The sequence below is a fragment of the Ursus americanus genome, chromosome 36 (genome assembly GCF_024610735.1).
Source record: "Ursus americanus isolate L20-20 chromosome 36, mUrsAme1.1.p, whole genome shotgun sequence".
Lineage (NCBI taxonomy): Eukaryota > Metazoa > Chordata > Mammalia > Carnivora > Ursidae > Ursus > Ursus americanus.
In genome coordinates this window covers 22,697,608-23,180,704 of record NC_142162.1, presented here as the reverse complement: position 1 = coordinate 23,180,704, position 483,097 = coordinate 22,697,608, and the positions used below count along the sequence as shown (strand labels likewise).

The 483,097-nt window shown below is 39.8% G+C and overlaps 2 long non-coding RNA genes and 1 other non-coding gene across 3 annotated transcripts; 2 read left to right on the top strand and 1 right to left on the bottom strand.

Moving 5' to 3' along the window:
• Positions 1 to 18,469: 18,469 nt before the first annotated feature.
• Positions 18,470 to 457,516, top strand: LOC123804113 (uncharacterized). Its single transcript, XR_015723132.1, has 10 exons — positions 18,470 to 18,610; positions 41,282 to 41,361; positions 110,283 to 110,365; positions 303,364 to 303,452; positions 407,427 to 407,609; positions 446,114 to 446,311; positions 448,791 to 449,520; positions 450,393 to 450,498; positions 451,727 to 451,875; positions 453,682 to 457,516. It is a non-coding gene; the product is annotated as an uncharacterized LOC123804113 (long non-coding RNA).
• On the bottom strand, positions 145,251 to 149,200 carry LOC148107050 (uncharacterized). The gene is made up of 2 exons (XR_015723162.1): positions 149,064 to 149,200; positions 145,251 to 146,288 (listed from the first exon to the last, which is right to left on the bottom strand). It is a non-coding gene; the product is annotated as an uncharacterized LOC148107050 (long non-coding RNA).
• On the top strand, positions 223,332 to 223,492 carry LOC123776496 (U1 spliceosomal RNA). The gene has a single exon (XR_006775370.1). It is a non-coding gene; the product is annotated as a U1 spliceosomal RNA (small nuclear RNA).
• Positions 457,517 to 483,097: the final 25,581 nt, after the last annotated feature.

Sequence of the window (483,097 nt, the reverse complement as noted above, 5' to 3'; positions counted from 1 at the left end):
ACAACAAGACGGCAAGTGCAAGAGGAGAATTACCAGGAGATGGCTGATGGAAAAGTATGACATTTTGCTCATGGTATAGGTTTGAATAAAATAATGGACTTAAACCTTTCTGCCATAAATGATTTCTCTGAAAGAGAGGATTTTAAAGGACTTGGACCAGAGGTATGGATTGCTCTCCTCAATTTACATTAGATTTTGGTTTTGGTAAGAATCATTCTTTCCTATGCCCTTTGTCAACACCATCCAGGGCTGCAATGGTCAAGCAGAAAGGTCACCCCACAAGTCTCTGACCCTTGAGAGTGCTGGCAGCACCTCACCCCAGTGAAGACTCAAATCTCATTCTGCTGGAACCAATGGCTTTTTCAGTGTATCACTGAAATGGCAGAACATTTGTATGACATTTTCCCCCAAAGAATTTGTGTCCTTTTTGTAAATTTATTCTTTATTGAAACTCCATAAGCTTGGCATTCTTATCCCTATTTTTCAGATGAGGAATTGAAGTCTGGGGATGTTAGATGGCCTGCCCCAGACCACATGGCTCTCAAAGAATCCTGGGATCTCTGGGGATATTTCTTGATCTGTTTCTAAGTGGAGGAGTGGTTGGGAGTTGTGGGCCTTTCCTTCACCAACCCGTAGGCCATTCCAGGCCAGAGTAAGTCTGGTGCCATTGCTGAGAACGAGCTGTAGAAATGCTTTAAGAGTTGGATGGTACAGTAGACTAAAAGCACGGGAAAGGAAAATGGATTAAATATCCATTTCATTCCAGGAGAGTTATATGCTTCTAGTTATAGAAAACGCCCTGGAGCTGCCAAGGTTTCGTTTTTGTTTTTTTTCTCCTCATCTCCTTGGGGGAAGATAAACCAGAGAATTTTTAAAAATACTGTTGACATTGTTAAATTCTAAACCTCCCTCTGCTCCTACCAGGAACTTTCCAAGAGCTAAATAGAAGCAATTTGGGCATAGTACCTAAGACAAAGTAAATCCACTAATACACAGTTGTCTGTTTTCCCGGGTGTTAAAGAGCGTATTTCCAGCAACTAAATTAAAATCAAAGATTGCCAGCAACTATTTCTAACCAACTGCGTCTTGGTGCTTGAATTTAAGAAGGATGTAGTTAAAAAAACTATAAGAATATTTTTCAGTCTTGAAAAGAAACACCTCTTCAGAGACATAGGTAAAATACTTCATTCCATTTTAATCACCTTACTCTTTGTCTTTACTATTTTAGTAACATTTTCTTCAATTAAAAAAATAATCATCTTAAATCTACATAAAATTCTTTGGCCTTTATAAACACATAAAAACTTGGGAAAGAAAACAAAAATTACTTGTAACTTCACCATTCGATTATGAAAACTGGTAGCATTTTGGGATATAGCCCTCCAGTTAGTCATGTGTTTGTGTGTGCATATGCATACACATGTGTGCGTGTATTATAAAATCAAAACTGTATTATTTTAAAATATGCTTTTACACTTAGCTATATTATTATGAACATCTTTTTCTCATCGCTATTATTCTGTGGCCTCATTTTAAGTGGTTTTATAATATTTTCTTTAATCTTTTTATTGTTTTTTATATATATATATTTTTAAAGACTTTATTTATTTATTCGACAGAGATAGAGACAGCCAGCGAGAGAGAGAACACAAGCAGGGGGAGTGGGAGAGGAAGAAGCAGGCTCATAGCGGAGAAGCCTGATGTGGGGCTCGATCCCATAACGCCGGGATCACGCCCTGAGCTGAAGGCAGATGCTTAACCGCTGTGCCCCTATTGTTTTATATTTTTGGAAGTATAAATAACATGCTATCATGCTAATTATCATGCTAATAACATGAATCTCAGAAAAGGTCTGTAATTTTCTTAGAGGAATTTATGATTGAAAGAGTATGCACACATTTAAGGCTTTGGATACATTTTGTCATTTTATCCTCCTAGAAAGTAGGAAATATTTACTCCTTTTACCAGCAGTGGATTAAAGCTCCCATTTCCTTGTACACTAACTGGCACACTTTGTTTCAATAATTGCCAATGTGGTAGGCAAAATACAGCATTTTGTTACTTAAATTTAAATCTATTATTAATAAAGGTAAGAATTCATCTGTTATTCAGTCATGTTTTTCTTTTCTGAATGTCTATTATTTATTATATTTTTTGAACATATTTTTAGGTCTTTATTTTTGTTGTTTTTATTGCTGATTTCTAAGTGCTGTATAATTGAAGAAAATCGCTTTTCCTGCCATGAATTCCTTTGACATTACTAGTGGTGTGTGAGTGAATTCTCCATTTTTAATTTTTAAATTATGTTTTAATTTTAATTAAGTTTTTAATTTTGTTGATGGCAGTTTTGACATTAAGAAATTTGCTTTTGAGGTAGTCAAATATATCGGTCTTGTCTTTTATTGGTGTTATCCTTAAAATATTTACTTATTCATAACTTCTATGCCCCAAGGTCAGAAAAATGTTGATATTTTTTTCTACCAGATTTTTAAACTGGTGTTATTGTTCATGTTTAGTTCTTGAGTACATCTGGAATTTAACTTGGTATCTTTTATGAGGGAACAAGTTAATGCCTTCCTTTATATTTAGCCTAGCACCCAAATAATTCATTATTCTTCTGATGATTTGACATGAGACCCTTTCATATGCCATGTTTTATATGCACTTGTGTTTGTTTCTGAACTTCGTATTTTGTTCTAATTATTTATTCTTAGACTTCTACCACACTGTGTTGTTTTATAATATGGTTTAATAACGTGAATGAATTCTCTCTGCTTGTTGCTATTTCCATCTTTATTATTTAAAATTTTTTTCTTGGATACTTTGATAGTTCACTCTTCCAGGTATATTTTAGAATAATCTTGTCAAATAAAATATTAAATTATTTAAAAATATTAAATTTTAATTTAATATTAAAATCATTAATTTTAATTTAATATTAAAATCATTAAATATTAAAATATTAAAAATTATTATTTAAATTAAAATATTAAAAATTATGTCCAATATTAAAAAAATAAATGTCCCATTGGTATTTTGATTAAAATTGCAGTTGAATTTAATGTGTTAATTTTGGGTGATCTGACAACTTTTCAGTATTTAGTCCTAACTCAGGCTCTTTATTTGTGAAGTGACTTTATCCTCTTCAGACACTTTCTGAGGTTGTATCAGATATTTCTAATTAATTCTCCACAGGGCGTAGATGTCACGTGTTCTATATGCACCCCTCAATTTGCCTTAGAAGCTGCCTAGACATCGGCATACCTAAGCAGTGGTGTGGCCACCCTGCAAAGGCTATTTAACCTGGGCTTATATCATATGCACGCACACACGCACGCACTCAGGCACGCCCGCACGCACGCACGCACGCACGCATGCACGCACCCACCAGCCTGCGCGCCTACGCTGCTTCACTCTAGAGCGGCGGATTTGAAGCTGATTAAAGAAGGTGGAGGAGGAGGAAGAGGAATTTGATCACAGGACAGAACAGGTGATGGTTTTTTAAATCCCTTCTTTAGTTGGTGGAGAGATAAATTACCGTTGAGTAGGAGGCAAATTTTCCAGAACCATGAATAATATTATTTAGATCGTAAAGACTACTAGAGATGACAAAGGCTGTTGCGGAACTGAGCTGGTGTCTCAGGGTAAGCAGCATTCTGCTCTCAAAGATGGGAGTGGGGGATGAGCTGAGCCTGACCACTCAGGCCCTCCCGGGCTTCTTCCTTGGCCACTTTCCTGTCTTCGCCTTTTCTCAGCTCTGTGCTTGTGTGTGTAGTTAGGAGGGCAATGAAGGTGGCTGCACTGTAATTAATGATTTTGACTATAAATAATCTACTTGTTAACCTTACTTCTAATTAATCACGGATTCATCCAGTAAGATAAATGTTTAAGGGGCACTTGGGAATGGGGGTTGCATAAAACACTTAGACATTGAAATAAGTTATTTCACTTGTCTATGTTGGTCTTTGCTTTTCTGCCTCTTTCCTTCACACACACACACACACACACACACACACACACACACAGTACTATGGGTTCCCCTGGCTATTTTATGAACTAAGTTTTGGGACAATGATTTTTATCTTCAACTATTATTTAGAAAACAAATATTAATTTTTTCTATTTAGTGGAAGATGTAAATACATTTCTTAAAGAAGATTTATTTATTTTATTTTGAGGGGGAGGGGCATAGGGAGAGGGAGGGAGAATCTCAAGCGTGTGCAGACTCCAACCTGGGCCTTGATCTTATGACCCTGAGATCATGATCTGAGCCAAAATCAAGAGTCCAAACCCTAACCAGGAGCCACCGAGAAATTCCCGAAGCTGTAAATACATTCTTAAGTAATTTTAAGATTTCTTCCCTCAGTCTATCCCTCTTGCCATCTGAAGCCTCAGGTTTTTGTGGTCCCCTCATTTCCTTCTTCCCTGGCACTGAATTGCCCTCTAACAGGAATATTCAGAACACCACTTTATGTGTTTTCTACCCTAAGTCCTTCACTCCTGATTGATATGCCTGAATGAAAGGTGCAACTGTTGATCCCCTGGCCTTTGAAGGGGGAAGGGACCTTTGTCCTTCTGACAATTGCAAATGCTTTAACAAGAAAACCTCCCAGACAGGTAACAAAGTGGAGCATGTTCTTTATGTATTCTCCGGGACTTCAGAAAAAGATAAGAAAATGAGCTTAGTTTGGAGGATAACCGATTTCTCCCTGCAGGAAAAGCTATAGAAAGCAGTACTGCATTTTCAGTGCTAGCAGTGTCCTGGCAGATGCTTAAAAAGGAGGAGGAAATGGGAGGGAGATAAGAGGAAGGAAAGTGAGTCAAATCACTCTGGTTGTGAACCTTACAGCTGGCATCTCCTGCACCCCAATCACCTTTTGTTGTGGTAGAACTCTCCTCAGAATCCCAGGATACTTAAAGAACCCTCTTCTAGGGACTGTTGCATCTGGACACAGGCGACTCAGTATTACGTTGGTTATATGCCTTCTCTTCTTCAGAAAATAGCCTGTGCTGGCAGGTAAAAGGGATCCCATGTCTCTTGTGACTTCTCCACAGGTCCTTGTCCAGGGCCACCTGTTAAAGGTACTTGAGAAGTTCAAAACAGTGCCTGATATCAGGGCTTTTCCTGAATGGTCTCAAGAACTGACTCATTCCTTGCTTTTCTCTCCTCCATTATCCTAGAAAATTGGAGGGGGTGGGCAGGATTGGGAAATAGAGTCCTGTTTTTTTACCTGGTAATAGTCTTAAAATTGCCTCACCACTGCCAAATTAGCCATCTGGTCACTTTTACTTTGAGGATAGGCTCATTGAAGGTGAAGAGTTGAATTAAAACCGTGTAAAGATTGTTTTTGTTCCGAAAACAATTATTAAGAAAAATAATGTATTTTGTCTCTAGGGAGGATGCATCTAGGATTTTGTGTTCTGGTCTGATACTATATTTTAGACTCACCCTTCACCATTAGGATGATAATTATAAGGCCAGAGAGCACACAGATGAGGATAACATGCGTCATGAACCTATTTCATGTAAAATTTTGTTCTAATTTTCCCTTTTAGGAATGCAAACAAATTATTTGAGAAAAATTCTAGGAAAGTAAGAATCCTGGGGATCTGAGTGAGGAGGAGGTGGTGGCAGGGTGGACTTTGCTCCTTTTTCCACTCTAGGTTTTGCGTAGCCCTACATTTTTGATGTTTGTGATATGACACAGCACTCAAGTATTGTTTGTGGTGTGTTTATCTTCCGGGTGCTGTTTCTTGTAGTTGGATTGGAGTGTGATTTTTGAAGAGTTGATTTTGGGGCAACAGTCTGTTCCATACTTGTAGGAGGAATTCGTTATGGAAAATGTAGGGGTAGGAAGCTTTTCTCTGTCATAGCCAGAGGACTAGAATAAAGCAAGCATCTCTAAATTGTTGGCCTTTCAGTTGGAGCCTTGCTTTTGGTTTTCTGAAGTGTATATAACAGAATCCCTGTTTGATTTCCTGAGCTATGGGCAACTATCAAAGTCGGGTCTTTGTATTTTTGATTTTTTTTTAAAGGTTTTATTTATTTATTCAACAGAGATAGAGACAGCCAGTGAGAGAGGGAACACAAGCAGGGGGAGTGGGAGAGGAAGAAGCAGGCTCCCAGCAGAGGAGCCTGATGTGGGGCTTGATCCCATAACGCGGGGATCACGCCCTGAGCCGAAGGCAGACGCTTAACTGCTGTGCCACCCAGGCGCCCCTGTATTTTTGATCTTTGCAATGTCCCCATTACAGCATGAAAACCAAGTGAGGTCAGAAGACATGACAGGTGTTTCCCTGGAAAATTCTGGATGTGAAATCAAAAGAGAGGTGCTAGACGAGAGTTTTGGTATTTTTTTAGTCTTCTCGAACAAAACATAACTTAGATATCAGAGCCAACCTAATTTGGTGCAAACCAAGTTTTACTTCTGTCTGTCCTATTTTATCTGGGACACTCAGAAGCATTTGTGAATTTCTGCTGGAGAAAAGGAAACATAGGTATGGAATTAACTAACTATAAGAAAAGGAAGGATAGATAGGAGCAAAACAGAAGGACAGATAATATGTTGCAGAGAGTGTAGAGAGGGAAGAACAATTCATTCTAATTGTGGGGAATAAGGGAGATCTCCAGAGAGGAGGTGGTATTTGAGTGCAACTTAAAACATTTCAATACGTTGAGAATTGGAGGATGGGGGACTTTTCAAACTGAGGCAACAGCTGTAGCAGCTGGTGTAGACACCAGCACAGAAGCATTCACGGACTTCCTGCTGTAGAATGCTCATTCCCCACAGGCATGAACTACAAGTAGAATAACTCCATGTGTGCTCACATCAGACCTTACCCAGCAGCAGAATATGCTTATGTACATCAAGTCAGCTTCATAAGTGCAAAATCAGGTGCAGATCACTGTCTCAGGATGACACCTTGGAGTCCTCACACATCTCAAGATGTGGGCATTGACCAAAAATGAATAGGGCCTTGGAGGGGGAAAAAGCTTTGATCAGCCTTTATGCTGTCACATAAATGGATTTTTCAGATTACTTGGAATCTTAGTAGATTCCTTTTCTTTTATTCTCAGTATAATTCACGAGGCTTAAAAATTAAAAAAAAAAATTTCTTAGAATTTGTTCCATATGGAAAGAAACACCCTTTTGTGATTAATAGTGACCATGACTTATCACTGCTCTGAATTTTCAGCACTGGGGATACAACCTTTTGTGCTTGTTAATATTTCACTTCAAGCAGGTTAAGCATAGACCTAGACCTAGATTAGACAGAGTTACTCTGGAGTATGGGTGGGTTTTAACAGCATCTCTTACTTTTTGGTTCTGTAATAGAAAAACCAGGAGACATTTTACCAGCAAATGAGAAATCTCCTTTATAGCATCCAGATGTCATTCTTCTTTTACATGGATCCATGTGAGCAATATTTTTGCCTTTTTTTTTTTTTTTTTTGTATTCACGATCTGGCTGTTACCTTTGTGGAGCACAATATCCTTCCTAAAGGCCTTCTAAGAATAGCAGATGAACCAGGGGGAAGAGAAGGAGGATTGAAAAGTTTGAGAAGTTTTTCGATTAACCACTTAACTAAGTCACATGTGAGTAGTGAATTCTGGGTCTTTGAGAAATATGGAATGCTGAAGCAAAGAAGCAAGATGGAGGATTATGGTCACACATGCGAATGCAAAGAAATGACACTTAACCTGCCCCAGGTGATGCCCAAAAGCTGAGAAGGAAAAGTTCAGCTGAAAGGGAAGTGAAAATGTATACATGTCTACCTCTCTGGGTTCTGTTTTTCTCTAGAGGCCAGTGGCTACAGGAAGATCTTAACTATCTCATGTAGTAAGGGACGGGATCTTTGCATTAACTGAAGCTCCCATATCTACTGATGGACCAGTTCTGAAAGAGTTGAAATAATCCAGATATGTTTGTCACAATGACAAAGCTGTCCCTAATGAATCTTTGGTGATTCAAAAGCAGTTTAGGCTGATGGCAATGGTATCTTACATTGCCATAGATCATCATTAAGAACATTAAGATGGTTATATTTTTTAAATGAACACATACTTTTGGAAAGAGATTCAGTTTTATCGACATACGATGTAAGGACAACTTGAATTCAGTAAATGCCTGCTTGATATAAAATTTAAGGATACCAGCCATCTTTCTATTTGCTTGAATGAATGTCCACTACTGCTTAGAGCCTAGGAGAGGAAGTATTATCTCACTGACTAAGAGATGAAAGAAATTTAAAATGCTTTTTCAAGTAGTATGCAACAAAGTGAATAAAAAAAAGGCATCTGTATTTTTATTGATTCAGAGAATTAACCACAAAAATGGATTATCTCTAAAAACATCTGGTATTAAATTTGTGTAGCACCATATAGAGTACAAACATTGTTATTTATATTTGTTGATTGATTTGTATGTCAAGTCTTTGTGCTCCATTTCATAGAAAAGGCGTGGGGAGATTAATTAATCATGGATCCAAAACTAAGCAACTAATAAATGGCTAGGATGGGACTTGAAACAGATATTCTTACTGCAGGCGCCATCCTCTTTCTACCAAACCAGATGCCTTGACTTGAGTCTTCATTTCTTCAAAGCTTTTGAGCAGAGATTTGCAAATTTTCAAAAGAACTTTTCCAATAGGCAAGATCTTGAGGCAAGCTCATGGACTCATGAGGCAAACATCCTCTGTTTCCTGTTTCAGCTCTGGTTTTGGTTTTGAATCTTCTCCTTCTTCTCCTCTTTTACCTCCTGTTCTTCCTTCTCTTCATCTTCTTCCACTTCCATCACCATCATCATCATCATCACATCGTCAAACTCAGCTTGCAAATGGGGCAGAGGGTATGGTGATGGGGATGTAATCATTCTATGCTACCCCCCTCTTTGTTTATTTGAGTTAAAATTTATCTGGTTATCGACCAAAGAAAGGGGAAAATATTCTTTCCTTTATTATTTCTCTCTCTCTCTCAATAATCCTCCTCTTCTTTCTTTTTCCCTTTACTTAATCCTTTATGTCTTCCCCACTTTATCAGCTCTCCCCCAAAAATCTAACCACAGAAATTCCAAAGCAGCTGTTTTCTGGGACAGAACAACCATCTGCCTGCCTGCTTGGGCACCACCCTTACATACCAGAGATGGACAGGCTGTTCTCATCTCTCTCTGCCTCAGAATCTAGTTAACCACCTTCACAGGCTTCGTTCCACAGGCCACACATCAGCTTGTGGCTTCGGTAATATGTAAAGATGTATTTGTTAAATTTCAGTTCAGGAGCAGAAACCAGTGTATTTTGCCCATGGTGGCAGTAAATTCTGCTCACCCCTCCCTACACACATAGACACAAATCACTCTCAGCTGTATCAACAAACAGAGCTTTAATTTAAAATCCAAACTCTGAGATCATAGTTTCTCTACTTTAGAAAGTCTTCTCCTAAACCAGGCCATATCAAGCCAAAAGTAGCAGTGTGGGGACCTCTGTGGATATGGAAATGCATTCTTCCTCAGATGTGGGGTTGCCCTCTAGTCCATTCTAAACATCACCAAGGATCTAGGTAGAAAGATAGACTTAGTTTAGTTCAGGGAGTGGAAGTTCCAGTCTTCCAGAGAGTCAAACATAAGTTAAAAGTGGCCGCAACAAGAACAGCAACAAAAGATGCTTCAGTTTAATTTGGTATTTACGTAAGTCGCCATCTGTGGCCGTGCGGTCATTTGTCAGTCTCAGGGACAGGTAGATTCATGATCTCTGAGGCTGTGGAGTGGAGGCGGTGGTCCTCCAATTGGATCCCACTTCAGTGCTGAGGTACTCATTATTTCAGAGGCTGGAAGTGTTGATTCTTCTCCAGGAGTTGCCCCTGGCCACCAGTGCTGCCTTCCCAAGGCCACGCACCCTCGCCAGCGACCAGCCCACATCCAATGGCTGGTCCAGGTGCTCCAAGGCAGGAAGACTCCAGAGGGCATTCCTGCGCCAGAGCTCCCCGTAGAATTAGCGAGGGCTTCTGCTGTGCGTGAATCATAGCCTCTGTCTTGGTCTCTTCCTAAAAGCAGTCCCCAAAGACAACTCTTGAATGCAGTTTCACAGGCTCAGAGTCCATTCCCTGGGGAACTCAACCTACCACAGATTCTTTTGAAACATTGAACTATGTCAGGACTTGACAGCGTAAAAAGCCCCTGGATCTCTGCCATAGTTATTCCCTCATATTCCAGGGAATAAAACAAAACCTTTTTATAATGAATTCTTAGAACTTCCCTTGCTAGGAAAGAGACTGCAACTACCTTCATGTCCCATCAACCCATGTAGATGAGATGCGAACTGATCCATCAGGTACAGCAGCCGTATGTGTCACTTCCCTCTGGTCTTTACCAGTTCCTTCATGGGGGACATTTTGACCAACAGATTTCTCAAGAAGTCAGAAGGTGCTCCCTCATTAATAGCTATAAAATGATAATTATAAAATATAAAAGGGATGTTTACTGTTGTTACATAGCCTAAGAGTCATTTTCTCAGCTAAACCTATGATGACTCCATGTATGTGATATCAAAAGCATAATCTCTTAAGAAAATTCTTCGGGATAAAAACTGAACATTGATAAAATGCTATCCCTGAATTACCTTTTTTGTTGTTGTTTCTGAGAATTGTGGAAGGACACTAATAATAGCATTTACTGAAAAATTATTATCCTTCAGTAGCTATGCTGAGCACCTTATATGTTGTTAAAAAATGATTAGAGAAGACGATGCAAGTGATACAAACATACTTTGACACTTCATGAAGTGGACGGTCTCCTTTTGGAGAACAGCAGAAGGGTGTGGAAAAGCAGGAAGCTTTTATGGGATAAAGAAAAAGAACAAGGAAGAGACACATAGAAAATATCTCATTGGCTGGGGCCATGTAGGCAATTTTGAGGTGAGAAGGCTCAGAGTTGGCTTGGTGTTTGGAGATTGGCTATCTGGATACACTGCGTTTCTGGTCAAGCAGAACATTTAGAGGGATAGGATAGTAAGTTTTGGTTTGCTAATGTGGCACTCCAGGCGGGAGCAGCTCCATCTTGGGCCTAGGAAGTCATTTCAGCAGTCCCCACTTTTGATTATCTTCTTGATCATTCTTCTTGACCAAGAGGTTTCATTAAAAATGTGGGTCTTCATGAGCACATTATACTAAGCAAGTGTTTTGATGATTGAGCCGTAGGAGGGTGCAAGGGGGGAGGCCCAGGTCTTTTAGGTTTCCGGGCTTGGAGCTGTTGCAGTTGTAAAGCCACTAATTTGGTGGATTTTTGTTTATAGTCTTGTGGTCTCTTTAGAGTGGAAAGGCAATTCAAATAGAGGGTTAGTAGCATGAGTACTCAAGTAAAGGAGGATAGGGGGCAGTAGTAGGAGTCATTGTCAGTCTTACAGAGTTGTTTGTTTTGGTAACCCCTTGTGTCTTTAATTTTTCATCAGTGTTTTGCAATGATTCTTCCAGTGAAGGTATTTTGGAATCTTCAAGCCATTTGGAGTCTTCTGCTTTCCAATTAAAATAGGTATCCCATTCTGTTTGTTTGCTTTGAGAACCCTTACTTTGAAGTGTACTTCTTAGGTGAATGCTTTGTCTAATTGGAATGCTCCTCTTAATGGCCATTGTAAATCCTAGGTTGTCTTAGTAAGATTTTGCCTTTTTTTTTTTTTTAACTAGCTAAAGCTTCTGGGGCCACAGTTTTTCCGAGATCAGATGAGATCGGGCACGTTCAGGGTGGTATGGCCGTAGACTGGGGCCACAGTTCTTAGACATAAAATAAGCAGGTGTGCTGGAAGGCAGAGTACTCAAGTCTTTGAAACTTGAAGACCCCATTTCTTTAGTTAAGCCTGGGGTCACGTGGAATCAAATTAATAAGTAAGAGGAATGTGCCACTGAGTTGGGGATTTTGTGGTGTTTTACAGTATACCTCGATGCATGGAAATTTTCTGGAGTTTGGCAGGTGACCTAGTGTCATTCTAACCCATTCTATCACCAACTTATCCTAACACAGGTATCTTAGAATTAGGTGGCAGGAGTGCTCTAACAGCTCTCAAGTGTATGACCTGTGCCCATCGGTTTTATGGCTTCGGCTTCTGAGATGCCCATAGGCAGTAGATTGATAATATTTCTTTCACAAGAAGATTTCTTTACAGTGGCAGATGCCCTGATGGCTTTTAATAGTCTGACTTGTACCTACTTGGATTTTGATTTTGTTGGGCAAAACAGTCTGAATTTCATGTCCTAATTTATTCCCCCAAGTCCTCCAGTGGTTTATGCTGTGGATTTACCATGAGGTTTTGTGGGTCCCCTAATGGCTGCCACCCATTGTGGACTCCCAGTATGATTATCCCGGGACCTTTATGCAATCCCAGAACCTGTCTGGGAAATTTAACAAACCCTGGCATTATTTTGGGACTTCAGGACTTTCTGGGAACACACACACTCTATGTGTGTGTGTGTACATATATTATAAATAAAATTTGTTCGGATCAGAGAGCTACATGAAAGGGAGTGGAGCTCAAATCCAAGAGTGCCTTACCCATGGCTCTTGGTAAGGACAAGAGGAACAGTGAAGTCCGAAGGTTCAGTGGGCATCTTACCTGTGCACCTCCTCCTGTAGGCTATTAGTCAGCTTTGGATCTCATTCCTTGTCACCAAAAACTGTTAAAAAAAAGGGTTAAAGAAGACAGTTTAGGTGATACAAATAAATTTTAATGCTTCATGAAGCAGATGGTCTCCTTTCAGAGACCTGCTTAATGGGGTGAAAGGCAGGAAGCTTTTTTAGGATAGAGAATAAAGAACAAAGAACAGACAAATAGAGAATGTCTGATTGGTTGAGAAGGCCCCAGAAATGGCTTCATGTTTGGGGATTGGCTGGCTGGACATTCTAAATTTCTGATCAAGCAGAGTATTTATAGGGACACAAAAGTTCCCTAAGTTTTCGTTTGCTAAGGTGGCACCCTGTGAAGCAGCAGCTCCATCTTGGACCTAGAAAGTTGTTTCAGCAATATATATGTATCAGCAAGTATAATATTTGCAGTGTCCTTATGAAATTATTGCCATTCCCATTTTGCAAATCAGGGAATCAGAGGCTGAGTCACTTGCACGGGGTCACATAGTTAGAGGACAGAGCTAGAATTTGAACTTAGATACATCAGACTTTTAGACCATATTCTTAATTGTGCTTGATTTTCCTCACCCCCGTCATTGATAATTCTTTCATTTTAAAGTGAAATGTTTTTTGTCCAGTACACCAAAACTCTCTAACATTCCTTTTTAAAGATGAGTGCTGAGAAATATGCCTGGATTAGAGACTGGTTTTAGCAATAGAAGGATGTAAGTAGATGCTCTCATGCACTCAGATTTCCTGCACTCGTTTTTGTCAATATCTTACCCAGAGCCTTGAATTTGCTCTGAAAACTGTAGGAATTATGACTATTTCACCATCAATGTGACTACCTTCTTGCTGTTGCTTCTGTCCTGGTTTCTGAGTCCTTAGAGAATCAGCAATCGAAGGTTGGCTCAGTTCTTTAACAGCACTTCAAGTTAATTCGGGTAATTGATTGGTTTCTTAATTATATGAATACTTGCGGTTTTCAAATCCATTTAAGTTACAATGAAGCACCCATGCACTCATTCTCCTATTTCCATACCTGACTAGACATAAGAGGTTTACAACAGTTTTTAGCTAAGCTTGGGAGGCGAATGGTGGGCAAAACCTCTTCTGTGTTCCATGGGTGTTACCCACAAACTTGATTCTTATTTCTTATTAAGAATATTTAGTCTGTTGATTTGAAATTTGGGGGTTTCAGATTCATGACCTCCAAGTCCTATGTCTTATACTAAAATTGTGTTATCAACCAGGCAGGTAGATTAGCAGAGTATGGAGTCTTACTTTGTTCTTTATGTTCAAGCAGACACCTGCTAACATGTTAGCTTTTAGTGGATTGATCATAAATGTAGTCATTCTTTTCTGGTTGGAAAGGTCCCTGTATTTCAGAATTTGGGGATGACCACAGCTTAGAGATGAAAAGCATATCCAAGGCTGGCTGCTGAGAAGAACTGTGGTATCATCTCTGTGCCTTCCTTCTTTAGTAGCTTTGAGGGGAAATCACTGTCACTGAAATAGAGCAAGAAATGAATAATATCCTTTAAAATTTTTTGTTTGGTATTTTTATTGAGGTGTATGTGATTACATCAGGTAAGTGTAATTATAGTAAAATGTACAAATCTTAAATTTTGAAAATTTATACACTGAGTTAAGATACAGAACATTTCCATCACTCTAGAGAATTCTCTTATGCTCCTTCCCAGTCAATCCCCAACCTCCAGAAAGTCATCCTCTGTTTCGATTTATCCCCCAAATTAACTTTGCCTATTTGCTTGTTCTTGAAATTCATATAAATGGAATCGTATAGTATGGATTCTTTTGTGTCTGGCTTCCCCTGACTCCCTCAACACATTGTCTTCAAGATTCATCCCTGTTCTTACATGTGTCAGTAGTTTATTCCTTTGTTCAGTCATTCTGTTGTATAAATATACTACAGTTTATTTATCTATTTTCCTATTGGTGGATATCATGTTGTTTTTAGTTTTGGACTCTTATGGATAAAGGTGCAATGAACATTCTTGTACAATGTACTTTGTGGACATATGTTTTCATTTCTTTTGGGTGAACACAAGGAGAAGAATTCAGGACTGTAACTAATATTTGGCATTTTAGGCTTTCTAATTTTAACTATTCTAGTGGGCGTGTAGCATATCTCATTGTGGTTTTACTTTGCATTTCCTTGATGACTAATGATGTTGAGCATTTTTAGCATTTTTATACCTTTTTTTGTGAAATGTCTGTTCAAGTTTTTACCCATATTTATTGGGTTACTTTTTTTTTAATTACTCAATTATAGGAATTTTTTATATAGCCTGAAATCATATACTTTGTGTCTTCTCTTGGCCCTTTATCTTCATCTTTTTTGCTTTATTCTGCAGTAGTTGCTCTAGGGACTATGATGTACATACCAAACTGACTATAGTATATCTTGAATTAATACAATACCTCTGTATGTATAATGTAAGATGGTTATACCAGTTTAATTTCATTTGCCTTCCCTGTCCCTTTTTTCAGTTGCTGTCATCTAATTTGGTGTAACATGTTACAGATGCCAAAAGACAATGTTTTTATTTTTATTTTTTATTTATTTAGTTAGTTTTTGAAAATATTCTATTTATTTATTTGAGAGGGAAAGAGAGCATGAGCATGAGCAGGGGCAGAGGGAGAGGGAAAAGCAGACTCCCCACTGAGCAGGGGAGCCCAACCTGGGCTCCATCCCAGGACCCTGGGATCTTGACCTGAGTCAAAAGCAGATGCTTAACTGACTGAGCCACCTGGGTGCCCCAAGACAGTGTTTTTAATTTTACTTTAAACAAATGTCTTTCAAAAAAATTAGGAAAAAAACCAGTATTTTATATTTACCATTCATTTACCATTTCAGGTACTTTCCAGACCTTTCTGTAGAACCAAATTACCCATTTTCAAACTGGTATTAGTTTACTTGGTCCTGAAGAACTTGGTTTAGCATTTCTCACAAGTATAGCTCTCCTGGCAGTGGATTCTCTTAGCTTTCGTTTATATGAAAATGTCTTTATTTCATCTTTTTTTGGAAGGATAATATTACTGGATCTATGTAATTCTAAGTTGATAAGACCTTTTTTTTGAAGCAGAATTACATTGTTTTCTTTGAAAAGTCAGTCATCGTTTTTCTTATTGTACCTCAATATACTGTTCTAAGGATATTCTCTTTCTCGTTGTTTTTCAGAATTTGGTACTATATGCCCATAATATACGGCCATTTTTCCTTCAGGTATTTTTTTCTTGCTCCAGTCTTCTTCTTTGGAGACTCTCCTTATGTACATGTTTGATTGCGTGATACTGTCCCATAGGTCAGTAGTGCTCTCTTTAGTTTCTTCTTCATTTTTTCTTTTGCTTTATTTTGGATAATTTCTTCATGTGCTAAATCCAACATCAGGACCCCCTCAGAGACGATTTCTGTTAACTGATATATTTCCTGAATATAGGTCATACCATCTTATTTCTTTGCCTATCTCATACTATTTTGTTGAAAACCAGTAATTTTAGAAAATATAGTAAAACCCTAGGTTCTGATGGTTTTTCCCCCCTGGAAGTTGTTGCTTTTGTTTGTTTTTGTTTTTGCTGCTTTGTTGTTTTAGTAACTGGCCTGGAGTTAATCAGCATGATGTCAGGCAGTTTTTCTCTTCTTCTCTTTTTTATTCTTAGTTTCATTTTATTAGCCTGGCTTCCTAGGTGTTGCAGAGTGGTCAACCAATGATTAGTCAGAGGTTGTGCTCAAATACCTTATGCAGAGCTTCCGCCCTCTGCTGATGCATCTGTGTATCTGTTCGAAGGAAGCATGTTCGAAGTCAGGCAGCGTTTAAGTCAGCCCTGTATTTTAGTTTGTAAGGGCCCTCTTGGGTCTCCCCTGTGTGTGTACGCAGCATCCCACTCAGCTGGGGGACTTATCTAGGCCCTCTATCATGCTCTCATTTAAGTGTCTGGCTAGTCTGCTACTCACCCCAACTGTGGCTGCATTCTCAGGCTAAAAGAACTGAAGGGGGTTCTCCACTTATTCTTTACCCATCTTGCTACATTTACAAACAGTCCCAGTAGGCACAAGTGAACCTCTCTAGCAGGAAAACTCTGGTTTTCCGGTCAGCCCTGCTCTGGTAAAACAACGAAGCTGTCAGAGCTGGAGGAATGGTAGGAGCAGCCCCAGGCAAGGCTACCGAGTTCCATTCGTTGTATCCAAAATTTGTCAATTTTTTTTAAGTAAATACTTCTTAGTTGTTGTTTGCCTTTGCTTAGTTTCCAAAGCCCTGAAATGGCTTTTTGACAATTTTATCCCATGTTATAGTTGTTCCTGGGGGAAACTTTTTGATGACTTATTTATTTTATCATACTCAGAAGTCTTGCCCTGACAGATATATTTTGACAAAGAAAAGGAGAGGCGGAAGACAAAGGCCTTAGCAGGCGGAAGCTACCGGGAACAGTGTTCCCTACGATTTATGAACCTGTAGCCAAACCACCAGGGTGTTGGTTCAAGGAGCTGTAGCAGTTAAATGCCCCTGAATAGAGTTATTTTTAACCAAATGACTCAAAGGTGAAATGTGTTTGATGATATACATAATTATTGTGTCATGGAAATTATATACCATGATAAAGAATTCACAGCAAAATATATAATTACAGAAAAAAAATGCATATTTGTTAACACCTTATCTAGCCTAGAAACTCTTGAGGTTTTGCTTGTCGTGAGATTGATTATAGATCCTAGAAGGCTATCAGTATCAGCATTTTCCCTTGATACTTCATGTTGTGATCACTGACATCCTCCTAATTCATTCATGTTAAGCAGTAAGTGTTCTGTCCCTTGTTCCCTCATTTCTGTATGATATTAGGGACATAGAGAAGTTCTTCCGTTCACCTCTGCTCCAACCTTCTTACACCTTTTGCAGGACCTCATATTCCCTTAACTAAGAGCAGAGCCCTTTCCCTCAGTAAGTGAGGAAAGGTAGGTAACACTAAGGGGTGATCGCTTTTCAACCCATAGCCAGGTGTTTGGAGCACAGCCTTCCCAACTTGTATGAAGAAAGGAGCTTGGGGGAAACCTGAAGTTTCTGGCCCTGAGGAGAGAGAAGAGAGAAGGCATGCTCCCAGGCATCAGGAAGCTGGGGCTGTTTAGTGGGAGGCCTCTTCCTTACATCACCTTGCTCACCTTCCTCTGGGCTCTGGCAAACAGGGCTCCTGCCCTGTGCCTCTAGGCCTGTGTGGAAATCCCGGCCCTGGGGCATCTGAGGAGAGCACCTGAGCCCTGAGGGCCTGTGGGGAGGGGGCAGGGTGCCAACCACCCCCAAATACATCCTCCTGTGCATTGAGCAGAAGTTGAGTTGCCTAAAGACCTTATTGTTTTTCACTAAACTTCTGCTAGGTCTCCTGTAACATTTTTTTCGGGACTCAAGAACTGTACTCATCCAGCTTCACCTTTTGTTCTTTGTGTGTTTTGTCTCCATCAGATTTCAGGTTGGGGCCCGGTGACATTTCTTTTTCTACTGTTTATCTTTTCTGTCCCTCCTTCCCTATATATTTGCAGGCCCAGCTAGCATGAACTCCTCAGACCAATTTTAATGGTTGCTCCAAATAGAATACAAAATATTCTGGAAATACTCGAATGCAGAGTTTCTCAGTCGTACCTGCTCATTAGACTTACGGAGGAGTTTTTAAAACACGTGGTTCCCAGGCTGCACTAGAGGCCAGTGAAATCGGACTCTAGTGATGGGATCCAGGTGGCTCGTGTTAAGAAACAAAGCTCGGCGAAAAGTACTATAGTCCTGCCTTATCCCGGCTTTTGCGATCTGTGGTTTCGCTTTAGCAGTTTCGGTAGCCTGCGGCCAGCTGCAGATGATCCTCCTGACGAATCACCGAATGATCGGCAGCCAATAGTTGCCTGACGCTGCGTCACAGCGCCTACGTCATTCACCTCACCTGCTCTCGTCACGTAGCCGTTTTGTCATCTCACATCGTCAGAAGAAGAAAAAGGGTAAGTAAAATAAGGTATTTTGAGACAGAGAGCACATGCATGTAACTTTTATTACAGACTATTGTTATAATTGTTCTGTTTATTGTTAGTTATTGTTGCTAATCTCTTAGTGTGCCTGATGTATACATTTCACTTTATCCTGGGTATGTATGCATAGGTGAAACATAGTATGTTATAGGGCTCACTACTATCTGGTTTCAGGCATCCACTGGGGGTCTTGGAATGTACACGCCTGGGATCAGAGGGGTCTACTGTACCTTTATGTAGTACACTAATATTTGCCTTCACTTTGTTATCTTAAACCAACATTTACCACATCCTTGAGGGACGTATTGTCATATGAGTTGGCAGAAATTATAGCAATGCAGAAACTTAATCATTTCATGATTTTATTACAGTGTCAATACTTCTGAGGTTGTGTTGGCAAAATGCCCCTCAGTGTCCTTTATTCAGTAGCCACTTTGGTGGCTGACAGCCTAAGAGACTTACCTCATGAGAGCAAATAAGAAAAAAAACCCCAAAACCTGTAGATATGAAACATGTCAGATTTCAAAGACTGCTGGCCCATTGTGTAAAATACAGTGACACATTTGTACAAATATTTACCCTCACCTTTCTCTCCTGGAGTCTTTGTTCTCATTTAATCATCGAATGGCCATTGACTTCTTTTCAAAGGGAAAAAGGAAAGTGGTAAATCTTTCACTACCTTTTTTGGAAGATCTTTTTGAGAACTTAGATTTCCTATTTTTGCTTTTTGAGATGATATGATTGTCTCTATTTCAAGCTCTCTGGTTCATTTCTCAAACTTAAAGACAGATGAAGCTTCCTTTTGGCCATGGATAGGAGGTTGGTTGAAAAAAGCCCAGCAAATATTTGCCGCATACTTCTGGATCCCAAATTTGCACAAACCAGCTTTTGAGTCTTTTCCTTTTAATGAGAAACTGAATGGAGGAGTGAGTATAATTTTTAAGGGCCTGGAGGAATGTTTTCAACACTGAGTCCTCTGGTGCTTAGCAAGGTGCTGGCAAATGGTACAAGACTGAGGATGACTGTGGAAAGCCTGAAACTTTGTGCTTGATGGAGTCCTCTTTTCTGTCCATCCGTCTGTGGGTTATGGGCCTAGCACACTTTTGCTGCGCCACTCTGCTCACACTCTCCTCTGTTTTTATTTTTACTTTTTTTACTTTTTAAAGATTTTATTTATTTAAGAGAGAGCAAAAGTGAGAGAGAGCACAGAGGGAGAGGGAGAAACAGACTTGCCGCTGAAAGGAGAGCCCAATGTGGGGCTGAGTCCCAGGAACCTGAGATCATGACCTGAGCTGAAGGCAGATGCTTAACTGACTGAGCCAGCCAGGCGCTCCATCTCCTCTGTTTTTAATAGTGATGGTGTATTAGAAGGCTAGCAATCAGGAAGTTTCCTGGTAGGAGAGAGGTGACAGGCAAGATTACATCATTCAGTAGAATTGTAGCAATTCCTTTTCAGAATTTTTTTTTTTTTTTTTGAGGGGAAGGGAGATTGTGGGGTTTTTTTTGTTTTTTTTTGTTTTTTTTTGTTTTTAAAGAAAGACTCAGAGTGATTTCTAGATGAGTAAAACTTTTATTATTGAGACTAGAATTTAATAACTCCTGAGGGTTCCTATTAGGCCTGTAATCCTAGATGATAATATATTCAGGGATATTTAAAACAAAAACGTATTTTAAGACTCAATGCTTCTCCAAGTTTTCCCATATTTTACAAGTTTGTCAGGTAAGTTTCTATACTCATGAGAAAGAGTAAATGACAATTTGAAGTAGAAGGTTCAGAAGGGCCACTGCATAGGACATGAAGGCTGTGCACTGCAAATGCCCAGGGAGCCCCATTACTGAGACTATTGGGTGAGGAGTATTCCCTGGAATTGTGAATTTGGTGGTCCTGGTAAAGAGATTGGCCTTCATGCCAGTCATAGCGTGTAGAGTCACACTCCCTGCCTGTGATTTTTAGTTGACTATGTATTTAATATATTCAGTGATTTCATTTTATAGTCTGGCTTATCTATTGCTAATTTCGTCCATTTTAGGGAAGATAGCATATGTGTAGGAGGAAATTCCAGGATACAGAAAAAATAAAAAAGATGCTCTGATAGCGGATGCATGATACTTTGGGCAATAATATTCCTAGGAGGAAGGGAGAGTGGGTGCCTTCAGTCTGTTTCAAATTGTTCTCTTCTAGTTGGTTGCACCATAGCTAAGGGGATTATGATGTAGAGCTAGTTTTCCTAGCAGAGGTCAGAAATACAGTTTGCCTCACAGAGCAATCTCAGCCTAGAATTATTGTTATTACTATCATTTTCTCCTAGTTCATCCTGCCATTTCCATTGTAAAATATCAGCTCATCACTACCCAAGTGTCAGAGGAAAGTGGAGGAATTGATTGGCTTGGACCTCTGGGTTGAACATCATTTGGCATTGTCAGAGTGAGGGTTGTCTCTTAGCCCAGGCACCTAGACTTCATGTAGTTCTGAAATCTGGGTGCCTCTTGGACACTCCCAGAGGTACCTCTGGAATGGGATAGGCTGGTGATGGGTAGTAAGGAGGGCACGTATTACATGGTGCACGGGTGTTATACGCAAGTAATGAATCATGGAACTTTACATCAAAAATTAGGGATGTACTGTATGGTGACTAACACAATATAATAAAAAATTACTATAAAAAAAGGGTAGGAAAAAAAGAAGAAAACAGAAAACAGATATATTGCATATATATATAATAGATATATATTTTAGATATATATACAATATTTTGTAAAATATTTTTACAATAATTTACAATATTTTTCACTTTCCTGTGCATCACAATAAGCTGAACTATTGCTACCTAAAAAAAAAAAAAGAGAGAGAGAGAGAGAGAGAGATAGTTCACCCAGGGCACAGCTAAGTTGAGATGGTGTAGATATGGAGGGTGTTGGGCTTTTAGGAAGTGAGAAGAAAATTCTCAGGCTAATGGGCTATCCCTGGTTCATTTCTGAAAGAGTGTTTGCTAGATTGTTATCCCAGTTCAAACTGAGTGTTTGAGGACCTTTATTCATATATTTCATGATTTATAAATCTCTGCAGTATTCGGGGGAACAGACTAGGTGCAGAATAGAATGTAAGACACAAGTTTTCCCCATTCCAGGAACTTACAGTCTTATTGAGGAAAACTGTGTCCATGAAAGTGTTAAGGCACCACCATATTGCAGCATGTCCCCAGTCTGATTTGGAGTGATCAGGGAGGTGCTGGGGAGGGAATAGGACTTGAGTTGGGCCTTGAAACTACCGAACATGCCTAGATGGAGGGGAGGGAAAAACATAATCTTTGTAGTGGTGGACTGCAATTGCTTGGACCAAACCTGAGGTTCAGAGTTTCATACCAAGAAACTGGAACCACTGTATTCATTTGACTTCTATACATTTGTCCCAGGAGTTAGCTGCTGGTGTGCCTTCAGGTCTGGCAAGGTTTTGAACTTTCACTAGAATATGTCCTCAGACTCATGGTCAGCCCATCCCAGTATGTTGGACCAGCACTGCACTGAAGGCTGGACACTCTGGAGCATAAATGGCAAGAGGCAGAATGACAGAGGAGGACACTGCAGAGCTGTTTTTACTGTTTGTTACAAGTCTTGATAATAGCATCTTTTCCCCCATTTGGCTTGGCCTTATTTCTTTTTGAGTTCTGTGCTTGTGAGTGGGCTGGAGAAAATTTGCGCTCTTGCTGCTTTGTTGATCTCCTCCTCCTCCTGAAGAAGAAAGCATAATTTGGAGCCCAGGATAGGTCCCTGGATTATTCTGCAGCTTTAGCTCAGAAAGCCACGCTGTCTCCTCAAGGATGATGCCCTATCAGGGCCTTATAGAGCAGGGCTTGCATATGACTTGCCTGGGAATCTTGTTTAAAAGGTCCTGATCCATTAAGTCTGAGATACAGCCCAATATTCTGCATTTTTATTAAGTCCTGACGTGATGCCAGTGCTGATAGTGGAGGACACACCTACTAGCAAGCCTCAGACCAGGCCCTAGTACAAATGCTTGTGGCAACAGGGTGACCCAGAAAGGTTGAGTGTAGGAAGGAGCAAGATGGAGTGGAAATACTTTTCATGTGAGAGTCTAGCCACCCAGACTCCCACATAGAATTGACAATGAGTCATGGTCACTAGCCACCCAGACCCTTGCTTCTCATTGAAAGGCAATCCTCCAGAACGTGCCTACGCTGAAGCCCCAGCAATACCGCGTCTTTTCCATCAGAAGCCCAGTGAAGAAGCTTATGACTTTCCAGCAGTGAAAAACGCAGGGGTAAGCTGAATGCTCATTTGGTTTTGCTTTTTTTCCTCATCAATCACATTGTAAATTGGAAGGTGAATTTGGTGGTTCTTTCCACTCTCTTCAACCCCCGGTGGGTGTTTATTGCATATATGCTCTGGGCCTAACACTGTGCTAAGTATGTCGATCTCCAATGAAGGGTGAAAAGTAGTCTCTGCTTCTAGGGACTTACTGTATTATTGAGAAGAAGAACACAGAACACTTATAAGCAATGAAAGAAAAATACGAAAGAGCAGGGATATAATTATGTGTTAAGTTGAATATAACCAAGTGCCAAAACTATGACCCAAACTGTAAGTGCTGTGAAAAGTCAGGGAGGTTTAGATGCTGGCTTAGCTCTCTCAAACCAGAGTTACAGTTTTTAAATTGAAATCTCTATTGTTTGAATTGTGTTGGGGTTTTAGAAATGTTGTGCATACAGAATTTGGAGCTGCTGGGTGGGAAAGGGAAAGACAGAGTCCAGCACGGAAACACAATTCATTTGTTTAAGGTAGTAAGAGCTCCACAGTGAATGCAAATCACACCTCCTACACCCCAGACCTTCCCATCCCTCCAGTGAATGAAGCATTTCTTTAAATGAAACCACCTCTAGATAATGAGATCATGGCTACATTGTGCTGAGTTTGGACACTCCCACAGCTTGTAGGGGGTTCAGACCTAAAGTGAGTGCTTTCCATAGAGCACGAATAATTATGAGGCTTAATGGAAAAGGCCATCTCAGGATCTCAGGGCAGATACCTTATAGCTTATGGACGGGGAGGACAAAAGAAGAAGGCTGGGAAAGGCCCTCAAAGGCCGAGAGGGACGCCTGTTTTTTATCTTGTCCATGAAAGCCCTGTGGAAGAACAATGCCGTACAGTACTTTTATGGCACTGTAAACTCGTTCATAAATATCAGCTGGTAAGGTCACGTGGCACCTCTAGATAACAAATGCGCGTTGGTCTTCCCTTATTTCCGAGAATGAATTATGGGCACAGAGCCTGTGCATGTTTGGCAGAAACACTAATTCGTGCATCCCTTGGCCTGCCAAACTGGGAGGACGGGCCAATCCCAACATGGCAGACATACCAGGTAACTTAGCTGTGTCATGCATGAACCAGGCACTAGTCCTCCACACCTCACGGTGTGAGGAACAAATAGCAGGTTCTCTGAGTTGTTGCATGGAACATCCCTCTCCTAGCTAGGACTGGGGGAGAAGATAGCACCTCCCCTCCTCCCTGCCCTGCTAGGGGGTTAGGAGACGCACTCCTTTCAAAGAGGTCCTCCTCAGGTACTCTCTCTTCTGTGCACTGGGCCTTATTTTTACTTTTCTGGCCAAGTAGACCAAGAGTCACAGGATCTCTCGTTGAATGTTTCCTGCATGGATTTTCCATATGGGGTCCGTTGCACGCTCACTCAGGTATCTGAGACCTATTGTGGTGGTGCCTCAGGCCAGACTGAGGCAGGAAGAGTGTTTCTGTAAACCTTGGATCACACCAGCAGCTGTTTTCCATCGATGGGAAAAGGCTGATAGGAAATTGCCAAAATTTATCATCAGGCTGAACTTGAAAGAAACCCTTTTAATTTGTTGGTCTTACCTTCTCAAATCAGGAGCATTTGGAGGCCCAGCAGTTTCCAATTGGAAGCCCGTAGGCCAAATCTGGCTCACAGATGCATTCTTTAAAAGCAGATCTTGTGGTTTATAAAAATCTGGATTAGTTTTTAACATTTTTAAATGAGTTTTTTTTTTGTATAAAAATTGGAATTTCTGGCTTCTTTCGGAAAAAAGTGTGAGGATCTGGTAACCCTGGGCCCAGGCTACTGCTTGGAAATGTTGAGCATAGGCTGTGGAGCAGCCCTGTGCCCTTTACGTGGTCCCTGCCACCCCTGGTCCATTGTGCCCATTTCTTCACTAGCCCAGCCTCTGTGAGCATTTGAGGTTTTGACTTTGATGAGTCACAATTACACACTGAATTTATTTCATCTTGATATCATGGGTGGTATATGCCTAAGGCGGAGAAGAAGTCAGTGTGGGTTTCGGTAGGAATGAGTGGTTAAGGAAAAGTAGAATGCTTATTCTGGAACAGCTTAGAAATGCTCCAGACTGGAAGCAGAGAAGCAGTGTATAAGTGCATCTTAGACCATCTGTGGAAGAGGATCTGTCCGTTTGTTTTTTACTTTCCCGTACATCACAGACCTGTACTTTTGTAAAATACAGTATACATGAATTCCTAGAAAAACAAAAGGACTGAGAGAGATAAAATACAAGCCAAAGTTTATTGTTAGATTCTACAGACATTAAAATTATTTTAATAAACATGTACTGAATAAACATGACATGGGAAAAATAATTACAAAGCTTGTATTGTCCAGTTAGTGTGTGCACATTCATAGCTTTCTGTCTCTGCAATTATAAACTAATGAAAAGTTACGAATGGAATAGCAGTTTCCCATATTAAATATCTATATGAACACTTTTTAAAAAAAGATTTATTCATTTATTAGAGAGGCAATGCGAGTGGAGGGGAGAGACAGAGGGAGAAGGAGAGAGAGGATCTCCAACTAGACTCCCTGCTGAGCATGGAGCCTGATGCAGGGCTCAGTCCCAGGACCCTGAGATCATGACCTGAGCTGAAATCAAGAGTCAGATGATCAGCCAAGTGAGCTGGCCAGGTGCCCCCTACCTGCACACTTTTAACAAGACCACGTATATTAATATTTAAGGTTTTTAATGCAATAAGTAAGCGTGTTTCTTGCTTGTTAATTTAGCTAGTATAGTGAGTTTGCAAGGACATTCCTCACAGGGAAGATGTTCCTGTGTTTTGTTTCAGCAACATGCACAGCAGAGAATCCAGTCTCACAGAGTTACTTTCACATGAATAGGACACGAACAAATCTGTTTTATGACATGAACAAATTTTAAAGTAACTTCTTGACACGAACAAATTTTAAAGTAACTGCAGCAAACAGGATATTCATTTTTTCCTTTTTTCCAGTATGGATCAAATAATACAGTATTTCTAAAATTGATCTTTAATCCTTCATTAGTAGCAAATGTGGACAATTTATCCTGTAAAGTTAAGGTTATAATTAATTTGATTTTCAATAAAATAAATGGATTCTGGGTCCATGGCTTTTCTGTGTGTGAATATTCTTACCATGAAAAGTGAAATTCAAGGCCTTCTGCAGAGTTTTTAAGATGTGTTTCAACAACTTTGTAGATATGTAATTTCAAAATCATCACCTGCTTTATTATTAATTATTATTAAATTATGAGACTATTGACACCCTGTAGAAACTGTTTGTCCAACCTTCTAAACTTTCTTTTTTGCCCTTTGATCTTACCTGCCATTGAAAACAGGTCAGATCCTTTATTTGAAGGGAAGTATTAAGATCTTTAAAAATATAAAAGGTATCAAACAAATTAGCATGACATACGGTCTGATTTACATCTTTGAAATGTTGAAACTGGTTCTTATCTAGCAGAAACACAATAGGTTTGTTCAGTAGTTCAGATATTCCTGATGGAACTTTTCACAATCATATCTTAGTAGTTGTTTATAATCAGCTTTCACATTGTTACAAATAAAGAATGATTTCAAATTTGGTGCATTAAGTTTTATGTAATTTACAGTGTACACTTAGTGCACTTTGTAGTTCAGCCAGCATTTCAGTTTTGTTTTGTAATGAAACTCTTGATGAGGGAAGCATTCCCTTGATTTACATTGTGGTGCAGCTATTCCAGAATGCTTTCCTGTTATCATAGCTGTGCCATCAATACAGACTTCTAAAATTTAAAGTCCATGTCACATTTGTTAACTAGTCCTACATTGTTCTATGCGGTATACAACTGGTTGTTTTCGAAAATGAAACTTGAAAAACAATTCTTCCTTCGTATCACTGTCATGTTCCAATTGCACATATATTCAAGAATTTGCCATTTCAGTAGTATTTGTACACCTGTCTAGTTGCGATGAAAATGGTCTTACTAGTTCTGTTTTATAGTTGATCCCTCATAATATTAAGTGTTGGTGTTTGAAGGTGGCGTTTAGAAAACGGCCGTTGAGCTGTCTTGTTTGATGAGATTCTTTCAAGAGCATTTCCGAGAAAACATCTTTGATATAGTCTCTCATGAACGTTTCAGCACATGTAAGGAGGACTTAGACTTAGCAACTCAAGGTATTATTTTGTAAGAAGCCAACAAAACACATTAGATTCTGGTGGTTTTTTTTAATTTAACACTCTTTTTTGAAAAAATGATTCCTTTGGTTTTGACTTTTTATAATTTAGATAAAAATATTCCTTGGGTCTTAATAGTTTTATTGACTGGAACATCTCTTCAAATAACACATTGTCATTTTAGCTCTTAAGCACCCACTATGGCTACAACACAGAACTCAATATACGGAAAAGATTATACTTCCGAGCAAAACTGGCACAATTTTTTTATCTTTATTTCTCTGGAGTGTTGTTCACTGCCATCATTTAGTTAGCATTATGTTTGCAATCAAGATAGGTTGATCTGTTCTGGACAAAAATGTTCAGTGAAGTTTTTGTTGTTTTTTTTTTTTTTTTAATCTGTAAATTGTATTTCCCCTGCTATCCAGAAGCAGAACGTTTCTATGAAACCTTTCTTAAGCCGAAGTGGTATCAGGTAAAGAAGGAATTACCATCAATTTATGTGGAAACACCTTTTGAGCATTCCCAGACTGAAAAGATAATCTCTGTTAGGTTTCTCTGATACCTTAGGATCCATCTTGCTAATTCATGGATGCACAGAATAAACTGAGATAAAGCACGGATGCCTGTGGGCACAGCTCAGAGCTGTGGCATCACGGTGCTGAGATGCTGAGTGTAGTTCTCAGGGCAAGAGCGTGGGGGGCCACTCTCACTGTTCGGGGTGTGTGCTGCCTCTCTAACCGCTTGCTGTGAAACAAATGCTGAACGCTGTTTTTGCTTTTAGCCTTTTTTTTTCGTAAAAGCAAAAATCGTCTTTGGATTTCTTTTGGTTAGCAAAAACAGGTATTAATGTAGATTTTTTGTAAAAGCAAAGTAATGTCATGTGAACTTTAGAAAAGTGAGGGATACCTGTAATGCCAATTTCAGATTCCTAATACAGCTAGTGATGTTAAAAGTAGATTTGAAACAGGTTTGGTTAAAATGAAAACTATCAAAGTGACCTCAAAAGGCGTATGTCATGAAGTTCTGTTATATACGATCAGCAGGCAGCTTGTGTTACGTGTGATTTACCAGGCAAGTTCACTGCCATCCAGGCTGGTTCAGTGAGATGAGTCAGGGAATGTGAAATTCCTATAAAAGTTTCTAAATGCTTACTCTCACATTCTCGTATTATCTTGTCACGGACGCATAATGAACAGCTTGTGGATTGTCACTGGTCCGCGGACAACAGTTTGTGTAGCGCTAAAATAGATACCTCCTCCCAAACCCGTATGAAGCTGTCATAAGGTCTCCAGTACTTGCTGAGAGTTACTGATAACCTACTCCCGTCATTCATAAAATAAGATTGAGGATGACATTTGGCCATGTGTATCAAAACAAAGCAAATCATGTGACTTATACAAGGTAGCAGTTATTTTATAGTCTTAAAGTTATCTGCGGTGGGTTGCATAGTCAGTGATCCTTTGTGTCGGGAACTCAGGCTTCTTCTGTCTTATTGTTTCACTGGACATGGCTTTCTTTTTCATTGTACCTTATGATTCAAGATCTACTGGGACTCTAGCCATTATGTCCACATTCCAGGCAGGGAATGGGATGGGAGAGGGGGAGCTTGGAAGAGCCTTTTAAGGCACTTTCTGGAATTTGCATGTATTGTTTCCACATACATTTCATTGACAAGAGCTTTAGTTGTAAAACCAGCCATACCAAGTTACAGGAAATGCTCTAAATGTAGTAATTATTCCAGGAAGTTGTGTTCACCTAAGATACCTTCAGAACATTAGGATATCAGGTAGAAAAGATTGTCAGGATTCCATTAGGTGGCACAACCTATTACAAATTTTTAGCATATGAGATAGTACGATTTGCCCCCTTCAGTGGCCGGATTTATAAAGATTTATCCAATTTAGAATTTTGTAACTGACTTGCATTTTTAAACAATCCCATACTCAATGTGTGCAGCTTCCTAGCACGGATGCTAGATTGGTACAAATGTTTTCTAAGTAAAAATATGTACAGCTATGGTAGGAGACACCCTCACAGCCAAGATTCAAAACCTGCATCTGGATACTGTCTGTGAGAGGTGCTGTGGCCATGGCAGCGGACAAGGCAGTGTCTGTCATTACAGAGCTTACAGTCTAGCAAAGGAAATAACAAGTAGATAATGGCAATATGGTATGAAATGGGCTTTGAAGGATACTGTCGGAGTGATATCAGAGCAGACGAAAGGCTTCCAGTTGGAATCAGATTCAGTCCATTCTTGTGGAAGTAGTATGCCGAGCAGAAGTTCTGCTGCTTAGCTAAAAATTACTTGAGGCCAGATGGACTGCCACGAGATATATTAACATAATGTTGCCAGTTTGTTTCCCCTAAACTGTGCTCAAGTCTAGATGGGAATGCCCATTATTGGAGAAATCCCATTTTAGAAATCCCAGAAAGGATCCTCTCTATAGCACCACACTGGCAACAAGAGTTTCTCTCTCCTTATAAAATTTACTTAAAAAGAAGCTTAAAAAACAAACAAACGAAAAAAACTTTAGTGAATGTGCTTTTAGCAATAGAAGCTATTTAAAAAATGTGTCCATTTGTTCAGGTTAATAAATTAGAATCAAGACTGCTGAAACGTGGGGGTATGGGCAAATATGTACACTCTTGTATATAGATATAGATGTGTATATATTCTTGCAGATTTTACTTTAGACTTATTTCTTTGTGGCCAAGACACTGATGCTGAGGTCTGCGCATCAGACTTCTGTAACCAGCAGAAACGCAGTTCCCTTTACATATATCCAGTTACTGAGTTCTCCTAATGGACTTTTTCCAGGTGTTTCAAACTTTTGTTTTTCATAGATCTTATTTTGTTTTCTTTCAGAGATTTCATTCCGTTCTCATATGGTTAGATCCCTTCAGATTGCTGTATTTTGAAGTCTGCCTCAGAAGGAAGCTATTTTGGAGTCTTGTATTTATGGAACTATCTAATGTATCTTTCATGAAGCCTTTCTCAGTCATTTCAGATCAAATTCATTCTCTTTCCCTCTGTCAGTCTCAGGGCAACTGGTTTTTCCTGCTCTCTTGGAATTTCTGTCAGGTGCGACAGTTATCCATGGGCATACATGTTGGTTTTCCACTCCCCAACCAATTTCTAGGTTGTATCTTTTTTGAGAAAGTCAGTGCCTTATTCATATTCTCCAATTTATTACTATTGTATATTGATCCCAACCTCCCATTTTAATATATAGAAACCCTAACCCCCAGTGTGACTGTGTTTGGAGATAGGGACTTTAAAGAGGCAGCTAGGTTTAAATAAAGTGTTAAGTGTGGGACCCTAATCAGGACTGGTGTTCTTATCAGAGGAGGAAGAGATAACAAATCTCAGTCTCTCTTTGTCTCTCTGCACAGAGAGAAAAGGTCATGGGAGGGCACATCTAGATGGTAGACACCTGCAAGCCTGGAAGAGAAGGCTTACCAGAAACCAACTTTTTTGGCATCTTGATCTTGGACTTGTAGCGTCCAGACCTGTCTGTAGTATTTTGTTATGGCAGCTCTAGCAGACTATACATTACCTAACACACAGTATTTAGCATATAATTTCTATTCAATAGATATTTATTTCTTTTTGACTGTAACTAATTGTTTTTGTGGGGAAGAGCTTAGTTTTATAATTATCTTATAGTCTTGTATTAGAGAAGTCATTTTTAAGAGTTTATTTAAATGCCTCTCTCCAACATTTTAATACACACATGTGCACACACACACACACAAACATACACGCACAGGCATGCATGCATGTGCTTGGCATTAGCCATTTTGAGTGCATAGAATGGCCATTAAATTTGCTTTTGTAATCAGAGAAATTGTCTAATTTCAAACTGTTGATAGATAGGAGATATTAAAGAACATAATATCTTTCTTTAGAATCCTCCTCCTTGCAAGATACTTGTCATCCTAGTTTATTATTTCCCCCAAAGCCCATTTTTTTGATATCTGAGTCCATAAGTTTTTGCTCAGTTGTTTGTCACTAGCCTCTATCCAGACAGGCTAATATGGAGGACGGGGGAAGTGGGCATTTAAATATTCATTCGGTTATTTCCTCATTCACTCATTTAAACACTTGTAGAGATTTCCTATTGCCAAGCACTATTCTGGGAGCTATATTAAATACAGGGGAAAAAAGAGGATGTCCCTACTTTTATGTGTATCATCTAGTGCTGGAAGATGCAGGCTATCTACATGTGAACAGGCAAATAAATAAGATGATTTTATTTTTTATACTTTTTTATTTTGGTGAAATAAACATAAAATTTACCATTTTAATCATTTAAAGCATATAATTCCATGCCATTAAGTACTACTGTAATATATTTTAATCCCTTCTTTTTAAAGCAAATTTTTTACTTGAGTATAATTGACACACAATGTTACTTTGGTTTCAGGTGTACATAATAGTGATTCAACTTCTCTATACATTTTGCTATGCTTACCACAAGTGTAATTGCTGTCAGTCACCATGTAATGCTATGACAATATCATTGACTGTAATTCTTTTTTTTTTTTTTAAGATTTTATTTATTTATTTGACACAGAGAGAGACAGCCAGCGAGAGAGGGAACACAAGCAGGGGGAGTGGGAGAGGAAGAAGCAGGCTCCCAGTGGAAGAGCCTGACGTGGGGCTCGATCCCAGAACTCTGGGATCACGCCCTGAGCCGAAGGCAGACGCTTAACGACTCAGCCACACAGGCGCCCCCATTGACTATAATTCTTTTTTTTTTTTTTTAAAGATTTTATTTATTTATTTGACAGAGATAGAGACAGCTAGCGAGAGAGGGAACACAAGCAGGGGAAGTGGGAGAGGAAGAAGCAGGCTCGTAGCGGAGGAGCCTGATGCGGGGCCCGATCCCATAACGCCGGGATCACGCCCTGAGCTGAAGGCAGACGCTTAACCGCTGTGCCACCCAGGCGCCCCCCCATTGACTATAATTCTTATCCTTGCCTTTTATTCCCATGACTTGTTCATTCCATAACTGGAAGGCTGTATCTCCCAGTCCCTTTCATCCATTTTGCCAGTCCCTCATCCCCCTTCCCTCTGGTAACCATCAATTTGTTCTATTTATAGATCTGATTCCACTCTTTGTTTATTCATTTGTTTTGTTTTTTTAGATTGCGCATTTGAGTGAAATCATATATTTATCTTTCTCTAACTTATTTCACTTTACATAATACCTTCTAGGTCCATGTTATCACAAATGGCAAGATCTCATCCTTTTTATGGCCTTGTAATATTTCGTTGTATGTATACACACACACACACACACACACGTACATGCCTACATACACACATGCACACATCTTCCTTTTTAAAAAGGAATATGGAGATACCTGATCATTTTTAATTCGGGGTTTGTGGAAGGTTATATTCTAAATGATGATTGAAAGACAAAGGTATCTGAATTTCCTAATTAACCACAATTAGTTATATATTAGAAATGCAAATAATGTGGCCCAAGGTTAAAAATTGCTAGTACTTCTCACTGGATTCATGAAAAAAGTTAGTTGCTAAAAATTCTTGGTAGAATGCATGTGGATAATAGATTAAGGGCTTAATCTAAGATTGTGAATTTAATAGTCAATTATGAGCTCCAATACTGTGTTCATTGTAGCCATATTGCTTTACCTTTTAAATTTCAGCTAGCTGATCTATTGTTCAGGGAATATAATGCACATTATTCTATCCTGTTTCTATTACTCAAGAACCATACAAAAAATAATGAAAGAATTCAACAGTTATAAAAGATTGGAGAAATATGCAATCTCTAGCATTTGATAATTTCCCTTATTTTCCCAAACATACACTCAAACACCCTAAAAACAACCAAGTAATACCAAAGTATTGAACTCATTGACTTTTTTTTTTTTTTTTTTTTTTTGGTCTCAACTCCCTACTTAGTATGCCTGAATAGAAAAGGTGACTCAGTGAGAACACTGCATGTAGACATGTCTGGGAAAACCACATAGGGGGAGCAAATACACCTGTTATGGAAACATCTGTGGCCATTCCTAAGGAGAGGAATAAGCAGGATTAACACTATGTGTCAGTGACAGATGTTGCTCTACATCTCTAGCCACAGAGGTCATGCTCATTTGTCCAGTATAGGACTATTGCACCCCCTGAATTACTCATTCTTTATTCCCTGATCCTGTTGGAGTAGTAGGCTATGGCATACTTTTGGGAAAGTATACTATATGCCACAGTGATTGGAGCTTTAAACTATAAATACATATATTTAGCAAGTAAATATTTGGAGTAACCAACTTTACTGACCATGTGTCCTCTGTTAACTCCTTTAAATCTCATGCTGTTTTTATAAAATGGTCCTAATTACTTTATTAGTCTGCTTGGGCTTCCATAACAAAAAATCACGGACTGGGTGGCTTAACAACAGAAATTTTTTTTTCTGTGGTTCTGGAGGCTGGAAGTCTGAGATCACTCTGCCAGCGTGGTCAGTTTCTGGTGAGAGCTCTCTTCCTGGCTTGTACGTGGCCACCTTCTTGCTGTTTCCTAACATGGTAGAGACAAAGACCTATCTTTCTCTTTTTCTCTTCTTGTAAAGCCACCAATCCTATCAGATAAGGACTCTTTGATCTTATTTAACCTTAATAGTCTCCTAAAGCCCTGTCTTTAAATATAGTCACATTGGGGGTCCGGGCTGCAACAAATGAATTTGGCAGTGGGTGGCGGGAGTTGGGGGGGACACAGTTGAGTCCACAGCATATGGATATGTGAGGATTAAGTGACAACAAGGTCAATTGTGAATACTTTTTCAAGTATAAACCTGTCTAGGAGTTTTGTATCCAAGTCACGTTTTCTTTAAGTCAGCACCCTGTAAATGTCCTAGGTCAAGTTATCATAATTCATTGAATGATTTTTTCCCTTGATTTGAAAACTGGTGAAAGGTGATAGGAGCTTGAGTTGAATCAGAGGGAAAAGGCGAGCTGTCTTAACAGGGAAGTGGGTGAAGCATAGTGGAAAAAGCATTTGGCTCAAATATTTCCTTAGTTTTTAGTTCAGGCAAATAATTTAACCTCTCTAAGCTTCATCAGTAAGATGGAAACATTGATAACTCTTTTTTGAATTTAAAAATTTTTTATTGAGGTATTGTCATATAACATAATTATCAAATTACAGTGATTTGGTATTTGTATACACTGCAAAATGATAACCACAATAAGTCTAGTTCTCACCCCACGCATAGTTACACATTTTTATGATAAGAACTTTTAAGATTTACTCTATTAGCACCTTTAAAATATGCAATATAGTATTATTTACTATAGTCACCGTGTTGTACATTGTATCCCCATGAGTTATTTATTTTATAAGTGGAAGTTTGTACTCTTTGACCCACATCACCCATTTTGCCCATCCCTATCCCATCCCCTCTGGCAACTACCAACTTGTTTTCGGTATTTATGAGCTTGGTTTTTCTTTGATTTTTTTTTTTTTTTAGATTCTACATTATAAGTAAAATCATATGGTATTTGTCTTTCTCTGTTTGACTTATTTCATTTAGCATGCTATCAAGCCCCATCCATGTTGTCACAAATGGCAAGATTCCATTTTTTATATGGCTGAGTAGTATTCCATTTGTGTGTGTGTGTGTGTGTGTGTGTACATTTTCTTTGTCCATTTATTCATTGATGGACACTTAAAAGACATACACACATAGCAGATGCGTGAAAAGATGCTGAATATCACTAATCCTTAGGGAAATGCAAATCAAACCACAATGATATCTCACACTTGTTGGAATGACTAGTATTAAAAAGATGAGAAATAAGTGTTGGTGAGGATGTGGAGAAAGGGAACTCTGATGTACTGTTGGTGGCAGTACAAACTGGTGCAGCCACTATGGAAAACATGGGGAAATAAAAACTTAAAAAAAAAAAAAACCTCAAGAAAATAAAAATAGAAAATGTATGGGAGTTCCTAAAAAAGTTTAAAGTAGAGCTACTATATGATCCAGCATTTCCACTTCTGGGTATTTATCTCAAGAAAATTCAAACAGTGGGTATTTACCTGAAGAAAATTAAAAAAGATATATGCACCCCCATGTTTACTGCAGCATTATTTATAATAGCCGAGATATGGACAACTACCTCTTAATGTATCTTTGGAGTGTGAATGACTGAATAAAGTGCTTAGCACAGGGACTTAGACATAGTAAGATGTTATGTATATTTCTCTTTCTTCCCCTTTCTTATCCTAGTAAAGTTAAGCTACAGTCTAGTTACTTATGAGTTCCAACATGTGGATTCAGTTCCAATTTGCAGTTCCAGGAAATTAAGTATAGAGCCATTGTATGAGCTCTATATATGTCATCAAATATAAGAAAGTGAGAAGTCTAGCTTCAGTAATCTTTTAAATTGAAGGTGAGCTAAAGTGACACAGTTATGCAAAAAGTGAATTAACCTTGCTTGCAATAGTAGGCAGTCTTTAAGAAATTAATGGATAGAACCTGGATAGAAGTCTCTTGGGGGTCAGACTTCAGGTTGTCCTATTTAATGTTTATATTCATGACCTGGATCAAGGAAGAAGTTTGCCAAGTTTGATATTCAGCTGAGAGAGATGGCACTGCGTTGATACTGAGCAGTGGAATGAATCCAGTAGTTGGACCAAATCCAGTAGTTGGACCCTGAGAAGCAATACATGTGAAGCAGGCTCATGCATTTTAGTGGGCGCTACATTCTGTGTTATTAAGAAATGTATACATTTATCCCCACATCGTTTAAGACTGAGCTCACCTGAGCTGTCTTCTGCAAAGGCTTATATGAGTTTTTGATTTGAACTAAGTGCTCTGGTAATTCCAACGTAATGTAATAATAAAACTGGTCAAATGATGTTGAAGATTCCTTGAAGTGAGGCACAGTATCTTATTGCCTATTACATTCCCAGTGCCTAGCATATAGGACATTTTAAATGAATTCTCTGCTATTGCTAGAGTAAAATTTAATCAGGGGTAGGCAGTGTTGAATTGATGATTTGATTTCCTAAGCAGTATTAATTGCCTGCACATATAGACAATAAAAACAACAAAAATACCTGCCAAGAAATTGGTGCCTTGAAGCACTTTGTAAATATTAATGAGCATGTTTCCTATTTGTTTCTAGTGTTGGTCAAAAAGTAAACTCTGTAACTTCATTTCACCCTATGGAAGGGCCTACAGTTCTTTTATCAGAACCACAGGAGTGAGGCATGTTAAATAATTCAAATGAGAAATTTCTAGTTTCCACCTTTATAGATCTCCTGGGTTTTGCTTTGTTCACCCAGTCGTCTGCAAAAACCATCAAATGCTCAAATTCACAGTCTGCGATTTGGTGACCCTGAACCTCTTGGTGGCCTGGAATGAACATGGAATACTCTTATTTAGCACTTGGAGCCCAGTCAGACATTAGTTTTCCTGCCATGAAATCCTCTCATGCCAATGAACAGGGAAATCAGAAACAGAAATCAGACAATTCTGGCCCACTGCCTTCCAATACAATGAGTGAGTCACTGACAGAAATGGAGCTGGATGCTGGAATTCTCTCTTCTAAATCTTTTTATCCCAGTTATTTAAATTTTTACTTCTTGGAGCCATGAAATTGAAGAATACTTTGGTGAGGTGATGAAGATTTTAGATTTTAAAATGTCCTCCTACATCTCCTGTCAGGAAGCGTGAGCCTTGATTGGGGTGAGATTCAATTTTCTGATGCTTATACACTCTTGTATAACTCATGTTCCACCCAAGAGACTAAGTTTTCTATACAAGAAGCCATGCCAATCCATTGAAAATCCGTGGGTTGCATGTTTCCTTGTTTATAACTTTTCCATAGAGTTGGTTCTGCTCCATCTCATTTGAAAGGGACATCTGTTGGATGATTTGATGTAATATCTACGTTTGCTTCAAGTCTACTCTGACAGGTCAGTGTAAAAGAACCCGAGATGGGATGGGGTGGGGGGGACTCAATCATGGGCTTGTGGCTCTTAAGTGCAGGAACAGATTTGAGATGATTATCCAAGACAATGACTACAAGATCAAACTAGGCCACAGAGTTAGCCACAGGGCTTTGCAAATTCTTTGCGGCTCAGTCCTCTATGGTGTCCTGTCACTGTGCTTGCCAGTAATGAATTTCACTTCCATGTGGGAGCTTTCAGGTCTTCTTGACACACTCTGAAGCCATGTGTCTCAGTCACATCAGACATCATTCTGCTCTTCAACTTGAAGAACAGTCTAAGCAAGTCAGTGAGGCTTGCCACGGCATCAGACCTCCTTCTAAAACCCACATCTCTTGAATAATTGTGATTCTGAATAGTTGACTCATGAATATTTCCTACTAAGGAGCAACGGGAGTAGTCTGAGGAAATTAAATCCACAAAAGTAATTACTAAACTTTATTTCATTCCATGTTTGAATACTCTTTAACTTCAAATGTTTTTACTAGACTGGTAACACTTAGCAAAATCAGTTGACATGACTATCCTTTTCTTTTTTCTTTCACTTCTCTAGCGTGGTGCTAACAGTAGGAAAGGAGGTGGCAAGAGAAAACAAAAATCAACTATCCCAATCCATTTCTCTCTCTCCTGGCAATCCTGTTTTGAAGGCAGTCACTACTGCTCAGAAAGGTCAAACCAAAATCAGTCAGAGGCGGGGTTGGAAACTCTGTAGCACTATGATACATGACAAGCTTATGTAAATAGTCAAGTTACACATTGTTGGCACTGACTCTCTTCTTTAAAATCGTCTTATTCTCTTGGCATAACTGTAAGAGTGAGTCCCCAGGAAAGCCTGTCTTGAAGTACCACATTGCTGAAGAGTATGATAGTACCTTGAATAGTTTCATTCTCCAGTATTATGAAACAGTGTAGAAATCCAGACACCTTCTTAAGTCTAGAGGGAGCTAGAAGTATGCTTCTTTATAGGAAGAGTGACACTGGAACCTTCCGGAGGCTCTCTGAGGTCCTTAAGTATATCACCCCCTCACCCCTGCAACTACCCAAGTGACGTCCTGTAAATGATTAGATTGTGGTCTATAGAAGAGATTCTGCATGTGAAAAAAAATCGGTTTTGAAGTAAGAGTTGCCACCAGGAAGATTTCCATTTATCAAGCATCTGTTAGGACCCAGACTCTCTGCGAGGGACATTACAGATACTGTTTTATGTACTTCTCACCAGGACACATTTAGGTCTTGTTCACATTTTACAGATGAGGGAAATGAAGCATCAGGAGATTAAGTAGCTAGTCTAAGGCAACCCGTTTATCAAGTGGCAGAACCTGGAGTTGAGTGCAGGTCAGAATGAAGCTCCTTGAGGTCAGAATTTTTTCTCTATTTTCTCCTGAAGTATTCCTAAGTACCAGGAAGAGTGCCTGACAGACTGTAGACGCTCGGCATATGTTGTCGGGTGATTGCGTTAATGAAGATTCCAGCACATGTAGTCATAGCCATTACTTTACACTGTCTTGTCTCTGTCTCTTCACTCTAGTCCTTTGTTTGTCTCTGTCTCCCACACTTTTCCAGAGGGAAATGGAACCCAGGCTGCTTCAGCTTGCTGTGCAGATTTACATCCCCATAGGCATACATCCTGCTGAAGGAATGCAGCAGTTGTCAGGAAGTTGTCTCCCTGGGTCTGATTCCCTCCCTCTTTCCATCTCGTCGTCCTTCCCACAAAGATACTCTAAGGCCCTGCCAGGTGGGCTGAGCACTGGAGACTCACTATGAACAAAGCTGACATGGTCCCTATCCTCAGGCAGTTTACTGGTTAAATTATGTATACGACCAGTGTTTTGACAGAAAAGTAGAGGGTGTTACAGGAGCATACAAAAAGGGGACCCATCCTATTCTTTGGGGTCACATTTGAACTTGAAGATGAGACCTAAGGAGTGCTGGCTAGGGTCTGAAAAAAAGGGAACCATCATGAACTGTTGTGGGGATGCAAACTGGTGTAGTTGCTGTGGAAAACAGTATGGAGCTTCCTCAAGAAATTAGAACTAGAACTGCCATGTGATCCAGCAATCCCACTTCTGGATGTATATTCAAAGGGAACAGAATCATTATCTGTAAGAGAGGTCTGTTTTTCCATGTTCATTGCAGCATTATTCACAACAGCCAAGGTCTGGAAACAATCTAATTATCTGTCAACGTACAAATAGATAAATGTGATACATACCTGTGAGAGATCTATTGATTGATCGATAGATATGTGTACACACATACACACACAGGAGTACTGTTCACGCTTACGAAGGAAATCCTGCCATTTGCAACAACATGGATGAATCTGGAAGGCTTTGTGCTAACAATAAGCGAGAAAGAGAAAGGTGAATACTTCATGATATCACTTATGTGTGGATTATAGATATATATAAATTTGAACTCAGAAACCAGAATAGAACGGTGGTTGCCAGAAGCCGAGACTAGGGGAAATGGATAGACGTTGATAGAAGGGTATAAACTTTCAGTTATAAGATGAATAAGGTCTGAGGATCTAATGTATAACATGGTGACTATAGTTGATAAGACTGTATTGTATACTTGAAATTTGGTAAGAAAGTAGCACTTAAATGTTCTCACCAAAAAAAAAAAAAAAAGGTAAATCTATGAGGTGATGGATGTGTTTAATTTGATTCTGGGAATCCTTTCATAATACGTACGTATACAAAGTCATCATGTTGTACACTTTAAATATATTACAGTTTTATTTGTCAGTTATATCTCAGTAAAGCTGGGACAAAAAAGAAAGAGTAGGAGTTCTTGAAGACAGCCTAGGATCAGTGGAGGTCCCTGCCTAAGACACTGTAAGTGGGTTCAGGAGTCAAATGTATTTTCGTAATAATACTTAGAAGTAATTAGCTGTTTTCATTCTCACTCTTTTACAAGTGTACAGTGGAGCTTTCCAGAGGCTACATGATGTATGATGTTACAACATATCGGTTGTGGAAGTATACATGAGGAGCCATCTGTTTTCTATTAAGGCAGATGTTAAAGAGATTTGCAAAAATGTCAAACAGTGCCATTCTTTTTACCAATATATTTTTGGTTTGGGAGAATGTAGTTATTTTTCATAAAATATTTATGTTAAAGTGTAATCAGTTTACTATTTTATTTTTAGATGAATTCAATATTTAAAAATTTCCTGGTTTTAATTTGTAACATGTAAATGTCCGTAGATAGAACCCACATTTTTAAAAAATGCTCTTTGGAATCTTTACTAACTTTTAAGAGTATAGAGGAGTCCTGAGTCCAAAAAGTTTGAAAATTGCTGAGCTAAGTAAAGAGGAGGATGGAATGTTTCATGTTGAAGAAGCAGCATGTGGAAAAGCCCTGATTGAGGCCACAACTTACAGTTTTGAGGAAATTGAAGAAGTCCAGTGTGGTTGGAGCACAGATAGTGAGGAGAGGCTGTAAAATGAAGGCTAGTGGGTAAGCAGTGCCAGATTTGGGAGCAAGAACTTCATCTCAGCACAGTGGGAGGTCACTGAAGGGCTTTAAGCAGGCTGGAGTTGTTCAGATGTATGTTGAAGCAAAGAGAAGGAAAAAAAGAAAAGGACGGAGGGAAGCAAAGAGGGAAGGAGGGAGGGAGGAAGGGAGGAAAGGAAGGACAGTGAAGAGGTTTTTGGGGAAAACTTGGTAAGCCCTGAGTTGGGGGCAGTAGAATTGGATAGAAGAGGATGGATTTAAATGATACTAAAGAAGAGGAGTCCAGAGAACTTGGTGTTTGGATATTAATAGGGAGAGAAGTTATTGTACAAGAAGGAATGAGTTGTCTTATGGCTTTTCAGTCACACAGTTTTATTTTATTTATTTGTTTTTATTGAGTGGTAACCTGTACAGTATTCTAGTAGTCTCAGGGTACAGTCTAGGGATTTGACATTTGTATACATTGTGAAATGCTCACCACGCTAAGTCTGGTTACCATCTATCACCATACAAAATTAAAAGTGTTACTGATTGTATTCCCCATGCTGTACGTTATATCCCCATGCCTTACTTATTTTATAACTAGAAGTTTGTAGTGCTTAATCCCCATCACCCATTTTTGCCCCCCCCACCCACCCACCCAACTCCCCCTCTCCTCTGGAAACCACCAGTCTGTTCTCTGGATCTAGGAGTTCGGGTTTCATTTTGTTTTGTTTGTTTTGTTTTTTAGATTCTACATGCAGTATTTGTCTTCTCTCTCTGATTTCACTTGGTGGTCATCCTCAGTGTCCATCTGTGTTGTCACAAATGGTAAGATTTCATTTTTTCTCATGGCTAACCAGTATTCCGTCTTCTCTGTGCATTCATCAGTTAATGGACACTGTTTTCATGTCTTGTTTCCTTATCTTGGCTATTATAAATAATGCTGCAATGAACAGAGGAATGCACATATCTTTTTGAATTAGTGTTTTAATTTTCTTCAGTAGTAGAATTGCTACACAGCTTGGTTTTTAAATTCTAGCGCTACCCTACTAGTTCTGTGACCATGGGCAAGTTTCTTAACCTCCATAAGTTATAATTTTCTCGTCAGTAAAAAAAAAAAAAAAATAGGGATAAGAACCATGTCTCATGTGGTAGTCAAAATGATCAAGGAAAAAAAAAAGCAAACATACCTAATGTAGTAACTGGAATATCATAATTATTTAATAATTATTAGTTTCCCTTATTGTCTCTTTAAATTAATTTTCTTCCTAACCATTTTTAAATGGTGCAGGTAGCTGGCACAGCGCCTCAGGTAACATGAAATTCTTGGCAAGGGAGGGTCTATACAATTTGCAGAATGTTCCACCTGTGATTCCTATATGCCGCTGGGGGTGGCCACCTTTCTTCAAATGCGTGTAAGCATGTTTCTCCCCCCCCTTCCCTCTCTCTTGAGTACTACTCCATCATTTAGACCCAGTTCTTCTCATCCTATTTGCTCCCTTTTTAACTTGAAGCTTTGTCCTGTTCCTTGGTTCCATAGTCTGATTTTGATACTAGCATTCAGTCCCTTTTGTCTGTGTTCTCCAAGTCTTTTTTTTTTTTTTTAAAGATTTTATTTATTTATTTGACAGAGATAGAGACAGCCAGCGAGAGAGGGAACACAAGCAGGGGGAGTGGGAGAGGAAGAAGCAGGCTCATAGCGGAAGAGCCTGACGTGGGGCTCGATCCCACAACGCCGGGATGACGCCCTGAGCCGAAGGCAGACGCTTAACCGCTGTGCCACCCAGGCGCCCCTGTGTTCTCCAAGTCTTAAGCTAGTCTCTTCCCATGCCTTGTCATGTCCCTAACTTTGCAGAATTCTCTTCCCCAGCAACTACCATCTACAGACAAAATAATTTAGGAGGAGAGTTAGGACAGTCTTTAAGTGATTATAAATGAAACCTGGTAGTCCTTAGGGAAAATCCCATGACTGGGGCCTGAGCTACCTTCTGTCATTGTTTCTCTTATCTTTTGAAGGGCTGTTCTCAATTGCCCTGACATGAGAATTAGGGTGGTATTCCATGGAAGCGTGGGGGGAAAAAGAGACAGTGAGCTCTAGGGTCATAGGACCATGAGAATGCTTTGCGTTTTGTCAGGTGGCCCTTATAACAGAGGAGCAGAGCCCAGGAGGTGAGCAGAGGAGAACATGAGTCTGGCAGTCTGCCCTGAGACAATGAGCTTTGTCTGCACGCGGATTCCCAGTGCACAGCCGGTCCCCACTTGAATAGAGCCCATTGTTTACCACTTGGGTGGAAAACAGAGGAAGTAGGCCAATGAGTCAGGCACTCACTTATTTTAAGAGGAATTTTTCTAATGATTTCAGAGAAACATAAGCAAAGCCAGGGGTTCAAGGGAAAATGAAGGGGACAAGGACGAATAAGAACTCCTTGGTGCTAATGATGCTCTTCAGTCTTTGCTGAGAGCCTGTCATCCCTGGGTTGTGGGTTCCAACCCGGAACTTCAGTCCAGAAGGAAAGCTAATTCCATACTGGGGTGGGATTCTGACTAAGATCTAATTTGAAGTAACTTGGAGTAATTGATCTTCTCTCTTTCTCCATTTAAAGGACATTTGCTCAAAATGCCTTCCTCTTCACAGCAGCCGAGGAACAGAGAGAGGGTATTACACCGTGTATAATTTTCTTTAAGTATAGTAACTGATGAGCAAATGACATAAGCTTAGACTCTTATCCTGGTCCTGCTCTGTGACTTGATTTCCTGATCTGCAGATGCTCACACTGACATTCCATTTTCCACTGGCTCAGTGCTTGGTGTAGGAATGGTCTTTCCATTGTGTCATCTCAGTTGGGAAAAATGCGTGGTGGTGATATAAATGCCACTGAAAAGAAGGAAATGACTTGGTGTCCATGGCAAAGATTCAACTATGTTTTGCTGAAAGCTTCAGATCGCAATTCAAACTCGATTCATTTTCTTTTTTTATTTTTACTTTTTTTTTTTTCAAGTTGGTTAAAAGTAATAAAATTCAGAAATTGCAGGAAGGTCCTAAGGAAGAAAATAAAAACAACCTGTAATCCGACCGTCAGAGACAACCCAGTATGCTGCTGTATCTTTTAGCATTCTGTAATTAATGGAATATTTTGTAGTGTTCAGTAACCTGCCTTTATCTGTAATTTGTATTATAGTTTTTATATCGCTATATATTATATTCTTCCTCAACATAATTTCAAAGACATCAAAACATTTTTAAGTAGCTCTCTATTTTTGAACATTAAGATTAGTTTCAATTTTCACTATTAAAATATTTCTTACTCGAGTTTTGGAATGAGCGTTCATTCACTTGTTATTCAACGGATATTCCTTGTGCATTTACCATGTTCAAATCATGAAATTAGGCATTATTTTTAGGGGACAAAAAGATAAGATACAAATAGTCCTTTCCTTCAAGGGACTGAGTGAAAAGGGCTAATGTCTCCATAATGATAGTAACTGCTTAAGAAGGGCCTCTTTCTTTTTCTTCTATGAGTTTCATGTCCCATTGTATTCTCTGTAAATCTGGTTCATGAAATCAACTCCTGGGACTGATTTCAGTCCCATCTTCTTTCTTTCAGAAAATATTGTGTAAGAGCCCAGTGGAATTATATGGGTTGATTTGTTAGAGATTTTGTTAACTCATAAGCTAAATATATGTTAGGAAATATTCAAAATAGTATTACAGTGATTATAGTTGGTATGTTTTTATAACAATAAATAGAAAGTACACAGAAAAATAGCTGAAATTTAATTCTGGTATAGTCAGCAGCTTAATCATACTTAGCTCAGAAACTCTAGATTGCACAATATAACTGAAATTGTGGTTCGGCAGCAGGATAACTGAGTTTCCAACTCAGGTGGTGGTCACAATCTTACTTTCGTGGGGCAGCGGAACATTTTAATAGAATTTTTGGCATCTCATTCTGCCACCGAAATCACGACTGCCTTTATTATTACTTGCCCAGTGGAGATGGCTGCTTTGCTAACCTGTGTAGCACACACTTCTTCTGAAGTCGAGAGCATGGGAGCGATTCCATTTGAATCAGTGATTCTCTAACTGCTTCAGGACTGCAAGTTACATTTCTTGATTCTAGCCATCCCCTGTAGAAAATCACGTCCTTGTCATAGACAAAAAGATGAAAACAATGGAGATACATTTGACTGAAAGCACCGTCATGGTTGCAGAAGGCAAACTTTTAAGATGACTCCATGACCCCCGCCCTGGTGTTATTCCCATGATTATGTTAAGCTGTATGGTAAGTGGGAGATTGTTGGGTGGGCTGAACTAATTATACAAACCCTTGAAAAGGAGAATTTTCTCTGGCTGGGAGTAGAAGAGGAAGTCAGATTTGAAGCATGAGAAGGACTCAGCTTACCATTGCTGGCTTTACGATGGAAGGGCCAGTGGAAAGAATAGTAAGGAAATGAATTCTATCAACAACCAGTTAGCTCGGAAGAGAACCTGGAGTTGGAAATGAGAACTGCAGTTGGTTGACACCCTGAGTATGAGACTTTGAGCAGAGGAACTAGCTGAGCCTACCTAGAATTCTGACCTACAGAGTTGTCAGATAATAAATGGCTGTTGTTTCAAGCTGCTCTCAGTTTGTGGTAATTTGTTATTTAGCAGTAAAAAACTGTTGGTTAAATAACTAATGATTATTGTTATAACCATTGTATTAAGGTTATAGCAACTCAGATTTTATGCCTTACTGCAAGTAGGTTGGTCAGATATCTGCAGTCAACCAAGGGCATAACATTTTTAAAAGATGTAAATGAAGCAAGGCTAAGTTTTATGAAACTCTTAACTAAACCCCCAAATAATAAAAGAACATGGTATATCATCAAAAGAATGAAGTCCATAATATATGCCTTTTTTATATTACTGAAGCTTCTTATAATTTATAATAAACTGATACATAATAGTTCAACAAATGACATAATAAAAATATATTTAGGCTGGTTTTAGGTACAGAGGAGGGTCACCTGAACTCTACCTGGGCAATACAGGAAGTTCTTCCTATTGGAAGTGGTGATTGTCCAAGGAATGCAGGAGATAACTTACCTTATGTTTACAGACACAAGAAAAGTCATTTTCTGATACTATGTGTGAAAACAATTGGGGAAATAGAAGACAGTTGTGATGAGCTAAGAGGAGTGGGATAGGAGATGGACAAGAAGACAGGCTTTCATTTCCTCTCCTACTCCCAAGTCTTAGGATGATCATCTTAGCCCACCCAGCAAGCTCCCACATTCACCTTGTTCTGCAACCATCACCGCCATCCATCTCCACAGCTCCTCGTCTTCCGAAACTGAAACTACACCCGTTAAACACTAGTGTCGCATTGCGCTCTGCCCTCAGTACCCGGAAACCATGCTATTTTTGCCTCTATGAATTTGAGTATCCAAGAACCCTCACATAAGTGGAATCACACGGTATTTCTCCCTTTGTGTCTGGCTTATTTTATTTAGCATAATGATGCCCTCAAGGTTCATCCATGTTGTAGCATGTGCTAGAATTTCATTTCTTTTTAAATCTGAATAATATTCCATTGTATGCCTATAAAATTTGTTTTACAAGTTCGTTTACATTTGTTACATATATTGTTTGTATTTGTTTATCAGTTCCTGTGCTGATAGATATTGGGTTGTTTCTATCTATTGGCTATTATGAATAAGCTGCTATAAATATGCGTGGATAAATATCTGTTTGAGTCCCTGCTTTCAATTCTTTTGAGTACAGATCTTCCTCACCTTATGATAGGCTTCTGTGCTGATAAGCCCACTGCAAAGTATCTTAAGTCAAAAATGCATTTAATACCTAACCTACCAACCATTATAGCTTAGACGAGCCTACCTTAAACATGCTCAAAACACATTAGCCTATAGTTGGGCAAAATCAAAAATGCATTTAATACCTAACCTACCAACCATTATACCTTAAACATGCTCAAAACACATTAGCCTATAGTTGGGCAAAATCATACAATGCAAAGCCTGTTTTATAGTAAAGGGTTGAAAATCTCCTGTAATGTATTTAACACTCTGAAAACCAGAGTGGCTGTATGGGTGCAGAATGGTTGAAAGTGTTATCAGTTGTTTACCCTCATAATCACGCGGCTGACTGAGTGCTGCAACTCACTGTTCTTGTCAAGACCTTTCCTCAAAAAACTCCCCTGAGAAGGAAAGGAGCTTCAATTACAGGGGCTAAGGATGGCATTTTATTACTAAACTAAAGCCTTTCAGGCTTTAGATGTAAGTTAAGTTTAATGGATGACACCACTACGGGAGGGTCTAAACCACAGGCATTTGAGACAACCTTAGGTAAGGGCTGAGAGCAAATAATTATATTGCCTAGAATTCACAACATAGAAAGGGCTAACCAAATCATTTATTACTGCCTTTTCTTGAATTTATAAAATCAGAGTTATAGCCATTCCTGTCCATGTTATTAAACCAATATGGTGACAGATGAAAAGTTGTTCTGAATAAGATCCTTTTGTAGAAGGAATATTGTATGAAATACAGAAATTAGGTCATTTCTTCTTCAGTTGTCTTTGTGCCCTGCAAAACGTGGAAGGCTTTGGAGTTCTTAGTGTCCTTTTGGGCCTTCTGTACTTGCAGTGCGTGTACCTGTTGGAACGTAGGGAGTTGAAGGTGACTGCAGGGAAAGCACAGGTGCCTTTTGGAGGATCCTACCTCTGTTAACTTGTGCGTGATTCCTAGGAATTAAGGGTGTGACAGGATTTAGACTAATGGCAAGCAAAAGGCGCATTGGATCCATATGAGCATGAAGAGAGACAAAGCATGCCAAAATATAACTGAGCTATGTATCACTCATTCTTATTATGCTATCACTCCACAAGTGATTACAGAAGTAATCTTTTCACTCTCCGATAGTCCTGTCCATCAGAAATCCTATTAATGGCTGGTGCCAACGCAAATGTTTGCCTTTATCTTATGTTATTACTGATGATGTTGCAGAAATCAGGATGTTTTTCTGCACTCTGAGATGTCCTGTTGAGCAGGTTTTAGTATGATCAAGGAAATATCTCACTGTTCTGGCTGCTTTGGCACCCCTCCGGGTACATACTGAATGAGATCATATATTTAGTAGGGTGATGTCTTACCTAAGAGAGCTGGGACAAATAGAGACATTTCTACATCCACCAGTCAGAAACAAAAGCTACAGGGAAGAGATTTCAGGATATAATGTAATATGTTGGGATTTAGAAGGAGAAAAACCTGAGCTTACTGTGTGATCTGGAGCAAGTTTTTCATCTCCTCTGAGTTATATAATTGCCATGAAATGTGCTTGGGATAATGTGTCACAGAGTATCGGCTCAACGTCAGTTCCTTTTCCTTTCTTCCTACCATCCAGTTTCAGGAAGATTCGCTGTATGGTTTAAGAGCTCAAAAGAATTATAAATGCCTGTGTCCTATGGAGCAAGAAACTTTGCATCATTATTTTACCCTTAGCTCAGAGTTTATCTTGCCCTTCTTTTTCAGGGCTAGTGATCACAGAAACACCGACCGGTAAAGGGGGTACTTCAAAGCCTGAGGTAATGAGATGGATAGTTGGAGAAGCAAGTCAGAACGAGGATTCACATTATTCACCTTGGGCATTTACATACTGTCTGAAACTGATTTAACCAATTTAAACGGTTGTTTAAATCTTTTTGGAAGTTTTTCACTTGAAAGTTTTTACATGAACATTTGGAAAGCTTTTTTCTGGACAAAGATGATAGGTGTGATACTCCCTCTCTGATCTGTCCACAAAATGGCGTTCAAATAAATAAAGCTACACTTTCAAATAGTATTCCATCTAACTGCCTACGGAAAGTGGGAAGGATATAAGATTTTGGAATTCAAGTTACAAATCAAGTGGACACAAATTCATTTTCAAGAAGAAAAATGCCTGTCTATGTGTGTGAAAACTTTAGCTGAACTTTTGAATATCCCCCCCTCAGAGAGGTTTACAAGCATGCTCTTTGTTTTCGTTTTTGTTTGTTTTCCCCTCTGTTTCATAATGACTTCTATGAAGGAGCCAGGAGGTTCTCTCCTTAGTCTCCTAAAACGATGTGACCAGGGGCCCACTTGGACCCTCTGGTCTTGAAGATCTCATTGATGACCATGGACTGTGGTACTGATCTCTCTCTCAGTTTCTTCTGACCAGCACAGACATTTTTCAGAGGAGAGCAGGCCCTTTCCAAGTCTGATCTCAGCCCTGGCTGTGTCCAGATTGTGTCACAGGCTGTGTCCACATTTGTGGTTTCAGGCACTTGCGTTTACCAACTTGGTTTTGGCTGGAGAACGAAGAGTTCCTATCGTGAATATACCCAGTTGTCTCATGATCCCAAGATGAAAGAAAGCAGATACGCACAATCTACTCCATCCTCACCCAGCCGTTATTTCTCTACATCTGGCTCTACTCAGGAACAGGAGAAATTTAATTTTAGCTCTTTAGTTCTTTCAGGCAGATTATTTCTCTGCAAACTCATAGGTGTTTAATGGAACTTTATGAGACTGACTTAGTTCATCATTACTAAATATTATTCAGGGAAATTTCTAGGGTCAAAACTCTATCATAAATTTATGTGGTATTTATAATGTATAGCTGTACATTTAGCATTTAGGACACCAATAGTTTTCCTAAAAGAGCTCACACATGTTAGAGTATTATATGTATTTTTGCTTTAAAAAACTTGTGATAATTTTTAAGCCAGTACCAGTAATGGTAACAGTGGCAAGAACAACAGCATCAATAATAAATACTACCTCTTCATGAATCCGTATATGTTTCAGGGACTGTGCTAGCTCTTCACGTGAATTATGGAATTCAGTCCTCGCAAAGGCCTAGTGAAGTAGGTGATTTATTTTCTCTGTTTTTTCAGATGAGGAACCTGAAGCTTTGAGAGATTTAATGACCTGTTCAAGGTCACAGAAGAGATAAGTTCACTAGATTTTGAACCAGGCAGTCTCCTTTCAATTTAATGCCTATCTAAGAGTGAATGCAGTTCAACATCCATAATTGTCAGGGATATGCAAATCAAAACCACAAGGAAGTACCACTTTTTATCCATTAGGATACCTTTTATCAAAAAGCCAGAAAATAACAAGTGTTGATGAGGATGTAGAGAAATTGGAACTCCGTAAGCACTGCTGGTGGGAATATAAAAATTGCATAGCCACTATGGAAAATAATATGGCACTTCCTTAAAAAGTTAAACAATTACCATTTGATCTAGCATTTTCACTTCTGAGTATGTACAGATGGTCCCTGACTTACGACGGTTTGACTTACAATTATTTTGACTTGATGGTAATATGAGAATGATAATAAGCACTCAGTAGAAACTGTACTTCAGATCTGGAATTTGCATCTTTTCCCCAGGCTAGTGATATGTGCTGTTGTATTCTGTCGTGATGCTGGGCATTGGCAGTGAGTTGCAGCACTCAGTCAGCCGCGTGATTATGAGGGTAAACAACTGATAACACTTTCAACCATTCTGCACCCATACAGCCACTCTGGTTTTCAGAATGTTAAATACATTACAGGAGATTTTTAACCCTTTACTATAAAACAGGCTTTGCATTGTATGATTTTGCCCAACTATAGGCTAATGTGTTTTGAGCACGTTTAAGGTAGGCTCGTCTAAGCTATAATGGTTGGTAGGTTAGGTATTAAATGCATTTTTGACTTAAGATACTTTGCAGTGGGCTTATCAGCACAGAAGCCTATCATAAGGTGAGGAAGATCTGTACTCAAAAGAATTGAAAGCAGGGACTCAAACAGATATTTATCCATGCATATTTATAGCAGCTTATTCATAATAGCCAATAGATAGAAACAACCCAATATCTATCAGCACAGGAACTGATAAACAAATACAAACAATATATGTAACAAATGTAAACGAACTTGTAAAACAAATTTTATAGGCATACCATGGAATGTTATTCAGCTTTAAAAAGAAATGAAATTCTGCATCAAAAACTGGGGATGTACTGCATGGTGACTAATATAACAAAATAAAAATTATAAAAAAGAAATTCTGGCACATGCTACAACATGGATGAACCTTGAGGGCATCATTATGCTAAATAAAATAAGCCAGACACAAAGGGAGAAATACCGTGTGATTCCACTTATGTGAGGGTTCTTGAATACTCAAATTCATAGAGGCAAAAATAGCATGGTTTCCGGGTACTGAGGGCAGAGCGCAATGCGACACTAGTGTTTAACGGGTGTAGTTTCAGTCTCGGAAGACGAGGAGCTGTGGAGATGGATGGCGGAGATGGTTGCACAACAAGGCGAATGTACTTAATGCTGCCGAACTATACACTTAAAAATGGTTAAAATGGCAAATTTTATGTGGTGTATATTTTACCACAATAAAAAATAGTTACTGGAAAACAACAAAATGAAAACAATTTTTTAAAAAGTGAGTAATGACCAGGGTGTTTTCAAATGATGGACTCAACTATGTTTTAACTTGAATCAGTGAAACCTGTTGCAAGTGATGAGTAAGAATTAGCTTACGGGAGGTAGTCCTTCTCTCTTTTCAAAAGCATCATCTGACCCCTCTTTTCAATGCTTTGGTCATGTTCTCCTGGGGTCTTTTAGGAGAGACACAAGGCAAGGTCCCCATTTTTATGGCTTCAGTATTGGTTTTGCTTCCTTATCCTTTCCCTTCAGTTGAACCATTTATTCTCCACACCTCCATGAGGGGAATGTATTATAAGCTTTTAACCTTCTCGGGTCTGAAAATTTTATTTTTCCTCTTCTTGCTCTGTCAACCCCCCATGGAATTAGAATTAGCAGCAGCCTGAGTGACAAAGATGACACTTAGTTCAGTTTTCGTTGGCCCACTGTTCAGTTGCTTCCGCTTCGTCTTCCTTCTACTCACTCAAGGAGAGTCTCCAGCCCTGGGGTCTGACAGTCGGCATGTGGTTAAGGACAACCAAAATGGCCCACACAGCACAGGTTTTAGCCTCAACGTTCTACCTTTTTCTTTTGTTGTTGTTAAGATTTTATTTATTCATTTGACAGAGAGCACAAGCAGGGGGAGCAGCAGGCAGAAGGAGAGGGAGAAGCTGGGAGCCCAATGTGGGGCTCAATCCCAGGACCCTGGGATTAACTGACTGAGCCACCCAGGTGCTCTTTTTTTTTTTTTTTTTTAAATGTGGTGCATCCTTGCCTATAAAATACCTAATTAAAGGTAATGCTTAATGTGGGGAAAAAAAGCTTCTACCAAGGTCTGCAAATGGGTCATGGCTTTCTTGGTTTTGGTTTAGTTTTTTTGGTTTTCTGGGTGGGTCTCCCACCAGATCCTAGCGAACTGTCTCCTAAACTAACAATGAAATCTGGGGCACTGAACCACTGTAAATGTCCTGCATCTACTTGGTACAGTTTTTGAAAAGCTGTAAGTATGTGGACATTTTCAATTTATTTTTAGATATGTATTTATTCATTTTGAGAGGAAGAGATTGATTTGGGAAACTTTTAATCTCCATAACTAGGTAATGTTCTATATTTCCTTAGATATAAAAATTATTCAGTTCTTTGGAAAAATATAAACAGTTGCAGTGTTACTTTGCACTGAGTCCATTGCTCTAATCTGCATTTGTGTGAACGTGCTTTACTGATAAACATTTGGAAGAATCGTGCCATAAGTTTTTTCACCTCATTGGAACTCATCATTGTTAGTGAATTTATCAACCATGGAAAATGGATGACTAAGAGCATGTGTGACTTTTTAAGGAATGCAGATTAATTGAAGAAGTGAATTAACTATGTGTATTTGCCAAATAAGCAGTGAACCACGTAAAACTTGTACGATGTCAATAAGGATAAGCACTTGGTAAAAAATTAGATTGTATTTTTTTAAAAAGGCAGACATGGCCCACTGTGGAAGGTGGAAACTTATCTTGCGATGACTGTCCCATTTAGACATTCTTTGGCCGAGGCATGAATTTGCATTGATTAAGACATCTTTGACCATTCCAATAGCGTGTTTAGGATTGTACCTCTTTCCCTCACAAATTCAGTGGGGGAAAATACCTGTTACTAATCTGCATTTATGAGAAATGAGTTGTTTCTGTTCTCAGCCTGGACATAACACCCTCTCCCATGTGACTGATGAAGGAATAATCTGCCTCTGTCACTTTGCTCTTTTCTTTGTACTCCATGTCCAAAATTCCACCCCCATCTCTACCCTGTATCCTTTGCTTTGCCTTTCTCGCCCAGGCATATCTTCTTCAAGTTCAGTGGTAGAAGAATAATGGAAGGACCAGGTATTCAGTGTATTCCCAGGAGACCCTTGAAAGAGCCCCCTACCTAGGGAACTTGGGGATGGAAGGCAACTGTATATACAAGGCTTAGGTCTGTGTTGTTTAGTTCAGAATGCATGGATTTTTTTCAGGCACCATCGCCTTAGGTGAGTAACTTGTCTTCTCTAGGATTTCTGTTTTTAATCTGCACAATGGGAGTAGTAGTCTTTTTAGCAAATGGTATTAGGAAAACTGGGTAACTACATGCAGAAAAATGAAATTGGCTCCCTATGTTATATCAACTCACAGAAACTAAAAATGGATTAATATCATCTGATATCAGGGGCACTCCTTTTACCACTTCCGGTTTGGCACTGCCTAATTCGAATAGATTTTTGTTTAAATAAACTCTTAAAAATTTAGTATTCCTGTTTATCTTTTAATAGCTTTAGTGTCAGAAGAGGTAACTGAAGGACACCCTCTGATGGCTCCCAGAAATGATGAGCTTTAAATCTAGAACATAAAAATCTTTTGATTTCCATCTTAGTTGAACATCTTCTCCCTGATATAATGAAGAAAATTGAGGATAATGTAGCTGGATGGCTTGATATCATTCAGATGGCAATCCAGTTCTTTGAGGAATTAAAAACAACTGTGCTTGTCTTATAAATCAGGTATTTATAGTTATAGAATAGAAATGCAATTCTAGAAATAGTTTTGAGCCTACTTATCCTTTTTACCAATCCAAAACCTTGAGTTGTTAGAAACCATGCTAGTGTTTGGTTAAGTGTCTTAGTGTGTGTCTTTGGGGGTGTGAAGGGGCAGGGAAAATCCTCTGTGCCGGAGTCTGCCGTTTTCACAGCCCAAGGTGGAGGCCTAGTTGAAAAAAGGGCTCAAAGAGCCTCACTGAAGTTGGGGCAAGGAGATAGTCTTTGCCACCTCTTCCACCGGGTCCTGTCAGTGTTTCAGAATCATCACTGCCAGAGCATCAGGCACCAAGACATCAGGGGTCTGTACTCCTCTTACTGCCACTCTGAATATTCACTCTCCCTGCCAACATGACCTTTCAGCTCCAGCAGCTCTTTGTTTCTCCTTGTCACGCTCAGCACGCAGGAATGTTCCATAAATCCCGGTGGCCATTGACTCATCCCCCTACAGACAACTGGAAGTCAGAGTTCTGGAATACTGCCATGATGTAGGCGCAAGGCCTGCACACCTGCCCCCAGCAGGGGAGTTTCTTTTAGTTTAGGGGCAAAACTCCTCTGTCCCATCTATTTTGTTCAAGTGTGTATGCTTTTTTTCATCGAACTCTCTCCTCCACAGTGAGCTTAGGCTTTTGAAGATATAATTCAGGAAGTTTTTTATGCCACTGTTATTTCTGCTCAGTTGTGTATCTCCCCAAGGCATTGAAACACAGAGCCTCTTGAATTGACTAGGGGAAAGGGAAAAATTCAGAGAGAGAAAAACAAGAATGAATATCTTTGAATATTTTCCAGCCATTTCCATACTGGTTGGCATTGAAAAGATGAACCTAGGTTTAATAGTTCACCCCTGGACATGATAGAATATTTCTATCCGTTCTGTGGCTTCCATAATGAACTTGGGTGAGTATAAGAGGAAGCACACTGGGTGGGTTGGGAGATCAGTGTTCTGTTTTTTCTTTTGCCCAGTGTCACCCGATTGCAGTTCCTTATCTGTGAAATGAATAAGTTGGATCGTTATCTCTTCCAGCAATCATATTTTTAACTTACAATAATAAGTACTCTTCATGGCAGTAAGTATCCTCTCAATACATAAATTACCACTTAGCTAAACAGTGCTGCTGGCTGATTTTCATGTATTACCTAGAGGGGTTTACTTGATGTTCAGTACCATCTCATACAATCATTTCAGTTGATTCAGAAAAAAAAATCCATCATGACAGTTACTAATAGGAAAGATGACCCTCTTCTGATGGAATTTTTGACTTGCGTAGTACAGATACTCTCTTCTCTGACATAAGTGGGGCATGACCTAGCCTCTGGAAAGAATAATGGACATATGCCCTCAGAGCTTCTCTCCCTTGTCTTCTGGAACCACTTTTCAGGATGACAGCAATTTTCCTCCTTTCAGAAGTATGATTTTTTTTTTTTTTAAAGAAAGAGCTACAATGTCTGTTAATACAATGACCCACTTTTCCTTTTACCAAGCAGTCTGGCTAGTGACTGAAAAATTATAATCAATAGGGTTTCCATTTGTAATGGAAATGTATTGATACTCATCTATCTTGTAAGTAAAAAGAAGCCCAAAAAGGTGCTTTGAAATGCCTATTGGAATACGTGTCTGCACACCTCTTGTCAGCCCTCTCCAGACGTTTCCTTCAGCACGGTTTCTTTCCTCTCCTGTGGAATGTAATGGGGCAGTCTAAGGGGTCTTCTGTTGTACTCAAGATTTTATCCCTTTTACATTTTTTTCCCTTTCTCTCACTTGGCACTTGGTAGTGCTGCTTTGCCACAGCTGTTTATAACGTAGAAGATGAATGTCCTTCATGGGTGTATTCCTAATTTCTCCCTCCGAGTTCATATGCATATGAATATTGGCGTCTGATGGAATTTGCTATAAGCAGTGGATGTCGGAGTCCCATGCTGACTTCTTTCTTTTCGTTTTCCCCCACCGCTCCCTCAGTATGTGCAATCTGTGTATTTTGTGGAGTGTCTTACTCAGGGCCAGACATTCTTGGCTGGACTTCAGGACACATCCTGATTCTGTTTACAGGTGAGGAAGGCCCAAAGTCTAGTGCCCTGGAGAGAATGGGGGGCATAGAGTTAATCATCATAGGACGTGTCAGACAAAAGCAAACAAGAAACTAGTTGGCTTCCTCTGGAGTTTGATGTCACAGACTTGTTGTTTCCTGATTTTGGCAGACGCTGAAGCCAGGACAACTCTATATTATGTTTATTTCCGTCTACTGAATTACAATTGCTTCCTGCAAAACACAATGACTAGTGAAGAGGTAGAATGTTTTCTTGGCCACGTGTTGTCTCTAATCTCTGCATACGTCTAAAATGGAAATAACTGATTTTTCTCAAATGCTCTTCTGTCTCCAGAACGACCTCTGTCTAAGAGTTTCCTAAGGCTTTCATTGAATCAGGGGCCTGTTTGCCAGGTTCTGAGCGTGCACCTGTCATGGTTTTGTGGGTAGAGGAAGCCAGTGAGGGTCAAAACGTTTTTTTTAAATGAACACACAGACGTTTGGATTCAAGAACCACAGTTTCTTTAAAACATTAATATGTAAATGAGATGTGTTCTGTGTTATTTTATATCAGAATTGGCTTTTCTTAAATTTAATAGCAGCCCATTTCCCTGAAAGTTACATTTAAATATAATTCTAAAAAGTAAGCATTAAACTCCCATTTCATGATTTATCCACTTTTAATCATATCCATTAGCTCCAGCAGTGAAAGACTTAAGAGTTTAGCTTATTTACATGCCCTTTGCCTCCCCACAACCTCTTACCAATTGTGTACTTCTGAAAGTATTGTTATTAATTTTATCAAGTAATTTAACATTTTATTAAATTTTATTAACTTATTAAATTTATTTCTTAAGCCATTTATATTAAATACTATTTTAAAAACCCCAGTATGTAGGAAGAAGTTAGCTCCATATACTTCCATCAATCTAGTGATACTTTTATTCTGTCAAATTCCTGTTTTATACCCGAGTTTGATGCTTTCTATTAGATTCATCCTAAAAATTGAAAACCAGTAACTATAAATTGTAATATTTTAATTATAAAACCATTATTCCAAGCTGAGCCAATTAAACCTATAGATTTGTGAATGTAATACTATGGTTTTGAACCCGTGTGATGCAAAGAAGAATGTTGCAAGCCTCAACATCCCAAAGATACTCTCTTTTTTTAAATTTTGTCAGTACGATCTCCACTATCTTCCTGAAATTTATCAATGGAGTATTGGTATATTCAGGTTTTCTAGTTTCTCTGGGGTCTTTTTTGGTAAGTTACTTTTTAAAATACTTACTTCCCTGTGTCTTCAATTTATATGAGTGGAGTTGAACAAAGTAATCCCTTATATATCATCTGTATCTTTAATTATGCTCTTCCGCACAGTTTTACTTCTGTGTATTCATTTTTTCCCTCTCTTTTTTGGAATAAGCAAGCTTGTGTTTATTATTCATGTGTCTGTTCCAAAGAACTGTCTTGGATTTATTTTTCAATTTTATTTGTTCCTGTTTTCCCATTCCATTCATCGATTTCTGTTTTTGTCTTTCTTATCTCTTATATTTTTGTTGGGGTTTTATTGTTGTTTTTCTGAGGAGTTAATATGACATTGTCTGTACATATAAATAGTATCCTTAGATTGGTCTGCAGACCTATGAGAAAAGAATTTATTTATGAAATCCTATGTGACATGATAATGAGTTGGTTTTTGGAGGGTCAGTTCTCAACAGGAAGCTTATTAATAACTTATGGGAGCAACGGACACCAGTAACTGGAGACTCAGGGCATCTTTTCACCCAAAGTAGGAGAGATGTTGCAAAGCAAGGCCCCATTTGAGAACTCTCACCTTGCAACATCTTGCCTTCTAAGTTAACCCTTGCCATTCTCCTTTTGCAGTCACTCATCTGATCTGTTGCCTTTGATTTGAAAATTGTTTATTATTGAATACTTCCTGATGAAGGCAACCCCAAAATGTTATATTAGAAGTTATTCATAGCTTTGGGTTAAGTCTTAATACCTTTTAGCTGTATCAATCAGGATTCTGTCAAGAAGCATATTGTGTGCTGAGAGAAAGTAATACAAAGAGAATAAAGGGACTATTTACAAGGGTTTGGGTAGCATGCCATAAAATGATAAGGAATAGTTTAGAAGCTTGGAACAAGTAACAGGGTGGTGCTGCTACTAGTTCTGAGCCTGAAGGAGTGAAGGGAGGCAGAGGTTTCTGGAACCTGGAGGCAGAGACAGCTGTATAGAGAGGGCCAGCTGATGGGAATTGTACTCTCTGATCAGGAGAAGTAGCAGGCTTGGGTTGGCTCCACAGGGAGGCAGCCAGCGGAATAAACACCCTGACTTCACTCTCCTCTTTCCCTCTTCTACCAGCACTTCCTATGGTCTGAAACCACTGAGAAGCAAGAGGGTGGTAGTACCTGTGGATGTAATCTACCAGTGAGATGTTGTGAGGCAGAGAGTAAGGTGGAGAAGGACAAACAATGCATATCAAAGGGAAAACAGAAGATATTCAGTATGCCCACCCACCCATGTACCACCCATTCTCATCCATCTTAGAGAGTCTGAGAAATCCATCCACCCAGTGTTCAGAATAACTTGGTGGGGTTCGCTTACCACTTGGTGTAAGTTTGCTAACTACTTTCTTTATGGAAAAGTTTTTAGTAACAAATACAAATTCTTCAATATATCTAGAGCTGTTCAGATTTTCTGTTTCTTTTGTCTGCTTGGGTAAATTGTAGTTTTCAAGGAAATAATCATTTTCATTTAAGGCATTCAACTTATTTCCATAAAGTTCATCATATTCCTTTGTTATATCCTTCTTGATAGGTGCAGAATCTATTGTGATATATTCTCTTTCATTTCTGATACTGGTAAGATGTGTATGTGTTTCCTTTTAGGATCCTTGATCAGTCTTGTTAGATGTATATCAATTTTATCAATGTCTTTGAAGAACAAACTTTTGGTTTTCTTAGTTTCCTCTACTACTTGTTTTCTAGTTCATTAATATCTTTTCTTTACTATTTTCTTTTTCCTACTTAGCAGCTCTTCTTTAGCTTCTTAATGTGGGAACGTAGGTCATTATCTAAAAACCTTACTGCTTTTTTCTTTTATTGTTCTCTATTATTTTTTAGTTTAATTTAATTTTTTGAATATAGTTGACACACAATGTTACATTAGTTTCAGGTGTACAACACCGCGATCACCAAGTTAGTGCATTACGCTGTGCTCACCACAAGTGTAGCTACCATGTGTCACCATACAACACTTTTACATCATCACTGACTGTATTCCCTATGCTGTGCCTGTTATTCCTGTGACTGCTTCAGTCCATCACTGGAAGCCTGTATCTCCTACCTTCCTCTACCCTTTTTACTCATTCCCAAACCCTCTCTGTTCTGGCAACCATCAGTTTGTTCTCTGTATTTATAGGTCTGATGCTGCTTTTTGTTTATTTATTCATTCCATGTATGAGTGAAATCGTATGGTATCTGTCTGTCTCAGTCTGACTCATTTCACTTAACATAATACCCTCTAGGTCCATCCATGTTGTCACAAATGACAAGAACTCAACATTTTTTATGGCTGTGTAATATTCCTCTGTGTGTGTGTGTGTGTGTGTGTGTGTGTGTGTGTGTGTGTATTTATATACCACTTCTTTGTTTATTTTTCTATCAAAGGACACTTAGGTTGCTTCCATATCTTGACTACTGTAAATAATGCTGCAATAAACCGGAGTGCACATATCTTTTCAAATTAGTGATTCTGTGTTCTTTGGGTAAATACACAGTGGAGATATTGGATCGTACGTTATTTCTATTTTTAATTTTTTGAGGAGCTTCCATACTGTTTTTCATGGTTGCTGTACCAGTTTATATGCCCACCAACAATGCATCCTTTTTCTCCCTATCCTTGCCAACACTTGTTGTTTCTTGTCTTTTTTATTTTAGCCATTCTGACAGATGATATCTCCTTGTAGTTTTGATTTGCATTTTCCTGATGATTAGTGATGTTGAACATCTTTTCATGTGTCTGTTGGCCATCTGCATGTCTTTTTTGGAAAAATATATTTTCAAGTCCTCTGACCATTTTTTAATCAGACTGTTTTATTGGTGTTGAATTGTGTAAGTTCCTTATATATTTTTGATACTAACTCTTTATCAGATATATGATTTGCAAATATCTTCTCCCATTCAGTAGATTGCCTTTCCGTTTTGTTGATGGTTTTTTTTTCTGTACAAAAATTTTTTATTTTGATGTAGTCTCAGTAGTTTATTTTTGCTTTTGTTTCCTTTGTCTTAGGAGACTTATCTAGAAATATGTTGGTATGGCCAATGTCAGAGAAATTATTGCCTGTGTTCTATTCTAGGATTTTTATGTTTTCAGGTCTCACTTTTAGGTCTTTGAGTTTATTTTTGTGTGTGGTGTAAGAAAGTGGTCCAGTGTCATTCTTTTGCGTGTGGCTGTCCAGTTTTCCCAGAACAATTTGGTGAAGAGACTGTCTTTTCCCCATTGTATATGCTTGCCTCCTTTGTCATAGATTAATTGACCATATAATCATGGGTTTATTTCTGAGCTCTCTATTCTGTTCCATTGTTCTCTGTGTCTTTTTTTGTGCCAGTACCATACTGATTACAACAGCTTTGCAGTGTATCTTGAAATCTGGAATTGTGACAAAATGGATTAAAAAAATAAGACCAATCTATATGCTGCTTTACTCATTTTTCTTAAGATTGCCTGAGCTATTCAGAGTCTTTTTGGTTCTATAGAAATTATAGTATTATTTGTTCTAGTTTTGTGAAAAATGTTGGTATTTTGATAGGGATTTCATTGAATCTGTAGGTTCCTTTGGGTAATGTGGACATTTTAACACTATTAATTTTTCCAATCCATAAGCATGAAATGTCTTTCCATTTCTTTGTGTCATCTTCATTTTCTTTCATCAGTGTTTTAAGGTTTTCAGAGTACAGGTCTTTCACCTCTTTGGTTAAGTTTATCCCTAGGTATCTCATTCTTTTTGGTGCGGTTCTAAATAGAATTGTTTTCTTAATTTCTCTTCCTGCTACTTTATTAATGTATACAAATGTTACCAATTTCTGGGTATTAATTTTGTATCCTGCAGTTTTACTGAATTCATTTATTGCTTCTAGCAGTTTTTTGGTGGAATCTTTAAGATTTTCTGTATATATAATGAAGTCATCTGCAAATAAGTCAATTTAACTTCTTTGCCAGTATGGATACCTCATTTCTTTCTCCTGTCTGATTGTTATGGCTAGGACTTCTGTGTTGAATAAAAAAAGTGGTGAGAATGGTGGATATCCTTGTCTTGTTCCTGGTCTTAGAAGAAAAGCTGAGTTTTATACCACTGAGCATGTTAGCTGTGCATTTTTCATATATGGCCTTTATTATGTTGCGATATGTTTCCTCTAAACCGACTTTATTCAGAGTTTTTATCACGAATAGATGTTGAATTCTGTCAGATGTTTTTTCTGCATCTATTGAAATGATCATATGACTTTTATACTCTATTTTGTTGATGTGGTATATCACATTGTTTTGCAAATTTTCTTTTTTTAAAGATTTTATTTATTTATGTGACAGACAGACAGCCAGCGAGAGAGGGAACACAGGCAGGGGGAGTGGGAGAGGAAGAAGCAGGCTCCCAGCCGAGGAGCCCGATGTGGGACTCGATCCCGCAACGCAGGGATCACGCCCTGAGCCGAAGGCAGACGCCTAACGACTGCGCTACCCAGGCGCCCCTGTTTTGCAAATATTAAACCATCTTCGCCTCCTGAGCATAAATCCCACTTGCTAGTGGTGAATGATCTTTTTAATGTATTGTTGTATGTGGTTTGCTAGTATTTTGTTGAGGATTTTTGCGTCTGTGTTCTTCAGAGATATTGGCCTGTTTTCTTTTCTTTGTAGTATCTTTGTCTGGCTTAGTATCGATGTGATGCTCGTCGTATAGAATATATTTGGAAGCTTTTTTCTTTTCAGTTTCTTAGCATAGTTTGAGGAGAACAAGCATTAACTAACTTTTTAAAATGTTTGGTAGAATTTACCTGTGAATCCATCTGATCCTGGACTTTTATATTTTGGTAGTTTTTTGATTACTGGTTCAGTTTCACTACTTGTAAACAGTCTGTTCAGATTCTCTATATCTTTCTATATCTGAGTCTATCTGACTCAGTTTTGGAAGATTTTATATTTCTAGGAACTTATCCATTTCTTCTAGATTGTTCAATTTGTTGTGTATAATTTTTCATAGTATTCTCTTATGATCCTTTCTGTTTCTGTGGTGTCAGTTGTTACTCCTCTCTCATTTCTAATTTTATTTGGGTCCTTTATCTTTTTTTCTTGATGAATCTGGCTAAGAGTTTATCAATTTTGTTAATCTTCTCAAAGAACCAGCTCTTGGTTTCATTGATCTTTTTTCCTTTTTTTTTTTTTTTTTTGGTCTCTATGTCATTAATTTCTGCTTTGGTCTTTATTATTTCTTTCTCTCTACTCACCTTTGACTTTGTTCTTTTTCTAGTTCCTTTAGGTGTAAGTTCAGATTGTTTATTTGAACTTTTTCTGTTTTTTGAGGTTGGTTTGTATCACTGTGTATTTCCCTCATAGAAATGCTTTTGCTGCTTTGGACTATTGTATTTTCATTTTCATTTCCATATATTTTTTAATTTCTTTTTTCATTTCATTTCATTTCCATATATTTTTTAATTTTTTTTTCATTTCATTTCATTTCCATATATTTTTTAATTTCTTTTTTAATTCCTTCATTGACCGATTGGGTTGTTTAGTATCATATTGTTAAGCCTCCATGTGTTTCTGTTTTTTCAGTGTTGTTCTTATGATTTATTTCTAGTTTCATACCATTGTGGTCAGTAAGGATGCATGGTATGATTTCAGTCTTCTTAAATTTATTGAGTCTTGTTTTGTGGCCTAACATGTGATCTATTCTGGAGAATGTTCCATGTGCACTTGAAAAGAATGTGTATTCCATTGTCTTTGGATGGAGCGTTCTGTGTATATTTGTTAGGTCCGTCTGGTCCAATGTGTATTCAGAGACACTATTTCCTTGTTGATTTTCTGCCTGGGTGATCTACCCATTGATGTAAGTGGGGTGTTAAGGTCCCCTACTTTTATTGTATTACCATCAATTTCTTTCTTTATGTTTTTTGCTATTTGCTTTATGTATTTAAATGCTCTGGTGTTAGGTGTGTAGATATTTACAATTGCTATATGTTCTTGTTGGATTGATCCTTTTATCATTGTGTAATGACTTTCTTGGTCTCTTGTTACAGTCTTTGTTTTAAAGTCTGTTTTTTCTGATATAAGTATTGTTACTGTGGCCTTTTTTTTTTCTTCCTTATGCATTGTAAATGTTTCTTCTTTCCTTCACTTTCAGTCTGTATGTGCCTAGGTCTGAGGTGAGGCTCTTGTAGGCAGCATATAGATGGGTCTTGCTTTTAATCCGTTCTGTTACCCCATGTCTTTTGACAGGAGCATTTAGGCCATTAACATTAAAGTAATTACTGATAGGTATGTATGTATTGCCATTCCGTTATTTGTTTTCTGGTTGTTTTGTAGTTCTTCTCTATTCCTTTCTTCTTCTCTTGCTGTTTTTCTTTCCGATTAATGATTTTCTGTAGTGTTATATTCGGCTTGTTTTCTCTGTATTTTTTGTATGTCTATTATACGTTTTGGCTTTGTGGTTACCGTGAGGCTCATATATAACTTCTAAGTTAATAGCAGTCTATATTAATTTGCTGGTTATTTAAATTCAAACACATTTTTTTTAAAAAAGGAAAAACTTTCTTTTTGTTTTTTTCTTACTTCCTCAATGTTTTATGCTGTTATATTTTAAGTCTTTTTTATTCATAATTTTCTTAGGTCTAATTATGGCCTTTTTTTTTCCTACTGAAAGAAGTCCCTTAACATTTCTTGGAAGACTGGTTTACTGCTGATAAACTCCTTTGTCTTTTATTTGTCTGGGAAACCATCTCTCCCTCAAATCTGAGTGATATCTTGCTTGGTACAGTACCCTTGGTTGTAGATTTTTTCCTTTTAGCACTTTGCGTTTCTTCTGGCCTGCAAAGTTTCTGCTGAAAAATCAGCTGATAGCCCTAGTAGGTTTTCCCTCGTAGGTAACTTTTTGCTTCACTCTTGCTGCTTTTATTTCATTTTTTTTTTTTTTTTTTTAGAGAGAGAGAGGGAGGGAGGGGCAGAAGGAGAGGAAGAGAGAGAATCTTAAGTATGACCCCAAGATCATGACATGAGCGGAAACCAGTAGTCGGACGTTTACCTGACTGAGCCACGCAGGCACCCCTCTCTTCCTACTTTTAAAATTCTCTGTCTTTGGGGCGCCTGGGTGGCACAGCGGTTAAGCGTCTGCCTTCGGCTCAGGGCGTGATCCCGGCGTTATGGGATCGAGCCCCACATCAGGCTCCTCCGCTATGAGCCTGCTTCTTCCTCTCCCACTCCCCCTGCTTGTGTTCCCTCCCTTGCTGGCTGTCTCCATCTCTGTCGAATAAATAAATTAAAAAAAATAAATAAATAAAATAAAATTCTCTGTCTTTAACCTTTGACATTTTAATTATTATGTGTTATAGTGTGGACCTCCTTGGGTTCATCTTATTTGGAACTCTCTGTGCTTTTTGGACCTGGATGTTTGTTTCCTTCTCTAGGTTAGGAAAGTTTTTAGCTATTATTTCTACAAATAAATTTCCTACCTTTTTTTCTTTCTTTTCTCATTTGGGCGACACCTATAACATAAGTGTTTGCTTGACATTGTCCAAGAGATCCTGTAACCTATCCTCATTTTTTTTTATTCTTTTCTGTTTTTGCTGTTCATCTTCGTTGCTTTCCACTATCCTGTCTTCCAGTTACTGATTTGTTCTTTTATATCTGCTAATCTGTTGAGTCCCTCTAGTGGTTTTTATATCAGTTATTGTATTCTTACTGTTTTTTTTAATATTTTCTCTTTATTGAAGGTCTCACTGATTTCTTCCACTCTTCTCTCCAGCCCAGTGAATATCTTTATGATCATGAATTTAAATTCTTTGTCAGGCATACTTCTTATGTCTGTTACATTTAGTTCTTTTTCTGAGTTTTTTTTTTTTTCTTGTTCTTTATTTTGGAGCACGTTCCTCTGTCTCATCATTTTACTTGACTTTCTCTGTGTGTTTTTGTGGATTAGGCAGAACAGATATTTCTCCTAAACTTGAATGAACGGTCTTGTGTTTGGTCAGTCCCTGTATACTGTGTGTGCTTAGTGACTTTTGCTGGCTGGTCATGTGGTGGGGGTCCTAGAGCTTTCCACATAGTGGGCACCCTGTCAGGAAAGCTAAAGCTGAAGTGGATGTGGGCTAGGGTGTTCTAGGGTTCTGTGCACTGAGGGTCCCTGGCAGGACAGCTGAAGCTGAAATGGGTATAATCCAGGGTGTCCCAGGGCATTCTGTGCAGGGTACGCCTTGGCAGGGCAGCTGGAGCTAAGGGGGTATGAGGCCAGGGGTTCCCTGAGTTCTCTCCACAGAGGGTGCCCTGGCAAAATAGCTGAAGCTAAAGTGGGTATAAGCTGGGGGGGACTTGGGCTCTACACACAGAGGGTACCTTCTCAGGATAGCTGACGCTGAAGTGGTTGTAAGCTGGGGTGTTCCAGGACTCTCTGCACAGAGGGTACCTGAAGGGGCAGCTGGAATTGAGCTGGGAGGTCCTGGGGTACTCCACACAGGAGGCACCCTGGCAGGACAGCCAAAGCTAAAATAGACCTGGGCCAGTGTGGTCTCTGGGCTCTCTGCACAGAATATGCCCTGGCAGGACCGCTGAAGCCAAAGTGGTTGCAAGCCAGGTTGTCCCAGGTCTCTCCATACTTTGTCCCCAAATGCTCAGTGCAGGGGGTGCCCTGGCCAGGCCACTGGAGTTGAGGCCAGTGTAGGCCTGACTGTTCCAGGGTACTCTGAGCAGGAGGCACCCTGGCAGGGTGGCTGGATCTGAAGCAGACCTCAGTTGAGAGGTTCTCGGGCACTTTGCACCAGGGGTGCCCTAGCAAGCTGTGTGAAGCTGGTGGGCCTGGAGTGTTCTGGGCAGCTTTGCACCTGTGTCACCTTGGCTTGATGACTGGGGCTGTAGCGAGCGCTAACCAGGGGTGTCCTGGTGTGTGCCACCCTGTGGTGGCTGCCTTGGTGGGACGGCTGGGGCTAGTGTGGGCTAGAGGCTCAGGGCTCACTGAAACAACAGGCTGGTTAGGGTGCCTGGACTGTGCACAGTTCTGTGCTTTCAAGGTAGAGGGGGTGTGTTAACTGTTTCCATCAGCCTCTCCCACCCAGAGAGCTTTTCACCAACTCTTCTCCTGCTGTTTGGCAGAGTTTCAGGGCTGGCTTTTTTATATGCTAGTTGTTCTTTTAACCCACAGCTTTTTAAAGAAAAAAAAAGAAAAAAGAAAGAAAGAAAGAAAAAAACCAAAACCCAAAAGAGAACAAAAAAGAGCCCCCCCCCAGCAACAACAACAACAACAAACCCATGTTTTTTTTTTTTTTTCCTGTGCCCCACACAACTGGGGCTGGTATGGACTTGAGAACCGGGGTCTCTGAAGCAGCAAGCCAGTTATGGGGACTGGACCTTGTACTATTCCTGTCTGCACTTTTAATGTAGAGGGGGAGCGTAAACCGTATCATTCTCTAGCCTCTCTGACCCGGAGAACATGGCTGCAGCTCCTCCACCATCTGGCAGCATTCTAGAGTTATCTCTTTTGTATGTTAGTTGTTCTTTTAAGCCATGGCTTTTTTTCTATGCCCCAGTGGAGAGGGATCTGTACCTGCCCGCAGTACTGTCCCTCCACATTGTGGTTCACTGCAGGGATGAGGGTTCCCTTTCTTACCATCTCTCTTGCTGTTCTCGTTTGTCCTTCTCTCTGTTTTTTGCTGTACAAAAGCTTTTCAGTTTGCCCCCAATTCTTCTTCAGGAGGAATTGTTCTATAAATAGGTATAATTTGGTGTGGATGTGGAGGGGTAAGTTCAGGGTCTTCCTCTAGACCGAACTCCCTTGCTCCTTTTCTAATATAAGCATTTAAAAGCCACACATTTCCCTTTAAGCTTTGACTTCATCATACAAATTTTTATATGTTCCATTTTCACTATAATTTGGTTTGAAATATTTTCTAATCTGTCTTGTAATTTGTTCACTGTCCTATGTGTTATATAGAAGTGTGTTGTTTTATTTTTTCCCCAGATATTTGGGGTTTGAATAGCAATCTGTTGATAACAATTTCTGATTTAATTGTAGTTAGTGAACATATGCAACAGGATTTCAGTTGTTTGAAATTTATTGAACTTAATGTTTTTATGGAGCAGCATATTTTTTTTTATCTTGGTGAATGTTACATATGCTCTTAAAAAGAATAGTATTCTGGGGGCACCTGGGTGGCTCATTGGGTAAAGTGTCCAGCTCTTGATTTCGGCTCAGGTCATGATCTCAGGGTTGTCAGATCGAGACCTATGTTGGGCTCCACACTCAGTGGGGAGTCTGCTTAAGATTCTGTCCCTCCCTCTGCCCCTCTACCACCCCCATGTTCCTTCTCTCTCTCTCTCTCTCTCTCAAATAAATAAATAAATCTTAAAAAAAAAAAAAAAGAATAGTATTCTGTCCTGTTGGTTGCAATATTCTATAATTATCAGTTAGATCGAGAGGATTGATGATATTTTTAACAACTATATCCTTATTGATTTTTTGGTCAGCTTAATCAAGCTTTGTTAAATAGGTGTTAAAATGTCTAAATATAATTGTGAATTTACCTAATTCTCCCTTTGTGTTTTTTTTTCATTTGTTTTGAAGTTATTATTAAATGCCCAAACATGTAAGGTTGTTGGTTTCTTGACTAATCGACTCTGTTATTATTAAGTTTCCTTTTTTCTTCATCCATGGTATTACCGCTTATCTGGAAGTTCTCTGCTTTGTCCATGGCAACTGTGCTTGCCTGGATATTATTGTAACTATGCCCTCGTTCTTATGCTTATTGTTTGTATGGCATATTCTTTTCCATCCTGCTACTTTCAACCTGTCTTTGTCTTTATATGTAAAGTTAAACCCCTCTAAATCTAGTTTTTAGTGGTTACTCTAGGATTTAAACTATGCATTCTTAACTTACTACTTCCACTTACAGATAATGGTATAGAACTTCACATAAATGCAAGAGACAGTATAATTCCATCCTCTATCTTTTGAGTTAGTGTTATCATGTATTTTATTTCTAAAACAGTATGAACTCAAAACACAATGCTATTTTTGCTTTAATCAATTTTCTTTTAAAGAAATTAATAGAAGACAAAGGTCTTTTATATTTATAATTTTTTTTTAAAGATTTTATTTATTTATTTGACAGAGATAGAGACAGCCAGCGAGAGAGGGAACACAAGCAGGGGGAGTGGGAGAGGAAGAAGCAGGCTCATAGCGGAGGAGCCTGATGTGGGGCTCGATCCCATAACGCCGGGATCACGCCCTGAGCCGAAGGCAGGCGCTTAACCGCTGTGCCACCCAGGCGCCCCTATATTTATAATTTCTAATGTTCTTTTTACCCTCCCATAACTTTAAATTTCCAAATGGAATAATTTCTTTTCATGCAAAATAATATTCAGTGTTTTTGTTTGTTTTTTGGTTTGATTTTGTTTGTTTTGTTGTTATTGTGGGTTTGTGTGTGTGTGTGTGGTGCAGTTCTGCTGTTGAAGAATCCTTGGAGTTTTTAATTATCTGAAAATATTTTTATTTCATCTTAATTTACTGTGATTTTTTTCCCCCTATATATGGAATTTGAGGTTAAAAGCATTTTTTCTTTTGGTACTTTAAAGATGTTATGTCATTGTCTCCTGTCCTCCAGTGTTTCTGATGTGAATTAATTGCCATAGGAATGATTGTATATAATATGTCATTTTCTCTGCTGTACATATTCATCTTTAGGATTTCAGCAGTTTGGTTACATGTGCTAAGTGTGATTTTCTTTTTACTTTTATTTCTTAGCGTTCACTGAGCTTTTGGGTTGTGCATGTTGTTGCTTTTTGCCAAATTTGGGAATATTTAATCTCTCCTTCTCTCTCGTCTCCCTCTCTCTATGTCGTCTCTCTCTCCTCTCTGTTCAGGATTCCAATGATAACTACGTTAGACTGCTTAATGTTTTTCTGTATCAGTGCATCTCCGTTCACTTTTTCAAACTTTTTATTTTTCTCTGTTATTAAGAATGGGCAGTGTCTGTTCATCTGTCCTCAAGTACACTAACCTTTTTCTCCTCAGTGCTGAGTCTGATATTGAGCCTATACAATTATATTTTCATTTCATTTCAGAAATTGTACTTTTCAGTTTCAGACTCTCCTCCCCCCCCTTTTTTTAGAATTTACATTTCTATATTCATTATCTTTTCAGTCAGTTGCTCATCTTCTTTCTTTAAGTTCTTGGATATATTTATAACAGCTGTTTTGAAATCCTTGGCCCTTCCGGGAACCGTTTCTCTTTGCCATTTTTATTTTTTTTTAATTATTATGAGTCACGTTCCCGACTTTTTTTGCATATCTAGTACTTTTGATTTTATGCAGGACATTGTAGATTATATTTTGTAGGAAGTCTGTATTATGTTGCCTTTCTTGACATAGTTTTACATTTTGTGCTGGTGGGCAGTTAAATTTCTGGTAGTTTCGGTTGATCCTATCCGTTTTGGTTTTATTCTTTGTTAGGAGGATAAGTTCAGGTTTTACCTTTTGCTCTTGAATATAGCCACTAATCTGGGGCAAGGTTTCTTGCCTGTAAGACATGCCCTACCTGGGGTCGCAAATGCATGCTTTGTGTGCTCAATACACCTTAGCTGTGCCCACACACACATATCTGTCAGTACTGTGTGACCTCTAGTATCTGTTCTGCTCTTAGCTGCGTGGCAGGCAATGCCTTTAGGCCTTCTGAATCTAGCCTTGCGCATCCCAGCCATCGGCCATAGACCCTGGTTAGCCGTCGCATAGACTTCTGGCAATTCCCTCACTGTGCAGCTTCATTTTCTTCAGTGCCCTGCTCTTCAAATTCTAGCTGCTTCAGCTGCCTTAAATTCAGTCTCAGCCCCTTTAGCTCAGCGAGGTTACCATCTTGACTTAAGTGCCACTTCCTTGAGGTGTGGTCTAGTGTGTGCCTCGACTCAAAGCCAGGGAATATTTGGGACTCACATATGTTTTCCTTCTCTCAGAAATCACTGTCTTCTAATGCCTCTGGCCCAATGCCTGAAAACTGTTGCTTCAGAATTGTTTTCCCCATTTTTATAATTATTTATGGAGAATGGACAAGTTCAGGACCAGTTGTCATGGCCAGAGGTGTTGTTGCCATTTTTTTATAGAAGATTTTTCCAGGTCATTTGTCATTTGGCACTGAATTACAGAGGCACTTTCTCTTTCTAACCCAGTATAGTCTATGTCCTTTTACTTTATTCGTAATGAGGAACTTTGTAACCTATTGCACTTTTTTTTCAATGCAGTACTAATTGTAACTTATCTTCCTAAGACCAGAAGAAATGATTAATTAAAAATGAACTGATAGGCTACTACTATATGATTTCAACTACATGGCATTCTAGTAAAGGCAAAACTATGGAGACAGTGAAAATATGAGTGGTTGCCTGGGGTGGCGGTGGGGAAATGAATAGGCAAGGCACAGAGGATTTCAGGGCAGTGAAAATATTCTATGGGATACTGCATCAATGGCTGCATGTCATTATACATTTATCCAAACCCATAGAACATATAATACCAAGAGTGAACGCTAAGGGAAACTGTGGACTTTGGGTGATTATGCTGTATCAGTGTGGATTCATCCCTGGTAAAAAGTGTACCGTTCTAGTGAATGATGTTGGTAGTGAGGAAGGCTGTGCATTTGGGCAGGGGACATATGGGAAATCTTTGGTAACTTTCTCTCAGTTTATTGTAAATCTAAAACTTGTCTAAAAAAATAATCTTAATAAAAGTGAACTGATAAGGGCACCGGGGTGGCTCAGTCAGTTAAACATCTAGCTCTTGATTTCTGCTCAGGTCATGATCTCATGGGTTGTGGAATCGAGGCCTTTGTTGGGCTCCCCGCTTGGCAGGGAGTATGCTTGAAAAGATTCTCTCTCTCCCTCTCCGTCTGCCTCTATCACTGTGTGTGCACACTCTCTTTCTCTCTCAAATAAATTAAAAAAAATAAACTGATTAATAGTGTTTTAGAAGACAAAACTAATAACTTATATGACTAGTAGTTTTATATGTTTAATCAATACTTTTCAAGTTTAAAAAAATTTTTTAAAAACAGAATTGCATGGTTTTCCATGTTTTATTTTAAGCTAATTTCTTTACCATGTATTCATTTTATTTACTTTGTGTTTATTCGTGTCTTAAGAAATAGGAAATTTCTTGAAGGTTTAGATTATTCTATGACTTCTTCTCTTCCCTTTCTTTTTTCTCTTTTTGAAGGGAGGGGGAGTGGGAGAGAGAATCCCAAGAAGGCTCCATGTCCAGCATGGAGGCCAACATAGGGCTTGATCTCACAACCCTGAGGTCATAAGCTGAGCTGAAATCAAGAGTCAGACACTTAACCGACTGAGCCACCAGGCGCCCCCTTCCCTTTCTTAAACAGGAACACCTGACCCATTTTTTTTTTAATCAGTAAATATCTGTCTTGTAAAAAAAGCATGATAATGTATGACAGAAATGTGTCCTAGATCAAGGCTGCTTAGATGTGAACTTCACTTCTGACACTTACCAGCTGTGCAGTTTTGAGCAATTGTTCTATTCTCCCTAAGCCTCATCCATAAAATGGGGTTAATAATTGTACCATCTCTTAGGAGGTTTTTTCTAATGGTTTCTATCTGTGCAAAAGCACTTGGCATAATGTCTGGTACATAATATATGTTTAATAAGTATTAATAATATCTAGTTCTTATAATACTACATTCATTCATTTATTTTTTAAAAAAGAAGCATAACGAGGCAGCATAGTAGAGTAGGAAAGTCAGAAAGTATCTGTTCTATTTCTGCCTCTTACTATCTGTGTGACTTCAGCTGAACCCTTTAAACCTCCAATCTGCACCTATAAAATGAGCAGAAAATGTGCCTAACCTCACAATTTGGTGCAAGAATCAATTAGGTTAATGTTCCATAGCTTGTTAAAAAACAACTACAGGAAAAAAAAAGGTTTATATAATAAGCAAAATACAAGTGATTAAATAAATCAATAATTTAAGAAGGTATGTAAGTTACAGGTTGGATCCTAATATTCTCTACCAGACAGAATCTTCCTGCTATAAAGAAAATACAACTATTTATTTCCTCAATAGAAAAAAAAGGAATGGTCCCTGTCTGAGCTTCCATAGTTTCTGCCAGGTGGACTATTGCTTTGAGAAGAAAGAACTGCGTATTCTTGTCTAAAATCTAATGAAGACTTACATGTTTTATTAGAAACTTCATTACAAAAAAGAATATATTGTACATTTAATATAGAAATATAATGTACGTGCTTTACATGTATGTGGCACACACATGCATAAATGTGTGTTTCTATTTAATGAACAACACATTCAGAGGGCAAAATATAATTATAAAGCCCAACTATGGAAATTTAAAGTAAGGGCTTGACTCCCATGACACTCTCAATTGCCAAAAAAGTCCTTTCAGGATATTGCCAGATGCTATGACCTATTGCTAGAAGGATCTTGATTTTCCAGACATGTGAATATGATGCAGACATTTCATCCCTTTCTTTAGGAAGAAGTGTTCTTGAGATGATAACTCCAGAGGGAGAGCTGGAATTCCAGTTAGTACCACCTCTGTTGTGTGGGATCCAATCAAGAGACAGGAACTACACTAGTAATTTGAACAAGGAAATTTAATATAAAGAATCGTCAACTAAGTAAAAGGTTAAGATCTAAAAGGGATATGAAAGAAAGGTCTACAGTTTAATTGGGGTAGCAGCTGTAGAGAGCAACCCCCATCCCTTGGCCTTAGGAACCAGTGAAGAAGGAGGAGACTCAGATACTTGGCTGGGGGTGGGTGGTGGGGGCAGCACATTTTTAGAAGGGTAAACATGGCTGTTTTTGGCTTAAGAGTTTTTCTGTATGACAATTGCTATTAAGCATGACATCCTTGAAGCAATTTGATGTCTGTGAGTTTCCTGAATTCTATCTGAAAGTAGTACTTTAGGTGGAAATAAGATATTTCCTTCGAAGTGTATTTTTTTTTTTAATCTGAGCAATAAAAACAACCATCAGAGCTACAAACTGTACCACATAATGGATCTTCCCTCAATATTCACTGAATGTTCAGAGTTCTAGGCTTTATTCTCTGGGAGACATAGTGATGCAAGTTTTAAAAAATAACTTGCTGTCTTGAAGGGAAAGAGAGATATTTAAAAGTTGCCATAATACAAAGTAGAATGTGGTAGAGGTAAGCACGAATAGTACGTAATGTAGAAGAAAAATTACAGTGGTAAGAACTTGTGTTGTCTTAGGCTTTATGGTTTTCACAGGACTTTTTCTGGATTTCAGCTCATTGAATTCTCTAAAAAACTGTGTAAATGGTCTAGGTCTTCTTATTATCCCTGTTTTACAGATGAGGAACATAAGGTTTGAGCGATTGCCCCCAAACCTCACAAGTAACAAGTGGCAGACTGGGGATTTAAACCCATACCTCTTAAAACAGAAACACTTGATCTTTCCAAAGAAACTCAGTACTCTCTCAGGATTGTTAAGCTACTCATTATAAGTGAGACTCCATCTTGATATGGAAAGACACAATCCAGTTTATCTTCCTGGGTCTGCCAAACTTCAAAAGTTAAACGAGGTTGAGGAACCAGTCAACTAACTAGGTTCCCCAGCCTGCACAGAAAAGCAAATGAACTCCTCGTCTAGGGAAATCAGCAGAAGGCTCTTCGAATGGTTAAACCAGGATTTCTGCATAAGTGAGATTCAGGTAACGCTGAATCAAACTCCCAGCTGAATCTTCACTGCTAACTGCATGACTTCTGGCCTCTTTCCAAGGAACTCTGTCAAGTTTCTGGAAGCTCAGCCACAAAGGCAGGGGAAGGTTATTTGAGACAGAACCATTCTGATGTACCTGAAAAGGTCTTCTCTTCTCTAGCAGATAGCTGACCTCACAGGGAGAGTCAGATCTGCTGAGTCACTTGCTGAGGGATCAGCTCTAAGACAGGCCCCTATTAATGTGGTCTCTCAGAATAAAGTTATTCTGGTATCTCAGGAATTTAAGACCTTTGTTAGCTACATTCTTTACATTCAGCGTGTTACCTAGGCCTGTGTGGGTCCCCTTGCTTCACTTAACACTTCAAATGTCTGGTCATGAGCATACACCATCTTCTGTATTTTTTCCCCTTGAATATATGCTTTTACTCTGTGTGTGTGTGTTACATACGCACAGACATACAGTATATATATTCTGAATAATGTTACCTATATGCAGCCAAAAGTTTTTTGTTTTTTTTTGTTTTTGGAAATGGTGTTATTTTACTCTAACAGCTGGCCTTTTCTTTCAGCGGTGGGTTTTCCCAGAGCAAGGAACAAGAAGCCTAAGGGAGGACTCAGAGTCCATGGCTGTACATTCTTTCTTTTTTTGTTCATTTCCATTTCCCTTATCATATCTCACGGTCAGTTGTCCTTTTGGACCAAAACTCTACCATGGTTCGGGCCCTTTCAGCTAGGCTAAGGATAGTTGTAGAGTAACTCATACTGGCCTATGTTTTTTTTTTTTTTTTCAAACCTCCTCTGAAGTCATTCCCTCAGACCGCATTAATGAATATGCTGGGCTGGAAAGCAATATTCAGTTCCTACAAGAAGGTCTGTTATAGTGGGCACCAGTTAAGTAATGATTAAATTGGTATGAGATTTAATTAGGTTATCAATTTTAAAATAAAGCTTTTCTACTAATATGGAAAATATTTTCAGTTAAAAGTTCTTAGTGAAGATATCGACTTTAACATCTATTTATTGCCCTATAGGGCTTAGAGATCCTTGCATATGGTAGATACTTAGTAATTACCCATTACAAATGAAAATAAAGTAACCACACTTGGATCTGAATAAATTTATTGACATAGCGTAAAGAAGCGCCTTGATAGTGGAATGCATTAAAAGTACACATATATTAGGTAGATTCTTACAATATGCAAATGCTTACTTATAATACATTGCAATAGGTGCTACAGGAACCTCAAAGATGAATCAGACACTGAACTTATGTGAAGAGACTTAGATATAAATAACAGATTAAAAAGGGAGGATAATAAATTATTTAAGGGATCTGTAAAGTCTCCTGCAGACATCTTTTCTGATATTCCAAAGCTTTGGAATTCCTGGGCCTATCACAGTCAGCAGCTTCAAGATGTCTAATCACGTTGGTGACATGGGCGTTCTTCTCAGAAGAACTGTGCCTGCTGCGTCTGACAGAACTCTGTTTCTTACGCTGCCTTTCATCTTCCTGAAGAGTTCGTCTTACCCTCTTATTAAACAATATTCCTTTTTCTGAGTTAAGTTCTTTTTCCCTTCAGGAGATAATATTCTAGCTTCAATAAGCTCCCAGTCTAGGTTAGGTTAATAGATTTCTTTTCAGTTTTCAGTTTCAATTCAAATTAAGCAAATTAGGATCCATTATAGATCCCACTAAATGGTGTGATTTAAAGTAGAGCTTTTCCCATTTTTCTTCTGCCACATGACATGCTTTGCTAACTTCTTATTGATGTGATTAAGAAACCATACCAGATTAGGAGGAACACAGATGTTTCTTTTGATGTGATGCCAATTAATTGATGGGTAAATATTGTTAAATATACCTAGGAAAACATTACCTCATATGAGGAACAAAGTTATAACCATTGTTGTTTTTTAACACAAGAATTGGAAAAGAGACTAGGCTTTGTTCTTTTTGATGAACCCCAGTTAATTTCATTTTTTAGTTTGTATCTTAAAAACTGTTTATCAGCATAGATTATCATGTCGGCTGACCACTTTCATGATGTAGATGCATTCAGAACAGTTATTCACGAAGATAAGTCCAGTGATGTATATTCACACTACTCACACCTTGTGGACCAGATGTCTAAAAATCAATAGGACAAGGACTCAAACACCACGGCTTATGTACATGGTTGCTCAGTGGAGTATGAATGGGCACATGCATTAACTATTGGTGGCATAATATTACTGGCATATGTAATTTTACTTCTTTGGAAATGGTATATATTACTTTACCCTGCAGTCATTTTTCTAAGGAAAGGAATGAACAGCCAGCACGCGAATACACTTGCATATTGCTTGTCAGTACAACTTTCATCATTGCATACAGCTTTCACCCAGAGTCTGTTCTCAGTGTAGAGTGTTACTCCGCTTACTACTTTCTTCTTTGATCCTTCTGCCTCTTCCTAACCGGGCCTCCCTATACCAGAACAACCTGGGAACAACTAAAAGGAACAACCTTTTTAGACTGCTTATGATGCCTGGGCCATATGTTGGAAAAAACTTTTTATGCCAACGTTTTCTTATATATTTGAAGGGATTTTTCAACTTTCTTTAGTTTTTGTCTTCACTTTATTAGTTTTTATCTTCTGTTGTTATCAGGTTAAAAATTAAAAGAGCAGATTCTTTCCATAGGAAGTTATTCTATAATATTTCAAATCCTGTTATGCAGTTTTCCACAGCTTACATAGTTTTTCATTGTTTGGGGTGGGAGGAGTATATCCTAAAACATATTTTTTTGGATTTAAAGTGACAAGAAGAAGGTGTTGCCTTGTGAGTGGAATAGTAATTGGAATTGAAACTGGATGAGAGAAGTTGAAGGGTGATGTTGGGTAATTGAAAGACTAGAAAGATGGAGGTCTGTAGAGAGGAGAGGCAAGGGGAGGTGAACTTTACTTTTATAATGGAGTGGAGCTGTTGACGTGTTGAATGGAGTAATACTGTATACTCATGTCTACTAAGAAACTGGTTCAGATGGTCCTTCACCCTCAGCTGAACTGCAGAATTCCAGATGCAGGAGCATATTGTCTATAGATAGTAATTCGAAGTCTGTTAAAGTCAACTTTGACATTCAGTCCAAAGAGCTCTTTTTGGCTTATTCCGCTGTTTCAAAAATTGTAATTCTGGTCTTTACAACTTCCATTTAAAAAGAAAAAGTATATCTAATCTCTGAGTACAGGACCAAGTAGTCAGGGAATTTTCTCACCAGAATTTTCTTGAAAGGTTCAACAAATCATCAGAACCTTGAATATGACTGAGCTGACATATTTACAGGAGAAGTCCTATAACTATGATTCTCAGTGACTTCAACATTCATATTCATGATGCCTAACCTTGAAATTTCTTTTGATTAGAATCATGATTTCTATGACCTATGTTCTCCTTTACCTCAACTATTATAAGCCTCAGCTAAGAGCTTATCATCTCATGGAAGTTGATTCCATGTAGCCAATAAAAATTATTTAGTTTCTCTGCTTAGCATGGTGCATGGCATATGCTAAAATAGAATATTGGCTGAATGGGTAAGTGAATGAATATTTCTATAACACTTAATATACATTTCTATCATAGCTTGTCTTATACTGAATTATGATTATAGTAGTGTTTATATACTTGGTCGCATGTTAGACTGTGTACTTCTTGATGAAAGAGATCAGTTTTAATCATCTTTTTATTCCATCACCTAGCACAAATTCTGGCAGATAGGTACTGAATAAATGCATACCAAATAAATGAGTGACTTAGTAATGAACGAATAAATGAATGAAAGGAAAAGATGCTAGAGATGAGTTCTAGTAGTGGTTAAAAATCCCAGCAGTATCAGTGTATTCTTTATTGTATGCCTAAACATCCTCCAGCAGTTATCTCATTTTCTGGCATCTAGTAGCTGTGAAAGACATTTGGTACATTTACATCCATGTGCTTCCTTTTATTTATACAGTGTGATATGACTGGTTCTGGCTATGAGCCAAAATGGTATGTGTCACTTTGGGCTTAATATTTAAGAGTAGGTGAGTTCTTCACTTTCTCTCTTATCCTAGTACAAAAACCTTAGAGATGACACATTGAGATGAAGGCCTCTTATGATGGAGGGAGCCTCGATACCTGTGTTATTGGATAGAAAAAGCTGCTCTGGTGAATCACTGGAACTGCAGAGTACTTTGTGTGGTTGAGATACAAACCTTTTTTGGGGATAATGCCTTGAGATTTGGTGACTTATTTGTTACTGCAGCATAACTTAGCCTATTGGGACTAATATGGCGAGTATTCAGTAAGTGTTGAATGAAAGATTAGGTCACACCATTACCTATGATATTAAGACTGGCCTCATTATACTGAACATGGCATCAATTTTTGTTCTTTATTCAGTTGGTTATAGCTGTGTGGCCTTTCAGCAACAAGCATGATCAAGATCTAGTGTAAAAGGATTTTCTGCTTAGTCTTCTGAGCTAAGTATTGCAAAACATGCATATTTTCCTGTCTCCCAGTTAGTTAAATTACAAGAAGGACTAGAATTGAAAGACAAAGCAGAACCAAATCTCAGGGTTGGTGTTGATTGCACATTAATATTGACATATTAGTTGTTTGTGCCTTTCAAAGAATTGGAACAAACAAGGCTGCCTGAAGTTTAGCAGTCTGCAAAATGAATATTTGATTCACACAATCATATGTAGGTATGCATCAGTTCCCACTAATAGAGTCACTCATTCATTCATCAGATATTTAGTGAGTACCTACTTAAGATTACTAAAATGGCCACAGTGAGCAAGATTGATTGGAATTTTTGTTCATTCTCAGATCTTCCTTGGACTTACAGGCCAGTTTTAATTCAAAGCAACATACTTTATGCAATCTGGAGTTTACAGGCAAGGGGCAACTTGTATGGCAGACTTAGCATGATCTTTATGGTTTTTTTTCTTCTGTTTACGTTCATGGCTGTGGTTTGAAGGTGGCTGGGAATCTTAGTTTTCTTATCACAGATCTGATTTATTTGGATAGGCAGACTGAAGTTTTTATAAAAGCCTCAACTGCTTTGCTTGTTTATCAGGCATTAAGCAAGTTCACCCTAAGGGTCTCCCAGTAACCCTCTGGCTGATGAAGTAGGATAGTTTGGATACATAATTCACTTTGGTGGAATGGATTAGTTGCAACTTGTTGGATGCTTCTTTAGCAATAATGGACTTAAGTGTATCATCAGTGTTTTGTTTTTCTTTTTATGGAGTCTTCATGGTTTTTGGCTATTGTTATTTTCAAACAATTTAAGAACGCGGGACAGAAGCTTGCCTTTTTCAGCCATTTCCCCTTGAGTTTAGCAAGTTTGGACTCCTGACCAAATCATAGCATGTGATCAAGTAGGGCCATGCTGCATGGGACCTTAAGCAGTGGCAGGAGCAGGCCTCTAGTTCAGGATTCCCCATTAAAGAGCTTAGGCAGTCAAGAAAACAAGGAAGAGGGAGGTACGTTTCTTGCCTGTATTGGGTAATCTAATCTGATGCCTTGGGGTGACGTGAGTGAAAGCCAGACAACCTTTCTGTAAGTTCCTTTGAATGGGAGCTGGCAGCATCTAGAACCGGCAGCTTTCCATCATGGAATATCCATTAACCTTGTTTATCTCTGGAAAAACACTGCCCTGTTTCCACAGTCTGCTGCTTGTCAAAGAACGGTGCAAGAGATCATCTTCAAGTTCAAGGAGAAGATGAGCTTTTCAGCTATGGTGAAAATAGTCTTGGCGTGTTGATTTTTCTTCTTTGTTTTGAAATTGCAAGCAGCATGCAACTGTATATGATCTGAACACAGGGGACTGATTCAGAAAAGTCCTTCTTAGATTCATAGATCTCCTATGGACAGCTCCCCCCCCCTTTTTTTTTTTTGCCTAGCTCTTCCTAGAGTTCATGGGTGACTAATTTATACCCTGGAAGCTAAAAATGAGTGTAAGATTCAAATTCTTATCTTGATTTTCCAATTACCCCCTGAAACCATGTCCCACTACAGTGTTCCTGGCTAATTACTTCCCTTGTTGTTCATCCTACATCCATGCATGGCTTTTCAACACATTCAAAGTCACAAAGCAGTCTTTCATCTTTCTACAGAACAACCAAATGGGTGTTTGATGTACATGTTTACTAATGAAAGAATCTAGATTAGAGTTTAGAAAGAGAGATTTTGATTACACTTGTGAAATATGTTATTCCCAGTAATGGTTGTTAAACCTGGAAACAGGCTACAATATGAAGTTTTAAGTTACCCTATGTAGCATCTGCCAATAAGAAAGAAAACCATTTTCCTGGTTGATTAACTGCTCTCTCACCTCAAGACAATTGAGGTTGATGGGTGAGGATGCTGTTGAAACTTATGTAGAAATCTTAAATTTTTAAAAAAAAGAGTTGTTTATTTATTTGAGAGAGGATTGGGGAGGAACATAGGGAGAGAGAGAATCTCTAGCAGACACCCCACTGAGTGCGGAGCCCTATGCAGGGTTTGTTTTTACCAACCTGAGATCATGACCTGAGCCGAAATCAAGAGTCGGATGCTCAACTGACTGAGCCACCCAGGTGTCCTGAGATCTTAATTTTTTTATTTAAATGTAATTAACTTATAAATGTGTCCTTATAAAATATAACACTGAAAGTTGGAGCTTAATTGAAAAATATTTTAAATTGATCCACAGAATATGGACTTGGACAAACAATATTATGTAGTTTGTCCCTTAGTCTCTAATTAGCAGAGTGAGTTAGTTTTAAATAGTAATTCTTAAAAAATAAAATTAATGGTAAAAAAAACAAAAACAAAATGAAACAAAAATAAATAATAATTCTTAAAAAACAAAAAGTTAAGGAAGAGAATGCCACAGAACTCTGTTCTGTTCTTTCTCAAACTTAAACTGAATCCTAATATCCTATATTTCAAATATGTTTTTTCTCCATTAGATAATAAGAAATCATATTTATGTATAGTATAATTAAGCACAACATAAATAATAAGTATTATTAGATGTATTGTTATACATATAGGTACATATAGGCTTGATTGCATTGAAATACATTACTAGCAGAATAGCATTTGTCATAATTGAAGAGTTTTGCTTGTCTCGTCACATTTGAAGAATAAAGGTTGTTGCAATCTTCAAAATAAGTTTATATTTTATGCTGTTGCCTGTCCTATTGAATATCTATGAAAGGCAAACTTAAGGATATATAAGTCTAGTTTTGAATATCTGTGGGGCATTTCTAGTGGGCCAGTCATTGTGCTGGTGGCTTTTACGTGTTATGTCATTTAATTCCCATAATAGCTGTGTAATACAGGAATTTCCAGAAACTCTTTACAAATACATTCCATACAGGCTTCAGTGCCCATGATAAAGTTCAGCTAGCTGAATAACACAAACACCAAAGCAAAAGGTGGTATGAACAACTTGAGGTGATAAGAACTCTTGTATGATTTAACCAGATAATTCTGTCCCCTTAATTGGTTCATTCTGGAGAAAACAGAAGAAACAAAAAAATTCGAATAGAAATAAGGTCCTTTACATATGAGGGACCATTGTATTGTAATTAGAGTCAGGAGATAGAATAGTCCTTTGTCTACAACCCTGTGACTTTACGTGGGGTTGTATTAAAGCCACAGTTTTTTCTTAGCTGCAAACTAAATAAAACAGTCATAATTAATGTTTTTTAAATGTTTGACTATGACCCATGGTAAGAAACACATTATATACATCATACACATTACACACACACACGCACACACACTGAAAGTTTCACCAAATACTACTTATTCTTACTATGTATAATGCATTCTGATATTTTCTACTTTGTTCTGTTTTACTTTTAACAATGTGTGTGACCCACTAAAACGATTTCACAACCTACTGATGGATTTCAATCTGCAGTTTAAAAAATACTTTAAGGTCTTAAAAACAAATTATGATGTATTAATGTTGTGTTCTGCCACTACACAAGAAACAAACCCATCTCTGCCAATCCCCACTCAAAATGGCCATCACTTAAAAACAACTGCTTTATCTGTACATATTTTAAACACTTAAGATAAAATTTAGCTGATTTTTTGTATGTTTGAAAAATTATCTGTATATTTCAGGAAAAAATAGTGAAGTCCCGAGCTGTTGAAAAATATGAAAGGAGCAAAGGCTAACATGATTCATTGAGCAAGTATGTTTGTTAAAGCATCTGGAACATCATAACAGGAGGTAGCTATGAAGACCCTGTCTGGAACAGTTCCCAAAGTGCAGACTTTCTGTTTATCTTTGTTAAAGGCAATAAGAGAATTGATACACATTTTCACTTCATCTTTTGTAAGAAAAAATAAGGTGATTGTTCATTCTCTGCATTTGCAAAGAGAAACCTTTATATTTTCTAATAATAAGGACACAGACATTCCAAGAATTAAAAGCAATTTCATTAAGAATCCACTCTCATTTGCCAGATAACTCATCCTGTTTAGTATGTATTTGCTTCTTTAGGAAATCTGAATTTATTATTCAATAGTGGATCAGTCATTCGTTCCACAAATGTTGGTTGAGCTCCTTCTATATGCCCCACACTGGGGATACAAAGATAAAAAAGACAGGTGAAATTTCTGTTCTTACCAAGCTTACCCTTCTGTGAAAACTCAGTGGGTCACATCTGTTCAGTTAGATGACGTGCCATGGCATTTTCATATATACATAGACTGAAGAGTGTTAACAAAACCATGTACTATTTAATGCATAATGGATAAGGCTCAGAACTTGGAGTTATCACTTAAAGCAATTGCATATGCACAAGTCTGAATTTTGTGTATGAGTGTTAAAAATCTGATTTGCTTCAGGTAGGCGAGCAGCAATGCAGGATGAGACTGATGAGGTGCAAAGGACCGGAACGAGATCTGGTGGAGGACGTTTAAGGGCAGGTGGAACACTTGGGTTTTTATATGACAGATAGCAGTAAGCAGCCACTCTAAGCCCTGTGGCATTTCTTTCATTTTTGAAACAACATGTAACATCAGAATTATTGTTACCTATAATATTGTCACCAGGATATGTCACAGATATGTTCATTTTCTATTACAATGGCTAGAGATATCTTGAAATATTGTTTGTGTTGCTCAGTACATTGAAATTACAGTACTAGGGTGCCTGACTGGCTCAGTAAGAATTGCATGTGACTTTTGATCTCGGGGTTGTGAGTTCAAGCCCTATGTTGGGTGTAGAGATTAGTTAAAAAAATAAAATCTTAAAAAATTTGAAAAAATATACAGTACTTATTGGTTGACTACTAGATCTTGTTATTTAATGCACTAAAAAAAGATACATATTCATTATATCTCAAATTTATTTTTCAACATGTTTTGAAAACTGTTTTAATCTGATTAATTTTGTAATCCTCAGTGTTTTATGTTATGCATGTAAAGACATTATTATGAGAAGGGTCCACAAATTTAACAGCCTGATAAAGAGGTTCACATCACAAAAAGAGTTAAGATCTCTTGCAAACTCAAATGCCTACAAAACAGGCAGATAGCATTAAGGACTGACTGGAAAGAGAGAGAACAGTTAGAAGACAAATGTGGCAATCTAGAGAGAAGAATTGTTGGCGGGTTCAGGGAGTCCAGTAACTAACACCCTTGAATTCCTCCCAAATTTAGATCCAACTGAAAAAAAGCTGAAGGAATAGGTCAAATGGAGTCCAAAGTATCACCTTCTTAACTAACAAATGTGTTATTAGAGAATGTGGCTTATTTCCTGACTGCCACAACTGCGGGGGACCCCACTTGAGTGGATTGTAAGGTGAAGGAGCCCCTAGAGTCCTGGAGCATGCACCCAGCATCACAGTAACATGCTGCAGCCCGCTTCACATATGGGACCGCAGACACTGAGTCCTGCCTGGACTTACACCAGCTTACCCAGCAGGGCTGGTTTGGGCGGGTCTCCTTAGGGAGGAGAGTTTGCCCCAGGAGGCCCTGAAATGGGCTAGAACAATGCATTCATTAAACTGACTTCAAGGCCAAAAATGTTCTCCCTATTTTATTTCCCTTCCCAAGGCCTGTCCTACTACAGCTGTCCAATAGAGCCTGTCAGAAGTTCTGCAATAAAACTGAAGTGCAGAAAGATATTCAATTAATAAAATGCTAAGCATGTGGAGATGCCTTAAATTTGAATGTAATTCATCCCATTGTAATTGCCTCAGAAAAATTAAAATACAATCACTAATCCCTTTATAAATTTAGGTCTGAAGTGACAAAACCCAAAAGAATTAAAGTCTGAAATCAGATTCTGTTGCTCTTACGAGTTAGAAGTCCAAAGTAACTAATGTCCTCCTGACCTCTTCTCTAAGTGCTGGGTTGAGGGGTTTCTTGTTGGCAGAGGGGGTGGTTCTGCCAGTGCTTGTAGCTGGGGCTTGCTTTCATTGCTGCTGCTGTGCTTCCTGCAGAAAATACACTGTTCAGTGCTAGATTGTTGCTCATGGATTTAACTGGTTAAAAGCTTCAAAAAAAGTATTTTCACTGGTGGATCACACCCACCACATTTTGAAGAGAAGCCAAACTTCAAACCCTAAAGCAATTATTTCAGAAAAAATGACATTCCCAGGATGTGGGACTTAGTGTGTCATCAAAGACCATGGCCCAGAATGCAGTGTCCAAGTGAAGGAGGGGCAGGGTGTGTGCTGGTATGGTAGAGAGGATAGTGGTCTCCCAAAGATGTACATCCTAGCCCCTGGACACTGTGATGTTACCTTGTATGGCAAAAGGAACTCATAGATAAAATTAAGAATTTTGAGATGGGGAGATTATTTTGGACTATCCAGGTGGGCCCAATATAATCACAAACATCCTTATAAGGGGAAGGCAGGAGGGTCAGAGTCAGAGAAAGTTTATGGATGCTATGCTACTGTCTTTAAGGATGGAGGAAAGGAGCCAGGAACCACAGAATATTGGTGACCTCTAGGAGTTGGCAATGGTAAGGAAATGGATTTTCCTCTGGAGCCTCCAGAAGGAATGCAGCCCTGCCAACACCTTGATTTTAGCCCCGGTAGGTCCTATTTTGGACTTCTGGCCATCAGAACTGTAAGACAATACATTTGTGTTGTTTTAGGTCACTAAGTTTGTGACAACTTGTTGCAGCAGCAAAAGAAAACTAATACTGGTTGTTTAAAAAACTTGAATTCTGGCACAGAACCAGCCTACATTCAAACCCAGAGTGTTCTTGAGGCCAACTAGCATATGCTGAGGTCCCTGAATCACCACCACATGTGTGCTATGACCAGTGCTTGTACTGTTTAAGGCCAGAGTTTCACCGTGGGATTACCTGTGCCCACTGAAGTCTAGGCCTTTTGTAAGCCCTGTGCAGTTGATGAGGTCATTCCTATGCATGGGCCTTCATTAAACCTCAAGTTTTTAGAGACCCTTGGCCACCATGTTGAGGTCCAGTTTTCCTGGTATTTTTCCTGAGACTTGTGTCTTTGCTGAGGACCATGCAACTTTGTTTTTAGGTTGCAACAGTTCATAAAAGAAAGAAACAGAGAGCCACATATAAAAAACAGTCCATATAAAGCAACCGCAGGACAAATTATAATTATTCATCACAGTTGAAATATCATGTGATATAAAGCTTAAGGCTCCTGTTTCAAGTCACAGAATTTTAAAAAAAAGCTAAGTGCAAAGATCAAACTTGTGAGCCAGTAAAATCCTCCACGGCCCACTAAGGTCAGAACATCTCTCCCATACATAAAAAGCCAAAGCCCCTCCAGATTTCTTAACATATTTATTTTATTCCTCCACATTCCAGCCGTTTATTTCTCAGTGTTCTCCACCAATGTACCAAATGTTGGGGAGTGCTAGGGAAAAATCCCTTTCGCCTGCCCAAATTCAAACACACTTAAGATATAAGACAAAGGAGTTAGGCAAAGATAGATGAAAACATTATTTTTATGACTTATAAAGCTGACATTAGAGGGTGTGTTTTGTATGTGCTGTCAAGGGAAGAGTGAATGAGGGTATGGAGAGAGTCAACCCATGCAGTGAGAATGCGCATTCCCACATGGGAGGAAGTATCAGCAGCTGGTAAATCTTTCTTTGTTGATGCAGATAAAAGCCTGGCTTAGATTGACATGGTAAAGAAGTCTCAGCTCAGGGAATAAGTTACATATGCTGTTCAGGTTAGTTGGGTGCAATGGTTATAATACATAGGCCATTTCAGATTGCATAAGGGCCCACCCCAGGGATTTCTAATCCCTCTGAAATCCACCTGTTAGACCCAATCAAAATGTACCCAGTGTAGTGGAAAGAAAGCCTTGCAATACCGGTCAAGTGATGATTATTTTTTATTATGCTCTGAATAAACTATGAATTCATGCAAAGAGCAGAAATACAGGCATTATTTTACAAGTGACATGACCAAAAGGAACATAACTTCCAGTTGCCTAGAAGACCCCATTGGAGATGACCCTAGAGTACATACAGTATTCTTAGATTCCTCATGGGCTACAAAGGTAAAATTGAATGAAACTCATTCATAAAACTCATTTCTAAGACTAGCTTTTAATTTGTGTGTGTGTGTGTGTGTGTGTGTGTGCGCGCGTGCGTGTGGTTCATGTGAATGTATTCAGAAGAGAGTGGCCTGTTTTTAAATAGAATCTGATTTCCTGGCCTGCATTCATTTTAATTGTACAGCGAAGAGATAAGCTGAAATGTGAAGGCCAATTCACGTGGAACTGTCTGAGCTCAGAAGTTTGTAACAAGTGATCCAAGTGATGCCTTCATCAATCCCCAGAGAATCTGGAACCAGTTAAAATGGAGCTGGTAAAAGAGCGTGTTTACAGCTGAAGTGCTTCCTTTGGTAAATCTGGATTTTGCCCACACAGGAAAAGCACACTGTGCTACTTCATCGATTGTGCATTGCCAGTCTTCTGGTGTTATTTTCATTGTCAGCTACAGCTTGAAAGTTTATTCATGGTTTGCTGATTCACCACCCTGGCCCATCTGTATTCTCTGGTGACCTGAGAGTAATTCATGTTGCTCGGATTTGTGCATCTGTAACTCCTTGGTGCACAGGGGCTCTGCAGTGGGGCAGAGCGCAGGAGGAACCAAAACCCTGGGAGGCCGCTTTTTGCCAACATAAATCAAGGATGTTGATGTGGAATGGCTTATGTGTGTTCAACTGTGTTAAGCTGGGAGCCGTCTCTCCATGAATCCAGGAGAATTAAAAAAAAAAAAGGCTTTGTGCTATTTATTTATTTATTAAAGATTTATTTACTTGAGGGAGAGAGAGCATGTGTGAGCAGGGGGAGGAGCAGAGGGAGATAGAGAATCCTCAGGCAGACTCCCCACTGAGCAGGAGCCTGATACAGGGCTCGAACAGGACCCTGAGATCGTGACCTGAGGTGAAATCTAGAGTTGGCCACTTAATCAGCTGAGCCACTCAGGTGCCCCAAAAGGAGACTCTGTGCTATTTAAAATTATATTTAAAAAATATGAAGATACTACTTTAGATCTACAGAACCTTTCAAGTAGTTGTGATATTTTAGGTTTTATCTCTGTGTATATTCACTTTTTTTTTTTTCAGGGAGGATTTCTGGTAATGCAGATTCCTTGTAAAAAATTGTTGATTTTACTCTATTCAGGAAAGATGATTTGTGATATTCATTTCTTGTGCCTAACGTACTTCTTGAGAACTTCCCAAAAAATTGTTGATTTTACTCTATTCGGGAAAGATGATTTGTGATGTTCATTTCTTGTGCCTAATGTACTTCTTGAGAACTTCCCAGAGTATCTTCAGAACCCAGTATAACTAGTATTTTAAGCAGAAATGCTTATTTAAGAACAGGGGCTGAAACCAGGAAGGATGATATTCCATAGCCTTTGAGCCTCACTACTGACATCCTGATCTGACTGTGTATTGGTCATGGTTCTTTCAGTCTCATGCTGTTCCCTGCCCCGGTTTGATGAACTATCATCTCCACCTGTTTCAAATAAGCAACCACCCCACCCAGGTGTGTCTTAGTGCACTGAAAGCCTTTACTTATTTTTTGTTTGTGGACTGAATAATCCCTGTCAGCTATTCTCCATCTGCTGCTTTGTCTATCTCATTTTGTCCTTTGGTTCAGTCTAGAACAAACTGTCCCTGGAAATTACGTTCTCTTCCAGGGCAGGGAGGCATGGCTATGCTTGTATACTGTGCCTGTGGGCAGCACAACAACCTGGCAGATTATGAGGCTGCCTCTTCTAGGGAAATAGTCATGGGCTTGTTCTTCAATGGAAGGCTGGGGGATGGCTAATCACATTACAATTTGAAATAATTACTAAAGAGAGAACAGGAGACACAGTAATTTTGGTGGCTTCTAAAGAATGACCACTCTTGTCTAGAATGGTGTCCTGGGCTGAATCATCATGGTTCTAAAACTTGGGTTAAAGTGTCTGAATTGTGTAGTGTTGCCTTCAACACAGTGCTCAGTTTTGTTTCATTAGATATTATTCTCTCAAAGGATTCTGGGGAAGTCATCTCAGCCTCAAGACACTCTGGAACCTCAGTGACACCAATTTGGGAGGACAGGAGAGAAATGAGACCCAGGTTGAATGACTTGACTAAGCTTTGGGAATGATCCCTGAGGAGGGCAGCTAACAGCCCAGAATACAGGATCCAAAGGGACTGTGAATAAGGCCGACTTCACTGTTCTTGTTCTTGTAGATGATCTGGTCGGTAGGGATTGGCAGTAGGGGTTCTTGCAGCAGGAATACTAAAAAATTAGATTGGTGATGACTTTGTGGGTCCATGTTCATAGAACTCCAGTTAAAGATCCAGGTGAGGGGCCTGGCAAAAGCCGATGTGTCAGACCAGAATCGAGCTGGCAACGTTCAGGGCAAGATTCCGGATTCATCTGGGAAGAACCAGAGCATGGAGCAGGTATATGAGGCAGAAATCAAACCTACAAGGAGAATAGGGGGCTAAAGTGAAATTTCACTTCGTGCAAATGTGAGTTCCCATGGCCCATTCTTGGGACTAGGTCCTCAGCAGCATTTCTCAGCCTCAACACCGTTGACATTTGGGGCTAGGTAATTCTTTGTTGTGGGGGATTGCCTGTGTATTGCAGGGTATTTAGCTGCATCCCTAACCTCAACCCACTAGTTGCTAGTAATATTCCCCTAGTGTGACAACCATGAATGTTTCCAGGCATTGACAAACATCCCTGGGTGGAAAAAAAACACTCCAGTTGAGAACGACTAGTTGACAGCAGAAGGCGAATTCCTGTGTCCAGTGTGCTAGTGGGACTCCTGTCTTGATCAGAATTGGTTCAGGAATGAGGAACAGGTCACTGTCAATTAAGGATCTCAGGCCTGTCGATAAGCAGAACTAGAGTCTGACAAAAACTCTACAAAGGTCTCTAGTACTGAGATGAATTGTTGGAGGGGGAAGAACTGTAATTTTGCTTGGAGTTAGGAAGAGTGGGGAGAAGGCCTTTCCTTTTAGTGCGCTTTAGGTTGGAGACTGGACATTTAAATTGAGGACTGAGCAGAGGCTCAGGTGGGTGTTTAATGATGAATTCTATGCTTGTTGTTCGGCCTTAATGACCCATTCTCTTCTGGGTTGACTGGTGTCACTGTGAGAAGCCTGGTAGTCACAACTGTTATTGTCTGTCAGTAGGAGTGCTTTTAAGGCTCATCTGAACTCTATTTAGAGAAGAACATCCAAGGCCCAGGATTCTTTTCATTCTAAATCTTGTCCCAAGTTTATCTTTTCCTGAGAGTGATTTTCTAGAGCTAGGCTTGAGTTGAGACTAATGAGTCCTGTCCTTCAACTTCATTTCCAATAATCATGGTCACTGGCTTTATCTTTGGCTTTTTACCTGCTGTGTGTTCCCACAGATGGTCTCATGCAGACTGCCTCAGTAGATCTTCAGCCTCCAGGGATTTGGCCATTTCTGATGGCAGGGTGACTGCTATTTCCTGTGGCCATTTTGATTCTTCACACAACACATCTTTCCCTTCAGAGAAGGAGCTAAATGTCACACGGTAGGAGCAGAGAAGCCAAGTTCATAGCAGAGGGTGCCTGCCTGGGTACCACCTAAGAAGTACTGCAGATACTTATTTCTCTAAACAGTTGGGAAGCTCTCAGAGCTGACGTGAAGACTGCTCTCCAAGGCCAAATTAGAGCCTTCGACTTAGGGGAGCAGAGCTGCCTCTCCCCTTCCACCACCACCATCTCTGGCAGTGATAGTGAGTGTGGCATTTGAGCATAATACGCAGCAGGTGGCAGAAATTTAGTACATGATCTCGTTTGTTAAATGAGAACGAAAGTGTTCCTTATAAAACTTTGGGGTATTGGGAGATTTAGGTAAGTGCATGTCTGAATTGTAGGGATTCAGGAATTTTGGATGGATAATTTCATTTCTACCTTCTAAGAAAATCCAAAGCAGTGAAATTTGATGTCACTTAAGTAAGAGATCAAGAAGTGACCACTTGACAATCAGGGTGGTAGTGTCTTGGCCTTCCCTCCACTGCTGTTACTCTCTTTACCCTTACTTGCTTTTTTGATTGCTAGAATTCAGTGCTATTTAGTTAGAGGAAAAGCATTCTTTCTACTTGAATATTTTCAAAGAAGATTTCTGATCCATGTGGCACTTTCTTCCCACTAATTAACATCTGTACACAGATCGTAAAAACTACGTTTGGAGAGGTGGTGAGGGTAGAACTTTGCTTAGACTTTGTGCATTCCTATTTTAGTGTCAACAGAATTCTTTACACTCCAGATATATTTTTAATTTATTTTGTATAATTTAAATGCTTCTACTTTTTTTTTTAAGTAATTTTTGATACCACTATGAGGAATGTGTGTGAGAGAGACACAAAAAGATAGAGAGTGTTTTTCTTTCAGTGTCTCAAAAGATTTAACTTGGTTATTCAGGAATGATCTCAATTTTGTTTTGCACATATTTTTCACTGAATTTTGTCCAGAAATTTAAGGCTGGATTAATTCTTCGGTGGTTAAGATCTGTTTTAATTTTAGTAACCTCAGTCTATGTATATTTTCAGAGAGGTGTAGTATTATATTCATTACTCAACATTTAGGTCCTAATTTCCAGTTCTGTCCTTATACATAACACAGGATTTCCAGTGGATTGGCATTCTGCTTGTTGGCCTTTGAAACATGCAAGCAGGTCATTGAAATGAGGACCAACAGAAGATTTGTCTTTCCTGTTTACTAAACTTGCTTTCCAGGACTCCTTCCTGACACCATACCCCAGTCCTTGGAACTTGCCAGTAAACACTCAAACTAAACAGTGCTCCCACTCACTTAGGTTTCTGAACTTCTCTCCACTTGCTATTTAGCTGTTTGGCAGAATGTGGTATACAGAATATTAAAAACCCCCTTACCAGCTCTGAAACTTTGGGAAATTTGAAACATTTAAAATTCATACTTTGCATTAATAAGAGTTTGAAGACTCAAAAGTGGTGATTTCTTGCTCAGTCTCCCCATTTCCACCATAGACTAAAGTAATTAGGTAGAATTTATAATCTATTGAATCTAAGATTGTACTAAAAGAAAATTTGAATTCCAGGAGCCTTAGGTAGGAACTCAGTTCATAGAAATGACTCACTTTAATCATGTGTGAAACACTGAAAGCTAACTCAGAACTTTAAGGTATACAAATAGAGTACAAGAAGACACCGTCCGTCTTGTGGTCTTAGAGTGCCTTCCTCCACCTTTACACAGGAGGAGGTCTTAGCCATGTCAACCAGAGGGATATCAAAAAGCTCTTGGGAGTACTCTCTTCAAGACACCCTCATGATATTCCCACTTTCCCTACTGGAAAGGTGTTCTTCATTCATTTCCCCGTATCCTGAACCTCCTTCCACCTCTTTGGAAATTAAATATATTTCTTCTTGTTCAGATATACACAGAGATGTGGGAAAAGTCAGTAACCTTTGTTCAAGAAACCATTCTTTCTTATATGACGTGGTGTTGATGTTCTAACATAGGACATTCTATTTAAAATTCTGTAAAAAAAAAATATGTAATTTCCAGCCATTAGAGCTAAAGTATCTTAATAACAACAACAACAACAACAACAAGTTAGTACTTGAACTCTTACTGTGGGTGGTAAAGGAGTTGATAGAGGGAATTATTTTATATATATATAAATTTATTTATTTATTTATTTAAAGCTGTTTAGCCAGTAGCTATTACTGTAAATTCCTCTTAGTAGGAACAACAACAACCAAAAGAAAGTAATAGGTGTTCTTGCCAAATTACTTTAAAAAAAAATATTTATCTGCTTAATTCAATGACATGAATGAGCTGAACCCTTTTGGGAATAACTATTGGGAATATGAAGGGATTGAGTTTGTCTAGGTAAAAAAGTATCTTACTCACTTTTGTGCTCAATTTCTCCTTTTCCTCTCATGCTCCACCTGGGACCTAATAGGGCTGTACAGTGTTGTTGAATGAATAAATGTGGAAAATCACAGAAGTGATTCCTTGAATGAATATGTTTGTAGGAAGAAGCTTGTGGATATACAGTGGCAGAAATCTGAAACCTGGTACGGATTTCTAGTAAGTGAGAACGAAATATCCAGTCAGGCCTAGGAGTAAGGCCACAGGTATGAAACTGCATTCATATTCGTGGAGCAGGGTCTTAGAATTTGCTCTAAAAATTTTACAGGAAGGATCTTTATATATGTTTTGTAATACTATTTGAGTTTAGTTTTGTATTAATAAAGTAGTCTTTGTGATGCTACTTAAATATAGTAAGTAGAAAATATATTTGTTTTTTGTTTAGCTGATTACATCACTGATTTGTAGAATGGCAAATATACTCATGACAGTCAGTTCTACTCTAATGCAACATATGTTTTTTATGGCACTATGCAGAGTTGCACAATAAAAACCACAGGGCTTATGGGAAAAATGGGGTTGGGGTATAACACTCAGAAGCTCCATAAGTGATGCATAAAAAAGATGGGAATCTAATAAAAATAGTAAATCAGTTTTACACATGTTAAATGGTTAAAAAAACACATATGCTGTAATAAATACATCACTTTACCGGGAAAAAGACTGAAGTTTGCTCATGGAAGTGAGCATCCAAAGGATTACAGGTGACAAATTATTGGGAAATGGGAGAAGGGAGGTTACTGATAGCAGAACAAAAGTTGTAACAATGTATATGGATGGATGTTGTTCATCACATATATGGTAAACTGCAGTCGCTGGTAGATCTTGTAGGCACAAACTAGGTGAGGGCATGTGTGTTTGTGTATTCCTACATAGCTCAGTTTAAATAGGTGCACATAGCAAACTTGAAATTTGCTCAGATTGTTCCCTGATATATTGATTATGTTGGAACAAATTTGTATTTTCTTTTCTTCTTTTTTTATGATTATGTTCAGTTAGCCAGCATATAGTACATCATAAATTTTTGTTGTAGTGTTCAACGATTCATTAGTTGCGTATAACACCCAGTGCTCATCCCAACATGTGCCCTCCTTAATACCCATCACACACACACACACACACACACACACACACACACACAAATACCCATCACACAGTTACCCCATTCCCATACCCAAATGGTGGGTATTCATCCTTTCTGATGACTGAGTAATATTCCATTGTGTATATGTACCACATCTTCTTATCCATTCATCTGTCAAAGAACATCTAGGCTCCTTCCATAGTTTGGCTATTGTGGACATTGGTGCTGTGAACATTGGCGTGCATGTGCTCCTTCTTTTTACTACATCTGTATCTTTGGGGTAAATACCCAGTAGTACAATTGCTGGGCCTTAGGGTAGCTCTATTTTTAATGTCTTGAGGAACCTCCATACTGTTTTCCAGATTGGCTGTACCAGCTTGCATTTCCACCAACAGTATAAGAGGGTTCTCCTTTCTCTACAACCTTGCCAACACTTGTTGTTTCCTGTCTTGTTAATTTTGGCCATTCTAACTGATGTAAGATGGTATCTCATTGTGGTTTTGATTTGTATGTCCCTGATGGCAAGTGATGTGGAGCATTTTTTCATGTGTCTGTTAGCCATTTGTATGTCTTCTTTGGAGAAGTTCCTGTTCATGTCTTCTGCCCATTTCTTGTCTAGATTATTTGTTTTTTGTTGTCGAGTTTCATAAGTTCTTTATAGATCTTGGATATCAGCCCTTTATCTGAAATGTCATTTGCAAATATCTTCTCCCATTCCGTGGATTACCTCTTAGTTTTGTTGACTGTTTCCTTTGCTGCGTAAAAGCTTTTTATCTTGATGAAGTCCCAAAAGTTCATTTTTGCTTTTGTTTCCCCTGCCTTTAGAGAAATGTCTTGAAAGAAGTTGGTGTAGCCAGTGTCAAAGAGGTTACTGATTGTGTTCTTCTCTAGGATTTTGACAGATTCCTGTCTCACATTGAGGTCTTTCATCCATTTTGAGTTTATCTTTGTTTATGGTGTAAGAGAATGGTCTAGTTTCATTCTTCTGCATATGGTTGTCCTGTTTTCCCAGCACCATTTATTGAAGAGACTGTCTTTTTTCCATTGGATGTTCTTTCCTGCTTTGTCGAAGATTAGTTGACCATAGAGCTGAGGGTCCATTTCTGGGGTCTCCATTCTGTTCCATTAATCTTTGTATCTGTTTTTGTGCTAATACCATACTGTTTTGATGATCACAGCTTTGTAATATAGCTTGAAGTCAGGCAATGTGATGCCCCCAGCTTTGGTTTTCTTTTTCAACATTTCCCTGGCAATTTGGGGTCTTTTCTGGTTCTATACAAGTTTTAGGATTGTTTGTTCCAGCTCTGTGAAAAATGTCAATGGTATTTTGATAGGGATTGCATTGAAAGTATAAGTTGCTCTGGGCAGCATAGGCATTTTAACGATGTTTATTCTTCTAATCCATGAGCATGGGATGTTTTTCCATCTCTTTGTGTCTTCCTCAATTTCTTTCATAAGTGTTCTGGAGTTTCTAGAGTATAGATCCTTTACCTCTTTGGTTAGGTTTATTCCTAAGTATCTGATGGTTTTTGGAGCTCTTGTAAATGGAATTGAACTCATATGGCAGTTCAGCAACATGGCAGGATACAAAATCAATGCACAGAAATCAATTGCACTTCTATACACTAACAATGTAACGGAAGAAAGAGAAATTAAGGAATCAATTCCATTTGCAACAGCTCCAAATTTACATTTTCAAAACAAGTGTGTGCTTACTCAGCTATCAGAAAGAACGAGTTCTCAACATTTGCTGCAACATGGACAGCACTGGGGGAGATCATGCTAAGTGAAATAAGTGAAGCAGAGAAAGACAATTATCATATGATTTCTCTCATCCATGGAACATAGAACTAGGAAGATCGGTAGGGGAAGAAAGGGATAAAGAAAGGGGGGGTAATCAGAGGGGGGAATGAAGCATGAGAGACTATGGACTCTGAGAAACAAACTGAGGGCTTCAGAGGGGAGGGGGTTGGGGGAATGGTGATGGGTAGTAAGGAGGGCACGTATTGCATGGTACACTGGGTGTTATACGCAACTAATGAATCATCGAACCTTACATCAGAAACCAGGGATGTACTGTATGGTGACTAACATAATATAATAAAAAAACATTAAAAAAATAAAAATTAAAAAATTAAAAAGGTAATATAATGAACATAAAAAAAACCCAAAAAACAAAAAACAAGTGTGTGCTGTGTAGCAGAACCATCTGTAAGCCAGGCAGCTAATGATGATCATAGATTACACATTTTGAACCCTTATTACATTCCAGGAACAGTTTGAAGCTTTCGACATGTTTTAACTCATTAAATTCTATTAACACCTCTATAAAGTAGGTACTGTTGTTAATCCTGGTTTGTAGATGAGGACACTGAGCCATAAGGAGGAGAAACAACTTGCTCAGGTTCACAGAACTAAGTGGCCAGGATGCCAGCTCTCTTAACCCTCTGTTCTTCTTCCTTCTCTGCTAAAAAGAAAATAACTAGTTTGAATGCTTGATCTCAACTTTACAGAGCAGCAAAAACTGCCAGACTTTTCTGGCATATCATTTGCCACCTGATACTTATATCAAAATGTATGAACTCCTTCAAGCCAGTAGGACATTCATTGAATATGACCTAAAGGCCTTGATGGTGAAGGAACCATTTAAGCTATATCAGAAGAATCTAATTTATTAACTACCCTTGTACTTTATTCTTCTCTGTTTCTCAAGCAGAATTTTCACCATGCGATAATGGAAAACAGTGGGCAGGGAAAGGCAAACCAACCATTATACAAAAATATATTACCTTTACTTGGCTATGGGTGGGTCTATATTTGGTAAGATTAAGACCTATTATATTTTCATGCTTGACAGTTACGGAATTGAAACTGTCCCTCAGGACAGGAATTTGCCATTCATGTTCCAACATTCCTTATCTCCTAAGCAAAACCACTGCACTGATGTCATCTAATCCCCTTGTTTTTATGCTTTCCCCCTTAGCTTGATACTGTCTCCTTTTTTCCCTGGTCATTCTACCATACTGTAATGGAAGTTGTTTTTGTTTTGTCCTAACCACCCCCCCCCTTTTTTTGGCTGATGAATGGTGATGGTGGTAGGCAGTGGTTTGCAGAAAAGAGTAGAGAAGCAAAACCACACTAGGCTCTGAGATAATTATAAATAAGTGGTCCCTTCTCATGTATTCTTACATTAAAATTGTATCTCTCTTTGCAACTTTTATGTAAATCTATTATGTAAGTCAAATTATTTATAAGTTAAAAGTTACAAAATTGCATTTTAGTTTTATAAAGTCAGTGTTAATTTCTTTAAAAAAATAAGGATTCTCATGTGCAACCAGAATTAATAACAGTTCCTCAAGCCTGTTGGTTATCAACTCTGGTGGAATGTTAAGATCAATAGTTGGGAGAGTTTTTAAATGACTTAAATTAATAGCAACAACAGCCTTCTCTCTCCCCTTATCCACCCCCCCCACCAAGAACCAAAGCTGAAATGAGTTGACCAAGGCAAGATAGAGATTTCTATCTCTGTTATGGTATAAGGACTATGTTGGATAGTACGGTCATTCATTCATCAGTCACTACTGATGTACTTACCAAGTGCTAGACATAGGGGAGGAATAACATGGTATTCAGTATATGCTCTGAAGTTAGAAGGCCCAGGGATCTGAAGGATGGGTAGGAATTAGTTGGGTAAAGGGAGAAGTGGCACAAGGGAATGTTGTGGGAAGAATCTGAGCAGAGGGTAAAACCTTGTGATGGGAAGGAGACAGTCTTGTGGGAAAGTTTTCCGAAGGCTGCTGTGTCTAGGGATAGACAACTGACAGAGACTGGTTTTGATGTGCTCTTCTGTGTCATTCTGGGCAGCCTGAGGGTGTGACACATTGGATACTGTACGATCTCTCTTCCCCAGTGCTTCTCTGAGCGCTCATCTGCCGTCAGTGCTGTCTCCTCACTGTTTTCACCTCAGCCTTTTCCTCAACTGCTCTGTCCGTAGTCAGTTTTCTCTGTGGCCATATGTTGTATGGCAGCATCTTTTCCTCAGTTGTTTGAGAAACCTTGGTCAGTTTGAAGCAGGGAAGAAGGGAATGAGGTCAGGGAAGGCCCTGGGGATTTAGGTTTTGGTCTTGGCTGTGATACCAAGTATCTCCAGCATCTCAGTCAAGTCTCTTCTCTTTCTGGGCCTCAGTGTTATCACCTGTAGGATAAGAGCATAGGCTGGGGGATCTACAAAGACTCCTTCAAACTAGAAGTTTACCTTATAAAGAAGCTCTTTAAGCCAAAGCTCTATTTCTTGTGATGCCAGACTGAATACTTATTTAGTTACATTACTCTTTTTGTAATGTCCTTTGCTAGGACATAAATGCCACCTGAGAATTATCCATTTTAATACAGATAGATTCAGCCAAACTTAGGATGTCCTAATTGCTATGTAATGGTCTAAATATGGGCATTCTATTCCAGTGGCTCTAACTTTAGTTAACTTTCATGGATCCAGATGCTGCATATACCAAAGTTAAGTAGTAAAAATTTCCTCAGACATATAGTATGGAAATATTAAATCTTAATGTGTGGTAATATGAGCTCTGAGATGAAAAAGATTCAGTCATTCAAAGTGATGATACTCAGGTTACATGAAGAGTAATTTATTTAACTAAAATGAAAAAATCCTGAAAATACCAAATGTTGGTATTTCTCAGGCACTACTGTTGGGAATGTAAATTGGAACTGCCATTTTGAAAAGCCATTTGGCAGTATCTCTTAAAGCTGAATATACATATACCCTATAGCAGTTCTGTTCTTCAACAGAAATGAGTATATATGTTCACTAAAAGACAAATACTAGAATGTTTATAATTGGTAGTAAACCAAAATTAGAAACTACTCAAATGCCCATCAACAATGAAAATGATAAATAAAATGTTGACTATTCAATAACAAAATCCTTTGGCAATGAGAATGAAGAATCTACAAGAGCACACAACATGGATAGAATTCACAAACTTGTGTTTGAGCTTATGTTTGCTTATGCTGAACAACAAAAGAAAACTTCATAAAAAGAGCTTATAGCATATGAATTCATTTATATACAATACAAAAACAATGAATTTTTAGGCTGTTAGAAGTCAGAATGGTGGTTGGTTTGGTAGGTTGATGGCCATCAGGGAGCACTTATAGTGGGCTTCTGGGGTAATACTCAGTTTCTTGAACTGGTTATACTGATGTGTTTAAAGTTTGTGAAAATGTATCAAATTATACACTTATGATTATGTAATTTTCTGTATGTGCATTATATTTCAGTAACAACATTTCAAAAAAGGGTTTTGACATTTATAGAAGATAAGAATGGCAAATAACTTTTCTCCATTTACGTGGAGAAAACAGACTCAAAAGTTTGGTCCAAGGTCTCAGGACTAATTAGTAGTAGAGTTAGATCAGATATGTAAGTCTCCTGATGTCAGGAAGATGGCCCCTATAGGAAGACGTTGCATAGTGCCTGAAGCATAATAGATGCTCAGTAAATGTAATTTGAAAATGGATCGTCGACTGTTGTTCTTTCAGTCCCCCAAGGCCATCATCTTGCTCTGGGAGTAACCATTTGCTCTGGTTGTGTGATATGCCTGATAGAGCAAGTGTATTCACTCCTCAGAGAAGAATGGAGGTGAGCCCTGAGTCAGATGTCCCAAGAAGCTGCCAAAATACCTGTGGAGAATTACATAACTTTGTCCCTTAAGGGCTTAGAAAAAAATGAGTCAGACACTCAGTTCTTAGACACAGTGCCTAGGAAAACAGGAAGAAGGTTAACTTAGGCAGAAATCCATCTATGTGACCTTGGATAAATCATTGAACTTCTTTGGGGGCAACAGTTGAAAGACAAATTTAATACTTTCTACTTAGGACCACGTGATCCCTCTGTGGTTAACCTTCTGAGACCCCTGAATTTTATCCCCTCCTATACATATAATCAGATTCTCATTATTTTCAAGGACTTCTGACTGCTTTTCAAACTTGACAGTTCCTTTGGTGTTATTTAAGATCAAGTTTTGATTAACTTACAACTCAAATGTGGTATGCCCAGTCTTCTACCTGTCATATAGTTCAGGAAGGAGATGTACCGACGTGTCATAGAGGGTAACCAGAGGTTTTATCCAACTTGTTGACTCTGTTTCTTCCCAAAATGTGAAACAGAACTTTTCTTGTCAACATAAAATTCCCATTATTTATGATGTGGCTAAAGAAGAGATAAGAAGTCGCGGAAATGGAATCTGTTATTGCTTGGATAATAACTCAGGACCTTCTTTGGGAAAAAAATGGACAATGATAAAATGCTTTGATTTAGGGTTTGGCTGTGATGTCAAGGTCAGCCAATGAGTGCAGAGAGAATCTGAGAAAAATAAAGAGATAAATAGAAGCAGATGTTTGGAAAGTCTTTGTGAATATTGCTAGTGAAATTGTATGGTTAGCTATCAAAATTTCAGGGTTACATCTGTCATCCTAATAAGGTTATAATGAAAGGCATTTAAATTGGTGTTTAAAAAACCTCATTAGTAAGGGCTACAGAGGGGAGGGGGGTGGGGGAATGGGATAGGCCGGTGATGGGTAGTAAGGAGGGCACATATTGCATGGTGCACTGGGTGTTATACACAGCTAATGAATCATCGAGCCTTACATCGAAAACCGGGGATGTACTGTATGGTGACTAACATAATATAATAAAAAATCATTATATTAAAAAAAAAAAACCTCATTAGAACTGTGGTCAACTGTCCTTTACTGTGAGTGGCATTTTCTGAATTATGCTGCAAATTTTGTATCTGAGGTCCTTTTGAGCTCAAGTCCTTGTCAGGGTATTTCTCAAGGAGGTCAACTGCCATGGACTCCTATTAACTCAAGATCCTTGTTTCAAATTAATGTAAGAGAAATCTGATGAGAAGGGGAAAGAAAGTAAAGTTGAAAAGTTTTGGCTTCTGATTGGTTAGCATCTGTGTTCTCAAAACAAATTTCTTTGTACCTTTAGTTGTTTGTGATTGCAGGAAATAGAAAAGTTCTGTCTTAGACTAACCAAAGGCTGTCATTTGAAACGGTTGAATCGCCTAACAGAGGAAATAGATCTCTAATAACAGAGCCAAAAAGGAGTAGAGCTTACAGATAGGACCCTTAGAAAGGTACTCAGATGGAAGGCTGGTCAAAGGAATAAGCGCAAATGGCCAAGAAGAGGTTTTGATTCCAAGCCAAAATTCAGGGAATTTGAAAAAGAAAATGATCAAGATTAGTGAGAAGTATCTAAAACTGTAGTATTGATATTTGCTTGACAGTTTGCTACAAAATATCTTTATCTGCTTTACTGATTAGTTTTCAAAAGTGCTACAATGATCATAATATAAAATGTGGAGAAGCATGGTTATTACTATCTGAATACAAAGTCTTGATTTAATTTAGTTGAATTCTTGCCTTACTATTTGCCTTTGGGCAAATTACTTAACGCTCCACCCCCTCCCTTCTTCATCTGTAAAATGGAGAAATGATTCATGTCTGTTTCATGGGATTGTTTTGAGGCTTCCATGAAATGGTGAAAGTAAATAACTTATTTCAGAGCCTAAATTACATAAAAAGAACATTCATGTTTTTGTTGATGGTAGTGAGGATAATGACCTTGTCTATACTCACAGTGAAGGACTCTTTGTTTCTTACTTTCCATTTTTCTTTCCTTTACCTTGATGGCATCTCTGCCACTTTTTAAAAAAGATTTGACATCCTTTAAAAGGTTACAAATAACAAATAAAATCTTGTTTTGTCTATTTTGTTTGTACTGCCTCATTTAAAGGTGAAGGAGAAACAAAATTGTGAGGTTTAAGGTTGTTTTAAAGGCTAAGTACATTTATGTATTTTATATAATAGTATGAAATATATTTCAGGTTATTTTACCGTATATACATACTACACACACACACACACACACACACACACACACACACACACACACACACTCTTTATATGTAAGGTGATTTTAAGAGGAAAAAGGAGTAGAATTAGAAAATTTACAAGAGGAAAGAGGGAGCCAGAATAAAAGATAGCAAAGATGTGAACTAGTGGGTCTGTATCCATCAAAGTCTTAATGTAAAATAGATGACCCATTCAAAGTAGATAATTTGAGGAGAGTTTATTTAAACAGGTGGGATTGCAGGTGAACCTTCAAGGACGTTTTATTCCTAAGCCTGAAAGTTTGAGAGAAGGAGGAGGTCGCTACAACCCAGAGAAGAGAATCTGTACAGCAGGCTGTTTCAAGAGGTCCTTGGGAGGACCAGAGACCTCTGTTAAGAGACATAGCCAAACTGAGGTGACCTCACTGGGACAGATCTGGGGAAATAAATATCTGGAGTTCACTCTCCTTCCTCCCTACCTTATCCTGTTGGCTCTTCCCATTGACTGGAAAGAATTGGAAACCATTGGGAATAAGAGCTGTTCATGTCATCCACACAGGGCCATCTGTTTTCAGGAACAGAAAGTGGATGAAGAAGTTGGGGGGGAACATATCAGGCAGAGAGGACCATAAAGTTACTAAACAACATTGAAATCTTAAGTAGGATTCAAAGCAAAAAGAGAGAATCCGATGCAAAATCCATGCTATTAGCAAACAATAAAAAACCATGTCATTTTCTGTAGAGTTATTCTAGACGATTCTAAATTTAAGTGACGTTCTGCAAAATTTTCCAACTTGTCAAACACATAGTATTGTTGGATATACAGCGATTAAATTTAGGAAGCACCTGGGAAAAACAATTTTGGTTTTAGAAGTTGGCCCAAACTATTCTTTCTGAAAATAAATAAAATAGGTAATAAAATGATCCGTAAAGACAACTCTTTATTGAGACAATAAAATGCTTTCATTTTTGTCAAGGAAATTTTTTTTATCCTGTGTTCCATAAAAGTACAAGTAGACACTCCATGAAAAAAGCAGTTACAGACCATTAAGAGAGGTTTAAAAGAAGGGATCAAAATACTGAGTTACCCCACTCCGAATTATTTACTGGTGTGTCAGGAGGATCTTCAGAGGCCCAAGTTTTATGGTGATGAAGTGCAAGGAAAAGCATCCGGAATCAGCATTCTAAGCTGAGGACATACAGCGTAGACCATGAATAGTTCTTGTTCAGAGATGGAATCTAAGAGAAGGTCAGGAAAAGCTAGCTACATGTCATCTTATGCTGTCTTGACAGATCTTTTTTCTGGATGAACAGACTGCAAGAGGAATCCATTGTGGAAGCAATATTCCCTTTATCTGTTTTGATATCTTGAAAAACAAATCTGACAGACACAGCTAGTAGTGCAGAGATTTGCATAACTCACTTTGGAGAAATCTTTATTTTTGTAACTATAATATTGGATAAAGTGGGGACAATAAAGTACTAGACCCAAGGTTGTGAGTAGCATTAACGAACGACTTTGCATATTGTATTGCAATTTATAAACTTTCAAAAGATGGAATTAACCAAAGTCTCCTAAATATATTTTTAAATCAAATCAAACATCTTTGTTTGCTAATTTTTATCGAGTTCCTTTTGCATTTGTGGTGAGCGCATGACAAATATTTGCTGATGAATGAATGTGTGATTGCATGAACAAATGATAAACATGAAAACACTGTTCTATGCTCATTTAGCTCCTGAGAATGCATACTCTTGAGACAACACGCACAAATTTGGAAGATATACAGTGCAGGGTTCCCTGCAAGGTCTTTCCACTGTCATGGATGTGTTTGAGTAGGTGGGAAAGCTGCGGCCACAGCATAGCAGCACAAGGAGCTCCTGGCGGCCAGGGCCCCAGTGGCTGTGGGTGCCTGCCAGCTTGCAGGAGTCAGACTTGTGTAGCAGTTGAAGGACAGTCCACCTCTCATGCTGCCTGGGAGGTCTGGAGGCCTAACCAGCCACCATGACAGGCTCTGACAGTCAGAAGCAGTCATGGAGCATCCTTAACCTGAAGGCAGAAAGTCCCATGATCATGTGTCAAAGGTCAGATGACAGCTTGTACAGTCTTGGGCTTGCACTTACCCCGTGAATCCTCTGTGTGCTAATCTTGTCTGCAGAACCAGGTATCACGCAGTGTCATTGTTGGCCCTTTGTAGATTTTTTGCGGTAGAATCCTCTTGGGCTGTTGTCAGTATGCATCCTTTCCACCATTCCCTGCCTTCCTTAGGGCTGTACAAAACAGTTTGCTTCAATTAATAGGGGCACAGTGCGCCTCGTGACGGAGACCCCTTCGTGCCCTTGTTAACCAGCCTGTGGGGTCTGTTCAAACTGCCAGATTGCTTTTTGGGAATCCCTCTGCTTTTTTAAACCTGGAATATGCCTTTAGTATCAGGAAATCTTTGGAGAGGAGTTTAAGAAGTATCTGTCTTGATTAATCCAGAACATTGCCTCTAATGTCACCATCGTGGGTTTAGACATTCCTTCATGGCTTTGACTAGGCTTCTGAAACCCCAGAAGGAGACACTTTGAGAATACGACAGTACTTCCTTTACTGTGCTTGGCAAAACCCGATTAAGGAACTAAAGCTCCACAGAACTCAAGTCCATTGCCAGGACCTCCCAAACTCCAGCGTGGATTAAGAATGGCCACAACATGCCAAAAACTTGTTAATATCCCATTTATTCCTCCTGGAATACCTTGAACCCTGTCCGACTGAGGAAAATACTCTGGGCTCAGTGCAGGCCCTAGACAGGAAGCACCGTCACCAGCCCTGAGGGTAGAATTCCAGGAACTTCACCTGAAACTGTCACCAGGTGGAGGATACCTTGATTCTGACAGCTGGAGACTTGGTTTCTTTCATGACATGAACACAGGGTTTGGAGCTGGGAAGATCTGAGTTTGAAGCCCGCCATTGCCACTGAGGCAGAGTAGGGTTTTAGGCAAGTTCCTTAATTTCTCTAGGCTTCAGTGTCCTTCTAAACTGAAGGTAATAATACCTCCCATATAGGTCTGCTGAGGTGCTCATGTGCAGATTCTTACAGAGAGCATGGAGACAAATGGGCTCCATAGGCATTCCCAACTTATGAAGATAATCTCCAGGATTCTCATAGCATCTCTCTGTAGGTACCCAAATGGTTTTCAACTGCTTGGTCTCCTTGAGCCTCACAGTAGTTCTGTGAGAGGGTTAAGAGCATCTCTGGACGCCGTTATGAAAAAAGGAAAAAGTATGATACCGGGAAACTCTGACTTTTTCTCACATCAAACCACCAGGTGGAACCAGGACTGATTGTTCTGCCTAATACTCTATCCAGGAAACTTCACTAAGTCATACTTTGTAAACATTCTTACAGTATTTGAACAGATGATCTCTCTCATCTATGGAACATAAGAACTAGGAAGATCGGTAGGGGAAGAAAGGGATAAAGAAAGGGGGGGGTAATCAGAAGGGGGAATGAAACATGAGAGACTATGGACTCTGAGAAATAAACTGAGGGCCTCAGAGGGGAGGGGCGTGGGGGAATGGGATAGACCAGTGATGGGTAGTAAGGAGGGCACGTATTGCATGGTGCACTGGGTGTTATACGCAACTAATGAATCATCGAGCCTTACATTGGAAACCAGGGATGTACTGTATGGTGACTAACATAATATAATAAAAAATCATTAATTAAAAAAAAAAAAAGAAGAGAGTCCAGTGAGACACAAGGAAGAAAATCTGTTCTACCTGCGGCTAGCCACCAAGAAGAAGTTACAGAATCTCCTCTGAGGCCATAGGATGCTAGTCATGCCCATAGTACTCCTGCTAGAAAAGTATTATTTCTCCCCCCATACTCTTAATCTCATTAAAATGATTTAATCAGCTTTACCGTTAGAGTCCTCAACTGTGTTCATTGAGAAAAATGGCGTTATGAAATATTATGAAGCCATTAAAAACAATGAGGCAGGTCTCTATGTACTGAGATAGGGAAGGATATCTATGAGATATGGCTTACTGAAGTGCAGATCAATGTGCATAATGTGGTTGCGTTTTTGAAAAAGTAATATATGCAGTTGACATGGTGTACATACTATATGAGCTCAGTAACGTTGCACATCAGACTGCAGGTTGAGTTTGTCTCTGAGACTGTGCTTGGAATGGGGAATAGGTAAAGGGCTTAAATATTGTTTTTTCATTTGTTTCATTTACATTTTTACATTTATTGAGGTTTCTGCCAGCTTACCTTTGTTGATTACTACTAGCCAACAGACCCCATTAATAGGCAAAATAAAATGAACCATAATCATTTAAAAAAATAAAATAAAATGCATTACTCTTCTAAAATTATGGAATGCCAAAAATTGTGAAAGAGAAAAGACAGTATCTAGTACCATATCTAGTTTCTTTCATATATTTAGGTGGCTATTAACTGAATAGGAACTTGATGAGTTTGTATTTCCTTACAAAATAATAGCGATAAAAATAATATACCTCACATTTAAATTTTCCTTTATAATTTGTAAAGTCTTTTATATGTATTATGTCATTTGGATTTTGCCCACAAACCTCTAAGCTGGGCAAAGAAGAGCATCTTACAAATGAGGATTTTGAGATTTTCAAAGATTATATCATTTTCCCAAGGTCACATGTAAGTGGCACTGGGATGACACTCCTGTTACTTGACTTTTTATTCTTTCACCAGAGATTTTTCAAGTCCCCTCTGTGTGCCATGTCCCCTGTTCTCTCCACTATATTATGTGCAGTGACTGCAACTTGCAAATAAAGATAGGAAAATATAGACACATCACCTAAGTCAGTGCCTGAAAATGATATGAACATTTCCTAACCAATAGATCACACTGAGATCCAAGTCTTACTTTGTTTAGTTTCACCATGTGCCTTTTAAATATTCCACAAGCTATGGAAGACTGTATTTGTTAACGCCAAGTTCCAGCTTGCTTTTCTGAAAGAAGGACTTACTGGTTTCAGCTTCAGCTTCTCATTTATATCGTTTACTTCAAGAGGAAGCCATTATGTGGTTTTTAGTTCATCTTCCACCTTAAGAACTAATCAAATGCCCACATAATCCTCTGTTTCTCTCTTCCATAGCAGACCATTTTTCCTTCATTTTTGTACAGAGGGAGAGGAAAGGATTGGGCCAACATCCACGAGACTGGAGAAATTTATAAACTCATCCCTGACGAAAAATCCTTTTGCCATAATGCCTCAATTAACTTAATTTTTTTGGTCTGGCCTTGCAAACAGAAACCTGAGACTGTGAATGTGCTCAAATTGAAACACTAAGAAACTGCAAGCACGTGAAGGCTGGTGTTGGCTGGGTGGGCACATCCCCTGGGGACCTGGAGGGTGAGCTCTGTACGCAGTTTCCATGGATGAAAGGCAGTACAGGCTAGTATGTTTCCCAGAACCCCTGCTGCAGAGGGATGGGCGGGGGGAGAGGATGAAGTTTCCAAAGCCACAGAGTAGAGGAGAAATGGGTCCTAAGGACTGGTATTTGTTTATACATTCATTCTTTCATTCTCTTCATATTTACTGAGAATAGGTATAACCTGTGATACAGATATAAAGGTGATTAAACCGATAGTGTTCTTGCCTTCTTGGAATGATATTCTAGGGTGAAGATGGGGCAAAAAAAATTTTTTTAAAATTAATTACAGATTATGATCAGTGTTAAGCATACAATAAACAGTGCTATGATAGTTAACAACAGTGGGGTGAAGGTAGAACCATACATACATAGAGAGGTCAGGAAAAATCATGAAGGCAAAAGTGATAGACCTCTGCCTGGTGTCATTCCCATCACTACTGCAAAGTGAACACAGCCTGTCTCCTCCTCTGCCAGACCATAATACTGGTCTCTTCTAAGACTGGGAGTAAGATGCCTAAAACAATCATTCCTCCAAAGCCATGTAATTAACTACTGTGACTGTTAGCTAATTTTGTGATGTGGCATTGTCATGAGATGTTCTCTCTTGCTGAGGAAAAGCGGTTTCCTCCTCCTTTGCCTTAACTCCTCTCACTTCTAAACTATGGCCACTTCATTTCCAGAGCATCTGCATCTTCATTCATCTACAGAGCAGAAAGAAGAGTTCCCTTGGTGGTGACCACTGTGCATTTGTAGGGATTAGGAGAGCAGCAGGAGGCTGCTGGGTCTGTAACTTTGTCTAGTGGCTTTGTGCTCAGGGAGAAAATAATGGGCTTAAATGACATCGGGATGGATTCAAGTTATGAACAAAGGAAGCCTTCATGGCTGCAAAGAATCACCAGGACACATGACTGTTGGCAGCATAGAGTTCCATTCCTAAATAGTTAGGTGGTGAGCTCTCTAGAATTGTTTTGGTGCAATCCTAACTTTGGGGCAGGAAACAGTCTCCAACAGACTTCAGTCCCTTCAGGTCCTGTGAAGCTATAACATGGAATGTGGTTGTTTTTTTCTCCTTTATTAATATACTATTGTGTTCAGAAGCTTTTCATTAGTTACAACCAACAATGCAAAAAAACCCCACAAAAACCCAGCATATATTTGGATATTCTTATGATAGTCTTTTTTTGGACATACTATTTAACTGCATGAGCTTTTCCAGATGTGAGGCTCACTCTATGGGAAATAACAAAGAATTTGTGAATTAAGTAAATTATCCTGCCGTTACGCTATTTTTTTGTGTGTGGTTATATATTATAAATAGAATGTTGAGGTTAATCATTTCAATTGCTAGAAAATACATTCTTAGAATTGTTTTGCTTGATAAAAATAAATTTTTTAAGGAAAAAAGAAAAGCAGCTGTTTTACATTTCTGACAAGATTGGGGTTAAATATTTAAAATCTCTGTATTGAGTCAACCTGGTTTCGTCAAAAATTCTGTTTCAGACATATTTTATATATTTACTCCTGACTTGCTTGGCCTTTTTGGCTTGATGTGATGCTAATACTGTTATATCCAGATTTGAAATGCTGACATTTTCCTGACCTAAGTGATGATAATCCTTGTAGTCTGTTTTGATGAAATGAGTGTTTGGAGCTCTTTCTGTGTGAACTATCCACACAGCTTCTCTAAGCTGCTCCATCCTGTTATTGAGGCTTCTCTCCTCCTTTACTGAGGGCATCTGCTTCCCTTGGAATTAGTCTAGAAGGCTTTACACTATCGTAAGGAGTCTAGAGCCTTGGGCAAGTCCTCTTGTGTGAGAACACCCACTTCTTTGGACAAAGTCTTAGATTCATATCTCACAGGGAAAGGGTGAATTTATTCTTTGTCATTACTGAGAAACCTCAACAGATGGTCAGCCTGGAGCTGATGCTTCTTGACCTTCCTTCCTTCACATTGGATTATGGGAAGTACTGGGAAGTTGGAGAAAACATTTGGTTGCACATATTCCACCATTGTAGTGAAACACTATTTAGTCAGGGCTGTGGTCACTGTTCTGAAAGTTTACATTTCTCTGGCATAGGGAGCTGAGGGAATCAGCATAAGGACTACAGGTATGAAATATCCTCATCCTCTTTTACATTTTTTCTAATGTGTTTGCCTTGAAAGCTGTCTCTGGATATTTTGCTCATGTTCACTGACATAAAGAATAGAAAAAAAAAGGAAGAAGTGGTGTCTTCGGTAAAAATGGTTGAAATAAATACAAGTTTGGTGTATAGATAAGATGTCTGCAGCCTAAAGAATTTAAGATTTAGGTAGAACTGTTGTATTGGAGCATACAATACAGATAGAAAAGATATTCACATACCTCTATTCAAATATTTCTAGAAGATTTCCCCAGTTTTCCAGCCCAGTGAAGATAAACTTATTGACATGTAGGTTAGTTCAGGAAAAATAAAATATCTATGAGCCATGTGTTTTTACATTTAAAATAAAAACTTGAATTATTTAATTCTGTAGAAAATGAATATTCTCATAATTTAGATTACTAATTCAAGAATCTGAGCACTTGAATGAGAACACAGGTTTTGCTCCTTATTTATTATAATATTAACATTTGGGTAGGTTTAAAAAGAAACCTGTATAGGGCGGCTTTCTCATTCTTTCTTCTTATGGCTGGAAGAGGTGCACACAGCTGAGGGTGTACAGGTTCCTCATTGCTGTACGGGTCTTTTGGGGTTTTTTTTGTGTTTTTTTTTTGTTTTTTGTTTTTTTTTTTTGTTTGTTTTTTTGTTTATTCCTTTCCTTTCCTTCTAAGGTGAACCTGTAGTCAAACGATTTACTTCACCTCCCCAAGGCTCAGTTTCCTCCTCAAAAATTCTCAAATCTCTTCTTTCTGTTAACATTCAGGTCTTTCAAGGCTTAAAAGGAAAATCGAAGTCATAACGGCCATCATCATTAGGATGAGCTCCCTCAAATTAATGTTTATTCTGTGCTTTTTTGGACCCAAACAAGGCCCACCTGAAGAGGCTAGGGGGGAAAGTCAGAGAAGAGAGGCTGCCAAAGACCTGCCCAAAGTCAGAGCTTGGTTTCTGGTGGCAACCTAACCTTTCCAAGACTCATTAGACTGCCTGGAAGGCAAGCCCACTCCCATTCTGCATGCCCTCCTCTGACCCCAAACCACAACTTGCCTTGATTATGGTTTTAAGATAATTAAGAAAAATATTTTAAATATTCAGCTATTTGTAGAGACTTAGCCCTACATACCCATAAATGAGGTAACCTCAATTATTTATATCTTGAGAAGGCAGATAATGACCACTGATATGTGTAAGTGAGGTGGGAGGAGATGAAGAATGATCTTTTAATTTTGGAAACGAAGAGAGACAGTTCCCAAAGAGAAAGTACAGTTGACCCTTGAACAATGTGGAGGTTAGGGGCACCCATCCCATGCAGTCAAAATTCCCTGTATAACTTTTGACTTCCTAAAATCTTCAACTACTGATAGCCTACTATTGACTGGGACCCTTACCAGTAACAGTCTATTAACACATATTTTGTATGGTATATGTTTACCATTTTCTTATGATAAAGTCAGAGAAAAGAAAATGTTATTAAGAAAATTGTAAGGAAGAGAAAATACACTTATATACTGTACTGTATTTATTTTAAAAATCTCCGTATAAGTGGACCCACACAATTCAAGCCTGTGTTGTTGAAGAATCAACTATAAAAGGAGATGGTGATTTGGGATTATGGTTAAAGTTATATTTTAGGAAAGGACTCATTTATAGTGAGAAATTCAATTTGATTGTTTAAGATGAATGTGAAAGGGATGATTACAGTCTGATACTTATATTTACCTACATTTAGCCAGCATCCATTGAGACATTACCATGTGTTGTTTTTTTGCTAGATTCATGGACATTAATGACAAAATCTCTGCTCTCAAGGAACCCTGAGTAGTGGAGGAGACAGATGAGCAAACAAAGTGACAAGGTAGGGTGAAGGGCTGGCACAGAATACTATGGGAATAGAAGGTTGGTACCCAGATCTGGCCAAGTCTTAAAACATGAGGAGTTTAAACAGAACAGGAGAGAGGCATTCCAGAACAGCAAGTGGCAAGAAGAAGGTTGGGGATGGGTGTTCAAGAAGGGATTCAGCATACTGTCAGCAATTCCAAGCTTCTGAAACCTATGATACATATGAAGAAGTGAAGGGATGTGCTGTTAGAGGGTTAGGTGAGGTCTTGGTTATGGAGGCCTATGCCAGGGTCACAGATTGGGCTTTTTTTTGTTAGGGTTGGGGTTTTACGATTAGATATTTCTTAGGAAGGTCACACTGACTCAGATGGTGCTGGATTTATTGAATAACTTGACTTTCTGGGACATACCTACCATAATGAGCAGCTCAGGGTGTTGGAACTACACTGAGAACTAGGTAAGGGCAGTGCCTAAGAGCCTAATATTAACCCCCATCCCCATGCCTACACATCTGTGACCTCAAACATACGGACAAATAAGATGATTCTAAATAGATAGATAGGTAGATAGAAAGAAAAGAAAGAAAGAAAAGGAAAGAAAAGAAAAGAAAAAAGAAAAGAAAAAGAAAGGAAAGAAACAAATGCTCCTCTCTGCATCGGGACTGTGTACCCTTACTTTGCCATTGGTTATCCTCTAGGGATCAATGACTGAAGCATGGCTCCTATGCTCTTATGCCATTAAAATAGAAAAATATTTCTGCCTTTCCTTTCTTTGTAACCAGACAAATCAGGTGACCTTTTTATATTCACATATGATGATTACTCACAGAAACCCACCCAGTGTGGGAAACTGAGGTTCAAGCCCTTGCTCCAACATGAATTGGAGAAACCACAAGAGTCAACATGGCTTGTGCCTGCCCTGTTGGCAGAACTGTTCTCAAATGGCTTTTCACACGTTCTACTCCTGCCTCTGCTTGTTGACAAGTTCCAATATGCCTGGGATTAATCAGCTGACTTTCCCTATATCTTTCAGCATGGGCTGGGCAATTCCTTTGAAAAACCTTGGTCTGACTTTATTACATGTCACTTTGGTAAAGTATTAGGTGAAAACTTGGGGACTTCCTTGCTTGGTCAGAATAAACATGTGTTATGAAGTCAATCACTAGAAAAGTATTTTGACAGTAATGTTGTTGTTTGAAGTATTCTTCAATTAATGAAGGGAAGTCCTACATCACCCCTTTACTTTTCTTTTCAGCTCTGGTTATCTGAAAAGCTATTTAGTGGAATGACACTTAACAAAACTTTCCAAAATTGCTTGGAAAGCAATTTGAAATCCCCACTGTCGCTGACTGGCCTTGGTTGCTGAGAGAGTCACTAAATGGATCATTTGGTGACAGAGACCATAGATAGACTTGGGGTAAATGACTCTTTGCCTTACAAACAATAGGTCACCTTTGCAGTGACCAAAACTGATAAGTCACCAGAAAGCTTTTTTTTTTTTTTTTAATTTTCATTTGACTTGTCATCTGATACCATATTGCTCTTGAAGTAGTGGAAACACATGCAAAGGTAGACTTTTTTGAGCACAGTAAAACCATGAATTGGAATAGGCTGTCGGCTGAGCCCCATTATTTATGGTAAGCAAACCATTAGGGTGCTAAATTTATATATTAGTAGTTTTCAGAGTGTTGTTCACAGACCCCTGAATGTCCCAAGATTCTTCTGCATGGTTCACGAAGTCGAAACACTTTTCATAATAATACTTAATGTATTATTTGCCTTTTGGTTTCTGTTGACATTTTCACTGAATGTACAAAAGCAGTGATGGGTAAAACTGCTGGAGCCCAAGCAAAAATCAAGGCGGAGAACCAAAACATGCTAGCAGCCATTGTATTCTTCACCACCACATACTTGCAGTAAAAAAATGATTTTGCTTTAACATGCAGTTGTCCTGATGAAGCAGGAAGAAATGATTAATCTTATGCAATCTTGACTTTTGAGTACTTTGGTTTGTGTGTTTTCTGTGCTATGTGACAAAATGGGAAGTAATGGATAAGGTGCTTCTGCTGCAAATTGAAGTACAGTGGTTGTCTAAAAAAGAAAGTGTGCGCTTCTTTGAGTTCAAACTAAACTAGCTATGCTTTTAATGGAACACTCTTTTCATTGAAAGAATGACAAGTTATAGTTATTCAGACTTGGGTATTTGGGAGACTTTTTCTCAAAATGAACAAAGTCAGCCTGTCACTTCAAAGAACACAACGGTGGAATTTGTTGCTAATAATAGAATTTAAGCTTTCGAGTAAAAGATTTTTGAAAACTTCTGTCACCAGGAGCTTGACAGCTTCCCAATATTAAAAATATTTTTTGATAAGGTTAGTGGTGATATAATGAATGTGATTTTTTGATATGGTGTCATATCATTATATGATATGTATATAATATGTTTATGTATAATATATGCAGATTATGTTAGATGTGTAAAAATTTGGAAGACCTGCACAACTCAGTGAACCGATATTTTCCAAATGACCAATGTCTGATGTTAAGCATGTGCAGGGGTGAAATCTCCATTCAAAGTGCCAAGAGGTGATGGAATTTTAATGTAACAGCACATGGAGGATACATTGATATGGTTTTATATTCCATATTGCAACTTATCTTTAAGAAACTATTACTTGTCAGGGAGCCTGGGTGGCTCGGTTGGTTAAGCGACTGCCTTCGGCTCAGGTCATGATCCCAGGGTCCTGGGATGCAGCCCCGTGTCAGACTCCCTGCTTAGCAGGGAGACTGCTTCTCCCTCTCCCTCTGCTTGTGCACGCTCTCTCTCTCTCTCTGTGAAATAAGTAAAATATTAAAAAAAAAGAAACTATTACTTCTTAGATTGTGATAGTGTCGTGATTATCTGAAAAAGGCATTAAAACACTCTTTCCTCTTCTAACTACGTATCTGTATGAGGCAGGATTTCATTCATATGTTTCAACCAAAACAACATACTAGAACAGATTAAGTGCAGTTTAATGTTAAGTAGATTAAAGTCAGATTAAACTAAGAGAATCCAGCTGTCTTCTTATATGAGTTTTTTTTAAGAAAATAAGGCTATTTTCACAAAATATTTAAATTAGGCTGACATATAAAGAAGCTATTTTAAACTAAATTAATAAATATTTGAAAATTTTTAAGTTGTTGTGGTGCCTGGGTGGCTCAGTCGTTTGAGTATCTGACTCTTGATTTTGGCTCAGGTATGATCTCAGGGTCATGAAATCAAGCCCTGCATTGGGCTCCAAGCTCAGCATGGAGTCTACTCGAGATTCTCTCTTTCCCTCTCCCTCTGCCCCTCCCTCCACTCACACTCTTTCTCCTATAAATATAATAAATAAATACATAAAATCTTTAAAAAAATTTTTTTAAGTTGTAGTTTCCAGTATGGTAAATATTTACAGATGTAACCCACATAAACAAAAGTACTTTGAAATCCTCAGTAATTTTTAAGTGTGTCAAGGGGCCCTAAGACCAAAGAATTTGAGAAGCACAGTTTCATTTTAAGAACTGGATAAAACTAAATCCTACCATAGCTATTATAATCAATGTAATAGGAAAAACTTACGTTGAGCTGAAATTAGAGGCACCCTATTGAGTGATCAGGTAACCAATTTTCTGTGTAACCAGTTTTTTCCCACTGGTCATATGACATCTGTTCACTGGAATGTGATTAATAATTCTGGGGGCAATCATTGGAAATAGGGAAAATATCTGATAGTTAAGATCGTGCTTATTTGAAACATTATTCAAGATGTTTTTGTAATTTTAACCTTCTTTGATTCTGTAATGAATGAGTAAAATTTTGCTCTGTAAGTACAAACAGTTGCTAATTTGGTATTAAGATTTTAAAGACAGAAGGTATGTTCTTGCTTCAGCCTCATTCTGCATTTCTGATTATGACTTTTCTCTGCTTAGACATACACATCCTCCACATTCACAGAGAAAAGCAGGTCTAAATCCCTTAACATGTGTTCAGTGACCTTTGCAATCAAGCACCAACCCTCACTAGTCTTATTTGCTGCTTTTCTTCCATCTGTTCTTCCATCATCCATCTCCCCCCATCTCCCATCACTCGTTTTGTATACCAGCCATGCTAAACTTTCTCTGAACACACTTTTGCCTTGCATGCCTTGGGACTTTTTTTTTTTTTTTAAAGATTTATTTATTTATTTGGGGGGGTATTTTTTGAAGATTTTTTATGTATTCGAGGGGAAGTTGAGCAGAGGGAGTGGGGAGAGACAATCTCAATCAGACTCCTTGCTGAGCTTGGAGGCTGACATGGGGCTCAGTCTCACGACCCTGAGATCATGACCTGAGCTGAAGCCAAGAGTCTGATGCTCAACTGACTGAGCCACCCAGGCATCCTGTCTTGGGACTTTTTTTTTTTTTAAGATTTATTTATTTATTCGGGAGAGAAAGAGAGCAAGAGAGAGCATGAGCAGGCATGAATGGGGGTGGGAGTAGGGGAATAGAGGGAGGAAGATGGAAAAGTGGGCTCCCTGCAGCAAGGAGCCCAACGTGGGGTTCAAACCCATGAACCTGGAATCATGACTTGAGCCAAAGGCGCCCCTCATCTTGGGACTTTTGAATATCCCATTTCCTCTTCTGGAATGTTTTTATTCCTCTTTTCCTTAATTCAACAAATTATTAATCATCCCTCAAGATCAAGGGTTATGTACCTTCAATGAGGAGCCATTTTTAATCCATCTGTTCATTCAACAAATGGGAGATGCTAGGTAGTGGTGAACTGATCATACCTGATTCCTGCTTTCATGCATCATGTAAATAATCCCACAAATGAAAGTTGACAGTTGTGGTGAGTGTCCCTCTAGAAGAGATTCAGGATGCTGTGAGAGCTTTAGTGAGAGACTTTGTCTGGGTCGGGGAGGTCAGTGGAGGCTCCCATGAGGATTTAATACTTGATGTAAGCACTGAATAATCATGGGGATAAAAAGAGAAGAGGGAAGGAAAGTGCCCTACATGGGCAAGGGCCTTTGGCAAAAGAGGGCATATGGATTCCAGAGACTAAAAGAAGAGCACTGGGTTGAGTGGAGTGAGGGCAGGAGGGAGAGCATAGCACACTTGAATTGAGATAGGAGGTAGAGCCCAAAGCAAGCAGGTCTCTGTTCACATGTTACTGAGTTTCATCTTTAACCTAAAGGATTTATGAAACTATGAAAAACTGAAGGGATGATGGAGTCTCAGATTTGCATCTTGAAAAGACCACTGTGGCTACTATAGGGGAATAGACTAAAGAGAGGTTAGAGGCATTATAGGGAGATCAGAAATGAGGTTAGTGTAATAATCTAACAGCACAATGTTGGTGGCTTGGATTAGGAAGATGAAGGAAAGTGGGTGGATTCCAGTGATGTTTAGGCAGTGAAACGGAATGGACACGATGATGTACTGGAAGTATGGGAAGGTGTCAAGTATGATACCTGGGATTCTAGCTTACCCAGCTGAATGCATGAAGAGGCCATCCACTAAACTAGGGGGGCCCTGAAGGAGGACCAGATTTAGGAAGGAGCTCCAGACTCCTCTCCAGAGTCAGTGACTGCTGTGGCCCTAGCTTCATACCTTTGCTACAGAACTCTCATTTTGTAAGGACATTTGTCTTTTTCCTTTCCCTTTTTCCCTTCCCTTCCCTTTTCCTCTCCTTCCTCCCTTCCTTCCTTCCTTCCTTCCTTCCTTCCTTCCTTCCTTCCTTCCTTCCTTCCTTCCAGTTGATGTTGCCCTTTCTACTATGGAGGAATCCACCATTGTGTGAGCCTTTAGAGGAGAAGGAACACAACCGCCCAGTGCAGAAAGCAGAGGTAGACCGTGCAACTTCTGCCCAGCCCTGACACAGAGGTCTCAAGTAAATTGGGCTGTGGCAATTATTTGCTTCCATATAGGACTTTGAATTCAGAGCAGTGGGAAAAAAATGGATTTATAGTTGATTTCATGACATTAATGTTCAGTAGTGGCTGTGGAAGTGACCAGGTGGGGTGGCAGTAATGCCAGGGGTAGTGTTCTAATCAGGCTGCTCTTACAGCATCAACTTTGGTATGAATTGTGCTTCTCCATCTCTCTTGATGACTACCCATTTTCTAAATCTGCTTCCATGGCCTTTTAATTTAACATAAATTGATGATGGTAGCTAATATCTCCTGAATGTTTAATGTGAGTCAGACACTGCTCCGATCAGTTCATGTATATTCAATATTGTAATCCTTGTAAGTGATACATACTACTATTATACCACCTCATTGACAAATGAGAGTCTAAAGCATAGAGTGGTTAAGGAATTGCCACACAGGCCCTACAGCTAGTAACTGAAAAAGAATGGAGACTTTAGAGCCTGGCTCCAGAGCTAGCCTTCTTATTAAAGATAGATTTTGTGGCTTGTAAGCAGAAACCTTGACTGGTACGTTTGGTTCTGTGGTCTCTTTCCCCCTGGAAGCTCCAGACACGTTAAGGGCAAAGATGGGGTGTTGCGTTTAGTGCCTGGCACAGTGCACACGCAGTAGGCATTCAGAGCACTTGGGGTAGCAGCAGGAATATTTTCCCCAAGATTCAGCCGCCCTCCCTTTTCTGTAAGCATGCGTATTACTCCTACATGCCTTTGCTCTACTGCTGCACAGGGCAGGGTCCCCAGCACCGCACTCTTTGGTAAATGCTTTCTCTGGTTCGTGGCACTTGTTAACCCAGGGCTGCAGGTGCCAAAACAGGAATGAAAGCTCCTATTGTACAACGTCCATGCAAGGGATCTGTGTTGAGGTTTTTGTGGGGACAGGGGAATGCTGAAAGCCAGCTGACAACACAACAGGACAGAGTGAAACTGTGTAGTTTCGATTCCCTGAGAGCAGGGAACTCGTTTGTTCAGAGCAGCTGAAACAGTTAGGAAACCACAGAGTGTCCGCATTCCATGGAAAGCAGCCTCTGTGTCCCCAAAGCCAGTGAAGCAGCACTCCCTGAAGGTGATACTGTCCCAGCCGAGCTCTTCCCCTCCCTGGGGACTTCCTGTTGCACAAGGAGCCTTTCAGTGCTGATTTGGGAAGGGGTAAAGAGGGCTGAGTTTGGGATGAAATCTTTGATTCAGAAGCTCCTGAAGGTTGAGGGCCTGGGAAGGCAGGGGCCTGGGGTTACTCTGTGGCCTCTAGCTTACCAGTGCGGGACATGGTATAGCGCTTCGTCTCTGAAGCCTCATCACCAGACAGTGTGTAGCTGCAGGGTTTCCCTGACAGTCTTGGATAACTGGTGATCTAAAAGCCATTCAGACTGGCTGGAGAGACACATTGTTCCTGGCCTAAATCTCTGGGGAGTTTGTAAGGGTCACTTTTAGTCCAGAGACTAAAGGCAGTGGTCAGCTGTCCCTGCAACTTTCCTTCTGTTTCTAAGACCCAAGACAGGGTCTGAGACAGCCCACAGACGTCTGTGATTGTAGGTTCCTCTTCTCCTTCACCACCGCCCTCACTTCTGTTCCTGCGGGAGGGGCAGGCGTCCCCATTTCAGTGTCTGTGGTGCTCTCTGCTGGCAGCTGCGGACTTTTTGTTCCTTGGAACAGGATGCCTCTATAATCCGGTGTAGGCCCCTCCTCCTGATTTCTTGTACCACAGAAAGCAAATTAGAGGGGATTTGGTCAACAGCCAGTGTCTAGACCTTCCCATTCCCTGAAGCACTTCTCTTGCCCACTTAAGAGTCAATTACCCTGCCCATAAAGATTGAGTCACAATTAAAACGAACCCCTCTCTGTCTTCTCAGTAGCTAGCTCCCTGGGGTTGTAATGCTCTCCCAACTGGGCCAAAGCTATAGCTCATCTCCTGCTGAGGCCTTGCAGGCAAATCAGTCTTAGGTTTCTCTGGTTTTTTGTTTGTTTGTTTGTTTGTTTGTTTCTAATTTTGTTTTGTTTTGCCAAATGGTAGAACCAAGGGCAACGGTGCCATCTGGCATGACTAGGGCCAAAAGAGTACCTTTACAGAAAAGGGAGAAGCCAGGGTTTGGCGCTTCTCCCCCATAATTTTCAGCAAACACCTTTACCCTAAATAAATATTAAATCCAGGTGAAAACAGCATGCTTACTATGCACTTGCAGCTTTAAGACACATCTCCTGGCCCCACCTGCCGGCCAGATCATTACCATCCAGCCCTGTGATGCAGAAATTCTTAATGTTGCCAGAGCCACGGGATCAGAGATCAGAACCAGTTTCAAAAGTTCAGAATCTATACCGTCACTTGTTTTTCATTAACTGACTTTGTCAATGCCTGGCAATACCATGTTGCCCCCAGAATGGCTGTTCTTCCTCAATTTCTGTCAATAATGAGAACTGATAGAAGAGCAGTAGGAAACCAGTTACCTTTCTTTAAACAGGGTTACATTGGGAAGGCTGAGAATGAGTTACTCTACAAGAAAATGTATTCACAAACTCATTTTTCATTAAAATTTTAAGATTGTAATGTGAGAAAAGCAGGGTGCAGAATACTAGTAAAAAGAGGGGGTGGTGAGGCAGCTGGGTGGCTCTGTTGGTTAAGCATCCAACTCATGGCTCAGATCAAGATCTCAGGGTTGTAAGGTTGGGCTCTGTGCTGGGCATGGAGCCTGCTTAAGATTCTTTCTCTCCCTCTCCCTCTGCCCCTCCGCCCCACCTAAAGGGGGGGGGAGAGAAAGGAAGGGGATATGTGTATGTGTATATATATATATTTGTCTTGTATATGAATGAAATATCTGGAAGGATACCTAAGACTAATAACAGCAAATACTTATTGGCATCTACTGTGTGCCAGTTACTCTTCTAAGCGTTTTACATATATTAACTTTTAATCCATAAAAACTCTATGAAGGGCTGTCATTATTCCCGTTTTTCAGACAAGAAAACTGAGGCACAGAAGGGTTAAGTGTTCTGCCCGAAGTTACATATCTAGAGAGTGCAGAGCCAGAATTAGAGCTCAAGCCACCTATGAGCTGCTTCTAGGAAAGAGAACTCATTCGTTAAAGGACGAGAACAAGGAGGGAGATATCTAGTTTTATTCTTCTTTGTACTTTTTGGATTTTGAATTATGTAAATGTCATATATATTACAAGCATAAAAGAATAAAAATTTAATAAAATATTTTAAATGAAGTATAAAATTTTAAATTAATTTTGAAAATTACACCAACCCAGAGATTCGGTAGGAACACAGTGGTTAATAGCACAGATCCAGGGCCAGACCACCTGGATTCAAATTCTGCTTCTGTCACTAAAACAAACAAATTTGTATCCTTTCTGTTCCTCTCAGGGTTATTATTTTGAGGATTAAATAAGTTAATATGTGTGAAGACCTTAGAAGAGTGTTTGATACATAGTAAGTGCTAAGTATTAGCTATCATCATCTAAAATTAAAAACCTAAAGTTACTTGACAATAAATACTGAGCATTTACTGTATGCCAGGCACTGTATATGTACCAGGCACTGAAGGGGTTATGAAACCGGAAGATAGCATCTGGTGGTGGTGGTATCGGTATCGGATGTCCTGGGAGCTGGATGGCCTCTTGCTACTTGGATGGTACAGCTGACACCCTGCCCCAAAAGTCTCCCGCAGGCTTGTTCCTTTCTCAAATCGTATGCCTCACTGAATGCCCAGCAGGAAGTATCATAGCTAGTTGATAGTTCTCTGCTCTTATTTACACTCATGTGACATCTTTTCCAGGAAGTGTGAAATAATTTTACTGTAGTTTATGAAAAACATCACTAACTGAAGCTGTTCTCCCTGCTGCACTTGGCCTGGCTGGGCTCATCTGTGTGGCAAGTCAAAGTAGACCATATTGAAGACATACCTGCTGAGTGCATGCTAATTTCTAATGCTACTTTTAAGAATATTTCACAATAGCTCTTTGCTTCATTGTTGTTACCAAAAGAAGGCACACCCAAGACTTCCATGGTAATAGACATTATTCTCTTTATGTAAGGTCCATGAGGGCAAGAATTTTGCCTCTTCATTGTTATATCCCCAATATTTACAACAAGGCCTAGTATATAGCTCGTACTTAACAAATACTCATCGAATGAATGAATGAAGAAAATGATAGAACCAGTAAGGCAAATGTTAAATTCACTTCAGAGTAGAGGAAATTGAGACCTAAGGGGGTTATTTGACCTACCCCAGGGCCATAGAACTAAAACATATCCCCAGGTTCGTGGGGCTTTGAATCCTACCCTCTTCTCCTAATGCCAAATTGAATCATACCAATAACCTCCAGCTTGATCTAGAAGAATAAAAAGGGCTGTATTACTGCACATGGGTTTGGTTTGGTTGTGCTGATCTTTCACAAGATCAAGAATGTGTTACCACTCTCCCCATGTTCTGCAGTGCTCGTGTGCAGGTCACCTTTTGCCTCAGGCAGGCCCCTCACCTCCACGCAGAGAAAAGCCAGGAGCTGTGGAGGAGGGATAGCATTTGTGAACTAAAGCAACAGAGCAGAGGCCTCTAGAACTCCCAGACCTCTTCCAGCACTGCTAATTAACATTCAGGGAAAGGGACAGTGCAGACTCCACCAAGGCCAGGATTTCTGTTTACTTTGGTCGCTGTTGAACACCGTACTCCTGGATTATCATTTGGGACTCAATAACTATTTTTTTTAAGGAATGAGCAAATAAATGAAGAAGAGAATAGATGAAGAAGAGGGAACGGGGGAGGAAAGAAGGCAGACAGAGTACAAGAGAAAGGGAGAGATGACTGTGTATAAGAAGAAGGATATAAATCTTAGGGGTTGGTGAATGCTTTTTTTCCCCCTTCTGTTTTCTGAAGGATATGTTTTACTGGCACAGAGGAAAAAATTGGGCTGAGAGACTAAAGACAGTTTTTGTTTGGGAATTACACACCTTGGTTCTCACTCATTTCCATAGTTGAAATAGTCAATTTGAATATTCACTTACCTATCTCTTTATGCCTAACTTTCCACAACTTGAAATGATTTGCCATGTACTGATAAACATGAGAGAAGGGGTTATAGGAACAACTAACGAGAAGGAATAAGAAATCCCTTTCTGTTGCTTTGATGAATGATTTTGAAGCTCCCACATGGATTTGGGTATATTAGTCATCAATAGCATGACCAGTAGGAATGTTGCTCAATTTGTAAATAATATTTGCCTAAGTGCGCTTAATCACAAGCTTCTGTGTCCAAAGATTGTTTCACTATTGCTGCATGACTTTTCTCCCTGTGGACTGCCCCTTGAACCAGGATGTCTAGTTCTTGAGCTCTGTCCCATAGAGGTTAACTATCCCATAAGCCCTACAGACCAAAGGGAACCTCATGTAAAATGCCTGGGCCAGAGACTGGGACTGCATGGGACACCACCGACAATCATTATCTTTGGATAGAAGTCAGTGTCCTATTCAGCCTTTAGCTCTGCTTGACCAAAATCCTATTAGTCAGCAGTGGGTTGCTTTTTCCAGCTGTGATAACCAGAAGAATTTTTCCAGGCTACCAAGTTAAAGAGCAGAGATCTTAAGAACAGGTCAAGTAATATAGCCAGGAGGTAGCTTCTAGGTCGGCAGGGAGGTGCCGTGGGCTCTGGTCCCAGCTCTGATCTGGACTCTGGTCCCAGCTCTGATCTGGACTCTGTGTGACTCCAACAAAGGCTTTTACCTCTTTCCTGGAAATAAGTGTGTTTGTTGGAAAAGAAGAAGAGCACATTGAGCCCTGTCTAGAGAACAACAGAAGTCATTCTTTGCTGATTTACTTTAGTGACCACGACCAGTCCTACCATTTGTTAAGTGGACACAGACCTTCCTACTGAGGTGACAGAGATAATTAGTGATTCGTAAACTCTGGCAGTTTCCTAACAGTTCGTAAGCAGTGTTTCATTCTCATTAGGCTGCTTTGAATGGAGAAGAAAGAACATGAAAAAGACTGATAAATTATTTAATCAGTCACAAAGATCGTCATTCAATTGAGAACAGATACTGAGTTCTTGTCTTTTAATTTGTTGTCCAGAATTATTTGTTCATAAGACCACAGGTGATTTGCTGAAGACGGTCATGCTTACTGACAACTGCTTTGCTTAGAAATATGCCCTGTGCTCCCATTTCAAATATTGCGTCAGTGAATAAGAAAGAAAACATTTCATTGAAAATTCCCTTGTGTTTTCCACTCCATCACTCCTATGATTAATTTTCTTCATGAAGAACGGGGTGTCACCAAAATTTCAAAAATATTTTCCAAGTGTATTCCATAATACAAAGGCTAATTTTTCTGAGGCTTTTTATCTTGAATCACCCAAGCTAACTTCCAAGTGCATTTTTATGTAGTTTTGGAAGTATCTTCCTCTGCTTTTCATTACATTTTCCTAATTTTTGCCAAACTGATTTTGAAATTGTAAGAGGAAAATCTAGTGACTTCAAAATCAATTAATGTCTGGCCGTATTTGTCAGGCAAGCAGATTCACAGTAGTTTAGGTTATAGAATGTCTTTTACTGTGTGTTAATTGCATGTAAACAAGGCACTTGTATGCAGAACAAACATTGGAGTAGGGAAGTAATGTGATTAATCCATCTATGATTTGTTAAGAGCTTTTGGGAATTCTCACTCTGTCCTATTCTTCTTTTCCTTAGTCCCTTCTCACTGTCTGGAGATGATTGAAAATACTGTCTCCCATCTGTTTTTAAGATCTTGAAATTATGAAATTACAACATTGTGCTTTTCTGGTTGAGCATAAATACTTCAGTAATTGATGGCATTCGGTAGTGAAAAATAACAGAATTGTAGCTGGTCCTGTCCTACTGTAGTCAATAGTTTAGGGTAGTCCACGATTTAAAATTTAAATATTTAAATAAAAATTAAATATTAAAGTCATTTATATATTCATATAAATTATTTATATTAATATTATGTTAAATACATAAATGCCTTGTCCCCAGTTTATACTTATCAAGAGGAAGTGGCATCCAACTCCGTGTCTGCCTGGAGAATGCACATGTGTAGAGCTACAAAGCAAGTTTTAATATGTCTAACTTCCTGTTTGCCATCAGTGATTAGATTTCTTTAATTTTGGCCCAAATGACCAAGAAGTTATAAAAGTGGAAAGAGAAAAGTAACATCATTTCACATACACATCAGCTCATTGACATCCTTGCACATATGGATCAGGGCAGATTTTTGTTTTGGTTTATCTGACTTTGCCTTTTCTAGTTGCAAGGCAAGAAAGAGGTCAACTCTAGTCCTGAGTGTATCTAAGCTTCAAATCATTCCAAATTAAAGTGAATTTTATTTAATCTTTCTCTTCAAATTCTATGACAGAGCAGGAGCCCTTGCTAGTTGAGTTAGGTGGTAGGAAGATAGCAAAGAAAAGAGAAGAAAACCAATGTTATAGAAGAGTTTTCAAGGTCACTCAGGGAAGCTTACCCTTCTCATCCCTCATTCTCTCATTATCTTTTTCAAATGGCACCTAAAATAACAAGGTGATGGACTAGGTCCAAGAATGAGCCTGGTGAACTCTCACCAGAGAAGACTTCATGGACCAGGGACTCAATGGGAACATTTCAAAGATTGTTCCATTAGACTAAAGGCTGTGTCTTCCTCCTGGCTCTGACTTGGCTACTTACCATCTTGGTGACTGCGCACTTCTTAGAGAAAACGTTTTCTTAATTTTCTTTTCTCTTTCTTTCTTTCTTTCATTCAACAAATGGGACATTTTGGTAAATAGGAACATACCTAAAAGACAAAAAAGGTGCAAGGATGTGAACATAAAACTAGCAAAAGAAGAAATACAAGTGGCTACAGAATTTTTGAAAAGCTCCTCAGGTCTGGTTTTAAAATGACAGGACAGCACTGGACATTTCCCCATCTCCCAGAAATCACCCCAAAGCAACAGGGGAACAAAAACCAGGCATGCTAAATCTGTCTGATTAAACTAACAGACTTTTGAAACTCGTAACCATGAAAAGCTGCCTAAAAATTGTGATAGGCAGTAAAGACACAGGGAGATGAGGAGCCTGCCTGCACTGCAGACTTTACAGAAGAAGCAGGTAGAACACAGTTCTACTTCCTGTGGCACAGCATGAGCAGAAAAACAACAGGCATTCATTTGCCACAGTGGGGATGAAGTGCACAAGGTGGTAACAGGGACTTCCCTGGATTTTCTTTCATGGAAAATCTAAAAAATATAAGGCAGTGTGACAGAACAAGGAATTATACAGAGAAGGCACACTTGTCAGAGCAGTTTATAAATGAGGCAGTAGAGAAGAAGAATTTGCTACACTGTTAGTAATCCTGCAGGATAGCTCTCAGTTTACTCAGAATTAGAGGCTAAAAATATTCAGTCATTCATATACCATGTGCCATAAAAAGAAATCATTTTTTTCCTGGAAACAGAACCGTGGCCACATGTCTACATAAACATGAAATAAATGGTCCAGTCAGAACTCACCTCATTCATATATGACTAACAATCAAAAGGAAATCACAGAGTTTAGAATTTTTAAAGGGTGTGGGAGTGAGAAAGGAATAAGGGAAAACAGATGACAGGGAAATAAAACTTACCAGGAAAGAAAAAAGCCTATATTAAAAAGATGAAAACTATATTGCCATGAAATTGAAGAATTAAAGATGTCTGTCTCTAACAGTATGACTGACTAAATACCTTGTCCTATCATTTTATTAGAAACAACTGTGCTGAATAAAAGATATTTTTTTATGAAAATTCATCAGTGAACTGACAACAAAATATGAAATTCCCCAACAGTGAAAATGGGAATCCAGAAAGATAGGTGGGTCATTGAAACTGGTTTTGCCTCCAGTGAATCTGTAAAACCACTTCATTTTTCAGTCTGTCAAGATGCAAGAGAAAAGAGAACAAGCCTGGAACTGCCATAATGTGGAGGTCTTACAGAAGACAACCTCCCATTAACATGATACCTCAAATGGTGTGACATTAATGTAAAAGTAAATTGGCAAAAATTCACCACTCACCCATTGGGAACAGTAAACTGAGGGGAAAAATTAGTTTTCCTCAAGATTCCATAACTACAAAAACTCCTCACATGGATTGGAAGCTCTAATTCATACTATGTGTGTGGCCAAAAACCAAAACCAAAGACAAACAAACAAACAAACCCTTAAGCTAGTGGTTCTTGAAATATTGCCCCTGAAGCTACTGTATCCACATCACCTAAAAAGTTGTCAGACATGCCAAATTTGCACCCCTTGTCAGACCAAATGAATCAGACACTTGGGTTGGGCCTCAGGAATCTGTTTTTAACAACCGAGTCAGTTGACTTTGGTGTATGCTAATATTTGAGAACCATTGCCTTAAACTAAGATTTTGTTTTAAGTTGCTGCTGGGCCGATACACTAAAAAGCATGAAACATTGCTGAGAGAAATTAAACTCTAAATAAATGGAGAGAGTTACCATGATCATAAATTAGAAGACTCAACATCGTTAGGATGTTAACCTCCACAAACTGACCTGTAGAAACAATACAATCTCAATCAAAATTCCAACTTATTTTTAATGTAGATATTGATATTCTGATCCTAAAATGTTTTGGAAACACACAGAATCTAGTATATCCTAAACAGTTTTCCAAAAGAAGGAAAGAGTCAGAGGACTTTTCTAACTGGTAGCAGAGCTCACTATAAAGTTAAGTTCACCAAGACTATATTTGTTTGGCATCAGAATGACCACATAGATCAGTGGAACAGAATAAGGGTCTAGAAATAGGCCCAGGTATATCTGACCAACTGATATTTAACAGAGGTGCCAGGACAGTACAGTGGATAAAGAATAGTCCTTTAGTAAATGGTACTGAAAACATCAGATAGACATATGTAAAAGTACCAGCTGTAACCCTTACCTCATACCACACTCAAAAATTAAGTTAAAATGGATCATTGATTTAAATTTAAAACATAAAATCACAAAACTTCTAGAATAAAACTGTTTTCTTCTAGAATAAAACTGGAGAAAAATCTTTGCAAACCTGTGTTATGAAAAGAGTGCTTAGGGGCACCTTGGGTGGCTCAGTCGGTTAAGTATCCGACTCGATTTTGGCTCAGATCATGATCTCAGGGTCATGATCTTAGGGTCATGAGATCGAGCCCTGCATTGAGCCACACGCTGGGCTCTGCACTCAGTGGGGAGTCTTCTTGAGATTTTTCTCCCTCTCTTTCTGTCCCTCCCCCTGCTTGTGTGCTCTCTCTCTCTCTAAAATAAATAAATTTTAAAAAGAAAAGAGTTCTTAAGGCACAAGAAATAGGGATTATAAAAGAAAAATTCATGAATTGCACTTCATCAAAAGCAAAAACTTTCACTCTTTAAAAGATACCATTAATATCCAAGATCTATAAAGAACTTCTCAAACTCAACACCCAAAAAACAAATAATCCAGTCAAGAAATGGGGAGAAGACATGAACAGACACTTCTCCAAAGAAGACATACAAATGCCTAACAGACACGTGAAAAAATGCTCCATATCACTTGCCATCAGGGAAATACAAATCAAAACCACAATGAGATACCACTTTACACCAGTTAGAATGGCTAAAATTAACAAGACAGGAACAACAAGTATTGGCAAGGATGTGGACAAGGGAGAATCCTTTTACAGCTGTTGGTGGGAATGCAAGCTGGTACAACCACTCTGGAAAACAGTATGGAGGTTCCTCAAGACATTAAAAATAGAGCTACCTTACAACCCAGCAATTGCACTACTGGGTATTTACCCCAAAGATACAGACATAGTGAAAAGAAGGGACACATGCACCCCAGTGTTCATAGTAGCAATGTCCACAATAGCCAAACTGTGGAAGGAGCTGGGATGTCCTTGAACAGATGAATGGATAAAGAAGATGTGGTCCATACATACAATGGAATATTACTCAGCCATCAGGATGAATACCTACCATTTACATCCACATGGATGGAGCTGGGAGGGTATTGTGCTAAGTGAAATAAGTCAATCAGAGAAAGACAATTATCATATGGTTCATATGTGGAACATAAGGAATAGCACAGAGGATCATAGGGGAAGGAAGGGAAAACTGAATGGGAAGAAATCAGAGAGGAAGACAACCCATGAGAGACTCTTGACTTCTGGAAACAAACTGAGGGTTGTGGAAAGGGAGGTGGGTGGTGGGATGGGGTAACCAGGTGATGGGCATTAAAATGGAGGGCATGTGATATGATGAGCACTGGGTGTTATGTGCAACTAATGAATCATTGAACACTACATCAAAAACTAATGATGTACTATATGTTGGCTAATTGAATTTAAATTAAAAAAATAAAATTATTAGAGTGGTATTATTTCAATACTCAATAAAAACATCACTTTAAAAAATAATAAAAGATACCATTAAGTAAATAAAAAGTTAACCAGAGATTGGGAGAAAACTCATCAAATTATACATTTAAAATTAATAGATTTTCTTTTAAATTAATGAATTTATGTATTCTTAAACACTTAAAATTGATGAATGTTATTATTCACCAATAAAGTTTATTTTATTTTTTTATTTTTATCTTTTTAAGATTTTTATTTATTTATTTGACAGAGAGAGAGACAGCCAGGGAGAGAGGGAACACAAGCAGAGGGAGTGGGAGAGGAAGAAGCAGGCTCCCTGCGGAAGAGCCCAGTGCGGGGCTCAATCCCTGAGCCAAAGGCAGATGCCTAATGACTAAGCCACCCAGGCGCCCCAATAAAGTTTATTTTAAAAAATTAAGTATTTAAAGCAAAATATAAGATCACTTATAAATGTTTATTCAGTAAACCCCAGAGTTCCTAATATATGAGGCAAATTTTGACAGAATTGAAGGGATAAAATAGTCAGCAACAAAATAATAGTGAGAGACTTCAGTACTCCACTCTTAATGGATAGAACAACAGAGAGATGAGGGGTGCCTGGGTGATGCAGTTGGTAAAGTGTCCAACTCTCGGTTTCAGCTCAGGTCGTAACCTCGGGGTCATCAGATTGAGCTCTGTGTCAGGCTCCACACTCAACCTGGAGTCTTCTTAAGACCCTTTCTCCCTCTCTCTCTGCCCTCCCCCCCCCCCCCCCGCCCAGTGCTCGTGCTTTCATGCTGTCTCTCTCATAAATAAATTTTAAAAAAAAGAACAACAGACAGATGATCAATGAGGAAATCAAGGGCTTGCAGCACACGGTAGACCATTTGGATGTGACAGACATGTATACACACTCTACCTAAGAACAGCAGGATAGACTTTCTTCTCAGCTGCACGTGGTACATCTGTCAAGCCACAGAAGACATTGAGAATCTTAAATGCATTATTAGTAAGTGAAAGAAGCCAATCTGAAAAGACTACATACTGTATTATTTCAACTATATGACATTGGGGAATCAGTAGGGAAAGGGCTTCCATCTTTTACTTCATACATTTCTATAATTCTTGAAGTTTATATAATTACAGTGAACATCATATTTCTCTATCACTTTTGCAATTATAAATGCATGTCTGGAAAACATGAAGTTATCCATGCTCGATATAAACCACCGCAAAGTATAAGGAAGTGCAAAGAAAAATGAGTGAATTTTATCATTATTCTTCTCTTCCATCCTAAAATAACCACTTTAAGTACACAGGCATCTTTCTTCCCAGTGTTCTGTATACTAAATCTGTTTATGTTTATTTGTGTGCCTATTTATACATTGAGGATATAATGTACATGCAATTTTGATGTAATATATCTCCCAAGCTTTAAGGATTCTGAAAAAAAAGCTCTACCATTTTAAAAATAACACTATACTGCTTTATACTGTTGATATATTTTTATTTAATCATTCCCTTATATTTAGGCATTTAAGACCTTTGTTTTGTTTGCTATCAGAACTAATTATTTCTTTAGGAAAAATTTCTAATAGAAGAATACTGGGCCGAAAAAATGAGCATTTTTAAAGCTTTTGTTTCACATTACCAGATTGCCTCCCAAAAAATTTGTACGAGTTTGTGCTTTCACGAGCATTACATGAGAATGCCCACCTTAACATACCCCCTTACAAACTCTTAAACATTTCTGAAGAGTCTTTCACATATGGAAGTCATGGCTTGAACAATGGAAGAGAAAACAGAGGGTGGCTTCATTTCATGTGAGAGATCTTGTGGCTTTAGCCCATTAGCATTAAAATAACAACTCCCATGTTCCTTTTATCACCAGCATTATCTTGATGGTATATTTTAAATCAGAGGACATTCAGGAGCCAGATATGACAAGCTGGAGTTTTGAGATTTTGTTGTAGGATTCCTGGGAACATTTTTCTTGCATATTACCTGGTTTTATTTGGTCTTAAGTGTCAGTGCTAATGTTGCTGGTTGCATTTACTTTCCCATAAATAATAAAATAAATTTAAAAGGTTGTCAAATAGCAATAGTCTCACTCCTACTGGAATACTTGTGAATGAAAAAAGTAGCATTAGTTACTACGACATAAAATCAGGAGGACAAGAGATGGTCCATGTTGAAACACTGGACACAGCAAGCTAGCTTTTAGGTTGGTTTAGAGATCTATTTCTCACTTGATGAGTGTGTTGAAGGGAGCTTCACAATGAGATAAAGACCAGGGAATCATCTGCTCTGGAGAAATGAAGGAGTCCTTTGAGGTCAGCCCAACAAAAAGTCAGGCTGCAATGTTTAGAGATCGCACAAGAGTTTCATGTTAGATAAAGTTCTTAGTTTAGCCCCAAAGAGTTGGAATCAATAAACCATTGAAATTCTCACCCTCTAAATGTAGACATGAAAATACCACTGGGCATCTGCCTGCTCATCTCCATGGAGATGTTTTGATTCACATCTGATTATAGCCGGGCTTTTGCATCAAGAGCTTGACCACCCTTTTTCTAATGTCAGTCACATTTTATGGCTAAACTCCGGGTGCTTATAAATTTCGTTTCTGTATTTTTTCTCTATTTCCCTTTTAGATTATAGGCTTTTATATGCATAAAAAGTGACATGATAATTCAGATCTGTATCAGTTGTTTTTTTAATCTTTTAATTTTGTGCATGAATTTGTGGTGTGTGGTCGGGTCGCACTGTTTGCAGGAAAATTAAGGCAATCTGTTGGTAACAACAAATGCCTAGATTACTCTGGTCTTCCCTTACAAAGAGATTCTTCATTATGCTTATTTTGCAGGGACAGAAAATGTTGTTTGCCCTCTGCCCATTTATATCGTGTTGCAGGCAATATCCTTTTTAAAACAACACTTTCGTTAACAATTTGGTAAGCACTGCCCGGTTGGGGAGTAAAAGGGGTGAAAACAATTTAAAAGGGGGCTCTGTCTGTAGGTGGTTTCTTTGAGAATAGGTTTCTTTGTAAGTAGGCAGGTAGGTGCTATCCACAGTGACTGTGCAGACTCAGTGGCTGAATGATAATGTTGTAGGACCCTTGTGTCTCTGTTTTCCTATTGTTATGCAAATACTCTGGGTGACCACCATTATTTGACACAGGCTGGCAGAAGGTCCAATTCATGCATGGGTCCCTGTTCCCTTGACTTCCTGTAGAAAAGAGATGCTTGGGCTGGAGCAGAGCTGGACAAACTGAGGATTTGGGCTTGTTCTGTTGTTGCTTGCTTTTTTTATATGGTAAGCTTGAGAGCAGCCTTGAAGGGACTTTGGGCTCAAGCTGCTGGCAGCCTGAGCTTAGGTGCCAGCTATTTAAAGGGGAGCACTGAAGTGCCAGCTGCCTGTCATCTAGCGATCTCAGGGCCCTCAAGTCTATGAAAAGTTAAGTTTTGCATACCCTCCCTCTTGCTGACTGGGGAGACCAGGCTAACTGTTCTCAGTAAACTGAGAGATACCCATGGGGGCATCCATGAGAGAATCTTGCTTATCGCCATGCCCATCTCTGAATTGAAATATTGTTGCTAGGTCCTATCTTCTTGATGAACCTAAGGATTGGTATAATGACGTACAACGGATACATGAGATTGGTTTTTAAAAATTAGATTTAGTTATGATTGAAGTAGAAGTCTGTGCCATGGCATGTTGGTAAATGTTTAACAACTGGCCGGCTGGGGGGGGGGTGGAGTGTGGAAAAGTCATGATTTACGGATTTTGCTAATTTCCTTGGTGTAAATACTCTGCATGTGGCCAATTTTACGCTGCTAAGTAAGATCATTGAATGCAGAATTGGGAAGAGCCCCACACAGTCAGTTCCTGCAGGCTGTAGTCAGCATCTCACTGATGCTGTGTATCAGCTGGGTGACTTTTCAGTGCCAGATATCATCAGCAAAAGCTAGTTATATCTCCATTCGCTATAATAATCCAGGGACCTGTATTTCCCTTCGAATTTTGATGACTGACTTTTGGTGTTCAATGCTGGGATAATATTTTATAGGTTAGCCTTTTAAAGATCTTACTGTTACAAACATTGAGAGAGGAACAAAATAATTTCACTGAGAAGAAACTATTCTGTTTTGCCAACTATGGTAAATATCTTTAGATTTGTTCGAATGGAATCGTCCTCTTTTGGCTGCACTAGGTATTCATTTGAAAAGGGTGGTTTAGGCTGGAACCTTTAGCTCTTGCTTAACTACAGCATGTCTGAGTATTTTTCAGGCCATCTCTCTTCTTTTGTCATTTAAAGTTAGGTGAATTCTATCTAGTAGATAATGTATGAAATTATGAGAAAGGTAATATTAATCCAATGTCTAAATTGAGGGTGGACCTGCTGAGGTCTCTCTACACATCTCCCCTGATCATAAAATCCCCAGAGAGAAAGGTTACATAATTTATCTTGTTCAGTTGGATTTAGCAGCTCTTGGCTTCTTGAGTAGCAAGAGACCCATGGGGAGAGAAGCTGAGCCAGGGAGGCTCCAGCCATGGCCTAATAACCCCAATGCTAGGCCTCAGGCACCAGCTGACCTCTGGGAAAGAGAGTTTGGCATTTTCTTTTAGTCTTACTCCAGTGTCAGCTCACATTGGCCAGTCTTTTTAGGGCTGTCTCCCTACTTGAGTGGCCTTGTTCCAATTTTTTTCTTATTTAGGGAATTTCCCTTTTTCCCTCCATGTCCTAATAGGGAAACCTCCCTTTATCCTTGCTCAACCTTCACTGACTTTTGAGACAGCTTAAGCAACCTCCCTTATCTTTTCTCACTGAAATATCCTCTGTCTGGATGGTTATGTGCACACAGCCATGATAAATAGTTCTATTGTTTGATATTGTGTTGTATTGTATTGATGTGTTATGAGTATCCAGCCCTTTCCTGAGATTTTTTGAGGTGTGTCAGTGGGTCTGATTCCCTGGACTATGACTCACTTAGTCTAGACGAGGGGATCACTAGAGTTTGTTAGGCATCAGCTCATGCCCTAGGGAGAAGGTGGGTCAGGTTGAATGATGTGCTATGTACTCTAGCAGGTAACCAAGATCTTATATGATTTGTGAATAGAGGAGGATCCTTTTGCAGTGTTGAATGCAGGGCGAGAGCTAATGGTCTAGAAAGGCGTGGAAGACTAAAGGAACAAATTGCTGGGTTTTCGGTGTTTATACCAGTTGCCAATATTTTCATCTTAATTTTTGGTCTGATTTTTTCATCTAATGACTTCCAGGCCTGACCTGTGCCGTCTCAGCTGTGCTGAGCTGAGATTACTCACTGCATTTGACTTTATTTGTAACATGTCAAGATCTTGTGCTTCAGTCTCAAGGGCCCTGGAGTCCTCTGAGCTGGCTGTAGAACTATAGAAAGTAACTGAAAGACAAATTGTAAGGAAACAAGTCTTTAGCCAAGTCCTCTTGCCCTACCCTGAGAAGGACTTATTCTACCTCTAGTCAGTGATCAAATGTGGGAAAAAGAAAAGAGGCAATAGTTAAAACTCACTAACTCCTTATAGTGCTGACAAGAGTCTTGCTAGTTCTGCTCTGAAAACTGTTTCCTTGAAGGAGGGGGCTGATCACTTTCTCTGATCATACTGTCTCTACTGAAGAGTTTAGGAAGAATTCATGGTGGCAAAATGACTTTGCAAAATCAAACATTATATTCAATTTAAGGGATGATTGTGTGAGCTGTGGAAATGAGATTTCCATGTTCTAAACCCAAGAGAAAGTCAGTTGTGGTTTTGTTGAACACATTGGCTTATGTCTCCCAAAGGACCAAGCAAAACTCATCACAGTGATCTTTAACCCCCAGCACTATTCATTGCTTTCTATTTATTAAACAGTTGAAGTCACATGCCTGAGTTCCTGGCCTCACTGAACACGAATAGTCCAGCTATGGGGCATGATTGTATCCAGTGTGGAACAGTGGACATCTCAACAAGTCTCTCCAAACTATAATAGCAGAGAAGACAGCCAGAATTCAGATAATCTTGATGATCCAGGACCCCAGACAACCCTAGACAAGAAGCTCTTTCTCTGGCAGTTACCCTATTTCTCCCTCCTATTGGAGTGTCTCCAGAATATTCCTTTTTTTTTTTTTTTGGTCTCACTTAGAAAGGGTTTATATGTGAGAAATCTCAAAATCCTGTGTAAATTGAGATACAGATAATTTTTCTGGGACAAGTTTACTTACACAAAGTTTCAGGAACATTTTCAAGTTAAATATTCTTTGCTCTCTTAATATAAAAGTGCGAGGGTGCCTTACTAATGTAAGGATTGGCACTTCTTTTCACAAATACTGGCAACATAGACTCGCCTGGACTCCAAAGAAGGCATGAGTTTTATTTTTGAAGTTGCTGCCCTGAATCCTTTTGGGAACAAAGAGGGTATAAGTACATAAAATATTTCCAAGGATCGTGAGTGGATCTCAAGAAAAGAACGTGGCACGTCTGTATGATTTCTTTCCTAATGACTGGAGGTACTCATAGAAATGCAGTCGCTTTGTCAATGTGAACATTTACTTTGTGTGTGAATATCAGGACACATGACAGAATGAAGCAGTGGGAAATAAAACCATCTCAAGAAAGAGCCAGAGAAATGTAAAGTAAGGAGAGTGACTTGGATCAAGAAAGGAAGAGCATGGATGGTGCCTGTGGAAGTTGACCTTGTCAAGAAGAGAACAGTCAGAAAAATCAGGGAGAGAACATTTGTCCTGAAGGATGGGTGGTGATAGGAAAGTTGTAATGGCCTGAGGTAAAACTAATGAGGGGCACCATCGTAAGCTTGACAGTGCTGTGTGGTATGGCTGTACCTTGTACACGGCCTGTGGTCCTCTCTAGGAAAAGCTTTCTTGGATGAGAAACAGCTCACAGAGTGCCTGAAGTTCTGAAAACTCCTTATAGAGGAGACTTACTAAGCAGGATGAACAGAAAGACTTGTCCCAAGGGCAATCTCTAGGAGAAAATCTTGCTTACTCCTTGTTTGGTGGCAGTAGGGCTGGTCTGAAGCTAAAAGACCATGTTCTAACTTCTGCCTCCAGAGACTAAGTCTGGACTTTTTCTGCCAGAAACTATAGGTAAGAGTCACAGATTCTATCTAATGTGACTGTTCTTCCTAACAGGCTAGCTATGCTGAGCTGGCCTTACCCCTCTAAGTAATAAAAAGAAGAGCTTACATTGTCATCGCTTTTTTGTTCCCCCAAATTTTAGGGACTTAAAAATGAAACATTTGTTAATAAGCTTTTTTACACTTCAATTTCCATTTAGAAAATATGCTTGTAATTTCTTAATTTTGTAGGCATGGAGATTAGAAAGATTTAGTTATGTCACATTCCAGTAAAAAATACGTTGCTAAGCTTCAAGTTTATTCCTTATAAAAAGGTTGCCATGCACAAAACAATTACAGAGTTTGTGTATCTCTGCCCATCCTGGTGCCAAGAGGAGCAAAGGGAGGAGGTCGTAGGCGTTGCCCAGTGGCAACCCTGTCCGTTTGTAAGGAAACTGCTAATCCCGTGCTGTTCTCCACTTTCTGTGTGCATGGCATGGGGGAACAGAGCTTTCTCTCTTGTAATGTGTGTGTAGGCTCTGAATAATAAAGAGGATAACAGAGAAGCACTCATTTTAAATTGTATATATTCTATCAAGTGGCCTTAATCTTCCTCATGTATATTTTTTTGACACATAAATTAGGAAGTTGTCTCTGATCTCTTTGAATTGTCTACATAGAGTGTAAGTAAGTACTTTTTTTTTTTTGGGGGGGGGAGCTGAGTAAATACTATGGGCTTACTCACAAAATAAGAAAATATGTAATCATGGCTGCAGTTGCGGGTGAGAAATAAACATTGTTTTAACTAGTATTTGCAAAGTGATTTATAATTTGTAAAGCACTTATGTATCTTGTTTATTATACTTTCAGGTTTTCTGAAGAGTACTCATTTTCATTTAATGCAATATTCCTAGGGGAAGCTGGAAAAAAGTTACGGCCATGAGTGAGCTCTAACTACCTTTCTGTTTTCCTGTTGCTTCATTCCAGCAGTGACCGTGTCCAGGGAAGAGCTATGTTTTTATATCAGTCAGGAGAGAGTAGTTTTAGCCACAATGCCACAAACCCCCAAATCTCTGGTTATTAGCAACACAGGCTTATTCCTCACTCATGTTTTATGATCATCCTGGGTCATGTGGGGGCTCTTCTCCACATGCTGACACTCGGTAACAGGCTAATAGAGGCTTCCCAGTATGGAGTTTTATCAATTACTGTGGCCAGCATTGTAGAAATTCATGCATTGGCTCTTCAAGGCTTCCAACTGGATGGGACACATCACTTCCCCTCATTTTGTACCTCCGCCTGTCCTGGTGCCTGTAGATTTCACTGGCCATAAAAAGTTACTTAACCACACCTAACTGGAAGCATTTGGGAACTCTGATTCTACCATGTGCCAGAAAGAGAACTGGAAATATCATTGAACAATACTAATAATTACTAGTTTTATTGACAGTGGGGCTGGACCTTGGCAAAATTGTGAAGGCAGAGAATTTTCTTTGGGTGTTCCTTTCTCAGTGTCCTGTATCTTCTCTGTTCCCTAATCCTTCTCTTGGCCACTTCAGTTACCTGGGGCCCTTTTCTTCCATCATCAGAACTGGTGACAATTGATATTTTTGCTAGTTTGTGTAATTTTCAGGTCAATATTATGTCTCCAAGATTATTTACCTTTTGTAGCTTTATCTCTGATGATGGAGTTAAAACCTTCCCCCCAGTAATGGTTGGAGAGTTTCTTTTCCTGTGGAGTAGGGTTAGGCATTGAGAGGACAGAGGCAAGAAGGTGATCTCCTGAATTCACACCCTGTAGGTGGAAGCACACACATATAGCTGGTTCTGTCATGGAGATGTAGCCAGATGACATGACATGGGCTCTTTTCTCAAAGAGCTTACTTTATAGTAGTGAAGGAAACAAAAAGAAACACAGAGCCACATCTATAAGCCAAAATGACCCTTCTGTTCCTCCTGACAACATATGAAGCATGTTTTCATGTGTGATAGAATAATGGTGTCCATATCCTAATCCCCTAAATCTGTAAATACGTTATCTTGTATAACAAAAGGGACTTTGTGAATGTGATTAAGTTAGGAGTCTTGTAATGGGAAGATTATCCTGGTTTTTTTAGACAGGCTTAAAGAAATCACAAGGGCCACTATAAGAGGGGAGGCAGGAGGGCCAGAGACACAGAAGGAGCTGTGACAGCTAAAGCAGAAGGCTGGGTGACGTGGCCATGAGCCAAAGAATGTGAGTGACCTCTAGAAAATGGAAAAGGGAAGAAACAAATTCTCCCCTAGAGCCTCCAGAAGGAACAAGGTGCATTCCAATGCCTTGATTTTAGTTCTGTAAGAACCCTTTCCAACTGTTGACTTCCAGAACTGTAAGATAATACATTTGTGCTGTTTTAAGCCACTAAGTTTCTGGTAATTTGTTATAGCAGAAATAGGTAACTAATATTTGGAGACTTAAAGAAAAGGGGTTCAGAATGGGCTTCATTGTCAGAGAAAGTCCTAGGTGAGTCACTTCCTCACTATGAGTACTGGATCAATATATACATGACTTCTCTACTCCTTAGATTCCTCATTGGTAGAAGCAGGGCAAAGTTAACATCTATCTACTGATGAAGATTGCCATGAGGTTAAATCAAATGTTATTTGTTTGGCCCAGAGTATGGCATCACTGTATGTTAAATATACACAGAGACTCCTAAGCATGACTACCAGGGATGTGTCAATACATACAGTCATAATAATGCTTAATATTACCATAGAAATTTTTATCTTCCAGAGTATTTTTAATTATGCAAATCTCATGTACTCCTTAGGCTTCATGAGATAAGTTAGAGCTAACAAAGGGCCAAATGGAAGAGAGCCTAGAATTATTTGAGACACACATGACTAACAGGACTAGTGTAGATGGCTTCATTGAGGTCAGGTGACTCTTGAGCCAATATTTGATGGAAGAAGTTCATTTCAGTTCAAAAATATCTACTGAATACAAAATGTGTATTATACACCTACTAGGCAGCCCACATTGTGTCAGGTCCTGAAATAAAGGTTACAAATGTTGTCAAAGAGATGCACAGTGTATTAGGCAAGAGAGGGGCATTTGCTTGACTGCCATAGTATCCTGCCCATCACTCATTAATGAACATCACTTCTAGCAGCCAACGTCCTGAAGGTTTAAAATGTTATCTCCTAGAGGAAGGTTTGTTTGGCAGTTTCAACAAAAGTTTTTTTTCATTGTGTTTCCAAAAGGTTAAATATATATATTATGGTTATGGAGAGTTAAGGAGGGTTCAGATGAGACTAGGACGCATTGGCTTTGGCTGAATGTTTAGACCCATGGTTAATTGCATGTGCTTTGGTAAGAGATAGACCAGGGTTCAAGCCCCAGCTACTTAACTAACTGTGATCCCAAGAAAGTTGCTTAACTTCAGTTCCCTCCTTGTGAAATAGGACTAAAATAGCACCTACCCCTTCAGTTTGTTTTGACAATTATAGTAAACACTCAAATGTTACCCATTATAATAATTATTCCAAGCCAGAACTTAAAAAAAGACATCAGTTTATTAAAATAACTAAAATAGCAAATATTAAGATGATGTTTCGTTAGAGCAAATTATTAGGAGGGAGTTTTCTATTCCTTTGCCCTGTTTCTAAAGACAGCCCCAAAGCACATGCCATCTCTTGTATCTCTCTCTAATATCTGTATTTGTTTCTTTCTGATTTGGGGAAAAAATTAAGGAAACAGAAGACCTGTCCCTTTGATACCAGGGGCAAAATAAAGGAAACAACAATAAAGCCACAGGAACTTACCTGGTTTAAAGGAACCCTTTGCTGTTGTTATGCTTTGTTTTGACTTGATTCTTTTAGAAATAACTTCAAAGTCCTTTGTTTAAAACAACCCCATCGCCATTTTTAATTTTAACTTTTTCCGTCTTTAGATTGGAAGTACTTTATATCTATCTCCTGATAGGGACTCCGGAACTTCCCACCCCTGGCTCCCAGACACTTGTTAAACATTTAATTGCTGAAATCCCTCTTCAAATTTGAGGGTATTCATGAACTTGGATGTTTTGGCTCCTTTTTGCTCCACTTTTGTTGTTTTTTATGTAAACATTTGTAGGCGACCTCACGCAGATTCCCGTATGGTTCCCCCTACAAACTTGTTTTGAGCCTGAATACTTTCCATTTATGACCATTCCATGTTTCCTACCCCTTGGCCAATTTAGACCCAATGCCCTAGTGTTCTTTCCATTCCGTGAGCTGGGTGACAGCTGACAGGAGGTGAGTAACGGATGGGCAGCTCACTTCAAACCATGCTCTTGCAACATTGAGAGTAATGATCTTGAGAAAAACCAAACCAAAACACCAGTGAGCCTTCCATCTTGTGGAATTGGTCTCCTTTTCTGGATCTCCTCCTGGGCAATGGAAACACGCCCAGTAGACTGAGTTTGTTAACACAGCGACTTCTCTATATGTTGTTTCCTAAGCTGGGTTCCCTCTGCCTATTTCTAACAGAATGCCTTTCAGAGACCAGATATTTCTCACTGCTCTGCCAGGCTCTGTGCGAGTGCTAGTGCATGCGTCTGTATGTGTATGCATGTGTGTCTCTGTGTGTGTGATTTTAAGAAGGTAAAAAACAAGAACCAGAATCCTAACGAAAACTGGCTAAAGTTCAGTTTGGATATGTATAGAGGGCTCAGAGATGCTTTGTTCCTTAGTTTTGCTTCTGAAGAGTCTCTTCCACAAGGGTTTCATTTTAAGATTTGGAGACGATGCCATATGTTAGTGCTTATACTGAGCCTGTAACTCCACACTTCAGACCTTCCTCCTCAATCCTCTATGGATGGAACTACAACTCAATCTAATCCTCCCAGAAAACAAAATGTTGTAGAAGATTCACTTTATAATTGCCATAATAGTCCATTTAATAGTTCATAGTTTTATGTTAACAATTAAGTTAGCTATGTTTCAGTGGGTTACAGTATGCTCTATTTTTAACCAGCCTACCTTTGAAATAAAAGTCAGCTCCATCAAAATACAAACACTTGTCTCCTTTAAACTATACATTTATTTTATAGTTGAGAAAACTATAAAGAATTCCCAAGTTTCCCAAATAAAACCACTTGGGCTATAGGTTCACTGTTAAATGTTTAAATCAACTGTTGAATCAAGTCTTGGGGAAATATTAGGAGTAGAGACAAAATTTGGCTGATGAATCTTCTAGAAAATATGTGGCCTGAAATTTATTCAGAAATAAGACGGGGCGAGAAAATATTGGCATTCCTGTTGCACCGACCCCCCTTGTCCATCGAGACACTGCTAACCAAGCCCCACACATCTCATCAGAGTCTGTCTCAACCCAGTGTAACAGTGGTCCACAGAGGACTCCTAAACTTCAAGGTAAAACTGAAAGGTTTAGCTAAAGGCTTAAGGTAACTGTCTCCACAGCACCTGCTAGGAGTTTGTCCTGAAATAGCTTTGTCAGTCTTTCCCAGATCATTCTATGGCCATCTCAACCCATTTCTAGAAACTGGAGCCCCGGGGGTCTGGGGCTCTCGTTTCACTTATTTCTCTAATTTATTGATTGGGAGGGGAAGTTTTGGCATCCCTAAAAATGAAATGAAAATATAATGTGTTCTTACTTTAAGCCTCAAATTGTGCATCTTTTCTTCCAGGAAATGCATCGGGAATCTCTAAATGTAGTTAAATGACTCTTAAGATACTCCTCCTCTGTGTCAGTTAGCACAGTCTATTGGAATAATAGTCAGCTGATGTGCCTATCACATCTAGACTGTTTGTATGACCTTTGAAGATAGGTTGGATTATATCGTTAATGAGGTCCAAGCTGGAGCCAAAACTGTGCTCTCCTTAAAATCAGGCCTGCCTAGAGACCGGTGGTGTAAGTTCCTCAACGGTCTGTTTGCCTAAGTGCCAAAGAAGCTCCTTTGGAAAGAACTCATCCTAAGAAAATGGGAAGTAGGATATACTGAATTCACACCAAGAATAGCACTGATTCTAAACACTGTAACTGTACCATAGATTTTCAGCTCCTCTAGGCTTGAAACTTAGGATGATTTTGATTAAAAAAATAAGTAAAAAACAAAGCAGCTAAAACCAAGGAGTTGTTTACTGAAGTCTCTTAAGTATATTGAGGGTTCCGGGTTTTAGTAATATAAGTGCCAGAATCTGGGGGTGCTTCCAGAACATTGAGCACTAGCAGTCTCTGCGCTGGCTTTGGGCAGGTGGAGATGAGGGACCGCAGCTCTGTGGCTTAGAGCTGGAGAGGAAAAGAGCAGACATCATGTGTAGCCCAGATGCTCCTTGCACAAAGCACCTGGTAGTTACCCTTAGGAGTTCTGTTAATGTCTGGGGGATTTGAGAGGTGTTTGAAGTTCCCCCAGAATGTTAGTGGTCAGAACCAAGGAAATAACTAGTGTATGACTATTGTTTTCTCATTTTTATCCTTCAGGTAGGATGGCCTGGAAAATGCGTATATTTTGTGGTGAATTCTTTTGTGTTAAGGACAGTGTCTTATACATAGAAGTTTAGAATTTTTAATTGGTTAATTATTAGCAATAGGCATTTTACAAAGCTTTTGTTACTAATTTCCATTTTGAATAAACACAATTTATTTTAGTTCCAGAATGATTTCTTTCAGGATTTAGACAAATGGGCCTGGAATTGATTTGCATGAACATGAATTTTACTCACATGGGGAAAACGTCTTAGGAGTCAAGACAGCATGAAGACTCCATCAGATATCTTATTTTCAAAAAGCACATTAAGACATTTCATAAACCTCCACTGGCCATGAGAAAACATCCTTGTGCACAATGTTGGCAAGTGAAATCATTATTTTCAGTAAACTATTTCTTTTCATACATGAATATTTCTGTTCTTGGAATAAGCACAAATTACTTTGTAAGGATAAATGCAGCAGAATGAGTTCTTTCATTTTCTGAAGGACTTTGGGTTCTGAGGCTTTAACCATACATACACACACACACACACACACACACACACACACATACATACATATATAGGAATATACACACACACATACACACACACAAACATGGTATCCTTTCATATTTTAACCTGACTGAGAATAGAGGAAAAACTTACTGCTATAAGACATGTGGTGGAATTTTATGATGGGCTCTGGCTTCTCAGGTCTGGCCAACTCCCAGATTCTGCTAAAGTTTACTGTGAAAAAGGTCAGATGATTTAAATCTTCTCCCAGAGGAAAGCTTTCATTGCAAGGTGCTGTCATTAAACGAGTTATTTAATAGTAACCCATCACGTTTAAATAGTACTTTATACGTTTAAATTTCTTCTACTTGCCTAATGTTGATTTGTATGGTTAAAATCCTGGTGATCTCCTCCAGTCCCGTCCATGTTGCTGGAAATGTTGTGAAATTGTTCTTTTTGGTGACTGAATAATACTCCATTGTATATATGGACCACAACTTCTTAATCTAGTCATCTATTGAAGGACAAATTTGATGACCGAGATGAAACAAATTCCTTGAAAGACACAATCTGCCAAAACTCACCTGCAAAGAAGAATTAGACTATCTGAATAGGCCTGTATCTATGAAAGAAATAAAATCTATAATTAACCTTCCAAAAAGACACCACTAGGCCCAGATAGATTCACTAGAGGGTCCTACCAAACATTTAATTATAGAGAATTGGTATAATTCTCGGGGCGCCTGGGTGGCACAGCGGTTAAGCATCTGCCTTCCGCTCAGGGCGTGATCCCGGCGTTATGGGATCGAGCCCCACATCAGGCTCCTCTGCTATGAGCCTGCTTCTTCCTCTCCCACTCCCCTTGCTTGTGTTCCCTCTCTCGCTGGCTGTCTCTATCTCTGTCAAATAAATAAATAAATAAATAAATAAATAAAATCTTTAAAAAAAAAAAAAGAATTATACCAATTCTCTATAATTTCTTCTGGAAGATAGAAGCCAAAGGAATACTTCCTAACTCATTTCATGAAGCCAGCATTACCATAATACCAAAACCAGGCAAAGATACTACAAAAAAAGGAAACTAAAGACTAATATCTCTCATGATTATAAATTTTTAAAAATCTCAATTTTAAAAAATTAGCAAATAAAATCCAATACAAAGATTGTACACCATGACAAAGTGGGATTTATCCCGCGTATATAAGGCTGGTTCAGCGTTTGAAAATCAATCAATGTAACCCACCACATCAACAAGCTAAAGAAGAATTACATGATGATGTCAGTAGATAGAATAAAAGCATTTGACAAAATTCAACATCTGTTCATGATTTTTTTTTAACTCACAGCAAATTAGGAATAGAGAGGAACTTTCTCAACTTAATAAAAAATATCTACAAAACCTACAGCTAACATCATAACTGTGGGTTGAAACTAGAAGCTTTCCTGCTAAGGTCAAGAACAAGTTAAGGCTGTTCCTTCTCACCACTCCGATACAACATTGTATTGGAAATCCTAGCTAGTGCAACAAGGTAAAAAAAAAAAAAAATATATACAAACTGGAAAAAAAAAAAAAATCCTGGTGATCTGTCTTGGCCCTTATATGTCTTTAACTGGCTCATTGGTTTTCTGTGGGCAGATATTTCAGATTTGGATGTTTTCTAAGATCCAATTTAATTTAACTAATTGGTTTAAGCACAGAAGTTGTAAATACTATACATAGTTCATTCATATTTGTTATTATGTAGCAGGTGCCTAATTTGTCTGTAAATTACTACATGAGGGCTATCTCTTCGGCTAGTCTATAGTCAAATATTGACGTTATCACATTTTCTCCTCCTCTTGGATCTACATACACCCTGTACCTATGAGTAGGTTGTGTCTGTCCTTGACTTTAGGCATGGGATGGCTGCAGACAAACAGAATAGATCTATCCAGAGTCAGATTCCTCCAGTTCTTTATAACATTTGGCAATGGGGATAGTGAACTTCTCTGACAACAAGATCTTAAAAAGAATAAACTCTTCCAAATGAGGAGACATATTATTATGATTTTTGCTAAAGTACAAATGAAAGTTTCAACTAGAGTTTTCCTGGCCTGATCATTATGAAAATAATTCCATTTAATTGTTATCTTTCAGTTATCAATTCCAATTTTTTAAAGTTATCTTTATTGTAATCCCCACTGCTTCTCAGAGATATCATGGACTGAACAGACAAGGTCATTAGAACCATCTGGTCTAGGGTCATTGTTTTTCTGTGAAAGGGGTCTAGAAGGATATATTGAAACCCATTGGAGATAAAGCAACACCAAAAAGAATAATAAAGTTATATTTTAACTCTTGCCTATAATATTGTGTGTATTGTCCTAAGAAAAGTTCATATTCCTAAATGCAGGAGGTAGAATTGCCTAATGAGATGTTAAATCTGTTCATTCAAAGAAACCTCTGGGTATATGGAGGAATTTAATCTGAAGCTTAGCCAAGATTCTTTTCTTTTTTACACAAAGAAAAGATTTGAAAGACTTGGAATCAAGCACTTCTTTTTGGGACAAAGCTTGGCTATAAGAAAAACAAAACATTTTTAGTTTTCTTCCCAGTAATTGCCTTAGAAATGGAAAATCTGATCAAATCACTTCTCATTTTGTCTTCACTGTCTCCCTGTTGCCTATAAGATAAAATTGAAACTTCTTAGCATGGCTTATAAGGTCCTTTATGATCTGTGCCAGGCACTGTAGTAGGCCCATGATGAGTACTCTCTCGTGTCAGTCCTCACAAAGTCCTTGCAAAATAATATCACTGTTTCCAGTTTAGAATTGAGAAAACAGACACTCAGAGAAGTTACCCAAAACCATACTGCAATTAGGTAGGCATAGCTAGGATATCTGATACCAAACATTGTCTAATCGTACTTTGCTAGTCTTCAAACTTCTTTGCAGAAGTTATATCAAAAATGCCTGGAAAAAGAAAAAAAGAAGGAAGGATGGGAGGGAGGGAGGAAGAAAGAAAGGAGGAAAGATAGATAATGTGTGCATTCAAATGGAAATTTGAAGGAAGAAATGGTTTGTTAATATAATGGTGAAAATGGGCTAACTAAATGATCTTTGTTGTTTCACTCCCATATCTCAGAGCATAGGAATCTCTAGAGAAAAATTTAAATCCCTAGAAGAAATTATATTTCTTTTTAGCTCATAGCATGTGTTATGATTATGATTCCTTTCAGAGCAGTAGATTCCATTAAAATTCAAACCCTGTGCAGCGGTACCCTAAAGGAATGTACTGTGGATGCTAGGAAAAAGAGCAGAAGTCTAAGCCGGTGTCATCCAATGTGGCAGCCACTAGCCACGTATGTCTATGAGCACTTGAAATTGGCTATTCTGAATTGAAATGTGCTGTAAGGGTGAAATAACACACCGGATTTTAAAGACTTAATACGAAAAAAGGTAACATATCTCATTAATAATCTTATTTTGATTACATGTAGAAGTGATAATCTTTTGGATACATTGGGTTGAGAATATTATTAAAATTAATTTTACCTGTTTACTTTTTTTTTTTGTTTTAAGATTTTATTTATTTATTTGACAGCGAGAGAGGGAACACAAGCAAGGGGAGTATGAGAGGGAGAAGTAGGCTTCCCGCTGAGCAGGGAGCCCGATGCCCCATGGGGGGCTCGATCCCAGGAACCTGAGATCATGACCTGAGCCGAAGGCAGATGCTTAATGGCTGAGCCACCCAGGCGCACCTACCTGTTTACTTTTTAAATGTTTCTATACAATTTCAAATTATATATGTGGCTCACTTTTTATTTCTGTTAGACAGCTCTAGTCTAGGTAGAAGTGTGATTTTTTTCGGATTTCCTTCCTAGGAGGCATCAGCTTTAAGGAAGTATTGGAAGACAGAACCATCTTAGAAAAATGCAGAACAAATTCGCATTTGTTTTTTCAATCTGAGGTTTACTGGGGACAGTATCTCTCCAACACATGTGGCCTGAGAACACAGTTGAACACAAAGCTGCCAAGAGAACCGGCTGTGGCTTCTAAGAGCTGTGATTTCCTAAGGAGAGCAGGCAGTGTGTCCTAGAGGAGTTTTGATCACGTTTTCTGTTCTGTGTGTTCCAAGCAAGGCAGTATCCACAGAACACAAAAATATCAAGCTCAGTGAGGAATGCCCCAAAGCTTGGAGGAACAGTTTCCTATGATAGATCCTGGGCGAGCAGGACTTGGCTGAGAATAGAATTTTATAAAATCAGTTAGGCGTGTCACAGATGGTATCCCTTCTGAACATTTCTACTTTCTAGTACTTTCTTTAAACTCGAGTCTGACCTAAAACATATAAATGTAGCCACTATAAAGAAATGGCTCAAACATGATAGAAGGTTATTTTTCAGTTACAGAAAATCCAAACGAAAGTTTTCAGTTGATGGGAGGCTCTTTCTTCTCCAGGTAGTGATTTAGTGACCATGGCTTTTTCCATCTTGTGGCTTCTGTCTTTAACAGATGACTTCCAAGATCACAGTGCTCATCTTTATCAAGCTTGCAGAGGACAGTGCTTAGAAGCCACAGTTCCGTTAGTTAGAATCCAGTCGTAATCTGTTGCTGGGTCCTGAGAGAAGAGGACTGTTTTGGTGGATAGAAGGCAGTCTTTTATACACCCCATCCTTCTCATTCACCAGTACCAACCCTTCCTATACATGTAGCACACTCATTCTTTCCCCAAGCAGACAACCCAAAATTCTGTCCACCCACCACATCTAGCTTAAAGTCTAGGATGTCCAGGCCATGTGTAGTCCTCTCATGTATTGATATCTTGAAACTTAGGCTCAGAAATTTATCTCAAGTAAACTGGTGACGGAACAGTAGACTTTTTTGGTAGGTTGAGTCTAAAACAATTTGAGTTAGTTCCCTGACATCATCTGGAGAAATTACAATTGTTGGGTAGCTTTTCCCTTGATTGAGTTGGAATCCTATGAATTATAGCCTTAATGCAACGTTTGTATTGCCTTTGCCACAGGAGCATAGGGAATCACTAAACCAGTTTTTCTTCCATATTCCAATTTTGCTGTCACTCTGCACATCTCAGCTCCAACCTCCAGGTCATTGTCGACTCCAAAAGTCTTGACTAAGCATGGACAAAAACCTCATCTGAAGGTTTTTTGTATGTTTGTTTTGTTAACAGTGCTTTGCTCTTCAGGAAATACGTATCTGGAAGGCAGGAGCAAAGAAGAGCAGTCCTTGCTTACATAGTAGGTTATCAGCTCTGCCCCTGAGTTTGCATATAGCTTCTATTCTTCAACTGAAGAGGCTTTGATGGTTCTCAAGTACTAGCTGCCATTACCAACACACAGCATTTCTCTTCTTCCATCTCCCTTAGCGCAAAACAAATATGAATGGGAAAAAGAATATATCAAATGAAAAAAATATATATTCAAATGGCTGCTCCAAGAAGAAGTGAGCCTAGATCTTTACTTGCAATGTATGAATCTGGTAAAGTATTAGCCTTTCTGGACCTTGGTTTCCTCATCTGCACAGTAACAGTCATCTCTTTCAGACGTTTGTAAGAAGTCAACAAGAAGCATCTGAAAACACAGAGCACAGTGCCTAACCCATAATAAGTACTCAGTTACTGAATGTTTCTTTTTAACTTTCCTTCAGTGTCGTTCCAACACCCTCTCAACTGCAACACCTCTACTCCCCCTGCCAAATACACACGTACACATACAACACACATACACACACATCAAGCTTTCAGTAGCTTGATGACGAGCTCAGGCTGCTAATGTAGGACATGCTTGTTCACCCCCTCCTGCTACTGCAGCACATCCTTAGCCCCCATCCGATGGAGCTCAGGAGGCTTCCTTCTTCCCAGTATTCTATCAGTTAGTCTCAGCACAGTTGATCCATCTAGCCTCAGCCCACTTTTGTTTTATGCCTGTGGCTATTGGTAGCAAAAAAATCCACAGCCACACTTACTGAAGACTTAAGTGCCAGCCCAGGGAACCAAAAGTGAACTGGGTTCTGGTGAGTTCATGTGAACATATGTGTGTGTGAGAGAGAAAGAGAGAGAGAAAGATGTGTCAAGTGAGAGAATGTGTACAAGGAAATATTACTAAGAGGAAGTGTTATGAGATTTTCGAAGAAGAAGTTTGGATGAAGAAATTCATAAGCCAGAAGATGCCTGGGAACAAAACACATGTGTGAGTGATGCGGGAGCAGGAAGAGAGACATAAAAAGAAGCCAATCGGATGCGTCATTGAGTTAACGTGAAAGAAGGGAGTAATAGTCAGGAATGTAGTGGGGAATGGACAAATAGAATTAAATATGTATATCTACATGTTTTAATTCTGTTTTTCCTTTCCACACATGAATATATATGTATGATCAATTTTATGGAATTGTGTCATGAAAAATAAATTGCTTGTTCCAAAGCTTAATAATTAGGCATGAATACATAAAGAGAACTCAGTGCTCTCTATGCAAGTCCCTCTCCCCAGGGAATAAGTATAACATGGGTTAAGCAATCTATATATAGAAAAGGCCAGTGCCTTTAGGAGATGAAGGCTTGATTCATGATTAATAAGGGCCAGTGTCCAGTCCAGGAAGCTCTGCATCTGCCCTTGACCACAACCCTTTAAGGCTGGATGCCATTGTCTTATATGGACCTCCCTTGGAAAAGAAAGAGAGTATCCTTCTGGAGTACCCACAGATACTGTAAGTGGGATCCAGTTCGTCTTCAATTCAGCTCAAATTCAGAGGGAAAGAGCTTTGTTTTGATAAGGATCGGCGAGGCCAGAGAGTGGTAAATAGGCACATAAGCACGGGCTTCCCTTCGCAGTAGAAAAGGGCCCTTGCTCGATGGTGGTCTGCCTTCTCTGTGAAGGCTTCTGAGACTGTTTCCAAAGGGACTGTTTTCTGATACTAACCCCATTATCACCCTGTTTGTACTTGGTGACTCACAGTAGATGAACTGGCATTCCCAAAGCTCTGCCTTTATCACCACTGGCAGAGCAGAACAGCTGTCTCACCAGCCTGACTATCCTCCTGGGGTTTCTCCTTGCCATTTTCAATGTAGTGGAGCTTTCTGATGCTAATGGAGACAGTTCACAGAAAAATAGTTTTTTTCAATAACAAGTGCTTTGGCCAGATTCTGGCTCCACAAACTGCCCAGTTCCAGACAGTGTGGAAGCCCTCAGTACAGTAGCAATATTGACAACACAAACCTAATGCTGCTATTATTATTGCTATTGTTCAGTGAAGTGCAATCAGTACCACTCCATATTTCAAGCATTCTCCTGGAATTTTAACATCTGATTTGGAAACCTATTTCTTATTCACTAATAGAAGGCAAAGGGAAACCTTAGTAACATCTCTACAGCCTTACCGAGAAGGAATGCAGAATCGGATTTGAATGTCCTGCTCTCCTGATTTCCTCAAGGCGAACAGCAGTGCGAGTCTGGCACATGTGGAAAAGAGAAAGGGGAAAGTAGCTCTGAGAACAACACTCTAGCCAGGGAGCATTTCATCATAGCTTTCCCTCTGTACCACTTTGGATTTGGGGCATTTTTTTCAAATCGTGTATCCAACTGGAGAGTTAACGGCGTCACTGATTAATCCTGCTAACAGCTATTGCACTAAGCCCAAGGCGTTATGAAACCACTAGTAAAGAAATTGGTAATTTTTAAAAGGTTTTTATTTTGAGATACTTGTAGATTCACATGCATTAGTAAGAAATACTACAGAAAATTCCTGTGTACCCTTCACCTCATTTCCCCCAGTAGTAATGTCTGACAGATGTTACCTCCACAAACTGTAGTTAAATATCAACCAGGATATTGACATTGACACAACCCGCTGATCTTATTCCTATACTCAGATTTCCCTAGTTTTACTTACATTCATTTGTGTATTAAGTCCTACATAATTCTATCACATGTAGGTTTGTGAATCCAGCACCACAGTCAAGATACAGAATAGTTCCATTGCCACAAGGGTCTCCGCTATATTGCTCAAATCAAAGGCCATTCCTCATTGACTAGTTCAGGGGAATATTTGTAACTGAGGTGTTATAAAAGAGTGAGAAAAAAACAACCACATCCTGAGGGTATAAACCAGTGATTATTATGCTTTCCTAGGAAATGAATTTAAACACTTTTTCCCCCCCTTAACTCACCCAACAACCATTTTGGGGATAGTGCTAGATACTAAAAAAAGTTATTAAGACACGTGGTCCTTTAAAGAGAGAGATAAAAATAACCAATGTTATTTCAATAAATATTATAATAGGGGACTATATAAAGAATGTTTCAAACTAGTAGAACAAAAATATCCAATCAACTAACATTTGCAGTTCTTTTCAATATGCCGAGCACTAGAGATACACAAAGGTGTTAAAATCCATCCGTCTCAAGTTCCTCTGGCAGAGACAGTGTTCCTTCTTCTTTCTACTTAATTCTCCCCATCAAAATAAAACCAGACCGAATACACACAGGCAGAGACACGGAAAACACTGGCATAGGTCATGGACAAACGTAGAAGCTGGCAGAGTCCCATTTGGACTGGAATGACTTTCTAAGGGCAAAGAACTGTGAAATTATTCAGCAAGGATCCCACTAATCAGACACACTTACGGAAATTTTGAATTTTTACTTTCAGCACTTCCACAAGACCATCAAATTAGAACATACATGCTTTGGCCGTTTACTTAAATGCGGGAAATTTGCTTTTGCCTTGTCATGAAGAAACTTTCAGTAGTCACACTAAAAACTGGATGAATGAGATCCAAATTATCTTGTACATACTTGACAAATAGGGTTTTAATATTCCGGGGATAACAGTGTTTGTGTGTGTTTGTTTCTTCCTTCACAGCTATACTAATAAAATGTCACTTTGTGGAGAGCTTCTTAGCTGTATAAAAGAAATGTAAACCTGGTCCTTTATAGTCTACATGGAGAAAAGTGGTATTCACACAAATCAATGAGTTAGGCATTGAGAAAACCGTGAAATGTGTATGGCTCGTAACAGTGGTTGAATGTTATTTAGAGAAGGTAGACCAAGTCAGACCCACAAGTTGCATAAGTAAAGAGCAGGGAGGAGACGTGGCCCTTACAGGGAAATTAGATGAACAGGTAAGGAAATGAGCACCATGGATTCAAGTACAGTGAGAATCCAGGCTGGTTTAGAGTGCAGAATTCATGTAGGGAATTTTGAGTAGTGGGCTCCGGTGTCAGATCAGGGATCCAAATCCTTGATGCCCCACTTAGTTGGTGTATCTCTTGGGAAGTGAATTATCCTCTCTCTGACTCAGTGCTGCACCTGTAAAATGAGGCTAATAACTATAACCACTTACTGGGATTATGGTGAGTGCTAATTAAGATAGCTTGCAAAAATCACTTCTCAGATTGTCTTGCATAGAAGTGCTTACTCTGTTATGACTATCATTTTTGCTCTCTTACATATGAGGTAATTTTTTTGAGAGACTTAAATGTCATCTTTAAAAAAGCCCTTAAGTTTAACCTGTAAGTAATGGTATGCCCATTTGAAAAAAGAGCAGTGAGTGGTAAGATATAAAGAGGCCTTTAGACAGACAATATTGAAAGCAAGCGTGGATGGAGAGAGGGAAGAATCTTGGTAAGTAGGAAAACCATCTCAGCATGTGACAAGGAGAGCCTGGTTTAGAACAGAAGAGAGAGGCTTCAAAGGAAAACTGTTTGGACTTAGGGGATGCTACTGCTATAACTGAGAAGGTAGAAGTGACAAAACCGGCCAGGCTTTTAAAGTTCTAGGAAATTGTGCATATGAGTTAGATGAAGAAGGAAAAGGATAATGAGTTGAATTCTGGATAATTGAAAGTGAGTGTGGAAAATTCTGTACCAGTCAGGATTCAACCATTCCATCAGAAAAGTAGAACAAGTAGGAGAGAGGTATATCTCTCGCCTCTGTATATATCATCATTCATATATATGTATGTGGATATGTACATACACATACATGTAAATATAGACATGAATCACATAAGTTTATATGTATATGATTATAAATATATATTACTCACTGTATGGAATTGGCTTGCACGATTGTGGAGACTGGCTAAGCAAGCCTGAAGTCCTCGGAGCAGGCATTCAGAAGGAGATCACAAGTAGGCAGGAATCCCATGAGCTCCAGCTGAAGCTTGAAGTCCACAGGAAGGGGAAGTCTGGAGGAAGGTAAAGCATGCAGGCATGCTTGGTGTTGTTGATCTCCCGGGAAGGCCTATTCTCTCTTTAAAGGCCTTCCACCACACAAGAAACAGCAAATGTTGGCAAGGATGAGGAGAAAAGGGAACCCTTATGCACTGTTGGTAGGATTGCAAACTGGTGTGCCCATTGTGAAAAGCAGTATGGAGGTTCCTCAAAAAGTTAAAAATATAACTACCCCGCAGTCCAGTAGTCACACTACTGGGTATTTACCAAAAAAAAAAAAAAAAAGCAAAAATACTGATTCAGAGGGATACATGCACCCCTATGTTTATTGTAGCATTATTTACAATAGCCAAATTATGGAAGGAAGCAACCCAAGTATCCTTCAATAGATGAATGGATAAAGAAAAGGTGATATATTATTCAGCCACAAAAAAAGAATGAAATCTTTCCATTTCCAGCAACATGATAGATCTAGAAAATATAATGCTAAGCAAAATAAGTCAGAGAAAGAGAAATGCCATATGATTTCACTCACATATGAAATTTAAGAAACAAAACAAATGAACGTAGGGAGAAAGAAAAGAGAGAAACCAAGCAACAGACTCTTATGTATAGAGAACAAACTGATGGTTGTCAGGGGGGAAGGGGGTGGGGGGATGGGTGTAATAGGTGATGGGGATTAGAGTACACTATCATCATGAGCACTGAGTAGTGTACCAATCGTTGAATCACTACATGGTACACCTGAAACTAATGTAACACTGTATGTTAACTATACTTATAGGAACTAAAATTAAAAAATTAAAAAAAGAAAGAGCTTCTACCTAATTAAGTGAGCCTCCCTTCCTACCCATGTTCCCAGGATAATCTTCCTTTTGATAAACTCAAATCAACTGATTTGAGAATTTAATTACATCTATAAAAGCCCTTCCCTGCAGTATCTAGACTGCAGTTCGAGTAGTTAGATGGAATAACAGGGAAAAGGTATGTGTGTACGCAAAAAACGGCTGCCGCCTCCCTCTTGCCCGCCAGACAGCTCTCCTTGTAGCCTACCCTAATCAGAAACATACTAAAAGGAGTGTGGGGAACACAGTTCATCCCAGCCAAGCTCGCATATCACAAAGCCATCACACATTCCAATGGAGATGACCTGTAGGTTATGAGGAAAAGAGACTCAAAATGACTGAAAGATGTAGACAAGTTATAAAATGTGTGTTATTAACAGAGAGGTGACAGTTGAATTTGAGACAGGAATTACTCATCAAGAAGGGAGAGAGAATTGTCAACTTTGGGCCCTGCCCACAATTAAGCTTCGTTAGGAAGAACGTACATAGTAAAGGCTTAATGTAGCTAGTCTGGTAGGGAGAGACCATTAGAAGTTAGGAACACAGAAGGCGAGAACACATGTGTTGTTACATCAGGCTCCTGCAGACCCCCATTGCCTATGGGATATAAACTATAAATGAAACTGGTGTTCACTTCACTCAGCCGCTCTGGTTCTGTTTTCACCTTCGGCCAGTCATGCTCACTTATGACCCTCTGCTCTAATCATATGCTTCCCAGTCACAACTTTCAAGCTAGACTTCTTTTGGAATGCCCTTCCTCCTCATTTTTACCTAGCAGTTACGGAGTCATTATATATGTATAGCCCAGCTCAAATACCAGCTTCTCTGTTTTGTCTTCCTTAATCCTAACACCTTGTCCCATTTAGAAATAAAAAATGTTGTGTATTATTCTGCAGTAGCACTTAGCCTGTAAATATTACACTGTGATTCTTTTACTTAATTTTTAATTTCTCAACGGTACAAGTATGCCATATTTATATTTGATCTCCGACCTGTAGCACAACACTTCACAAATAGCAGACAATTATTGAATATGAAGGAATGAATCAATTATTGAATAAATCAACACATTAAAATGCTTAATTGTGACCCTTTGAAAACAATGAGTTCCCTCCTACCACTTGAGAAATGGAATTGTTGGCCAGGTATGAGAGAGCAAGTCATCACTTGTTCACTCATTCATGTATTTGTTTTTTGTTTTTAATGCAAGCTGTTATTGAGAGGCACAATAGAAAACGTATTTGGGGGAAGGTCTGGCTTCACATTGCCCCTGGTGGTCACCTTAACAGTCAAGAAAAGACTACGTCCTTACAAGTAAATAAAATCCTCAAGCTGCTTCTCAAGTTCCTACAATAGGTTGCTGAATTTAAAATGTGAAAGAAGTGTGAACCATGTTCAGGTGGGGAAGTTCAGGTGATGCGAGAGCACAGACCTACACATGAGGTCTCGTTGGTTCTGGCTTTTGAAGCAGACCGCAAGAGATATGCAAACTCCAGAAATCTGCAGACCAATTATGAGTTAACAGCCTTTTCTCATCTTTATCACCAAAATTATTCTTCCCTGACTCCACTGTGGTAGAGCAGCCCTCCTTCCTCCTACCTGTCAGGTTCATTTATACCTTGTAGGGTGGTGATTCCTTTCCCTGCCTGCTGATCTCTTGGCCAAGGAACCTGATGTGACTGGGTGATTATCCTACCTTGAGGTTTTATAAAACTCTTTCCGTGTTTATTCCCTTGTAAAGGTGTTCCTCCTTTGGGGGGGGGATTTCCAGTGTTGATCCAGCCACAGTGATGATCTGTTTTATTCCTAATATGTTTCAGACTGATATATAAAAATAATTGGTTCAAAGCTATTTTTCCCTTTTAAAAAGAAATTCATTTATTCTGAAAAACACCACTACTGAAATACCCATTTCTATACCTATATGGCAGTAATATTATATTAAGCACACACATAGACACAGATACACAGTTATATAAATGTACACATTGCTTCATGAGCTGTATCAGAATTTTTTTGTAAGCACTTTGGAGTTCATATATTTATTATAATAGACACATTTATTACAGTAAGACACAATACACATGCTCAAATTAATTATGGCCAAACTGTCACGGACTAGATTTCTGCCTAGAAGACATATGGAATGTTATTTTTATTACATAAGTTTTGGTGTACAACATTATACTTCGACATCTGCATACACTACAGGGTGATTACCCCTAACAGTCTGGTTTCCATCCGTCATTCAACAGTTGATTGCCTTCACCATTTTACCCATCCCTCAATCCCCTTCTCCTCTGGTAACCACCAGTCTGTTCTCTGTCTGTGAGTTATGTTTTTGTTTAGTTTGTTCATTTGTTTTGGATTTTTTTTAGATTCCCTATGTGAGTGAAATCAGTATTTGTCTTTCTCCTTTGGCTTATTTCACTTACCATAATACCTTGAAATTCTATCCATGTTGTTGCAAATGGCAAGATTTCATTCTCTTTTATGGTTTACTGGTATTTCACTGTGTGTGTGTGTGTGTGTGACATCTTTATCCATTCATCTGTCAATGGAACTTGGGTTGTTTCCATATTCCGTGTCGTAGCTATTGTAAACAATGCTATAGTGAACATACAGGTGTATATGTCTTTTCAAATCAGTGTTTTAGTTTTCTTTAGATAAATACCTACTAGTGGAATAGCTGGATCATATGTCAGTCCTATTCTTAAGTTTTTGAGGAACCTCCCTGTTGTTTTCTATAGTGACTGCACCAATTTACAATTCCACTAACAGTATAGAGGGTTCACTTTTCTCCGTGTCTTCTCTAACACTTGTTATTTCTTGTCTTTTTGATAATAGACACTCTAACAGGCATGAGGTGATACCTCATTGTGGTTTCGATTTGCAATTTCTCTAATAAGTGATGATGTTGAATATATTTTCAGATCCTATGCCCATTTTGTTATCAGGTTGTTTTTGGTTGTTAAGTTTTATGGGTTCTTTATATAATTTGGATATTAACCACTTAGTAGATGTGTGATTTGCAAATATCTTCTTTCATTTAGTAGTTGCTTTTTCATTTTAATGATAGTTTCCTTTGCTGTGAAGAAATTTCTTAGTTCGATGTGGTCCCATTTGTTTTTGCTTTTGTTTCCCTTGCCTTTGGAGTCTGATCCACAAAAACATCAATCATCAAGACCACTGTCAGGGAGCTTACTGCTTATGTTTTTCTTCTAGGAATTTTATAGTTTTAGGTCTTATATTCAAGTCTTTAATTCTTTTTGAGTTAATTTTTTGTGTATGGTATAAGATAGTTTCATTTCTTTGCTTATGGCTAGTTTTAAATTGAAAGTCAAATAAGAACAGAAAATAGAAGTTCCAACAAAGGAAAGTCTAGAATGTGGGGGTAGAGGTGATTCAGCAAGAAGAATCCAGAGATCTGGGTTCAGATTCTGGCTCTGCCACCTTCTGTCAGTGTGAATAAGGACAAGTTACTAAACCTTGGTTTAGTCTAATTATACAAAGTCAGTCCTACGTATAGGATTTGTGTGGGGATGAAATTAGACAGCTGCACAGAAGGGTCTATGCTAAGTAGATATTCATTACAGCAATGCCAAGCCCTACCATTTTGCTTTTTAATATGACCCAGGGATTTCTCGACAGAAAGAGAATGTGCTTGTTATTCTGCTTCATCTGTGTTCCCCTCTAGCTCATCCTCCCATAATTACAATCCAGAATGACCTCTGGAAAAGATAACCTAGGAAACCACAAAACAAATATAGGAGTGTTTAAATTTTCTTAGTAAATATTAAAAATAGCCACAGTGACTGGTCTTTCTCAAGACTCTCTGATGCATGACTAAGAGAATTTTGAAATGTTTTTTAAGTTTTCCTACAGGGATATTGGTATTTCCCCCAGCATCCCACTTCTGTCATCTGAAGAGTTGTGCCTTCTCTCAGAGGATTTTCAGACCTTCCTGTGCAACTTATCTTTGGAAATGACATAATCTTTTTAGAGTACTGAAGCTTCATAAGTGTGGATTTGAATACTGAGCCCCATGATGATAGTGAATAAGTAGAGGTATAGATACGTGCATACATAAGAAGGGGTCACTTGTTGAACACTAGAGCAAAGGTGAGAATGAGAAAGTGAGAAAGCAGGAGGGCTAATGCAAGGGGAGGGGAAAAGGCGGAGGGGGTGGTAAAGGAGGAGAGAGGGAGGGAAGGAGAGGAGGCTACAGAGGGTGAAGAGGTTTTGTGTTGATGAAATAGGTAGTGTAAGCTGGTGTTGGGAGTGACACTGCCTAGTGGTTAAGAATTTTCACCTTGAGTTTATATCCCACCTTTGCTGTTGCTTTTTATGATTTGTCTGTCCTTGGCATACCTCTGAAACTTTGATTTTCTCACCTATAAAATGGAAATAATATCAGTACTAACTTTATAGAGTTCCTGAGATGGGTAACTGATTTCTATCTATAAAATGGAAATAATATCAATCCTAGCTTTATAGAGTTACTGAAATGGGTAGATGAGATGATGAATGTTAAGTGCTTTGTATGGTGCCAAGCAAAAAGTAAGCACTCATTACATGGAAGTTATTGCTGTTGATAGAATTTTCTTCTGTCTTCTAAAAAAAGCCATCCCAGTACTGAACTAGATTCTTGCAGAACGGGGAAACTTCCCCTTTTGAAGTTTCCCCCTATTGGCACATCTGCTGGATGATGTCTATTGCACATCCATTCCTATTCTTTCTTTTATCTACTTGTATTTAGAAGGCTAAAAGTGATATTTTGTAGACTAATCACAGCTAAGTTCTGAATATGATATAATTCTACCAATGAAATGTGCTCACTCAATATAGGGAGAGCCCAAGCGCTGTCAGCCTCCTGCTAGCAGGCAAAGTCAGGGAAGGGAGAGCGTTTTTGGAAGCTGGACTCCACATTCCAGGATCAGCTGACTGATCTGTGGGAGTCAGGTAGGTATGGCAGGGGCAACAGTGGAAGCAGCAGCAGCTTTTTCCAGAACTCAGCATTGTTATGATGCTGCTACCGGGGAGCAAAGTGACCTCTGTCTTTTATTCCTTGCAAAGATTTTGCAGGTCCCTTTTACTCTGTATGAAATCTCTTCTGTTTAAATACCTGGAGCTGTTTCCAGTTATTTTGCACTGAACCTTGGGCAATACAGTCCTTGTCTGAGCTCTCTTATGCCTGTTATTTCATTAGTGTGGAAGCTGGAGATTTTAGACAAAATGGCTCATGTCCTATTTATTGACTAGTAAGTATAGGCAAATGTTGGGCATTGTAATAAAACAACAAAAACAAAACAATAAAAAAATAAGCAATAATAAACATCAAAATTCAATCCTTCATTTACAAAGCTTTGCAGAAATAAGGGACCAGACATAGTAAAAGACTTTTGTGTTTTAACTGAATCATTTGGACTCTTCATTAGCCTCTGAGGACCATCAAAAGATCTAAGTCCACAATGTCTCACTCCAAGTTTGTACTGAGATTGCCTACCACACAGAGTTATTGTCAACATTGGTTTTAGATTGTCTTATTCTTTTGTTTGGAACACCTGTGTGCTTGGATATGCGGACTGATAGTATACTATTTATTCATCCATTAGTTCATCCATTGGTGCTGAATGTTTGCTGAATGCTTCCTAACATAAACAGATACCGTTCTAGGTACTGGACGGAAAAGGAAAAATCCTTGCTTACATGGGCATTACAGTATAATGGGAAAGGAGGACAAAAAAAAATCATCAATCAGCAACAAATTAATAATAGAATGCTGCTAATAGAGTAATGATAAGGGCTATGGAGAAAAATAAACCAGATAAGGATGGAGTACATTTTTGTTGACAATGACCAAATATCCACGTGACGGAAGGTTGCAAAGAATATGTGTACTGGGGGAAGAGCACTCCAGGCAGAGGAAACACATCATCTGACTTACATTTGAGGATAATTTTGGCTTCTGAATTGAGGAAAGACTTTAGGGAGCAAGAGTAAAGGAAGGAAACCACATAGGAGCTTTTTGCAATAAGCTTCATATCAGACAGGAAATAGACTTTCAGAGACAGATTGAGTGCAGGTGATTTATAGGGAAGTGTGTTCAGAAACAGCATGTGTAAAGGGGTGAGGAAGCAGGACTGGTTAGAGGAGAACTTGAACTATGACTTCTTGCAGCAAAGGCCTCAGCCAATCCCACCAGCAGCAGGGTTAGACCTTCAGAGACATCTGGATTGAGGCAAAGGGGGCTTGGGGTTTTGTATCCCTCATCAAACAATCATTAGGTGTTGGCTACCCCTGGGGAGGGGGCATAACCTTGAGTGAGACAGCTCCCTTTAATGAAAGTTGACTTCTGAAAAGGAACTAAGTCATGAGCCATCAGCAAGTCACACTTCCAGTGGCGGGGGTGGGGGATGCATGCTACCAACATAAAGGGGCCTCTGGGTATCAATACCCACCTACCCCTTATGTCATCCACATCCACTTGCTTCCTATTTCTTTAGCGCATCCAGCAGTGATTTCTCCAGGATTCTGATCTGTTTCTTTTTCTGGGAAAAAGACCGGTCTCATGGCTACAACTGAAATTCACCTTCCTTACTATACATTCTACATTCTCCACACTTGGCTGATACTAGTAGTTTATGTGGTGGGGTGACCCTAGTCATCATGCCCTTCTGCTGTCCTTGCCTATTTACTGTCAAAACGGGGGAGAGTAGAGGTATGCCTGGGTGGCTCGGCTAAACATCTGCCTTTGGCTCAGGTCATGATCCTAGGGTCCTGGGATCAAGTCCTGCATCCGGCTCCTTGCTCAGTGGGGAGCCTGCTTCTCCCTCTGCCTGCCACTCCCCCTGCTTGTGCTCTCTCTCTCTCTGACAAATGAATAAATAAAAATCTTTTAAAAAATGGGGCAGAATTAGAACCAAGAGGTGCCCTTTGGATCATGTTGGTGTTGAGTGTATTCTGCCCTGACTCCACTGTGGTCAAACAGCCCTACTTCTTTCTGACAGTCAGGTGCAGTTACCTCTACTAGGGTGGTGATTTCTTTCCTGGCCTACTGGTCTGTTGACCAAGGAGCCCAAAATAGCTGAATAGCAGCCATACCTAAAGGTTTAATAAAACCATTTCCCTGGTAGAAATGTTGCTTCTTTGGGAAACATGACCTCCAGACCTATAGTTGAGTTGATCGAAAGCACGAATTTCTCATTGGGTCACTGGGAGTGAAGGGAAGCAGAACTACACTTACTACTGTCATGTAGTCCCCAAATCCACATAGTCTCCTTTTTCGTTATGCAATACCATATAATGAGATTTGATTTAAGGTGCATCTCGCTCATCTCCAAGCTGGCATCAGAGTTGCACCTTTACAAGAACTGTCCATAGTTCTACCAAGCACGAAGTTTCTGGGTTCTGTGACATGTGATAGGTCTGGTGGATCCCTTGGTCACAAGTGTAGTAATTAGCAATGCTGGGATTTAATTTACTTCATCCCAACAATAAAGCATATTTTATGGTCATTGTGTCACTGCTGATGTCACTCTGATGCTGTAAAGTGGATTCCCTGGTCTAATACTATGTGATACTGGATGCCAGGATGATAGATCAGGCTTTCTGTAAGCCTTTGACTGTGGTATTGGCTGAGGCCATGCAGGCAGGGAAGAAACATATAACCAGATTATGAGTTAATTCTAGTGAAGTGAATTATACCCCTTTCTAGATGGGAGGGAACCAATGCCGTTACCTTGCCAGCATGTGATTGACTTGTCTCCTCAAGGGCTGGTGCCATGTTAGGGACTCAGATTTGGTCTTTATTGCTGGAAGACTGGAAATTCAGTGGCAATAGTAGGCAAACCAGCCTTGATGAATAGAATTCTATACTGTTGAACCCAAGCGTAGCCTCCATTCTTGTGACCCTGGCCGTTCCTTTAATATATCCATTGTGCCAGTGTTGGGGTGGCCAGTGATGGGATGACTGATACCCTCTGCCCAGCACTTCCCTGGAATTAATGTGGAATGCATACTTCGATTCTAAAGGGGGCTATCTGGACAGTGCAGAACAGCGTCAGCTATACCTGGTAAGAGATAATAATGGCTTGGTGAATTGTACAGTAACTATCAGAGAAAGAGAGAAGTTAAGGATGACTCAGGTTTTTCACTGACTTCCTGTGGTAAATAGTGGAACCACTCATGGGATAGGAAGACTGGGGGAAGTGCAAGTTTGGAAAACAGCAAAGGAACAGGGTATCAAGAATTTAGGATATACTAAGTTAAGTATAAGCTGTTGAGTAGACAGATGGATAAATCAGTTTGGGCTTTAGGGAGAAGGTTTAGGTTAAAGAAATAAATGGGAAATTCATCTGTATAAAATCTTAAAGTCAGCAATTAAAATGGTTCACCTGGCAATTTTCTTCAAAATAGTCCATTGTTTTCGTTTTCAAGAATAAAGAATAAACCCTCAAGGTGACAAGACAGATGGAAGACAAAATCCTAACTGATTTTGCCAGCAGTGTTTTGAGTGAGCTCCGAGATCTACAAGGAAGCTTTACTAATTCATTATTTTTCATTCACTTTTCTTAGTGACTAGGATTAGAACAACCTTATTTGATCCTCAGTAACTTTTGCAAAATACCACTACCAACAACAATAGCTCCTGTTTAGTGAGCCTTTACTGTGTGCTAGGACTATGCTAAGTAGTTTACACAAATCTCCTTTAATTTTGACATAATTCTCTAAAATAGGTTTGATTATACTTACTTTACTTATGAGTGAATTGAGACTTAGGAAGGTCATAAGTATAGTAATTAGCAGTGCTGGGATTAAATCCGGTTCAGGCCAACAATAAAGCACATATCATGATCGTTTTGTCACCTTTTGTCACCTCGTTTTGTCACAAAGTCGTTTGGCCTTTTCAAAATTCACATCAGTCTAACTTGATCCAAACAAGTGAACTTCTCTTTCCCAGAAACCCTATAACTCTCTCACTTGGGATGGAGAGACTCCTGGAGCTGACGACAGAGTTACCTCCACCCCAGAAGGAGGGAAGGAAGGATTCCCCCCCCCCTGAAGTGAGTGGTTCTGCTGTGTGATTTCAGGGGCTAAGATTCAACACAAAGGTTATCTACTGTATTTACTGAATGACTCATCAGGACAAGAATGTGGGTAAAGAGGCTCTCTGGTGACATTCCACGGCTGTACTGTTATCCCCACATGGAGCTGTGGTCTGCAGTTGAGAGAGAGGGCAGGTGGCACTTACTGGACTGAAGTGGGGACCAACATCATCTGTATTCTCTGTCTGCTCACCTAGGCAGGGCATGTGACTTTTTAAGACTGAAGTGTACTCTTCTCTGGTCTCCTTGTTTTCTAGAATATGTAGAAATATCTCTGTGTGAAATAAACCTCCTGGCCTTAAATTTTTAATTTAATATTTTGCTCTCCCAGGAGTCACACTTGGTTGTTGCCCAAACTAATTGTTTATCAGAATAACTGGGGATATTTTAATAACAAAATCCCCTGGGTTCTAACCCAGAAGTTGCTGATTCACTAGGCCTGAAGAAAAGCCCCAGGGAAATGTACTTTTTTTTAGGTAAGCTTCTTCTTCTTTTTTTTTTTTTTTTAAAGATTTTATTTATTTATTCGACAGAGATAGAGACAGCCAGCGAGAGAGGGAACACAAGCAGGGGGAATGGGAGAGGAAGAAGCAGGCTCATAGCGGAGGAGCCTGATGTGGGGCTCGATCCCATAACGCCGGGATCACGCCCTGAGCCGAAGGCAGACGCTTAACTGCTGTGCCACCCAGGCGCCCCTTTAGGTAAGCTTCTTGTTAAAGAAAAACACACAGAAAAGTTCACAAAATCACACATGTGTAGTTCAAATAATTGTCACAAAGAGTAAACACTCATGCAGCCAGTATCCCTGGAGCAAGAAATAGAACATCACTAGCTCTGTCCCCTACTGCATCCCAGGAAGTGTCCTCCCCCAAATAATCACAATCCTGACTTCTTACCCCGTAGATATCTTTGTGTGTTTACGAACTTTCTGTAAATAGGTTCATACAGTATGCATTGATTCCGGCTTCCTTCGCTCAGTGGTTTGCAAGATTCATACGTGTTATTTTCTGTGGTAATTGTTCATGCCCGTTTCCTTATTCTATGGTAGGAGTGTGCCATAATTTATTAATCCATTTCTCTGTAGTCGACATTTTTTTAGTTTTTTTCCCTAATATAAATAGTACTGTTATGAACATTCTTGTGCATATCTTTTGGTGAAAATATAAGCGTTTCTGTTGAGTCTGCACCTCGGAACACAGTTGCTCAGTCAGTTGGTATGCATGTGCTCAGCTTTAGCAGATAGGGTCCGTTTTCCAAAGTCGATCTACCAATTTACACCCTCCCCCCAGTAAAAAAGAGTCCAGTTGCTTCACATCCTTCCCCATTCTTGGTAATATAAGTCTTCTTAATTTTAGCTATCCTAGTGGGTATTAGTGGTATCTCATCATGATTTTAATTTGAGTTTCTGTCATGAATCTTGAGAACCTTTTCATAGTTTTTTTTTTTTTTTTCATTTGGATATCCTTCCTTTGGTAAAAACCCTGATCAAATCTGTTGCCTATTTTTCTACTGGTGGTCTCTCTTCTCACTGATTTGTATTAATTCTTTGACTTTATATGCATTGAAAATGTCTTCTACTGTGACTTATCTTTTTATTCCCCAGTGGTGACTTTTGTTTGACAGAAGTTCTTAAGTTTTATGTTGTCCAACTTATCTATTTTACCTCTATATTTAATACTCGTCGTTTACTGTTTTGGAAATATTTGCCAATCCCAAGGTTATGTTTTCTTCAGAATCCATATTTTTTAAAAGCTTCATGATTCTGATGTATGATCAGGTTAAAGAAATTCCAATTTTGAGTATTTGAAATCTGTTAAATAATGTTATATACCAGAAGAAGTGTCTCAGGTCTGAGTTAATAATAGTGATGTTTGGTCCAAAGTCAAGAATATCTTCCCTAAAACACTGAATAAAAGGAGGAGATTTAAAAATCAAGGCCTAATATCAAGGTCTGTTAAGGATGAATGGAATACATATAAGGTCAGTGAAAAATAAGGAAAATAAGCAAAGTCAGATTATTGTGTCAATATCAAAATCTGGAGAAGCAGAATTGAGCAACTTCCAATTTTGGGAGTCTTAGGCTAGAATGCAACAGGGCTAGAGGAGCAAAGCCCCAGTCAGTGAAGAAGTCTCCTTACTGTTCTAATAAGGAGAAATCCTTGGCTAGATTTCAGTGGGCTAGACCAGTAAAATAACTTCTGGCTTGGGAATTAAAAAAACTGCTCTTCCTTCTCAGCTTGACCACTTGACATTTTTCAGTAAATTCCTACTTTGATACTTTTTAAAGCAATTAATATGATCTTTGGAGCTACTAAGAACTCAGGCTGTGGATTCTGACTTGTGGAGTTCAAATTCTTGCCTGTGATTTAAGCAAATTACTTAATTCCTCTGTGTTTCAGTCCTCTATTATTTTAAGATAATAATAATATCTATTTCTTAGGATTTGCATGAGGATTAAATGAGTTGACAGTGTAAAGTGTTTATAGTTTCTGGCACATAGAAAGTACTTAATAAATTTTAGATACTATGATCTTATAGTAGCTGATTTAATAATATCTGCAATATATTTGAATTCCTTATAATGAAACCTTCTATTGATATGCAATTAGATTATTACATTTCAAGGTAATATCTGCCATAAATTCAGAATTTCTCAAACATTACATACATTTTTGGAATAACTTAGTCTTCGTCCCTTATTCACTATTGACCCCAGACTCTACAAGTAATATTTAGTGACTATTACCCAACATGTAGGTTTCGTAGGCCTGAAAGTTGCCGGAACTTAAGAGAAGTCATTATCAGGGACCATTTTTGACTGCTAGTGACAAAGAGATACTCCACATCGGCATTAAAGAACAGTAGTTGCAGCCTTGTCTTTCTTCAGGTAACGGGTGCTCCAGCTGTAAATTGTGGCAGAGTAGGACACTAGGAAACTTGAGTTCTGTTTTCACAGATCCCAGGAAGGCCCACCCATATGAAACCACAACTACTCCCCCTGATGGCTGGTGCCTAGAATTCCATCCATAAACCTTTGGAAATCCCATTAGGTTAAAACTACTTTCCTAAGAGCACTAATGGACTATCAGTACTTAACATTTTCCGGTATATTTTTTTAAAGATTTTATTTATTCATTTGACAGAGACAGCCAGTGAAAGAGGGAACACAAGCAGGGGGAGTGGGAGAGGAAGAAGCAGGCTCCTAGCGGAGGAGCCTGACATGGGGCTCGATCCCAGAACGCTGGGATCACGTCCTGAGCCGAAGGCAGACGCTTAACGACTGAGTCACCCAGGCGCCCCAATTCTGAAAGCACTTTTCTTAAAGGGTAGAATAGAAAGCCTTAGGATATAATCTCAAAAGGACAGTTGAAGGGATATCAGAAAACTGTTGAAAAAAATAGAATGGAAGGCACACTAAAGGCCAGCTTTGCTTGACTTTATAACTCTGTGTGAATCTAACACTATTAACCTGTATACATTGACAGTAATCATATTCTTACCCTAATATAATATCTGGAATGGACAAATGATCATTTTGGGGGCTGGGGAAACCATTGTGTATCAAACTGAAGAGTCATTTGATTCTTTTTCGTGACCTTCATACCATCTGATAAGCAATAATAAACTCACCCTACTTCACTGATTCCAACATTTGAAATTTAGAAAATGGTCAGAAAAGTCTTTGTTATTTCTAGCAAATTTGGATCTGACTATAAATCATGTGAAAAATTTCAGTTTTCAAAGGGAAATTCTTTTTAGGAGACTGCTAGGCAAAATGGCTGACCAAGTTAAAAAAAAAAAATGGCCTGCCTCTGTAGTCAGTGAAGTGATTTTTTTGTGATGGAGGTCACAGCGAAATCGTTCATAGTACTCAGAAGTCATCAGCAGAGCTCGTTCTTGGCAAGCCTGATGTAGTCTCTGCCTCAGAGAATTACTTTCTAATTACTAAAAACATGATATGGTAGAAACAAATGTTGTTGGCTTCAACCAAGTGTATAATTGATTGAAAAGTTCTGTCCCAGTATAACTGTAAAGAAGCAGAGTCTGTGGGATTTGCTGGGAATGTGTGAGTGGGTGGGGCCGGATTGTCTCTTCACTGTGGGATTTGGGAGTTAGATTACATGCTCTGTCTTCGGAAATTAAGAACTGTGGATATTCAAGGGTAATAAAGGAAAGGCGCTTCCAGGAACGGAAGAGTATGTAGGCTAATTGTATCAATATGGCCTGTTGCCCTGAGGGCATTGGCTACGGCAGCCATATGATATGACTAAGACGTTAAAATAGCAGATGAACATTTAGTAGATGGAAAAAGTTTATCCTGATGTCCAGTTCCACTCTCATGGTTGGAAAAAATGTTGGCTTCCCTCACTGGGATATACACAAGATGGAAAGTAAGATGGGCTCTGTGAAGTGGGTGGGAGGGTGAGGAGGAAAAACCAGTCAAAATCAAAGCAGCCAAAGTGAGACAGGGTCATGTGAGGAAGTGGGAAGAGTTGAATGCCCTTGAAAAGGCGGACGGAGGGATTTTTCTCAGCTATTTCATGGTGTGGTGTGCGCACGCTCTGAGCTGCGAGAGGTGGTCAGACAGAAGCGCCCAGAGCGCCAGCTGTCGGTGTTCCTGGGAGTGCCAAATCTCAGGGTGTCACCCGGTTATTCTCTGGGTTTGTCTAAGCATGGCAAAGATTCCTGAGAAACACTGGAGGCCACGTTACTTAGCCATTTGAACTACAAATCCAAAATACATTTTTAGCCATTACAGTAGCTTACTGTATTCGCAGAGCAAAGACGAGTCACCAAATCAGAGGACGCCTGTTGCTCATGACATCATTTTGACACACGAATGCCCTCTTCTCTGGGGAGACTTGCGGAGCCCTGGTCTGCGTGCCAGCCTGCTGCTGCCTGCAGTCCTCTGTGCAGCCTCACGAAGCTGTGCTGTGCCTTGGACTTCTTCCCTGAGCGTGACCTGGGGTTCGCCCTGGGGACACAGGCGGGGGCGCACTCATTTCTGCCTCTGCTATTCCACTGACTGTGGTGACCTCGATGCTTCTTTCCCTCTCTTTTCCTAGCTCCTTCAGTTCAGCTCCTTTTGTTTCAACAAGTAACCGTTGACTGACTAGTAGGTGCTTGACTCTGAGAACACAAGAACAACCCGTAGTAACTTATAGTCTAATAAATTTCAAGTTTGTTGTCCCCCCACCACATGGATCTCTTTGTTAGACTTCCTGGTTTGGTTTCTGTCTCTGTCACTCAGTAGCTGTGTGACATTGGGCAAGCTACCTAACCTTTCTGTGCCTTACTTTCTTAATTTTATGATTATTGTGAGGATTAATGAGTTGATACATGTAAGGGCTTAGAATGGACCCTATTGTACAGTTAGTGCTCTATAAATATTATCTATTATTATCATTACCCTCTTTGTTTCATTGCCTGGGAAGAAGGCCCTGTTTTATATTAGCTATCTCTGTTATTGCCTGTTTTTACTCTGCTTACTACATGCATTTTATTATGTGTTGCTTTTCTCTTTTATTTCTCCAGGTATGATACCTTAACACAGCAGCCGGATTTCATGCACTTTGGGGGGAAAAAAATCACAGCTTTTACTCTCTGTATATCCTATGCATGACCTAAAGTGCTGGGCATACACGTGGTATTACAAAATAACACATGTTAATTGAATAAAGTATTAGCAGAGAGAAAGACCTCTTTTTAGTTATGACTTACACTGAAATTTCCTAGCAGAATGGCCTCCGTACCTTATAGATGGCTCCTTGTCTTTCTCTAATAATCTCAGTTCTTCCTCTTCTCCAGCCTCTGAGTATCTTTTCCCATTAGATGGAACCAGGTTCAAGGAATATTCCATACAACATTTGATTTGGTTTCATCCTAAGCAGTGGCCTCTTTAAACCATATACCCACCTTTCTAAGCTTGCAAGGTTTCCTTTCATGGCCAGTGTAATCAGACTATCCGTGTAGCCACCATTTATCTTTCCAAGCATATGTGCCCATATGCTACTGTCTTAGCTCCCACACATTGGGAGACTCTGTAATAATAACATATATGTCAATTTCATGCAGCACTTATTTGGAATTGTAAAAGAATTAGAAGATGAAAAACTGGCCTGAGAGTTTAAGAAATTTGACCAGGATCACCAGTGAATAAGGGGTAGGCCCAGTACTCACACATGTTCTCGAACTCCCAACTTCCCTTTCCTCAGTGTGAGGCTGTTTCTTCTGCAGTTGAAAAACCAAGATTGTAATAAGTAGGAAGAGGACAGAATCATGTGTCTGCAAAATGAAATTAAGCTCCAGACACTCAACTCTTAAAATGAGACTTGCCCAGAATACAGTTTCTCTACAAACTTGACCAGCCCCAGGAAAAATTGTTTACGAGTCTTATGAAGTACCTCCTCCAACAGGATGTCAAAAAGAATAATTTCTGAGTCTGAATGAAGAGGAGGAGGCCTTTGCTCTCTCTGGGGTCTAGGAGAATTCTTTCTGAGAAGGGGATTTTTCTGTTGTCAGTTGGAGGTGTGATAGGCGTGGATGACCTGTCACCCACTCTCTGGTCTGGTATGTCTGGGTATCTCTGTCTTAGAAAAAAAAAAAAAAGAATCATTCTTCCAGCATGAATTCCCATAGCTGCAGCACATGGAAGGCAGAGATTTGACCAAAGGGCACACCCATGTTCACAGACGGTGCTGTGAATCCAGCACGGAGGCTGTGTTGGACACGGTGCGTGTGCTCCCTGCCTCCTTGTTCTCCACCTGTAAAATTGCCTGGCTCTAGCCAGAGTGGCTCCTATGCAGTTTCTGGAGCTGTGGAGCCAGCGCATCACTGCCATCCTGACCCACTACATGGCAAAGAAGAATGCTGCATACTCACCAGACTGCCCTGTGGGCTCTGGCTTCCTTAGCCGTTTTGTGGACAGTCCAGAGATACTGCCTGAAAGTCCAGGAGTTCCATGAAGCCAAACTTGAGTGATGGAATGCGGGGAATGGAACAGACTCTTCTGTCTTTTGCCTCATGAACAGTCTGTTCTCAGATCGTCTCTATGATGGTATCCTGCCCGATTAAGCAATCAGCTGTGCTTGCTGCCAAGCAGGGGCCACATGCCTTAGGCACATCACTACCTTTGCACTTCTCTTTTCTGTGCCGTATTCCCCACTTCCCCCACTCCTCAGTTAAGGGCTAGCATGTGAGCTTTTGCTTTAGCCTCTGTTTCTAGGAATCTGTGCAGAGGTGCAGAGGCATGAGACAAGTTCAGATGCTAAAATCAAATTGTTCCTCCCCATTCCCTCCAACCCAGTCTAGCTTCTGCCCCATCACACCAGCGGTCTTCATGTCACAAAGTCTTCATCTTCTTTGTTTTTTTGAGCATATGGCATGCTTACAAACTGAACAGAAACAGTCGATCTCTTGTTTCTTTTTTAAAGCCATCTGCTTGACAACTGTACCTGCAGGAACATAAAATGTTCTGTCTTCTAAGGCAGCTTATTACTGCCTCTTTGAACATCTCTAATTGTTACTATGTTACTTTTTAATTTTCGTAGGAAGCCAAAATTTTCCTCAAACCTGTCTGGAGCTTTTGTCCATTGGTTTAACCATGCCCTTCAGAGTCGCAGTAAATAATTCTTCAGCTCTGTAAAGTCACTTAGCTATCCTGACCCCATCAAAACTTCTGGTCTCCAAAAAAAAATCATCCCCAATTCCCTCAACTGTTCCTTATATTTTTTGGAGGTCTCTCAGAATTCTATTCTTGGTTTTCTGGCCACAAAACAGTTTTCCAAGGTGTCAAGACTTGTGTGACTTAAAGCTGAACAAAATAATGGGGCCTCGTGAGAGGGGTAGAAGGAAAACTACAGGAAGACACTTCTGTTCTTTTGCAGGGTATGCTTCCTTTAATTGGTGGCATGTATGAGAGTATGTGTGAGTGGCAGTGTGGGGGCAGGGAGTCCAGTGGGCAATAGCCTGTTTGGATCTTTGGTCTGGATTTGGGAGAGTAGGCTGAGTGTTCATAATCTAAATTGTAAGTTCTTCCCATAAGGAGAATATATGTGGATCTGGCCCTTAAAAAGTAGTAAGTGTTCCAGTTCAACCTCAAGAGCTTACGGTCTTAGAAACCAGAGCAGGAAGCTGAGATGAACTGGGAAGAGATTAGGGCCTATGCTTATTTAAATAATCTATGGTGAGTTTATCTTAATGGTGGGAAAAGCTTCCCTTCTTCTATGGTAAGAGGATAAGAAATAATGTGCTTTCTGTACTGAAGGAAGGAAAGATGTTGAGTAATTCCTCCCTATTCTTTCAGATGGTGATAGGGGATGCAGGGGACAGCAGACAAGAATGCCATGAACTTGAAATCATTGCCCAACACTCAGTGCTTAGTTATCAGCCAGTCAGGAAAATTCTGCTCTGTTTTTACCACATTTAGAGGCAGATTTTGAAGCCCTGAGCCCAGGAGGAGATGTGTATAAACATAGTGGAGGTAAAAGAGCCCTCACTCTCAGCATGAGTCGTTTCCTTGATGAGCAGTCAGCAGGTCTGGTTTTTATTTAACTGCCTCCTGCCATCACAGCATGTTAGAAGTAAAGTTACATCGACAACCAATGTAGAGGCAATACACCTCCCAATTGATGAGACTTGTCAGTCTGGTGTTTTGCATTTTGAATAAAGGCCTTTAAAAGTTACAACATAGGTTGCAACTGGCAAAAAATGTATGGGCCCACTAAATAAATTTGATGGTGGAAAAGGTATTATATGACCACATATATGGGAAGAAGAGATATATTAAAAGTCTCCAGGTTATAGCTTATTTTCTGACAGTCTTATAAGAAGTGTCTCCCGAGTTTCCTGTAACGGGTGTTAGGTCTTTCTTCATGATTCCTGTAGCTATTCTTAGGACCATTGCCAATAGTTTAGAAGCATGGCTTGGTTCAACAGAGTAAATATATTTAGCCCCCACCCCCCAGCATTCCCAGCCCTGAGAAGGAAACCTTACTCTGGCCATCAATTATCTGTTCCATCTTCATACTGCTCTGTTAGGAAAATTTTCACATGCAAACAAAAGCTGTTTATCTAGACCTCACAATATTTGTCCAAAAAAGGTTACCAGAGATCATATCAAGGATGACCCTTCTTTCCTAAGTCAATATGGGAATGCACAAGAAATGAGCAGAAGAGCTGTGGGCACTTGCTATTTGGTTCAAATTTAATAACATTTCCGAAGTGTGAGGATGCCCCAGCTGACATTCGAGTCACATAGAGCTCTACCCTCCTGCCTCTGGCTTGTACTCCAATCTAGTGCACTGTGTCCTACCTCTTCCTTCTTCTGTCATATCACCGTAGGAACTGTGACACATTTATCTATTGGTAACTGAGCCACTGTACTCTTCCTTGTTTTAGGCCAATTCCTCCTTTTCAGGCTCTCCTCTTCCTTTTCTCTATTTCCCTTATATTCCTCTTGGCTTTACCCCTCTTTCCCAAAGGAAATCACACCTGAGGGGTCTGCAGGAAATGCTGCTTAATGAAAAACGAACCCAAAGCTTATATAGCAGGTTTGTGGAAACTTGAGTTGAAAGAGAAAAGATATCCAGACCTCACTTCGCTGAAGGTTTGCCCTGGGCTGTTCAGTGTCTCCTTGTTCAAAAATTCTCAGTAACTAGGAGCTCACAACTTTGACTGGTTCTACCATTCTATCACTGAGCAATTCTGATAGTTAAAAAGTATTTCTGATTATCAGCAGCATCAGCTTCTGTATATTTCTTACTGTTGGGACAGTTCTTCTATTTGGAGCTACACAGAAATTAGTCTGTTTTTAGTTCCACAAAACAGAGCAAATATGTAAAGATAGTCCTAAAGCAGCAACTCCCTTCCTGTCATCTTTTCCATTCCCTTCTTTCTTCTTCCCCCTGCAATGTACACAAACACACCACTCATACTACACACTCGAACACTTATCTATTTGCTCCAGGTAGAATGAGCCCAATTATTATACGGGTTTTCCATGTGATTTAATGAGCCATGGGAAGCTCACTGTTCTGGTTGCTCACTCTAAAAATACTTGAGTAAGCCTTGTTCCTACAGTCAATTTAGCACGGAGGGTGAGAGTGAGCGAGAGGTTTGGGGAACTCCCATTTATAGAACACCAGATTCTTCAAATATTCACCTCAGTTCAAGTTTCATTCCCCTCTACCCTTGACCTCAGGCACGCACAGATCACAGTCACACCCTTATACAAGCTTGCGTGCTTTATCCCGACCTGCTGTTAGGTTGGGAACTCTTGGCTTCCCCGCCATGATTTTGCTCCCTGCCTTGGATTGCCCATATTTGGCATCGCTCTTCCTTTGTAAGACAGTTGGATTCAGTTCCATTCTTTCCGTAGATACCTTGATGATCTGAGGTAGGAACTTTCTTCACCTCTAGGACTGTAGAATAGAATTCATGTCCTAGGCATTGAACCCGCAAGAAGCTGCTGGTCCCACCATGAGGAAATACAGGCCGGCGGAGGGGGGCAGGGCATAGATTAGGAAGGAAAAATTGCTCTGTACTGGCCATGCACTGGTTTTACAGAGATTTATTTCATAAAACTGAGTCTCCGATCCTCCTGTAATTAATCTTCATGAGACAAGCAGACTGGATTGGAAAGTAGAAAACTGTTAGTAAAACTTCTAGTAAGTTATCCTGCCTCTCTGGGTCTCCTTTCCTTCACCTGTAGATAAGGACAAAGGCATGGGCTGAAAGCTCCGTAAGGACACTGTAGTGCTAAGGTGGTGTGATTCTAAGGTTTTAACACATAGGGATTGTGGGATAATAAGGTAAATTGGAAGAAAATCTCCAGGCCTGAAGCCGTTAAGTAGTAATTCCTTATTAAAAAGTGTTTGTTGAATATTTAACATTAAGTAGGTATTAGCTGTTAATCTTTGGCCAGGCTGGTTTCAGTATTTGACATTTAAATTAAATAATCATACCACATTTAATAATAAAGTCCCTGTATGTTAAACAAATACTACTTGGTTATTGAAACCATATGTTACTCTAACCACATTGTGAGGGATTCACATGTTTTCAATAACCATCTGATCTTTATTTCATGTAGAGCACAATACGTGTACTGTACCAAGAAAAGCGGAGAGACTATTTATGTCCGCCCCAAATGATTATTTTAAAGTAAATGTATTGGGTTTGACTTTCCTGCTGATCCACCTACGTCATGATCTATTTGCCCATGTGTAGGTGCTGTCAGGGAAGCAGTCGTGCTTGTAACAGCCTGTCTTCCTGAGTTCTGACCGTGTTATACCTCAATTGCCCAAGTTGCACGCTGATTACTACCACTGCCAATCAACCCCTCACTTTGCCCACATGATGTCAAGAGATTTTATTCAGTTGATTGGCAGGAATGCAAACATTTCTATTTTTAATGCCTCTCAGGATCATAGAAAAAATGGCCTTAAATGGAATGTTCCCCATTCCCATTCTTCTCTCATTCTAACAAAATCGGCAGTCACCAAATAGGGTAACGTGAGTGAGTCCTTATGGCTTCGTTGTACCCCATTTTCTCAAGTACCAGTCATTTGTGTTTTCAGTATGAAAGTATTGACAGTGTCTTTGCAGTCCTTGTTCATACCAGTGATGTTGCAGGTATGCCCACGACCTCTGGGGTAAAGGAAGAGAGAGAAATGGACAGGAATAGGTGACAAGAGCAACACACCAGTGTTAAGATATATTAGTGTGTTTCAGCCTGCGTTGGGGGTAGGGCCTATCAGGGAAGTCTGCATGTTTGTAAGAATAAGTTGAAGTGTTATGCGAAGGCATATTTTAAAATCTGCTCATCATTAAAATTCTATGAGGTGCCTGAGATGAATGGATGAATGTACATTTTATGTTATGTTTAACATTAGCAATGATATGCACTAGAAAAAATTCTGTGGAAGGGGCTTTAGAGAGTATCTAGTCCACACCTGAATTTTAAAGATGACCAATAATCCAGAACATTTAAAGGTTTGCCCCTAAATCACATAGCTAGGTAGTGATAGAGTTTGCTGCCAAACTTAGGACAGATAATTCAGTCCTTCTCCCACATTATATGGCTGTAAAATTCTGCTCGTCTTTTCCTTTTTTTTTCTTTTCTTTTTTTTTTTTTTTAAATCAGCAGTGTGGAAGTAGTTATAAGTCCTACTTTTCCTGTTCTGATAAGCTGTGAGTACATTTTTCTGTCTTGCAGTTATCTCCTCTTTTATTTAGTGCTTGAGATCAGCTATCTGATTATGAGGACTTGGATAGAGAGACAGAGAGTCAACATTGACCAAGGATTGGTTCTTTCTAGTATCTTAGAGATCTTCTGGATCTCTTTTCACTTTCAAGAGGCCACATCCTCTGCTTCCTGGTATTCCCTTGTGGCCTCAATTTGTCATTAATATGGTCTCACTTATTGACTTTCTGAAGATGTAACACATGGGTTATCCTGGGACCTAAGGTCATTCCTCAAACTTCGGTGGAATCTATACAATTAATGGGTGAATCCTTCCAGAACTGTTCTGGCTGAAAATCTGAATCACTCTAGTCAGTAACAGTGTCAGCTTGGCGATGTGGTTGGAATGACTGAAGCCTCTAGGATTTTATTGATGGGGCTGGGTAGAACAAAAATAAAGTAAAAAATCTGCGTTGAAGCACTATACCAGAGCCTTTAAGTTAATTCATATTAAAGTGTAATGACTGCCAGGATGTAACAGAATCTTCTGAGAAGGTTTTGATTAGAGAAAGAGGAATGCAAAGAATAATGCTTAAATGGAATGAGAGGCATCTTGAAATTTTTTTGTCAAAAATACAGCCTGGATCTGATCATGTTTAGTGATCTATCAGTTTATGGGGAGAAGTAGGCCAAGGAATGAATGCTAAGTAACTCCATAGGCAAAATCCTGAATGTGGGATACTTAACGGCTAAAGCAATCCAGTTTCTTCATCAAATAAATTGCAAGGTAGCAGGAAATAAGGGTGAGAAAAACTCTGTGAATTAAAGAGACAATCAATTACACCGTATGGACTTTGATTTTATACTGCCTTAGTCAAACCTCCTGAAAATAAATCCAAGCCAAAGAAACTGTGAGCTGACCACGGGGATTTGAACTCTGACCAGATAGTTGATGATACTATGGAACTATTGTTAGTTTTTAAGCATGTGTGGTGGGCTGAATAATGACCTTCCTTCCCCCCGAGATACCCATGTCCTAGATTTTGGTACCTGTGAATGTGTTACCTCATATTGTAAAAGGGACTTTGCAGATGTAATTAAGCTAAATAGTATCCTGGATTGTCAGGGTATATCCTAAATCATAAGGATCCTCAGAAGAGGGAGGCAAGAAGGTCAAAGAAGAAAAGGCAATATGACTAAGCTGAGGTTGGGGTGATGGAGCCGACCGCCAAGGAACGCCGTTAGACTTTAGGGGCTGGAAGAGGCAAGTGATGCATTCTCCCATTGGAGCCTCCAAAAGAAACCAACCCTAATGACACCTTGAGCTTAGCCCCCTTAAGACCCATCTCCAGTTTACAACCTTGAGAACTATAAGAGAATAAATGTGTGTTGTTTTAAGCCACTAAGGCTGTGGTAAGTTGTTACAGCAGCAATTGGAAACATGCAGTGCAGTAAATGTGTTGTGGTTTCATCTTTTACAAGTCCACAGTATAATATTTATAGAAGAATAAAGCAAGGTCTAAGATTTGCTACAGAGCAATGCCGTGTGTATAGTGAAAAGAATATGTGTATGGGGGGAGTATTGATGAAGCAAGATTGAAGACGAGTTGGTAATTTTGAGCTGAATAACGCGTATATGAGCATTTTTATCTCTTTTCTTTACCGTTATGTTTATTTCTAAAATTAGAAGTAAAACAAGAGGGGGCATGAAGATCGGTTTTTCTGCTTAATTCTTCCCAGTGCTGAATTGCTTGGGATGGTCGTTTGTCTTCCCTCATTCTAGCTCTTACCCCATCCTCAATTGTTCTTCGCAAACAATGAAGGAAGGGTTCTGGTAGAACTTCTGATGACTTGGAATTGCTGATAGAGCAAGTGGTAGGGTATGTAATTGCTGTGAGAGTCCGTTCTTATTTGGATAAATGTCAGCTTGGAACTCGGTGGTTCTGGTGGATCTTTCATGTCAATGGTTCCTCTTTTTAGATAAAACTATACTGAAAAGGAAAGAGAGAGAGAGCTACTACATCTGTTATCACCAGGGGATTTACTTAGTTTGACATTTTTTAAATTAAATGACATATACTAGGAAAAAAACAGTTCATTTCCTTTGTTTCTCCTAGATAAGAATTTTGAGGATATTATCAGAGCAATGTCACACCTATTTTGCTTCCTTTTACATAGATACATAATTCAGAGGTTCTCAGTAATAGCTGTACATGAGGTTAACCGTGGATTTTTGTTTTTTAGTATAATTTCCAAGGCCACATCCTGTACTGAATTCAGAAACTCTGAGGCAATAGGGGACGCTTTTTTAAGCAAAGAGGTGGCATGGTCAGATTTTTTTTAGAAAGAGACTTTTGATAACAGTGTGGAAGATGAGCTATAATAGACAACAGAGTATCCAATCAAGGGAGTTCTACAGTAAGAAATGTGAAGAAATGATGTGCAGCTGAAGTAAGGAAGTATGATTGGAGGTGGAAAAGAGAAGGTGACTTTGAAAGAGATTTCTGAGGTAAAATAATAGATTTTGCTAATTTAAATGATGTGAAGAAATGACTAATGGAAGATATATAAGCCAGGATAATTCTTGGTTCTGCTGTGATAACAAATAGAAACACAGAGATGACTCTTCTGTACCTTCCCACCATCTCTATCCTTCCAACTGTAAGGAAGAGTATTCCTTCTGAAAGAGTCTCATTTCTCTTTGTTCAGTAAGGTGGGGGAGTAGGACAAGATTTCCATGGTCTTGTGCAATTTGTATGTAAAGAAAGAAAAAGAACTAGAGGGGTTCCTGGAAAGAAAGAAAAGGTGTGACGATACGTATGATGCCACCAGCTAGATGGATCATTCATTCCTTTTAGTTCCCTCACTGTGGTGATGCCAAATATATACCATTGTCCTCATGTTCATTCCTACCAGCTCCTTATCAATGGCTTTCTGGCCACCGAGTCTCTGGCTGACCTGGTGGCCTGCCCTCAGCTTTGCACTTTCTGGACATGGACATAGCTTTGGCCATGGTTCCTGCCACTCTGGGAGCTCTACTCTTCCCAAGAGGAAAGCCAAATGTCTCAGTCTTTTCTATTTCCTAAAGAAATCACTATTTTGTGCACAAACATTTAGAATGAAAACATGTACATTTCACTCCTATATAGGTCATAGATAAAGAATGTCCCCAAACAGGGTGTAACTTTTCACAGCCTAATTAACTAGAGTTCTGGATATTCTTGTACTGTCAGATATCATGCCTGGGTTTTCCTTAGTTACAGCCAGGACATCCTGTCAGGAAGTGGTGCTAAGCTTTAAATGCATAAGTACCTGTGTACCGGATGAGTATTCCAGCAGAAGCCTATCTTTTGTCAGCATTTTCATAAAAAGGAAAGCTCTCGTGAAAGTATATGGTGATATTTAAGCTAATAATTGCCCGTCTTTCCCAATGGTGACAGGTCTCCAATAATGATTTTGGTAAAGGGAGTCTTAATGTAGGCTTCTTCATTTGGAGGAAAAATACTAAAGCTGTCACTGTTCATACCAAAAGCTGATGGGAATGCCTGAGATGTGGTGCTGACTCCGTGTAATTGGGTGGATGCCTTGGGAGTGAATGCAACACAGGGACAGAGAGCACCGTCATATTTGGGACCATTCCTTTGGATATTAGAGAGTAACACAGGGTCACCTTTTGTTATCATTAGCTGTCAAGGTATTCCACAGTTACTCGTCAGAACGTGTGCTGACCAGCTTTGCTAAATATTAGTGTCATGTTCTTTCCACATGTATTAGGAGAAGAAAAGTAGACAAGGTGAAAGTATTTGTCAGACTACTTAGCTTCTCTGCTGTGAGTAAAAATTGTCTGAAACCTTCTGGCATGCCCTTTCCTCAGCTTGGAAGACAAGTGTTATCGCAAAGAAGTTTCTTGAGACCCTTTGAACGCAGAGAGTCTCTAGTGAACACTGTGATACCAACTTGTGTTTAAAGCCCCAGCAGCTTATTCAGCAATGCCCTCAGGTTCTTCACAAAGAACCCTAGAAACGTCTTCATGGGAATGGCTTTTGCTGTGAAGGCAGACCTGGCGTACTGTGTTTGTCACTCGAGGCTTTGTGCCCCGTGCTGCTTCATGGCCACAGAGGAAATTACAGTGAAGCCGCCTCCAGCATTCATGGTAGTAACCACAAAAACAAACCATTCTTGCCTTTACCATCCTGACCCATCACGAGAGAGTTGCTTCTTCTAGTATCAACGATGGCCTTGCCATTTTTGAAAAATGACCCATTTTCCCTATTCTAGCCCTCAAAATGCTATGAGTGTAGTGTAGGTGATTAGTATAGTATAGTCATAGGTGATTGCTGTTGTCCATTCTTGTACTCAGCAGTTAATACTGTGCTAACTTCTGCTCATGTCATCAAATAACAGAATTTATCAGGTACCCAAGTGTAAAAATGATACAGTCTCTGCCTGTGGATGATTACAATGCAGTTGTTTTGTGTTTTTACTTCTTTCCTATGACTAAATCCTTTGTGTTATTCATTGGGAGAAGATTCATAACCATTATATTGCATCAAAATATGAATGAGTTCCCAATTAAGTTAAAGCAAAATTCAAGAATATAGGAATATCTGGAGTCTGGTCTCTCATTTTAGGCTTACTTTGAAAGTTTGATAATTGAAGAAAATCACAGCTCCTATTGTATAATAATCAATGCATGTGTAATCAGCTTTTGTTCTATTTCAGACATCATTAATGCCAGTTTTAGAAAAAATTCAGTTCATCACATTTTTGCTATATGTACCCATACCTAATAGTGATTCCAGTCGCACAACCCTTGATCTCTATAATGTTAACAGTAGTCACAATTCTTTGACTAATTACTTTGTGCCAAGCAGGTGCCAAGTAACTGAAATTTATCAATCTCCATTATCCTTACCATAACCCTACTGGGTAGGTGCTACTAATATATATTATAAATAATAATATTATTATTATTTCCATTTTACAGATGAAAAAGCCTTAGAAAAATTAACAATTTAACCAAGTTTACATTGCTAGACTCAGGTATGTTCAGCTTTAAAACCTATGCTTGTCACCACCATGTTTTACTGCCTAAGCATGTAACTAGAAAGTCATTGTCATACTGGGACGAAACATACGAGTCTTGCGTGATTAGGAATGCCAAAGCAGCCCACTGCTAACTATTCTTGAGGAGAAGGATTCCATGAGTGTAAATGTGAGATATTTTGGCACATGCAGCAGAAGGCATATTGCAGTAAAGGGCCCTGGGTTTCAGAATCAACCTCATCACACCTCCTCCCTTGCATTGTTAAGTGTGAACTCACCATCGAACGCCTGGCCCCTCCCTTCCCCTAAAGGAGCTGGAGTTGGAGAACACAGCATATAGTTTTGGAAGGACAGGCCAGGTTTATGCCATGACCTCATGGCATCATTTGAAGTGAGCTCCAAGTGGCCCACTGGGTTACCTCTAACCCAACATCGTCTACTTTGGTTTCATCTGAGAAACTGGGTGCCAAGAAATTTGCTGGACATTGTGACCTACATTTTCCCGTTTAATGCTCTTTTAACAACTCTGTCCTCACTCTAAAAAAAAAAAAAAAAAAGGAATTGAGACTCTGAGTAGTGAAATGACTTATCTGTGACAAGAGCTAGCTAGCCAGTAGCTGAGATGAGCTATTAATCCAAAGTTTAGGGGCGCCTGAGTGGCACAGTCGTTAGGCTCAGGGCGTGATCCCAGGCGTTCCGGGATCGAGTCCCACGTCGGGCTCCCCCGCTGGGAGCCTGCTTCTTCCTCTCCCACTCCCCTGCTGTGTTCCCTCTCTCGCTGGCTGTCTCTCTCTGTCACATAAATAAATAAAATCTTTAAAAAAAAAATCCAAAGTGCGCTCTTCTCAGTTCTCCACACTGCTTTCCAGACGCAAGTGCACACTTATGCGTCCCTCTGAAATCAAATCTGAACACTGCACGCTCAGACTATTTTGAAGTTTATTAACCTTTCTGGATATTCAACATTTTGCTAATTTTCTTGATTATGTTTTAAAGGAAGTCAATGCTCTTTCCTCTTGAGAACAGAATGCTTCCACAGAGCAGCGTTTTTAGAATTTCCAGTGTCCTGAGGCCTTAAAAGTTAAAGAAATACTTTGCCGTTTTATAGTGGTCACGATGTGGAGAAAAGGAACCCTGTCTGCCATTTCCCCTCACCATGCTGACCTGCTCCTTGATCCCACGCTAGGAGAATAACGGTCTTTGATACTGCTTTCTATACCATGACTGCAGAATCGACTTGAGCTCTGGTCTGCTTTGTGCTTTGGATATTTGTGAGTCAGTGGGATTTGTTTTCGGTTCAACTGCTTAACCACAAGGGAGGAGTGGAAGACAAAGTAAACCCGCTTACTTTCCCTTCACTGGTCTGACCAGGTTAAAGTGAATAGGAGCCCAGAGAGATTTCTCACTTTCCACTTCCCACTATCAAAGTAAGCAGGGATCCAGGGGTATGTTTGGAAACGACGGTTGCCTGGTGCCTCCAGGGCAGCTGAGTGGGAGCAGTGAAAAGAACCCCAGTCTGGGCCGACCCACAAGTGTCCTGTTTCATTCTGAATTCGGATGGAGCTCTTCAAGGTCATGCAAAGAAGCTGAACCAGTGACCCACAGTTTGATTCTTTCACTTTAGAGATTCAGACTTTTGAAATACTTTGCATTCTCTGCTCTCTGCTTCTGCCTGATCTTCCCCAGTACCCCACCCCCACACACTCTAATTTCACACAACACCCAATTCTTTGAGCAGTAAGATTGGCTTTAGTTTCAGGAGCCTCAGGGTGCCGAGGTGAACATGTCTTCCTAGGGATTATTGTTTGCCTTTCTGATTAACATCTCCAGACAGTGAAACCATTTCTTATCACTAGAAATATCTTCAGTTGTTCCCAGCTTTGTATTTAAATGGCAGCTGGAGAGTATGCTTTTTTTTTTTTTTTAAGTGATAATATTAGAGGAATAGGCTAGGTAAGGGAGAATTTCTGGAAAGAATCACTAACAATAAAAATACTTTCTCCTTTATTGAAGTTGCTGGCTCAAAAAACACAGGCAAGGGAAAAGACAAGCAATAACAAATTGTAAGCAGGGAGAAATTGACTCTGATCTCACCTTACCCTGAATCACTGCACAAGGCAGTGCTAAACCCTCAAAGTAAACGTGGGCGCTAGCGTTGACCCATGGGTTTCTCTGTTTTATGTCATATCTCACTCCTCCAAGCCAGCCAATCTTTCAGCCTTAGTCCTAACTAATGATACCTTTTACCCATGTGTTTCTTTTGCTTTTTAAATCTAATTTTTGTTTTTAACCTGATATTGCATGTATGTTTGTTAACTCTTTTAAATTCTTTTGGAATAAGATGGGAATATAAGTAAAGGCATACGCTATATGTGTGTGTATGTGCACATGCACAAATTATATGTGTAAATTATATACATTTATATGAACGTAAAACAGATGAACAAATTAACATTATATTTTATCCACCAGTAGTAAGCCTTTTCTGGCTCTGACTAATGTACTTCTCTACCTGCTTAAATTTAAAACACATAGGAAAATTTCAAATATGTAATTTCACAGCCTAGACCTACTAAATCAGGATATAGATTTATGTGGTTTTAATGTGTACAGGATAGAAATGCTAGCTAACTCCTTATTAGCAGTGATTAGAGAAGAATCATTGCATTCTTTTCATTTATGCACACTTATCATTTATTGATCCATTAAATCACACATGAATTCATAAGCTCAAGAGATATAGAAACAAAGTGAATACATTTCTTATTCTTCTTTTTTGTCTTTTTCCTTCCCTTCCCTTCCCTCCCCTCCCCTCCCCTCCCCTCCCCACCCTTCCCTTCCCTTCCCTTCCCTTCCCTTCCCTCCCCTCCCCTCCCCTCCCCTCCCCACCCTTCCCTTCCCTTCCCTCCCCTCCCCTCCCCTCCCCTCCCCACCCTTCCCTTCCCTTCCCTTCCCTTCCCTTCCCTTCCCTTCCCTTCCCTTCCCTTCCCTTCCCTTCCCTTCCCTTCCCTTCCCTTTCCAAGAGAGGAAAGGTGAGAAAGAGGGGAGGGAAGGGGAGGGGCAGAGGGAGAGGGAGAGAGAAATTCAAGCAGGCTCCACACCTAGCATGGAACCCTATTTGGGGCTTCATCCAACTGAGGCACCAGGCACTCTAACATATTTCTTTTTCTTAAAGAGCTCATTACTTTATGACTCTGCTGAGTCTTCAGAGAATGTAGCTGAATTAATACCAGTTGACCTTGTAAATAAAATTCCCAAGCTCATACCCTTGAAAGAGTTCCTCCATAACTCATGAACACAGGAGGGAATGTCCCCGTGGTTAATGTGCACGCTGGATTTTCCATGCAAGTCCTATGACTTCATTTATAATGAGAGAAATATACTTGAATTAGCTTCATATTTTTCATTGAATGAGGAAAAATCAATTCCCATTAAATGTGCAAGTGGGAGGTATGAAAAACCAGACTATTAAATGAGGAAATGAGGAAAAATCAATTCCCATTAAATGTACAAGTGGGAGGTATGAAAAACCAGACTATAATCTTGTCTCCTAATCTTTGTCTGTGTCTGGAAGGAGGCATTTTGTTTAAGTGTTGACCTATTGGTGCATACTATTTCAGAGAAAATCAAGGTTCTCCTTCCAAAAAAATGTTTAATGCCATCGATCTTCACCATGTTTGTAGCTTTTCATTTTGTCTGAGTGTTGTAAGTACAAGTAGCAGGTAACTCAGATGAGGATACATTTAAACATATGAAATAAATGCAAACTCATTGTTAGAAGTGAAGATGAGTAATACATTACAGTGAATGGCATGATGAGATCATTGAGACTTTTTTTATAATAATTTTTATTATGTTGTTAGTCACCATACAGTATAACCTTAGTTTTTGATGTAGTGTTTCATGATTCATTATTTGCGTATAACACCCAGCGCACCATGCAATATGTGCCCTCCTTAATAACCATCACTGGCCTATCCCAATCCCCCACCCCCCTCTGAAGCCCTCAGTTTGTTTCCCAGAGTCCAGAGTCTCTCGTGGTTCATTCCCCCATCTGTTTACCCCCCCATTCTTCCCTTCCTTCTCCTACCGATCTTCCTGCTATTTCTTATGTTCCATAAATGAGTGAAACCATATGATAATTGTCTTTCTCTGCTTGACTTATTTCATTGAAACTTTTTAAAGTGACTTTACTAGTTCTTCTTCTGAACTGTTTCTTCACAATTGGTGCAGATTCTTACCCCATCTACTTGGGGAAGAGATTCATATAAAGGAAGAGAATTCAGAGGAGTTATTTTTAATAGCTTTGTATATACTGTGCTTTTTGTGATATTTTTCATTTTAAAATCTGTTTTTTATTGTTTCTTTTTTATTTATTTTCTTATTATGTTCAATTAGCCAACATATAGTGCATCATTAGTTTATTGTTTCTTTTTTAAAATTTTGTTTTAATTCCAGTATACTTAACATAGTGCTAAATTAATTTTAAGTGTACAATATAGTGAGTCAGCATTTCTATACATTACTCAGTGCTCATCACGATGTGTACTCTTAATCCCCTTCACCTGTTTCACCCATCCCCCCACCCACCTCCCCTCTGGTAACCATTTGTTTGTTCTCTATAGTTAAGAGTCTTTCTTTGGTTTCTTTTTTTCCTTTGTTCTTTGTTTCTTAAAGGCCACATATGAATGAAATCATATGGTATTTGTCTTTCTCTGACTTATTTTACTTAGCATTATACTTTCTAGATCCGTCCATGTTGCAAATGGCAAGACTTCACTCTTCTTTATGGCTGAATGATATTCTATTTTATATATATACCACATCTCCTTTATTCATTCATCTACTGATGGACATTTGAGCTGCTTCCATAATTTGGCTATTGTAATTAATGTTGCAGTAAACATAGAGGTACATATGTCCTTTCAAATTAGCGTTTTTGTATTCTTTGCGTAAATACCCAGTAATGAAATTACTGGATCATATGGTAATTCTATTTTTAATTTTTTGAGGAACCTCCATATTGTTTTCCACAGTGGCTGCACCAGTTTGCATTCTCACCAAGAGTTCATAAGGGTTCCTTTTCCTCTACATCCTTGTCAACACTTGTTGTTCTTTGTGTTTTTGATTTTAGCCATTCTGAGCAGTGTGAGATAACATCTCATTGTAGATTTGGTTTGCATTTTTCTGGTGATGAGTGATGTTGAGCATCTTTTCATGTGTCTGTTGGCCATCTGGATGTCTTCTTTAGAGAAATGTCTGTTCATTTCTTCTGCCCATTTTTAATTGGATTATTTGATTTTTTAATATAAATTCTTTATATATTTTGGATACTAACCCTTTAGCAGATATATCATTTGTAAATTTATAAAGGTATTTGTAAATACTTTCTCCCTTCAGTAGGTCGTCTTTTAGTGTTTTTGGTTCTTTTTTTTTGCTATGCAGAAGCCTTTTATTTTGATGTAGTCCTAATAGTTTATTATTGTTTTAGTATCCCTTGTCTCAGGACACATATCTAGAAAAATGTTGCTATGCAGTGTCAGAGAAGTTACTACCAGAGCTCTCTTCTAGGATTTGTATGGCTTCAGATTGCATATTTGGGTCCTTAATCCATTTTGAGTTTTTTTTTTGTGTGTGTGTATGGTGCAAGAAAATGATCCAGTTTCATTCTTTTACATGTTGCTGACCAGTTTTCCCAGCACCATCTGTTGAAGAAACTGTCTTTTTCCCATTGGATATTCTTTTCTGCTTTGTCAAAGATTAATTGGCCATATAATTATGGGTCTATTTCTAGGTTTTTTATTTTCTTCTTTCGATCTTTGTGTCTTTTTTTTTTTTGGTATTTATTTTTATTTTTTTAATGTTTTTTTATTACATTATATTAGTCACCATACAGGTCTTTGTGTCTGTTTTTGTGTCAGTACCATACTGTGTTTATCACTATAGCTTTGTAGTATAACTTGAAGTCTGGAATTGGGATGCCTCCAGCTTTGCCTTTCTTTTTCAAAATTGCTTTGGCTATTCGAGTCTTTTGTGGTTCCATACAAATTTTAGGATTGTTTGTTTTAGTTTTGTGGAAAAAACTATTGGTATTTGATAGGGATTGCATTAAATCTGTACATTGCTTTGTTTGTATGGATGTTTTAACATTATTAATTTTTCCAATCCATGAGCGTGGAATATCTTTTCATTTGTTTGTGCTGTCTTCAATTTCTTTCATCAATGTTTTATAGTTTGTAAATACCCTGGCAAATTGTCTGGTACATGCTATTATATAAATGCAGTGGAATCTGATGGCTATTACCTTGGTCTCAGTGTCCTGTAGTCCTGGGTTCTACTGGCTGCATCCCTTATTATCGAAAAGCCCCATTACTTAGTACTCTGCAAAGCCTCAATTTCCCCATATGTAAAATTGCCATAATGATAATATCTGCCTTTAAAGTTGCTATAAGAATTAAATGGCAACTCATGTAAAGTAGGTAGCATCCTGCCTGATAAATAATGAATGGTCAATACAGTTTGCCTATTATGATGTTGTTATTATTGTTGTTATTGTTTTTATTATTATTACATATGGCTTAACCAAGATAGTATGGTGGCAGCCTGATAGTTTGTGTATATCTGGGATTCCCCAGGAAGTTTCTCTATATCTACCTCTTCCATATCTAGTGTATATTGGGAACAGTCACTATTGTGCGCTGTTTGGTCTGTTTAAAAGAGGTTCTTCAAGGAGGTCCTTGAAGTTGTCCACAGGTAACTATTAAATACTTAGCAGTATACTACTACAGAAACCTTGGCATCTGCCACTCAAAATACCTAAGAAATGGGTGCTTATTTTTTGAAACCAGAAAAATAGCACTTTGTTGCCATCCAAAGGGATACTGGAAAAATGTCTTGAAGTGTCAGTATATTTTGTTTCCTCTCTCTTCCTTGATAATCTTAATTTCTTGCCTCCATGACTTTCTTGTGAAGCCTGTTGATGTTGCAAATGACACCAGCTAATTTCTGTTTCCTCCTGCACACTCAGCATATAATTTCTCCCACAACTGCCTTATTGCTTGAGGCTCCTAGAAGTGTGATTAATGTGCTGTTTTCTGTAACAGCATTCTACTTGTGCAGAAATACCTCACCTACCCCCCTTAAAGATTTACATGCCACTTTTCCATCAGAGCACTGACTGCCAATTCCTTGTCTTGTTCTATGGAGGGGAGTAGGGAACACAGATTCATCAATCACGAAATTTCAAGGGTAAAAATATGGTGAATTTAATGCAAGACACTAAACCAAATATATTGCAAACCATAACCAATCTCTGCTGGCACATATAGTGATTCCGTTGAGATAATTATCATATTAGTTAAGAGCAATAAATAACCCCTTGTTTGAGTCATAGGTGGTTGACAGTAAATAAATAACTGAATGAATAAATAAGAACTCAGATAATTTTGAGAGGAGAGAGTTGGCCACATTCTAAAATATGGGCTAAAACCCACAACTGAACTACTAAAAATGTCTGTAAAACATAAACCCATCCACATGAGATGTCACCACATAATTTAGGATTTGAAGTTTTACTGGTTCAGGATCTCAGCTTTCCATTTAGTCTTTCTAGAATTCCAGATAAGTATGCTGTCTTCTTCCCAGGACAGAAGACTCAAGGACTGTATCTGTGGCATGCATACTGTCATGTAACAGTATTTTTAAGAAGCCTATCTATTTTATAGATCCACTTTTTAAAGGCATGGGTATGAAAAAAGCAAGGATTTTCTGATTCCCAGCAAACATCTAGGTTTCTGCCAGTTTTGTAAAGTATTGCTCTGTAGATCACAGCTTTTCATTTAGTTTTTAAATTTTGTATTTTTAAGTCACTTTAATGAGGTATAACTGACACACAAAAAGCTGTTCATATTTGATATATGCATCTTAATCAGTTTGGAGATAAGAAGACACCCATGAAACCATCACCACAATCTATGCCATAAACATACCCATTCTCTCTAACTCTTTTTGTTATTAATTTTTTTTGTGATAAGAACATTTAACATAAGGCCTACCCTCTTTGCAAACTTTGAAGAATATATAACAGTATTTGTAACTATACAGCTAGGCTATATAATAGAGCTCTAGGACTTAATCTTACAGATGGCATCTTTTAAACACCAGTGCACTAATATATTTAAGGGACTTGTTTTGAGTTATTGCACTGTGTTAAAATGTAGTAATGTAGAGAATACAAAAGCCCTTTCTTTGAATTCTAAATCCACCGTCAGTCCCATTCGTAACTATTCACTTCTTCAATCTCATTCCTAATTCAGCCATACTTTAAATATGGCACAGAGGTCCTACTGAGCGCTGGCTTGCCTCTCAGAGTGGAGCTTCTAATTTTCTTCAGTCCCCTCCTTCCAGGTTATTTGTTACCTTCTCTGTCTTTGTCTCATCATTGTCAAAGTATCTGTGGTTCACTGCTTCTTTTCTAATCTTTAACACTTCTGGTTTCTAATTACCCTTTCTCTCTCTCTTCTTTTTTTTTTTCCCCTTAAGATTTGTATATTTATTTTAGAGAAAGATAGAGGGTGTGGGGGGGAGGGGGAGAGGGGGGTGTGTGGCAGAAGGAGAGGGACAGAGAGAATCTTGAGCAGGCTCCATGCCCAGTGCAGAGCCTGACATGGGGCTCCATATGGGGCTCGATCTCATGACCCTGAGATCATGACCTGAGTCGGATACTTAGCCGACTGAGCCACCCAGGTGCCCTTCTATCTCTCTTCTTAATTTTTCTTCCTCTAGTATTCACCTCCCCTTCCCCCTTCACAACACTGCCTCCTCTTGGTTCGGGTAGTGCTGTGTGGCTTCAATAGCCAATGCCTGTAGTTAGCAATCTAGTGATCTTTCTTTCTTTCTTTGTAGTTAGCATAATGAGCAATAACGTCGTCTTATTTTGTTTCTAGTATTTGACTCATGCACTGTTTGGTCATAAGAGCTGATCAGTAGTTCTGAATAAAACAAACTCAGGATTTGGATCTGTTGAGATTACCATAAATCAGAGTGAGGCATTATATGTAACCAAGAGAAATGATATCAAATGATGTATGGCAATTCCTATATTAATTTTAATACTATGGTAAATGTTACATGGCTTCTATATAACAAAGATTATTTTTCTCTTTTGGGTTCCCAATCTAAGGCATTCTAGAGGGATCACTAAGTGTTTTCTTTTTTCGTACTTCATCTCTCACATACACACACCGCCCCCAAATACACACACTCACTCACTCGCTCCAATGCAGAGACATAGAGAAGGATACAGTGGATAGAGACAAATAATGACTGGGAGAATATCTCTTATGGAGCAAAGGAGAGATTAAGCAGGCACATTACTCAATTATAAATTATTTTGCAAAAAAAAAAATCTCTTAGTAAGATCACAATTTCTTTCTGAAAGTTCTTACTCGTGCGTAACTGTAGGCTGCTATAGTGCCCTGGACCCACTATTTGCTTCCATCTGCTTTCCCATGCATTTATTTTCATATGTCCAATTGGTTTTTATGGAACCTTACTGTTTAGGTCTCCATTTCCTTTGTTTTCATGATTCTCTGGAGATTTCCATTTTAATGTTTGGTTCTGTAATTATTCTCCAACGAACCAGTAAGCTATTAGATATTGTATACATATATGTCCGTGGACTGGGTGTGATAGATTCGTTTTAATGTTTTGTATCTGTTTTACCTTGAAAACAGTTATAGTGTAATTCTATAGACGGCTCTTTTTAATGCCAGAAGACATCTAAAGTAATTTGAAAGGTTATTAGAACCAAGACAAATAGAAGTTTTTATTACAAAACTACTTGTAGATACTTAATAAAAACAAAACAAGACAACAGTTGGTGGAGTGAATGACAGGTGGTCTCTGTTCAGCATTGTCTCTGCCTATGTGAAACCATTATTGTTTGTAGTGTATAGTCACTCCACACTCTTTATAACAGCTTAAAATAAATATCTGGGCCATTTTAGAAACATAGTTACCTGGAGTAGATCATCATCAAGAGAAAAAGTCTTAAAGAAGAGATTTGTGAGCCTCTAAATTTTAAACTCTGACCGTGTTTGTTTTGTAATACCGTTCTTTTGACTAGATGTAGCTATCTGGAAGTGTGTCTCTCTTTAAATAAGTTTGGTCAAGTAAATTAGACTTTAGCAATCTCTGTTCTGTGGAAACAGTAAAATAAATATTTCCAATGAACTTCTCCATGTGTATTTTTTCACTTTTCAGACCCTTGCTTTTCAAACGAGGCATCAGGATCACCTAGGAAGATCTTAAAGATACAGATTCCCAGGGCATAACCTAACCCTGCTAACTCTGAACTTTCAGGCAGAACCTGAAAGTGTCTGTTTCCACTTGTCGCCAGAGAGAATTCTTATGGAGCCATCCAAATGCCAATCCTAAGGGTTTAGGAATTAATGAGTGGACCCTGAAGGAGTTGTGCTGAAAGGCTAGAAAGGAAAATCAGAATGGCTTCTCTGTCTGTATATGACTATGCCACACCCCGCAGCACACAATTCATGCAGAATGCATAAATATGCGTGATGGTATGTGTGCTTGAGGGGATGGGAACTGAAGTAAGCTACAATACTCATGTCTGCTCAATTCCAATTACAGAAATAGCTGTGTATAAATATCCTGTCCCAAATGTGTTTGACCTGCCCAAGCTCAGTTCACTTTTCCAGTTTAGTCCTCATAGGACACTGTACTTGGTGAGTTTGCTTTGCTTTCAGAGTCCTTGGACTTTAGGCTATATTAGGGTCCTTCTGTCCCCTGGATATTTCCAGGGCCTGGCTTCTCCCAACGGCATTTCAATCACCTTCCATTGTTTACCTACCATCTCCTTCTTTGGGACCTTTCCAGAATCCTGGGCTGAAAAGCACCCACTCCACTCAGGCACATGTCGGTAGGCCTCCCTGGGAAGCAGTCTCTATTAATGCATTGGTGTGGGTGCTAGGAACAGTGGGAGTGAGCGTGCTGTCTTTTTAAATCAGCTGAGTTATTTGGTTCTTTTTCCCAAGGAAGATTTAAAAAGACAGATAAACTGCTGTTCGAACGTTTGATTTGTGTAAACAGAAGAGAAAGAGGAACAGGAAAGCAATAAGCTGCAGTTAGCTTGGAGATTCTCCCCTCTTTAGTTTCCATTGGCTAAGCATATTTTCCAATAAGCTTTTACGGACCAGCCTGCCCAGTAGCCAGAGCTATTACTCCCTGTGTTGCTTTTTCTCCCACTGTTCAGGTACTCTTCCAAACCTCACTGAGTTTTTGTCTTGAGGGTCTTCGTTCACTCTACTGAAGAGGAGGGTTAGAATCAAACATCACCCATAAAAACATTTAATTCAGAATCACTTCAGCATCTGCATAGATGCAACCATTTTAGCAGCAGCTCAATGTAACCCATGTGACTCAGAAAGGGACACTATGGAGGATAGGTAGTGAGGCATGTTGCCTGGGCAGAGGGCTACCCTAGGTCAAGCAGGCTGCTGTCTACAGGCCAGTGATCAGGCAGGAGGCAGGCAGCCTCCAGCCACAGGATCAGCTATGTGAATACAAGGCCACCAGGGCTGGCTCACAGCTGCCCTGCTGGCCACTGAAAAGTGACAGGACCTGTTCTCATTTGGCCTAATTGGAGGTAAACTATTATCTGGGGCTCTCAATCCTGACCCTGTCACTTTGGACAGATCTGAGAACTGATCTTATCTCTGCTATCTCCTTGTAGACATATTAGAACATTTTAAATTGCACAGTCAGTTTTAGGCCCCTAACTACAAAGGAAACTTTTGCATTCAATATTTCTATATTCTGTACACAAACTTGTAATTTATAAATGCGGGGGAAGTAACAGCTTTATGTTATAATTTGTCAGGGAACTGGAGCCAAGACACAAGCTCCAGATTCTACTTGTGTCCTCTCATTGCTGTGATCTGAGGGAATCTCCGTTCTTTGTAGTAGCTCTGCCAGCACAACCAAAGATAGGTCTGTGGCACCTGAGGATGTCTCTATCATCAAAGTTAAAGCTGTTTCTAAATGTTTCTAAACCTTCAGCTGAAAAAGGAAATGCTTATTTGTCCACATGAGCTGTTTGGTTGCATGTGAATAGAAAGAAACCCATGTCCCTGACATTCTAAATATACTTTAAAAAAATTAGTTGGGTCAAAGCAGTATGTTGATGTAGACACCAGTGTTACTCCATTTCAAAGTGTGTGTTCTGTGTATGAACCTGCAACACACCTTGAGTGTTTATCTCTGCTGCTTACCCACGTAAAGAAGCCCCCCATTTCTTGACCCGCTAGTGTTTGAATAATTCAGCACTCCCTTCCACTGGGTTTAATCAATAATCAATAGGTCAGATTCTGTTCATCTCTCTAGTCATCTCATGTGAAAGCCCACATAACACTTTCCCCTCCTAGACCTTCATCCTGGAAGTGGTCCACACTCATTAACTACTGGCATAACCTCCTGCAGCATTCACAATACACTGGGCCCAGTCACGGACAAAGCATTTAATTACAGACCCGCCATCTGTTTAATATAAACTACATCTGCCAGCAGCCCCTTGGCAGTCTCAGGAATGAGTTTTCTAAAGGAAAATGAGAATTGTTCATCGAATGGCAGCAGGGAAAAGACCTTCTTGAATCTTTTCCATTTTGATACCATCAGGTCTTCTAAGGCTGTGTCCCTGCTTGAAAAATGACATCAGTCTTACATGATTTCACAATACAGAGAGAGTTAAATATTCCTTGGAAATTTAAATCAATCTCGTATGGATTATTCAGGCTTTTCTTTTTTATACTAACTTAGGCTTCAAAGACAGTAGGCTAAACAAATGACGTGAGCGACAAGAACTGACCAAATGTGGGCATGATTTACCACGTAGTAATCTGGCTGTGATTTCATAGTCTGGAATCAGCATCTTATTGGTAAGATAGAAAAGATACTAAAGTGCAGGATGATGGGGGTTGGCCATTCTTCTTTTTAAATGACACTTGGGAAGTCACTTCTTACCTACTCCCAGCATCTTGTAGGAGAGCTGCCATGCCACAGCTCTCATGGAGACAGCGGCTCAAGCCACTGTGTTAAGAGCCATTCAGCCTCTGGATACAGCCACAACTGATTAGACCAAGGATGAGCACCAAAGCTAGCAGCAGGCCCTAGCCCGAGCAGCCCTTTGTCATAATTCAGTTGGTATGGAAGATGAGCACCCCTAATCAGCTGCTGCCCAAATTAGCAGTCATTCACTTTTTTTATTCTCGGGTGCTCATCTCCCTCCTAGCATTTTATTTTATTATTTTTTAAAGATTTTATTTATTTATTTGACAGAGAGAGACAGCCAGCGAGAGAGGGAACACAAGCAGGGGGAGTGGGAGAGAAAGAAGCAGGCTCCCAGTGGAGGAGCCTGATGTGGGGCTCGATGCCCAGAATGCTGGGATCACGCCCTGAGCTGAAGGCAGACGCTTAATAACTGTGCCACCCAGGCGCCCCTCCCTCCTAGCATTTTATATATCTGACACTAGGATGTCACACAATCTATATATGTAGCTAGTGTGTTGTATTTCCTTCACTCCCTACTAGGTCTTATTAAAATTATATAATATATGATATATTATGTATCACTATATAATTTAATAAATACATATAATATATACATTAAGACAATCAATGACAGCTTTGAACCACAGTGATACAGTAACTACGAGTGGGAAATGAAGCCTAAAGGATATGAGGGGTTCTTTGAGATAGGACCACAATAGATAATAATAATCTAAAAACAAATCACCAAGCAGAAGGTATGAATGGACAGAGGCAGCAGCCATTGTAGAAAAAAAAAGAATATGCAGAGGGACTCTGGTCATGTGAGCCTTAGAAGGAACAGAAGGAATAATGTCCAGTCTTGAAGTCCTCACAACCAGCTTCTGGTCTTGAGGCTCCTCCAGTGGATTTTTGAAACACATATCCTGACAACAGGGGAGAAGGCACATTTAACTAAGTCTTTTTCATTTTTCTTAGCAAGATTCTGAGACACATATTTTCAAATGCTAGATTCCTATGCCCAGCCTAACCTCTTGTTATAAAAAGGGATTGGAAGCTTGTGGTTCTGTTGGTATTTTGATTGATAAAAAGAGTGTAAAGTTGAAATTCACGCCTGGATTGGGTCCCAGTAAAGAATAGACACAACGTTAAAGAATAGTCCTCTCTGCTGTGGTTGGCCGTTGTTAGGGTGGAAGGTGGACTTTCAGGTATGTTAACATATGTGATGACAGAAGCTTTTGGCCCACATGAGCTCTGTGATTGATGGTTCCCTTCCTGGGGTGGAACTCTGTGCTAACTCGATGAGGTAACTGAAGTCGAATCACACACTGATGTTCACAGGTTCCTTTAGACAATGGCCTGAATTGACTTCCTTTAATTACTCCATTGCAATACCAGTCACCTTACAACACTTACCACAATTTGTTCTTACCTTATTTGTCTACTTGGATGTTGTCCCTCTCATTAAAATACCAGTTTTGGGGTGCCTGGGTGGCTCAGTCGTTGGGCGTCTGCATTCGGCTCAGGGCATGATCCCAGCATTTTGGGATTGAGCCCCGCATCAGGCTCCTCCGCTGGGAGCCTGCTTCTTCCTCTCCCACTCCCCCTGCCTGTGTTCCCTCTCTCGCTGGCTGTCTCTGTCTCTGTCAAATAAAAAAAAATTCTTTAAAATATCTGTTTTGTTCACCACTACATTTTCAGCATTAAAGTGGTACATTATGGGTATTTAATGTATATCTGTTAGAGATGGAAATGATAGGAATAAACGTCACTGGTTTATTGAACATTGCTAGAGAACAAGTAGAAAGCAATTTTATGGATTAATACATGTAAAGTTTCTGAACATAGTAACCACTGTGTTAACTGAATTATGATAACTATTGTTATTTCTCATAATTGCCTATTCCAGTTACCCTCTCAACTTGTTCTCCCCACTCCAGATGAAACCTTGGACAGGTTCCTTAGATTTTTTGGTAACTCTGTTTTGGCAGATGTCCAAGGCTGTCTCTCTCATTGATGTGTTTGTGGATTTTATAAAAACCCCACCTCATCACTGGGACTCTGTAGCCACAGTTCCATAATTAAAGCAGTGCCTCCGCAGTGGTTATTTATACGCTGCTCTCCATTCCTGGTTCCTGATCCTTTCCTCCTCTGTTGGGATCACTTCACCATCCAAACTTCTAGGCCTCTCTCTCAGTATGACCCAGTTTTGCTCTTCTTCTCAGAGTCCACATCTGGCACATGGAGAATATCAAACTAGAAGGGCAGGCTATTCCCATGGCAGCCACCTCTCCTCTCTGCAAGGGTAACCACAACCCCAGCCTCTCATATTTAGAAATTCCCAAGTTAAAGTTGGATACAGGTCCTATGTCCTCAAGCTCCAAGGGATACATGTCAGGTTCTGCACATGGTTCTCTTTAAGCTTCTCTTCAGGCAACTTGAGGTAAGAGAAAGAACTTTACTTCCTATCCCCACAGGAGAGATGGACATCCCAACACACCATAAACCTTTCCATGTCATTTTCCACTGACCTCTTTAACTTCTCCCTTGTCGCTCTTAAGAGGTAGGTGATCGGCCGATATTGGTAGAAATACTTTTATGATCTCTTAGCTTGTTCTCCATAGGTGGTCTAGCACCTGACTTTAGAACATGGAAAAAGGGGAGATCCAGCACTTCTTTTATCATTCTTGGTCTTTGCATCATTTAAAAAGCTGAAAAGCCAAGAGTCCCATCTTAACATACTGTTACATAAGTAGAGATAAAAGTGACAACTCCTATAAAGTCTTATTATACAGAAATCTATAGTCAGAGCCTAATTAATAAGGGATTATCAAAGCCTTATTTGTTAAATTCAGAACTTTTCTCTATTTCAAGTCCCAAACCTAGGATCATGATTTAAGAAAGGTAAGAAGCCAAGGTACAGTAGAATTTGTGCAATTCTTTGCAACTAAGATTAGCAAAAGTCAACTCAATATAAAGGATGAGGTCCGTACTTCTGGTTTACACACACGTGACTCGTAGAAACTTGGAAAATCTAGTTTAAATACTATGAGCAAAGGTATCGGTGAGCTATAATTTATTGGTGGTGACCATTCTTCACTCTTAGCTTTTCACCAATAATTTTTCTGAAGCTTGCCCACCTATCTTTTTCTTAGGTAAAAGAGAGAGAATGCTAACTTGGTAATGCTTTTTCCTTTTAAACTAATACATTGAAAATGAGGCTTTTTGTATTCAAGTCTCCTTGGATTTGATCGTCACGAATTAAATTTTAGATAAGTTTTTTTTTAAGATTTATTTATTTGAGAGAGGGCGAGTGAGCAGGGGGAGGGTCAAAGGGAAAGGGAGAGAGAGAATCCCAGCAGATTCCGTGCTGAGTGAGGAGCCCTGTGTGGGGCTCGATCTCATGACCCTGAGATCACAACCCACGCCAAAACCAAGAGTTGGACACCTAACTGATTACGCTGCCCAGGTGCCCTGTTGGATAAGTTTAAATAAGAAAAGTTGACGTTGGCTTAGCCTGAAAAATATAGAGAGCTTTGTATGGATGTCTGACTATGACTTGGAAATGTTGGGTCTGATTTGGGTTTTGGTTCACGTTGCCTAAAGTACCTGCCTGAAGGTTTGTGCACAGATGCTGGGATGAGGGAACACTGGGAGAGATATATTCTGGTATCTCACATAGTCCTGGGAATGGGAAAACATTTCCGTATGGACCATCATGAGGGCTGAAAGGGGTACTGGGCTCAGATGGTGCTTTGAGCAATAGGAAGCAGCCCCCAACAGAATGAGAGCTCAGTGGAGGCAGCAGTTGCCCAGGTAGTCAGGAGATCATGAGCAGAGGCCCAGTGGAAACAGCAGCATATGTAGGGCCTGCTTGAACACATGTGAGGCTTCTCTGGAGAAGCCCAGGAATACCTTGCAGGGCTTTTCAAGGGACCAAGTTCTTAGAATTACGTGAGTGAAGGCAACAAGCCTGCAGTATGAGTCACAGTGTCAGTGTGAATTATTTGTTCCTGCAGGCTGCTAGACAAAAGACACCGAGGCTGCATGAGGCTCTAGATTGATAGCACAGAAGCCCAGATCCGAACATGGTGTCTTGTCAACCACTTTGGTGCGGGTCCCTGCTAGAAAAATCCATTTTCACTCTGATCTTAACAAAGTCAAGTTTCAGGGGAAATTGGATTATGTTTTTAAACCTGTTTTCCATTCTTGAAAATTCTAGATAAAGCTATTATCTGATCATTGATATTTGTAATTTAATAAAGGATTCAAAAGACTGAAAAGCCCTCAAAATACTAGAGCTATAGGAGTGAAATGAGAGTATCTCAGCACCTCTCCTGAGAGGCCAACATACAAAAAATTCCCTATTATGGGAGCCAGGAGGAAGGAAAAAGTTTGGGCAGAAGTCCAGGGCTGTCTCTGGAATAAGTAAAATGGGCTTCAGTGGATTCCCAGCATTGAAGTGCTAAAAGCCACAAAACTGAGTCATGCACTTGTACATCATCAAAGATAAACTGTTACCCAATGAATCAAAATTCTTAAGCCACTGAGGTAAAAGCGCGGTTTCTGAGCTAATACTCTGTCTAGGCGAGCTTTTGGGTGTTCTCTTGGACGGGTTCCACCCTCTTCAGCCTGCTTTAGGTGGCAGACTACACAACTGTCGGCTGAGAGTGGCACAGGGTGGGACAACCTGGAATGGGCTATCTGCTAAGGAAGAGTTTCCTTCTTCCAGTTTGATTGGTATGAGTGGCAAATGCGGAGCAACAGAGACACATCTCACTACCCCTTTCCTTCTGACAGCCTGTTTCCCAATAGGGCTTGAAGCCAGCGGATGCCATAGGCCTGGGCTCATCATCACTCTGATCAGAGTCCTGCCTCAACGGGTCTGTTAAACACTTCTGCTGCCAGGTTTTCCAAAGATACTTTTTTTTTTTAATATATAACAATTTTAAAGGGATAGAGTTTACACGCCATACAATTCATGCATTTACAATTCAGTGTTTTTTAGTATATTCACAGAGTTGTGAAACTATTACCACAATCAATTTAGAGCATTTTCATCTCCCCAAAGAGGAATCCCATACCCATTAGCCGTCAATTTCCATGTCTCCTGAACCCCTATAGCCCCCGGTAACCATCAGTCTATTTTCTGTCCTTATGAATTTGCCTATTTGATATTTCATTAAAATGGAATCACACAGCAAGTGCTATCACACAAAATGTGGTGCAGTTTGTGCCTGGCTTCTTTCACTAGCATGACATCTTCAAGTTCATCCACATATAGGTGTCAGTACTTCATTCTTTTTTACACTTAAATAATATGCTGTTGTATGGATAATACCACATTTTGTTTACTTGTTCATCAATTGATAGACATTTAGGTTGTTTCCACTTTTATGGATATTAAGAATAATGTTGCTGTGGGCGCCTGGGTGGCTTAGTGGGTTAAGCATCTGCCTTTGACTCAGGTCATGATCCTGAAGTCCAGGGATCAAGCCCCACATCAGGCTCCCTGTTTGGTGGGGCGTCTGCTTCTGCATCTCTCTCTGGCCCTCCCCCCTGTTCATGCTCTCTCTCTCTCACTCACTCTGTCTCTCAAATAAATAAAAAAATCTTAAAAAAAAAAAAGAATAATGCTGCTGTGAGTACTTGCTTACAAGTTTTTATGTGGACATTTGTTTTCGTTTCTCTTGGCTACATTCCTCGGAGTGGAATTGCTAGGTCATATGGTAATTTATGTTTAAGCTTTTGAAGAACTGCCGGACTGTTTTCCAAAGCAACTGCACTGTTTTAAATTTCTACCAGAAGTATATGAGAGTTATGATTTCTTCACATCATCACAAACACTTGTCATTATCTGTCTTTTTGATTATGGTTATCCTCGTGGGTGTGAAGTGGTATCTTATGTGGTTGTTATTTGTGTTTCTCTGATGGCTAATGATGTCAAGCATCTTCCCATGTCTGGATTGACCATTTGTATTTCTTTGGAAAATGCCTTCCTGAGGAGTGAAATCCTTGTTATAACCATTAAAAGTGGTCTGTTGTACCCTCATTTATTTATGATAGACTCTTAACGTCGGAAAGAACTGCAGAGGTTGTCAAATACAAGTGCCAGTGTATTTGAATGTCATGTCAGTTAATATCACATCATAAGGTCTGTGTTACTTCTTTCAGGCTTTTTTCAGCCTCAATTCCAGGGCTGGAACACTCACCGGCTTCTGAAACAACTTGCCTTCCACCTCCCTAAATACAACTCTGTTTCATAGAACCTCCTCCTAATATTGAGATGAAATCTTCTTCAATTATGTTAAACCCGTAGCTCCTAACTTAGAGTCATAACTTCTGAATGTGTGCTTGTGTCCAGACTATTATGAGCAGATTCAAAAGGATTATGTGACTCCACAAATTTTAAGATTTAAAAATTTGTTCCTAATCACTCTCTTGTTGGAGAGGTGTTTTAGAACAGCTCTTTTTAAAACTGAAGGCTACTGAAGAAATTGGGGTGTGGTGGTGGACAGGGTCGAACCTCTACAGTCTGGCTGGGAGACAGTAGAGGATGACACAAAGGCTGGGTGACTTTGGCCAGTTCCGAATTATGCACTCATTAATCCTTTAATATCTTCAAAGTCTTGCTCCAGATATCTTGGCTTTGGCAAAGTATGATGCATCCTTAACTTTTCAGCCCACATGGCTTTGAAAGGAAACTCTTTTTGGGGGCTGGGGGTTGTTTCTGATCCCCTTACACTTACCTCATCAAAGTGTGTTTTCACTCTGCCTATTTGATGTCTGAGAGGCCTCATTAGGAGCTCATTTTATTAGCCCTGCTTTAAAGTTTCTTTCCTATAGAGACAGGAAGTTACATTTTGCGGCATGTATACCTCTAAGGTCTCTCTGGAGCCTAGACAAATTTGGAGTTCTGGTCTCTGAGGTTCCACATACAGACAAAACTCCCCACATTGCTCCACAATACTCTTGGGAAATCAGTTCACACCTGGGGTTTGGCCTCTTGGCATGCCCACTTTATAGGCTGTGCTTTTCATGAGGTCAGGAGAGTGATTCCACGTGTGCCATTTATAATCTGTGCTTTTGGTAACCTTGAATTCTCTGTCACCTTTTAAAGGGCTCTAAAAAAAGACTGTAGTCTAATAGGTCATTGGACCAACTCAATAACTTCCTGGCAGGCTTGGCTCCTTCTTCAGAAAGGAGAAATGTTGGAAAACCAAAGCCATTGAAGTATTCATGCCTTTTCACTTATAAAATGGGGAAAATGAGCACTAGCTAACTTCTCAGGATCTTGGATCAAAGTGGTTAGCAATGCCTTGGATTTTTCTTTATTCTGCTTTTTTTTTTTAGATCTGGCTGCTAGATCCTTCATGTCCCCCTAGGAACCAAAAAGGGGCTGGGTCTTAACCACCCCCATGCATCTCTTTTCACTTCTTGGGTTCTTCCCTAGGATCTTTCTTGTAGAGTTTCCTCATCTAATGCATAACTCCACTCCCTGGCACACCAGTGTCCTTAGCTGAATTGCATAAAAAGAGTCTTTCCTTTCAGAAAATGTGGAATGGGTAACCCCCCCCACCCATAATTGGTAGAAATAAAAAAAAATTCCAGGTTTCATAGCAGAGTATCCAGAATGTTAGCAAATAGGAAACGTCTTAGAACTGCAGAAACATGGTTGTCATGAACAGTAGTGAAGCCAGGGGACCAAAGTGTTTACCTCTAAAGCACCTTTCTTTTCAGTCTTCAATTCAACTTCCTAAGGCTATCACTTATTTCTTCGACTCCTGCTGGGCTTGTATATCTTTGATTATTGTCCTAGGAGAGTGTATTACAGGAGCTGGGGGGTAAAAAAGTTGGTATCAATTAGATTATTGTTTCTTAACCTTAGACCTTGATATTACAACTCAAGAGGAGAGGAAAATAAACTCCCAACAGAACAGCACTTCAACATTTGCAAGGAAAAGAAACTACAGTTTATCCTTCCATCTTGACTCATCCTGTGTCCCACATATTTTGTTTCATTTCCTGGCAGAACATAAAATTGTCCTCAACTGGAATCTTTCATTGTGAGTAGGTCAGAATTCTCTGCACAAATAAATTTCTCAAATCTTATTCTGTGCCCTCACAGGGTATGATCACCAGTGAGCAAATCTAGTAACACTTCTGATATCTTCAACCAACAAAAATGGTTTTCATCTACGTAAGATGATAAATGAAATCAACTCCAATTTTTCAAGTCTTCCTCCAGTTTTTCTTTCTCACACTTATTTGTTTCCCACTACAAAAAGTATCCAAAAGTAAAACTATAATTTTTTTTTAAAAATTTCCTCTCTGAGCTTACAAATGTATAGAAAATTTATGTGTTCCTTTGTGTTTGGGGCTCTTCTTCATATCTTTACTCCACTACCATTTGGGCAGAGTCTTTATATATGCCCACAAAAGGTCTAAAAAGCAATGGGTATCCAAAATGTAGTTGTTGAATGGATACACATCCTCTTATGATGTTAAAAAGCAACAAGGAGCTGGCATTATAGGAGATACTTATTAATCTCAGGGTAATTGCTTGTATGAGTCAGTTAGAAAACATTGATTAAATGTCCCTTATGTTTTCAGAAACTAAAGCTTTATATATTTATATATTGATAGTGTTATTATTTTTAGAGCTAACTTTCTATGCTCCGTCCTCCCAGAATTCTAAGCCTCTGTTTCTTTGCGCCATGCTGTGTGTTCAGACTTCCTTTTTATGAAAACAATAACAACAGCCAAGTATTTGTAGTCTGATCAGTCATAATTGATGCCTGCACTGAGTCGCCCCCACCCACTCCCAGTGGTTAAAAATAATTGGAACTCAAGGTATTGGCAAAAATCTGGGTTTTGCTAGCCAGTGACCTTTTCCCCACATGATCCAGTGGAAAAAGAAATTTCTGCATGAGAACAAAAGACTCAAGTACAGTAAAAATGGCAACCTGGTAGGAGTTCTGCTTTGATTTTTCTGACATTATGACGATTTGAACAATGTGATAATTTTATAAAACTGAGGAAAATGTAAAAAGTCTCCTTCTCATGATTTAACAGTGTAACCACTGGAAGTCCAGCATTTCTTCAGCCTTTTCTGCCTTAAAGTAGAGAGATGTTTAAGATCAGTTTCCTTATTTGTAAGGTGGGAATAATGATAGGTGAAGTAGAACTACAGAGGTGATTAGAGAGCTCTGCATCCTAGATTCCACTAGGAAGTGTGGTACAGGTAAGCGGTAGGGAGGATGGAGGGAAGGATGGGAAGAGAGCTGTCATGATATTAGATGAAGAGCTTCAAGGCAAGTGGTACCTGAGAGTCCATGAGGAGTGCTGAGATGTGATACTAACAGCTTAGGGACAAACATCCCCCAGCCATACATAATAATTACCCATAAAAGTAGAAGTGTTGAACTGAAGTTACAGAAGAGTCTTTCACCAGGAGCAAAATTGTTGGTAAGAAGCACATCAAGTCTGGGTAGCTGAAAATAACTATCTTCCTCCTAGTTCCCTTGGAACATAACAGATATTTCCCCCAGAATTCCATCAAACCAAAGTCTGTTGGTTGTTTCCTTTGAGACCAACTGGATTGAATTGTAGCTGGTACTTATTAGAAAATCAAGGATGCAAATGACTTACTAAGTTGGTTAATTGACCAGACTAAATTCTTATAGGTGCTAATATTTACAGTAAGAATGAGAACTATTGGCTTAATCCTTATGTAGATAATCAGCATGTGGTCTTTAAAAAATAGATGACCCAGCTGTTTTCCAGGCAGAAAAAAAATTAAAAGGAAAATGAAGCAAAATTCCTTTTTGCTTCATTCCGTGGCTTGTGTTCTCCTTGTTGAAAGTTATGCCCATCTAATATCCCTTTGCCCATTCATAGAAATCCTTACAGTGTATTCAATGGGGATTTAACCTATTTCAACCTTCAATTCAATGGGGAATTAACCTATTACCAACTTCTCTTGTAATTTAACATGTATTCCTTTGAGTCTATCTTACATAAAATGCAAACTGTGTGATGATTACCTTGTTCATATCTGAAATCCTCAGAATGTTGCTATAACTTTATTCAAGTGAAAAGACTCTGTATAAGGTACGAATAGGTATAATTGAGTCATATGGTTCCTTGAGAGGAGTCCAAGACGATATCATACTTTTAACAATACCCATCTTAAGTGGCATGCATTAGGCCACCTAACAGAATCCTTTTGACAAGTTTGCTTCCAAATACAGCTTTTTTACAAGAGAAGCAACAGCAAACAACTGGATGTTTTGGTCAGTTTTGTCCAAAGAAATTGAAATTTTGCTCTATTTGAGGCTTAATGTAGGAAGTAAGTATGAAATTGGTTGCACAAACCTGCAGTACTGCTATTTGGGAACCTGAGTTAAACCACAAGAGAAAATTCCCAAGTCCCTTTCTCAGCTGATACTAATTGGCTTTGATTTCCTATGGTTCATGGATGAAGCAATTTAACATGCTAAGGGATAGCCTGAATGTCCCATACATCTGTCTATTTCATTTGAAATTATGACTTAGGATCCTGACTCATCTGAACGTTGTCCAGGACACTGGGAAGATGGTTTCCTTTTCCTTATTTTTTTAGACTTCTTCTGTAACCAAAAGTACTCCAGGGACAACACCTCCATTCATGGACTCAGCAACTGTATTAGGCCATACCAGCCTGGCACTTCAGTTGAGCCAGTCAACATCACTGGTGTCCAGGTAACAAAACTATCTGCCAAATTAAACCCATCTGTTAAACCCATCCATTTATTGAATCCCAATGCCAAATTTGTTCTTGCTTTTTTATTTTGTCCAGAATATCACAAACTAATTATATAAGTCCCACTGTTTCTTTAAGACCTTCTTCAGGTCTTATCTCTTCTCAATATTCATCCCAGTCATACAACTTTGATACTAACTGCTTCCTTTAAAATCATTACATTAAAAAAAAGTCCATTGGCACAGACACACATACTGTATATTTGTTAATTTTTTTAATGCATAAGCTTTATTTCTCACAATTTCTGAAATAGTTACTGGTTATAAACTGAGCATTGTCCCTGTCTCCTTGACTTTATTGTTGAGTGAGACTTCTCGGTGAAAACTACTAAGAGTAAGTGATGTAAGTGCTTCTGGAGGGAGCTATGGTGACCCAGCAGAGGGGCATTTAAAACGGATTGGAGACTCAGAAGTCTTGTGGGAGATATCAAGAGTCTCCCAGTGAGCCAAATAAATGTGGTAAAGAGGAAGGGTATTTTTTTAAATTTTTTAATTTAAATTCAATTAGCCAACATATAGTCCATCATCATGGTCTCAGATGTAGAGTTCAATAATTCATCAGTTGTCTAACACCCAATGCTTATCACATCCTTAATGCCCATCACTCAATTATCCCATCCCCCCACCCACCTCCCTTCCAGCAACCCTCAGTTTGTTTCCTATATTTAGGAGTCTCTCATGGAAATGTATTTTAAAGAGAACAAAATGGACAGAGCCACAGGAATGTTGGAAAGTATGGCCTATAGTTAGAGAATGTCAGGGTGTTCAGTGTGACTAAAATCCATGTTGGGAGCTTGGGGAAATAATGGGATATGAAGGTAGTCAAGCCATTGGAAGGAGACTCTACCTTTTGGGAATTGGGAATCCTTGAAGGATTCTAAGCAGGGGAGTGATGCTATCATAGTTGGATGTTAGAGATATTATGGTGACTGCAGTACTGTGGGTTGGTTTGGAGAGCAGTGAGATCAACAGAAACCTACTCCGAGTAGATAAGACTAAAAGTTGATGAGAACCTGCTCTAGGAAAATAGTTAATTCAGGGGAACTTAAAGTGATAAAACAATTGGCTTGCTAAAACACTGGCTGTTTGGTGTAGAACATGGGACTTCTTAGATGATTCAAGATTTCTGGCTTTTGTCATTGGACCAAATATGGTACATGAAAATAAATAAGGGAGTAAAGGATGAGGAAGGAGTAGGAGAGATGAAGGAAGAGAAGAATGTATGGAAAGGGGGTTTAAAAAATGAGTTCATTTTTGAACATGCGCTTTCTGACATCAGTTTTTGATATCAAGTAGGATATTAAAAGTAAATCTCAAGAGAGAAGTCTGATTAGAGCTTTGTATTTGTGAGTTATTAGAGTGGTAATTAAAACCATGAAATTGAACAGGATTGCCCAGGCACTCTGAAAGAGAAAATGGCCAAGGACAGAATTCTGGGGAATACCATAATTTAAGCAGTGGGCAGAGGAAAAGGATGACAGAAGAAAATGAAGGGTAGCTGCAGAGGCAGGTGGAAAGTTGGAGGAGAGCAGTGTCTAAAACTCCAGAAGGGGGGGGGGGGGCTAGGGGATTGTGTCAGTTTCCCAGAGTTGCCATAATAAATTAACACAAAGGTTAATTAACACAAAGGATAACAGATACGCATTCTTTAAGAGTTTTGGAAGCTAAAAGTATGAAATCAAAGGATGGTCAGGGCCATGCTTCCTCTATAGGCTCTAGGGAGGAATCCTTTTTTGCCTCTTCCTAGCTTCTAGTGGCTCTTGGCAATCTTTGGTGTTTCTTGTCGCTCTGTCACTGCAATCTCTGCCTCTGTCTTCACATGGCCTTCTTCTCTTTGTGTGTTCTATGTCTTCCCCTTTTCTTACAAGGACACCACACTAAGAGTGAAACTTGTTACCATACATGTAGTGCTTAGGAACAGTGAAATCAGATGCTGTTATGCATTATCACCCTAGTAAGACTTGGCTTGTCATAGCACCACTGGTTGAGAACACACAGGACCAAAGAGGTCAGTTACTCGGGGTAACTAAGTTTAGAGAAATTTGAGTGGAATAGAAATGGTCAGGTGCTTTGCAGCGTGGTTCATGTTCAGAATGAAGGCTAGAGAAAACAGGAATCGAAGAGAGGAAGATGGAATACTCTGCCTCCTGCTCAAATAAACGTTCAGTCAGTCAAACATGCTGTTGTAATTTCTCTTGATGACAGGTAAGGCTATGGGAAAATGGGATGGTTACCTAAACATATGGGTGACATGCTAGCATAACCTGAAAAAGTCCCTGAACCTCCAAGGTGTTTACATAGGGCAAGACAGCAGTACCAGTTGTCATTTTGCAGTTAACTCCGGGATTCATGCATGCATAGAAATAGAGTTAAGGAGGGAATTACTGTGATTCTGGACCAAAATGGCTCCAGTCCTTGAAGGTATATGATTTAGTTACTAATGCTAACTGGGCTGATGTTTGGTAAGGTCCATCTTAGGATACAGAATTGTGTCCTCTATAGTGTGATTTATATTTAGTGAATAAAAGAGTCAGCTTTTTAAGTTAGTGATAGAAGATCATGATCATGGTAGCTCCCACTTATGATTCAGAAATCCTCAGAATTGGGAAAGATATTCCCGGAGATTAACATTTTTAACGATGGCATCTTTTTTCAGTTTTTAAATCAATAAGTAAAATAATTATTTTAGGATTTTTTTTTATTTTACTATTATAGCTTCAGTGGTCCTGAATGTTCAGTATGGGCAGTGATCAAAGGTGATCAGAAAGGAGGGTTCCTGACTTGGTCACAGCTGAAATTGTTTGTCACTTTCTTCAGCATGCTAGCCCTTGATGTTTTTGAACAGTATGACTCTTAGTCATAAAGAGTCATAAAGCATTCGTTAAAGAGAGGAAAGCAAATAGAATTCTGATATTCAAAATAGTCAATGAATAATATAAATGGAAAGAACAATAATTATGAAATTCTGCCCCATACACTGTTTATCAGGTTTGTTGTTTAATTCTTCAAATCAAGAATCCCTGTGTAGGCTATCTGGAATTTCAAAATCAAGTGCTAAATAGAAAAAAGTTATGTGGCAATTATTTAAAAAAATTGCTTCTCATTTATTGGCAGTGAACATTAGGAATATTTAGGAATAATGAATTCCTAAAATTCATTAGCTACAAAGAATTACCTATAAATGCCATCCTGAAACTTCTCTTATCTTAAAATTTGAAAGACTTATATGTATGTTCTATGTACAGATACACACACACACACACCCAATTGATTCTCAAAATGTGAAATGCAAATAATTTAATTAGAAAACATGAAAGCATTTTTCCCATGAAAGTTTTTGAAACTTTAACGTATTGTTAAATTTCAACTTATATTTAAATATACATTCAGCCCAAATTCAAATACACCATTATATGTTATTTTTTTTAAACATATACTATAAAGCGGTGTCTGGGTGATTCAGTCAGTTAAGTGTCCAGCTCTTGACTTTGGCTCAGGTCATGATCTCAGGATCCTAGGATCAAGTCACGCGTCCGGCTTGGCGCTCAGTGGGGAGTCTGCTTGACGATTCTTTCTCTCCCTCTCCCCTTCCTTCCACATGCACACACACACACTCTCTCTCTCTCTAAAATAAATAAATGAATCTTTTTAAAAATTAAAAAAAATGAAACATACACTGTCAAATGATATTTTATTTTACAAAATTGACTTAAAGAATATGTGTCACTTAAGTGAAAATTAATCTTTATATGTTATATATATGAAGAATCATCATTTTCCTCACCATCTCACCCATTCCTGAAAAAAAAATTTTGTGCTGGTGTTGTCATATATATACAATCTTTATATATTATGTCTGTCACTAAGCAGTTATTAAAATGAGTTTTATAGTATAATAATTAATGGTCTACAGATAAAAATAAAGTACACTTAAAATCATATCATCATGTACTATACAAAAATAACAAAATGATTTTTCAATTATTTTCATTCAATCTCTTAGATTACATATTACTAGCAGAGGAATTTTCACATCAAAAAAGGTTTGTAAACACTATTATAGATTAAATATGGAGAAGAAAAAATTAAAACATTTTATGGAGTAATAATAGTTGCCTGAAATGATAAGGAAAATATTGTTTATCAACTCTTATTCCTTCAAGGAGCATGTACTGAGCTTCCTTTCTGTGAGATGACGCCAACATTTCCGAGCGACGAATGAAACATGATCATCCATTCAACATTTATGAGATACCTATTAGGCTCTCTACTAATCACTAGGTTAGGCTCTGGGATTATAATACTGAGCAAGGGGGGGGCAAGATTCTAGCCTTCATCAGACTTAAAAGAGATAAACAATAAATAAATCAGCAAACAATTTAAAATCATGAGGAGAGCTATGAAGGAAGCTGAATCCCAGTAACGCAAATATCGTTTCCAGATTTTCAGCATTAGGATTAACCTTAGACTTATCATAGAAGGTTTGACTATACTTACAAATAACATGCCAGCATTACTAATTTGAGCAAAATAAATATAAAACCACAGATAACTGAGGTTGTGAGAGGGAAGGATGAGAAGAGATGAAAAGAAATGAAGGGGGCTAATATCCTTGCCCAAAAAACCTGTAGGTAACTGGAAGATACTATCTATTAATAGTTTTTCTATCTGGTACAGTTACCACTAGCCACATGTAGCTATTTCATTTTAAATTAATTAAAATAAAATACAATTTAAAATTGTCTTGTTCCTCAGTTGCACTTACGAGATTTCAAGTACTCAGTACTCACCATGGGTAGTTGACTACCATATTGAACAGAATAGATACGAACATTTCTATTATCAAGAAGTTCTGCTGGCTAGTTCTGACCTATGGTGAGCAGATATAGAAGTGAGGATTTAAGAATACTCTTTGAGGCACGCCTGGGTGACTCAGTTGGTTGGGCATCCAACTCTTGGTTTCAGCTCAGGTCATGATCTCGGGGTCATGGGGTTGAGCCCCACATTGGGCTCCGCACTCAGCAGGGAGTCTTCTTCTCTCCCTCTTCCTCTCCCTCTGCCCCTCCCCCTGCTCACTTGCTCTCTCTCACATAAATAAATAAATCTTTTTTAAAAAAGAATACTGTTTGAAGTAGCAGCAGAGGTCAGTGGTAGAACTGAGATCAGTGATGTAACTAGAATGAGAGAAGTTGAGACAGGAAGGCAGCTAAATCCTCATGAATCGAAGCAAGAAAGTCAATAGCAGAGTGATAATGCTTAATTGATGATCTTATATTCTTATAAAACACTATATTTAGAATCACTGAGATAACCAATATAAGGCCTAAAAATAGAAATTATTCTTATAGAGTGGTGTGGAGGGAGAGGAGAAGTGGGTGTGAAAAACACTGGCTTTAATTGTGTATCTTTTGGTACTGTTTTATTTTTAATTTTTTATCTATAACTTTGATTTTAAACTTTTTAAGAAAATCATTTTAGCATGGTGCACTGGGTGTTATATGCAAATAATGAATCATGGAACATTGCATCAAAAACTGGGGATGTACTGTATGGTGACTAATGTAACAAAATAAAAATTATTAAAAAATCATTTTAGTTTCTTTTGAGGAAATGAATTGCTTAAGAGTTTCACTATACAGACTACTTACAGGGATTTTGCAATAGTTGAGGGGAGAGAAAATGGTTTTTCTCTGCAAGTAGTAGAAAATCAAGTGATCCAAGTCTGAAAAAAAGAAGTGGGAAGATAGCAGTGAAAAAAGGAAGAAAGAATTAGAACAGAACATTTATAGGGTGGAGATCCTTGATGTAGACAAAAGTTGATGAATACATTAAATTCAGGTGATTGGCCTACTTGTGTAAGGTGTTTTTTTAATGCTTGTCTAACAGTTATTTGAGGAAAATATATCTAGTTCATCTCAGGGCCTGAAAATTAGCCCAGGGAACAACCAGATGTGTTCAGAGAGAGTCCTTGTCTAACCCAGACTCTGCCCCTGACATACACACTTTCCTCGCCAATGAGAATAGAACACTGGAAACAGAGCTGGAGGGTGTGCAACCTCATTAAAGAATTCTTAGGACATGGAACGAAGTTAAGCCGTTCTACCTATATGCTTGAGGAATAAACAGTGATATTCCCATGCAGTGTTCCGGTTCCTTCAAAGACACACAATTAAAGAAAAGCAGTAAATATTATATGATCATATTTGTCATGTTAATGCTCCAGTTGGTAGGCTCCAAAGGTAATAGGGCCTCCTGGAGTACACCTGTGAATAGAACTCAATGTCCTTGAGACAAATATTACATACACTAGTTACCAGATCACTTGTACTGACAACTATGAACTTACTGCTCTACTTATTTGCTATGTGTTTTTGATTCCCTTTTCCCTTTTAAAAAATTTCACCCAAACAATATTCAGACAAGTTAGGTAGTTTGTAGACATTAAGGAAGGTGTTTGAATAAAAAAACAAATGATAGAATTTTTCTGTAAAACCAAATGTTATGAACCTCCGGGCAAATTTTCTTCAGTGGATTCAAAACATAACCCTGCAGTCCAAACAGCAATGGTATATAAAGTAGCAAACCAAAACAACACAGGTGGCCTTAGAAACAAGAAAGGCATCTCTGTGGACCAAGAACAGAGCTGATACATAAAGCTGTAAGGCTGAAGCCACAGATGTGCTGGGCTCTGAGTCTGGAAGCAAGTAGTGATAGTAGGAATTAATCTCCTGCAGGGTAAAGAGCACTGAAATTGTCATGCAGGACAGGGGAGCACTGCTTTAAGCTGCTTAAAAATACCCTGCACTCATGAAAGAAGTTAGAAAAAATATTTTACCAACTTGGGTCTGCAGCTTTTAGCAGGATATAGCCCATCATTGCTGGAAGATATGAACAGAGTCTAACAGTGCACACACTGAAACACGGTGGCACTGCTTAGTGTGCTTAGTCACTGCATGTGAGACATCCTCACAGTCCACACAATGGAGATTCCCTCGCAGTGGCCTCCAATGGCATTGTGGCAAGCCCCAGGGATAAGTGGGGGCAGTTGCAAAGTTTCTAAAGAGGGGTAGTGATATCCTCAGTAATAACTTATTCTCTGTATTCACTCTGGAGTTTAACCAGAAGATAGAAAGTAAAAAAAGACATATAAAAAAATCTCTATTTAAAATTACACTAGCAGAAAAATTCTAAAACACATTAAAAAATCCAAAGTTCAGAAAAGTAACCAAAAAAATTAACCATCAAAACATTAATTCACTTTGGTTGAAATTAATTTTATGTAACCATTTGACAATGACTTTTAGGTAATTATATAGCACACTCTGGGTAGTAAGTGAAAGAAGTATTCCCTTTTAAAATCAGCAAAAGCGGGGCGCCTGGGTGGCACAGCGGTTAAGCGTCTGCCTTCGGCTCAGGGCGTGATCCCGGCGTTATGGGATCGAGCCCCACATCAGGCTCCTCCGCTGTGAGCCTGCTTCTTCCTCTCCCACTCCCCCTGCTTGTGTTCCCTCTCTCGCTGGCTGTCTCTATCTCTGTCGAATAAATAAATAAAATCTTTTAAAAAATAAAATAAAATCAGCAAAAGGTTATGATTTGAAAAGAGAAATTAAATAAGAAGAAATGAATGTAGGAAGAACTAATTAGAAATCTTGGGATGAAAAAGTATAGTCACTGATTTTCAAACACTCAACGTTAAATATTTGCTAAGAAAGAGAGAGAGAGAGACTGAGATTAATTGAGATGAATAAAAGAAAAGAAGCATGAACCTCAGTTTTTTACAGCCAACAAGCAGGCTGATAAATCTGGTCAGTGGCCAAAGAAGAAATATTCTCCAGTGTCCTCTTCAGAAGTGATTGGGGAAGATAGTAGAAAAAGGACACAGGAGAGAGCAGAACTAGTCACCATAGGGAAAAATGGACTAGGGAGCCATCCCTAGGATTTGAAACTGGATATATTGATCAAGATATATTTCCTAGCCACAGGGAAAAGGGACCTGGCAATATTTGCTCAATGGGATTCAACCTTGCTATGGGCCATTGGCTGCTGTGTGTCTTTTCTCGTTTCTTCTTTTGAATGGGAGAGTTGGGTGCACTTATCTGGCACATGTTTCATCGTTGTATGTCGAGTGAGTGGGAAGCAGATAACTTGTCTGTTTAGGATTGGAGTCGCATCCAAATGTGACACAGATAGTAAGGTCCTGGATTTAGAGCTCAGTGCCTTTATTGGATGAGTCTTTTGGGGTATGATAGGGAAGGGTTGAGTGAACTTTGTGTGTGGTAGAAATGTAATAATTATAACCAAGAGGGTGGCCTGTGGTAGATTTCATTATTGTTCCTAATGTTTGACCCCCCCCACACACATCCACACCCACTATCATGAGACTTTGCAGTTCCTCCAACTAGAGGTGGAGTACATTTCTCCATCTCACAGATTTTGAGCTTTGCGTGTGCCTTACTATGGCCATTAGAATATTAACAGATGTCATATGATTAGGGACTTGAAATGTTCTAGCAAGGTTGGGCTTGATCCCTTTCACTTTTGCCATTGCTCCGGGTAGCCTACTGGTTCCAGAATTATGTGACATGTGTGTAAATTCACAGTCTGGAACCAAACCCATCTGAGCCCAGCTGAGATTAGCCAAACTATAATCAATTCTAAGATGCATAATACGTAAATAATGGCTTTCTGTTACAGTCCACTGATTTGGGGATTTTTTTTAAAAGAAATATCATTATGATGATATTTGAATAAAATATTCTCTTACAACACAGAAAAATTAATTCAAGACAGTTTACAGATACAAATATGAAATGAAGATATGAATTTTTAACTAAGCACAAATAAAGTAAAATATTTTAAGAATTTTTGGAGAATAAACCAGATGGTACAAAACATAAAAATTATTAATTTTCTTATATTTAATTTTAAAACTCTGCCTAACAAAAGACATCAAATATTATAAATTACAAAGCACAGTCTTGGAGAAGATATTTGAAATGCTTAGTGATTAAGCTCATCAAAATATTATTATTCAGAGTAGATATAGGAAAAACACAATAAGAGAAAGTTACACAAATAATAGAAAAATTGACAAAGGATATGAATAGGCTGTTCACAAAGAAGAAATGGAAATGGCTACTAGTCACCTAGAAAGATGTTAAATCTTGCTAATGATCAAGGAAATTTAGAATAAAATACAATGAGATATTTTGTATTTATCAGATTGGCGAAATTAAACAAAAATCTTGGTGAGGATGTGGACTGATGGACTCTCATATAATTATGGTGGGAGGAATGTAAATTGACACAACCACCTTGGAGAATATTTGGTATGGTGTAGTGAGAACCAAATCCAGCATAATTTCCTGTTCTGGTGTTAAACAACAGTGGCATCGAGCATACTTTTTTTTTTTAATTGTAGATTTTCTTTATTTTTTCAATTAAAGTATAGTTCGCATACAATATTATATTAATTTCAGGTGCACAACATAGTGATTCAATAATTATATACATTATAAAATTCAAGCATACTTTTCTGTCCCTATGTTAGGCAAGTCTGAGATCAGTCATACTTTTTGCTTTGTTAAGTAATACTTAGCTGCTTGCTTCAGGGAAATATTTTCTTCTGAAAGATAAGACTATGAGGCTACAAAAATAAGTTACTTAACAAGACTAATAGCTTGCCCATCAAGACTTGCTTCAGGAGTCTTGTCTCATGACACCTATCAGTTCAAAGCTCGTATGTCATAAACTGTCCAATCCAAACTAGTTCCATGCCATGCAAGATAAACCTTAAAATCACCCAGCTCAGGTCCTAAAACCATATAAATACCATTTCTAATTTCCCTATTTTGAGGTATTATTAAGACTCTGCTATGGTAGTGTTTTTCCTTACTACAGTAGGCCTAAGAAACTTAGCTTTGCTTGATCAACAGTGGGTTTTGTTTTTTGTTTTTTGTTTTGGACGGGGCTGGGGGGACCTATACTAGTAAAGTTAAATATTCATATACTACATGACTGAGGGATTCCATTTTCAAGTATACAACCTAAAGTGGTATCATTCAAACTATGAATTTAGACTCATTAGTAAAATAGGAAATCAACATGGCGAATCACAGTCCACATTTGTTTGTTTTTAGAATAGGATTGATCAGACAAGAATGGAAAAGAATGGAATGGAATAAAGTACAATAAACAATAAATAATAAAAATAGTAAAACAATAGAAGGTTGTTTCGTGAAATTCTGGTTTCAGTATACATAGAACTGTGTGTATATGCATGGGTACAAGTGCGTATTAAGCCACTGCCTTAAATAAACCCTTGCATATGTATGTAAGGAGTTATTGCGAAACATTTATAATAAAAAAACTAGGAACAATCTCAATCATCACCAAAAAATAGATAATAAATATTTATGTACGTAGTGAATGCTATACAGCAGTTAAAACAAATGAACCAGAGTTGTACATTATTACAAATAAATCTCAAAAACATTGAGTGAAAAAGCAAATTATATAATTTATATACATAATAGGAAAAACTGCATTAAACAGTGCTTGGGAATATAATAATCTAGAAAATATGATGTAAAAGTATAAAAATTGAAATAATCACAAAATTTAGGGCAGTGGTTTTCTGTGCAAAGTTTGAGAGTAGGGTGAGGAGTGAGGGAATGAGGAAGCAAGGAAATGAGGGAAGGTCATGAGAGGAAGTGAGAGAGAGAGGAGGGGAAGGTATTGAAGAGATAAACAGGCAGACTCAAGTGTCTTGGTATTTTGATTTCTTAAAAAAAATCTGAGGCCATTATGGCAAAATGTTAAAATGTTAAAGTTTGGTGTGGGGAATAGTACTGAGTGTTTTTCTATGGTGCAGGCATTGTTCCAAACACTTTACGTATTTTATTTGCAAAACGATTTGTTAATATTTACCCTATATTTCTTGGTATGTTTGAACTACTTCAAAATTTGAAAAATAGAAGCAGAGGGAAAACGTTGTATTAAATCTAAGTGGTGGGAATATGGATATCCATTATGCTATTCTCTATAATTTTCTGTATGGTTGAAATTTTTCACTTAAAAAAAGCAAGTTTTAAAAAATCACTTGGTTTGATAGGACTGATAATTAATCCTTTATCTGAAACCCTAGAATATAGGGAATGCATTGAAATGTTTATGATGACCTGTGCACAGGTTGGTTTTTTCTCACCAGAGTTCCATTAGTCATTTTGTAAAGAATCTGATTGGTTATCTTAGATTGTAAAGAGGGTAGCTCTCCTTGGAGGAAGTGCACCAAGTTGCTCCAGAGCCATATTCACCCAACCCTGTACCATTCATTCTCCATTTCTTTTCTCTTCTCCTCCAAATAACCAAAAGCCACATCCAGAAATAGTGACAGAGAAAGTTCCCATGCCTTCTTGGAGAAAAGGGCTGGATCTAAAGAAAACAAAAATCAAAAATATCACAATGGGTGGGCTGTGGGAAATAAAAGATTGCTTCAGGGCGAGGCATCATTGGAACAGCCCTTCCTTTTGGCCTTTACATCTGGAATGTCTTTACCAATCTGAGGGTGAAATCTCAATTGGTTTTATTATAAGATAAAACAGTCAACATCAGAATTATTCATAAACTTCAAATGAGTTATGACTGGACAACCAGCTCTCTGAGTGGGATGTGTAGTTTCTCTCTGAGTGGAACAGTTGTTTGATGAAACTGGTAAACTAGCCTCTTATTTTAGTATCATGTAAACAGAGTCCAATTCTCTTCCCAGCTCTGTGTCTTCCTTCTTGGAAAAACTCGGCTAAAAGTCTGGCTTTAGATACAAAACTGGAGTCATGGTTCCAATGCTTGAATACTCTAAGCAATATCATATCCTTCTTGGTCTTTTCCATAAATGAGTAAGGATTTTGTTTTGTTTTTTTTTAAAGAATAAAAATAATAAATAGATTTTAAAAAATGGTTTTGAAGCCTGTACTCGAAAGTACAATGTGGGGCTCAATTCAATAAAAATATGAAGTATTTATTAATAAGAAAAATAACAATGTTAATAGTAATCCAGAACAATCTTTATTGACTGGTTACTCTATCCCAAGTACTCTTCCAAACATTTTACAAACTCATAACAACACTATGAGATAAGTAATTATTACTCCCATTTTATAACTGAGGAACCGAGGCTTAGAGAAATTAATTTGCCCAGATAGCAAAATCGATGGAGCATAGTGGAGTTTAGAGGTGATATGTTGTTCAACCCCTTCTTCTTACGTGTGAGAACTGGAGGTCTTAGCGGGGTTGCATTATTAACAAGAGGACGTCCTCTTGGGTTCGGGAGATTACATTATTCTCTCCATGGATGGAAGGGGACACTGTTCTAGGCCTCTAGTTCAGCTAAATTAACACTCAGCTAAATTAACACTAAAGTAACACCTTTGCCTCTAAATGAGAAAACTTAGGAGCAGAGAGGCTAAATAACTTGTTCACAATCAGGCATCCAGGGCCACGATATAAAAGTTCAAATCTGTCTCTAGACTCAGCCTGATTTCTTGACTATGGATTTGGATTTCTCCATCAATTTTTTTCTTTGATTGATTTTAATTTGCTTTAATTTCATGTTTTGCAATTTTCATTAAAAGTGGGTTCGCTCTTCCATTCAGCCTCCAGGGTAAGTTCTTTTGAGAGAAATCCCAATTTTAATTATATTTCATTGATCATTTTACCATAAGGATTTCACCAAAATAAACCTCTAATGTGATGGGGAGCTGGGGATGATACAAACCCTTTGAGTTTTCCTGCAGGTTTATGACAGCATATCCAATAGGACTTCTTCTTCTGTTTTTTGTTTTGTTTTTTTTTTTTTTTTGCTTTTTTCTTCAGCTTTATTGAGATACAATTGACATACACCATTTTGTAATTTTAAAGTGTACACTGTGTCAATTTGATACATTTATATATTGCAAAATGATTATTGCCGTAGCATTAGGTAACAATTCCATCCTGTCACATAATTACCATTTCTTTTTTGTGGTGAGAACATTTTCTAAAATTTTATTTATGTATTTATCTTCCAGTGACTTTTTAAATTCATTTTTTCCTGTAGAACAGAATTTAACTTAAAAAAGCAAGCTGAGGAAGGGACAGAGGGGGACAGAAGGGACAGAGACTGTCCCTTCAGGAAGGCACAGTGTGTCTTCGTATATCTTTTTAGTTAGTATCTCTTTGCTATGCTGTGTATCTATAATATCATTAATGTGGCCATATATACTTATATCTATTGAATAAATGGTGTTTATTTTACTATTTTATGTACGGCACATTTACATTTTTATGTAGGCAATTTTATGTAGTTGATCGACTACCTTAATTTTTACTATACTGTTTGTCTCGTGTGTCGTTTACGAAGGTCTTTCTGACTTTTAAATGATCCTCGATGTCTGTAGTTAATTTAAATGTAAAACTCCACCGTAATCTATGTAGCCATCACCTCTTACCGGAAATTCAGTTCATTTTTAGTTTCAGTATTATAAATAAAACTACAGCAAATATCCTATCAGCTAGGTTTTGGTGTATATTTTGTGAGGATAAATTCCTGGAAATGGAATTATTTTGTCAAAAATGTGTACGCTACTTTGATACACATTGATAAACTTCATAAAGTGTATAACAATTGCTGTATGTTATTAAGTTCAGTCTCTCATACCAAAATACACACAATGTTATTTGCCAATTTGATAGATCAGAATAGCACCTTATTTTAATGTGCCCGCCTATGAGTATGAGTGAGGTTAAACTCCTTTTGTATACTTCCTAGCCTCCTGGTATACTCTACACATTTTCCCCTTTTTATAAGTTTTGCTGATTTCCTGTTGACATGTTTGTATTTTGTTATTTATAAGATTTGTTTAACACAGTAGTTATCATCTCTTGGATTAAATGATGAATGTTAGACCGGGCTTCTCACTGGTGAGATGAAAGCGATGTGGATTGGCTAAAACATTTGAGGAAGCCTCCCAAGCCTGGCCTAGAAAAAGCCTAATAATCTAGAGAGGCCTACAGACCCCTCTAGGGGTATCCAAGGCCTGCCCTCCACAGCACTGATTGTAGCCTCTGGATTAGGATTCCTGGTTGCCTGATAGTGACTCTGAGTCATTTGGTGTTTCTATCTCAAGTGAACATTTTATACATAAGAGTCAGAGCTCCTTTTTGTTTTAGGATAAGAAGACTTCCAGAATGGTTTTATGACCATTTCTCCTTATTTGTTAATAAACATCTACACAATGAATATCCATATGCATGACAGACTCTAGTCGGAGACTCACTTTCCTTCCAAGAGGATAATCCTCACTAATCCCACATTTCCTTGGCAGTCACCATAAAGAACATAAAACTGTGTATGACCAGATTGGTGAGATCAGTCCACAAGACAGACCTGTATCAGACCCACCAGTGAACATTTTGAAAATGTTTCTGTACTTTCGTTGGATTGTTTTTCTAGATTGGGGATACCTGTAAAGAATGAGATCCAATTTACCTACAGTTGGGGGAGGAAACAATATTTCTCCTTGTCATCTTTTTCTTTTGGAAAGGAGAAATTATTTAAGTAATTCAAGGGCACTTGTGTCTCCAACATTTTCTCTCTCACCCTCTCACCTATGTCACCTCAAAGAACATTTGTAAATAGACAACTGAGTTAGGATGTCTGTTTTGAGAAATTATAGCTATCAAGTAAGTCCCAAGTCCTGCTAACTCAGCACTGCAGTTTATTGAGGTTGCTTCTGTTCTCTGTTGGTTGATTCTGAACACTGACTTGAATTCATTTTCAGTTTGCCCCCTCCCCACCCCCTATAGTTTCCTTATGGTTTGTAAGATTCAAAGTGTAAGAAACTCTGTGGTGGTGACACCTGCTTCCCTCTCCATGTTCTTTACCAAAGCATGACCTGCTCAGGATTAGTGGAATTACTAATCCTGTTCTGGGTTTATTTTAGAAAACCAAGTATATTATATCTGGATCCTCATCATCCAGGAAGTGCCCCAGACTTAAAATGGAACCTTTAAAAGTGTGTTAACAAAGCAGTTATTGTAATGGAACAGATGAAAAGAGTAAAACTCCCTTTTACCCCAAGTTCATAGAAATCAAAAGCAGAAACAAGTTAAATGCCCTGTGACTCACTGTGAGTTCTGATTTCCTGCTTCTGTTTCTGCTCATAATCTTTGCCTGGGAAGGAGAGGCCTTCACATTTTTTATGTGGTCACCCACAGAACACATATACCACGAAGTAGGCCTAAAGATGATCTTCTCTTGGTTGTCTGAGGCTTTGGAGTCTCATGTGATCCTTCTATTGCTAAGGAGACCTGAGGAGAGAGGTTGGCCTGGTTTTCTTCTTGCCATCAGAGAGCCTGAGGTGAACATAAACCAACCCGCTCCTCAGGAATAAGGCACAGGCCACTCGGTTCAGCACTAACAGTCACACCCTGACTGGTCCACCTATGAAGGAAACAAACATCTATGTCGTGTGAATGTGAGAACTCCCACATCTTCCTTGACTAGTAAGTGGCTGCTAAAACTCAACTGTCTGAGCTTTCCTTCTGCTGCTTAAGATTATGATTACTATGCAGATGTTTTGGGGACAGGGGAAAATGGGGAACGGAGTAGATGGAACTAACATTTGAAATCCTGCTTTGTGCCAGGACCTAAGCTCATTAGAATTTATATTTGCTAAACATTTAATTCTCACCCCTCTGTCAGGTAGACACTGTCTCTCTTCTAGAACTGAGGGAATTGGGTCTTGAAGACAATCAGTTAGTAAATGGTGGATCAAGGATTTGAACCCTAACCTCCCTGACTCTGGAGTCCTTGATGTTTAGGAGAGATACACATAAAACTGCTACCAGCCATTCACAGTTGTGTATTGATTTGGAGAGGAATTAGCAGAACATCTGACTTGGAGAATATGAGAAGTGCAATGATAATGGTAAAAGAAACCTCTAGAGTAGCTGAAAACAATTCTTAGCTTCCTTGCAATTTTGCTGCAGAGCCTGGGTAGGGCTTTCTCTCCTCCAGGGCTCACGTGTCTACTACCTAATGCCTGATCCAAGTAAGGATGTTCTGAGGGAAAAAAACAAAAAACAAACAGCAACAACAACAAAAAACCACGTCATTATGTGCAAAGAGCAACATCAAGCAAAAGCCTGTCTTTCTAATATTCCCCAGATAACATCAATGATATATAGGAGTTTAGTAATGAGGCACGGATTTGTGATAGAATAAACAGCTTATAATGTGCCACTGTGTAACTGGGATCTGGCAGCTTAACCAGACAAACATTTTTAGATTAGGAGATCAGAAAGGTGTCAGGAGAGACTTGGAAAGTGCCCCACACATTTATATTTGTGTCACTCTTTAGGTATGTTTTGAAGTTTGAAAGAACAGATGTGTCTGGCTTCTTTGGTGGAGAGAACCCTGGACTTGAAGGGAGAAGAGCAGTGTGGGAGTTCCGGCCTTACCACTTATTAGCACTGCAGGGGGGGTTCCAAGCAAGGCTGTGAGCTCAGGCAAGAGTCCCAGAGTCCACCAGATCCCAGAGAGTGCTCAGAGGGTGTTACACCTCAGAGTTTGTCTTAACTTGAGGCAACACAGCTGGGCTTTCGTAGTCCAATCAGTCAGTCTTGGGCTAAGGGCTTTCAAGGAGCTGCTGAAAAAGAAAACAGACCCAAATCTGAGCTCTATCACTTACTAAAGCTGTTACCACAGGGAAATTTCACCTAATCTCTTAGTTTCCCCATCTCTGATCATCACAGGCTAATTAGGCTCAAAGGAGAGAATGAATGTAAATGTTTGTCCATTTCCATGAATACAGTAAGTACTCAGAGTTGGTATTCTGAGCCTCCGTTTCCCATTTCTGAAATTTTAGTCATAATAATTAAAGTATACAGATGAATAATTTCATACATAGTAAGGTAAATTTTATTATTTCTTTTAGTTCTAATATCTGATGAAATCACAGCCTTGCCTACAATTCCTAATGTCTAAACAGTGCTCTTGGGAGATGCTGAAAGACATTTTGTGGGACTAGAGGTAAAAGCAAATTGGTCCTAGGGGTGCGGCTATTGGTCCCCTTACCCTAAATGTAGCAGAGCTTCAGATACAGGCCTTTATAATTCCAGACCAGCCTGGGATGTTTATTTTCTATGAATAAAAATAATGGCGCATGATTTTTCTCTAAACACCTATCAGGTCCTGGTCTTGGAATTCATCCTGAGCCACAGAAGGGAGAAGCTTAACATAAAAAAGTTTACAGAATGTGTTCTCATTTAGTCCCTGTATCTACTTTGCAATTTAAGGAGAATAACTGCTTTTGGAAACATATTTGTTTTAGGGAAAATGATAGCAATGATGAGGCCCGTGTTGAACAGCCAGGATTTGGGATAAGGCTGACTCTGTGTCTGGGTGTCTAGCAGCTATGGAAACAGGCACAGAGAATAGAAATAGCCCATGGCCAGAAGCATATCCAGTGCGACTGGGTCTACATCAAAAGGACCTATAAACTGTATAAAAACACAAGTGCAAATGAGAACTTTTAACACCTGAATAAAGGTCACCAACTGTTTAACCATCTCTGAGTCCTGGTGGCAGAAAGTCAAGTCTGAAGATAATGATTGTTTCCTTACTTGTGATGGGTACAGCTTTGGGAATTTGATGCTACAGATTATGTAAGTTTGACCTTAGGACAGACCAGTTACAACAACAAAGAAGAAGTGTGCAGAGCAATTTAAGTGGCTTTCATCTCTTCCTAGAGCAGAGCCAGGAGGCCCAATGTGATTGCGCAAAGAAGATGTTTATCCTAAAGGCTTGTGGAATAACTGAGTTTCACCTTCATTCCATGGGGTGTGAAGTCCAAGGCATCACTCACTTAACAGAATTCAGTATGGCAGGACAAAAAAGATGTTTTCATAAACAGCACCTGAAGTAGGTATGAGTAGAGCAGGGAGTATATTGCATATCTAGGAGCAATGAGCTCACCGTTGTGGCTGAAATAAAGGTGGGACAATAAATATTTTTAAATGTAAAGAGATGGGGTTAGAGAAGATTGCAAATGATGCCAGACTAAGAATTTGTGCTTTATTTTACTGGGGAGCCTCCAAAGACTTTGGGGATGTGAACTGGAATGAAGGAAGGAGGTTAATCTGTTTCTGGCACATGAAATGATTTGGAACGGAGAGGAGGCTGAGGATAAGAAGACTGGTCAGGAAACAGTTTTGATAAACGAGACTGAGAGTGCCCTGTTGGGTGGAAGGGAAAACGGAGAGATGCAGCATATTAAATGGAGCTGGGGAGGGATTTGCCTGGGTGCTTGTGTCTAGGTGAGAGATAACAAGAACTAGGAGTTGAGACCAGCTCCCTGCTTCTGTGGAGGAGCCTGCAACAGATACAACTGGGCACCTGCGGGAAGCAGACAGCTTGCCAGAGTAAGTTCCCTAAGTAATAGGACAGAATTTTATATTGTGATTAGACACAAACCTGGAGAGGCTCCAGGTTCTGCTAAGACCTTCAAGGAGATAAGCACTTCTAGCCAGGACCACGCCATCCTAATGATTTCTGGAGAAGCCAAAAATGTAAAAATCTACTCATTTTGCCATAGTACCATAGCCACTACCTCTAGAAAGATCCAGTTTCCCACATGCTGCTTCCTGTGCTTCCATACTTCTGGGGGAGAAACTCCTTTACATTTGACCACTTCCAAAACCCACCATTCTCTGAGGGACAGCAACAGCTGGAATGTCACCAGGGCTCAGAGAATTCATACTACTGACAGGCAAATGAGTTAATATTCATTTTAGGTTTCTATGATCAATGATAGTGTATAAAGATTTTTTAATGTCAAAAGTAATGTGTGGGAAAAGTAATCAATTTGAAGGAAACATTCATATTTTTTCCATATAACCTTCTCAAAAGTAAGTATGAATTTGTAGCCACAACACCCATTAATGAAATAAAAGCAGTAATGAGAGGAGAAATAAAGTGCTTAGCATAATTCTTGGTTCATGATAAAAGAAATGGCATCCACTGTTAATCATGATTTAGAGTGATTGAATAAAATCTAAAAGAAAAGGTCTAACTTCTGTTGGACATTTAGGACTAAAGTTCATGAGAGAATCTGTGGCAGGAATGATGATTTGAAAGTCATCTGCATAGCAGGAATAGTAGAAATTATGAATGGAGGTTTCCATGCTTGCCTGGAACTTGTATGTTAACAAAATAGAGTCCTCAAACCCAATTCTTAGGGATATGGAAGCGGTGGAGCAAGTAGAAACAGGCTGGAAGCTATTAGAAAGGAGGAAGACCCCAGGACAATGTGGGGTCTTAGAAGTCAAGGGAGAAAATGAAGCCAAGGTCTCACTGATTGAGAAACATAAAAAACTGGGAAGGCTACGGGAAAGCAGTTCAAAGATGCTTCTGCATACTGTAAATCACATCTTTTAGTGGTGGGCACTAGGAACTGTGGACTGACATGCTCTTGCTAGAGCTCCCAGCGAGGCAAGACTTCTGCCATTTGCTTAATGCTGTGTTTCCTGGGCCCTAGATCTGAAACCTTAAAATGTGTAGTATTTATTTAGTATTAGAACCATGTTCTGAGGATGCTTTTTCTGGAGCTGTTTTGAGACCACAGAACTGAAAAAGTTTTGAGATGAAATGCTAGCCTTGTACCCAGGTTGGCCCGTCATTCTTTCCATTTAAAGCCACTGGTAATATGGTTGCAAGATGTATTTTGCCCATTTTTTAAAAGCCATTTTCTACTTTCCAACCACCAAAATATGTTGGGAGTGTCATAATTGTTTTTCTCTTTGGAACTTTAGAAAATATTGTTTTTATAATAGAAATAGCATTTCTTTAATTTTTTTTTCTTTTTTTAATCGCCAACGGCTGCCATACCAAACCACGGACTTGGCTCATTTATATTTCCAGTTCTAGCTTGTGCTAAAATTTCTGGCAGATGAGTTTTGTGGGACTGCCCAAAGTATTTCTGAGGAGGTTTATCTCAGAGGCTAGTCAGATGAAAGACTGAAAAATTAAAAAGGACTTCAATGCATTAATTCGGGTAAAGCATTTAGAATAGGATTATGCACGTGGTAAGCATATATGAGTGCTGGTTATTATTACTAAGGCCTTCTAAGATGATGTAGCATCAGAGGCCAAAATGGACCAAGAAAGGCCACCTATTCTTATGATAGGATAAGTGCTCCCCAAGGATCCCAAACAAAGGATTGTTAGAGTTTAAAAGACTTCCAGGAAGCTGTTAAAAGATGACAGCACCAGGGGTGATAAGCTAGGTTTGTAAAGGATTGGCCATTTGGCAGTTGGATAAGCTTACCTACGAAACGTATCATGGAGTGGGAGGTGCAAGAGGTTAGGATTATTAAAACCTAGTTATAATACTTACCTGGCAGGGGTGACACCATGATCAAGCAGGTGGTTTTCCCAGGCTGAGGCTTTCCATTGCACTGAGGATGTGCTGACACCTGCGATTTCCCCAAATGTGGGAAACTCGACTGCATAATTTGTGGTAGTGGGGGACTGTTTGTGCTCTCCCCTGATTAAAAAAAATAATAAAAAAAAAATAAAAATAAAACGTAGTTTTAGGATCCATATCCTTTGAAAGTGGTTTGCTCATAATTGAAATATAAAGGTACTTGGAATTAGCATAGAAAGAAAATGTTGAGACCCTGAAAAGAGCATGATTTTCGAACATTTAGAAGTTGTCAAAAATGTGAAGAGAGATGAATAAGTGAGCCTCCACTTAGGATTCTTTCTGTGTGCCTTTATTTAATTGCTTTCACGGCCTCCACGTTTTCTTGAAGTAGGGCAGTGTGATTGGAACATTTATATATAAATGATATGGTTTCTGCAGATCATCAGTAAGTATTTGGATACCTGTTTGTACAAGAATTTGCTCTGAGATGTATGAAAATCACTATCATAGTAGTCAATCATAAACTTCTCTCATTTAGATCATTGTGAAAGGTACAAAGAATGTATCACAGGATGTCAGATAAGTGGAAGACAGAGGGTGCCCTCCCAAAATTTACAAGCTAACTGTGTCCAATCTAACCAATGAAATAATATGTCTAAGAGTCTTAGAAGAGAGTTGGGAGTACCAGACAAATGTTGAGTGAAGATGAAGGAAATAGGGGAAGAGTAGATAGGATATTTTGGAGTTAGTGAAACTTCCTTGCAGATTAACTATAGAGCAAGACATGACTTAGATTCTTAAAAAATTGATGATGAGAAATTAAAAACAACTTTCAGCAAACCTAGCCCACCCCTTACCTGGAACTCCAGTAGCCTTAAGGAGCCCATTCCCAGGGTAGAATCCCACAAAAGAAATAGCTAGTTCTCACAGGGAATGGTCATAGTCCATCCTTTTGAAGCAGCCTCTAACCCTGTCATCCCCATCAGTCATCTTAATGGATAGTAAAGATTTAAAACAAAACAAAGAAAGAGGATTATGCCAAACATAGAGGTAAGGATATCCAAAGAGCCCTTGGGACGGGACAAGGAAAACAGAGTTTAATGAAGAATGTTCACGTCAGCAATTTGGAAGATGAGGTTGCAAAATAGGTCAAGACCTAATTATAAAGGACCTTGAGACCTTAGAAATAAAGCTCAGAGTTCTCTCTTGGCATGGAAAGTGAGTAAAAGATTTGTGAGCTAGAGCATGGATAAAATATTAAAAGATATATTTCAGAAAGACAGCTCCTCTGGTTGGTAGTGAGTAGGGTGGACTACAGTGGTTGAGAAGACTCAAGACCAGAGAAGAAAAAGCAGGCTGGTGTTACTGCCATGGGTTATGCACAAGAGCCTGGATTTCATGGTGCCCTGAGTCTAGAAATAGGAGGTGTATTCTTAAGTCTAAACTTAAGATGTTCTTTTTTTTTTTTTTCATGTTTTATTGCAGAAAGGATTCAGTCACGTATGCCACTAGAGAAAATAGTACAGTGATTTCCCAGTAACTAATATTAAACTTCAACAATTATCAGTATTCCATTGATCTTGTTTAATTTATCTCACCCTACAACTGTTTTTGCATGTATTTAATTTTAACTTTTTCTTTTGAAATAATTATAGGCTTATAGAAAAATTTCAAAAATAATACCAAAAATTCCCATGTACCCTTCAAGCAAATTTCCCAAATGTTAAAATTTTGCCACATTTGCTTTAATTTTTTTCTCTCTCCCTTCTCTGCTCTTGGTCTCTCATTGTTTTTATTATGTGACAACTCTCCACTTGTCTCATGTTTAGTCAGTGGGGGCCCCTGCAACCTGGGTCCTAGGTCCTCCTGACATGTCTCCAGCATTCTTTAAGCACTTGTTCTTTTTTGACACAATACAATGTTCCAGGCCCATGTTGCACTTTCCATGCCACAAGCCTGGAATCAAACATTTCTTCAAGAACTCTCTTCTTTTTCAGTGAAGAATGATATTTAGAAACCAAAATATGAGCATTAGAGGTGTGTGTGTGTGTGTGTGTGTGTGTTTAATTTCTTTTGCTGCTAGAATCTCTCATCAGACATATCTAGAAAAAATTATATACACATTTATATCTGTAAATATATGTGTATCTATTTCTGTATGTAAAATTACAAGTTCATACTGATACCTCCAGTTTCAATCCAATACCATAGGGCCCATTCCATCCTCACCCCCTTTTGTAATTGTAATTTCCTTTTCCAACAGTGAGATACCTGACTCTTATCCACAGTAAAAATAAAATCATTCTTTTCATGAATTACCCCTGTGACTTTATAGAATAACCCTGAATTTACACGTAGCTTGCTCTTTTTGTCCTGCTAGACTTAGTGGGGAAGAGAAGGGAAAAAATGTCCACAACAAGCAACAATTTGACATATACATTCTTCCTCATTTCTAAACACAAGACAAACACAGGGTGAAATGTTTCCAGGGCAGTTAAGGACTAGAAACCTCACATCTGTCCTTGGATGGGAGTTTATTTTCTCAGACTAAGTCTGGGTTTGACATTCCAGCTGCTCGCCCTTCCACGGCAAATGGATATGGAGAAGTCTGCCACCAGCCGCTGATGGAGAAAACAGCTGTCTTTAGAGGGGATAAGCCACAGAGGTGGTTGGATATCCTCTCCACTGCCCCCGTTCTTCTCCCCCTCCTGCAAATACAATATGCATACATTCTCACACAAATGAAGGGAAAAGGACTTTCGTTTGTTGCTAGGAAATCGTATTGGGAGTGAGAAAATCTCCCTTAAGTAAATTATTTAGCCAAAGTTTTCCTTAGGTGGTAACTTCCGTAAACATCAGTTCAAGCACGATTATTTTGATTATTTGTGCGTGTTGCCCGTGTGGATTTGTTCAGCTTCCTGAGAAGTTGGATGAGTGAGCACGTGATCTTGATGAGCTGACCACCACTTTATTCCAGTATGCTTGCCTGTCGAGGTCTATTTCCACTCATTAAATTGTGCTTATTGAGTATTTTCTATGTGTCAGACACTGTGGTAAAGAGACTTAAAGAGTCCATAATCTAGTCACCAGACACAGAGGTAGTAGGACCTCTTTCCCCTAAGGGGTAAACCATTTCTGGTGGCCTTAAAACTAGCACCTGAAATGGTATTTTTGGATGCTGCTTATCAGTTTTCCCTAATACTTACCCAGCTACCTGACATCTCTTATGATGCCTCAAGTTCTATCATCAGTGCTTCTTTTGATTCCTTCCTAAAGGCTTTACATTCTTATAGAATGTCATATTATAATATAATTACTTTCTCTAGCAGGATCTTTGTCTTAAATCGTTATGCAGATGATGTATCAATGGTATTAGCAGTTAACCTGGAGCAAGGTCTTATGAGTAGGAACTCATAAAAAAAGAAGGAAGGTCAATTAGAAGGTGAGGGCAGAGGATCCTAGCTTACACCATTACAGTTTAGTAATGTTCTGTCTACAAAGATCCTAAGTTAACTGAAAATAGTTGATACATTTTAAAATATTTTATATAACCCAAAATATGTGCTTTTTTTTTGGTCACTCCATGAAGAAAAGAAATATAAGGAGTCTAGTCAGCTGCTACAAAATGAAAACAGATCCCAAATTTAGATCCAGCTAATCTCCCACACATAATGTAAAAGGGATTGATTTTCTTATACTTTTACACTAACAAAATCTTATACAGTAAAATTACATTATTTGGATTTCATAATAGAATGAGAGGGACTGCCCAAAATAGGGACCCCCTACTGCGACACTGTATGTTGGTTAGGATTCTTGATTGAAGTGACATAAACACAGTGTAGCTAGCTTAAGGGAAAAGCATTAACTCCCGGAACTGAAAAAGGTACACAGGTAGCTCTGGTTGGAGACAGTTCTCATAGTTTTCTCAGGTTTCTGCATGTCTTGTAAGTAGAAATAATGGTTGCCTTTATGGCAGACCTTTTCAGGACTGTATATAGTGAACAGCTAGTGTCTCACTCTGGAACAAACGGAAAGCAGGATTACTGCCCATTATAAAAAATTTGAGTTCCCTAAATTTAGGGTTTCTTTTGTAATGCAACTCGCTGTGCATGTACGTGTCAGTTGGTCCACTTTACATTACTATGTGAGGACTGGGACTTGAGGAATGGGCACAAGGAAATGCTCATACTTCAGCTACTATTATGGGTGTGAGTAGTAAAAATACTTTGTCTCTGAATCAAGAGTTTCATGTCTTCTACTTGGCATCCATTAAACTAGCAGGCCAAATTTTTAACTTGCAAATAAGATAAAACCTCAGACTCTTCACAGTTCTTGTCAGCTCAAGGGATCAAAGAAAAGGCTAACTACTGGGACCAGGGTTTCATATTTATACCCCCAGGACCATCTTTCTCTCCATATCTTCTATAGGCTGAATGTTTATATCCCCCCAAAATCCACATGTTGAGACCTAATCCCCAATGTGAGGGCATTTGAAGGAGGAGCCTTTGGGAGGTGATTGGATCACAAGGGCAGAGCCCTTGTGAACAGGATTAGTGCCCATAGAAAGAGGCCCAAGAGAGTTTTCTCATCCTTTTGACCATATGAGGACAGTGAAAAGATGGCTGTCTGTGAACCAGACACTAAATCTGCTGGCACCTTGATCGTGCTCTTCCCAGCCTCCAAACCGTGAGAAATAAATTTTGTGAGAAATAGTTTTCTTATAAACAAGCCACCTAGTCTATGGTATTCTGTTACAGCAGCCCAGATGGACTAAGGCGTACCTCATCCATTTCTGCCTATTCCTGTCCAGCTTCAGTCTGTAGACAGAGAAAAATGATCATTTTTGTCAGTCCCAAATATGTTTTCTCAGCTCCATAGCCCAGAGCTGCTGACTTTCAATATCTGTATATTTTTCCCAAGGAAGAATTCTGATTGGCTTAATATGTGTTACATTTCCCCTGAACCAGTATTTATTTGACAGGCATACCCATGATATACTCCATAAGAATATATTTCTGGAAGCTGTGTTCTTAAATATGAAAACTCTTATGAATATATTCTTTTAATGTGTACAAATAATGAAAATTTAAGTACAAATTATTCATAATCAAAACTTTATACTTTTTAAATGTCTTTATATGCCCCTCAATTTCTACCTTTCTTCACCCTCAATATTTAGTTATAGAAGATATCTGGCAGCAGAGACCAGAGCAGCATTCCTCAAATGTAAGGAAGGTAAAATAAAACGGACTAGCTACAATTAAATAGTTAAAAAGAAATTGGGTGAAATAGTCATTTGGAAAGGTGATCATTCAGCAAGTTGGTTTTAGGCAAAACCACCTAGAGCCTTCCTGCTCACCTTTGCTTTGACCTCCACTCATATTCACACTTCTTTCACTCCTTTATTTCAGTATATGTCTCTCTCCATGATAATCTCCTGAGAGAACAGAGACTTATGCTTCATGTACAGCAAGCTAGATACAAGACTTATTCATGTCCACAAATGAGCTGGCCAGGCTCTTCTGGGGATAAGCAGGATGCTTGAAAAGGGAACATGGCAAGACAAAAAAATTCCCCAAATTCTGATGTATATTATTCACAATAATTGTTTTCTTACAGCTAAAGAATTGCGTAAGTTCCAAAGATCTGAGTAGATTTTATTTTTCTGTTTATTAATTCCCAGTTTTAAGAAATTTCTCAAAACATAGCTAATTTAAACCAGTTAGCGTAAAGTTTCCTATTAAATTTCCTGAAGATCATTGAGGTCTCATTAAAATAAGCTCTACATCCTCTTTAGAAACATTCTGCTTTGCTCATGTGCCTTTTCCTGACAACTTTTTTTTTTTTTCAAATCCTTAGTTCAAATACTGAAACTCTTAATGAGTCTTTGTTCAATTTTGATGGTAATATTAAAAGGGTGGTTATAGCTTGGTGTTTTTATCTGGTTCCTCAGATTTATTGCTGCCCTTTTCTCTTTGCTAAGAGAGAAGAGAGGCCAAGGTCCTGAGATGCAGCCTCAGGACAAAGAAGGAGCCAGTTTGGCTTCTGCATGAACTATGAATCATGGTAATCATAGATCTCCTGGGGCTCAAGCCCACTGGCAAGCCAGCTGAGGAAAAGAGCCTCAGCTTCTGTAGCAGGTAGAGACAGCCAACAGGATGATGATGGATTAATTTCATTGGCCTCAATCTGTTTTTCTTTAGTGGATACCTGCATGATATGTATGTGTATGTACATATACATATGTATATACACACATACACACACATGTACACATATACACATTTACATATATACACATACATATACATATATATGGACATATTTATGTCCCTACACTTGTTTTTAAATGATGACGAAGCTGTGATGGGGATACTAGAGTGGCCTCAGTCAATAATGTCTGTCCCCTTGAGTATCTCCTAACTGCTCGGAACCCCAGACTTGCCTGTAAATTAAATAACTCTAATAACATGAGTTTTTCTAGGAATGTTATTATATCTACCACGTCCCATTAAATCAGACTCATAGACCCCAGTTTCTGGAGCACTTAGATTTGATTCCGAGAGTAACTCCTACACTTGACCCAAACCACATTTCCTCATAATATAAAGTCTAGTATGTGGGGTAGTGCAGGGTAATTCAGAGAGAATCTCCTGATTCTCTCATACTGACATCTGACATGCTTCCATTAATGACACACCCTTCCATGGAAGTATTTTCACTGTTCTTACTAACAGAGAAAATAAGATTCTGTTTGGGCTGCAGGGCTTTTATATCACCCCAATGAACATTAGCCAAGAAGCCAATGTGTCTTATCGCCACAGATTTACATTTAAGAGCCTGACTGATGTTGTGATATGTTAAAATTCTGAAGGCCTGTGCAAAAAGGCTATGTTATTTCACCATTGTAACTAATCACATAGAATGTTTTGCTGATAGTGTAAACCAGATGTTTAATTGTGGAGAAAACACATTACTTTCTGATAGCTCTAATCTGGGGATAATTTTTGATCAAAGCAAGTACAATATTTTCATTGAACAGTGGAACAAAAATTTATTGGCAGATATCATATATCTCAAGAACTGTAGTTTACCAATATGAGGTAGACTTTGGAAAGCATTAGAAAATAAGCCTCACAGAATATTCAAAAAAGAAAAAAAAATTAACCATAAAAAAATCCACCTGGTTAGAGGTAAAACATTCAGTGGAGAAGAAACTCAAAGAAGAAGAATGGAAGAAAATTTCAGTACTTACAATCAATTATGAGACAGTTTTTAAACACTCAGTTAAATCACATATTTTTTTACATTTATATACTAAGAGATCTTACCAATGAAAGGTAATTAATAAAGGATGGACCTAACGTAATAATAAATCAGAAGGTTCAAGTAGTAGGTACAAAAGAGAAAACTAACACGCTACTGTTCCTACTTTTAAAGATAGCCTATAGAGTCCATGCATTAACTTCCTTACAGTCCAAATCACACTGAACATGTGAAGAACATTCTCAGTACACATTTACTAATGATGACAGAGGAAAGAAGAGAATGCTTGGCCAGGCAATTTAAGACTCACTTAGTTTAGCTACTACTAAGTACACCATGGATCTTTATTCCCTTGATGAACTTGAGCTGAACTTTGATAAGACCTTAATATTTTCAGAGGCTGAGTATCTGTGACCTAGGAAATAGAGGTTATTTCTTCCCTAATAGGGATTATTACATGGGTAAATAAAAAGGAAATTAGTGAAGAATTCCTATCTGATTGTGAAGAATTCCTTAAAATATGTGATTGCAACTCAGCAAAATTGATAACATCAGTTAAATGTTATTTTTGCACCCTCTTAAACCTCTCATTTTCATTCTCTTCTCCTCTCTTCTGAAAGCCACCTTCCTAGGTGTATATCCTAATTCCTCTTCCCAAAAAGCATTTACCTAGCCAGGTATCATACCTTTAAATTGTTAATGTTATCAAGGCGGGGGGGGGAGGTAAAACTGTAGGCAGGTCCTCTGGAAGACTGAAAACTCCACAGTATTTTCCACTGAAGGTAAAAACTCTTTACTCCCTGATTGCATTTAGAATTCTATGACAGTAAGCATGTTTAACAGACAGTGATTGAAGCACAATGTGTGAAATGACCCATCGGTTTCAAAACAAAGGTGCTTAGCCCATATGGTGGAAGAGAGATGACAGTGTTAAATCCAGCAGGAACCTGGGGAACTATTTCCCTAGTGGCCTGTGAAGGAAGGCAGACTTTCTTGCTGGCTTCTGCCTACACACATGGCCTTCTGACATCTTCCTGGGTCTGCTGTGTAGAGATAGAATGGCCCATCAGACAGCATTGCCCTGCTAGGCCGACTCAGCCTTCCCCAGTGGAAGTTTTATAATGAGTGACCTTTTTCTTATGAGGAGTGGAAACCTAAAACTCTGAGTTGCATCCAGGCCCTCCATGTGTTTTTCTGGGGCAGCCTTCTCCAGGCACACGTGTGTGTACCTCTCACACCTGCACATCATTGCACTGCCCAGTTCTAAGAATAGGAAGCCAAACGCCACATGAACACTGGGCAGAGAAATAAGGCAGGGAGAACAGACAAGCCCTGGTGAGGTGTCTTTAATGCCAGGGCACACATGGTGCCCTAGGCTGTCCAGAGGAGGTGTGACACTGTTTACCAGGGAGAGTGGCTGCTGCAGCCTGGCTCCCTACGCCCTGTCTGGCTTATGAAATTTGATCTAAATCACAGGAGTCAAAAACATATTACTCTGACCACAATTCACATTCCGTAGGAGGAGACAGGATTAGAACATTTCTATTCTTGCCCAATGCTGCTAAATTTAAAGTCAATATAACTGTTAACTGCAGTCTTCCTTCAAAAGACTAAAAGCAAGCATCATTTGCTGGTGGCACAATGCTCTGAAATGTCACCATGAGCTGTATGGTTGAACAAAGGAAGATGAAAGGTCACTAACAAGAGTCCTACACTCATAGCCAAGGCTGCTGGCAATGCCACTTATAGTGAACACCTCCACTTATGACTTCATTCATACCCTCGCCCATTCATTTATTCATGTACTTCTTTATTAAACAGACATTTATTAAGCTTCTGTTACATGTAGAGCATAAAGGTGAACAATCCCCAGCCCTTGAGAGGCTTATAAAGGAGACAGGCACACACATGAAGAGTGACAAGTCTCCATCAAATTAAATCTGGTATGCTAATAGCTTCTCTCTCTTTCGCTTGTGCACCCTTGCTCAGTTACTCTTGGGTCTGGAGTCTTTCATTTCTTGTTCACTTAAGAATCTTTCTTATAATTTGAAATGTAGCTCAGAAGTACTTGTCTAGTCTTCCTTCTTCAGGGAGCCCATCTGGATTTATCAGACAGACCCAAGAAGCATTTCGTAGCAACCTTTACAATCACTTTTCTTTTCAGCCTTCTTCTCCAACCCCCACCCTACTCCCTTTTATCATTTTTTAACCAACATTTTCTATGTCAAATCATTTTTTAGGTTAAGTTTAATTTTATGAGGTTATCAGCACCTTGACTAGTTTTCCCAATTCTCTCATACCATTCAGGACTTTCGGTGACTTAGATCTGCTGTCAAGCAGTTGGGGAACTTATTTCCATTTACCTGGCCAGATCTCTGTGATGGACATCTAAGAGGAAGTCACCTCTTCTGCTAGTCAACCTGAGACCACTAAAGACTACAGAGACACATGAGCAGGAATTGTGGCTATTAAGGACCATCTTTGGATTTAATTTTTACTTCTGCTGGTCCACCAGTCTGAAGGAACTATATTCTGGGATTATTTTCCTACTTCTATTTCAAATAATATTATATATTATTATTTCAAGGAATGGCCCTGAACTTACCACTCTACCTGTACTTGAGTAATCAGTGCCATGAAAGAAGGACTGCAGGAGTCTTATTCCCCACCTCTTTCCTCTACTTTTTTTTTTTTTTTGCGGGGTGGGGGGTGCAGAGGGAGAGGGAGAGAGAGAGAATCTTAAGCAGGCTCCATGCTCAGCCCTGAGCCCAACAGGGGGCTCAGTCCCACAACCCTGAGATCGTGACCTGAGCTGAAATTGAGAATTGGACGCTTAACGGACTGAGCCACCCAGGCACCCCTCTTTTCTGTACTCTTACTGTAGCTGACTGATTGAAGACTAGCAAAAGTTCCTGCCTGTAGGAACATGTGCCTTCCTCCCTTCTCCTGCACCCACAATGGCTGGTACAGTGGGTTAAGATTTGGGGTAAAGCACCTCTTGGGCATGTAGTATTGAAAGCACTTTGCTCATTTCTATGTGTTCTTCTTCCCTTAGAGAAAATAAAGGCAAATCATCAGGGAAGAGGGAGGAAAGACTGAAGAATTAGACTCACTATTAAAGTTTGGAGAGGGTTACAGCTTGAGGAAATGCTGAGAAATTACGTCTTAGAATAGAATCCTAGGATGGACTAAATATTATTTACACAGGGAGGAAAAAAAAAAAACTAAAGGAAAGAATGTGAGTTACTTGGAGTTGAGTTGTTGGTGAAGAATTCAGCAATTCTACACTATAGTGACCTGCACCAGGAAGGAACAAGTCTCTGGCCTGGCCTCCTGCACCCCCAGGCACAGGTTCTGGACTGGCCCTGAAACAGGAGACTAAGCTCCCGGCATATTGAAATTACATCAACTGAAATGTTATTTTCTTTCCATGGAAAAATTATAGCAAAGAGATTAAGATTTGATTTAGTACATTTCAAAGGAAAATAAACATTTATTGCAATAAATAACCATAAAATAGGTCTAATAATACTCTACTTTAAAAATACTCTCATGGATTGGGAAAATAGTGAAACTTCCTTTACCCAGTACTTAAATTTTCACAGAGCATTAAATTAATGGTTTGAAATTTTGACTGCTAATTTGAGGTCTGGGGTTCCTCACTACATGACCCACAGCTCAGCCCCTTACTTCTCTGTGTTCCCTGTGTCTCTCTCTCTATGATGGGGCACTTCTCCTCTCCTTTCTCACTGAGAATTTTCTGAGATAAGTAAAATAATACAAGGGTTTTATCCCTTAGAAGACATGACGCTAACAGTTAAAATTTTTATTTTCATTCACAATTCCTTCTGAATAATCCTGTCCCCAATGTAACTCCATGAAACGTATACACAATAAGCAAGAAGGTGCAACAGATCTAAATAAAGTTACAGAGCGACGAGTGTTGGAGTTGGAGACTAAACTCAGTTATCTGTTCAACAAAACAAATTACTTTTTTAACAATACCACACTCCATTAAGTTGAGATAAACACGTAAGAGTTTCACAAGGTAGAAAAGGGAGCCACAAATATCTTTCTTTTCCACTCCTTGGCAACACTGCCCACTCCCCAACGCAGATCTTCCCTTTGTGGTGCCTTCCCCATGGGTCTAATATACTTCATCAGTATCAGCTTGTGCTTGTTCACATGTTGCCAATCATTTCGGGCTGCATTGTCAAAAGTCTGTCTAGAGAGCTTTTGAGAAATGCTGTTTCCAGGCTCTACCCCTGAAATCCTAGCTGCACTGGTCTTGGGTGGAACTGAGGCAGCCCTGATTTTAAAAGGCTCATCAGGGGGGCGCCTGGGTGGTGTAGTCAACTAAGCGTCTGACTCTTGGTTTTGGCTCAGGTTGTGATCTCAGGGTCACAAGATCGAGCCCTGCGTTGGGCTCTGCGCTCAGTGTGGAGTCTACTTAAGACTCTCTCTCCCTCTACCCCTTCCCTCCGCCCCTGGGTCTCTTTCTCTCTTAAATGAATAAATAAATCTTTAAAAATAAATAAATAAATAAATAAATAAATAAATAAATAAATAGCTCGCCAGGTGATTCTAATGTGTAGCTTGGCTGGGAAACAAACATTGCATGGTTGACGCAGAGAGGGGCTTTCACTTATGGGTAGGGAGAGCTAGAAAAATAATTACTGATGCCCCGAATATATACATGCTTAAGGAATGACCTCTGTGCAGGAGAGGCACAGTTGTGCCCTGATGGCCCAAGGTGTATCTCAACGTGTTATCAAAATTCATTAGTTGTAAGTGAAATTCTGCATTTAATTCCATGTTTTTGGGTAGGTTGACCATATAATTTATTCTTCAAAGTAGTGAAGTATGAGAATGAATTTGAGAGTGAATTATGCTACAACAACCAGGCAAACTAGGACATATAAGCCACCCAAATTATGGGAGATGTTTCTAATTGGGAAATACTTAAACAGACTTTTAAGATACAACATATTGCTTCTTGAGCAGATTAATTTTCTCATTTGTAAAACTGACATAGTAGTTTACAAGTTGGATGGAAGTTTAAATGTGGACATTTTTAAGTCCTATATATAAAGTTTGTGTATTACTTTTTGATCCAGAATACTTACCATCAGAGAGACTGAGACACAAGAAAGTGTTAACAGAGGAGAAGGAACAATCATTATTGAGCACTTCCTTTTTTTATTTCGCTCCCACGGTGAATTCGGAAGTGAGCTGAAGAAAGGAATCCATAGATCCTGTCAAAAGCCTCCCATGGCCTATCCTGTCAGGTGCTACCCATCTAACCTGTCAGGTGGCTTTTTCTAAATATCCTGGCTCACCGAGAAGAATTTACAGTTGCAGTACTAGGGTTGCAAAGGGCTCTAATAACTGTAACCAATACCAAACATCTGTACTGTGTTTTACAGATTAAATGACACGGAGTAGCTCAGTGAAGGCCTGGCCTTCACAGGTGCCCACCACTGCTAGCTTTGTTTCCTAGGTAGTTTCTTCGCTTTGCTCACTCTCACTTTCCTCCTGGGTAATGGGGATAGCGCTGCTCCTGTCCTTAGGTTATTTGAGGATGGAGGTGGAGTGTTAGAGTCTAGTACGTGGAACATACACCACAAATGGCAATTAATACTTTTATCGTTGTCATCAGTGTTGGCTCCTGACCCTCCCAGCAACCCACGGAGTGAATAGAGCAGGTCGTGGGAGGAACAGCTCTAGGGAGGGGCAGGGGAAGAGGAGAAAGGAAAGGAGAGTCATTCCTGTTTTACCAGGGTGGATGGATCCGAAGCTCGGGTTTATCACTGCAGTTTAGATTTTAAGTCTGATTATACATCATTAGGACTCAGGGTTAGGCAGACTCTTACTTCTCCTCATCAATCTTGAAGCCAGGGGTTTACACAAGGCTGGCCGAAGTATCTCCTGTATTCGAAAGTTCCACATTGATGACATAGCATAGCAGTTATTGCACAGAGCCACAGCCGTGTGCATGGTAAGCACCCCACTACTCTCCCTTATGTCACCCTGTCCTCCGGCATTATTTTCCTAACCTCCCTGGCCATGCACATTTTACTTCCATGTGGTACAGTTGTTAGCATTTAGCAAGAAAGTGGGATCTCTCCCAACACAGTTAGATAATTTATTTGCAGTGCTAAAATGTTTTTATTGCCTGAGCCCAGATTAGGTTGAGCTTTTTCTTTTTCCAATACAAGAGAAGTAATTGAGAAAAGTGGCTAAGTGTTATTGCAGGCACAATGGAGTCATTAAACTGGCACGCAAGAATGCAGTGATAGACACAGATGGAAGAGGAGGAATGAATGCTAGGAAAAGACATCAGAGACAGTCTACAGCTGAGATCAGAAAGGACCAAAGAAGAAGTGCCCCTTCTCTCCTTTATCCCAGGGACATGAGGCAGACAGGAGGAGAACCATTGAGTTTATGCAATCTGCAGTTCTTTGCTTACGGACCTTGATGTACTCCTTGCAAAAAGGAGATATCCTTCATGTTAGGAGTTGCTGGCTGAGCTGGTATTACCCAGCCACCTGGTTCATAGGTTTTTGTATCTAAGTCAAAAGGGTTAGTGGGTTTGCCAGCCCTGTGATGTTTATCACCAAGAGCGTAAGAGGGAAAAATGACTATGATCTTATAAAGAATCTTTTATTCTTAACTAAATTTGAAATTGCAAATCTCAAAATAAACATGAAATTAGTCTCCTGTGTGGCACAATGCCCTATAATTTTCAGCTCACTGGGCTCTATAAATTTCAGCTTTTGAATTCACAGACAACATTCATATGGATAAATGAGTTCAGTTGCCCCAAGACCTGGCTGCAGGGTTAGGTACCTAATCTGAACCTACAGCTGACGTTTGTATTGGGAGAAAGCTGGGTGTCATGTTTTCTCACACTGTCAATGCATACCTTCTTCTAGGAACAATTCAGTGTAGCTCTGTTGGTTGATCTCTTGTTCTAGATAGACACACAGACCTGGAATGTTGTCACGTGCTAAAATTCCGGTTTCAAACCAGAAACATGTGGGGTGCATGTCTGAACCAAATTCACAATGAAGGAAAGGTGTACTGCTTCTTTCATACATCACTCTCCTTCTGAACTCAACCTCCATTTTTCTTTTGCTCATTATTTCCATGTCTTGTTTGAAAGCTGTATGCATTGTGGAATTTGAATCCCACACTTTCTCCTAGAATATTCCTTTGATAAAGAAGTAGAGTGGGCAAAGCCAATTAATCAACCAGGTTGGTAGGCTTCAACAAAAAAAAGCTGCCAATAAAATACTGAGATCCATGGAAAGAGAAAGACTATAGAGCTAGAACCATGACCCCTCTAAGATATTTATAATTAAAACATGAAGTTAGCAGAGTCTAGGATTGATTTATCATGCTTCTCTCCTCTACTCTTCTCTCCTCTTTCCTTACTTCCTTCCCCTTTCCTGTCCCTACACACCACAGTACAACACAACACATACACACACAACACACTCATCTCAGAACTGGAAGAAAGCCTAATGGTAATTCCATACCAACTTTTAATCTGTCCAAATTACCAGGTTCCCACTGCCATATGCCAAGGTACCAGTGAGCTTTCTGGTGCCACCCAGCAATTCAGAGTGGTTATGACGGTCGGATGATAGCTGCACCCTTGTTTCAGTTTGCTTTAAGAACTCCCCTTGCTTATGGCTTTTTAACTTTGCAATAATGAACCCCTTCATGCTGAAAAGGAGTCCAAGGAATGGAGAACGGATTCCAGTCTAAATGGGAAAAGGAGAAGCAAACAAAACACCCATTTTCAAACCATAAGGCAGGAAAAAACAGGGGCAAGAACCAGTTGTTAAAAATATTGCTTTTATAGGACTCTTGGCAAAAAAAAAAAATCCCTTTTATGTAAAAGACTACCTACATTCATTGATTGAAAACTAAATAAAAATTAGAGCATGCATTTATAGGGTGTTTTTGTTTTAATTTTTAGTTACAAATCCATTCTTCATAAAGTTTTCTTTGATTTGGTCATTTTCTACCAGAGATTCTAGTACAAACTCAAAATATGAATTGGCTGAATTAAACAAATATTATAGAGAAAAACTCTTCTACCACATCTTCATATTTTACCCTTTTACATGGCCCTTGAAGAGCTACCCAAAACCTTTTATCATCAGGTAGAACCCCCTTTGTCCTGTAGAGCAGAGGGGACATCCTACCACACTTGAAGACCTCATCTCAGTTTCTTCCATGGGGTCCTCACTTAACCTCCTCAGTTATCTCCTTCCATTCTTTCATTCCACTAATGTTTATGTGCTCGGAATATAGCAGGGACAAAAAAGAAGAAAACTCTCCCAGTCTTTATTTGAATGGAAAAGAGACAGACAATAAAGAAAATAAATATTTACCATATCTTGTATGTTTTATGGTAACAGGTTAAGGGGAAAAAAAATTAAAGAAGGGCTGTGGTGATGTTGTGTGTTTGCCCACTTCAAGAGAGTAGTCAAGGACCACCTCTCTGAGAAAGTGGTCCCATCACATGCCAGCTTGTCAGAAGACAGGTGATATCACCATGCTTGTTGTCTTTTGAGGCTTCAGGTGACCCTCAAACAACTTTCAGTCAGACGTTGGAACAGTGTTTTTATTTAACATGTTCTGTACTCACTGTAGCAGGTACTGCGAGGAAAGCAAAAAATTAACAGGAATAAAAGATAATTTTAAAAAGGTTTTGCCATTTCAAATAGATTCCACCTTCTTGAGGGTAGAAATAAACCATACGAATCATCATATACTTTAAGAACTTGATATAATCATGTTATAAAAGAGCTGTTTGCTATAGGCTGGGTGGTCAGAAAAAGCTTTATCTAGTAGCTTGCTTACGATCTGACGTAGGGGACAAGAAAAGGACATTGGAAGTGAGGGGAGCACCAGGGTTTCTGCAGTCTCCATTTCCTCAACAGAGTTTCTAAATAATCTATGGGTTAATGCGTTTGGAGCGCCAGGATAACTTCCACCGTTTTCCCCAAGGCTCTCTCCTTCCAGCATACATTGTCTTCTTTCCTCGTGCCTAATTTTCTCTTTGGTGGTTTGGATAATTATGAGTTCAGTATTCAGAGCCATGTTCTCTTCAATTTTATTTTTCCTGAGCCCCTCATGAGCACCAGGCTCCGCATAGGCTACCAAAATGAGAAACAAACAAACAAACAGTGACCCTCCTCTCAGGGAGCTACCGAGCTGGCAAATGACCTAACCACCATACCATTATGATAGCTAATGCTCAGTCTTTCTCAGAAGCCTCTCTTCCCTGATTTTTTTCACTGGGCGTATGACAATCCAGAAAAAAGCAACATGTCTAGTGTCCTTTGTAGGTAAAGTTTCTGGACAACGAGTGGTAAAAATAAGGGAACATAACTACTTCTTTAAAATCCATTTATGGTTGGTTTCTGCTTCTGACTACTGCAGAGCCAGTATACTTACATGAACAACTAGAAAACCAGATAAAATATATGAACCAACTCTTTCAGACGTAGAGACAATAAGCAGAACAAGACTGTGATCGCTGAGAAAAGGGAAACAGGTGAAGCCTGCTGTTGGCCTTGATTTCTGCCTACAGAAGATGGCCTGAGGAGGAAGATCCCCAGCAAGTGCATGAGAGCTTGCTGAGCTGAAAAGACAAACATCGGCTTTTAGGAAGGCTAAAGCGGCCGGAATTTGTAGGATGGAATATTGGAGAGGAGTGATCTATGCAGAGAAACATTCATAAAAATCCCTTTAACTATGTGTGTATACAGTGAAACTCCACAAAAAACAACTGCTGGGGGAACATAACTATCAGGGAAGTGTAAGATGAACAACTCCTAGAGCTTTCACCAGGCTGAGAGATATTCAGACTCTTTTCAGCTAGAGCAGAGAAACCTCTTTAAACCCTCAGGAGAGGGGCACCTGGGTGGCTCAGTCAGTGAAGCGGCTGCCTTTGGCTCAGGTCATGATCCTGGGGTCCTGGGATTGAGCCCCATGTTGGGCTCTCTGTTCAGGGGCGAAGCCTGCTTCTCTCTCTCCCCCTGCCTCCAGCTCCCCTTGCTTGTGCTCGTTCGCTCTCTCTGTCAAATAAATAAATAAATTAAATATTTATAAGTAAACAAACAGACAAACAAGCCGTCAGGAGATTCAATAAAGAACCTAGAAGGGTCATCACTTGGTACTATGGCTGAATTAGTCCTAGAGTAAAGGCTACTCTAAACCAATCCTAACAAAGGCTAAAAACAAACAATAAAGCTTAAAAACAAACTTGGAAATGCAAGCTTTGCAAGTAACTTAATTACTTAACAAGACAACTTCAACAGTCTTTAAAGGAAGAAAACATCGTATTCATTATTGTAATATGCATAATATGATATTCGATAAGAATTTGCTACATAAGCAAAGTAGCAGCCAATTGTTAACATAAAATAGGAGAAATGCAAGCAGAGCCAGAAATGACATTGATGATGAAATTAAAAGAGAATGATTTTAAATCAGCTATTCCAGATGTGATCAGTAGTTCCTAAAGGACATAATAAAGAAGTCAGTAATAAAAAGGAACTTCTAGAGATGAAAATTCAGTGTCCGAAATAAAAATGTACTTAACAGAATTAATAATGTTTAATAAAGAAGTTTAATCATTTTCATAATTATAATAAATAATTTTATAATAAATAATTTTTTCAGGTAACAAAGTACAGTCTGTTTTATTTCTAATCCAAATATTGCAAATATACAAAAATTGCCAAGACAAAGTTGAACACATCCAGATTTATTTACACAGTGTTAAAGAAATTTGAGTTTGATTTGCATTTTGTGAAATTTTGTTACGGAGTCTGGCTTTGTTGTGTAACTGACATGGGTCATTGAAACTTGATTATCCCACCACATGTGCAGTTTTCTGTTTCAGGAGAACAGAAAACTTGGGGTTTTAGCACACATGCAGTAATGAGGTTAATATTGCTTTTTTTTATAATTTTTATTTTGTTGAGGTTAATACTGCTTTATGCTTCAATGGGAAGGCAGCTGTCCCACAGCTTGGGCAAAGGGCAGAGAAGTTATAGGACACGCTCAGAAAGGGAACAAGAGAAAACAGAGGGTCAAACAGGCACATGGGGACCCTGAACATTACTGCGTCTGAGGATAAGGAGGGTACTTCGCAGGTAGGGGACCCTGAGTAAGGGAGAAGTCAAGACTGGCTTTAAGGGTACAAGCCCGAGATGATTAGCTAACCAGGGATGATGCAGCAAAGGTAGGGCATCAGGGGTATAATTCCTTCCCCTACCCCTGGGATGTCATGTGCCTCTGTGGAGAAACTAAATTATTCTGCCTATGCTGACGTATGGAAAGAGAGAGGTGGGAAAACATGCAAAATAGAATGAGAGTAGAAAATCCCATGGTGTCAGATTGAATTAAAACTATCAAGGTATATGGATAGATAGAGATGTAAATATTTCCCAGCTTTGTCAACTGCAAGAAACTAGAAGCAGTGATTCTCAATAGGAATGAGCATACCAGCATCTAGATCCTGGCATCTAAACACCATTTCATTTTTCTCTAAAATGAACTAGTGATTCTTGGAGAAATGCTGATTCTGGCCTTGGTGCAGGCAAAGTTTTAGGTGTTCTTGAAACATCTTGTTCCGCTAAAAATTAAGGGAGTGCTCAACATCTGGTAGAGCCATGTCAGAATGACCCAGGAGTCAGCTTGGAGGGGCTTCCCATTGGCTAACTTTGGATAATTTTGAGCATCAAGGTAGAAACTGTCAGTACTATATTACAACATATTGAATAAGAAAATAAATTAATGAGTTGATACTCATAAGAACAAATGAATGAATGGATGGATGTAACGAACCAGAAGGGGAAACCCTCTTTTACAAAGGAATGCCAACTAATAATGTAGAAGATAGGACAAAATGTGAACATCTTTATTTTGTAATCATCATAGTCATAATTGATTCAGCAAAGAACTGTCCTTGGATGCTAAAATCATTGGTGAAAAGATTGTCAGGAAGCAGAATATTCACACAGTCTCAGGGTGTCACTTTTTAATTACACAAAGAAAAATAACTTTCTAAAGAAGAAACCTAGAGTCCACAAACTTAACCGATTCAACTTAATATTACTAATAAGGAAATAAACTGATATCACGAGCCTTATTTTAGAAATTACTGAGAATACATCATCACCTATGTAGCATTTCTACCAAATGTGTTTAATCTAAATTTCCTCATGAGAAAACAACCCTATAAATTCAAATTGAGGGACATTCTGAAAAACAACTTTCCTAGACTCTCCAAAGCAAACAAAATTGATGAATCTAGGTGAAAGGTATATGAGTATTTATTGAACATAAGTTGGAGAACATAACACAGAATAAACTCTCAAAAAAAAAATAAAAGTTCAATAGGCCTTGAGTTGAATGTCTACAGTATACTCATGTTAATCAAATGCAAGATGTTTCTTGCATCTCAATCTCAAACCCCCCTCCCATTTTTAGGGATGCTTACTTTTTTGTTTCCACTTGTGGTCCAGGTATAAATGTATTTGATTGCAAAATGTTGAGTAAACAAGAGTCTTTAATATAATTAATAAGAAAAATGGCCATGAGGAAAAGTAAGGAGCATATATATATTAGTTGCATGGCAAAACAAGATTATGAAATGTCATTGAGAGCAAGAAAAATAGTACACAGTCTAAATTGTAAAGGACATCCACCATGTGGTAGCCATCCAGAATTGTAGGAGCACCTTTGTTATGATTGTAGAAACTTCCACCTGATGTGTCCCTCTTCTCCAAGGCAGAAGCCAGACCTCTCTCCACTGAGATTCCCTTTTAGGTGAGGCATAGGCATGTGACTTGGGTTCTGCCAATCAAATACATCCATAGAAGTCTTTGATTTGTAATTGATCGATGTAAGGAGAGAGTATGGAAAATCCATGTTTCAGTTAGTGTGGCAGAAGACGCACCTGGTTTTTGGAGCCAAGAATGGAAAGGCTTCTGTCATCTAGTCAATAGTATCATTCTTGCAGCCTCTCAGGTCTGGGCTGAACCAGAAGCAACAAGTCCGTGTTTTCTAGAGCAGCTCTGAGAGTGTGGTTTGGGAACTCTTCCTAGCTGCAAAGCATCAGTCTGACTCTCTAGACCCTAAGGAAACTGGTGAGCTTCCTGATTTCCTTTAACGAATTCCTTTTCTGTTTAAACTAACTAGAGTCAATTCTGGTTTTGTTACTGAGAACCCTGGTAGGTGTGACACTCTAGCTGACTTCCAGTTTACTATCTCCCATAGAATCTTAGGATATTCCAGATTAGAATCCCTTCCACCATTTTTTTAAATAAGAATGGTTAATCTTACTTGCAAATACTTATATATTATGAACAGTGATGACAGGAATTATTTTGTTAAAAATAAAAATATGAGGAGGATCATAATATTCACAGGGTCATTACTTCATTTTTAGGGATGGGCCAATCTGCTGTTCTCGGATCTGATAACATTTTCACATACTTTTCAGTGGGTCTTTTAGTTCGTCAAAACCTCAATCACATGTGGTGATTTTGAGAGATTTAATCCATACGTTTCTAATTTACATTGATTCAACTCATTCAGGTGGTTCTCTGAGATGATAAAATAATGCCCAACAAGGCAGAGGACTCTGTTAATGATTTTTTTTCCTAATTGTGCGTACTTGACTGGAGTGCCTCCAATTTCAGAGAGTTGAAATAAGTTCAGAACATGGCTTGACTGTTTTCCTTTACATCAATATCAATTTCATCTGGAGCAGTTGTGGCATATACTCTGTGCTGCTTGTTTCCTTCGTAGCCTAGTCATTCTTCAGTTGTTTATAGCTGAAATATAATCTGAGTTCAGGATGCCTTGGCAGCACTTCTAGTGAGGTTGGACTCATCTCTCCTGGGTTAAAGTTTACATAACAGGGAAATGTCAGTGATTTAAGTTCACACTAATACTTATACAGTGAAACCCAGATTTTTTTTTTTGCCCTATCAGCCCCATTTGCTTTGGATTTAACCTGAGAGATACAGTTGTTGATGAGGCCAGAGGGGAAGGAGTGAGAAAACCTTTACAGTTCTTGTCTAAGCCCTGCAAACTCCCCTTTACCAACTATCACCAACCCATCCATCCCAGTTCAAGTCCACTGAACTAAGTTAGTTAATCCAATAGACCACCTCACTAACAGTATTCTATTTTCACTCCATAAAATTCTTTTTTTTTCACCCACTGGATAAAATTCTTAATCTCCACATTATTCTATGGCTGTCCCAGGAGACTGTGTGCCCTCCCCACCCAATGGTTTCTGTTCTTGGTAGAGGTATTAGAATGGCTATTTGGGATGACATTATAATTTAATCTACTGAAAAGTTTATTTTTATATGAATTTTATTCATGTTCAGTGAAAATGTATTGAGCACTAGTGTGCTCATGGGACTGTGCTAGTACTGTAGTGGATATCGCACACCACTCTCCTTTTTTCGCTATGCTTCAGCCATATTGATTTTCTTTCAGTTCCTTGTCTCTGATAGGTCTTTCCTGCCTAAGAGCTACATACATGCTGTTCACTCTACCTAAACCTCCCCCTACATTGTCTATCCCTGCAAATAGGCACATGCTGTTCCTGGCTGACTCTGTCTTATTCTTGAGGCCTTGGATTAAAAGTATCTTCCTTTGGAAAAGCCTTTTCTAACCACTCAGTGTAAGTTTTCTCTCCTAGTACCCTCTGCCTTCACAGCACATAATTTTTTATGAAATATTCATTTGGTTGTTTGCTTGCATACTTTGTCTTTAAACAACATAAGGGCAAACACCAGGTCTGTTTTGTTAACCACTGTGTACCCAGTGTTTTTAGCACGGAGTCTGCCACATGGATGGTACTCCATATAACCCACTGAAAGATAGTTGCCTATCTACATTTTGAACTAATGGACAACATGTTTAATTAAACACAGTAATTAACAGCCAGTATTATGTTTATGCCCAAGAGATGAGTCCAATAAAAAAATATACAGTTATCCTTCTTGATTAGTAGTTATTCCTTTTCTGATTAGTGTAAACAGAAATTGCCTGGCGATCTTTTCAGACATTGTTGTGAACTTGGGATAATAAAAGGTCATAAAACTTTCTCCCACTAAATTCATTTTTGTTTATATTATGTTGACTCCAGAGCAAGAGGAATGGAAGTGATTGTTTATCATTGGAAAATAAAAAAATGCAATGAGTACCCCATCATTTTTATACCATTTTATATGCATCATCTCTCTAGGTGTTTCATCTCTCTGTTCCTTGCTGTTAACTGTATTTACCAGAAGTGAATAAGCTTTCGTCATTCCGTGCGTGAGCTAAGAGGGAAAAAGAAGTCAGGCATGATTCCAAATTGTTCCAATCATCTGTCCTGTTTGGGTTTACATTCAGTCTACTAGAAAAATGTTAGGTATGACTGAGTGAAAATGGAAGGCATGCCTTTAAATTCGATGTTACTGGGAAGTGTTGACACCAGTTTTAATGAAAAATGAGTGAATTAATAGCCAATAAGGGGAAAATCTGGTATTTCATAGAATTGGGGATTTGTGTCTATCGTGTTATCATCTTCTAGTGAAGGAATCCCTCCTCAAGTGCCTCTTAATTAGTCGTGTCTCTGCCTCAAGCTGTCTGTTCTGTTGCCTTATGTGAGATGGGAATTGGGACAATTGGCCAGGCACCTGGAGTGGTAAGAAAGAGCAATCTATAGCATGTTTGGACATTGGAAGCACAATGAGGAATGAGAGTGTAGGATGTCCCATAACCCAGTCATCAAAACAGTGTGAAGTGGAGTGGGGCAGGGATATCTGTTGTGCCCTCCCTCTACCCCCTTCAACAAAGCTTCAAAATTAGCCCTTCAGCTAAGTAGTCTTTTATTCCTCACCCCATAGTCAACCCCTCTCCTGACCCAAAATTTCCTCAGCCCCATGCAGTATAATCTATTTATTTAGAAAACCTAGTGCTCTACTAAGTGCTGGGCAATATGTTTCCTACTATAAGATGAAAAGATGAACAACAATGGCTTTTTCTCGTGGGGAGATTGTTGTCCTGGAGTAGAGGCAAGCATGGGGGTTGCTGTGGGGACCTGGACTTACACTGTAATTCATTCAGTGCTGTAACAAAAGCATTTTCAATATGCTATGACAGTATGGAGGAGAAGAGAACACGTTCCCTGTAGACTTGAAAACTCTGAAATAGTAGTGGCCTCAGTTGTATCTAGCATTAATCTATTTATTTATTTTCCTACCACGTTGTTGGGGGGGGGGTCTCAGGTCCACCCTCAGGTTCTATAATTCACTAGGAGGATTCACAGGACTGAACATAAAGCTCTTCTCAGGGCTGTGATTTTTTATAGTGAGAGGATACAAAGCAAAATCAGCAAAGGGAAAAGGCACATGGGGGGATGTCCATAGAAAACCAGGCACAAGCTTCTAAGGGTCCTTTCCCAGAGTCAACACAGGATGTGCTCAGTTCCTCCAGTGATGACTTGTGGCAACATGTTGCAGCAGAGCTCATTGGAGACTCCAGGGTTTTTACTGGGGACTAGTCATGTAGGTACCCTCTGCCCAGCAAGTATGAAAATTTCAGATTCCCAGAGCGAACACAGGAACTCACCATAAACCACACTATTTGTGTAAACACTGTGGGCACAGAGAACCACTCTTATGAGCCTGGCAATGGTGGGAACCCTCCCAAAATCCAAGTTTCCAGATGCCAGCCAATGGCCAACATTACAAGCTGGTATTTTATAGATAGCTCTCTACTTTAACTCATTTCTGCACATCTATTCTTAAGGTGTTTATACATGTATTTACATATCCAGAAAGGGAGTGGCTTTTGTATTTGTATTTTAATTTTAATCCATGTTAAATAAACCACGTTTTCCTTTTTAAATGATATAACATTAATCTAATACCTGTTTTCAGTGGTCTGCGAGAGCCAGTTGGTACCTGCTTGCAAGAGCCTATTGTTAAATGGCCAAGAATTTTGTGAGCTCCACATTGGTAGCTTGAAATCAGCTCTGGCAGGAATATTTACACCATCATAATTGGTGAATGCTAAAATTAGGACTTTCCCCACCCGTCTGGAGAGTTAGTTTTTAAACATTTACCAGCACACCATTCCCTATGTTTATGTTCCAAGGGACAGGGTAGGAGAGTTAAAAAAAAGAAAAATCACAGCTACCAAGTAAAACCCCTACTCACATTTACTTATTCATTCATTTAACAAATGTGAAATACAGAAAAAGACAAGTTTGCTGCCTTTACAGAGCTTACAATCTAATAGGGGAGACAGAAAATAAACACAAATGTAGCAGGCCAAATTATTCTCACATTAATGTATATTTTCCCTCACCAGCATAGGAGACTCAAAAGAAAGGAAGGCATTTTTCCTTGTACTTTAAGAAGCTATATCTATGCCAGACTCTCCAATTTTTAATAAATGTGGTAATACAGGTTTCCTGAAGACAACCTCCCTCTGCAAAAAATAAAGGATCAAGCTTTTGTTGTGGGAATCAAAGACAAATGAGAGAGGCTGGTGTTGGCAGCGGGGGTGCAGAATTGGCCTTCCCACAGGAAAGGGTGCTGGTTTTTCTGATCTGGGGGAGAGCTGTGTACCGAGGAAGGTGGGGGGTAGGAGGCAGGCCATCAATTATGGCATGTACTAAGAGTGGTCCACCCCTCTTCCCACCATCCAAGGAGACATTTTGTAATATGAAGTGCTGTGAGGATGACAGAGGCTCCGAAGGATTGGCACTTGGAGGTCAGAGGGGTAACACTAAGAAAAACAGCCTTGGGAGCCAAACTAGAGATCCCTGTGCTTCCAAGCAGCAAGGAGCAAACAGTAACGTGCACAGAACTTGATCTCACGCTAGACACTGTTCTAGCTGTTTTGCGTACTTTTAACACTTCTAACCCACACAACAGCCCTTTGAGGTGTTTTTATACAAGAGGGAACTGAGGCACATCGAGGCTACACAACGTTGACATATAGCTGGGAAGTGTTAGTTTTATAGTTGGTTTGGCCCCAGAAGCCACTGAAAAAACCACCGCAGTGTTTTTGTTTGCAGATATTAGATTTTTCTTTCTTCTTTTGAATTTCATTGTATTTATTTTTTTCCAGCTTTATTGCACTATAATTGACATGTAACACCGTGTAAGCTTACAGTGTACCATGGAATGATTTGATATATGTATATGTTGCACAATAATTACCACAATAAGATTGGTTAACATCTGTCAGCTCACATAGTTACAGTTAAATAATCTTGTGATGAGAACTTTTAAGATCTACTCTTTTAGCACCTTGCAAATATGCAGTACAGTGTTGTTAACTGTAGTCACCATACTGTACATTATGTCTGCAGAACTTATTCATCTTGTAACTGGGAGTTTGCACTCTTTGGCCACCTTCAGCCATTTCCCCTACCCCTCACCCCCTGCCTCGGGGAACTACCAATCTGTTCTTTGTTTCTATGAATTTGCTTGTTTTAGATTCCACATTTAAGTAAGATCATATAGTATGTGTCTTTGTCTGGCTGGCTTTGGCTTGTTTCACTTAGCATAATGCCCTCAAGTTTCACCCATGTCACAAATGGCAGGATTTCCTTGTTTTAATGACTAAATAATATTCCTCTGCGTGTGTGTGTGTGTGCGCGCGCATGCGTGCGTGTGTGCGTGCGTGTGTGTGTGTGTGTATCACATTCTCTTTATCCATTCATGTGCTGATGGACACTTCGGTAATTTCCATATATTGGCTATTGTAAATAATGCAGTGAATGTGAAAGATATAAATATCTCTTTGAGAATGATTTCCTTTCCTTCAGATATCTACACTGAAGTGGGAAAGTTTGGATCATATGATTGTTCTATTTTTAATTTTTTTTAAAGATTTTATTTATTTATTCGACAGAGATAGAGACAGCCAGCGAGAGAGGGAACACAAGCAGGGGGAGTGGGAGAGGAAGAAGCAGGCTCATAGCAGAGGAGCCTGATGTGGGGCTCGATCCCATAACGCCGGGATCACGCCCTGAGCCGAAGGCAGACGCTTAACCGCTGTGCCACCCAGGCGCCCCTATTTTTAATTTTTTGAAGAACCTTCATACAGTTTTCTGTAGTAGCTATATCAACTGACAGTCCCACCAAGTGCATGGGGTTCCCTTTTCTCCACGTCCTCACCAGCACTTGTTCTGTTTTGTCTTTTTGATGGTAGCCATTCTGACAGGTGTGAGGTGATATATCATTGTGGTTTTGATTCGCATTTCCCTGATGATGAGTGACATGGCATACCTTTTAATGTACCTGTTGGCCATTTGTATATTTTTTTTTGGAAAAATGTCTATTTAAGTCCTTTGCCCACTTTTTAATTATTTGGTGATGTTTACGTTACTTGGGTATAAATTCTTTATATATTTTGGAAATTAACCCCTTATCAGATATGCAGTTTACACATACTTCCTCCCATTCTATAGATTGCCTTTTCATTTTGTTGATCATTTATTTTGCTGTGCAGAAGCTTTTTAGTTTGATGTAGTCCTGCTTGTTTATTTTTACCTTTGTTGCTTGTGCTTAGAATGTCATGTGCATAAAATCATTGCCAAGACCAATGTCAAGGAGGTTTTTCTTTATTTTTTTTCTTCTAGAAGTTTTAGGGCTTCAGGTCTTAACTTTTAGGTTTCAGTCCATTTCAAGTTAATTTTCATGAGTGTTGTAGGATAGTTCACTTTCATTCTTTTGCATGTGAATATCCAATTTTCCCAGCACAGATATTATATTTTCTCAAAAGCGAGCATTAATTATTGTTGTTCATGTATTTCAAGTGCATTTTTAAACTGGGAACACATTTGAGGCATATTTGTGTGCCTCTCCATAGTCATATGTTCTCTTAATGGATAAAATTCAAAATGCCTCCACTGTCAGCTTAGTGTGCTATACTTATAGTATTTTAAGTTATTGTAAAATCAGCCTCTCTCTCAGGTTGCTTATGAGTCTTGCCCTTGGGAGTCTCATTTTCCTCTGGGTCTCATTTTGGCCACACTTACTTCTCTGTGAATCTGCTGCAAGCCCGAAATCAAAAAGGATGCTTTTGAGTCAGCCTGTTCCCTCAGTGTGCCAATCTGAAGGAAGTTCGGTTTTAGTTACCGTAACTATATTTGTTTCACTGCACAGTCTTCTGCTTGTGCTTTGACCATTTCCATACAGTTTTTCCATAGACTCTATCATCCGCCCGGAAGTCTGAAAAGAAAACCCATGAGTTCAGAAATATGCTTTAAGAATGTGTTCTTCAAGAAAACTGCTCCTTGAAAATGGAGTCTTCTAAAAATGTAGTATTTCTTGCTGAAATTAGTTCAATGCAAATAAATTGTTGAACTGAATGTAACAATGAGACTGTAACTACAGAATGTTTGCCTGGAGACCGGCCAGCACTAATTCACAGAAGTCTGTTCCTGTCGTATCTGCTCTTTGCAGGCCTACCTTGCTGCTCTCCTCTCATCTTTTGGCCAAATAAATAAAGTACACGGAACATCATTCTTTCAAGTCCCCTTCGCTGGAATATTTCCCCGGAAAATTTTTCCCTCCCATTCCACAATCTTACTAACGAAAACTGCATATCAGCGAGCAAATATTCTCCTCTTCAGCTGAAGTTCTGCTCTTTGAGCTCCCATTGCCAAATCATTGTTCGAATGATTTGAACATTCCTCTTCACCCAATATCAATCCCCATCAGATAACCGTTAAATGAATAGAGGCTGCAGGTTAGAAGGAATGCTGACAATGCCGATGAAGCCCTGATAACTGGCAGCTGTGCATTAATTCAGCCTGATCACAGCCCAGAAGGGCGACTGTCAAGGGGAGCAAAGGGTGCTGGAGAGACTTGGCCACAGTGCCTGTAAATTACAGCACCTCCCCCTAGGCCAAGCAGCCTGGCATTTTGTATCTCAAATCATTACAGGAATGGGACAAATTCCATTGTCCTATCTGGCGACTGCTCACCTGGCAAATCAATTCCCTGTGACAGTCAGAAAGGGGAAGAGTCACGTATTTTCACCCACAGGAATGAATTAAAATGACTGACCGTGAGGGAACCACTGACCCAACTAGGCACTGAGAAAAGGGTCAGTTGACCTCAAGCCATTCCATTTACTGGTTTCAGACTCAGAATTCCATAGCTTATTAAGGCTGGTAATGTACAGAAGGCAGAGCACTTTCCACCTGAATATTTCAAAGCAATCACAGTCACCTGTTTATTTCGAGGTTAGCAAAAGAGTATATAAGCAGAGCTTTGGGGATTTTTAGTTGTAACTTTACCCCTCTACTCTACCTCTGATCTCAGTGGCCTGCTTTTTATTGGAATTTGTCTTCACAGTCAGCAGGAACCTATTGTTTTGAGCATCTGAGCCTCTAGGCCAAGCTCTTTTCAATTCTGGTGTTTTGCGTTCTCTGAACTGGTGATTTTAGGTGGAGGAACCCTTAAGTGTATTCCTGAGTTTGACCAGTAGATGGAAGCATTTTTGACTGTGTGACACCTCTAGCTTCCCAGTCCTGGAAAAGGACACCAGTTTCCGGGAAAAGCCGAGAAGCTGAGTCATTACACCTATTGTGTGACATAGTATCTTGTTTGTGTACAGAACACCATTCCAAATAAGAAGGAGTGTGCATATTTTGAAATAAGCAGGAAAGGAGAAATTAGAGAGTGGAGTTTCCTTTCAATAGCTGCAACCACCTAATTCTCTTAGTTTCCTCACACGCTAAAAAAGTAAGCAATGTAAAAGGCAGGTCATAATTTATAACAACTTCTGATTTAGAATCAGTACAGTTCTCCTGAAATCCCAAAGTGATTTATAAAACTCCATCTTTAACCAAAGGCCAATGAGAGAGAAGAGTTTAACTTAAGTACTCCCTGCCCTGCTGGCTGAGAAACTGAGTCCTGAAAGCAAACTATCTTTCTACTGTTACCTTATAATATCTCCTTTATCTGTGTTTCTTAAGGTTGGCAGACTTTAATTTAGAAACCATAGGATATTTTTGACAGAAATGTCAAGGAGATTGTGGTTATTACTGACCATTGGCAATGACTCAAATATGGGACAATTATTCTTGACAAAGCTGATAATTGGACTGGTATCGAAACTGAAATATGATCGCTTTCTTACTCTCTGCCTCCTGAAGCTGAAACTCAAGGCATGTACAAATAAAGCCTTGAAAGACGTTGCTGCCACTGAAAGAAGTCAAGTCTGTGGCCCGTGCTTTGAATCATACCAGAGGGAAGATGGGCAGGCCTTGATGCTATTATACACCTTGTGCTAGGGCATTCTCCAGCCAAAGCTCCAGTGTTCTGTTATAGCTGAAGGTATCCCGGGGGCCACCTTGGTCCTTCAACATGAGGAACAACTTAGAAACCTTGCTGAAGGGTACCTGGGTGTCTCAGTTGTTAAGCGTCTGCCTTCAGCTCAGGTCATTATTGTGAGGTCCTGGGATGGAACCCCACGTTGGGCTCCCTGCTTAGGGGGGAGTCTGCTTCTCTCTCTCCCTCTGCCCTTCCCCCTGTTTGTGCTCTCTCTGTCTCAAATAAATAAAATCTTAAAAAAATATAAATATATACATATATATATATATATATATATATATATATATATATATATATATATATATATATATATTTGTAAAGAAACATTGCTGATTTACTCACCTAAATGTGTTCTTTTCAGACTAGAGGAAAAAAAAATATATATACACCTATATATATTATTATATGTAATATTTATGTATAATTTACATAAGTAATATTTATTTATATAATTTACATGTTTCTATTCATTATACCAGCATACCCGGAATGAAAGACCACACAACCATACAAGAGAGCAAGTGTAAGGCAAAGATGGATTTATTCATTTAATCCTGTGACTCTAGAGCTGGCCCCAGGGAATTGCCCTGACCTTGAAACGGGAGGTTAGATGAAAAATAAGAGGAAGTACAGTACTATTTCTGTCCTACCACTCATTTTCTTCTCTACTTCCCACTGATCTCAATGTTTTATTTCAGAGACAGACTTTTTTTTTTTAAAGATTTATTTATTTATTTATTTGACAGAGATAGAGACAGCCAGCGAGAGAGGGAACACAAGCAGGGGGAGCGGGAGAGGAAGAAGCAGGCTCATAGCTGAAGAGCCTGATGTGGGGCTCGATCCCATAACGCCGGGATCACGCCCTGAGCTGAAGGCAGACGCCTAACCGCTGTGCCACCCAGGCGCCCTCAGAGACAGACTTTTTGAAGGAGTTCTCTAACTCTATTTGTATTTCTTCACTTCCTACTCTTTCTTCAACCTGCAGAAATCTAGTTCCTTCCCTTCAACAGCCTGACATGTCTTTCACAAAGGTAACCAGTGACCTGGTCATCTCAGAGTCTAGTGGAAACTTTCAGAGATTAGTTCAACCTCCTAGCAGCATTGAACTGCACTGAACATTATTCCTTCTTTGTCAAAACCATCTCTTGCATTGGCTTCTGTGGCATACATTGTCCTGTCTTCCTCTGCGCCATTTCCCCATATCTCAGAATTAGGTCTTTGACCTTCTATGCTTCTCACTTTTTTTTAAAAATTTATTTATTTGACAGAGAGAGACAGCCAGTGAGAGAGGGAGCACAAGCAGGGGGAGTGGGAGAGGAAGAAGCAGGCTCCCAGCAAGCAGGGAGCCCGATGCAGGGCTCTCTCCTAGGACCCTGGGATCAGGTACACCCTGGACTGAAGGCAGATGCTTAAAGACTGAGCCACCCAGGCGCCCCTACGCTTCTCACTTTATACTCTCTCCCTGGGCCAGTTCATCCACTTCTGTAGCTCCACTTACCACCTCTGTGCTGGTATTTCATCTGCACATCTGTTTCAAACCCAGATATGTCTCCCATCCATAGAAGTGTAAGTAAAAATATGCACTGCAGTGTTTTTCAAGCTGTGAGTCCTAATCCATTAGTAGATCCAAAATCAGTTGAGTAAGACCAGCACTTGAAAAATGAAATGTGGAATAAATAGAATAGAAAATATCAGAGTGCCTCATACTTATATAGAGTAATTATTATTTAATGAAACTTTTTTTCATTTGTGTGAGAGTGTGGGATTATGATGTTAAACGTATTTCTTTCTCTGGGTCATGGTCATAAACATTGCAAAAACAACCCCACAGAGACATTTCGAAGATAATCTATGTAACACCTTGTCACAAGTGAACTTCTTATATTTAACCCCTAATCTTTTTCTGTTGCAGAAAATCCTATTCCTAGTTAGTTGATTCAGTTACCTAAGTCAGAAACCTGTAGGTTGCTTAAAGTTCGTTTCTCCTGTCCTGTGAGTGACACCCAGTAACTCACAGATTCTTCAAATTTGGACTTCTAATGTGTTTACAACCTAATACTTCTTTCCATCTCCATGGTCTCAGGCCAGATCAGGCCACCAAGGTCCTTCTCGTGGACGATTGCAATTGTCTCTAACTAGATGAATGCATCAGTAGTGAATGATGAATGCATCAGCCAGTCAGAAGTAAACATATGAAATGATTAGCTTTTTGTGAGCAAAATACTCTAAAAAGTAAAATCAAGTTAATATAAAAGGTTGAGGTAAATTCACAGATGATACACTTTCAACAGACTGCTGTGAGCTTTGGGCAACATACTTAATATTTTTAGACTGATAACAACCAATGCCAGTCCTTAGATTATTGTCAGAGAAATACAGAATAAATTATTGACCATTTGCACTATGGAGCTGACCTAAAATGTTGTTTCTTAAGTTCATAGGAAGATAAGAATCCATAGTTACCCAAATTCTGACTGCAACCATGAGAACTGCTACATAAAAGATTGCTGAGGGTGAGGGGTGTCTGGGTGGCTCAGTCAGTTGAGAATCTGTCTCTTGATTTCAGCTCAGGTCATGATCTCAGGGTTGTGAGATTGAGCCCTGCATGGGCCTCCATGCTGGGTGTGGAGTCTGCTTAAGATTCTCTCTCTCCCTCTCTCTCTGCCCCTCCCTTACCCCCACTCATGCACTCTCTGTCTCTCTAAAACCAACTAAACAAAAAGATTGCTGGAAATTTGGGAAGATGCTGTTGATGCTATTAGCTGTCGTTTCAGTACACCCTGAAATTCATGTTTATCGCTCCTCAAGGGCTACTTTCCTAGGCTATAGCTTATATAAATAAAACCAAACATATATCATGTCATATACAATACATTCCCTCTTACTTTCCACCATCAAATTTATACAGTAGTTCAGTTCATGGGCTAAGGCTTTATTTTATTTCTATTAAGCTTGTGAGTAAAAACCCTGACTCAGACTTTCAGACTAAACTGAGCTGTTTAGTTTTTGCTGCCTCTCCTCCCAGCAGTGCCACCAGATTTTAATTTATGGAATAGTAAACATGTTCTTACTTGGGAGAAAAATGGAGAACGGCTTACTGACAGTAATCAGCAGTACTATTTGATTGAATTCATATGTGGATCCATTATGTGAGTTAGCCTGCGGATCAAGGCACTGAAACACAACTCACCATGGGCATACCAGCATCCAACCAACTGGTGAAGGCAGGCCAGCTTTCCCATTCAGGATTGCCCAGAGAAAATTCTCACTCAGCCTGGCAAGAGTTAGTGTTAATTCTGAAGTTAAGCTGAACTTATTGACCTAGACCACAGAGTACATTAAGTGATGTCTAATAACTACATAGGCTTCCAGAGGATTTCTTCAGTGAGGGCTGCAAGTTCTTATCAATTTTTATTGATAATAATTTCTATACATTTATGGAATAAAGCAAATCTGCAGCTCCTCTCCTGAGGTTATTAACGACAACTGACTCATAAGAATATTCAGCTTCTTTGCCATACTACCAACTCCTCTTAAAAAACTTTTAATGGTGGGGATGGGAGCCTTGGCTGTTATCAGGGTTGGCGACATTGCTCTTCTTTTTCTGGGTTTGATGCTTCCTTCCAGCCCCTTTCCGTCTGCAGGACAGACAGGCTTTGTGAGCAGGAAGCGAAGCCAGAGCCACAAAGCATGAAGCCTGTGGAGGCAGGCGTCTCGGGCTCTGGACGCCTGCAGAAAAAGTTGAAAATGTGCCAATGTGTGAAAAATTGGGAGGTGTTCTAAAGCCTTTCAAGACATCAAAAGCCAAGTATCATAAGAAAAGGATTCAAGAATAAAAGCTGCCATTTTTATAGCCTTCTCAGGATTACTACCAATTCTATGAAACCTGAAAATATTTTATTGGATTAATGTTATTCGTAACTATAAAAATAAAAAAGACATATTTTGAAAGATAAAGTAAAAGTAAAAATAAAACCTTTTAAGGAAAGAAACCTTTGAGAATGAATATTTGAGAATTATATCAAGACGTTGGACAATGTTTTCACCTGACTGGATCCCACGCTAAGCCTGGGGGTTGTCCACATAGTCACATGGGAAGCTCATCTCTGAGTGTGTGTGCATTTCTGCGTCATACCTGAAGGCTAGACAGGAAGACACATTACCCAGAGCAGCAGAGCTGCCTTTCTTCCTACGAGTTGTACCATGTTGAGATGGATCCAGTTGTGGAGATTAAAAAGTGGCCTTAATCAGGATTTGGGTTAATGTATCGACAAAGATTGGAAAGGCATTTTCAGATGGCAGAACGTTCAAAACTCATGCGTCGGTAGAATATCAGTTCTCTCCAGATCTCCTAAAATGTCTGTCATCTTTCTCTGTGTGCAAAATACTGAAAAATTTATATTTCCATTAGAAGACTTTTAAAAAGGTTTATGTTTAATGATATGGAACTGCAAAGCTCAATGTGGCAGTCACTGGCCACATGTGGCTATTTAAATTTAAATTAATTAAAGTGAATAAAATTTAAAAAAATTCTGTTCCTTAGTTGTGCTAACCACGGTTAAAGTCTTCTATGGCCTCATGCGGCTACTGAGAAGCTTTTTCTTTTCTACAGCTTTTTTACTGTTAGTTTCTAAGACGAGGCTCTGGGATTTAGGAGTTTCCTAAACCAATTTAGACATCCAACTTTTCTTTTATGGAGGAACTCCAAGGGCATTGTTCTGTGGGGCAAACTTTGGGAAATGTGGATTTGTAGAATAAGTAGTTGGACATCGTGGACTGTGCCTTACTTGTCTTTTTCTCCCCCTTCTGCGTCCAGAAAAAAGCCTCACACATAGTAGGTGTGCACTGTTGGCTTAACTGAGCCAATTGTTAAGGATAAGAGAGAGAGAAGGTGTAAACAAAGACAGGGTGAGAACCATCTATTTCTTAGATTCCCAAATCTTCTCCATTGGGGTCACAAAATAAGGTAAAGCCACCACTCTTCTATACCCAAGTACACACAATTTTTTAATTTCTACATTTGGATTCACCCGTCTGATGGACACCATTTCAAATTTTTATTTATTTGTTTGTTTATTTATTTATTTTGAGAAAGCAGGAAACATTCTGAAAGGTGTATTCTCCTGAATTACTTAACTTGCTAAATTAAGTTTGATTGGAAATTGCTTAAGACTTCGATCTCTGTCGTTGCGCTGGAAAGAAAGAATTCTAAAGGCTCCCCAAACCCTCTGTTTTCATAGTATTGCAGTTCGGACAAGTTCTAATGAAAATTTGATTCTTTAAAGACAAGTTGAATTTTCCTTTAGTGACACACCTTACCAAAAGCTGGCTGGGGCCTGGGACGCAAGAGAACATCTTTTCCAAAGAAAACGACAAATTCTTCTTCTAAAAAATTCTTCAATATACTATAGTTTATTTTTCTTTTAACTGGACCTTCCTTAAAATCTCCATTCCTTGGTTATCCTGCCTCTAAAACAGGATAAATAATCTGAGACCCTAGTAGGTTGTTAGAAGAAAGATGATGGTGAGGAAATTGTTTTGATCTCCACAGAGGCCAGGTTCTAAGCAAACTCCACAGCCTTCTCATCCCTGAATCTTCGCTTTCCTTTGCCTGATGTCTTTCTCTTTTACATCCAAAGACCCATCTCTTCCAGAGGCTTTACCTTGTTTATCCCTTTTCAGAATGCCTTTAGTGTTCACCATTGAACCTCTCACACTTGGTTTGGTCCTTGGTCTTCCTTCTTTTAGGTGCGAAATTTTATGCCAAGTTCTGTTTCCCAGATGAGCTGAATGGCTCTTCAGAACAGAGGTCAAGATTTAGTGATGTCTTTATTTCTTGATCACTTAGCACAGTATCATGCAAGTACTAGTTCAATAAATAATGATTAAAAATGGCCTCACACACTGCTTAGAATAGATTAGTTAACAATAGAACTTACTTTATTCAAGATTGCCTAATTTAGATTTTGTGGTAATACGTGTAATAGGTAAGCACTTGGCAAATTAAATAGCAAAAATACAGTTTTTATAAATTTGACCTACATAAAAAATCATTTTAAGATTTTTAGGTATATGCAGTCATGCAACAATTATTGTGATAATGCAAAAAGTAGATAAACTACAATTTATCTAACTTTCCCTTTTTTCTTTTTGTTCCTAAATATTTCATTTATTTATTTATTTATTTATTTATTTATTTATTTATTTATTTATTTATTTATTTATTTATTGAGAGGGTAGGGGCAGAGGAAGAAGGTGAAGGTGAGAAGCAGACACCACACTGAGTGAGGAGCCCATCGAGGGGCTCAATCTCATGATTCCAAAATCATGACTTGAGCTGAAACCAAGAGTCGGACACTTAACCACCTGAGCCACCCAGGTGCCCCTCTCTCTTTTCTCTTGATAGCATTTTTTATTGAGTCGTATTTCACATAATCTAAAATTCACCATTTCAAAGTATGCACATCATGGATTTTAGTATAATTACAACACCACTGCTATCTAATTTCAGAATTTTACCATTATCCCCAAAAGAAACTTCATACCCATGAGCAGTTAGCCCCAATTTCCCCCTTCCTTCATCTCTTGGAAGCCACTAATCTGCTTATCTCTATTGATTTGCCTGTTTTAGACATTTCATATAAATGGAATCATACAGTAGTATCCTTCTGCATCTGCTTTCTTTCACTTAATATATTCTCAAGGTTCAGCTGTGTTGTAGCATGTATTAGTACTTCAGGTTTTTTTTTTTTAGAGCTGAATACTATTTTATATGGTTATGCCACACTTTGTTTATCTGTTCATCAGCTGATGGACATTTGAGCTGTTTAAACTCTTTGGCTGTAATAAATAATGCTGGTATGAACACTTATGTCCAAGTTTTTGCATAAACATATGTTTTCCATTCTCTTGGGTATGTACCTAGGAGTGGAATTGCTGTGTGTTCTCTTTTACTCTTTATGTAGGTCTTTGAAATCACACATTTTTGTATCATTCTTATATGGCACTGAAAGAGATCTCTGAGAGATTTCTCTTTTCCAGCATGTTGCAAACCAAGTGATTGTTCTGAGAAAGCCTTTCTCTGGAGATAGTTTAATTCAGACTAATTTCTCCACAATGACTTCGCTTAGTTTCTTGACTCTTCCATTGGGTGGCTTGAGAGGACCCAACCTCCCAGCCTTTCAACACAACAGGCCTCCTCTGATAAATATGTAACCTGGCTATACAGTGACAGGTTAGGACAAGTCCCCTGGCAACTTCCAACCAAATGGCTGCCCCAAGTCCCTCCTAATAGGAGTCTGGGGCACTACTGCTCTTGTTCCCTCTTTCCTAGATCCCCTTGCCTCTGGAGTCACTGGAGCTGTTTGACTAAGAGGTTGGAAAAATAAATGCCAGCGCATCATTCGGCATCATATGGGAACGTTGTTCTGGGATGTGTGTAAGAGTTGTGTGGGAGAGGAGGGTAGACTCACTCCCTAATTTATCATGATAGTGGGGGAAGATCAAGGACAGAGAGGTGGTGATTGCTATGAGTGACCTGGCAGCAAGAGGTAACTTCAGTATAACTATGAGAATGAAATAGCCCACATCCAAGTGCCTGTTTCTACTCTGAATAAAGCTAATTGCTTTTAGGAAGAAGAAATGTAAAGATGATCTATAAAGTACCCCTAGGATGAAAATTATAGCCTATTTTCAAGTTCAGAACAATAAATTTGTTCCTAAGGGCCTAAAAATGAATTAGCAAAGCTTTTCAGCCTTCAGACATAAAATTATTTTAGTAAGTCACAACCAGCATTATTTGTACTGAGGCGGAATGGGATGGGATGGGATAGACTAGACTAGAATAGTGCATTACCCAGGTAATCAAACTATGTCTCAGTTGTACACGGTGTGTGTGTGTGTGTGTGTGCGTGCACACTCATGCACACATAAACATACACACAGAGCTGTGTCATTATATAAAATGCATTACTCTGGATCACCCTCAGAAATGCTTGAAAACCATGCCTCTGTAGGAATCTTCTATTAATTTTTCTTGTTTCCTGATACCAGTGGGCATTTGCAAACATTTCTGAAACTTTTCCTGGCTCATATATAAATACCATATTTGTTTCTGAAGCAGAGACTAATTCCCATTTTGATCATTCCCCTGCAGCCAAAAGTTGTGTAAGAGGTATTTGTGGTATCTTATATAAAAGGCCAGATGAGGCGTGCTGTGGCATGTTGGAAATAAAGATTTCTGGAATTGCTAAATGTTTTTGAGAGAAAACAGAGCTATCAATCTTCTCTATCCCCAGGAACATTCCAGATATGCTCAAAGTATTGTTCTAGAGGTGTGACTGAGGAAGCCAAGGAAATTAACAAATAGCAGAGAGCAGGTGTGGCACAAAACATTGCAACGTTTTATCTAGAAAATCCCAGTCTGTCCTTTACATACATTTCCACACAAACAGCGTCCAAACCAGTCTTAACATGCATGTCTCCTGAACAATGAGAAAATGTATAGTGTCCTTTTTAATGGCATAAAAAGGGTAATAAAACCCATAGTACATTAATGAGCACTGCCATTAAGTTTCCTGTTTATTCTAAATGTCCCTTTTATGGAAATCCTAAGAAGGAAAGTTCAATAGACCCGTATTAACACACTTCCTTTCCAGCCTCATTTCTCACACCAACTTCTGCAGGACACAGATGTATACACCGTTAAGCCTTCACAATGTCAGAGCAACCACAGAAACAGGAGCATTCTTCCAGTGAGAGTCCTGGTTCCGTTTATTCTGTGACCAGTATTTCCAGGCTGAAGTCATATCTTAAACACTCCTTAACATTTTTAGAAACCTGCATAGATTCCAGATATCTTTCCTCAAAGCCCAACTTGATCTCTTCTCCTTTCCCCATTTCACTCACAGAAACAATCTTGGTCTTGACTTCTTACTTGTATTCCAGCTTCAAATTTCTAAATGCCCGCAAGAAACTTGGATGACTGGTTTTTCCACCAGTTTCAACATTTCCATAACCCAAACTCTTCTGTCTTAAATCTGAAATGAAGAGCCTTCTCCTTTCATATAGTGCTCCAAGCAAGTGCTTCAAGCAAGAAATCCAAACATCATTTTGAAACTCTTCCTCCACCATGTCTAGTCTGTCAATAGGATCTGTTATTTATTCCTTTGAAATGTCATTGAGATTTGCCTCTTTATCCATTTGCACTGGGACCACCATATTCATGGTTGTAGTCACCTTATGCCAGAATTATGGCTACAGCCTCTTCCATCCTCATTAAGCCAATGGGAAATTATAGACAGGAATGTAACTTAAAATTTTATTAAGAATGTGCTATGTGTCAAACACCATACTAGTCACAGAATAAACACCATAATGAGTAAGACTCAGTCTATAACATCAAATTGCTCAGAATCTTTTGGCTGTTAATACCAAACTGGTACAAGGCATTCTTAAACATTACTGTCATCATGTCACTTTCATTCTCTAGAATCTAGGATTAAGTACAAATGCTCTTACCTGACTTTTGTGGTCTGTGCTATTTGGGATGACTCTATCATCTACCTTATTCCCCTTAATTTCCTGACATGGCTCATTTCATGCAATAAGCTGCACCCTCCACCTGTTTCCTGCATGCTCCATATGCTTCTTAACCCTTACTTCTGGTTACCCTTCCTGGAGACCTTCTCTCCCCTTCACACAAAACATACCCATTCTTCAGAGTCTGTTTGGCAGTCCGCCTTTTCCACAGAGCCTTCTGCAATTTCCCCAAACCACTTCTCTTTTCCTAATTCCATTGTGCCTATTGTGCCTATAGTTGGAAGAAATGTCTACCTCAGGGCACTGACTGTGGTATTAATAGTATCATATGTTTCAGGTGCCCTACAGATAGAACATACACTTTTGGATCTTTTCCAATATTTAATATCAGCCCATACTATGTAGCACTGTGCCAAAACAATAGTGGATTTAGCCTTCACCGAGTACACCCTTCAGTGTCACCATTTCATGACTTTATTTATGAAATGTTCAATGATGATGGCCTGTGTCTGGTCCATGGTTAAACACTGAGTGTATAAGCATATGCAAATAAATATTTCCTGATATCAGACATAAATACACAGTGTAACAGAAGGCTGGAGGAAAGAGAGATTAACTTGTCTGAGGAAGTTAGTGAGAGCCTCCTGAAAGGGATGTTCTTTCCTGCCTGGAATATCCTTTGTTTCTTATTTAACTAGCAAATTTTACTCATCCCCATGATTTAGCTCAAAGCATACCTCTTCTCTGGAGCTCTTTTTTAATCAACAAAAGAAGGAATAAAAGACCCAGAGAAGTGTGATGATTTGTCCAAATGATGCATACCCTTTTTTCATGTGTTCCCCAAGAGTATTTTTGTTTTTGATGTTTGTTTTAAGTAATTCTGCTTATAAATTTCTTTTTTCAAATTTTATGGTAACTAGATATAAAGGATTATCTTGGACATTTTTTCCAGGTGTGTCAAAGTAATTTGCATAAATTATTTAGATTCTGTGACCCTCCTTGTCTGTCTTCTTTTCCTTTCTTTCTTTTTTTTAAAACTTTCTATTTCTGCACTTAGTTTCTTCAAGGCTCTGAGGAGACATAAGAGAGTCTATAAAGGAGGTGTTGTGTTCTCCAGCTAGAACAAATCCCAAACTGTATGGCTAATCTGAAGAGTATGTTTTGAAACGGTCTCAGTTTCCTTCCCTTGATCACAGGGAATAGGTGTCTGATCTAACCCACCTAATCTCTCATTTCCAACCAGTTGTGAAAACATGCTTCTCAGGATTCCAGGCCACTGCAGTAGGGGGGAGTAAATAATCAGGAAAAAGTGGTTAAATACAGACCAGGGTTTAGATTTATAACACCTCAGCCAGTTGGTCTGACAGTTCCTGCATGGAACTCCATTGAGAGCTGCCTTGTCAGTGGTGTGTGTCTGTTAACTTTAGTAATAATTTTAGTGTCAGAGTTCTTTATTCTTTCAGCCTTCCTAATAATGTAAGTCCTCTGACTTGATTTTATTTTTTAAAAAAGTGCAAAAATCCACCACATCCGTTCAAATTTATTCAGCAATTGTTCACTAAATTTCTATGCCTCAGACACTGGAAGTTAACACCAGAGAAACCATAAAAATGATTCAGCTTAAAATATCATTGGGGGAAGTTCCCACTGATACAAGTGATGTAAATCATTTTACCTCTTTTTCTTTTAGAACGTTGTCATATAATACCTGTGGGGGGGAGGGGAGGGAAACAACAGTTCCTCAGTGCTACTGGTAGTGGGTATAGAATGGCATTCTCACGTTACCTTGTTATTGTATACCAAAATTTCAAATATTTCTACTTTTGATCCATTTACTCCACTGCCATAAATGTAGTCTACTGGTACAGTTACACAAATAGCCAAGAGTTATGTGTAAGAATATTGCAACATTGTCTATAATAGCAAAAATAACCAAATATCTGTTAATGGGGATGTTTAGATAAAATACAATAAAGACATTCAATGAAAAACAATACAACTATTTTTAAAAATGAGACAGATCCATGTGTGTGTGGATATGGAAATATTTCTAAGATGTGTTCTTTAAAAAATAGTTTATAGCAAACTTTTGAGGTATTTATATTTTTTAAAATGCATTGTAAAGACCTCCATTTCCAACCAAAATGTAAAAGTAATTGGTCAAAATGATGCACCAGATTACTGTCTTTGTCCTAGATAGCTATAAAAGTGAACAAATCATGTTAAAGCAACTGTGTTCAGGAATTTGACAACTAGACAGTCAGAGTTGCCTGTGATCTTTAAGAGGAAGGAAACACATTAAATGAGTTCCATTTCACCATAGCTTTCTATCTCAGGGAACCTTCCCAATTATGGCACAAAGAAGTTCAGACGAAACAGAGAGCAACCAGCTATCTAGATGAAAGACAGATTATAATTCAGGGCTGCTAAGAAGGTTGTATTTGAAGGAAAGAGTACTAGAGAGGAGGGAGCTGTATAGAATATAGATATGGACAAAGAATGAGAGATAGAACCCTTGAATACTAAGGTGTACATATACCATGAGATCCTCATAAATCTGGAATTATAGCTATGGGTGATAAGCTGGATAGAGATTCTGGAGCTTGCACAATGCTGAAATATGTTGGAATTCCAACCAACAAGACTGAAGAGAACTTGCTGAATACCCTGAGCATTTAGTTGAGATTTTACAAAGGACAACCAGGGAATAAGGCTACTGTAACTTTCCTTAAAGGTAATCCTAAAGTAGCTCAACAAACCAGGTCTCACTGAGATTGAATTGATTCTCCAATAAATTAACTAATTCCCAAAATAATATAAAGCCACTATTCAAAGAAAGAAAAAAAATAACCTCACAAAAATAGCATCCTTAATATTCAATATATGATAAAATAAATTACTAGACATGTGAATAAGCAAGACAATATGACCCATAACCAGGGGAAAAATAGTAAATCATAAAGGCTTAGTAATGATACAATGTAGAATTTAGGAGAAAAATACTTTTTAAAGGAAAGGATTATATAGATATAACAAGAGAATAGGTCAAAAATTTTAGCAGAGAGGAGAAAAAGATGAAAACAAAACAAAACAAAATCTAAAGCCAACAAATACAATATCTGAAATGATAAGTACAATGAATTGAGATGAATAGAAGATCAGACACTGCAGAAGAAAGTATCAATTTCTTTGAAAATTGTTTAATTGAAACTGCACAAAACAAAGCACACAGAAAAGACTGAAAAAATAAAGACATGTGACTTCCGAGACAATATTGGGCAATCTAATGTGTGCAACTAGAGTCCAAGAAAGGAGTGATAGATTGAGGCAAAAAAAAAAAATCTTTAAAAAAAAATAGTGGCTAAAAGCTCTTCCAAATGTCAACATAAATATCAACCTACAGAACTGAAAACATTAACAAAACCAAAAGCAAAAGAAGCAAAAAAGGAAGAAGAAAAGAAGAGAAGAGAAAAGAAAAGAAATGAATGAAGAAGTAAAAGAAAAGAAAAAAGAAAGCTAGGTACATCATAATTACATTGATAAAAATCTGGGGTAGGGGAAAATTCTAAAAGCAACCAGAGAAAGACACAACACATATGTGGAAACAATGAGAATAAACACTGACTCTCATCACGGGCAGTGCAAGCTAGAAAACAATGGAATGTCATATTTTTAAGTGCTGGGGGAAAACAAGCTTTTAACCTAACATTTTATAGCCTGTGAAATTATGCTTCAAAAATGAAGGCAAAAGAAAAACAGATTCAAATAAAGAATAGCTGACAGTAACTTTCATAACCAGCAAAACTGCACAAAAGATGTTAAAAGAAGTTCTTCAGTCTAAAGAATAACTGATACTAGAAGGAACTTGAATATCAGCAAAGAAATGAAGAGTGCCAAATAGAGTATTTATATGGAAAATATAAAAAGATGTCTTAATATCTCAATTTCTTTATAACAAGTAGCTATTTAAAGAAAAAAATGGCTAGGAAGTGTTTTAACATAGATAAACATAAAATATATGACAAGCAAAAAGAGGATAAATATTGTAAGTTTCTTACCTTGTATGTGAAAAGATAAAATTTTAATTTAAATTAGACTGTGATAAGTTAATAATGCATATTGTAATAAGACCAACCACTGAAAATGGAAAGCAAAAGGAATAGATAAATGGAACAACAATAAATATTCGATTAATCTAAAAAATTATGGAAAAAGAGGGAAGAAAACAGAACAAATGACATAAACAAGGGAAAATAGCAAAATGGTAGGCTTAACTTCAGTCATATCAGTAATTACATAAACGTAAATGGAGTAAACACTGATTAAAAGACAGCAGTTGTCAGACTGGATAAAGAAGCAAGATTCACCTATATTAAGACAGAGAGTTGAAAATAACAAAGTGGAAAAATATTTAGTATGTATATGAAAAATGGGACATTGTAGAGAACATAAATATATGAAAAAGACAAAATATTATTAACTGCTTTGTACCCTTAACACCAATCCTACACAAACTCCCTCAGAAAAGAGTAGAGGACGAAATACTTTCCAGCTTGTTTTATGGATCAATGTTACTCTAATAGAAAATCCAGAGAAAAACATAAAATGTTAGAAAAATATTTCTCATGCATAAATCATAAAAATCATTAACAAAGTGTTAGCAAATTAAACTCAGCAATATATCAGAATTGTAATGCATCATGACCAAGTGAGGTTTGCATGGAATGCAATATTGGTTTACCATTTGGAAATCAATCAATATAAACCAACACAGTGAAGGCCAAAAATATTCCATATGGTCATTTTAATAAATGCAGAAAAAGCATATAGCAAACCTCCACCCCCCATTCATGATAAAAATCCTTAGCACACTAAAAGTAAAGGGAACTTGCTTAACCTCATTAAAGGTATCTATGAAAAACACAGCTGAGCACAGGTGATTTTAAGGCAATGAAACTTTTCTTCATAATATTTAATGGTCTGGATACATGGCATTACACATTTGTCAAAATTCATGGAATTGTACAACACAAAGAGTGAACTCTAATGTAAATATTGACTTTGGATAATAATGTATCAATAATCATTTATTGGCTGTTACACAAATATTCATCAGATATACCACTCTAATGCAAAATGTTAATAATAGGAAAACTGTGGGTGGAAGCATATGGGAATTCTGTATGCTCAATTTTTCTGTAAACCTAAAACTGCTCTAAAAATAAAGTTTTTTAAACTACAGAAAACATCAAACTTAATAGTGAAGGATTAAATGTTTTTTCCATTTTAATGAGAAACAAGGCAAGGACATCCACTATCACCATTTCTATTCAACGCTGTGCTGGAGATTCTCAGCATACTCGGGCTAAATAAATAAATCTCTCTAACATAAAGATTGGAAAGTAAGAAAGAATCTTTATTTGCAGATTACATTATGATGTACATAAGCATTTTTAAGGAATGAATGTATAATAAGACTCCTAAACCTTGTAAGTGAATTTAGCAAGGTCACAGGAAACAGGCCAGTATGCAAAAATGAAATGTACTTCTCTATGTGAGCAAAGAGTTCCATAGTGAATACTATTCCAGCAGGCTTTTTTGAATAAATTTTGGCAGACTGATTCTAAAATGTGCAAAGAATTTGAAAGGACTTAGCTAAGCAGTCTTCAAAATGAAGAACAACGTTGGAGGATTTATATTGCCTGATTATGGTAAAGTTACAGTAATCAAGACAGTGCGATACAGACATACACATCAATGGAACCAAAATCAGTAGTCTAAAAATAGAACCCAAATATATGGTCATTATGTTTTTTAAAAGGCACCAGAAGCACTTCAAAGACAAAATAAGGTCTTCAGATGTAATGCAGTAACAACTGGATGACCGTATTTTAAAAATGAACCTTGGGGCACTTGGGTGGCTCAGTCGGTTAGGTGTCCAACTCTTGATTTCAGCTCAGGTCATGATCTCAGGGTCATGAGATGGAGCCCCTCATCAGGCTCAGAGTTCAGTGGGGAGTTTGCTTGAGATTCTCTCCCTGTCCCTCTCCCCTCCCCCTGCTCACGCACTCTCTCTCTCCTCTTGCTCTCTAAAGTAAATAAAAAATAAAATCTTTGAAGAAAAAATGAATTTTGACCTGTATCTCACAACATACTCAAAACTTAATTTGAGATGGATAATAAATATAAATGTAAAAGCTAAAACTTCTAGAAGAACACAGAGGAGTCTATCTTTGCAAACTTGGAATAGGCGAAGATTTTTGTACAGGGTAGGAAAAGCACTTACCATAAAAGAAAAAAAAAAAAAGATCGATTGCACTTCCTAACATGAAAAACTTCTGCTCATAAAAAGACAATGCTAAGAAAATGAAAAGGCAAGCTGAGGGGAAAATATTTATAATACTTATATCTGAAAAAATTGATTTCTGTCCAGAAACTATAAAGAACTCCTGCAACTTAATAGTGAAAAGATAACCTGATTAAAAAGTGGTACTTCACAAAAGAATGGACAAAATGACCACTAAACACATGACAAAGTGATCAGAATCGATCATCAGGAAAATGCAAATTAAAACTAAAATGTTATATTACTTCATACACAGAATATCTATATGTTAAGGAAGATGTGGAGCCACTGAATTTCTCATATGTTGTTAGTGGGACTGTAACCTGGCATAGCCATTTTGGAAAACTGACAATTCCTTAGAAAGTTAAACATATTTGTATAACCTATGACCTGTAATTTCACTCCAAGGGCAAATAAAGACATATGTCCACAAAAATGTTTGCATATGAATGTTCATATTGCCTTTTTTCATAATAATTAAAACCAGAAATAATGCAAATATCCATCAAGAAGGACATGAATAAATTGTGGTATATTCATACAATAGAGCAAGAAAAAAATAAAAAATTATCCACTAAATGGATAAATGCAATAAAATAGGTAAATTTGGAAGCAAATGAAGCTAGCCAAAAAAAGATACTGTATAAAATAGATCCTGTATGATTCTATGTATATGAAATCCTGCAACATGTGTAGGGATTTGGTGTTAGAAAACAGAAGCTGGTGGCCTGTGATGTGGGGTTGAAGCATGTACTGACTAGAAGAGGCATGATAGAATTATCTGGGGTGGAAATATTTCATATCTTGGCTCATTTGTGAGGATACACAGATGTGTGTATTTATCAGAACTTACTGAAATTATGATATGTGCATTACACTAATATGAATTATACCTCAATAAAGAAAGGACAAACATTTTGCAAACACACACACACACACACACACACACACTGAGGGGATGGAAGGAAAGAAAGATGGATTTTGGTTTTTGTTTTTTATTTTCCCTTAATGCATCCCAAGAAACTACAAGAATGCCTGCTATATAATAAGTACTCAGTAAATATTCAATGAATAAAGTGATATGTGTGAAAAATTTTGGATAATGAACAAGAAGTTATTAATAGTAGTTACCTTTGAAGGTCCGCTTAATAGAGAAAGAGATGCTTACTTGCAGCTTTCCATCTTTTTAATACAGTCAGTCCTGAATGCATATTTCACCCACACACGTATACACACATACACAAATACTTCCAGAAACTCATCATGTTACATTATGTATGTTTTTTTAATCTCAGATTTGGTAAAAATTAAAATGTCTGGCATCTAATGGAACCCAATATATTTTTTTGTGTGTAATACAGGAATTTATTAATATATATGAGATCTAGATCATGGTGATTTTCCAAACAATATTGTTTGAGCTTCTAATGACTTCAAGGCCTCTTTGTAGAACTCAGTGTGTGTTTAAGGCTGAACTAAAAATTTCGTAGTACCTGTTAGCAATAAAATGAGCCATCTTTAACAGAAGCGTCAGGGAGAGCAGTTGCTGCTGAAATTCCCAACTACTGTGCAAGGGGGGTATTGTTATCTCTGATTTACAAATGATAAAAGCTGGGTTCAAGGAGGCTAAATGATTTGTGAGGATTCTCAGGGGTAGACAGTGTCAAATTCAGAATGGGCTGCCGCATCTGATTCCTAAATGTATGCTTTTTACAAGGATCTTCTTTGCCTCTCATAGATCAAAAATTAATAATGAGGAAAATAAAAAGTCACGTTTTAAAAAGGCAAGTGACGTGTATAATATAGCAGCCAGGGTGACTGGTTTTTGGAAGGAAGTATCCTCTTGAAAGAAGACTGGTGAATAGTGGGGACAGAATCTGACTGAAGCAGACAAGACTGCTGTCCAGAGCACTGACCTGGGGGGCATTAACATATCCATGGAATAAATTAGAAATGAAGTGATTGCTGACCCAGATTTTCTCAAGCGGCTTTTTATGTGACTACAGAAATACAAATTTGTACAAATCCAGCTGAAGCACAGTGTGGAAAGAGTGCTCACCAGCATGGTCATGTCTCTCTTGAAGAATTTTGCAACACACACGTGCAGTTTGCAGCCAGCCAAAAGACAGCAGTAGCTGGCAGCTGAAAGCAAGATAAAACAATTGCAGGGCACAACGCTGTTCACAGGATTGAGGAATTTCCTTCATTATCTAAATCTTTAATAAGCTTGCCAAGAAGTTGTCTGATTTGAATAATCACAGAAGAACAGAGGAGAGAATAAGAGATGTAGGAAAGCAGGAAACTTTTGTCTGCTCTTTTTTGCAGACTTCTGGCCCTGACTGGGGCAGCAAAGTGAGTCAGTAAATGAACTTATTTCTGTATACATTTTTATTAATAGGAAGTCAGAGTCTCCCTGCCCCTTTAAATAAATCTTGAATAAATATTTTTAAATTCACTTTGAAATGGTACCAAATTATTAGTCTGGAGACACCCACGGGTCTAGGTCCAGGCTTGGCTGTGTTTATATAGCCTTTCTTTTTATCCTTTTCATCATGGAATCATGGAAGGGAAAAAAAAAAAAAGCAAGTACTTCTAAGATTAGAATTATCTGAGGGAAAACAAAAACTACAGTCTTGAAGCACATTTTAGAAACATGCAAAAGAATGAAACTGGATCCTTATCTTACACCATACACCAAAATCAGCTCAAAATGAATTAAAGATTCGAACATAAGACCTGAAGCCATAAAACTCTCAGAAGAAAACGTGGGTGGTAAACTCCTTGACATCAGTCTTAGCATTGATTTTTTGGATTTGACGCCAGAAGCAAAGGCAACAAAAACAAGAAAATAAACAAGTGGAACTGAAAAAAAAAAAAAGAAAGAAAGAAAAACAAAACAACGGACAATTCTTAGTGGTATGTATTGAATGCTAAAATGAGTACGGAATGTGAATCTGTTTTAGGAAATCAGACATCAGAGTGGGCAGTGGCCAAAAGGGAAGGGTTCACATTTGAGGTTGGATCTTGAGCTGTACTTGAAACATGAGTAGAATTGGGGACTGAGACTTAAATACCAGCCGAGTGACACTACAGAACTATGACGGCCTGTTCTGTTCCTTCCTGTTAGCTGCTTTTCACTATCCCAACCCTTTCCATAACTCAGTGCCTCTCAACTTTATATAGGTACACACACACCCACACACATACACACACACACACACACACACACACCACCTATACAGGTGTCCACGTCTTGAAGGAAGATTTTAGGGAAAGTGTGTGGCTAACTATAGTAGCTACTTCTACAATGAAATTAATTTTGTGATTTGCAAGTGCTTCTCACAGATGATAGTCCTTACTGCAAAACAGAATTGCAAAAATAGTCTCGGTGAAGACAGATTTTATATCCCTCAGATTCTTCCACAGGCATAACTTTTCTTCAAACATCAACACAGGGGATAACTTACCAAAAAGTTCCTATTCAGCTTGGGACAAAATACAAATGCAGTATATTTGGCACCTGCTTGAAATGGAAGATGCTAGTACCTCTCTTTTGAAAGAGACTTCTGTGAACAAGGACTTGGCCTGCCTTCAGTCCTTCAACACCAACCCTAGTAGGAAGGGTGAAAACACCAGCATCACTCATTAGGTAAGAGGTGAGGTTTTCTGTTGTTTCTTGAGCTCTGAACCAGATGTTGGCGTGACTGTGTATTTCTCTCCTTGGCTACTCATGGGGAAGTCTTGTTTGGAAACTTTAGCACATATAGAGGGACCCTTTGTTGGCAGAGAGAAAAGAACTTGGAAGGCTTATTTCTGAAGTATTTCTATATTGTGGTAGGTTATTTTCAAAAAAAAATTGTAGGGATAAACCATTCTCTTTTGAAATCATGAATCACATTTCTGTTAAGCTTTCTTTTCTTAACTCAGTTTGCAAATATAAGTATAGAAACGTCATTCTACATTTTAACCATGATGTAGCAAAAGTCACCTCCAATCTACAAAGTTACTTCAAGCAATACGGAGGGCAGAGAAGAGGCAGAAACAATCCCTGATCCTCTACCCATAATTTGAAGAGTAAATGAAATCACATGCCATGATGTACTTCAACCATGAAAATTGTTTTTTTTTTAAGATTTATTTATTTATTTTAGAGAGAGAGAGCACAAGCAGGGGGAGGGGCAGAGGGAGAGAGAGAATCCTGAAGCAGACTCCCCACTGAGCAAAGAGCCAGATGCCAGGCTCCATGACCTGAGCAGAAATCAAGAGTCAACTGTTTAACTGACTGCGCCCCCCCATGCAAATTGTTTTTATACATATCTACTGGTGAAAGGAAGCATCAAAAACCCTAGGAAGTATTCTACCAATATTTTTCAACCCATAAACAAGTTTTAGGAAAATAGGTACTTTTTTATTCCTCTCCTAAACTTCTCTAAGGCCCTCTCTTTGTCAGCATTCCAATTTTTATGATGATCACAAATGGGGTTATAAGTAAATGAATAACTTATGAGAAAGAGGTGAGAAGCGATCTGTCATAAAGGGGATGGCTTAAAAGACAAACTGTAATTCTGGATTCACAGTAAAACTGCAAAAATAATTTTAGTTTTATTTCAAAGAAAAACCCCAGATCAGCATGAGTAATATAGTTATGCAGAAGAACTAAAATTTTGAAAAAAAAAACATATAATGTGTTTTGTAAGTACAAAGAAAAGTAAAATTAAAATGTTAGAGAGCCCTCCCTGAACTAGTTAAGGGATCGTTCCTCTAACCTGTATCACTAATCCAATAGAAAAGAAAAATGATACTGAGAATAGTGTCATTATTATGGGATATTTTCATAGCTTTACATTGAAGAAAACGTATGGACTTAAAAACTTCTAGAGCAAACCAGAAAGGGAAAAAACAGGAATTCTATAATCAAATCAAGAACTGGGGGGAAATTTCTGCTTCTGGTTAGACTGTAGAAAGTCATGAGACTGTACTATCAACAAAACAATGAGAATAAGACAGGCTACAAAATTGTACCTGAAAAAAAAAACAGGCAGTCAGATGCAAATTGATCTAAATACACTAAATCCCAGAAATTGGCAAACCCTTCCTAGGAGAGAAGACAGCCGTGACTGTTGTTATTCGTAGTAGAGCTGCCAGGGATAATAAGAATCTGACATAAATACCAAGAAGAAATCAGCCAAACATTTTGGGAATTTTTTTCTTTTATTTGAGTGTAATTGAAACCAATGTAGTTTCAGCTATACAACATAGTGATTCAGCAACTCTATACCTTATGCAATCTGTGCTCACCACAAGGGTTAGCTACCATCTGCCACCAAGCAATGCTACTACAGTATCATCAACTTCATTCCCTATGGTGTGCCTTTCAGTCCCATCGTTTATTAATTCCATAGTTGGAAGCCTGTATCTCTCATTCTCCTTCACTCATTTTGCCCATCCATCTACCACCCCCTTCCTGATGTCAAACACCAGTTGTTCTCTGTATTTATAGGCCTGGTTCTGCTTTTTGTTTGTTTATTCATTTGTTTTGTTTTTTAGATTCCACATATGAGCGAAATCATATGATATTTGTCTTTTTCAGTCTGGCTTATTTCACTTAGCATAACACCCTCTAGGTCCACCCATGTTGTCATAAATGCAAGATCTCCTCCTTTTTAAATTGCTGTATAATATTCCTCTGTGTGTGGGTGTGTGTGTGTGTGTGTGTGTGTGTGTGTGTGTGTGTGTGTACCACAACTTCTTTAGCCATTCATCTATTAGTGGATACTTAAAACTCAACACTAAAAAACCAAACAATATGACTAAAAAATGGTCAGAGGACCTGAATGACATTTTTTTAAAGACATACATATGGCTGACAGACACATGAAAAGATGCTCGACATCACTCATCATCAGGGAAATGCCAGTCAAAACCCCAGGGAAATGCCAGTCAAAACCACAATTTCTACCTGTCAGAACTGCTTGACTCAAAGACAGGAAATAACAAGTGTTGGCAGAGATGTGGAGAAAAAGAAACCTTGTGCACTATTGAAGGGAATGTAAATTGGTATAACCACCATGAAAAACAGTATGGCGTTTCCTCAAAAAATTAAAAATAGAAATGCCATATGATCCGGTAGTTCACTTTTTGTAAACTTTTAGGGGTCCCCCCAGGAAAAGTGATTTCTGCACCCATGTGCTACGCCTTTCCCATGGACCTTCACTGAGTACGTGGAAATCATTCATTAAAGACTAGGGGTGAAGGAGGGGAGTAGAGAAAAATCCTTCTGAGGCACTCCACATGTGGAAGATTAAAGATGCTCACAAATTGGACATGACTCCCGTTGAGAGATGGTGTTATAGCTCCCCTTCTCTTGAATCTAGGTGGGCTCTGTGATTTGACCAACAGAGTAAGGCAGAAGTAATACTGTGCCAGTTTTTGAACTTGGGTTTTAAGAGACTAGCAGTTTCTACTTCATGTATCTTGATATCCTTGGTCCTTGAAGCTAGCCCCCTTCTGTGAGGAAGCCCAGGAACCCCCATGGAAAGTCTCATGTGCTCCCAGGCAAAACTTTTGGTTAAGCTCTCAGCTAAAATAAACAAATTGTCAGAAATGTGAATGAGCCATCTTGGAAGTGTGTCAGCTAAGTCCATGGAGGTGATTTACCCCAGCCGATGCTGCATGGAGCAGAAAAATTGCCCAGATGAACTCTGCTATAATTCCTGACACATAATGTCATTTGTCTATGTAGATAAGAATTGACCCAGTATATTTACTGAAGGGACATTTCTTTACTCATTGTTCTGCAGCGCCATCTTTGCCATAAATCAAATGTCCACACATATATGGATCTCTTTTCGGGGTCTCTATTCTCTTCTGTTTGTCCTCAAAATACCACCTGTTTTGGTTACTCTTTTTTTTTTTAAGATTTATTTATTTATTTAAGAAAGAGAGTGAGAGAGAGCAGGAGGGGCAGAGGGAAAGGGTAACAGAGAAACTCAGGCAGGCTCAGTGTGAAGTGCAATGCGGGGCTCGATTTCATGACCCTGAGATCAGGACCCGGGCCAAAACCAAGAATCAGACGCTTAACTGGCTGTGCCAGCCAGGCACCGCTTGCTTACTGTATCTTTGAAGTCTCAGTATTTCGTAGTGGAGGTCCTCCAAGTTTATTCATCTTCCAGATTGTATAGGAAATTTTCAGTTCTTAAAATTTTCATGTAATTATAGAATCCATTTGTGTAGAGGTCTCACATCTTTGTTGAACTGTTCCTTATTTATTTGCATGTAAATGGCATTTAAAATTTTTATTTTCTCACTGATGGTTATTGGTTATGTGAATATAATTGATATTTTTAACATTGAACTGTATTCAACAACCCTGCTAACTTTACTTATTAAATTTTCTATATATTTTGAAATTTCTGCAACTAATGTCATCTGTGAAACATAATTCTATTGTTTTCTTTCCAGTATTTATACATTTCATTTTTCTTCTTGTCTTATTGGATATAATCTGTAGTACAGTGTTGAACAAGAGTAGTGGTAATAAACAACTTAGTTTCTGATTATAGTTAGAAAATATTGAAAATATCGCAATTATAATGTTTACTATAGGATTTTTATTACCCTTTATTAATAAAGGAGTATTCAGATTATTTCCTTTTATGTCTATATTTATAATTTGTGATTTTCTAGAAAGTTGTTCACTTCATCTATATTTGTAAATTTATTAGCAAAATTATATTTTTATGATCTGTTAATGGCTGTAGGATTGTTGCAGTGCTATTCTGGTAAATGTTTAACAAGCAGATCTCTGGGGAAAACACATATGCATTATACATGTACATGAGTTTATTATAAACTTCATTGATATACAGGGTCTGTAACATACAATTTAAAATAATAAAATAAACTACATAATACTCATTTTTGGTTTTACATATTTTTATTATTTTATTGAAGTATGATTAATATACAGTGTTATATTAGTTTCAGGTGTACAATATGATTCAACAATTTTATACATTTCTCAGTGCTTATTAAGATAAGTGTACTCTTAATCTCCTTTATCTATTTCACCCATCCCCCACCCATTCCTCTCTGGCAACCACCAGTTTGTTCTCTGTATCGAAGAGTCTGGGTTTTTTGTTTGTTTGTTTGTTTCTCTCTCTGTGTGTTCATTTGCTTTGTTTCTTAAATTGCACATATGAGTAAAATGATATGGTATTTGTCTTTCTCTGACTGAGTTATTTCACTTAGCATTATACCCTCTGTCTATCCATGTTGTTGCAAATGACAAAATTTTCCTCAACCATAAAAAAGAATGAAATTTTGTCATATACATATACACACACACCATTTCTTTATCCATTTATTTGTAGATTGACCTGGGTTGCTGCTGTATCTTGGCCATTGTAAATAATGCTGCAGTAAACATAGGGATGCATATATCTTTTCAAATTAGTGTTTTTGTATTCTTTGGGTAAATACCCAGTAAAGGTAGTACTGGATCATAGGGTGATTCTATTTTTAACTTTTTGAGGAATCTCCATACTGTTTTGCACAGTGGCTGCACCAGTTTGTGTTTCCACCAACAGTGTACAAGTCTTCCCTTTTCTCTACATCCTCAGCAACACTTGTTACTTCTTGTCTTTTTGAGTCTAGCCATTCTGACAGGTGTAAAGTGACATCTCACGGTGGTTTTAATTTGCATTTCATCTGATGTTGAGTATCTTTTCATGTGTTGGCCAACTGTATGTCTTCTCTGAGAAAAGGTCTGTTTAGGTCCTCTGCCCACTTTTTAATCAGATTATTTGGGTTTTTGGTGTTGAGTTGTATAAATTCTTTATAAATTTTGGATATTAACCTCTTATCAGATATATTATTTGCAAGTATCTTCTCCCATTTAGTAGGCTGCCTTGTTGTTTTGTTGATGGTTTCCTCCACTGTGCAAAAGCTTTGCATTTGGTATAGTCCCAATAATTTAATTTTGCTTTTGTTTTCCTTGCCTCATCTAGAAAGATATTTCTATAGCCGGTGTCAAAGAAATTACTACCTATATTTTCTTTTAGGAATTTTCTGGTTTCAGGTCTCACATTTAGGCCTTTAATCCATTTTGAGTTTATTTTTGCTTATCGTGTAAGAAGGTGGTACAGTTTCATTCTTTTGCATGTAGCTGTCCAGTTTTCCCAGCATCATATGTTGAAGAGATTGTCTTTTCCCATTGGATATTCTTGCCTCCTTTGTTGTGAATTAATTGACCATTAAGTATGGGTTTATTTCTGGGCTTTCTGTTCTGATCTATTTGTCTGTGTTTCTGTCGGTACCATACTGTTTTGATTACTACAGCTTTATAATGTATCTTGAAATCTGAGATTGTGATACCTCCAGCTTTAATCTTTTTCACAATTGCTTTGGCTATTCAGGGTCTTTTGTGGTTCCATACAAATTTTAAGATTGTTCTAGTTCTGTGAAAAATGCTGCTGGTATTTTGACAGGATCACACTAAATCTGTAGATTGTTTTGGGTAGTATGGACATTTTAACAATATTGGTTCTTCCAATCTGGAGCATGGACTATCTTTCCATTTGTTTATGTCATCTTCTGTTTCTTTTATCAGTGTTTTATGGTTCTAAGAGCACACGTGTTTCACTTCTTTGGTTAAGTTTATTCCTAGGCAGTTTATTCTTTTTGGTGCAATTGTAAATGGGATTGTTTTCTTCATTTCTTTCTTCTACTTCATTATTAATGTATAGAAATACAACAGATTTCCGCATATTAATTTTGTATCCTGTGACTTTACTGAATGCATTTATTAGTTCTAGTAGTTTTTAGTATGGTCTTTAGGGTTATATATATATGTGTGTGTGTAATATCATGTCATTTGCAAACAGTGACAGTTTTACTTCTTCCTTACCAATTTGGATACCTTTTATTTTTTGTTGCTGTCTGATTGCTGTGACTAGGTCTCCAGTACTATGATGAATAGAAGTGGTGAATGTGGACATCCCTGTCTTGTTGAAGACCTTAGAGGAGGAGAAGCTCTCAGTTTTTTCCCCATTGAGTGTGTTACCTATGGGTTTTCATATAAGGCCTTTATTGTGTTGAGATATGTTCTCTCTAAACCCACCTTACTGAGTGAGAGTTTTTATCATGAATGGATGTTTTACTTTGTCACATGCTTTTTCTGTAAATAGTGAAATGATCATATGGGTTTTTTTCTTGTTAATGTGATGTATTGTGTTGATTGGTATGTGAATATTGAGCCACATTTGCAGTCTTGGAATCCTACTTGATCATGGTGAATTATTTTTTTAATATTTCATTGGATTTGGTTTGATAACACTTTGTTAAGGATTTTTGCGTTTGTGTTCATTTGAGATATTGGCCTATAGTTTATTTATTTTCATAATGTCTTTATCTGGTTTTGGTATCAGGGTAATGCTGGCCTCATAGAATTAATTTGGAAGCTTTCCTTCCTCTTCTATTCTTTGGAATAATTTGAGAAGAATAGGAAGTAACTCTCTTTTAAATATTTGGTAGAATTCACTTGTGAAGCCATCTGGTCCTGGACTTTAGTTTGTTGGGAGTTTTTTGATTTCCAATTCAATTTCATTGCTTGTAATAAGTCTGTTCAAATGTTCTATTTCTTCTTGATTTAGTTTAGAAGCTTGTATGTTTCTAGGAATTTATCCACTTCTTCTAGGTTATCCAATTTGTCAGCATACAGTTTTTCATAATATTCTCTTACAATCCTTTGTGTGTCTGTGGTGTTGGTTGTTATTTCTCCTCCTTAATTTGTTATTTTATTTATTTGAGTCCTCTCTTTTTCTTGATGAGTCTGGCTAAAGGTTTTTCAATATTTTTGATCTTTTCAAGGAACCAGCTCCTGCTTTCAATGATTTTTTTTAGTCTCTGTTTCATTTATTTCTACTCTGATCTTTATTATTTCCTTCCTTCTGTTGGATTGGGTTTTGTTTGTTCTTTAACTTTTTTTTAGTTCCTTACGTATAAGGTTAGGTTATTTATTTGAGATTTCTCTTATTTTTTGAGGTAGGTCTGTATTGCTATAATTTTCCCTCTTAGAATAGCTTTTGTTATATCCTAAAGATTTTGGACCATTGTGTTTTCATCTTCATTTGTCTGTATGTATTTTTTAATTTCCTCTTTGATTTTTTTGGTTGACCCATTCATTGTTTAATAGCATATCATTTAGCCTCCATGTGTTTGTGTTTTTCCAGATTTTTTCTCGTGATTGATTTCTAGTTTCATACCATTGTGGTTGGAAAGGATGCATGATCAGATTTTGGTCTTTTTAAATTTATTGAGACTTGTTTTGTGGCCTAACTTGGTTTATTCTGGGGAACGTTCCATGTGCATTTGAGAAGAATGTGTATTCTGCTGGTTTTGTACGGAATGTTCTGAATATATCTGTTAGGTCCATCTGCTCCAGTGTGTCATTCAAAGCCACTGTTTACACTTATTCTGTCTGGGTGATATATCCATTGATGTGTATGGGGTGTTAAATCCCCTATTATTGTTGCATTACTGTCAATTTTTTCCTTTTTGTCTACTAATAGTTGCTTTAGGTATTTAGGTATTCCTATGTTGGGTACATAAATATTTACAATTTTTATGTCCTCTTGTTGGATTATTCCCTTTAACATTAGGTAGTTTCCTTCTTCATCTCTTGTTACAGTCTTTGTTTTAAAGTCTGTTTTGTTCAATATAAGGGTAGTTACCCCAGCTTTTCTTCTTGCTCCCATTTGCATACTAAATGTTTTTCCATCGTTTCACTTTCAATCTGCATGTGTCTTTAAATCTAAAGTGAGTCTCCTGTAGGCATTATATAGATGGGTCTTGCTTTTTTATTCATTCAGTCACCCTATGTGTTTTGATTGGAGCATTTAGTTCATTTACAATTAAAGTACTTACTGATAGGTATGTACTTATTGCCATTTTATTATTTTACAGTTCTTTTGTAGTTCGCTGCCCCTTCTCTTCCTCTCTTCCTCGTGGTTTCATGGTTTTCTTTAGAGATATCCTTGGATTCCTTAATTTTTATTTTTTTTGTGTATCAATTATACGTTGTTTTTTTTTTAAGATTTTATTTATTTGTTTGACAGAGAGAGACAGCCAGCGAGAGAGGGAACACAGGCAGGGGGAGTGGGAGAGGAAGAAGCAGGCTCCCAGCGGAGGAGCCTGATGTGGGGCTCGATCCCACAACGCTGGGATCATGCCCTGAGCAGAAGGCAGACGCTTAACTGCTGTGCCACCCAGGTGCCCCAATTATAGGTTTTTGATTTGTTGTTCCATTATGCTCATGTAGAACTTCTTATTCATATAGCAGTCTATATTAAGTTGATGGCCACTATGTTTGAACCCATTCTGAAAGCTCTAAATTTTTACTCCTGCCCACCATGTTTTATGTATATGATATCATAATTTACATCTATTTATTTTGTGAATCCCTTGACTAATTTCTATAGATATAATTGATTTTACTTCTTTGGTCCTTTAACCTTTGTACTAGTTTTATAAGTGATTAATCTACTACTTTTATTATATTTGCATTTACCTGTGAAATTTTTTCCTTTCATAATTTTGTTACTCCCAATTATGGCCTTTTTTTCCCACTCAAAGAATTTCCTTTAATGTCTTTTGTAAGGCTGTTTAGTGGTGACAAATTCCTTTAACTTTTGCCTTGGGAACTCTTTTTTTTTTTTAAGATTTTATTTATTCATTTGAGAGAGAGAGACAGCCAGCGAGAGAGGGAACACAAGCAGGGGGAGTGGGAGAGGAAGAAGCAGGCTCATAGCGGAGGAGCCTGAGGTGGGGCTCGATCCTAGAATGCTGGGATCATGCCCTGAGCGAAGGCAGATGCGTAACGACTGAGCCACCCAGGCACCCCATGTCTTGAGAACTCTTTATCTGTCCTTCTATTCTGAATGATAGGTAAAGTATTCTTGGTTGCAGGGTTTTTTGTTGTTATTGTTGTTTCTTTTCAGTACTCTGAATATATCTTGCTACTCCCTTCTGGCTTGAAAATTTTATGCCAAAAAATTAGCTGATAGCCTTATGGGGTTTCTCTTGTATGTCACTCTTTTCTTTTCCCTTGCTGCTTTTAAAATTCTCTCTTTATCATTATTATCTTGCCAGTTTAGTTACTAAGTGTCTTGATGTGACCTCTTGGGTTGGTTTTGATGGGGGCTCTCTGTGCTTTGATCTGGATGCCTATTGACTTTCCTAGATTAAGAAAGTTTTCAGCTATTACTTCTTCAAAATTTTCTGCCTCCATCTCTCTTTCTTTTCCTCCTGGGGGTCCCTATAATGTAAATGTTATTCCGCTTGGTGATGTCTCTGAGTTTCCCCAACCTCTTCTCATTTGTTTCTAGTAGATATATAGGTACGTTTCTTGTTTGGCTTGATTGCTTTCCAGTACTCTGTCTTCCTGGTCACTGATCTGTTCTCCTACCTCCTCTTTTCTTTTCTTTTCTTTTTTTTTTTTTAAGATTTTATTTTTAAGTCATCTCTACACCCAACATGGGGCTTGAATTTACAATCCCCAGATCAAGATTCACATGCTCTACTGACTGAGCCAGACAAGTGCCCCTCTTCTTCTGCCTCCTCTAATCTATTATTGATTCCCTCTAGTGTATTTTTAATTTCAGTTACTGAGTTCTTCATCTCTGATTGTTTTGTTTTTTTGTTTGCTTGTTTTTACTATTTTCTATCTCCTTGTTAACGGTCTCACTGAAATCCTCTACTTTTTTTTCAAGTCAAACGAATAGCTTTATGACCATTCCTTGGAATTCTTTATCAGTCACATTTTTTATCTCCATTTCATTTTGCTCTTTTGCTGTGGTTTCATCCTGTTCTTTTATTTGGGACATATTACTCTGTCTTCTCATTTTGTTTTTGTTTCTATGTATCAGCTATGTCTCCTGATATTGAAAGTGGTGGCCTTGTGAAGAAGAGTTCCTCTGGTCCCCTGTACCACCATGCCCCCTGTTTACCAGAATCAGGTGCTTTGGGGGTATCACATATGTGGGTTATGTGCACTCTACTGTTGTGGCTGAGCTGTGTTTGCCTTTAGTCCACTTGGCTATGGTGTCTCACTTTGCCTTCTGTGGGCAAGGTTTATCCCTATGCTGTTAAGGGGCCGGTTTGGGACCACTGTGGGCTTGTAGTTGGGTGGTTTCAGCAGTCAGACTAGATGACTGCCCTGTCCCTCTGCTGGGACTGCAGTCACCCCACATTTCTCTCCCTGTAGTGCCCTCTGAGAGGCCTTCATTGGCGGGTGACGCTGGCAGTCACACCCAGTGCCTTTTCCCAGTCCATCTGCCAGGGCAGCACTCACACCAAACTGCAGGTCTCTCTCTCCCTGTGCTGCTCCCGAGAGGTTTTTATTGGTGGGCCAGGCCAGCTGCCAGACCAAATGCCTGTCCTCAGTCCATCTGCTAGGGTTGCAATCACACTAGGCACTGTGGTGTTAGCAAGGTATGTGGAGAGTGTTCATGCTGTAGGCTGGGGGAGGAGGGAGGAGAAAAATGGCACCTGCCAGCACTTTTGATCTTGGAGAATTCTCCCAAAGATCCTTGTTTCTCCAGCACACATTCTGAGATGAGTAAATAAATCTCCTTTATACATATCCCAGACACTTTTCAAATCTCTGCTTCTATACTCCATCTCTGTGGGGTGGTTTGTTATGCTGGCTCATCCTCTGGCTCTCCCAGAGCTAAGCCCACTGATTTTCAAAGAGTTACGCCCTGCTGATTGTGAAAACTCATGTTGTTAAGCTCTATTGGCTTTCAAAGCCAAATTTTATGGGAACTAGTCTTCCGAGTGCAGGTCCCCCATGCCTGGGGTGCCTGGTGTGGGGTCTGCTCCTCTCCATTCTCCGTGTTTGTGGTGTCCCTACCATTTGTGTTTAGTCTTGTTGCGAGTTTGGTTCCCAACTGTGTTTCTGCCCCTCCTGCTTTTTTTAATGTGGCCTTATCTCTTTGATTAACTATGTAAAGTCTGTTCTGCCATTCTTTAGGTCATTTTCTGAGTTAGTTGCACTAACATGGCTGCTTCCTGTGTGCATTTGTAAGTGAGGTGAGTTTAGGATCCTCTTAGTCCACCATCTTCCCAGAAGTTATGTAATATTCTTTATTGTAAATCAGATTTAAATTTGATCTTGCTGAATGTTTTGTTTGATTTTTTGCCAAACTGTTTTATCCATATCAAATCTATGACTGCACATCAATCTTGTTTTGGCAAATGGAGTTGCACTTTAATGTACTCTATCTATTCCAGAATTATTTATTGTTATTAACTCTAACATTATCTACTGTTAAAGAATTTCTCAACTTTATACAAACTATATTCATTAACTGAATCCTTTTTCAGCTTCAGCATTTTGTATATAAGAACTTCACTCGTTCTTCATAATGTGAACAACTTTATTGCTGAATTGGATAATAGTTCTGAATGCTTGTGGGTAAGAGATGTGTGGTAGCACTCCATTATATAGTGTTTCCATGGGTCAGATACAAAGGATATAGATATCTAGGAGCATAGATACTGTAAAATGTAGAAAGTATGAGTTTTAAGTATTTGTTACCTTTATTTTTAATTTAACATAGTTGAAGATGTATATAATTTAACTAAGTAATAGCTGTGTTTAAAAATTGGATTGAAAATTTAAAAATCAGCTCTAGTGAACCAGTACAAGCCTGCTATAGCGTACTACTAGATTAATGTAACGTCTCCTTTTTCATTCCTGATTTTGGTAATTAATGTGGTCCTTTTCATTTTCCTTTTTTAAAAATCAGTATCACTATGGGTTTATCAATTTTATAAAGCTTTCATAAGATAGACATTTTGACTTTGTTGACACCCTCTATTGTATTTTTATATTTCATTAATTTCTATTCTCATCTTTATTTCTTTTCTGCATCTACTTTGTTTTTAATTTGTTATTCTTTAAGCTCTTGATATGAATGTTTAGATCACTGATATTCAGCATTTTTTAAATACGTTTATATTGAAGAGTGTAAATTACCTTCTAAGCACTGCCTTAGCTGCATCTCGCAAGATACCTTTCAAGTTTTTATGGTTTATTTAATTCTGAAGTATTACTTAACGCATACTTGTTATACAATATATTACACATATTTAACAAGTATAGCATTTAACAAGTACTATTTGATATGTTTTGATGTTCGTGTATACCCATGAAGCCATCACAATTATACAGAAGATTTTTTGTGGACCATTGCTCTTGGATAGTTTCCTAGAAGTAAAATGGCCAGGGCATATGGCAGTGTTTGCTTATCTTTTAAGAAACTGCCAAACTGTTTGCCAACATGGTTGTATTATTTTATGGTCCAACTACTATTGTAGGAAAGTTGTACTTGCTATACATTCTTATTAAAATTTGATATGATTAGGTATAATTTTAGTAATTTTAATAGGCACATAGTAATAACCTCATTATAGATTTAATTTGCATTTCCCAATCTTATGTTCCTTTTTATTGCTGAGTAGCATTCTGTCAGATGGATATAGCACCATTCATATCCATTCATCCACTGAAGGACCTTTAGTTTGTTTTCAGTTTGGAACAATTTTGTATAATTTCCTACACTGGCTACAAACATTCACATACTATTGTTTTTGTGGACGTGAGTTTTTGTATCTCTTTTATAAGTACCAGGAGTGTGTTTAATGGGTCATGTGGTAGTTATATGTTTAACTTTTTAAGAAATTGCTGCATTGTTTTTGAAGTGGCTCAAACAGTTTTCATTCCAACCAGCAATATATAGGAGTTGCAGATGTTTCTCTATCCATTTACTTTAAACCTATGTGTCTTTATATTTAAAATGAGTTTCTTGGGGCGCCTGGGTGGCTCAGTCGTTAAGCGTCTGCCTTCAGCTCAGGTCATGTTCCCAGGGTCCTGGGGTCGAGCCCCACATTGGGCTCCCTGTTCAGTGGGAAGCCTGCTTCTCCCTCTTGCACTCCCCCTGCTTGTGTTCCCTCTCTCGCTGTGTCTCTCTCTGTCAAATAAATAAAATCTTTTTTTAAAAATGAGTTTCTTATGGGCAACATATAATTATGTCTTTTTTGAGCATCCAATCTGACAATCTCTGCCTTTTAATTGGGGTTCTTAAACATTTCCATTTAATGTGACTATTGATTAAAGTTTAATTTAATCTATCATCTTGCTGTTTTCTGTGTTCTTTTAGATTAACTGCATAGGTATTTTTTTGTTCTGTTTTTCCCATTGTTGACTTATTACCCATAACTCTGGCTTATTTTAGTCAATCCTTAGAGTTTATAGTATACATCTTTTATTTATCACTGTCTAATTCTGTAAGTAATTCTTTTCAATCTCTCATCTAAGAACCCCACAACAGTATATTCTTTGTTTCTCTCAATATCTAAGGCTATCATCCCTTTCCTATACTCTTATGCTGATTGATTTCCATGTCACTGGACTTCTCTTAGTGCAGGATGTTCAAAGGCTACTACAGTATAATTTAATTCTCAAATTACATTTGTTTCACTGTAATCTATAATCAGAATTTTATTATATTTACTGTTGCCCCTTCTACTTTCTCTTAAACTACTTTGGAGTCTACCTAAGTTAGATAATACTACACTGAAGTGATTGGTATCAGTTTCCTTTCTCCTGAGCTAGATATCCTTCTGAAAAAACACAGGAAAGTAATGAGCTGATCAAGTAGGTAATGATCAAGTAGGTAATGAACTGATACAGTTTAAGGTTTAAGTTGTAAAGTTTAACAAGTAATAAAAGAAGATTTTTTTTCTAATCTCTAAGTATAAGGAAACCTTTACAATCTTAGAGAATTTATTTTAAGATGTTTATAGAGTATATTTATATAAAATTTATGTATTTTAACTATGTATGGTAAGGGACTTATTGTGGTAATAATTTTACAATGTATAAAATATTGAATCATCCCATCATATACCAGAAAATAATATGTTAGATGTCAATTATATCTCAACTTTTAAAAATATATGTATATATTTCTAAAATTTTAATTATTGTATGGGTTAATTTCAGTCTAATATATATTTTAAAAATTAAAATAATATCTTTGATTCAATAGTAGACTTTTATCACCCTAACTGTCCAGTATGAAGTTTAAAAAGAAAGTGACAAATTTTGACAGAATTCTTGACTTCTAGTCATTTTTAACAGCACGTAGACATATATTATAACAACACAAATATTTGTTTAACAAAATGCCAGAATTTTTCTCTGGAATTAAATGTAAGCCAAATGAACAAAATGACCCATTTTAATTTGACTTGGAATGGGACCCAGATTATAAATACCATCATGTGTATAATTTTCCAGTTATAATAAAGTGAGTAGGGTTTTTTGTCTACTTTCGAGATTGACCTCAAAGTACTTCTTTTGCCTCCTGAAGTGTTCATAGTAATTATTAAATAAAACACTACATTTTCTCTATATACCAAAATTCCCCCAGAAATATTCATGTCTGAAAGAGAAATGTTGCAAGGCAAAAATAAGATTTTGAGGCAAGTGTAATATCATATGGTGAAATTTCCATGAAAATATTTTCATGAGTAATGAAGGAAATACTATGAGCAAATTCATGAACATACTCCTTAGGAGGTGGTTTAAAAGGTGTGAGAATGCTAAGGATACTCCAGAAAGTACTCTTTTCCCAATCCAGACCTTACTTACTAAGATATAAACCAATGTTTTAGGTGCAAATCTGCTATCAAAAGTCACCTTTCCTCTTAAAAGTTAAGACAAACACATTTTAATAAACCTTTAAAAACAAAGTATTTCTTGAAAGATTGTTATTGCTTTTTAAAAGTTGGTATTTTTAATGTAGAACTTCCTTTAGGCACACAGGATATTGTTTTAAAGGATCACAGAGTTTGATAAATGAACCCTAAAAAATTACACCCAGATTTGTTTTAAAGAAAACATATAATTAACCAAGATGTTAGACTATGACTGTGAAGTCTTGCAACTTAACATACCTAAAATAGGCTGAAAACAAATGAGAGGATATAAAACACATTCTCACCAAAGGGTTAAGATCAATCATAAGTATCATACCAAACCAAGAATAATGGCATCATTTATTGTCTGCAGACAAGTGTCTCTGTGCAGTATGAAGCTTGATCCTAGGGCTATTAGTAAGTTGAAGTTCGGCTCTTTAAATGCACTCTAGGTCAGCCAATCCATAATTATTCATTTAACATGTCAAATCATTGCCTCAGCTACACAAAGACTTGATTGATAAGTGCTGTTACTAAGACTAGTGCCAAAAGTATGCTTAGTTCAAGGTGCACCAAGTCACCACAGGATTCGACACACTGGGCCAGCTCCTGCTTAGTGCGCTGGTCTCCAGTACCTTTCAGAGATGGATTAACTTTTCCAAGCCATCAGAATCCATTTTCAAATGCAGCCTGCTGAGAGACCAAAGGAAGCAGAAAAATCAGTCCTTTGCTCTTAAATTGATTAAAATCTGAGCAAGAGACAGAAGCTATACAGTAAAATCTGTTATCCCTCGTGGTTGGTAAGGAGTTCTAGACAACCGAATATTGTGGTCAAGAATCCATGTATGTTTAAAGAATTAGAAATAAAAATATAGTCTTGACTCCACATGTCATAATATAAAGCATAGTAATAAAATATATAATGATTGAAAAAGCACTTCAGTATTTTAGTCTCAAAGTCAGCATTGTGACCAATTGTCATATTTACTAACCAGCTCAGCTACAGTAGAAACTGTGCCTCAGGGAATTTCTCCTCCTGGGCCTTTCCTAAACCACCCCCAGACAGAAGCCCCTCTGTTGGCAAGTCCACAGTTATGATTCCCTGTCCTGGGAATCACACCCCATGCCCTGTGACCCCACAATGGAATCTTTCGTTGGGAAGGTCCCAATCCTGCCAGTCTCTTTCCATTCCAGATGCTGTCTTAGGTCTTCCCTTTGTTCTAAACTAACCAGTGTTTAATTCCTTGCTTATCCCTGTGAAATGAAGACTATTAGCTAGGAGGAGATTTCATATATTATGCTGCCATCTCCATGCTTACAGAAGAGGGATTTCCTGTGACCTCATTACAAAAGACAGACTTATAAATATGTGAAGAGCTAGGGAGTAATGAGTAACCCAGCTAATGGAGCCAGCTTGTCCCACTGCCAGGGCCTCACACTTGAATATATATGGAAGCTTAAGACTTGAAAAGTACACAGGGTGCAGAATTACAGTAATAAGTGTCATTGATATTAAAGTTTGCTTCATATACCAAAAACAGTACTAATATGGGGGTGATGTTCCTTATTACCATACCCAGATGGTGAAAGGCTCATTTGTAATTTTAGAGGAAATACATAGAACAGTTAGGAAAATTTTTTCCCATTAAATAACCATCTCTGAATGTCCTAAAATTAGTTAAAAAAAAGAAATGCCTAAATATTGGAAAATATTCTTTGGGATTAATTCCTTTGGAGGAAGTATTTGTTTACGCTATTTCAGGATAAATTCAAGATGCCTAAACTACTTGTCATTTTATTATTGTATTTTTCAAATTATCAACGACAGTCTACATCATAGTATTGCCCTTTGGGACCTCAATCATTTGTGAGATGTTTTCTCACAAAATGTCATGGGAAAACCAATGCAGTACAGGCAACATTTTATCATCATGGAAAAATGGAGAATTGTTTCCTTGTGAAAACATACTTAGGTATTAAAACAGCACTCTGCCTGTCGACAGAAGAGACAGTTCAAATCAATAAGACATGTAGATCCCAGTAGAAAATGTCACAAAAAAACATGTACAAATCACAAGAAGAGGACATGCAAAACACTAAGAAACAGTTCTTTTAAATAATAATAATAATTGCTGAATAAAGCTAAGTATCACTTCCTTCCTGTAACAGTAGCAAGAACTTTGGGGCGCCTGGGTGGCTCAGTCCGTTAAGCGTCTGCCTTCAGCTCAGGTCTTGATCCCAGGGTCCTCGGATCGAGACCCAAATTAGGCTCCCTGCTCAGCGGGGAGCCTGCTTCTACCTCTCCCTCTGCCTGCCACTCCCCCTGATTGTGCTCTCTCTCTCTCTCTGTCTAAATAAATAAGATCTTTTTAAAAATAAACAAAAAAATGGTAGCAAGCACTTAAAAAACAGGATAATACTCTGTTCTTGCAAGGATATGGAAGATAAGAGCTGTTGGAAGTGTGGATTGGTAAACTTTTTCTGGAAAGCAAGTATGCAGCTTTTATTAAGAGCTATAAAATGAGGGGCATCTGGGTGGCTCAGTTGGTTAAGCAATGGACTCTTGATTTGGGCTCAGGTCATGATCTCAGGATTGTGAGATTGAGGCCCACGATGGACTCCGTGCTGGGCATGTAGCCTCCTTAAGATTAGATCTCCCTCTCCCTCCATCCCTCCCCACTCTCCTCCTCTACAAAAAAGAGCTGTAAAATGATTATAATTTTTGATGCAATAGATCCACTTACACAAATCTATGCTGAGGAACTAATTAGATGTGGTGACAAAGATTAGTCCAAAACAAGTCCTCTTCTGCATTGTTTATAATAGGAAAAAAAAGTGGCCTGAATATTCAGCAATAGGAAATGGATAAATAAATAATGTTAATTATATAAAAGGAAATGTGATTTAGTCATGTACACAGTTCTTTAAAAATTAGACACATGGGGGCGCCTGGGTGGCACAGCGGTTGAGCGTCCGCCTTCAGCTCATGGCGTGATCCTGGCGTTATGGGATCGAGCCCCACATCAGGCTTCTCCGCTGTGAGCCTGCTTCTTCCTCTCCCACTCCCCCTGCTTGTGTTCCCTCTCTCGCTGGCTGTCTCTATCTCTGTCAAATAAATAAATAAAATCTTTAAAAAAAAATTAGACACATGAAGAAATGTCCATAATCTAATATTTGGTAAAAAAATAAAGCAGGTATGTGTAACAGAAAAGCATTATATAACAAACTGTATAGCATTAATATGTAGTATATATAACATAATATATTATTAATATGTAGGTTGTATTATTAACATATATTAATTCTATTATTAACATGTAGTCTACAAATTACAAGTTTTATGTGTATGTATAGTCTTTGGGAAGATGTACCAGAACAGCATTCCTGATTCTTTGTTGCTCTCACACAGACATTTTACCTGAGAGGAGTATGTTCCCTTACCAATTTTTAGGAGAACATCCAGAATCAAGTTAAAGTTCTTATTGGCTCATATGTCATTAACAAGAAAGAGCTGATTTTATCTATACATATCCTTAGCAGTTCTAGTCATTGGAAAGTGACCACGTTTTTTTTTTTGTTTGATGACTAAACATGTGTATTCAAATGTACACAAGCATCTTGGTTTCAGAGACAAACGAATTGACTAAATGTAAGTCCAATGAGAAGATGGGGGATTCATTTGAATCTATTGAACTCCGGGGCAGGTTATATGCTTACAGTCGTCTTTTCAGTGAGACAAACCTGGTCTGTTTATTTGGTTTGTTTAAGTAATTAGTTGTAAAATTAGGTTGGGATTTTTTTTAAGCCTGTGGTAGTTATTCTTAATGGGTCTGGGCCCTGAACAAAAATATTTCTTTAAGTTTTTTATTTGAGAATTTCTTTCTTCAGGTGAGCTCTGGCAAACAGTGTAAAAATGTATAAATCTGGAATGCTGGGAAGTATAGAAAAGGGAAGGAAATTACCTCAGTTTGGCAGGAGGCACACTGTTACTTTCTTTAATAAAATGTATCCTCTGTCCTGACTAGCCCGATGCAGCCCCATTGAGCATTTCATTGTATTCTGTCACTTGGCCCTGCCAGCCAGAGAAGGCAGCTGACACTGTGTACCTGAGGTTACAAAGAGCCTGTGTGTCCCCACTCTGGTTTTCACATTCCTCAGAGGGTTTGAGGGGAGAGCTGCTTTGTTATTTTTCTCAAGTTGTCACAAATGGTCTTTGACAGGCGCCCAGAGGGTCTGAGCAAGAACTAGCTGGTTCCTGCTGGAGGTGCCGCATGCCTTGGGGATAGAAGGCAGAAGGGGAGTCTGTCTGAAGGCAGCCAGTGACTGTCCCCAAGCACAGGCAGAGAAAGGCCACTTTTCAGGGGACAAACATCCATCCATGACTGGAATGGAAGGGAAGTTCTGCTAGGAGGGAGGACAAAGCTGGGAGAGCACAATGACAGGTCACAGAAGCCTCTTTACACCTCAGCTTCTGTCCAAGGGCTACATTGATTTCCATGACATTCCAGCCAATGAAGTGGCCAATTTTTGTAATGGGGGAATATTTTCCTAAGTGTGCTTCCATGTGTTTTCTCTCTAAAATTCCAAATGTGCCTTTTATCTAATGGGTACAGTGATACATAATGTTATAGCTGTATGAAGTACCACACTTGTTACATTTAGCAAATCTTTCTTACCAATGATTCCAGTAATAATTCTGCACCCATGCATGTATGCATGTTAGGACTAGCAGAATTCATTGTTTGTTTGTTTTTAAGAATTAAGTTGTTAGGGGCTCCTGGGTGACTCAGTCGGTTAAGCTTCTGATTTCGTCTCAGGTCATGATCTCAGGGTCCTGGGATAGGGCCCTACATTGGGTCTCTGTTCAGCAGGGAGTCTGCTTCTCCCTTTCCTTCTACCCCTCCCCCTGCTCGTGCTCTCTCTGTCTCTCTCTCTCTCTCAAATAAATAAAATCTTTAAAAAAGAGAATTAAGTTGTTAAATATAAGCCTTAAGCATATTTCCTAACTATTAGAACTGTGTTTTAGCATACTTTCTTTTTAAATACACAATGACATTCATATTTCTCGAACCCCCTGTTTTAGTCCTAGGACATTATTAAGAGAAATCAAACCTATTCAGCCTCTGATACTGTGATTCAAGGAGCAAATGAGCCCCAGGTTCTCCTCACATCAGCTTCCATACTTGCCAATCTTTTCTTACTGCTGGGGGCACAGGGAAAAGTTGGCTGACTGTCACATGCATGCAGGCTGGGGCATACTTCAGAGAAACAGACAGTTCTTCCCCTTGACTCACATGAGTCTCTTCATACAGATGACAATCTCAAGGTAGTGACATATTTACTCACTATTAGTGAGGGTTTCATGGTTATAAGAACTATATACAAGGGAGGAGTTGTCATTAGAAAGTCTCTAATGAGAGTCCCTGTAAATTTGACAAAAGGAGATCATATTTGACAGCAAAGGTGATTAATGGAGCAGCAGAACAGAGGCCAGTGAAATCCATTTCTTCTCTTTTCTCAGGAGAGTTAGTAATGAGGTCAGTGACTTTCTCCAGCTCCTCAAACGGTGAAATTTTACTCTCTCAATCATTGACTTCTAGTAAAAACAAAACAGAACACAGCCATTCCAAATCTTGTTACCAATGAGGGATTTGGAGAAGAATTAATACATACCAGCCCCCTATGTAATAGCAGTCATGACAGTAGAACTAATGTGTGTACAGACTGACCTCCTTTCACTCATTTAAAAAATCTGCTCTGTAACACGTAGTGTGAAACTTGATACAAAACCAAGAATGCAGGCATTATATCCCTGTATCCATCTGAATCCATGTGGATGTATTATGGAAGAGGCAGTAGTTGGAATCAGCCTTAAGACGTGTGGGAATTTGAGAGTTAAAGATGATAAGAAGGGATTTATATAAAGAAGGGATTCATGAGCACAAGATCAAGATTGGAGATGATTATTGTTAATTATTGTTACAGGTATTATTTGATTCAGGGCATCCAGTATACATGAGGACAGAGTATAGACATGTGAGATAAAAGTAGATTGGAAAACATTATGGAAGACTTTGAATGTCTAAGAGAGAAGACAGTTTTTCCCTCAGGAGGCAGCGGGAAATTAATGTATGTTTTAAAAATAAGTGAGTGAGGGGTGCCTGAGTGGCTCAGTTGGTTAAGCTTCTGACTCTTGATTTTGGCTCAGGTCATGATCTCAGGGTTTTGGGATCGAGCCCTGTGTCGGGCTCTGTGGTGGGCATGGAGCCTACTTAAGATTCTCTTTCCTTCTTCCTCTGCCCCTCCCCCCCTAAAAAAATAAAAAGAGAGTGATATTTTGGTGGTGTTAGTACATGTTGGGAAACACGGGGTAGACAGGGGGAGAAAATACAACAGCCAGAGATTCATTTTAAGGTCTTTTGAAATAATTTGAGAAGTCATTAGGACTTGAATTAAGGTAGGAAAAATGGAAATGAAAAGGAAAGGACATAGATCAGAATAGTTATAGAATAAAACTATGTAATTGTCTCCTCCTTTTGACCCATACCTTCCTTCACCTCTCCACATCCACAGATACCTCTGTCACTTAAAAATAGGAAAACTAAGGGAACCATAGGTGGGGTCTTGGAAAAGGAATATAAAAGGAGGAAGTTGGATGGAGAAGATTTTAGTAGTAAACTTTTATTAATTACTGAGTTCCACTGTGTCTTGAGCAATTGCGCTAAAACCAGCTGAGAGGGAAGAAAGCATACCACACTGGATCACAGTGTTTCATACTGTGGCACTTGACTACCATTATTGTGAGATATAAAGCTAATATTTGCATAAATGGAAAAGGCAGCAAAGTAAATTTTGCTAAACTCTGGAAGTATAGTTGTTAAAAATGAAATAAAGTACATGGACAAACCATTAGCCATTCTATACAGAGATACTTAGCTGTCACCTTTTTTTGTTGTTCTCGAAAGAGATAATTCAGATCAGCGTTGCCCACGACTTTGCCCCACACTGCTGAGGGGACTCTGGATAATTTTAGACAAAATGGAGATACCATTTATTTAATTGTATTGATACATACTTTCTTTTTCTACAAACTATTCTGGCTTTCTGTTTCTAATAGAAATACCACATTCCCTTTGTAAACCGATTTATTTAAGTAAAAAGTCCAATCGATTTTAAGGAAGATATTAAATAAATAATAATACAAGAATATGGCCAAAAAAATACCCAGCTGCTTTTCAAATGACTAAAGTTTGGAAAACCCTGATTTACGTCAACAAGACTGACTTTAATTCTCCTAGTATTACATGCACTCTGCTCAGTCTGTGGAGCGATCCTGATACTCCGCTCAGTCTTCATATCTAACATGAGGCTGTCGGAGCTTAGGAGCCTCTGCTACCAGTTGCTTAAAGGAACAACAACAGCAAAAGGTAAAGTAGCCACTGTCATCCCTGTACGATTCAGATTAGCATAAATTATATTTTCTGTTTTCACATTGTTCATAAGATTAAATTTTGTCACCTGAACAAAATTGTCATCTCTTTAAGGCTGGGGTGGGCAGAAGCTATGGTGGATAAAGTAGGAGTTTAGAACTGAGCCCTGGCTTCAAATCCTGGTTCTGTCACTTACCATCTGTGTGAACTCCAGCAGGTCACCTGGCTACTTTGAACCCTAGTTTGTGTAACTACAGAGAGGATACTAATGCTGTCTCTGTGGGGTTATCTGAGGGTTAATAGAGATAAGAGATATTATGTCCTTTTTGGAGGGGGTGCATACCATGCCCACCCCTACCCCTTAGCACTCATGTTGGCAGCACTCATCTTGCTTCTCTGACCCCATGTCCTACAATGAACTCCGCTATCTGTGACTCAGCCTCCCTATTCTTCTTCCCCTAGAGTGACCTTCCCGTCCCACCTTGGGACATTTGCATTCTCTTCTACTGGGGTGCTTTTCAGGTCTCTTGCTTCCTCACCTCAAATAAACTTCAGCTTAAACATGATCTCTTCAGAGAGCCCTTGCCTGATGCCTTATTGAAAACACCCCCCTGCCATCAACCCCACCACCAGTCTTTATCCCCTCTCCCACTTAAATTTTATTTATAGCACTGACACTACTCGTGCTGTTTTTATTTGCTCTCTCCCTGATTGTTCTCCCCACCCACATAGAATACAGGTGTTTTTCTTGTCCATCACTATATCCCTGGCCTCTGGGATGTGTCTGATGCATTTTGGGTACTTAGTTCATATTTACTGAATATTATCATTATTAATGAATAAATGTAGCCATTATAAAAGAATTTTGAAAAATCCATACAAAATTTACTGAGCACTTGCTAAATACTAAGTGGAGAGAGATTATAAAACAATGTAAAAAAATGGTTTGCCCTAAAAGCATAAGAAATCATCATATACTAATTTCATCTTGTTTTATGATTGGAAGCTAGTTAGTGGAACATCTTAGAAGGCACTAAACACGCAGAGGAGCCTGGGAAGGCTTCAGTGAGAAAGGATAGGAAGGCACTGGAGGAGGAGGGTCCCCAAGCTGCCAGCAGTCTGTCGAAAGCACTGTTGGAGTTCCTCACGATAGGTCTCATCCAAGTCACACGTGCCACATCCCCACTGACTGCCTGATGGCACATCCGGGGGTGAAAGGATGGGTTATGAGCCTTTCACACCTTGTGTTTTCTTCATGTCTCCAGCTGGGCTCTTTAGGAGGGTGTGTGAGTGTGTATGTGTGTGTGTGTTTCTTTGCCTTGGCTCCCAAGTCACATCAGTCTGCTCCTGGTACTTGGCAACCCAGCACGCTTCCTCCCACTAACGACAAGCCTGTCTGCAAAACAGAACAACATCTTTGAGATGGGGTGTTTATCTGGGCAGCCCACAGCCTCTGCAGCCCACAGGGGCCCCTCCTTCAAAGGCATTGCTGAACGGGGCTCACCTGATGAAAGCCCGAACTGTGTATGCTTGACTTGATTTACGGGCAACGGCCAGCTCATTAGGCACACTGGCCTGAGGAAGCCGGTCGGCTGTGGGGACAAATGTTTGTGTAGCTCTGTGGTGCCCACAAGACTGTTTGCAGCTTGGGGGCTGAAGTGCAAAGGGGGCAGTGATAAGGGGTTGTGGAATCCATGGCTGGCGCAGGGAGCGCTAACTGCCCAGGAGATTGATATCTGGGGTGCAAAGGCTAAAAAAATTAGATTAATTTAGCTCAGCTGTGCTCACTGACGGACTGAGTTGCAGCTGGTGCTGAAACATTAGAGATCGGACCTCAGCGACTGAGGGTCAAGTCTCAAGTTGGAAGGAAGGGAGTAAGATGGATTGCCTCTCAGCACGCCTGCTCCCCAGGAAAACGATAGTCTGCAAAGGCAGCCCCGTATTACAGATAATCCTATAGAGCACCAGTGAGAAAGTAAGTTATATGTTCCTCGGGATATGGTGTTGGAAGTTGGGAGCACTGCCTTCTAATCCTGGGAAATCACCTGGGGCCAACTACTTTAAAAATATTCTCAACTTCACAAAGTAAGACTGAATAGAAACCTGAAAAACAAGAACCTTCTCAGATTCTAGTATTTTATTGTAAGGTATTTCCACTCCCCCTGCTTATATAATGATTATTTTACTATGGTCCTGGCTCTTTGTCTCCCAAGTTCATCTCCTTAGAAAATATCTTCACCTGCATGTTTGCCTTTAAAAATTCTTCACTCTCCCAGTTTGATTCCTAAGTGGAAAGTCTGGTAGACTTCAATTTCCATACCACATTAAGAAAAACACTTTTTTTTTCACCAGAAACCCATTGTTCTGTGTTACTTTTTAAGAGGACCACTCTTATATGTACTCTTTAGTAAATTATCAATATTTTTCACTTATTTTAATAAAATTCCTTTAAAGGTGACCCTTTATTGAACACTTCCTATGTACCAGGCACCGTGCAAACCTTTATATAGTAAAGAGAACCATTGTCCCAATTTCTACGTGTTGTTTAAGAGTAATAAAGCCCCTTATTTTCTCCAAAGGGTCCAGGTTTGAATGATAAATTTTCTGCTCATGTGTATATAATTCAGAGATTAGGGTATGTGTATGTTATTAACTAATTGTTCAGCCAATGGTGATAGAGTGAATCCTGATAAGGCCCAGACTATGAAATTGATCAAGAAAAATGGAAGAAAAAAAATTAGGTGACTAAAGGCCCTGTCTTCACAATGTTTGTCATTCAGTAACTGAAGGTCATTTTGGGGGTAGATCAAGGCTGATACAAAAGAGATCATGCACTTTTAAAACAGAACATTGTATCTCAAAGAAGGCTGGTCTTTGGGCGAATGCCATGTTGCATGGTAGAATGAAGAGTGATCTGGAAACTAGTAGACCAAGATCCCAGTCACTTTTGCAATTCAGGAATCTGGCCAGTGAGCAAAACCAGTCAGAAAAGCCGAGATGGCAGTGGTTATGGGAACATGATAAAAAATACTGTTTTCTACTTCTCAACATGGCCGGGTATGTTTCTATTTCGGCAAGCCTCTCACTAAATGAAAAGAGAAAAATGGAGCCCACTAAAGACCGAGTAACCTGTCACCCACCAAATTATTACTTGGCTAAGGCACTTGAGAAACAAGATCAACATTCAGTGCTTATCATGGACTAGTCCCATGATCCAAGGAAAATCACTTCTTCCTCAGTGTTCCTCATTTGTAAAATATTGACATAAAATGAGATAATATACAGGAAATTTCCCTGAAAATTATAAAGCCTTAACCCCATGAAGAAACTATTTTCTCCAATTTTACATCTCAGAAATGTTGCGATATTTCCAAAGTCACGCATCTACTAGGTAATGAAGGAGAAACACTCACACGTCTTCTAGTCATCATGTCAGTCCCTTTTCTGTCGCACATTCCACATCCCTATAATGACTGGTAAAAGGCCAGTTCCTTAATGGAACTCAAAGTGAAATCAAGGAATAGCCACAAACCACTATTTAAATAGAGCCACAAAATCAAACATTTACAGAGGGCAAAATTAACATTCTTGGATCAAGTTCAATGGCAAGCAAAAGGGTGTACAACCAGAACTGCTTTGACATAGAAATTTGTGGGATGACAGTCCAGGGATAATTTAGGAGGTACACTACCTCTTAGAGAACAGGAATCTCATTTAAGTGGCCCCAGGTTCAACCAGCACAAAAAGTATAAGAAGGAAGACTTCTCTGTAAAGGCCACTAGTGACAGCAAAAAAGAAGCCATTATTAACCTTTAAGAGAGCTGCTCCAGCAGAGCTGTAGTGCAGAAGTCTGGCTTTGGAACAAGAGCTCCAAACCCAAATGCCTGTAAGGATGGGAAATTGCATAAATGAATGAAACAGGTGAGGGGAAGGGACAGCAAAGAGTGTGTGAGCTGTGGCAATTTGGAAAGAATATGCCGTATCACTGCTCGGCTGTAGCCAGTTGTAGCCGTGTTGGAATGTATGACCTGTGCAGTTTGATCTGAGCATCTAACTGGGGTTGGGGTCAGGCCAGGAATTCCCTTTTGCCATTCTCCCACATTGGTCCTCCTGTCTTTTTTTGCTTTAACACATATACTGGTTGTTGACTTTTTAGATTTTTTTAGATTGGTAATGTATTCTTCTGTTTGTTTGATTAACAGTTTGCCTAGGTGCGAAAATCATTTTCATTCAAGATTTTGAAGGCATGACTTCACTTTGTTTTAACTTCCGGTGCTACCTTGAGAATTCTCTCCCATTCTGATCCTGACCCTTTTTGTCTGATGTGCTTTATTTCTCTGGACACAAATATTCATTATCTTTTATGCCATTGTTCCAAAATTTCTAATTTCTAATTCATAAAGCCTGGTCCACATCATAAAGTGTGGCCCAGTTGTGAAGATCAGCAAAAAAATAATGTCACAGTTATCATTTGTTTCAGTATGGATTAGAAGAAAGGAAAAAAATGGAGGGTTGGTTATAAAAGAAAAATTTTCATGTTAGCATAACTCTTTCTCACTGTGTCATCAGTCTGGTGGGTTTTATTCTTCTTGTCATTTATTGTTCTGAAGAATTTTATCTTCTAAATATTCTGTTGAATTATACATTTCTATCAATTCTTCATTTGCAATAGTTCTTTCTTAGTCTCTAAATTATATATATTATATAATTATATACATTATACATAATACACACACATATAAGATATATATAGAGTATGATATATAGGGTATGATATATAATACATATATATAATATATATGTGTGTATATATATATACGGTATATAATACCTATGTATATAATATATATAGGGTATGATATATAATACATAGTATTATGCAATACAGATATTATCAACTATATTAAATATATAAGAAAGTCTTAAATATATAATAATATGTAAATTATTATATAATATATAATTTACTCCTTTACTCTGTTAGGAGTTTCACTCTGTTACAGTGCTTTGCTTCTCGTGAAAATTTTGTTTCTTTCCTTAGCTCCCCATGTTTTAGTTATGGAAGTGGATTACCTGAAAACTGCACATTTTTGGCCCCATTGTTTTGATATGTTTGTTTTGATTTGAATTGAGGGACTTGGGGATTAGAAGTTTCCATCAGAAAGCTTGAAGCCACTACCTTAATCTACAACTCCATGGTACAAGTGCAACCAATGATCTTCTGATTCACTATTTTGTAAGATTTCAAGAAGATATATATGATTGAGTTTTATTAAAATAGAGATCAAATGAGTTAAAAAATAGTTGATGATTTTGAGTTTCTTCCTTTCATTTTATCAGTCTGAGTATAGGAAGAGCTTATGCATTAGACTTTGGAAAGAAGATTTAAGATCATACCTATATGATTAGTGTTAGGTAACATAGAAAACTTATTTTTAATGTATTGAATATATGCATACATATTCTGTATAAAATTTACACAAAAAGGGAAATCTTCAATCCATCTTAATTGTTTTTAATGAAAAAAATGCAAACTGTAAATATAGTTAGGAAAGAAAACCTTTAAAGGCTGGACAAATATTTCTTTCCTAAACAAAACTACATCATCCATGTCTAGTGGTTCATAATTAGACTGTGGAGCTATATTTTTAATTAAACCGTCCATTAATTAAGTGTACCTTTTGCTTAAAAATGTATTTAGTCAGAAGCTGTGACTCCACATAAAGAATAAGAAAGTTTTAAATTGCTTATAACAGGCAGACTAAATGAAATCTTTTAAAAATGCTGCAGTTTTAGAAGTGACCAGAAGCTCTTTCTGAATAACTTCATTGACTTCTGGTGTTTACATTGGCTTTTAAATGCTGGCTTCCATTCTTTCAAAATGATGAGGACAAGTAGGACGAGAAATATTATAGTCAGAAGGTAATTTTATTAATTAGGGTATTTGCTTATCTAGACTGAACCAAGGAGTCTTTTGCCATAAAATAGTGTTTTCAAAATTACAAAACAAATAAAAGCTTTAAAAAAAATGCCTTTTTGTTTTTCAAAAAGTTTCTTTGAACATGGAGTCCCAGGGTTGGAATCTAAAGTACCAATCTGAAGCTTAAATTCCTTAGTGTCAATTAATGGAGATAATTTTCTAAATTCTTGGTAAAATTTCTATTTTTCAGAAAACCCACACTTGAAGGCATTCACAGGAAACATATGCATAAATAAATACTACCTTGGGTACATATCCTTCTAAAATGATTTTGTTTTCCTGTGTTTTATGATTCAAGGCGGTAGCTTGATTTAAATACATGCATGTCAGGGCTATGCCTTCTCAGACTTTGGGACTCCAGCCTGCATTGCATCTCTGTTCTATCATTCTCTCAAGTGGTGGTAAACAAAGAAACAAAAATAAGAGATCACTTTGTAAATAGCGGATTTAGAGGTGGATTTCTTCAAACCATTTCTAGTTGGCTTTCAGGAGAAAAACATATTGAATTAATTTACATTTCTACCTGCTACTTTAAAATAACAATATTTCTTTGGAAGTAGGTGAAAACTTTCCAGTACCAATAGGTAGAAACCAAATAAATAAATAAAAACAAAAACACACATTTGGAGGGAAGAGAAAAATGTCTATTGAAACAGTGCTGCTCTGTCCCCAAGAGAATGGACTTGCTACCTTGAATCTCACAGTTAAGCCTCTTCGAGTTTCTGAGAAACCCAAAGAAATACACTATATGTGTGCCGCATTTTAATATACTTGTGACTTTAATCTGTGGGTTATTTTCTTTGTGCAGATGTTATTGTATTCTCCTACACAACTATGAGAAAAAATAACAAATTCAGAAAGTTCTTTAGAATCAGTGTTACATGCAGTCTTTATTACATGTCTGGGTAGATATGATTTCTGTACCACTCTATTTCCCAAATTAAAATACATATAAATGGAGATGAATATTTGATTCAAAATATTATACATGAGTTTCCTCTGCTGATAATATTCAGAAATGCATCTAGTAAATAAAGTGAAGTGTATTTTATAGTATTGTGCAATCACGGTCATGTAAAAAAAATAGCTGGAGATTTAATGTAAAGGAAGAGGTTTTTTTTATTTTTTTATTATTATAATATTTTTTATTATATTATGTTAGTCACCATACAGTACATCCCTGATTTTTGATGTAAAGTTCGATGATTCATTAGTTGCATATAACACCCAGTGCACCATGCAATACGTGCCCTCCTTACTACCCATCACCGGCCTATCCCATTCCCCCACCCTCCTCCCCTCTGAAGCCCTCAGTTTGTTTCTCAGAGTCCATAGTCTCTCATGCTTCATTCCCCCTTCTGATTACCCCCCCTTTCTTTATCTCTTTCTTCTCCTACCGATCTTCCTAGTTCTTATGTTCCATAGATGAGATGAAAGACCTCGATGTGAGACAGGAATCCATCAAAATCCTGGAGGAGAGCATAGGCAGCAACCTCTACAACATCGGCCACAGCAACCTTTTTCATGACACATTTCCAAAGGCAAGAGAAACAAAAGATAAAATGAACTGTGGGACTTCATCAAGATAAAAAGCTTCTGCACAGCCAAGGAAACAGTCAAAAAAAAAAACCCTAAGAGGCAGCCCACAGAATGGGAGAATATATTTGCAAATGACACTACAGATAAAAGACTGGTATCCAAGATCTACAAAGAACTTCTCAAACTCAATACACAAGAAACAAATAAACAAATCATAAAAAGGAAGAGTTTTAAATAAACAAATAAAATAATTCATTAAAAGTGTATTTATATGGTCCCATGAAATTTAAGTTGTTTTACTAAGTTATAGGTGGATCTTTCCTTTTCAACTGACTACTCACTGTTAATGTCTCTTCACAGATAAAATCTTTCGTTAGGAGATGGGAGCAAGTATAATAATCATGTGACTCATTCTTTTTTGAAGGAGGCTTCAATACTTAGAGTCAAATTTGATTTGGTGAATAAGAGATTTTCTTTGTTTGATGATTAGGTATTTTTGTCATTCTTAATTTTCTTATCTTATTAATTAGGTCTTCCCAGTGATAATTTAAATAGTGTTGTGACTTAGAATGCTTTGCCTTCACCCTGATAATATGTAAGATTTATAAAATTGGTATTTATCTGGTCTGATGATACTGGTGCTGCAAATGCAGTCTCTCTGATGTCAACCCGTCAAGAAAGCACATAAATACCTCTGATCAATGAATTTGTGTTTTGTGTCACAGGATGCTGAGAGTCCACCAGACCAAAACAGTATTATTAAAGACATCCAAGGAGAAGCATCTCCAAATGGAAAGCAGGATTCCTCGGACAGGTACACGGTTCTGTTTCTCTGCCCCACTCCTGCACCTCATCATGAGGTGTGGGTTATTCAGGTGGCTGAACGGGATTATGAACGGCAGTAGAAGGAGGCATTAGCTTCTGTTGACATAAATAGTGACTATCAGGCATCATGACTTCATTACTACCTCTGCTTCCCTGCACAGCCTTGTAAACAGCCAGGAAGCCATGGTAACCAAGCAGAGGGAGTGTTGGTACTAATAATCTTAGTAACTAATATAGTTTAGGATGTCCTTTTTCTCCCTGCAGGCGAAATCATTCCTATCTAGTAGGAAGTGGGGCAGTGTGTAGGAGCAAGGCTAGCGTCCAGTTGACCCACTCAGGGAAGTACATGTCTAGGAGAGCTGGCTTCTAATGGGAGTGCCATATCCAAGCAAAATCAGGCTTGAGACAGAGTACCCTGAAGATTAGGCAGTAATTCAGGGGGCACGGAACCCAGAAGCGTCCATGTACAGAGCCAAGAGGATAGAATCTGACAGCAGGGAAAGGTGCAAAGTTCCCACAGAAGTTACCTTCACCCCTTCACTCTTCATAATCCCCATTCCCACTTTGATGAGATGAAAGTCATTATGATTCTTGGACAGGATTATGAAATGACAAAGGGAGGTTGCTCTCATTCTCGTTTTTAATTTTTACCAAATATTGCTTAAAACATGCTCTCTTGAACAAGATGTAAAACATGCATAATCTGTCCTCATGGACTGGGGACAGAAACGGGGCCCAGGAGTGAGTGTGGCCTGAATGAATGTGCAGCTGCCTTGTACTGTCCACAGCAGAGCCAAGTGGAGAAAACACCATGATATTGTGATGAAAACCCCAAGAGACTTATGGCACACTATATATTTTTTCCAAAACTAAAGCATTAGCCTGAGTACCTATTTAAGCATTTGATTTCTGGTCTTCCCACCCAGCAGTCTGGCTGTATAACAAAGAAATTCTGAATCGCAAGCTGATGCCCCTGTCCTGCCAACCTCTGACTTGTTTACTTAGTAACAAGAATGAATTTGTTCTGATGCAGCCACAGCAACCACCTTAGGCAAACATCATACAATCACTCAGTCCCTTCTCGCCTCAGTGGTCCATCTTTCCTCTTCTGATACACCTTCAGGCATTTTGTGCTGTCCTTAGCCCACATGGGTCTTCCTGCCACCATGTTACACTCAAGGCAACATCTTTTAATTTGGAATTCCATAGTTTCCTTCTCCAGTCACACTTTATTTGTCCAATTTCCACTGCCTTTCAGGTCTTCTTCAAAGGCAAGTAATAGAGATGGCTGAAGCTTCATGTAGGAATTAAAGCCTACAACTTTGGACTCATTAGCACAACTTTCTGACCTGCTAAGCAAAAAGGCCATTTTTAAGGCCAATGCAAACCCCTTGTCTACATGCTCCAGCCACCATTGAAGGAGGAGAAAATTGTGCTAGTGTATTTAAAGGCTGAAAGTAAAGGAAGGAAACCTTAAGCCAAGTTGATTGAAAATAAACATTATTTTTCTCTAAGACCACACCAGTGTAAAAATCTCCTTTCAAGAAACAAACTTTCCTTTTAGTTTTCAATGTGCCAAAAAGTCAGCAATGGTAGCCCCTACTCCACACCTCCTCTAAAAGAAATTAGTGGATGCTTTTTCTCAAATTGTAAACTCAGCATCATTTAGCATCTTGTCTATACTTCCGGCATTCTAGGGTTCAAAAGTATTTAAGTTTCCAGCTCAAAAATAAATAGGTTTGGTTTTGAAAATGTATTTGGCAGCTTTGTTTGCCTACCTTTGCCTACCTGTTTTAGAAATCTTAGTTTTAGAAATCCTAGTCTTTAGAAATCTTAATTTGATTGTTCAAATCCTTTATGGTGTTTTCCTAGAAACACATCTCAATGCCCAAATAGCATTTTTAAATGATTGGAGTGGTGATTTTAGCCATTGGATCCAGAAACACACAAATGTCAAAACACTATATACAACTGAGTGAGCCCAGGAAACGTACGGAAGGAAAACATCTGAGTGAAAAAGCGTATGTCACCTAAGGCTAATGTAATTCTTGACTTTTTCCAAAGTACGTGGGAGGATAAAATGGACAGATTGAAAGTAGGCTGGCAACAGAATGCTTTTCACAGGGGAGGTGTCCTCTTTCTCTTTATTCAGTGTGCCATGCTTCCTATCATTTATTTTTCTCATCAGGTTAAGTTGGGTACTACTGACTTTGATTATTGAATGAGGGAAAGAACCTGAAGTAGCCTTCTCTGCAGATGTGCTTTCCTGATTTTGTAAGCGGTTCTAGAATAAGTACTGCGGGAGATCATACCCTGATACAGACCCGCTCAGCTGGCATGCTGAGGGCTCGCCAGCGGTCAGGGGCAGAGTTCATCTCAGGTGGTTCGGTCAGCACCTGGGAGGCAGGGTTCAAGCTGTTTCCTTAGGGAGTTTTGTCACCTAACACCCCTGGAAATCTCTGGGTTTTCTCCTTTCCTGACATATTAGCAAATTTTTCCATATATCCTGTTTGTCCCAGTTCTTTTACCTTGCACCTGATCAAAAAGGTCAAAAATTAGTTCACTTTGAAAGTTCTTTCAGATAGATTACAGGTGCTGCTTCTTATTTGGGAAAATTATAGTTTCTGTAATTCTGTTTAATAATAACCCATTCCTGATTATAAAAATAACATCATCAAGTTGTTGAACATAGGCAAGAAAAAAACTTCCCACCACCTACAGATGACAGCAGGCCCCTCGGTGTGTGTGTGTGTGTGTGTGTGTGTGTGTGTGTGTGTGTGTGTGTGTGTGTGTTTGAAGGCATATAGAAAATAGGATTTGAATCCTATGTATTATACCAGTGTATTTGCATTTACCCACGTCACTAAAAACAGTCAATATAAATGATGTTGAGTGGCCATATAATATTCCTTCATTCCTCCTACTAGATTGAAGTATACGAAATAGTTGACATTTAATCTTTTTAACTTAGACAGAAGTGGCAGTGTGACATGGTTCAACCTAGTAAAGTTTACTTTAAATTTGATCCCCAGTTATTGGACATCGTGTCTAGCTTTTTCTAACTGCTAAATAACCCCTATGAACATTTCTGAATATACATATTTTTTCACATTTTAACCATTTCCTTAGAATAATTTCCAGGAAAAGAAAGAATTAATTTAGAAGGTATGAGAACCATGGGGGCTCTTAACCCCTATTTTGAAATTCCTTGCAAAGAGGTTGTAGCAAGTTCTTCTTGATCATATAAAAGAGTGCCAATTTTACCCTGTCCTTACAAAAGTTGAGAATTATAATACTTTTATTTTTGCTAATCATATAGGTGAATATTTTTTACCATATTATTTAACCCAATGTGTTTATAATTAGCATAGTTCATGTTTGCTCCAGTTTTAGTTCAAGAGGGAAAAAAGGCAATTTTTGAATATATGAAATTAGCTGAGAGGCAAAACCTAAAACCTAAAGTGGAATTGAGTTTAATGTTGTGATATTGAATCACTCTGTTATCCTAGATCTATAGCAGGGTGTCTTTAGCAAAGTGTAGGAAACTATCGAGGTGGGTGACTATTTAATTGATAATATTTTTGACTTAATATCAGAAGGATGTCAAATTTCCCATTGTGAGTAATTCATTTGTACACAGAATATATGCGTGGATTTGCTATATTTCTTCAACAAAGGAGATTTTTGTTTGTGTTTATTTTCTTTTGTTACAAAGCCTCACTTAAAATACATGTTCTTTTCCTCTCCTTCAAAGTCAGTATAACAGTCAGATAAATTTAAGCATAACTCAGTTGTGGAATGAGCTGGTTCATTGAGAAAATAAATAAAATTGATAAACTCTTTAGTCAGATTGATGAAAAAAAATTATAGAAGACACAAATTACTAATATCTGCTATTGAAAGAGGAGGAATCTCCATGGATCTTACAGATATTAAAAGGATAATAAGAATATTATGAAGTACTTATGCTGATACATTTGATAATTTAGATGAAATGGACAAATCCTTAGAAAGCACAAACTATAAAACTTAAGAAAAAATGGATAACCTAAAGAGCCTTGCATCTATTAAAGAAATTGTAGGAACAAATCTTTCCACATTATATATTGTACTGTATATTATACATCAATTATAATAGAATAAACAAAATCTAAAATAGAACTCCAGGCCCACATGACTCTACTAGTTAGTTGTACCAAACATTTAAGAAAAAAAAATGTCTATATAGACTCTTCCAGAGAATAGAAGAGAAGGGAACAATTCTCAACTCATTTTTGAAAGCAATATTACCTGATACCAAAACCATAGACATTAAAAGAAAATAAACTATAAACCAATATTCCTCATGAACATAGACACAAAAAGCCTTAATGTACCAGCAAATTGAAACTGTCAATACATAAAATAGATAATACATCATGAATAAGTAGAGTTTATTCAGGGATGCAAGATCACTTCAACTTTCAAAAATTAATCTTGTATTTCTTCATATCAACATCCTGAAAAAGAAAATATGATGATCTCCTTAGAAATATAAAAAGCAAAGTTCAATACCCATTCATGACTTTAAAAAATAAATAAAACTCTCAATAAACTCAAAGCAAACGTTCTCAACCTGATCAAGGACATCTACAAAAAATATGCATCTGACATTATATGTGATCATGCAACACTAATTTCTTTCACTCCCTAAGATCAGGAACAAGACAAGAATATCCATTCTTATAATATGTATTCAATATTGTTTATATGTGCTAACCACTGCAATAAAACAAGTTAAAAATAAATAAAAAACATACAAATTGTGAAAGAAACAGGTAAATTGTTTATTCATAGATGGCATGATCGTACACCTAGAAAATAAATTTTTAAAAAATCTACAACAGGCATTTGAGCTTGAATTCAGCAAGGGAAAAGAACATATCATCGGTATATCAAATCAGTTGTTTTTCTGTATTCTGGCAAAAATTAATGTGACTTAGTCTAACTTACTTTTTTTTTTTCATCACTCTGGTTAAAGGTGAATTGCAGTAGGTGTTGGGCGATTCAAAAGAGCATTTAGGGAACTTCAGTGTTTCAGCAGGTGGTAAAGATCAGTTGGTCTAAAGTGATGGTGGAAGTTGAGAGTAGATTGACTCCAGAAATGTAAAATCAGTAGGACTTGGAGATGAGTTAGTCCCAAAAGATAAGAGAGGTGTTAAAGATCACTACTTTTCCTGGCTTGTGCAAATAGATGGGAGATGGTGCGATTCATTGAAAAAATGAACTCTAGAAAAGAACCGGGTTTGAAACAAAGATCTCGTGTTTAGATATAATTAGCACAAGGTGCCTTTGAGACTCAGAGAAGGGGTCAAATAGATAATGACGCTCTGAGGACTTGGTTTAGAGTAAACTATAGTGAGTCATAACTAGTCACTTAGGAGGAGAGGATAGAATAGAAAGGGAACAAAACCTAGGATTGAGCTTACAAAAACCCCACATTTAAAGGCTGGGTAGAGAAGGATAAAACTAGGAAAGAAGGAAAGGAATGGTTAGCAAGATAGGAAAAAATGATGTTATTTTGGCTAAGGGAAGAGAGAATCATCAAAAAGTACCTTTTCCAAAAAACGTGCTCCAAAAATCACTGATGAATTTGAAATATAATCCCCCAAATAATAAATAAGAGGAATTGTAATGGGAAGTAAAGTCAGTTAAGCAAATAAGGAGTAGTCAGTGGAAGTCACTTTAAATATCAGAGATGATATCATGCAAATTGTGCCTTTTTCAAAAGAAAGTGACAATTTTAAACTTTGTTTTAATACCTTTAGTTCTGGCCCCAAATTCTACCTTGTGTGAGAATAATGTTATGAGTGCTACTTTATTTTCTTCCAACCATCAATTTACAATTTTTTAAAATAATTTTTAAATCTCTTCAGGTGTTTCTTTTGTATTTTGTTTTGTGTCTATAGTTATGGCAGTAGAAATATTTAGGCAAAGGAATGATTCTGAAGGGAGACAAAGGATCTTGTTTTGATTGTTAGATAAATATGGAAAGTACATCAAACAGGGTGTCAGCAGTGATCATCTCTAGGTGTTTCGATTTCCAGTACAGTTCTCATAACTCTTTCTAGTAACTAAGTAGTTTGAGTTTATATTATTTTTATAATTTAAAATAGAAGTTGTGCAATATTAGTGTAATTGAAAACAAGGAGTCACGGGGCACCTGGGTGGCACAGCGGTTAAGCGTCTGCCTTCGGCTCAGGGCATGATCCCAGCGTTATGGGATCGAGCCCCACATCAGGCTCCTCCGCTATGAGCCTGCTTCTTCCTCTCCCACTCCCCCTGCTTGTGTTCCCTCTCTCGCTGGCTGTCTCTATCTCTGTCACATAAATAAATAAAATCTTAAAAAAAAAAAGAAAGAAAGAAAACAAGGAGTCACTATTTTGCACATATATTTTCTTTCTTATTGATCAGTTCTTTATTCTTTTTGAGCTGTCTACTGTAATATTTTTCCTTCCTGGATTGTTGGCATTGTTCAAACTTATTTGAAGGCATTCTCTCTCTATTATATTTATTGCCCCTTTTCCTTATACATGTTGTTTGTATATTCTCCCAGCTTATCATTTTGTTTTAATTTTATTCAGGCCATTTGCCAAAAAAAATTTTTCATTTGTATGTATGTGGTAAAATCTGTCAGTCCTTCTCTATCTACTTTATTGGTTCATATCACATATTATTTTAATAGTGAAAAAATGATCAGTAATGCATAGCGTTAGACAATTGGCTGCATAAATTGTGATCCCTCTACCTGAACGAAAGCCAGACAGCAAACAAGAATCATTTAAAACATTAAAAAAGTTTATACTTACTTGCTGAGTAATACAGAAATGCAAACATGATTCCGTGTTTTCACTATATGTACCTAGAGATAAACACATAGGGAACAAAGAATGAAAATGCCTCAGTAACACTTCTCTCTGTGCAGTCTAATCATACATGACAAGTTTGCTTCTTGGTGCTTTTCTGTATTTTTCAGTTTTGTTACCTGACATGTATACACAAGTAGCTCTTAAAATAAGAAAAAAAAACTTTAAAAGTTAGTTTAAAAATAAAAGCAAAACCTATAAAAATGATTATAATGAAATGGTACGCAAGGTTAAGTCACTGAATGGGTAAGTGGGGGAAGTTTTGGATCTGGAAGCCTCGACAAATAAAGGAAAGGTGGGAGGTGGCCAAGATGAGGAAAAATTGAAGTGTTCTATCTTAGAAATGCTGACCTTCCATTGACAGTGCCCTGCCCACGTGTAAGTGATTTGGAAATGTGGGGCTGGAATTCAAGATGAGAAATACAGATGTAGAAATGTAACGTGAAACAAGGAAAATGGGGAAGTTTTGAGATTAGGTGATCCCACGAGGAGAGAGATCACAAGAAGGAATCTGAGGCCTCATCTTTACGAAACAGTCACATTGACAGAAGGAGTGCCCACCAAAGGAGACAGGGCAGAAGAAGGAGAACCTGGGTGACACAGACCTCAGTTACCCATTTTATGAATAATGGAGAGGGAGAAGTTTTCCCCAAGCACATGAACATGCTGCCATGGGCAAGAATGGGATTTTATTTCTGCTTTCATATTTCTGAGTGGGAATAAATCTACCAGAGTGTCCCTATCACCTTTCAAACTACAGGTCCCTACCCAGTCTTATTTTACTCCCCACCCCCCAACAATTCCTACAACCACTATGCGTGTATCATCCAAATCCAGAATAACAGATCATTTGAGGACAGGGATCAGGAGAGTTAAATAATTAGGTGATGCTGGGGCAGTGACGTTCTGTGTTTAGAGAGGAAAGGAGCAACATTTGCTCTTGTCTCCTGGCACCCCCAGAGAAGGAACAAGATTTCTCAGCTACCTTGGCCTGATTCTGTAAAGGGAAGGACTGAGAAGGGGAAAAGAATGTAAGTAATGACAGGAAGATTGAGTGGCTCATCACTCAGAAGGGTATAGAAGAAAGAAGATCTGTTCTTTGAAAACCCCTGTCACAGTAGGCATCTAAAAGCCCTTTCACAGGTCTTTAGTGGGAGAGAACAGAATCACTCCCCCGTTGCCTGGAGAACCCACAGACAGGAACCCCAGGCGTTGTTGGGCAGCTCTGAATGAGCCTGCCAAGGCCGAGCCCCACCCTACTCCAAGGGCGAGACCTCAGTGCCCAGCAACTCCTATAAGACTGAGGCCAGCCAAGGAGCTTTCCTCCTGGCAGCACAGAGGTCTGGATGTTCTGTTTTTGTTTCTGTTTTTGTTGTTTCTTGACCTATTAAAGATGAAGGGAACAAACAAGTGTTTGCTTTTTTTCTTTTTTAGGGAGTTAGGAAACGATCCAACTCTATTTTTTTTGTAAGATTTTATTTATTTATTTATTTTAAGAGAGAGAGAGCAGGGGGTAGGAGCAGAGGGAGAGGGACAAGCAGACTCCACGCTGAGCACAGAGCCTGACGTGAGGTTTGATCCCAGGACCTGAGCCGAAACCAAGAGTCAGATGCTCCACAGACTAAGCCAGCCAGGTGCCCCAGATCTGGCTCTGTAAAGGAGAGAGTCAAAGACCTCGATGTGAGACAGGAATCCATCAAATCCTAGAGGAGAACATAGGCTGCAATTTCTTTGACATCGGCCACAGCAACTTTTTTCATGACACATCTCCAAAGGCAAGAGAAACAAAAGAAAAAATGTACTTGTGGGACTTCATCAAGATAAAAAACTTCTGCACAGCCAAGGAAGCGGTCAGAAAAACTAAGAGGCAGCCCATGGAGTGGGAGAAGATATTTGCAAATGACACTACAGATAAAAGATTAGTATCCAAGATCTACAAAGAACTTCTCAAGCTCAATACACGGGAAACAAAAAATCAAATCAAAAAATGGGCAGAAGATATGAACAGAAACTTTTCCAATGAAGACATACAGATGGCTAACAGACACGTGAAAAAATGTTCAAAATCATTAGCCATCAGGGAAATTCAAATTAAAACCACACTAAGATACCACCTTATGCCAATTAGAACGGCAAAAATTGACAAGGCAGGAAACAACAAATGTTGGAGAGGATGTGGAGAAAGGGGATCCCTCTTACACTGTTGGTGGGAATGCAAGTTGGTACAGCCACTCTGGTAAACAGTGTGGAGGTTCCTCAAAAAGTTAAAAATAGAGCTACCCTATGATCCAGCCATTACACTACTGGGTATTTACCCCAAAGATACAGACGTAGTGAAAAGAAGGGCCATATGCACCCCAATGTTCATAGCAGCATTGTCCACAATAGCTAAATCGTGGAAGGAGTCAAGATGCCTTTCAACAGATGACTGGATTAAGAAGTTGTGGTCCATGTATACAATGGAATATTACTCAGCCATCAAAAAGAATGATTTCTCAACATTTGCTGCAACATGGATGGGACTGGAGGAGATAATGCTAAGCGAAATAAGTCAAGCAGAGAGACAATTATCATATAGTTTCTCTCATCTATGGAACATAAGAAGTAGGAAGATTGGTAGGAGAAGAAAGGGGGGTAAACAGAAGGGGGAATGAAGCATGAGAGACTATGGACTCTGGGAAACAAACTGAGGGCTTCCGAGGGGAGGGGAGTGGGGGAATGGGATAGGCTGGTGATGGGTAGTAAGGAGGGCACATATTGCATGGTGCACTGGGTGTTATGAATGAAGTAATGAAGTAATGAATCATGGAACTTTACATCAAAAACTAGGAATGTACTGTATGGTGACTAACATAACATAATAAAAAATTATTATAAAAAAAAAAGCCAGCTAAGGAGCTGCAAAAGAAGAATGTAGAGAATAAATTTCAACACTTATCACATGAGATATAAGAAAGAAATTTATTTTACAATTAAATATATACCTGGCTAAAGATGACATGGTAACAAACCACCGTCTGGTTGGATATATTGTCACAGGTTTTCCTGGACACAGAGCTAAGAGTCAGAGGACAGCCCCTCTGGTAAGCGCTCAGGGTAACTCGAAGGCAAAGCGAAAACCCTCAGCACAAGGAATTAGAGCAGCAGCCTCCGAAGGAAAGGAGGGCTCATGCATTTTTTTCCCATAAATCCAAAATGAAAAACAAATATTAAAAATGGACAGAAATTTGATTTTTTTGCAACTACAGTTGCTCTTGGAAATCAGTAACAAGGACAGTTTGTTCATTGCAGCAGGCCGAATAAATTTAAGGCACCAAATGTGTAATTGGAAGTTTGTTATCATTTGGAAAGATCTTTCTTTTTAAAAGCACAGGCATCCACCCGCAGTACGTTGGTGTCAAACAAACAGCCAAGCCAAATAGTGGTTGCTTACTGTTTGGCATGCAGGGGGCCATCAAGCCATTTTTCAGAGAAATCCAGACCCCTGAGGAATGCCGAGGACAAGGAGAGAGGGCAGGGCCCTAATGGAACTGTGAAAAGAATGCCAGTACACGCATTGGGACGGGACATAGAGAAGTTTCACAACTTGTGAATCTCAATAAAGAGACATATTTCTTAAGCACACCTTGATACAGGAGACGATTTACAATCATAATCATGGTAATATGAAATACTTGGTATGTACTGGATAACACATGGGATACTTGAATGTACTGAATTCTCCAAACGACTCAATTTATTGATGAAAATTCATTCTTAGGAAGATAGAGCAACTTTCACATCACAGTACGGGAGGCAGAACCAATAATTAAACCCACGTCAGTCAGGCTCAGTACCACGCTACTGAAAAAACCCTCCTCGGCCCCGCCACACGCTTAACTGATATGAAAAGGTTTTGCTGGTGGCAGTTTTGTTTTTATCTTTTGAGATACAGGGAGAGCTCCTCCTTGATCCCTCTTCTTTTTTAGAATTCACCAAGAATAAAAGGATTTCGTCAAAATTGCTGAGACAAGCTGCTCTGGCTGAGGAATAGGCAGTCTGACAGTTTCTGCTGCTTTTGAGTTGTGTGTTTCTGCTTTTTCTCCCAGTGGATATTTAAAGCAAAAAAACAGTTAGGTGCATTTCAGGATGTGTGGTTTCAGTGGCCAGTCCTAAAGCAAGCCAGAGAAGGGACTGGGATTCTAAGCAAAGCAGAGATGCCGATCACACTGTGGTAAGAAGCACAGGGTCTCCTCATTCAAAGCTCATTGAATCCCCCCCATCTCAGGTACTCTCCTGATTTCCTCCGCTGACAACAGTCCCCCCGACCCCTGCCCACCGTGGTGGCTGCAGAGGTGGAAAATATATCCCACAAGAGTAGTCTTTTCTCCTTCTCTCTCTGCTCCTCTAGCTCCAAGAGGAGACTCGTTGACAAAGTGTGTGTGTGTATGTGTGTGTGTGTATGTGTGTGTGTATCTGTCACTCCTTGAGGTGTGTTGCTACTTATCCTGTTCAAGGGCCTTTCCTAGAACTGACCTGAGGCAGAGGACTAAGAAAGAAGCACACAGAGAAAAGAGCAAAACTGCCTCTCCACAATAGTTTCAACAACACCACTCTTGGCTCTGACTAGCGTGCTGTGTGCCCTGAAACGGTTGGGAAATTTCACTCCTGTGCACACGATTGTACAGTTAGTGCAGAGCCATCAGCTCATTCACAGGCTGCCTGATTGTACCCCCTGAGCTCTTGGAAAGCACAGCATCCCAATCCCAAAATACCAATTGCAAAGGAAAAAAAATCAACACAGTATCACGTGCAGAGAGAGTTCCTGTTTTCGCGAGAAGTAGAAAGGCCCACCGTCCACACTTCTCCACTTGGGCCCGTCCTGGAGACTGAGCTGTGTGGCCTGCGGCAGCCTGTCTCCTCCTCCTCCTGCTGCCCTCCACTGGGACTCTAGTAGCTCTCCCTCCCTTCATCCCTTCAGGCTGGGATGGAAGTGCTCCCCACCCTCCGCGGCCCCCTGTGGCCCCCTGCACTCTGCCCACACCGTTGAACATTGGTTCTTCAATAACCTCCCCTGTGTTACCCGTTTTAAGAGTCCCATCTCTTGCTTGCCGATACCCTGACTTTTCACTCTTAAAATATTACATTAAAAATAGAAAAACTACATTATACCCACATTCTGACAGTCAAGACATTTCCTACCAGGCCAGCATATGCTGTAAAGTCCTCCCTCCCCTCACGGAAACCCCCCTTTCGGACTCTGCCCTTTCTCCCTCAGATCCTGTGTACTCCCCACATCCACATCTTTATTTTCTGCTCTTGCTTCTGTGACTCTTAATCCACATGAGGATGCCCCTGCCTTCCATCCCCTACTTCACCTCCACCATTACATCACACCGTCAGCCCTCACTCCCAGGACTGCCTACCGAACCATCCACATGGACTAACTTTTTTTCATATATCTGGCAGCTTCACAGTGCTGCCTTAAAGGAGATTGGATTCTCTCCAAAGGACTTCATTTCCCCCGTCTCCCACCAAATCATGATTCTACCCTTAAAACTCCAAGTGATGATGTACGTCACTGACGAAGCCTTTAGTACAGACAGAAGGGCTGTTTGTACAAAACATTCGGTTCTGTCACGTGACTAACCTCAACAAAACCAAATAGTCTTCGCCAGCCATTCACGCAAGTTCCCAATTTGTACTCTTGAATGAGTTTTAAACACAAATTCAAATATGTCCATGTGCTCATATGCCTACATACACCATTATGTGTTCTTAGGATAGCCATGTCTTTTTTGCACAATACATTGTCACTGGCAATGACTATTAATATGTGGTCAGGAGAGAGGGAAATACTTAGTTTAGTTTCTCTCTCAAATTCGCCATCTTATTAAAAGTGAGTCCCTAAAACTTTGTTTCACTAGGTTCAATTTTTAATGCATAAGTCGTTCAGATGCTCATTCTGCATTTGAATTCCACACGGAATGTGTAATAACAGGAAAGAGAAATATACAGACTCTCTGTGCCTAGCGTGGCAATGTGTCATGTGGCTGGGGAAGGTATGTCTGGGAGTATCATATGGCTGTTACTCAGCTTGGACACAGAAGAGCTTTGTATGGCATCCCTCACTGTCCAGTCCCAAATAACAGACATTCAGCTAAGCTGGCTCACATCAACTCAGAGAAGTTTCGATCTAGTTCATGAAATATTTTTTCAACTGATAAATACTCATTGTTTTCCAAAAGAAAAAATTCAGTCACTCCTTTATCCTAATCCCTAGTCCAAGATCATTTTTTGCTTCGTGGGACCCAAATTTGCATCCTGAATGTAGTATTGTGACTTCTTCAGTTCTCATAGCACATGTGAGTGTCTGGGGTGCTTGCCTTAAATACATTCTCATGGTATAATTAGCTACCATTAATTGGTTCTTTAGAAACACTACAACAACCCTATGAAGGAGATACTACTACCACTGTGCCCACTTTATAAATATCAAAAAACAAGACTTAGGATATTGAAGAAATTCACCTCAGTTCACATGGTTAATATGTGGAGATGTTGAATTCAAACACAGGACTGTCCAATTCCAGATGCAAAGTTCTTCTACCACCACACTGTACTAGCGTGTTAGAGTAGACCATTGTTGACTTTTTTCAGTGAAATGAAAAACAATTTATCCCAAAAGTTCTCTTAAGACTCTTGTTTTACTAAGAAAGTCACCCAGAAAGCTATACCACATAGCCATGAGATGGATCATGAGCCAAGGACAGGACTCATATTATTTCAAGACAAGGATAAGCAGAAAATTCTTGATTTGTGGACCTTGAAACAGGAATAGTAAATCCTCCCCTGTCTGCTTCATATCAGAAGGGATAGGGAGCTGCACTTCCTCTTGGATTGTGCACCCCAAAAGATTTTCAATGATAAGGATTTTCTCTGATGGAGTCAGTTTCCAACAATTTCAGATTTTTAATCAAACTTCTGATTTGTCAAGCTCTGTTGAAGAGTTCTGACAAGTTAAACTGGTTTGGGTGAAGAGAAAGGGTCATCAAAGCTAATGGGATCAGTCACTTGGAAAATGACAATGGCTGGGCAGCTGTAAATGAGAAAAGGTCACAACACATGTGACTCTTTGGATCACTAACCTGTCCTTGTGGATTTTCTCTTCAAAGAATGCAGCCACAACCATGAGCAAAAGAACCCAAACATAACAGTCACAACAGAATTTAAGTTGCCCTAAAATTTGGCTTCCTAACTACCACAGCATAGGAACCAGATCCCATCCATCTCACATCTGCCAAAAAAGGGTATTTGTGTCCCACCATTTTGCAACTTGTGAGGTTTTTTCCTTTCCCTAAAGATGTGGGAGAAATAAATTCAGAGGCTGTGTGGTTAGCCCCCTGGCACTTCCTGTTTTGCACAAATGTGGCCATGGATTTCTCTAAAAAAAAAATCAATTGCAATCATTTCACTATGTGCTTTATCATGACAACTTGGGGGGAACAGCAAAAGCAGCTATCAGGTGGTCCTAAGTCTTTATCCTAGTTGTTTATGTCTATAAGCCAGCTATTTTAACTGACATTGAATAAACAATTTAACCACGAGAAAGACATGCGACCACCCAGCCACTGTCCCTCTCTTCCTGATAGTATATATAATCATATGCATCCATTGTATATAAATGATGATGATCTTTCAGAGCCAAAAAGACACTGGCCATGGTATTGTCTGCATGTATGTGTGACTTGATGCTCCAAAGCAGTGTTCTCCTCCCTTGGGGTATGTGAGTATCCTGGACTGATGTGGCCACACTAGAGCCTTGTGGGGCCTGGCTGCTTGCCACACTGTTCTGTAGTGGCTCTTATTCCTCAACACCCCACAGTTTAGTCTTTAGGTCATTAGCTAGGCTTCAGTTTTGTAGGTCTTGTTTACATATATGGCTATGATGTATCATACCCCTCTTATATCCTCTAACACGTCTTTAAGCCTCACAATACCTATTTCAACCATAGGCCCTTTGAAGTTCTAAGGCCCAGACTTAGACTGTGGCTGCAGCTAGCCCTGTATTACTGATTGAAGCAGGAATCGGAGTACAGACCAAAGTAACCCTATACATGCCTACGTGTGCTATAAATAAGGTGGACCCTTAGCTCAAAGATGGTTCACATGCTGCCACACCAGGATGTTCCACATCAAAGGGGCAAAACCCAAATTACATCGCATATTTGGAGGAGTATAAATACCTGGTGATCACTGAAAGGTCAGACTGCTGTTGCATGTGAAGCGGTTACTCTACTAAGTTTTGTGAATCCTTGAGAACCAGAGGGACTGGGCTGCTGCTGCTGCTGCTGCCATTCCCCATAATAACTCACATTCCAGAGCATCTGTGCAACAAATTGCCAGTGTCGAAGCAAACCTACACACATCTCTTTAAAAAGCCCAGTTAAGACAGCATCTATTACCTTATTTCAACCTCAAAAACAAATAAAACAAAATCATGAGATAAGTGTTCTAATTCTATTTTAAAGATGCAGGAACTGCCTCATAAAGCTAACGTGGCCTGCCCAAAGTCAAATAGCTAGTCTGTGGAATAAGCTCCGTGTGCTGGGAAGTCTCATTTACTTCAAAGCCAAAACACTGCACCAGGCCCAAAGACTAATCCAGAAGGAGGGATTTGTCTAAAAGCACCCAGGGCTCTCCTCCTGGTCCAGTGCTCTCACAGTGTCACCTCCTCGAGGACTCCCAACTGTTAACTCCATTCTGGGATGTTTTATAGGCTCATCTTTAATCCATTCAAACTCAGTTCTTTTAGACTTCCAAGAGATAATCAGCTAACTGGCAAAGACCTCTAGATTGCTAAAATGGAACAAGGGAGCCATCCCCACCCCCACCTGGGGCTGCCACGCTTCTTCGGGAGCCCTGCACACAGTTCTGTGGTCAGACTTGTACTCTAATGTTGAAGTATCTGGTGTGGTACAGAGGAGAGCTGTGTGATTCCAAGTGCATGGTGCTTATCATAGTTTGGGACCTGTGTGATCCTATAATGTGCTTGGAGATTATCCTGTGTGACTACCTTAGTTGTGACGGACCTTATTTGTTGAGCATTTTTCTGTCATCCCCAATGAGATATTTAATAATAGATAATGAGGCATTCTCACCAACATTTGTTTTGGAAAGGAACCGGACTTAACAGAGAAAGAAACAGTCAAAAAAACTAAGAGGCAGCCCACGGAATGGGAGAATATATTTGCCAATGATGCTACAGATAAAAGACTGGTATCCAAGATCTACAAAGAACTTCTCAAACTCAATATGTGAGAAACAAACAAATCATAAAATGCGCAGAAGATATGAACAGACACTTTTCCAATGATGACATACAAATGGCTAACAGACACATGAAAAAATGTTCAAAATCATTAGCCATCAGGGAAATTCAAATCAAAACCACACTAAGATACCACCTTATGCCAGTTAGAATGGCAAAAATTGACAAGGCAAGAAACAACAGTTGTTGGAGAGGATGTGGAGAAAGGGGATCCCTCCTACACTGTTGGTGGGAATGCAAGTTGGTGCAGCCACTCTGGAAAACCGTGTGGAGGTCCCTTAAAAAGTTAAAAATAGAGCTACCCTATGACCCAGCCATTGCACTACTGGGTATTTACCCCAAAGATACAGACATAGTGAAGAGAAGGGCCATATGCACCCCAATGTTCATAGCAGCAATATCCACAATAGCTAAATTGTGGAAGGAGCCGAGATGCCCTTCAACAGATGACTGGATTAAGAAGTTGTGGTCCATATATACAATGGAATATTACTCAGCTATCAGAAGGAACAAGTTCTCAACATTTGCTGCAACATGGACGGCACTGGAGGAGATAATGCTAAGTGAAATAAGTCAAGCAGAGAAAGACAATTATCATATGGTTTCTCTCATCTATGGAACATAAGAACTAGAATGATCAGTAGTGGAAGAAAGGGATAAAGAAAGGGGGAGTAATCAGAAGGGGGAATGAAGCATGAGAGACTATGGACTCTGAGAAACAAACTGAGGGCTTCAGAGGGGAGGGGGTGGGGGAATGGGATAGACTGGTGATGGGTAGTAAGGAGGGCACGTATTGCATGGTGCACTGGGTGTTATACGCAACTAATGAATCATCGAACTTTACATCAGAAACCAGGGATGTACTGTATGGTGACTAACATAATATAATAAAAAAGAAACATAAAGAACTTTGAAAGGATGTTTATGTAGGACAGCTGTTGGGAGGACATATAAGCAGCAGGAACAGGATTTGTCTTCTACCTCTGAGAGGATGGGAGTCAATGCACCTTCCAAGAAACAAAACAATCAGCTAGGAGAGAATCCTGGCACTTCAAAAGACTCCACCAGCATCCCCAAAGCGAGGCTTACAAGCTGTCTGCCAAAGAACCTGCCACATGCTGGTCCCATGACAAGTGGAAGCTCCCTTCATTTCCTCTAAACTGACAAAAATAATTGAAAAGTCTCAAATGGTGATTTATACATGGAAATGCCTAGTAAATTTTTGCTGAATAACATACATCATGTGAGTACCCAGAGAGAAATAGATCCTGGATATAATTGGAGGACCAAGGAAATAAAGCAGCCATCTAAAATATAGTCTGCACCTCCAGTCACTCTCATACTGTCATGTTTATTTTTATAGTATCTGTCACAATCTTAAATTACCTTTTTGTTCACTGTTATATCCCAGAACCTAGAACAATGCCTGCCTGGCATAGAAAACATGCTCAATAAATGCATATTGAATAAATACATGCATATATGCAATATTGAATAAATACATATTGAATCAATCAATAAAAGTAACCTATTAAAGGTTCTGTGATACAATAGTTAAGCTCAGAATATGAGTCGAAAGGGCTTCTTTCCTGGCCCAGTTAAGGCACACTCTGACTATATAACCTTGGGTAGGGTCACGTGATAACTCTTTGATTCATTTCTCTATGAAGTAACAATAATACCCATTTCACCAGGCTGCTATAAAGATTAAATTCTGTAATACACATGAAAATAATGTATAAACCATAGACACCATGTAAATATTAAGACTGTTACAGAGATAACAAATAAGCACAGTGAGATAATATGATGATTACACACTTAAGAGCCAAGTTTAGCATGGCTAATACCCCTGGGAAGTAGACCCTCATTCTGGGTTCCTTTCTAAGCAGGTCTTTCAGGCTATCACAGAATGTGTGTATATCCTTCCCCTATCTACTGTGGTGATGTGCACAAATAACATTTCTCTGCCTCAGTCTTATTCATTCCTAAAGACCCAGTTCAGGTGTTGCTGCCTCCCAGAAGTCTGTACTGATGTTCCCCGGTGTGAACATGCTGTTTATACAACACACTCTAATTTAGATATTTCTCATCTGTAATCAGATAGCAGTCTATGCATATCATAGGTCTTGGCTTAGTCATCTGGGACTGACCATAAACTCCTGGAGAATTATATCTTTTTTCTGTCACCTGTATTTAGAACAGTGTCTGTTACAAAGTAAGAATTCAGTGACTGTGAATGAATAAATCATGAGTGGATGAAACTTGGAAAGACTGCAGTTTCTATTGGTTGGCATTGCAGAAAATCTCCTTACAAAGTCAAGTTAATAGTTAATCTTCCGAATATATTTTAAAGACTGACTCACAGAACTTCAGGAATGTGTGTCCTTGAAGGGGTTAGAAAAATGTCAAGCTGGGCATGACTGTTTATCTATTAAATGATATTTTCCTCCTTTTATTTTCCTTATATGTCTCCTGCAGCAATAAACAGGGTCTCTCTTCTTACCATGGCATGAATACAGCATCAACCACAAACTCCACACATTCCTTTTACTGAGACAACTGTACATGTTTTCCAAATGAAAAAAAAAAAAAGTTAGATGCAAGATGTAGAAGTCATCAGCAATTTTTTTAAGGTCCCAAAGATCCCTAGAGAAATTAACATTTGCAAAATCACTTTGAACTCTAGAGTTCAACAGCTCTGTGCAAGTTCCATACAATGAAAAGTTCCATTCCCATAAAATCAGAAATACCTTTGTGGGCTCATTTCATATCAGAATGCAATAAGGTTCATAAATGTCTCTGTGAAGTTTGAGTGTAATAAAGTTCAGCTATAAAACATTTAATATGTAACAGGCTTCTAGACCAGTTGGAGCACTGACCGTGTTTAACAGGACTCCCTTCACAGTGTACTTCATCAGCAGCAAAAAGAATTATAAAATAGAGCAAGAAAAATCTATAAATACCTGCAAAGCAACCATCGAAGGCTTTTTTACTCTTACTACAAATCAGCTGAGCCAAGCTGACATTCATGATCCCTCCACCCAACGTACGTTCATAGAAACTCTGTAACTCTGTCCCCACAGAGCATGTAAAATCCACTTATCTGGATATGTCATTCAGCAGGTGGTAGATATTCTCCAGCAGCTTTTCCTACAAAATGAGTTTTCCCCTTAGGAACCAAGGAATCAGGTTCCTTCCACCTGTCCCGAGTTATCGGTGGACCTTCTCTCCAACACAAACCCAGTCCTGTCACTGAGCCACTGGACCCTGGATGGAGCAATTACATTAACAAAGTTCAGTGTGTAGTTCCAGTTTGCAATTTGGTCAGGCAGGCTCAGGGAGTCTGTTTCCTAAAAAACATCTCATCACTCACCTGAGGAATCCCCTCGCCTTTCGTGCTTCTCCAGTGCTAACAGCACAGCATCTATCAGGGTTTAAAGGAAAACTGTAGAATCACACCCATTCTCTCACTTCTTTCAGGCTTCTGCTCCTTCTCTCACTTCTTTCAGGCTTCTGCTGAAATGTCTCTGCTACATACAGCCCTTTCCTGACCACCCTAATTAAAATAGCCTCTCGATTACTCTATAACCCCTTACGCTATTTTATTTTTAAGGAACTTTTATCATCCCTCATCGTACTTACTCATTAGTTGTCTCTCGCCTCACTAGAATGTAAGCCTCCTGAGGGCAGAGATTCATTTCACCCATTCACTGCTGTGTTCTCAGGGGCTACAATTATTTAACACCTGGTTGATGCTCAATAAACACCTGTTGACTTTAGTGTGGATGGATGGATGGATGGATGGATGGATGGATGGATGGATGGATTGGATTGGATAGATGACAGAGATAGAGAGTTATGGATAAATGATATAAAGGAAGGCTAGGGGAACCCGTATTGTAGTTAACCCATTTCAAAACACAGCATGCAGTCACATGGCTGTGTTTCTGTAGGTTCCCCAACGTGTGATGTCCTGACTCCCTAAAAAAGGACCTGTCCTTAAACATCCAGTGACAATTTTAGCTACTCTCTGGAGCTGCCACAGCCCTCAAAAGAAACAGTCATGTTCTCTTCTATGTTTCAAATGCATCTTAAGCTTATCTCTATAAAATCTTTTATACTACACCTCCTCCCTCCCCATTTGCCTCATGTAAAAGACAACATGTTTCGTAAAGACATTGGCCTGGCAGAGTTACATGATAGACGCTGATTGATTGTCAAAGGTGCCCAGGATGTATCAGTGAGTAAAGTAGACAGAGATCCCTAACCTCATTGGAATTGTATTCTTTTTTTAAGATTTATTTATTTATTTATTTATTTATTTATTTATTCGTGAGAGAGAGAGTGTGTACATGAGCGAGTGGGGGACAGGTAGCAGAGGCACAGAGAGAGAGAGAGAATCTCAAGCAGACTCCACACTGAGCGCAGAGCCCGACACGGGCTCAGTCTCACGGCCCTGAGATCATGACCTGACCCAAAATCAAGAATCGATGCTTAACTGACTAAGCCACCCAGGTGTCCTGGAATTATATTCTAATAAATGTGTATTAAATATTTGTTGTGAAACATGGACTTTCTTCAGTGGTATCTGACTCTGCCTTCTCATCCACAGACCTCAGTATTTTATTTTCTATATCAGATGACCTGAAAATGGCAGTTGCTTATTGAGTGGACAAGGAGAAAGACAAGTCTTCTTTTTAAGGGGTTTCTGCTGTTAAGTGCTATTTTGGAGGTTAGATTGAGAAATCCAACTTTTGATTGACCAAAAATGAAAGAAAGGGAGGTGGAAAAATAAAAAATTTCCTAAGGAATAGGGTGAGGTCAGCAAAAGGCACCCATGACATCAGGACCACAATAGAAGATTGAGGCAGAAGACATTGACCAGCTTCTCTTTCCAGTACCATCCCTCTACCTATGGGAACCAAGCATTATGGCTGGTCCCATGGTAGCCATGGAAATTGGCCCAAGAATTTGCTATGCCATGTATGTATGAAGCTTGGGAAATTCACTCCCAAGTAATGGCAGCTAGTGGTTAAATCGATGATATCACATAGACAGTTGGTGTGAAACTTTTTTTTTTATTTTTATTTTGTTATATTAGTCACCATACAGTACATCTCCAGTTTTTGATGCAGTGTTCCATGATTTGTGGAACTTTTTTATCAAGAAAAAAGCATTGAGGGAAAAGGGGTCCTCTGGACTGAAATATTTGAAGGAACTCAAAATTATCCAAGATGTTAGGAAATCCAATCTCTCTTGCAAGGCCTCTACACATAATGGCTTGCTCCTTTCATCACTGACACCTCCTTGCCCTGTCAGTACATTGTCAATATTGAATCTCAAATCAGAACAGGTCATGTGTCAAGCAGAAGTGCAGTCAGAGAACAGAAATGAGGAAGTTTGAAATCAAAAGTGCCCCACAAAGTACAGGATTATAGGCACCATACCAATGAAAGAGTAACCCAATCCAATTATAGGTTTCTGTGGGGAATATGAGTAATAAAATTAATGCTTTTCCCAGAATCTATCTACATATCCATTAAAAAGACAATGTACTCATTTCCAAATACTCAAACAGATATAAACTAAATAAAAATAGTGGAGTTTTAGGACTAGCAGGGGTATTAGGTCATCTTGTCCCTCCTTCCAACTGGAGCTTGTGTCTTCCTCTGAGTGACTACTCAGCTTCTCCTTGAACATCTTCAGAGGAGACTACTCTCTGTTCATTTGTCTTCACCCGTCCTCAGACATCCCCAGGGACATTTCATATTTAGATATCTGATCAAAAGAAATAAAGAAGGAAAAAGAAAAGAATTTTAAAAGCCTGATTTCCAAATGTTTCTTCACAGGAGAAACATGCAGGGAAACTGAATGGTAAACCTCACTGATAAGGTGGGGCTGTACAAGAAGCTGGATTAGGGTGTCCCAGCACGGTGTGCACCACTATGCCTTAGAATCCCAAGGATTCATCAGGGGTTAATTCAATCTGTGTAATGTTCTTGGAGGAGGAAAGAAATAACTTTCCACCTATTTTTCAAGCTATTTACCTTTATGTCCCCTGGAACCTTTTAAATAACATTGCTTGAAAATCCAGTCTGTAAGCTTCCCCTGGCTCCAAGAATCATTAAAGAATTTATAAGCTGTTTTCTCTCCTATCCCAGGAGCTACTGCCAGGGGAAGCAAAATCCAGACATTTGCAACTCAGCACTGGTAAGTGCCTGGCTAATCTGATCAATGAGGAGGCAGCAGTCACAGTCACCTCTGCTACAGGGCATCTGACAGGTGTAGATATTCTGCTCTTGCTAATGCTGCTTCAGGGCACTCACCCAGGCCTTTTCCGCCATGGTGGAGCTCTGAGCTTTAGACTTCCAGGCCCAGGTACCAATCCAGACAAAGCCAGCTTATGTTTGCCAGGGCCTCTCTGGAAAGCTCAGGAGTACAGACTGTCTTGGGAGGCTTCTGATATTTCCTGCCAGTGACGTCCAAGTGATGATGGCAATGGCGTGCAATGTCCACCTGAGGCCCTCAGGGCAGTATATAACCCTGTTGATGCAGTTCAAATAAACGTCCCAATTTAATCATCTAATGCTTGTGGTGGCATTTGGAATCTCATAAATCATGGAAGAAAAAAAAAAGCTTTTTCTGCATGAACTCCTCAGAGAGTTTCCAACAACAGACCTTTAGCCAGGCCTATGCAAAGCCAAAGAATTCCCTTTAGTCACCTGCTTGTGATGGCAAACCTGAGGAATCCCGAGTCTAGGGAAATATTCAGTAGTACAGTGACCACGTCAGTGGAGACACTCACTTGTCTATTACTGAGCGTCATGCAATACCCTCCCTTTCTGACGCTCAGGTAGGGAAATATTCCGTAATGGGGGCAGAAAGGGGACAGGATACAGTGATCTATCTTTTAGTTCTCTTATTCCTTTTATATTTTTTACATTTTCTTATTATTTCTTCACTTTCACCTAAAGGTCATCTAAGAATTACTGTGAGAAGTAAGAGTTTCCTTGGAACTTGGAATATGAATTAAGATAGGACTCTCTACTTTTCTTCCTGACAAAAAAAGAAAAGCGTGTGCATGCAAGTGTATACATCTGTGCCCATGCAGACACTGGATGATTGGTCTGAATCAGCTCTCCTGGTTTTTACCAGTCTTTTTGCCTGATTTATATTCTTTACAAGGAGGCAAAAGATTGGATTCCTTAGCTGCAAGCACAAGCATTCAGCCAGTCAAGATTGTGAAATCAACTTATTTTAGTTAGCAGGTAGAGGTAGTTAGGGTGACCCACATAGTTATTTCACTGACACACAGCCAAGAGTTCGCCTAGGGCAAACCATGTTTCAAGGAAAAGTACATGAAGACCCTTAAACAGGTCTAACACCATGTTTAAAGAAGTAACCCCCCATCTTTGTACAAAAAAGTTATAACACACCGTCGCTGTGATGGTGTGAACAGTCCACATCACATAGACCAAGCCACCAAATTTTGTCTTCTAATATTATGAGCTGTTCTCTACTTGCTTCATGCATACTCACCTCAACTTGTCAAAACAATTGTGCAAGTACACAAAAGCAGGAAATCATGTGTTCTGCTTCCTTTTTTATCTCTAACAGCCAAGTATGACTGCGAAGTAGCTCAGTGACATCTTTCCTAAGACATACCAAGGACTCAGTAAAGGAAAATCCCCCAGTGCGAAGGGCACATAACTCTCTGAGATGAATTAAATGTATTCCCAGCTAGAAAAGTGGGTTGATGTGTAGACTCAGAACCAAGAGCTAAAAGACAAATAGGGATAGGAACTAATGATATGATATTAAATAGTGAGCTCATTGAGATTCTTTCATTTCTACAATTATCCTAAAAAGTATCTTTATCCTCTGTAATAGGTCATCAAAACTCATTTCCATTTTCTCCTGGACATACAAGTAAACTATATTTTCCAGCCCTGATAAAGCCCTCCTATATGCAATGCTCTCATTCTTTCCCCAGTCATCAGATGAATAGAGAATTCTCTGTGAATGTGGAAGAAGTCAGAAACCAGAGACAGGAGGAACCTGGGTTCCTGAATTACCACTAAAATGCTCCGCACCAAATATCCAAGGTTTTCATGAGGAAGAAATAACCTCCTATTCTTTTAAAAATAGGATCCCTGGCTAACAGATCCTTTGAAAGCATATTTTTCTTCTCTGGCCAGTGATATATGCATCCTGGGTACAGTTTGGTGTATGCTACTGATATTATTTTCTGTCATCCCATGTTTCATCTGCCTCTTGACCAACTCTTTTCAGTTAGTACACTACACAGCACCCTCCTCCTTTCTTCTAGGCACTTCTGCAGTTTCCTTGAAACAAGGTATGGTTATGAATAACATGTTCTGTGAGCCTTATCTTAAAACTCTTAGTAGGGAGAACGTGGTTGGGAGTGGAGGTGGGAGAAGGGGATTGTGAGCATAAAAAGCCATCGAGAAGAGCCATGCCTGAGAGAAAGTCGGAAAACTCTTCTGATCTTTAGAAGTCAATGATAAATTGCTCTTCTTACTGTAAGAACTATGGACCAGAAGCCAAGACTCAGCTCAACACTAATGAGAAATGACTTGGCCTTCCCTTCTATTTTGGACAAAGAAAGGAACAGTCACATATATTCTACTTTGAGAACAATGAGAAATCCACATATTATTCCAAGAGGGAAATCACCCACTTTATGAAGAAGAGAAAAGTGGAAACGGAATGTTTGGACCGGGAAAGACGGTGGTTGTTACACAGAGCCGACCATTAACTCCATTTTCCCAGGACAATGCATACATATCACTTGTGGGGATGGGGACTGGAGGAAACAAAAATAGGCCTGGTAAGGTCAGGGCTTTTATAACTACTAGGAAGTGCCGGTAAAATTTACTCTTGATCAGTTTACTGGAGCTTCATGTCCTTGACACCATTATAAATGATGAACAGATTAACAAAATGTCTCTAAACATAAAATCCTTGTCAGAAAACAGTTTTTGTTTCAGTCACAGGATTCTTGGACAGAATTCTCACTGGGAGCCAGCTCAGTTATATTGGCATCTCGCTAACATCAGGAGTCAACTAAATGGCTCTGCCTCAGGGACTTAGCCGGAGCCGCAGCTAAAGTTCATCAGGCTTTTGTGGGACATTGTTGGTCTAGGAAAACAAAATTCTGAGTCCTCCCATTGTGAAACTGCACTGGCAAAATGCAAAATAATAAGAGGAAAAATATGCTTTTCCCTTTAACTCCCATGGAAAAAGTGACCCATCCCATTGTTCTGATATTTCCTTTTCAGTGTTTGCAAACTTACTCAGTTGTCAGACCGGGGAGGAAGGGACAATATGAATTCAGCTCTCATTTGGTGACAAGACTATTCTCCAGGCTCACATCTTCATTTGGTTGTCACACCGGGACTTGTTTTCTATGATTTATGTCTAAGTCCAGCCCTGGAAAATGTTGATGTGAATTATTTCCAAGTATTTCTCCCTTTACAGTTCTTAGTGAATATTTCAATTTTATAATAAATGAGTTGAAATGCTATTGAGTGAGTAAGCGTCCAAGCAGCCCAAAGTTGGGGGTCTCTCCTAAAGAATTAGATATGCACAGCTATTTTTTCCCTCCAGACACCTTACCCAGCCGTCACGTACGATTTGAGTGGCATCTTCTCTGAGACACACTACTCACCAACAAAATACGGGAGGTTGCACTACAGGAGGCTGATAAAAATCAGATGGTGGTGTCAGATGGCTTAAGAACATATGTTCCTACCATGAACTGTTCAAAGATGTACTGAGGCATCTAAAAAGTTTAAGAGTTTGAGCAAAAATTGAAAAGAGCCTGGCAGCAACAAACCAGAAGTCATTAAGGGTACTCCAGGGGCAGGAGCTGGGAGAAATTAGTAGAGAAATGTTGAAGCAAGGTAAAGAAATTATTGATTGGCTATAGCTTAAAGCCTAGTCGATTGTAATGGGCTGTCCTTAGTGTTTTGATTTCATAACTTTGAGACATTCAGAGGCTTAGATTTTTGTTTGCTTATGTAGGCTGCCAGGGCATTAGAGCCACCTCAGTCTACTGTCCTCCTTGTTTAATTAATTTAACAATATCAAAAAAGAATGAAGAATTTAACAGAGGGTTGTCCCTGGGAAGAAGCATTATCAGTAGTTTTTATTTCCTTCTTTTTGCTCATGTATATTTTCTTTTTTAAGTATCGAAATATATTTCTGGACAATAATATAGGCATTATAAAGAAAAACATTCACTCTCTTTCCTTTTATTCTTTGCTTTTCTGTCTGAGAGGAAACTTAGAATACGACTACGTGTGAACTGGTACCCGAATTCTCCTGGCTTAGGAAGGTGCAGTGTGCTCCAGGAGGAGGAAGAACAGATGGCTTTAATAAATGTAGTCAAGACTCATGAGGCTGCGGTGGGCTCAGGCCGTGGGGCAGATTCTGTATCTGTGCTGGCACCAGGTGTGGCTGGGAGTTCTCTCTTTTTTTTTTTTCTGCAGCTTTAAGAAAATTTGTATGCTTTTTCTAAAGGTATGCAGGCATTTCCAATTGTCCAGTTTGAAAATCACATTCAGAATGGAAGACAGCCTAGGAAAGGTCATCTGGGGTTCTGCAGGCTCTGAAATACCATACACACATACACAGACCACACATACAGACACACACACACACATGCTTTTGTAGAAACTTGAAATGGATGTTAAAAATCAGTAAAACTTCAGAAAGATTTCCTTCACACTTGGGAAAAAGAGAGGTGCCACTTTCACCGCCTTTGTTGCACTGTACTAGAAGACAAGCCAAAATAATAATAATAGTAATAATAAAAGCTACATGTAAGAATTAGAAAGGAAAAGAAAAGACGGGCCCCATTTTCAGATGACGTGGCAGTGAACATAGAAAATCCAATGACAAACAAGTACAGGTAATAAGAGAATGTAGCAAAATTGCTGGATATAGATCAACATAGAAAAATCAATAATATCTATTTTAATTCCAGTATTGTTAACATACAGTGTCATATTAGTTTCAGGTGTAAAGTACAGTGATTGATCACTTCCATACATTACTCAGTGTTCATCACAAGTGCGCCCCTTAATCCCCAGAATTTTTTAATTGTGTTGGTAACTAGATTTATTGTGGTGATCATGTCACAATCTAATTGAGTCATTATGTTGTATGTCAGTTATACCTCAGGTTTTTTTTAATCAACAGTATAGCCATTCACTACCAATAACTAATTAGAAAATGACATGAAGATATCGTACATGAGAGTGACAAATACTCTAAAAAACCTAAAAGTACAAGTAATAAAAGATAAGTAGTATTGGAGAAAATTGTAGAAAGACAGAAGTTTAAACAAAACTAAAAGACCTGAGTAAGTGAGAAGAGTCATCATCATGGGCCAAAGAAACATAATTTAAGTTATAAAAGACAGAACTAGATGATATCTAATACTACCCTTCAAAACACATTGGATGCAATCAAAGCAGCACTTAGAGAAAATTTTATAGTCTTAAGTTCATGTATCGGGGGAAAAGGAAAACTTAATGTGATGGTAAGCACCCACACAAGAAAAGTTGAAGAAGGAAATAATTATAGCAAAAATTAATGCAATGTAAATAAACTTAGAGAAGTCCAGAGTTGGTTTGTTTGTTGGTTTGGGGCTTTTTTGAGCAAAATAGCCTCCACCATGATTGAACACAAAAAAAGAAAGAAGGCACTAATAACTAATGCCAGGAAAGGAAATGTAGATATAACCAAAAATACTGCAGATATTCAAAAGATAATAAGAGTATTATCAATAATGTTATGATGATATCTTTGAAAACTTAGTTGAAATAGTCAAATTCCTAGAAAAATATCTCTCACCAAAATGGACTCAACAAAGACTGCTCATTAAAAAATAAATAAATAAATCAGCAGTTACAATTTTTTTAACAAACATCAAGTGGTTCTACCAACAAGTTCTGCCAAATAGTCAAGAAACAAGTAATTTCAGTCTTAAATTCTCCAGAGAATAGAAAAAGGGGGACTGCTCCTTATCTTACTCTATGGAGCTAGAGTAAATATCGATGCCAACATTTGACGAAGGGAAGATCACAAGCCAGTCTCTCCTGAACAGTGATGGAAAAATCCTAAACAAAATATTTGCCAACCAAATCCAAATATAAGAAGGACTGTGCGTCATAATCAAGTTGAGTTTATCCTAGGAATGCATCCTCTATGGTAACCTGCAGGGAAGTAGAATATATGGACACAGACACAGGGTGGGTGGAGGATTTGGGGTTGAGAGTCTGTGGAAGTTCTCTTCCGATTGCTTCAAATTTTTTTTCCAGTGAATTAGAAAAAAAAATGTTATTGGGTGAAGGTGCAGAAAGAGGAGCAGGTCTTGGAGATTTGAAGAAAGAGAAGGTATGAAATAGTCTTCTAGGAGAGCGGAAGAATAAATGGGATATCATATAATTGCACTGATGCTCATCTGAGGTTTATGGCCATGAATTTAAAGATCACTTACTAGAGGACCCAGCTTACACAGTAAGGGGAAAAAAAAAAAAAGGTCTAAGGATTAGGAAGGTAGAAACAAAATTCTCATTACTTACAGATGATATAATTACTCCTATAGAAAACCCGAAAGAGGTAACAGCATCATTATATAAAAGTCAATTGCAATTTTATACACTAACAGCAAATAGTTGGAAAACCTAATTTTAATTAAGGTTCCATTAAATATATATGTTACCTTGCAATAAGTAACAAAAGTGTAGATTTTTATGGAAAAATATAAACTTTTATTGAATGGTATTAGAGTGATAAAGGGAATGATATAACATATTCATGAATAGGAAGAATCAATATCACAAGGAAGTCAGTTCACCCCTAAGTTGATGTCTAAACTTAATGTAATCCTAATTACAACCCTATAAATACATGTTGTTGACCCTATCAAAATGAAGATTTAATTTTGTGCTATAATAGCTAACAGAATGTGGTACTGGCTCAAAGATAGACAAATAGTCAATTAACAGAATAGAAGAGAAAGTTTAGAAACAGACTCACATATACATGGAGTTTAAATTTATAATAGGTCACTAGAGAAAAGAAGGCAAATTCAAAAAATGATGCCGAGACAACTAGCTATCCAAGTTAAAAGAAAATTAAAATTAATTTCCTACATTATACCATAATTAAAAATACCCACATAAATTAAAGACTTAAATGTAAAAAGCAATTTTAGAATGTATTTTGGAAAATAAAGTCATATGACCTCCTAAAATAAAATAAAGTAAAATATATTTTGGAAGCTGTAAGAGAATGTTCTTATGACATCGGAATAAAAAATATTTTCCTAAATAAGATGGGTAATGCACCATAAGGGAAATATTTGAATTCACTGAAATTAAATTTCTCTAAATGATAATGTGTCTGGCTTTCAGTGTTCAATATAATTCAGGAGCCTAAGAAAGGAAAAATTAAAATAGGTATAATTCTATGTGTGTTAGAAACTATTCTAAAATAGAGTTACAGATAAAATTGAATTGTTTCTCTGTCTCCTTTTGGTAAGATTGAACAGCTTGTGCTTCAAAAGGCAATGTATTAGAGAAAAAGGAGAGTTATACGAAGACATAGACATACTTTGGTAGCAGTTGAGAAGGAGATGTAGAGATGTCCTTGAGGATCCTAATTAAGGAAGCTAGACCTAGACCCTGAGCACAAGCAGCTGACAGCTAGAAGATGACTTTCAAGGAACAAAGAGAAACGGACAGACTGAACATGACAGATGGAAAATAAATCCAGGAGGGATTGGTCCATGCTTCATTCAAGCCATCTTCCTCTGCACTTCCTAACTTCTCACAACTGATGCCCCACTACATGCCAACTGGAGGTCGATTTATGGCAGTTCCTGCAGGTGTTCTAGCAAGGGCAGAAAAGAGTTAACCTCAACCCCACCATCCCTCAAGAGTTAGACTTAAACCACTCACTCAGCCATGACCAATGAGTTCATATTTGGCTTCCTAAAGTCACTTCCACTGCTGAGACCCAGGAGCCAGCCCTGATGTAACTAGATTCACCTCTACATGGAGACCAGCCTTCACTCTACCACCTCCTCCACCCCACAACTCTGTAGTTCTGATCAGCTTCTAGTATTGGTAGCCAAGTCCCCCATTATATCTGAAACCCCACTGTCCACCTACCCTTGGCCTAGGGCTAAAGCCAGCCTTCTTCCCCTGCTGCTAGCACACACATGGACCCTCTTAACTATCCGCATTGTCTCATTATTGGTGGAGAAATTTTCTGTTAAGGGAAGACTTACTTTGAGGAGGAATACTTATAAACCAAAAAGAGAGTCTACACCTCAAAGACAATTGTCCCAGGGCAACAGTCACAGAATTCACTGATCCCAGTACTCAGAGCATCCCACCGCCTGCCAAGAGAACTGGTTTTTCAGATATGAGCTATTTGCCTGGAATAAAGACTCCTGATTCAGACGCCAGGAGATATGGATGCATTACAGCACAACTGACTTAACTGGACATCTTCAAAATTGGAATGTCTCACCTTGTGTGTTGGCAAGCCAGCTGCCAGCTCATCAGGACCAGTTATGAGAGGGGAAAAATACATTTTCCAAGAGTTTTTCTAAGTGTTCACATGGCTAGATGCCCTATCTTGCTCTCTTGAGTACTCAGGACACTGAGAGCCGCAAAAAACCAGCTGGGATCCCTTCAGCGATTGGTTCTCCAGGGAAAATGATGGTGTGAAGAGGCAAAAGGAAATTGTGGAAACCGTATGAGTCTTCATGGAAGTCTGTACCGGGCTCAACATTTGTCAAAGTATAATTTACTCTCCAAGCTTCAGAGCTAAAGGTAATGTCTTAAGAGCCTGAGCTAGCCCTAACCAATCAAGAGAAGTCAGCAGTCTAAATGCTTACCATGAGGTGGACCTTCTCCATTATTCTTTTTATTGTGGATCCAGTGTCCCCATGTTGACCCTACCAGCCAAGTCCCATATTGCATCATCCCACATGGGTCTGCCTTCTCCAAGCATCACTTAAAGATTTGGACCTTTTTTTCTTTTTCCTCTTCTCAAAACTTACCAGTCCTGGGTTTCCTTTATTTAGTTCATTAATTTCAACATAATTTTTTTGTCACCTACAATGATGATTAAGGCACCATTCTATAGTCCAAAATATGAAACAATAAATTAGACATGTCCCTTATTTTTAAGAACTAAAATAGTTCCAGTTCCCAAGGAACATGTGAAAATTTACCTAACACCTAAATCTACACTAATGTTTTAGTTCCTACTTCAGGGTTTATTTATTCCACAAATATTTTACTTATTTCTATATTAGACCACTTGGTGGTTCAGTTTGGGAAATATTGAACTCTGAAGTGCTGGGAAAAGCGGTAGAGATATAGCCATTAATGATACCCAGAAATTAGCTGGAAATTCAAATAGACATTTTAAGGGAAGGGAAGGTCTGGATATGAAAAAGAATGTGGCTACCTGGCAGAGGGAAAGGCTGAGAACTACACCCTGGGAACATCCAACATTTAAAGTGTACAAAGAAAAAAAGTGCGTTCAAAGATGACTGAGAAAGAGTGCCGATCACAGAAGGGAAATCACATGAGTACAGTTTTAAAATATCATCAGTACCCCCATTTAATGGCACACGGTCATTTTAACAATGCCCTCCACCCATCTCAGGCACATGGGGCTTCACCTCCCTCAAATTGGACCCCAGAGGTGGTCAGCCACTTCATCTAGAAGAGAGTTGGGCCTGTGTACTGACCTTTCTAATGGGGATGTGACCAAAGGTTGAGGATTCAGAAACAGGCCAAACAGACTCACCAGGCAACCGTGCATTAGGATGGAGGGCAGGGTTGGCTCTGTTCCAGGAGTTTGGATTTCAGTTGTTGGCTGCAAATGTGTGCCACTTCCCCATGGAATGTTACAGTTCTCCGACCTGCCTTCAACTCAGAACACAGGTCACAATTCACTGACGTTGCACAGTGCATTTCTGTGGATGTTTGGAAGCAGAAGCACAGAGTCACGGAATAGTTGTACAGGGTTTAAAAAGAATCACCAGAGTTCAGGCTTCTCATTTGACACAGGAGGAGGTTAAGTTTGAAGATTATTAATTTGGCCAGGGTTGCATAGCTGTTTAGCAGAGTGGTTAAGCAGAGCAGACTCAGTGTCTGAGAACCTTAATCCGTGTGCCTTGGGCAGGTCCCTTAAAGCCAGTTAACTCTTCTTTAAAGTGGAATAAGATTAATATCTATACCACGGGTTATTTATAATATGAATAAGATATGAAGGCAAAGCTCACAGCCAGCAACTAGCATAAGGTGGCACAGATGACTCTCAAAGTCTTCTGACTCATAAATCAGAGCTCCTTCTCTGAGTCATGCTCCCTCCCTGTTATATAGAGAAGTTAGAAACAAACCCAGAGAGGCACTGCACATGGACAAACTCATCACTATAGCATGTGCGTTAGGATTTATTTCTTTAACAAATACGAGTTGGGCATCTATGTCTTGGGTGCTGATGTGCAAGACCTGGTCTTCTCCAGAAAAGATTGTGCCTTATGGTAGCCAGGGCGAGGTGGATTGGCATAGAGTAAAGAGGAACAGGGAGAGTCTAGAGGCAAGTAGATGAGATGGGAGGTTCTTGCCACAGTCCCGGCATGAGGCATCAAGTTCCTGAATGACCATGGTGAGAGTGGAAACTAAGGGAGAGGACAAAGTAATGAGGTAGGAGCATGAGACTTACCCTGACACATACTATAATTGTTGTAATATGTCTATGAAATCCTTGCTTTTTTGTGTGTTTGTGTGACAAGTAGTTTACTTGCAGAATTCCAAAATGAGGCCAGTTGGTACTCCACGCTCGAGGAAATATCACTTATTCCCAGTGCATAGAACAGAACAGGTCATGCATGTTAGATTTCTTGTCCAGGCTCTCATAATGGCGTAGGCCTACAGTTACTAGCGTGAGCTCCAGAAATGGAGTCTGTTTAGCCAGGTCTAAGACCATCTGGCTTTCTTGCCAAATTTACTGAGGGCATGATGGATCTGGTTTAGATGGTAACAAAGTGAGGAGAGCAGGACTGAGCAAATAGACAAATGTTTATCTTTTGCAGGAATGTGTGCTTGGCTCTAGGGGCTGCGGCTGTCCATTAAAATCCATGCTTGGTAAAGTCGCAGAAGGAAGGGGTTCAGACAACACCCTGCGTTCCTTGGCCCCTGCTGGATTAGTTCCACGTGCCAGAATTCCAGGCTAAACCATGGTCACACTGATGGCATCAGGCAGAAATGTCCACTGGTCCATTAAGACTCAACACATAAACACCCCCCACCCCAGTCACCCTGTCCCTATTATGGCCCTGCCTCTCCTTGCAGCCCCACTCTCTTCCTCAAGAAAGGGAGAATGGTTAGCAACTTTCAGAAACTAAAACAAACACCAAAGTTTGCCAACATTAAACTCTGCTTCACAGCTAAATGGACCATAAACTTTCAGGACCTGGAACAAAACTTCAATTCAACCCCCTCCTACAGGTGCTATGGGCACAAAGACTGCACAGTATATTTTGCCCTGGAAAACATTCTCAAATTATTTTTGTAAAAAAAAAGAAAAGAAAAGAAAGTTGCCTGGATGTAAGTTTCATCTTGTGCTTAGAAAAATAAGCCCAGAGGCAATTCAGCCTTCTTTCTCACCATTCTTACTTGCCTGCACACCCACGAGAAGGTCCCACCCCACTGGGAAGCCCCCAGTAAATGCTAGAGAAGTGGGATATCTTCTCTGAGGTTTTCAGGTGAGTATCCAGAGTAGGGCACACACAGACCATTCCTGCCAGCCTGCAATCCACCACCTTTTAAAAGGCCCACAGTCATGGCACAAACTACATAAGTGGAAAGCATGGGCCTGAGAGCCAGGGTCTAGGTTTTGGCTCAGGCTCGCCATCATTCCCAATGTGACTTTGGCATGTCACTTCACCTCTCAGCTCTCACATTTCTCATCCAAAAATCTCAAAGTTTGGACTAAGGTCCCTTCTGGTCCTAAAATTCTGTACAGGGTGGCATCACTAGAGGAAGCAGATTAATTATTTATTTAAACCAAGAGAGATTTGTGAATACAAGAGGTAGCTATTAATAATTATGCCTGGCAGCAACCAAGACTGTGCTGGGGAACCGGGACCCATGGCTACTGCAGTCCTCAGCACCCCCACCAGGGGCTGCCCAGAGAGCTCCACTGGCTCATTCACTTACTAAAACCTTTGCACTCTGGAGTCCAGTAAAAGGGGAACGTAGAACGTTCTCAGAGTGTCTGGTGACTTTCCTCCATTCTCCAGCTGCTTCTTACCCATACTCTTCCCTCTTCATACTAACACCCCACCCGGGCTCACCACATTCTAGGCTAACTTGGCAGCAAAGCAGAACAGTTAAGAGCCCAGTTCTGGTCTCTAACTGCATGGATTCAAATTATAGTTTCACAATGTACCACGTGATCTTGGGCAAGTTACTTAAACTCTCCAAAGTATAGGCTTTCAGATGTTTTTTAACTCCAATTTATAGTAAGAAATATATTTAACATAGTACTGTAGTGTGTGTGTGTGTGTGTGTGTGTGTTGTGTGTCCTATATATTGAAATAAAATTTAATTAAACAATACGTACTCTTGATCTGTTCTAAGCACTTACTATTTGATTCTGTTCTGTATAAATTTTTGTAAATGATAATCATGACCCACTGAATTGATTTCATGGTCTACTGATGGATTGAAAACCATAATTTGAAAAACTCTGCTCAAAGTTTACTTTCCTCATCTGAAAAAGAGAGCAATAATAGCATTATCTTTCTCATGGAGTTGTTATGAAGATGGGCTAAAAATGTTCATTATAAAAGTATTTGGCTTGAAACATAATAAGTGCTCAGTGAATATTAGATATTGTAATTACTCAAGGCAGGACATGGCTAGGAAATAAATCTTGCTATGCCTCAAGTCCAAGAGGGATACTCCCAGCATTATAGATCTCATGAACCTGAATGAAATGGATTTTCCCAGGGGGCATGTATAACATCAAGCAGATCTGAGCTTAAGCTTCTGTCAGGCATGGATGCAGTTATGTAAGGATGTGATGCTTGGCACTGTGGCAGGGGCGTCTTACAACCATGAAGTGCTACACCCGAGGAAGGAATTGCAAAACGATGGAAAGGGACTGGGTCTTAATGGTATTTTGAGTTTCTGAACCAGTCCTGCAACTTCCACTTCAGTCTTTTTAAAAATTTAAATTGATAAAATCCTCTAATATTTTAACTTCATTTTTGAGCATTCCAGCTGGTCACTTCCCATGATATCCCTTCTCTCACCAGCAGGAAGCAGCCCCACATTTAAATTGCCCCTTGACTCTTCAGAATGAGCATCCTTTAAACCTCCACCGTGTAGTCCTGGTCTCCGAAACCATAAAGATAACCCCTAGTAGAAAATTCCCCTTTGCTTCCTACACCTTCTTTCTTTCAGTCATCTCCACAAGGCTCATAAGAATAAAAAGAACATCTCAGTCCTCTCATTAGCTGTGGCTAATGGTGCTACTGCGCTCCTTCAGGGGAAAGATGGGGACTCGAAGCCTCACCTCCACCCTTCAGTGGAAGTGTCACTGACTCCCTTGAATGCTGACAGCTAGTTGAACCTAAGCCACGATGAGGAGAAGCTCTGTTTCAAGATGCAGGGCTAGGCTCACCCTGGCCAACATTCAGTGGATAGAAGAGAAAACAACTTATAAATTCCTCAATGTTGCTTGGCTCAGAAGGTAATTTGCTTGCTGGCTGGCTGACTTTGCAACTACTTTTAGTTAAGGGTTCCAAGGGACTGGAAGGTAAATAACCAGCAAGGTGTCATAACACTGAGGATAGAGGAAAATGTGATTTCCACCCTCCTGTGCCCTTGGTGGCCATTTTCCAGCTCTGGGACAAGTTTACACATGATGATGAGTGGTATCTGAAGGCTGGTTCTGGCAGGGAAGGTGAGCGGATGACAACTGAGGACTTGAACCTTCCATCTGAATCATTGGTGATCCCTGTCACTGATTCCAGCCAGGAGAGTCCAAATCAAGTCTGTCCTTTCTTTCCCTTATGCTGTAAACTTTCCCCTCTTTTAGTCAAACTATGCCAGCTCAGTAATTCTATCAGCCACAAAAACCTCTCCGGTTTCCAAATAATTAAGACAGAGAGAACGAGTTCAATAAAATATGGTCAGATTAAAATAACCAATTCAGAATTGCAGAAGCAAAATTCAGGCTGAGTCTAAGATAAGTGCCTGGCCCAGGGCCCTGTGGACATATGGTTAGTATTAAGTTGTTTTTTAAAAGGTGTGCTTAAGGGTGCATTTGATAAATAAAGACAGGGGAAATGGAAACAAGTATTTGTCAAGGACCTGTTATCTATTAGGGACTACGTATACATTCTCTCATTTATTTCTTACAAAATACAGGTATCCTAGCTATTATCAGTCCCATTTTTGAAAAATGAAAATAAAAAATAACAGTCCCAAGATCGTAAAGCAAGTATATATCAGACTTAGGATTTAACACTTGGCTTCCCTGATGCAGGAGTTCATGGTCTTTCCACCACCTGCATTCCCCCTAAGGAAGAGTAGCTGGTGTGAAAGAAAGTAAAGAAGTGGGAAAAAGAGAAAGGGAAAAGAATCTAAAAACAGAGAAAAGAAAGAAGAGAGAATGGATAACACTAAGAAATGAGAAAGAGAAGGAATGCAAAGAAAAAGAGGGAAAGATGGTGATGAATTAGTGCTTGGGCTTTTTAGCCGAATTTGATGATTTGAAACTTGACATGTATAGTAAGTCCCTTTAGATTCCCTCAGAGAACCAAAGCTGCAGAGCTGTTCTTCCAAGTAGTCCAAGTACAAATACCTCCAGGGAACCTTTCAGCTACCTGAAGCAAGAGCTGGAAATGCAAACTATTTTCTTAATCAGTCATGATTCAAAAGAAAAAAAAAAAAGTTCCATGCAGAGTTTCTAGTGGGACTGAGAGTGCGATCCCTATAGTTTATGGTTACAAAAAATGTAGCTAGTACTGGATCTTACTCCTTCTCTGGCCTTGGCCTTCCTGTGAGAGTTTTATTGCCATAAGCAGATGTTTAGTGTAAGGAACAGGAACTAGTCAAAAATGTGTTTACTGTCGGTGTTGATTACTAAGCAACTTCATCTCTAAGCTCCAAGCTCACCCGTGATTCTTGGCCTTGCAGTGCACATACCACACTAATGCTAGCTGTTAATAAGAGGGGACACTGTGGGAGTGAGGAAAGAGTATGGAAACTCTCTGCTTTTGGCACAATTTTTCTGTAAACCTAAAACTGCCCTAAAAAAGTAGCCTATTTAAAAAAATAAAGGAAAAAATGAGTGAGTATAATCTGTGTCACTTTTGGGTGAAAGCAGTAATAGCCTATACATGATTTGCTATCCCCTCCTCTTTTCACTTAAGGGTGGATACTTGAAAATGAACCTCTCTCATTCTGGTTCCCTTATTGAGAATAGTCTAGAACATTTCCCCATCTTCCCACTGCCAATCTTTTGTGGACATAAACCCTGAGTGAGAAATAGCTGCTGTTGTTGCTTCTGTTCGAAGTAACTGAGATTTAGTGGTTGTTTGTTACTATGGGGTAAGGTAGCTTACTCTATCTAACATGGACAGGAATTCCAAGGAAGTCCTGGTGTAAGTCTCCAACACAAATGTTAAGCAGCGAGCAATCACACAATTTCTGGACAAAGAAACACACTTTTTATAAACAATTTTTAAATCCGTCACATTCTCTTCCCTGATTGTAATATGTACACCTTTATTTGGGGGGAAGGATATACCACTTGCTCAAGAACCATTTATAAATGCTGTCTTTTCCAGGAAAAATAAAAAATCATATGGTAATGTTAAAGAACCCAAGTAAATCAAATATTGTCTGTAGTAAGTAGGTATCCCTTTATCAAATTTTGCTGCATGCCTAGAATTTTTTCTTATGACAATTGTTTAATATGTTTGTTTCAGTTAAGCAATTAATTATTTTTTGGAATTTATTATGTTAACTAAAGTGTCAAGAAATGCTATTTTGAAGCAATAGAACTTAAATTTTAAAATAACCCCTGGTGGCGCCTGGTTGGCTCAGTCAGTTAAGTATCTGTCTTCAGCTGAGGTCATGATTTCAGGGTTCTGGGATCAAGCCCCTCATCAGGCTCCCTGCCCAGCAGGGAGTCTGCTTCTTCTTCTCCCTCTGCCTCTGCTCTGCTCTCTCTCTCTTTGTCAAATAAATACAATCTTAAAATAATAATAATAATAAATTAATTAATTAAATAAATAACCCCTGAAAGGAAAGGAAACTATCAATATAAACAAAACCAAATAAAGTTATAGAACCTTGGTGGACAACTTCGTCACACACACACACACACACACACACACACACAAATCCATAACTGAAAGAAGGCAAAAAATCATCATCACTAAATTGTCTTGTCAAAGCTTATTTTTATCATGAAGGATGGAAAAACATTCAACATGCAAATGGAAGTGAAAAAAAGCTGAGTTAGCAATACTTATATCAAGCAAAATAGACTTTAAAACAAAGGCTGTAACAAGAGACAAAGATGGGCATTACATAATAATAAAGGGATCAATCCAACAAGAGGATATAATAATTATAAATATATAAGTACCCAACACTGGAGCACCTAAGTACATAAAGCAAGTATTAGTGGCTATAAAGAGAGAAATTGATGGTAATATAATAATAGTGGGGAACTTTGCCACCCCACTTACATCAATGGATAGGTTATCCAGGCAGAAAATCAATAAGGAAACAAGGTCTTTGAATGACACATTGGACCAGATGGACAGAACAACAGAATACACATTTTTTTTCAAGTGCACATGGAACATTCTCCAGAAAGATCACATTTTGGCCATAAAACAAGTCCCAATAAATTTAAGAAGATTGAAATCACACCGTGCATCTTTTCTGATCACAACAGCATGAATCTAGAAATCAATCACAAGAAAAAAAAGGGGGGGACAAACACAAACATGTGGAGACTAAACAACATGGTACTAAACAACCTGTGGGTCAAAGAAATTAAAAAGTAAACAGAGACAAATGAAAATGAAAACACAATGGTCCAAAATTTGGGAGACACAGCAAAAGCAGCTCAAAGAGGGAAATATATAGTAATACTAGCCTACCTCAAGAAATAAGAAAAAGCTCAAATAACCTAACCTAACACCTAAAGGAGCTAGAAAAAGAAGAACAAAAACCAAGGTGAATAGAAGAAATGAAATAATAAAGATCAGAGCAGAAATAAATGCCATAGAGACTAAAAAACAAAAAATGGAGAAAATCAATGAAAATCACATGAGCTGGTTTTTTTTTTGGAAAGATAAACAAAATTGAAAAACCCTTAGCCAAACTCCTCAAGAAAAAAAAAGAGAAAAGTACCCAAATAAATAAAATCTGAAAAGAGAGAAGTAACACCTGACAACACAGAGGGTTATAAGAGAATACTATGACAAATTATACGCCAACAAATTGAACAACCTAGAAGAAATAGATAAATTCCTAGAAACACACAGTCTTCTAAAACGGAAGCAGGAAGAAATAGACAATTTGAACAGACTGATTAGAAGTAACAAAATTAGGGGCACCTGGGTGGCTCGTAAGTTAAGCATCTGACTCTTGATTTAGGCTCAGGTCATCATCTCAGGGTCATGAGATCAAGCCCCACTTCGGGCTCCAAGCCTAGCGGGGAGACTGCTTGATATTCTCTCTCTCCCTCTACCTCTGCCCCTCCCCCCACTCGCATGCACACACTGTCTCTCAAATAAATAAATCTTAAAAAAGAAGGAACAAAATTGAATTGGTATCAAAAAGCTCCCCAAAAATAAAAGTCCGGGACCAAATGGATTCACAGGGGAATTCTACCTGACATTTAAAGACGAGCTGATACCTATTCTCCTCAAACTATTCCAAAAAATAGCAGAGGAAGGAAAGCTTCCAAATACATTCTATGAGGCCAGCATTACCATGATACCAAAACTAGACAAAGGCACCACAAATAAAAAAACTACAGACTAGTATCTCCAATGAACCTAAATGTAAAAATCACCAACAAAATATTAACAAACTGCATACAACAGTACATTAAAAAGATCACTTACCATGATCAGAGGATGCAAGGATGCTTCAATATTCACAAATCAATCAACATCATGTAACACATCAATAAAATGGTGAATAAAAATCATATCATTTCAATAGAGGCAGAAAAAGAGCTTGCCAAGATTCAACACTCATTCGTGCTAAGAACTCTCAACAAAGTGGTTTAGAAGGAACATATTCCAACATAATAAAGTCCATATATTAAAAACCCAAGGCTAGCATCACACTCAAAGGTGAAAAACAGAGCTTTTCCACTAAGGGCAGGAACAAGACAAAGGGGTTCCCTTTTGCCACATTTATTCGACATAGTACTGGAAGTCCTAGCCCCTGAACTCAGACAAGAAAAAGAAATAAGAGGCATCCATGTTGGTAAAGAAGAAGTTGAACTGTCACTATTTACAGATAACATGATACAATACATAGAAAATAATAAAGACTCCACCAAAAAAACTAGTAGAAGTAATAAACAGATTCAGTAAATTGTTAGGATACAAAATTAATACCCAGAAATTTATAGCATTTCTATACACTAATACTGAAGTAGCAGAAAGAGAAATCTTAAAAACAGCACCATTTGCAATTGCACCAAAAAGAATGAAATACCTAGCAATAAACTTAAGAGGTAAAAGACCTGTACTCTGAAAATGATAAAACACTGATAAAAGAAATTGAAGATGACACAAATTGAGTGATACTGTTAAAATGCCCATACTACCCAAAGCAATTTACAGATTCAATGCAATCCCTATCAAAATGCCAACAGCATTTTTCGCAGAACTAGAACAAATCATTTTTAAAATTTTTATGGAACCTCAGAAGATCCCAAATAGTAAAAGCAATCCTGAGAAAGAACAAAGCTGGAAGTATCACAATACCAGATTTCAAGATACACTGCAAAGCTGAAGTAATCAAAACAATATGGCACTTGCACAAAAACAGACACATAGATCAATGGAACAGAATAGAAAGCCCAGAAATAAACCCATGATTATATGGTCAATTGATCTAAGACAAAGGAGGCAAAAAGCTACAGTGGGGAAAAGACAGCCTCTTCAAAATGGTGCTGGGAAAACTGGACAGCTACATATAAAAGAATGAAATTAGACCACACCATAAGAAAAATAAAGTCAAAATGGATTAAAGACCTAAATATGAGACCTGAAACCATAAAATTCCTGGAAGAGAACACAGGCAGTAAGCTGTCTGACATCAACCATAGCAACATTTTTCTAGATATGTTTCCTGAGGCAAAGGAAACAAAAGCAAAAATAAACTATTGGGACTATATGAAAATAAAAGGCTTTTGCACAATGAAGGTAACTTTCAACAAAACAAAAAGACAACCTACTGAATGGGAGAAGATATTTGTAGATGAGGGGTTAATATCCAAAATATATAAAGAACTTGCACAACTCAACACCAAAAACAAACAATACTAATTTAAAAAATGGTAAGAGGAACTGAATAGACATTTTTTCCAAAGAAGACATACAGATGACCAATGGACAGACACATGAAAAGATGCGCAACATCAATCATCATCAGGGAAATGCAAATCAGAACCACAATGAGATAATTATTAAGATGATTACCTTAACTCCAGTTAGAATGGCTAAAATCAAAATGATGAGAAATAACAAGTATTGGTGAGGATGTGGGGAAAGAGGAACCTCCATGTACCGTTGGTGGGGATGTAAATTGGTACAGCCACTGTGGAAAACAGTATGGAGGTTTCTCAAAAAATTAAAAATAGAAATACCATATGTTCCAATAATTCCACTGTTGGGTGTTTTCTCAAAGAAAACACTTGCACAAAAAACACTAACTCAAAAAGATATATGCACCTCCATGTTTACTGCAGCATTATTTATAAGCCAAGATATGGAAGCAACCTAATTTTCTATCAATAGACAAATGGATGAGGAAAATGGAGTATTGTGCAACCATAAAAACGGATGAGATTGTGCCATTTGAGACAACACAGCTAGACCTAGAGGTATTATGCTAAGTGAGATAAGTCAGACTAAGAAAGACAAATGCCATATGACTCCACTCATAAGCAGAATCTAAAAAAACGAAAAATAAACAAATGGATAAGCAAAAAGCAGAATCAGATCTATAAATACAGAGAACAAACTGAAGGTTGCCAGGAGGGTGGGGTAGGAGGATGGGCAAAATGGGTGAAGACGAGAGGGAGACACAAGCTTCCAGTCAGGGAATAAATAAATCACATCATTAAAAGGCACAACATAGGAGTAGAGTCAATGATACTGTAATAGTGATGTAACAGGACAGATGGCAGCTATACTTGTGGCGAACACAGCATAATATGTAAACTTGTCAAATGATTAAGTTGTACACCTAAAACTAGTGTAACATTGTGTGTCAGCTATACTCCAATTAAAAAAAAAATTTTATCACATCCAAAAATTTCCCCCTGACCCTTTGCAGTCCATCTCTCCTTCTGCCTCTTTTTTTTTTTTAAAGATTTTATTTATTTATTCGACAGAGCTAGAGACAGCCAGCAAGAGAGGGAACACAAGCAGGGGGAGTGGGAGAGGAAGAAGCAGGCTCATAGCGGAGGAGCCTGATGTGGGGCTCGATCCCGTAACGCCGGGATCACGCCCTGAGCTGAAGGCAGACGCTTTAACCACTGTGCTACCCAGGCACCCCTCTCCTTCTGCCTCTATACCCTGGCAACTACTGCTCTGTGTTCTGTCACTGTATGTTACTTTACATCTCTAGCATTCCACATAGATGGAATCATACAGCGTGTTATTCTTCATTGTTTGTTTAGCTGCTTTAGCTCAGCATAATGATTCGGAGATTCATCCACGTTGTGTGTAGTAATAATTTATGTCTTTTTGTTGCTAAGTAGTATTTCATTGCACTTACATTTGCTTATCCATTCACATCCCTGCTCAGTGGGGTCGATGGACATTTGGATTATTTTCAGTGGGTATTTCAAATAAAACTGCTATGAACATTCATGTATAAGTCTTTGGGTAGACACACACTATCGGAGTCTTTTTTGTAACATCACTGTTACATGGTTATATTCTGAATTCGCACAAACACAAATGGATTAATGATTTAAATGAAGTTAAAAGATAGGAAAGTAACAGATACTATAATTCAGAATTGTTTTGCAAAATAAACTAGTGAATAAGATTTGGTAAATAGAAGAATGCGCTGTTAATAAAATTAAGCTATGAGGGTGATAATTTAGGCAAGCATTCAAACAAGAAAATTACAAGCAGGAAAAATGACAATGCATTTGCAGACATTAAATTTTAGTAGACTTGTGATACATTTGTCCCATTTGCATGTTTAGTCATGAGTCTCAAATAGTGGACATGAAAGCATCAAAGTGTTTATTACATTTTTCAAAAAGAACAACAAGTTCTCCACAAAGTCAGTGGAGTTTTCCAATAAAAAAATGCAAAAACAAATGCTCTCCATTTCAAAACTGATTAACTTACTAAAGTCATGAAAGAGAATAAAACTACAAGATATATGTTTCACAGTTGCACACCTCATAGCTAAAAAAATAGAATCGACACTATCAGTAAGGAATATATAAAGCCAGTCACAAAGATAATGGCTTTATTATGTTCAGAAATAAATCAGAATGAACTATTAAAAAATTGCTTTTGCAAATGACTCTATTACATGTTGCCTAGTATCCATGTCATACATTGTAGAAAAACAATTCCTGGCATCTATTAGAAGTATATAAAAACACAGATGTGATAATTACCAGTCAACACTTCGCATTATATGGGGTTCTAATGCGAGGGAGAAGTGCCTGACAGATTTCTGTATTTTTAATCATCAAAAACCCAGGCTATAGAATTAGAAATTTTTCACTTAATTGACCCTTTTTTTAAAGATTTTATTTATTTACTTTTGCCAGAGAGAGAGAGCGCGCACGCACGCAGATGTACAAGTTGGAGGAGGGGCAAAGGGAGAAGCAGACCCCACTGAGCAGGGAGCCTGATGCAGGGCTCGATCCCAAAACCTTAGGATCATGACCTGAGCCAAAGGCAGATGCTTAATGGACTGAGCCACCCAGGCGCCCTTAATTTTTTTGTTTTGTTTGTTTTATGTGATTTATATACATGTGTGTATGAAAGGATATATCTTCTTGAAGAAAAGGAGTGGCTCCTGAATGACTGCTGCATGTTGTGTATTCACAGATAATAATCACTGGCCAAAAATCTCCTGATCTTAATTTAGCGTTGATGGAAATAGTGAGACTATTCAATACTTTCAGCTGTCGGGCACTGAATGTACTTATTTTGAGAGCACTGTTCAAAGAAACGAATGCCAGATTTAAACATTGCCTTTCCACACTTAAATATTCTAATGTTGAGGGGAGAAATCCTCAGACACATTTTTTAAATGAGGAATGAGATAAAAATATAGTCTCATGACCACAATACCAGTGAAGACTAATACCAATTTCAGGGGATCTATCCATAGAAGTAACATATCTCGGTAACATACTAAGTATCGTGAACCCTCTAAATCTATGTTTCAGAGCCAAGGTGTCAAGATCCTACTGAAGATAAGTAGTTGGGATTTCTTAAGAGGGCTGACCATGAGGGCAAGGACTTGATTGTCCAGTGACTTTCCCAGAGTCTGAAGAATTCCTCACCCTTCAGAAAGCATAGTCAGTGGCTTGCCTAGACCTTTTAAACTCCACTTCTAAATGCTGAAACAGATGGTGGCACCTTCCAGGGCAGTGAATCCATTGCCATTCCCCAGGCTGAATCATTCCAGCTTCCAGCTTTGAAGAGCGATATCCTTAGCAATCTGTAATCTAAGGAAGCTCTGGCCCCTACAGTGAGAAATAGACCCGTAAGACTCATGTGAGAACATCTGGAAGACCCAAAACTTAAGATATATATATATACCCTTGAGCTGGGCAAAAATGCCTTGGTAAAATTTATAAAATAAATTATTTTCAATAAAATATTAGGTATGTTATTTTACTTTTATTTTTCGCAGATGTTCATATTTTTAAATTCACGTAAGGTTGGTAGTTTATTAATGTACTAAATGTTTATGCGTCAGAGATGCTGAGGATTTGGAAAGCAAGGAGGTATTCCAGTGTTGGCGGCTGTTGGGACGCTAAAGGAGATTGATCTGAGATGCTTTAATGAGTAAAAAGAATGTGAACTACAGTACTTTCCAATCAGAATGTCTGCTCATGGTAGCGCTACTTGATGGGTGACTGTTTCGGGTACCGGGTTTGCTGATATTTGGTAGGGGTGCGATTTCCTGTTACTCCATAGAATAGATGACCTTGGACTGGATCTACCAGAGTGTACACCTTTCTCTTACCTGGGCAAACACAGATGAGCCCATTTTTGCCACTTAAGCCCATAAACCTTCCTAGTAACTCACCGAAGTCAACTAAGTTCAGGTGTTTCTTTTGTTATGAAAGTGGTGGCCAGAAAATGCAAAACTCTTTGAGTCATTCAGCCCAGCTATTTCCTTCGGAATCCAACACTGAGCCAAGTGGTTTTTATTTTGTCTTCTCAAACTAGGTAATGCTCGCTTGTAGCAGACTCTTGGATAAGTTTAGGCAGCCAGGAGCACACCCCACTTGAGGGAGGAGCGGAGTTTTCAGACCGGATTTAAAACCACTTACCAGGCTTATGTAAGTAAGGGCATCAGCAGGAGCCTGGCATGAGTAGGGTGGCAGGCATTTAGGAAAAGCAGCACCAACAACAAAATAAGAGGAAGCCATGGAAGAAAATAAACAAGGGGCAGCAGCGGGCACCAAATAGAGTAAAAGAAGATTGTTTTCTGAAAGAATTTATAGACATCTTTTTTTTGAAGGTGGGGGGAAGGGTAGGGAGAAGAGGAAGAGAAAAAAGGGCAATTTCCTCTTTTTTGTCTTGGCTCAGTCACATGGCTATCACGTGGGACCAATCCAACCCTGGGTGTCGATTGCTTCCTTCCTTCATTTTTGCTTTCATTTTCTTCTGCTCAGCTTGGGGCCCTTTCCTGGTGTTGGTGTTCAGTGAGGTACAGAGGAACCAAAGTCTCCACTCTTAGCTTTCCTTGATAAGTTGTAAAGAGAAAGGACTTGGGGATGAAGGACCTCTTGAACTTAAGAGCTTCTCTGCCAGCTCCGTGTCAAGCCACAGGGCCCCAGATGCGGGGCTTTATATAAGAGGAAGCTCCAAATCCTTCCTGAAGACATTCGTTATTGTGATCACCTTGTAAACAAAGCACTTTCTAAATATCAGATACTTTTTAATGTCCCCCTGGGGCACCTGGGCGGCTCAGTCAGTTGAGCGTCCGACTCTTGATTTTGGTTCAGGTCATGATCTCAGGGTCGTGGGATCAGGCCCTTTGTGGGGCTCCACACTCAGCGGAGAGTCTGCTTAAGATTCTCTCCCTCTTCTCTCTGCCCCTCCCCCTGCTTGCTCTCTCTCTTAAATAAATTAATTAATTAAAAAATAATAATAACTTCCCCTGTTTGGAGGCTATAAGAATGCCATAGGAGCCCACTAGTTTCCTAGATTCTGAAAAAAACAGAAACAGAGGAAAGCATCTGACCCTTAGTTCTTACGTCTAAGCAATTCACTCAATGTAGAGTCTTCCTTCCCGGAAATCTCTAAAAACAAACCACTGTGAGAAAGACTGTGTGGATATGGCAGAAGGCTGGTGTTTTCTCCAGCTCTTTATTCTCAGCAATATCCTTTTGAGCACTATTTTCTCTGACAAAGAGTAACAGAGTGGGAGATGATTTTGTTGAGGGAGGCAATGCAGTGAATCTCTTTTCGAAACAGGTCCTTTGCTGTTGTAAGTCAAAACTTTGTCACTAAGTGTTCGGCACATGTGCGCTCTGATATAGCTATGAAAGATTCTGATTCCAAATTCTCTGGCATCCAGGTCAAAACATTGGCTTTGAAGCAGAAATCCTGGCAGGAAGGAACAAAGGTTGATTTTCAAAGTCAAAAAGTTCAAAGTTTTATTTGGTCAGGATTTTTCAAGATAGAAAGTGTAAGAATTAAAAAGAAAAGGCCTCTCTTTCAAACTGGCCAGCAGAGGGAGTATATTCACTCTGCACCCACTCAGCAAGCATTTCTGGAGCTGCCTGAAGAAGGCCTGGAAGCTTTGTACCCCCCGCCCCCATACCTTGCCCTACACATCTCTTCCATTTGGCCATTTCTGAGTTTTATCCTTTATAAGAAACCAGGCATAGCAAGTAAACTATTCCTAAGTCTAGGAATTCCTAAGCCATTCTAGCAAATTGTCAAACCCGAAGAGGGGATCGTGTGAACTCCTGATTCACAGCTGATTGGTCAGAAGTACAGAAGGCCTGGGACTTGAAATTGGTGTCTGAGGTGGGGGCAGCCTTGTGAGACTAAGTTCTTAACCTGTGGGGTCTGCACTAACTCTGAGTACTTACTGTCAAAATTGAATTGTAGGTTACCCAATTGGTTTTCCGATCGGAGAAGAATGGGTTTGCATGGGGGGGGGGGAACCCCACATATTTAGTGTCAGAAGTATTGTGGTGTTGGAAAAGAGTCCACAGAAGAACACACTTGTTTTGCACCTGTAGATAAGAACGAGGAAGTCTATAGATGAGGCCTGTCTTTAAGAATGAATGGATTTGTGCCAACAGAAAAGGGACCAGATTTGGAAAGCCACGGAGGCATCTGGGAGTTTGTCACACTGAGAAAGAGTAAGTGGGGTGGGATCCCAGAATTGTGTGCCATGAAAGCCCCGTGGAAAAAGACAGAAGAATCTGAGAAGGAAAGTGGGACTAGAGCATGACAGACATCGAACGCCATGTGAGGGGGCAGATCAGTAAAGAGAGGAAGGACATGAAGCCTGAGATTCAGGAAACTCATCCTGACTAGCATGAGGAAAACCTGGAGAGTGGCCATTTAGGAAACCATTACACTAGTCTAGGCCAATTTTTTTTTTTTTTAATGGTGAGGACCTGAACTAATAGTTACAGGATTGAACATGAGGAAGTAGGTCAGAAGACTTAAATGAGTTAAGATCAGATGGTACCTTAGTGACCAGTTAGATGTGGGAGTGAGGAGAGAGGAGGAGTCCAGTGTGGTTCATTCAAACTTGAATCCTAGGTTAGCGGTGCTGTTCACGGAGAGGCTGTGAGCATGAGTTGGGCATATCAAGACTGAGGTGTTAGTGGTATGTGTAGGAACAGATGTTTCAAGATCCGGACTAGGATTTAGATCTGAAAGACATTTGAATACGAAGGCCCTGCAGGCAGGTGAAATGAACCAGAGGGCCCAGGAGAGAGCAGGTAGCAATCCTAACTTCAGATATTTGAAAACTGGTGCATAATGATTTTCTTAGTCATTGAAAGAAGCTTGATGGGGGGGTCTCAGAGAAAGTTCAGACAAAATGGCCAAAGAGAACTCTGCCCTGAGTTTTTCAATCCTCACTCACCAGCTATGAGTATAAGGGACAGTTTGACGGTCAGTATACACCTTGAACCACGCAGGCCCCAAATTAGATCACCAGGTACATTTTTGAAACAATCGTGCCTGTTCTCTTAGTCCCCTTTTCCTTACTAGGACGGCCCTGGGCCAGAATCTATCAGCTACTTGGAACTCTTCTTTGGCTGTTTGGACTTCCAGTGGCCCCTCAGCCAGGAGAGGCTATTTTTCTTGTCTTCCAAATCCCCTGTGGAAAAGAGAGGGTTCCTTTCCGGGCAGGTCTGTCTGAGCCTACATCAAGAGAAACAACTCCTAAATCTCAGGTCCTCTGATTTTCTAAACCAGGCCAACATTATATTGAAACCAGAAATAGCAATCCCTCTTTTTACAGAATGTACTTTCTAGGGGAAATGGAGGGAACCCAAAAGGTTTACCCTTCATTTTGACCCTGTCTGGTCTGCAGGACAGGGTCTCCCTGAAAGATTGATTCTTAACCTCACAGCCCAGTCAATCAACATGCAGGAAAAGCTTGCCCGGTCTCAGAGCATGCAGTGGCCTAAGCCTTGGGCTGAAGGATATGGTATGCACTTTCTATTTCTGGAATCACAGTGCTCATTTACAAAAGACCTCCTGGGAGAATGTCTTTAAAGGCACATCTCTACCCATGAGGTTTTGTCTCCTGACTTTGCTGACGTTTATGTTATGTCCCAGCGGGAGTGGCCCTTGGACTAATGATGTGGGCCCACATTATGGAAGAAGCCAGCTCAGGATAACCGTAATGAGTACCCAGCAGACGTGGCTACTGGCCCTGGGTGAGAAAGTATTCCTGATCTGTCAGAATAATGATTTCGGCGTGTTCTCGGCAGGTTCTCAGTGTGATCCCGCGAGGGCACCCCATCCCTCTGTACAATATGTTGTACTTGGAGTCCTTCCCCGTTTCAATTTCAGTATCAGTCAGAGAGAAATACCAAAACAGCATTCCTTCATGTAGATAACCAGTAGGCAGCTGGCTACTCCTAGCTGGTAATATAACTCCACCAGTGTATTCTGGCAGCTGGATTTACTTAAGAAAGAAGTCAGACATTCCGCTGCTCAGAAACAGAGCTGCTAAACATTACTCCAGTAGTCTCCTTTGCTGTCTGCAAAGTAAAATCCTTGAGGAAAAATAGCAATAAGGGGGGACCTACCTGTCTTTGATTCAGCCTGAACACATCTCAGATCCACCACTTACCAGGTGTGGCCTTATTCATTCATCGATTCATTGAAGAAATATTTATGGAGTGCATCGCACCTGGCAGGCACACTTCTTAAGTTAGCTGATCTTGCTAAGCCTTGGTTTCTTCATCTGAAAAACAGCCCTAGTAATATGTACCTCCCAGGGCTATGTGAGGAAACTGTGAGATAGCGTGTGTAAATCACGTAGCACAGAGCTCAGACAAAAGAAGTCCTCAATTAACGACTGCCATAGGAATTATTCCCTTTACTCCAGCGTCTGCTAACTTGCAGCCCAGTGAGGCACTCCTGCCAATGCCAGCACCACTTACTCAGCTCTCATCTGGTGCAGGGCTCACTTTTTTTTTTTTAAGATTTATTTGTTTGTTTGAGAAAGAGAGAGAGGGGGAGACAGCATCAGCAGGGGGACGGGCAGAGGGACAGGAAGAGAGTCTCAAGCCAACTCCACACAGCACTCAGCCCAACACAGGGCTCAGTCTCACGACCCTGAGATCACAACCTGAGCTGAAACCAAGAGAAGGGTGCTTAACTGACTGAGCCACCCAGGCACCCCCAGAAATCACCATTTTATTCCTTCTCCCACTGACTTGTGGTTACCCACACTAAGGAGCAGTGTCAGTAATGGCAGAAGTTGCAGTCTGTGCCCTGGCTTCAGAGCTCACCTTTGCTATCAGGAGCCCAACATGCCCTTCCTATCCTCTCTACTGTCAGCACCACATTAATCTGATAAAACTAAATATAGATGTGTGTGTGTGTGTGTGTGTGTGTGTGTGTGTGTGTGTGTGTGTGTGTGTGTGTTTTCCTGACCCAAATTTGAATAGATTTCCAAGTGATGGGCCAGGAAAATGAGAGTTTGGACACAGCCATTTGGTAAGGAGGAGCATCAATTAGTAGAATTAATACAGATGCTCAGTTAGGCTTTATCAGTCTGTAGCTTTGCCCCCATGTCTTCTCGAAATATTCTCCAGTTCATCTAGGGTTGTATCATTCTGGGGAAGCAGGAAGAGCAGATGAGGTTGATCTGGATGGGGTGGCAGTGATGATGCCTTTGAAACCAAGGGAAGGCCAGACATCGCACCAATCAAGACTAGCCTTCCTTATAAACTTCACCAGTCTCCCCAGTGGGGTCAGTTGACTTCTGCTTCAGAGCACAGGTCTGCCTAAAGTCTCGGATGAAATCTCGCCCCTAATGAGAGGACTTCAGAGCTCTGGTTCAGGGGTTCCACTGTGAATATCACATGTGTTATAAATTTCGTTTTGCCTTTTTATTCATTTAGCAAATATTTATTAAGTTCTTACTAAGCACTAGGCACTGGGTTTACTACGACAGTTCTAATTCTCTGCCCCACTCCTTAGACACCTGACGCATGTACCTGGGTCTTACTTCCCCATGACTGATGTCTGCCTTCGTTTCTTTCCAGACTTCTCAAAGACTTACTTTCACCTACCCCTTCGCACTGTGAACCACAGTCTGGCTGGGACTCAGGTCACATCTGTGAGACCTCTCTTGACACCACCAACTGGACCACAGTGTTCTCTGTTTCTCCTTGCACGCAGGCTCCCCATTCTAACCCTCATCCCATCTGTAGGGATACCACTAGCTGCCCTTTGTATGCCCCACATGTGATCGCCTAGACAGAGAACTTGCATGTAGTAAGTCCTCTCAATGAATGTTATTTCTTTAGATCTCCCACTAGAAAAGTAACCCACAGGGAAACAGGAACTTGCCTGACACTCATGTGTCCCTACCACCTAGGTCTATGCTTAGCACACAGTGGGCACTGAGAAAAATGTATGTTGGATGAATGAATCACTGAAGATTTATTCGAGCCTTTTTTTACTTTAAGAAAATATGGGAATGTAACCCCTTGAAATTCCATGATCATGTTGAACGGGAAGGAGCAACTTTTGCTCAGATACCCATTTTTATTTTAGGTACCCCTGAAAGACAGGGGTATGCCCCAGAAAGTGGAAGTTCATCCTATTCCAGATGAACTACAGGAATGAGTGCTGTCCCACCTTTCTCGGGGGAAAGACAACCCCGGAAATATGTTTTCCTGTGGGGTTAACCAGAGAAAGGAGGAGTATGTGCCATAATGTGGACCATTTCAAGCAGAGTCTTGCTCTCCTCTGCTTTTTACCACTGCCAAATGTGTACAGAAATTACAGGTAGTAATTTCCTTTACCCAGAAACTACGGTTTGAAATATATTCTACAGAACATTCCTCTTCATCTCTTTTCTCCCTGTCAACTGTCAGAAAGTTCTTTGACAATGAGAAGCCATGCATAATAACTTAGTGGAAGCTTAGAGGAATAGAACTCATTTATTGAAGGGTGCCTGGGTGGCACAGTGGTTAAGCATCTGCCTTCGGCTCAGGGCGTGATCCCGGCGTTATGGGATCAAGCCCCACAACAGGCTCTTCTGCTATGAGCCTGCTTCTCCCTCTCCCAGTCCCCCTGCCTGTGTTCCCTCTCTCGCTGGCTGTCTCTATCTCTGTCAAATAGATAAAATCTTTAAAAAAAAAAAAACTCATTTATTGATGCACCATTTTGATTATTTTGAAGATATTTAAAGAACAGCTAAAATGTGCAAGATATTTCTCTGAAGACTTAATAGGGAGTTGGGAAGCATTCCAAGATAATAGGGGGAAATGGAGTAGACTGTTTTTGCAGATAAGCCTAAGTCTCCTCTATCCATATGTAATTCCCAGTTCACTGTCTTCTCAGACTCATCAGACAACATCCTGCCACTGAGCGCATGCACAGAGCAGGCTTTGCTACCCGTCTGCCTCAGGTATGGGTTGGCCACAGGTGCATGGGAAACATATGATGTCAAGATAATGCTGAGTTGCCATAATATTCACAAATCAGATATGTGTGTTGGTATTAGTGGGGAGGACATTAAGAAAATAAATCAAAGAGGGACACCTCGATGGCTCAGTCGTTTAAGTGTCTGCTTTTGGCTCAGGTTGTGATCCCAAAGTCCTGGGATCGAGTCCCTCATCGAGCTCCTTGCTCAGCAGGAGCCTGCTTCTTCCCCCCCAGCTGCTCCCCCTGCTTGTGCTCTAGCTCTGTCTCTCTGACTATGAAATAAATAAAATCTTTAAAAAAGAAAGAAAGAAAGAAAATAAAGAGAATAGAGTTTATTATGTGCCAGGCATGGTGCTAGGTGCTTTATATATGATAGTCTGAAATTATTTGCATAATAATCATATGAAGTTGGAATTATTATTTTAGACATTGAGAAATTTAAAAGGTTTCAGAAAAAGTAATCTGCTTACTAACCCACAGTATTTGAGCTGCATTCCTTTCCCCAAAGTGTGATTTTCTGTACTAGTAAATAATAACTACTTCCACTGTACTACCCTAGCTCTTTGTCTATAACCCTATGATAGTAGGTGTAAATTCCATTTTAATTGTTTATATATCCATGTCCCCAGCCAGGCTTGTCCCCCTTTCTTGCTTTATTTTTCTTCACAGGGTTGTATCAGTCAGGTTTCAACCAGAGAAGCAGGAGCAGTAGCAGATAATAGGAAGAGGTTCACTGCAAGGAACTGGCTTGTGCAATCTTGGGGGTGCCTGAATAAGTCCAGTATCCATAGGACAGGCTGACAGGAAGGATGTGGGCTAAAGCCACAGTCCACAAATTGATTTCTTATTCTCTCAAGGGAGCCTCAGCCCTCCTTTTAAGGCATTTCAACTGATTGAATCAGGCCCACCCAGATTCTCTAGAATTGCCCTAGAGGTAATCTCTCTTAAAGTCAACAGATTACAGACTTCAATTGTATCTATAAAATACCTGCACAACAACATCCACATTAGTGTTTAATTTGATAAATTGGGGGCTATACAGTCTATCCAGTTCCACACATCAAAAAGACTATTACAACCTGACATATTCTACTTACTTATTATTTATTGTCTCTCTTTCCTCACTGGAATATGAACTCCATGAGGACATCAAATTTTGCAGTTCTGTTTACTGCTGTATTTTTCAGCACCTAGAACACTGTCTGGTGCTTGGTAAGTAGACAAAATATTTGTACGAACAAACGAATGAATGAATGAGTGACTTTCTTGCAGGAAAGAGCTTCTCCTCTCCATATGGTCTCTCCAGCAACCGGCATAGTTCACAGAACTATGGTCATAATAGTTTTGAGCAGAGCAAGTTGTCATAATTGTTTTGAATTAAATTACAAGAGAAAACCAGCTGGCGATACACATTGTTTCTTTGCCTAAAGAATCCCACAATTCGTGTGAACTGGTATTGTGGTAAGGTTGGGCATGGAAGGCCAGAAGAGAGTGTCCACACCTTATGTCCCCAAGGTGCGGACAGCTGGGTGTCAACACCATCACATCCCTGTGGGACTGTAGGAACTGAAGGTAGGAGGAGATGCAGTCATGATCGGCAGTCATGCTTGGAGTGATTTCAGCAATAACCCCCTATGGCACTGGCTGAAAGGAAGTAGGAAAGGTCAGAGAGTATATCACTTCTGGATGCTTCTGCTTCTGGATGAAAGCTCCCTATTTCTGGGTGACCATCTGACAGGACAGTCACTGCTTCAGTTTCTGTGGCCTCTGGACAGTTGTCTTTAAGGGAAAAGGGCATCTGATACCATTGGGTTGTTTCTTTTGGAAGCCCACGGCTGTGAGACTCCTTTCCTAACCACGGTGGGGTATTTTTATTTACAGCTGGGATGATAATTATATGTATCACTCTTTTAATATGGATCACAACTCCTCCTTTTTACTCTTAAAGAAGAGAAAGTTTTCCTACCAAATCTGTTATTACCAAGTGGTATTTTCTTCTTCCCGATACACACTAGACCTGCCAGTCTGCCAACTCAGCAGATGCATGTGAATATGCACGTGCCACACACACACACACATGCACACACACAGACACACACACACACTTACAGGCAATAGTAGAAAAGTAAACAAGAACAGAGATGGAAACATGGGAATGACCAAGAAATAGTATACTTAGAGTAGTTATATAATGCACGTTCTGGTGTGTTCTGGACTATAAGGAAAATACAGTCAGAAAGTTACAAAGTAAGTTGACTGAAATATTTGTAGCCTTGAGACTATGAATTTGGCACTAAAAGAGGCAATCAATATAAGATGGGTTCAGTGGACTAGAGAAGCAGTAAACTGAAATACCAGACCATAGGGTATTGAATGGTTATGAATTTATGCTTATGGTTATGGTTATAGGTTATGAACTGCCCACCTTATAAAACTCTATGAAGGAATGGGAACCAGAATCAGAACTCTGAGTGAAGACATGGTTAGTACCTTACACAGTAGTCACAAAAGAAAAGCTTGCTGAAGGCTAAGTCATAAAATACCTGTTAGAACACGTACAGATAGACTTCAAAAAGATACCACCTTGGGACTGAATGACTTGAATGTGGCTCAGATGATGCCTTTGAAGAACTGTAGAAATCTGAGCTGTCACCACTACCACCACCACCACCACCGTAATTTCGTAATTCTTTCTCCGACTACTTTGCTAAGTGGAATTGGCAGCAATCAAATGCTCACAGGGACCATTGTTCCACCACCCCCACCTCCTGCAACCGAAATGTGATTACCCAACATTATTCTTTAAAATCTAGAGAAACACTTTAGTGAAGCACTGAACCAATTAACAATGAGTGTTTAGACTTTGCCCAAAGACATTTAGGAATAGAATACTAATTAGGCTGAACCTTGAGACTCAATGATCAGTAGAGACTGGTCTCTGGACATGTTCCAGAGACATTATCTGTTAATATTATTGAATTAATTTAAATATAAACTAAAAGTAAAAACAACTGGAAAGTAAGCATTAATGGAGGATGGCAGTAATACAAATAATTTTAAAAAATCATTTATATGGGACTTTGCTGTGTGTCCATGGATTCCATGGACCTGAGTGTTTCTAAATTATAAACAACTCTCTGTGTCAAAGCAGATCACACAGCCAAGCATATCTGAAGGGAAGTGAATATGGAGGAGGAGATTATTTATTTATCTATCCCCTACCTTGTTGCCAAAATGATTCAAAAAATTTATATAAATGCATACAGTGGAATAAGACAAAATAAATTTAAAACAACTATGAAAATAAAAGAAAGGGAAAATAAGGTGAGGCAAATAAGAGAGAGCCACAAATGATGTTAATATCCAAAAATGAGATCCCTAGATGCTAGATGACATAGGAGGATAAGAACGCTCTCCAGCTTTCTCCCCCTTTCTCCTACCATTATCCATTCCCTCCATCACTCTTAAACGCCTGTGGATAATGGCATAAAGACGCAGCATCAAGATTGTATCTCTAACCTACCCAATTCTCACTTCTGTCTTGGGAGAAGGGATGGAAATTAAGTGGTAGCTAATGAGTGTGGAGGGGGAAGGAGTCTCAGCCTCCCTATCTAGGTTCCTCCCACGATGTAGACTGCCCTCTCATGGGTTAATAATTGAATTCAGTCAGTAAGTATGAGTCTTCCACTACAACCAGACTTTAGCAAAGACAAGATGGGGGGAAGATCAAATGTTGGTAAGGAAGAGTGAGCATTTGTATCACTCATAAGGTTTTCGGGGGTTATGTGATAGCAGTTTTTCTTCCCCTCCTAAGTTCAAAACCAAGTGAGAGGTAGAAACAGGAATCAGAAAGATGGAAACTAAAATATCAGTCTTATTATTGGGATAGCTGAATTTGAAAATGCAACTTGACCTACAACCAAATATGAGACATAGTAAGCCTCCTGTAAACAGAATCTAGTCTAAAGCACAGGTCTCCCCACTGCGTGGGGCAGAATATAGCTAAGTAAGCTCCAAATGCATGAGCAGAACAGTGGGATCCTGACAGGAGGTAGCACTAGACAGAGAAGACTAAGAAGAGGCTGAGCCACCTGTGTTCCGAACCTCTTTTCTGTCTCACCAATCAGATGAGTCTCTTCTCATGGAAATGGGTCGTGGGAGTTGGTTAATGAATGAGACAGAGAAATAGAGCCCAAAATTGCTCCTTCCATGCTTCCCTATCTTCCATGGTGTGAGATGTAAGCATTGTCCCTGAAGGACCTCCAAACAGTGGAACCATCTCAGTTGCATCGGACGAATAATACTTGGATGCCTAGAAAAAGATGGGCAACAAAACTGTGCAGGTGTTGATTCGTTTCTGTCATCCATATCCAAAGACACAAGGTAACATGTACCTGTGTGGGGATCTGAAAAGGTACACGAAGCAAGAGTACTTCGGTTTCTTCTATCCCAAAGAGCCTACAAGGCATGAGAATTCGGCAACTAGCATATTAACATGAGGCATCTATCAGAATCTCTCTGGTGCTGTCATCCTAGGCTGAATGGTGCATTGGGTTATCCCCTCCCCATAAAAATCCTTCAAAGTCTTCCTTGTTCTTGGGTTTAAGTTCCACCCTCCTAGACTATCCTACAAAGCCTCATCCTATGGTCCAGGACCCATCTATGATTACTATCTCTGCTCATCCAGCTTTGTCCCTCACTTTCACTTTCACTTAGTTTCTCTGAAACCCCAGCACTGTCACATGGGCACTCACATCCACCTGGAATACTCTGCTTTTCCCTCTTCTTTTTTTTTTTTATTATTATTTTTTTTATTGTCTTTTTTTTTAATGATTTTTTTTTTATTATTATTATTATATTATGTTAGTCACCATACAGTACATCCCCGGTTTCCGATGTAAGGCTCGTGCTTTTCCCTCTTCTGCTGGCTAACTTCAACCTATCCTTCAAGTCTCCATTTCCTCCAGGAAGCATCTCTACAAACTTGGTCAGGAATGTCAAGAATGCCTCCCCATGGTGTTCCACTCTACCAACCCCTGTATCATACTAATGGTCAGTTCACTTGTCAACATCTCTTACTAGAATTTATACTTCATAAATTCAAGGACCATGTCCATCATTTTACCATTTATTCCCAATATATAGCACAGTGTTTGTTAGGTCAAGGGTGCTGAATAAATATTTACTGATTACATAGTGAATGAGACTGTCCCCCAATCCCCACCCCAGCCTCCTTTCCCCTCTACTAAGGGACTCAGATTCAAAGTAATGAGAAATATAAATTCCAAACTCCAGCTTCTTAATTAAGTGTTTTTATTGTTGTTGCTGCTACTGGATAAAGTCTCCAAGGACCAGAGAATTTGGAAATCAGCAGTTTCTCTTTCTTTTCTGTCAAGTTAAGAGAATTACAGCTCTCTTCTCCCAAAAGCACACCTTCCCAAGTGGCTTATTAGCTCATATAGAACCCAGGAGCCAACAAGATTGTCTTTGTTCGCTTGCACAGCCATTGCTCTATTTCAGTCCTCATTAGCCTTGCTCTCAACAGGCTGATCAGCTCTCCCCCCTCCAAGGTGACTTTGATTGAGAGGTGAGTGCAGTTTTCTGTCAAAGCTCACACTCTTACGATATTTAAAATCCAAAAGTTGCCACTCCCCACCCTCTGAGCTGACCCTTGGACCAACCCCTTTCTAATCCTGCTCCTTCAACTCCCAGGATAGTTCTTTGGGGACAGTGTTTGCCCAGGCCTTACCTGCTACCTCAAAAAAGGGTCTTGCCTCTATAGTAGCATTCTTAACCTTTAGTCAGGGAGTTGGTCTTAGGGGATCTGAAAACCACTTGAATGCTTTTGCAAAATTTTGTGCAAATGTACATTTGTCTGGGGAAGGGTCTGTAACTTTCACTCGATCCTCAGAGCAGTCCAAATTCTCACTGGCCCTATTGATTTAACTAGATGGTTCTTTTACCATCAGTGTCTTCCAACTGCTCCCAACCACTGGCTTTCTCTTTCCTAAACATTCTTTAACTGAGGCCATCCCATGGATGTGGAGAACCTTTTCTCATCCACTGCATTCTTTGTCTCAGCTCAGTTTGCTTCTGCCTTAGAGTACCCCCCTACCCAAGGAAGACACCCATGAGGGGAGAAGTTGAGGCACTGAATGACCGCATGGCACTATTTTATGAAAGAGCTCACTGGTAGAAGTATAGAGACCTGGGTTCTCCTGTGGAGCCTGCCTCTAAATATGTGTGTTACCAGGCGTAAGTTACTTATCCTCTATATTCTTCAGTTTTCTGCTGAAAAAGAAAAGAAAAACAGTGTGGACTAGATAAATCCCTAAAGTCTCTCTGAGCTGTAGGACATCTGTAATCACATGGAATCAAAGCTTCTGGGTGGAAAATGATGCTGTGAGTAATTAGCCGCACAAGTACAAGTTGTGCTAACATGTTCTGTGTGCTCCATCTTCGAGAAGTGCACGAGCATGTTGTCTTCCTAATGGGGTAACCGTAGACTATTTCTTATGTGTTCTTCTTTCTCTGTGTTTGCTTTCTGCCATGGCATGTTCACCCATGTTTTAGAGGTCAGCTCTGGCAGTAAGATTTCAGAAGTATAACAGAACAAAAGCATCACCTTCCAGCTTTTAAGTTTCAAAATAGATTTTGAAATCCACAGCACAGACTACAGACTGAATATATTTATAAAGAAGTTGGAATAATGCAGGACTTTTATTTCTTGTCCTAGACTTAATAAAGATTCCTCAGAGGAAGTGTGAGAAAAGAAGGGAAAGGGCAGTGCTTAGACATAAGTCCCTTCCTAGGGAAAGGAACCTTCACCCTTCCACTCTCTCCAAGGCAACACTGGTTTGAAAACCTGCATGTAGAAAGGACATGTGTTAGTTTTCTGGGTAGGTTCTGAGAGAATGAACAAGGTCCTATAATTCCCGGTACCCCGCCAGTGCAGTCTGGTTGCGTAGGAGGCTGGGGGAATCTAGGCAAAGAGGCTCTGAAACAATTCTCAAGCTTCCTACTGCCCAGGAAGAGGACAGGGAACACCTTCTCTAGAATTTTGCATTGGGTTAACATCTTCTGTAATCTATCCTGACAGAGAGGTGGAATTCTACCTCCTAAGTGACTGTTCTTCAGTAGCCAATAACATCTTATTCTAATATCAACATAACATACATTGAGAAAAATGGAATTGTCAAAATCCCCTCTGAGCCTTTCATATTTGGCAATTAGAGATTTGTCTTCTGGTGCAAGAAGTTCTATTCAGTTAACACCACAAGTCGCAATAGTTATTTTCAGATATAGTGACTTTTTTACATGAAAATAACTAATGGTTAAATCCTTTAAAAAATATAAAATGCCAATGCTTTTTTTACATATGTCAAGGTGTTAATCACCTGCAAACACCTTAGCAACACCTGAGTAGTTAATCACACGTCTCTTTTGCCGTGGAAATCAGAGCTCAATAGAAAGGTACCAGGCTGTGATGCCGACCATATCTCTGAGATATGTGGATTGACAAAGCAAGTCGTGAGTTTGGATTTATCCACATACACTGTTTTTCTTTTTTTTTCTTTCTTTTTTTTATTATTGTAATATGTTAGTCACCATACAGTACATCATTGCTTTTGATGTCATGTTCCATGATTCATTGTTTGCATACAATACCCACTGCTCCACGCAATACGTGCCTGCCTTAATACCCTTCACCAAGCTAGCCCATCCCCCCACCCCTATCCCCTCTAAAACCCTCAGTTTGTTTCCCGGAGTCCATAGCCTTTCATGGTTCATCTCCCCCTCTGTTTTGCCTCCTTCATTTTCCCCTTCCCTCTCCTAATGTCCTCCATGCTATTCCTTATGTTCCACATTTAAGTGAAACCATATGATAATTGTCTTTCTCTGCTTGACTTATTTCACTTAGCATAATCTCCTCCAGTCCCATCCATGTTGCTGCAAATGTTGTGTAATCATCCTTTCTGATGGCTGAGTAATATTCCATTGTATATATGGACCACATCTTCTTTATCCAGTCATCTGTTGAAGGGCATCTTGACTCCTTCCACAGTTTGGCTATTGTGGACATTGCTGCTATGAACATTGGAGTGCATATGGCCCTTCTTTTCACTACATCTGTATATTTGGAGTAAATACCCAGTTATCCACATACTGAGACAATACATAATTTTGTGCCATCCTGGCTGTGGCCATGGACCAGTGTGGCTCCCACAATCCCTTTCCTCCAGGGCATCACAAGGAAAATAAGCCAGTATTGAAACTACACTGACACTCATTATTCTAACACCAGGAAAAGAAATATCAATCCTGTAATGTTGAGTTTGGAAAATACCTAAAGAATAAAAGGATTTTACATTTGAGAAAATATATAGTACCTTTGCAGACCGCATAATACCCCCTGAAGAGAAGTTTCAAAATGACAAGTATGGGACCTGACAGATCTGGGTCTGCAAAATGAGTGGTTGCCTTCTTGAACCATCTCAAATATTTTCTTCCAAAGAGAAGAAACAGTGGAAACCGTCTCTCTGCCACAACAATGCACCATTTATATCTCAGAAGCATCCTTGCCTTGGGAATAAAGAACACATTTTTTACTCTATAGTTCTGATTTTTTTAGGTGAACGAACTGAACCATACAAACTCTGCCAATGGTAGTATTTCTTCCCTCCATTTTTTTTATTGAAATTTGACTCTTTTCTTATTAAATATCATGTCGTAATTTTGGCCACATGAGATTTTGAAAGGCAACCTAGTCTTCCTCGGATATTCACCTCGATACATTTCTCCAAAAAAAGGTGACCAAGATAAACCCATTATGTCAAGATAGTCACATTAATGAGCGCTGTTAATGGGAATTAAATAATGTTTGCAGAAGTACCTTCAAAAAATAGTTGATTATTATCATGTTCCAGAATATGACACCTTGCCTGCCCAACTGGTCACTTTCAGCTTGATGCAATCATAAGATGCAAAGAAGGACATCCGACAAAGAGTCAGAACCAAGCAGGAGAGGCCTTGTCAAGGGAGAAGGTAGGGGCTGGCAGAGCCAAGGGCTCAGCACTCTGGAGTGGTATCTGTGCTGGTAAGGACCAGCGTCTCCACCAGAGCTCAGAGGCACAGCTGGGACAGAGCTGGGACTTCAGGCTAGGGATGTACCAGACTCAAACAATGAGTATGTTTCCTGCCTGAGATGTCAGAGATAACGGCGTAGGTTAAAGAACTGGATCCTTCTTGTCCTGGGTCACACCCACCGAAAGCCCTTTCTCCCTGAACACTGGGACTGGGATTAGGATATTTTTCTTTTTGAAAATGTACTTGGTACTTACATGCTGAAGTAGTGCTTTAGAGATAACATGTGATCTTAGTGCTAATGGTCACTTATTCCATAAAATGTTTCTTAATGAAAAAATTCTAAGGTTGCTATTTTAAAATAACTAGAGAAAGTGTTTGAGGTGGTCTAAGACGCCAAACACACATTCAGTGGACCCCGGTCTGTCAGGTCCTATACTTATTCTTAAACTTCTCTTCGGGTGTAATGTGACCTGCACATAATGGCTGTAGTGTTCTACCCTAATACTATTTTCTAGAGTTTTACATTCTGGGGAGATTTACTCATGTTCTATCATGATGGCACTTTTGGAAGTGTTCATCAATGGTTCTTGTCCTCAGGTCTGCAATAAACACTTCCTCGTGTCTCACAGTTCATCCAAAAGGCTTTCCTCAAAACTAACTTAAAAGTCACTCTTCTTACAAAATACATCTGCAATGTGACTACTTCTCATTACCTCCAGCAGTGCTGCTGAGTCAAGCCGTCCTCATCTCCTGTCCTTCCTGGTTTCCCTCTTTTCTTCCTTGACCGAGCTGCTGGAACAATCTCTTAAGGCATTAGTGGGATCATTTCCTCTGCCACTGCCCCCAACCCCCACCCCCAGTCGGTCTGCCTCATTCAGAATAAAGGTCAGAGCCTTTACCATGGCCCGTACACAGGTTCTGCACTTGGGGTGTAATGCTCTGCAGTTGATGCCTTGAAACCTTAATATTTTATCTTTGAAGTTCTGTGAGTGAAATCTAGTGGGACAACAGAACGTGTGCTCAGGGCTGGGAGCCTTAGCTCATGTACGGTCCCACCTCCCATCACTCCCTGCCTCCCTAGAACTGGTTTTGGCTACCCACTCCCTACTGTCTGGTGCCCCAGGCCACACCAGCCTTCTGCGTTTGTCCCTGACATCTGACAGCTGATGCCTTGCACCTGCAGTAATGACCAGGTCGGGTGACAGCGTTGGCAATGAGAGTCCACATTCTGCCAAGGTCCTCGACCACCTAGCAAGGACCTGGACTAGGCTGGCATCCACCCCACTTGATAGGCAGTTGGCGGTTGTGGTGGTGGACAGCGGGGCAAGCCTCTCACTCACACCTAATCCAGATACAGAGCATATCCCAAAACATGAGTTGCAATCTTTTGAGGACCACCCATCCACCATGAGGGGATGGGGAGGGCCAATGGGAAGGAGAGACTGACTTCCCAGGATAGGACATATTGGGAGTCCAGTGGCTGGCAGGAGGAAGAACCCAACAGCCAGTGCACCATGAGCAGGACCCCCAGGCAATTGTGAGGATCGACACTCACCCCTGAGTATCCCCATACCTAAGAGAGTGGGATATAATAGCAAATAAAATCACCATGAGGGGGACCCTGGGTGGCTCAGTCAGTTAAGCGTCTGCCTTCAGCTCAGGTCATGATCCCATGGTCCTGGGATCGAGTCCAACATTGGGCTCCTTGCTCAGTGGAGAGCCTGCTTCTCCTTTTGCCTGCAGATTCCCCTGCTTGTGTGCTCTCTCTCTCTCTCTCTCTCCTCTCTCTATCACACACACACACACACACACACACACACACACAAATAAAATCTTTTTAAAAAATCACCATGACGGGTTGAGAGACAGAACATTAAAGAAAGAAAAAAGTTTCATATTTTAGTATTTATAAAGTTATTTTTTTTACAACTTTTCAAGCAAAGATCCTAGCGTTTTCATTTTGTACTGTCCCCCCCTAAATTATGTGGCCCATCCTGCCTGCGTATGATTGGTCTCCACCTGCGTCTCCAACTTCATTTCCTCCCCAGCTCTCTCTTATACCTCACTCAGCCAGCCTGGAGTTCTGGCAGGTCAGAGAACACCCCGGCCTCAGTTCTGCCATTTGACCTGCACCTTGCTCTTTCCTCTGCTGGGAACACCGTTTCCCCACATGTCTCCAGGGTCACTTCCTCTTTCTGATATTTTCCTCAACTGTCACCTCCTGATCCTGACCCCAAATGATCAACGCCTTCCCTGTTCACCCTATGAAAGTGCCGCCCCATGCCGATAACTCACTGTTCCATCTTAGTGTTATTTTCCTTCCAACCCTTACAGCTAACAGACATATGTTAGCTATGTGTTTGTTGTTCTTGTTGGTATTACTTCTCTCTCTTCCTAGAATATGTATTCTATGAGGATAGGGACTTTCTTGCCTTCATCTCTTTATCCCCAGTGCCTAGAATAGTGCTAAGTACACAATCCGTGCCGAATAAATACGTGTTGAATGAATGAATGAACTAACCTGTATCTGTCATTTTGCATTCCTCTTGCTCATAGTTTCCCTTTAGAGGAGAAAGAAAACCATCTAAAGAGAGATCCTCCCCCAAACTGATGCCTATTATCCACTCAGGTATTAGTCGGATGTATTTACTGGACATTGGCCGCAAGCAATGATTTCTTGATGTCTGTTTTGTGTGAAGCTCTATGTTAGACCCTATGGAGAACACTCCTTATTAAGACCATCCTCATTTTTCATTTATCAATACTGTCAATTAATTTGCTACCACTTTCCTTTCATCACTTGATTGTGAATTAACCGGACCCTAGACTCTGCCGTACAATTGCTACAGCATTTAAGAATAAGGCAGAGTGATATTATTCAATTTGGGGATGTAGGCTTTTGTTTTTCAGTGATAACAACTTCTTATTTTTAATATATTCTCCACAAACTCTGTCCTCTGGTGCCAACCCAAAGTTATCACAAAAATGCTACACATATTCTTCAGGGAGAAAATGCTCTGGTCTATTTTGTGTGATGATGTCATTAAACTTGGTTCCTTTTCAGTGCTGTTAAAAGTGGCTGCCCCGTTGCCTCGTTTTCCCTTGGCGCTCTCTCAGCAGGCCCCCTTTACCAATGTGGATGTCTGCCCCTGGGAAGGAGCCCAAGCTCAGGCCCCAACCCCCTCTGAGCACCTCCTTGGCATCCAGTTCTCTCCTGCCGCTCTCTTCATGATGGCATTCGCTGGTGCTGGCACAGGCTCATGCTTATAATGAAATTAGCTAGTGACACCAGCAGCGTTTTCCAGAACCTCAGGGATTCCTTTAAATGGACATGACCCTTCCCTCACCCCACTGGCGCCACAGAAGCCAAACCCCCAAGTTTGGAAGCACAGATTCCACTTGGTGCTTCCCATTGTTTACAGCTTCCCAGCCAAATTCTCAAGCCCTGTGAACTTGTTTTCATCCAAGGCAATTGAATCTAATTTAGCAGGAAATGTTTCATGACGTAGAGGAGATCTCTAAGTATGTGTTGCCCTCTGCCAGGGCTGGGCTCATTCTTTTGAAATCCGGCCACTTAATGATTGTTGCTATTATGTAAAGACAAAATAAAGTAAAGAAAGATAACTCACCAGGCCTGTGGTGAAGATAGAAGGAAGGAGAGCATTCTCATTTCCCTCTGCTGCTGTCTTAGACTTCTTCCAATAAAACGGACTTGTGTTTGGGGATAATTAATAAGAATGAATTTAAAAATCTCACAAATACGCCAATTAAAAAAATAAATCCAGGGCAAGAAAAAGTAGACAAATCTATATGAAAAAGTCACCCCAAGGACCACACTTTATCGTGATCTACTACTTTCTTAACACACCAAATGATTATTATTTATTTATCGCATAAGACAATAGAGTGGCACCTCGGTCTTCTCTCTGAGCAATAGCATTGTGACCTCTGGGGGAGGCCCTCCCCTAAGCAGAGTCTTTAAATTCAGGGTCAGCCTTACAGACCATTCCATTAGTGCATCAGTGGCTGGTAATCAAAGGCTGAGTGTTGGGAAGAATTCCCTCACCAGCTGTCCTGTAAATTCACACCACTGGACACAAGGGCGATGAGACCACAGAATGTGCATTGCTAAGGTCCAATACCATAGTAGAAATACCAGTTCACCAGGCATGTTCCAGTCCCAGAAATATCTTCTTTAAGAGAGTTGAGGTATTAAAAACAGGAGGCTAGTGATTACCTCTAATATCCAATGCTTCAGAAATTTGCGTTGTCTTTCCATTGTCCCAGACGAGTTAGGTGGCATTTACACAATTCAGAATTTGCACAACTACAGGAAAAAAGTCTCCATAGAGGAAAGGAACGACGTGACCTAAGAATGAGCAGAATTCAATTTTTCTTGGTTCTTTTCTTTTTCAGGGTCCTGATTTACTGAGCAGATAGGCACAGGTTAACAGTCATATGTTTCTACTCTGATTCCCAGACCCCAGGTTTGACTTAGTCTATTAAGAATAAAGTTACCACCAGTGTACATATCAACCCTTCTTGAAACCTGAGGCAATAAGTTGCCTTGGAAATCTGTAATTGTGTAGGTCTTGCACATGCTGATGATGGCTTTTTCTTAACTGTTTTCAAAATAAATTCATGTAGAGGGAGTACAGGTCCTAAACCTATCCACCACACAAAGCAATGAATTCTACTATCATCCCTTTTCCAAACACAAAGATTTATTTATCTCCATCTTTTTTTCCTTCTTGGTTACAATATTTTCATGCTGACATGAATTTAATAAAGCTTGGATCTGTTCTGCCTCAATAATTTCAACACCTATTGTATTTCCACTTTTGCTACCATGAAATATTGTATTCATCTGAGAGTCTCTAGTATCTCCATCCACCATGGAGAAGTAATGGAGATCCAAATAACAAAACCACTGAAACCATACACTACAGCTCAAGAGATTGGCGGCATCTTATTTTCAAGAGCAAGTAGTATTTTGTTCCTTGAATATTTGTTGTGGTTCCATCACTTTAGAGTGACCCACCCGCCTTCTACAGAAGTCTTCCAACATTAAAACTGACACATGTACTGCCAGATGGGATGGCTTATGCCTTTTTTCCCTCCTACAGAGAGGAATTTGAGATTAGATGCTGTTGGAAGAACACAGTTATTGTCCATCGTGTACATGTCTCCAGAAGTGTTTGTACTGGTACGTGGCTTCATCCCACAGTGTTCCCTGTCAGCCTGAAAGAACAATTTAGAAAGTTACTTAGGACTTCAGAGACGTCTACTCAACTTAGCATCTCATTCTCAACTTGACGTGTGGTCAGTTTTGAAATTTAACCTACTTTTTTTTTTTTTTAGATTAGGGACTATGATGAAAGGGTAAATAAATAGGGGTGGATAAAAATGTTTAAAGAATGGGGATGATTTTGACTTTGCTTGATGAGGGGAGCTGTCTTCAAGGCTACCAAGAGAGTTATGAAAATGTGGATAACCACAGGTTGTTCATTATCTTTGAGCACCAAGCAAAAGTAACAGGTTAACTTGTATCTGAAAACAGGATGGAAAGAAGCAGGAACTTTCTTACATTAAATTGTTAGGCTTTTAATTGTGTTAAAGATATATTTCCCCTTCACTAGTAAGAAAAGAAGAGGTATCTGTATTCTTTTCTTTCCACTAATATTTCGACTTAAGAAAATGAACTGAAAGACTTAAACTTTTTTTTTTTTTTTTTTTTTGCCTGAGAAATATTCAACCTCTGCTACTGCAAAGAGTTTAAGAAGCTGGTAAAAAAAGTAATAATAATAACGTGGGTCCTGAGCTGAGGTAGGCACACTTGTATGCCCTTCCCCCACCTCCCTGAGTAATTTGAACAATAGGAGTATCTCTGGATGGAACTGGGGAGTTTCTCGGGACAGATGTGCCCCAGCCTAAGCCTCAGAGCTAGCCTAGAGAAACATCAGTTTCCATTCTCTTTCACCATTGTCCAGAACAGGCAGTAAAATAACTTCAGGCTGCTCCTTGAAACCCAGAGTTACAAGATGCTTTACTCACAGCTTAGGCCCCTCAGATTCCATCACACCACAGTTAGGTGGCAAAAGGTCAATATACAGCTGTTTTTAGGACTAAACGATACTGAGCCCTTGGAAATTGCAGACTATTTACTGTTGTCCCATGGTAATTGTGGGAAGAGTTTTGGAAGATCTTCTGAGAAATCCAGTGTTGTAAGAATGGAGAGCAAAAGCCACAATTTGAATAAAGGAAACCCAAGAGGGCTACAGGAAGTAAAGAAATGATGGGAGTCCCTCCTGCCTTGTGGCAGGCCTACAAATAGCCAGGCTTTCTGGTACTCACAGACAAGACCTCATGCTTTGGATAATCATTCAGCAACATTGTTCAGTAGAACAGACTCTGAAGTGTTCTGGGTACCACACTAGGTTCTGGGGTTATAATAATGAACTATGTCTAGTACCTCTCCTCACATGACTTAAACCCTAAATGAGGCCACAAATGTGTAAACGAAGTATTTAGATGATCCTTCTTTCTCTTCTCTCTTTACCTGGCTAAGTTCATCATGGCCCTCCGGGGGCAGCTTACATGGTGACTCCTCAATGAAAACGTCCCTTGACCTCACTCATCAGGCTTGGGCTCTCTTTGCTTCTGTGTCATGGCACTTTCCACATTTGTCGCTCAAGAATTTATTCATGTAAATATTTTCTAATATACATCTCCTCCTTTTTTTAAAAAGCACTCAGGTGACTTTATTTATTTATTTTTTAATAATAATTTTTTATTATGTTATGTTGGTCACCATACAGTACCTCCTTAGTTATACATCTCCTCCTTAAAGAATACTCTCTGGTTTTGTGAATAGGCTTCCCAGCACCTAGGACAATGGCTGGCACGCAGTCGGTGTTCAAAAGTAAACTTGATTAATGAGGGAATGAATGGATGAAATGCACTAAAAGCAATGCTGGAAATATGCATAGGACACTATATGAGCACGAAAAAGGGGACCTTATCCCAGCCAGGAAGCTCTAGAAAGGTGTTCTGGGGAAGAAAAGTGATCTGAATCTTTTTTTTTTTTAAAGACTTTATTTATTTATTTGACGGAGATAGAGACAGCCAGCGAGAGAGGGAACACAAGCAGGGGGAGTGGGAGAGGAAGAAGCAGGCTCACAGCGGAGGAGCCTGATGTGGGGCTCGATCCCGTAACGCCGGGATCACGCCCTGAGCCGAAGGCAGACACTTAACCGCTGTGCCACCCAGGCGCCCCAAGTGATCTGAATCTTGAAGGAGGAGTAGACCAGGCAGGAAACGAATTCTGAGGGAACAGGGAAGACTTTGTACATCATTCCAGAAACTCTTGGACTTTTGCTCTGGCAGTGAAAAGCCTTTGAGGAGTTTTAAGTCAAGAAGTAGCCTTGAAATGTACCATTCTACGGACAAAACAGGAAAATAAAGATTCCCAGGGGCACCTGGGTGACTCAGTGACTCATCTGCCTTTGGCTAGGTTCATGATTTCAGAGTCCTGTGATGGAGCCCCACGTCAGGTTCCCTGCTGAGTGGGGAGCTTGCTTCTCCCTCTCCCTCTGCCCTTGCCCTGCCCCTCCCCCCACTTATGCTCTCTCCCCCCCAAATAAATAAATAAAATCTTAAAAAATAAATAAATAATAAAATAAAAAAAATAAAGGTTCCTGGATCAAGATAGGCATTGAAGACATACGGCTCAAGGCCACATCCCCATGAGTTCTCCCTAGCACAGGGCCTGTGACAATTGACATGGAGGGCCACAGTGCATATTTTCATGTTCCCCTCAATGGCAAATATTGGCTAAGCAGATCTCATGTGCCCAGCTCTTGTAGGGTTACATGGGAAGTTAACAAATATAGCTAGGGAAGCAAAACATCTATGGAACAACCAGGAAACAAAGCTACACATAAGTAAATAATGGAATATAAATTGGAAAAGAAAATTAGGACACAGTGGGACCAGAGATGTGTGCAGTGAGTTGGAAAAGACTGTGTAAGAGGTGAGTCTTGATCTAGCTCTTTAAGAAAGCAACGGGAGGGAAGTGGCAGAGCAAGAGGAGGGGTGCTTACAAGTGAGCTCTGTGGGGAGGCCGCCATGGTGGTGGGATGCCACCAAATGGAAGAAGGCTTCCTGAATGCTTTGGAGAGGCTATTTGAGAACACAACAAGTGTAATGGTAGCCCTCATCAATTTACAAGTGTAAAACTGTTTTTTAAAACTTTTAAGACTAGCTGCTGCCCTTCCCTGAGTTTCAGTCTTAGAGTCTGTAGGTGGGGCTGACCAAGTGTAGTGCTGGCTCCAGTGGAGCAGGTAGGGGCTATGGGGGCCCAGAGCAAGGCGTCAGAGTCTGAGCAGGCTGAGGAGTGCCCCCCTCTAGGGAAGACACCTGATCAAGGGAATTGGGACTTGCTGAGCAGGGGAGCTGGCGGAGCTCCCACATGGAAGCACCTCAGGCCGGTGTCCAAGCCTGATTGTAATGGTTGCTTTGTGGTTATGGAGGAGAGTGTCCTTGTTTGTGGGAAATGCACACTAAGGCTCTCAGGCAAGGTGTGTGAGATGGAGCGCAAACATGTTAGGACAGTGTGTCAACAATTTACTCTCAAATGGCTAACAGGAGAAAAAAGGTTTTGTACTAAGCTTACAACCTTTCTGTAAGTTTAATATATTTTAAAATACTACCAATAAAGAAACTGTTAAGGACTGGTAACTTATAGATACTTATCTATGAATTTGAGTCACATTACAGACATATCACACACACTTAAAGACTCTTTAGAAAATATTAGCTGATAATATTTTAAATTCTGTCTGCAAAAACTGTAAAGAAACGGAAGGAAAAGGAAAAGTAAGGAAAAAAGAAGAGAAAAAGAAAAGCCTTAGAATCCAAACCGTGGTTACTTAGGTCATCCCAGAAGTGCCTCAGTCCCTGGGCTTTGTCTCATCAAATAAAATCAGTCTTTATTTTCCTGTCCCTCAGATTCATTCATTCAGTTACTTAACAATAACTGGCCTCCCGTGTGCCCAAGACTGTGCTAGGTGTCAAGGATACAATGGCAGGGGTGAGAGAAAGTTTTCACCTCTGCGGCAGTTTCGTGTTGTTCCTGCAGTCTGACTCTTGGTTAAACAATGACAGTATCATCAGGAAGAGTCCCCAAAGGTGTCAAGAAGAGCCCTTTGTGCTTTCTGTTTCTACACCAACCAACTGTGCCCCCTCACCTGCCATACTTCCGTGTTCTCAGTCAGCCCTTCTCTGACCACTCTGTCACTGTCAACGCCATTACTCTGCTTTATTGGAATCGCTTCTTCATCTCACTTCATAAGAACAGGGACTTCAGTTTTTTTAATGACATATTTCTAGCACATTAGCTGACATGTGAGGGCTCAGTAGATTTTTGGTGACTGAATGAAGTAGTGCTATGAAAGTGGCAAGACAGACTGATATGGGAATGCAAAGTTGGACAGCTTCATGTGCTGGGGGAGGCGATAAGGACAGGCTTCCCTGAGGAAATGACATTTACACAGAAATCTAAAAAAAAACAGTAGGAAATGCCAAGTGAAGAGTAAATGTAGGCCTACTATGTGCAAGGGGATCCAGAGCTGGCCTTATACCATCAAAGGTCATTGCTTTCCTCAACATATCTTTTATTTTTTACTTATTTTTTTGTTTTTAAAAGATTTTATTTATTTATTTGAGAGAGAGCGAGCGAGTGAGAGAGCATGAGTGGGGTGAGGGGCAGTGGGAGAAGCAGACTCCCCGCTGAGCAGGGAGCCAGTGCGGGACTAGATCCCATGACTCCAGGATCATGACCTGAGCCAAAGGCAGACGCTTGACTGACTGAGCCACCCACGCATCCCATCGTCAACATACCTTTTAATGACACGCTTTTATTCTACGGCAGTATACTCATCTCTCCCTTCTCTGTTTTCTCTCTATAATGCGTCACTACTAATCTGACCTGAGAGGCAGTGTTTCCTTCTTTAATCTGGGCACATGCCTCCAGGGCTGACTAGGAATCGTGCCCTACAGTATAGGGATAGGACCTTGACATTGGGGTTGAAATCCAGTTATGTTACTTACTAGCTGTGTAACCTTAGGGCAGGCCTTTCACCCTCTGAGACTTTCCTCACCTAAGAAAATCTGTCTAATAAGAATTCTTAATTCTTAGCAGAGACATATTCACGTGAAAGCACTTTATAACCTGCCATTATTCTGACCACACAACCCAGACACGAGGCCTGAGATAAAATATGGGAGCAGCACACAATAAAGGTTGTCCTTGTATACAAAACAACTGCCCTCTGTCCACAGAAGACCCTAGAGAGATGATTCAGGTTTCCATTTAAAGGCTGTCTCTGTTCATCTCTACCTCAGCCCTGTTAGAGCCTGCCACGTTTCAGAAGGAGCCTGGTTCCTACTTAACGTTGCAGTGTTCCAGAGCTGGGCCTAGTCCTCTCTGACTTAGCCCCTTCTTGAGAAAGTTTAATGCTTTAATTCGGGCACAAGCATTTACTGTCTGAGCGGCACAACCTCTATGTGCCTGTTTCCTCCTCTGGAAAATGATGCTAATATGTACCTACCTCTTAGGGTTTTTTTGAAGATTAAATGAGTTAATGTTTATCAAGTGTTTAGAGAAGCATCTGGCAAATGGGAAGTGCTTCAAACACTTTAGCCATTATCCTCCCATAATCATTATTTCTATACCAAGATTTTTTCTAAACCAAGAATTGGCTTGTGTCCTAAAGGTAATTCAGCATAGCATCAGCTGTCCCAGCACAAGTTCCAGAGAGGAAGGAATAGCCCCATTTGAACTTGGAAAGTGTGTTTTCTAAAGAATTAGAATCTCCTGCCTGGAACAGGTGGTTGGGAAGCAGAATACAAAGAGGGGGCTGGCATTTCTCAGTCATCCAAAGGGAAAGAAAAAACATTCAAAGGTAAATCATCCTACTACTTAAGAATTTAAAGTTGTATGAACTTTTCTTAATTATCTCACATACCCATCTCTCTAAAAGTACTGAAAACTTAATTTGGTCAATGGCTGGCCAAAGGGAGAAATGTGTCCATTGCAGTTTGCAACTCACCCAGTGATAATTATAACAAATGTAATAGCAGTAATAGTGATAGCTAGCATTTATTACATATCTGCTGTGGACAGTGTTTTACCAGAAGTGCTTTCCCGACAATAACTCATTACAAACATTACAAAAATAAGAGGTATTATCCCACTTTACATAAGAGAAAATTGTCTCCATGACCCCCAATAACAGGAAATCATGGAGATTTCGGTAGAAGAGGCAAGCCAAGAAAAATATGAACTCAGGAGCCAGTAGGAAATCTGTCAGGAAAAATACCCCCAGTCACTTTATCACTCAGCACCAAGAACACTTCAATTTTCTGTATGAGCTTCTGACAGTGAGGCAATCATATCAGTCCTCAGGAATGTCCAAATAAAAAGCAGGTCATGTGAAATAGGTTAAGGCTGAGTCACCTTTGATTGTTTCAGAATTTAGATCCATCTTTAAAGCTCGCTTCTGGCATGTGTATATTCTTCGGGTTGTTTAGGTGGGATGCTGGTGATCAGTCACGCTTCTTTAGGCTTTTCACTGAAAAAAGCACTTTCAATGCATTGTTTCTTCTGATCCTTTCAATAATGGAGAGTAATAGGAGTTTTTATTTCCTTTTTACATATCAAAATTGAAGCTCAAGGATGTCCTCAAGCCCCAGAGCTAAGCAGCAGAATTGGGTGCCAAAGCCTTGGACTCTGGTCAATCTCACCTCCTTTCCATTATATCGTGCTTTCATTTTTAATAAGGTGAGGAACCCAGATCTCTACACAGAGTAAAATTCAGGTTCACACCCATACACTGGACACTCTAATAGGCCAGTGAACTTTGAAGAGCATATCACTGGCTGGGGGTAAATGTATGACAGACTTCAGATGAACTGGTGTCCACATGGGGGCAAACACCCCCAAACTCTCCTGCAAATGGTCAATAACATTGTTAGGGTGTACAGATGAGTTTTATATGCCGGGAAACACAGACTTTGGAAAAACTCAAAGGAAGTTCTATTGATACTGTTTTTTGTTCATGTTGCTTTCATTCAGTGTGGCTAGTAGCCAAAGGAACAGGTAGTCATCTCCCCTTCTGGTTCTCAGCACTTCAACTGAAAAGAGAAGCATTTATATTGGATTTTATAAAATAATATAGAGTGATCTGGGGCTTTGAAATCTTCCTGGGGCCCAGTAGAGAAAAGGAATGAAGGTTCCTGAACCGGGAGTCAAGCCTCAATTCACTCATCCCTGATAGGTAAGCAGAAGAAAGAGTTCACATTGGAGCCATCCAGTTTCCCTCTGGAATGCCCCTCTGAGGCTTTGGCTGAATGTGGGGAAATCCATGTCATCACCTTCCCACCATAGAATAGTCACAGTTAATAGTGGCTTCCAAAGGCATGCAGGGCCGGGTTTAGGTCACAAGGCACCAAACAATGGAACTGCTGCTCCCAAGGACAGAGGAAGACTCATCTCATTTCACAGTTAGCATGCCTACTACTTTCACCTGAGACTTTTTTGTTGTTGTTCAAAGCAGTGCCCAAACTGAAGTACTGTGCTGTGAAATACCCCTCTCTGGTATTCTGTGGCCTGTGAGGACACTGAGCTGGGACCCTGCCTGCTTTTCTGCTCAATAAACAAGGACATTCAGCTCTGAGAGCCACCAGCTTCCAGCTTGAGGGCAAATCCCTAGAAAGGCCCTGGCTCTTTCCTGCACGTAGTGCTATAGTGGGGTATAAGACAAGAGTTGCGTTGGAGTTGGAACTTGGGTCTCTGAGCACTTCTCGGCTGGGATCTATGGCCTCTTTATAAGGGAAGCAAATAGGGGAGGCACAGAGAGGTGAGAAGACACAAATGCTTTCCCAGGGAAAAACCAACATAATCTCAGGTGAGAGTTTTTAAAAAAGTATCTTGAAAGGAAAGCACAAAAAGCAAAGCATTACTTTGCTGCTGCACAGAAACCTTCCCTTGACGGCATGTGCTGTAACGATCTTCTGCCCCGCATCTTTTGCCCTTCCCTTTGTCACCGTGTCATACTGGCGGATGGTAATACTGGTCATATACAACTTCATTGCCTGGACAAACCACTCTGTGCAAGCTGCTTCCTCCTATTTCATTGACACTTGGAATCCTGATTATCTCAACGAGGAATGAGTCTATTCTGCTATTTACACATCCATTTTATCAAAGTGATACTCATTGAGCTTCCTTACCTGTCATCCTAAACAAATATCCCTACCCTACCTTGCACTCTAAATCCCCCTTCATCAAGTGCTTTCTTGTGTGAGCCCCAGTTAGAAATTATTAAAGGCTACTGTGTACTTTTTGAATCCCATCAAGCTATCACCCATGCAAAAGGGAAACAGCCCCCTTTCGCTGCTAGTGAAAAGCCCTTCTGTTAGGCAAACTCCCTCTCTATAATTAGCTCACATTGCTTTCAGTTTTTGACAGCAGTAACAAATTGGCCATTTCAAACATGGAGATTTTAAGAAAGACCATGGAACGTGAGGGATGGAGAATATAGCCATTGGTGGGGACATTTGCTTCCACATTCCCCACAGAGGGCACATCTTGTCATTTTTTTACCTGCTGAGAGTCGATGAAGAATTAAGAAACAGACATGGCATCTGGCTCTGAATTGCAGCCATAGTTGTTCAAAACCTTTGACAAAGAGATTGACAGCGCCATAATAAAGGATCCTGTTCCCCCACCAGCATACTCAGAACTGTGTTTAACACACCACAAATGAAAATCCTTTTGCTTTGATATGCCAGGCCAGATTCTTCCTCTAGGCCCTCTTACCTCTAGAATGACATGCATGGGTGTTGTGCTATGTATCAGAGCACCAAGGATACCCTGATGCTGCGTGCAGCCTCCCAACCTAGGTGAGCCTCAGCGCTTCCACGCTCATCCAGGCTTTGTCACGATCCATCAGGGATCAGCAAGCTCAACTAGGGAGGGAGGGTGGAGGGAAAGGAGCTGATATTTCCTGAGAACCTAACCTGTCATGCTGCCAGAGCTGCGGCCATATTGTCCCGTCCCATCTTCACAACCACCTCAGGGGGTAACGTTGTCTCCATTTTACACATAAGAAAACCAATAATGGAAAAGGTTTAATAAATTGGCTGGCATAACAAGATTCAAGCCTAGGTCTGGGATGAAATGCCGTGCTCTTCCTGCCACAGCACACTGCCCAACTCTGGAGCACATGCACAGGACATGAAAAAATGAGAAATGCTTAGGTGCTGATATTTTACTTTAGAAGCAAGAATAAGTCAGCATTTTAATATAACACCCTGGAAAGAATGTGGAGAACTTATTGGAGGAGGTTCAAATTGAAGAATAAAGAGCCCAGTAAGAAGGCTACTGCAATACTCCAAGAGAGTGTTGGTTAAGACTCAAAATAAGGCCTGTATCAGTTTGGAGTCCATGGTTTCAAGCCACATAAACGAAAACAGACATTCAGACCCTTTGGCTACTTTGGAAGAGCCTGCATTGGGAGGACTTGGTGAGCTGACATGACTGCCGGGAGGCTGGAGAGCTAGATTTGAGAAAGTGCCACAACCAGAAGCTCCAAGGGCCAGGAAATGGGAAGAAGAGAGGCCTTTGTGTAGTAGGATCAATCTGGGATATTTCTGCCACTACCCTGCAATGAATGGCCTCCTAGCATTATTCCCTTGTCCTTTGACCCTTCTTTCAAGCTTCAGAGACCTGAGACAGAGTAGCTGCTTGGCCAAGCTTAGGCCACACACCAGGGATCTAGTTTGAGAAATGGGCAAGGAGAGAAAGGATCTTGGTCTCTTGGATTCCACTGTAGAATGCAGGCACCTGGAATTACCTCCTAACAAGAAGATACATAATGAGTGAGAGGTAATTAGCCCCAGTGGAAATCCGGGTACGACTCAGATGGTGGCATGGATGCTAGGCAGCCAAAGAGTAATCCGTGTTCACAAGAAGCATTAACAATGAATTTGAGGAGGAGATAATGGCATTTGAAGTGCCATGACCACTGAACATTTATTAAGATCCTACTGTGTGCAAGGCTGTGGTCTTGGTGCTTTTGGAGATATAAGGAAGTAAAACACTCACCTGCAATATGAGTCCCAAACACAGGAGAGATAAGTGACAATACTAAGTCACATATCTTGTGTAGATGCAGATGGTAAGGCATATGACATTTCAGAGAATGGGGAGATTACCAAATCGAAAATAATTAGGAGTCATCCCAAGGGTCATGGAACTTAAACAGTGTGTTGAATTGGGCTGGCAGACAGGAAAAGAGAGAACATTCTGGCAGGGGGATGATCTGAGCAGGGGCATGGAGGTGCAATATAGACGATGCATTTGGGAATTGCTTTTTGCATAAGGGTCTAGGGGAAGGAGTTCATATAAGGACACATTCCTGTCAGTGATATTTAAGACGCACAAAAATGGACAACTTTCCCCTTCTCTTCTTATTTAGCTGACTTCAGTGAGTCACTAAGCAGCTCCATTTCAAGACCTCAGGGAGTAAAGTAAGGAAGGTGTTGTATTTGCAGGACTGAGGAGAGGTTGAGCCCAAATGTGTCAGTGGTAGTGAGAGGAGAAAAAACAGACCTGAGAGACACTGGCATTGTACTTCAAGTTTCTGACTCCCCTTCCTGGACCAGGGCCACTGGGGTTGGGCCAAACTCACCAAGTTCATTGTCAGGCTGCCAACAGCCCTGGACTACCACCTCTGCCTCATTATCTTCCCTGTTCCTCCTCCTTCCCACCCTTCAGCAAAATTGTCTTTTATCAACCTGCGGAGCCAGGGCCCAGGAAGAGGAGTGGGTCTAGGACAGGGGGCGGAAGCCCGGATCCTCCTGGACCTGGCTCCCCAATGGCAGGGGTCTTTTGCCCTGGCAGCTGCTTCTACACCAGAACTGGACCTAATGGGACCACCAGTCTACTCCGGGGCTTGTGCATCTTCTGTATTTCCACTTTCCTGAAGTGGTGCTGCAAATGGTGTGAAGGGACAATGTGCTAATTACACCCCCAGTTGATAATTTTGGGAATCATCCATGCCTCCAGGGCCCTGCCATCAACTCGAGGTGCTTTCATTCCAGACACCTGCAGACTCCAGTAGATGGCTGTCTGCTATGCTTCTTCCCCTTCCCAGTTCTGGGGCGTGATGCACCAAGCTCACTACATTGGGTCATTCGAATGGGATTGCAGAGGGCCAAGATGTGCCGCAACCACGGGCAGTTATGTAGCACTGAGAATAGGCTTTTCCTTTAAGGAGACTCAGAGGAGTGGTAGGATGCATTTTTCCCATCTGATAGGGATGGCCCAGGCAGCTTATTTCCTTCCCACATCCTATTTTCCCCGTGGTTCATAGTGACATTAGTCCCCTTTAAAACCTAAGTCCAAATTTGTAGCCAATGCTGACAGTACAGTGTTTAAATACCTTCTATGTTTCTATTCTTTACATCATTCAACGAACTAGTCAAGAAAAACCAGAGATGTTGTCCAGGCTCAGTGGAGAGACAAAAATCTCACTGCATTAAATTTACCACTGAGACCAGCCTGGAACATTCAGTGTTCTTCAATGACTATTTGGTATATTAACCAAGAGGTACCACACAACTCTTGGGCACAGTTGGAATGGAAACAAAGCAAGATTTGTATAATTCACCATAGACTTGTTATTGAATTAAATGTGTATGGGGCTATAAGAATAAAATATAAAAAGATAGATAGGTAGACAGATATAGGTAAAGTTTCTTAGCAGAGCATCCCAAATATTCTCTGCACTCTGTGTTAGATTTTATTACAAAAATGGCCTTAATTGTCATACTTCATAATGTGACTTTGTAGCCATTAAGACACCATTAAAAAGTGGTGTCTGTCTTCCTACTTCTTGAATTTGGGCTTAGCAATCGTGCTTCAGTTTGTCTCATAGAATGAGCTGAAAGGGCTGGTGTTCCAGTTCTAAGCCTAGGCTTCAGGGGCCTTGCATGTTTCTGGCAGCAATTTTGGAACCCTGTCTCTATCATGAAAATAATCCCAGGCTTTACTGTTAGATAATGAGAGACTAGGTAAAAAAACTGAGATGACAAGTTGAAGCATCTTAGGCCAGCACCCCCAGTTGACCTAGCAGCTGACCACAGATACAAAAGTGAGCTCAGCCAAGACCAGAAGGACCATCCGGCCCATATTTCCAACCCACAGAAACATGAGCTAAACAAATGATTGTTTTAAGTCAGTGATTTGCCAGTTGGTTTGTTACACAGCAATAGGTAACTGACATACCCATATCTAGGTTTTTGGACACCCTGTTTCTTCTGGGACATCAGCAATCAGTGCGATTGTTCCAGTCATAAGCTAAGCTATCACTACTTTTCACACATGCCCTATGGGCCTTGCAGATACATCCAGATCATTTCTGAATTCTACTGTTAACATGTCTGAGATTTCTATTTAGTCTTGCCCGTCTTCCCTTTCTATCCCCTCTATCATCAAATCTTCATTTCCTTTTCTGGACACGGGAAATAGAGTCCTACCTGATCTCTGCATATTTCACCTTATTCTTTCTGTGATCTTTCACTGTCTAAAGAATTAGGCCTAAATACCTTATTTCAGGTCAGAACAAGACAACAACAAATGGTACCAAGTAGCCACTACATGTCATACCGAGTTGAATAAGATAGAGGAGCATGAGTCTACTAAGGGTGATAGATCCCTTCCCTAATCTAGTCCCATTCTACCTCTGCAGAGTCCTGCACAACTTGTCTACCCAAGACAACCACCCTGTCCCTTCAGCCTGGAACTCCCATATGGGCATTTCTCCTCTTTCACTGTCCCCTAAACCCTGCTCCTTCAAATGCTCTCCCAACTTTTCCCAGATTCTCTAAATCTTCATCTTCCTTCAAGTCCAGCCTAACTCCTCTGAGAGCTCCTCCTACTGCCCCTGCCTGGGTCATCTTTCTCTTCTGTCTCTCTTGTCTCAATCCCCTTAGAGCTCCCTTATCTGCTGGCTACCGCTTGTACATGGCTGGTTACATAGTACCTTGGAGACCAGCAACCTTGGCATGTCCCCTGTCCAGCACCCAGCACAGTGCCAGACACAGGTGCCTTCAGGTGCTAATAATAGTAAAGATGGGTTCGATTAAGCAACTCTCCCCCAAGACAATGTAATGTGTTGGGTCTCCTTTCTTTTAAATAAAAGTCTCCTACCGTTAATTTGGGGTATTGGATTGAAGGACAAATAATAGACCTTCAGTATCTCTGCTATGCCTCCCAAGGAGTCTGATAAAAGAGCGGAACTCTACCTGACATGTAACTACCCTTTCCTGAACACTCACTAAGTACCAGGTACCACCCTGGACATTGCATTTCGATCATCTCACTTAAATCTTACAACAGTCCTAGGTGGTACGTATTATTGCCTCCATTTTATAATAGTGGAAACTCCTTAGCAGGATTGAATACCCTCTCTGAAATCCCACAGGCAGCAAGTGGCAGAGTTAAGATTTGACTCTAGTTCTTCTATCTGAGCCCAAAGTATGTTTTCTTACTCGGTAAGGTAATGCCGCTGACGTACCCACTTACTTTGCTCTTAGGACATACAAAACAGCCTTTTATTGTTGCACTTTCCCATCAATAATCCTTAAATCCCAACCTAGACTTCCATTCCGTAGACTCTTCCTAACCTACTACTTTCTGTGGCAAACAGAATAATACCCTCACCTCCAAAGACGTCCATGTCTGCGTCACCACAACCTGCAGATGTGTCCTGTTACATGGTAGGGGGAGTTAAGATTGCAGATGGAGTCAAGTTTGCTAACCAGCTGAACTAGAGGTGGGAAAACGATGCCCGATCATCCAGGTGGGCCCTATATAATCAAAAGAGGGAGGCAGATGAGTCCGAGAAGGAGCTGTGACCATAGAAGCAGAGATCAGAGTGACACAAGCACTAGAAGAGGGCCCCGAGCCATAGAATCAGGCTGGAAAAGGCAGGGAAACGGATTCTCCCCTAGAAACTCCAGCGAGAATGTTACATTTTAGCCAACTGAGATCTATTTCAGACTCCGACCTCCAGAACTGTCAGATAATAAGTTTATGTTGTTTGGATCCAAGTTTGTGGTTGCTGTTACAGTACCAGTAGGAAACTACTATACCTCCCCATAGAAACAGAGTCAATTCATGGTCCAATAGCTTGTTAAGACTTCTCACAGCTCAGAAGCTACAGTCTGAATAATTACGAGAAAATGGTTTGATTAAACACCTATTATGGAGGTATTATAACTTGTTCCCACAAATAAACTGAGGGAAGTCTTTCAAGAGCCACTTCACATTGCTAAATAAGAAAGGAAGACGGCTGACCCCTCTTCTCTCCTGGGTTCATGCGCCCCTAGGAACCTGTTTCATGAAGGTTCTGTTTAGCTGAGATTTCCTGTAAAACTAATGTGTCCTTGCTAGTTTCCAAGTGATGCCTCTCTCCTCCCAGTAAAATCAAGAACTGCCAATAAGGTACAGGCCAGCTGCTGGGCCCCCTCTCCCTCACAGATACCACATACACAAATAGGAAGATGGTCTCCAATGCTATAATTTCCTGGCCAGCAAGTGTCTTGGGTTTCACTTGAGTGGTTAATGGTGATGTCACCCGAGTGCCTTAGTATGGGACATTTCCAACCTTCAATTAAAGGACTATCATTTACTCTATATATTAACATCCAGAACAATAAACACAGTGGAACACAGTCATTAGAGGCAGCCATAATCTATGGCCTGCTGTGTACTGATGTCAGCCCTGCTGTGTTTGACATCTGAAATCAGACCAAAGAAAGCACTGCGTTTTCAAAGCTGGGACTACACTGAGGATATCCGCCCCTGGCTTCATTCCATCTTCCCACCTCTGTCTTCTAACCTATCAACATCTTGGGTTCAACCCCAGAGTTAAAAACCCCTGTATTTTACAAAAAGACATCCAGGCCAGCCTTCTCCCTGACTGGAAATAATGCCACCAGTTTTCAGTTGATTGAGCCTAGTGGGCCTTCACCATCAGATAATAAACCAAATCAGGATGTTACAGTTCCTAAGCCAAAGGATGACAAAATGTCATGGGCCTGAAGACATTTCAAAACAAAAACAAAACATGACCTTATAATGCATAAAGACAGCAGAGTCAATACTGTGGAAAATGAGAAAAATGAAAGAAAATTTTATTTAAACCTAGCCAAAATATTGTACCTCAAAGTTCTCTTCTTTTATTTCCTAGAATTGTTTTCCACATTCATTCAGCGCTTACTAATTGATCACTTATTGGTGCTGGGAAGGAAAGAAATGTTAATAAATTCACATAGTCTAATGGAGGAAACAAAGAATCAGTCAATATCCATACTTGCCACTTATGTAGCACTTACTCTGTCAGACCCAAGCTAGTCTGAGGACCCTGCATACATGATCTCATTGAATTCTTTTTACAACCTGCGAAGGTAGCTCTTCTGCGCCCTGTTTTGCTAGTAAGGCAAGAGGGCCTTAGAGCCCCTAGCTGGCTTATGCTAGATCTGGACTCCCAGCTCAGCCAGGCTCCACACCACATGGGAGCCATGGGAAAGTGCAGTAGCTCTTCCTGCACTGTAGGGTCCGTGCTTGTCTCATGCTGTCAGCACGGCACAGTTCCAATCTCCAGGGTCCAGCCACCTAGATTTCTCAGCTGAGCTCTTACTTCAAGGGATGCAAAATTAACACGGAATTCAAAAGCCTCCTCTGTCTGACGGTGTCAGGGAAGCCTCACAGTGTTTCGTTTACAGGCCAGGTCACATGGAGAGATGTCTTGGGTCGTTGAGGTGATGAGAAGGTGCCCTAGAGTAAGATGGGGAGGGACGGACACCACGAAAGCCTTCCAGCAGTCTAAGGCTGCCTGGAACGCAACAGCTCCAAGACTAGATAAAAAGCAGGCCTTCTTTCTTCAGGGGACTGGCAGCAACTCCCTCCTGCCTCATGTAAATGTTGCACGTGTCCTTCCCTGGAAGAGCATCTGATGTGGTTGGTCATCTCAGTGAACTTGGGGCACCCCTGTGGAAGGCACGGCTAGACCTCATCAATTCATAGGCAGAGGCTGCCCTCAGCCCACCATAGGCTGCCTGTGGTTCATTCCCCAACACCCACACTGTCGGGAGGCGGGAGAGCCAGTGACTTCCCACAATACAACACGGCACATACGAACTCATTGCACCTAGGGCAGCATTCCTTGGAAGCAAGATGACGAGCACAACAGTAGGCATGCAGATGCCCTGTGTATCTTTAGAGTCAAGTAGAAGTGACTTACTGCTCTTCTGAACTATCTGTGCCGTTGTTCCTCTCTGCCGAGTGTTTTTTGTCTTGCTTCGTTTTCCTTCGTTGTTAGTAAAGGTTATTCACTATGTGTGGGTTTGTAGAAGCAGGTCAGAAAGTCTCAGCCCACAAGTCTGATTCTCTGAGCACAGGTTCTGGGGACTTTGTGGAAATGACTGTGTCATAACGCCCTGTTTGGAAGGAAGGTTTTTCCAAGTTGCTAAGTGCACTTTTCTTAACACCTACCTAGGAAACTTGATGGGGCAGGAGAGGAGAAGGTTGAGAGGCTCTCTGGTGGAGGTTTCCTGGACTGTCCTGTGGGGCATACTTACTAGACTTTTGGACACCCTGCATGGGTCCCTGTGCCCTTTCCAAACCTGATTGACTTGCTTTTTCATTTTTTTTTTAATAATGATTTTTTATTATATTATGTTAGTCACCATACAGTACATCCCCGGTTTTCGATGTAAGGCTCGATGATTCATTAGTTGTGTATAACACCCAGTGCACCATGCAATATGTGCCCTCCTTACTACCCATCACCGGTCTATCCCATTCCCCCACCCCCCTCCCCTCTATAGCCCTCAGTTTGTTTCTCATAGTCCATAGTCTCTCATGTTTCATTCCCCCTTCTGATTACCCCCCCTTTCTTTATCCCTTTCTTCCCCTACTGATTCTTGACTTGCTTTTTCAAACCCTTCTACCTCGCTCTACCTATGGGCTTTCACTGCACGTGGCCGCCACCTGCTGGAACCAGCCTGGAACTGACTGCTGGGCAATGCGAGGCGGACACTTGGCCAGCACAGGAGGTGTGAGAGAACAGATTGTCAAATTCATTCCATGGCATTCATTCCAGAGGGAGCCTCTAAACTGGCCTTGACCCACAAGAATCTGTTTTTTAATAGTCTTTTGGAGACCTAAAGTCTACAAATCCCTCTGATAACTCATCTGAGAGTTTAATCACCTTCTCTCAGAAATATTTTCCCCGTTTGTGATCTCAATGATGCTTCTGTTTAGGTTAATTTCCTACTGATCTGTCTTGATCAGGGATGAAAAGCAACTGCTGTCAATTCTCTGGGTAAAAGCTCTTTATAGGCCTGGAGAAAGATCAATGAATGTGCCTTACTTCTCTGGAAAGATCCCAAGTTTTATTTTCTTTTAAACTGACTTCCTTGCACAGATTTTAAAACTTATTTGTCATCTCTGTGGCTCTCCTCGGAATGCTCTCAACTTCTCAAGGATCTGGCTAACCCCAAACACAGTGCTTCCTACATTATGTATACTCCTCAGATGACCATGCCTTTGTCAACAATTTTCTGAGTACCTACTGTGTGTGAGGTACACGGGTAAGGCTTGTGTGGGCTAGAGGACAAGTTACTCACGAACTTTCCAAGAAGAGGGAAGAGATAGTGCTTCAATGCCTGCACAGAGATCACTCTAACAGTGTGTGAGACAGGTCCAGGCATTGGTGCTACTAGAGGTCAAGGGAGAGAATGAACACTTTCATTTATAAGGCTTCATATAGGCAGTGGGGACCAAACTGGTCTTTGAAGATGTGATATTGTGATTTATAATAAGAATTATATATTTGGTGTTCCACCTTTTCTGTCTCAGTTCCTAAACCCTCGGAATTTCCTGTGATGAGAGCAATAAAGGTATTTCTTGTTATGTTGATACACACCTTGGCGGGGGGTGAACTGGAGACAGAGTTTAATCACCAGTGGCCAATCATGCCTAATGAATGGAGGTAATGAAAACTCCATAAATGGCAGAAAGGAGAGAGGAGTTTGGAGAGCTTCCGGGTTGGTGAGCTCCTGGAGATTTGCGGAGAGTGGTGTGCTCACAGAGGGCGTGGCAGCTCTGCGCCCTTTCGAATACCCTGCCTTAAGCATCTCTTCCATCTGGCTATTCCTGAGTTACATCCTTTCACAATTACACCAGTAATCTAGTAAGTAAAATGTTTATCTTTGTTCTGTGAGCCACTCTAGCAAATTACTCAAACACGAGGAGAAGGTTATTGAAATTTCCCATCTATAGCTGGTGGGTCAGAAGTACAGGTGACAGCCTAGACTTGGCATTGGCAGCTGAAGTGGGAAGGGACAGTCTCGTAGGACTGAGCCCTTTACCTGTGGGCTCTAACTCTTATCTCCAGGTAGATAGTGTCAGAATGGAGTTAAATGGTAGGACACCCATCTAGTGTCTGAGAATTGCTTGGTGGTGTAGCAGGAAAACTCATACACTGGAATTAGTGACCAGAATTGTTAGAGAGATACATCGAATTGGCTGGACCTGAGAAGAAGGGTGCTAAGAAAGTACAGAGCATTCCAGGCAGAGAGAACAGCCCGAGGAAAGCTTTGGAGACGAGGGATGACCAGGTGTGGATGTGATCTTCCAGTTGTGTTGGTGTGGGTCAAGGGAAAAACAGATGGGGCCAGATTGTGGGGGCCGCCCCAGTGGGGAGCCACGAACAAATCTAGGTACTGTGTTCACATTACATAACTCCTGTTGGATTCTATTAACTTGACAACTTGTTTTTCACCATCCTGACCCTAAATCATTCTCAGCTGCTCTTAGAGCCACTTTGTCCCCATCTAGCATTGGCGCTTGGTTTAGATTTGTTTACTCCAAGTCCCAGTTTGGTTTTTACTCTTATTTTTCTCCTGCTGAGAAATCTGTCTTGCCCTGGCATTATTCACTCCCACTCTCCTAGCCTAATCTTTGGCAAGATCAGTTCCAGCTGGCCAATTCTGCCTTGGTCACTCAATTCTTTTCCTGATGCCATGAGTCTTTTAAACTCCTCTCTACCTTTAGAAGGCTTGGGGAGGTGGGCACCTGAGAGTGAGACCCTGGTCAAGTCACCTGCCCTTTCTGGCTGTGGTGTCCTCCTCTTTAAAAAGAAAAGGGAGGTATGTACCTGACCTCTTGGGTTCTTTCTCGAGTTTATGCTTTATAGCCAATAACCTCAACTGTCTCTGTCCACACGCCATTTCCCACCCCACTCCCAGCTGTTTCCATGGAATAATTTCAGCTTTCCTGGAAGAATTTTCCTATGAAATTGACTGAAAATGGAGTTTGAAACAAATTGGATCTGCTAAGATGTCAGCCAGCTTTAGAGTTATGTTTCCAACTGAGATGAGGATAGAAGAAAAGATGAGAAGCATGCCTAGCTTCCCTCTTGCCAAAGGACCTCTTCCCAGGAGGTATTTTCAAAGACAGAAAATGGTGGACGATAAAGCACAAAAATGAGCTGCAGGTGACACTCAGCACCTTCTTCCTTCACGAACTAGCCAAACCCTCTCCCTTTCCCTCTCCTCCTCCTCTTGATCATCACCCTGGCCCTGTTTGATGCGTCTTGTCAACAAAGCCAAGACCTTCCCTCTGGCCTGGTTCTCCCTAGAGTCTATAGCCTGGCAGGTTCCATTAGCCCATCTCTGCAGGTGGTAAGTCTCATGCATAGCTGCTTTGAGCCACGTGCTACTCTGATTCTCCGTCTTCTCTTTAGCACTAATTGCCTTCAGCATCTGTCTGGCAGGATTGCGAGATGAAAAGTGTTAACAACCAGCAGATCGGTAAACTCCAGCGTCAGGGGCCTGTCGGGTACTAAAGTTAGCATGAGCCCGTATATTGGGGCATCCAGAGGGTCATGAGGATCACAGAAGGAGGATACTACGGGGTTAGGGCAAGGAGTACAAGTCAGAAGAATTTTACTACTTCTGTTTTGCTTTTATTATTGTAGTACGTCCTAAGATAGTTTCACATCAGTTCCTTCAGGTAATTCTTACGATAGCCTTGCGAAGTTAGGTGTTATAAATCCCATTTTGTAGGTGGAGATATGTGAGGTTTTGATTTTTTTAAATTCCTTACAATAAATGAACTTGACAGTTATATGAGTTTCCTCTGTTTGAAGAAAGAAAATGTGCAGTTGAGATTAACTAAGATTCCTAAACATGGCACTTTAAGAAACAAGGGGAAAACAATGTGTATGATTGTTGTCCGGGAAACTAGAAATCTTGGAAACCTGCAGATGCTTACCAACAGCAGCATCGAGCTTCTTGAGAAGAAGTTCCAGCCCTGAGGCTTAGCCACAAGTGTGGTTTAAGATGAAACTGGGAAGGACAATAACCACGGGCTGGGGAAGTGATAGCAGCTGGAGAGTCAAGAAGGGACCTGCAGGAGATGATACCTTTCATCTGAATTGGCCATTTCTGCTCGCTCCCAAAGAGAGGGAATAAAGAACACCCGGATCAAATCTTAGATGATATCAACCTGATGCAAACACCAAGGAAGTCTTAAAAACACCAACTAGGAAGAAGAAAGGTCTTGGATTAGGAGAGGATCTGCAGGAATGTGGAACATGCTTCTCTAACTTTTTGTTTGTTTGCTTAAATACTGCAGACTTTTTTTTTTTTTTTTTGGTATTTGATGATTTAAGTGGCTTTTACAAGTAACTGAAACAGATTCCAAAATCTTTCCAAGCCTTGACTTCCTCTATGTGTGACCAGTAAATATTTGTTAACAGGGTGTCCTGCATTGGTGCTTTTAGCCCACAGCATCCCCCATGAAAGCCTTTTCCTTAATTTGATCAGCAATTATGTATCCTTCAGTCGCAGCTGAATCCTACCTTTTCCCTAAAGCCTTCCCGGCTCACCACCGTTCGTGACATTCTCATGACCCTGAATCCAGTTAGATAGATTGTGTAATTGGCACTGTGTTCTTGAATACTTAGCACTGGCAGTACAGAATACCTTATTTCTCCTTTAAGGGAAGGAACTATTTTTCACAATTCTTTTCATGGCAGTTAGGATTTGTTATGCTTTAGGTTTTCAAAGAATTGTGTACTTGTCCTATCTGCCCTGTACAAAAAGGCTTCGAGGTAGACAGAGGTGTTAGGACTCCTTTGGTAGCAAGTGACAGAAGCCCAACTTGTTGCAGCTTAAGTAGAAATGGAAATTTAGTTCACTCATAAACCAAAGGAAGAATCCAGAACAAATTGGAAAAGCTCAGGGACGAGAATATGAGATCTGATGCCTCCAGCAGTTCACGCCTCTGTGTCTCTCCTACTTTTGCATGCCACCGACATTCTGTGCCACTTCCTTTGGCTTATTCTAGGGTGGGGTGTGGATATTCTCTTCCAGTGTCAGCAGATATAAATCCTAGAGCCCCAAAAGGATCGCAAAATTGGAAGAAGGAGTAATTCTCCAAAGAAAGGCAAGGTCTGTGCCAGAAGGAAAAAGGGAGGACAGGAAGCCTGCAGAAAACAAAACTCCACTAGGCAGGTGACACTTGTTACTATCTTCTGAAAACCACAATGAAACTGAAGTTCAAAACAGGCTTCATTGCTACTCTGTAACCAATTCAAGGTGGAGAAATCCTCTCCCTGATTTCTCAGCAACTAACATCAGGCCTTGCTCATAGTAAAATTCTCAACAAAAATCAGTTCACAGAAAGTTGATTAAAGCTACCTTCAATCCCATGCTTCCTTTCCAGATTGGAGTATTTAGGTCTATAAGAGAAAAATCACTGTAGGAAAATGAAGTCATCACTGAAATATAATTTGAAAACCATTAAAATAATTATGATAACAGTAAAAACAAATCTGACAATTATCAAGCACTCAATATATGCTAGGAACCATGCTAAGGGATTTGCATGTGATAATTCAGTCCCTCCTTACAACTCTGTGGGGAAGGTACCATTATCCCCATTTTATGGAGGAGAAAACTGAGGCTTAGAAAAGTTGTCATGCCTGAAATCACACAGATAGCTGGTTGTGGGACAGGAATTCAGACCTCCAACTGTCTGACAGTGAGTGGGCCTGGGCACCTGTCCGCTTGCTCTACACCTATAATAGCAGGCCCCAGAGGACTGGTTACTATCCTATTCTGGTCATTACTGAGGCTGGACATTTCCACATAGCACTCAAGCCTCCCCCCTCACTGAAGTTTTTACCACACTTTTTCCCAGGTCATCTTTAGGTGTGGAAGAAATTGAAATCTGTGGAAAGATAGGTGATCAATATATTAGGAATGCTTCCTGTAGGTAGGAATGCATGGTCCCAAAATAGTTACATCTACTCACTCTTGTTCTTTTGCCCAACCTGGTCCCTCTTCTTGAATCTTGAATCCCTTGAATCTCTCTGCCCAGCAAGATCTCTCTCACTTTCAGATTCTACTATTTTATATATATATATAAATTATATATATAAATTAAATAAAGTATATATTTTTATAATAAATATTTTTATAAATGTATTTTAAATATATAAATTAAATAAAATACATATTATATAAAAGGACTATATGTGTGTGTGTGTGTGTGTGTGTGTGTGTGTGTGTGTGTCCTGGCAAGACTGTGAGGGTGTCCATGGCAGGGGTTGTTGGTGTTTGGGTTTCCAGTGCCCAGCACAGAACCTGGTACATAGAAGGTGCTCAATGAATGCATGGTTACATGAATGAAATGTAGAAAGCACATTGAGATTATTCACTTGTTTGATTGGAGGATCCACAGTGGATTCCAAAGCGATTTCCAATTCAGGCTCTTGTTACTTAGAGGTATATCTAAGACTGAAGTTCTGGGAAGGAAACCAGTGGTCTTGGAGGCGGATCAAAAGAAACAGTCCGTGTAAAGTCCCTGGCATTGTTATGTCTGGAATGCTGAGGAAAAAGAAAGAATAAACATAAGTTAAGCCATGTAACTAGCAAGATGCTATAATCAAATTATTTTGGTCACTGCCTCTCAGTCCTAACGATAGGAGTCTACGAAGAAGATAATCTGACCTGTGTCAAACACAGAAGAATTCTGGTGGGTGTGTTTCTCCTCGGCAGTGTACACAGTAACTCATTAGCTCCATTGTGGGTGTGGACCATATAATTGTTTTTATTTTCCCTGACCTTTCCACTCAAGCAGGTGAAACCAGATGCTTCCCATAGCTGCACGATGCAATTCTGCACAATCGCCATGGAGCATGCTCAATAGTGACCTTCAACTTTGTGTACCCAGCAATGTAAAAACTGTCACTGGGGCGCCTGGGTAGCACAGTCGTTAAGCGTCTGCCTTCAGCTCAGGGCGTGATCCCGGCGTTGTGGGATCGAGCCCCACATCAGGCTCCTCCACTGGGAGCCTGCTTATTCCTCTCCCACTCCCCTGCTGTGTTCCCTCTCTCGCTGGCTGACTCTCTGTCACATAAATAAATAAAAAATCTTTAAAAAAAAAAAACTGTCACTATCTCCAAATGTAGGAGGCTAATGTACTTTCTGGGAGGTTGTTGTCAGAAATAATAGTCCTAAAATTGTGAACCTCAAAGACTCTTGGAAACAAAGTGCTCTCCCTTGCCCTACTCATGGAAGAACACTACCTGAGACATCAGGTATCTTTCCATTAGCCTGTAACTCATCAAAAGCAAGATAGTCAGGGGGCACCTGGGTGGCACAGCGGTTAAGCGTCTGCCTTCAGCTCAGGGCGTGATCCCAGCGTTATGGGATCGAGCCCTACATCAGGCTCCTCTGCTATGAGCCTGCTTCTCCCTCTCCCTCTCCCCCTGCTTGTGTTCCCTCTCTCGCTGGCTGTCTCTATCTCTGTCAAATAAATAAATAAATAATGTTTAAAAAAAAAAAAACCAAGATAGACAGGAATACTACTGGCATACCCTTAGAGAAGTTTATTCTGTCCTTGTAATAAGAGTACCTTTTTTGGTAAGAATGATCCAGCATTGTTGTACCTATTCAAAATGAAATCTGTAAAATAATCTCTAAGTTTATTAGACTTTCTAATACAAGTCAAATTAGGAATAGTTCATCAAAAGCTGGGGTAAATTTTTATTTAGGTTGCTCCCCAGGGTGCCATATTGCTGTCCTCTTGGAGAATCTACATAACTAAAATGTGCTAGAATTCAAAAAGTTTAAGAGATTGAAGCTGCAGGCGCTTGAAAAGAGAAAAACTACCTTGGCAGGTTCGAGAAGTTCCTCGATAGGGAGAAGGGGTGGGGAATGAATAAAAGTGGTGAGCCCATCCATTGAGACAGAAAGGTAAAGGTCTACTGTTGACCAGTATTCGCTATCCAACCCAGGAGGAAAAGTGTATCTGTGTTTTTAGCATTAGGCTGGTTTCTCTTCAGATAGCATATAAATCTTTTGCCTTTTAACATTAGGCCTGGCCGTATGACCTGCTTTAGCTAAAGGTACATGAGCAGAAGTGTCATGTGTTCTCCCCAGGCAGCAGTTTTAAGAGCAAGTGTATTTTCACCATTTGCCTGACTTGGGAACCATGGAAGTCTGTGTTTGGCTTAACTTCTACAAGCTAGATCGCAGGTGGTTACGATGAGCAGTCCTTTTGCCAGTCCCTGATGGACATGCAGTGTGGCAGGAAGTACAGGTTGCTGTTTTAACCTTCTGAGATTTTAGGGGTCAAGATTTAGCATAATATGGCCTATGCAATCTAAAAGAGACTAGGGAATCTGTTAGTTTTGAGAAGCATGACTTAGGAATCTAACTGGCTCAAGTTGGATTCCAGCTCAGCAGTATACCTGTCATTCTCCTGCAGGTACACCAGTCATATTCTGAATTTGCTGGCACAGTGAAGGATTTTGTAAAGTCACTGCAGTGTCTCAAGCCGAATGATGACTCACAACAGAGAAGCAGGTCCAGTAAGGAGGGGGGTAAAGCTAGACCCACTGCCTGTGCAGGCAAAGCCCTTGGACTTCACAAGCAGAGAAGACTAGTGTCTAGTCTACTGTCTAGAGGCCACACACCCCCATTTAGATGTTGCCCTTGGCATTTCCATCCCATCCTCACTCCCATTTCATATCCCAGTGCCCTCCCTGCCTCATCCCCAATGGTGCCTGATAGGGCCGAGCAGGTAAATCTGCTCAACTACTTGTATACACCCGAGAATACACGTATGCCTGTGGGGTGCAGCTTGCATGCTCAAATATTCAGAAAGTACTTGACAGATGCAGGAAACAATACTCTATACTCTCCTCTCTACAGATGTTTTCTAAATGACCCAGCTTCCACCTGGTAGCATTAATAGGGCCCAACACGCAGTGACAGATTCCTGTTAGACTTGGGGCCATGATTACAGCTGCTGCCAGAGTTCACACCAGTGGCTCACAACAGGTGCCTGTGTCATGCAGGAGGAAGGTCAAGGCTGTAACTCCTATTCCATTTCAGTGTACACCCTCCAACAAAGAGCAGGTGCAACTTACTAGGCAAGGTAAGCGGCGCTGGAAATTTCTAAGTCCAATGTTTTAAATAGGATTAAAAAGCTAGCCAGTCAATAGAATACGGAAGCCACAGCTGAAATCCACCTGCCAATGGATCCCTTCTATATATTTTCCTTCTCCTCTTCACTCTTATGTGGAGCTCACCTATACATGACAACCCCCAGAGAGTTAGTGTTGAGGGGCGCCCTGGTCCAGTCTCCTCTTTTTATTGAAGAAGAAGCTGAAGCTCAGAGAGGATAAGTGGTGTGTCGACTCCAGCAGGCTGCCGAACCCGCAGGGCTTTGGGAGAAGCCTAGCACCAAGTGAGCCGGTGGCTGATTTATATACGAGGAGACCAGCCTTTGAAGCTGCGTCTTCACTGGGAGGCCCGTGCTCTGTTTTCTCTAGACTTTTCATCAGCACAGCCATCATCAGCCTTTCATCATGCGCCTGTTTACTTTGTGTTTCACTAAATGCCCTTTACAGCACTGGCGGAGGCTATTTTGGTAGCTTCCTGGATGCAGGAAATGTTTTGTTTGGGCCCCACCTTGTGTTCAGGGTGTCTGGGGACTGTTGAAGTTGTTTGAATTTGAGAGAGAAAAGGAACCAGGAGTCGGACAAACAAAGAGTCTCTCCCCCGAGTGCACCTCTCTCTGCTCCTTCTTTCCACCCTGCAGTGAGAACTCTGTACCAGCCACTGAAATGGCCCTGGAAGCAGAATTAGGAAGAAGGCCCCAAATCCTGGAAGTAAAGCTCACACTCTAGAGACCCGCCATGATATCAGAATTCCATCCATTATTGCAGTCTTAAATCAGAGAGCCCTGAGGAAACATCTATGTCTACCACAAATTATAATATAGCCATAAAATCTTTTCTGTAATAAGTAATTTTCCATAAAACAACACTTCTTAGTCTTCCAGGACATAGCTGAAACATGACTTAGATTGCAGTGGGTTTTTCAATGCATTTTTTCAAATGGAAAGAAGACTTCAAATTCCCTACGCATGATGCATTTTTAATCTTACAGGGTTTAATTTCTCAACAGAAACCCATCTTAGGTAAGGGAGCTTATTCCCAGAGAAGCCTTTCTGACTTTCCCTTGAAGGCTAAAGGTTGATTTATGAACTGTCCAGCTGTGTAGAAAGAGTCTTTAGACAGAGAAAAGGAGCCAACCATTCTCCCCTTTTCCTGGGGACAAGACAAGATGCATTTGCGTCCAAACTGGAACTGCAAAATCAAGATTATACATTAGGAAATCTACTCTTAAGGAAAGTGTACATTAAGATTGATCTCCTGTGTTGGGGGACATTAGAAAATATCTTTCTATGCTACATACAATTTAGAGATCTTTAATCTGCATTAGTTCAGATGGACTCTTGCCTGAAGGCAAGGGTACGCATTAGATACCCCATCCCAAAAGTTCCTACCACTCTGATCCCAGATCACATATAAAAGAATCCAATGTAGAAGAAGGAGACCTCACTGAATTAGGACCAAAAAGACCAGTGCTCATCCAGTCAGTAAGAAACATGGGTTCTTCTAGGGAAATCCCAGCCCTGTGTTAGCAGGCGTGAAAACAACAGTAATCTCACCGTCCATCATCAGAGCTCCTGGATGACCAGGTACATTGTCGATGAGCAGTCATATTTTGAAAGCTATCTTTTTTTTCTGAGTGATACGTCGCAACCATGTGCTTAAAATATTTAGTAAATCGTGTTGTAAACAGATGTGTTATCATCCAGGCTTTGTTGTTCCATTTCTAGACCACAAGCAGAGTAGATTGAGCGTGATTCTTAAGGGCCCTTGGATTTTTACAATGGTAAATGAGCATTGGCTTCAACTTAAAGGGAAGTTCAAAAATCAAGTGCATTAGCCCCTAACAAGAGGGTCAACCTGTCCTTTGAAGCTTTGAAGCCAGGCATTGATTTCTCCTCTCTAGCTATGGAAGTCCTAGATGGCATCTTCTTCCACTAGAAGGCTGTTTCACCCACACTGAAAAACTTGTTGAGTGGAGCCACGTTCATTAATAATCATAGCGTGCTTTTCTGGAGAACTTGCTGCGGCTTCTCCATCAGCATTGCTGCTTCACCTTGTACGTGTATGTCATGGAGACACCTTCTTTCCGTAAACCACATGATCAACCTCTGCTAGCTTCATACTTTTCTTCTGCATCTTCCTCACTTCTCTCAGCCTTCACAGACTGAAGAGCGTTAGGACCTTGCCCTGGATTAGGCTTTGACCTGGGGAATTGTTGTGGCTGGTGTTTTATCCAGACCACTAAAACGTTCTCCATTTCAGCAGGATGACTGTTTCACTTTCTTGTCATCTGTGTGTTCAATGTAGTAGCACTTTTAGTTTCCTTTAAGAACTTTGCGTTCACAACTTGGCTAACTGGTGCAAGAGGCCCAGCTTTCAGCCTGTCTTGGCTTTCATCGTGCCTTTGCCACTAAGCTTGATCATTTCTAGCTTTTGCTTTAAAATGAGGGACATGTGACTCTTCCATTCACTTGAACACTTAGAAGCCATCACAGGTTATTAACTGACCTATTTTTAATATTGGTGTGTCTCAGGGAGTAGGGAGGCCTGAGGAAGAGGGAAAGGAACGGGAGAACAGCCAATCAGTGGAGCAGTCAGAACACAAAATGTGTGTATCAGTTAAGTTCCTCATTTTATATGGGTGCAGTTCATAGCACCCCAAAATAATTACAATAGTAACATCAAAGATCACTGATCACAGATTGCCATAATAAATATAATAATAATGAAAAATTTGACATCTTGCCAGAATTACCAAAACATGACAGAGACACGAAGTGAGCGAAAGCTGTTGAAAAAAGGATGCCCACAGACATGCTTGATGCGGTTTGCCACAAAACTTCAGCTTGTAAAACATGCAATCATCTGTTAAGCGCAATAAAGCAAAGCACAGTAAAATGAGGTACATGGAATATTGTATGTCAGCTATACGTCAATAAAAAAACGTTGACTAGGAGCACCTGGGTGGGTCAGTCAGTTAAGCATCTGCCTTCGGCTCAGCTCCTGATCTCAGGGTCCTGGGATCGAGCCTCGCGTCAGGCTCCCTGCTCAGCAGGGAGCCTCTCTCTCACTAACTCTGTCTCTCTCTCTCAAATAAAGAAAGAAAATCTTAAACAAAATTTTTTTTAAATGTTGACTAGCTTGGTTATAGCCGTTTTTTTCCTTATGCCTGATATAGTACGTACCATGTGACACCCTGTTATGCAAACGTACTGAGTGACAAGTGTCTAAGGAGACTCTTCTAAGGAAATAACTGGACTTTTTAGAGGAGCTGGTTGGCCCTTGGCAATGACGGAATTGGCAGGTAACTAAAGTCACATCAAGGTGGTAGAATGGCCCTGTGTGAATTTAGTTCAAGGATTCATGTATGAGTCTAGAGTGCACACTCCTGTGGATATGAAATTATTTGGTGTCACTTAAAATGTTACTCTGCTAAGTTCTGAAGAAAATTATCATAAGTTTTTTTTTAATAAGTTACTTTAGAAAACAATGAAATAGTTGAAGCATGAGTCGTTTAAGAGAACTGAGACTAAGACCCGTCTCTTTGGGAATCAAGAGGTGTAATCTTGTTAGTGAGAGGGTCCTTCCCTGTGCATCAAGAGCCCTGGGACCCGGAGACAGGGCCTGGCCAGGCAAGGTAGCAGCAACAATGTTGGTCGTGGGATGGGGAAGCTGAGTTCTACAGCCAGAAGAACTAGCGGGTACTAAGGAGTGACCAGGTGTTAAATCCCCATCAGAGAGAAGAAAAGGGAGAAACTGGAGGCTTCAGATATCCCATTAGCGCTGTGCTTGGAACTTACATAGTAGGTGCTCAGTAACTATTTGCTGAATGAATGTGAGTAAAACCCAGAGCTGGGGGTGTGGGGGGGAGCACCGTCAAATCATCATCTTACAGGTTTGGGGGAAGCAGATGGAGTTGTTTCGAAGAGGCTAACAAAGAAGATACAGAGTCAGGTGTCTGGTTCTAGGTTAGGTATTAATGGTGCCGGTAAGTGTTCTGGGATCTGGGTAGAGTTTTATGGAAAAGAGACCTCAGGTGACAAAGTGGTACACTGGGCTGGTAGGGACTGCAGGCCACTGGGGACGAAGATGCAAGAGTGGGCCCTACTGGGCACCTGGGTGGCTCAGTTGGTGAAGTGTCTGCCTTCAGCTCAGGTCCTGGGATCGAGTTCTGCATCGGGCTCCTTGCTCAGTGGGGAGTCTGCTTCTCCCTCTGCCCCTCCCCTGCTCATGTGCATTCTCTCTCTCTCTCTTTTTCTCTTCTCTCTCTCAGATAAATAAAATCTTAAGAAAAAAGAAAAAAGGGGGGGGGAATGAGCCCAACTGCTGAGCCAGGCTGCCCGTTGCCCCACAAAAGCTGTGGCCTAAAAAGGACTCCATGAGAATTGTCACTCCATCAGTAGGCAGTTCAGGGTGGGCTGCCTCTTTGGCCCAGGCCAAAAATGTGCTTGGAGGAAGAAAAAAAAAAAAAGTCAACTTGAATTTCCCTACCATGAAGTATTTTTACTCTTATGAAAGTGATTCCTTTACAGATAAACTGCTTTAAGGCAGTGGTTCTGGGATATTAAAAGGATAAGAATTCTCTTGAATCCCTACTATTGACATAAATTGTTTTTAGGATAATGTTATTTAAATATGTATGTACAAGAAAATATGTGTGTACAAATAAAAAACTAGGAACAAACTCTTTATGCTTATAAATCCTACACACTTATACAACCAAATTTAATTTCAGAGTAAATTCAGGCACATTAAATTTGGCATGTCTGTACTTTGTTACTATGTGTTTTGTGATGACACAATTTTCCCACTACTTTCCTTTATTGTAACTTTCAACGACCTTTATACAGTGCACTACGGAGTCATCAGGTCTTCATTTGCTTGTAATGCATCATTTACAAGTTATATCCACTTGTCTTTTTCCATTCATCTATGACAATTAATGTAACACATAGTGTCAGACCAAATCTCAATTTATTAAATAACTTAAGACACCCAAGTTTTATTCTATAAACCTGTCTTTTAATTACAAATGCCCAATATGAGTTTTTTTTTAAAGATTTTATTTATTTATTTGAGAGAGAGAGACAGCCAGCGAGAGAGGGAACACAAGCAGGGGGAGTGGGAGAGGAAGAAGCAGGCTCATAGCGGAGGAGCCTGATGTGGGGCTCGATCCCATAACGCCGGGATGACGCCCTGAGCCGAAGTTTTAACTGTCTAATGCGTAAAGTAATTCAGCATGAAAAAAAAAAAATGGTAGTTCAGGGTCAAAATGACATTTTTTTGCAGTAGTAGTTCATTTGTTTTCTAGGTTCCACATATAAGAGAAATTATATGGTATTTGTCTCTGTCTGACTCATTTCACTTAGCATAATACCTTCTAAGTCCATCCATGTTGTTGCAAATGGCAAGATTTCTTTCTTCTTCATGGCCAAGTGATATTCCATATAATATATACACACATGTGATACACATACATACCTATATGTATACATACATGTGATGTACACGTATGTCCCACATCTTTATCCATTCATCTATCGATGGGCACTTAGGTTTCTTCCATATCTTGACTATGTTAAATAATGCTGCAATGAACATGGGGGTGCATATATCTTTTTAAATTACTGTTTTCATTCCCTTCAGATGTATAGCTAGAAATGGAATTGCTGGATCATATGGTAATTTTACTTAATTTTTTTAGGAACGTCCATACTGTTTTCTATAGTGACTGCACCAATTTACATTCCCAGCAGCAGGGCATGAGGGTTCCCTCTTCTTCACATCCTCACAGGCACTTGTATCTCTTGTCTTTTTGTTACCAGCCATTCTGACAGGAGTGAGGTGGTACCTCATTGTGGTTTTGATTTGCATATCCCCGATGATGAGTGACGTTAACCATCTTTTCATGTGTCTGCTGATCATCTGTATGTCTTCTTTGGAAAAATGTCCCACTCAGGTCCTCTGCCCATTTTTTTACTAGATTGTTTGGTTTGTTAGTGTTGAGTTGTAGGAGTTCTTTATATATGTTGGATATTAACCCCTTAATGGATACATCATGTGCAGATATCTGCTCACATTCTGTAGGTTGCCTTTTCATTTTGTTGATGGTTTCCTTTGCGGTACAAAAGCCTTTTAGTGTGATCTAGTCCCAACTATTTATTTTTGCTTTTGTTGCCCCTGCCCAAGGAAACAAATCCAAAAACAAAGTACCTCAAAGACCAGGGTCCAAGAGTTTACTGCCTATATTTTTTTAGGAGTTTTTTGGTTTCAGGGCCTGATTTTGTCTTTAACCCATTCTGAGTTTATTTTTGTGTATGGTGTAAGAAAGTGGTCCAGTTTCATTCTTGTGCATGTGGCTGTCCAGTTTTCCCAGCACCATTTATTGAAGAGACTATCCTTACCTGATTGCATAGTCTTGCCTCCTTTGTTGTATATTAACTGACCACGTAAGCACAGGGTTATTTCTGGGCTCTGTATTCTGTTCCATTGATCTATGTGTTTGTTCTTGCACCAGTCTCATACGGTTCTGATTACTACAGCTTTCTGGTATATCTTGAAATCTGGGATTGTGATACCTCCAGTTTTTTGTTTTTGTTTTCGTTTTTGTTTTTCCTTTCTCAAGATTGCTTTGGCTACTCTGGGTCTTCTGTGGTTCCATACAAATTTCAGGATTGTTCGTTTGAGTTCTATGAATAACGCTATTGGTATTTTGATAGGAATCACATTGAATCTGTAGATTGCTCTGGGTAGTAGTAGACATTTGAATAAAATTCTTCTGGTCTATGAGCATGGTATATCATTCTAAGCTATTTAAATTTTATTTGCCCAACCTTCAAATGGCAATTATTCCTTAATTCCCTCCACCCTTCCCAACCTTAAAAATGCCTCACTTCATAGACAAAACACACAACACAGTTTCTGTACTGAACACTAATCAATCAAGCAAAATAGCCACCTGTAAAAAAGTAACAGGTAGGCAGTGGTGAGAAATATTTGCCCAGCACTTTACTATTTCCCTTTTGGGGACTCAGAGTACTTTTTTTTTTTTCTCATTGCTATTCAGTAGAGGTTGGAAACAAACTTTTAAAAAAACCTACTGGAAATTAATAAAGCTGTTTCTAGTTAAGTTTGCACTCTTTAAGAAAAAAGAAAAACCAGGGCATATGTATCTTGCAATAGACAATTCGAACATCCTATGAAATGTCATACGAGGGGTTTTACCTAAAATTCCTGTATAATTTTGTAAGTCACTAAATGCTACTTTTTCAACTAGAGAAAAAAGTCAGTTTCTCCATCAATACATTCTCATTTCATATTCTACCCCAAAGAGGGGAAACATAGCATCTATGTAGGGGCTCAGGACAAGAAATCTATTACTCCAGTAACTGAGTCTACCGGTCTCTCTAGCTGACTTTTCAAACCCTCTATCATCAGTTTGGCTACAGTTCTAGTGTATTTTGGCCCAGTCTACTGGCTTCAGCTCAGCTCATGCTGACACATATGGAGGGGGCTGAATTCAATATTGGGGTAGACAATTTATGAGTACTTATAATTGTACACCACCCACATGCAATTAAACCTGAAAAGAAACTATGGATATCCTCCGCTGCAATGTGAAAATCCCCATCCTCCCCACACCTCACTTTTTCCAGATTACCTTTTCCAAGGCATGAGTGCTCACAGTGTGGAGCCAGAGAACGGGAAGCCATTTTTCATAGCCTGAAGCATTCCTTTGATTTCAGCTCTATGGTGAGCAAGATTTTTCCCCATGGGTCTTTCCCCTCCCACCTCATGTCACAGTCAGTTTTCACACAAAACTACAAAGAGCTGAAAAACTCTGACCACACACCAGCCACTCAACAATGAGAAGGCACAACTCTGACTGTCAGCATGCACGTTTTAAAATTTGACCTTGCATTGAAAAACAACAACAACCCTAGTATAAGGAGGAAATGGCATTGCAGAGATCTCCCAGGAACAAGCTTTCCATTCCCTACTCTGTTGTTTTAGGTTTCTTCCAGTTTCCATTTTACAAAATGGGTCTCTTAACACACCACCTATGTGTTCATCAGCAGGACTCCCAGTAGACTGATGGTAGCATGCTGGGCCAGAGTTGATTGACAGACATCAGGTCGATAATCCTGGAAGTGGAGGAAAAGAACTGAGGTTAAAAAGAAAAAGACGTGGGCCAAAGGAAAGGATAAAATGAATCTAAAGGGAAGCCTCAAAGGAAGGGTGTCTTGAATAGAGGCCGATGGGAGTTGAGAAGCTGCTCAGATGCAGAAGGCCAAGGAGCCCAGTCATTTCAACAGAACTTTCCCCAGCAGTAGGACCTAGAGCAGCAGAGCAAGGCATGTGGGATTTTTCCCAAAGAGGCTATTGGGTAGTGACAGTTAGACTTGTATTACGATGCTTCCAGAAATTTGATCTAAAACTGAGAGGAATCTAGCAAAACCTCATTGAGTTTTCATAAGTTTCTAAATGCTAGATCGTTTGGGGAAGGGACAAGCCAGGGCTGTGAAAACCAGCTTGTGCTTGAGATTAAAATGCTTTGAGCTAACTCTAGGGAAATGCTGTAAAACTGTAATTCACCTATGACTTATCTTTTTTAACACTCCTCTTTATTCATTTCATAATTATTTGTTGAGCTTCTACCCCAGTTCTCACAGTACCATAGGGAAGTCTTATTATTACCAAGGGCAAGGGTTTATTTAACGAAATTATAAATTCCATGATGACAGAATCTGTTTTGTCCACTTCCATAGTTTCAGAGCGTAGAGCAAAGTGTTCAGTTAATAGTTGTCGAATGAAGCAGGTGTATAGCTTAGTAACGGACTGTTGTCTTTACTACCACCAGAATACTATGGTAAATGTGTTTTGTTCACTATGATGCTTAGAGAGTGAAAAATGTACGCATTTTCCAATTCAAATGGATGAGGTAGGGGCCAAAATTTTCCAACCTAAAAGAGAAAGAAACTCCTCTTCCCTCCTATAGCGGTTGTTATGGAAGGGGCCATAGCCCAAGGAAGAGAAGCTGTCTTTAAATCTGTCCTTCTTTCAGCATATATCTAAAATAAAATGTTTGAAAAGCTGCTGGGCATGGGTACCTGGTTAAAGCCGTTTGTGGAGAGCTACCTCTCCGTGCGTAGAGCTGGATAGAGAGGATAGAAAACAGATCTAGAGGGGCAGAGCACATCTGCTGCAGTTTTGCTCCTCAGCACCCACTTTTTTCCCTTTGTCTGGTAGAAAAACACATAGGAAGTATTTAGTTCCAGTCAGCGGACATATAATCGTTAGGTGCTATGAATTCACTCATGCTCCCACATGAAATCTAAAATGCAGGCAACATAGTGCTTTCCGTGTAACGTAACCGGGGGCGGGGGGTGTGGGTGAGGGAACAACACAAAGTATAGCTCCTACAGTCCCTACTTTTGTACTGGTCACAGGCCTAAGTTAAGAACCATAGCTTTTTCTACCCATTCCCCGCTTCCCTTACCCTCTGTGAGCCCCTTGGCTGGATAAAGCCTTTACCTGATGGTGACTCAAACATTACACAAAACCCCAAATCCGTGGTCGTCTTGTGCTTATTGGGATGCTGCAGTTTTTCGTAGACCAGAATGGTAGAGATATACTAAAAGGAGCTCCAGTAAGTTATCTGGGCTCCAAGCATAGCCTTTATTCCTTCCACTGCGCATCAGCAAGTGTGATCACCCAGGCCAGTAATGTGGCCCCACTTTTGCTGTTGGTGAAGCTGCATTAGGAACCAGAGAGTCCCAATTGTCAATTTAGAACCATGACTGTCCCCTCTTGGAGGCATTCTTCCCTTAAGCACTAGAACCTCCAAAACCACGACTGCCAACATTGTGGAGACAGAAAGCACAGATTCTTTAAGTGAGTTATTACGAATAAGAATGGTGAAGGTAGAAGAGGTCCTTCTGTCCTGATTCCCAGACCCATGAATTCAGGCTGTCCGGGAAATGGTTTTGACCTCGGGTTTGAGGCATATTCCCTCACCTGACAGTTCATTGTCTCCTGTCATTGTAACTGAGCCTGGCAGTAGTTCATTTCACAATTATATGAACACTGGGACAGTATATTTAGTAGATATGAACCCATTTCCACATTTTATTTGCCATTCAGTGAGTTAGAGGGGATAAAATGGGGGGAAATAAGACATCCTGTAACTTTAGGGATGGTGGTCTGGCAGAAAAATTAGGGCCAGAAAGAAAATGCCTATTTATAACGTTATATATAATATGTATATTCCCATGAGGAAAAGTGACTGCTGCCTCTGTGATAGAAGGGGTCCGATAAAAAGGTAGCATGTTGGGTCCCCTACGGAATGATGCTATATCAGGGGTGTAGCCTTGGTCTCTGCTGACACTGAGCAGTGGCAGTAAAGAGATCAATCTTGATAAAGGAGATTACCTTGATGAGCCTTAATTCCTGCCACCATAGCAATATTGTCAAGGGGCCTATTGAATAAGTCCCATGTTGGCTGAGAGATATTCTGACTGATAGCCGCGGGATTTCATCTTGTCCACCTTATCAAGAGCCTCTCTCCACAATGCAGTGTGGAGAGCATTTAGATGGTAAAGGAATAATATGTGCCCATTGTGAGAAATCTATCCTCACATGTTTTCCCTTGTCACCAATCTGCATATAATTTTCTTTTAAAGGTCCGGACCAACTGGTTAAGTTTTTAGCCACTACCCATGCAAACATAGATACAAACCTTAAGCTAGCTTCTGGTGGTCTAAGTAAACAATCAAGTATACTGCTTAAAATTCTAATTAGAATAATTTTCCTTCACCCTAGTCTTTCAGATCCACCCTAACTGGAACTGTAATGCAGGGGCTATGCACTTCTGGCTTATGACCACATATCATCAAGTCAGGCCCAAGTTTGCTTCCCTAATCACATAGTTGTAAGGAATTCCGCATAAGCCCATAGATGTGAACTGAGATAGAAGAGGCAGTGCACCAGAAGTGGGTGCTGAAAGAGTGAGCCACCTACCCATGTTGAACCCAGTCTTTTATATACTATTGCCACCTGATGAATTCCTCTTGCACATTCCTAGTTTTATGGGTGGTGGGTCAGACATCACCCAGTTCATTAGGGTCAGCTCAGATCTCAGGTCACTTGATCTTCCATAGTCTGTATAATGGTTTGAATGGTGTGGCCCCCCCAAAATAAGTCTTCTAGAACTTGTAAATGTGACCTTATTTGAAAAGGGCATTTTTGAAGCCAGAATTAAGTTATGGATTTTGAGATGAGATTATCCAGAATTACTGGGGTGTACCCTAAATCCAATGACAAGTGTTTTTTATTCAAGACAGCAGAGAAGGCCCTGTGAAGGTGGAAGGAGAGATCGGAGTGATGCCTTCACAAGCCAAGGATTCTTGCAACAACAGAAGCTGGAAGCGGAAAGGAGGAAAGGAAGGATTCTCCTCTGGAGACTTTTAGAGGGAACATAGCCCTGCCGACATCTTATTTCAGACTTCTAACTTCCAGAACGGTGAGAGAACACACTTCTGTTCTTTTAAATCACCAAGTTTGTGGTAATTTGTTACTGCAGCCACAGAACACTAATGTGGTCAGACATTTAGTGTTTCCTCGGGCCTAGTGGCAAGGTAGAAGCTGTTTAAAGGGAGAATAGTTACCTGCAAAAGGCGTCACGACTATACTCCAAAACACGAGAGGTCTACATTGATTCTCCTACTGGGGCTTGCCAAAGATCAGAGGGGAAGGCTTGCCTCCGATATGGGGCGGGGGGAAGCAGGAGCTTCTTCCTTAACCACTGAAGGATCAGGGGAATTGGGAGGTTTGCAGTTCTCAGTCTTCTCTGTATCTGCCAAAAAGAACCTCACCTCATCTTCTATCTCAGGAATCCAGTCCTTTCTGCTTGTGAATTATCACATAAGACCAAGCAGCATTGCACAGTATTGACACAGCAACTGTGTCTCCCAGTGATTGAGCCATTTGCTCAGTGCCATGGAGGTGGCTCCTGTCAGACTGGAGAGTCAGTCCCAGGTATACGAAGCCTCAGCACATGCACCTCTTATTTTGTGGTGTTGCAGGCCCCTCGACATCTATGTAATAGGGGAAAAGTGGATGGAGATAGGACATGGGTTCAGCCACAGATGATCGTCAATCGTATCTGCCCGGTGCCTAGATAAGAGATTCTTTACGAGCTATGCTGAGTTAGATATATTTGCCCTGCAGCTAGAGAGGCAAAAGATTCATTGAACACTTGCAAAGAGGCTGTTGATTTTCGACCTGTGCCCTGAGTTGGATGTTCAAGGCTGATAATTTTTCCTTTTCTCTGTTTATGCTCTCTGGGTTTCATAAGTAGCTAGCCGACGGCCCGGTCTATGTAATCTGAATCACCTGACAAAACAATGCATACCACGGTCACAGGATCGCTGCTTTTCACCTGCACACCAGCCCCCAGCAGCTGTTGATAATTTGAGTGACTATTATTCCACCACATACTTTGTTAGCCATTCTACCCTGGCAAGGAGATTATCTGTGCTCTCATCAAATAAACACATGAGCAACGTAATCACAGGATCCCATTCTGGGGATCTGTTTTCAGGAGCAAATCCAGGCTTCGTTTACTGGATCAGCCAGCTTCCCAGCAGTAAACAGACGGTATACTCCAAAGGGATAACTAAAGAGAGTTTGGTGAAGGGACATTGACGAGAGCGTGGGCCAGTTGTTACCGACAAGAAATGGTAAAGCAGCCGCCTAGGAAGAGTAGAATGCTGTTACCAGCCTTGGCTTGAAGGTACCTGGGAGGAACTGTTCGCTGGGACTTAGAGCAGAAGATGTAAAGAAGCCATCCAGCAGAAGCTGTGGCTTTGGGGGTAGGAATCCAGCCACTGCCAAACAGTGACAGGAAAGGAGACAGAGACCTGAGAGCCCTGACATCTCTTCCCTCATACTTTCCAATCTCCTGCTGATGCCTCCCATTGGACAAACCCAATCAGAAGCCAGAGGGAAGGGAGTCCAAGGAGGTTCGTCTCACAAGGCTCAAAGTGGGGTGAAGGCTAGAGAGTAGATCTAGAGGGAAAACCAGAATTTTCAGCAGTGTGTTTACTGGCTGGCTATGGAAGCCAAAATATATACGGAGAGCAACAACCAATATGTCAATCGACTGGTCTGACTCAGTCCCCGATTGGGGTATAAGTAAAAGAGAGTGGAACCAGAGCTTGTAGCTCTCCAGCTCCTGATCTTTCCTAACAGCAGCACAAAATCAGGAGGCAGTAAACAGCATGCCACTTCCTGAGGCTTGATACGTGTCCATGTGCACACCTTTCCCCTATTAAACCGACTAACGGGCTGGAAGGTGCACGTGCTTAGGAATCAGACACACGGAGCTGACTCACGGCTCTGACATTCACAACTTACATGACAATGGGCAAGTTACTTCGTTACTTTAAACAGCAATTGCTCCATCTGAATAGTCTGGAATAATAACCACCCTAACAAAAATGTTGCAAAGAGTAAATGAAATAATGGAAAGTTCTTAATAGGGTTTTTCACACATGGTAAATACTCCTTAAATGTTTCTTTTCCATATTGACCTTTTACTTGTGCTGCTGCAGCCACTGTGTAAAACATATTTGAAACTCATTTTATGAGAGAACACATTCCGAGTTCCAGTCAGCTTGTAAAATAGAAACCTTTTAAATACAACTTGTTTTTAAGTTGAGAGGGGTCTGTATTTAGACAAAACTATCAAGGGCTGGTTGATGGTCATATTTTCAGAAATGATAGGATCCCTCTAACTGGGATAAAGAGAGTTCACTTTGCAAGAAATAGCTAATTCTATAAGAAAGGCTACATAACAAAAAGAAGCATAGACTATGGAAAATGCTCTGGAAGAATATCCCCAAAACTATCCAGCAGGGGTTAACTCCAGAGACCAGAGCAGGATTGGAGAATTGTGAGCAATGAAAGCAGGGTCCCACTTATTTCTCTGTATATTTAAATATTGCTTAAATATTTTACAATGAACATGCATTTGTTATGCCTAACTTTTAAAACCATTTAAAAATTTTGCATGGTTCCAGTGCAAGATAAGTTGCTAATATTATGGACAAAGCAAGATGTCTACTATAAAGAACAGTAACGAACTACAGATAAAGAAATGATGATATGTAATCAATAAGACAGAATAAGGCTCATTTATTTACCAAAAAGGAAAAGGATTTTAATGATTTATCTTATGGTATGTAAACTAATGCTGTTAGCTATTACATTACACTATAAGCTCCAGGAGGATATTTCTGTTTATTCTTATTTACCCCTAACATCTAGACTAATTTGTGTTATATGCTCAGCAAGCAAATGTTACATGAATGAATATTTTTTTTAAATTGAGAGACAGAGTGGTCTGTTGAACAGAACACAGTAAGTCAGTTCTTATGAGTACTTCACAAGTCTCTGAGCCTCGGTTCCCTCGTCGATAAAATGGGGGAGTTGATAACATAAGTAATTTCAAGACTAGTTTTAATAAACCCATAAGTATCTAAAGTTTTAAGAACTGACACTGAGTCTCCAATTATTTATTATACCAAGTAAAGTTTTAAAAAGTCATCATTGTCACTACTATTCCATAAACAAATATAAGAGAGACATAATTCAGAATAAAGAATAGTTTCTTCCTGGGGCGCCTGGGTGGCACAGCGGTTGAGCGTCTGCCTTCGGCTCAGGGCGTGATCCCGGCGTTGTGGGATCGAGCCCCACGTCAGGCTCCTCCGCTGTGAGCCTGCTTCTTCCTCTCCCACTCCCCCTGCTTGTGTTCCCTCTCTCGCTGGCTGTCTCTATCTCTAATAAATAAATAAAATCTTTAAAAAAAAAAAAAAAGAATAGTTTCTTCCTAAGAAAGGATGATTGGCAGCCTTACACTAGTGCACACACACACACACACACACACACACACACACACACAACTGCGTAATAAATTTGACAGATTCATGGAAGATTTTGAATCAAAGGATTAAATGAACTCTGAGATCTCTTCGTCTCTAAGATTTCATGAACACATTTTTACTTTCCTAAACTTATTTAATGTTTTTATTTTCCAATGGGAAAGTATGTCCTTAATAGTTAAAAAAATTCCAGCAACACTGACGTGTACGAAGTAGAAAATGAAGCCCACCCCAAGGCTCCCCTCCCCCGACTCTCACAAATAAAATATGGCTCATCCTCTAGGCTATTTAAACATACATATACTGGCATAGCTTTCTTGAAGGAATAAAACTTATTCTAAACTATTAGCTTGCAAAGTAGAAAGCCACATATGTAGTAATGATCAACTGAACTGAATATAAATAACATTTAGGGAAAATATTTGTTGGGCTCAATTGATGAGAGTGGCTCTTTGCCACACATTCCTCATAACTGGGCAGGAGGCTTAAGTTTGGAAGTTTTTCTGATCTTAGCAGGCAATTCATTATTGTGTGCTGCCCATAAGATCCCAAGATCTTTTCTCAAGATAAAGTTCTGTCAAAGAAGTTAAAAAAGCTGAGTAATGTCCCAAGGCAGGAGAGCAGGTGGATATTTGGAACAGAACTGAAAGGCGACAGCGAAGCCGTCACCCCAGGCTAGCCAGAAATCAAGGGATAAGAAACCAGGGTCTTGAAGTGGGGGTGATGGTCTCATCAGAGAGTCAGAAATCTATGGCTGTGTTTACGGACACACGCTTAGTTAATGGAAGCAACATTCATCTCAGGAAGCTCACATCATCTACTAATTCTCTAAAAAGCACACGTCAAGACTAGGAAGCACCTGGAAATAAGAACCAAAGGGCCTGTGGGAGGCTGAAGCAGCAGCTCCCAAATGCCAGGAGGTGTTAGCCTTTCCCAGGTTTCAAAATGTAAGAGTTTTCAAGCCACAGAGTTGGTGCTGCCAATTTGGTCCCCAACACTGGCCATGTTTGCATAGACAAATAAAGGCAAAGAAAAGTGGAAGCCACTGGCTTGAATTGGGGCATAAATGATCCCTGTTAGCTCTTGCCACTGATTCAAATTTAGCAAATGATTACATACTTTGACTGGGTTGGGACAACCTCAGTGTATATAGTCTACTTAACTTTGCCCTTTAAATACCAAGAATTTTGTCCATGCTTAATGGGAAAGAAGGGATACCTGGGTGGCACAGTCGGTTAAGCTAAGTTTATGATCTCAGGGTGGTGAGATCGAGTCCCATGTCAGACTCTTCGCTCAGCAGAGAGTCTGCTTGAGATTCTCTCTCCCTCTGCACCCCCTACCCTCCCTCCCTCCACCCTGCTCCCACAGGTACACACACTCTCTCTTCTTCTTCTTTTTTTAAGATTTTATTTATTTATTTGACAGAGAGTGTGCCAGCGAGAGAGGGAACACAAGCAGGGGGAGTGGGAGAGGAAGAAGCAGGCTCCCAGTGGAGGAGCCTGATGTGGGGCTCTATCCCATAACGCCGGGATCACGCCCTGAGCCGAAGGCAGACGCTTAACGACTGAGCCACCCAGGCACCCCCATACACTCTCTTCTAAAAATAAAATAAAGAATAAATGATAAAAAAGAAAGAAAGCAGTCACTAGGTATGAGTTTGGGCAAGTATATTTTCTCTGCAAGTGATTTCCTTCTATACGTAAGGAAAGGCATTGTGCCACTGTCTTACATATGGCAGTCATCTTTAAGAGTGACACAACTTTAAGCTCTTGATTCAAGACACAGTCTCAAGGTCCTCCTCAGTCCTTCCCAGTGCCCTTCAGGCAGCCTCTGTTAGAGCTGGCACCATACATTAAACCTGTTTGCCACATTTGGGCTCGGCGATCTCTGATATGCCTGCTAGATCTAGCCTACTAATATTCTTTAAGAATAACCTGTCAAAAGAGGAAAAAGAATATCCTCAAAATAAAAAATGTCGATATCGGTGTTTAATCGCAGATCATAATTAACAGAGAAAGTCAAGGTATTGAAATGAAAATCCAACTTTTCACCATCCAGTCAGTGGCTCTCCATCCTGAGTGCATTTAAGAGTCCCTGGAGATCTTTTCAGATACACCCATCCTTGGGACTCCCTGCGCCTGGGGTGGGGCCCAGACACAGGCAGCTTTTAACAGCCTCACAGGTGATTTCACTGTGCAGCCAGAGGTGAGAACTGCTCCCTGAAGCAAGGGAATTCTGGCAGATTCTCTTAGCTCCTACATCATCCAGGCTTTGGGTCTACCCATGAAATGTCCAGCCGAGAGGTTTTCCAGACATTCTCATGGCTGAGCTAGCTCACAGCCTCGCCCTGACCGTGGAGCCAGAGCCAACAATTCCCAGCTTGCTTCTGGGCTTCTAGCTGCCCCCGGCTGCCTTACTGGCTTCTGTCTCTCTCTTAGCACTCATTGTCAATCCAAAAAATTGAGGAAGCTGAAGTAAAATCCTTCTATTTGTTTATGTGGCAACAAGCTCAGAGTCTATGCCGAAAAAATGTCCTTGGCCTTTGACAAAGCTGCTTGGAGATGCTTCTGTCTGTTTGAAATGGGCTGGAAACCAGTGCCCTCCCCCAGGAGCCAATCTGCTGAATCAGCCTGTATGAGCAGAAAGAGACCAGGATGATTCAAATACAAGGGTGTTTTTGATATTTTTGTATCATTTAGCTTCAGAGGAATGAAGAACTTTTACAGTAGGAATTTGGATTTGACTGTGGAGAATAGGTCAGGTGGGGATTGATTTGTAAGACTGCTATTTTCCATTTTAGGGAATTCTTGAAATACAGTGATGAGGCCTTGGAGTATGGAAAGGAATCAAGGAACGTTGATGACATTTGTTTTAACAAAAAGGTCTCATTATTAGGAGACTAACATTTTAACCACCTTTAAAAGCCTTGGAGGAGAGTTTTGGGCTAGATCCTTGAGCCCTCAGAAAGGTATGCAGAGGTGAGGGAAAAGAAATACAGCCTCATTTTTACATGTAAAAAGAAGAGAAAAAGAAAATAATCCTTCTAGAAGTTAACACAAGTTCAAATTTAGCAGCCTCATCTACTCTATAAGGGAAAGAAGTAGAGCGACTGACTGTTGAGAAAATTCAATACTAATAGTAGTAAGGGTGTGAGAGGAGACAGTGTTACCATGGAAACAGATGGAAAGTGTAAATTTATTCTTTACCATGGTCTCTGCCCACAAGTGGCATGCTTATCATGTTCAGGGAGCCGTAGAAACACAAACCGCCTGCCCTCAAGAGATCTGCCATCTAGATAAAGAGACGAAGGAAAGGTACAGTGTTTAATAGCAAAGGGATTTATAAATACCAGTAGCAATTTAAAATACAGAAGACATTTCACAACATAGGTGAAAAGTAGCCTCAGCGAGTAAAGATGAGAGGACTCCGGACATGGAAGAGGGTTCTTCTGGCCAGAGGAACCGGGGACAAATCCACAGTAGTGAGGGCCAGAGAGCCAGATCCTGGAGGAGGGGTGAGATTCAGGAGGTAGGGAGAGCGCAGGGGGAGGAAAGGTCGGAAAGAGCACCCGTCTGGAGTGTCTTCCCATCTTTCAGCTACACAGCTTTAGGAAGCATGAAGAGCATGTCGCAGACCTCTGCTTGGGCATTTTCCTGCTCTGAGGAGCGTCAGTGATGCTCTGCTCTTAACTGGGTTACACCTGATCAGAGCACCAGCTTAGAACAAATTCTTCAGGGAAGGGTCCAGAATGAAGCAATTTTAGAAAGAAAGGGGAAAGTGGAGAAAATGCGCATTTATTGAGCACCCCTCCATAAGCATGCCCTATGCTAAGCCCCTTAAGTGTATAACCATTTTGTCTTCAAAATAAAAATACCAAAATCAACAACTCCATACAGATGCTGTTATTGCTTCCAACTTATAGAAGTAACAAGAGAAATCTAGAGAAGTTAAGCAATTAGCCAAAGGCTACAGAGCAAGTAAGTAGAAATTCTAGGAAATGATGGACACGATGAGCATAATTGAATTTAAACATGAAGAGAGGGGCGCCTGGGTGGCACAGCGGTTATGCGTCTGCCTTCGGCTCAGGGTGTGATCCCGGCGTTGCGGGATCGAGCCCCACATCAGGCTCCTCCGCTATGAGCCTGCTTCTTCCTCTCCCACTCCCCCTGCTTGTGTTCCCTCTCTCGCTGGCTGTCTCTATCTCTGTCGAATAAATAAATAAAATCTTTAAGAAAAAAAAAAAAACTTTAAACATGAAGAGAGACCTGAACATTCCTTAGAGATTTGTGTTAGCATTCCAGCGTCCTGCACCTTTTCCCTGTGGGTGCCCTTCCTTCCCCCATCCCACAATTTTAGCCACCTTACAGAATTTCAGTTGAAAGTACCCTTAGAAAAGTAACTAACCCCCCCTTTTGGCTTATGAGGAAATAAGGGCCATAGAGATGAGCCTGTGTTTGTGGCCAGCAAGCAGCAGAGCCCAGAAGCCAGCCTACCATGTTCTCAGTGCCTGATGAGGGGCTGAGTGAGTAGGACCAAAGATGTCTGTTGTCTCCAGGCAGTTGTGAGAGGAGCTCAGTTTCCTATCCATTGTCTGACTCATGTATCTGCCAATTCCAAAACCTAACCAATTCCTACTGTCTTTGGATTTTGAGAGACTTGTACAGGATGACAGAACATAATGTTTCCCATATGGCTCCTCTTCTTTACTCTGAGCCGGGTGGGGGAAGGAATCATTGAAAAACAGAGTGGAACCCAGAGACTCATAGCTCTCTTCCCTCACACGGGCTTAGACCCCTGGAAGAAGAGTCCAAGTGCAGGCATTTCTGGCAGTGGGGGGCATTTGTCTAGAGGTTGCAAGTAAATGCTGACCAGAAACAAGACTCCTGATAGGCATAGCATCTGTTTTTACTCAAAGGCAGATTGACCATGGCTAAATGGTGGCTATGTTCTTGGGTTTCCAATGCCTAAGTGTGGACTTAAAGGAATGGACCATAACCCTAATGGAGGGTCAGAGCAGAGATCCTGACTTTATCTCTCTCTGGTGTCTCTGGTCATCGACTGGGAAGTAGACAAATCAGCCCTCACCGTAAAAGAGAGGGGACTGAGTTTCTGCTGCTTTTTATGGCTCTTGAGGCCAATTAGACTAGGAAATAGCACGTGGGCTAATTTTCTTCAGACCCAAGGTCAGTCACCATCAAATCTTACTCCCAGAGACAGCCAGCAATGCTGCCAGAGTTGGCTGAAACGCCTCTAAATGGCCACCAGTTCCCTTCCAACACACACACACACACACACACACACACACACACACAGGCACACACCATGACACAAGATTGGGCACACTACATTAAAATAATTAAACCTTCCTTTATTCTATCACCTAAAACCACTAAAACACCTAGAATTCCAATTAAATAAGAATGATCATGTAGACAGTTTTATTTGAAGTCAAGTCTCAGATTTTAAAACTGATTCCAGTTCAGTTTTGCTTCTTTCCCTGGGGGCTTATTCTGTTGATTTCTGGGCAGTTTTACACGTCTCCTTCCTACCAGCTAAATGAAGACGGTTTAATCAACCTGCCAGCCATCTCCACTAGCAGTAAGTACAGAAACAGAATACTAAGTCAAAGCCAAGGGCTTCTATTTCCTTTTTCTAAATTTAAAAATGAGACCAGATGAGACAAAAAATAAACATCTACCAGTCAAATTCTAAATCCCAGCTTAGGCCCACTTTAGAATATATTTGTATCACATAGTAATTATCTAGTAAGCTGAGCGGTATGAAAGTCTACATCAGTGAGGCTCCCAGCTGGTATACCGAAGCCAACTAATAAGTGAAAAACCTAGCTAGTCACTAACTTCTGTGGCACGTTATCCAGAAAATCTACAGGCTTTATCAGTGGGAAGGAACATGTCGTTCAATGGCACTGACCCACTTCTACCCCCTGCTAAATGACATCACTGGGGCCTTGGTGAGAGTGGCCAAAGCTGGTGAGAATAAAGAATAATATTTCCCTGCAACATGGAGAGGGGCTCCTTGAGCTCTGTCATTCAGAGAAAAACTAGTTCTCAAGTAGTTTCAAAATTAATTTCCAAAAAGTAATTTTTAAGTCTGGTCCAGTATGATCTAGATAATCACTTCTGTTTTCACTTCTTACTGTCTCGATAGATAAATTCTTCCTAGAGTTTTCTGCAAATATGAGTCATCTTGGGTTTCAGTTATGATGTCATTCAGTGAGGAATCTTTACCAAACTACACCCCAGTACCAAAATAGAGACCATTTAATATAAAACTGTGTTTTACCCAAGACTGTGCTTCTTAAAGTGTGGTACCTGATGGCGTCATTGGTTATATTCAAAATCACCAAATAAACAATGTGCAAGATTATCAATTTTACTTAAGTATTTGAAGGAAAATATATACTTCAATGCCGCACACCAGATCACCCCAGACTGCATGTTTACTCTTGCCTGAGGTGAGGAGGTGGAGAAATAGAGAGAAATAGAGAGCATGTCTCCTCTCTTGTGCTGTGTAGAGTATTTTAGTAGAGATGTGTAAGAAATACTAACAACATCTTTAAGAGTAAGAATATTTTAGAGGAAGGAAAATGATGGCTTTATGAAAGCCCTGGAGCCATGTTTCCTAAGAGTGCCCCACTCACCATCAGTCACACAGAAATAATTTTAAGCAATATAGAAATAAACACTTCATATTTCAATGTGTTTGAATGTTGTTCCTCTATTCAGGAATGGCAAGTTACGCACGTGTTGCTAATTTTCTTTAAAAAAATTTTTAAACTATTTTGAGTAAAAGAAATGAGTTGAGCTAAAAAAAAAAGATTAAATAATAGTACATGTGGTAACAGATACAATAAAATCATGAAGGTGGCAAGTGAATGACTGGACTTATACAACCTAAATCGATCTCTGCCCTCACAGTATTTCTCTTTAGAAATATTGTACATAAAAGCATTAGGAAATGCCAAATTGCATCAGCCCCATGACCCATCTATTATATCCAAAAATAGCCCCAAAGAATACTTATTTCCTCATGAAACTGTGGAATGCATACTGCATCCTACGGACAGCCTTGCTTAAAGTAGCTACAAGTCCAGTGAGAAGACAGACTCATCCGAAGCCACTGCAAGGCAAGGTCACCATTGTCATGACGGACACACCTAAAAAGTTCAGAGACCAGATGGAGCAACAAATTTGCTGAATTTGGGTCAGGGAAAGCTTTACAGAGGAGGCGATATTTGAGTTGAAGCCTAAAGAGGAGTAGACGTTCACAAACAGCATTGCCTGAGAGAACATGTTTGCCTTTCATAAACAACAATGACAGAAGTTAACGGATAAAACTTAAATATTTGTAAATTTTTTAAAAGCTCCTGATTCTAATTCCATTACAGATTAGCTTTTATTAGCTTGCTTATTTTTTCCCCAGTCCAAACCGTGGTAATTTCTGTCCCTGTCAAGGAAGAAGATTTAGGAGAGCTAGCAGTGTCCTTTCTTATGCATGTATTCTCCCCTTAACTTACTCAGCTGACATCTTGAAATAAAGACCTGAACTTTTGTATCTACAGTCAACCCATAAACGTCCCCCTCTGTGTAATACTAAGATAATGGAGTGGGCCAGGGGTCCTCTACCCCTCCCCCACACACATACACACACATCATCACCTTTTAATACATGTGTCCTGTTAATTTCCTTCTTCCTACTGCTTTAAACCTGCTTGATGCTTTCATAAAAAAGAAAATTAGCACTTAATATGTCAATACTATAGAAATAAGTAGAAGTAAACCTTCATAGAGCTTATCATTTGTTGATCAAGACAAGAATGTAAATAACTGTAGAATACAAGGCAAAAGGAAAAAGTCCTAAAAGGGCCACAGGACAAAAGAAACCATTAATTCTAAACAGACATCAAAATGTTGAGGAAGCGAGGAGGCAAACTGTTGAAGCTAGGAAAACTGTCCTTTGGATGGAATCTGCTAGAGATGACTCTAGGGTCGGCAGGGTCCTAAATGCAGACATGGTCAAGGCAACAAATACTACTTATAGAATATTAATTATCAATTAACTTGATTTCATTTCCTATTGTGTGACAGTGACATATTCCCCAAGTCACATCTGGCCAGCACTTCAGAGGTCCAGAGGTCCTCTCAGTAGCTCTACAAATAAGCACACTGGCAAGAAGCTCTAGGGGAGAGACCACGAGTCCTCGCCTTGGTGGGAGGGTTCTCCTTTAGGCATGATTTGCGGTAACTCCTCTGCCACCACCAAAGAGCATCCAGAACGTACATTCTTGTTTTCACTAAGGATCTGTTGAGTACCCAAAAAAGGTTAAGAGACTGAAGATTCCTTCATGACCTCATCCTCAAAAACAACTATGGATAGAATGAGTTTTATTTCCAAGGACCCTTGGAAGAAGTTTCCCTTGGAGGAAGTTTCCCTTGGATGAACCAGAAGAGTTGAAGAGATCAAATGAGATCAAATGAGTTCAAACACTAACCTCAAAACTTTCAGAAGCTCAAAGCTGCCTCCCTCTTTCCCAAATATATATAGATATAGATATAGATATAGATATAGATATATGAAATGCTGGTGTCAGCATTTCTGAGTCAGACGCCAGAATTTCATATATCCAAATTCCTTTCTTTCTGAATACCAAAAATGGCTACTCTGAAGACATGTAACAATGGGACATCTGATGGCTTAAGCATATTTGCATTAGAATTCTCCCAGGCTAGGGGCGCCTGGGTGGCACAGCGGTTGAGCGTCTGCCTTCGGCTCAGGGCGTGATCCCGGCCTTATGGGATCGAGCCCCACATCAGGCTCCTCCGCTATGAGCCTGCTTCTTCCTCTCCCACTCCCCCTGCTTGTGTTCCCTCTCTCGCTGGCTGTCTCTATCTCTGTCAAATAAATAAATAAAATATTAAAAAAAAAAAGAATTCTCCCAGGCTAGCATCCTTTCCAGGAATGATCCACAAGGAAATTCCAAATAAAAGGGCATATATATCTGACATATTGACCTGGTACCAAATGCTACCAGCCACCTACTCAAACTCAATGCCAAGGAGCTCATAAATTGAAAACCCACAGGGTGTGTTCCAGATGTCTTTGTTCTCTGTGTATAAAAGGTGGCAGAGAACATTCTAAATTGTCAGCCCTTATGTCCACTCACAATCCCACCTTCTGTAACCATAACACAATGAATATCTCTGCAAAACTGTGAGCCAAGGAGCAGCTGGAAATACCTCTTTGGATACCCACCTGTGTCTCCTTACCGTCTTGCTCACTAGATTGCCAGCTCTTCATCATCCTTAGCTTCCCCACCCAGAACCAGCACAGTGCCTGACGCAGAGTCGGGGCTCAAGAAATGTAAGGACTAAAGAATGATTCAATTCTAATTCCTTTATTTCATATAGTCCCCTAAATTCAGTTCAGTTCAACCCATTTTTCAATATGTAAAATTTACTTAAATTTATTTAGTACAGATCAAACCAGAGATTGGACAAATTTGCAGATGGTGCCAAATCATATGCAATAACAAAATTACAGGCAGAAGCCACTGGAATGATTTGAGTTTCTAGAGTTTCCTACTATAGTACTATATGAGTTCATCTGGTACAATCTATTGCTCAATACCATTTGTGTGTATACAAGATTTAGTTGACATTCATAATAATTCTTACTTTAGGTTGTCAAAAGAACGTAAACTAGGTTGGTATTAGAACCAAATTAATTTATCTGGCTTAATGTGGCCCATGACAATGTCCTTATGTATCCTTTTCAAAGGCTGTACACCACACCTGGGAACTGTGTGTCCAAAGTAAGAGAATAAAAAATGGTTCTGTTCAGAAAGGAGAACCATAGAATTAAGATCTCAGCAGTGGAGACATTTCTAATAATGGTCATGCATGTAGGGAGATGTAGTGGAATGAAAAGAAATAATCAAAAGACAGAAACCATAATGCGAGTATTGGAAGGTCAACGTGGTTGCTGAAATTCCTGAGAAAAATGGCAATGGAGAGACTAGAGGGGAGGACTGAATCACAGGCTCAATTCTGTCAGGATAGAATTATCTGGGAAGTAGACAACGGGTAAGATACTAAGATATGAAATCCTAAAGTGGAAAAATTGCTAAAAGCTTATGGTGTAACAAAAGTTTAAAAGCAATAATGGAGATTATTATAATGTTTTATTGATATATTATAATGCTGCGTCACCTTTCTTGCCTAGAAAATTTCCTAAAAATAGAAGTAAGAATAGGAAAAGAAGTAACATTTATTATATGCCTACCATGTGTCAAGCCCTGGACCAGTAGTTTTTACCATTATTATTTCATTTAGGTTATCATTGAGTTGGCATGGTTTGTGCTTGGTCTTCAAATGTGAGTAGAGATTCTTCAAGTGTGGTGTTTTTAGTATAATTTCTTCCTGTAGTGATTTAACATAATTATTCCTCTCTGAAATTAAGTGCGGAGATGTGCTAAAGAAAAAAAAAAAAACAGCAGTACTAACACCGATCAGACAACTATTCTATTCCTGACACTGGCCTGTATGTTTAACCTACATTTATTTTCATATCCTCTCACTAGCTTTTTAAGGTAGATGCTACTGTTTCCACTTTCCATACTGTGAAACAGAGAGTCAGAGATGAAGAAACTTGCCAAAAGTCACATAATTCATTAACAGATGAGGGATTCAAATGGTTCTGTTTGATTCTTACTTATCTTTTTGAAGGACAGCACACTACCTTTCAGCTGGAGGACTTTCAAAGAAAAGTGATCATGGTGCCATTTATAGCTGCAATGAACAGGTAGAAATAATTTTCAAAGGGAAAACTTGAGACCGTTAACTCTTCTTCACAGTGGAACAGGAGTAGCACTAGTAGCCGGAGGGAAAGGACTAAGATGAATTGGCCTTCTTATTTCAAGATCAGAAAAGAAAGGCCAAGGATGAGAGAGGAATTCTAGAGGTATATATATATATTTTTGAGTAAAAGGGAGATTTTATTGTGATAATTTAAATTGAAAGCTTTAGGAGGACAGCATAGTTTGTTATATCTCTTTAAATATGAGCAACATTACGTCACTATATATAGGTACATACATGGTCCTTTTGCTTAAAGAGTATTCCAGTGAGAAATTACTGGAGCATTAAAGCCTAGCTCCCATCCGATAGCATAATTAGAAATTATCTTTCACTCTGTAAACAACCCTGATAGGACATTTGCCATTCTCAAAATAAGTGTACTGTCAAATGGTCTCTTTGGTGTTTAGTATTTCTGTTGGTAGTTTGAATTTTAATTTGTGGTCAGGACACTGTATTATACTTTCCAATAGTATAGCTTAATAAGACAGAACTTCCCAATTGAGGTATAAAATCCATTGATTTCCCCCAAGTTTTAACTAGAGTTTAAACACACATGAATTCTGGGAGGGGGGGCGCCTGGGTGGCTCAGTTCATTGTCTGCCTTCAGCACAGGTCATGATCCCAGGGTCCTGGGATTGAGCCCCATGTAGGGCTTCCCTGCTCAGTGGGAAGTCTGCTTCTCCCTCTACCCTTGCCCCTCCTCCTGTTCCTCCCTCTGCCCCTCCCCCTGTCCCAGCTAGTGCTCTCTCTCTCTCACTCAAATAAACAAATAAAATCTTTATTTTATTTTTTAATAATTTTTTGTTATGTTAGTCACCATACAGTATATCCTTAGTTTTCGATGTAATGTTCCATGATTCATTATTTGCATATAACACCCAGCGCACCATGCAATATGTGCCCTCCTTAATAACCATCACTGGCCTATCCCAATCCCCCACCCCCCTCTGAAGCCCTCAGTTTGTTTCCCAGAGTCCATAGTCTCTCATGGTTCATTCCCCATTCTGTTTACCCCCCTTCATTCTTCCCTTCCTTCTCCTACCGATCTTCCTGCTATTTCTTATGTTCCATAAATGAGTGAAACCATATGATAATTGTCTTTCTCTGCTTAACTTATTTCACTAAGCATAATCTCCTCCAGACCCGTCCATGTTGCTGCAAACGTTGGGTAATCGTTCTTTCTGATGGCTGAGTAATATTCCATTGTATATATGAACCACATCTTCTTAATTCAGTCATCTGTTGAAGGGCATCTAGGCTCCTTCCACAATTTAGCTATTGTGGACAATGCTGCTGTGAACATTGGGGTGCATATGGCCCTTCTCTTCACTACGTCTGTATCTTTGGGGTAAATACCCAGCTAGGCTCTTTGAGCAACTAATCTTTGACAAAGTAGGAGAAAACATCCAGTGGAAAAAAACACAGTCTCTTCAATAAATGGTGCTGGGAAAATTGGACAGCTATATGCAAAAGAATGAAACTTGACCACTCTCTCACACCATACACAAAGATAAACTCCAAATGGATGAAAGACCTCGATGTGAGACAGGAATCCATCAAAATGGTAGAGGAGAACATAGGCTGCAACTTCTTTGACATCGGCCACAGCAAATTTTTCATGACACGTCTCCAAAGGCAAGAGAAACAAAAGAAAAAATGAACTTGTGGGACTTCATCAAGATGAAAAGCTTCTGCACAGCCAGGGAAACAGTCAAAAAAAACTAAGAGGCAGCTCACGGAATGGGAGAAGATATTTGCAAATGACACTACAGATAAAAGACTGGTATCCAAGATCTACAAAGAACTTCTCAAACTCAATACACGAGAAACCAAAAAATGGGCAGAAGATGTGAACAGACACTTTTCCAATGAAGACATACAAATGGCTAACAGACACATGAAAAAATGTTCAAAATCATTACCCATCAGGGAAATTCAAATCAGAACCACATTGAGATACCGCCTTACGCCAGTTAGAATGGCAAAAATTGATAAGGCAGGAAACAACAAATGTTGGAGAGGATGTGGAGAAAGGGGATCCCTCTTACACTGTTGGTGGGAATGCAAGTTGGTACAGCCACTCTGGAAAACAGTGTGGAGGTCCCTTAAAAAGTTAAAAATAGAGCTACCCTATGATTCAGCAATTGCACCACTGGGTATTTAGAGGTATGTATTTATAATGGATAAAGAAAGAAGGCTTATTTCTGATATGGCTTACTCCTTCCTGTGTACACTTCTAGAATACCTCTGAATATAGATACTTGCTCCGGGCCTTCCACCTACGGTTCTAACAGGAAATCAATCCATTGGCAACACACATAATTAGTAGTCACTTCTGCCAAAGATACCTGTAGTGCACATTCTTGGGGGTCCCTGAAATTGTCTGCCTCCCTTTATTTCAAGATTAACTATAGTCTTGTATTACTTCTCCCAAAGATAGTACCAGGGAAACAGTTTGTTTCTGGCTCTGGTCTGGTTAGTTTTCCTACATTAGTTGTTTCAACACCAGAGACACATGAGAATGACCCGAAGCGTTTTTTTTTTAATATCAATTCCCTTGGCCCCATTTCAAGAGATTCTGATTCCATTGGTCTGAGCACTTTTTAATTCTCCCCAGGTTATTTTCATGTATAGCCAGGATTGGGAATCACTGGCTTCTGACCATTACCTCACTTCTGCCATAGACACACATACTCCCACCATCTAATATCCCAAGCTGCTGGAAAATGCTGGGAAATAATGAAGGGCCAATTACCCCTCTCCTTGAATATTCTCCTTTTCTCCTCTTTGACTCACCACATCTCTGTCTTTTGCTTACACATGTCACTCAAAACTACACTCAAAAATTTTACAGGCAAGTAGCCGAGAGACACAAGAAATACCTTGCTTACCTGCCTTTTCATATGTCCCCACTATTGCCTATTTTTATAATACTTTTGGATAGCTAACAGGAAGATTAAACTTCCAAGAATCTGAGGAAAATGTCTACATAGTTTGGAAACACGTTTGATGGTTCCATGGACTTAATTTCCTGGAGTAGTAATATTGTAGTCACAAGCTTCCATTTGAGAAAGAATGCAGTAAACAAGACCAGACAGCCCCATCCCACAGGATGGACAGTGTGTCACAATGCCATGCTACTAGGCATATCCAAAAGGACAGAATGAGAATCTATAATTATTACAATCAGGTCATCCCCTTGTCTTTACATGCTGTGTTACACTACTAGCTTAAGACCTACAGAGTTTCTATGAACTAGAGCCACCATATACAGAAAAGTTGGGATCTAGGTGAAAATTCTGTTTTTAAACATGAGAAGATATATGATAGCTTATGATAAAACTCTAAGTGGGGGGAGGAAAGGGTTACATATACATATTTTTTGAGATTTTATTTATTTGAGAGAGAGAGAATGTGTGAGCATGAGCAGGGGGCAAGGGTCAGAGGGAGAGGGAGAAGCAGACCCCCTGCTGAGCAGGGAGCCCAACATCAACACGGAGCTCAATCCCAGGGCCCCGGGATCATGACCTTAGCCAAAGGCAGACGCTTAACCAACTAAGTCACCCAGGTTTCCCCATATACACATATTTCTAAACCAGCATTTTAGGCTTTCTCTCTCATTGAATTACTACAGTTGCCCAAATTTCTCTGGTTCAAAGATGCAAGCACTAAGGTTCAGAAAAGTTAATCTGGAGTCAGCAGAGCGCAATAGGTGAGAAATCCAGGTTCAGTTCCGACAGCATTATCACCTATAAGCCATGTGATTTGAGGCAAGTTTTTTCCCTGAACTTCTGTTTCCCCATCATAAAAAGTAAAGGTAATAAGAGCCCCTATGCAGTTGTGATGAGAATTAAATACAAATAGAGAAATAAGATAACAATCACCGATCATTTAGTAAGCCCTGTCTATATGGTTATGGTAGCTCAAATTTACTCAAGATAACATAACAAGGCTCCTAGCTGAAATATGAACTCAGGTCTATGAAATCCCATTGCCTTTCTGCAGCACAAGAGATACAGACTGAGAGAGTTCAAAGGAGGGGAAGGGGGTAGACTGAGAAATTCAGGGAAGACCCCAAAACTGAAGGGGTAAGAAGTTAGCTGGGTTTCCAAGAAAGAACATAGATAAACAAGAAGACTTGTATGCTGTCCCCTTTGGAATTGGGCTAATGCCAGCAAATACTGCTTTGTGGCATCCCACATCAGAAATCATATTTTAATTACTCTTTGATACACAGCTACCAGCTTCAGCATGACATTAAGCAGCTGTGAGAAAGAGCAGAGAACAAAAATTAGGATGGCAAACTCACCAATCCCAATTCCAAATCTCTCTGCTAGATCTATTAACACACCAGACATTTGTTCCCCAAATTCTGGTCAGTGTGAGCCAGGCAAAGGGCAAGGTGTGGCCACACTTCCCTCTGCGGGCAGACACAGAGAGAACAAAGCCCCCTGGAAACTCTTGACATCTGTGAAGTCTTTGAGAGAAAGGGCAGGGCGAGTCTTGGAGTGTGCCGGCTCTCGCAGCTACCTTCCAAGGTGCCTGAACCACTCCTCGGACTTAATGAACTCCACATGCTGCCATAGCTATTTATAGAATCAGCCCCGTGTGTGTTTTGTTAAAGCCTCTAGACCATATTTTTTAGCTTTGCAAGTTTATTTCCTACAATTGGTCCATTACATTTTGCCTCCCTTTCCTCCTCCACCACATTCTTGGAAATCCATGGTCAACTATACAAACAAATGTACGGGATTATCAAAATATTTTTGAGCCATTATTTGCCCTCTCTGTTTTTCTTGTGCTCCCAGAAGTGTGAATTTCTATAGCATCACTCTTCCTGGAAACTTCGATCTGACAGGGCAATCTGACAGAAGGGTAATTCAACCCAAGGGGGTGGGGGAGGAAGAGTCCTAAGAGATCAGCAAGGTTGTCAGTGACCCTGCTCCTACTAAGTGGAACTAATCACGGAAAGAGCCACAGGAACACAAGAAAAATCTTCAGACAAAATCAAAATGCATGGTGATAGGTATTAAGGAGGGCACGCATTGCATGGGGCAGTGGGTGTTATACCAACGAAGCATGGAACACTACATCAGAAGCTCATAAAGTACTGTATGGTGACTAACATAATAAAAGAAATCAAAATGCAAACAAAAGGGAGAACAGGCTGAAGTGAACCAATCGAGAAACAAAAGAACATTTACCTGCAGGAAGATGGAGAAACTGACAGTGAGGTCCAGGCTCTAATGAAGCACCAGAGAAAGGAGCCAGGTGTGAGTAATAGTGTAGACCATGTCTTATGAGTGGCCTTTCTCTCCCTTTTTGTACAGTCCAGAGGAATGTTTGTACCAACTGTTTTGTAAATGCAAGTATCTTAGTAGCTTTAGAAAGCCATTTTTCTCAGGAGGGAATTAATTCCACCTCATCCCACTTTTAAAACATATTTAGATAAGTTCATGTGTTTTTCTTTTCCCTTTTTTTCTTTTGTCTTTAAATTCCGGCGTGGATAACATACAGTGTTATGTTAGTTTCAAGTGTACAATATAGTGATTCAGCACTTCTGTACTTTACTCTCTGCTCATCATGATAAGGGTGCTCTTCGGTCCCCATCACCTGTTGAGCTCATCCCCACACTTACCTCCCTCAGGTAACCAGCAGTTGGTTCTTTTCAGTTAAGAGTCTGTTTCTTGGTTTGTCTCTTTTTTTCCCTTGTTTATGTATTTTGTTTCTTAAAATCTGCACATGTGTGAAACGGGATTTGTTTTTCTCTGCCTTATTTCACTTAGCATTATACTCCCTAGCTCCATCTTTGTTGTTGCAAATGGCAAGATTTCATTCTTCTATGGCTAATATTCTAGAGTGTGTGTGTGTGTGTGTGTGTGTGTGTGTATGTGCGTGTGTGTGTGTATACCACATCTTCTTTACTCATCCTTCTATCGATGGACACTTGGGCTACTTTCAGCTATTATAAATCATGCTGCAATAAGCATGGGGCAGCTTATATCTGTTAGAATTGGTGTTCTCATATTCTTTGGGTAAATACCTGTAGTGGCATTATTGGATCACAGGGTAGTTTTATTTTTAATTTTTTGAGGAACCTCCATACTGTTTTCCATATTGGCACTTTGCATTTCCACCAACAGTGCATGAGGGTTTCTTTTTCTGCACATCCTTGCCAACACTTGTTATTTCTTGTCATTTTGATTTTAGCCATTCTGACTGGTATGAGGTGGTATCTCATTGTGGTTTTGACTTGCATTTCCCTGATGACGATTGAGCGTCTTTTCATGTGTCTTCTATATGTCTTCTTTGGAGAAATGTGTGTTTATCTCTTCTACCCATTTTTAATCGGATTGTTTGGTTCTTTGGGTGGTGAGTTGTATAAATTCTTTATATATTTTGGATACTAGCCCTTTATCAGATATGCCATTTGCAAATGTCTTCTCCCATTCCATAGGTTGTCTTTTAGTTTTGTTGTTCCCCTTGCTGTGCAGAAGCTTTTTATTTTGATGATTTTTTTTTATTTTGTTGATTTTTGCTTTTGTTTCCCTTGCCTCTGTAGATATAGCTAGAAAAATGTTGCTCTCTTCTACAATTTTTATGGTTTCAGGTCTCACATTTACATCTTTAATCCATTTTGGGTTTATTTTTTTGCATTTGGTGTAAGAAACTGATCTGGTTTCATTCTTTTGCATGTAGCTGTCCAGTTTCCCAACACCGTTTGTTGAAGAGACTGTCTTTTTCCCATTGCATATTGCCTCCTTTGTCTAAGAGTAATTGCTTATATGATTTTGAGTTTATTTCTGGGCTCACCATTCTCTTCTTTTGATCTGTGCATCTATTTTTGTGCCAGTGTCGTGCCATTTTAATTACCCCAGCTTTGTAATATACCTTGGAATCTGGGATTGTGATGCCTCCAGTTTTGTTCTTCTTTTTCAAGATTTCTTTGGCTCTTCAGAGTCTTTTGTGGTTCCATACAAATTTTAAGAGTGTTCTAGTTCTGTGAGAAATGCTTTTGGTATTTTGGTAGGGATTGCATTAAATCTGTAGATTGCTTTGGGCAGTATGGACAGTCTAACAATATTCGTTCTTCTAATCCAGGGGCATGGAATATCTTTCCATTTGTTTGTGTCCTCTTCAATTTCTTTCATCACTGTTTTACAGTTTTCAGAGTACAGGTCTTTCACTTCCCTTGGTTAAGTTTATTTCTAGTTTTTTAAATTATTTTTGGTGCAATTTTAAATAATTTTGTTTACTTAATTTCTCTTCCTTTTACTTCACTCGTATATATAGAAATACAACAGATTTCCTCATATTGATTTTGTGTCCTGCGACCTTACTGAATTCATTTGTCAGTTCTTGTAGTTTTTTGGTGAAGTCTTGAGGGTTTCCCATATATAGTATCATGTCATCTACAAATAGAAGTTTTACTTCTTCCTTTCAAATTGGATGCTTGTTCTTTCTTCTATTTGTCTAATTGATGTGGCTAGGATTTCCAGTCCTATATTGAATAAAAGTGGTTATAGTAGACATCTCTTCATTTTGTCTTACTCTCCGTGTCTGTCTCCATGTGTTAGGAAAGTCACCTATGTCTCTTGCTCTCGCAAGTAGTGGCCTTGTGAATAAGAGGTCCCACAGTGTACTGCACTGCATTGTCCTCTATTCACCAGAACCTGGCCCTTCACGGGTGTTTCCTATGTGTGTTGTGTGCCCTGTTATTGTGTCTGAGCCACTTTTGCCTCCGGTCCACTCATCTGCAACGGCTGTCTTTGCCCGATGTGAGCAGAGTTTGGTCCTGTGTTGTTAGCAGGCCGGTCTGAAGTTACCTTGGGCTTGAGTTGAGTCAGACCAGGCATTTGCCAGAGATGCAGTAGCACCAGATTTCAGGGTCCTTTCCCTGTGTCGTTGGTGGGTGGGGCCTGCAGGCAGATCAGCTGCCTGCCCCCAGTCCACTGCTGGGACCACAGTCAGACTGGTGTGTGTGGTTATCTTCCCCTTCTGAGTGATACTGGCCCCGTCCAAGCTGCTTGCACACTGCCAGGCTTGTGGCGCTGCTTTGGATGGGCTCCGGCCAAGAGCGTATTGGAGGGGGAGGACCACAGGAGAACATAGCTCAAATGCTTTTTTTTAAAAAAAAAGATGTGAAATCTTCTGCTGGTTGTTTATCATTCTGTATCACCAGAAAATAGCAGGATACTTGGGGCGCCTGGGTGGCACAGCGGTTGAGCGTCTGCCTTCGGCTCAGGGCGTGATCCCGGCATTCTGGGATCGAGCCCCACATCAGGCTCCTCCGCTATGAGCCTGCTTCTTCCTCTCCCACTCCCCCTGCTTGTTTCCCTCTCTCGCTGGCTGTCTCTATCTCTGTCGAATAAATAAAATCAAATCTTTAAATAAAAAAAAAAAGAAAAAGAAATAGCAGGATACAAAATCACAGGAAGCCTCAACTGTCTTAGGTGTCAAGTTAACATTCCGTAGGTTGGGGCGGGGGCAAGTTTTATGCCATATAATACAAAGCATACTAAATGACGATTTAGAGTCATAGTCAGGCCAGTGATCCCTGGAAATCTGGTGCTGTCCTTCCCCTCTGCCTCTTTCTAAGCCTCAACCACCACCACATGCTGACAGTTCAGTCCACCACCTGCACCTCCACAAAGGCTCCTCATCCTGTGCCTCCCCCTGCCCTGCAGCAGGCTCTCCTGAGTCCTCACCTAGACCATTGTAGTAGCCCTTACATTTGAAAGATGTCTCTGGATTTCCAAGGACCTCAAAGTAGCCAAGGCAAAAGGGAACTTGATTGGAAGGACACAGGTTGTCTACAGACAGAAGGCTGGGACACCCCTTGGGATGGGGGGGGGGGGCTGGAGGTGAGGAATGTTCACTCCCTTGCCTCCCTACCCTTGTCTCTGCCTCTCTGCCCACCACCTTCCTTATCTCTGTGTAGATGTCAAGAAAACTACCACCTAAGCCTCCCAGGAGTGCCATCCCACAGTTTCTGTAACCAACAGAGATACCTCATTCACAGCATCTGTTTGGAGAAAAAGAAAAAAAATAAAACAATTCCAGAGAAACAGACCTCTAGATCAGTCAAACATGGTCAAGGAGCAAGGTCAGGTAAGGACATGGAAGCACATGCTTGGAATTGGAAGACGACAGTTCCCCACACAGGCTCCATGTTCTTCCAGCCACTATGGACTTGCCCTGCTGCTCCCTCCTCACAGCCTTTATAGGCAAAGCCTATGTTCTCCAAAGGCCATCTTAAATAGCACTGGACCAGGAAGCTTTGCACAGTCACCTCCAAGAGGCCTCTCTTAAAACCCTCAGCCCCTCCTCAGTTGTTTCTCCCTCCGGGCACTTTTCATCATTGACCTTAGGGATAGCGTTCACAAGCTTTCTAGCACGAATAAGTTCCTAGAGGGAAGAGGTCAGATCATAGTCACATTTATATTGCCCCCGCCCCCCAAAAAATGCCAAGCAAAATCTTTGCCTGCGACAGGTACTCAATAATTGTTTGCTAAATGGTGAAGTGGAGGAAGATAAATGACTGAGACGAGTTTTAGCAACCACCCTGGAATAATGTCCTTTGCTGGAGAGAGGGTGCACCTGACTTTTCTCTTGAGGAAATTAGCAGGACCCGAATATTCATTTACTAATCTAGGCTAGGTTAGAGTATAGTTTGACAGCCCGGCTCACACATTCATTGGTAATAGGGAGATTCTTTTGGGTTCACTTCAATTATAACTGGGCTCAGATGTTACCTCTGCTTTTACAGGGCATGATGGAAGCTACGTAAGGTCTGTTTCCTCTTCTGCCTGATAGGAATAAGAGTAGCTGTCTTACAGCATGACCCTTGGACCTCATGAGGTTATCGGCTGGGCAGGCTTCAGGGCGCAAGAAATGCGTAGCCACACAGGACCTGGTGCTGAGGGGCGTCCCACACGTGAGGTTTACCACTCTGTAGTCATAGTCCCAGAATTTGAGATTTGTAAGTGAAGTCCAAAAAGGCAGTGAAGCTTAGAGCCTCAGTTTAACTCTGGGTCTGCCTTTCGTAACCTCCCAGGAACAGCATCTTGGCTGCCAGCTTCCCCACTATCTACCGCCCTGGCACTCTGCCTGATCCTCCTCTCCCCACCCCTACCCAGCAAGGTTTTGCAGAATGGCAGGGGTGGGTCAGGGCCAGGCGCACGTGCCAGAGCAGCCCATGGCAATGCCAACCGGGCCTCAGTCTAGCGGAATGGGAGTGCTTGTATTGAGCAACACAGAAGGGGCCAACCTCCCACCCACCCACCCAGATCACCTTTCCACCTTGGTGTGGAAAAGCATAGATGCCAGACTTCACTTGCCCAACTCAGTCAGGCATACACATCAGCCCAGTATTCGGCAGACCTTCCCGCCACTCCCACCCTCACCCACCTGCTTTTGAAGACTGTACTTATTCTGCAAGTATCCCCATGCCTGAAGGAGTGCAATAGCAAAGAGCGAATTAGAAAACAAAAACAAAAAAACATGTTGATAGGTAGAGAGAGCTCATGGATGAGAAATAAAAGTTTTATTATTTTTAAATTACTTTTTAAATTGAGATATAATTGACATGTAACATTGTATTCGTTTTAGGTGTATACAGTAATTATTTGACACATGCATACATTATGAAATGGTTACCAGAATAAGTTTAATTAACATCCCTCACCACACAGAATTACTTTTTTTTCTTGTGATGAGCATGTAAAAGACCTGTCTTTGCAACTTTTCAAATATACAATACAGTATTTTTAATTATAGTTTAATATTTTAATAAGTTTATTGGCTTTTTCCTTCTTTTTGAACGAAAAGACTCACATTTTTCTTTTGTGCTGAGCCCTACCACTGTGCCAAGTACCAAAAAGCGTTTAGCAATTGATAGCTATCATTTTCTTATTATTAATAAATGTTCACACAAAGACTGACAGTTTCACATGGTAAGAGGTTTCCAAAAATCTGACCGCTATAATCTCACTTGATCCTCTAAGGTGGGTGGGATATGGATATTATATCTATTTTGTAAAGGAGGAGATTGAAATCCAGACAAGTCAGGAGGCACAAAAAAAAAAAAAATCATGTCACCCATAAGCGGCAAAGCAAGCCCTGGAATCCAGGGGCTCTGATTTGCAGCCCCATGTTCTCCCCAGGGGACCTGCCCGGCAGTGACCTGTGGGGCAGCTGAGCGGCCTTTTCCTCCCTTCTCTAGAGGGAGAAGGAGCCAACAGTGTCTAGCCACCCTGGAAACTCTGCCGGGTGCCATGGCGCTATGAGCATTTGCACCGGCCGGAGCAAGGAGTCCCGCCCTTACCCTGCATTTATTTTCATTCCCAAACCTCACAAAGCCATAAAAATCAGAGATGACTCCTAAGAAGCCAGCCATCTGACTCTGAAAACCCAGCCCACGGCTGTGGATGGCAGGGCCACAGAGCTGTTTCTGCACTCCTGTTGACTCAGGTCTGTTTACCTGGCTCCATCATTCCCATTTCCTTGCCTCGGAACTTGTACAGCCCTCGGATTTATGCTCCAGGCAGACAGGGAATTTATGGTGTGTTCATCACCCATCCCACCTCAGGACACAGCACCTCTCCCTGCAGCTGTCAAAACCACCCACTCGTACCCAGCAGAGTGTCAGGCAGTTCACGGAGGGAAACTCCTCGGAAATAGTGCCCAGTTCTGGCCCAAAGGTTTTGCCCAGTTGCCCAAGCCCTGGTCATAAAAACGCCAAATAGACTGTGGAGTGAAAAACAGAGGTCAGACTCGCCCAGAGGGCAGGATGGGGCAGGAGTCGTAGGCTGGGACTAAAGGACGGAGCTGATGGGGCAGATGCTATGCTCCTCGGTTTGCCCTCATGTGCCCTGGTCTTGAATGGAGATGTGGGGCACAGAGGGAGTTGCACTCCAGGGGGCCGCACTGGAAGCAGAGGTACTCTGGGGATTGACCGAAACCCAGAAGCTGGCTTCCCTGAGTCCCAGGAAAATCCTTTAAAAAAAAAAATAAATAAATAATAATAATAATAATAATAATAATAATAATAATAATAATGCCTTTGACTTTCATTTGGGGACCATTCAGTGAGAGGAGTATGGGCTCAGTGGCTAGAATGTGACAGAGGCAGCCATCGACACCAGTCCTTAAGCTGGAAAACAGGGCAATAAGAACTACACATACTGAAGGTTAGCCATTTGCCATCCATTGGACTTGGCATGTGTCATTTGCATATATTATTCCTGACCCTCACAGCAGCTGTGGAATCACATTACTTATTAAGCCCATTTTCAAGATGAGGGAAATGAGGTTTGAGAGGTAGCAGAACTTGCCAAGTTCACACAGTAAGTGGACAGCATTTGAAACCAGGAGAAATATTTCTCCGCAAAGCAAGTTCCACGCCTGCTGTGTCTACTGGGCCTCTCTTTGCTAATCACATGGAAAGAGGAACGGTGGTCCTCACTGCTGATATCATGAGGACTTATCCAGCCTGCTTTGCAGGAAGACAGCCAGGCTCTCTGTGGCTGACAGTTCTGGGCCTCTCTCTGGAGGACGGAAGTAGAGGGTAAGCCTCTCTATCACTGGAGGAGAGTGGATGCAGATGTTGCCGGTTTTCCATTCACTAATTTGTTCTGCCCCTTATTTCTTCTCTGCATTTCCAACCGTTTTCTCTACTTATTTAATGTCTCTTCCAGCGACATACCAATTAAGGCCAAAGAGATAAATTAGAAATGCTGTGATTCTAAAACTATGTCTAGTGGGACTTGGCCAATAGGAAATGAAAATAAAGATCACACCCCTGTTACCACCAGAAAGGAATTTGTGTCTGTTGAAAAAAATACCCATTTGAAAGTTGTCTGAATTTTATTAATCCCCGTTCTTACTTCCCTTATCCCTCAGCTTAGACAATTGAGAAGCTTTGGTAAGTACATAGACAATCAGTAAGGTAGATCCCTATAGAAGAACAGAATTTTTTTAAAAAGAGAGATTTAAAGGCTTTACAATTTACATGGAAAATGAATTTTTTGGCTTTCGTTAACCCTCATGTTCAGTTTTTTCATCTATAAAACAAGAATCCAATTCAGCAAGTACTTATTAAGAGATTACCATATAAAAGATGTAAAATTAGACATCACAGGGAAGACAACAGTGAAGAGGGTCTGGGCTCTGCCCTCCAGGGTGTGACGGGCCCACTGGCAGGGCTTACACCTGCGCGGTACTTGTAACACTGGCCTGACTATCATCAGGCTGTAGTAGGATCCCACACCAATGTGCTGGGCCTCCAGGAATGACAGCACCTGCTCTGATTACCCTTGGTCCCCAGGGTCATTAGAATGTGTTTGTGATGTATATAAAAGTGCTTGGTAAAGAACTATACAGAACTAAGGGATTTTTCATCGTTATTCTTTTTTTTTTTTTAAGATTTTATTTATTTAATTTGACAGAGAGAGAGAGACAGCCAGCGAGAGAGGGAACACAAGCAGGGGGAGTGGGAGAGGAAGAAGCAGGCTCCCAGCAGAGGAGCCCGATGTGGGGCTCGATCCCATAAGGCCGGGATCACGCCCTGAGCTGAAGGCAGACGCTTAACCGCTGTGCCACCCAGGCGCCCCTCATTGTTATTCTTATTACCAAGCATGGTGGTTAAGAATGCAGCTTCTGGGACCAACCCACCTTGGTTGGTCTCCCCACTCTACTACGTACACTATGTTATCTTAGGTAAATTGCCCAAACCCTGTCTGCTTCAGTTTCCTCAGCTGTAAAAAGGGGATAATGACAGGATCGACCTGTACGGATGTTGTAGTAATTAAATCAGTCTGTATATCTAAAGGACTGTGCACATCGCTCAGCATAATATGAGGCCACCCACATGTTACTGGTGGTGTTATCATTAGTCCACACTCACCGGTACTTCTCGAAACTGTTAAGGTCATCGAAAACAAAGAAATTCTGAGAAGCTGTCATAGCTAAGAGAAGTCTAAAGAGACAGGACCAGTAGATGAGGTGTGGTATCCTGGATGGGACTCTGGAGCACATAAAGGGCATAAGGTAAAAGCCAAAGATCTCTGCATGACATATGGGCCATAGTTAATAATGACATATTGATACTGGTTCATCAAAACTAACAAATGTTCCAGACTAATGTAGGACATTAAGAGTAGGGCAGGCTGGGTCTGGGGAGAATGGAAACTCTGTACTATATTCACAACTTTGGAAATATAAAACGATTCTAAAATTAAAAGTTTATTTATAAAAAAAATAGTATGAGAATGTAATGATATAAGGAGAGCTTGAGCAACCACAAGGGAGAGTCAGTCAGGCTAACCACTGCCTGCATCACAGAGTTTCAAGAAGCCGACACTGGCCAGGAGAATTTTCATTAGGAAAAAAAAAAAATTGAATAGCCAGTATTCATCTATGTTCTTAAAAAAAAAAAAAAGCCATATTGAGCAATTCGAGAAATAGCCAAGGTCAAGTTCAGTATTATATCACCAGTCAGTATACGATGGCCCGTAGCACTGAGAATGATCAAGAAGTATTTTCCTCTCACATATGAGTAAGCCCTCTAAGGAAGAGGTTAGGAGCTAGCAGAAACTAAAAGTCTACTTCCAGTTGGAGACAGCTATTGAGTATACCTTCCACTTTATTTTTCAGGAGATAGTGAGACCTAATTCTATCATAAGGATCAAAAACACTTAGCCCAAACACTTACCTCCCATCCTGCCTTGTTTTTGCCTTAGAATAGTTTGTCAAAACATGATTTTAATTGCATTGTTAAAATCTGCATCATCTCTTTTCCCGTAACTGCCTCCATCTGGCGCCTTGGCTGGCTCCCTGGGAAAGACAACTGGACACCTCATGGAAAAGTCACACAAGCTCAGAAACAATTCTGCTTAGAGATACTGAACCAGAGCTCAACCCCAATTTGCTCGGGATAATCTCTGTCATTGTCAAATAAGCAGTTCATAGAGGGGCTTGTATATTTCCAGATAGGATTATAAATGCGCAAAGTTTACAGAATGTTGGATCTGGGAGGAAACTTACAGATTCTCAATCCAATTCAACTCCACATTCTATGGGGAGGAAATAGAAATATAGAAAGTCACACAACTATTTGTATTCAGGATGGAGACTAGAACCCTGATTCCTGGCTTCCAGAGGAGCAAAGTTGGCTCTAAGAATAAACTTGTTACCCTGAGCCCTTGAGCTGATAACCAGAGGAGCTACTTGACCATGTAAAGGTCACTGAAAAGAGTTTTTCTGATGACTTGCTCTGCAGACACATTCCGGCAGCATCTGCAGTGTTGAAGACAGAGGTAGGACAAGAAGCAGATCAATTATGAGGGATGGGGAAATCTCAGCCGGCGACAGCCATGCCACACCCAGCCCATGTGTGGATTGAGTAATCTATATGTAAGACTAAATTCCGGTTCCTGACTTCCGAAGTGCCCCAGTGGCTCTAACTGAATGGCATTCTAGCCACATAGTCATTTCTCCCTGCTCCTAAATTCCGCAGAGCAGGTCTTACCATTAATTCTTCTAGCACTGTGAAAAAGTAAGAGTCAGGGCAGAGAAAAGCCTGGGTCATTTGGCCTGTTTAAAAGTCATAGTAAGATCTCAAATCTTAGCACTAACTCATTTGCCAGTATTACAGGTAGTATATGACATGAATTAATCCATTTCTGTGAGTCACTGATTTCCCTAAGTCCAGCCACACCTCATGCCCTGCCTAATTTGACTCCTGTTGATCCATCACCAGGAGTCAAGGTAAGCTTGGTATAGTGAGATTTTTTTTTAATTATGCCAATATCAAGAACTCTTCCAGTATTAAAACCTCAGGCAGCAAGCGTGCCCTTCTAGTTCCCCTTTGAAACAGTTTCTAAATGCATTATTAATCTGCCCAACTCTGTTTTTCTGTCATACTTTCTGTTTCTATAAATACACAAGCATGTGTCCTAATTCAGTTCTTATGTGGATTGTGTTAAGTCTATGAATTTTGGTGACTGTTGAAATGTTCTGTGGTTTTGTCTTTTATTTCAGGAAATACTTTTCCAAGTTACCCTCTCTGTGGTTTATATTCCTATATGCAGGAAGCTCATTCTATTGCCAGCTGCTGTTGCTCATTTTCCTCTTGACTGGAGGAAGATGGGTTGGGTCTCCAGTTGTGAGATATGAAAGAGGGAGACATGTACTCTCTACAAAAATGACAAGTAACATCAACATGGTATCAGTTATCAGCTTCCCAATGGATTGTCACTGATAGTTGCCAATGATAGTTGAGGATACAACAACTAGCTCATCTAGAAAGGAATGAATAGAGCAGCCTTCAGTTATAGGCTGTGGAGTCTCAAAGGAGTGGCCAAGATGTCAGGGCAGTTTTTTAAAGCTTCTAAATAGATTTCAGTCTACTTTACTTAATCTTTACACATACACATTATCAACTTGGAGTAGCTAAACTCAAAGACCATGACAGCAGAGGTAAAGTTATGTTCACTATCCTGTTCTAGGCTTTGCCCAGTCCCCTATAAAGTAGACATGTAAAAAGAGGGAGAAGAGTGGCATTTAACGAAATAATGAATTATTGAATATTTATCACTCAGAGAACTCAAGCTTTTCCAAACTCACTTCTCCATTTCTGCTTCTGCCTAGCATTGGCACCTCATGATGCTTTTCTAAAAGCTCGTCAATTACTAGGGGCTGGAGGAAATCCATTCATATCAAGTCTAAGCCTCTTAAGTCTCTGCCTATTCATGTCTTTGATCAACAGTTGATAGAAGCTGTAGCTTTCACCAGTTTTGGCTCCACTGCTAGAGTTATGTCAGCCTGCCTTCTTTTACATCCTCGTGTTTGGTGGCCAAGGGCACACAGCACATTGAATGGGCTGCTGGGTGTGCTAAGCTCTCAGGCCATTAGAGTGATGGCACAAATAATAGTGTAGTGGGAGGGCAGGGTGCTGGAAGGGAGAACAAATCGTTATGGAAATAATGGGACCAAAGGAATTTCCCTGTTAGGGATGCCTAAGTCCCCAGTGAGTGATGAGGGTCTTTCATAAAGAATCCTAACCATATTCCCATGAAGCCACTCATTTACTGAAAAGTAAACTGGGCAGTGAGATTTCTATCCAAATTAGACCTTGGAAAGTGGAGAATTAAAATATAGTTTGTAATTCAGATCTTCCTCCCTTGATCTCTCTAATGCAGCCCCTCAAATAAATTGAGGTTTGGTAACAGAAACAAGAGCATTCTGTTCTGTAATTTCTACCGATAGGGTGACCAACCTTCTTTGTGTGCCCAGGACTCTCCTGGTTTTAGTGCTGAAAGTCCTGCTTCCCAGAAGCCCCAGAAGCAAACCGGGAAGGTTAGGCACCGTAAGAGAGAGAAAGGGATTGTGCGTACCTTTGAGTGACACAGTCCTCACTAGCAAGAAAATATAGCACCTTGCAGCTGGATTCAGCCCACCCTAAGGTTTCTAGGTAGTTCAGTATCATGTCGTCCAGCAGGGCCACAGAAGGTAATGAGCATGAGAATCTGTGTCTGGGAGGTGGGGGCACAGCACCTTCCTTTTCAGGATCTCCAGGTGTCTGGCATAGCCTCCCACTGAGACTCATTCTCATGAGGGAAGGCAGGGCAGAGCTAAGGTTCCCTTTCCCTCCATTTTGTAGGTGAAGAAATGGCAATGGGGAGATAGTGCAGCTGGCTTGAGATTTCCCAGGTGGTAGCAGAGCCCACACGTGAAACGCAGTTCTGAATGCTAAGTCATGCTGGCTCCTAACAAGCACCTGATATGGCATGGATTCTTTTTTATTTGTTTTAGTTAACATATACTGTGTGGGATAGTTTCAGGGATAGAATTTTTTGATTCATCAGTTGCATTTAATACCCACTGCTCATTACATCCAGTGTCCTCCTTAATGCCCACACCCCCAACAATCCTATTTGTTTCCTAGAATTAAGTATCTCTTATGGTTTGCCTCCCTCTCTATTTTTATTTTATTTTTCTTTCCCTTCCCCTGTGTTCACCTGTTTTGTTTCTTTTTTTTTTTTAAAGATTTTATTTATTTATTTGACACAGAGAGAGACAGCCAGCGAGAGAGGGAACACAAGCAGGGGGAGTGGGAGAGGAAGAAGCAGGCTCCCAGCCAAGGAGCCTGATGTGGGGCTCGATCCCAGAACACCGGGATCACGCCCTGAGCCGAAGGCAGACGCTTAACAACTGCGCCACCCGGGCGCCCCACCTGTTTTGTTTCTTAAATGCAACATATGAGTGAAACCATATGGTATTTGTCTTTCTCTGACTGACTTATTTCACTTAACATAATACTCTCTAGTTCCATCCACATTGCTGCAAATGGCAAGATTTCATTCTTTTTGATGGCTGAGTAATATCTGTCAATGGACTTTTGGGCTCTTTCCATAGTTTGGCTATTGTAGACATTGCTGCTATGAACGTTGGGGTGCATGGATTTTTAATGCCTAGAAAAAAAACTATTTGACTGGACTTAGGAATGAAGTAAAGTAGAATGACCCACCTCAACCCCCTCAATCTCCGGTCTAACGAAGAAGCATTTGCCTATGGAGGCAGGACACACAGCCCCCATCCTAATTTGCCTAAAACAATCTCTGACTCAAGTTTTAAGGCATACATTGACACACTGTATGAGCTGGTCATTATCCTACCGTCAGCCTGAGGCCTTAAAGCTGTAGATTATATTACAGGAGCAGAGGCCTCTGGGAGTTGATGACTGGGGGAGATATGAACCTCAGTGCCATATGCACATCTACCTACTTGTGCACCCACCCGGAGTCTGAACCCCAGATGCACCAGAATCACAGAGCCAGGGACCAGTGTCCTTCATCCCTCCAAGCCTGAGATGGCTTCCCCACTGGGCACCACACTGGGGTCCCACCAGCCAAGCTGTGTGGGATAAGCATGAGTCTCTCAGATGGTTTCCCTCGGAACTACCGGGTGGCCCACAGACTATTTTGCCTTCATTTTCCACTGGTGTATTTATCCTCCCTTTATCATGTTTTCAAGAAAATGATGTTCAGGAGGACGCAGCGCACCCAGTGTGCTTTCCCAGAGGTTGGGCAGAGGCTTTGCACTTCTGGAATTCACTTCCAGAAGAAGGTGGTGGCTTCCAGCACCCAGGGCCCAGCAAAAAATATCTGTACACAAGTCTAAGGTGGCAGCCATGTTGATCCTTAGGAGGCTTGAAGGGGGAAGCAGCCGAACAGCGTGTACGTGGCTCCTCGGGGTGGGGGAGTGGCTTCCCTGTGAAGGTAGGCTACACTTGATGAGTGAATTAAGTGGTTTTTTACAGCTTACAGTATATAGAACCTCAGTATATAGAGCTGAATGGAAAGAATTGGAAATTACAACTGAAATAAGTAGACAATGTACTTCCTCAAGGAGTTTTGAGTGCAGCATTGGAAAAATCAAGGAATAATCAAAGGAAGGATTTGAAAACGATGGCATAATGTAGGTTGAGTTTGGGGGTTGTGATGTCAAACAACACAGGGCAAAAATCACAAATTGATCTCAGCCCCAACTCTAGGCTGCCTGGTTTCTTGGGCTCCCAGGGAACTCAGACCAAACTGGGAAGTACTGTGGGCCCCTCTAAATATTATGGCTTGTCAGATTTCTCAGGTTTCAAGCTACTTTTCCCAAGGACTTTTGAAACGAAGAGGAGGCTAGGATTCTCTGTTATCCTGCCTTGACACAGAAGAGAACTTCTTTTGAGAGAAGAAACTGTTCCTCTCTCCTTACCCACACAAATTGGAATACAGTCATTTTGCTTCCCACACAACTCTTAGTCATGTGCCCACTTCATCTGCTTGACGTGTGTGTGTGTGTGTGTGTGTGTGCCCTGTGCCAGCATCTCTGCTGTACTAGAGATAGAGATGAAAAGACTCAATTCCTGCTTCTTCTGAAGTTTTACCACCAAATCGTCTGCCCTCAGGGTTTCCCTGGCCCCAGATCCTAAGACCTTAGAGCTTACTAAGCTGGAAGGTAAAGTGAGGGTAAGAAGGGAGAGAGTGTCCAAGCTATTGCCAAGCTCAGCCTTCTTAGTAATGAATTTGCGGACATCCCTGTAGGGACAGAGGCTCAGTTGTAACATAAAATGAGAGGCCTGTGATATTTGATACATTAAGAAATACGTATTTGACCTTCGTCTCTGGGTCTTGGTACACGGCTCCTAAAACCCTTGTAATTTCCTGAGGGATGAGGGTAAGAGGAGCATCTTTTGTTATTTATAATAAACCTCTTTCAAATATACTCACATTCGTGCTAATGAGGTAACTTTCTTTGTTTCTAATGAGGCGACTTTTGATGGGCGCCTGGAAAGCTTCAGGATGGGGCATGCTCACCAGAGGAATCAAAATAATGTGTGATTGGAGGGTTGGAATTTTCACATACATACTCCCGCCTACCCTTGACCTCCTGGGAAGAGAGAGGGACTGGGAATTGAGTGGGTCACCAATGGCCATTGATTTCATCAATTGTGCCTATGTAATGGAAACTCCATAAAAATCCTGAGTGAAAGAGTTTGGAGAACTCCCAGGTTGGCGAGTGCATCCATGTGCCAGGAGCGTGGCACACTCCACAGGGACAGAAGTTCCTGTGCTCAGGACCCTTGCCCTGTATATCTCTTCATCCGGCCGTTCGTTCACATCCTTTATAATATCCTTTATAACAAACTGGTCATAGTAAGTAAAGTGTGTCCCTTGGTCTGTGAGCGATAATAGCAAATGATGGGACCTGAGGAGAAGGAGGGGTGGGGAACACCAAATCCGTAGTCAAGTCGGACAAGCAGGGTGACCCACTACATGCAGTTGGCAGATGAAATGGGGGGCGGTATTGTGGGACTGAGCCCTTCACCTGTGGAGTCTGCACTGATTCCACATAAGTAGTGTCAGAGTTAAATTATATCACAGGACACCTGGTTAATGTTCAATGAGAAGCGGAGAATTGCTTGGTGTGAAAAACCCTCACATTTGGTGTCCGAAGCGTTATGAGTAGGGCCAGAATTCCATCCATGATTCTGTCCTTTGCTTCCCCAGGGAAGATTTTTCAGTTGGTATTATAGCCCTGTTTCATCAATAAACGTTTGAGTTCTGATAGTGTCTTCTGGCACAGGTGAGCACTTTGTACTGGGCACCATTTACAACGATGGTGATGATCGCTGCCACCTTCCCAACAGAAAGTCAGCCCCTGTCTACCGAATACATCTGACCCGATCCATCAGAGCCTATGCTGTGGCGAACTACCACCACCGCCCCTGAAGGCCATGAGGAAGGGGTCCCTGCCGAGCAGCTCAGGGTCCAGGCTTCCCTGTCCAGCCACAGATGAACTCCACGATGCCTTCCTGCCCAGGGTCCTCCGTGGGACCGCTGGGATTCCAGCCATCATGTCACACGTTCTCATGTGTTGGCGTATTTCCATCAGAGCACTTGTCCTGCTTTTTAATACAGCTCTATGGGAGCAGGGCTAGATCTGTTTTTATTCTTCATTGCATTACCAAGCAGAGTGTCTCAAAAAAATATATACCTATAACAGATACTTAATAAATTGGTGTTGAATGAATGAAGGAATGAATGAACACGCAAAAGAATGAGTGATGGGTCAAATGAGCTTCTCCAGAGGCATTTCAGTAAGCGAGGTGGGAGTGATCCAGGAAAAACCCCAGCCGGCAGAGTTAGGTAGGCTCTGTTTAGCACAGAATGTGCGGCTTGGCGAATGTCGTTGATCAGAGAAAGAAAACATCTCAAACATGTGCTAGTGAGAAGTAGCGATGAACTTATTTTTCTTCTAATAAAATCAGCCTCATCAGGGATCCTGCGGAGCCCCCAGCTTGTGTGATAAAGCCACAAAATAACTGCAAGAATAGCAGATGGGGCGGGCCTCGTCCCACAGAAGCCCCAGTCCAACCCACCAACCTAATTACAGCACATGCCGTACCCAGCGCTATTCACTGTTTGTCACCCGAGGCATTGGCTGGATCAGTTTAGGGACATGAAAAACAAAGCAGCATTTTTGCCAAAGCCCTTGAATTTCTAGGCCTTGTGGTTTCCATTCAGACCATTCGTAAAGGACTGCAGGCTTCCAATGCCTTTGCTGTTTCAGTCTGTGGTGAGTCCAACAAAAAGAGAAACCTCGGGTCCTCGCCAGCAGAGGCCGAGGAAGGAATTTCTGTGCCTGGGCCGGTGGGCAGGAGGAACAGGGGCCTCTGCTAGAAACCCCACACTCCCAATGCAGCCTGGGTGGTCTCAGTGAGGGCCTCTGCAGCTCCTTCTTCCGCTTAGAGACCTGCAAAAAGGAAAGCAATCTTCACCATGGAGACCCTCTCCGAAGGAAGCTGTGCTATTTAATGAACCTTTGGAAAATGTTTCACTTTTCACACCTGCAAATGGTCCTTCGGTATTTGTCTTATGCCACAGGACTCCCTACATTTCTTCTCAAACCAAATAAACGTGAATGTTAGGGTCTCAGGGTCTTTTCCATCAGGCTCCTTTTTCCTTGGAATTTCTATCCTGCTTATCATATAGAACTAAGGATGGGACCTCTTTGCTGGATCATTACTCTTCCCGGTATGTAAGAATAGAAGGTTTCTTCAAAAGCAGGCTCGATTTATGTCAATCATGGATAACTTTTGCAGCACCATCTTAAAAAAGAGGAAAGAGGAAGAATTTCATCTGTGCTCCTGGCTCTTGCTTTCCCAGCAAGTGCTTTGGTTCATACTGGTGTATCCTTGAGGTCCTAGATTTCTTTCTTTCTCTTTGAGCCTGTTAAACTCATGCTGGCCACATCACTGAAGGGTCTCTAATTTCATAAACATGGTCTGAGAGTCTCATTAAGAAGCAGATTTTGTGGTGGTTAACCAAATCTGAGACGAGTGTGGAATGGTTAAGTTAATGATGGGGAGTCTATGTGATTCTGTTTTTTGAAGAGCTTTAATGACATAGATGAATATTTTTGTGTTAACTAGAAAGGAATCAGAATAAAAATTGTGTCTATGGTATGATTTCAACCATATCCATAAAAGAAAGAAAAACATCGACACATTAGGATAAAATTATGAGTGATTTTCATTCTCTGTACTTTCCTGTATTTTTTAATTTTGCACAGTAAACACACATATTTTCCTTTATTAAAAAATATTTTCCTGATTATAGAAAAAATGTATTCATTACTTTTTATAATTTATTTCCTAAGGCAATATGATAATAGTCTCAAAGATAGTAGAATTTGTATTTAATATACTTGGAATGAGAATCTAAGCAGTCTTTAAACACAAAAATATGTGAATAGAAATATAATAAATTTAGAAATATATTTAAATTTATATATATATATATATATATATATATATATATATATATATATATATAAAACATAACTCTTTTCCCGAAAGTAACCATGGTGAACAGTTCAGGCTGTAAACTTTTCTATAAATTTACATATGTATATGTTTATATTTGCATATATATGGGTTTGGAGTTTTTAACACTAATGGGATCCTATCATATGCATTGATCTGTAACTTTCTTTTTCTTAATATATCTTAGAAGTTCAACTTGTATCTCTCTGCAGAGATCTACCTTGTTTTTAACCACCATGTTATTACGTAACAGAGATGTGTCATGCGTTCATTCATTCTGACATTGATACACATTTGCCCTACTTCCGAGTTCTTACTTGAGCGTAAGGACAGCTACATATCCAAGGATGGTCCCGACAGTATTACAGGGAACATCTTCTACAGTGAACCTCCTCTACATGTAGCTTTGTGCATACACGAAAGTATCTCTGAAAGTTAGGTTTCTGGAATTGGAAATGCTTGGTTACCGAATTGTCCTGCCAAAAGGATTGCATTAACTAAGTCTCTAGTCAATAGCATCAGCACATTATCTTAGAAAAATTTTCTTTTCAGATTTAGAATCTGAAATCCCAGATTTCTTCTGATCAGTGTAATTTGTAGATCAAGACAATAACTGAAACAAATGCAAATGTGGAAACCATCATCAAGTCCCTTGAAACAAGGTGACAGTACAGTAAACTCAAGTAGTAAGAACACAGAACTGTTCTGGGAGTGGCTAAGGAATTGTTAACTTTTGAAAAATTCAATAATCAACACTTCAGTTCTACCAGTCATGATTTAATAGCTCTTAAATGATTCAGAAAATATGTATTTTTTATTTTACAAGGCCTCAAGAGAAAAGCTACTTGCGTTTCTTCACGTGTTTTGGATAAACGGGCAGAATCCATCCCCCTGTTGATTAAAAGCAGCTGAGGGCTGTGGCAGCCAGGTCGTCTCTGCACCTAGAATAAAGCAGCCACAAGAAGTGTGGAAAAGCCTTGGTGAGCAAGGAGGCTGCATCTTCCAGCGTCCGTCCATTTAGGAGGTACGACATTTTCTGCTGTTACCCACGGTCTGCCTTCCTCAGAGTGCTGGCACAGTGCTTTATGTACATGTCTTCACCTCCTATTCACATTTACGATGTTTTACTTATGCAATAAACTCAACATAGGAGGCTAATAAAACAGACACTTAGCTACCTACTATCCAGATTTAGAAACATTGATCACGTTGTATAATTTGCCTCAGACCTTTTTAAATTTTTTTATTTATTTATTTTATTATATTATGTTAATCACCCTACAGTACATCCCTGGTTTTTGATATAAAGTTCGATGATTCATTAGTTGCGTATAACACCCAGTGCACCATGCAGTACGTGCCCTCCTTACTACCCATCACCGGTCTATCCCATTCCCCCACCCCCTCCCCTCTGTAGCCCTCAGTTTGTTTCTCAGAACTTTTTTTAAAGAAACAAGATATTACTGTTGAATCTTTCAATTCCCAATCTATAATATCTCCCTCCAAAGAGGTAACCTCCATCCTGAAGTCAGTATAGTATCTTTTCTATCCATGTTTTCTATTTTCACAGCATTTGTATATATCCATTTGCAATAAGCATTATTTTATGCATTTTTAACTTATGAAAATAGTATCATAATACAGATATTATGAAACCTGACTTTTTTTACTCAAAAAATTTTCCACGTCATTTTTTTTCCAATGTTGATAGTAGAGTCAGTTCTTTCACATTAACCATTGTATCGTTAGGTATATGACTATACAAATCTGTTATTATTGTCTATTGATTCACATTTAATTGGCTTCCAAAATTTCGCTATTACAAGCTTAGTAGGTTTTACTGCTATTTCAAATGGGGTCTTTTAAAAATATATGTATATTTTTATATATTATGTATATATACTCTACATAAATATATAATACATTATGTCTATGTATATATATTATGTATATGTGTGTGTATATTTTATACATATATACACACACAGTTTTTAAAATTGGCATCTATTAATTTATAAGAATGACAGAAACTTCTTAGTGTAAATAGTTTATAGGATTCCTTGGATTCTGCGAGTAAACTATTACGGTGTCTTCAAATAATCAAGTTATTTCTTCCATACCAAGGTATAGCTCTTACTTTTTTTTTTCTCGTCTCACTGCAGTGTCTTGAACTTCCAACAAAATTTTAAGAAGTGCTGGTAACAAGTAATTTTGTCATGGTTTCACTTTAAAGAGAATGTGTCTAACATTCAATCATTACCTATGATATTTGCTGGAGGATTTTGGCACTGATTAGATTTCTTTAAAGGTTATGGGTTAAGACTTACAGGTTTCTTCAGATGATCTATACCTTCAGATTATCTATATACATATTGTCTACATTTTCAAATTATTAGCATGAAGGGTAGTCAGTCTCACAATTATTTTCAGTCTATATGTTATGTATAGTATGTTCCCCTTTTCATTTTATATTCCCTCTATATTTTTGATGGATTTTTCCAGAAGTTTGTCTATTTTATCAGTCTTTTTAATAACCAGCCTTTTTTCTTGTTAATATTCTTTATTGTTTCTTGGATTTCCAGTCTATCGATTTCTGCTCCCATCATTTGTATTTACTCCCATCAGTTTGTTCGTTTTTTCCTTCTGACTGACTTCAACATTTTGGCAATCCTATCTACTCTTCAGGCCTTGTATTTAACTTGCCTCCTCCAAAAGCACCATTGAGAAGCCCTAATCCTTGGAGAAATGACAAATATCCAAATGTTCTACAGAAGGACTCTACAGATCAGATACAAATTCTAGGAAAGCTTACTTCAGAAAACCAGGAAGGTGACAGGCTTGGCTCTGCCGGTCCTCTCTACCAGATCCTTGTCAAGATAACACTTGACTGCAAATGGTTTTATAAAGTCAGTCTCCTGGAAAGCCAATTATTTTCCTCAGAAGCTGGGAGAGAGGAGACAGTTCATGCAGCATATGCATTCTAACCACCCAGGGGAGAATCTTTGTGAGGAGCAAACTCTCTGGTGGTGTTTGCCCTGTAAATATAACACTTAGGGCAATAAATGTAGTTTTGTAGTTACTCACTCATCAGACATCTTGCCATCTTATTTTGTGTGTGGAAGCCAGCAGAGTTCCATCCAGTGCGGCTCAAAATGTCCCATCTCCCTGAAGCCCTAGACCTCTTGCAAGTTACTTTGCCCCTTGATATCTAGATTGTCCATCTTTAAAATGTTGGAAAAAATGGTTCCTCCCTACCTCACTGTATTTCTTTCAGGCTCTCCTGAGATAATGCATGTAAAGAATGAATGCCAGGCATATATAAAGTGCACAGTAAAAACTGGTGATTAATGAAAAAAATAAATAAAAATAAAACATATAATTTCCTTGAACTTAGCTCCCCAAATTCAAATAGTCATGCAGTGCTTCCAGTTTTGCTTTAGGTATTTCTAATTCTATCCCCTTTATTGCATCCTCTCAATTACTGTGTTTGTTTATACCCTCAGCCTCTCACCTGAAGTACTGTGAAGTCCTAACAGGTCTCCCTACCTCAAGTCTTGGGGTGTCGCCTCCTCTAAATCCACTCACCACACTGCATGCATAGAGGTATGTGTCTAAAAGTCTGCTATGACCAGTCATACCTCTGCCTTAAAGCCCAAAGTCTCCCCAAATCTATAAGATCAGACTTTCCTAGTAAAGCATTCAAAACTGTAAGAATTCTTGGGTGCCTGTCTGTTCTTGGCTTTCCAGCTCTTCTCCTACTACATCCTCCTGCAAACTTTAGAGTCTAACAATACCTAAATACTTGTAGTTCCCTACATATTTCATGCTATGACATACCTTTGAGACTTTGTTCATGGTAGTACCTTGTACTTAGTGTCTTGCAACACCCTTCCTATTTTTTTAAACACTGAGTAACTCAGTCCTCCTAACACTGCATGAATTCTGAGGCTCCTTATAAAAAGCTTTGCAGATTCATCTGGATCTTTTGAGATACTCACTCACTGGTAGTATCCAGCCAGGCTCCATACTGTGAGAAGCCCAAGGACATGGACAGACGAATTATAGAAAAATCAAGTTAACAGTACTAGCTGACCTCCTAGATACTGACCAAGATCAACTGCCAGCCATGAGCCATCTTGGATAACCAGTCCTGTTGAGCCTGAAGGTGATTCCACTCCTGGCCATCATCCGACTGCAATCGCATAGGAGACCCGCCCCAAAGACCCTTCCCAGGTGAGCCAAATAAACATATGGTAACATGAAATATAATAATAAATTGCTATATTAGCCAGTGAGTTTTAAGGAGGTTTGTTATTTAGCAATTGATAACCAGAGCAGTCTCCTGAAATAGACACTCAATAGTTAGTGGTTCAGCTGAAAAGGAAACTGATGCCTCATATACTTGCATTGGCGTGGCTTACATTTTTGAGTTTCCCGTAATTTATAAATGTAGTTTACCTCTAGAGAAGGTAACTCATGCACAAACTCCATGTCTGTGAGAATGTATACTGAATATATGGACAATTTGTCTTTCAGTGACTCCTTAGATCATCACATTGCTTGAGAATGACAAGCTAGACACCATGTAAAAGTCATACACCTCTGCTTCCCAGTTTGGAGAATTAAATGGATTTTATCCACATGTGAGACAGTTGAAGTCCAGGACAATTGTTATTTTCTTATCTCTTTTCATGGTCAATTCTAAAACAGAAATGTTCCTTCCCAGTGTTGGGGTCCCAGTCAGCTTTATACCTCATATCCTGAAGTGTCTGCTTAGAAGACCAGAGAAGGCAAATGGCAAACTGGAGATAGAAAGAGATATCCTTAAATTGTTTGGCTTTACTTTCAAAAAAATGATTTGGAAAATGCTGAGTATTAACTTCAGTAAGAATGAGCATGCCCACCATAAAGGCAAATGGTTTGTAAAAAGGAGTCCTTTATCTACCAACATCGTAGGACCATCAGTAAAACACCTAATTGCAGCTGCGCTGTGAATAAAGTTGAGGTGGTATGAATGTGACGTTCTCCACATAGCTGAAACACAAAGCTTGGCCTGGATTCTGAGGTTTGGTGTGCTAAATATCTTCTTCCATTTGCCCCTTCAGGTTCACTTCTTTCTACCCTGCTACAAACCCAGGGGGATTCCATCAGGGGGTTCCACTGACACCTGACTTCCCACTGGTTCAGACAATGGAAGGCTCTAGCAAGAGGGTAAGAAGCAGAAGGAAAGTGAAGTCGGAGTATTAATTCTCCAGCTCCCCTTTTGATGGAGCTTCGTTGCTGTCATTTGGCTGCTCCCACTCCTGAAGGCCACAGCTCCTGTTGGGTAGCCTTATACATAGAGTTCTTTCTGTCTTGGTTCCAACAACCAGTCCTTTCCTTGCTCCTTCAGATCCAAGGGTGTTACTACCTCCATCCCTGGTTGCTTTCCCTAAATCCTGCTCACACTTGTATTAAACTCTTTAAATAACCCAAATTGAACACATTGAACCCTGACTGCTATAGATGGTGTATGCTGATGTGGCATTCTGTCCCTATCTCCCATCCCCCCACGACCAAAACTATTTTCTATGCATGTGGTAGAGAGGACCAGGAAGGAGGAGACATGGAGTTTCCTGCCACAGCTTTTGGCGTGGGTCTTTGAGAATCCCCTACTTGAGGATAACACAGGTGGGTTATTGTTGGGTAACCAGACCTCCCATTTTAGCTAACAGACCGCAGCATCTAGGTCTTCTGCTCATGCACACTCTACAGTTTGGTGCTATTCCTCCCCTTGCCAAATGGGGACTGGATGAAGTGTGAACCCAGCTGCATGTAACCAGCAAATCAAAAACCAGGTCAGTAGATCTGAAGAAGCAGGGGAGTGAAGGAGGATCTAAGACATAGAGCCAAAACAGAGAAATAAGGGGACTTAATAGATAAGGCACATTCCAGTAGGTGGAAGGGAATTGAGCTAGGAAAGTTCCTTGGCATTTTTTTCTATTGTTCCTGGATTTATTATGTGGATGTAGCATATTTAATGGGGCTAAAGAGACTGGACATTGTTTTCCCAGAATTTTCCAATTTCCTCCTTCTTTTCAAACCCAAGAGATTTCTCTCAAGACTCCCTTTAGTGGTTTCGGACTGACTTCCAGGGAGCCCTGGTTCCATAGAGATACCACAGAAGCCTCTTTGAGGGTGAAGGATCTCAGCAGGTGGGACTCCCAAGTCAGTGGCTGCCCCCAGTCCTGACCACTCAAATTAGTTCTTTATTTATCTTCCAAATTGGGTTCTATATAGCATTTCATTTTTCAAAGGTGGGAGGGGGGAGGATTCTGCTACTTGAAAAAGGAAGAAAAGTGAGAACCATTGCTCCTCTCTCCTCTTTTGAAGTCTCCTTAGGGTTTGCTGGTTCCGAGGGCTAAGGACAATCTCCTGATCCTTTTTTTCCTTATTTCAGAGCCTCTCACAGCCAGAGGCGGAGCTGCAAATACTCAGAAGCTGAGCATCTCCGAGTTGAAGCAACCCTGTGGTCATCTGTCATCTACGTTGTCACAGTATTCCTCACAGCAGGACAACCAGCCTGTGTTCGAACACCTCTAAGGACAGGTAGTTCTCCCACGCCAGCAGCCCACCTTCCATTCAACAGCTCGAATGGGTAAAATGCCTGCAGTTAGATGGTTCCAGATTATACCTCTGTATGATTTGGGTCATTTTGCCTTCTAGCCATATACAAATACAAAGTAAGTCTATGTGACAATGCTTCCAATAATTAACTAAAGCTATTAAAGAGTAAGTCTTTCCTCCTACCTAAAATTTCCAGTTAAGTTCTTCACTATCCTTACATGAGTCCTTGTTTATCCATATCCGCTTTAAGAAGGCCCAAACTGGAATAATTTAGATGTGCTGTGACCAACTAGAACTAACCTGGATACCACACTAATTTTAAAAGAGCCTAAAATACCTTGGTTTTAGCAGCCACATCACACTTAGAGTTCATTCACAGTTTGTGGGAAATAAACACCAAAGTCTGCTTTAAAGCCATATACCTCTTGTCCTTAGCCAAAATTTGGGGGGGGGCTAAATGTAGAATTCCATTTATCCATAGTCTAGTCATTCTACCAGTTTCAGTCCATCACCATAGCGTATTGTAATCTTTTTTTTTAAAGTTTTGATTCCATTATTCAACAGATTCAACATAGTTTTGTGACATACCCATAATTAATGAATAATAAAGTGAATTTATAGCACATGCTTCAACTAACATCCAGGTCATGAAGTTTCCAATCACTGCCATAGTGTATCTATGTAAGAGGTTAAGCAAATATATTAGAAAATGACCATTAATTGTTGAAGGGGAATGAACAAATGAACTTTAAAATTAAATAAGACCCAATTACAGCCTGACACCCACAGGGAACATTATCAGGTCTTCTTTAAAGGAGATAAAGAGTTGGGGAGCTTTAGCCAAGGAGCCGAACCCGCTGTAAGGAACAGACAAAAGCATGAGAAGAACTGTTACTCCCAGGCCTGTGGTCCATGACAGCTTCCGGTCAAACAGCAGAGAATGCTGCCTTGATCCTTTCTAATCAATCCACTGAGGCTCCAGAGAATAGAAAGACGGCATCAAGCTGATGGAACTGGCACTAGGTGAGAGTAGGGGGAAGCAAGGTGACTGTGTCTAGAACCCTCTAATAAGCTGATTTTTGAGTCACTAAAAGAAGTGATGACCTCTAAGATCCTTGTAGCCCTGGATTTGAGGATTAGATGAAGGAAAAAATAGACAAAACGGATTGGACTACATATGTGAAAGATAAAAGAGAAAGAAACGGATAATGGAAACTTGACTGGGTGTGTAGCTCCCTGTGTTTTTCCTCTAACTGGGTTTCTCCTTAAAAATATGGCTGGAAGTACATTATAGGGATGGGAGAAAGCCTTTGGCAAAATTCAACATTTTTTCATGAAAAAAAAAACTTTTAACAAATTAGGTATAGAAAGAATGTACCTCAACATAATAAAAGTTATATATGACAATCCCACAGTTAACATCATACTCAATGTGAAATGAGTAGGCACTCAAAGAATAAAGTGAAACTGGTGTTGTGTGTGATGGTTTAGGTGTAGGAACCAAATTGCCTGTGCTTGAATCCTCTTCCATGACGTTATTAGCATGACCTTGAAAAATGTTCTTAAGTTCTCTGATTGTGACCCTTGTCTTTCAAATGATGGTAATTATTGTATCCACCTCACAGGTTTTTTTGTGAGGATTAAATGCAGTAATAATCCAAAAGTGCATACACCAATGTCTAGTGCTTAATGAGCTTTCAAGAAATTAGCTGTTGTTAATTATGGTAAAGCACCAGGTGCTAGAAAAGATTTTGAAAACCCAATCTTCGATTCAAATTCCTTTCAAAGGAAGCCATGGATAAGGTGGATGGAGAGAAGATGATATGAATAAATGGGGAAACTCGCTCTCTTCAGACTCTACCAATTGTCTCCATCGGGGCATTTGAAGGTTGCTCAAGAAACCAGAATGCATGGTAGTTTGAGGAGAGATGTTGGGTGTTACTGACATGGTAAGGTCCTGAGGAGACCTCAACTTCAGAAAGATGAATTAGATGAGGGACACCATCTTCTACCAACAAGGTAATAAGCAGTGCTCTTGCAGCCCTAGTTAACTCTCTTCCTTGGGTATTTTTCCTTCATGGTGTTTGCCAACAATTAACAGTTGGCAGAGGTTGTCCTAGGGTTTGAGGTGAGGCTGTGACATAAATGAGCTGCTATTTGGTTTTCTTAGAGAGTTTATAAATGTTACTCTTTACATTGAGAGACCTTTTGGGGATGACCTTTGTGTTATTGAAGACAGTCCCACTATTGGTTCTCCATACTCTTCCTTTGTACATACCGATCCTTTGTATCTTCTAATGGAGGTGGCAATTTCCTAAGACACGGTGGGAGGGAGTCCTGGCCTGCAGGTTAGGAGACCTGGGTTCCATTCTGGCTACTTGTATAGCTTTGAAGTCATTTATTTTCTCTAGGTCTCAATTTCCACATGTGTCCGATATGGAATAAGATTAGAAAGCACCCATGGTGCTTTCAGCTGTGATATTCTACCCACTCTTTGTGTAAAATACCCCAATGTCTGGGGTGCCCAGTCATTATTAATTTATTCCATCTATTAGTTATCCCTTGATTATATATTTAGTATTTTCCTTTTCAATATTTTTAAGTTCGTTACACACAAAACACAAAAAATTACAGATTTTCATACATCTGCCATGTAGATCTCACAGATGTTACTATTTTGCTGTATTTGATTCAGATTGGTTCTTTAAAAAGAAATGAGACATTAGAGATAATAAACCCCCATTTCTTCTCTCCCAAGAAATAAGCACTATCCTTAAATTAGTAATTATTCTCAGTATATAGTATTGTTTTTAAATTTTAAAGTGTACATATATAATATGCTATAAATTTCCTCATTTTTGCTGAACTTTATATTTTCCAGATTTATTCACATTACCACCTATGGAATTATTCATTCATTCATTTTAACAGTGGCTTAGTATTCCAGTGTATGAATATACCACAGTTTATCCATTCCCCATTGATGGCCTTTTAGACGGTTTCCAACATTTTGCTATTAAAAATAACATTGCAACAACCAACTATGTAGAGCTCTCCTTGAGCACATGTGTGAGAGTTTCCCTAGGGTAATTACTTAGAAGCAAAATTACTTGGTGGCTGGGTATGTTTATTTTCAGTTTTTCTAGATAATGTGAAATAGCTCTCCAAAGTGCTTGTAGATATTTACACTCTCAGCAGTACTAAATGACATATTGTTTTCCCATATCCTTGCCAGCATGTGTGTTGTAAGACTTTTAAATTTTTTCCAATCGATGGGTATGAAATAATATTTTCTTGATGTTTTCATATATTTATTGGCTATTCAGATTTCTTTGTAATTTTCCTGTTCCTATCCTTTGCCCATATTTTTTTGTTTGTTTTGTGTGTATGTGTGTGTTTGTTATTGACCTGAAAGATATCTTTGTATATTTTGGATACTAATTCTTTTTTTATTATTATTTTAAGAGTTAGAAATATCTTCTCCTAATTTGTAGCTCATCTTCTAATTGTTACGTTGGTTTTTTCACCAAAAATTTTTCCAGTTTTTTGTAGCTAAATTTATTAATTTTTTTAAATTTTTTATGCCTTTTTTGCCTTGTTCAAGAAAACCTTCCTTATGCCAATATTATAAACATATGCCATATATTCTCACAAATGTTTTACAACATTGCTTTGTTTCAATAGCTAGGCTTTTAATCCATATGGGATTCAGTTTTGCATAGAAGACTAATTTTAATTTATTTATTCTACATGAATAGCTAGTTGTCCTGGCATCATTTGTTAAATATCTTGTCCTTTCTCCATTGACTGGTATTGCCACTACTCTCATTCACAAAGTTTCTACATAGGTGCGGGTCTATTCCATTGCTGGGCTGGACTAGTCCCACTTTAATTACTGTAGCTTTAGGGCAATTCTTGATAGCTAGTATGGTAAGAATTGTTTTTATTCTTTTTCTTCATGGCTATACTTTACCCTCCACTCATTCCTGTGAGTTTTACAATCTGTTCACTCCCACCAAAAAAAAAAAAAAAAAAGTGTCTAGTATTTGGAATGGCATTGAATTTATAGGTACATTTGAGCAGAATTATTATAATGCTATTGAAACGTCCCATATCTCTTTATTCAGATCTTTTTTTCTTGTTTGTAAAATATTTTATAGTGCTTTCCAAAAAGTTTTGTCCATCTTTTGTTAATATATTCCTGTTTACCTTATAATTTTCGTTGCTGTTGTGCATAGGATCTTTATCTAAAATTATACTTTCTAATTTTTTTCAAAAACGAGAAAGTCCATTTTGTGGCCCCTGGAGTAGAAAAATGTTAATGATTTTTTTGTGTATTGATTTTTAGCTTGCAAACTTGTTCTCTGTTCATGCAAATATTTTTGTCTGTAGAGTCTCTTGAAATGTGAATCTCTTGAATTTTCTATGTAGGAAATCGTATCTGCTGATAATGAAAACATTGTTTTTTCCTTTCCATATCTTGTACTTTTTACCTTTTTTCCTTGTCTTATGCTAGCTGGGATCTCGAATACAACATTGAGTGGAGGGGATGAGTGGGGGATACTGGTCAATTTCCTGGTTCCAGAAGACCCTCTTGAATATTGTTTCATCCTTAAGTCTGTGATTCAGGCAGGTTCTTGATTGGGATTCCCTTTAAAACAATATAAGCCTGGAGAGCCCCTTTTCCTCTTCTCTCTCAACAGTTATTCATGGTGGTGGGTGAGTACTGATTAGACATACATTGGACACTTCGAGTTGTGGAATTATTGATGAGCTAAGCGATCAGTTGTTTGGTTTTTCTGCTTGTGATTTGGGATAATAAATATTGGGCCAGATGAAACCTACACTGGTGAATTTCCTTACAACAGAGAAGTCACTTTTCTGGATGATGTAGCTGCAGAAGAATGTAGGTCATGAGCCGAATGCTCGGTTTTGTCTCCAGGGTCTGACTACACCTCTAGATGGAACGTGAAGGTGGTTGTAATGTGGAGGGCTCAGCCTGGTAGAGGACTGGCTTCCTTGGGCCCACCCAGGCCACCAGCCTTCAGTTATTTTGGAGAAAAAATTTCAGGGAGTTTTAGATTATGATTATTTTTATACTGTATGTTGAATGATGGAGCTAGGGAGTAAACTCATATTATGAAAGATCCAGCATCTTTAGCAATGAGTGCAGGAAAGAGAACATCTTGATTACACATGAACATAAATCCAACATGTGTTTAATTCCTGAACCTAACTGCCTGGCAGAAGAACTTTGGACTGGGGCTAATGGTGCAGCAAAGTAATTTTCTACACTAGAAACTCAAAAATCATAACAGGGTGTAATAGTAAAGTCAGGAGGATAAAGAGCCACCATGGCAGACCTGAAGAGAAGAAGTTCATTATAGAACAATCTCACCTGTAATCCAGTCTTCTGGGGTTGGCTCCATGGATGGTGTTTTAAGGACTTTACAGTGAAGTGCACTGAAATTACCAGAAGAAAGTTTAGGCCAATGGATTCCCAAGGGCACAAGTCTTTCAGGGGATGGGGCACGTGATTCCCCCACAGAATAAATACCAAGAATGCTAATGCTTTTATTATGTTAAGATTCTCTTAATAACTAGTTGTACTGGGGAGCCACTTGTAGAGGAAGGAAGGGAGGGAGGGAGGTTGTGAGGAGGGAAGGAGGGAAGGAGAGAGAGAGAGGGAAGGAGGGAGGGAAGGAAGGAAAAAAGCGATGAACAGCATGGTTTGCAAAAAAATCATCACCAGTCATCTAAAGAAGAAGTAGAAACTGTTGTCGATTTTGTGTCAGTCCTCACCTAATCCTTTGGGGTGAAGGTCTTACCTAAGTACTGTGTGGCCCAGGCTCAGTGGTGACATAGGGGGCTTAATAGCCACGCTTTCTCTTTAGCTAGAATGACCCTGTGTGCTGGTTTGCCCGTAATGGACTTGGCTCATGCATTTTTGTGGGCATATTAGTTAGTGTTGTAACTCTTCACTCTAAGCAGTAGTCCTAGTTATACTCTAAGCGATGGGTGCATCCCATGGAGACCTTGCCCAAACCTCTCTTGTAGATATGTTTTGTGTCACTTACCTGACTCCCTGCTGAAGAGTGACCTCTTTAAGGCTAGAGACTACACATCACTCATCTTCGCGTGCCCAGTTTTTATCACTGTGTCTGACAGTTAGGAGGTGCTCTGTATTTCAACAATGGACGGATAAAATGCTACATTAAGGAGTCCTTCTGTAAGTATTCGAATTAATGAAAGTACCTTTGGGAGGTGATATTTTGTGTCATTTATGAGCACTTGAATGAAGTGCTTAAAACTAGATCAGAGGATGGACCTCCCCACCCCTTACCCAGGAGGAGGAGTGTGGGAACTACATGGGCAAGTACTTCAAAAAGCTGATGTGTACGATCAGAGGCAAACTCTGTACGCTTCTCAGCTTGGCATCAGTTCTGACTTTGAGCCTATCTTCTTCTTGATGGTAAAAAAAAAAAAAATGCCGTAGTAAAAATGATTCAAACAGCACTTTGAGATCTTAAAGAGAGCTCTACAGTTCTTATGGGGTCCCAGCTCTAAGCCGTGCAGTCATTCCCTGTGCAGTCAGCGAGAGCACCTTGGGAAGGGCACGGTCCTCTCTACACTCTGCAGACAGAATCACAGATCTATAGCTGGAAGTGGTCTTGCACTGTCTAGTTCCAATCTCTCATCCCAGATCTGAGAAAACTGGCTCAGGCAGGCTGAGCAATTGGCGAAGCCCACAGAGCTGGTTCGTGAAAGGAGCCAGTTCAGGTAAAGAAGAACTCCCCCTCGAGTTCCTCCTGTCCTCAAATATCATTGTAAAATCTAATTTACATCTCTTTTTCGAGTATCCTGATTTCAACCCCTTTCCTGCTTTCCAAGACCTCCGGGGATTAGGCTCTGCCAGTTGGCAAAGTCCTGCCTTGATCAGCAGAGCTCAAATTTGCACCAAGTGAGAATTCAGGCTCCCAATGGCAGAGGAAAATGTTGCAGACCGATGTCCAAATAATTTTGGAAGCACTGAGTGGCTCGGGACCCTGCTGACTCTCCCGAGGGCAGGTTTCTTGTCCTGTACAACAACAAAGAGAAGAGTGAAGCGAGGCGTCAGACTCATTTGAGGGTATAGGAGGGCGAGTCATTCCCACAGGGCGGGGGAAGGAGGATTGTGTCTCCACACACATATGAAATTGACAATAGTACTCCCGTGCGGCTCTTGAGGTGAAGGCCGACACTTTCTTTTTGTGTGTAACCCCAGCACAGAAACTGACGGGAACACATGTTCCATCCATGAATTCTGAAGTTTGGCAGCTAATAAAGGGTCCTGAGACATGGCATAAATGAAGGCAGATCATCTTGGCTGCCCGTGCCGTCATGCGGATGGAAAAATGTGCTGGGTAGAAGTAAACAGCCTGCAGGACACAGGCTGGCTCAGGAGGGTGGTCTCCAGGGTGGGTCGGGAAGCTGGCCTCCCCTCCTGTCTCCCTCAGACCTGTCTTTATTAACGACCTCAGGGAGTGAGCAAGGGCTTGAAGATGAAATTCACAGATGATGGGGAATGGAGAAATGTGACAAACACCAGCATAAGCGAAAGGACAACCTAAAGGAATTAGGAAAATGGGAAAGGCCAGGGACAAAATGCGGATCATCATGGAAAAATGCAGATGGATACATCTGAGGCGAAATGATCCACAAACCAGATATTCATGGGGCAGAAAAATTTTAAAGCACATTAAGAATAGAAACATCTGCTATAAAAGGGTTGCTTCTGACAGTTACAGAGACCGAGGTGGAGTGTGCAGGCAGGGAGGGAGGGGGCTGGGAAGGTGGGGGCCCTTAGAGGAGGCCTCCTTACAGCTGTGAAGTGACCTCACTCTAGGGCCTGCTGCATCTTGCTCCTCACCTAACACCTGCGTGGCCTGTTCCGATGCCTCCAGGGGTCGGCTGGGGTGCAGTGCATGTCTTGTTGGTGCGGGGAGATGTGGGTTGGGAGTAAGCAGATAACACTCCAACCTCCAGACATCGACTTTGGAGTGAGTTTTCCAGACTGTATTCTTTTATTCACTCTTATTTTTATTAGCTTTTTCTTTCTTTTTGTAAAATAGATTTCCTCTATCGAAGAACATCTATTCTTTTTTGTTTTACTTGAGGTAAAATTGGCATATATCATTATATTAGTTTCAGGTGTACAACACGATGATTCAATATTTGCCTACACTACAAGTAATCACCACAATAAGTCTGGTTACCATCCTTCACCATACAACCAAGCCTCTTTATCGTTTTCACCCACCCTCAACCCCCTTCCTGTCTGATAACCACCAATCAGTTCTCTGTATCTATAAGTTTTGTCGTGTTTTCTTGTTTGTTTCTTTGGGGGTTTTATTAGATTCCACATATAAGTGAAATCAAACAGTATTTACTTTCACTGTCTCACTTATTTCACTTAGCATAATGACCCCAAGGTCTATCTGCATTGTCACAATGACAAGATTTTCTCCTTTTTATGGCCAAGTAGTATTCCATGTTTACATATACCACATCTTCTTTATCCATCTATCTATTGATGGACACATATGTCATTTTTATATCTTGGCTATTGTAAATAATGCTGCAGAGAACATAGGGGTGAGTATATCTTTTCAAATCAGCGTTTTTACGTTCTCCGGATAAGTAGCCACAAGTGGAATTGCTATGGAAGTTCTATTTTTAATTTTCTGATAAAGGTCCATCCTGTTTTCCACAGTGGTTGCACCAATTAACATTCCCACCAACAGTGTAAAAGTACTCCCTTTTCTCTACAATCTCTCTAACACTTATCTCTTGTCTTTTTAAAATAGCCACTCTGACAGTTATGCGATAACTCGCGGTGGTTTTGATTGGCATTTCCCTCATTATGAATGATGTTGAACATCTTTTCATGTGTCTGTTGACCATCTGTCTGTCTTTTTTGGAAAAATGTCTGTTCAGATCCTCTGCCCATTTTTTAATCAGATTGTTTGGCTTTTGTTATTAGATTATGAGTTCCTTATATATTTTAGATATTAGCTCCTTATCAGATATATGATTTGCAAATATCTTTTCCCATTCAGAAAGTCGCCTTTGTATTTTGTGGATTCTTTCCTTCACTGTGTGCAGAAGTGTTTTATTTTGATGTAGTCCTGTTCGTTTATTTTTGCTTTCATTGCCACTGCCTTTGGAGTCAGATCAAAAAAAAAAAAAAATCCAATAGTGATGTCAAGGAGCTTACTGCCTATGATTTCTTCAGACTATTCTTTAAAAAAAAAAAAGGAGTGAAAAATATTTCCATCATAGAACAAATATGTCCTATTTATGTCATGCAGAATAATAAATTTGGGATAATTTTGTCTTTGTTATTTCGCTTTGAGAAATTTGTTACCAAAATTCTCTCTTTTACCCTCACTTGTAAAATTTCAACAATTACAAACTGATGATGACCAGAGATTCTCACATTTTCCAAAACAGCCAGCATGTTTATAACTTTGGAAATTGCTCTGTTTTGGAAAGTCCTGCCTGAGACCCCACTGAAGTGCTCTGTATTGATGGGGCCTTCAGCCTGAGGAATTCTGAAGAAAACCAGAGCCCTCCACTCCTCTCCTATTATAGTGGAGTCAGAGGTCCCTGGCATGGGCCTACTTTCCCTGAAAGTTTGTCATCTTGTTTTGAGCAGCTCTTCAGTTTAAGAAAGCGAGGCCAGCAACGAAGGTCTCATGACTGCTGATCAAAGTCACTAAAGAAAGTGTGGGTTCCTGGGAACTTCTGTTATCCCTGCAATATTCTCCAGAGGAATTATTCCAAACATATAAACTGAAATGGCATATTTAACCCTGCATAATTGAAGAACGCACCTCTCACTGCAACAGGAAACCGCTTAATAGGATGTTGGGGTTTTGTTTCCAGATCTTTCCATCTTCCTTTAATCACAGTAATTCCCGACAGGGCAGCAGATCAGAATCACCTGGGGAGCTCGTTGATGACTGGGACTTGGCACCGCCCAGAGCAGGGTTGGGGGGAGTGAGGCGGGGCCTGGTGGTCCAGGATGTGGTGGAGAAGAGAGACGGAGGCCGAGTTGCTGTGTGCAGCTGAACCTTCCCAAAGCTACTCCACCTCCCCATTCATGACTTGACCGGGGCTAAAGAACACCTAAGCTAATTAACTCCCGGTGAGTCGTCGGATGGTGCAGCTGGAGATGCAGTTTGGGGAGCCTGGCTTTAGGACTCCCTTCTGAGGCACAGCGTCAGTAGGTGACCATGGGTTCAGGAGCCAGAGGAGCGTGGAGTCACGTGGCTCAGCTTCCTGCCTCTCATCCCCACCCTCTCATGATAACCCTGGAAAGCCCATTCCTGGGCGGTGGCTGGGCTGGCCCAGGCTGGGTTGAACGGAGTCTGGAGGAGGGAGAGAAGGTGAGGGTTTATCTCCAAGAAGTCAAAATCTGTTGTCAATTCCAAGGGGCCAAGAAACAAGAGGCAAAACAACAGGGTCCGAGCAAGGGAAAACACAAGCAGTTGATGTGGGAATGAAGAAAGATAGAGAGGGACTTGTCCTCAGGAGTGAAGGCAAGCCTAAAGCTCGGTTTGTGTTCTCGGAGTGGATGGGGAACAGCTGTTGGCCTGGAGAGATTGGATGCGCACGTCTCGTGTAGAAGTTCAGCGTTAGGACGACTGCAGCTGACTGCATCTTGGCTGAAAGCCCACTTCTGCTTCTGCAGGTCCCACTAAGTATGGCCTGATAGAAAGCCCTGGACCCCCGCGGGGAAAGAAGCGGGAGCAAGGTCAGTCCCAGGTAGCCCAGTATCCGTGGAGTGGCCCCTGAAGTGTCAGAGTTTACACCTCAGGACCAGTTTACTTGTGTTTCTTCTGTCAAAGTTAAAAGCACTAATGATGGCTCTTGACAGACTTACATGATTCTGTTTTTTCTCCAGGGAAAAGGTAACCCTGAGGACCAGCCTCTGCCATCAACTTGTCTTACTCCCAACAGAACACCTGTGGCTACCCTGATATTTTATTTATATTTGTTCACTGTGTCTTCCTCACCCTGTCAGGTTACCTTCATCAAAGAGGAATTGCGAGTCTTTCCCACTGTGTTCTCTTGACATAAGTCCGATAAATGGTTTGATGCCTCGTACGTTCAGAGCAGACGCTGCTTTACCACAGTCTGAGTTCGGGGTACTTTCCTCTGACTAAAAGCAGCTTACAAAATGGACACATGAGGCACTTCCTTAGGATTTTAGGCTGCTTTCTTCTCTTTGGCTCCGTACATATTAATTTATGGTTTTTGTAAGGATCCAAGAGACCGTCTGGTGATGACCTTTTTCCCTAGATAACAATGAGCTAGTGAAGGTGTTTCTTCCTGAGAGTCTGTGGAACAAGGGCCGTGCTGACAGCCACATCCTCACTTCCTTCGCAGGGTGAATGTCTACCCCGCTGAGAGGCCCCAAGCATGGTGTCTGAGTGCAGACTTGTAGTCTCGGGACAGGCTCTGCTTCTTACAGTGTGACCACTGACCCCCGCCTCCAGTTCTCTTACCTGGAACACAGGATGATAACAACCAACAATACCTACTTCTCGGACAGGTTCTGGAGACAACATGAGTTAGTCTGTGTGAGGTGCTGTGCCCCAGAAAGCACTGTGCTTGCACTCACCCTCATCATTATTAGTGTGGGAGCAGCCGATATACGGGCTGTCTCATCAAAGTCATTATGGTACTTGTGACTCCTAGGTATTGAAAAGATTTTCATGACGCCCTACATGGTCATTAATGCACATTTGTTTCAGAGCCTCTGTGTCACTGAGTGAAAAATGGTGGAGCAGAGCAACTTTGGAGCTGCTCTCACCAGGAAAGCTATTTAATGGCATTACCTTAAAAAACTCGTGGTGCTGCTTTTGCTTAGTAGAGGAAACCCTCTTCCAGTTACTATCCTACCTTAAGGACCCTTGTTCACACCCTTGTACAATACCCCTCCCCACACACCCTCAAATGTGGATAGGACATGAGACTTGCTTGTAGCCAGAATATAGCAAAAGTAAAGGAATTTTGCAGATGTAATTAAGCTCCCAAATCAGTTGACTTGAGTTCATCAAAAAGGAGAGCACCGGCGTGAGCCTGACTCAATCAGGGGAAAACCCGTCAAAGAGACGTTGAAGCCCTCCCTCAGATGAGAGACTCATTACAAGACTCTGGCCTTGAAGGCTACGAGTTCTCTAGCTGCAAAGAAATAAATTCTGCCATCCCTCATTGCAGGCTAAGGAAGTATAGAAGTGGATCTCAGTCTAGTTGAGCGAGCCTCTGAGGAGCACGTAGCACAGCTGATTACCGTCTTGTGCGACTCTGCGCAGACGACGCAGCTTAGTCATGCCCAAACTCCTGATCCCTGGAAACTGTGACACAATAAGTGTGTGCTGTGTTAAGCCTCTACACTTGAAGAAATTTGTTAGGCACCAATAGAAACTAACACAGCTTCAATTAGGAAATGACTCTTTTCTCCCCCCTACAGTGGCCTGCATCCTTCTTTTTGTTACACAGATAGAGAGATCATGCCCAGACCAGAGCACAGCTGTGGGAGAAAATACTGAGAGAGAGCTGTATTGTCAAGCAAGACAAAAACTATTAAGTTAAAAAAGCAGAACAGGAAGTCAATGTGCTGACGATTGTACTGTAGTAAGAGACCACTGTGGTAATACGCAATTAAAAGTGAGTTTGAGAACGTAGCGAGAGAACTCTTGCAACTCAGTAAAAAAATATTTTTTAAATAGACATCTCTCCAAAGAAAATATACAAATGATCAACAATCATATGAAGAAACCCTCAATGTATTAGTAAAATGCCGATCAGAACTGCAGTGAAACACCACTCCACATACAGTCTAGGATGGCTGTAATAAAGATGGACAATAAGAAGTATGGGTGAGAATATGGAGAACTAGAAACCCTTCTACATGGCTGGTGGGAATGTGGAATGGTGCAGTCACCTTGGGAAACAGTCTCTGTTTGAGGACAGGTCCTCAAAAAGTGAACATAGCATTATCTCCTGGCTCGGCAACTCCACTCCCACATATACAGCCAAGAGAATTTAAAACGTGTGTCCACAAAAACGCTTGTACAGCTTTCGAAGCAGCATTATTCCTAATAGCCAAAAAGAAGAAACAGTCCACCTGTCCATAGACTAGTGAATGGATTAAAAGTGTGGTATATTCATCAATGGAATATTATTCACTTATGAAAAAGAGGAGCGTCTGGGTGGCTCAGTCGGTTATGCATCGATTCTTGATTTCAGCTCAGGTCATGATCTCAGGGTTGTGAGAGCCAGCCCTTCATTGGGCTCTGCACTGGGTGTGGAGCCTGCTTAGGATTCTCTCTCTCCTTCTCCCTCTGCCCCTGCATACCAACTGGTGCATATACTCTCTTGCTTGCTGTCTCTCTAAAAAATAATAATTATGAAGAGGAATGAAGTAGTGATTCATGCTACAATTTAGATAAACCTTGAGTTGTAAAAGGCTACAGATTGTAGGATTTTATTTATTTATTTATTTATTTATTATTAACATATGATGTATTATTTCAGGGGTACGGGTCTGTGGTTCATCAGTCTTACACAATACACAGCGCTCACCACAACACATACCCTCCCCAATGTCCATCACCCAGCCACCCCTGCCCCAATCCCCCTCCCCTCCAGCAACCCTCAGTTTGTATCCTGAGATTGAGTCTCTTACGGTTTGTCTCCCTCTCTGGTTTTGTCTTATTTCATTTTTTTCCTCTCCTCCCCTATGATCCTCTGCCTTGTTTCTCAAATTCCATGTATCAGTGAGATCATATGATAATTGTCTTTCTCTGACTGACTTATTTCACTTAGCATAATACCCACTAGTTCCATCCATGTCATTACAAATGGCAAGATTTCATTTTTTGATGGCTGCATAATATTCCGTTGTATGTATATACACCACATCTTCTTTATCCATTCATCTGTTGATGGACATCTGGGCTCTTTCCATAGTTTGGCTATTGTGGACATTGCTGCTATAAACATTGGGGTGCAGGATTTTATTTAAACAAAATGTCCAGGGGCACCTGGGTGGCTCGGTTAGTTAAGCATCTGACTTTGGCTCAGGTCGTCATCTCAGAGTCCTGGGATTGAGCCCCAGGTCAGGCTCCTTGCTCAGCATGGAGTCTTCTTCTCCCTCTCCCTGTGCCACTCCCCACCCCTACCCCCCCTACTTGTTCTCTCTCTCTCTCTCTCTAATAAAAATCTTAATAAATAAATAAATAAATAAATGTCCAGAAAAGGCAACTCCATAGGAACAGAAAGTATATTAGTAGTTTGTGGGAATTGAGAGAAGGGAAGGATAAGGCATGATTGGTAATGGATATGAAGTTTCCTTTGTGGGTAATGAAAATTGACTTATAATTAGCAGTAGTGGCTGCACAACTTTATGAATATACTAAAAAACCACTGAATTGTACATATGAGAAGGACGAATTTCATAGCATGTTAATCATATCTCATTACAATAAATAAATTTTGAGCACTACAGCATAAGACCTTCCAGACAAGGAGGTGATCAAGTCCATTGTGGATGGCCTGGAATACGAGCAATGAAAGATACCCAGAGGACAATTTGCAGAGGCTGCAAGAAGTTTACATTGAAACAGATTTGGTCATCCTGACCCAATGTTTGTTCCCAAAACTTAGCAAGCTAGAACTGGACAGACCGCAGATCAGTGCTGGCCGGCCACGCCCAGAGCAGCCTGTGATGGCCTCACTCCACCTGGGGATATGCTTCCTTCTTCTCTTCCCGTGTTTGCATTGATTACCACATCGTCAATGGCAGAATCTGTTTAGGCTTCAGATGTTCTGTGCGTGAGCTCCGAATCACAAATTAAGTATGTCTTGAGTTCACTGCACATTGATTAGAGAACCAGTGGGTATCTAAAAATTAAACACAAAGGAATTTGGGTATTAGGACATAAAAAATGAATCATCCATGGTCCATCCTGTCTCTCAGCGTTTGGGTTAGTTCGGGAGGTAGCTCGCAGACAACACTTACACAAGGCAGCATATCCCACACAGTGCTAAAGTTATTAATGTCACTCAGGGAAGCCATGGCAGCTAACAGGAGCCTTTCAACTAGACTGTGGTGCCAAGGGAAGTTCCTCTGAGGCAGAGATATTCAAGACACATCTGGAAAGCTGGATTTGATTTAGATAAGCAAAGAGAATGGAACAGAACTCTAAGTTGGGGAAATGGCAGTCATGAATGTGTGGAGGCCAGAATGTTCACAAGATGTCCTAGAGAGTGTGATCTGAGCAGCTTGCAAAGGAAGATTTGCTTTGGGAGGAATAACATAGAGGTTTGGAAAGACCTGGAAGGGGAAGAGAGAAGGGGGCACGGTGAGATGCAGGTTCTGTGACTTCTTTTGTAGGTTGGAACGCGATTGAAAATGCCCTAGGAGGTTCACCCCATTAGTTTGCTCTTCTCTCTCCCTGCATGGAGGAAAAATGAATGTAGGGCTTCCAGAACCTTGGGATTAACTACATTTCACCAGAGAAGACTTCTCTGCATATATGGGGAAGAGAAAACCTCAGGCAGCACAAATACAGCACTGTCTCATGTTCATGATGACGTATGTTGAAAGCTTTCTCTGGAAAAGTCTTGGACTGTGGTGGTATTTGAGCCCAGTATTTATTCTATGATGCAATTGTCCTCACACAGGATGCTCTCGCTTACCAGCTTCATCCACAATGACGCCATGCACACATGTTGGTGTGGGTATATAGAACAGGTTTTCAGCCATGCTTGCTTACAACTGGCTGCCAGTCAGATCCGTGATCCACCCCATGCACAAGCAGCTTCCAAAGTCCCAGACAGAACAGCTTTGTACCTACTGCCTCACCTTGAAAGAGAAATGTACCTTTTATGGCCTTTCTTGACCTAAGTTCTTGGCAGTTTGGGGCCTTTTTCCTTGGAGACATGTCACATATGGCTGTGACCATTCGGGGAACTCTGCTTTTCCATTCCATCCAGGAAGGGTGCCATAGAACACTGGGAGATTGAGTATGACTTCTCTAAGCACATGAGTTTGTGAATATTTCCTTCAAGTTAGAGATCTGTCGTTTACCAAAGAAACTTACCAATCCTTTAGCACAGGAAAATTCTTAATTTACAAAATTGCCTGTGGAAAATTGATGCTTTAAGCAAAGGATGAGGAAATGAGCTATTTTCTCCTAATTTCTATCCTTGATTGCTTTATGATGGTGGGAGGGATGGGCAAAGGGCCACATGAGTTACTTTCTCCACAAAACAAGTTCTCTGAGCCCTAGAGATCGCGAGGTGGTGTCTCTGGACAGAGTATCTGGATTTCCATCCAGGCAAAAGTCAGCGCTCCAGGTGAATCATTCTCCTTACCACTTCACATGCCACGAATACTTCCGCCTCTACACCTGTACTCAGACTCCTCCTCTAATGAAAATACCCTCCCTCAGCCACATGTCGTCTTTCTTTCATGTTCCAAATCCTATGCCCTCCCTTTCATGAACAGTCACTGGTTATCTCAGCCCACAGGAATGCCTCTCATCTGACTCCTGCCACCTCATATGGCCCCGCCCCCAGATGCTCTCATGTTTGTATTTGTTGCTTCATTGACCATACAGTAACCATCCCTGGCACAGGATCTTTGTTGGATTGAATTGCAGAGATTAGAAGGAAGGTGAAAAACTGGGACTTGTAAGATTCACACATTTATTTTGCTTCTATGAAGGAATGTAAGTTATGCAGACTTTGCAGAAACTATTACCATTAGGAAAACATCACCAAATGGTTATCAAAGAGTGTTGCCTATAGCAACACATTCTAGTTTCGGAAGCAGGTTCTTTGCCCTGCCCAAACATCTCTCTTAGAAAAGCCAAAACTGGGGGCGCCTGGGTGGCTCAGTCGTTAAGCGTCTGCCTTTGTCTCAGGGCGTGATCCCAGGGTCCTGGGATCGAGCCCCGCATCGGGCTCCCTGCTCCACTAGGAGCCTGCTTCTTCCTCTCCCACTCCCCCTGCTTGTGTTCCCTCTCTCGCTGGCTGTCTCTATCTGTCAAATAAAATCGAAGGAAGGAAAGGAAGGGAGGGAAGAAAGGAAGGAAGGAAGGAAGGAAGGAAGGAAGGAAGGAAGGAAGGAAGGAAGGAAGGAAGGCCAAAAATGGAGGGGTTGGAGCCAAGATTGGGCTGATTCAAAAATACTAAGTCACAGTGTCTAGAGGGAGCGATGGATAAGAACAGCAGTACCACCCAGGCTCTGGAGCCTGTGCCCAAAAGTGTGGCATCAGAGGGGCTCCCTGCTTTATGGTGACTTTTTGTTTGTAAAGGGCAGGGACCTGGGACTACCTTCCTCACCATTATTTCCCCACTAGTTAATAAAGGACCTGGCGCATATTTAGTGAATATTTCTTAAGTGAATCAAAAATGACAGAATGATCTATGAGAAAGGACCATGCTAATGCTAAGTTAAGGAAAGGTGGTAGCCCCCGAGGTGTCTCCGTGTATGCAAGTGTACTCTTGAGTTGTGGCTTAATAAGAGTGACCTTTCTGATCCATCCCAAAAGAAGAGCCCGGGTGACTATTTCAAGGTTTCCCTTGGGGAAATTTAGGTCTAGCATTTGCTCGGTCAATTAAGTGTCTATTCAGAACATCAACTGTTCAACCACTGCTTTTGTCTTAGCCCAGGAGACCCTGAGAACTCCAGTGAGCCCCAGAAGGCCTTTACCTTTCAACCTCAAAGAGAACTAAGAAAATGGTAGTTGATCTTGTAAGTCACGTGGACTTGTGGACCAATGCATATTAAAAAGCTGGCTTTTAGAGTGAGCCAAAAACAGATGATAGCTGCCCACATATCTCTGTCTTGATTGAGATTTAGGCTTTCTCTGCCATACCCTAGAATTTTATAGTTGGTATTCGTGTGCGTTATAGGGAATTGGGGGCTCAAGAAGTCCCAAGGATTTCCGGTGACCCACTTTTACACAAATGTCTTTGTCGCTCACAGAAGGCATGCGTCCCTGAAGCTGGCTGGTGATCTCAGCAGCCAGGTCTCTCAGGAAATTCCAGGTTACCCACAGACATTTCAAGAGTCCTGGAAATTCTCTAACAGACTAACCCAAACACACACAGGGGCCGGATTTTAACACAGCCAGATTGACCCAGAAGTCACAGAGGTATTTACTCTGTTGGGCTCCTCTGTGGACAAGGGTTCCAGGAGGGGGGGACCTCATGCATTTTGGGGGCCTTTCCTTGGTGTTCAGCAGCTCTCTCTGAGGAAGACCTGTGTTTGCTTGGTGCTCTCCCTTTCTTCCAGGATCTCCAGAAAGTGTTTTTAGTTGCTATTTCCGAGCACATGGCAGGCAGCAAGAGCTGGCAAGACTGTCTTGGCTCTTCTGGCCACAACTCCTATGCTCCCTGACCCCAGCCTGAGTGCATACCTGGGGAGGAGGGTGTCTGGAAGGGTGGAGAGCGAGGGACAAGCTCCCATGCTGTTGGCTTCATCTCGAACCACAAGAAAACTTTCCACCACTTCCCATTATATCTGGCACAGAGCCATGCTGTAGGAAGACAGACTTTCTGTTCTGAGAAGAGGAAAGATGGGGTCTGGTGAGGAAGACCATGAGGCGGTTAAAGAGAAAAGGAGAGCAGGAAAGCAAGAAGAGAGAAAGGCAGAAAGGAAAGCAATCTGTGCTGGCCACGGACAGGCAAGGCCAAACATCTGGACAGGTCTCTGAACAGCATAGTGTGTATAATGAAGTTAGAGTTGTCTAGTTAATTATGAATCGTGTTCAGTCAGTGTGTTTTGACTTACCTACACTATGATAGAAATTTCCTTTAAATTCCGTGTCATTCAAAATAACTTCAGTATTCATGAAGGGAAGGGTTATGGAGCTCAAGGTTGCTCGATTCGTTATTGAACAAAATCTGGATATTTTTCCAAGTAGCTCCATGATGCATTTCCCACTTCCCACCTCTAAAAATGATAAACACACATGTGAACACACTGCCTTGTAGGTACCCAGACTGACTGTGGGTTATGCTCATTTCTGATTACTTCTGCAAATTCGTGGCTTTCTCTTCTATTCCAGAAAACATGGGAATGCAAAGGGTGAGGATTGCTGAATATAGGAATAACTTGCAATCCTCTCTGATTTTATTTTTCAAGAATCACCATTCACACGCCTGGGTGGTAAGATTATTAATCATTGAAATTATTTGCAGTGCACCTCAGGAAAGATTGAGACATGCAGCTCTGACTTAAGATCCGTAGCTCATGGAGTGGTTGGTCCTAGATGTTCGAAGCACCAAGATTATTGTCGTGTAGACACAGGGGACACAATGAGACACTTTTTTCCCATTCCCAACAGGAACTACAACATAAATGAAGTGATGCCATCTTGAGAGTTAAACTTTAAGATAAAATCGTAATGGACCAAAGCAGATAGGAGCAAAATTCTGAGGCACTCTATGTCCTGAAAAAGAAAAGTGAGGAAAAGGATAGAGAAATATACAACGAAAGAGAGAGAAGAAGGGGACGCCAACGTACCAAACATTTCCCAGACAGAAGGGAAAGATAGTACTTGTGTACAATTACGCAGGACAGAGAAGAATGGAAAGTTGCAGAACAAATCAGGGTCTGGAGAACAGCTCCATCCCGCCCTTGAGGAACTTAAAAATTTCTTCAGATCATGAGTCATCCAAGGGTGAACGTCTATGGTTCTTCTCAATACACAGTCTACCCAGGAAGACATTTCTGGAAAAGACTACTAAGAATTTTGGTCATTAAGACAATTTCTCTATGTTCTTTCATTAAAGATTCACTTCTAACAATTAAACATTTACCTCTAAGATACATACTGTGATTGCCTCTATGAGTTTTTTCAAAGTTTTAAATTTAACCAAATTAATTGTTATAATGAAATAATAAATTAATTTGAAATGTAAGTCAATGCTAATTTTAGCATTTATGAATATTAAATAAGATTTTCTCTTACCTCTGACACCTCTGTTTGCTATTTAACCTGGAGGCTATGGAATGCTCCCAGGCCTGCCCTTAACAGTTTAAGTCCATTAGGATCCCATTGGTTAGAACTTCCTAATCTACCCAAAGGGCAGTCCAAGTCTGGGTTAAAACTAGGAAGAAAAAAACAAAAAGAGAGAGAGGGTTTATTTAGCACTTAACACCACCTAGCGGAGCGAGGGCTCAGCTTGAAGAATCCTAGCAAATTAAACCAACAAAAGGGGCTGGTGCCAGCTCAGTGGGCCAGGGGGATTTTTAAAATATAATTAGAGTCCGTCACCTTTTATCTTGGGTCAGTGGACACATTCGCCCCATTGACAGCCCGTTTCATCATTCACTCTATTCACTTGAATGTTAGAGAATTATTTGGTGGAGGCGAGCTCAAATACTTGATTTAAATAAAAAGAAATGGGAGAGAAAATGGTTTTTAAACTCTTAGGACAATTTGCTTAAAACTCATAACCTAGTGGTAATGATGGCATCTTTCCTGCTACAATCAGGGGTCCTCAGGCTCTATCCTCAGCCCTGTGCAGATCACCCTGTTCTCACTGCCTATGAGGGGGCATCCCCCAAACACCACAGCCGTTGATGGCTCCACAGTGTGCCTCCCACCTCGGACTGGGTTTCGGCATGAGGAAACACCAGAACAAAACTCTAGAAGGTCCCCATCCACACACATCTTGCCCGTTTACCAGTGTACCCCCAGTACCTACCATAGTAGCTCATAGCAGGTATTCAATAAATATTCACTGGATGAATAAATTAATGACTATTTCTAGTTGTCTGTCACCAAGTCTGTTTGCCAGACATTTCCCGGCTCAAACTCCTCATCTTCCCATTTCACCCCCTGTCCCTATTCTACGAGAACCTGAAATTTGCAACTTGCAATCAGCCTATGTTCTTCTCTGGGCCCTATACAGAGTCCTACCAACTTCTCCACTCATGTGTCTGATTCTCTCCTTTGTCCCCCTCCCAGCAACCAAGCCCACACCATACACCTCAAGCTTTTAATATAATAATAGTTCCCCTTCTGGTTTCCTATTTTCTCCCTGTTCAGTACATCCAGCAGAGTGGAACTTAAGCATGGCAGGGCTTCTTTACTCCCTAGCCTTCAATGGCTTCATGTTTATGACCAGACCAAGCACAGAGACAGGAACGTCTTGAGGAGCAGGCACTGAATCCCTTGAGACCCTGGGAGAGTTGCCTCACCACCCTGAATCTCCATTGCTTCACCTGTAAGATGTGAGGTTTGGAATAGATGGTTTATAAAGAGAAGCCCACACTAAAATACTGCCATTGGTATCCTGCCAACTTCATAATATTCTCCATTAATTTCATATTCCTCATCCATTTAAACTATGTCCCTACCCTCATTGCACACAGACCAGTTACCTTGTGCTTCTATCAGGCTTCCTGGTCTATACCAAGAGAGACAATTCCAGCACTTACTCTTGGGTCATCTGACTTTTTTTTTCTCCACATGATACACCCCATCCCACACCACCCCCTTCCTTCAAACCTGCACCTCCTCAAGGTCCCACTCAGGTCCAACCTCTACGAAACCTTGCCTAAGTCACCTGTCTACACTGACATCCCCTTCATCCAAGTCCCTGTAACCAAGCATCCCATTGTCTCCCCAAGACGGATACTCTAGGGCAAGAAGTTCTCTGCAAGGAAATGTCAATGACTCTCCAAATGAAAGGAAGTGGCAGTGGGTTCTAAACTTCTCGAGCATGTTCCCAAGTTACACATTTGACACCAACTCTTGTTTGTTTATGTTGTGCTTCGAAGCTATGTGCATAAATGATGTGGAGGAAGAAATTATCCTCTTGCTAGTGAATGTAGAAGAATTTTCCTTTGCAAGAATAGTGGATGTGTTTCAAGAGATAAGGGGGAAACTCAGAGAGGATGAAACCCCAGAGAATATGCTCAAGTAACAATAAATCCCTAAATGCCCTTTCGGGAGGGTATTTCCCGTTAACTATAGGGTTTTCGTTTTGCTCAGCACGAAGGAGAGTGTAGTATTCCACCGTAACAGGATATTGAGTGGGTCTTTTCCTGTTGTCTAGAATTTTTGACATAGTCCCAAGCTGAGAACAATAGAGGAAAGATAGCCTCACATTGCAAGGAGAGATGTTCAGCACACACAGGACTGACTAAAAAGCAGGACCACTGACCCTGTGATTCTTGACCTCACTACATACCAGCTGCCTATTGAAGAGAAGCATGGGGGCATATCTGAACACAGAAATTGAGGCCTACTTCCCATGGACAGAATTAAAAGTATGTAGTCCTGTTTGGGGAAAAAAAAAAGAAGAAATCAGATTGCTACTAGGTTTTTCAGATAAGCTATAGACAGAACAGGAAAGGATGGTGTTTAAGAATGTGGCCTTGCGGGGCGCCTGGGTGGCTCAGTTGTTAAGCATCGGCCTTCGGCTCAGGGTGTGATCCCGGAGTCCTGGGATCGAGCCCCACATCGAGCCCCACATCGGGCTCCTCTGCTGGGCGCCTGCTTCTTCCTCTCCCACTCCCCCTGCTTGTGTTCCCTCTCTGGCTGGCTGTCTCTCTCTGTGTCAAATAAATAAATAAAACCTTTAAAAAAAAAAAAAAGAATGTGGCCTTGGAATCATATAGGCTGGGCTCAGATCATGGCTCTGCCTCTTACTACCCAGAGAATCCCGGCGAACTAACTTCATCTTTCTGAGCCTACTTCCTCATCATCAAAAATGCAGTTCTGAACAACACTTACTTCACAAGGTTTGTGCAGATTAAAAGAAGTGATGCTTATACTGTGTTAGCACAGAGCCCATCCCTTGGTCAATGAATGTGTGGTATAATTATGTCCCAGACAGTCAACTAGCCAGCGGCAGAAATTCAGCTCAGGAAGGCACTTTCTTCTTCCTCTAGAACACAAATATTTATTCTTTAAATGAAAAATCCCTTTCCGGTTTCATAAGAGATTCCACTTCCCAAGTAAACAGCTATAAATCTCAAGTACACATCTGGATCGCAGTGGCTGATGGAGAGACCCAGTAGAAAGCATGCACAAAATATGAAAAACCCGTTCGCACAGTTTCCCTAAAATTTTGCAGCTGATGGGGGCCCTCCAGTGGGAGAATCGTCCACTCAGGATTAAACTGTTTCCATTCTGTTAACAAGCATAGTTATCTTTTCATTTCTTCCTAATTGTGGTGTGTAATGGTAAAAAAAAACAAAAATAAAACTTAGGAGACACATAGAAAAAACTCTGAGTCGGGAGCCATAGGTTCATACGATGTTACGCTTGGGCAGGTGGTTGCTCTGTAAAGACAAGATCGGCGCTGCTCTGCAGGATGACATCATAGAATGCCTGTTCTGTTCAGCATCAAGGAACATTGAGTTATGCTCATTATGTTTTTCCATGTTACCAATAAGTCCCGTTTTGCCTGGGTGAAAGCACATTCCTCTTGGTGCCTGGAATACACAGGCTCTCTTTTCTAACTTGACTGATCTTGCCACAGATGGTCACTGTGACCTTGGATGTCTCAGAGCCAGGCTCAAATCATCTGAGCTAATTGGCTTAGACCCTCTTAGGGATGAGGCAGGACCCCCACCTCAGGGATAACAACACCCCATTTCTAAAATGGCCTGTGGGAAATTTACAGGGTCATGGTCATGTTATTTATATGCAAATAGGAAAAGAAAATCCATTCCAGCAGGCCGCACTCTAACTACAAATACCAGAAGAAGTTATAAACACGCAAGAGGAAAACCAAGCAGTCTGTTAGCATTATCTCAGAATGCCTAGGAAAGTGAGCCAGCTGCATCGGTGGTTACAAAGGGCTTGGGCAAAATCCTATGGCCCTTGGCATCAGATGTTTTCCTTATGCTAATTTTGTACATAGCAACTTTTGCCTTACATTTCCATGGCTAAGCCAAGGACAGCATAATGTACACGTATTCTTTAGAACTCCATTTATATTGTATTCACTTCTTTGTGCTGCTCCTAGAGCAGCAGGAAGCCCCAGATCGGTCTCCAGGCTTCCTCAGAAGTTTTTTCTGACCTCTTTCTTAACAACCGGAAGTTACCAGTAAACACTCCTCTCACGACCTCCTACAAGTTCAAGTTCAGTGTGAAGTTCAGATCTGGTGGCTTTAAAAGCTGAGTTCAAAGTCAGTCCATTGTCATTTTTCATCCCTAGCAAAAGTTAATTTTTTTTTTATTTTAAAGATTTCGCCTAGCTTGCAGATTTGAGCAGTTTATTAGCTTCAACAGAAAAGGAATGGAAGCTTTAGCTCTTGACATTTCACCTGGCTTCTTGGAAAACCACCCGCCTTGCAGGGTGTGGATGCAGAAAAGTTGACCCACAGCACCATCTCCTGGTCCCATCTGGTGCATTGCACTGAGAGGGAAAAGCATCTGGGAACAGCTGAACCCTTCTGCATGACATTCAGGCCCTTAAAGTGTGCCAGGCCAGCCATGGTGTCAATGATCCATCCCTCAGATATGAATGTGTGAGTGTGGCCTTCCCATAAATGCCCAGGACATTGATTAGTGCCAATATTAAAATCCAATGTGGTTGTAAAAACAGGGACACTAAAAACTGGCAAGAACTTGGAGGAGTTAAGAGGGGAAATGAAAAAAGCCTCTGTAACAATGTGAGAAAACTTCTAGATGAATACTTGTAAGAGAATAGAGTATTGATTATGATCCTAAGCTTCAGGAAAAGGAATAAGGACAAGTGAAAAGTGGGAGGTATGAGGGTGGCAACCAACATGGTTGATCTCTTTTTCTAATATCACTTAATAATGCACATTGCATGTGCATTACATGAGGACACATCGGTAATCAACGAGTCATTTGCATGAAATTGTACAAAACATACAAAAAGGACTGATCCTAATTTTACTTCATGATGGTGTATCAAGGTCACAGGAAACATCCTCCCAAAAGGAAACAAAGGAAGCACACCCGACTGACACACGGTGACCACTCTCAACCCTGCACAACACACCATTCCTTTTCTCCCCTAAATCGCAACAGATCATGTGGGTAAGGACATCCCTGAAACTGAAAGGATGCAAGAGCATTAATACATATCACTCATCTCCAGGAAATTTTACCTGCCAATCATATAGTCCCTGAAACAGTTATTTCTAACTGGCTTCTACAGAATCCCCTGGAGAACTTACTAAACAGATTTCCAGGTCCTACTCCCACATCTGCTGTAACAGAATCTCTAGGGCGGGAACCCAAGAAACTTCACGTTCAAAATGCTTCCCAGGTGATTCTAAGTGCAGCCAGTCCGTGAACTCACAACGAGAGCCCACGTGGGGATCACAACTGTATCTTATTGAGAAGGGAAAACAGACCCAAAATCCTTGTATCGTCAGTGCTGCGTGGCTTACAAGAGACATGGCTTCAGCTCCAGATCATCAAAGGTAAACATTTTTTTACTACAAAAGTTTGCTTATAGTTAACAGATTTTCTTTTAGGTAGACCATTTTTTAATGAAGAAATAACCCAGTTTGTATATAATCTATGGCTACTTTCTTCCCATAAGCCTTCCATTCGAACTATGAGTTAAGATCATTTTAATGTTGATGAAAGTCTGAATTCAGGAAGAAAAATGTCTTGGATGCTGATGGTGGGGTGCACAGTTACCCAAAGGAGAGACCCTTTCTGGTCCAAAAACTGTGTGGATGATTCTGGAGCATTAATTGTGGTGCGGGGCTAGAAAGCAAGGCTGGGGGCTGGCAGATTCTTTCAGGGCACTTGCAGCAAATTTCTTGCAGTGAATTTGGAATGAATGAGTAAATGCCAGAGCTAAGAGGGTGAGTGAAAGGAGGCACGTTTCCTTCAAAGTCCATGAATCCCCTTCCCAAGAAAGGTCCACCTATGTCCCCTTGTTGAAATTACTCTATCCCACCCTTCGTGTTTCGCCCATTCTCGCGGGTCTATCAGAGTCCCCATGTCATAGTATTAGCGTTGATTGGGTGATGTACATTCCAGCTCCTAGTCCAACAGAGTCTGATGCCTCAGAGGACAGATCTGCTCTCTCACCTTTGCATGCCCTGACACACCTAGAACAGGACTTTGGAAAGCTCATCAGTGTTGGTTGAATGTTGCAAAGAGGTTGATGACTAATTTAGTTAAGGAGCAAGAATGTGTTGCCCCTGGCGGCGTTGATTAGAACCTGCACTTTGTTTTAAAAAACAGGAATCAAGTTCCTAATGGTATGAGTTCCAAGGGAGATCACAGATGGCCTTAGCAGAGGCTGTCGCGCGTACCCTCAAGAATCTTTTTGGCTGTGGGTTGTTAGCCATGACTGAGAGAGGAGTGTGAGTCCGGGACAGTCTCAGAGACACCGTCTCATCCGGGCATGAGGCAGAACAGGAATTACGAGACTTGTGGAAGCCTCTAGCTTTCCCACCAACCATCTGAAATCTCACAGCTCAGCATACTGACAATGAAAAAAGAAGGAGTGTACATAGAGGTTTGGGGAGGTCCCAGGGAGGGCCGTGGAACAGACGTTAAAATAGAGAGTGGAAATCATGGGCTTTGCAAGCTAACATGTTGTGGCAGTCACAGGAGCTCCGTGGGTTCTGTTGAACAATCTACTAAAACTGCCTATGATTCTGCATTTCCTCATGCTGGTGGGGAGGATGAGAGGAGAGTGACGTCTTCTCCACCCAGGAAATCCAGAAGGAGCAAAACAGATCGAGTTGTTATGACCATAAATCCTTAGTTGTTCTCCTGTCAGTGAAAACATCAGAATAACCTACCTGTGTACCACTAGTCAGTTTCACGGAACACCATTTTCATTTATTTGACTGTTTCTCCACGAAATCTCTGCTAAGCTAGAAGACCTTTACTTTTGTAACATAATGTCATGTAATCAACGGACAAGTACGTACCCTGAGCACCTACTGTTTTTACCATGTATGCTGGGAACCACAGCTTTACAGAGAGTGAGCTGATTCCTGTCCCAGAGGGCCTTCATTGGTAACTAATGAGACACAGGTTTATGAAACTATCAGGGAGTAAACACCACCACACAGGCTTCACGTGTGATCTAGTCAAAACAGGACAATATACAATAAAATAGACATCTAAAGTACTTACTTGTCAAAGATCATTTTAAGTCACTGTCGCAGAATGCTCTCATCTATTATAATCCGGCCTAGAGGAATGCCCTCCCCCCCACATCAGGCAAAGTTGATATATATAGAACTTTAGATTTATACCAGATCTAAAACAGGGAGAGGTAGTTCTGTTTATAAAATAAATATTCATCTTAAAGGAGGACTTCTTATAGCTCCTTTGAAATTGTGAGCTCATGGGACAATTTGAAAGCAAGTTTTGGTGATTAAGAGCCCAGCCTCCAGAGCAAGACAGGTGGGTTGGATTGTGAGCTCTGCTGGCTTCCCGCCGTGGGGCCTTAAGGAAGACACGCCACATCTCGGTGCTTCTGTGTCTTCATCAGTAAAAAGGAAATAATAAAGCTATGTCTCCGTGGGGAAGTTTCAAAGATTGAATGAGCTCATGTAAGTTCAAGTTCTTGGCACTGAGCCTCCCACGCATCAGCCGCAGAAAGCGGGGCGCAGGACTGGCAGGACCAGGTGAGTGGGAAGCATCTGGACAAGTAGCAAAGTTGGTCCAAGATAAAAATTTATTTTCTCCGGAATCACAACATAAATGTTTATGTCTCTCTTTTAAAAGCAAATCGAAGTTATCCCTTTGAGAGATGCCAGAAGAAATCCCAAACACTGTTACTCAGATACGTAGTTTCCCCCTTTTATCTCAATCGGAAAGCAGATGTGCTTCCTCTTTGACATCAAATTGATGACAGGATCTTGCCAGCCACTCCAGAGTCAATCCTCACCAGCTGGAAAAGGAAGGAAATTTCCAGGGAAACCATAGAAATCACATATCTAATCCGATGCTGAATTTCTTTCCATGAGGAATGACAGTCTTTCCATCATAAAGACAGACAGGCGGTTGGTAGATGATAAATTGTTCCTTAAGTGATTGATGCTGGATGATTATATGTAATTTCTGTACGTAGAAAAGCCATGCTTTCTGACCTTCCACTTGTTAGCAGTAAACATTTGGTTGGGGAAAAAATGACCTTAATAATAAATTCATTTCATTGAAATGAGGCCAACTTAAAACTAAATGTAAAGATAAATTTAGCAAAAACTCACAGCAAATGAAATACTGGTTTAGAGGATGTTCCTTGTGTTTTGATTTTGTCCGGGCCTATTACAGTTCAAAAATCATGGTGCATTTAAGGGTGGGTGTTTTCTTAGAATAGCAAGTAGAGTTCAAAATGTAATAATTTCATAGATTTTTTTAATATTGGTTCAAACCCAATTTATTCCGGGTTTTTATTTCAGTTCCTGATGCTTGTAAGTGTGTGTGTGTGTGTGTGTGTGTGTGTGTGTGTGTGTCTTACCCCAGCCAAGTTGTCCTTAAAAAATGGGTAGGGGCCAAGTGTTCTATCTTTATAAAATTTTGTATTTGGGTGTAATGAAAACATAGGAAAATGTGCAGATCATAAACATGCAACTCAATGAATTTTCACAAAGGGAACACAACAGTGTAATTAGCACCCAGATCGAAAAACAGAACTTGCCCACAACTAAGAAACCCATTTCCTGCCTCCTTCAGGTCATTGTGCACTTTCCAAGAGTAACCTCTATTCTGACACTTAACTACATGGTTTAGAGTATCGGTTAGTTCTTGCTGTATCACAGGCAACCACACAACTTTAGTGGCACACAAAATCAAGACTTTAGGGTTCACTCACTTGAAGTGGTTATATAGGCAACTCTGCTCGTCATGGCTGGGCTCTCCCCCATTTGTCGGGGTTGGGGACAGCTCTCCTCCGGCGGGCTAGCCAAGGCACAGCCGTGGTGATGGCAGAGGATAAAAGAACGTACAGAAATATGCAAATTTCCTATTTATGCTGGGTAGGATCTGACAGAGCCTGGATTAGTGTCGGGCGAATACAGTCAGTTGTGTAAGTGCAGGGTCAGCTCCTGTCTTTACTGAAAACTCATCATTTGTTTGCTATGATTTTTTTTGCATTAATTTTTATTAAAAAAAAATTACATTTGAGGCACCTGGGTGGCTTAGTCAGTTGAGCATCTGTCTTCGTCTCAGGTCATGATCTCAGGGGCCTGGAATCTAGCCCCTGTCGGCCCCCTGCTCAGCAGGGAGTCTGCTTTTCCCTCTCCCTCCACCCCTCCTTCTCTGTTCAAGCTCTGTCTCTCCCTTTCTCTCTCTCAAATAAACAAAATCTTTTTAAAAAATTAATTCTTTAAAAAAAATTACATTAAAATCTGATTTTCCTTGACGACCGGGGTTTTGGCCAACCCCTTAAATTTTGTGCCAGGATAAATGTCTTACTTGCATCACCCCGGGGGGCTAGTAATGCAATGAATTACCATTGGTTTTGGCCATTTTTGTGTTTTATTAATGAGGATGGTACAGTATGTATTCCTTTGAGTCCGGTTTCTTTCTGTAACATTATGTTTGTGACGTGCATCCGTATTTTCATGTGTAATTGTAAATCATTCATTCTCATTGCTCCATAGACTTCCATTGCACAAAGACACCACGGTGTTGGTGGGCATTGGAGCAGTCACAGTTTAGAGCTATGATGGTTAGTGCTGCTTTGAACAGGGTAGTGTAAATTTCTGTTAAAGATGTATGCATTGTGGTTGGGCGCATACCGAAGAGCAGAATTGCTGGGTCAGAGGGCGTGTATATGTTCACTTTTAGTAGATACTGAAAGTTTTCCAGCGATTAATTCCTTTAGCTTTATTTTTTTAAGATTTTTTTTTTTTTTTTTTAGAGAGAGAGGAGGAGAGGGAGAAGCAGGCTCCCTGCAAGCAGGGCTCAATCCCGGGACCCTGGGATCATGACCTGAGCCAAAAGCAGATGCTTAACAGATTGAGCCACCCAGGTGCCCCTCCTTTAGCTTTATTAAAGGTCTTGATATCTGGTAGTATAAGTCTTCTAAGTTTTTTTCTTCTTTTTTGAGATTGTCTTGGCTATTCTCGGCCCTTTGCATTTCTAAATGAATGTTAGAAGCATCTTGTCGGTTTCTACAAAAAGAAAAGAATAACCTGATAGGATTTTTATTGGATGCACTCGGCATCTCCAGACTTACTTGGAAGAAACTGTCATCTTTACAACATGCCCCTGTATCTTCTTACATTTCTGTCAATGTCTCTATACCTTCGTGTATCTACTTTGAATGAAATAGGTAGCCAGTAAGTACCTAAAATAGGTGGTCAATAAGTGCATTGTTGGTACAAGGCTTCAGACTGAATTATATTTGTCAAACACGCCACTAGCTTGCTGACACCCGACCTTGTCCTTTTCCTCCACCCTTCTGAGTCTTGCCTGTGCTCTTCCTTATCAGATGGGATTCCCTTGCTACTCTCCATCCCCACTGCCTGAACAAATCTAATCTTCCTTGATGGCTCAACTCAGATTTCATTGCTGTACAACGTTGGCAGATCTTCCTGTGGTCTCCACTGCATTCTCCTTTCACTGAATTTAAATCACCACATTGTATTGTGATGAGCTGCTCCATGGAACTCTTGGATGCTAACCACAGCTCGCCCAGTACTTGGTAGATATGTGTTGGATAATGAAAGCAGCCATTCCAGTTTTGTTCGTTTGTTTGGTTTAGGTGGTTTATTGGCTGGTTGGTTTGTCCGTGTGGGACTTCATTTAGATATAAGTATAGTCAAAAAATGTAGTGTCCTGGTTTGGCCCTCTGGTGCGTGTCAATCTAATGTTGTTTCACTATTCATTTTGATTTGAAAATATTCTTACACACTCAGTCTCCTTCCGGCAAGGTTTTGAAGCACATACATTGTTTGATCTGATTCATGTCACAGCGTCTACGTTAGATGAAAAGAAAACCAGCAGCTGAATTATTTTCAGGTACCATTAGCAAGGTAGCTCCTGAAAAGGCGGTCACACCTCCGATGACCACTAGGTGGCAGTTTCACGCTCAGTACGAACAGCTTGACAATGTCGGGTGCTGTCATTTAGGAAGCCTGGGGTAGGCAGGATAAACCATGGGGTGAAGCTAACTAGGCCTCTTAAAGGAATAATGAAGGTCAGAAATCAGCCCT